The 421,456-nt window shown below is 51.1% G+C and overlaps 21 protein-coding genes, 2 long non-coding RNA genes and 6 other non-coding genes across 102 annotated transcripts; 9 read left to right on the forward strand and 20 right to left on the reverse strand.

Annotated features, from left to right (window-relative positions):
- The first annotated feature begins 6,664 nt into the window (after positions 1-6,664).
- CDON (cell adhesion associated, oncogene regulated) lies at positions 6,665-61,589 on the forward strand. 3 transcript variants are annotated; one of them, XM_075034962.1, is made up of 20 exons: positions 6,665-6,834; positions 26,754-26,890; positions 29,067-29,339; positions 30,950-31,096; positions 31,406-31,549; positions 31,967-32,254; positions 33,127-33,396; positions 34,313-34,666; positions 38,661-38,953; positions 40,788-40,962; positions 42,047-42,175; positions 43,835-44,041; positions 44,757-44,938; positions 46,279-46,384; positions 49,601-49,723; positions 51,201-51,428; positions 52,547-52,821; positions 55,234-55,313; positions 59,969-60,225; positions 60,913-61,589. In XM_075034962.1, the coding sequence occupies exons 2-20, from the start codon at positions 26,815-26,817 to the stop codon at positions 61,077-61,079; spliced, it is 3,774 nt and encodes a 1,257-aa protein (XP_074891063.1). In that variant the 5' UTR covers positions 6,665-6,834; positions 26,754-26,814; the 3' UTR covers positions 61,080-61,589. The 3 variants fall into 3 exon arrangements, with proteins under 3 accessions (XP_074891063.1, XP_074891061.1, XP_074891062.1); XM_075034960.1 differs by lacking the exon at positions 34,313-34,666; XM_075034961.1 differs by lacking the exons at positions 6,665-6,834; positions 34,313-34,666 and adding an exon at positions 7,023-7,060.
- A 1,707-nt stretch (positions 61,590-63,296) lies between these two features.
- On the reverse strand, positions 63,297-68,734 carry VSIG10L2 (V-set and immunoglobulin domain containing 10 like 2). Its single transcript, XM_075036676.1, has 12 exons — positions 68,659-68,734; positions 68,204-68,554; positions 67,413-67,778; positions 66,583-66,858; positions 66,146-66,418; positions 65,586-65,846; positions 65,198-65,494; positions 64,692-65,100; positions 64,366-64,488; positions 64,256-64,280; positions 64,062-64,161; positions 63,297-63,986 (listed from the first exon to the last, which is right to left on the reverse strand). The coding sequence occupies exons 1-12, from the start codon at positions 68,732-68,734 to the stop codon at positions 63,889-63,891; spliced, it is 2,655 nt and encodes an 884-aa protein (XP_074892777.1). The 3' UTR covers positions 63,297-63,888.
- Positions 68,684-75,935, reverse strand: DDX25 (DEAD-box helicase 25). Of its 3 annotated transcripts, none has more exons than XM_075034963.1 (11): positions 75,622-75,674; positions 75,246-75,381; positions 75,064-75,156; positions 74,851-74,953; positions 74,028-74,142; positions 73,458-73,635; positions 72,832-73,069; positions 72,180-72,342; positions 71,828-72,016; positions 70,546-70,607; positions 68,684-68,817 (listed from the first exon to the last, which is right to left on the reverse strand). In XM_075034963.1, the coding sequence occupies exons 3-10, from the start codon at positions 75,126-75,128 to the stop codon at positions 70,546-70,548; spliced, it is 1,113 nt and encodes a 370-aa protein (XP_074891064.1). In that variant the 5' UTR covers positions 75,129-75,156; positions 75,246-75,381; positions 75,622-75,674; the 3' UTR covers positions 68,684-68,817. The 3 variants fall into 3 exon arrangements, with proteins under 3 accessions (XP_074891064.1, XP_074891065.1, XP_074891066.1); XM_075034964.1 differs by lacking the exon at positions 68,684-68,817 and adding an exon at positions 69,548-69,566; XM_075034965.1 differs by lacking the exon at positions 68,684-68,817 and having other exon boundaries at positions 69,904-70,607; positions 75,622-75,935.
- Positions 75,936-76,629: 694 nt separating this feature from the next.
- HYLS1 (HYLS1 centriolar and ciliogenesis associated) lies at positions 76,630-82,298 on the reverse strand. The gene is given in 3 exon segments (XM_075034970.1): positions 76,630-77,484; positions 82,103-82,243; positions 82,245-82,298. Coding segments are annotated over 3 exon segments (1,050 nt in total).
- Positions 76,973-81,965, forward strand: PUS3 (pseudouridine synthase 3). Its single transcript, XM_075034966.1, has 5 exons — positions 76,973-77,207; positions 78,566-78,999; positions 80,165-80,730; positions 81,102-81,292; positions 81,443-81,965. The coding sequence occupies exons 2-5, from the start codon at positions 78,613-78,615 to the stop codon at positions 81,754-81,756; spliced, it is 1,458 nt and encodes a 485-aa protein (XP_074891067.1). The 5' UTR covers positions 76,973-77,207; positions 78,566-78,612; the 3' UTR covers positions 81,757-81,965.
- A 15-nt stretch (positions 82,299-82,313) lies between the features above and the next one.
- On the forward strand, positions 82,314-85,277 carry RPUSD4 (RNA pseudouridine synthase D4). Its single transcript, XM_075034969.1, has 7 exons — positions 82,314-82,521; positions 83,020-83,185; positions 83,433-83,634; positions 83,867-83,960; positions 84,063-84,213; positions 84,498-84,595; positions 84,741-85,277. The coding sequence occupies exons 1-7, from the start codon at positions 82,336-82,338 to the stop codon at positions 84,924-84,926; spliced, it is 1,083 nt and encodes a 360-aa protein (XP_074891070.1). The 5' UTR covers positions 82,314-82,335; the 3' UTR covers positions 84,927-85,277.
- Positions 85,278-85,512: 235 nt separating this feature from the next.
- Positions 85,513-89,696, forward strand: PANX3 (pannexin 3). Of its 2 annotated transcripts, none has more exons than XM_075034967.1 (5): positions 85,513-86,547; positions 87,279-87,421; positions 87,527-87,741; positions 87,896-88,560; positions 89,430-89,696. In XM_075034967.1, the coding sequence occupies exons 1-5, from the start codon at positions 86,367-86,369 to the stop codon at positions 89,489-89,491; spliced, it is 1,266 nt and encodes a 421-aa protein (XP_074891068.1). In that variant the 5' UTR covers positions 85,513-86,366; the 3' UTR covers positions 89,492-89,696. The 2 variants fall into 2 exon arrangements, with proteins under 2 accessions (XP_074891068.1, XP_074891069.1); XM_075034968.1 differs by having other exon boundaries at positions 87,318-87,421.
- Positions 89,697-89,866: 170 nt separating this feature from the next.
- Positions 89,867-95,640, reverse strand: SIAE (sialic acid acetylesterase). Of its 3 annotated transcripts, none has more exons than XM_075034973.1 (10): positions 95,436-95,640; positions 93,969-94,133; positions 92,674-92,837; positions 92,448-92,586; positions 92,178-92,361; positions 91,697-91,806; positions 91,465-91,598; positions 91,060-91,214; positions 90,779-90,974; positions 89,867-90,698 (listed from the first exon to the last, which is right to left on the reverse strand). In XM_075034973.1, the coding sequence occupies exons 1-10, from the start codon at positions 95,476-95,478 to the stop codon at positions 90,405-90,407; spliced, it is 1,584 nt and encodes a 527-aa protein (XP_074891074.1). In that variant the 5' UTR covers positions 95,479-95,640; the 3' UTR covers positions 89,867-90,404. The 3 variants fall into 3 exon arrangements, with proteins under 3 accessions (XP_074891074.1, XP_074891076.1, XP_074891075.1); XM_075034975.1 differs by lacking the exon at positions 95,436-95,640 and adding an exon at positions 94,727-95,175; XM_075034974.1 differs by lacking the exon at positions 95,436-95,640 and adding an exon at positions 94,708-95,175.
- Positions 95,641-95,671: 31 nt separating this feature from the next.
- LOC142034186 (sperm surface protein Sp17-like) lies at positions 95,672-105,563 on the forward strand. Of its 2 annotated transcripts, XM_075034977.1 has the most exons (6): positions 95,672-95,684; positions 96,010-96,260; positions 96,672-96,742; positions 96,883-96,969; positions 102,948-103,154; positions 104,669-105,563. In XM_075034977.1, exons 2-5 carry the CDS (start codon positions 96,107-96,109, stop codon positions 103,152-103,154), a joined length of 519 nt encoding a protein of 172 aa, XP_074891078.1. In that variant the 5' UTR covers positions 95,672-95,684; positions 96,010-96,106; the 3' UTR covers positions 104,669-105,563. The 2 variants fall into 2 exon arrangements, with proteins under 2 accessions (XP_074891078.1, XP_074891079.1); XM_075034978.1 differs by lacking the exon at positions 95,672-95,684 and having other exon boundaries at positions 96,009-96,260.
- A 120-nt stretch (positions 105,564-105,683) lies between these two features.
- ESAM (endothelial cell adhesion molecule) lies at positions 105,684-115,406 on the reverse strand. The gene is made up of 7 exons (XM_075034976.1): positions 115,306-115,406; positions 109,695-109,852; positions 107,680-107,893; positions 107,438-107,593; positions 107,049-107,171; positions 106,772-106,910; positions 105,684-106,358 (listed from the first exon to the last, which is right to left on the reverse strand). The coding sequence occupies exons 1-7, from the start codon at positions 115,349-115,351 to the stop codon at positions 106,007-106,009; spliced, it is 1,188 nt and encodes a 395-aa protein (XP_074891077.1). The 5' UTR covers positions 115,352-115,406; the 3' UTR covers positions 105,684-106,006.
- A 1,155-nt stretch (positions 115,407-116,561) lies between these two features.
- MSANTD2 (Myb/SANT DNA binding domain containing 2) lies at positions 116,562-141,040 on the reverse strand. 13 transcript variants are annotated; one of them, XM_075034986.1, is made up of 6 exons: positions 131,631-133,454; positions 129,591-129,637; positions 127,287-127,331; positions 126,417-126,675; positions 124,549-124,609; positions 116,562-118,485 (listed from the first exon to the last, which is right to left on the reverse strand). In XM_075034986.1, the coding sequence occupies exons 4-6, from the start codon at positions 126,493-126,495 to the stop codon at positions 117,633-117,635; spliced, it is 993 nt and encodes a 330-aa protein (XP_074891087.1). In that variant the 5' UTR covers positions 126,496-126,675; positions 127,287-127,331; positions 129,591-129,637; positions 131,631-133,454; the 3' UTR covers positions 116,562-117,632. The 13 variants fall into 13 exon arrangements, 12 of the variants coding, with proteins under 12 accessions (XP_074891087.1, XP_074891081.1, XP_074891080.1 ...); XM_075034980.1 differs by lacking the exons at positions 129,591-129,637; positions 131,631-133,454 and adding an exon at positions 140,525-141,040 and having other exon boundaries at positions 127,287-127,328; XM_075034979.1 differs by lacking the exons at positions 129,591-129,637; positions 131,631-133,454 and adding an exon at positions 140,525-141,040.
- An 8,997-nt stretch (positions 141,041-150,037) lies between these two features.
- ROBO3 (roundabout guidance receptor 3) lies at positions 150,038-162,619 on the forward strand. Its single transcript, XM_075035006.1, has 25 exons — positions 150,038-150,185; positions 153,089-153,415; positions 154,361-154,518; positions 154,615-154,735; positions 154,815-154,953; positions 155,822-155,949; positions 156,033-156,157; positions 156,476-156,647; positions 156,752-156,963; positions 157,337-157,418; positions 157,503-157,671; positions 157,758-157,934; positions 158,285-158,399; positions 158,485-158,704; positions 158,788-158,900; positions 158,984-159,461; positions 159,557-159,683; positions 159,766-159,872; positions 159,960-160,171; positions 160,271-160,410; positions 160,482-160,649; positions 161,763-161,869; positions 161,951-162,028; positions 162,112-162,219; positions 162,294-162,619. The coding sequence occupies exons 1-25, from the start codon at positions 150,038-150,040 to the stop codon at positions 162,506-162,508; spliced, it is 4,146 nt and encodes a 1,381-aa protein (XP_074891107.1). The 3' UTR covers positions 162,509-162,619.
- On the reverse strand, positions 162,556-170,916 carry ROBO4 (roundabout guidance receptor 4). Of its 4 annotated transcripts, XM_075035002.1 has the most exons (21): positions 170,819-170,892; positions 170,651-170,695; positions 170,279-170,557; positions 170,062-170,200; positions 169,860-169,987; positions 168,847-168,959; positions 168,518-168,737; positions 168,300-168,421; positions 167,713-167,884; positions 167,482-167,632; positions 167,267-167,397; positions 166,570-166,734; positions 166,193-166,487; positions 165,575-166,099; positions 165,356-165,487; positions 165,095-165,244; positions 164,855-165,004; positions 164,585-164,734; positions 164,178-164,503; positions 163,925-164,059; positions 162,556-163,828 (listed from the first exon to the last, which is right to left on the reverse strand). In XM_075035002.1, exons 1-21 carry the CDS (start codon positions 170,880-170,882, stop codon positions 163,683-163,685), a joined length of 3,738 nt encoding a protein of 1,245 aa, XP_074891103.1. In that variant the 5' UTR covers positions 170,883-170,892; the 3' UTR covers positions 162,556-163,682. The 4 variants fall into 4 exon arrangements, with proteins under 4 accessions (XP_074891103.1, XP_074891105.1, XP_074891104.1 ...); XM_075035004.1 differs by having other exon boundaries at positions 164,585-165,004; positions 170,819-170,916; XM_075035003.1 differs by having other exon boundaries at positions 164,585-165,004; positions 165,575-165,874.
- A 1,845-nt stretch (positions 170,917-172,761) lies between these two features.
- Positions 172,762-178,005, reverse strand: HEPACAM (hepatic and glial cell adhesion molecule). The gene is made up of 7 exons (XM_075036724.1): positions 177,799-178,005; positions 175,031-175,372; positions 174,524-174,805; positions 174,320-174,413; positions 173,717-173,790; positions 173,564-173,634; positions 172,762-173,466 (listed from the first exon to the last, which is right to left on the reverse strand). The coding sequence occupies exons 1-7, from the start codon at positions 177,881-177,883 to the stop codon at positions 173,179-173,181; spliced, it is 1,236 nt and encodes a 411-aa protein (XP_074892825.1). The 5' UTR covers positions 177,884-178,005; the 3' UTR covers positions 172,762-173,178.
- Positions 178,006-179,190: 1,185 nt separating this feature from the next.
- Positions 179,191-196,433, forward strand: CCDC15 (coiled-coil domain containing 15). 6 transcript variants are annotated; one of them, XR_012651509.1, is made up of 13 exons: positions 179,452-179,506; positions 179,892-180,089; positions 182,227-182,376; positions 183,250-183,432; positions 184,311-184,415; positions 188,300-188,464; positions 189,673-189,792; positions 191,631-191,734; positions 193,852-194,031; positions 194,104-194,252; positions 194,985-195,154; positions 195,613-195,701; positions 195,846-196,432. XR_012651509.1 is itself a non-coding variant. In XM_075034993.1 (12 exons), exons 2-11 carry the CDS (start codon positions 179,916-179,918, stop codon positions 195,104-195,106), a joined length of 1,452 nt encoding a protein of 483 aa, XP_074891094.1. In that variant the 5' UTR covers positions 179,191-179,232; positions 179,892-179,915; the 3' UTR covers positions 195,107-195,154; positions 195,613-196,432. The 6 variants fall into 6 exon arrangements, 4 of the variants coding, with proteins under 4 accessions (XP_074891094.1, XP_074891095.1, XP_074891093.1 ...); XM_075034993.1 differs by lacking the exon at positions 179,452-179,506 and adding an exon at positions 179,191-179,232 and having other exon boundaries at positions 195,613-196,432; XM_075034994.1 differs by lacking the exon at positions 179,452-179,506 and adding an exon at positions 179,209-179,236 and having other exon boundaries at positions 195,613-196,432.
- A 489-nt stretch (positions 196,434-196,922) lies between these two features.
- Positions 196,923-207,286, forward strand: SLC37A2 (solute carrier family 37 member 2). Of its 4 annotated transcripts, XM_075034998.1 has the most exons (20): positions 197,544-198,906; positions 199,441-199,522; positions 199,622-199,709; positions 200,068-200,146; positions 200,356-200,491; positions 200,937-201,013; positions 201,108-201,274; positions 201,700-201,737; positions 201,976-202,158; positions 202,327-202,417; positions 202,496-202,558; positions 203,039-203,124; positions 204,042-204,090; positions 204,376-204,449; positions 204,946-205,024; positions 205,147-205,244; positions 205,561-205,625; positions 205,904-205,950; positions 206,493-206,525; positions 207,016-207,286. In XM_075034998.1, exons 1-18 carry the CDS (start codon positions 198,827-198,829, stop codon positions 205,944-205,946), a joined length of 1,578 nt encoding a protein of 525 aa, XP_074891099.1. In that variant the 5' UTR covers positions 197,544-198,826; the 3' UTR covers positions 205,947-205,950; positions 206,493-206,525; positions 207,016-207,286. The 4 variants fall into 4 exon arrangements, with proteins under 4 accessions (XP_074891100.1, XP_074891098.1, XP_074891099.1 ...); XM_075034999.1 differs by lacking the exon at positions 197,544-198,906 and adding an exon at positions 196,923-197,050 and having other exon boundaries at positions 205,904-206,525; XM_075035000.1 differs by lacking the exons at positions 205,904-205,950; positions 206,493-206,525 and having other exon boundaries at positions 197,550-198,906.
- A 717-nt stretch (positions 207,287-208,003) lies between these two features.
- On the reverse strand, positions 208,004-212,187 carry LOC142034900 (uncharacterized). Its single transcript, XR_012651764.1, has 3 exons — positions 211,745-212,187; positions 209,964-210,122; positions 208,004-208,411 (listed from the first exon to the last, which is right to left on the reverse strand). It is a non-coding gene; the product is annotated as an uncharacterized LOC142034900 (long non-coding RNA).
- Positions 212,188-212,661: 474 nt separating this feature from the next.
- TMEM218 (transmembrane protein 218) lies at positions 212,662-215,547 on the reverse strand. 3 transcript variants are annotated; one of them, XR_012651765.1, is made up of 4 exons: positions 215,405-215,547; positions 215,217-215,319; positions 212,977-213,200; positions 212,662-212,782 (listed from the first exon to the last, which is right to left on the reverse strand). XR_012651765.1 is itself a non-coding variant. In XM_075036725.1 (3 exons), exons 1-3 carry the CDS (start codon positions 215,512-215,514, stop codon positions 213,066-213,068), a joined length of 348 nt encoding a protein of 115 aa, XP_074892826.1. In that variant the 5' UTR covers positions 215,515-215,547; the 3' UTR covers positions 212,668-213,065. The 3 variants fall into 3 exon arrangements, 2 of the variants coding, with proteins under 2 accessions (XP_074892826.1, XP_074892827.1); XM_075036725.1 differs by having other exon boundaries at positions 212,668-213,200; XM_075036726.1 differs by lacking the exons at positions 212,662-212,782; positions 212,977-213,200 and adding an exon at positions 213,216-214,493.
- A 4,582-nt stretch (positions 215,548-220,129) lies between these two features.
- PKNOX2 (PBX/knotted 1 homeobox 2) lies at positions 220,130-315,656 on the forward strand. 5 transcript variants are annotated; one of them, XM_075035008.1, is made up of 16 exons: positions 227,992-228,024; positions 258,259-258,334; positions 267,550-267,675; positions 279,769-279,920; positions 280,254-280,338; positions 288,935-289,043; positions 294,472-294,611; positions 298,176-298,241; positions 298,979-299,150; positions 302,406-302,594; positions 308,709-308,841; positions 308,927-309,024; positions 310,715-310,834; positions 312,605-312,681; positions 313,094-313,272; positions 314,028-315,656. In XM_075035008.1, the coding sequence occupies exons 6-16, from the start codon at positions 288,960-288,962 to the stop codon at positions 314,273-314,275; spliced, it is 1,506 nt and encodes a 501-aa protein (XP_074891109.1). In that variant the 5' UTR covers positions 227,992-228,024; positions 258,259-258,334; positions 267,550-267,675; positions 279,769-279,920; positions 280,254-280,338; positions 288,935-288,959; the 3' UTR covers positions 314,276-315,656. The 5 variants fall into 5 exon arrangements, with proteins under 5 accessions (XP_074891111.1, XP_074891108.1, XP_074891112.1 ...); XM_075035009.1 differs by lacking the exon at positions 267,550-267,675 and having other exon boundaries at positions 227,977-228,024; XM_075035010.1 differs by lacking the exons at positions 227,992-228,024; positions 258,259-258,334; positions 267,550-267,675 and adding an exon at positions 220,130-220,479.
- Positions 315,657-316,864: 1,208 nt separating this feature from the next.
- FEZ1 (fasciculation and elongation protein zeta 1) lies at positions 316,865-331,936 on the reverse strand. Of its 2 annotated transcripts, none has more exons than XM_075035012.1 (10): positions 331,892-331,936; positions 329,323-329,625; positions 325,262-325,358; positions 323,887-323,976; positions 322,757-322,958; positions 320,518-320,789; positions 319,302-319,382; positions 318,838-318,913; positions 318,185-318,250; positions 316,865-317,030 (listed from the first exon to the last, which is right to left on the reverse strand). In XM_075035012.1, the coding sequence occupies exons 2-10, from the start codon at positions 329,595-329,597 to the stop codon at positions 317,014-317,016; spliced, it is 1,176 nt and encodes a 391-aa protein (XP_074891113.1). In that variant the 5' UTR covers positions 329,598-329,625; positions 331,892-331,936; the 3' UTR covers positions 316,865-317,013. The 2 variants fall into 2 exon arrangements, with proteins under 2 accessions (XP_074891113.1, XP_074891114.1); XM_075035013.1 differs by lacking the exon at positions 331,892-331,936 and adding an exon at positions 331,702-331,728.
- Positions 331,937-332,222: 286 nt separating this feature from the next.
- LOC142034195 (uncharacterized) lies at positions 332,223-356,735 on the reverse strand. Of its 36 annotated transcripts, none has more exons than XR_012651531.1 (30): positions 356,553-356,714; positions 356,055-356,175; positions 355,378-355,507; positions 353,898-354,034; positions 352,830-352,928; positions 352,410-352,489; positions 352,219-352,317; positions 351,898-352,034; positions 350,830-350,928; positions 350,411-350,490; positions 350,219-350,318; positions 349,898-350,034; positions 348,830-348,928; positions 348,411-348,490; positions 348,219-348,318; positions 347,898-348,034; positions 346,830-346,928; positions 346,410-346,489; positions 346,219-346,317; positions 345,898-346,034; positions 344,830-344,928; positions 344,410-344,489; positions 344,219-344,317; positions 343,896-344,032; positions 342,828-342,926; positions 342,408-342,487; positions 342,217-342,315; positions 334,558-334,761; positions 333,712-333,860; positions 332,223-332,841 (listed from the first exon to the last, which is right to left on the reverse strand). It is a non-coding gene; the product is annotated as an uncharacterized LOC142034195 (long non-coding RNA). The 36 variants fall into 36 exon arrangements; XR_012651534.1 differs by lacking the exon at positions 333,712-333,860 and adding an exon at positions 334,242-334,336; XR_012651527.1 differs by adding an exon at positions 334,242-334,336 and having other exon boundaries at positions 332,223-333,860.
- Positions 343,736-343,820, reverse strand: LOC142035127 (small nucleolar RNA SNORD45). The gene has a single exon (XR_012651800.1). It is a non-coding gene; the product is annotated as a small nucleolar RNA SNORD45 (small nucleolar RNA).
- On the reverse strand, positions 345,738-345,822 carry LOC142035128 (small nucleolar RNA SNORD45). Its single transcript, XR_012651801.1, has one exon. It is a non-coding gene; the product is annotated as a small nucleolar RNA SNORD45 (small nucleolar RNA).
- Positions 347,738-347,822, reverse strand: LOC142035129 (small nucleolar RNA SNORD45). The gene has a single exon (XR_012651802.1). It is a non-coding gene; the product is annotated as a small nucleolar RNA SNORD45 (small nucleolar RNA).
- Positions 349,738-349,822, reverse strand: LOC142035130 (small nucleolar RNA SNORD45). The gene has a single exon (XR_012651803.1). It is a non-coding gene; the product is annotated as a small nucleolar RNA SNORD45 (small nucleolar RNA).
- LOC142035131 (small nucleolar RNA SNORD45) lies at positions 351,738-351,822 on the reverse strand. The gene has a single exon (XR_012651804.1). It is a non-coding gene; the product is annotated as a small nucleolar RNA SNORD45 (small nucleolar RNA).
- On the reverse strand, positions 353,738-353,822 carry LOC142035132 (small nucleolar RNA SNORD45). The gene has a single exon (XR_012651805.1). It is a non-coding gene; the product is annotated as a small nucleolar RNA SNORD45 (small nucleolar RNA).
- Positions 356,736-363,038: 6,303 nt separating the features above from the next.
- Positions 363,039-369,505, reverse strand: LOC142034853 (E3 ubiquitin-protein ligase PHF7-like). The gene is given in 8 exon segments (XM_075036677.1): positions 363,039-363,239; positions 363,392-363,505; positions 363,729-363,995; positions 364,244-364,512; positions 364,636-364,725; positions 364,811-364,902; positions 365,245-365,373; positions 369,421-369,505. Coding segments are annotated over 8 exon segments (1,221 nt in total). The 3' UTR covers positions 363,039-363,064.
- Positions 369,506-388,429: 18,924 nt separating this feature from the next.
- On the reverse strand, positions 388,430-416,921 carry TECTA (tectorin alpha). Its single transcript, XM_075035016.1, has 23 exons — positions 416,858-416,921; positions 413,561-413,694; positions 411,950-412,237; positions 407,740-407,877; positions 406,505-406,670; positions 403,624-404,036; positions 402,748-403,318; positions 401,598-402,190; positions 400,524-401,097; positions 398,744-399,354; positions 397,856-398,417; positions 396,295-396,494; positions 394,356-394,739; positions 393,390-393,676; positions 393,018-393,298; positions 392,733-392,843; positions 392,178-392,380; positions 391,322-391,485; positions 390,915-391,163; positions 390,215-390,377; positions 389,824-389,911; positions 389,037-389,153; positions 388,430-388,536 (listed from the first exon to the last, which is right to left on the reverse strand). Exons 1-23 carry the CDS (start codon positions 416,919-416,921, stop codon positions 388,430-388,432), a joined length of 6,468 nt encoding a protein of 2,155 aa, XP_074891117.1.
- Positions 416,922-421,456: the final 4,535 nt, after the last annotated feature.

Consider the following 421,456-nt stretch of genomic DNA (forward strand, 5'->3'; position numbering starts at 1 on the left):
CAACCCAGCTCTGGCCCGGGGCAGAAGGGTGCTGGGAAGGTCCCAGGGGCCATGAAGACTTCTTATCACCCCCAGAACCTGCCAAGGGGGTGCTCTGAGGTCTGTCCCACCCCTGGCAGGTCCAGGCTTCTCTTGGAGGTAACCCCCATGCCCTGAGAAACCCAACAGATACTGCACGGGGCTGTTCTTTGCTCCTTCCTAAAGACTGGGGCAATTTTTGGACCCAGCACCGGAGCGGCTCCGCGGGGCTAAATGACTAAAATACAGGAAAATGGGGCAAAACCATCCTCTAGTCTGCCATGAAAAAAAAAAAAAAAAAGAAAGAAAAAAGAGTATTTTCTAATAATTCTAATTTTTTTTGTTGTTGCTGGGCGTTTGCTGCAGGGAGAGATGATAAAGCCGGGCAGGACCAGGCACGGCGCGGGACAGGGGATTTTGGGAATGATTCACTCCCAAGGCCTCCCGCAGAGGTATTTCTGATGAAAAAAAGCCAAAATAGATTTTTTTTTTCTTTTTTTAAGGAAAAAAAAAAAGTTTTACAGAAGTGACCCTTCCCACCGGCCTTGCTATTTTTCTTTTTAATAAGAAAAAAAAAAGGCTTTCAGCCAAAATAAACCTTTGCTATGAAAACGTGTGTTTAGGTCAAAAAGCCCCTTTTCACTGGGGGAAAAATAAACCAACAAAAAAACTGTCCAACCCCTGAAGCGATGGGCTGACAAAGCTCACGGGGCGATGTGTCTTCTCTGGAGGCAACGGCTCTTCTCCTCCTCCTCTCCTCCCGCTCGTCCTCACCTCCTCCTTCTTCTCCTCCCTCTCCTTCTTTTCTTCTCCTCCTCCTCCCCTCCTTCTTCTCCGTCTCCTCGTCTTTGTCCTTGTCCTTTGTGTCCTTGTCCTTCTGCTTGTCCTCCTCCTTCTTCTCCTCTTCCTCACCTTGTCCTTGTCCTCCTCCTCACCTTGTCCTTGTCCTCCTCCTCCTCCTCCTCCTCCTTTCCTCTCCTTCTGTTGTCTCATCTTGTCTCTGTCTTCTCTCTTCACATCATCTCCATCTTCTTATCTTGCCTCTTCTCATCTCTTCGTCTTCTCTTCACCTTCATCTTCCCTTCCCAGGTGACGTGCGTGCCCACGGGTGCTCCAGCCCAACACCCCTCCAGCCTCTGCACCCCCATGACTCGCCACCGGCTTCCTGCCCCTTCCCGCTCTGTGCCTCAGTTTCCCCACTCAGACGAGTGCCTGCTGCGCTGCAGAGCACATTCAGCAGGGGGACTGGCATGGAGTGATGGGAACTGGGACAAGGTGGTGGGGACTGGGACAAGGTGATGGGGACTGGGATGAGGGACCTGATTGGGACAGGGATGGAGTCATGGGGACTGGGAGAAGGTGATGGGGACTGGGAGAAGGTGATGGGGACAGGGATGGGGTGATGGGGACTGGGAGAAGGTGATGAGGACTGGGATGGGGTGATGGGGACTGGGACAAGGTGGTGGGGACTGGGATGGGGGACCTGATGGGGACAGGGATGGGGTGATGGGGACTGGGAGAAGATTATGGGGACTGGGATGAGGTGATGGGAACTGGGACAAGGTGGTGGGGACTGGGATGAGGTGATGGGAACTGGGACAAGGTGGTGGGGACTGGGATGAGGTGATGGGGACTGGGATGAGGTGATGGGAACTGGGACAAGGTGGTGGGGACTGGGATGAGGTGATGGGAACTGGGACAAGGTGGTGGGGACTGGGATGAGGTGATGGGGACTGGGATGAGGTGATGGGAACTGGGACAAGGTGGTGGGGACTGGGATGAGGTGATGGGGACTGGGATGGGGTGATGGGGACTCGGACAAGGTGATGGGGACTGGCATGGAGTGATGGGAACTGGGACAAGGTGATGGGGACTGGGATGAGGGACCTGATGGGGACAGGGATGGAGTGATGGGGACTGTGAGAAGGTGATGAGGACTGGGATGAGGTGATGGGAACTGGGGCAAGGTGGTGGGGACTGGGATGGGGTGGTGGGGACTGGGAGAAGGTGATGGGAACTGGGGCAAGGTGGGGGGGACTGGGATTAGGGACCTGATGGGGACAGGGATGGGGTGATGGGGACTGGGAGAAGATTATGGGGACTGGGAGAAGGTGATGGGGACTGGGGCAAGGTGGTGGGGACTGGGATGAGGGACCTGATGGGGACAGGGATGAAGTGATGGGGACTGGGAGAAGGTGATGGGGACTGGGACAAGGTGCTGGGTGCTGGGATGAGGGACCTGATGGGGATGGGGCGATGGGACCTGGACGAGGTACCTCCTGGGGACAGGGCTATGGGGACCAGGACAAGGGACATGCTAGGGACAGGACAACGGTAACTGGGACGAGGTACCTGCTGGGGATGGGGTGATAGGGACCATGATGAGGAACCCTCTGGGGATGGGGTGATGGGGACCAGGAGGAGGTACTGGCTGAGGACGGGGAGATGGGAACTGGGACGAGGTACCTGCTGGGGCCAGGATGATGGTGACCAGGATGAGGTACCTGTTGGGGACAGAGCAACGGGGACCAGGACGAGGAAACCCCTTGGAGCCCAGCATGGGGTGACGGCGACCAGTCCACGGCGATGGGGAGCATCTCCCACCCTCAGCCACCCCACCCCAACCCTGAGCTATGCACCCACAGCCTTCCCCCTCCCCAAACCCGCGGCGGAGGAGGTGAGGACCGTGGTCCCCATCTTGCTCACTCCCAAAAACGCTGCGGCGGTGCCGGACGGCTCCCGTGGGGTTGGGAACGCCGAGGGCCGGAGAGCGGGGAGCTGCCGGCTCAATGCCGGGGCCTCGCTCCCACGAGCGGATGAAAGGCTCCCTGTCCAAACGGCATTAGACGCGCTGCGAAGGCTCATTCCCGATCGGTCACGCTCCGAGGCGCAGCTGCAAAACCCCCTCTGGGAGCCCGGGATGCTCCGGGGGCTTTGTTCGGAGCAGCCCCACTTCCTGGGGAACCGTGACAAGATGATGGGATTATGGGGCTGGAGAAATTAAAAAAAAAAATTTAAAATAAAATAAATAAAGTTCACTCTCGCTGCGACCACGCTGGCACGGAGAAACAAAGGAGCCCCTGGAATCCCCGTGCTCCTGCCCCGTGAACGACGGACTCGTTTGCTCCACGGCTGTCTCCGATGGTCCCTGGGGATGCACCGGCCCCGTGGCGTTTCGGGAACAGGCACGGGGAGGGTTTGAGGGTCCCCAAGGAGGGAGGGTGGCTTTTTGGGGGTGTCATCCCCATCCCTCCCCTTTCTGCTCCCAAATGCCAGCAGTGACCGAGCAAGGAAAAGGAGGAAAACCTTGCAAGGAAGGAAAGGGTGCAAGGAGGAAAAACTTGCGAGGAGGAAAAACCTCGCATGGAGGAAAAAACTTGCAAGGAAGAAAAACTTTGTAAGGAGAACCTTGCAGGGAGGAAAACCTTGCAAGGAGGAAAACTTTGCAAGGAAGGAAAACCTTGCGAGTAGGAAAAACATTGCAAGGAAGGAAACCTTGTGAGGAGGAAAAACCTTGTGAGGAGGAAAAACCCTGCATGGAGGAAAAACTTGCAAGGAAATAAAAGCTTGTGAGCAGGAAAAACGTCGCAAGGAAGGAAAACCTCGCAAGCAGGAAAAACGTCGCAAGGAAGGAAACCTCGCAAGGAGGAAAAACGTCGCAAGGAAGGAAACCTCGCAAGGAGGAAAACCTCGCAAGGAGGAAAACCTCGCAAGGAAGGAAACCTTGCAAGGAAGAAAAACGTCGCAAGGAAGGAAACCTCGCAAGGAGGAAAACCTTGGAAGGAAGTAAAACCTTGTGAGCAGGAATAACCTTGCAAGGAAGGAAAACCTCACATGGAGGAAAACCTTGCAAGGAAGGAAACCTCGCAAGGAGGAAAAACCTTGCACGGAAGGAAACCTCGCAAGGAGGAAAACCCGCCATGGCGAAGCCAAAACCCAGGAGAAGGCAGAAGCGACGGCTCGGCGCCAGCCCGGCAAGACAAGGCCTGCCGGCGAGCGCGTCGAAGCGCGCCAAAGCGAGCAGGTCGAAGCGAGCGGTTCTGCACCTTCTGGCTCGGGCACGAAGCCCGGTGCCGGCCAAAACCCCGCCGCGGTTTTGCTTCGCCGAGGTTAATCGGGTTAGCGCGCGGCTAAAGGGCGTAGCTTGTCCGGGCGCCTGCTCCCTAATGAGCATCTCATTTGAATCTATGCAAAATAGCAGGGAGCATGGAGACATGCTAATTAAAGTGATTGCTGTTCTCTAATTAAGCAGCAATTCCCCCTCCCAAGAGGGTATTCTTATGCAAATAGCGCCCGAGGAGGGGATTTGGAGGGAAAAAAATTGTGCGGGGCGGAAACGCGATTTGGCAGCATCCCCGCTCTGCGAAGGACCTTCGTTATAATCTGGATTTTGATTATTTTTACCCCCAAAACCCAAGCTTGGCCATCTCGCTTCTCCACTGAGAGTGACCCTCAAGTCCTCGGCTTTTCTGGTGGCTGTCACAAATCAAGCGATTTAACTTGCCAGCTGAGCCAACCCAGCTTTCGTTTTGTTTTGGGGCCTTTTCTTCAGATTATGGGATTTTTAATCCACCGGGGATTTTTCTAGCCTTCATTTTCCTTATTTTTTTTCCCCTTTACACTTGTGGAAATAATGACGTCCTACAGGAAACCTCCTGAGGGATAAAATTAGGGCTGGTAAACACAGGGTAGCGCAGCCTGTCGGTCTCGCAGGTTTGCCCAAAAACCAAGAAACTTTGTTCCAAGTTGGTTTGTTGGTTTTTTTTTAAAAAAAAGCCTATTTCTCTTTTATTTTTAAACACAGGAGCTGTGTCTCTTTCCGGCCCGCTCCACGTGCTGCTGAAGCCTTTCCACGCGAAACCCTCCTCGGGATAAATCCCTTTCCAGCTCAGCCCCCAGCCACCCCGCGCAGAAGTGACCAAAATTTTGCTAATTCTCCAAAAAAAAACCCCCGAGGCATTTCGGGCCTTTCGGAAAGGGGCGAGGGTTTGGGCGCAGGATGAGGCCGTACCGCGCCGGTTTGTTGGTTTTAATCCCGCGGATTAGGTCTAATGCTGGGCAATTCAGCAAGCCGTTAATATTAAATCACGCTGCAAATGACAGGAGCTTCCCCGACGCTTAGCGTGATCTCGCTGCGGTTTGCAGCTGGACGCCGTCCAAGCCCCGCCAAGGCCGCTTTTCGCCGGTTTTTTTTTTTTTCGGCTCCGGCACTTGCACGGAGCGCACGTGCGACGCGCGGGAGAGCGTCTCCGACCTTCTGGAAAAAGCCGGAGCCGCTCTCCCGCTCGCCTCGCTCCCGCCACGCTCCGCTCCTTCCAACCGGCTGCGGGAGAGCCGGAGCTCCGCTCGCAAACCCCGCAGCTCTCCCACCGGGTTGCAAGAGGGGCCGGCCAAACCGAAGGATTTACAACAGGTATCCCAGGCCCTCTGGCGTGCAAACGGGCGGCCTGGTGCACGGCGACGACCTTTGCGCGGGTGCACGAGGGGAAGCGTGCGCGGCTGCAAGCGCGCACGAGGGGAAGCTTGCACGGGTGCAAGCGTGTGCCACAGGAGCACGAGGGGAAGCATGCACGGGTGCAAGCGTGCGCCACCGGTGCACGAGGGGAAGCGTGCACGGGTGCATGAGAGGAAGCGTGCACAGGTGCACAAGGGGAAGCGTGCACGGTTGCAAGCATGCACGAGGGGAAGCGTGCACGGGTGCAAGCGTGCACCACAGGCGCACGAGGGGAAGCATGCATGGGTGCAAGCGTGCACCACAGGTGCACGAGGGGAAGCGTGCACAGGTGCACAAGGGGAAGCGTGCACGGTTGCAAGCGTGCACGGGTGCAAGCGTGCACCACAGGTGCACGAGGGGAAGCGTGCATGGGTGCACAAGGGGAAGCGTGCACGGGTGCAAGCGTGCACCACAGGCGCACGAGGGGAAGCATGCACGGGTGCACGAGGGGAAGCATGCACAGGTGCAAGCGTGCGCCACAGGTGCATGAGGGGAAGCGTGCACGGGTGCAAGCGTGCGCCACAGGTGCACGAGGGGAAGCGTGCACAGGTGCACAAGGGGAAGCGTGTACGGTTGCAAGCATGCACGAGGGGAAGTGTGCACGGGTGCACGAGGGGAAGCGTGCACGGGTGCACGAGGGGAAGTGTGCATGGGTGCAAGCGTGCACGGGTGCACAAGGGGAAGCGTGCACGGCCCTCGGCAGCGCGCTCTCCCCGCTGCAAGCAAGCAGCCGGTGCACGGTTGCAAGCGTGCAGGCTTTGCACGGTGGGGTGCAAGCTCCCTCTCCCTCCTCCTCCTCCTCCTCCTCCTCCTCCCCCCTCCCCGCTCCGCCCGGGGTGCGGCGGCGCGCGCGCACGTGCAGCCCCCCCCTCCTTTTCCCTTAAAGGGCCCGCAGCACCGGGGGGGCCGCCCGGAGGGCGCTGGAAGGCCCGGCCCCACTCTCTCCTCTCCCCCCCCCCCCCGACTCCTTTCCGCTGCCCTCCCCCCCCCCCCCCGATCCGCCCTCCGGTCCGCCCTCCCCTCCGCCGGCCGTTGGTACGCTCCGCGGGGCGGGGCGCTGAGGGGAGAGGCGGAGAGGAGGCGCCGCCGCCGCCGCCTCCGACACGGGGCGCCGGTGGGAGCGGGGCGGGGAGGGAGGGAGGGGGGTTTGGGGAAGGGGGGGGGGGGTGGTTTAGAGATAAGCGGCGCGGCCGGGCGGCGTTGGATGGAGGCTCCCGTCCGCCGGGTCGCCAGCCTCAGCCTGGGATGTCCTGGGGAGCCGCCGCCGAGCGGGACCGGGACCGGGAACGGGACCAGGGAGGGGGCGCGGCGGCTGCCGAGAGGTAACGCGCCCGCTTCCCGCCGCGCCGCCCTTGCTGTGAGGGGGCGCGCGGCGCGGCCGTTGCGGGGCGCGCGGGGGGGGGGGGGCGGGGGAGGGGAAGGGGGGGCGGCGGCGGCCGCAGGTGGCGGCGGCTCCTGTCAGCCCCGGAGCCGTTTCCCGCCGCGGGGGGAGGGACGGGACGGACACACGGACACAGACGGGGCTTGAGGCGGCGGAGCTCGGAGCCGGTACCTGAGGGGTCTGTGCCCGGCGGTGTCCGGGTTTGGGCGGTGAGGGGAGGCGCGGGGCGGGGGGGGGGGGGCTGACCCGTCCGTCTGTCCGTCCCGCCCCGGTAAGCCGTGTGCCGAAGTCAAGGCACGATCGAAGGGGGCTTATCGTGCTCCGTTTGAAGCCGGGACTCAAGCGCGGGGTTTATTCAAACCATCTGACTTTGGGTTTTTTTTTTGGTTTGGGTTTTTTGTTTGGTTTTTTTTTTTTTTTTGCCTCCTCGGTCTGTGAGACTGAGCGGGAGAAAAGACTAAAACTGAGCGGCTGCGGAGAGCGCTTTGGTGAGTCGAAAAAAGGAGGAAAAAAAAAAAAAAGCGTCGGAGCGCCGTTTCACTGCTCTGCCTCCAGTCTGTTACTGATTTACGGTCTCATTTCACAGCGAAAGTTGCTCCGACTCTGCTATATTTGTCATTAAAGTGCTGTTCTCTTCGAAGGCGGTGTGGCAGGGGATGGGCTTGGGGTCGCGTCTAGCCTGTTAACCGTCTGAAAATTGTTAATCTCAATGCTTGTTTTTAATCCGTAAAGTCACTTTATCCGCGATTAGAGCCGTTGAAAGTCAACCCCTAAAGCAAGAGGTGGTGTGCGATGCCTGAGGATGCCGGCTGTAAAGCGTCGTGACATCTTAACTCTGATTTTTTTTTTTCTTTCTTTCTTTTTTAATTGCATTAAGGCGCCTCCATCCTTGAAGCAGTCTAGCTCTTGAATTTGAAATTACTTCTGCTTGCTTTGTCTGCCTCCGTGCCAGAAAAAAACTAGTAATTATACAGTTGTTGACTTTTAATGAAAGAACTTTCCAGTCGACTATTGCATGTTTTCAATATTGATGTTTTTAAACCAAAAGGGAAATGTTTTCAGACGTGACACAGAACTTTCAACTGTTAGGCAGAAAACAGGCGATGTTTATTTTGCCCCCACCTCGTAACCTTTTAAAGGATTGGCAAATGGGTAAATGTGATGGCTTTATGTAGCTTTTTTTTTTTTTCCCTAATGCTTTCCCCAAATGATTTGCTCTGTCTGTGTGCTAGGAGGTTTCTGAGAAGGAGTAGCCGCGCCAAGCCTGTGGCAGTAAAACTGTCAGCTCTTGAGGGGTGTTTACTCAGTGAGTTGTATCTTTCACACATGCACCAGAAATACAATTTACTAACCCAAACACCGGGGTTGTCACTCCGCAGCCGCTGGTCACTGAGGTGACGAGGAGCACGTAAACTTTTATTCTCTGGGGTTTTGTCATCCGTGGCCCGGCGTTTTCTTTGAACAAAGCAGGTAATCCTGTTGTGATGGTGCTTAAAGCTGAGCTGCGTGGAGCTGGTTTGTTTTTCTGCTCATCTTCTGCAACTCTGGTGTTTTGACAGTTGAGATTTATGTGATGTACTGCCCACCCATAACTTCTTTAAGGAGAAAAAGTGCTTTTGTAATAGAGGTTGCTGAGGGCAACAGCCCACTCCTTCGTGTCGCTATATTCGAAAAATTCTTAGCTCTTGAGTAGCAGTGAATGTTTTACGGTGTGATTTCTTAACGCTTTTCCGTTAAACTTGATAGATACACATGCCCCAATAACAACCAGCGTGATTTTGTTCCACCAAGCTAAAATAGGTGGCAAGCGCCGGCCGCTTGTGTGATTCAAATGCGTTGAAACCAAACTTAGACCTTTTAAGAGCAGTTACAAGCCTGTCTTGTGGGGAGGGCTTGATAATGGAGCAGCGCTCCATGAAAAAGAAAGAAACATTTTTCCCGTACTCCCTTCTCCAAAACAAGAGGGAAGCCTCCGACTGGCTCGATCTACATCCCAGAAAAATCTGCAGGCTTGTGAAGCAGCTATAGAAACCCGTGACTGTTGGCCAAAACTATTTGGTTATTTAAAGCTGGACTCACAGGTAAAGTTATACCAAGACGGGATCCACTGCTTCACCTGCCTGCTTCGTGTTAAAAGGTTTTTTTTTTTTTCCTCCTCTGAGGGGTAGGAAGTAAAATGGGAACGGCTCTAGCGGCGAAGGATTAGTAATTCACCCAAGGATGAGCGCGGTAGCTTTGTCGCTTGGATTAATGCGATTTACACCCTTAAGCTGCCCCAAGCGCTTGTAAACAGCCGTGCCCGTGCGTGCAAGGTGAAGTGTGGGCGGGCCGGTGGGCTGCTCCCGCCTTGGCAAGCTCTAATGCACCACGGAAAGCAGCCTGCAGTGGGGGTTTTTTGCCATCCCTCGTGCAGTCTTGGTTATTTTTCATCCTTTTGCAAGCACTGGGGTTTGGTGGGACGCCAGCTCGACCTGGTGCTCTTCGTTCTTTGCCTGCCAGCCCTTCGGGGATGCTGGAGAGTGGTGTTTGGGCCGGGACTCCTGCCTGCTCCCTCTGCTGGCTTGCTGTGCAGGCCGGCTGGGGTGCACTGGTACTAAACTTTGTGTTTCTTACCCCAAGACTGAGGAAAAAAACACATAAGGAGAGGCCTGACTCTGCTGCTGGGGCAAATCCCGCCAGCGCTTTCATTATCTCAAGGTGTGCTGTAAGCCTATAAACTGAGGCTCATGCTTACTTTGGCTCGCTGGTGTGCCAGAGGAATAAGGCAGCTGTGCTCCAACTTCAGGTGATGTCACTTGAGGACTTTAACTGTCAGAGCTTAAAAATACACTGACTTGTTTAAAGACTGCTTCTGCAGATGTGGAAATTGTGAAGCAAAGCAATTGATTCGCTCGTGTGAGCACACAGCCGTACCGGTGTTCGTCATCTCATAAATCCTCCTCTGCGTATCCCTGAACACACCTGCTTTGCCTAATGAAGTCCTTGGTCGTAGCAAGACCACTGAAATTAATTTGGTGGCTGCTTGAGATAAGACGCTACCATTAGGCGTAAGACCAGCAAACCTTCAGCTGTGGTGCCAAAAAGACGAACTGGGAAGCATGTGATGATTAAGTCATTCTGGGAATAAAGCTGTTTTCCAAAGCGGTGCCTGATGTGGACGTGTGTGTAGCTAATGGCATGGTACGGTCAAGCAGCACCTTCTCCCAGTGTTCCTCTTCATGTGGCTATTTGTGTTGTTGAACGTGTAAAGGGCCAACTGCTTTGATCTCGGCTTCCCTGGGAAGTTGGTTGCAGGGCTGGGTGCGAGGAGCAGGAGGTCACACAAACTTAGGCAAAATGTCCTGAAAATGCGTTTTGTTTCATGGAGTTCATTTTGCTTGGCTCGGGTCCTGTGACTGCCCTTATGTCTGGGTGACAGCTGCAAGTTCTGTTGCTGGTGACTTGGTTCCAGTGAGGCTTTGAAACCTTTGGTTTAGTACCAGAAGCCCTGAGACTGAGCGAGTCTTCACCCGCAAACCTGTTGAGATCTGGTATCCGAGATAACATTTTATATGGAATCGCTTTAATCAGCAGGCTGTACGCAGCTCAGAAACCTGCCTAACATCTTTTGTTAGGCAACATCTAATTTGTATGAATTAATTGATACTGTAAACTTGACCTTTATATGTAGAGTCAGTTTTTTGTCTGCTGCTTCGCTTATGATCTGTTGACTGGTGAGTGGCTCCCTTCAGCTGAGTCACGCCACTTTCCTACTTGCTGCAGCGTTTTTCTATCAGTTTTCTGTTACCCTCAGTGTTTCAGTGGGCCGGGGAGCTTCTGAGCCGGTTCCAGTCTGCAACTGGGATGAGACTGATCAAAAATGCTGGCTTCCGGACCTTAAAATCTTGTGTCAAGGAGAACTGGTCAAATTTCGTCTTTAAATGGGAATTTCCAGCTTGTCTTGCAACCCTGACTCTTAAAGCTGGTACGTGGGGACCAAACTGTGTTCCCCGTACACTTTTTTTTTTTGCTGTTCTGATCTAGTTTAACAGGTGAGCTGGTACTAGGTCTGCTCTCCAGGCGTATTCCCTTTCCTACTGCGTTAATGTTCTCCTGGTGGCCTCCCTGAGCAAGCCCTGGTATTGTGTGTCCCCTTCTCCCACATCATTCACCCTGGGAGAGTGTTTGTCCTTGGCAAATTCAGCAAAAAACTCTTTGCTCTGTTACTTTAGGTAACGAGGGGTCTCCAGCTACCCTGTCCCAAGAATTTTTAGAGTAGGTAGTTTCATCTGTGTGTGTGTATGTTTTTGGTTTTTTTTCAGTAGAGTGTTCTTCCAGCAATTTCCTTGATAGATGGCTCAGTACTACTTCGAGGGCTGTGTGTGTCATAGTTTTCCACTTAGTTTCCCCAGCTCGCTTCTCCCTTTCCAGCACGGATGATGATTCTCCAGTGACAGTTATCACTTCAGGGTAAACTGCTTGTTCAGCCCTACTAGGGATTGAGACTTGTGCATCCAGACCACCTGTCTTTTCCATTAAGCCCCTGCTTGCTCTTCCTATGCAAGAAATACCTTCTGTCTTTCAACAGGAGGGAAAATAATCATGCAAGGTGGGTTGTTTTCCCATTTCCCATTCCTACAAGATGTCTTGGAGCTCTTCTAGCCAGGTGGGACTTTTTTTTTCTTCCCCCCCCCTCCCTGGCTCTCTGGGTGCAGCTTCACGTTACAGCTCAGTCAGAGGACTGGCTGCTGCAGGAGGTGGCAGGTACATTCCTGCCTCTTCCCTGCTGTGGGAATCCAGCGGCAGAGCAGCCGCAGGGGAGTGACTCCAGCTAACCCTTCAAAAAAAAAAAAACCAACCAAAAAACCAAGCCCCAAACTTTCCGCTGGATCTTGCCCTGCAGTTAGAGTTGCTAAATCTTCCACCCTGATGACTGGGGAGGCCTCTGGGGGCTGGAGGGGTGGGGGGGGTGGAGTGGGGGGGGAAGGCCCCTTTTGGCAGCAGCCAGCTTTTAAATTGGCTTAGCTGTCTCATAAAACAGCACTCTCAATGCTGCAGCTGAGCCAAGGGCTGGTTGCCTTGTGAGGGGGTGTGGGGAGGTGCGGTGTCTTGCCATTGCCCCCTTCCATCTCCTGTCCCCTGCTTCTCACTAGAAATGCCCGACTAAACCAGTTCAGCTCACTAAAACGGCAGGGGAAAAAAATGAAAAAATCCCCTGGGTTGGAATATTTTCTTCCAGCTTGGCAGCTGGGGGCAGTGCCAAAAGCAGCAGGAGGGAGTGAGGGAGCAGGGGCGGGGGGAGCCAAGCGTGCCGGGGGAAGGAGACCGTCCCTTTTGGCAGCGGCTAGCTTTTGCTTTGGCTTAGCTGTAAGGTGAAACCGCACCCTCAGCCTCACCTGTCTGTCTGATCATGCCTTTGATTTATACCCTGGGTTTTGCTGTTTAGTTTTCCCCACAGACTTCAACCATTGTATCTGATAATGAACCAAGCGGTTGAGCCTTATTTGTTTAATTCAAAGACAAGTTTAATATTTCCTACCTCGCAGTCGTACAAAGTCTGCCTGCCTCGCAGACCTCAGTTTTCCTTGCAGCGAACCCGTAAAACACCAAAGAACACTAGATGAGGGAAAAAGCGCTCATGCCGTGAGCAGCCCCTCATTGAAAAACAGGCTCTGCAAAGGAGAAAGGCAAAGGGGCTGGGCACCACTGGTTTACATTTTTGAGGGTGTTTTTTTGTCTTTGCAGTGGTAGCTGTGGGTTGTGTTGTCTGCCGGCTTGCTCAACCTCACCTTCCGTGTGCTGGCGAGACCCCTGCATTGTGGGCTGCTAGCTCTGGTCAGTGGTGACCAGTGGGGAATCTTCTCTCCCTCCCTAAATCTTGGGTGAAGAAAAGATGGTTCTTGAATGCCTCTGTAATTGCTCTGCGTCATCCACTAAAGCACTGAAGGACAAACGGATGCTGGAGATGTCCTTCCTCCTGGAGAGTGTTGTATTTTGTGTAGACACCTTGTGTCCGAGTGGCAGCCTGCTCTAGCTGGAGATGCTCTTGTTCCTGCACAGGGATGGTACTGCGTGTTTTCCTTTCCCAGTCCTCACTGAGTAAACCAAACCATTTATCTGGCTAAAAGGCCTCACTCTGAAGAATCTTGAAAGAAATTACGGGTTTTTTACGTGCTAGTTCAGGAGGTAACCCGCAGGTGACCGTTCCGCTTGTGAGGACAAGTCCCATCTGGGGAACTGTGGCAAGGAAAGAGGACAGTTAACGTGGCCCCTTCTGAAAGAAACTGGAGATGATTCTTCCGAGTTGAAATCCCCTGTTTGCTTCCAGATTGACCTAAGCTAGGTTTTCCTGAGTAAAGTTACTGTAATCAGGTGGTATTTTTTCCAGTTTTTAATTTCCTTTTTTTTTTGCTTCTTGTTTGTTAAGAGATGATAGATCGGCCCAAATAAGGGTATGAGAAAGGCTGGTGATTTTCAGGAGGATCCACAGACAGTCAGTGCATGACTTGTTGCCTTTATCTCTGAGATCAGGAGATTCCTTTGCAGTGATGGATTAATCCACTCTTGAGTGAATAATATAACTGAGAACAAGTAGGAGCCAGCGCTCCAAACAGATGATTTGTTTAATACGTGTATGCCTCTTCTCCCCACCTCCCCCTCTGAAAAGCTTCTTTCTTCACTGTTTCATTTAGCCCGCCTGCTGAAATCTTGACAACAACCTGTGTATGCGCCAGCCCCCCCGCCCCCTCCCCGTACCAAAGGAGGGATGAGGATGGGGCTGTGCCAAAGGCCTCTGGTCCCAGGTGGACGAGAAGATAAACTGCAGCTCTGCCAAGCTGGGGGGAGGCTCAGGTTGGAGAGAGGGTGCCTGTGGGCTGCTCTGGCCATGACATCACCCGTCTGCTCTGGCCATGACATCACCCGTCTGCACGTACTCCTTGCCCTAGTTAGAAGTGTTGATGCCGGTGCTGGCACCTGCCAGGGGGGTGAGCTTGCACTGCTCGGGTCTCTCGGCAGCAATGACTGTCCCCCAACGCAAGGCAGCATGTTCTGCATCCAGGAAAGAAGTTGTATACAGGAGCTTGAGAATTGGGGTTGGGGGAATGAACTTGTTGGGGACAAGGAGGTGGCAATGGGTGGCTTAGAAGTAGAAATACGATGTTTAGGAAGATGGTTCTATAGTTGTGCTAGGCTGGCTCTGTGGCCTTTTGAGCTGGTCAGGGTTGTTTTGGAGCCACACACTGAAGATCTCCTCCCAGTGACACGTGGGTAGTCCTTGTTATCGCACGCACAGGCAGATCCAAGGCTGGGAAAGGAGTTGCGCAACTTTAGCAATGGAATTTGTGTAGCTAAATCTGTTATCATCCCTATGGATGTACTGGAATAACTCTTTGGCAGCTCATAGGCTGTGTCTTGTCGCTTTAACGTCTTGGAACACATCAAGGGTAGGTCCTGTTGATAGGCTCAAAGAGACTGCAAGATGTGATGGTTATAGATGTCTGCGCAGGTCTTCCCTCTGCTCAGAACCCGAAAGTCTGTTGCAGTCTTAGGGGCAAAAGCTCTGACAGCTCAAGGTCAAGTTGATGAAACTCATCAGCTTTGGCTTTCCTTGTTTCGTGAGAACTGGTATTCTTGCATTGATCCGATCCACTTGGGGTGTGGGATCAGAAGCACTAGTGACAGCTTTCAGCTGTATTCTGGAGAATTTCTGTGCTGTGTGGGGCAAATATAAGATCTTTAAAAACGGTATTTGCCCCTTTGGAGAATGGGTTTTGCTGGTGTTGGCTGTACGTAATCTCTGGTAGCTGAAGAGTTTTGTTGTGTAATGTTCCAGCTCCATGTAGATTAAATGTATTGTGGAGTCAAACTAAACAATAGTATGCGGTTTTCCTTTGTTCCCCCCCCCCCCCCCCCCCCCCTTCCCCACAATAAGAACTTACAAAAGTTTCCGAATTATGGCTATGTGTGCATACGCTCAAGCGTAGGCTCGGATTTTCATAAAGCTTGCTGAGGGCTGTTACTTCTGAGGAACTATTTCGGGTTTGCAATAGCTTCAGGAAATCTCTTTGTTTCTCATGGGCCTTTTTAGAAGGTGCATTTTGGTGTAGCACTGGGATACACTGTCACTGCAAAGTATTCAGGCAACAAGTATCACAGCTTGATGGAGATTTGAGTCTCCTCTAATAAAATGCAAGCTAAGGAGGAAAACCCCCAGGGTTTTTTGGAACAGAAGATGTTTTCTGTTCTTGCCACTAATCTTTGTTGCAGAGTGAAATAGGAATGTATACTTTAAATCTTTGTCAGGGTGTAGAAGGAAGCTGGCAATGGATGTAATCAAAAATGTTATTATCAAAACTCTCTAAATATGTTGAAATTTCAAGCTTAATGATATAATTTTAAACTCAACTATTCAGACTGAGGGATTTTTTTTTTTTGGGTGCAGACAGCACTTTCAAATTGCTGTGCGAATCAGGATCAGCCAGAGAGGAGCCTAGGACCAGGTCACAGATGGTGGATACTGAAGTCAGACCGTCTGCAGTTGTGTGGCTTGAGTCCCTTCAGCTCCATGAATCATTGTAGGAACAGATCTTAAATGAATTGGGTGGTAGCATTAAATTGAGCTGCAGCTTTCCAGATGATGGGCTTTTGAGCTGAGCACTTAAAAAATGGTCTAGTTTTCAAGTTAGCATTTTTCCTTATTAGTGTGTTTGCTGTTGCTCGTATGGAACCAACACACGTGGGAAGTATGTGTAGTCAGAGTTTGAAAAAACTCCTACTGGTTACAGTAAAACACAATGAAGCAACACCAGATCCTACGTGCAGTAGCAAAGACCCTAATCTGCCTACCTGGTATGACAGGAGACCGAAAGTTTCCAGCCTTATGCTTGTAGGTTGGAATAAGGGAATCGCAAGTGACCCTCACCCTTCTGACCCTTCTTGCTTGACTGGAGAGGCTGCAGGTTGAGGGCATAGAAGAAGCTGAAGTCCTTCTCCGAGCCAAAGGTGTGAAGCTGTTTATTTTCACTCTGGAAATGTATATATTGCAGGAGGCAGATGCTAGCCTGCTTAACCTAAGCATTCACTACTTATCTGGGGTCTGGCAAGTGTACAAGTGTTGTCCCTTCTTATCCCCCAATATTAAAAAGTCCAGGCACCTTTCTCTGGCTGAGTCTGAGATTGCTTTACAAAAACACACAAAGAGAAGCCAACAAAAAAAAACATTTGCTTTTTTTGCCAAGTTTAGATGAAGACTAATGCCGTGGTGCTGCTTAATCTTGTTTTTCTTGCTATCTGATGGATGCTAATGTGGGATGGAATCAATCCCGGCAGCTGGTTATCTTTGCAGGGCCCTTGTGTGTTGCCGAGCTTGGCATTGAAGTTCTGCGGGGGAGCTGATGTGCTATGAAGAGTCTCGAACCTTCTTCCTGCATTGCAAAGCCACAGCAGCGGTGTCCCTTCTTCCTTTGGGAAAGGTGTCTCCTGGAATCTCTGGTCTGCCGTTGGATGTCCAAACAGTAATCATGTTCAGCAAAGTAGGATATGTCTGTGCGAGTGAAAACAGGGTGCAGTCAGGTTAACCCGGTGGAAAATTCTCCCTGGTTACCCATGATGAAACTTAACTACTTTCCTATCAGTTGCTCATGTTTGAACTGGTTCTGCTGGTAATAGCTGCCGTTACCCTGATTCGCAGGAGGAGATTGAGGGCTCTGACTCATGAACTGCTGCAGTTTGACGTTTCTGCCCCCGATTGCCTGTCTGCTCTGGGTTGGGGTCCCTGCCTCTAGCAGGGGTGAGCTGCCGACGTGGCTTCGACTCGCAGCTCAGCTGTGGCCGGTGAAGGAGCAGAGCTAGAGAAGCTGAACCCTCAGGCTATGGTTCTGTGATCGCTGCTGCCTCCTTCCCCTGGATCGGCGCTCTCCTTCGGCTCCACTGGCACAAGGAAGGAGGCAGGAAGCTAGGGCCGGTGCTTGGTTGCACAGCGCTGCTGAGCAAATCTGACCTAAAGCCCCCCTCGCCTTTCCCAGTATTCTGCTACCCCTCTCCTCACATGGGAGCCAGATGAGTTTGTTGTAGCAAACCTGGCCTGACCAACATGATTTTCTCACTTTTTTCTGCCTAGCTGTTGCATCGAGACAGCTTTTATCTGGGCCTGAGGCTAATGGGATTGTTTTGCTAGAGGAATATTGTTGGTTGTGTCAGGATTCCTTCCCTGTAGGTTAAGAAGCACAGAAGTGTGGTTTTGCCCAAGAGTTCGGACTTTAATGTTGAAACCAGGTTTGATCTGTTGAGCGTGGGGGAAGGGAGGGGAGGAGAGCAGTAAAACGGAGTTACCCAGTCAGCTTATGTAATGCTGAAGGATGAATTGTTCGAAGGCTTGTTCTAATCAGGGGAAGAAAGGATGGACTCTTTCCTGCCTTCTCCCTCAGCTGTCACTGGTTAGCTGGTTTGCTTTTTAATCAGCATTGTTCTCCTGCCTATCTGCCCTGGAGACTGGCTATAGCAGCAATATGTATGGACTACTGTAAAAGGAGGGGAAGCAGCAATTTCAAGGGGAGGACAGCACTTTTGTGTAGGAAGCAGAGTCAAAATGGATCAGTTGCTCTGTTTTGTGCATGATTTCAGCCATCCACAGGCACAGTGAATTCTAAAGGGTGACTAACAACTCTGCTCTAACACACAGGTTTTGCTCTCTGGTTCCAGCGCGCCTCCCATATCCTGCAGCCATGAGTTCACAGGCTCCTAATTGCCTATGATGTAAGACAGCAGTAGATGGGGTTGCTATAAATTCTGGCTGCAGGTGTGGATTTAATAGTTGTGCTTCCCTTTAAGGGATCATGGATAGCATGGATCCGTGCAAGTTGCAACAGACCGAGTTGGACTTGGGGTAAGGCAGCAAAAGGAACCCATTTGCCTGCGTTTTTTAGAGCTGTTGCTTGCTGGAGGCTACTGATGGACGAGGTGTCGGTGTTCATCTGGAATTGCCTCAGAAATGAGCTTGCTGTCCTCTAACGTTGCTCAGCCATGGCTGCTGCTCTTTTCATGAACCTTCTCTCATGTCAAAATGTACCAGGCATGAGAGTGCGGCTGGAATCGGACCTTTAGGCAGCGTGTGTGGACACAAGCTCCTTTGTCTGACAGGTTTTTCTGATGACCAGAGCGAGCCTGTGGTTCTAGTCTTTTTTTTTTTTTTTAATTGAGCTTGATTCTGGTTCTAGGAACTGTAGAGAAATTATAAACGCGGGTGATCATCCTTGACATGCAAAATCCAAACTTCTTGGAGGGGAAAAGACACAGCATGAGGCAGTAGTGAAGCTTGCTGTGGCGTGTGTACATGTAGCTCAGATAATTAGGACGGCGAGTCCCCTAGTGCACTTGAGAAAATGGGCACGTCTCACTTGGAGTTGGGTTTCGTATTTTTTTTTTCTTAATTTTTGCCTACATTCTTGCAGTTCAGAGTTTATTAAGGATACTGGGGTGGTGTTTCATAAGTTGATCTGAGGCCTCACGTTGTTAGAGTGCAAAGTTCCCTTTCATGGATGTCCATTCCTAGTCCCTCCTTTGGGCTAGCGCTCCAAGACTGCACAGTTTGCTGAAACTGCTCCCTCATCCAGGTGGAAACAAAACCTCATTTTTCTTTGGCTGAGTTTTCAGCTGGATCTGCCAGCATATCTGACTCACTCGGTGGCCGCACGATCGCTGGTGCAGATAGCAGAATGCAAGCCAGGTCCTGAAGGAAGGTGTTACTGCCCTCCTCGGCAGCAGCCTGTCCTTAAATTGGCTTAAACTGGTTGCGAAATCTCCTGCTTGGTAAAAATCACTGGGTTGAAAAAGTAGAACAAACGCCTCGCTCTGAGCATCAGGCCAACCCTGCAGGAAGGAGCAGAGAGGGGGGTGTTTGCCGAAGAACCCTTTGAGACGTGGTTGAAGGTGAGCAGAGCTGTCATTGGGGATCATAAGGCAGTGTGACAGAATCAGTACAGGTGTTGAGGTAGATATGGACAAGAAAATGGGAATAAGAGGCAAAGTAGTGCCTAGCCAGGAGAGAATGAGAGGGGTGAGGTCTCAGGGGGCCTTGAAGAGTAAAGTGAGAATTTTGTATGTGTTTGGTCTACAGTTACTGATGGAACTGTTAGACTAATGATACTGTCAGATCCCTTGGGGTCTAAAAGCCCTTATTTACGCATTTAGGCATAATTGCAGCCCAGCAGAATTGTATATTAGGCTGACACTGTTCTTTTTCTTCCCCTGAGGCTGGAAGAGTCAGAAACCATACCCACTTCATTAGTGTGGCAGCAGGGGGACTGTCTCAGGTTTTTTTTCTGAAGTTAATAATAAAATTAACCTAATTGTTATGCCTGTTTGTGGGTAAGCAAGTGTGGCCTCTCTAATGATTTATGGTTTTGGTTTGTTGGGTTTTTTGTTGGTTGGTTTTTTGGTCCCCCTCCCCGCCCCCCCCCGATGTCTGTCTCGCTGTGACCGGTGCTGATACGGCAGGGTGGAAATCCCAGGTTTCCCCCATCAGAGCCCGTACATGTGTCGATAGCAGACTAGTGACTTCGGAGCGTTTTCAGCTGTGTGCTGCAGAGGCACAGTACACAAACTGTTAAATTTTCTTCCCTCGGCTCACAAATTCATTTCTTCAGTCAATGCCAAAGCATGCGTTCTTCTATCAAGACCATATGTACGCCAAGACCGAGGTTTTAAAGTCAAGGTGTTTTTGAAATACTGGAGTGCAAATTAAGTATCTGAGTAATCTTAACTGTCTTCTAAAAAAAAAAACTCTATCAGCCTCACATATAACTCAAAGGATTAATGGAAAGCTAAACTTTGATCAGAGTCCAACAGCTGATACCAGCCATGAGACTTTCCAGGCCTGAAAGCAAAATAGAAAAATCCAGTGAACAACTCGGCAAAAGATCTGCTTCTCCATCTTTGAAGCAGGCCAACTTTTTGACCGTGTTTTCAGGCTAATACTACCCCCTCTCCCCCCCCCCCCCCCCCAGTTGCTTAATGTCATCTTGTGTCACCTTTGTCCTCCAACAGAGTTCGATAAATTACTGACATTATTTAGCTTTGGAAAAAGACACATATGCCTTATTGTTATTAAGGAAGGCCATTGGGACTTAAGGTCCCCTATCCTTGTAGGAACTTGGTCGCTGTCTTGTTTGCTCAGTGCTGTTTGGTTTTCCTGCTATTTGCCACCCTGAGCAAATATTCAGTCTGTATTTTGACAGAAATAATGTGCCATTACAAACCACTGCACAATCGATATATATTTAGCTCCCAGAATTGCTCTTGGCATTTGTCACTGATTCATTGTGGGGATTTAAATTGTGTGGAGCAAGCCGAAGCTTCATGTATGCTCAGGCAAGGCTGCTTATAAAAATGGAAGTTACCTAAAAGGAGTAAAATACAAATTGAATCATTAAGTGGGAATACGCATAGGAAACCCTTGGGTGCTGGCTTAGCACTGATTGATTTGGATGCTAGGCATGGGTATGGGCAGAAATTGGGAGGTGTTAACCTAATTCAAGGTGAGGATTGCAAAGGTTGTGCAACTGCAAGGTCTCCTTTTAAGTTGCTACGATAAGGATCTAGAAAGTATACTTTCCTTTGTTTAAAATGTAATAAATAAATATGAACATAACATCAAAGGATGCTTTTTCTTGTAATTTTTAAATGCTGTTCTGTTTGGTTTCTTTCTGTAGATGCCTTTGAGTATGTTTCATTGCGTTCTGACCTGTTTATATCTTTCACACTTGGTTTGTAGGGTCAAAGTCAGCAAACTGTTTTTTCATGGGGTTTTCCCTGTCAGATTTTCTAGGATAGAGAAAATACCAGGCTTGCAGGACTGCTAGGCAGAGTTCAGTTTGCTTTCTAAAAGCATCCACAAAATCCCTTTGAAGTATGTAATTTTATTACTTACACTCACGAAATCCCGTCTTTCGTGATTCTAATACAAATGCCCAATTATGGTATTTTTAAGAAAAAAAACCAAACCAAAACAACCAACCAAAAACCAAAAAACCCACCACTTATGTAAAAGCCTGGCTTCTTATCTCCATTGCTCGGCTTCCTGTAATTTAGTAACACAGAAACTGCAGTTTCAGTGCTGGAGGTGGAGAAGAGAGTAAAACAGGAGCACTTGAATTTTTTTTTTTTTTTTACACAAGCAGTGATTACAGCACGACTTTTTTCAGTGCTCAAGCTCTCTCTTCAGAGTGTAATTAGGAACACATTGATTCTTATTGCAGCTGGCAGCTGCTCGCTATTGCCTTTTTCAGCTTATGACCCCCATAGTCCCGCTGACCTTTCCTGGGGTTAGTCGTAGGCCCTTTTCATTGTGATGGGCTAGAAGTGGCTCATGTGGAGTTGATTATTTCCTTGCTTGTCTGGCCTTTTTGGTGCCATAACTCCAAGTCACTTCCATTTTCTTCCCCTGCTTTTGGCTGACCACAGTGAAAGGAAATGCTTTTGCTGGCGACAGGATCGGTTTGCACGCTTGACTGACTCGATTGAGACCCTGAAAAGGGGGGAGGGGGAGGGTAATGAACACTGTAGGTGCTGCATTTGCTTTTTAAAGGTTGATGTTAATGATTGAGTGGTCATTAAGCATTCATAAAAATGAGGCTTCAGCAGGCTTGGTTGCCTTTTAGCAATCTCAAACCCGCATGTTGGTGTTAAAAAATCTGTCCACTGCATCCTTAATGTATGGCTGCTGTGTCTTTAGGCACGGTACGTATGAGTTATGTGGCATGTGGGCGAATGCGCCAGTGTCAGTTGCTCGGCACTACTTCAGGGCTTTTCCCAGCTACCAAAAGACCCAGGAATAAACCTCGGAGGTTAGTCCTTAAGCCGACGGGCAGACTGTCGGTTGCTACTGGGCTGCTAACCCGCTCCTCCCCAGCACAAAAAGCTAATGAAGTATATATGCCAGCTGTTACACTCATTTTGCCAGACCCCAGGAGGACAGCATGAAGACAGTCAGTGATCAAAGGCTTTGGAGATCACTGAGGAGCCGAGCTGCAGGAATGTCTGATTGCTTTCTCTTGGAATGCCACAGGCTTCAATACTTTTTTTTTTTTTAAGGTGTCTTGGTGCGAGATTTAATGATCTAACTCGGCTTGCTTGCACTAAAGGCACAGTATTTTAGTTGATTCTGGGGGTTTTGTTTGCTTTAAGTTTAGGTGCTTTGAAAATCTGCGATTTTTGTTGTACTGACAGAAACAATCTTGGGGAGCAAGTTAAAAGGAGATTTTTCTTGGTAATTCTGTAATAAATGACCTAGGGAAAAAACCAACTTGCTGTGCTTTAGGTGTTAAATCATATGTAGTATTATAAAGTGAGGTTGGATTAATTGATTTTTTGAGTTGCTGCTGTTCAGAAGAAACACGAAATCTTTTGTATCCAAAGCTGGTTTACTCTAGGTGAAAACTGTTGTCACATCTGCAGCTGGTGGGCAGTGCTGCCCCTGAAGCAGCAGCTCTGTCACTTTTTCCTAGGGCTTCTTAGAGAACGCCATCAGCTCCTGGAGGTGGAGCGGGCAACCTGAATAACTCCCTCTGTTCCCAAGCATGCTGTTTCCTTCCTCCTCCTCGTCCTCCTCCTCCTTCCCCGGTTTGCTCCGGCACTTATAGGACCCGGTGCATTTGGCTAGCGAAGAAACCCTTTCCTCCTTTAGCTTCAGCATGCTGAATCGGCTCACTGAAGGTCAGAGTTTTGGAGGGGGGTGATGGAGCAGGAGTAGGGTAGCGGTTAGATTGAGGTAGAGTGGTGGCTAAATAGCTCTGGTGGCTGCTCAGTGCTGGGAAGGGAGGTGCTGGCCTTGTCCTGCCAGCTGGTCTGAGATGGCAGGAAGATGATTCAGGGAGCTAAACCAGAAGGAACAAAAACTGTCAGAAAAGGAGAAAAAAGTGGGTATGAGATAATGTTCTTTTTAGTACTGACTCTGCCCTCAGTTGCAAGGGTGGAGATGAGAAGTTCATGGTCTGATAAATAAGCAGGGCGGGTTCTTGGCTGTGCTTTGAAGGACACTGGATCCTCTGGGGCCGGGCACCATATGAATGCATGGCAAACAGCATTTTGTCATCTTTTAGAGTGTAAAACCTTTTTTGGGGGGCAAGCAAGTAGGTAGGAGTGAGTTAATGTGGAGGTGATAGGTTAAGTTAGTTACACTGAACGGACCAGGCATGTGGATCTTACGTTGAAGATGGCTGGTTTCCGGAGAATCAGTGACAGGCATGAAGCTTTGGGAAGAGAGGCAAGGGTTGCTGCCAGGGCTGCGCTGACTCTGTCCGGATCAGAGATGAGAAGCCCGCTTGGCCCATCTGGTGCGTGTGTCTTCCCGTCTCGGCCCATTTGGGCTTTTTGGTAAGTCCATGTGCCGAGGGTGGCCCCCTGGCCGTGGTGGCCCATGTCCATCCCTGTGAGGTCTTCAGGCCTCAACCACCAGGTGATGGTGTGCAATCTGCCCTGCAGAACCTAGCTGGCACGTGCTGGGGCTGATGTGAGAGCCTGGCAGTGGTGACAGCCCTGCTCCTGCACTGGGAAACCTCTCTGGACTAACTAAAATGTGCCCTTCCCCTCTGTTTGGAGTTAGCTCAGATGATTTATTTTGCTTGCCTGTAGATGGCATCCCGAAGGTCGCGGAGCTGAAACTGCGGGCTGATGGACGGGTGCGTGCCTGTCCCCACGGCTCTTTGGTGAGGGGTCACCTTTAAAAAGGGTCTGCGACAGAGGAGGCTCACGACCAGAACTGTATCATCTTCAGAAGTGCTCCATCTTACTAATTGCCTCCAAAAGTACCAGGTACATGTTCCTGGACACGCCTGCGTGCTCTGAGGGGTGGGCGTCCATTGGAATGGTCAGGTTGACTCCTCCTCATGATACAAGTCCGTTATCTTCCTTGTTTCCCTTGGTCTGTGAGCAACAAGTTACTTTAGAGCTGACAAGGAGCTCAAGTGCTGGATGAAGATATTTGGAAGATTACTATAGATGAAGATGTCTTGGTGGAAGTAGGAAAAATACAGGCCTTTGCCATGCTGTGGTTTTCTCGTATGCTGCACTGATGGTCTGGAGAAATTGCTGGTGAAACTGGAAAGGACTTGATCCATGAAAACCATACCCATCTCTGTTCAACCTTGAATATTATTTTTATTTATATGATTAACTCCTATTACTACTGTTTTAGTTTAAAAGGCTCAGAAATACCCCTTTTCTCAGTGACACCTCTTACTTCAAAATAACTTTGACTATTTGATCCACCAGTGATGGAGATTCATTCTCTCAAGCGTGGAATAGTAAAACAGTGGGCAGAGTTGTTCCCAGGTGAGCTCATCTTGGAATTTGAGACACTGAAATGGAGCCACATCTAAGCAAAGTGCTCCTCTTTCTGTGCCCAGTAGGTCCCCAATGACTGGTACTTGCCATCAAAATGGGAGTTCAGGGTTACCGAAATGACAACAAAAGGGGAAGAGCCCTGTTTTTCCATCTTTAAGGCCTTTTAAGGCTCAGATATGTATTAATACAGTATTAAAGAGGCAAGGTTTCTCTGCTGGGTTTCTAAAGACCCCAAAACTACAAGCTGTGGTCTTGCCCTCTTCTCTATACCTAGTAAGGGGCTTCTATAGTGACATCATCTGCAAAAGAAAAAGAAAGAAGCAAATATTTTTGGGTTGTGTATTGCATGTTGGATCTCATCTTCCTCTTGCGTTCCTTTACCTACCAGTGAATAAGAGGTTTCTGCAGTCCCTTCAAAAGTGGGTCTTAAACTTTTCTTGGATGCCCGAGTATTGTTGCTGAACAATGCTACTCCAACTAAAGCGAATATTTTTCCTTTTTTCCCCTCCAGTTAAAGAACTTTGGTCTTTGTGGCTTGCTTTGTGTACTCACTGCTTTACAGTTGATCTTACCACTCCGCAAGCCTGTGAAAGCCAAACTGGTAGGTCAAAAGAGGAGTAGCTGTTGACACTGGCAGCTAGGAACATGTAAAGAGAAAGATAAACAGAGGGAAATCAGAGACTGGATAAAGTAGATCTCCAAAGATAAAGTTTAGTTAAAGATAATGAGCTGGCCTTGTTTGAAAAGACAGCTGCAAAATAACCCAGTAGCTCCATGTGCTGGGGTTAAAGTTGACCTAGAATATACGTTTCATTGCTTTTCATAAATAAATAGTCAAGGGAAGATTTGGCAAAAAGCAACATTGCCCCCCACCCCTCTTCAGCAAAGTGTTTGATGTTAACAAGTTCTTTGGGTGTTTACTTTGTCCTCTGCGCTTGCTGGTGGAGCGGCTCTCCTGCCCTTGAACTGAGTGAGAATTCAAATAAACCAAGATGCTTTCTGCGCAGCCGGTCTATTCTGCCATCTGTGTCTTACCAAAACAGCCCCGGCTGTCGTTGGGGAACCAGCCTGGTCTGCAGGATTACCGGGTCTTCTGAACAGCTGAAATAAATTTGCTGGATCAGATAAAACTGCCCAGGAACGGGAGCAGAACTTGACAGCATTTTTTTCAGCCTTCTCAAGCTGTCATTATAAGCCTGGAGTGCAGTGTGTGGGAAGAAGTAGCAGTAAGCAAATAGCTCTATAAAATCTAGAGTGATTCTTTTATTATTATTGGAGTCTTTTCCTGATGCTTATTTTGCATATATATTTTACAGTGATGTTCCAATGATAAATACTGTTATTTTTAAATAAGCCATGGGAATAATTTTGCTGTTGATATTTGGATCCGCCTTCTTAGAAAGCAAATGGCTCTGTAAGCACTCAATAAACTGGGACTTAGTTCTATCAAGCATATGTATTGTTGCACTTGTTTCTGCACACTGCCAGTAAAACTCCTAGTTATTGTATGTGTGTTAGATTTGTGTTTATATACAAGTCTGATATATGAGATGTTTAAAATATATGTTGAGTGTTATCAGCAGCGAAATTGTATGGCCGGGCTGATAAATGAAGTAACTGTGCTAAATGAACTCAAATCTTATTTATCATAATATTACACAAGGCAAATAGAAAATTCAAGTGAACGACAGCTGCAGGTTATTTTATTTATGTTTTTTTCTTTGAGAAGAGAGTATTTGATGGAGACTCTGAGTGTCAGAAACACTGTTTCTGAGGCTCACCTCGTGCAAGTTAGGTTGCTGGTTTAGTGACTTTGTATTTTGCTGGTTTCATGATTTAGTTTGTATTTTTTGGTGATGAAAGTGAGATCTTATATAGCCGAATGGTCAGGTGTGATATGGCCAAGGAAAGAACTGTCCTCTTATAGAAGCAGCTGTGTAGATAAAAGCATACATAACGGATGCCCCAGAAGTATATATGAGAAAGCAGTATTGATTTGGGAATACAAATGAGAGCCAAAGTTAACATTGGTGATTTTTTTTTTTTAGTAGACATTCACCATCCTTTGACTGTAAAGCACACTAGAAGGGGCAAGCAGATGACATGTCTCAGTAAGCAGGCTTAGAGCAATTACAAGCAGTAGCTGCATCGCAGCATGCAGATTCATAAAAACTTGTAAAACAAGTGTAGCTTGGTGATAGATGGTCAAATGATTATTGTTTGCAAACAATATTATCTCCAATAGATAAGCTGTTTACTTTGGACTTCAGTTCTTCTGGTTGGAAGGTCTAATTTATCAAGGCAGTATGGTTCAGCGCAGATGCCTCATACCCCAGCTGTGGAAAAAATCTTAAGAATAGGACTTGGAAACATAGTTGAGTTCAACTTCGAACTCATTTTTACAGATGGTTTCTATATTGCAAAGAATATTGGCTGTTTCCTGGTTGCGCTTTTTTTTTAAACCCCAAACACTTTGTTGCAAGAGAGTTAAAAGACTAACTCCTGAAACTTACAGTAGACATCTGTTTGTTTGTTTTGTAGCTGTTTTGGTTCCTCATCTTAGTCTGGAGCTTGGTGCTTTCAACTTCTGTAATCTGGCGCTATGCATCCGGATCCTGGACGCTTACAGGCACTGCTCTTCATCGCTGCCACAGGTCTCATCTCTGCCACGAGTTCAGGTAAGGCCTTCCCGCGTAAGCCAAGATGACTTGCTCGGAGGTTTTGGAGGTTTAGCCCGTACTTTTGAATGAACAACGATTTGGAGGGTGTTTCAAAGTTGTCAACTTTAATGCATGTTATCGATAATCTGCTTTTGAGGAAGCATGGATAGCACTTAAACTCAGTCTTAAGATGAACATAAGACTTTGCTTTTGAAAACCTGGCTCAAAACAAGTGCTTGAATGTGGAAGACTCTGTTACGTAGGTTTGTTCTGTGGGATCTCTGTGGACTTAGCTGGATGCCGATTTTGCTGCGTACAGTGCATCTTGTGATCCCATGGGGTTGGGAGGGGTTTGAAATTTGCAGGGCGAAAGGGGAATCAGATCTTTGAAACATGAACGCTGATGCGTGGCTGCAGTTGGAACAGCTTTTGCGTTAAAAAAAGAAGAGGGATGGTTTTAATTGACACATATGCTCTGTGTAGTCAGCTTGTCTTAACGTAACCACACAAAAAAGAAGCTTTTACTACTTTTAGCACTTCATAGCCAATCGTTATAAGCGAATGGGATAAATTTTATTTTTCAAGCAGTCATAGGAGATAAATTCCAGCTGCAGGGTCACTGCTACCAATTTTGACTTTTACGCTGAGCAGAAAGTGTTGGTGTCATAAGCAGGGGCAGGGGTGAAGATGAAAGTAACAGTGCAATTTCATAGCAATTGGTGGCTGGCAAACTAAAAAGGTCATTGCTTTTCTCTTACCCTGGAAATTCAAACTGAACTAATAGGAAAAACAGTTTTATAATTAAAAGCTAAAAATGGACATCTGGAGTCCTGTGAAATGCTTGGATACCATTTTTATGGATTTCATCTTTTTTGTTAAGTGAAGCCACACTTTAATTTCCAGTTTTATTTTATGTTTATGCAGATAGTTTATGGTTCTGTTAAAAATGCACAGTTTCTCATCTGAAACTCATAAACAGAGCTTGGATGGACTGACTTGAGAAGAAAAGCATGAGCTGAGGGCCCCACCTACAAGATGACTGTCTCTTATTTGGATGTCATTTAATATCGTCTTGACCTATACTATCTGGAATTCCTTAGCTCATTTATAAACTAGGAATTTTTTTCCCCTGCCACTGTGTTTATTTTAATATTTTTTTTTCTCCCGTATTTCTAACCGAATAGGAATTACCAGTGTTAACTGCTTTTTGCTTGCTCCCTTTGTACAAAATCTTCAGCAGAGAATTCCGTAGAAAACAAATGGTAATAATTCCCAGTGTTTCATTGGCCAGGATAGGAAAAAGTTTCCTCCAACAAGCAGGAATTTTCTTCTGGCAAATAAATAGATTCTCATAACCAAGTTTTGTGGAACTGAACCTTTTATTTATTAGCAGCTTTTCCTGTTTCTGTTCATCTTTACTCAGTAAAGATAATGGATGCCCAATTCATCATTCTCGTCCTGATGAAGTCCATGTATTTGGAATTAACAAGAGCCTTTGCTGTTCATCCAGCTTTTTTTTATCCTGCTATTTTTAATTAGTTCTGCAGACTCAGAGACGGTTCTGCACAAATACCTGGCAGGCTGCTACCATTTCTGAAATTTTACAAGTCACGTCCGGGCCCACTTCATATGGGACAGATCAGCTACAGCTGCATGTTCCTGTACTCCCATCTATTCAGGTGGCGGGTGCTGTTTCACTCTGAATCAATCCAGTGGGATTGCAGTTTTTGCTGGCCCTAGAAAGCATGATGTCTTCGCCTTGTATACACTTGGGGAAGTATCTCATCCTTCCTGTACACTGAACCTACATTTGTTTAATTGCTGTTACCTTCTTCATGGGGTTTGAATCTTGAAGTTTTCCCTGGTGTTTGAGAGAGAGCAGGAATCTGTTGTGAGTTCCTCTTGCAGAGGAAAAGGTGATGCCTGCTAGAGTATTGCTAGCAACTTGGAGTTGAGAGACCCTTTATTTGTCTGTGTTTGATCTGAATAGTCTGTTTGCAATATTTAACCTTCTGATGAAAGAAGTTTGCCGGGTCTGTGAACAGTGGCAGGAGCCTTGGGAGAGAGCATTGCTATAATACAGATCACGGTCAGTCTTTTGTACCAGTCAATGCATTATCAACCTTATCACTTGTGTTCATGCAAAATGCTGTTCACTAACTGAATATATATATATATTTTTTTTTTCTTTTAGATTTAACTCCCCGTTTTATTTCTGAGCCCTTGTCTACTGTCCAGAAGTCTGGTGGACCTGTACAACTCCGGTGTTCTGCCGAGCCCTCCACAGCTCACCTTTCTTGGCTGTTTAATGGGGAGCCTCTGGACAGCAAGGTGGGAGAAGTGGAAATCCAGTCAGGATCTCTGACAATCGTCTCCCTCAGCCTGTCAACGTCTGGTCACTATCAGTGCGTTGCTAACAGCAGTGTGGGTGCTGTTCTGAGCAGGCCTGCAATGGTATCTATGGGCAGTAAGTTAATTTTTCTTTCTATTCCTCACTCCTTGCAAATTATATAGATCTCAAATGGTTTGTATAGTTTGTTTTTCTTTTACTTTTAGAAAACACCTAGTTTCAAGGTGGTGGTTTTTTTTTTTTTCCCCTCAGTCAGTACTTAGTATATGATTGATTATACACTTTTCACCATTTTTTTTTTTTTTTCCCCGTGTCCTCTGGGACCTGTCAGGGGATGCAGCCCTGGAACAGATTCCCCAGAGAGTTTCTGGATCCTCATCCTTGGAGGCTTTTAAAGACTCAACTAGACAAAACCACACCTGATTGATTTAGTGGTGGTGATAGCCTCATTTTGAGCTGAAGGACCTCAAGAGTCCTCTCCAGCAAATACAAATATTATTCAGTGAAGTAACATTCATTTCAATGAATTGACCTCAAAAGTGCAAGGCTCCCAAAAGCTGCTCTTCAAAATGATCTTGAAAGAGCAACTGAGCTGCCATGCCATTGCAGAAGCGTGCTTGAGAGTTGATTGGAAGAGAAATGAGTGGTAATTGTTGCCTGGAAAATAAGTGGGAGCTGCAAATTTTCGTTTTCACTTATTTCATTTCATTTGGTCAAAACTATCTAGATGTTCTTCAGGTAGGGACAGTCTTCTGTCCTTTTAGGTACAATTTCCCTTTTCTCAGTGGCACTGGTTCTTCTGATCAGTCTTTGCCTTAGTGCTTAGATCAATTACTGTAAAGTATTTGATCTTAGTGTTTTCCACATGGAAAGGACAATGTGGTGCTGAGAATGGGAATATAATATTCCTCCGTGAGCATGATTTGTCTGCTTGGGATCGCGGTTCTGTCTGAATCAGGCCTTTGTCAAGCAGGATTTGAGTGATTTCTCTGTAAGGGTACCTCATCTATGGAGCATGTCCAGAATCCTCCTGGGAGGAAAATTTCTTATAAGTGAGAGAAGTAAGTGTTTTGGTAAAGTACTGACCCATAGCAAGACCCTCTCAAGAGAGCTATAAGGGTGGGTAACATAGAAAAACTTCACAACCTAGAAGATGCTTTGAATGTGAAGGGAGTAGAAGAGCAGCTTTCACACTTCTCTCCTGCTTTTGAGATTTTAGTAGAAAATGAGAAGGTGCTGTTAGCTGTTGAAGCTCCCTGCTTGCCTCATTGCTCATGGCAATGAGTGGGAGGCGCTGCTGTACTCAGTGTTGTGTTAATTATAATCACAGAAAGACAGTTTAATGTTTCTTATGGACAGGCTTCCTGCTGTTAGTGTAAATTGTCTTCTGTAGTGCCTTCAGAGCCCATGAGTATTACTGCAGTCTTTCAGATATCTCTGCTTGCTTTTCATGGAGCAGCTGAGGGAACGTAGTGGCTGTTTTTTCTTTCCTCACTATTCCCATGTAAAAGCTGACCCTTCCTGTAGTAAGGAAGCGTATGTACACAGGAGGGTTTATGTTGTAACGGACTACAGAAAAGGCCATGTCTATCGATATGAATGTCCAAATGCTGCACCAGAGAAGATAATCAGCTTGAAACCAGCTATGTTTTAAACACAAATACTGAGCTTACTGCCCTTCCTATTTCCCAAGCCGTGGCTGCTCTTAATTACCAATTCTTTTCTAGGTTTAGCTAATTTTGATACATCAGTGAAACCTGCCATTACAGCAGAGGAAGGAGGTACAGCTTTCATTGGATGCAAGGTGCCGGAAAGCAACCCTAAAGCACAGGTTCGCTTTCAAGTGCGGGGAAAATGGCTGGAGCAATCAACAGGTGAGATGTTTTATGCCCCTGGTCAGCAACATAAATATCCAACAAAAGCTTGCCTGGATTTTTTTCTTAGAACTTAAAGGAAAAAAACCTCCAGAAACCCGCAGAACTTCCTGTGCAAATCACTTTATCTAAAGCTACCTTTGTAAATTAATATCCTTTCCATGGCAGCATGATTTCTTTGTGATCCTACATTTAGAATAGATTGATATATCTGAGAAGTGATGTAAAAAAATTTTTTTTTATAAAAAGACACCTTTTTTTGAAACCAAGTTAAATATAATAATCTTTTTTCCTTCCCCACTTGTTTAGACAACTACCTAATTCTTCCATCTGGAAATCTGCAGATTTTGAATGTATCTTTAGAAGACAAAGGATCCTATAAATGTGCAGTGTACAACCCAGTTACTCACGATCTCAGAATAGAACTCACTGGACGTAAGCTCATAGTCACACGTGAGTATTTGGTTCAGCTTTCCAGAATAAATACATCTCAAACCAAATAAATATCACCCCTAGGATTTTTAGCATGGGCATATCAGCCTAAATATCCACTGTTCTCAAATACCATGTTATGTAAAATCTGTCCTGCATTATTTACCCGTTCAATTCTTATTTCCCCTTACTGTAGAGGAGCAGCGCGGCTGCTTCTCAAATCCAGAGGACAGAGCACATAGCCCTTGAAGAGGGGATACTGCTAATACTCTAGTCACCAAACTGATTTCAGAGCAAGACTTCTGGAAGAAAGTGTTACAGCATCATGTTTAGTCACAAGTGTTTGAAAGATATGGCAAACCTCAGGACTGGAGGATGGGATGGGAGAATGCGGTTTAAAAGAGTAGTTAGTGATAAGTCTTGTCTCCTTTCTTCCAGGCTCTTCCTCAGGTGGCTTCCACATACTTCACCCCCTCACACCACAGAGCCTGGCAGTGCCCCGGCACAGCTCTCTGATGCTAGAATGTGTCGTCAGTGGGTTGCCTCCAGCCTCCGTCCGCTGGGTTAAAGACGGCCGGGATGCACTGAGAAAAGGCAGGTGGAAACTGCTGCACTCCCATCTGGTGACGGACAGGCTTGAGGCATCGGACTCTGGGAATTACTCCTGCGTGGTGGGAAACAAATTTGGAGTTATGAAATACGTTAACTATTCGCTTACTATACTTGGTAAGAAATAAAAGAAATTTTCACGTCCAGGCAATGAATGTTTTGGTTGTATACTTGCTGGTTTTGGCATCTGATTACAAATAGCCTAACATTCTTTCTCAACCTAAAAAGAACCTATTAAACCTATTAAAATAAAGAATAAAGATATGTTCATAATGATCGTATCTCATCATCTCTCCCAAGTTAAAATCCATAACTATTTATTTCTTCAAATCCTTTGCAGTCTGAAATAATTAAACAGTAGAGGACAACAAACTCCAAGGGAAGAACTGATCTATTTATTTTTCTGCAGAGTGCCAAGTGTATAAGGGATACAGTGTCAATAATGTACCAGGGATCAGATGTTTCTCTTCTGAGGTTATATATAAGCAAAAAGCTGGCAAGGGGAGGTGATATGTTTGGATGAGGACAAAAACAAAAGCAAAAGAAATATACTTGGCCTCTTCTGTGTGGCTGCGAGTTGTTCCTCATCTCCCCTTTCCTTTGTAGCAGATTTTCCTGTTGCTTGAGGTTTTTGCCTCCATGACTGTTTTTGTTTGGTTTTTGAAATGTGTATACATTAGAGTAATTAAAAAAACATGTTGACACACAATACACCTTTTGTTATGGGATGTCACTAAAGAATTATTTTGAAAATACAGGTGTTTTATTTACAGTATTAATGCACATGTGACTTTGGAATAGAAGGGAGAGACCATTAAAATAAGCAAGTGTGTGGGAAACACAGCTTTAGGCTGCGTAGAACTAGAAGTACGCGGTGCTTGCTTGGTCTTTGTACACAATAAGTTTGTGTAACGTTTTGTGGTATTTTTTTCAGGACTTAGGCTAAGATCAACATACAGTGGTTTATGTAAAATTATTTCCCTTTATAGAACCTGCCTCGATCTCTAAGGGACTGCAAGATGAAACCGTGGCCGCTGGAGCGACTGTGCATTTCTGGTGTGACGTCCACGGAAGCCCTGCTCCGACCCTCGCCTGGCTCCACAATGCAGCTCCCCTCCATCTGTCTCCACGACATCTGCCAACAGGAAACCGTCTGCGGATCCGGGGTGTCACCCAAGACGACTCCGGCTTGTACCAGTGTGTAGCAAACAATGGGGTTGGATTTGTGCAGTCCACTGGGAGACTTCGTGTCCAGCTGGGTAGGAGCACTTGCAGCCCTCAAGAACACAAATTAAGCATTTGTACTTCAAGCTTTAATCTGTTTTTTTTCCTTAGATTATGTATCAATTTGCTTCTGACCACTGTTTGTAGCAAACCTTACAAAGAAGGTGCTTTCGGTTGAGTATTAAGAGATGTAGGTATTTCTGAGGTGGCGTGGTTACCTGATACTTAAAACCGAGATTACCAGCTGCAATTAAATCAGCTTATGATTGAATTTGACACGGTTTATTTTTAAATAGAATCAGGGTTGTGTTGTGCTGGATGAACTGGTATTCTTAGCAGTATTGGCCAACGAGTAATTGTGCCTGTTCCATATACTTAAGTTTACAAAACGATCATCAGATTTGGGGTTAATGCACACTTCCTCTGTATCAGATTAGCAGGTACCAGTAGTCTTTCTGATCACTTGCCAGTCTAAGATACTTTCTGATGCCCAGAGAACTTGATTTCTGCTAGTACAAGGATGTTGGCAAGACTGTTGCTGTTCCTGTTCTCTCTCTGTCATGTGTAGTTGAAGCTTTTGACCTTCTCTGTAGCTATTAAGATTGATGTGAGCTGCGCAGAGGCTGGTTGAGCAGATGTTTTGTGACCTTCTTGTCTGCAGAGTAGACTAAGCCAGTTGCCTGCACTGTGTTCCTCACTGACAGTCAAGTCTTGGTTACTTAGAAAATTTGAAGTGTGGTTTGAGTGCAGTTTTCTATCAGCCTTCTCTAAGCACAAGTCTCAGCTGAACTCTTCAGTCTGAAGAGGCTGTCTAGAGAAGAAATAACTGTTAAAATGGCTAAAAAGAAGCGTGCATGACTTTTTAAGTTGTATTGACTCACTTTGGCATTAAGCATCATATTTCTTAGCCAAATTCATTCTTTGGGTTTCCCTGCCCCCAACCCCACCCAGGCAAAGGCTCTAGGTCAGGTATAGTCTCTCCACCAGCCAGCATCACTGTGATAGATGGTGGGGACACAACGCTGTCTTGCAATGCCACTGGCCTACCTGTTCCTGTGATCCATTGGTATGACAGCAGAGGACTTATGACCAGCCACCCTTCCTGCGCGCTTCATTCAAAACCACAGAAACCTCCTCAAGCAATGCTGGGCAGCGCCGTTGCGGAGCCCACCTACTTCTCCATGTCTCAAGTGGGCTCAAGCTCCTTGCACATTAGGAACATGATGCCTGAGCATGCCGGGCAGTACACGTGCAAAGCCATCAGCGAGCACAGCTCCATGGTGTCAAAAGCCTTACTTACAGTTGGTAAGCTTGAAGCACAAAATTGCACGGTCAGCTCCTTGATTTAGGTGAGAAATGCCTCAAAATTAAGGAACTAATGGCAGATAGGTAGTGTGGGTATCCTGGGGAAACAAAGCAGAGGAGTCTAAGGTGTCTTCGTGGACCAGTTCCTCCCTTCCACCTTAGGCAAAGTAGAAATGGCCGTGTGTATTGCGTGGACTTAGTTTTATCACAGATAAGAATCCTATCCAAGGGTGGGGTGTTTTTTTAATTTCTCGAATTTGCTACTAGGAAAAGACAGTCCTTATACTAAAGGCAGTATGGGAAAGAGATGTTTCCTTTCTTCACATTGGAATATTGTGTGACATTAGTAACAGGTTTAAGCTCCCCTGAGTTCCCTTCACAAGAACTAAGATCCAGATTTTTAGTTACATGAAGTGACTTAAGTTTCTCAGCTCTTTTAGCATCTTGCCTTAGTAAATTTAGCTGAATGCCAGCGGTATTTAAGGCCAGTGGAATTTAGTAAGTGGCCCCATATTTAAAGTTCTTCATTACCACCAGTTAGAGTTTAAAACTCATGTAAATAATTTGAAAAGATGCTTAAAGGTTCACTTAGAGGAAGAAAGAAAGAAGAAACCTCAAGAAAGTGATCCCAGAGTGTAGTTTTATAAGTAAATTATTGTTGGACTTTGAGTGGAAACACAAAACTAAATATCGTCGCAGAATTAAGTCTGTGTCAAACAGAAAAATCCCACTGCTTTGCCTCAGAATTTTATGGCAGTAAGTTCAATTTTAATGTTTTGTTTATTAGCTTTTATCGGTTTCTAATATGTTGTACTAGCTGCTGATTATGGTGCAGAGGGTGGTTAAGGCATTTGGTTTTGATATAAAAGTCCTTAAGTAGTTTCTGGGAGCTGTTAGGGTTTTAGAACAGTTCCCAACTGTGCCAAAAGACATGCTCAAATGTTTAGATGTTTTAATGAAGAATTTGTGCCAGGTAACACTTCTGAAGCACCTGAATGACTTAGGCTGTGATTCCAGTGCATTTCTTTGGTAGTGGGATCAACTTAAGCAGCAGTCAGCCTCAGCAGCTTGTTCCCGTCATTTACCTTGTGCAAGCACACAGTAAGAGAGCTTATTTGGCTGAAAAATGTATCTTTTTTTTTTTTTTTTTTCCTCCTTTCTGCTGGATCTGTTCCACAACATGATTCATTGCATGGTCTTACAAGCGGGCTGGGCAACTTAAGCTGCCATCATAGTGAGAAACCACCAAAATGTAAAGTGATAGCCTTAGGATTGTATAACCATGGCGCTTATTTTAAGTCTTTTTTAGACAGTCATGGTGTTTGCCTGCATGGCAGTAGCTTCCCAGAGCTACTAAACACAGGGTTAATTCTCCAAAATAACTTCATCTAATGGAAATGAAGGAGAAAAACACACTCCAGGAAGCCTGAGTTAGCAGGTTAGTATAAAACAGAAGAAGAGTAGGATTCATTGTAGGTAGGTAAGGGGATACAGTGGAGAGCAGGCTGAAGCTGTCTTTTATAGAAGCCAAGGACCTCTGAGAAGTCTTTAGGTGATTTGAAAGACTTGCCAGGTGTGGGTGACTTCAGTGATCTGCAGTGTTCAGATTTTCAGAGTGCTTTCCCAGCCTGTGCTAAGGTACTTAGAGAGCTCATAAGGAGGGAGGATCCTCTGGTTGTTGAAGAAGTGGGGAAGCAATGCCTGGGAATACAATCTGTTTGCACAGCAGAGACAAAATACAAAGGTTGCTCTGCTGCCATGCAAACCCAGGGCATGCCAGTGGGTTGAAATCTGCTTGCACGTTTGCACCCCTGTTTCAGGAAGGGTCTAGAAGAACGAGAAAAGGTGCTGTGAAATGCAACAGGCAGGTTCATAGTGGTGTGGAATAGTTTCTGTGGGAGGAGAGGCTGAAATGGTGAGGGCTCTTTACCTTCAAAATGCGGCCACCGAAGGGGAGACACGATAGCGAGCTGTAAAATTCTGGGTATTACGGAGAATGCGAGTAAAAACTATGAATATGTTCTTTTAACGCCTGAATTTGGGACGTTTGGTCCTTCTCTAGTGGTTGTCGTCAGAGGCAGGATTTTGGGTGCGTACAGCCTTTGGTCTGACCCAACTTGGTGCCGCTCATGGTTCACAGTGGGGCTGGGAAGCCGAGGAAGAAGAGTAAGTCTCAGTGGCTACAGGGAAAGGGATGGCACTAAGAGCAACAGCCAAAAAAAGTTGCATAATGACACAGCCGCAAAGAGAAGTCTGATGTGCTGGTTTATATGGGTAGCAATTATGCCAGAAACTTAGAAAAAGAGCTTAGATCCGAATTGCTTAATGGAAATTGTTACCCAAGGGTTGTTTTCCAAAGCAAAAATACAAGCTACTTGTCAGTTGTTGACGACTCCCCTCTCGCAGCAATAAACACAGCAATGACTGCAGGTCTCCTGTCACCAACCTAAACCACAACTAATTCTCCACATGCAAGAGTCCGTTTCCACCATGCCAGCAGGCGTCAAACCCTGCTGTGCCCACCCACAAGTCCTCCGAGTCCACCACGATGCAGTGGGCCTTCTGCTTCCTCGAGTGAATACGGCATTTGTTTCCAATATTAACGTGCGGCGGTGCATCCATTTCCCACTGCTTTGCTGACAGTAGTAGATACCCTTTCACTTGGAGATTGTTCTGGGGGCGTCTGACATTTTTAAGCAAACTCCATCTGGCTTCGGGGACGTCCTCTCCACGTTGTTCCCTTCTTCAGTCTCCAAACTTTGTGGCATTGCTAAATAAATAGGAAGAAACAAACAAGGAACGCTTGCTGAGAGTGTGTCTTCAATTTGAAAAGAGAACTTTCCTTCCCTTCCCAGCTTTTTAAAAAGTGGCCAAAAATAGCAGCCACACTTGCTGCTGGTATTTTAATGGAGGTTTGGAGGAATCTGAGTCAGCCAGGCTAACACTGCCTAGGCTTTACATTACCAAGGAATTTGTTTGTTTTGTAAACCAAGTTCCCTTCATTCCCTTCCCCTTCCAGACCCCAGCATGTAACATAAACCTACACAAATCTGAAAGGACGGACAGGGCTAAGAACATCTGGCAGTCCCGGCACTGCAGCGTGCAACCTTGAGGAGCTGCGCTGGTTCCCAAATGTTCTCGTTTTAAGCACTGACATTTACTTGTCCTGGATAATCTCAGTTGTCCAACCTGCCACCCCTTTCCTGCCTGGAATGCTGACAAGCCCTGCATCGGCTAAACAGTGCTTTTTTTTGTCTCGCGGCCTCTTTCGAACTACTGATATTATATGTATTTTTATATATATATGTATGTATTTTTATGTGTATATATATACACACACACAGAGATTTTTTTTTTTTTTTTCATACCAGGCAAAGTAAATAGGATGGAGGAGGCTGGAGCAGGATTTCTAGAAATGTGTTGGTATTAAATTGCATGTTAGATCTGTAAACTGAGTTTATTCTCAGCATAAATTTTCAAATGAAGTAGTTGAGTCGTGCAACTTTCAAAGCTGATCGAAATTACAGCTAAAACCTCAGAAACTGAGGTAGGAGAATGTCCTCTTGTGTGCACGCCAGTTCATGCCATGAAAAGTTCCTTGTACAACTGTGATTAATTTAAAATTACTCCGTTTGTGTCACAAGTGTAGCTATTTTATTTTCTTTTAACATTCATTGCCACTACTTCACTTATTGGAGGTACTAGTCAAACTGTGCCTGCAGATGTTGCGTTTCAGGTTTTCTGTCTTTGCTACTGTGGAAAAAGAAAAAAACAAAACCCAAACAAACCAAAAAACGCTGTTCTTCCCTGAAAAAATAGCCAGTGCGCAAGGCCGCAGCTTGGCACCGGGCTCAGGTCTGCGCGGGCATCTCTTGAACTGGCTTTTTGCAGCAGGCCCTGTTTAGAAATGATGCTCTTAAATGATGTAGTGTCCCCTCTGCGTGGGGCAAATGTACGCCATCTTGAAGATGTAACCAGACTCCTCCCTTTACAGTTCCTTTAGAAACTGGCATGAAAGCAGAAGAAATGGCTCCTGTGGAGGTTGCCCAGAGCGATGAAAGCAATGGTGATTTTGGTGCAGAAACAGTGTTTTCAAGCTCGCCTCCAACAAAGTTGCATTTGGATGCAGCTGCGACGGAAAAAGCCTCGAGTGCCGCCGCTCCCCCCGAAGCCCCCATCATCCTCAGCCCCCCGCAGACGCTGAAGCCGGACATGTACAACCTAGTGTGGCGTTCGGGGAGGGATGGGGGCTTGCCCATCAATGCCTATTTTGTGAAATACCGCAAGGTAATGTTTCTCCGTAGTGTTGAAGCGGTGTGCTGCAGCAGATGCGTTTCATTGTTTTAGGTTTCTCAAGGAACCAGTAATTGTTGCAGTGCTGGCATTAACAAGAATGTGGTGTCAGGCCAGAGAGAATATAGAATACAGTTGAACCACAATGTTGCTGTGGCCACACACACAGCTCATTTTAGGGGCAACTGAAGTTGGTCACAAGTACACTGTTCTATCTAGTTTTAAGTGAGATTTATTCAGCAGAGCTGAGGCTTTTATTTCTTTTACAGTATCGTTACAGTCTATGGGGAGTGGGGTTCCAAGGCATAATGTACGCAGCTTCAGTGATGTTAAAAACGCATTAGTGTGAGCAAGCTTGAATCTGGTGGGTATGCTTGAGATCAGAAGGGAAGCTGAGTATCAGCCTATGTCAAAGAGTTTGCTACTCTGTGTCCCAAAGAGACTCTATTCAACTGGAGTTACCAAATACTAAGGTGAGCTAAAATTTCCTAAGCAGATACCTATCATGTCCTTAAAAATGGTGTGTCAACAGTGAGCTCTTCTGATTAAAATCAGAACCAAGCAATGCCTGTGCCCGTTCTCCTAAGCAAACAGTTTTCTGTATGGCGAAGCTGTTTGGTTTATTTTTCATAAGCTTTTTAATCCTCTACATCCTGATCTTGTCTTAGCCTGAAGGGAATGCTTAGATTTTTGACCTGTTAGTTCCTGAAAACCTAGTGCCAAAGTCTGTTGATGTAATTTCTCATCCAAAGGTGGTTGGTTCACATAAGCACTGAAAGCTTTGAATACTTCTTTGACCTTTTTGATGCTTACTGTTCACTCATAACAATCCTTTGCACATTAAACGTGCTCACTCATGCGTTTCTCGGTAGGTAGTTTACCATGGTTTTTTAGGGTGGTGTTCTCTTTGTGACATTAAATTATTTTATTGATTTCCCTCTTTTAAAGAGGGGAAAAAAAAAAGTTGGGGGAATAAAAGCCTTGGAAGAGTGGTCGCTTCAGAAGAAAATACTTGAACAAAGACCTCTGGCATAACCTTTGATAATCCATGGCATTTAGATCTGCCTTCCATGTTTTATTAAAGTCTTATATTGTTTAGCAGTTTATTTTCGGTAGAATTTTTGTCTTTTCCTTGGGGATTTGGGGTAATGTTTTTCTGCAAAGGTCAAGCATTAAGAGACTACCCTGAATCTCTTTCCTTTCTTAAATGGAGCTGGTGATTTCACTGTTAAATTAAAAAGCGTTTTTTTTTTTTTTTAAAAAAAAAAGAAACATGCGTTAATAAAAAACAAATCTTTGGTCTCCCTGCTGACTTTATTTTTTTCCCCAGCCTCAAGAATTAACTAGGACATACTTTTTGTTGCCCGTTTTACCCAATAAATATTTTAAAATGCGTAAGTACAGGAAAAGCTGGGATAGTTGAGGGAACATATCCTTCTCATTAGGGTGTTGGGTCCAGCCCTTTAATGTCACACATGCTGCCAGCTAAAGGCTGATTGAAGTCTTTAAAATCATTTGGTCTTTTGCTAATTTTGGCCACAAGTGAAAATGAGCTTTTTTTTTTTCCAAAAACAAGTGCACGTGTGTGTATGGAGAGGGAAAGTAAGTTTATCGAAGGAGCACTGTGAAGGTAATTGCAAAAGTGCTGATTTGTGGCAGAAGCACTTGGAGAAAAACATAGGTAGATATAGGAGAACGTAAGGAGTTCTGGCGAGTGGCGGAGGTTCTTTGGATGCTCGAGTCTGAAAGTGATGAGGGATTTGAGTATTACGTTGCGTTCTGTGCAATTCACTGCTGATGTTGAGCTCGCTCTCCCTGTCCTTTGCAGCTGGATGACAGCGTCAGTGCAGTGGGAAGCTGGCACACGGTGCGTGTCCCTGGCAGCGAGAACGAGCTGCGGCTCACTGAGCTGGAGCCATCCAGCCTGTATGAAGTTTTAATGGTGGCGAGGAGTGCTGCTGGTGAAGGCCAGCCTGCTATGCTGACATTTCGCACTAGCAAAGGTAGGTGCAGCACAATGTTCCCTGTGTCCTAGGCTTTCGAGAGGACATTTATTTAAATTACATCAACTGTATGTTGTCTGCTAAGCCTCATATGAAATGTTCTGCAATTTAGTTGCTAAAGAGCAGCCTCTAATAGCTAAAATAGCTGTAGGGCAAACTTTCCTGAGCGTTACCAAGGCTATTAAAGCCTTGATAGTAATATTTTTGGGATGATTATTAACATATATACTATAAGGTTCCTCTTGCTTAAAAGAGCTCAGTCAGGGAGCAGCCTGTCCTTGTTCAGGTTTTTCAGAGTACGACAAAAGAAACTCTCTGCACCATCAAGTTTTCATATATCAACAAAACTGCTTCTGGTCTGCTTTGCAGACACCTCAGTGAAAATCTCTCAGCTGACTGGAAGCCAGCTGTTTTGATAGTTGGGTGCAGACAGCAACAAGCAAAAGAGCATTTCTAATCAAAGCAAAATTTTCTTTCAAGCTTGGACACTGGTGGCTCTACTCTTAAGCATGCAAACAATCAGATATTTTTCATACTAATGTACAAGACCAGGATAGCTTAAAATTTTATTAAGAATGTAATGTTTTCGTGAAATCTGTGAATTCATAATAAACACATACTGCCACAGGCCAAAAGTCCACGCAGCCCAGCGTCCTGGGTCCAGCTATGGCCAAATGCAGATTCCATAGCATTTTTATTGAACCTCTTTCTCTAGGCATGGATTTCAGTGTGCAATTTTCACCACCTGTTGTGATTTCATGATGAGAGAGGGCTTTGAAACCCAGGCAGGAGCCAGTGGCATCACCACAAAGCGCAGTATTGCTGATGTTAGTACTGCAGACGAATGGTCACTTATCCACAGCGCAAGAGTCCCTGAGCTGATAGGGGAAGTGTCCTCTCTTGCTCCCCTGAAGAAACTCCCTAATTGCTATCCTGACTGTTAAGCCCTGGCTCCAAATCACAAGCTATAGTCCCCTGCACTGTAGCGAGTGATCTTGTGGAGTGAGCATGTTGTGAGAGGCAATGAACAGCTTTTTCTTATCCAATCCCTGAGCTGATGTACTGTGTATCAAATGTTTCTTAGAAAGAACATCATCCTCGAAAAACACTCAGGCACCGTCTCCACCAGTAGGCATTCCTAAACATCCCGTTGTTCACGAAGGGACAAATAATTTTGGCGTTGTCCTTCCTGAGCTGTCTCGACACAGCGGAGGTAGGTGTATGGGTGTAATCCCATGTGCTGAAAGTTGTGTTGCAAACAGATGCATCTAAGTTAACTTGTGTTTATTACTGCTCTAGGTGCTTGTACTACCTCTTCTATTTCCTGTTTATTCCCTAGGTTTCTTTGATAAAGGTATTTTTCCTCATTTGTGGGACTTCTGTGAATGAGGTCAGATATCTGCCCGATTTTCTCTTCTTCTGTATGTTTCCAGAGTAAAAGATCGTAGTTTGAGATTTTGGGATTACCTGAGAGATTACTTTATTCCAGACAGTGAATTAGCATTTTAAGTACCTTCCTTGATACCTCGGGTTTCCACAGCAACGTTAAGTCACCAAGTAGTAGCGCATTTCTTACAGACTTTGGCGTCTGCGGTGGGGTATTGGAAGCTATGAATTTAGCAAATGTATGCCCTGATCTAGTGAATATTTAATATTTCCAAGGATGCTGCATGTGTGGCTCTCAAAAAATAAGATTTTCATGTATAACCCCTGTTCTTGCTGCTCATTTTTAAACCTGTGGTTTCTTTTTGCTAAATACTCTGGTTTTCTCTTCTCTTCCGCTGCGAAAGATGCAGAGGAAGAAGGGAAATGGGAAATGGCTGTGTCAGAGTTTTAAGTTCTCAAAGTGGATTATATCCGTTCTGAATGTTTTCCTGTGGCTTCCCAGAGATGGGCTTATTTCTGATGACAAGAAGATACAACCACTTCCCAGTAGGTGTGATTTTTTTAAATTTTTTTTTTAAGCCTGGTTTCCAGTGAAAACAGTATGTTTACAGTCCTCTTTCTCACCACCCCAGCCTTTGAACTCATTGTCCTAATTCAGGCAAATTTACTCAAGGGCTGAGATCTCAAAGGTGACTTCGTATCTAAAATTTTAGGTAAAACCAATGGTGAGTGGAGAGGTTTAATAATCCAGATGAGGAGCTGAGCAGGGCATGTTTGTGACAGTGCTAAATATCAGAAGAGCCACACAAGGGGACACCTTACGTGCGCCCGGCTGCAAATGCTCAGCCTGCTTCATGCCCCAAAGCTGCTGGCTTGCTGTTCCTTGCTCAGTTCCTCCTCTCATCAGTGACCCGCTCCGTGTTAATGAATACAAGGTAGTTTAGTAAAGCCTTACAGCTCTCATTGATTGTCAGAATGGTTATCGCCAGATTTACTAACACCACCTCTTTCCGTTCTCTCTGTTCCACTGCTGTCTGTAACTTCAAGTGAGTTCAGTAAGTATATAATTTGTTGCATGCTTTGTTTGCTCTTCGTTCTCATTTCTCCGGCAATACAGCGCTTGTTAGTGTGGATGGGTTGAAGTCTCATTGAGTCTGGGGGAATTTGAGGGTTTTGAAGATGGTAACCAAAGTTTTCCTGTTCACTTAGTGTGTGTTTCCATTTCCATGAGGAGATGGGCTGGGGTAGTGCAACAGCATATCTTTTTGGATTATTATGTTGATACAGTTATTGATTCCTCTGTTTTCTGTTCTTCAGGCATCTTTTCCAGAAGAGTAAGGGGAGTAGTTATTAGGGGAGGATTTAAGATTCTCCTTGTTAATACATGAAGTCTAATTTTATCATTGGCAACTAGTTTAATCAGTTGCTACAGAAAATGAAGTTCCAGCTGACTCTAATCCTCTTATAACTGAATTTCTCATTTCAGTTCCAGAAGCTCCTGACCGACCCACGATCTCCACAGCATCAGAATCATCTGTCTACGTCACGTGGATACCACGAGCAAATGGTGGCTCCCCCATTACTGCCTTTAAAGTGGAGTATAAACGCCTGGGTCGAAACAGTGACTGGCTAATTGCAGCTGATAACATTTCTCCTTCCAAGCTGTCTGTGGAAGTTCGTAACTTGGAACCAGGTATTAAAAAACGATCTTTCCTTCACTTCAGCTGTTGTTGCTGTTGTCTTTGCTTAGATGACTACGCTCCTGCTGAGAGAATACTGCAGCTCTTGGGTTGTTTCATTTTAACTTCTGCTTGGTTTATCCTGTTTCTGGTTGGCTAGGGCTTTTTTTGTGTGTGTGGAATAGGAGCTCATTACATGAATTCAAGTTGATTTCTGGCTTTCCAAGTGGAAAAAAACCCCACCATAATTTAATACTTGTTCATGTGGAGAGGAGGGTTGTGTCTTATTGGTATTTTTAATTTAATTGTCCTTCTGGTAAGCACTCAGAATGCAAAAAGAGAAAAATGCATTAATGGAAAAACGTCTGTCCTGATTTTTCCCAGTGTCCAGCCCTGAAAGCTCAGGGAAAGAGTGCAAGAGTAGGGAGAATGGATGGTGATGGCTATCCTTTGAAGCATCTTCTTGGTGCCCACCAGTTTGCAGTTTAGGGACTTCCTGAGCTGTGTGTAATAGCCTTTGAATTTTTCTTGAGTAAATTTCCCTAATCACTTTTAGAAGCTGTTTATATTTCTAATGTCCACATTAGACTGTGACGATGAGTCCTATGTTTTTTCTGATTGGATGTTGTGCAAGAAGTACTTGCTAATCTGTTTAGTCTCTCCTTGAATCCTGTTTCTAGTGCTTGTTTTGCTACAACATCTTCTTTCTTTCACTTTTTCCCTTAAAAGGAGAAATGTATAGATTCCGTGTGATTGCAGTGAACAATTATGGGGAGAGCCCACGCAGTGCAGCATCTCGCCCTTACCAAGTAGCCGGATTTACCAGCCGGTTTTCCAACCGCCCTATCACAGGACCTCACATTGCTTATACCGAAGCCATCAGTGACACTCAGATCATGTTAAAATGGACGGTAGGTATAATTGTCTCCTGTTCTTCTCACAGTTGCAGGCCCATTTTTACTGCTGTGGCTCTAAAAGTCAAGGATTAAGAGCTAACTGCAGAGTAGTGAGTGGCGGTTTCCCCTGCCCTGAGGCTCAAGAGATGATCTTGTTTGTAGAAGAGGGCTAAGATGCTTCATGCTTGTATGGTAGAGTTGGGTAACTTAATGGGCCATATGCTTCTCAAGCCCTTTGCCCCCCGTTTCCAAACCCTTTTTCCTCCTCCAAGACAGTCCTGTTGGTTGTTTGCTGCCTTTTGCACTGTCTCCCAGCCTCCCTCCACCTCGCTCTCCCCTTCCAGCTCCCTGGGGATGCCACGCACCACCTCCTCGGGTTACACCAGATGTGAGCCCAACTGGCAGCCCTAGTGAAAGGCTGCAGCCGCCTTAGTCCACCTGCTTTGGCACAGACATATCAAGAGGCACCAGTGGGCTTAACTCTGTCCAAACCCCTCTTCATGCCATGAGTTGCGAGCGAGTTGGCTTCGGTTCCTGCAATTCCTGCTGCTTTTGTCAATCCAGGCTGTGATGGCTGGAAGCAGGCACTGTGTTTAAAACCCGCTGTCTTTCCTCGCATCTAGTAGAGGTTTCATGTTAGAGAAACATTTTCCTTTCCCCTGTTACCTCGTCTTTTGTAAACAAGTACTTTAAAGTCCTTATTGAAACCCACAGAAATTCTTTGCTCTTGTTTTGAAATCTAACCCCCTGGTATACTTTGGAGGATTTAACGTGTAGAGTTCCCAGTGTTAGTTTGCTCTGCTAGCTCAGCCTTAAGAGATGTTAAGGATAATAAACTTAAAATAACCTCTAGTTCCTCAGGAGGCTGCATAACTTGAAGTAAAATATTCCTGAGATGAATTTCAGAATGACCTTAACTCTTTCTGAAGTAAAAATGGTCTTAACTTCTCCATTTCCATTAATCATGCAAATTTTCAGGCAGTTCGTGGTCAAACACTAACTGGCGGTTTGGAAAGTGATGTGAGAGAAAAGTGTCAGCCACAGCTCAGTCTCTTGTCCCCATGCTACCCTCCTTTTTTCAAGTGGTCTGAGGAGTTCAGCGGCAGAACGCTCTCCTGGAGCCCTGTGAGAACCTCTGGCATAGCGCTCATCTTAGCCGTGTCTGCACATCCACAGCGATTGATAATCATCTCTTCTGTTGTAGCTTCTGTGCAAACCTCCCCCCACACCTTGCTTGCACAACCTTATTAAAAAAATAGGTATTTCAATTTGGCAAGATATTCAGTGGTGACAACTCAGCAGGACTCGATCAAAATTTTTCTTCTCTAATGCAGTCTTTTAAAATTCTCTTTTAGTATATTACATCAAGCAACAACAACACACCCATCCAAGGATTTTATATCTATTATCGGCCTACAGACAGCGACAATGATAGTGACTACAAGAGGGATATTGTGGAAGGTACGGTGCAGTGTACGGATGCTTAATAACACTACTTATGGGGAAGAACATCATGTAGCCATGTTGGCTGTGTTTATATGAAATCTAAACTGCTTTTCCCAAACTAAGTCTTTACAATATATTTCACAGAAGTAGCTATCTCAACTACATAATGTCAAGTTCTGCCCACACATGAACTTGTTTCTTCCTTCTGAAGCCTCTTCTACATGGAAACTTGAGAACTAAATACTGCTTTTAAGTTTGTCGTGTTATACTGCTGCAAATCCTTAATGTAGGTCTATTTAAACTGATTTAGCTTGAAGTAGTTGAGTAAAGAGAAAGCAGCATAAATGAGATTTAACCCAGGGTAAGTGCATCTGTGTTGCAGACTGTACTAATAACTAGCTGGCTCTTAAGATGATTAACTCCAGCATGGATTTTCTAAGCTAGGTAGTACTTTGCATGGAACTGCCCTTCTCTCCTCTTACCTTGCTTAATTGCTTATCCTGCTATAAGGAAGTTACTTTTAACATAAAGTGCTGTGGTACACTGCAAATGCAGGTATGTTTGTGCTTCATTTTTGCCTTTTAATCGGGTTATTTTTTCCCCCTGTGCATATTAGATCATCATTTTCCTGGAAGAAGTTATTAGATAATGTCTATATTAGTCCAGAAGTGGAAAACCCTTTTAAAAATATTTTACTTAATGTCCTTATTGCTTGGGCTGAGTAAACGTAGTGATCTCATTCTGTCCCAATGACGTTAATTATTTCCCCCCCCTCATTTATTTCAGTTACAAGAGGAATGGACCTTTATTTTGAAAATTTTCCCCTGCTAGACAATACTCCGCATAGTACTTTGATGTGTGACATAAGCTTTTGCACACTCTAAAGCTATTAAAGATCCAGAGTTTCTGCTCAGAGGATTGCTTTAAAGAAGCTTATGCAGTCTGCACCTTCATCTGCAAATGTATTTTAGCCTTTGCTAGACAGAACTTGTGTGTTTATAGATCTTATACACTGAGCAGTTAGTTGTTTAAGTGGGCTCCACTGTGCTGTGAAATTAGCTTGTTTCTGATTTTTTTCCGAGAGAGTGTGTGTGTATTGAACTCTTTGTGGCAGTCTGAAACCATTAGCAGCTGCTCTGCTCTGCCAAAGCCTGGAAGAGAAACTCATTCGATGGAAATATTTAAACTTCAACTTTTCTTTACTGTGATCCCCTAAATTAGCTTTTCGGGGGGGGGGGGGGAGCTATTTTCAATTAAAGTGTGATTGGAAGCATTTGATGTGAAGTATGTAGAGAAACATGTGACTTAAGGTATTTTTGCCATAAATCACTTGTTCTTCACTTTTTTCCCTCTGTTACCTTTGAATTAATCTGTCTTTTTTTTGACAGGGAATTTTATCTTGAAATGACTGCATGAGTTGTGGAAAAAGTGTTGTGATGCCTGTATTAGCTAAGTACTTGCCGTAGGCTTTCCTCACCATTTCCTGTTAAGTCTTGTCTTTTGAGACATTCAAAACTCTGCAGAAAACTTTTTTTTTTTCTTATAAATGCCGCTACAGGCAAAATCAGTTTTTATTTAAAGAAAAAAAACAAGCAAAAAGCTTGACTCGGATGGCTCCTCGTTATCTTTCAGCGGATTTAAGCAAAAGCAAAGCAAAACCAGCCCTGTCCTGCATTGATGGTCTGAATTTCTCTTCTTTCGAGGGTCCTGGAGATTGAATTTTAAATGTAAATGCAGTCTGATGTCAGTTGTTTAAATGTTTTTCCTTGCTAATGGTGCACGAAGAGGACAGTTAAAGTGCCTGTACTGATTCCAGTTCCACTAATGGTTTGAAGCGGAAACCTAAAACCTGGTGTAGTAATTACTGAAAGGAATGCTTGGGGGTGGGGGTGACGGGAGAACCGAGTATGAATCTTGGGAAAACGTGCGATTTAAGGAAAGGCCGGTTCCAGCTTCAGCCAGGGCTTGTCTGCCCTCACTTGGGATACCTGGCATGCAAGGGATGGAGCTCAGATGATGCGGTGTGTCCCCTCCCAAAACCCCCAAACTGAGATGGGGTCCTCCTGGGTACCCCCTGCCATTTTTTGACCTGGCAGGGCTATCCACACCTGGGCTTGGGTCCCGGAGAAGTTCGAACAGAGTCATGGTGACAGCCCCTGCCAGCCGAGCGGGCTTTATTTTTTTTTTATTAATGCTTAAATCAGTAGGTGGTATGACAGTTTCTTAGAAACAGTGGAAACAGTTCAAGGTGGTATTTTCCAAGAGGGATTAAGAGCGCTCAAACAGTTAATTAAACTCCCTAAAGGGGAAAAAAAAAAAAAGAAGAAAAAAAAAGAAGAAAAAAAAAGTAAAAAAAAAAAAAAAAGTCGCTGTTTATTAAAATTTGTCACAAGCCCGTGAAAGTAAAAACTGAGAGTGATTTATATTGAAGTGTTCAGTACTTCAGGAGGGTGTCTAAATGAAATGCTGGCCAGGAGCCAGAGATGACAAAACCATCCTATTAGAGAAGATTGCTTGGCTTGGGATCAGTCTCTGCAGGGGCAGGCAGCGCAAGAGGCAGCCTCGCTGTCTAATTTTGTTTCCTAGTATGTTTAATAAAATGCACGTTCCATTATTTGCGGTTTTGGCTAAGTTGAGCAACACAGACATATCCTTCCTGCGAAAAACAGGCGACTTCACTTGGTACCTCGCATCTCTAGGGATCCTGCCGGATTGCAGAGTGGGAGAGGGTCTTACTACAGTGAAGTTTCTCCTCTCTCCCAAGTTTAATCTGTTTTCTCTGCCAGTTTTTCCTTGTTATTTGCCCTGCATATTGTAAATAGCTAGCATAACCCATCCTAAACCCATCCCTTCAGCAGTTTCATATTTAAGATGCACAGAACTGCTATTGATTTTAAATGTACAGTTGCTGGAAACTTGGAAGTCTGTTTTTTGAGTTTAGCAATTTATGGTTTTTGTAGTGAAATGTTTTTTTAAAAATCAATTGAAAATAATGAAAAACCCCCCCCTTTATTCATGAAGAGGTTCTTCTAAGACTCTATTTCGCAAGACAGTGCGAGTCTTATGACTTCAGATAAGTCCATAAATTGTTAATAAAGGCTTTTGTGCTAACAGGAAAAGCTTCATTACCCCTGCATTTGGTAGAGAAAGATGCTGCGGCATAGTCGTACCTAATTCTTGCTCTTGTGAGTAAATGAAATGCAGTTGATTTATTTTTGTCTCCTCCCATAGGTACGAAGCAATGGCACTTGATAAATCACCTGCAGCCAGAAACATCTTATGACATTAAAATGCAGTGCTATAACGAAGGCGGTGAAAGCGAGTACAGCAACGTGATGATCTGCGAAACCAAAGGTGAGTGCTGAAATAATGTGTCTGCTCGCCTGTGGGACCACGTGAAGGTGGCATTTTGTGGCGTGAAATATCTGCTGTGTTGAATTTTTTTGCAGTGCAAAAGTCAGCTGCAATGAAGACCGTAATTTTCTGGAATGTTTTGGAGGATTGTTTTGTCTTCCGAAGCTGGGATTGTTTTGAACATATGGAAACTGATATGTTGCACTCCCGAGAAAGGCTCTTAGCAAAGCTCTGCAGATTTGCCTTGCTTAAGAGATAGTATTGTTGTTCTGGGTTGTTGGGTTTTTTGTTTTTTTTTTTTTTCTGCTGTGCTGATAGCCTCTCCTTAGGAGACAACCGTGCTCTTGAAGATGACAGAATTGATTTGTACGTCTGTTTTATGTCTTCGGGGCTGTGTGACACGTTGTATAAGTGCAGACCACAGCAATTGATGGTTATGTTGGCTGCCTCCATCACTAATCCTGCATGCCTCTGGCACAAAGTTTGTACTGTTCTCTGGAAGTGTCAGATACGGCAGTCACATTTATTTTGCAAAGAATTCCTGTCTCCTTTAATCTCTAAAACCAAGTAAGGCTGTAAAGGGAAAATGCAGACAGTAAACTTCAAATGCAGTGCTATGAAAAAATGTTTTTTAAAAAAGAAGAAAAGCCCTCTAGGAGCGGAAGCATCAAAATATAGCGAAGTTAGTAGCGAAGCCTTTGAAAGAAGGGCTAAGAGCTGCAGGGTTTCAGGCTGTGCGCACAGTTGGTCTTCCTCCTCCAAGGAATATAGCTTTCTTCCCTAATTTTAAAATCGGCAAGATGTAATCTGTCGTTTATACTGACTCTTCTTTAAAATGCACCTCCTCCAGGCTTGTGGGGGTGATCTAGCTTGTCTAACGTATCTGCATGGAGGTGCTTGTGTCTTTCTGACCAGCTTCACTCCTAAGCCAGGCACCTCTTTTAGATTTTTAGTGTCAAATGAAATGAATCTGAGCTGTCATGTGCTGAAAACTAATGTAAATTTAATTGCTGAGTTAAACTAGCATCTCGTTTTCGGTGCTTTTCAGCTCTTAGTATCTTCAATAGTATGGTTTTGAAAACGGGCTTAGCAGGGTTCACATCAGATAAAAGTAGGTCATCTGGCAGTGGTTAGGCGATAGAAATGCATGTTGTGGTTTTTCCTGACCTCAGAAGTGGAATGATTTGCACTCTTTCAAGCTGGGAGTTAGTGCTGTTCTAGCCATGCCTATGTTGAGTTGCTCGTTAAAGTTTCGAGTGACCTCAATGAGAGGGTTAGCAAGCTGGATAATAACCATTTTCCAAGACAAATAGTTATTACCCAATAGTAGTTGGCCTTCTTGTTACAGGTTTTAATATTGACTTGGAAGCTATCTTTCTGAGGCATTAGGATTCTAACTCAGCAGTAATTATTTTCATTTCATAATGAAAAAACACATTTAGAAAGCGCACCTGTACTTGTCTCTTATTTCATCCAGTGAAACGCATGCCAGGAGCATCCGAATATCCAGTGAAAGACCTGAGTACGCCACCGAATCCCCCCGACCGGGTTGGGGGAAGCGGAGCTGGGCCTTCAAACGGCCCCGTTCGGAGCAGCGACATGCTGTACTTGATCGTGGGCTGCGTCCTTGGGGTGATGGTCCTTATTCTCATCGTTTTCATTGCCATGTGCCTGTGGAAGAACCGTCAGCAAAATGCCATGCAGAGTGAGTTATTTTTGGTTTCCTTTCATGATGAAAATATTATCAGAGTAAAATTAGTAACGTTTGTATTACATTTTATGAATAGGAAGCAGTTTCCTGTTATAAGCCAACTGGCATTTATTTAGAGACTTGTACTTTCTAGGTGTGCCTTAGGTGAAGATGTGGGGGGTTTTTTAAGAGCAGCAATGTCTCCATTTCTTTGCATTGATGCTTGCAACCCTGCTGCATTGCTGCACACTTGTGCTGCCATTTCACCCAAAGAATGGTTTGTGAAATTCCTGGACAAAGTTTCTTCAGCTTATGTTTAACTTTAAGCACCTGCATAGGTTTCTGCTGATTGCAGTGGCAGAACTTGTGTGTAATCACAAGTACTTGTTAAAATGTGGAGACTTAAACTCCACACCTCTCCCTCTCTTGTGTATATCTGGAAACAAAAAGAACTTCCAGTGCTTGGAGGACGAGTCCCTTGTTACCTCTCTGTCTCTTCACAGTAAAATGGAGTTCAATGTCCAAGTCTTTTAGTGAGGTGTTAATAGGGAAAACATGCCAGTTTGCAAGTAGGACCCTTGAGCAGACGCGTTGGAGATTAAGTACTCTTTTCAAGGTGCTCTGTACCTACCAAACGATTCTGTGCTAGCAGAATCTCTTCAGTAGTCTTTTCTGTTCCTAATGCATAAATCTGCCTTGCTCTTTCCACAGCCTGTCGTTATTTTTAAATGTCCTTACTCTCTGACAAAGAGAAATGAAACAAAACTTCTTGCAAGATAAGATAGTGTCTTCAGCTGCGGCCCAGAGATATTTTCTGGAAGTAGTTCGTAGCAGATAGCAGAGGGCCTACCAATTATACAAATGGCCTGTTTTTAGGACACTCTTCATAGTGACTGACGTCAGCTCAGTCCTTTCAGACCAACGTTCCTGGTCTGTTCTCCAGGGTGTAGCTGTTTTCCATTTCTACATTTGTATACTAAGCACTTAGATAGTACAGTTAATTTACAAAAGCTGTAGAAAGAGAAAATAAGTTTCTTTTGTTTCTTAGAGGTGCTCGTTTAACTTCTCATTTGGTGCTCATTTAACTTCTCATTTGGCAATAAATATGCTTTTGGTAATAATGTCTCCTGCAGAATATGACCCTCCTGGCTATCTCTATCAAGGGGCAGATATCAATGGGCAAATGATTGAGTACACGACCTTACCCAGCACAAGCCGAGTCAATGGCAGCATCCACAGAAACTTTATAACCAACGGCGGCCTCAGCAACGGCTGTCCGCATGTCCATCATAAAGTTGCTAATGGAGTTAATGGGATCATGAATGGAGGAGCTGGGCTGTACCCAGGGCACACCAACTCCCTGTCCAGGATGCACATGGACTATGAACATCCCCACCATCTCGTGAACGTAAGCTCTTATGCCGGGTGGAAGGCTCAGCCTAGACCTTGGGATTTATTCAGAGGTTGTAGAAGCAGACTTAATTTGGGTGGGGGAAATACTCATCCATTGATAACAGCCAGTTCCACTAAATTACTTATCCCAGAGGAAGCAACTGGGCTGATATTTCTGATACAAACATCATGGTTTTCATTTGAGAATATCAGATGACAGCAAGAATTCCACTTACTCTGGGAAATCTGCCTCTACTCTCCTTCTAACAGCATGTAAGCTTTGAGAATGCTTCAGTACTGGGCTGAGATACTTTACTTGTACATATGGTATTTCTCAATCTTCAAGTTAAATAGATTTAATTATAGCTGCTTATTCTGCAGCTTTATGGATCACCCATTTTTCCCCCACCTGTTTCAGATCTGTAACTCTAAGCAATGCTATTAATTATGGCAAAGCACGAATGTAGCAGGAGGTTCCATAAAATAAAATGCCCCATACATCCTGAAATGCAGCAATGTAATAAGGCTTTTTTTTTTTTTAGTCCCTTGTTTGTGACTGTTGAGACAGGCTCATTTTTTTGTTTTGAAATTTAAAATAAAATTAAAAACTAATTTAAGCCTGTGATCCAGCCTTTGTATGCTGTGGAAAAATACTTCATTTGCTGAAATGTGTCCCGTTTCCAAGAGAGAATAATGATTTCATTATTGTCTATGGAAACAGATGGCTTGCATTCAAACTTACTAAACTTACTCAAAACTGTGAACATTGCCCAGGAAAACTGAAAGAAAAAGTTCAAAAGTCTGAATAACCCATGCTGTTTCTGGAGAAAAAAAAAATGGGGCTATTGTTTGTGTTAGTAATTGAACACAAGCACTTCGTTTTATTGAACAACAAATTAGCACTTGCACAGTAGTTGCCACTTCAGTTAACTCCAGCTTTGAGTCCAGACCAGTTGGTTCTTCACCTGATTCTGTCTTTGGTTTGCTCGTGTAGCAAGAAGTGCCGCTTTTTGGTTGCTTTCAAGAGCAACCAAAGCTGAAACTGTGTTTTTTTGGACATGTCCAACCTCCCAGTGGGTGAAATTCTCCAAAAGTCTCCAACCACACAAGCCCTCAGGAAGGGAGGATTTTGCAGTGCTTGAAAGCTGTCCTGTGAGAAAGCTTGGGGACTTACATTGATGCTTTGTCCCTCTTACTTTTATGTTTTTTGGGGGAAGGAAGGAAGTACACGTGGTAACACAGGACTCGGGGCTTGGAGCTCCTGGGTGCCACGAGGTGGGATGTGCAATGCCTCCGTCTTGCTGCAAATAGTTGACTGGGCTGAGTTTTTTCCTTTCCCCCCTCCACATTGTAGAAAGTTTGAGTCAAGCAATCTCTTCCCACGTAGAAGGATCGGGACTGGCATGTGGGTGAGGCACCAGAGGAACAGGATGTCCTTATCCTCATTAGGGCTCTCTTTATTGTTTCATTGATTGGGCTAAATGAGGAAGAGAGAAACTGGCCAGGATGGCAATCAAGACTAATTAGGCATTTCCTCAGTGCTCCCTATTGCACTGAGTGGCCTCAAAAACTTAAGGATAAGCCTTGATTTAACAGAAATAGGGATTGTTAGATAGTTACCTACCACTTGAAATCTCAAAAGCCAGGTGAGCTTTCCCAAACTGGCTCCCCTCCTGAAACATGGTGTGGTAGCCCAGCTCCACAGTGCCGTTTTCGAGCGGCTCCCGCATCAGTGTCCGCCTAGTCTTTAACAATGAGGTATGTGTTAATCTGGGCATTTTTACTTGCTTGTAATGGCCCCTTCAGCCAAAACTAACAACACAAAATCCCTCTCACCCAGAGTCATTGCTGGCTAAGGAATTACCCCATCTGTAAAAATATTAAATGTTTCAAAAATCAGTGTAGCGAAGTAAACTGATCTAATCGGAGTAATTACAGGAAAGTGGGATGGGTTTATATTGTGACATCAGCCCTGCAAATTTAATACTCTGTCTCCCCAAACAGGCACAGTTTGCTAATGAACAGCAATTTGCTTTCATGTCTGTCATCAGTGTTAAAAATAAACATATTTACAGTGTGTTTATTAAATTAAACCTGAGCGTATTAAGCTGAAAACAGACCAGGGAAATTACCACATACTTGTCTAAGCTGCGGTTATTTACTTTTCTCTGACACACATGCTGGCAAAAACCCTCCACTTGACTTTGTATAATAGCTCAGTGTTGCCATGCCACGTTACGGGGCACAGATCTGAAGATTGATAAGGTGATTAGAGTTTGAAAACAAAGTGAAATGGCTTGGGGCACTAGCTTGAGCTGAACTGCCTGCTTGGTGACTCTCTCTTGTATCTTTGAACAGTGATTGATTTTTTTTTTTAATTTTTTTGTTTGGTTGGTTTGTTTTGTTTTATTAATCCTTCCTGCTGCAGGGCGGTGGGATGTACACAGCAGTGCCGCAGGCTGACCCCTCGGAGTGCATCAGTTGCCGAAACTGTCGGAACAATAACAGGTGATGTAAAACTCAGACGAAGGCAGGACCTTCACAAACAGAAGCCCTTACTCTGTGTGCTGTGTTAAAACTGGGGCAAACAAAAGCAGAGAGCTTGAGTCCTGGCAGAGGGTATGGAGGAACTCAGTGTCAGTGTATGACTTGGAGAGCAGTTGGTGGTTGTCTGTGGGATGGAATAAAACAAGTTATTAAAAACCTAGAGCAAATTTTGCTCAACATATTCCTCTGAAGCTCTCTAGGAAGCAAGGCAGGTTGGGCACTGGATTTTCTTTTTTAAACCTTATTTCCTGTGTTTTCTTCAGTTTTGAGATAACAAAATCATTCCATATGGAGTTTGTCAAATAGGATTTAATTGGTCTTCTGTATTTTACATTTCCTGCCATTCTCTTAAGAACGCCAACGACCTAGAGTTGCAGCTTTGCTTTCACAACACTGTTCTTTGTAAAACATGGGATTTGAGGTTCTTCAGGCCTTCAGGAGCAGTTTGGCCAGCCATTGTCAGTGTGGGATACATTTTTTGTGTGTGAGAAAAAGGATTCTTCTATATAATAAGGGAAAATCTGTCTTCTACGTTGTAGCTGGGAGCCTGGATTTTTATTAGGTTTTTCACTTTTGAAAGTTTTAAAGAATATCCTTCCAGGCTTCTGACTAAATCTCTGGTTATTTTAATGGCTAAAAATAGGACTGGAAGTCAGACGTGCTGGACTGCTCTGACTGGTAAATTCTGGATTTTTTCAATCATACTTTGAATTTTCTGTCTTAATAAAATTGTCAGCTGCCTTTAGGTGTACATTTGGAGAAGCTGAGTTGAAATTAAGTTGTTGTTGAAGGCAGAAAACATGTTCTCTTTATTTTCATGGGTTTACTTTTTAAAATATAACTTATAATAGGCTTTAAATTCTTCCTCCTTCCATAAATATATGCTTGATAGCGTGATGGAGACGGGCTGCTACTCACAGGTAGAGCTGGGCACACTTTGTCTGGACCAATGTCACGGCTGGCCTCTGGGGAAAGCAAGCTACCGTTTGCTTACAAGCCAATTGTCTGTTTTCAAGGCAGGCTGTGTAACAGCAGTCATCAAGATGTGTACGACTGACCGTAATTTGGAACATGCTGTATGTGTTATACTGTAATTAAGAGCTTGCTTTCCAGTTTTAAGCATATTTAAATTTTTAATTGCTCTTTCTTTCTTAAGAAAGCAGGGAGAATGGGTTCCCTCCTCTGCAACTGTACTGTTCCTCCCAGATGGGTCATCAGCAGGGTCTGAACTTTGAATTTTCACATCCCTGTTCTATATTTGACTGCTCGATAGAGAAACAAGTTGTCCTTTACAGCTGTCTTACCCCACAGGGGACCGTTAACCTCCGTTTGGCAGGAGAGCTGTACAGCCGGGACTGCTCTGTTCCCTTCCTGGTGCTGGGGGAGTGGAAGGAGGACATGGGAGAGGGGAACAAGGAGGATGAAACGTGCTGGAGTATTACACCAGGGGCCAGGGAGCTGGATGTATGGCCAGGGCAAGGAGGAGGAGAAGGAGGAGAAAGGCTTGGTGGGTTAGTGCAGTCAAGTCAGTAGGTTTTGGCAAGTGGGAATTTGGGGCTGGAGTCTTTGCCCCATCTTTGCTCAGCCTTGTAGCTACCTTATGCAGGTAAGGGCCGTCCCTTCCATCTGCTCTCCTGTTTGTGCAAAGAGGACCTGTGCCTTGTCTCACCCTCGAATTATTGCACCTTGTGTACTAAAACCAGGCAATTCCCTCTGCAAAACACCCATGTGATGACAGGGGAAGGTCGGTTCAAGTGGAAACACCTCTAGCAGGGTGACGGTCTCTAACTCGTGAGCGTTTCAGGAGCACGTGGCCTTGCTCATACGTTCCACCTTGGCACTGCTAATTCATAAATGAGCCTGTGTCCACTGAACGCTTGGAGTTGTTGCTGATTTGGGTTGAATTTAGCAGTCATTTGAATTGTGACCATGTGCAAATTAATCCTAAAGGTTTATCATATTTAATAGCTGGCTATCATGGCTGTTTTCAGCAATAGCCATCTCGGAGCAGGTTTTATTATTACAGTGGTGAAATCCCTCGGTCTTCTGTTTAAATTAGCACTTTATGCTCTCGTAACTGCTCATGGAGGCTTGCCAGGGGTAGAAGTTGCTGAAACACGGATACCCGCTTTGCTATTGCAGACAAAGCCGGTAAGAAGAGTGTGGTTTACGCTTGTTACATTAGGATTGAGAACTGATTTTTTTATTTTCTGCTGCTTTTGCACTAAAGCTTTCTAGGTACCTGATGGTTGCAGAGGAAGTTACCGTTTTGCAGATCTCTCTTCTTTGCAAATTTGCTGTATTCTGATCAGAAATCTGAAATACACATTCGACATAAAGCAGTGTCGGTCTGTTTTTCCAGCTTTTTAAATCTAAATTATGCTGGTGCAGGCTTTTAGATTAGATTATAGTTTGGTAGGATTTTAGCACTGAGAATTGATAGAAAATGTGTTTTCTGCAGCAGGGATTTTACATTGCTATTCATGCACTCTCTGCTCTGGATATACCAATGGCTAGTTTCCATCAAAATGTGGTTATTTAAGCTTAAAGAACTGAACTGCTGTCTTGAAACATCATTCAAGCCCGTATAGTAATACAAAGAACTACACCGACCTCTGTATCTTTAAAAAGAAACCCCCATAAACATGCAAAGCCAAGCATTTTAAATGGGTTCCTCTAAGACTTTTTTTTTTTTAATAATAAGCGAGTGCAGTCAAAACCTCTGCGGAAAGAAATGCAAACTAATAAATGGATTTGTTTGAAGACCAGATGTGTTTCATGTGGATTCTTCAGTGGCTTCTGTGGTATTTTGGTACTTGGAATAATGATTTTGGAGGCAGTTATGGGAGCAGAAGGACAAAATAGGAGAGCGAAGGTTGAAAACGAAGCTTGGTGCTGCTCCGTCCTCATGGCATTTGGGAGGGGAGCAGGCTCCCAGGGCAATACCACAGCTGCTGGAGGGAATCCCCCCTTGTCCCATGTTTTGGCTTTGCAAGTGAAACATCTGCCGGAGGGGAAACTTGTTCTGGTTCCTCCTCTAGAAAGTTTATTTGCGTTATTTGTGGATGTTTTGTTTCTCTTTGAGGTCTGGCAATATGGATCACGGTTTTCAAGTGGAAATGTAAACTGAGGCTCCAAGTGGGTTCTAGGACAAGTCCCTTGAACATGATGTTTTTATGCATTGCCGTGACCTTTTTAATGCAATAAAAGTGCTTTTGGGGAGTTGGGCAGGACCTTCCTGTGATTGCCAAGCTTAATGTCTCCTGGTTTTAAACCCATCTGAGCTTACTACTTTGGTGCTGAGGGCTCAGCTGCTATCAAAGTAGGCTCTGATGGCTGTTACCCTGTCACTGGGTGATGTCAAAGTCCATCTTCCCCCCTCTTTCAGCAATACAACGATCAGCTCTGCTCAGTTTTGGGCCTGAATCACTCTAAAGAAATATGCTGTGCTGCCAGATAAGCTGGCACCTGAACAGGTAGATCCCAGATATCAATTTTTATATTTCAAAGTGCCAGCACTTAGGCAGCATCCCAGTAATAACCAGCTGTCTATAGCAAGATGCATTAGGCTTGTCACCGTGAGCAGAACAGGCAATGGATATATTTAAATTTGGCAGGAGGAAAAAAAAAAAAAAAAGAAAAGTAGCTCTGAGTTGTGTCCATATCAATATATAAAAAACTTGAAGCCTGTTTAGCCTTCACAGGAGCATTTCAGAGTATCACTGGTTCATGGGTGGGATGGTGGGCTTGAATGCTCTCCATCGTTATTTTGATGCTTTTATCTGCGGATCCATCTCTGTTCTGCGCTGCAAAACACAGAGCGTTTTGGGGGCTAGTTTCCCAAAATTTATGGCAGCTGTACAAATGAACCTTTTACTTTTGCGGTAATTATGGTTTTGTATAAAACCACACTGAAGTGTGATTTTTGGGCTTTCTTACGTAGGAATTGCTTATATAAATGTTCGCTGAGGCCACGTTGTTCACAGTGCTCCAAACACTGTAGGCATTTTCCCTGCCTGCTGCAGTGGTGCGCACGTCTCTTAAGGTCCAGCTCCTTTTTGTTTAAAGGTTAAATAGCTTGGCTGTAATAATTGATTTAGCAGCTTAACTTCAATTTCACAGCCTTACACAGGTATTATAGGGCACAGTCTGATTTACACAGCGGCGGGGGGGGGTATATTTATAATATTGCATATATTTTTCTAACTTGTGTTCACTCTGATAACGCTTAGTATTTATTTTCCAAGGTACTTAAGTTTGCTGTTTGGGTTTCAAACTTGAGCTCTTTTTCTTGGCAGTGAAAACCTGTTTTATGGGGCTGCCTTGATGGAGAAATGGACTCACAGGTTGGGTCATCAGGTCACAATCAATGGGGAAGTAACCGAGCGCATGTTTTGAATGCTTTCAGCTGTCTGTTGGGATTATAAAATGCTCGATCCTTTTCTTAATGTCGGGATTGATCTAAAAATATATGTAAAGCTTATTTGGCAAGCTGTCTGACTGTTGTTACAGTGAATGGCAAGTGGTAAAGTACTTAAAAATTGCAGTTTCTCAAGATAAGTGATGGAAGGAAGCAGCTCTGAGTAACCCCACTTTGGCTTATGTCCCATCTGCAGGTGTTTCACCAAAACCAATGGCACTTTCAGCAGCAACGCACTACCTGTCGTGCCCCTTGTAGCACCTTATCAGCAGGACGGTTTGGAGATGAAACCTCTGAATCACCACGTCATGGTGGCCATGTGCTTGGCCTCCACTGTCCCGGAGTGCAGCGCCCGGCTGGAGGAGGACGGCAAGGAGAAAGCAGAGCAGCCCTCAGCCCAGCATCCCTGCTGTCAAGAAGGCATGAACCGGCTTTCCGTGGATTACACGGACGGTAAGGCGTTCTGGAGAGGATGGTGCCCGGCTTAGAAGCTGGGAATATGCTGTAGGACAGCTTTAGGGCGCTTAATTTATTGCAGAGAAGCTAGTAATTAAGCCCACAAAAGACCTGCCTTTTTGAGAAAGATTAAGCGTTCCACCTTTCCCATCGTGGAAAAGAGGAGCAGCGATGCTCAGGTGCCTGTGGCTGTCATGCCCTTTGTGACTGATGCCTCTAAATGGAGCTCATCGAGCAGGCGCGCTCCAGATAACGAGGCTGTGACTGATTTATGCTGCCTCGCAGCTGCTTGCACCTACAGCATACCCGTGGTCTCCCGAAACCACTGAAATGCTACCTAATGGAGTTTTCCTAATGAGCAGGCATCCGTGACGGCCTAGAGCCCTCCCATAGGCATGAACAGGCGCAGAAATGTAGGTGGGAGTTGGGCTGACCTAATTGGTGTGACCTATTTGATATCAGTCCCATCGGCGTGCTCGGATAGAGCCAGTGCTCTGAGCTGTTGCCTAACGTTTTGTGTCTGGTGTGGTGGGCATGAGCTTGAGCTCAAAGAGCATCAGCCACTCTTACTAATCTGAATTTTTTGGGCTTGTGGGTCCATTAAGCTGAAAGAAGAGGTGATCTACTTAAACACAAAAAAAACCCAACACCAACCAACCAACCCACCCTGCTCTTGCTTTGCAGGTGACAACTGCGTGCACTCGGAAACGTCGAACCACGTTTTGAGCTGGAGTCCCCTTATTCTGCAGCCTGTTTCAAAGAACTGTAAGGAAAAACCAGGATGGAGTTCATCCGGAGTCACCTTAAACGGTTCTGGGGACCTTCAGCAGCTCCAGCTGCAGGAAACCTGAGGAAGTGACTGTTGTCCCCACTTAACGCCAGTAACTGCACAGCAGAGTCGCTGAAAAGGAGTGATGGAGGGATGTTAATTATAACAGAGAGAGTCACTATTTATTTTTTTGTAGTAGTGTCATATGAATGTATCTTGTTTTTAAAAATGGTTGCCTTTTTTATATTATTTATGCCTTGAAATTCCTTTTTTGCCCCCCACCCCCCACCCCACCCTGCAAAACTAGCCTGGTTACGTGTATAAAAAAGAATTGTAATAATATAAAGAACAACGATGGGAAATACGGAGTGTGTTTTCCATGGCATATTACCAGTGCAAGAAGCACTTCAGAGGAGTCTGATACAGGGATTTAGCGAAGCGGGTCTGATGCTTATGACCAATGGCTGTCGCCTCTCCGGCAGCTCGGCATTGCGGTACTCAAACCCTCCTTCCTGTGAACACCTCCCATCCTCTTTTGGTTTCTGTGGGAAGGACCCGGTGGGTAAATACAAAAATAAATAAGAAAAACAAACCTTGGCTGAGTCTGTACAGCGCGGCTTGAGGCACAGAGCTCAGTTTGGCGACTGTGTCTTCAGGTGTCCGATAACCCTTATGTTTGCAGAAGCGTGGATGAAAATCCAGCCTGTCTTGGCTTCCCACTTGCAGAAGACAAAATCTAGTTCAACTGCGCTTTTAACTCCTTGGTTTGAGGGAACGCTAATGGCTTGAATAGCCTCTGAAATGAAACAAGTTGTGTTGAAGCAGCTCCCACCAGCCCTGCGCACGGCTGTAAGAAACCTGCCTGCCCCTCGGAAACAGCATGATGTAGGTGTTGCAACATTAACTGCAGAGTTTGGGGGTGGGGTTTTTTTTCCTTTCCAAATTTAATCAGAGTAAATAAACCAGTGCTTGTAAAGCACTACCTCCCCCCAAAAAATTCAAGAGCGCATAACCCCAGAAATGAAGTGCATAAATTACAGTTACAGCCGCCCTGAGGCGACACATGTGCAGCCGCCTTTTCAGGGAGTGAGTATTTTTCTAGCCAGCGCAGGCCGTGGGGCTGGGAAGGGAGGAAGCGATGCTGGCCTGGCTGGAACTGCTGCAAAACCCTCAGGGAGCAAAGGCACTACAGGTGCAGCAAGCCACTTTGTGAGCAGTGGGGTTTTAGGGAGCGATTTCTGTTTGAGGAAGAAGCTCTTGCAATCTGCTTTGGTAGCAGCATCTCTCTGTGGGCTGTCTTAAGTGTTGCGGTGGGTTGGGGTTTTTTTCCTTCTATTGTATTATTTATAAATATATTGATTTTGTTTGTTTGTTTTTTTTTTTTTTTTTTTTTTTTTTTTTTTTTTTTTAGGGTTGTGTGTCCTCCCAGCCAGAGCTGCCTAATTCTGAAACTCCCTGCAAACCTGCTGCTGCCACCCTGGACCTCACACTGTGAAACCCGTGGGCTTTGACTGCCACCTACCCCAGAGCCGCTGCAAAGCCCCGCTCCTCCCTCTTCATTTATCTCCTCCTCTCCTAAAGTCGGCCTTCTCTGTCTGCTCCTTGCAGCGTGGCTCTACCCTCGCTGGATTTATTTTGCTTCGCAAGACCTGGTGCATGGCTTTCCCTGGTTTCTGAAGGAGATTGGCAGGCGAGTGGTGGTGTTTTACCTCTGACTGCTTGGTTTTCCCCAAATGCTGAGATTCAACCACATTTTTAAACAACCTTGCTTAAATCAGACCCTGCACGTGCCCACCTTTATCACGGTTGTGTCGTATAAAGACACTATATTTTCCCAAGAAGCTGTAATATTCCTTTGAAAATTTTATGTATTTTGAAACGATGCTGATTTTGCAGGGGGTTCGGGCAGGGTGGTTATTTTTGGGGGTGGTTTGATAGAGAGTGTGATGCTGCTTTAATGGCAGGAGAGGGGATTGATACTGCACGAGCATAGAAGTGAGGTTGGTTCTCATCACTCGATACTTCCCAACAGGTCATTAACCAAATACAGGAGAAAATGGCCAGAGACGTTCTTGTTTATCACGCACACAAGAAGACGAGGGCCAAGGAAGCTGGGGACCGCTTGACCCTTTCCTTGGCTCCCGCCTCCCTCACCGCTTTCTCCAACATGGGGAAAAACCATCACTAATCGCTATTTTTAACATCCTGCGGTTTGGCCTGAAAACGGGGAGTTTGGGGTGAAGACAAGGACTCCTCCCCCCCCCCCCCCCCCCAGCTTTGTCCTTTCTTTGCACAGCATAAAATTTAGCATGGTCCCAAAACAGCATCCATGATCACAGCCAACGCAAGCCCTTGGGCTGAGAGCAGAGCTTCGGCCCTTGGGGTTTTTTTTCCATCAGTGAGAAAATATTTATTTTAGCCTAAAAGTTTATTTTAGCTCCAGAAGTAACTGAAGTCTCGAATCTGAGCTGGAGGGGCTTTTGCCAGGTGCCAGCAGGCTCATCCTCATGTTTGGGCTGTGCTGCTTTTTATAGCCATGGCTAAAACCTGGTGTGAGCTTTTTGGTGAAGCCTCCCACATTTCTTACTGCCTGGGCTATATCACGATTTCAGTAGTCCTCTGTACTTTTTTGGCATTAGAAAACCCTTTTTAAATATTTTAAAGAAGCAAAACCCCTTTGCCACCAGCCCCAAATTTTTGTGCCAGGTCTGGATCGCAGATATTTTTCCAGCTGCTGAGTTTTGACTTCGGCAGCATCGGAGGAGCCGAGGCTTGGAGACGACGCGTCCACCCTTCCCGGCTTTATTAATACGAAGGGACAAGTGGGATGCGGCATGGGCGAGCGCCACAGTCCCGGGATGTGAAACAAGGGGAGAAAATGGAAACGGACGTTATGGCGTTGCTGTCACGGTGATGGTGACGTTAACCGGTTGGTCGTCGGTGGTGTCCGGCGGTGCCGAGAGCGGCTCTGCAAGGGGTGGGAGAGCCTCTGGTGACGCCGGGTGGGTGCTGGGTCACTGGGGTGGGTGGCTCAGCCTTTGTCTCACCCCGTGGGTGCTGTTACCTGCTGCTGCGCCGGGGGCAGACGGGTCTTCTGGTGCCGGTGCTGCTCCGTCCTCCCTGCTTGCGGCTGTTTCAGCATCCTCTGGCATGCCGATGGGTTCCTGGGCACCAGGACCGGCCCTGGGGGAGGGCAGGTGGGGGTCTCACCAGCGCTGGGGTGTGGGAGCACTGGGCCAAGGGCGTTTGGGCACTCACGTGCGGAAGAGCAGGTCGTGCAGCCCTGGGGACAGACAGATGGATGTGAGGTGTGGGGACCTGGGGTCTGGCCGTGGCCCCCACTGAGCCCCTCTGACCCCAGCACTCACGTGGGAGGGCGTCCCGGTGGCGGGCGACACAGCGCACGGCTAGGAACGATGTCACGGTGGCCACCAGCATCCCTACCATTGCTGCCCCCATCACTGCTGGGTAGGCCTCGAAGGGAGGCTCGGCTGGAAGAGAGCGGCTGCTGTCAGCCTGTCCCCCCTGCACCACCCCCCCCAGGGGTAATTAGGGTAACGAGGCAGCCACGCATGAGCTGTGCAGAGGGAGAGGAGGGAGTGCGGCGAGCAGCAGGCACCCCCAGCCAGGGCCTGGCAAAGCCTGGAAAGGCAGAGGGAGGTGGGAGCCTGTGCCTGTTCACTCTGGAACCTACTGATGGTGGCTCACACTCAGCTCCGCAGTTCCATCGCGATGCAAATGTTGCCCTTCGCTCAAACCCTTCTCTGCCCATACGGAGCAGCATCCCCTGCCCACTTCACCTGGCGTCTGCACCTCGGAGGGGTGCCCGGCTGTCCGGTGGTTGACGGCCAGGACGCGGAAGGCGTAGACCACAGCTGGGTCCAGCCCCCCCAGGCGCCGGTCGCGGGAGTGGGGCTCGATGTCGCCAGCGGCGGTTTCCCAGGGGCCGGGCACGCGGCGGGGGGGTTTCTTAGCTTGGCGCCGCTGCACCACGAAGCCGGTGAGGTTGCCGGTGCCCTGCGTCCGCCACTCCAGCCGCACCTCGGTGCGTGCCCGCGTGTACCGCAGCTTGCTGATGGTGACGTTGGGGGGGGCCGGGTACCCTGTGGCGAGACGGCGCCCAGCAGGAGGGGCCTGACCCCCGTGCACCCCAAAAGCCCACCCCAGGGACCCCCCACCCCCACCCGTCCCAGGACTCACTGTCCACGCGGAGGCGGACGGGGAGGCTGGCGCTGCCCACGGCGTTGGCCGCGGCACAGCGGTAGATCCCGCCGTCTCCCGGCCACTCAGCATCCCGGATGGTGAGGTTGACCCACGCTTCTCCCCGCTCTAACCAATATTTGGCCAACCCCGGCGTCACCTCCTGCTCCTTGGCGTCATACCAAGCTACGGCGGCGCCGAGATCGGTGCCGCCGCCGCGTCGCCGGCACGCCAACCGTGCCTCGCTGCCCTCCAGCACTGCCACCTCGCTCCTCTCTGCCTCGAGTTTGGGGACCTCTGCGCGGCAAGAAGCGGGGGGACGGAGCTGGCGGGGACGTGCGACGCCTCTGCGGCACAGGGAGGGCACGTGGGGACGGATCCGGCTTACCCAGCCGCAGGCGGCACTCGGCGCCAGCGGCCCGGAGTGGGTGGGCGGCCGCGCAGACGAACTCCCGGCCCCCCAAGCTGCCGTCGGCGCTCAGCACCAGGACGGCGGCGGAGGGCGCAGGGTCTCCCAACGCCCGGCCCCCGCCGTCGTGCCAGCGCAGGGTGACTGGCGGCGTTCCCCCCTCCCACCGGCACCGCAGCATCACGTACTCGTCGCCCTTGGTGGCCGCTGCCGCACAGGAGGGGCCGCCGGCCGGGACCCCTGGAGGATGGAGAGGTGTCAGGGCGGGGTACCATGATGCTGTGCTGAAGTGTGTCCGTGTCCCCCCCCCCCAAAAGGAGACACCCCCTGCTTTGCACCCCGGCTGTGCCGTGGGGACCCCTGTTCTGGAGCAAACTGAGGTTGTTGGAGGTCCCAGCCAAGGCAGCATCGCCTTGGGGTGCCCATCCCATGGCTTGGTCGTGCCATGGGGGTCACTGCGGCTCCCCTGTGCCAAGGCGGGGGGGGGGCAGGTGTCAGGATTTTTGGGGGAGGGTGGAGGGGGACCCGTCCGCACTCACAGAGGGTGGTCCTGCAGGCAGCCCCCTGTGGCAGCGCGGGGTGGGAGGCCAGGCAGGAGAAGGAGCTGCCATTCCTGGTGGCCGCCCCTGGCTGGATGCTGGCGGCCATGGAAAAACTGCTCCCCATCACCCCCTCTTCCTCCTCCTCCTCTTGGGGGCCCACCCAGCGCAGCCGTGCTGGGGGGAAGCCCCCCAGCCAGCGGCACCGCAGGGCCACGTCCCGCAGGTCACCGGTGGCTAGGACAGAGCAGCTGGGGCTCCCGGCTGGTGGATCTGCAGGAGACCATCAGCGCTGGGGTAGGGTGGGAGGGGGTCCCCCCGCTCCGTGCCCAAATTGCCCCTCGCACCTGTGTCCTCACCAGGGAGCCACGTCGGTCCACCTCGCCCCGGGGGGGGACGCACCAGGCCACCCCCCCCCCACCCTGGGGGTTACTTACAGTAGACAGTGAGGATGATGGTGGCCTGGGTGCGGGTATGGAGGTGGGTGTTTTCGGCCAGGCAGGTGTAGGTGCCCGCCTGGGCACGGGCGATGGCGGCGATGACGTAGGTCTGGCCGGTGTGGACCTGGGAACCGTTGTGGAGCCAGACGTAGCGGCTGGGGGGGTTGGAGGGAGCCAGGCAGCTCAGCACCACGTCCTCCCGCTCGCCGGCCGAGAAGCCCCCCTGCTCGGGGGAGAAGGGCTCCACGCTGATGGCCGGTTCATCGGGGCCGTCTGCGGTGACACGGAGACCCTTAGCCACCAGGACGTCCCTACAGAGGGGACGCAGCCCTCCCCGAAGCGTCTTCCCGCTGGTGGGAAACCAGGCTGTGAAGCCTCCTTAGAAAGGGTGCGCGATGGTGGTTGTGAACGCGCCATGGTGGCCGCGGAGGCACCGTGGTGGCACGGTGCTTGGTGGCCATGGATGCGCCACAGTCGCAAGGTGCGTGGCGGCCGTGGACACACCATAGTGGCGCGGTGCTTGGTGGCCGTGGCCATAGACACGCCTTGGCGCGTGGCAGGCACGTGGTGGCCACGGACACGGCACGGCGGCCGCAGAGGCATCACGCCTGTTGGCCGTGGCTGTACCGTGATGGCCACAGAGGCCTAACGGTGGCCATGGACGTACCGTGGTAGCGATGGACGTACCATGGTGGCACGGTGCTTGGTGGCCACGGTGGCATCTCCAGCCCTGAGGATGCTCCCGCAGCCGGTGCCCGAGGCCCCCCACCTTGGGGCAGCCCCCCTCCCCGCCCTGGCAAGGTGGGTCCGAGCCCCAGAGCACTCACAGACGATGTCCAGGTAGATGGGCTCGCTGGTACGGTTGTTGACCTCGTTGTGCACGGTGCAGGCGTACCAGCCGGCGTGGCTGCGGTTGGCGGGCGTCAGGCGCAGCTCTGCCCCGGAGCCCCCCAGCCCTGCGGGGGACGCTGAGGGACCCCCCCGGGGCTCCCGGTGCTGCCAGGAGAAGCTCAGCGGCTCCGTTCCCTCCCGTACGGCGCACGTCAGGGCCACCGCCTCCCCCTCCGGCGCCACCGCCGCCGTCGGCCGCACGAAGGGCTTGGAAACGGGCACTGGGGGCACCCGGCTGTCAGCGGCCCCCGAAGCTGCCGGCCCCTTCCCCCCGTCCTGCCGGGACCCCCCCCAGATCCCTCCTGTCCCATGTGGGGGTGACCTTGCCAGCCCAGATGATTTATTGGCTAGCGAGGTGCTATAGCGGCTAACAGGATGGCTAGTGAGAACATCTACAGGCTAGTGAGGGGAGCGTCCTGGCTGTGGGCACGGGGACTAGCTGGAGCAGCCAGGTGTGGGCTAATAAGACCAGTTATGGGCTGATGGGTTGGCCAGGGCAAGGAGATGGGGATGGCCAGTGGGCTGCTACATTGACTAGTGGGGTGCTTTGCTGGCTAGTGGGGTGCTACATTGGGCTAGCGGGGCTCTATGTTCGCTAGTGGCATGCTTTATTGACTGGTGGGGCCCTTCGTTGGCCAGTAGCATGCCACATGGGCCAGTGGAAGACTCTATTTGGCTAGTGGGCGAGGGGACGCTTCACGGCAAGGCTGGCCGGCCGCCGGCTTACCCAGGACACGCAGGAGGATGGCGGCGTAGCCGACGCGGAGCCGTCCCGGCTCCGGGAAGAGCCCCTGGCAGAGGAAGCGGCCCTGGGCGGCCGCTCGCAGTTCCCGCAGCTCCAGCGTCCCGTTGCGCAGGGTCACCCGGCCCAGCGTTCCTGCGCCGGGGGCCACCGCCACCTCCCCGCCCGAGCCCACCGCCACGGCCCTCGGCGGTCCTGAGCCCGTGAAACTCCAGAAGACCACCGCCGGCGCTGCCGATTCCGCCGCTGGCCCGCAGCTCAGCTCCACAGCCCGGCCCCGTACCCCCGTCACCGTCTGCTCCTTGTAAGCCACCTCCCCGGCCGCCAGCGGTTGACCTGGCCGAGAGGTGCAGGAAATTGGTCAGGTCTCTGCTTGCCCCCCCCCCCCTTCCCGGGAAAATTTGGGGGGGAGGAGGAGGATGGATGAAGTCTCTGCTCACCCCCCGCCAGCGCCGGCAGCAGGCAGAGGATCCAGGGCCCCCTCCAACGCAGCGGCAATGCCCAGCCGTGCTCCATGGTGCCATGTCCCGCACCGAGCCCAGCGGCAGGACGCCGAAGCAGGGCTGCGCTCTCCAGCCCGACCTCCTCTCGGGTTACCCCTGGGTAATTAGGCCCGGCCCTGATTAACCGTTAATTATTTATAAACCTGCCTGCACGTGGGCAGGGAGGAGAACCCGACGCCACTGCCTGCCTCAGCCCCTGCAATCTCAGGGCTGAGGCCGGGCGTGCTCATTGCAAGAGTGGCAGCATCTCCTCCACGCCCCCCCCCAAGCACGGGAAATTTATTCCTGTTAACACCCCCACCCTTTTTTTTGGCTAAAAGAGAGGAAAATATGCTGCCAACACCCCCCCCCCGCCAACTGAAAATGCGGGGTTTTGGAGCTGGGGGAAGCTGGGCGCTCGGCAGCGAGCGGGGTTTGATATTTCATCTCCCGCTCTCCGCGGCGCACCGGCCCATCAAACATTCATGGGGGCACGGCAATGCTGTAACGCAATGCCAGGGAGGGGGTGGGGGGGGCTGGTGCACCCCCGTAGGAGGATTTTGGGGTGCTGATGGTAAGGGGGGGACATAGGAGTCCACTGCATCCCATCCCCAAAGCCAGTATACACCAAGGAAGAGCCTTGTCGGGAGCAAATCAAGCTTGGGAGGGTGGCAGGACGCAGCCCGGCAGCTGGAATTCCCCTCAAAATGGGGCATTTGCACAAAATTATCCCCAAATCTTTGTTGCTTTTATTTTCTGTGGGCCAGCGTCTTTCCCCGGGAGGACATTCACACCACAGCCCCAAGGCCAGGGTACTCCTGCTGGGATGCGGGACCTTCATCAGGGCAAGGAAGCAGCTTGGGGCACTGCTAAAAAAAATAACCTAAACAATATAAAGTCTCCCAAATATAAAGATTTTCTGGCCCAGGAGTGCAGAATAAGGCCCAGGGGCTGTGGGGGAAGGCTTTAAAGCCTGCCTTGTTCCAGTCAGCGGTGGGGTGGGGTGGGGGGGAAGGAATCTGGCAACACCTGTAGAGATGGGGTTTGGAAAGAAATTTGGAAAGGTGAAGCGAGGGGAGTGGGGCGGTGCTGGCAGATCCAGCAAACGACACCATTGTCAGCACTTTGACCTAATAAAAACTGTTCTGCACGTAAAAACAATAAATTCCAAGTGACTTTGGCAGAGAAAGAGCAACACCACCCTCAGAATTAGAAATAATTCCATTTTGTGAGAGATCAGCTTGGCGACAGCGAAAGGACAAACTCTTTGGGGACAAACACACCCCGGGGCTGGCGACAGTCACCGACAGGGGTCCAACCCCTCTCCCACCACCACTGCCATGACCCCAAATGCTGGCGGGATTTGGGAGAGCAGCAGCGGATTCATGCTGCCATCTAGCGAGACTGGGTTCTTATTTTTTGTAACTCACTCCTTTCTCCTGACTTTTTTTTTTTTTATTAAAGGTTTTTCTGAGAAACACCGCCCGCTGCCTGGAGATGAGCAGCGGATTTTTTTGGCCAGTTACCAGATTTTTTACCTGTTTTCTGAACCCTCCGTGTGCCCCTAGACCTGTTTTTGAGGAGTGTTACCCTTCATTAAGCCACTTGGGGGATTCCTCAAGCCCCGCAAAGTCATGGCTGTGAAAACCTCGGAGAGATAACCAGGAACAAAACCAGGGACAACAACCGCTGGGTCTGAGGGTTCCCCCCCAGCCTTCTCCTAAAACGTCACAACAAAACCAAACAGCTTTAGGAAGCTGTAAGAGAACTGGGAGCTTTTCCCCTGTAACTTTTCCTTCCATTTTGAACCAAAACTCAGATCTGGGGGAGCAAATCCCCACTCACTCAGTTTTCAAGCTTCTCAAGCTCATCCATGTCATCTGGGTCCAGCTGCTTGATCTTGGTCTCTGTAGGAAGGAAAAAAACCCAATTGTCAGTGCTTGGTGCAACCGGGGTGACAAGAGAGCCCAGTCACCCCACGAGCTGGTGTTTGCACTGCTTGCACACACGCACAGGCTGCAAAGCTCCCCGAAATGCTTGGCCTAGTATTTATTCCCGGTCCATGGCCTTCAAGCACAGCGTAAAGCAGCAGCAGTGAGGCGGGTTAGGTTTTTCGAATGTGCTCCCACTTTCTGTTCCCACCTCCAAAGTGATGCGGGAGAGGGAAGGTCCATTATCCTCCTCAGGCAGCCCCAGCCCTCAAATTGCAACATCATGGCGTTAAAAAGGAAAAGTCAGGTTGCTGGGAGTTCATCCACTCAGATTTTCAGCCCTTGGAAATCCCACACTGGGCTCCTTTGGCTAATTCTGGCCGTGGCCGTGGTCGGGACTCATCCACCTCCTGCTCATCACAGTTGCCCAATGCTTCTGCTGCTCAGGGGAAAAAAAAAAAAAAAAAAAAAAAATCTTTGCCAGACTATCTGGCTCATGTCTTCTCTGCCAGGTGTCTGCCGCGGGCTCATTTGGTGTTTAAATTTAAAAGGGCAAGCTGCCAAGACAGTTGAGCAGCTCTGAGGACGATGCTGAGGAAGGGAGGTGTTTTTCTGCAAGCCGAAAGGTTTTGATGACTTTCTTTTCCCTAAAAATCACGGGGAAAACAGGCACCGGGATTTTAAAAGCCACAGCTGCAGCCATGGCATCTTGCAAATCCCGTGAAAAACCCTCGATGTTTATGAGTGACGATGGATTTGTGCTCAGGGAAGACCTGCGCCATTTCAGCTGCCGGCTTCTCTCCTGCAGCCAGGGCTGAGCTAAACCAGGGCACCAGCTCCCCCGGGACCAGGGATTTGCAAGGTAAAGGCAGATAAAATGCCTGAAGGAGGGGAAAAAAGAAGAGGTGCTCAGACATCCTGAGTGCTTGTAGCATCCCTTGCAGGTCACGCACAACCTCCTAGGCTGTTTCTCTGAAAATTTGGCTGCTGGGATTAAAAAAAAACACCAAAAAAACAACCCTAAAAAGGTGAGGGGGCTGAAAGGAAAGCTGCAGCTGTCACCTGCACTGAGTGGGATGAGCCCTGGGAAGAAGAGCAGCCCAACAAGGTCCATTTGCAGATGGAAAACGAGCCAGATGGGAATCACCTGTCCCAAACCCACCCCCCTGGAGAGGAGGAGACATGCGGATACTCACGGAAATGCTCCTCTATCATCTGCACGAGCCCCACATTCTGGCTTTCCACCATGCTGAAGGCGACTCCCCTCTTGCCAAAGCGTCCCGTTCGCCCGATGCGGTGGAGGTAGGTCTCGAAATCCGGCTCGCTCCTCTGATTGGTGGGGAGGCTGAAGTTCACCACGATGGTGACCTGCTGGACGTCGATCCCTGAAAAAGGGAAGAAAGGGGCTGCAGAAAGAGATCACCTCGCCCTGCAGGTCGGGGAGGATCTGCTGCTCGAGCCCACGCTGCCACCAGCAGCAGCGGAGACCCCCGAAGCGCATTTCACGCCATCAGAAAGGCGAGGGGGCTTTGGGTTTTCTGGGGCTACCTCTGGCGCAGACGTTGGTGGCGATGAGGACCTTCTCCTTCCCGTCACGGAAGCGCTGGATGACATCGGCCCGTTGGGCTACTGTCAGCTCCGCCGTCAGGATGGCCACCTGATGCCCATCCTGGCTCATCTCCACTGACAGCCAGTCCGCGCTCCTCCGAGTCTGGATGCGTGGGGAGAGGCAGGCAGAGGTTTCGCAGCAGCTCCTGCTGTCGCTCTGCTCGCTCCCAGCCAACCCTTCACCGATATTTTCCCGCTCAACTTCCCGGGTCCCCTGCTCCTTTCAAAGGAGCTCCCAACACTTTTTAACACCTCGAAAGAAGGCAAAAATCATGCAGAGGAGCAAGAAGCCTCTATCAGGACACTCAGCGCAAAGGCCAAGGAAACATGGTGTGTCTTCCGTGCGCCAGTGACCATGGGAGCCCGGCAAAGGCAGTCCCAACTGGTAGGAGAGACGCTTTTAAAGGCTGCCTCTGCCACAGGGCTGTCTTTTGAATGCTGGCAACGTGCTCCCCACCCCTCCCTGGGGTCCACTCCTTGATTTTGAGGGTCTTGGGAGGAGCCCCCCATGTCCATAAGGTAAAAGTGAATCGTTTCTCTTATCGCTGACTGCAAATGTGTCCATCTCCCCAGGCAGGCTGAGGTGCTTTACCTGGCAGAAGATCATAGCCTGGCCGATGGTGATGCTGCCGTAGATGTTGCAGAGGGCTCTGTACTTCTCCTCCCAGCTCCTGCACACGAAGAAGTACTGCCTGATGTTGCTTAGGGTGAGCTCTTCTTCACGCAGCTTTATCATGATGGGGTTGGAAACGATTTGCGTGGCGAATGCCCGCACAGTTTCCTTGAAGGTGGCCGAGAACAGCAGCATCTGGCAGCCCTTGGGTAAAGCCCTGGCACGGAGAAAAAGACTCGTCAGGCCAGGAGAGCGGCCTTGTGCCCAGATGTACGCGTCAGAATTTAAAAAAAAAACCAAAAACCTAATTTTGTTGTGTCGCCTTCAACAGAAAGGGAACCCAATCCAAGGGCTGTAACAGCTCAACGGAAAGGTAAGCGAGACAGGAGTTGTCCTGTGTGTCTCACAGATGCAGTTTTATGGAAAGACAGATCCTGGGACTAAGCAGGTCAGAGCCTGCCTAATTGCAAAAGCCGATTCTCACAGCAGCAAGCCCCTTTGGCATCACAGGGATGCCCTACTTCACTGGTGATTCAGTTCCCCTGCAGCCAGGCAAAGAGGGGAAAAAACAGGGAAGCAGGATGCCAGCCATCAGGAACACTCACCTCTGAATGCGAATGCTTTGACAGGAGAGGCCCTGAGTGTCGATCATGATGTCGGCCTCATCCAGCACGAACATGTTGATCTTCTTCAAGTCCACGACTCTCCGTTTGAAACACCAGTCCAGCATTGTCCCCGGGGTCCCGATGACGATCTGCTCCTGCAGCGTGGTGCCCTGCAGAACTGCCAGAGGGGGAATTGCATCCGAGCACCTCCAAACATGACGTGTTTCTGCTGCTCGAGCGCATTTTTCCCTCGGTTATCTCAGATTCCGGCCTTTTGAGGGGGTCATGGCAAAGTGGAGTTTGAGGTGAAAACTGCAGGCAGGGCCAACGCTTCCCTACAGCCTGGTGGGGGTGGAAACCAGCCCCACGTGGGAAGGAGGGAGCCTGGAAGCAGCCAGCGATTGTGAAAAAGACTCCTTAGCAGGAGAGGGGAATACAGATGCTATTTTATCGGCCTTCACGGAGGTCTGCGCGGCCACTGGTAGCTCAAGGCTCTAAAAGGGGATCCCTATACTCACTTAACGCTACCATTACAGTGCCAGTAGCTCTGCTCGGCAGGACTTGACTCACCTCGGTTTCCTCGGACAGCGTACGTAACTGTGATGTCGGCACAAAACCGCCCAATCTTCTCGATCACGTGCCCGATCTGCAGGGCCAGCTCATAGGTGGGAGCCAAGCAGAGGCACTTGAAGGGAAATAAGAGAGCTGTCAGACAAGAAACGCCTCGACTAAAAGCCAAGGGCACTCCCAGGGGTGGGATACACTGGGCAGACAACAAAGTATTTCGAAGGGGCAGAAGGAAGAGCCCACACCACTAAACTCCCTCAAAAGTGCAGGGGGATGGGGTAGTCGGTCACGTTTGGAGGTGAGGGAGCTGGGACTGCGACACAGCTTGAGGGAGATAGGCAGAAAGAAGTCACTGTAGCTGTTTTTGAGTGGGAAATTTCTCTCCTGAAGCATGGTGCAGTTCGTTTCTGTGCCCAGCTTTAAAGCGATGGCTTAAATCACCTCGTGTGCCTGAGACAAGCAACTTCAAACTGCAGTAACCAGCTCGCAAAGCTGATTCTGCACGCAGAGAGGTGACTGGGGCTCGTGGGGGCGTTTAAGGCACCAGAAAACCAGTAGCCTCCGAGTTGCTTTTCACACTTTAAAGTCCAGGATAGCTAAAGCCTGGCTTAATGTGCCACTAGGAAGCAGAATTACCTCCCTTTAGCCGGCAACATGCTTTCTGTCCTATGTGCTGCTGCGACGGCACCTGGGGGTTTCTCATCCCCCTCCAGCGGATAAAAATCATTCAGAGACAGGTAAAAAAACCCCAGAGCTCTGCCCCCAGGCAGCATCTCGAGGGCTTGGGAAAACCCCTCCTGCATCAGCTTTCCCTTTCCTGCGTTACCTGCGGGTATTTCTCAGCGGCATTAACTCTGCTCAACATCGCCAAGACAAAAGCTGCTGTTTTCCCTGTCCCTGACTGGCTCTGGGCAATCAGATTTTGGGGCCTGCAAGGCAAAGGCTGCTTAGCGGCACGCAAGGGTTCCCGGATTGGCGTCCCAGCGCCAGGGATGCCTTGAGGGAGCCGGGGCTCACCCGCCTGGCATTAACTACTCACGGATACGCCAGCATGATGGGCAGAGCCGTCTCCTGGATTTTGGATGGTCTATTGAAGCCCATCATGTAAATCCCCTGCAAGAGCTCCTTCTTCCTGTTAAAAAAAAAAAAAGCAGCATCAAAAAGGGCCCTTTTGACAAACGACAGCAGCTCTCCTGCTCTGCCAGCCCGCCGGCGACTCACAGAGGCAGCTCTTCGAAGGTTTTGACGGAGAAGAGCGGGGAGCTGGGGTCCTGCTGCAGGATCTCCACTCGGTGCCTAGACTCCACCAGGGACGCGCGGATCAGCTTGTTTAGCAGGGAGGTTTCCGCCGAGTCCACTGGAAGAGGCAAAAACTCTTTAAAAAAGATGCCTTCTTACAAAAAGTCTCTCCCCCTTCCTGCCGATACAGAGGCCTCCGGCCACCCCCTCTCGTAGGAACCCTCGACGCCGCCCAGAGCTGTAGGTAACGAGCGAGCAGAGAGCGCGGCCCGCCGCGGAACCCCCCCCCGCACCCAACTGCCCCGCTCCCTGCCTCAGTTTCCCCCGCCTGCTTCACGGCAAGGCCCCGAGAACCCACCTCTGTCCTCCTCCTCCTCCTCCTCCTCATCGCCGCCGCCTGCTGAGGAAGGACAAACAAGGCCGGGGGTACGTGAGGCGGTCTGAGGCCTAGGCCCGGGCCGGGGCCTCTCCCTCAGGCGGGGGCCGAGGCCTCCCCTTACCCCGGCGGCGCGGCGGGAGGTACAGCCCGGGGAGCTGCGGAAGGAGAGGCGGCCATTACGGCGGGAAGGGGACGGGAGGAGGCCCCGGGGAGCGGGGGAAGGCCCGGCCCGGTCCCCACCCGCTCCCGCCAGCCGCCGCTGTCCCCCGCCTCCGCCATGACACCCGCCTCGGCTGCGGGCAGGAAGGACGCTCGGGGCGGGCGGCGGGAAACGGCCGGGGCCAGAGCGCCCCCTGGCGGCCGGGCGGACCGCCGCTTCCGGAGGCAGCACCGGACGGAGCGAGCGCTTCCGGGTCACCGGCCCCGGCAGCGGCCCCGCAGGTACGGCCGGGCTGGCCCGGGGGGGCGGTGGGGGGGTGTCCCGGCGTGCGGGAGGAGCGGGCACCCCGTGGGGTGCCGGTGCTGCCTCCCACGGGGCTTGGGGAGGTCCCTAAGGGGGGACAGAGCTCCCACCCCCGTGGGGTGGGGGAGGGGCAGAGAGCCCCCTCAGTCCCCGCCGGAAAACCACTATTCTCTTCGCTTTGTCCTAAAACTCGCTTTATTTTAAAAACTGAGGTGAAATAAGGCAAGGGGAACCCAGTCGGGTGGAGCGGGGGGGGGGGGGGCTGTTAAGAGGCGCTTCTAATTAACCCGCAGAACCTTAATGAATCTTTCCATGTGCTTTATTTGAGGAAGGCGCCGCCCGGGCGCCATCGATAACACCTCCCGAGGACAACGGTCCGTGGGCAATTCCATGCCAAAAAAGCCGTTACCTCCCCGTCTCTCCCAATACTCAAGGATTCCTGCCGGCTGCCGGTTTTCGGTGCTCGCGCCCCATCCCTCCTCATCCTCGCCCGGGACGCCGGAGCCGGGAGAAGCGGGGGAAAACTAGGAAGAGGTGTTTTTCCTGGGGAGGAGGCCGTTGGCCAGGTCCCAGCGCACCTCCCAGCGCAAGGCCGCTCGCTTCTTCTCGGTGGGGACGGCGTAAGTGTTGGGGACGGCGGGACGCCGCGGTTTGACGGGGAGTTCGGGCTGGCAGAACATCTGCTCCCGGATGCCCCAGCGCAGTTCTTGTCGCCGATCCTCCCCCGGGATTCGAAATTTCTCCCATTCTCGTTTATATTCAAAATATTTGGCCACCGGGTCGGTTTTTCCCCGGTTACGTCCCAGCGGCTCGAACCGCGGAGGAATGAAGGATTTGGGTTGTCCCGCCACAGCAGCGTACTGAGAAGGAAGAGAGCTCCGGCTCCCCAAATCCCCGAGGAGGGAGGGGGGACTCTCCCCACGGGGCCACCGTCGAGGGGATTCATCGAGGGAGCTGCTGCTCGTCTCGATTTCCCCCTCGGAGATGCTGTCCTCCGGACTTGTCCTTCGCTGAAGCATTTTCTGCCTCAGGCTCCAAACCTCAGCCTCGCTCTCCACCTCGCTGGTCACCGACTCATCGGAGACCTCTACTCCGCCATCGGGTCTGTGCCTCAGCACTTTCCTTTTCATTACCAACCTCCTGGTTCCCCTCCGATCCTCCGAAAATGTAGGAAGGGACAGCTGCCCCCCCAAAACAAGGGAGTTCTTGGCGTAGGGATCGTCATGGGGACGTGCCCGCTCCTCGCCGTCTCCTTGCTGGCCGTACAGCCGGCCCAGGGCCAGCATGGCCCCCGGCTGCTCCTCATCATCCGGAGCGGCCCACCTATACCTGTCCGGTCCTGTCATCTCCTCCATGATTTCCGCCAAACTGGGTGGATTCTGAAAAAGAAAAAAGGAAAAAAAAATACCAAAAAACCCCAGAGTTAATTTCTTGCAGCACGTTTGAACTGGCCAAAGACATAAAGAGGGCTCTGACTCTCAACTTCTGGGGTTCAGGGGTGTTGATTTAGGTTGCAGTTAATCGGACGGGGGTCTGGGAGCCCTGGCCGCGCTGCTAAACGTCCTGCCGCCAGCAGAAGGCTCTTTCCCTGCGGCAAATGGAAAGGCAGCACAGCTATAAAGCCCTGAAGCCCCCCCTGAGGCAACCCCTGCTTGAAAAGCAAGCTAAAATTAATTACGTGGTACATAAAGTACTAACGGGATGACAGACAAATGCCAGGCAGAGGTATTAATGATTTTCCCCTCATACCTTCTTTTAAAAACACCGTATCTAGTCGTTATTTAATCTAGGGACATCCGAGAGGGTGTTTGACTTCCGCAGAGGAGAAAGCGCAGCGCAGCATGTTTAGGTGCTTTTGGGTTGTTGTAGCCGAGACCGGTTGTAGTAAACCTCAAGACCTGCAGTGAAAAGGGATCCGGCCACAGTTTCCACTCATGACACAGGTTTGGGATGTCTTTACGCCACGAAGGGGGTTTGGAAGGAGAAAAAAAAGGAAAAAAAAAAAAAAAAGCAAGTTTGAACCGTGCCGTTACAAAATGTTAGAGCAGATGGTGCGGCGAGATGAATGGCAGCCGTTAGCGGGCTGTCTGAAGTGTTGATGCTGGCTGAGCGCGGTGCGAAAATGGAAAGGGCTCTGTGACGGCTCCGCGCGGATAGCAAAAGGCTAGCCGGGAACGTGCTGCTGCCGTGCCTGGGCTGACAGAGCAGATCCCATCGTGCGGCAGCGGCTGGGGGAAGAGGAGGGATTAAAAAAGTGCAAAAGAAGAGACTTGAGTAAGATGAAGCTGTCTAAGCTAAGCCCCCTTGGCCCTTCCCATGCTCTGTTAGGAACACCGAGGTGTTAAAAAAAAATATAGAGAATTATTCTGCGAGTAACAATTATTTCATAGAGCGAGCCTATAGGTGTAATAAAAGTCAGGTAAAAACACTAAATGCCCCAATTTCCTTCTTTCTCTGCAGACCCTGAGGAGCTGCCAGCAACTAGTTAAGGCTCCGAGACAGCGGCTATGGCCGAGGAGAGCGCATTTACCAGTCAAGAGCAACTCCTGAGGAGGGTGCAGGAGCTGGAAGAGGAGGTGAAGCGGCTGCAGGAGAAGCTCCGAGAGGACAAGGAGGGCACTGGGAGAAGAGGGGCTCCTTCGGCCCCCGGGAAAGCCAAGAAAAGCCAACAACGGCCATTCGATTTCGGCGCCCACGGCCGCAGACATGTGGCACTGAAGATCGCCTACCTGGGCTGGGGCTACCAGGGGTTTGCCAGCCAGGAGAACACCAGCAACACCATCGAAGAGAAACTGTTTGAAGCCCTGAAGAAGACACGGCTGGTAGATGACAGACAGACCTCCAACTACCACCGCTGCGGGCGGACGGACAAAGGAGTCAGTGCCTTTGGACAGGTCAGGATCCCACCCCCCCAAGCTTTCCCGGATTTCAGGGCTCCTGTGTGGGATGGAGATCCCACAGTGACGAGCCCAGGCAGCACAGGTTGGATTCATTGTTTAAAAGCTGACAGCTTTTAAATCTCAAAGCGAGCCTTGGTGAAGGCTTCCTGCACGTGGAATGAGGATTTTAGACCCTCAAAGTGTTTATTAGTGCTAAGTTTTTTCCCGTATTAGTGCTAGTTTTTTCCATATCAGTGCTACTTTTTTTTCCAGGGGCCTGTTTTGAGAGGATGAAATGTGTTTTAGGCTGCGGCTTCCCCAATAGATCAGTGCTGCCAAAAAAAGGCGAGATGGCCTTTCCTTGGCAGAGCCCTCTCAGCTGATTTAACTCCCTAACCCCACAAAAACTTAAAAGAAAAAAAATCCAAGAATCAGATAGCTTCCTGCAGAGCCAGGCAGCTGAATTCCTGCGCAGAAGGGTCCAAGGGGAGTCACAGCTAGCAGAAGGGAGCGTGGGAGTGGGAGCCGGCCCGCTTGGTGGGCACAGAGCCATCGGGCTGGCCGAGCCGCTGGGGAAAGCTCAGCCCTTCCTGTGCCGTGATGGCTTCGCTGCTGCGCCTGTCTCTCCTTCCCTCCCGGCTCAGGAAGGGGAGCTGGCTTAGCTTTTGCCTCGCCCGGGTGGTTTTGGCTCAGATGGGCTGTCTGCTCTCCTTCACAAGGCGAGCCACAGGAAATAAGGGCACGGGCTGCGTTTTCTTGCACCGTTTAAAGCGCGCAGGCACCTGCAGCGTTAATTGGCTCGTTCCCACACCAGGTTTCTCAGACAGCCAGGCTGTTACTGTGTTCAAGTCATCACCCCCAGCACAAAAAAAAAAAAAAAAAAAAAAAGGCACATTATATCCTAAAAACAGTGACTAAAGTTGAAGCCGTTTCGAGACCATGCTACGTAGGCAGTCTGCAACTTTCTCTGTTTTATTAAAGGAATCCGTAGCATCTGCTAGGAACCTTAGCAGAGGCACTTGCAGCTTTACCCGCAGGAAGGGGTGGTAAGATCGCCTGATTTAAGACACCTTCATCTGTAGGAGATCCTGAATTTATTTCGCAGCGGTGTAGGAAGACTTGGCTTGGCATGCCAAATATGCCCATCTGCAATCTAATCCTGGCTTTCCTCATTTTGCAGGTGATTTCCCTAGATCTCCGCTCAAACCTGTCAGAGGGGAAGAAACTAAACGGCCACAAGGGTGACTCAGAAGGCAGAAGCGAGGGGGAGGAGGAGCTCCGCTACACCCATATTCTGAACAGGGTGCTCCCGCCCGACATCCGGGTGCTGGCCTGGGCCCCTGTGGAGCCCGATTTCAGTGCCCGGTTCAGCTGCCTCAAGAGGACCTACCGCTACTTCTTCCCCTGCGCCGACCTGGATGTGGCCCTCATGCACGCCGCAGCCCAGAGGTACGTGGGGACCCACGATTTCCGTAACCTGTGTAAAATGGACGTCGCCAATGGGGTGGTCAACTTCCAGAGAACGATCCTCAGCGCCGGAGTGACGTGGGTGGAGAGAGGAGGAGAAACTGGGCCGCAGGATCCCTTCCGCCTGTGCCAGTTTGAAGTGACGGGACAGGCGTTCCTCTACCACCAAGTCCGCTGCATGATAGCGATCCTCTTCCTCATCGGCCAGAAGATGGAGAGCCCGGAGATCATTGACGAGCTGCTGGATGTAGAGAAGAACCCCCAAAAACCGCAGTACAGGTACAGAGAGCTCAGCAAAACCTCCTGGGCTGCTTCTCCAAAGTGATGGCTGCATGCAAAGTGCTGCTGGCGAGCTGCTTCTCTGCCAGACTGTGAAGCAGTCTCTCACAATATGGAAGCAAGCTGCCAGTGGCCTCACTGGGAGGTATCCAAAAGGATCTCGTTTTTCTTGCTCTTGGACAAACTTTTGATGGCTTTAGCCCTTGGTATTTGGTTAAAACTAATTCAGTTCTTAGCAGAAAAAGGAGTTCTGAAAAAGACGGGGCTGTTTTTGGCAGAAAGGACAGGCTGATGTGCTGTTGCACGAGCCTTTTTTGTCACAGCGTTCCCCCCAGATGGTGACAAGTAACGCCTTCTCTCTTCTTCCCTAGCATGGCCGTCGAGTTTCCCCTCGTCCTGTACGACTGCGAGTTCGAAAACCTTCAGTGGCTCTATGACCGAGAAGTGCAGGAGTTCAACGTTACCCACCTACAGCAGCTCTGGGCCAACCACGCAGTCAAAACTCAAGTGCTACGTAACATGTTAGGAGGGTTAGATGCTGCTCCCGTGGCTACTGAAGAAAGTAAGGGATGGTTTTGTCGCAATACCTTGGAATTACAGAGGGATGGGGGTAACTGGTTTAAAAAACAACAACAACAACAAAAAAAACCACGAAAGGGGTATTTAAATAGATTGCTCAGAAACCACTGGTATTTTTTCAATTCTGTTGCAGGCCCAGGGAACAGCACACCCATCCTCTGGAGAGATATGAAGCCTCCACTCCGCAGCCAGGTCAGTGGCTTTGTGGAAGGCGTCAAAGCCCGCACCTACAAACCTTTACTGGCCCGCCCCAAGTGCGAGGGGCTGGAGGCCCGCATCCGCCACTTCGTGCGGAGGGGTCGCATCGCAACCCCCTGGGGCCTGGAGGGGGGGGGGGACAGAGACGAGCAGCCCCCTGAGACCAAGAGGAGCCACTGCAGCGATGCCCCGGGGAGCGGCCGTGCCACGGAGCAGCCACCCAAGCGGGTCTGCGTAGACCTCGAGTGATGGTGACGGGTCACCTCAGCGGGAGAAGGGCGGCTTGCCGCTTTAGTTTTTTGGGTTTTTTTTTTTTTTAATTGGGGGGAAAAAAAAAAGCTTAAAAAAAAAGGAGTTTTCCAGTGTATTTTTATAAATTTCACTAATCTTGTGGAGTGCTGCTGTGTCCTGGCCTGGGAGAGGATGGGGTAGAGTGGGGGTGTAGCCTCAGTCCCCTCAGAGCCGCTCACCACGCTGTGGGGCTTGGTGGGGGGTGGGACGGGGAATGCTGAGGCTGTCCTGGGCTGAGGCAGCTAGAGCCCACCCTCCTCCTCGGCCTGACCCCCCCCGGTACCTGACAGGGCCCCCCCGGTACCTGACAGGGCCCGGCTGCTCCCGTCCTCCCGGCGCGACCGTTACCGGCCGCTAACCGTCGCCGGCGTTTAAACAGCCCTCCCCCGAGGCCCGCCCTTCGCGGCGGCGCCATTGGGCGGCGGGGGTGTCGCTCGACTGGCTGCTCCCCCTTCCGATTGGACGGGCGGGCTGAAGCACCGCCTCCGCGCCGCCGCCATTGGTCAGAAGGGGGAAGGAGGAGAAGGAGGAAGGAAGATGGCGGCGGCGAGCGGCGGGCTGCGGCTGTGGTGGCGGCGGAGGCCGCCGCCCGCCGCGGGCCTGGGTCGTGGGGCGCGCACCTTCTCCGGCAGCGGGCGGGCGGCGGCGGTGCGGGCCGAAGAGCTGGCGGAACGGCTGCGGGCCCGGAGGAGGGAGGAGGAGGAGGAGAAGAAGAAGCGAGAGGTGAGGGGTGATGGCCGCGGCCCGGCCGGGCTCTGAGGAGCAGGACTACAACTCCCAGCGTGCACTGCGCCGCCGGGGCGCACGCGTGGAGCGGAGCGGGGCCGGGTCCCTCGTCCTGGTTCCTTCGATCCCCGGGTCCCTCGCCCCCGCCCGGCCGCGGGTGGAATAGGCAGCCAGGGACGGGCCGGCGGCGTTACCGTCGTGCCCGCGGGGGTTTCCTCGCCCCTTCCCCGGGCTAGCGGGGGAGGATCTGGAGCGGGATTTGTGGGTGGTCGCCCCTGCGTGCGGCTAAGCGAGATCCCACCGAGCTGGGTGATGGGGTGGGATTGCAGGGACGGCGGCCGGCCTTCGTCCCTGTAGCGACTGCGTGGGTGACAGTCCTCCTCAGCAGCGCCGCTGGCTGGAAGGCGAGCGAGTTGCTAAAGGTCATGCAGGAGCTTTGCACGAAAGCCGAGGGCCGTTCGATCCTCCACCAATGGCGTTTTGTTCTCTCCTCAGATCCCCACAGACCCGGCACAGAGATGGGTCCGGGAGCTTGCCATGCTGAGCAAGCAGCTGCAGCAGGTTCACCCCAACGTCCTGGCCAAAGTGCTCAAGCAGGGAACCGTGTACCAAAATGAGGAGATTGTGGTGATCAACAAACCCTACGGCCTTCCTGTGCACGGTGAGGGAAGGCCAGCTGTGCCGCATCCATGCCTATGTGGTAGAGGGGGAAATGGAAATGGCTCCTTGGCGCTGACAGGGGATCCTCTGGCTCTGTTCTCCCTGCGCTGAGCTTCTCCTTCCCAGGGAGGGATGTGGGGAGTTTGTCAGCTTTAGATCACACCCTTTGCCTCACATTTTGGGGGTACTTTTAAGGTACACAGGGAGGTGAACGTCTCCCCTGACTGCCTTGCCTGTGGTTTGTGCAGGTGGCCCTGGGATCAAGAATTGTATTGCTGACGTGCTGCCGATTTTGGCCAAGATGTTGCAGAACATGAAAGCCGAACCCCTCCACCTCTGCCACCGGCTGGACAAAGAGACCACAGGTGTGATGGTGCTGGCACGGAGCAAGGAGGCAGCAGAGAGGATCCGGCTTCTCTTCAAAACTCGTCAGGTGGAGAAGATCTACTGGTAGGAAAGGTTTGGGTGGAGAAGCAGCTTTGAAGGGCCTGTAGGGTTAGAAGAAAGGGTGAAGGGACAGTCACTGGGGTGTGGGGACATGGGGCTTTCTGGAAACAGTGGGTCTTTGCTTCTCTTCGCTCAAGCGTCTTTTTACGGGGCCGGATCGTAGGGAGAGGAGCTGAGGGGAGTCTTCCCTTCCTGCTGGAGCAACACCCCGCAGACCTCTGGTTTCCCTCCCCAGGGCAATTAGCCTGGGGGACCCAGACCCCGCCGAGGGCATTGTGGAGATCCCCATCGTGGAGAAGGAGGTGCAGAGCCACCAGTCGCACTACAAGGTGAGCCGCACGTCCTCTCGGCTGCTGTTCTGGCCTGGTGCTCCCTGTCCCTGGCACCCCCTTCCTGCCTTTCTGCGGGCTCACCCTCTCACTGTCGTTCAGATGACATTGGCCCCAAACTATCACCTGTCTCCAGAGGATGGAAAGGTAGTGAAAATCCGCAAAAAACGCAATGCTGAAAGCGCTGTGACACGGTACCGTCTTCTGGCTAGCTCTTCCGCCTGCTCTCTGCTGGAGCTCCAGCCCATCACAGGTGAGGCCTGGCTGGAGTTGTGTCGGCTGCTGGATCCGCTTCCTGTGCAGCTCCGCAGCCAAGAGCAGCGCTGGAAGTGGGAACTCGTCTTTAGACATGACTGAAATTCTTTTTGGGCCAAGGCTCTGGGAATAAGCCACCCCGGGGCAATGGTTTGCTGCTGGGCTACTCTCCGGCTGCTGGTGATTTGGGCACGGGATTATCCGGCACTGAGGGCGGCAGGTGGGAGCCGAGGCCTGGCACAGCTGGTTGTCATGTTTCTCCTCTTTCCCTTCCCTTCTCAGGGGTGAAGCACCAGATCCGTGTTCACCTGGCCTATGGCTTGGGCTGCCCCATCCTGGGGGATCACAAATATTCACACTGGAGCAAGCTGGCACCTCAGGTAAGGCAGGTCCTGCATCGGGCGGGGGGGCAGCCAGAGCCGGATCCAGGGCTGGGCAGCCCCTTTGTGTCCTGTGGGCTGGGGTTTTTAAGTCCCAGCTGAAGAGATGGGGTTGTGGAAGGGACGTTTTCTCTCCTCGCCACAGAAGCTTCCTGAAATCACCTTGAAGAGGCTGAAGCTGGAGCAGAGCAAGGCTCGCCACCTCCCCCTCCACCTCCACGCCCACCGGCTCTCCCTGCCCCTGGGCGACCGGTTAGACCTCGTCTGCAAGCCGCCCCTCTTCTTTGAAAAGACTCTGAAGAAGCTGAAGCTGGATGTACCTAATGACTAATGAGGCAGGACAGGAGCGGTACCGCCTTATCTCCGCATCTCCAGCACGTGGTAGCGCTGGGTCCAGCTGCTCTGCAGTGGTGTCTGCCTCGGAGCCAGTGGTGTGACGAAGTCTACGGTCTCTGCCGCTCACCAGAGACCTCCTGTGTTGATACTGGTGTTGCTGGCTTCACACCAGGTACTTGCATGGGCTTCTCGCCCTGATTTGGTGCAGAAACATGTCCGGGCATGCTGAAGAGCCTCTTGTTGGGACAAATGAGGATGGGTAGAAACTGGGCTTTGCCCAAGCCCTGTTTTGAACTTGTCTCTGAGCAATAAAAGATGCAGTTCCTGCCGAGGTGAAGGGTTGCCCGTCTCTCTCTGCTTACGCCAGGTGGATCTCAGTCCCTAGGCGGGTTTGATCATATCTGGGTGCAGTCCCTCCCGGTTTGAGGGCCATTGCTCTTCCCTCCAGAGCTGCTTAGCAGTCTCTCCCTCCTATCCTGGCACTCTCTGCTCAAATTTGGACACTCTCTTAATTCAAAAATCCATCGAAAGTGCCATTTGGCAGCGGCTGTGGGGGTTTTTTGCTGTGCCGAGAGACTGCGCGGGGACTTCCTCTGCTGGCTTGGCCAAGCAGCTCCGGGACTCCCTCTACTCTGTGCTGCCAGCAGTGTCGGCGCGGGTTTCTGGGCACTGACTACGCTGCTGGGGGAAACTTTTCTATCCCACCACCCCTTCCAATTTCCCCATCACTTATTTCTAGATCCTGTTATTGGGATCCTTCTCCTTCAGGAGCTTGCCTTGGAGCCAGATTCATTCCCCCGTGCCTCGAAAGAGAGGCGAGTGGAGAGATTGAAAAGCTGGGGAACCGCAGCTGATGTTCTGCCTCAAAATGGCAGCCACCAGTGTTTGGTGTCTTGGCCTGTCCCCAAAAGCTCGGGGCTGGGCAGCAGGACTCTCTCCAGCCCCTCTGGCTGTTTTAGGTGCTGGAAAGGGCTCTTTGTACCCCACAGGGCCGCCATGTACCTGGCTGGGGCTTCTTGGTAGGGTGATGCCCTGTTGCCTGCCTCCAGCTCCCCAGGCAGGGTAAAAATAGCAATGGGCCCTCGAATGTGCCGCCAGAAATACATCTGCTTATGAGAGAGGGGCGTAAAACCACGAGGAGCCAGGGAGCAGCTGTGGTTGGGGAGGAATGCTGCCTTCCCAGCCCGGTGCTGCAGCCGCTATTTTTTTTTCCTATTTCGGGACGTGCTATTTGCAAAAAGGCTTCCCTCTGTAATTACCGGTTGATTTAACGCGCCATCTAAGCTGTTATTTACAGCCGCCTGGTAAAAAGCGCTTGGCAAGTGATGCCTTCAGCCCTACAAAGTCGCTCCTCGAGCTGGTCACGCCTCAGACGACACCAGAGCCCCCGGGCAGCAGCAGCAGTTGCCGTCGTCTCCTCTTCCTCGATAGAAAAATGTCCCTCTCGCACACGGCCGCCGAGTACATGCTCTCTGACGCTCTCCTCCCGGATCCCGGTGGTTCCCGAGCCAAGGGCCTGCGGTTGGAGCTGCCGAGTGACCGCCTGCTGAAGTTTGTCACAGTGGGGCTGCCTCTCTTCCTCGTCTCACTGGCTTTCGCCCGGGAGTTCTCCACCGGTGAGTCGTGGCTTTTGCAACAGGGATCTTTGGGTCGCGGGCAATTGCCAGCGGCAGTTTGGCTGTCGCTGCAAAACCGTCGTGTTCGCACTGGTGTGGTTGCAGTCCGAGGTGGGGCAGCCTGGAAATCCTCTTTTGGGAACCGTTCTGCCTCAGGGATATTGATTGTTTTTAATGGATTATTGGTCACTGGGAAAGCCCGGGAACAGCCGTGCTAAACCCCAGGAGTGGCGGGGTGAATCAATGCCCTGCCTACGCTGCTTGCCCCCTGGCACCTTTGGGTGCTGCAGGGTTGTTTCCGAGGAGGAGGAGGGCGCTGGCAGGGTGGCTCAGGGGATACATCCCGCCGGGGTTTGCGAGGGCAGGACAGAGGGTTGCATTGATGCTGTGTCGTGACCTCAGGCTAAATCTGGCTTCGGCCGATGTCCTGCTGCTGCCCCTGGGGATTTGGTTTGACTCCCGTTTCTGGCCAGTCTCTAATTCCCCCCGCCGTTTACCCACAGCCATGCTCAAAGGGTTTGTGTTCGGGAAACGATGGAAAAAGTTCTTGCTGGAAAACACAGCAGTGGGGAAGGGACAGCTACAAAATGACTGTGAAAAAGGCTTTTTTAATTCAAAGTGATGCCTTAGATGTAATCACCCTCCTGTAACGCATCAGCACCTGGCTGCGGAGCGCTCGCCTGTGCTCGCTGGACCTTTGTGGCTGAGGTTCACCCTTCTCCTCCCGCTAGGCTCGCAGATCAGCTGCTTCTCTCCCACCAACTTCACAGGGAAGCAGTCTGCCTACGTTGACACGGCTTGCTGGGACTCCCTCATCCACTATGGCTTTGACACCGAGGGACACGCCGTCACCAAGTCCCTCTGGGCTCTCAAGGTATGGGTCAAGCTCGCGAGTGGGTGCCCTCAGGTCCCACCTGGGTGCCCAGCAGACGTGAAGCAACTCCACGCTGCTCGACGCCCGCTTGTCTCCTTTGCCCAGGTCTTCCCCTACTCGCTGCTGGTGGTGGCGGTGCTCATGTACATGCCTTACCTGCTGTGGCGTTACGCGGCCGCCCCTGCCCTCCACTCCGACCTCCTCTTCATCATCGATGAGCTGGACAAATCCTACAACCGCTCCGTGCGCCTGGTGCAGCACATGAGGAAGGTCCAGCAGGCCAGCGCCGAGCCGGAGCGATTCTGGGAGGAATACGAGAGGTGAGGCCGCTGGGCAGCCTCGAGTGGTCGCCGTGTCCCTCCAAAGTCCCTCCACGTGGCATTCTGGCTGCGGCCGCAGTCGGGACAGACTTTGGTGAAGCGGCTCGGTTTGGGGGGTGGCTCTAAGTCCCTGCTGTGTCCCCTCTGCCCCCAGGGCCCGCCAGGAGAGGTACTTCGAGTTCCCATTGCTGGAGCGCTACCTCACCTGCAAGCAGCACACCCACTCCCTGGTGTTCATCTACATCCTGAGGAACCTGCTCCTGCTGTTCTTTTTGGCTGCCACCTGCCTCTACCTGGTCTTCCTCCACCTCAACATCTTCTTCCAGGATGAGTTCAGCTGCTCCATCAAAACAGGGCTGCTCCAGGCAGAGCCCCACGTCCCCCCACTCATCCCCTGCAAGCTGGTCTTCTTCTCCATCTTCCAGCTCATCAGCCTCTCCATCGGCGGCGTCTACGTCCTCCTCATACCCGTTGTCATCTACAACGCCCTGCAGCTCTGCCAGTGGGACAAGGGCCTGCTTGCCATCTACGAGATGCTGCCCGCCTTCGACCTTCTCAGCCGCAAGATGCTCACCTGCCCCGTCAACGACCTCAACGTCATCCTCCTCTTCCTCCGGGCCAACATCTCAGAGCTGACCTCCTTCAGCCGCCTCAACGCCGTGAGTGCCTTGAGGGAAGCCACTGCCAACAAGCAGGACATCGATACCGTCGTCGACTTCATGACGCTGCTGGCCGGGCTGGAGACCACCAAGCCCAAACACCATGCTTGCGCCCCTGAGACCGACAGCAGCATGCCCCTCTCCAACGGCGGGGTCCCAGGTAGGCTTTTTTTGGTAGAGAAGCCTTCTTCGCTCTCCTCTTGGCTCCCGCGCTGCCAGATCCCACCCTGAGGGTGCGGCTGGATCCCTCCCCCGTAGCCCTAAACCCTTTGCCAGGACCCTAAGGGTTATGGGGGGGCTGCTGAGGGGAGGCCGCCGTCTCCGTTTGCAGCTGGGATGTGATGCTACTGAGAGCCCATGTGTGGGCGGGAGTTGCTATAGGAACAGAAAGTGGAGAGCTTGCCGCTTAAATCCAAGCTCTGGGCAAAGTGGGGGGGCGGGGGGTCCCCGTTTTTGGCAGAGAGAGCAGCCCAGCCTGCTGGGAGAGGGGTTGGGAGCTTTAAATCCGGGTCGGGGGAACTGATGCCGAGGATGCCATGCCTGCCCCCTTCTGTTGGCATGGCACTGGTGGGCACAGCGGGGCTGCATGGGGAGACGGAGACAGGTCTCTGAGGTAGAGCCGCATCCCTGCCCCAGGCCTGCCCGTGCCATCCCCAGGCACCACTGCTCCTTCTCCTGCGTGCTTCCAGTTTTGGGGAGCCAGGGGTGCCTCTTTGCGGTCTCAGGGGGATCCCCGGCTCCCACGGCAGTGGTTTCTAGGCTCTGCAAGACAGCTTGTCCCTGGCAGGGTGGGAGCGCAGGGGCCTGGGCTCCTTTCCCGGCCCTGAATACACTGTCTGAGGGCTGTGGTTTCAAAACAAAACAAAACAAACCCCAGACTGAGCTGTATTTAGCATCCTCGTTGGCATGGCAACTGTGGGGCTAGCACAACTGGCTCTCAGGCTAGTTGCATGCTGGTGGAGAAAGCCCAAGATCCCAGTTTGTGATCACCCTGTTAATTAACTTCCTCCTCTTCCCTCCTTTGCCTAGAAACGAAGCCTGGAGTGGAAGTGATGGGAAAAGCCTCCCGGGACTCATTTGGCTCTGCCTGACCCCAAGAGCAGGCAGCAGGCAGTGTGGCTGGGATCTAGTTTGATCCAATTCTTTGTTGCTAGCATGGCTCGAGCGCATTAAACTCTGGTTTTGATAACAGCCCGATGGGGTGACGTCTGTAATGCTACAGTGGCGGCCGGGCTGAGCAAACCTGCATTTGGGGTTCCCCTTCTTACACATGTTTTTCCAGCAAAAAAGGGTTAAACAATATTTTTTTGTGCAGAGACTCTCTCAGATGTCTTATTCCACGCGCTGGGTGCCACGGCGCGCCTCTTCCACACCACTTTCCCTGCTGTTATAGCAGGAGGCAGGGAATGGAAGACTAAGGCATGCTCCTCTGAAGGAAAAAAAAAGCCCCCAAGAATAAAAGGAGCTGTTTTATTCACTATTTATTAACACAGTGTGGTGGAAGACACTCCCTGCTGCTACAGAGCATCGCACCCTGTGCAGCTCCATGTCCCAGCCCCAGGCTTAGTGTTGGGTTGTGGGGTTGTTTTCTGGCAGAGCTCCCATGTCCCCTCTCTCCCATAGACGGAGGCTGGTGTCTGGATCTTATGAGCAGCCTGCCATGGGGGTCAGCAGTCTATGCCCCAAGGTGTTGCGGGGTCCCCAGGAGGGGGGGCCCAGGACCAGCTCTGCGGGCAGGGAGGAGCAGCAGCGTGGGGTTCAGCTCCCATCAGTGTGCCCTGCTGCTCATCTTAACATAATTTTTCATAAATTTCACTTTAAATTGGCTTTTTGATATTTTTTTTCCCCCTGCAGCCTTGACTTCAGGCCAAAGAGGAGCTGGAAAGTTGTTTAATTAGTAAGACAGTAATCGAGCCAGCTGCCTCCCCAAATCGGAAAGGCACGGTGCCAGCAGCTCCGAGCCGCTCTGTGTGAGGTCTGAGCTCCCTCCGCCATCCCCCTCCCCTAAATCCCCTGGGAGCCGGGCAGGAGAAGCAGCTCCCTCCCTCCGGCTGTTTCCAAGCACCCCGGAGTTTCCCCTGTGGGCAGGGCATCCAGGAGGAAAGGGGGTGCAGGCAGCCCCTGGCTGTTGTAGAGGGCACAGGACTGATACTCGCAGGGCCACTCGGCCCAGGCGTAGCGCAAGCCCAGCACCAGCGTCCCGCAGCCGGCCACAGCCAGCATCACCGTGCGGGACTCCACCGCCACCACGGGTGCCGGCAGCCACGCGCACGGGGACGGCTGGCTGGAGCAGCAGACCTGGGCAGGGGGAGAAACCTCTGTCAAGGTGGGCTTCCCCTCTTCCAGCCCTTGGGGAAAAGCTTTTTCCCCCTCCTCACCTCGAACGCCCGCGTGTCCCTCCGACGGCAGACGAGCTCCTGGCTGTAGGTGACGTTCAGCAGACCCCTGGTCACCTCCAGGACGGCGCGGGTGGGATACGGCCCCTGGAAAACCAGGTCTTTCTCCCCGTACGCCACAGCCCTGGCACCCAGGTGCAGCCGGTGGGCCACGTTCTGCTTGTCCCGGGGGTGGATGCTGCCGAGGAAAAAGAGGAGGGGGGGGGTTGGTATCCAATAGCTTTGTCACTGCCCCCTCGCCCCCCACCCCGGCCGGGACTCGCCTGCCGTAGGGAGAGTGCTCATCGCACAGATCCATCGCCACGGCCATGAAGGTGCTGGGCATCCTGGTGTTGGGGACGACCCCCAGATCGGCTGTTTGGTGCCAGCGGAGCCAGGTGAAGCTGTCGTGTGGGCTCTGCCGGCGATAGGTGGACAACTGCAAGGCAGAAGGGGGGGGCGGGGAGCTGGGGAAGCAGCTCAGCCATCACTCCCAAAACCGGCCGCTGCGGTCCCTGCCTGGGATTTGGCACTCTGGCAGGATCTGTCCGCAGGTTTACAGCATCGTCTCCCTCCAGCCGGCTTGGAAGTGGCCTCCAGGGTGTGAAAGGATGGGTAAAACCTCCCCGAGCATCATGACACTATCCCCCCAGGAGGGTGGGGGTCCTGCCTCTCACCCCCCACCTCACCTGCACGAAGCCGAATGGGAGGAGCGGCTCCGTCTGTCCGGCCGATCCGGCGTGGAAAGCCTGGCGCCAGTCGGCAATGAGTGCGGGGAAGGTGCAGTTGTACTGGTCTGTGTGCAGAAAGGCGTTGGCCTCGCCTGGTCCCAAAAGCAAGGGGTCGGTTAGAGCCCAGTGGGATAGCGAGAGGGGCTGCTCCACCCCAGAGGGGAAAATGAAGGGTGGGGGGAGGGTTTACCCTGGTACCAAGCGACACCCCGCAGCGTCATGTTGAGCAGAGGGTGGATCATGGCGTTCCAGAGCACGGAGGGCGTTTGCGGGCCGGAGAGATGCAGGTGCGGGGAGACGCTGGAAGACAAAGCTGGGCTTAAGGGAGTTGCAAAACACAAGACCAGTCCTGAAGCTGGGGCTTCAGGAGCCAGCCTTGCATGGTTAAAGCAAGCGCTGTGCAAAAGGGGAGTCCTGCCCTCCCCTCCGCCTGCTGCCACTGCCCCCTTTACCCACCGAGATGGGCCCTACGTTCTCGGCACGGGAGGGGATTTTACCCGGAGTGGGTAAAACGATGCCCGGAGGGGATGGTGGGGCTCCAGGGATGCTTTGGGAGAGGAGGTGGGATGGGAAGAGATGGAGGGTGACCCCCAAGAGCAGTAGGGGTGAGGATACCCCCCCCCAAAAGCAGTGTGGCACAGGGCAGGAGGTATTTCTGTGTCTTCTCTTACCTTTCCATGTCCTCTGGGAGCCCACACGCCTGCAGAGCCCTTCGGGAGGACCAGGCCTCGATGGGGGTGCCCCCCCAGGCCGCCTCCACCAGCCCAATGGGGTACCGCAGAGCCTCGTAGAGGTAGCGCCCCAACAGCCAGCAGACGGCCGAGAAGTAGGTGAAATTCCCATGGCCCAGGTTTTCTGTTCAAGAAACAGCAGGCTGCAAAGGGAAAAAGGGGGAAAAAAAGCCATTTCCAGGTTTTTTTTTGAAGGCACGTTGCACTTACCGGCCGTCGGGATGGACCACGGCAAGTCAATTCGCTCCAGGTCCTCCAGCTCCATGTCGGAGCGGGCGGGTGCTGCGGCGAAGACGCGGATGTAGGGGTAGTGAGCGGCGGCGACGAGCTCCTGGCTGGCGTTGGTGATCTAGGGAAGGGTCGCGAGCACGCTAGGCGCTGCCCTGCCTGATCCCTGCCTGCGCTGGCAGGATTGGGCCATGCCATGGGGGCTTACCTGCAGGACTGTCATTGCCATGTTGCTCTGCCCGCTGCAAAGCCACACGTCCCCAAAGTAGATGTCCTGCAGCGTCACGTTCTCTGAGCCTTGCCCAGCTGTCAGCGTGTAGGGACCGCCCTGATCCATAGGGTCCAGGACAGTTGTCCACGTCCCAGGAGGTCCTGGAAGAAGAGGACGGTGTTTGTCTTTCACAACCCCTATGAAGACCTCAAAACCTTCACAAAGAGGTGGGATGAGTGGCCAGCAGCTGATGGGGATGGGCAGGCAATGAGGGAAAGCTTCCCCACCACGGAGCCAGGCTGGGGAAATGGATTTTGGAAGCTCTCTGGCATCAGCGGGTCTTTCCTCCTGCAGGAATTTAGGGGTTAAAAAGAAAATCTCAAAGACAAATGTGTGTCAGAGCAGAAGCTGCTGGGAGGAACCGGGATTACAGGAGCAGCTTGGTGTGTGTGACACCGAGATGTCTCCAGCTAATTTTAGAGGTGCCGAATCGAGGCGTAAAGATATTCTGCTGGAGCTTAGTGTGGATTTTCTGGCCCAGCTAGGGGCCAATCCTGCAGATCTCCCAATAATGACGGATCACTGCTCTCTCACAGGATGCCTCCGGGCTCTCCAGCCTGTGGAAGAGCCCTTTATGCAGCAGTTTCACCCCCCTCCAAAAGTGATGAGCAGTGTCCCGCCCCGACTCACTAGGCAAGGAATGAGGCCACCAGCTGAGATTTGAGATGCCTCTGAGCCTTCCCAGCCTCAAGGAAGTCTCTACCTGCAGAAGCGACATCCTTCAGGGCTTAGAGATCCCCAGCAGGATCGTCTGAGGGGGGGATACATCAAAAAAAGAAGCCAGGAGTGCTCTGGAGATTTCCCCGGAGAAGGTTTTGACAGGGAGAGGAGCTAAATCCCCCCCCCCGCTCTCCCCTCCACAGCCTCATCATTCGGCTCAAGCCTACGCAGTGCCACCCACTCCAGCGGCAGCTCGGCTCCCGCTCGGCGCCTGTGGGATCCCGCTGTTGGGAAACCAAAGTGAGCAAAGGCCGGCACTGGTGGGGAGGGGGACTGCTGAATCACTCCCCCCACCCCACCCAGAGAAGGGGAAAGCATGGCTCTAGGGGTGCAGGAGCTTGAGACGTCACCATCACCTCTGCAACCCCAGAGCAGCGGTGTGACAAACCCAGGGACGATGGGGCTGCGGACAGCAGCCCCCACCCCACCAGCAGGTCTGATTTGGGCTCGGCCATGCTCCTCGGCCACCAAAACCACTGGCCCCAGTTGCCCACCAAGGGTCCAGGACCGACCTTTAACTTGCACCATCTTCTTCATGACGATGAGGCCGCCGTCCCTGGAGAGAGTCACGGTCACCGCAGCCCCTGGCTCCCCGTAGCCCCACACCACGGCCCCCGCTGGCTCCTTCTGCAACACCATGTGGTCGCCGTAGTAGGACGCGAAGCTGAGCATCACTCCTAGAATCAACAGACAGCGCAAACATCATCTCCAAGAGGCAAAAAGCAATGAGAAAAGTCCCCCGCATGGCCTCCGACTCCCTCTTAAATACAGATTATTTGAGATCCTGCTTAATTTACAGCTTCCTTCAGTCCTGGTCAACTTTAAGGTGGTTAAAATCACCAAAGAGCTGAGGAAGCGGCACAATTTGAAGTCCCCAAAAGAGCCCAGCCCTATGAGGGAAGTCACTTCCCAAAGCACGGGAGCTTGTGTTACAGAGTTTGGATACAGATTTTGGTAAAAATTCTTCTAATAACAGCATGGGAGCATCTCTGCCAGCCCGGCCTTGGTAATAAATACGTTCCGACGTACTTTTCCTTTGCAAAAAAAGTTTGGCAAGTGGTAGGATGGGAAACACTGGCCATGTGGCACCAGCAAAGGCGCCTTTCAGCAGGGAGGGAAGCAGAGGTCTCAGCCCTGGCACCCCCAAAAGCTCCATTTTTGGGGTGTGAAAATAAAACCACGCTTGAAAGGGAGTCGGGGCAACGTTTGCATGGCATGGAGAGGCAATTTGGGGGGTGATCTCCGTTGTACCGATCAAACCGGGGCTCACAGAGCTCCATCTCCTCTGCAGCTCGTCCCAGGCTGGGTTTAATGAAGGAAAGAAACCATGTTCTCGGCCCCTCTGAAATTAGCCGCATCACTGTTCTCATCGTCTCATGCACCAAGGCTCCAAGAAGGACAAGTTACATAAAAAAAGGAGTCGAAGGAGAAAAGAAAAAAAAAAAACCAAACCAAGACGCCGGGGAAGAGACTGGAGGCTATAAAAAGCAGCTGGGAGGAGGGAAGGGAGGAGAGCCCACGAGATGCCGCCAAGAAGCCACATGCGACTCCCGCCTTACGTAAAGCATCGTCCCACGGCGGCAGCGACACGCCAAGGGCATTGAAGAGGGGCTGGCTGCTGCCAAGGGTGTCAAAGAGGGGCTCTAGGAGCGCAAAGGGCATCGAAGCAGAGCTCGTAGGGGGTGCAAACGGCCCCGGAGCAGGGCTGGGGGGTTGCCAAGGACACCAAACCTGGGCTAAGGGGGATGCCAAAGGGCTGGGAGGGTGCCAAGGGCCCTGAAGCGGGGCTCAGCGTGCTGCCAAAGGCATCGAAGCGGGGCTGGGGGGGGGGGGGGGAAGGCCGAGAAGGGGGTCAAAACGGGGCTGGGGGGGTGCCAAGGGCCCCAAAGCAGGGCTGGGGGCGGGGGGGGATGTGTGCCGCCCCCCGGGCCGGGCAGAGGAAGGTGCCCGCGGGGAGCCAGCCTCCCCCAGCCCTTTACCTGCCGCCACCGGAGCCAGCGCCAGTAGCACCCACGCCGTCATCCTGGGTGGGTGGGTGGGTGGGTGGGGGGGTGGGGGGAACGGGACGGGACACGACACGGACAACCGGGCGTCGGGGCACCGGTCAGCCCCTGCCCCGCCAGGCCCCGCCCCGCGTGGGCGTGACCAGCGCTTGGGGGCGTGGCCGGGTCACGGGGCGGGGGCGGGGCGGCGGTTGCCAAGCGACAGCGTCCTCACCACAGCCAGAGGTGCCGGCGCGGCCCGGCTGGATCGGAGGGGAGGGCCCGGGGTTGGAAGCCGGGGCGGGGGGGAACGAGGAAAGGGGGTGCGGGGGGACCGGGAGGGGAGGACCGGGAGGAACCGGAGGGGGGGAGCCGCGGGGGGGGGGGGGTAAATCGGGGAGACCGGGGCCCTCCTCGACCGCTCACCCCGCCCTGGCCGGGCAGCCGCCGCGCAGGCGCAGTTGGAGGCGGCAGTGCGCAGGCGCGGCAGGCGGTGCGGTTGGGGGAGTGGATAGCGCCCCCTAGCGGCGGCGCTGTCCACCAGCCCGACCCATCATCTCTCGGGCCGCAGGTTCGAGTCCCGGCGGTGCTCGGTCGGGACGGCGAGGGGTGCGGGTCGCGGCTAATCCCGGCTGTGCCGCTACTAGGGGGGGCCGGGAGAGGCAGCCATGCCCATCCCCTCCTCCAGCACCACCCTGCGGCTGCCCGCCGGCTTCAAAAACCTGCTGGAGGGGCTGGCGCTGGAGGTGTTGCGGGCACAGCCTGCCGATGTGGTGGCCTTTGCCGCTCAGCACTTCCAAACGCTGCTGGAGCAGAGAGAGGGTGAGTGGCCCGGCCCAGCAGCACCCATCCCTGCACCTCCATCCCCTGCCCCATGCTGCATTGCCTGCCTGTCCTGTGTGGCATCACGCCTGCCATGTGTGCCTGTCACCCAGGGTGTTGCTCCTGCCCCACGTGCCCATCACCCGTGGCATCAGGCCTGCCCCATGTGCCCATCACCCGTGGCTTTGTGCCTTCCCCGAGTGCCTGTCACCCAGGGCGTCACTCCTGCCCCGTGTGCCCATTGCCCATGGCATTGTGCCTGCCCCATGTGCCCGTCGCCCAGGGCACCACACCTGCCCCTTGTGCCCATCCTTGAGGGACTTTGCACCTTCCCATCGTGCCCATCCCTCGTGCCACCAGCCCTGCCCCGCGTGTCCATCCTATGTGGCATCAAACCTCCTCCTTCCCCAGACAGCTCAGCTGACCTGGCGGTGTGGGGAGCCCGGCTGGAGGATGAGGTTCTCACACAGCCTCTTTTCCAGGTAGGCTGCCCTCCCCGCCTGCCCCTCTGGTCCCGAATTTGGGGTGTCCAAGGTGAAGGTCTGGGACCCCGCACCCACCCTGGCCCTGCTGCCCTTGTCCCACACCACCTAAATTTTAGGTTTTCCTGCTTTTCCTCCAGGAGCCAGGGGAGGATGAGAAGGAGGACAAGGACAAGGAGGAGAAGAAGGCAGGAGAGCAGGCAGGCAGCACTGCATTCACAGACACGGTAAGGGACACAGTGCCCGCACCCAAAACAGCATCAGGGGTAGCTGACAGCACCCAGCAGCACCAACGCACCATGATTCCTGCCCCAAATCCTCACCATGGTGCAGCAGAGAGGAGCAAACCGATGGGTGAAGGGGATCACACCCCCATAACTGTCTTTAAAAGGAACACCTCCCCGGGGACCCGACCTGAGTGCTCGCCCCACATCCCCCATTTGGCAACACCTGAACCCAAAATGAGGAACAACAACTCGAAAAAAAAAAAAAACCAAAACCCTCATTTTCCCCACCAGGCTCCTGCCCTTCTCTCGGAGGCAGGCAACTATCTCCCATCCCACCCCGGCGGCACTTTTTTAATGAGAATTTTTATTAATGAGGTCCCCGCTGTTATTAGCGACTCTCACCTGAGATTTCTCCCCTAAAAAAAACCCGGGTTTAGGAGCTGGGCTGAGCTTGAGATGATATTTTAAGGCTCTATATTTAGGCCCCTGCATCCCTGGAGGTTGTCAAAAATTTAATAGCGTCCCCGCGTGAAGGAGGGATGTGACATTGCTCCTTTTCTCCCCCCCCCCCCCCCCAAGCTGAGATGCCTCCATAGCACTTTGGGGAGCACTGGGGAGGCTCCAGCTCTCCCATCCCATTCCAACCGGTGAAATTCCTGTTTTCCCATCAAAGTGGTTTCAAAATCCCAACCAGTGCTGAAAAAAAAGGGGTGACAGGGTTTGCATCAAAACCAGCTGCTCTTTTTTTGGGGGGTGACTGAACACCCCCCCCCCCCATGCTCACCCCAGTTTCACCTCCCCCTTCCTGTTTTTCCCCGGGGGGGAGCTGGCCATATGCGGTGTGCGGTGCTCGCCCACAGCACGGGGCACGGCGGCGGCTCCCCCGGTAAAAACAGGAAGAAGGGATGGGGAAAAAAAGCTGGCGGGGACCCCACACCGGGGCTGATGCCAACCAGCTATGCCTTGACCCCCCCCTCCCAGCACCGCCTCACCGGCTGCCGGCTCCTGCTTCGGCAGCCGGCAACGCTGCCTGCCCAGGGCACCTTTCCAGCATAAAATTCCCCCCCCCCTTTTTTTTAAGGATTTTTATAACACCTCAGTGCCACCATCTCAAACCACGATGGTGGGACGTTTCCAGGGGGTCTTGCCACCTGTGGTGTCCGCCCCTCCCTTCCAAAATACAAGTTATTTTATTGGGATTCAGATTTTGGAGGTGTTGGAGCACCTGGAAAAGCATCACCCCAATATTCCTCCCCCCCCCTCCATGTTGCGCCCTGGGGTGGGTTGTTTTCTTGGATGAGGGGACCCAGGGAGGAAAAACGCAGAGCCTGGAATGGGCTCAAAAACTGCCGTTAATAATTAGAAATGTTCTGGCATTTCGCGTCCCTCCTCCGCAGCCGCAGCCTGCGGGAGACGCCGGCACTCGGCAGCTCTGCCAGGACTGGGGGGCCGCGGCTGGAGGGGATTTTTGGGGATAGGGAAGCTGCGTGCTGTTGGCAAAAATGGGGTGCTGTCCACTCTTACATTGAAACTGCTCCCAAACCCCCCCGGTTTTGTGCTTCTTGGGGGGGTTTACTGGTACCGGGATGATCCTCCCAGCATTTTGCATCCTAGTTTTAGGGCTGCTTTTCCCAGATCCTTGATGCACAAGTCACCCCAAAAACCCTTTCCGCTCGTCTCCCCCAAAACCAGCCTGTCTTCCCTCACCAGAGCAGGCAGCGATGGATCTGGAGGGTCTAAAAAAACAAGGGAAAGGGATCTTTTTCCCATCTAAAAATCCCAGCGGAGCAGCCGAGGCTTCGCCTGGAAGCTGGAGCGGGGTTTTCTGGAGCAAAGCTATTCCCGCCCCCCCCCCCACCGCGCTGGTGGGAAGAGGTGGTGGTGGAAATGCAGCTCCGGTGGGGAGAGCCAGGTGCCGACGGCTGGCAGGGGAATCGAGGGATGCTTGGGGAGCACCCGTCTCCCCGTGTGTGGGTTTGGGTGCCTGGGTGCTGCCTGGGAGCGGGTGGCTGACCCCCATCGGCCAGTGAAGGGGGGGTGAAGCAGTGGCAGGGGGGCAGCAGGGGTGGGCTGCACCCTCCTTGTACCTGGGACGGGATGGGGAGCAGGGTGGTCTGGGTGGCCCGGGGAGCTGGGGGTGTCGGGGGGGGGGGCAGGGGATGCCACCGCCTGCACGCCGGCTGGAGTGGCCTTGGGGACAGAGATGGAGACGGGGATGGGAACGGGAACAAGGATGGTGACAGGGATAGGGACGAGGGTGATGGTGGGGATGGTGAGAGGGCTGGGGACAAAGATGGTGATGATGATGATGGGGTTGAGGTTGGGGATGGGAGGGGCACGGGGACAGGGGTGGGGACAGAGCTGATGGGGTGGAAATTGGGGTTGGGGGCAGGGGTAGGGGTGATGGGGACAGGAGTGGGGATGGGGATCATGATGGGGACGGTGGTTGGTATGGGGACAGGAAAGGGGACGATGGTGGGGATGGGGACAGGGATGATGGTGGGGATGGGGATGGTGACGGTGGTGGAGGTGATGGGGATGAGGCCAGGAATGGGGACGGGGATGGGGGCAGCAGTGGGGACGGCGACAGTGCCGTGAACGGGGACGCCGATGTCAATGGGACAGTGATGATGATGATGCCACCGATGGCGAAGAGGAAGGTCGATGCCACCAGGCCCCCCAAGCAGGGCAGACCCCCTTGAGCAAGCCAGGCCGGCGAGGGTCGGCAAGGCCTGACCGTGTTGGCAGACCGCGGGGTGCTGGTGCCTGGCTGGGGGGGCCACGCCGCGTTTCGGGGGCCGGCCGGAGCCAGCATCGTCGCACAGAGCCCACGGGCGACTTATGCTGTTGCTTAGCAACTCCCAAACCCGGATTAGAGGCGAACGAGGCAGGCGATGTGGGGGGCTGTGGGCTGCAGCCCCCCGCATCGCCCTGGGGGGTCCCTCCTCTTTCCGGGGGTCCCCCCATCTCACCCCGCCAGCCCCAGGCACCTCGGCATGGTCCAAAGTTGAAAGCGGGGTCTGCAGACAGCACCGAGGTCTGGAAAAATGGCTGGGTTTGCAGGTCTGGCTGGAAAACACCCCAAATTTGGGGCGGTGGGATGCTCCTGCGAGCAGGGAAGGGACCCCCAAACCCCAAAAGCGGAGCCCCCTCCTCCGCGTGGAGCCCGTTTGGGGACATCACCCCTGGGCTTCAGCGGATGCTTGGTGGGACGCAGTGTCCCGCCATGCCCACCCTTCCTCACCATCCTCATCCTCGCCATCTTCATCCTCGTCATCCCCATCCTCACCCTCCTTCGGGACCAAGCCCTAAGTAAGTCGTGAAGTTTTTACCCCCCGTGCAAACAAACCCGGGGGAGCAAAAACCCCCTCCAGCATCACTGCGGGCCAAGCATCCCCCCCCCAAAAAAAATAACCCATCACCCCCATTTGCTGCAGCTTTGGTCCCCCTCTCCCCCCCCCAAAATCGCTGCACATTTCAGTACAGCCCTATTAAACCCACCACGCTGAGGGCAAAACCGCTGTTAAATATTTGATCGCATCCTCCGCGTGTAATTTTATAATGCACGAAACTCCGATGCGAGCTGCCGGCTCCTTTAAGTGTTAGGAGGGAGTTGGAGGCTGTGAAATAAAATTGGAGGAGGTAAAAAAAAAAAAAAAAAAAGAGGAGAAAGGGAAAAAAAAAAAAAAGAAACACCCCCCCACACTCTCTAAAAGCCTGGCAGGGGTGTAGGGCTGATAGGCTCGCCCGGAGGAAAGCGCATTACGTAGGCAAGCGGCTCTGCTCAACTTGCCACCTGCGCTGGGAGAGCTGCCGGGGAAGCGAGACCCTGCCGGAGCCCCTCGCCCATCGCTGGCCACCCACCCGTCCTCCGCCATGGACTGCTGCAACGTAGGTCCCCCCCTCTTTTCTCCCAGCACCTCGTTTTTCTGCATTTAATTTATTAGTAGTATTATTATTGCCCCCCCCCCCCGCCTGCCCGCCACGGAGCGGGGTACGGGGGTGGCGGAGGGGATTTGGGGTGGTGATGGAGGAGGGGGAGTATTTGCAAGGGGGTTGATGCTGCGATGGGTGCTGCACCCAAGACCTCAACCGACTCCGTGCGTGTCCCCCACCCTCCCACCCAGTGCTGTTGCAAACCCCCAGGCCCATATCCCACCCCCCACCCCCCCCCCGCTCCCATTTCACACCAGTTCAGGATCTGTCCCACTGGGGCCAGCAGCCACCCCACACCATGGCCAGCATGTCCGGAAAGCCCCCCCTGTCCCAAATCCAGTGGCGAGACAGGGGGTTCTGCTTTGCCCCCTGCCCCCCACCCCCCCCCAATTACTCTCCAGGCAGGATCGGGGTTGCTTATGGATAAAGGGATAAATTGGGGCGAGCGGGGGGCTGCACCTCTCCGTCCGCATCCCAGGGTGAGCACCGCTTGCTGCCCAGCCGGCTCAGGGAGCTGATCCAGCAGAAAAACCACATCTTTTTTCCACCTTTCTCCCTTTTTTCACCCTTTTTTTCCCCCTCTTTACCCCCTTTTCTCCCCCCCCCCTTTTTTTTTCCCCTTCTTTCCCCTCCTGCTCAGCTAGCAGCACAGAGAGAAGCACCCGTCTGCCCTCCTGGGTGCCTTCAGAGAGGCGGAACCCACCCTGCATGTAGGATTTATCCACCCTGCATATAGGGTTTATCTGCCCTGCATATAGGCTTTCCCCACACTAATATAGGATTTCTCCCCCTGGATATAGGATTTATCCCCTGTATATAGGATTTCTCCCCTGAATATAGGATTTCTCTCCTGTATATAGATTTCCCTGACCTGTATATAGGATTTCTCCCCTGTATATAGGATTTCTCTCCTGGATATAGGATTTCTCCCTTGGATATAGGTGTCATCCACCCCCCCCCCTCCCCCCCATATAGGATTTCTGCCCTGAATATAGGTTTTCTCTCCTGGATATAGGATTTCTCTCCTGGATATAGGATTTCCTCCCCCTGGCTATAGGATTTCCAGCCCTGGCTATAACATTTCCACCCTGGACATATCATTTCCACCTCAGACCCATCACTTAAGCCGCCGCCGCTCTTTTGCTCCCCTCACCTTTCACGATGGTAAAACAACCCGAGCAACTTTGCGGACCTGTGGCACGCTCCGAGGGGAAGGGCATTTCCCTGCCCCCCCCCCCCAAATCTGCAGTTTCCAGGTACCCCCCCCCAAAAAAAAACCCAAACAAAACAACCAACCCTCCTTTAAATCCTTTAAAGCACACCCGGGGTGTTGCAAAGGATGCACCCCCACTGCTGCCGACACTGGACCATCCAACGCCGGCTGGCTCCGATCTCATTTCTTTTTCCCGTGGATTTTTTTTCCCCCCTTGACCTCGACATTGGGTCCAACTGCTCCGGTGGGATGCGGCCAGAGGGGAGTGGGCTGCAGTGATTTATCCTTGGGGGGGGGAGAGCTTTTCCTCCTCTCTGGCATTGCTCCCTGCCCAAATTTCCTGGTGTTTTCAGCCAAAACCCTGAGCAGGGATGCAGGTGGATGCAACAGGCTGTGAGGGAAGGGGAAACTGAGGCACGGCCAGCTCGCCTTGCGCGGTGTGACCCCCCCACACGCTGAAAATCCCCCTCCCAAAAACCCACCCTATGCTCCCGTGGATGCTCCTCTCCCTGAATCACGACCCTTGGGGAAGCAGGGTCCGATCCCAGCAGGGCTGGCTGGGGTTTGGCTTCTTGCAGCCAGGTGGTGATATAGGGACGAGCAGGGGGTGAAGCATCTTCCCCCCCTGCACCTTCGGTTGCAAATCCCCTAAAGCACCTGCAAGGGACTCTGATTTTTAGCAAAGAACCCTAATTTTTAGCAAAGAACGAACCCTAATTTTTAGCACAGGGCCTAATTTAGGACCTTATTTAATGGATTAAATTGGGAGGGGGGGGAGATGCCCTTTTTGGGGTGCCACCAGCCGTAACCCTCACGTTGGCGCCGGCAGGAGGGAGCCTGCACAAAGCTGGACGAGGACATCCTGGACATCCCCTTGGACGATCCCGACGCCAACGCGGCAGCCGCCAAGATCCAGGCTAGTTTCCGTGGCCATATGACCCGCAAGAAGATCAAAGGGGGTGAGATCGATCGGAAAACCAAGGACGCCGAGTGCGCCAACAGCACCCGCGGCAGCGACCTCCGCAACGGCGACTAGGTATGCCCCAAAATCTCCCTTATCCCCCCTCGGCCAAAATCGGGGTCATCTTTACAAGGCTGCTGCTCCGAGCATCCTTCCCCGCACCGATTCGGGATGGAGAAGGGGGTTTTCTTCCCAAGAGGTGAAAGCATGCAGGCAGCGGCAGGCAGGCAGCCCCTGCCTGCCCTAATTTTGGGAGCGCGCCGTAGTAGTTAGCATGGGAAGGCGAAGCCCTAGATTTGAATTGAATTTCTCCCTTAGCAACACCACCCCGAACGCCTCGCCTCAGCACATGCTATTTTTAAAAGCCTGTGTCACAGTCTCCTGGCAGGAAAAGGTAAATTTAAAAAGCACCCACAGTGCCGAGGCCGCGTGGCATCGGGGCCCGGGGGGGGTCTGGTTGTGCCGTACCCCGTGCCGTGCCGGTGTGGTGAGCGGGGAACAGCCCCGGCTACCGGGAAGGCCAGTTTGGGGTTAGCGGCAGGGAGGTCTTGCTGCCGGCACGGCCACGTGTCTGTGGCGGGGCTGGTGGGAAATCAACTGGGATGTAGCTGGGAGGCAGTGGGGATGCAACAGGGATGAACTGAGGATGCAGTGGGGATGAAGAAGTGAGGATGCGCTGGGGATGCAATGAGGCTGCAGTGGGGATGCAGCGGGAAGGAACCAAGGATGCAATGGGAAAGCAGGGGGGATGCAGTGGGGAAGCAATGGGGATGCAGTGGGGATGCAATAGGGCCGCAGTGAGGATTCAGCGAGGATGCACTTGGGCATGCAACGGGGAGGCAGCTGCCAAGTGCAGGGGCTGTGAAGCTCATTAGGACCGTGAGGTTCGTTATGGCTGCCTCATTAGGTGGGCTGAGCCAGCTTGCATCAGGTAAGACCCCTCCCTCCAGGGTCCTCTGCTCCTGGGGGGGCCCGGGCTGGGTGTCCCCCCCAGCTGCTGGGCTGGGGCTGGGTGAGGGCAGCTTGCAGGCAGCAGTGGGAGGTGGGCAGGACAAGGGTGCAGGAGGAGGGCACAGGCAAGGTGCAGGCAGGGTGTGGGTGAGCTGCAAGTAGGGCATAGGCAGGGTGCAGGCAGGGCAGGGGAGGGCTTGGAGAGTTGCAAGCTGCAGGAGCAGGGTGTGGGCAGGGTGCAAAGAGGGCACGGGCAGGGTGCGGGCAGGGTGCAGGCAGGGCCCAGGATACAGGCAGGCTGCAGGCAGGGTGCAGGCAAGGTGTGGGAGCCGGGTGCAGGTTGTAGCAGCAGGATGCAGGAGCAGGGTGCAGGCAGGGTGCAGGCAGGGAAGGGACAGGGCATGGACAGGTTGCGGGCAGGGTGCAGGCAGGGCAGAGGATACAGGCAGGCTGCAGGCTGGATGTGAGCAGGCTGCAGAAGCAGGGTGCGGGCAAGGTGCAGGCAGGGTGCAGGCAAGGCGCAGGTTGCAGCAGCAGGATGCAGGAGCAGGGTGCAGGCAAGGTGCGGGAGCAGGGTGCAGAGGCAGGGCGCAGGCAGAGCTCAGGCCCAGGGCTGACGGCTCTCTCCTTGCTTGCAGGGGCCGCCAGGCGCTCCCCGGACCCCCCTCGCTGCCGACCGCCGAGGCCCAGGAGCCCCCGCTTCGCCCCGCCGCCCCCCGCATGCGCCCCCCGGGGTCCCCCCGCAGCCGGGCCCTGCCCCCGCCTGCCTCCCCCCTGCCCGTCCCCCCCGCGCCCCAATAAACGTCCCTGCCGGAGGCCCAGCCTGTCCTTGGCGCCTTTCGACGTCACCCGGCAGAGCGGTGAGGTCACAGCGGCGCGGAGGTGGGATGGCCATGGGGCGGGTGATGCCCAGCAGCAATGTCACACGTGCGTGCGTGACGTCACTGGCAGGCGTGCAACGGCCGGTGTGACAGCGTACAGGCGGGTGACATCGGCAGGGCACGCAATGGCTGGCATGACATCACGCAAGCGTGCGTGACGCCGCTCGTGGGTGGGAGACAGCTCGTGTGATGCTCTGCAGCCGTGAAGTTGGGTGGTGTGATGTCGCTGTTGAACGTGTGACGGCTGCTGTGACATCATACGGGTGTGTGGGACGTCACTGCTAGACATGATCAGAGGCACGATGTCATACAGGCATGTGTTATGTCACTGCTGACAGTGTGATGGTGAGCGAGACATCATGCAGGCACGCGCAACACCACTGACGGACATGTGACAGCCAGCGTGATGTCCTACAGACACGAGTCGGATGCTGTGATGCCACACGCTCGTTGTGACATCATACTGCCCGACTCAGGACTGGGGCAGGGTCTGACATCACAGTGATGGACAGGCGATGGGTCTTGGGGTGCGACAACACACGCATGCCAGGACGCCATCCTGAGGACCCTGGCCGGTGCAATGTGACATCACCCAGCCACCGTGACATCACCCAGTCGCTATGACATCACCCAGAGGGACGTAGGACCCACAACCCCCTAAATCCCCGCAAACTCACCCAAAACCACAGCACCGGACAGCACGGCCAGCTTTTAATCAGAAAACCCCTAAAAAAAGTGCATCTCCCCCCCCAACCCCTTGTCATCCCCCCCGCCGCTTTTAATGCTCTTTTATGAAAAATCCCCCATTTCAACTGAGATATATATATATATAAAAAAAAAAAAAAAAGAAGAGGACCCCCCCTCTGGGTGGGGCCGGGGCTATTTTGGGGTGTTATATTTACGGGGAGACTCGGCCCCCCCAAACCCGGGGAGCCTCCTGCACCCATTAAACAACCCCACGACGAGTCTAGCTGCTCGAGGCGTCTTTTAAAAAGAAAAAAAAAAAAAAAACCAAAATGGAAAAAAACACCCCAGAAAATGGGGGAGGGTGGTGGTGTGTGCCGGATACAAGCACCCCTTTTTTTGGGAGGGAACTCACACCAAGGAGCCAGCTCGGCTCTGCGCTGGCACCATGACGGGGACGGCGCCCGCCCGTGCCAAGCTGGAGGGGGGCAACGGCCCCGGGGGGGCGGCCGGATCCTGGCGACGCTGGGGGACCCCGTTAATGGTGGGGGGGGAGAGGTTGGGGGTGCGTCCTCCTCCCCGGGGTGGGGGTCCCCGGTAGCTGCCGGTGGCGGTGAGGATGGAGGCGGTATCGGAGGGGGGTTTGGCTCCGTAGGGTTTCTCCCGGGTGCCGGCGATGGAGGACAAGGTGCTGGTTTTGGAGATGGTGTCCGAAGCTGGGCTCCTCGCCCACGAGGGGGTTTTGGGGGCCACGGCGTCTTCCCTGCCGAGAGGGGACAGCGTCGGAGAGATTGGCATCGGCACCGGGAAACCCCGCTATTCCCCTCCCCGGCATTCCCCCCCGCCCCTGCAAAGCAACGGGGCCCCTGAGGTTGCGCAGAGCTCCTGGACCCCAAAACAGGGGTGCAAGAGGGAAAGGGGGAAAAACAGAGGTGGAAAAATGCCCTATTTAACTCTGAAACCTAATGATGACTGGCCAGAGATGGAAACCTCCTTCCCTCCTCTGTTACCCCTGAAACCTAGCGATGACTGACCAGAGATGGAAACCTCCCTCCCGCCCCCGTTAACTCTGAAACCTAATGATGACTGGCCAGAGATGGAAACCTCCTCCTCCCACATTAACCCTGAAACCTAGCGATGACGATTTGAACCTCCTCCACAGGAGGGGTGCCTCACTTGATCTCATTGGCTGCCTCCTCCTGGCTATCACGTTTTTTCCTCCGGTAGCCGACGACTCGCCGGGCGAAGAAGATGACAGTGGCGAGGGCGCCCAGGGAGCCCAGCACGGCGCCGGCGATGACGGCTTTGGTGCTAGCTGCCGGAGAGAGACAGACAGGCGGCGGGGGGGAGTTCGCCTCCCCCCTTATTCCCACAGGGACCCCACAGGGACCTCGCGGGGACCATGTCCCCGTCCCCCCCCACCCCGGCCCCAGCCCTGCGGACACGTACTCACTTGAGTGCACCTCCAGGACGATGCTGCACTTGGCCGAACCCGCTCGGTTTTCGGCCACGCAGACGTAGAGACCCGACATCTCCAGGGAGAGGTTGGTCAGCTTGAGGGTGCCCCTGGCCAGGTCTACGGGTGAAAAATTTGGGTGCTGCTCCACGGCCACCCCACCCCCACCCTCCCCCTTCCTTGTGCAGGGAGCGGGCAGAGTTAAGGGGATATTCCCCTGCCCGCTCACGCAGCGAGGCCAGGAACGGGCAGAGTTAAAGGGACGAAGCCAAAAGCATCCCCCAGCTGAAGCTTCCTGGGATTTTTCAGCCCCCCCGACTCCGCTCCCCTGGTGTCTGTCCCCCATGTCGTGTCCCCCCCCCCCCCCGACCCCGGTGCCACCTTACCCTGGGCAGGGGGGAAGAAGACCTGCAGGGTGGGAGCCGTGCGCTCCCACTGGTACGCGGGCGAGGGCTTCCCCTTCTCGGAGGCGCAGCTCAGCGTCACGTTGGCTCCCACGGTGGGGTTGCCGTGCAGCTGGCAGGTGGGGGAGGCTGGCGGCACTGCGGGCACCGACGTTAGTCCCGAGGGACATCGTGACAAGGCGGGGGGGGGGGTTCAGGTCGAAGGGCGACCAGCGGAGCCTTACCCAGGACGGTGAGGTTGATGACGCCGACGTTCTTGCCCGTGCCGCTGTCGTCGTCCACCACGTTGACGGTGCACATGTACTGGCCCGAGTCGTGCTCCCGGGTGGCGTTGATGAAGACCGAGATGTTGTGGGTGAGGACGGGGTACAGGAACCCCACGCGGGGCTTCAGGTCCGTCTCCTCCACCTTCACCATCCCGTCCAGGTAGGTCAGGATCTGCACGGGGGAGAAAACGCCTGCTTTGGTCAACCTCCAGATGGTGTTGCAGGAGAGGAACCTGCCCCCCCCCCCGCCAAATCCCAAATTTTGCAGAGCAGCGGTTGCTGCCTGAGCCCCCTCCATCCTCACCTGCCCTGAGCATCCAGGGCGTGGGAACCGTGGGCATCTCCCCATCGTGGGCACCATGAGCATCCTCCTACCAAGGGCATCTCCCCATCATTGGTATCTCCCCATCGTGGGCACCATAAGCACCTCCCCATTGCAGGCACCACAGGCATGACCTCATCGTGGGCATCTACACAACACCATCACCATGAGCATCTCCCCGTCAAGGGCACCTCCCCATCATGGGCACCACGAGCATCCCCCCCCACTGTGGGCACCACCCCATGGTGGGCATCTTCCTATGACGGGCACCATGAGCTTCACCCCGTCACGGGCACCACCTCATCACGGTCACCATGAGCATCCCACCATCACGGGCACCTCCCCATCGTGGGTACCACAAGCATCTCCCCCATCATGGCTATCTCCCCATGGTGGTCACCTCCCCGTGGTGGGCACCATGAGCTTCACCCCATCTTGGGCACCTCCCCACCGTGGGCACCACGAGCATCCCCCCACCGTGGGCAACACAAGCACCTCCCCATTGCAGGTACCACGGGCATGTCCCCATCATGGGCATCTCCCCATCATAGGTACCATGGGCACCTCTCCATGGTGGACATCTCTCCATCATGGGCACCACGAGCTTCGCCCCATCATAAGCATCTCCCCATCACGGGCATCACAAGCACCTCTCCGTGGTGGACATCTCTCCATCATGGGCACCACGAGCTTCGCTCCATCATAAGCATCTCCCCACCACGGGCACCACAAGCACCTCCCCATTGCAGGCAACAGGGGTGTTTCCCCATCATGGGTACCATGGGCACCGCCCCATGGTGGACATCTGCCCATCTTGGGCACCACGAGCATCTCCCCATCATGGGCATCTCCCCACTGTGGGCACCATAAGCATCTGCCATCATGGGCACCTTCCCATCGGAGGCACCTCCCCATCGGAGGCACCACGAGCGTGCCCCCACCGTGGGCACCACAAGCACCTCCCCACTGCAGGTACCACAGTCATGTCCCCATCATGGGCATCTACCCATCACAGGCACCACGGGCACCTCTCCATGGTAGACATCTCTCCATCATGGGCACCACGAGCTTCGCCCCGTCATAAGCACGCCCCCCGCCACGAGCACCACAAGCACCTCCCCATTGGAGGCAACAGGGGTGTTTCCCCATCATGGGTACCATGGCCACCTCCCCATGGTGGACATCTCTCCCTCACGGGCACCATGAGCTTCCCCCCATCATGGGCATATCCCCATTTGGGCACCATGAGCATCTGCCCACCATGGACACCACAAGCACCTCTCCATTGAAGGCAACACGGGCATTTCCCTCCCCATCATGGGTACCATGGGCACCTCCCCATGGTGGGCACCTCGCCATCTTGGGCACCATGAGCATTTCCCCATCATGGGCATCTCCCCACTGCGGGCACCACGAGGTTCCCCCCATCGCGGTCACCTCCCCATCACGGGCACCACGAGCATCCCCCCACCACGGGCATCACCCCGTGGTGGGCACCTCCCCGTGGTGGGCACCTCCCCATGGTGAACACCGTGAGCTTCACCCCACCACGGGCACCTCCCCGTCATGGGCACCCCCCCCCACCATGGCCACCTCCCCGCTTGTCCCCCTCCGTGCCCCACCACATCCACATGCCCTCCCCACCTCTCACCTGGAAGGGGTCGGCATCGTCCTTATCGAGCAGCCAGGTGACGTAGGGCTTCTTCTGGGAGCGGCTGGTGTACCAGGCGGGCAGCACCGCTTGCTGCCCCTCCACGGAGAAGACCGAGCCTGTCCCCACGTGCACCTCCAGCATGGCCGAGGAGACACCTGCCCGCGCCCGGAAAGGGAAGAAAACGGGACGTGACTCAACCCCTCTGGTGCCATTTTTCCATAAAAACCCCACCAATTGTTGGAAAAACCTCCCCATTCCCAAGGGAAAACCCAACAATCCCAGGTTATCGCTGGGAAGTTGGGCCGGGAGGACATTTTTCCTCCTGCCCCGCCGTGGGAAGGGCTTTCCGGCTGCTCCGGAGGATGCAGGACAATGCCGTTCCCTCCCATCCCTGTCTCCCCCCACCCCTCCCCCCAGCCCAGGATGGGAAAACCTCTGGCCGAAAATCCGCCTCCCAGGGGACCCCTGCCTCTCCCCAAGGGGCTCCAGCAGCCGGACACCCCCCTTTAGCCCAGTATTGGGGTACCCCGGCCCCCCCCGCTAGGATGCCACACCAAATCCTCCACCCCATGGGATTCATTTTTGGGTGCGGGGGCACCCATATGCACCCCACAAGCCCTTCCCAGCATCCCCCCCTTTTTGCTGCCAGCGCTAAACTGGGATTATTTATGGGTGGCCTCTCCCCCCCTGCCCCCCCCGCCCCATCCCATCCCAAATACGCCATCCCCACGTCCCCTGCATCCCAGCATCCCCCCCAAATCCCACTGGGAGGAGGCAATGGGATACGAGCTGGTACAACGGAGCGGCGAAGGATGCTCGGCTCCCAGGGGATAATTATTCCCTGGATTTGCCCATAAGGCTCAGCCGGAAAATTAATCGGCTCAGGCGAGGCTGGGTTTGTTTTGGGGGTTTTTGTTGTTTGGGTTTTTTTGTTGTTTGTTTTTTTTTTTTTTTTTTTTCCCGGGGGGAATGCCACCGAGGACCCGCATCCCAGCGGCTCCATCCCCGCATCCCGCCCATCGATCCGTGTCCCCGGCTGGCCCGGGTCCTGCCAGTGCCCCAGGGATGCTCTGGATTGGGATGCAGGGGTGGGGGGGCAAGGAAGGATGCTGCTGCTGCCCCACCGTCCCAAACCCTTGCTGCCACCTGGGATTTGAGGAAAAAGCCCTGGTTTTGAAGGATTTAGGGAGCCCCCGACGGCCTCACCCTCTTCCCTACAAACTCAGAGGTTTTAATTTGATTTTTTCAAGGGTGGTAAGAGGAAAACAAGGCACTGGGGGGTATTTATAGCCTCCTCCCCGCATCCGCTCATCCCCCCTCCTGACAAGGCATCGGCGGGGTTTCCGGACGGAGCCTTCCAGCTCCAGGCAGGAAACTCTGCTCCGGCCGATAAGTCTTCCCAGGAATTAAAAAAAAATTAAAAAAAAAAAAAAAAATCAAATTTCCCTTCCCTGGTAAAAAACCAGGAGAAATCAGCCCCAGTCTGGTGAGGATGCTTATAAATAGCTCACCCAGGCTAAGAACATAAACCCTTAAGTCCTGGTGAGGGGAGAAAAAAAAATGCCGGCGGGTGATGGAGACGGCAGCAAGGAGCCTGCCCGTGACTCCCATCGGGGGCAAAATCATTGATACTATTAGTTATTATGAATTATAATGAGCTGTGGGGTAGAAAAAAATATCTAGTATGGAAAAATAAGGGGAATGATATTGAAATTATATGTCGTTATAAAGATAATTGTGTTAAATTTAGATAATATGTAAGAAAATATATGGTATCTAATAATTACATTGAAATTTCTATATAAAATAGACAATAGATAATGTATATTCTATAATAATTATATATTTTTATAAGAATAGTGATAATAGTGGGGATGTGATAGTGATAATAGTGATCATAATAATGAAAATAGTGATCATAATACTGATAATAATAATAACAACGATGGCTAATAATAATTCTAATAATATAGTTAATTAATGATGCCGATGGCATCATTAAATGATGCCACAGCTCCTAAACCTCCGGGCATCCCCAAGAGCTGGGAAAATCCAGGTGTTTTCTGCCCAGCTCCTTCGTCATTATAAATATAATTGTATTAAATTTAGATAATCTAGAAGAAAAGATATGACATATAATAAATATATTGTAATTTCTATACTAAAAGAGATATTATGTAATATAAATTATATAATAATTATGAATAGAATTATATTTTTAGAAGAATAATGATAGTAGTTATAGTAATAATGATAATAGTGATGGTAATAGTAGTAGTAGTTGTAGTAATAATAATAATGATGATGATAATAATATGTTCATTAATTATGCAAATGGCCTCACTAAATGACACCACAGCTCCTAAACCTCCAGGCATCCCCAACAGCTGGGAAAATCCAGGTTTTTCAGCCCAGTTCCTCCATCAGCATCATTTTTTGGGCACAAAAAAGGTGATGGGCCAAAAGGTGCTGCGTGTCCCTGGGGAAATCCAGGCTCCAGAGGGGGAAAAGGTGCTCTGGCACCGGCTGGGGGTTTCCCGTCCTACACCAAGGCATGAAAACAGCCCCGTGTGTCTCAACCGCGGCAAACCCGCCAGCACCCGCTGCAGGCCAGGCACCCTGTGCTCTCACTGGGGCGTGTTAACTCTGAAACCTAATGATGATGATGTTAGTAGTGCCCTGTGGCTGCAGCTTTGCTCTGTTGTCTTTAAAATCCAGTGACAGGAGATCGCGGCTCCATCATCCCCCCTCCATCACGTTGGCGAGAGGTGGATGGATCCGGTTCTGGAGGATGCTTGCACCTCAAAATCCCCTTTTACTTGCAGAATTCAACCAAAATTTCTCACTTTGGCTAAACCTGAGCCTAAAAAGGGCTGGGAAAGCTGGTGCTTGAGCTGCGGGCACGGGACCGAACCCTTTGGCATCAGCTCCAGCTTTAGCCACCTCGCCGCTTCAAATCCTCTAATGCTTTAACCAGATCGAAAAAATTAAGCCGCTCCCGGCGCTCATACGCATATCGGGGGGGCAGGGGGACCTCCCGGCTGCTATTTGGGCTGAAAAACCTGGATTTTCATCCAGCCGCCCTGAGCTAAGCACCTGCCCGGGTGTTTTCCCTCCGCTCCAGCCCATCTGCCGGGATTTTTTCCCTATGGAAAAAATGACCTTTCCATCTACCTTTAAAAATACCTTTCCATTTTTTCCCTATGGAAAAAAATACCTTTCAACTTACTTTTAAAAATACCTTTCAATTTTTTTCCCCAGGGTAAAAAATACCTTTAGATTTACCTTTAAAAATACCCTCAATTTTTTTCCCTAGGGAAAAAATACCTTTACATTTACCTTTAAAAATGCCTTTAATTTTTTTCCCCCATGGAAAAAAAACCCAAACAAAACCACCTTTAAATTTACCTTTGAAATTTTTCCCTATGGAGGAAAAATACCTTTAAATCCCAGCGTGCCTATGGCAACCTCGATATTAACCACCGCACCTATATTAAACACCCCATCCTCTTCTAAAATTGCATCATTTCAGCCCAAAAAAGCTGCTTCCTGGCTCAAGGCACCTGAACTCCCCCTAAAAAGCACCCCCCCCCAAAAAAACCCCACCCGACCCTATAAGCTATTAACCGTATGGGGAATTAAAGGCTGGAGGCGGCTGGGGTTTGATGACCCTGCTCGATAGGATTAAGGCGCTGGAGTCATGTGAAACCCAGACCCAAATTAAATCCCAAGAGACCAAGCTTGGGATTTAAAATACACAGCGGGAATCTGGCTGGAAAAACGACCCCCAGGAAAAAAAAAAACCTCGGAAAAAGGTCAAAGAGCATCTTGGTGATGTGACGCAGCCACTCAGCTTTTATTTTTTATTATTATTTTTGGGGGATTTTTTTTTTTTTTTCTTCCCTTAACTCCAACTATTTATAAACGGGCAGATAGGAGATGCCGGGCTGCGGAGCAGCGTCCGTTGGGAAAATCCATGGTGGCTTTTCTCACGACCCCGGGGTGGGGGTGGGGGGGGGCAGAAAGCGCCATATCCTCCGGAGAGGCCAAATTTGGGAAAAAAAAATAAAATAATAATAATGATAATACGTGACTTTGCTATAGATAGAAACGTGCTTTAACCCCTGATGTAGGAGAAGGAAGCGGCGATGGGATGGGAAGGGGATGGGATGGGATTGCGGATGGGATGGGGATTGGGATGGGGATGGGGTTAGGATGGGAACGGGATGGGAATGGAATGGGAATGGAGATTGGGGATGGGATTGGGATGGGGATCGGTTTAGGATGGGAATGGGGATTGGGGATGGGTTGGGGATTGGAATGGGATGGGAATGGGGATCGGGGATGAGGATTGGGATGGGAATGAGGACAGGGATGCCGAGCATCACCCCTTGTTTTGCTTTTCCCCATCATGATCCCGTATGGACCCCACAGGGGGGAACGGGATATTTGAAAGCAAACTTAAAGGAAAAACACCCCTTTTGGGCTCAAAAGCATCTTTTGCCTGTGCTTTTGTGCTCTCAGCCTCTACCGCATCGCATCCCGGGACTCGGGTGCGACATTTTGGGGGGAATCCATCACCAGCTGGTGCAAACTAATGCCGTTGGGATGCTCCTTCATCGCATCCCGGTGGGATTTAAGGACGAAGCGACCCCCGTGCCTCATCCCGACAGCCTTTAATTAACTTTTAGCATGGAAAAAAAATTAAAGCAAACCCTCAAGGAGCAAATCCCATCAGCTCCGGGAGCAGGGACCCCCACCCAGCGTCCCGCCGGGGAGGAAACGCCGGGGCCATTGTTTTTGGGGCCGTTTCCTTTCCCCAAAGGCCTCTCCTTCGCCAAAGGGACGTTTCCCTTTGGAGCAACCGTTGCGTTTCCGAAAAAACTCAAGTAGGGTTGGGAATAACGGGGCGAGGGGGGGGAACCCCACAGACAGAAAGGGGTTGAGACCCATCCCTCCCAAAAACCGGCTGGGGTGGCCGTAAAGCACTGGTAAACTAGGGAGGCGGTGGAGTTTTATCATGAGGAAAAAAAAAAAAATCTTTTTTTTTCCCCCGCCCGGCACCGCGCAGGGAGGTGAATTATCGGCTCCGACACACTGGGGTGTCCCGGCCCCACCCAAGGGGCAGCGTCGGGTTTTGGGGGTGCGGGACGGCGCCGTTGGGCACCCCCAAGGAACAAAGTGGCTTTTCTGGGGGGACGCAGATTTTCTCCTCTCGGGGCACCCCAAAAGTGGACGGGGGGTGTGTGTATCCCCCTCCCCTGCCCCCCCCCCCAGCACCCACCTGCCTACTGGGGTCGGGGGGGGGGGGGATCGAGGCTTCAGCCAGGGACCGCTGGCTGCTCTGCCCCCCTCCCCAAACTCCCCAGCTCCCACAACCTCTCACTGGGTGCCCCCCCCCCGGTGAGGGGGGGGCTGCTCCTCGCCTTGCCCGGTGACCCCCCCCCCCCCTCCCCACCCCGGTACCCCCAACCTCCCCCCCCCCCCAGCTCCTTCCCGCCCGACCCGCTGCGTCCCATTTCTCCTGCATCTTACCGGCTGCCCCCTCCCTTCTCCCCCCAGCCCCGGTGTCCCCCCCCCCAAGCCCCGGTGCCCCCCCCGGGCTCACCCAGCAGCGCAGCCAGCGCCAGCGCGGCCCGCGGGAGCGCGCCCATGGCCGGAGCCGCCGCCGCCGCCGCCTCAGCAGGTGCCGGGGCCGCGCCTGGGAGGGGCGGGGCCCCGCAGGTGGGGGCGTGGCCTGGGCGCGGGGAGGGCGGGGGGGAGAGAAAAGGGGCGGGGCTTCTTCCTACCCCACCCCACGGAGGGGGGGGGGGCGCAGCCCCAGGCAGTGTCCGCCTCCCCCCCCCTCCCCAAGCCGTGAATGCAACGATTAATTAATTATAGGGGTTATTGCTAATTAATTATGATATTAAGGGTATAAGGCGGGGGTGGGCAGTGTGGCATAGGTACGGGAGCCCTAAGCCCCCCCCAACCCCATCCCTGCTGTAGTGGCAGGGGGGAGCATCCCCTCCAGCCCCTCTCCCCCCGACAGCCCCGGGGGGGCCTTTGGATAAACACATGAATCCTCAACAAGAAACTACCCAAAAAAGGCCACCGGCGAGATAAACACATGAATCCTCAACAAGAAATTACCCAAAAAAGGCTATTTTCAAGCCTCCGGATCAAGCTCCCCCCATTTTAGGGAGCCCCGGGCTGAATCCTCCCCAGCTCAGCCGAGGTTATCCCGGTCCTTGATCCAACCAGGGTCAGACCTCAGAGCAGGAGCCGAGAGATTAGACGCCTGCGGCAGAAGAGGAGGCGGGGGGGGGGCAGAATTAATCCCCTCTCGCCCTCATCTCCCCCCCATAAATCCAGCCTGGCCGCCGGGATTGCAGGATTCGGCCTCGGAGAGCAAGGAGGCTTTTGGGGGAATCTCACCTTTTCCCTGCCGGCAATCTCACCTCCTGGTCCATCTGATGCTTCCCTCTCGGCTCCCAGCCGAGGCTCTTCGGGGCAAGTCACCCTTATTTTGGGGCGACTCACCCTCTTTTGAGCACTGGGAGCAAGGCGGGGGGGGTGACCTCCTCCTCTTCCTCTCTCCGCCATCTCAGGGCTCCACCGCATCCAAAGGCGACGCCAAGCTCCAGCCAGGCAGCGGTCCTCACGTTTTCAAACAGTTTGGGCATCTCCATGAGGAACGAAACCAGCTCCAGCGCTACTCCCCCCCCCCCCCCCCCCCCCAAATAAATAAACTAAACATCTCTCACAATTACAACCCCTGGAACGAAGCCCCAGTGGAAATATCCCAGGGAAAGACTTCTGCCCCCCACCCCCCCCCAAATTCCCCCCCCTTGAGGAGGAGAAAGACATTTGCTGAAGCCCATATGTGTTTGCTTGATTTTATTAGGACCGACACATTCATCGTATGTCACAACTTCACCGATCGATGAGCTTTAGAAAATAAAAAACCGAAACTGCCAGCGCCAGCCAGCGAGATAATGGGGCTTATATAGTAACACGTCTGAAAAAGGCATTAAATGCGTCCTCCCCCGTCCCCGTGTCCCTCCCCGTCCCCGTGTCCCCACCCCCGCCAACCCCCCCTTCCCCATTCTCACAGCTTTGATTGTATCCATAAGCATGGTTCGACAAAAACAAAACAAAACAAAAGTTTCCCAGCTGCCAGGTTATTCTCACAGAGGCTAACTAGAACGTAAAAACAAACAAACAAAAAAAAACCAACCCCCCCCCCAAAAGAAAACCAAAACAACAAAAAAAACCAAAATAAGAAAAATAAAAAGGCCAGGAATTATTTTAATGTTAAAAAATAAAATAAAATAAAAGCAGATATGGCAACGCTACTAGTAAAGTGGAATACATCACAGAAACCGAAGTCTTTTTGCAGGCAACACTGTTTGGAGAGAGGAGAACACTTGATGGGTGAAAAAAGTGAAGTTCTAAATTATATACAATAGTATCTAAGGGTGGCTCTGAAAAACAGTCTCCTTTAATGTGATTCAACGTTTAACTTGCCGTTATCTATTGCTTATTTATTCAGATCCGTAATAACACTTAAGAGAGAGACGGATGTGTAAAAATGAGACACCGTGGAATAAAGAAAAACCAAAAAAACCCCAGCTTCTCATATGAAAACGCCACATGTACGTGCTTGTCCGATGTGGAATGTACCTACAGTCGTTTCACGGGCCGGGGGCTTCTCCTCGCCGCGCCGCTCCGGTAGGAAAACCGGCCGGTCCGTCCGGCAAGAGAGCCGGGACACGCTCGCTTGCTGGGGATGAGCTCGTGGAAAGCGCCCCGCGAGCCTCTTTATCACCCCAAAACTCGTTTCCAGGCGGAAAAGTCCGACTTGCCCGGCTGTGAACAGACAGGATCCAAAAGCGTCTGGTAGCGAGATGGAAAAAGGGGGCGGAAAGCCCTAATCCTTATGAAGGACGAGACTCAGTTGTTAAATTTTAAGGGGTATCCGATGGCTTTTTCCAGGCACTCTACCAAAGAGCCGGCAGAAAGAAAATCCCTCTCCACTTCCACAAATTTGATGTAGATGGATTTGGGCGACACGCCGGGCTCTACGACGCAGTTCTGAGATAAAAAGGCGTTGATCCCGACCCAATCTTTGCTGAAGGTTTTGGTGTTTGCCTGAAAGTGTAAAAACAGGCACTGCTGAAGAGTCCGGACCTCGGCGATGCCGAGGTAACAGTAGATAATCCGGGCGGATTCCATATCCACCCGGAGGGAGGCTTGCGGCGAAGGGACCTCCAGCTCCCCTTGAGTCTCATTGCCAGGATCGGGCCCCCTGTGCTCGGCAAGAGGGGAGGGGGGTTTCTCGTGGCACTCTTCGTAACCGATGGCGTACAAGCCGGGGCTTTTGGGGATCCCTCCCGGTAATAAATATTGAACGATGTTTCCTCCAGTGGGTTTGGAGTGAGCGATGGGTATCCAGTCGATCTCCATGTGCAGCTCGAGGCATCTGGCTTCGCTGATGGTGATCTCCAGGAATTTGTAATAAACGTTTTTCCAGTTCATTTTCTGCACTCTTGTCATGATAACCCGACCCTCTGGTTTTTCCGAGTTGAAATATTCCCGGAGCCGCTTGCCGAGGGGTACCTGCGAGCTGATCTCTGCGTAGTGGTAACGAATATCCTCCTTCCAGCGGGTGTTGTAACCGATGCCGAAAATGGCCAGTTTGTTAGAAAGATGTAGCCTGGAGAAGTCCGTCCAGCTCTGAAACAGCTCCCACTTCAACTGGACCGACTCCAAGATTTGCATAATATTCTGCATGACATCACGCTTCCTGGAAATTAAAAAACATGGAGAGAAGGATAAAGGCATCAGTAAACCGGAGCTGCAAAACCATCCCAGCGAACACACCGACCTTTGGGAAATATTAAACCCTTCCAGCTTTCTTGGCTGCTTTTTAGGCGGTGGGTATTTTATTACTGTATACGTCCCAGTTAGCTAGGTGAGTTTATGGATTATAACACCACACTGATGGTTTTTTAAATTAATTTCAGCAAAACCGAAGAAAAACCCAACCCAAACTCCTTCTGGTATCTCCAGCAAACTGCAATCTCTGCTGGAAACAAGATTTTGCGCAAAAAGTTCTGCAGGAGATAACCCGGTAAAGAAAATGAGAGCTGATAAATCCCCAAGTTCAGCTTCCAAGAAAGATTTCTGCTCTTACCAACCCCCAAAAACCACATGGTGGAAATGTCCTGCTCCTACCTGTGCCGCTTCAGAGCAATTACAAGCAAATACGTGTCTGGTGTTGCTAAGCAAATACAAACTCTGTTACTGGGTTAGTCTTTACAGCCGTGCATTCCCATCGGCACACGGTCCGTCGCAGATGACTGGAGCTGCATCCCTAATTTGCAACCGCCACTCAAAATGCTTCCACCTCATCATTACTCCAAAATTCACGTGAGCAAACAGGGCTGTAATTGTAAAAACTACAAAGCAAGCGCCAAGCAGCTCCGAAAGGCTCAGTCCCAGCACTGGATCAGAAACAGAGCTCAAGGGACCAACCCCACAGAGCAGACGATGCCGGTGAAGATGACCTGCACCCGGACACAAGCGACGCAATAACCCGCTGCAGGATGGACAGCAGAAATCCCTCTTGGATAGCCAACAAAGAAATCCCCGTGTTTCCAAAGATTTCTTTTCACTCCTGGTAATGGCACCGGCATCAAAGAGAGTCTCCACGGAGGGATTTATGCTTTGCTAAGCAATCGGGAGAAAGCATTCATGTGTGCCTGAAGCAAGCTGGATCAGCTCCCTCCAGGATGAATGAGACACTTAGAGCGTAATTAGCTAGTAGGGAGAACTACTAATTTTAGGAGTTATTGTCCTATAATCAAACCTGTAGGAAGATAATGTGACTTGTTTGGTAATGGAGAAATCTCTCTTGGTCCAACAAGTGGGATTTAAAATCTTGTTCTGCACGACTCTCCTCCCTTTTATCTGTTGTGCCGCATCTGTAAAGCTGAACAGCAATGGCACGGGGGTCACCACATCCCCACGAGGGTCCTGCCTCCTCCCGTGTCCCACCAGCACGTTCAGCATCTTTAGTCCCCATGCCAGGCGACACCAGTCGTCTTCTGCGGGGCACGCACGAACTTCCCTCCTCCTACGGGGTCATGAAGATTGCTCCAACTCCCTAAAATCAGCCTTTCCCAACAGCTTCCCGATGGAGTTAAGCATGAGGCTGGCCAGGACACAATGGTCTTTAAGCAAGAGCAGATATGATGCCGCACAAACGGCACAAGGATACACCTGGGGTTGAGACTGGCAGCTTCATTTCTACCCAATAAATCCCTAAGTGGATCAGAAGTTGTCTTTCTTCCATCCTATCGATATAAGGGTTCAAAGAAAAAAGGTTTGGGAGCTGCAGTCCCTTCCCACCGAGCTGGAGAGGTCCAGCCTCGCAGCCTCTCACCTAAAAAACCCTGCTTCTATAGGTGCAAATACAACATGCATGATTTTGGGAAGGTTCTCAAAGTCCTTTAGGTGATCTGGTGCCTCTGGGACAGACTGCAGGCACTGGGCTTGGGACCACAGAGCTCTGCGTTGAGCAGTTTGACGCGTGACAGTTGGTGTGCGCCAGCTCTGCAAACCTCAGGTGGGGTGTCCAAGCTCTCCAGCAACAGGTCTGAGCCATCCGGGCCCAGTTAGCTCACTCCTCACGGCGACGGGAGGGACCGCAGCCATCGACATGCTGCCTATCTTAACGATCTAGCACCAGCAACCGCGCCAGGAGCTTCCCGGATAGGCCTTAAAAAGGCATTTTGGCAAGCACATCGCCGCTGCGCTCAGAGCGTAACTGAGTTTCTGGAGCACCGAGGAGGGGACCTGCTTGGCGAGCAGTGTTGTCTTTGAGCCAGGGGTTTTGAAAAACGCCTGTTGCATCATCAAACTCCCGTTTCTTATTTTAAGTTACTTCTGAGGAGTCATTTCCACTTCTCCCTGTCTAGCAGCAAAAGGGAAGGCAAGGAGAGAAATACCGTACAAGAAAAAAGCGTATTTACCCCCAACCCATCTATATTTACACACAAACACCGTGGCAATACTGAACCATCTCAAAGCTTCTCTACAGCTTCCCCGACGCTCCTTCAGATGCTGAGCAGCACAGCGTCGCTATGCTTGGAAAACGTCTTTTTTAGACTTTTGGAAGTGGAAATTCACCTTCTGGGGACAAGACAGACAAGGGGACCAGACAGACAAGGGGACACAGTAAGCGCTGGCTCAGCACAGGACTGGTTGGTAGCAAAGAGCCTGTGTTTCACCGCTGTTATATACTCATTCGACTCTAGACAGACAGCTGAACTCAATTTAAAGAAAGCAGTCCCATCCAAACCCAGAGACAGGAGAAAGCAGCGTGGGTAGATTTTCATTCAACAGTGAAAGAACAGAGCTAAGAACAAAAAAAAAAAAAAAAAAAGCCCCCACCTTTAATAATTACACTATAAATACTCTCGCTAAGTTTAGTTCAGCACAAAATAGAGCTGAAGCTCTGGTGAAAAAAAAAAATTAGTCACTCAAACTGCTCCTGCTGGGAAGAGGAATAATTTCACTAGAGATGATCACTGGTAGCACCTTGTGGATGGGAGAGGAGAAGGGCTTTCCACAGAGGGAATCCATCACTTCGAGCACAGAGGAAGCAATAGGGAAAAAGAAATTTTAAAAAGTTTTGCTTTTCAGTTTTAACATCTCCTCTTACACCAGGACTCGGTGGCTCAGCAGCCGCCCCGCTGCACCTCGCTTTCCCAGGCTCTGACCAGCACCTCCACGACTCAGCCAAGCAGAGGTATTATAAGCAGTAAGAGTCAAATCATTACTATTAATTTTTCAATGGAAAAATCCCAGCTTGTAGAGGGTTTACCCTGTGTCAGCAACAGGGCAATCTCATTTTTCATCTGCAGAAGGTGCCCTAGAGCTGGGTTTTACCCTATCGTCAAATCACAACCTCTGTGCTGGAGACTGGCCATCTGCATTTCTTTCTCCTCGGAAGCTTTTGCAATTCAAATGAGGAAAGACGGGAGACAAGACTGGTGCAAATTTGTTCTAAGGCGCTGTTTCCAAACAAAAGCAGACTTCAAAGAGCCTGAAACAGCTGGTTTCAGTGAAGGACCCAGCTCCCCAAGCTTTTTCTAGTTCATCTTCACAAAGCCCACAGTGAATAAAACTGCTCCTCAAAATATATTTAAAATAGCAGAACAGAGTCTAAGTAGCGTTTCACTTTTCAAAAGCGTTTATTTGGAGGCAGCAGTGTGCCAAGGGGACGCAACGGTGAGCAGACGTGGGGGAGAGTCCAGCTGACGGAGCATGGAACCTGGACACAGCTTCGCTATTGCTCTTCGCTTCCTATGCTGCCGAAAATAAGGCAACCCAGGAAATATGGGAAGTCCTTATATGTCTTCAGAGGCCAGTTATTTACTACCTGAAGTTAAGAGATGCAGCGCTGTCCATGTTAATGAGCTGTGCAGCTTGCTTGGAGATGGAACGCCTTAGGTTTGCTGGTGTGTGATCAGGTCCCGGTGCTGACTGAGCTGGCAGGAGCAGCTGAACTCCTCGCAGGCAACAGGAGTAAAGCGAGCTCCCTCTGTTTCTGCAGGTTTGTGGTCAGCTGATAGTGACAGCAGCCTCACACGTGTTTGTTTTATCAGGAAAAGAAGAGCCAGAATAAATTCCAGCACCCAGAGAGCTCAGCGATAGGTTTCCTAGAGCAAGCACTCTCCCACCCTCTCTGCTAGGAAAATAATGTCACGGTGCACGTCTGCTCCTGTGGTTTTCCCGAAGCTGCTTAGCTGCAAAAAATCCTTCCAAAAATCCTCCCAAAATCCCGGGGGAAGGAAAGGTAGAAGCAAAGATGAGATTTTTAGCAATACACGTGCTTACAGTCCAGCACTGCCACATTGCAATTTCTCCATGTCAAAATATCACAGCACAGGTTCAGCAAAGAATCTGAATGCACTACCACTCCCTCCAATTTTATTGAGATTATTTCTGTTGCAAATCTGCACTTGACCAAAAACGCAGATGAACTGAAGCCCCACCTTCTTCAAAGTAAGTTAGGTGTATTTTAAAACATTGGCCAAAAAGGTGAAAAAGTTTGGCATCTATTTATTGTCTGCGGCTTTTAAGAATAGACGCAATTCTATTTTTTGAAGATAATAAATAAATACCCAGCTTATCTTCGTATTAGCCACCCTACTCCTGACTGCTTTTAATCTACTACGTCAGAGTTTAAAAGGTCCTTGCTCTCATAGTGGGGGGAAAAAGTAATTTTCAGCAAATTCGTCTTGGAAGATACTTTGCGCTTCCTCCGGGCACATATGACAGGCTTATCACCTGCACGCTTCACTAAATGCCCAAGAGTTCAGAGACTTCTGTGTATTTCAGAGGGAACTTGGCGGGGGAAAAAAAATGACCAGAAAACTCTGAAAGGTCTAGTCTACCAAATCTAAACCAGTCGTCCATCTACACAGCAAAAGCTGGAAGGGAAGATTCAGGCAGTCCGAGCCTCCACTTCAGAAATTTCAGGATTATTTTCTATGCAAATCCCTAAAGCATGCCTTGAAAGGTAAAATTATCCCAGAACAGTCCTAAGCAACTGTTCAAAAAGGCAGTAATAACGTTTACACTGAAAATGGTTATTTTTCTCCAGGTGATCCCCGAGTTGCTAAACTGAATTTGCTCCACATTAAGAAAAAAGTCACCTTTGGGTACCGTGAAAATCCATCTGAAGTGGGGAGTTTGATGAAGCTAGGCCATTACAATAGAAGCTGCTTCTTTTATTATTTTTATTTTCTTTTAGGTTTTGGAGGACTTTTTCATTCAGTTATAGTAAAAAGCCTCTGTTGTGTTACTAACCAGGGTCGCTATGTTAATATATATAGTGCTGATGACTTCCTACCCTACAGAAGCTTTCCAGCATAGGAAATACCAGATTGACTTCAGATGACACTACACATTACTGGTGGGGGAACTCATGTGTGCAACCCACCCAGAAGGGTCTGTGAGCCAATTTGCAATGGCTCACTCCCATCGTAGACAGATCTACAACCACCCTGTGGGTTTTAAAACCCTAAAGGTCAGAAGAAGGTAGCCCTGGTCCAAGTAAATACGGCACAATTCCTTCCATTTTTCAAAACACTCTGTGTTATTGTTGGCGAGGCAAGGGAGATTCACATGCTCAAAGCATTTGAAACGCTCCAGTATTTGTTAGATTAAATCGATCCAAAAGGTTACAAGTCAGCTCCGGAAAGTTATAAAAATAATAATAATTAAAAAAAAAAAAATCACAAGCTTTGGCATGCCTTCCCACCAAGGAGGGGAAATGCATGAACTTTTCTTGCAAGCATTACTCACACCAAGCCAACAGTACACACTACTACTGGGGTGCTGCGTCCCTCTTCTTACTCTTTCTTTCCTCCACTCCTCCTATATTCTCTTTTTTCCTTACATCCAAAGGGGCAAACTTCAGGCAAATGGAATAAAAGAAAGCCAAACCCAAGATTACAAATAGATCCAAGAGTTTGGCCTCATGTCACGATACCCGCAGCCTGCCCACACACAGCCCTAATGAATCTGCTGTGTGTTTTATCCACATTTTAAGTCCTTGCATTCATGTAGTAACTCTTGTTTCGTTTGTTGAATGATGAAGCCAAGAAGAGACAGAGTTGTGAAGCTTTTCAGATGTTCTGAGGTAACTGGAATAATGCATAAAGCAGATTCAACTGTATGAATAGCCTTGCACAATGTATTTATAATTATAATCAGAAGTTTCAAATATCCTCCCCTCCTGCACAACATCCCCAGAGAAACACATTCCAGGGTAAAACATTCATAAATTACTTACTGCGTGTCTTCTGAAGATTCCTGTTTTATCTTTAATGTTCTTTTTGTGGTAGGCATTTCATCTAAAAGGTAAAATTCCAACACATAATTACTTTTCAAATAATGTTCCTGGGGCTTTTTTCTTTTTTTTTAAAGGCTGAAATTAAATTAAAAAATAAATCAGAGCTGCTTCCTAAGCCAGCCAGTCCACTAAAGTTCTGCACGAGACAGCTCCAGTTCCTAAATCCTCCATAACTGAAGAGTATTTTGTTTTCCTTGGAAAAGATGTGGTCAGTTAAGATCTGAATCTATCTCTGCAAGTGCAAGACCTTTTCAAGGACAAGATTACAATTCCTGCTATTAAAATCACAACAAATTTGATTGCAAACTACATTGTTAAAAAAAAAAAAAGGAAAAAGAAAGAAAAAAGACTATTCTGCTTTCAATGGCACATTTGAAGAGCAAGCACGAGAACAAATGCATCTGTACTGCATTTAGATGTTGTGTGCTAAGTGCTTTTCTCATAACTTCTCTGAACATTAAAAATATCATCAGCCCAAGTGCACACAAATATGTCTGATTTGACTGAAGGAAAACGGTGACCAACGAGGAGACTGCAGTTTGACTCACCAGAATGAGTCAAACTAGAGTGAATTAGCCATCGTTTACATACGTTTTGTAACGTTGTCCTCTCCCCACTATTTCTCTCACATATTTCTGACTTTTAAATCCCCTGGGGAAGAAGGCTGAGAGAACCAGAATGTGGTTAACAGCAAACTTGCAAATTTTAACGTTAAACTGCGATTTAAGCCTCTTTCAAAGCATCCCAACTGACCAGTCCCCTGAACACAGATGTGTACAGATACGTGACTGCATCTCCTCTCCCTGTTTCATCCTACAAATCACAAGGGGGAGAAAAAAAACCTCATGGCACCAAGAGCCTTTACCAAATTCACCTTCTACTGCTTCGCTTGGGTCTCCATTGAATTTGATCAACTTAAAGTTTCTGACGTGAAAATAACCCCCTGGCTCAGGCAAGGGAGGAACATGCACCCGTAAGATCAGTGGCTCAAGAGATGTAAATATGCTTCAAGAAACCCACTTCTTCACAAAACTGCTCAGATCAGTGTGCGTTTTCAATCAAAAATGTAGTACCTTGCTCCATTTAACAAAGTTCAATAAGCCACAAGCAACAACCAAATCTCCAAACTAAATGAATATATCGATTCTTGTGCAGAGACACCAATAATTCAGGCAAGAAAAGCATGTGGAGGAGTTTGGGTTAGGTCTCAATCCTGGAATGTGAGCTTGCTTGCCTTTTTTTTAATTTAAAAACAGGCCACACATCTGGATATAAGCATATTTACATGTTTAAAACAAACATACCAGTTAGGGTACATATAGGAAGAAGGAGCAACATTTTTTTGTAGTCATTGGCATTAATAGCAGCAGTTTGAACTGCTCATAATTTAACCGAATGGTGTTTGAATGGTAACACCAGGTTCAGCTGGTGCCTACAGACCTCCAAAGCAGGGTACCACTGAAAGGAAAAACAGCCTCTTAATCCCACGAGGGGAAGTAAAATGGAGCAGGGGAAGGAGAGACAGGGAACATGTCACCTCCTCCTCCACCATTTCTGGCCACACAGCCCTTCTTTCCTCCTGCTAGGCTCTTTAGACTCAAGTCCTGATCCTAAACCACTTCGGGAACCATGGTTTGCTTTTGATGATGAACTGGTGAATTTCTTTCCTTTTTCTTCTCCAGGACATCAGGTGCTCAGCATCTTGAGCACATTATGTCAGAAAAATTAAAGTTGGTACTGAGATACGTATGAGCACAGAGCCCAGGCAAAATCAGAGGGTGGAGATGCGTCAACATGGCATTTCTTACCCAATTCCTGTTCGCCGGTCTGGTAGCAATGAAGATCCTGACTGTGGTTTCCCCAGTCCTCCTGCGAATACTCCTCCATCGTGCTGCCATCTGACTCCAGCTCCTGATACAAGCCGCTGCTGTTGATGAGGACGGGCTGGCAGGGCTGGGAGTCCCATCCTCCCTGCCCAAACACCTGCTCCAGCTGCTCAAACGTGTAGCTGCTTTTCCTCTTCCCAACACCGTGCTCCTTCACGCGGCTGTAGCACCTGCGAAGGGTCTAAGACAGAAAAAAGCACATTAATCAGGCAGCGATGGGTTGGAAGAACGCATATTCACTTGCAGACAGTTACGTGGCTGCTAGGTTTTCTTGTTTCATTTTTTTACTTCTGCTTATCAGTATTTGCCCCACACTCACGAGCTAAATGCAATGCTCCCGAGCTAACCTATACGTGCCAGGAAGCATCGTGTGTATCCGATGTTCCCACTGCAGCGATTTAGCATTAACATCTATGACCCAGGACAAAGTTGCGTAGCAGCTACAGGTTCATCAGATTTAACTCAGGTGATTTATTCTCTTCCCCACTTCAAAAAAATCCCCAGATCTGCTATGTAACATAGGGAAAAAAAAAAAAAAAATATACCAAGAGATCCCCAGTCAGAGATACCAACCAGCCAAGAGAATGCACACCTACTACGAGGAGGAGAAAGCAGAGCTGGTGTCTTGCCCACAGCTTGGAGAAGGTGAAGCAGGGAGGAGAAAGAAAGGAAAAGAGAAAGAAGAGTCCCCCAAAGCAAAGATGGTCCAACCTTCCTTACTCTGGTAAGAAGACACAAGGTACAAAATGTATACGCCTAAGCTATTTAGCTAGGAAAATATATATTACTTACATATTTTGCATTCCTTACTAACTCACTCTGTCTCTTGTGAAGCTGCTGAAATTTAAAAGAGGTCAAATCAATAATGCTCCAAATTCCCAGACTTCGATATCAAGCATTAAGAAACAATACTTAGACAGCTCTGTCTAAAAAGCCTTTAAAAACAGTGCTGAGGCCGAAACCTCCCACACAGACAGATGCAAAAACCTGGTCCACTTTTGGTGATCCCTTTAGCATCCCGCACTGACGACCGCACAGTCGTGCATCACAACAGCGATGCAAAGCCGTATAAGCCTACCATTTCCATCCATGTTTCCCCACTAATCCGGAGCAACACACATCTATTTTGGGGTAAAAAAATAAAAATAAAAAAATCTTTATGTGCATCCCTCAATGTGGTTTTAATTCTACCAGCTGCCCCAGGTTTGCTGGATCTTGACGGTTTTCAGATTGGTAGAGTGCTAGAAAACTTTTTTTTCATATTAAATTTATTAGATTGCTCAGGTTCTAGCTTGAATGGCAAAGCTACCTCTGGAGTTCAAGAGGCATTAACTTGGGAAGAGCTAGTCCTGTTGCCTTGCTTTCTGGAGGATGACCATAATGGACTTGCAAGCACATTATTGCAAAAACATGTTGGTTTTTCCCCCCAAAGGAACCTTTACATCTCCAGAACGTTCGAACCTACCTAATGCTCCTCATATACTGGTTTAACAGCATCAGTGGGAAAGGGATACATTTCTAACCAGTTTCCTCATGATATTCAGAGCCTTGGGGGCAGAAGCAAAACTGCTAAGCAGCAAGTCAGTTTTACCCTGCTGTTTCAAAAAAAACCCCAAAAAACCAACCCCAAAACCCCAAAACCAAAAACACAGAAAGAATACAAAATAAAAAAAAAACAAACCATATAAACACACAGGCAGCAGTAAGACCAGAACTATTCAGTGGTTTAAGGTGGAATCCTTCCCGATTCTGCCACCAAATTGGACACCATCAAATTTTAAGTTTCCATCTGCAAGTGGGATGAAAACCAACTGGCTACATCAATCTGAAACCAAGGACCTGGCCAAGAAACCTGTCGATATTCACTGCAGGCAGACTGGGTTCCCTAGGGCAGGGGGTACAGATAAACGTGGTGGTTAAAATTGGGCAAGAACAACCCCTTGGGAACAGTGAGGCAGCTTTAAATGGTCCGGTTTGCCCTGAAAAGTACACTGGAGGATGCATTGCCCAGCTTTTTCACTCCAATTTCTCTCCTTTCTGCTCAAATCTCACCAAGCCATATGGGCAAACTCTCATTTCACTCTCAGACTCTTTCTAATATCCACCCAGGTCAGATTTTTGGAAATATAGTTCCCAAACCCCAGTTCTTACATCTGCCTGGCTTATCCATCGGAGTTAACTGCAGACTTAGAGCCTCTAGCTGCATTTATTAGCAGCCTTTAAGCTAAACAAACCATCTCCAGCACAGTTAACCAAAAAACGTCAATACTCTTGGCCAAGCCCTCTTGGGAACATTCGACATCCACAGTCACTTGCTCTATTTTAAGCGTGTGCTTCAAGCATCTCTCTCGACCGATGGAGTTATTGAGTATCTTACACTGGGTTGTAGCCTAGTTGTAATTATTTCATTCAGGCTGCAAACTGGCTTATTTTACCACGAAAATAATTTAGCATCAAGTCAATGGAGACTCCTACAAGAATTAAAGGGAGCAATGCAGAAAGGGGGCAAAAATAAATGAGCAATACTCTCATTGCTCATTATTCTTGCAAGTCAAGAGTACTTTTGAGGTTACTGCCTAGATGCTTCTGGACCCGGCTGCGTGAACCACTTTTCACCTCCGCTTCTGGCAGCAGATAATCTAAAGTTTGAGTGAGATAATCTCAAATTTGGTGCTTTCAAAAGCACCAGAAGGCCTGTGGCCAAGCAGCTGGTGGTTCCTCTTGGTCTTGTTTCCTGGAGAATCGAGATTCCCGCTAGCTCCTTCTTCTTGGTGGCACTCCCCAGGTTCTCCAACAGGCAGTCCCTACCACTTTTCTAAGTGATGTTCACCTCCGAATAACACAGGTCAGCTCTGTTTCACGGATGCCCACAGGCTTCTATGTGGCAGGGCTGAGGTGGACCAGATCGATCGCTCTGCCTCTGCAGTCGCCTGCACCTCCCACGACAATTTTCTTCGGAGACCCTGGTAAGTCCTAATTGTTCAGACTTCAGGAAACCTCTCCTGGAGATTTTATAGCACTCAAGGGTTCAGACACCTTTCTCCCAGCAGGTTATTCTGATCACCAAGATTTAAGATCTAGGTTTTTCTTACGCACCTCCTCTATTCCTCCTGGTGTCCGGCTCAACTCCTGCTCCGTGGTTCCTAAAGTGCACATACATATAATGATACAGATAGGCAAGAAACCAGTAAATTTAGGACAAGTAACTGAAAACAGACCTGATAACTGCCCAGTGACTGCACAGACTGGAAGAGACCAAGGCTTTTGCTTACTGTTCTGCAACCCTGCCTGCAATATGAAGACAATTATAAATTAAGCAGGGATAATCTATGAAGTTCAAAGGAGGAGACAGTCAAAAAGCTCAACATGGACTTTCTCACCATTTCTAACTTACAAGACCTCATCTTCTCTACAAGCAAAGCCACAGGAGAACCAATCACTTTGCAGGAACTGCAGCATGACAATCAGAAACACCGGTCAGAAAAGCCTTGGGAAGTGACTCTGAGGAAGGCTGTAGACACAGTCCTCCTCCCAGCAAAAAATCTGGCGAGGGAGAACCACACTACAGTGAGCTTTTTATGCATAACCCCAGAGATGGTCCAGCAGAAGAAAACTCCAGATCCCTGATCTGAGCCGTACTCTTACTCGGCAAGATGCTACGGGCTCTGCAGAGCAGTTAAGTGGCACACCTGCGTGTCCATGTTAATCTATTTAAGTCTATTAAATGACAGCAGCTGGCCTAGAAGGGGTCCCAATGGCACAGAGCACCACTTAGCACAATGTCCAGCTCTGAAGATGCTCTTTCACTTAATGGGAGAGAGCTCTTGGCTTCACATCCCAAATTAAGAGCGGCAGTATCATATAGCTTCCTCCCTCATCATGCCAGGATACTCACAAGCAACACGAGATTAAACTAGACTGGGACAAAAGAAATGGCTTTTGAAGCCTGGAGTGGTTGTAGGGCACGTAGGGATGGCTGGCAGAGTGAAAGATCTTGCAGTCTTCATTCCCGACTTGGATGGTGGGAGCACAAGGCAACAGAACTGACTACAGGAGTCAGAGAGCTCTGCTCAACTTGCTAGCTCATAGAGTTTTAGGTTAAAAGATGCATGCAAGGCAGGAGAACATGAGACTTATGTGGAATATTGCCACATGGAGCCCTATTTCTGCGGTCTATCCAGAATAAAAGGAGGAGAAAGAGCACCTTAAACTCTTGAGAGCGCCACACACCACTGTAGAAAGGTAGCTGACAACTTCAACATGTCTCCAAATGAGACACCACGTCATAACACTCTTCTGCAAAACACAAGCAGCCCCACACAAACCCCCACTTAAAACTCTGCAGGTGTGTGCTGCAGGAGCTGCTGCAGACCTGTCTGCAAAGGCTCCAGCCCCACAGGTGGCTGCACATCTGCCAGATCACTGCACTTGAGGGGAGACATGCCGGCAGTCAAAATAAATCATGCTTTGCACCAAAGAGCGAAGCCTCAATCGTATCCTGATGTGCCCAAATGCACAGGGACTTCCTGAAGGATTTGGCTCTGGCCCAAAGGTCTCCGGTACAGAACAAGGAAAGCGATGGGAGTGTCCTTAGAGGACAAGGGTGGTGAGGGGGAACACAGACAAGTTGATCGTCTGATCGAGATAGGAACCAGAGATCTCTTTGGACAATGACTTGAAGAGGCAAAGTCACCCTAGAAGACACAGATAAGGGATGTCAGTCAAGGCAGGCAAGTCAGGCACATGTTGTTAAGTTAGGTTCTAGCTCTGGCTAACTAACCCAACAAAAAGGCGCAGCGGATTTCCCACCACTGCCAATTTCTAAATCACAACTGAATATATTAAAAAAAAAAAAAAAGCTTTCGCCTGGCCAGCAATTATCTACAGAAGCGCTACAGCCAATTGTAGAGGTCAACCTAGATGAGGCACGACTTTGCCAGTGACTGAGAGGGAACGAAGCCGGGGTACAACGAGCTGTAACCCGGCTGGGGGAGGAAGTCATGCAGCGATACGTGGTGCCGAGACATGATGAACTTCCCCACAGTGATGACAGGCTACACCTCGCGTCTCAGCCACCTGCAAAGATGGCTCCATCAGTTGCTGCTATTAGAGAGCTGAGAATAAAGTTATTCATACCCTTCTCAGGGATTTGATGCTAATCAGGCTAGACATCTAGAGAGAAGAACTCTCCACAGTATTGCCTGTGGAAAAGCAGACGGCTGGGCACCTCCATCTCTCGACGTACTGAGCTCCTGGTTTAAGACAGCACTGGATGAAAAGAAGAGTAACTAGTTAGAGCTTGAGAAGGCAGACCAGCAAAACCCTCTGCCATGCCCATACCTACCGCAGCCAACGACGTTTGTCTCTGTAAGAGCTTAGATGGGATGGATGCGTCCTACTGACAGAGCTCGGCTTGCAGAGATGCACAAGTAAGGTTCAGCCTAGTCCTGGCATGACCTGCTCAAACCCATTGCTACTTCAGAGCGATGAAGGCCACACTTCAGTAGATTGTCTTGCCTTCAGAAACACACTTATTCCTAAAATCAAACTTGAAGTTTCATGCATCCACTGTGATCAGGACAAACATCTTTATGCCACCCACAAAGCCTGCCTTCCAAGAAGAACCCAAACTGCAGCGGTCTAGACCAAAGAGGTCTGAGGTGTACTCAGCAGGTCACATCTCCGCTACCAGTAAGCCATGAGAGACCATATAGACCCAAATCCCTCCTGGTTCTCTCTCTCAAATGAGCGAGCAGAGCAAGGCCACATGCCTCTGTCACGTCCCAATTTCTCAGGACGATGACTCAGGTTTGCCGATTCCCAGGTCAGTATTAAGGTGAAACGACACTGGGGATCCTTCAACTCACAAAACTCAACTTTTATTTGCTCACAAGAATTGGCATGCTCACCACAAAAACTGGCATGCTCACCACAAAAATTGGTGTGACACACAGTAAACTGTGTAACATGTGCTAACCATACATCACCAAACATATACTACAAGCCTTGCTTATTTGGGAATCAGGTCAGGGAAGACAATAAGGGGAGCCCTCCCGTTGAGTCACGAGGTTCAGAGCAGACCCCCTTGCTTTCTAGACTCCTTAGAGAAGGGCCCAGGGGCGGCTGGATCCGCTCCTAGTCAGTCCCAGACTTGGTCAACGGTTTATGTCTAAAGGGATGAGGTGTAGGGATTGTGTAAAAGGAAAAGGAAAGAGAGAACAAGACAGAGAAAAAGGAAGAGAGAAAGATTTCACCGGTCCTGGGTCCAGCGTTGGTTCAATCAGCCAAGTGGTCCCATTCTGGTGGGCTTGCACACCTGGGGCTTCAGTTTGTGTCCTTTTACCATCCTTGCCCCTCCTTCGGGCAGGCACTCAAACTCATTAGGCTAATTAGGTAGCCTTTGGGGAATAGGTCCGTGGGCTTGGGTGTCCTTTGGGGAGTAACTTCCCCCTCCCTGCAGATATGATCTTTAGCCATGCACGGTGAGCTGCCCTGTTCAGCCTGTCCAAAACAGCATTATCAGAGCAGGGAGCTGTGCACCCTCCGGCACACCTTCCCCCTCCCATTGCTGATGGGCACTGATCAGCTTCTTTTCACCTGGGGTTCCTTGCTCTGCAGAGTTCCTTGTTATGCAGAGTTAGTCGTTAAGCAGAACTTGCCCCACCACAATGTTTGAGACATTAACTCCTTCAGCCCCTCCAGAAGACAAAGAGCAGCACAAACCTGCCTGCAGGTGGGAGGGAAGATGGTCCTCTCCAAAACAAGCTTTGGCCAAGCAGCAGAAAGCATCAACGTGGGTGGCACCACAGGGGAAACTTCTCGCGTAGTTCAGAAAGGTAAAAAACTTTATGCATACCATCCTAGAAGTGTCGTTGCCCGTTCTGGGGTCTCTAGGGGAAGGTCCATGCCACTCGCCTTCAGCTGTGTTGAGAAAACGTTACCAGTGGCGAGCAATATCTAAATCCATGGGAAAAGCTGGAAATGAAATACCAAAGGTGGCTTGAACTCCAATTTTCACCAGGACCAGTGGTCAAGGGCTGGTAACTGGTGAAACCACAGCACTCCACAGAGCATCATCTACGTGGCCCCCAAATTTATGCACTTAGTAGGATGGAGCGTAACCTGGAAGAGTAACGAAAGCGAATCTGCCCCCACACTGGCACTCGAAGCTGTATGCTCTCATACGAGCTTCATTCTGCTGAGCATTTCAGGTGCATCCAGTCACTTCTGAAGTAAATAAAATCCTTGATTGATCAACCATCCAACACCTCCTGCATCATTGCTGGTGGCACCCTTTCCTGACATCAAAGCACAGCCTCTGCAATAACGGGACACCCAAAATTTCCAACTGCCTGTGTGTGCTGGCTAAGAGCAAGTGATAAAAATCAGAAGGAGGGGTTTTAACACCTTCCCAAGTCCTCCATAGTCAAGGAGCATGACAGGGAAAAACTGCGTGCTCCCAAACTAAGATTTAATGTTCAAGTGTAGCAGGTTTGTCCTTCTGCAATGAGTTCCTAGCCTTCAACTGTTTCTGTCTCAACAGCATAACCTGCCAGTTCTGTCCCAGCTCCCCTTGCGAATCATGCAGTAAGCGGTGGATGACCCAGGTACACCAGAACGACCGGACCAGAGTATTACAGACACACAGCACAGCTCCAGAAGCCACTGGACAGTAAAGACACTCGTCCTGCACATACAAAGTGAGACAGACGCCTACTGGCATGACACTGCCCTGCAAATACCCTGGCCGAAGAAAGTGGGTGCAGCTGCTCTGCAAGAGGGTTCGCTCCACATGATACCTCCCAGAGATGCTCCTCTGCTGCAGCCCCACAATACATCCAAGAAGGAGTAAAACAAATAAATCTGTTCTTTGTCACTGAAGAGTTTATTTTTCCCGGCTTATAAACGTCAACAGAAAGTTGCTCCCACCCACCCGGACCTGTAAGATCCTCTAGCGAGATGTTAGGCTGCTGGAGGGGTTTCAAGGAACGACAAGAAATGAGCCAGCCTGGAAAACCCAGTGTATCTGAATCTATTTAAGCCAAAGAAAGAACCGGAGGTAACTTGAACATCAACTGCACACATCACAGCTGGTGGAGCCGCCCAGATGAGAATCTGGGCCTGAGATAACAAACGCAAGACAAAGATAAAACACATTCAAAAGAAATAGAAGGCAAAGCCGTTTTGAAGGTGGGTAGTTGGCTCGTTGCTACAAAATGTACCAATGCTCCATCATTTGAGATGTTCAAATTAAAAGACAGCCACTCTGCTTAACGTTATTGGACCCAGCAATGAAATTCTGGGTGAAATCCAATCTCCCGTATCACACAGGAGGTCAAACCTGATTACGGCAAGCATTGCTTCTGAGATAGTCTAGCTAGCGCAGCTTTTCCTTCCTTAAAAACACCTTCACACAATATTTAAAAACAGATTGTTTACATCGTAAAGCAGGTAAAACCACAGCCCCATTACAAATAAGCCACTGCTGTCATTGCTTTATATATAGCTTAAAGCAGGAGAACACCAACAGCAGATATTCAGGCGTAATTTTTCATTCCTTCTCGTTTGATGTGGGTTCACGGCATTTGCTTCTTCCCTTTGTACCTACGCTCTCTATAAGTGTTTAACCAGTGTCTTCAAAGTATTTATTTCTTCCTTTGAAAAATAAATTACATGCTTAGCGGACAACCACAACCCAGCAGAAACCTCCAGTCACCCATCTGGGGTGAGAGGGAGGTCGCTACGTACAGAAAATCCAACACCAGGGCAGTGGGACTCGTGAATTCCTGCAGCCGGGAGTTAGATGTTGGAGCTGCTCCTCTTTGAATAAATGGCTTGGCACGGACTCTGGGGAGCAGCAAACAGATTTCAACAGCTCGCTCACAAAATAAGAGCAGAACCCGCATTTCTGCAGTAGCTGAAGAAACGACATGTTAAAAATGCCCCTGAATTCATTTTAACAGTCTCCTGATGCTGAATGGCAACTTTTAAGGAGGGATTTCTCTCTGCTCGAGAAAGGCTCGCTAGATGCAACTGCAGCCAGTGAATTTCTAGCACCAAAACACTCTCGCAGCTCAGCTAAGCAAAGCGCTGTCAGAAGAGCGAGTCTTTGATTTCACCTTCCATGAAGAAACATGCGTGCAACAGAAGCGGAAATTCTTCCATGGATTTAAAAATCAATGCATAAGATCCGGCTGGAGCACATTATTTCAAGAACACTGCTTTAAAATAAAACAAGACTTTATTGCCTGAAAATTACCCTTGACTCACATGGCTCTGCACTGGTCAGTGGCAACCGTAAAACCTGAGCTCACCTGCACTTTCCCAGAGCATCCCCCTGCCATTGCAGCCACACACAAAGGCTGAAAGAGGATGAAACGATGATGTCCCAGTGTATTACCCAACAGAAAGCGACCTCAAAGACATACACTGGGTACGTTGGCTTTTGCCCTTCAGACGGCAACTTCACAGCACGAGGCGACGGCTCATTTTTCCGCAGTTAAAAGCGGCTCGATTTAACAGCTAACCTCCTGCTCTCTGGCTGAAACAACATCGCCAGGCGAAGGGCACAAAATCAGCACACAAGTCTGGAAAGGGTTTTGCACATATTCACCGTCTGCCTTAAAACACCAGTGCTAAGGTCAAAGCTTAAAACTTAAAGGCTCTCCATGCACTGCTGCGGAGAGGCGACGAGTTTTGGGATACACAAACCAGGCTAATTCCTTGACAGAGAACACGCAAGAGCTGGGCTGGACAAAAAGCATGTGCACTTTAGTAAACTACTCTTTAACGAGAGCTACGTGTCATAGGGACAGTCAGAATATATTACTAAACAAGCAAGGATTAAGGATACAACAGGATGAGGAAACTACAGAGCACAAGACAGCTTTTCCAGGAACCCAACAGACAGAAATTGAGACATTTCAATCCTCCTGCAGCTCCCGATTGCTGAACCCACCAGTCCCCTGACCTCAGAGCCACAAAGTAGGATTCAAGCTCTCTTTCTGAAGGAAGAAACCAGCAAAAGCTGCTGGAACGGTTACGTGTGAATCCCTGAATTTGAAACAGACACTTCCAGAGTGGCTCAAACCCAACAGCGGTCTCATTCCCAGCTTGCAGGCCAGCGCTGCTTATGTGCAGAAAAGCACATGCAGATGTTAAGAGACAGACGAAAATCTGAACTGGGACCTTACTTTGCATCCTGTTTGAATTAGGAGAGAATGCATCTATGCGATACAACTGGAAAACTTTCTTCTTCGGAGTTGACTTTTTCCTTTCCAGCTCATTTCTAACTCGCTCTTCAAGATTTGGCAGAGTCCAGGGAAGGCAGGTGTCCTGAAGAAGGCCAATATCGAGTTCTTATCTAAAACGCATTTATAAATTAAGTTGAGTCCGATACGTTTTAAGCACGATTTACATTTATAATACATCAGCAAATCCTCACGCTACCTTCCCTTGACGGGCATTAAGTATCCTATAAAATCATGGAAATATGGAACATTATGGATAATAAATGGAATGAGGCAGGTATGCTTTCCTTCATCACCATCTCCCTGGTTCTGTTTTCAGCTGAGACAGCCAATTGTGGAGGACTACGAAGTGTCTGCGACCTCCCCTTGTTCCAAAACGGCATTCAAGTCGTCCTACTCTGCCTTAAAGATGACTTCAGGCTTTGACCCCTCCACACCCAGAAGTGATTTTTCACTCTTGGTCGACCATGAGAGAGTCAAGCAGCCAATTCTGCCTGGAATCCTACAAAAATTGGGATTTTAGGCTTGGCAGCAGCTACTGCAACTATCTCAATCCCTGTAACAAGGTCAACTCTTGGCTCTCACAAGAACCCCCAGCTTTCAATGAGTGCTAGTATCTCAGCAATTCCAGCAAAAAAACCTACTGCAAGCCAAAGGCTTCGGAAAAAGCCACATTTTTTGGACCTCCAGATGACTGCACCGACGAAGACCCTCGCAGTGGGGATCCAGGACACACAAAAGCTCAGGCAACAGCACGATGGGTGTGGGACAACACAGTCAGTTCCTGTTCTGGAGCATGTCCGAGATGCCAAAAGCCCACCATGAGGGTCTTTACCAACAAGCACTGGACACGGCTGACATTGAACGGTTGTTCTTCACCAGGCAGACAGCCCAAGGACAGGCCAACCTGCAAACAAGTACAGGCACAGGACAGCACATGGATGGAGGGCTGACAAGTCCCTTCCAGCTGGATCCTTCTACCAGATGTTACGGTACTGAAGAAGAGTCTGCCCTGACACATTGCGTGTTGATCTAGAATCTTCTAACAGGTCTGTCAAGAACTGCTCTTGGAGCCATTGCAAGGTGATAAATATAAGCCTTGCGGTCTTTTATTCCCTCTAAGCCATTTGATAGGTACGTGATGCATGGTTTCTTTCCAGCTTGAACATTTCGGGGGCAAAGATGTGTTCAAGCATCACTTCTAAAGGGAAAGGGGGAGAAGTCCTCCCCTGCAAGAAGCTCAGAAACTGCTGGGAGGATGGGATCTTCCAGCAGTTACCAAAACGCTTGCTCTGGCCCCAAAGCAGCCACTACCCACGACCAGCTCCATCCAAAAGCATCGACCGAACCCGAACAGCCAGTTCTGGGCTGCTTTAATAGTGAGACTGGTCCTCACAACCTGCTTAGTATCCTCTGAAGCATTAATGGTTGCAGAGCCCGCGACCAAAATTAGGGTAGTGGTCCTCTACAGCCGCTGCATAAACTCCCACCACAACCCGAAACCATCGGAGTCTTGTGGACAAAGCCAAATGGCCTCAAGAAACTTCTCCGTCACGCACCAGCCTCTGGCAAAGCCCAAAATTTCATGGAAGAAGCGATTTAAGCGACAAGCGCCTTGAAAGCCACTGAGGAAACAAGGGTCTCAAAGACATTTCACGGTGCAGCAACATTCCTCTCCAAAAATACTTGGATGCCTTCAAGGGAAATAAAGCCCTCAGCAGCAAGTCCATGGAGTCAATGAAATACCATGATGAAAATACATTAAGAAACTAAAACAGAAGGGGAGCTTGCTTCGTTTCGACCACCTACTTTCAGGGACGAAGGCTGTTCTAATTAACAGAGATTGAAAGGCGAGTCTCTCACTTATTCCTGAGCTTCCTCAATACTGCAGACTCCCTTAGTTCACATATTTTGCAAATCAAAGGCCGCCCGGGTGTATGCACCTAGAGAAACCCAGCCTGGCTGGGCTGGCACAGCTGTATTTAACAGAAGAGAAGCAAACAGCCTCGCTGATCCCTAGCAACAATAAGACATTACTTTTTTTAACCGATCGGCATTTTAAGTGGCTGCATGGGCAGCCTAAAGGGTCACGAAAGGGGAAAGTGAAAGCCGGAGGGACCTCGGAGCGTTTAATTCACGGAGCGTTAATTCAAGAATGAAGCTTGGAAGGCTTCATTCATGTTTATAAACTGAAAACCCGCAGAGATTCCCACACCATCCACAGTCCCTCCAAACATCTCCTCTTCGTAAAAGTGGGACGCACGAAGCAGCTGCTCCCAAGCCGGACGCCAACCCAGGCTTTCCCTTTTCCCAAGGGAATGATGCAGCTGGAAAGATCCCTCTTTAAACCCTGCCACCAGAGGAAATGCAGTCCATCGGGCTGTTTAACGCAGCTCAATTATTAAAGAGGTTTCTGAGACCGCAGCACACTCTGGTGCAAACCAGGGGAAGATGTCGTACCCTGTAAAGCAACTCCAAAGCAAAGGAGAGAGCCACAAGTGCAAGAGGGCCACCAGAGCCCAAGCCACCCCTTGTTACTGGAGTAACTGGGAGCCCCCTTTTCCCATGGGAGCTTCAGGGAGCAGCTAGTGCCACCCCCTCACAGACAGAAGATGCTGGAGGACACGTAAGGGAACTGAGTCAACACACCCAGGGCTATGGTGTCCACCATGCTCGGGGCCAAAGGAGGCAACCCAGGGGATGCGGTGCCCCAAAAACCCGGGGGAAAGGATGCTGCTGGGGCCTGTCCACGCAAGGGGACCCGAATGGCTGGGACACTGTGTCCCTCCCCACTCAGGAGCAAAGGATGCTGCCGCAGCCCACCCACACAGGTACCAGTACTGGCGCCCTCCAGCTGCTGAGCCCGGAGGAACCGTGTGGCTGAACCCAAAGGACACAGCACCCGGACCAGAAAGGTGCTGTTGGAGGCAGCGGGTGCAAGGGCTGAACACACGGTATGTGGCACCCTGCTTGCTCCAGGCCACAAGAGTCCAACCGGGTGCTGCAGGGAGCCAGGCAGCTGAGCCCAGGGGACAGGGTGCCTCGCACCCAGGGGCGAAGGCTGGGCTGAGCCCAGGGGACACCCACAACCAGGGCCAAAGGACGCTCCGGCAAATTGCCTGCATGGGGAGATGCTGCCGGGGTGACCCCAGGGAATGGGGTGCCTCGCTCCCAGGGGTGAAGGATGCTCCAGAAAATTGCCTGCGTGGGGAGACCCTGCCAGGGTGATCCCGGGAAACGGGGTGCCTCGCACCCAGGACCTGCGCTAAGCCTGGGGAACGGCTACGGTCGGGGCCAGAGAACGCTCCGGAAAACTGCCTGCATGAGGAAACCCTGCTGGGGTGATCCCAGGAGAACGGGCACCCCACACCCAGGCCCAGAGGATGCTCAGGAAAACTGCCGGCCCAGAGAAGCCCCTCCGAAAGGCTAAGCCCGGAGGACTCGGTGTCCCCAAACCCAGGGCTAAAGGACAGGCCGAGCCCAGAAGACGCCCCCGCAGCGAGGACCAGAGGATGCTTCGGGGGGGGGGGGGGGGGCGGATCTCGAAGGGATCAAGCCCTGGTCCAAAGAATGCTCTGGCGAAGGGCTCACGCGTGGACACCCCCCCCGCCGGGGAGTCCCCCGTCGTGTGTCGCCCCCCCCCCCCCCCCCCCGAGCCAAAAGACGCCCCGGGAGATCGCCCACCCTCGGGCAGGCGGGACGGCCGAGCCCGGGGACACCCCCACCGCCCTCCCCCCCCCCGGTCCCCGGGGACGAGCCGCCCGCCCCGCGACGGGGTACCTTGATGCGCTCCCGGCACTGGGAGGGGGTGCGCTCGTAGCCCAGCTCGGCCAGGGCGCGGGAGACGCGCTCGTACATGGCGGGCCCGGGGGCCTTGCTGCCGAAGACGGTACCGGCGCCCTCCAGCTGCTGGTACCGCGCCTCCACCAGCCGCTCGTTGCCCCAGACGGCGATCAGCGCGTTGGTCTCCGCCGGCGTCCAGGACATCCCCCGGCAAGCGGCGGCGGCGGCGGCGGCGGCGGCGCCGCCCGGCGAGAAGGAGACGGAGGGCGAGGCCCCGCCGCGGCCCCCCGCCCCGCCGCCGCCGCCGCCCCCCAGCCCGGCCCCGCCGGCCGCCGGCCCCGGCCCCGGGCCGAGGGGCGAGGCGCCGCTGGGGGTGGAGGGGTCGGAGAGGCTGGGGTTGCCGTCGCTCAGCGCTCCCGGCGAGCCCGGCGACAGCACCTCCATCTTGGGGATCTTCAGCGGCGGCTCGGCGGCCGGGAGCTGCGAGGAGCCGCAGGACGCCGCCATATTGGAGATGCCGGACCGAGCGGGCGGAAGTGACGAGGGGCTCCCCCCGGCGGGAGGGACTTCCGGCAGCCCCCGGGCAGGGGGCGGCCAAGGCGGCGGCGGCGGCCGAGGCGGCGGGGGAAAGCACGTGCCGCCGCCGGCGGGGGCGTGGTCAAGGAGGGGGGGTGCGGCCGTGAGCGGGGAGGGCGGGGGCGGGGGCGGGGCTGGCCGCGAAGCGGGCGAGGTTCCGCGCGAAGGGGGCGTGTTTCGCGGCTGGTAGGGGGCGGGGCGTGCCGCCGGGGGGTGTGGCGGCCGCCGAGGGGGTGTGGCTACGCGAAAGCAGGCGTGGTCCGAGGGCGGGGGCGGGGCTCGGCGGAAGGAGGCGGGGCCAGGGCTAGGGCGGGGAGCGGGGTCGGCGCTTGGCTCGTAGGGTGAGGGCACGGGCAGGGGGCGTGGCTCCCCGAGGTGGGCGTGGCTCCCGAGGTGGGCGTGGCTCCCTGAGTCCCCACGGAGCCCGTAGGGACGGGGACCCGGTGTGCACGGACGGGGCAGAGACCCCCTCGGGATGGAGGCTCCCCAAACCCGGCTGCGCTGCCGGCGCCCCGGGGCTGAGGCCCCCCCAAACGTGGGGCTGAGCACCCCCAAGCCTGGGGCTGAGCACTTCCAACCCTGCAGCTGAGCACCCCCCAAACCTGCGGCTGAGCACCCCCAAATGTGGGGCTCAGCACCCCCAAGCCTGAGGCTGAGCATTTCAACCCTGCAGCTGAGCACCCCCCAAACGTGGGCCTGAGCACCCCCAAAACATCGGGGCTAAGAATCCCCGAAACAGCAGGGCTGAGCACCCCCCACACATTGGGGCTGAGCACCCCTACATATTGCGGCTGAGGACCCCACGCACATTAGGGCTGAGCCTCCCCCACGCTTTGGGGCTGAGCACCCCCCATTTTTGGGGCTGAGCACCTCCCGTTTGTTGGGGCTGAGCACCCCCCATTTGTTAGGGCTGAGCACCTCCCATTTTGGGGGCTCAGCACCCCTAGACATCAGGCCTGAGCCTCCGCCCCCCACTGGGATCGAGAACCCCCCATTTATTGGTCCTCACCCCCCCCCCCAATGCTGAGCACCCCCAAACACCAGACCTCACCTCATTTGGAGGGGGGGGACAGGACGGGACCGGGGCCTCTTCTTCCCCTTCAGGCCCCACAGGCCGGAGGGGCCCCCCCGAACCGGTTGCTGCCCCCCAACCCCGACACAAAGGGGGTCCCCGCTTGTGTGCCAGCACCCTAATTAACGGGGTTGGGCCCGGGCGGGGGGGCTTGATTAATGAGCTTGGGAGGCAGCTAATGAAGGGGGGGGGCAGCCCCCCAGCTGCACCCCAAAACTCTTCCTTAAGCCAAGACTAACGAGCAGTGATGAGATTTGGGATATGCCCCCCCCCCAAAAGAAAAACCCAATCCACCCCCCCAAGGAGGATGGTTTGGGGGGGTCCTATGGACCCCCCAGTTGGCATCACCCACCCGGGACTCGTTAATTAAATGCTTTAATTAGGGCAGTGTTGGTTAAACAAATGGGGGGGGGGGGTAGGACAGGATTGGGGGGCAGCTGCCTGCTCCTGCCTGCTGCAGCACATCTGGCAGGAGAGCGGCCGGGGAGCAATCAGGGGCCGTAATTATCCCCTTGTAATTAGGGGGATTAGGGGCTGGCGGCAGAGCGGAGGGGGCGGCAATAACCCCCCCTGAGCGGGGAGGGGGGCAGGTTCTTTTGTCACCGCCTGCCTGGCCCCAGGGGGATATCCCCAATGCCAGCCAGTGTCCCCAAAGGGACGTGTCCCCCCACTGCCACCGTGTCCCCAAAGGGATGTCCCTGCTGCCAGCCTGTCCCCAAAGGGATGCGCCCGCTGCCACCCCTGTGGCATGTCCCCAAAGGGAGGTACCCACTGCTGGTGTGTCCCCAAAGCGATGTCCCCGCTGCCAGTCCTGCAGCGTGTGCCCAAAGGGATGTCCCTGCTGCCACTGTGTCCCCAAAGGGCTGCACCCACTGCCACCCAGGGCCGTGTCCCCAAAGGGATGTCCCCACTTCCACCCCTCTGGAGTGTCCCCAGAGGGATGCCCCCACTGCTAGCCCTCCGTCTTGTCCCCAAAGGGCTGCACCCACTGCCACCATGTCCCCAAAGCGATGTCCCCAAAGGGATGTCCCCACTTCCACCCCTCTGGAGTGTCCCCAGAGGGATGCCCCCACTGCTAGCCCTCCATCTTGTCCCCAAAGGGCTGCACCCACTGCCACCATGTCCCCAAAGGGATGTCCCCAAAGCGATGTCCCCACTGCCAGCCCTCTGTCCTGTCCCCGAAGGGCTGCACCCACCGACAGCCTTGCCATGTGTCCCCAAAGGGACATCCCCACCGCTGCCACATCCCCGAAGGGACGTGCCCACCGCTGGTGGCCCCAAAGCCAGCTGCCCACGGGGACGCGTCCCCACGGCTGGGCACCCACGTCCCCAAGCCCTGGGGGGGGTGCACCAGGCCCCCCCCCCCCCCTTCCCTGAGCCCACCGGCACCATGCCGTATGGAAACACCCCTGCCCGGGAGCTAATCAGGCCCCAATTAGAGGGGGCTCACCGTAAGCTGGGGGAGGAATGCAAATGAGGTTAACGGTTAATTAGGGATTGAAAAATTCATTATTCCTCTAGAGCAGCTGATTGCGATGCAGCCGCGCGTCCCCATTAGGGCCATTTGACCGCTTGCTAATGACACGGCGGCGGGGGGCTCGTGGGTCCCCCCCCCCAACCCGCCGAACGCCTCCGGGAGTCATTCCTGGAGTGAGTTGTGCCTGTTCTCAGCCTCCCTGCAGTGGGTTGCTTCGAGTGGTTGTGGCTGCTCTCAGTGGGGCTCACCCACACAGTGAATTGTGGCTGTTCTCAGCCGGGGCTCACCTGTGCAATGAGTTGTGTCTCTTCTCCGCTAGCATCACCCTATGCAATGAGTTGTGGCTGTTCTCAACTGGGGCTCACCTGTGCAATGAGCTGTGGCTGTTCTCAGCTGGAATCACCCCGTGCAATGAATCGTGGCTGTTTTCAGTACAGGCTCACCCATGCAATGAATTGTGGCCATCCTCAGCTCCGCAGAGATGCACGGATGGTGTGACAAGCAGCTCGGGGCAGCAGTGGGGAAACATCCCCCTGCTCCCCAACGCTCCCCCACCACCTTGCTTGAGCCAGCCTTCCAATTCAATGAAGATAATCAACGATTAGCCAAAAAGCCAAGTGGACAAGTCATTAGATATAGACTAGTGTTTACTGCAATTTACTGACCCATTCATAATTAACCTCCCATCGTCAAAATACGCCGCCAAAAAGAAGTATAAACTTATTAATGGTGATGGTGGCTAATTAAAGCCAAAGCTGTAATCATCCTGAGATGTGGCCATGGGCAGGAAAGCGCGGCGACCGATGAAAGGTGAGAAAAGATGCTCGATGCAATATTTAGGAGGATGCGGGGATGTGGACCGAGGCAGCGCCCTGCTACCATGCCCTGGTACCCATCAGCATCCTCAGGGGCTGCATCCCGTATCCAGCTGCCCTGTCCGCTGCACAAAGGGGACCCAGGCGGGCTAATTCGGTGTGGGGAATATCGTCACGCCTCCGCCTTTGTCTCCCTTTCAAAGCCAATATCCCGGCCCCAGATGGGTTAATACATAATGCAGACAAGCAAGTAATTGCTTGCCTTTGTAGGGCCGTCAGCGCTGGGTCCCCGGCCCTCTGATCCCCCATTAGCAGCCATGCAAACAAGCCTTCCACCCAATTAAGCCCAGCTTTGATAGAGCCTTTCCCAATGATGTGCCGGTCCCAAACTAGCGATTCGCACATGAGCCACTACCTGTTAAACTCGGAGTCGTCTTCCTTCGGGGACGAACATCCCTCGCCTCTCGCCGTGACCCAGCTGCTGAGCTCTGCCCGGCTTCCCCCGGCCCTGAAGGGAGGCTTGGCTGATAAATGATCTAGACAAACTCTATATTAAAGAGGTGGAAATGGGATGTTAATATACCCCGAGTTGCTCGTTTCGAGAACACATGGGCTCCGGCTTCCCAAAGCCGGCGGTAATGAGGCGAGCTGGGACGCCCTGCGAGGAGACCTCAACCCACCGGCCTCCTGCGTCTGCCAGGCGTGCAGGGAAGACAGCCTGACACCCGTCCTCTGCGGCGTCCCCATGCCATCCCACAGAGCACCTCCGGGCCATCCCCTAAAGCATCTCGATCTGCTCACCTAAAGCATCTCGGCATCATCCCCTAAGGCATGCCAGTGCGCTCCCCTAAAACGACTCTGGTTATCCCTTACTGCATCCCGGCATCATCCCCTACAGCATGCCCATGCGCTCCCTTAAAACGACTCTGGTTATCCCTTACTGCATCCCAGCATCATCCCCTGAAACATCCCGGCATCGTCCCCTAAAGCATCCCAGTATCATCCCCTAAAGCATCCCAGTACGCTCCTCTAAAGCTTCCTGGCATCATCCTCTAATACATCCCAGCATCATCCCCTAAAGCATCCCAGCATCATCCCCTAAAGCATCCCACTGTCATCCTCTCAAGTATCCCAGTACACTCACCTAAACACCCCAGTGCCCTCCCCTAAAGCATCTCACTATCATCCTCCAATTACTCCTGGCATCCCAGCATCGTACCCTAAAGCATCCCAGCGTCATCCACTAAGAGATCCCAGTATGCTCCCTGAAAACATCCCAGCATCATTCCTTAGGGCATGCCAGCATCATCCCCAAAAGGATCCCAGTGCCTCCCCCTACAGCATCCCAGTATCATCCCCTCCAGCATCCCAGTGCCATCCCCTCCAGCATCCCAGTGCCTCCCCCTCCAGCACCCCAGTACCATCCCCTCCAGCATCCCAGTACCATCCCCTCCAGCATCCCAGTATCATCCCCTCCAGCATCCCAGTGCCTCCCCCTCCAGCACCCCAGTACCATCCCCTCCAGCATCCCAGTACCATCCCCTCCAGCATCCCAGTATCATCCCCTCCAGCATCCCAGTGCCATCCCCTCCAGCATCCCAGTGCCACCCCCTCCAGCATCCCAGTATCATCCCCTCCAGCATCCCAGTGCCATCCCATCCAGCATCCCAGTATCATCCCCTACAGCATCCCAGTGCCACCCCCTCCAGCATCCCAGTATCATCCCCCAAAACATCCCACTATCATCCCCTAAACCATTCAAGCATCATCCCCTCCAGCACCCCACTGCCCCCCCCAGCACCCCAGCATCGCTCCTCTCCAGACTGACCCCCCACCAGGCAGCCCATCTCTCCCCCGCCTCCTCCCCCCCCCCCATGTGCCTCACCACAACCTCTATAAATATTCAAAAAGCCACATTTTCCGGCAAACCGCCCAGCTCTGGGTGGGGGGCTCCCGGGGGGTATGTTAATAATGGGGCTGCGAGGGATTTACCCCCCCCCCCCGGCATCAGTGTGGGGGGGGTCCCAGCCGCTCATTTGCCCATACAAATATTTTGTTGCTCGTCATTACTGCCAAGTCCTTCGTGCCTCAGTTTCCCCACCCCGATGCTGCCCGGTGATGCCATGGAGGGGTGGGAAAAATAAAGAGGCAGCAAAAATAAGGAGGAATAACGAGGATAACAAAGTACGGGGGAAGCCTCCCCCCAGCCAAAAAAATTCGGGAGGTGATTTTGGGCCACGGCAGCGAGAGGTTTGGGCAAAGCCTGCGCAAACATCAACTAATCGCCGAATAAAAGGGCAATTAAACGCCCCGGCAGCGGTAATAAATCTGCTAACAAGGAGGCGATGCCCCTGCGCTCGCTGTTTGCCTAGCTGATTAACAGGGATGAATCGGGGCGGGGGGGGGGGGATTATCTGTCGGGATGAGGCAGCTCCTTTGTCTCCTTTCCCCATCCCAAGCCGTCTTGGAGGAGGTAGCGGCAATGGATGCACGCGTGCCAGCCCCGGGAGCCCATTGCTGCAGCCTCAGGCCTCATAGAGGGATTAATACAGAGGTGTTTTAATCCCTGGGGCTCTGAAAAAAACTCCAGGATTCCCATTGAAAACTCTTCTCTTCCAAGCACTCCATGAAAAGAGGCCCAAAATTTCTCCAGGGATTAACATCCCTTTCCATCCCCTATTCCCAGGTCAGAGATGCCCCATCCCCAAGGCTCGGCTTTTTGGGGACACCCAAAAGGAGGGGGGGGGGGGGGAAATACCACAGCATTTAATATTCCAGCATCACCTTCAATTCCCACCTTGGAGAATTATTTGGATAATTGTTGGGTAAACTTGTTATTCTGTGGATAATTTATTTCTCCTTTTTTTTTTTGATCCTGCCGGGAAATCCTCAGGCTGCCGCATCCCCAGCAGGAGAAACGGAAAAGCTTTGTGGTCCTATTAAATTAATATTTATTTATTTTCTCCGTGCCTGGCTACGAGAGGGACGGATGAATAATGCATTGTCGTCCCCCCGCCAACGCCCGGGTAGGAGCTTTGCCATCGCTGGCAGCACCGGGATCCGGCAGATTTGGTAGGAGATGGGAGAGCCCGGAGGATGCTGGTGAGGCTGAGCTGCCCCAGATGTGGGCAGGAGGCCAGATGTGCGCCTGCCTGTGGCCCCAGCACAGCTCTGGGGATGGGGGAGAGCATGCTGGTGCGAGCTCTCCAGATGTGTGCCCAGATGTGAGCTTGCCTACCTCCTGCTTGTCCCTCCAGATGTGCACAAATGCAAACCACCCGGCTCTCCAGGTGTGCTCCGGCATCCCTGTGCCGTCAGATGTGTGCCCAGCTGTGACCCCAGGGACCCCTCCAGCTGTGACCCGAGCCGTCCAGATGTTTGCCTCAATGCGCACGCATGCCCCGGACCACCCCGTCCTCCCAGATGTGAACATCCCGGAGACCCTTGGTGCCCCAGGTGTGCATGAAAAAGCCCCCCCCAGCTGTGGCCCCAAGAGCCCTCCAGATGTGAACCTCCTCAGGGGCTCATTCGCCCCCCCCCGATGTGCAAAGGCCCGTTTCACCTGCTGCTGTGCGTCCAGATGTGAGGCCCCTTCTCCCGCTCACCCTGCTCATCGCCCCCCAGATGTGCAGGCAGATGTTCCCCCCCTGCTCGCCCGTTCCCCACCCCACTCCTCTCTCCTCCCCGAGCAGCCCCATCCAGCCCCCCACCCCTGGGGCTCCCCAAACTCCCGACCCCCACTTTTCCCCCCCACCTTTGTCCTATCCCAAGGAGATTGTTAGTCCCCCCTCCCCCATAACGCCCCCTCCCCAATAGCGACTCCCCCCCCCCAAACAAGGGGCCAGCTGGAGGAGGCGCATTGCTTCACACATCAGCCCCAGCGCATTAATTAAGTGGCTAATTGCTAATTATGAATTCAACAGCACCGCTCGCTGGTGCTTGTGTGTCGTTGTCCCCCCCGCCCCCCCCCCCCCGAGTTTAAGGCCACTGGTGGCCCCAGCACCCCCAAAAGTGTCACCCACCTCGGCCAGCGCACCCGGCTGTTGGGGGCCGTGATGGTGAGGCTGTACCCCCCTCCGAGCAGCCCCGTTTCCCCGTGGGATGGGGGGGGTGTTAAGCTGCTTTTTGGGGTTCACTGAAGGGGGGGGTCCCCCGGCTGGCACTTTGACTGGGGGGGGGGTTACGGGCAACCCCGTGGGGTGTCGTTGTCTTTGGGATGAGGCCGGGCAGCACAGCAGCCTCTTTTCTTCCTCCTCCTCCTCCTCCTCCTCCCCCCACCCCAAAACCCCCCACCCCTTTTTCCTCTGCCCCCCCCCCAAAGGTCACCCCAATCCCCCTCCGCCCCCTACCGTGCCCCCCCCCACCCCATACGGACCCCCCCATCCCCTTCCCCCCCAAAAAAGGGGGGGGGGCAAGGATACCTCCCCCTCCTCCCCAGCCCCCCCCCCCTCCCCACCCGCACTGGCCGCGCCCCCGCTCCCCACCGGCCCCGGGGGGCGGCGCCGCGGGCTGAGCCCCGCTCAGCCGAGCCGAGCCGAGTCGAGCCGAGCCGGGTCGGGTTGAGCCGAGCCGAGCCGAGCCGGGTCGGGTTGAGCCGAGTCGAGCCGAGCCGGGTCGGGTTGAGCCGAGCCGAGCCGAGCCGCGTCGGGTTGAGCCGAGTCGAGCCGAGCCGGGTCGGGTTGAGCCGAGCCGAGTCGAGCCGGGTCGGGTTGAGCCGAGTCGAGCCGAGCCGCGTCGGGTTGAGCCGAGCCGAGCCGAGCCGCGTCGGGTTGAGCCGAGTCGAGCCGAGCCGGGTCGGGTTGAGCCGAGTCGAGCCGAGCCGGGTTGGGTTGAGCCGAGCCGAGCCGAGCCGGGTCGGGTTGAGCCGAGTCGAGCCGAGCCGGGTCGGGTTGAGCCGAGCCGAGTCGAGCCGGGTCGGGTTGAGCCGAGTCGAGCCGAGCCGCGTCGGGTTGAGCCGAGCCGAGCCGAGCCGGGTCGGGTTGAGCCGAGTCGAGCCGAGCCGCGTCGGGTTGAGCCGAGCCGAGCCGAGCCGCGTCGGGTTGAGCCGAGTCGAGCCGAGCCGGGTCGGGTTGAGCCGAGTCGAGCCGAGCCGGGTTGGGTTGAGCCGAGCCGAGCCGAGCCGGGTCGGGTTGAGCCGAGTCGAGCCGAGCCGGGTCGGGTTGAGCCGAGCCGAGTCGAGCCGGGTCGGGTTGAGCCGAGTCGAGCCGAGCCGCGTCGGGTTGAGCCGAGCCGAGCCGAGCCGCGTCGGGTTGAGCCGAGTCGAGCCGAGCCGGGTCGGGTTGAGCCGAGTCGAGCCGAGCCGGGTCGGGTTGAGCCGAGCCGAGCCGAGCCGGGTCGGGTTGAGCCGAGTCGAGCCGAGCCGGGTCGGGTTGAGCCGAGTCGAGCCGAGCCGGGTCGGATTGAGCCGAGCCGAGCCGAGCCGGGTCGGGTTGAGCCGAGTCGAGCCGAGCCGGGTCGGGTTGAGCCGAGTCGAGCTCAGCTGAGCCGAGCCCAGCTGAGCCCAGCTCAGCCGAGCCGGGTCGGACCCTGCTGAGCCGAGCCGAACCGAGCCGGGCCGGGCCGGGCCGAGGATGCTGCGGTACCTGCTGAAGACGCTGCTGCAGATGAACCTGTTCGCCGACTCGCTGGGGGCTGAGGGCTCCAACTCCTCCCAGCTCCTGCTCGGCATCAACCGCACCATCGCCGCCCTCCACCTCCCCGGCCTCCCCCCCGGTAACGGTACGTGGCCCCGGGACCCCGCCGTCTGGCCCCGCTGTCCCCGCTGCCCCGCTGGAAATAGCCCCTAGCATCCCCCCACACCCCCACCCCAGCCCCGAGCTGGGACCCCAAACCGGTCCCGGGTCCCCGCGCTGGGACCTACCCCGGGTCCCCAGTCTGGGAGCGAGAGCCCGTGGCCCCAAATCAGCCCCATGTCCCCACGCCGGCACCGGCTCCGTGTCCTCGGGCCAAGCCCCGGACCGCGGACCGGGAGCAGTCACTTGTGCCCAGGTAGTCCCTGGGACCCCGAACTGTCACCAGAGCGATGGCCCCAAATTGGGAGCAACCCTGTGTCCCCAAACCAGCCCCATGTCCCCAAACCAACCCCCTGTCCCCAAATCCCAAACCCGGAGCAACCCCCCTGTTCCCAAATTGGCCCCGTGTCCCCAGACTGACCCCCGGACCGTGAACTGGGACTGAGGTAGTGTCCCCAAACAGTCCCCATGTCCCCGGACCAACTCCCAGATCCCAAACCGGTAGCAACTCCGTGTCCCCAAACTGTCCCCGTGTCCCTACACCAACCCCATAGCCCCTAACTGGAAGTGACCCAGTGCCCCCAAACTGCCCCCATGTCCCCGCACCAATCCCCAGACTCCAAACAAGGACCAGCCCTGTGTCCCCAAACTGTCCCCGTGTCCCCAAACCAACCCCCAGCCCCTGATCCAGGAGAGACCCCATGTCCCCAAACCAGCCCCATGTCCCCAAACCATCCCCGTGTCCCCAAACCAGCCCTGTGTCCCCAAACCACCTCCATGTCCCCAAACCAGCCCCATGTCCCCGAGCCGGGCTGTGGTGGGTGGCAGCCCGGGCCAGCTGCGGGTGCCGGGGGCGGGGGGGGGGCGAGGGAAGGGATGTCCGCCTGAATTTTAAGTCCATTTTTGAGCTTTCCCCCTCTTTTTTAGTCTGCGCTTCCCCCTCCAGTTGGCTCTGGGTGGCCGATGGGGGGGGGGGGTGTCCCCAAACCCCCACGGGACCCCCTGCCCTGACACAGGAGGGGGCCTGGCCTGACCCCCCCGCTCATCCCAATTAGCCACCGGGCCCAGCTGCGGCCCCCTCGGCCCCCGCTGTGCCCACCCCATGCCGCCACCACCCCACGGGGTACCCGGTACCCCACAGCATCCCCCCCGCCCCGTCCCCATGGCAGCTGCATCCCATCCCCATGGCAACGCATCCCAGCTGCTTGGGGTGCCCCAAATCACAGCCCACCCCCCACCCCCTCCCCGCAACACTCGGGAGCTGGGACAGGAGCATGTGTACACGCGTGTGCAAATGGGGGGACACGCACGGGTGCGGCGTGCACGTGTGGAGCTGCAGGCATGCGTGTGCATGCGTGTGCAGATACGCAGGGACGGGGGTAAGTGCAGGCTTGGTGCCCCTCATCGGAATGCGTGTGTGAACGTGCACGGATGCGCGTGCCCTGCGTGCGTGTGCAAATGCGCGTGTGCAGATGCACGTCTGTGTCCGCACCCACACCCCTGTGCGAATACCCATGTGCGTGCGTGTGCCTCTGTGTGTGTGTACATGCACACCCGTCCACGAATGCACACACGTGTGCGTGCCGCTGCGTAAGTGCATGCGCACCCCTGCGTGAACGCACGCGTGCATGCATCTGCACATGCACGTAAGCATGTGCGTGCACACACGAGTGCGTGCGCCTGCCGTGTACGCGCGTGTGTAAGCACACGCATGTGCGCAAACGCGTAGCTGATGCAGGCACCCGTGCCCGCGCCTGGCTGCACGTGCGTTCGTGCGCGTGCACGTGTGTGCACGCGCACACATGCGTGTGCAATCTGTGTGTGTGTCTGGGTGTGCACTTGCGTGGGTGTGCAGCCCGTCCCTGGGACAGCAGTGACACTCAGTGAGCGCAGCCTGAAGTGCAGTGCCAGCCGTGGGTGGCACTTGGGGACACGGGTGGGCCATGCCAGCCGGACCCAGCCAGTTAGACCCCAGCGTTAATGAGCATTAATTATCCCAGCATTAATGAGCATTCATTAATTCCCATGCCCTAAGGGTGGGGATTTTCCTGGAACAGCCCCACAGACCCAATATGGTTGGGGTTTTTTTAAACTTAAAATGAAGCAGTTTCTCCAGTCTGGAGTTACTAGCTCTGCTATAGAAAATCATCATTTGCAGCTGGGGGAAAAAAATCCCCTTTTGGGGAGAATTTAGCCCCAATCCCATTTCCGCAGGGATGCCCAGTTGGAAACTGGGTGGAAAAGGGGCTTAACTGGGAGCGGAGCTGCTTTGTCCCCATGTCCTTGTCCCCCGGTGTGTCTGAGGTCTGACACCCTCCCGGTCCTGCTCCCACCACACCAGCACCCACCCTGGGGTGGGGGGAATACACTGGGCTGAGACCTGGCCACACTTCATCTCACCGCCTGGTCATCTCACCTCTTGGTTGGCAGTGGTGGGGGTAGATGCTGGGCTGAGACTTGGCCACACTTCATCTCACCTCCTGGTCACCTCACCTCCTGGTTGGGGCGGGGGGGGAGACACTGGGCTGAGGCCTGGCCACAATTCATCTCACCTCCTGGTCATCTCACCTCTTAGCTGGCAGGGCGGGGGGAGATGCTGGACTGAGACTTGGCCACACTTCATCTCACCTCCTGGTTGTCTCACCTCCTGGGCTGAGACCTGGCCATACTTCATCTCACCTCCCAATCACCTCACCTCCTGGTCGGGTGGGGGGAGGCACTGGGCTGAGACCTGGCCACAATTCATCTCACCTCCTGCTCACTAAGCAGGTGATGGTGCCAGAAAAGCTCCGTGCAACCCAATGGGGGTTGCTCACCCCCCCAAAACCCCCTGCCCCGCCTCCCTGGGGGAGGTCGCGGGGACCACCCCCCCCCCTATTTTTTAAACAGGGTCCCACCCTCAGCTGGAGGACATGGCACCCCGTATCGTAGAGCACCCCACGGATCTCCTGGTCTCCAAGGGGGAACCGGCCACCTTGAGCTGCAAAGCCGAAGGGCGCCCATCCCCGGCGGTGGAGTGGTACAAAGATGGGGAGCGGGTGGAGACGGACCGGGAGGACCCCCGCTCCCACCGCACCCTCCTGCCGGGGGGGTCCCTCTTCTTCCTCCGCATCCTCCACGGCCGGCGGGGGAAGCCCGACGAGGGGGTCTACGTCTGCGTGGCCAGGAATTACCTGGGGGAGGCCACCAGCAGGAACGCGTCCCTGGAGGTGGCCGGTGAGTCCCCTGGAGGGGACACGGGGGGGGACAGTAGGGAGGGCTTGGGGTTGGGGAGGGGGTTTGGGGGGGGTCTTGGTGTCACCACGGAGCCCAGCCCGGTGCAGCGGCTCAGGGGATGAGGGGCTGCAAAATCCTCAGGCCTGGCGCTGCTGAGCAAAAAGAAGGGAAAAGAAATGGAAATAGGGAAAAGAAATGAAAGTCAGTGAAAATAAGAGAAAAGAAAGAAAAATATGTAAAAATAAATGAAAAGAAGTAAAAGAAAAGAAGTAACAGTAAAGGAAAACCAATGAAAAGAAGTTAAAATAATTGAAAAGAAGGGAAAATAAGGGAAAGAAATGAAAAGAAGGGAAAATAAGAAAAATAAGTGAAAAAAGAAGTGAAAAGTTAAAATAATTGCAAATAAGTGAAAATAATAGAAAAGAAACGAAAAGAAGGGAAAAGAAGTGAAAACGAAGGAAAATAATCAAAAAGAAATGAAAACCGAAAAGAAACAAAAATCATTGAAAGGAACGGAAAAGCACTGGGAGCATTTGAAAATACATTCAAATAATTGCAAATAAATTAAAATAAGTGCCAATACACTAAAACGAATGACAAGAACGTCCCCGGTGCCACCCCAAGCTTCGGCCCTCGGGGGTGGCACCCGCTGAGGCTCAAACCCAGGGCTGGGATGATGCCGGAGTTAAATCCAGACCGGGCTTAGACTCGGTTGAGAGTTTAGCTCAATCACCGGGGATTATTCTGGGGGGGGACAGGGCTAGATCTGGGGGGGGGGGGGCAGTGTTACACCCCGCATCGGCGGTCGGATCCAGGTCCTGCCGACGTGAAATGCAGCATCGCTCAGCTTTGGTATCTCCGTGCTGGGAGGAGGGGGGGTCCCCAGCATTAGGGTGCAGGGATGGGGAAACTGAGGCAGGGCTGATGTCATGACCCCCCCCCCAGTGCTGCGGGACGATTTCCGGCAGCCCCCCGGGGACGTGGTGGTGGCGGCGGGCGAACCGGCCGTCCTGGAGTGCGTCCCCCCGCGCGGCCACCCCGAACCCAGCATCTCCTGGAAGAAGAACGGCGTTCGCCTCAGCGACGAGGATGAGCGCTTGACGGTGAGGGATATGGGGAGGGGGGGGTGTCCCCCCAAAACCTGGGGGGGTGGGAGGGCTGAGCCCCCCGGCTCTGGTTGAACCGGGCTGCCTTGGCAGATCCGCGGTGGGAAGCTGATGCTGGCCAGCACCCGTAAGAGCGATGCCGGCGTCTACGTCTGCGTGGCCGCCAACGTGGTGGGGGAGAGGGACAGCGAGCCGGCCGAGCTAGTGGTCTTCGGTGCGTGGGGATGGGGATGTCATTTTTGGGGCGTCGGGGGCGGGTGCCGTCCCGGCAGGACTGACGGCCGCCCCCGCAGAGCGCCCGGCGTTCGGCAAGAGGCCCCTCAACAAAGCGGTGCTGGTGGAGGGGACGGTGGAGTTTCCCTGCGAGGTGGTGGGGGACCCCCAGCCCGCGGCTCGCTGGCGCAAGGAGGAGGGCAAGATGCCTCCGGGAAGGTAAGCGGTGGGCGAGGGGGCTGGCACGGGCGGTGGGTGCCAGGGCCGGGGTGGGGGTGTCCGGGGTGCAGCCGGGTGGCGTCGCTGCGTGCCAGCCTGGTGCGCTCGGAGCGTCTCGCATCTCCGTCGCAGCCCGCATCTCCATGGCGTCGAGTATCCCCGCGGCATCCCATATCCCTGCTGCGTCCTCCAGCCTCATCGCACGCCGCATCCTCATCGCATCTCACATCCTCATGGCACCCTGCATCCTCATCGCACCCCGCATCCTCATCGCATCCCATGTCCCCGTCGCACGTGACGTGTCTCCATCGCACCCCCATCTACATTGCACCTCACAGCCCCATCACATCCCGAATCCTCATTGCATCCTCTATCCCCATTGCATCCTCTATCCCCATCGCATCCTGCATCTTAAGTGCATCCCGCATCCCCGTCACATCCCATATCCCCGTTGCATTCCCCATTTTCCTTGCAGTCCACATCCCCATCATACCCACACACCAACACATCCCACATCCCCATCTCATCCCGCTTCCCCATTGCATCCTGTATCCCCATCGCATCCCGCATCCCCACGGTATCCCCCATTTCCATGGCATCCCACATCCCCAGAGCACCCATATCCCCATCATTGAATCCCACATCCCCAGCACATCCTGTATCCCCATCACATCCCACAGCTCCATCACATCCCACATCCCCATCGCATCCCGTATCCCCATCGCATCCCACATCTCCATCACATCCCACATCCCCATCGCATCCCGTATCCCCATCGCATCCCCCATCCCCACGGCACCCCGCGCCCTCGTGGCACCCCGGCACCCTGTCGGTGCCGCGGCCTCGTGGTGTTCCCCCCCTGCTCCAGGTGGGAGGTGTTGCCCGACAACACCCTGCGGATCAGCCGGCTGCGGGCGGAGGACGAGGGCACCTACACCTGCGTGGCCGACAACAGCGTGGGCAGGTCGGAGGCGTCGGGCACCCTCACCGTGCACGGTAAGGAGGGGTCCTTGAGGGAGCACCTGTGGGTGCTGGCAAAGCGGCCGGGCAAGCCCTTTTCTCTCCCCGTGCTGCGGCAGTGCCCCCCCAGCTCGTCACTGGCCCCCGCGACCAGACTGTCACCCCCGGCCAGAGCGTGACCTTCCAGTGCCAGAGCAAGGGCAACCCGCCGCCCGCCGTGTTTTGGCAGAAGGAGGGTAGCCAGGTCTGTCCCCATCCCTGTCCCCATCCCCATCCCTGTCCCCATCTCCATCCCATCCCATCCCACCGCATCCCATATCCTCATCCCACTCCATCCCCTCCCATCCCCATCCCATCCCTGTCCCCATCCTAATCCCCATCCCATCCCTATCCCATCCCCATCCCCATCCCATCCCCATCCCCACCCCATCCCCATCCCCATCCCAATCCCAATCCCAATCCCAATCCCAATCCCAATCCCACCCCACCCCATCCTCTCCCCATCCCCTCCACCTCCCTCCCGCACTCAGCAGCCCTCCGCACCCTTCCCTCCCCACCCCAGACCCTGCTGTTCCCCGGCCAGCCCCCGCAGCCCACCGGCCGCGTTTCGGTGAGCCCCAGCGGCGCCATCACCATCGCCGATGTGCAGCCCACCGACGCCGGTTATTACCTGTGCCAGGCCATCAGCGTGGCCGGCAGCGTGCTGGCCAAGGCGCGCTTGGAGGTGGAAGAGGGTAAGTCCCAGGCCGGCAGGCAACGGGTGCATTTGGTGCACCAGCGGCACCCATCCCAGCACCGAGGAATTCCCGGTTTTCCCCCCAACCCCTCTTCACCGTAGCGCCGGCTGAGCAGCGACCGCCGGTGATCCGCCGGGGTCCCGCCAACCGGACGGTGCTGCCGGTGGGGGCCACGGCGCGGTTGCCTTGCTGGGTGGGGGGCGGTGACCCCCCGGCCAGCGTGGGGTGGCTGAAGGACGGGAGCACCCTGGTAGGTGCCCAGCCCCGCGCCAGCCTGCTGGAGAACGGCACCCTCCAGATCACCAGCCTCCGGGTGAGCCGGTCCGGAGCGGGGGCTCAGGGCACCCACTCCCGGGGGGGGGCACCCATGGGGTGGCACTGCAGGGACGGGAGGGGCTCCAGGGGTGGGGAAGGGGGACGGTGGGTGCTCAGGGTGGTGGTTGAAAAGGGTGGTGGGACCAAAGGGAGATGGGTGCTCAGGATGGTGGGTGCTCGGGGTTGCGGGTGCTCACGGTGGTGGGTGCAAAGGGCGGTGGGCGCCCAGGGTTGTGGATGCGAGGGGCGGCGGGCGTAAAGGGTGGTGGGCGCGAGGGGTGATGGTTACGAGGGTCGGTGGGTGCAAAGGAGGTGGGTGCGAGGGGTGGCGGGTGCTCAGGGTGATGGGGCAGGAGCTCTTCCCCTCGCAGGTGACGGACTCCGGGCACTACGAGTGCGTGGCCACCAGCCCGGCGGGCGAGACCCGCTGGGGCGGCTCCCTGGAGGTGCGAGGTGGGTCCCGGGGACGTCACTGCGCTGGGGACACCGTGGCACCGGGGACAAAGCCACCCCAGATCTCCACGCATCTCCCTGCAGGTGACGGATCTGACCTCTCCCTGCCTTCCCTGGAGCCCGGTGTCCTCCCTGGGCCACCCTCCACCCCTGTGGTCACCAACGTCACCAAAAGCAGTGTCACCCTGAGCTGGAAAGGGAATGAGGACAGCGGTGCCGCCGGCATCACCTCCTACATAGTGGAGGCTTTCAGGTATCACACAAGCGTCCTCTCTGGGTGCAGGGGTGACGCGGTGGCCTGGTGCCACCCCACCGTGGGTCACCCCTGTACCCTGGCAGCCAGGCGGCGGGTGGTCCGTGGCAGACGGTGGCGGCCGACGTGGAGGGTGAGACCCACACGGTGAGCGGCCTCGTCCCCGACACCGTCTACCTCTTCTTGGTGCGGGCGGTCAACGCCTACGGGCTCAGTGACCCCAGCGGCATCTCGGAGCCCGTGCGCACCCAAGGTGAGACGCAGCAGTGACGCTGGCAGAGGTGTCTGTGAACCCACCACCCTGGGGTCCGTCTCTGCTTGGTGATGTCGATGGAGGTACCCACGCACCCACCGCCCTTGGGTGCGTCTCCACTTGGTGACGCCAATGGGAGCGCCCGTGCGCCTACCACCCTTGGGTACATCCTCGCTTGGCGATGCTGATGGAGGTGCCCGTGCACCCAAAACCTTTGGGTGCATCCCCACCCAATGACGCCAGTGGAGGTTCCCACGGACCCACCACGGGAATGTGGTGTCACCACAGCATCCCCACTTGCTGACGCCACTGGAGGTGTCCATGGTCTGTCCACCCTCTCATTTTTTCGGCAGACGCCAGCCCCACGCAGCAAGGTCTGGACCCCCAGCAGGTGCAGCGGGAGCTGGCACAAGTGGCCGTGCACCTACAGGAACCCGTGGTGCTGCCGCCGGGTGCTGTCCGCCTCTCCTGGACCGTGAGTGCTGCGCCATGCCGCCGGTACAGGGGTCCCAGTGCCAAGTATCCCCCCGCCTCACCCCACCCTCCCCTTGGGTCCCCAGGTGGAGCGCCAAACACCCTTCCTTCAGGGCTACCGGGTGCTGTACCGGCAGCACGGTGGGCGCTGGGAGGAGGCACGGGTGGTGCAGGCACCGGGGGAACGGGGGGCCTTGCTCACCGAGCTGCGCCGAGGCCAGGACTACGAGGTCAAGGTCCGACCCTACTTCCATCACCTCCACGGCCCCGACAGCGCTGTGCGCGCCCTGCGCACCCCCGAGGCGGGTGAGTGCGGGGATGTGAGGGACGGCGAGGGTCCCTGGGGACCCCCGGGAGGTGACGCCCCACCGCGTCCCCCCCTCCAACAGCCCCCAGTGCCCCACCACGAGCTGTCAGCGTGGCCGGTAACGGCACCAGCGTCCGCATCTCGTGGCAGCCGCCGCCGCTGGCTGAGCAGAACGGCGTCATCCGTGATTACCGGGTAAGGGCAGACCGGTGGCGGGGATGCGGCGGGTCCCCTCTGTCCCCCCATGGCACCATGTCACGGCGTCCCCCCGCCCCCAGATTTGGTGCTTGGGCAACGAGAGCCGCTTCCACATCAACCAGAGCGTGGAGGGGACGGTGCTGGCGACGGTGCTGCGGGGACTGGTCCCCGGCGTCCCTTACCGCGCCGAAGTCGCTGCCGCCACCGGCGCCGGCGTGGGCGCCCGCAGCGCCCCTGTCCCCATCCGCATCGGTGAGTCCCTCGTCGCCGCCGCACCCGCGGGTGGGGGGGTGGCGGGGGCCACCCCGGTGCTGGGGACGGCTCCTCGGCACCCCTGCCGGTGTTTTTCCCCCTTCCCCACGTTGTTCGCAGCCCCCCCGGCGGAGCGGGATGCGGGGCCGGCGGGCGGGAGCAGCGTGGCCGAGCGTTTGGCCGAGGTGGCCAGGCAGCCGGCCTTCATCGCTGGCGTTGGCGGCGCTTGCTGGGTCATCCTCGCTGCCTTCGCCGCTTGGCTCTACGGCCGCCGCCGGAGGAAGAAGGAGCTCAGCCACTTCACTGGTACGGGAGAAGGTGCTAGCCCTGGGACTCCCCCCCCCCCCGCCAACCCTGGCACCTATCACCCCACCAGCCACCCACCGCCTCTCTCTTTACAGCATCCTTCGCCTATACGCCCACCGGTAAGCCTACAGGCGCCGTGGGGACCCGTCGCGGCCCCTCGCCGCCCTCACCCCCACCTCTTTCCGCAGTCGCCTTCCCAGCTCCGGCACGCAGCAGCCCCAGGTAACGCTCCAGTATCCACCCTCCCTCTCCTCGGGACCCCCGGTGCCAACCGCCGGCATCCCTTTACCCCATCTCCTTGCAGGGCAGCCGCCGGCGGTGGTTACCCGTGGCTGGCGGACGCATGGCGCGGTGGCGGCGCGGCCGGTGCCGCCGGCTGCTTGGGGACCACCACGGAGAGATACTACAATGGTGAGCGGTCATCATGGGGAATGGGTGGCTCGGACTCGGGGGGGGGGGGTCACGGTCAACGCTGACGGTGCCGATTGCCTTCTGCAGATGCCGGCATCACCCGTTACATCGCCCAGACGGAGCAATTTGGAGCGGGGTCTGTAGAGGGGCCAGTTTACAGCACCATCGAGGCGGGCGGCGAGGAGCTCTGCACCTTCCCCCGTCCGTTCTCGCAGCACGGGACCCCCTACGCCGGGGGGGGTCCCCAGCTGATGGATGCCCCCCAGGCGTCCCGTGGCCGAGCCGAGCACGGTAGGGCGGTGGGATGGGTTAGGGACACACATGGGTGTTGATGGCACGGTCCCCTCCCCACAGACCCCTCCCCGGCATCCTTCCTCGCCACAGGGACCAAAGGGAAGAAGTTGGGGCAAGCGGTGAAACCGCCGGCGGTGAGCTGGACGGAGCTGCTGCCCCCGCCACCCTCGGCCAGCGAGCTCAGCCAGTGTGCCCAGGAGGAGGAGGAGGAAGAGGAGGATGAAGAGGAAGAGGCGGCCAGAGGGTGAGTTTGGGGGCCTGGGGGGGCTGGGGTGTGCTGGCCCCAGCACCCACCCTGTGGCCCCCACCCTGCAGGTTGGGGAGGGAGGAGTGGTACCCCGGTGAGGATGTCCCCTGTGCCACCGGTGCATCCTCGCCTGCCGCCTCCTCCGGCTGCCGGTCCACCGCCACGCTGACACCATCGCCCCATGCCACCGAGGACATCCCCCGGCTCCGCGACTTTGATAGCCCCCGCCTGCCCCGGTAGGAGATGGGCCTTGCTTGGTCCAGCCATGCCATTGGGATCTGGATGTCCCGTCAGGGTCTGCATGTCCCATTGGGGTCTGGATGTCCCACCATGGTCTGGGTGTCCCATCGTGATCCAGCTGTGCTGTCACCATCTGGCCCTGCCATGCCATCACAGTCCAGCTGTGCCATTGGGGTCCAGATGTCCCATTGCAATCCAGCCATGTTGTCATGATCTGGCCCTGCCATGCCATCATGGTCCGGCCGTGCCATCGGGGTCCAGATGTCCCGCTGGGGTCTGGATGTCCCACCATGGTGCAGATGTCCCTTCGTGATCCATCCGTGTTGTCACCATCTGTCCCCGCTGTCCGGTTGTGCTCCGGCCGTGCTGTCATGATCCATCCGTGACGCCGTGGGCTGGCTGTGGCATAGCAATCCAGCTGTGCCATCGCGATGCAGTTGCACCATCACGAGCTGGCTGGGACGTTGCCATCCAGCTGTGCTGTCATGGCTGCCTCTGCCATGATCCAGCTGTGCCATCGCAATGCTGGCATGCCATTGCAATCCAGCTGTGGCATCAGGGGCCAGCTGTACCATTGCGACCCAGGTGTGCGGTTGCAACCCAACAGTGCTGCCATCCAGCTCTGCAGGTGCAATCCAGCCATGCAGGTCCCATCCAGCTGTGCCGAGATCCAGCTGTGCAGTTGCCATCCAGCTGTGCGGTTGCCATCCAGCTGTGCGGTTGCAGCCCAGCTGTGCGTTTGCATTCTGGCTGAGCAGCTGTTATCCCACTGTGTTCCAGCTGTGCCACTGTCAGCCAGCCGTGCCATTGCAACCCTGCCGTGCAGCTGTGATCCAGCTGTGGCCCTGCCATCCAGCTGTGGTTCTCCCACCCAGCTGTGCCGCTGAACTCAGCCAGCTGCCCTTTGCAAGCCCAGCCATGCAGCTGCAATCCAGCTGTGATGCTTCAGCCCACCCGTGCCATTGCCCTCCAGCTGTGCCATCACCACACGGCTTCCCCCTGCTCCACCACGGCACGGCACCAGGGATTGTGCCAGCACCGCGGTGGCCACCGAGCCCCCCACCCTGGTCCCCGCACCCTGGCTTCACCACACACCCCCTCTTTGCCAGGAGACCCCCCCACGGCGCCAGCACCCCCCCACGGGCACCCAGCCCCCCACCGAGTCCAGATGCCAGCAAGGCCCACCCGCCTCGAGCCCGCCGCCCCCGTGGCACAGGTGAGCCCTGGGGGGCCATTTTGGGTGGATGGGGGGGCTCACCGGCTGGGGGGGGAGGCCTGACGCTGCCATCACCCCCAGGGAAAACCTGCAGGGAGACCCCGAAAAGTCGCTCGAAGCCCAAATGCAGCCGCTACCGCCGGGAAAAGCAGCAGGGAGGTCAGCGGCGGGCAGGGGGGGGGAATGGTGGGGGGTTTGGGGGGGTCAGGGGGTCTCAGCCCTCTCCTCCCTCTCTGCTGCAGACCTGCCACCGCCACCGCTGCCACCACCAGGCGAGACCCCTGTCCCCTTGCCGGAGCGGGAGCCGAGTGGGGCTGAGCGCAAGGTCACCCATCGCCCAGCCCGCAGCGGTAAGCCGGAGCTGTGGTATTGGGGGGGGGGGGGGTGTCACCGCCGACCCCCAACCTTGTCCCCTCCCTTGCAGATGAGGTCGTCCCCTACGGCAAACCCTCCTGCCTGCCCCGAGGGCAGGTGTCCGGCAGCTGCTCCACGACGGGCAGCGTCTCGTCCCGCGGCTCCACCAGCTCCCGCGGCCACGGCTCGGGACGCAGCCGGACGCCGGGGGACCGTGGCGAAGGGACCGGCCATCGCTGCCGCCCGGGTCCCCCATTTCCCTGCCCGTCGCAGGAGAAGCGATGAAGCGGAGGGCGAGACGGTGGCAGGGTTGGGGACACGGGGATGGGGACATGGGAGGGACCGAGGGGATGCTCTTTAATTTCTGAGTGGCACCATGTAAATAGGGTTGCACAGAGCCAGCGGCCGGTGGGCGGCAGCGCGAGGGGGGGGACGAGGATGCTCGGGGTGGGACAAGGACGCTCGGGAGGATGGACAAGGATGCTTGGAAGAGGCAAGGATGCTCCGGGAGGGATGAGGAGGATGCTCGGGGAGGGATGAGGACCCTGGGGCCAAGGACAGCTGGGAGGGCCAAGGACGCTGGGAAGGGACAAGGATGCTCGGGAAGGATGAGGACCCTGGGGACAAGGACAGTTGCAAGGGAGGAGGATGTTTGAGGAAGGAGGAGGATGCTTGGGGAGGCCAAGGACAGTCACTAGGGATGAGGACCCTGGGGAGGGATGAGGATGCTGGGGAGGCATGAGGAGGGTGCTCAGGAGGGACGAGGACCCTGGGGACAAGGACATTTGGGAGCGATGAGGATGCTTGGGGAGGCCAAGGACAGTCACAAGGGATGAGGACCCTGGGCAGTGACAAGGACGCTGGGGAGGGATGAGAATGCTCAGGAGGGACAAGGATGCTCAGAGGGGGCACAAGGACATTCCGGAAGGACAAGGTGGCTTGGGAGGGATGAGGACACTTGGGAGGGCCAAGGATGGTCAAGGTGGGACAAGGATGCTGAGGAAGGACGCGGACGGTCAGGAAGGATAAGGACAGTCAAGGAACAAGAACGGTCAGCAGGGGTGAGGACGGTGGGGGGACAATGACCCTGAGGGGGGACAATAACCCTGAGGAAGGACAAGGACACTTGGGATGAACAACGGCGCTTGATTTGGATGAGGATGGTTGGGGGGATGAGGATGCTGGGGAGGGATGGGGACACTTGGGGAGGGATGGGGACACTTGGGCTGGGCAATGGTACTTGGGCTGGACGAGGATGGTTGGGGGATGAGGATTTGGGGGAGAATGAGGACACTTGGGGAGGATGAGGATGCTGTGGAGGGATGAGAACTCTGGGGAGGGATGAGGACACTTGGGGAGGACAAGGATGCTGGGGAAGGAGGGACACCTGCCCACCCCAGTGCCACCCACCCTTCACAGGTGGCTATTGCTAGCAGAAAGCCCCTTTTTGGGGAACTGCTTAATAAAGCTGGATTTTAGCTGAGCTGAGGGGACTCTGGCCTTGCTGTGTCCTACACCCTGGGGACTGCCACGCCACTGTCCCTCCTGTCCCCGGCTCGCCACCCACGCTGGCCCAGGGACTGCCACTCCCCGACCTGTGGCCACCTGGAAAGAAAAGGGGACATTTTCCAGCACCCCACAACGGGTGACACCCTGCACCATCCCCGGTGCCCATCACCCCAGCATCAGGACACTGCTCACCGTGCTGCGGGATGCCCGTGGCCGCCTCTGTCCCGACTCTCCACGGGACCTCCAGCGCCGTCCCCCAGTCCCAGGTGGGGATGGGGACCACGGGCAAGAAGACCCCCTCCAAGGGTGATGGTGGCGGTGAGGGACCTGCTGGGGAGAAGGCAGGAGACAGTGGCATCACTATGGTGTCATGATGGGGCCACCTTCCCCGAGAAGATGACAATGCTTGGGGTCAGACGAGGGGGTCCAGGGACCCTTCGCTCACCCCCATAGGCTCCATCAGTGTCCTCGAGGCTGAAGCAGAGGCCATCGACGGCCACGGCCAGCGCCCGGGCGAAGCTGGCATCCAGGAGGAAGGAACCATCGCAGGAGCTCACCAAGCTGCAGCGGGCGCTGGCGAAGTTGTCCTCCGAGACAGACCCCCAGCCGTTCAGTAGCGACCCCCCTGGCGAGCCCCTTGTTGCTGGCCGCTCTTCTTCCTCCTCCTCTTCCTCGTCCTCCTCCTCACCCAGCTCTGAGGCTGGTGGCCCATAGATGTAGCCATAGGTGTGTGGCGGTGAGAAGGACCGTGGCGTGGCTGGTGCTGGAGGGCTGTGGAGGGACACGGCGAGGACGCTGCTGGCACCAGGGGATGCTGCCACCATGGTGGTGTCCCAGGGGGACGGGGTGTACCTGGGGCAGGTGGTGTCCTGGTCCATCTCCAGGTCCTCAGCCACCCGCTGCGGCGTGAGGACTCCGTCGCTGAATGCCGGCGAGAGGCGCCCGGTGACCGGGGACCTGTCCCTTGGGTGCCTGGTGGCCGGGGACATGTCCTTGGGGTACCTGGTGGCCAGGAACATGTCCCTTGGGTGCCTGGTCACCAGTGATGCATCCCTGGGGTGCCTGGTGGCTAGGAACATGTCCTTGGGGTGCCCGGTGACCAGGGACATGTCCTTGGGGTACCTGCTGCCCAAGAACATGTCTCTCTGGTGACCAGTGACTGAGGACATCTCTTCAGGGTGCCTGGTGACTGGGGATGTGTCCCTTGGGGCCCTGGTGGCTGAGGATGCGTCCTTGGGATGCCTCATGGCTGGTGATACGTCCTTTGGGTACCTGGTGATCAGGAACATGTCCCTTGGGTGCCTGGTCACCCGTGATAGGTCCCTAGGGTGCCTGGCTGCCAGTAACATGTCCTTGGGGTACCTGCTGCCCAAGAATGTGTCCTTGCAGTGACCAGGGACAGGAGACATCTCCTCAGGGTGCCTGGTGAGTGGGGATGTGTCCCTGGGGTGCCCGGTGGCTGGGGATGTGTTCTTGGGATGCCTGGTGACTGGTGACATGTCCTTTGGGTATCTGGTGGCCAGAAATGTGTCCCTTCGGTGCCTGGTCACTGGTGATGTGTCCCTGGGGTGCCTGGTGGCTGGGGATATGTCCTTGGGGTACCTGGTGCCCAAGAACTTGTACCTGCTGTGCCTGGGGACTGGGGACATCTCCTCAGGGTGCCTGGTGACTGGGGATGTGTCCCTGGGGTGCCCGGTGGCTAGGAGCGTGTCCTTGGGATGCCCGGTGGCTGGCGATATGTCCTCAGGGTACCTGCTGGACAGGAACATGTCCCTTGGGTGCCTGGTCACCGGTAATGGGTCCCTGGGGTGCCTGGTGACCAGACACATGTCCTTGTGGTACCTGCTGGCCAGGAGCTTGTCCCTGCGGTGGCCAGTGGCTGGGGACTTCTCCTTGGGGTGCCTGGTGACTGCAGATGTGTCCCTTGGGTGCCTGCTGGTTGGAGACATGTCCCTCTGGTGCTTGGTCACTGGTGATGGATCCCTGGAGTGCCTGGTGACCAGGGTGGTGTCCTCAGGGTGCCTGGTGGCCAAGATTGTGTCCCTCTGGTGCCTGGTGGCTGGTGATAGGTCCTTGGGGGGCTGGGTGGCCGGTGACATGTCCCTGGGATGCCTGGTGACTGCTGACACATCCTTGGGGTGCCTGCTGGCCAGGAACATGTCCTTGGGGTGCTCAGTGAGCAGGGACATGTCTCTAGGGTGTCTGGTGACCGGTGACACATCCCTGGGGCTCTCAGTGACTGGGGATGTGTCCCTGGGATGCCGAGTGGCTGGAGATGTGTCCCTGGGGATCCCAGTGACCGGGGACATGTCCTTGGGGCACCTGGTGACCAGGGATGTGACCCTGGGGCACACGGTGGCCAGGGACCTGCAGATGCAAGGGACACGGTGGCTTTTGCAGCACAGGGTTGGGGTGCTGAGCACCCAGCTGCCTCCCCGGGGTGGGGACAACCAGACTCACCGGGTCACGGGTGGGTGCCATGCATGGGGTGGTCTTGGGGGTGTCACCGGTGACCCGGTGACAGCAGAGGCCAGAGAGGCGCTGCCCCGCTGTGGTTTTGGGGAGCTGAAAACCGGCAGCCGCCGTCGGTCCCCTCCGGCCATCACGGTGGTGTCGGTGTCACCATCATGTCCCCTTCGCTGAGGCCACCCAGCTGCCAGCCCAAAATCTGTCTCCCACTCGCCTCTGCTCCCAGTGACGGGGACGTGGCAGGGGCCACCCGTGAGCACCGGGGTGCTGTGCACTTGGTGCAGCTCTGCATAGGGGAGGGGGCACACAGAGCCATGAGCCACCTCTCCGGTGTCCCCCGTGTCCCCCCATGTCTCCCCCGCACCCACCTCGCTTGTGGATGCGCTCCCAGAGTGTTGGGTTCGGGGTGCTGGGCGACGTGCGCACCCCGGGGTGCCCCCCACCGCAGCACCCTGTCTCCCCAAGGGGCGGCGGTTGCCCCCTGTGGTTGGGTGGTGCGGGGGGGCCAAGGCTCGGTGGCTCCAAGGACAGGGCTGGAGGGGCGAGAGAGGTTGGGGCACCCATGGGTGCTGAGCCGCGTGTCCCTCGTTCCCTCCGTCCTCGGCTCTGTCTGTCCTCGGGGTCCCTGCTGCCTGAAGAGACTTAATGGGGGGCACCCAGGCAGGGGTCCCATGGCACCGGGGGGTCCCCACGCATAGGGTGGGGGTATCAGGCACGCTTTGCTGGCCCCATAGCACCCTATGAGGGTCCTAGGCGCTGGGTGAGGGTCCCGTGGCGGTGGGTGAGGGGTCCCATGGAACTGGGTGGAGGTCCCGGGGGGCCGAGTGGGAGGTCCATGGCATCATGTGGGGGTCTCATTGGGATGGATGGGGGTCCCATGGCACCGGGTGGGGTCCCAGCCCTGGGGCTTACTGGAGGGATGGGGGTCCCATAGCACCGGTGGGGTTCCCAGGGGCACTGGGTGGGGGTCCCAGCCCTGGGGCTCGCTGGAGGGATGGGGGTCCCATAGCACCGGTGGGGTTCCCAGGGGCACTGGGTGGGGGTCCCAGCCCCCATGGGGCTCACTGGAGGGATGGGGGTCCCTGCCGTCACTGTCCAGGAGCTGGTTGCTGAGGCTGCTGCTGCTGCTGAGGTTTGCAGGGGCACAGCCGGGTTTCCAGGGGCCACCGAGCCATGGCGAGTCACCAGCCACCAGCCTGCGGGGCAAGGGGTGCCATCAGGGTGCCCCATCCCCACCGTGCCAGGGATGTCCCCGTGTCCCCCACCCCACGGCTGCTCACCTGCGGTGAGGTGTGGTGTCCTGGCTCTTGAGGCGCTGGCAGAGGAGGAGGAGGAGGGCGAGCCAGGCCAACCAGAGCAGCGAGCCAGCAGCTGCAATGACGGCGGGCTGCCGCAGCACCCATTCCACCCCGGTGCTCCCCGCCGTCAGCCCTGCAAGGGTCCCACCGGTGTCACCCCTGTGCCACCACCTTGACCCCAACCTCCACCCCACCTTGGTCCCTGTCCCCTACCCAGGACGCTGCAGGTGACATTGCTGGGAACCCCCAGCCCTGCACCATTGAAAGCTGCCACCTGGACACAGAATTCGGCCCCAGGGCTTGGGAGGAGGGTTTCCAGGTGTCGGGTGCCTTCGTCCACTGTCCTATTGGTGGTGTGCTGCCAGCCCTCGCCCATTGACCAGACCTGGCAGGCACCAAGAGGATGGGGCCCCTTAGATGAATCTCTTTGGTGGACCTCCATTGATGGATCCCCCCCCCGGATGGACCCCTTTGCATGGACCCCCTTGGATGAATGTCCCTAGGATGGACCCCCCCCGGATGGGCCCCCTAGGATGAATCCACTAGGATGAATGCCCTGGGATGGATCTCCACCTTGGTTGGCCCCTTTGGATGAACCCCCTTGTCAAGATCCCTCTTGGATGGACCCCTTGGATGGATTCCCCCCTTGGACAGGCACTCCTTGGATGGCCAACCTTGGATAGGTCCCCACCTTTGATCGGCTCCCTTCTCGGATATATTCCCCTTAGACAGATCCCTTGGATGGACGCTGCTTGGCCAGAAGTCCACCAGCCCTGCCGCCCCGCCCCATCACCCCAAACCTTGTAGCCCCGGATGATGCCATTGTGGGCCTCAGGAGGAGGTGGCTCCCAGCTCACGACCACGGTGCCATTCCCTGTCTCAGCCTGGCCCACGGTGACGTGCTGGGGCGCCGCGCTTGGCACTGCCGGGACAGGAGTGCTAAGACCCCCTGGGACCACCAGCCAACCCCTCCATCCTCCACCCGGGCATCCCTGGGGACACCCAACACCCAACGCACCTTCCTCGGGTATCCAGAGGTGCCTGCTGTTGCTGTCCAAGCCCTGGGTCCCTCCAGCATAGGGTCGGACCTTGAACTCGTACTTATAGCCCCTGCGGAGCGCAGGGATGATGGCGCTGAGCTCCCTGCCTGCATCGTGTTGGACCCAGGAGGTGCTGGCAGGGAGCAGGCAGCGGTACAGCACCATGTAGCCCACCGGCACCGGTGCTGGCATAAGCATCTGAAGGGGATAGGAAGGATTACGAGTCATGGTGGGACACGGGGGATGTGGCTCCAGCCTCATCCCCGTGTCCTGTCCGCTGGTGGGGACATCCTGGCATCACACCAACCTGCCAGCGGAGCCGGACAGCGGCGGTGGGCAGCATGGTGCCATTGTCCAGGTGCAGCCGCACGGCCAGCAGGTCCCATGGCGCAGCCTCCTGCCGGTCCATCGACAGCTGGTCTGTGGGGCAGAGGGAGGCTAACGGCAGGGCCGGGCAGGAGCAAGGTCCCCTGGCACCTGCCTGGGCACCCACCTCAGATACCCATGCCTGGAGACCCTGATGTCTCCCTGGATGGACCCACTCAAATGGACCCCTTGGATGGACCCACTTGGAAGGATCTCCTTGGCCAGGCACCTTTTGATGGATCTATCTTGGATGGACACCTCTTGGATGGACACTTCTTGGACGGATCCCCTTTGATGGACCCTATGATAGACCCCTACTGATGTGTCCCTAGACGGACCCTTTGGATGAATACCTCTTGTTCAATCCCCCTTTAATGGACCCCCACCTTGGACAGTCCCCCTTAAATGGATCTTCTTGGAGGAACCTGCTTGGATGGATGCCCTTTAGATGGACTCTCTTGAATGGATGCCCTTAGATGGATCCCCACCTGGATGCATCCCCTTAGATAGATCCCCTTACGTGGACATGCTTGGATGGATCCTGTTGGATGGATGCTTTTAGATGGACCTCCTGAGATGGACCCCCTTCAGAAGTACCCCCTTTGATGGACCCTCCTTGAAACGGACCCCCTTAGATGACTCAGTTGGATGGACCTTTTTTTGATGGACCCCCCTGGATAGATCTTCCTGGATGGACCCCCATGGATGGACTCCCCTTGGATGGCCTCCTTGGATGGACCCCTCTTGGATGGATCCCCCTTGGATGGACTCCCCATGGATGACCTCCTTGGATGGACCTCTTTTTGTTGGACCCGCCCTTGACAGACTCCCCTTGGATGACCTCCTTGGATGAACCCCATTAGATGGACCCTGTTAGACGGATCCCCTTGCACGGACCCCCAGATGGCCCTGGGTGTCCGTAATGGTGGAGCCCACGGAGGTCCCACTGCTGACCTTCCACGCGGAGGCGGGCGGCGGCGGCGGCTGTGCCCAGCTGGCTCTGCGCTGTACACACGTAGGTGCCGGCGTCGGCAAGCGTCACGGCGTAGAGGCGCAACGTGTGCTCCCGGTCCACCTCATGCCTGCAGGTCACCAGCTCTCCATCAGCCCCATCCCCACCCCGGGGATGGGACACCTCCACCCTGCCACCACCTACCTGCCCCAGGGCAGGTCCCCACGTTCCTTGTGCCACTGCACCCGCGGCGTCGGGTCACCTTGGGCGCCGCAGCCCAGCTCCACGGTGCTGCCGGCCACCGCTACAGCGTCGCTTGGGCGCCGCACGATGGTTGGCTTCTCTGCGTGGGGGACATCGAGGACATGGCACCAAGGCTGGCCGTGACGTGTCCACCACCCACGGGAGACCCTCGGCTTACCTAAGACGGAGACGCGGGCGCCCCGGCTCTCCCTCTCGCCCGCCGCGTTGGCCGCCACGCAGATGTAGAGCCCGGAGTCGCTCCGTCGCGCCGGTGCCACCCGCAACTTCCCGTTGGTGACCACATACCTGTCACCCGCCAAGTCCAAGGTCACCCCGTCCTTCTTCCAGGTGACGCGGGGTTCGGGGTGCCCCAAGGGGGGGACGCAATCCAGCTCCAACGCTTGCCCCGCTGTGGCCACCAAATCACCCGGCTGCAGGCGGAAATTGTCCCGCAGCGCTGCAGTGGGGACACCGTGGGTGGGTGGGTGGGGGGGACGCAGGATTTTTTAGGAGCCCCCCCACCCGCATCGTCCCCACTGGATGTCCTTACCAGCTGTGGTTTGGGGTGCCGTGGCTGGGCCGGGGGGGTGGCAGCCTGTGGGGTGACATAGAGGCTCGTGGGTGCAGCAAGCGGGCACGGTCTCAGCCCCGGGGTGGGGGGACGGGGGGGCAAAGTTAAGGGTATTTTGCGTCCCCCCCCGGGGGGGGCTCCACTCACCTCCCTGGCGCAGCGCGGTGAGGCAGAGCCCCAAGCCCAGCGCCATCGCCCAGCCGCCCGCCATGCCAGCCCTGGCCAGCCTTCCCTCTTCCTCCCTAAATCCTGGTCCCTCCCCGTCAGCACAGGGACCGGATCCGGCTCCGGATAGCGGGGGACAATAGCCGGACGTGGGGGTCGGGAAGTGTTGGAGGCGGGAGGGGGTTGCGTGGACACAAACGGATCGGGCAAGCCGCGGCAGTGTTAGCGCCTGGGCGCCGTGGCACTGGCAGCACCCAGAGGCAGTGGGGATGGGGACACCAGCAGCTAACGGATTTAATCAATCCGAAGAAATTCCCCCCTCCCCTCCATGTTCAGAGGAAGACGAATGAAGAAGAAACGAGCTCTCGGCTGGGGGCGCCGTCAGTAGGGATCAGAGTGAACGGTCCAGGGCCTCCCAGGCTCTGCAAGCTTAAATTTGAGCGCCAGCCAGGTGCGTTGAGCTCATCTGGTCTCAGCTGTCACCCACCTCTCACGTGTCCCCCCCACCCCAGGCGGGCACCCTGTCCCACAAAGACACCCAAGGGTGCCGCCGCTAGCCGGGTAGTATGTTTAGTTTATTGGTTAGTAGCGCACCCCAAGCACCTCGGGGTGCCCTGGCACCCACCCCAGGTGCCCTGGGGTCCGGCTTGCTTGGCTGGCCGCTCTCTGGTTTTCATCCTAAACCTATTTCCCGGGAAGGCCTGGGGGAGAGGTGACGGTGGCGCCCCAAAACCGGGGGATTTTCACAGAAAATCCAGGCGCGGCGGTGGGGCAGTGCTCGGGCCAGGGGTTCGAGCCCACGTTTAGGGGACGGTGCAGCCGGGGAGCTGGCGGGGGGAGGAGGGAGCCCCCCATTTAGGCTGCCTGCATGTGTGCGCGCTTGGGCGAGCTCGCATGCTAGCGCCCCCCCCCCCGCTCCGTGCAGCGCCGGGCTCCTGCGTGCATGGGCCTGTGTGCTGCGGCGGGTGGTCACGGCGCTCTTGCACACACCGAACGCGTGTGTCCTCGCTCGGCGTGCTGTGTGCGTGCTCCCCGCGCGCTCGTGCACGCTCCGTGCACAGTCTTAGCCGCATGCTTCGTGCACGCTCTTTTCGTGCGCTCCATGCACGCCCTCTGCAAGCACTGCACGCACGCTCGCTCCTCGTGCTCTTTGCACCCTCGCTGCGTGCTCCATGCATGCCCTGATGCAAATGCTGTGTGGATGCTCGCTTTGCACACTCTGTCCGTGCCCTCTTGCAAGCTTCACGTATGCTCTTTTCTCACACTCCATGCACGCTCTCCCCACACGCTCTCTCCACACGCCCTGTGCACGCTCTGCACAGACTCTCTTTGCACACTTGTGCTCTCTGCATGCTCCATGCATGCTCGGAGAGCGCTCCCAATGCTCTCTCGCGAATGCCATGCAGAGTCTTACCTGCACGTTCCATGCACACCCTCTGCACAGTCCTTGCACGCTATCTCCACATTCTCCATGTGCACGCTCTCCACGCAATCCATGCAGTCTCTGCTGCACGCTCCGTGCATGTTCTCTCCATGTCCTCCACACGCTGTCTTGCGCGCTCTGTGCACGCTCTCTTTGCACGTTGTATGCGTGCTCTCTCTGCACACCCTCGTGCATGCCCTCTTGCACCCTCTGTGCACGTTCTCTCTGCGTGTTCCAGGCACACTCTGTCCACATGCATGTGCATGATCTGTCTGCACACTCCGCGCACGCTCTCTCCACACACTTCGTGCATGGTCTCTCCGCACGCTCGGTCCATGACATCCCTGCACGCACTGCGTACACTCTCTCTGCACGTTGCGCACATGCCCTCTTGCACGCTCGGTGCGCACGCTCTCTGTTCGCTCTCTCCGCATGCTCCCTGCATGCTAACTCCGCATCTTCTGTGCATGCTCTATCTGCATGCTCCATGCACGCTCTCTCTGCACATCGCACGCACGCTCGCTCTGCACGCTCCATCCGTGCCCTCTTGCATGCTCCGTGCATGGTTTCTCGGCACGCTGCGTGCACGCCCTCTTGGACGCTCTGCGATTGCTCTCTCTGTGTGCGCCGCGCATGCCCTCTCGCGCGCTCCGTGCATGCTCTCGCCGCACTCGGCATGCACGCTCGCTCCCAGCACGCCCGCATGCCTTCCGCACGCTCCCTGCACGCTCGTCCCGGCGAGAAAGCCATTAAAGCGACGCCCCAGGAAGACGGGGGACGGAAGAGGGGAGCTCCGGGTGGGATCAATAGCAAATTAGTGACTTTACGCCGAGCTGAACGGTGTCCGGTGGCGGGAGCGGGGCCGCGCTGGTGTCCCCACTCGCTCGCCGCCACCGAAGCGCGCACGTGTCCCCCTCGCTCAGGCGCTGATCTCCACGGCGTTGGCCTCCTCCTGCTCCCGGATGACGTGGACGCCGGCAGTCCGCAGCAGCCGCGGGGCGCCGCGGGAACGTGCCGGCGAACCCGGCGGTGACCTGTGCGTCCGCGTCGAGGCGGGCGAGCGAGCCGGCGAGCGATGGTAACGACGAGTCGAACGCCCCACCGGTCCCGGCGAGCGACCAGCTGCTGGTACCGGTGAGCTGGTGTAACCCGGTTCGACCACGCTGCGGGGTTCGGGCGGCGAATCCTCCTCTGCCTCCGGCGAGTCCTGCCAAAAGCCAAGGGTAGACGAGCGTGCGAAGCGTGCGAGGCCTGGTGCCACCGTGCAAAGCCCGCGCGCTACCGGCGCGCTACCGGCCGCTCACCTTGTCCTTGAGGATGTACAAGGCCACCGGGTTTTTGCGCTCATGCTCGCCGCTCCGCGGGATGCCCTCGGCTGCGTGGAGGCAAGGTGTTGCTTACCGCACCGGCGGCGTTGGCGTTCCCCAACTCGCCGCCGCGCCGGGGCCGGCACTCACCCTCGTGCTTCAGGCGTTCCTCGTCCTGCTCGGCGTATTCGGAGGCTGGTTGCGTCTCCGCTTGCCGTTTCTCCCTGGGGAAGGGATGGTGGATGGGGCAGCACCGGCACTGAGGTGGGGGCAGTGGGGGGACTGCCTGCGGCTCAGCCGGGGAAGGGCCCAGTGTTGCGGTGAGGGTGAGGTGGGATGGAGTGGGATGGGATGGAACAGGATGGGACAAGGTGGGACAAGATAGATGGGATGGGATGGGATGGAATGAGATGGGATGAGATGGGATGGAATGAGATGAGATGGGATGGGATGGGATGGGATGGGATGGGATGGGATGGACAGGAGGCATGGATCAAAGCAGGATGGGAGCAGGATGGGATGGGATGGGATGGGATGGGATGGGGTGAGATGAGATGAGACGAGACGAGATGACACAGAACAAGATGAGATGGGATGGGATAGGTCAAGACAGGATGGGATGGGATGAGGTGGGATGGGATGGGACAGGACAAGATAGGGTGGGAAGAGATGAGATGGGATGGGACGGGATGGGACAAGACAGGAGAGGATAAGAGGAACCCCCTATGGCTCCCACGTTACCCCCAGCCGTACTTCTTGGAGGGTTTCCAGCAGGCGCAAACAGTCACCAGGGTGACAAGGAGGAAGATGCCGCCCGTGGAGAGGATGATGTAGAGGGAACTCCGGCCTGGAAGACAGGAATGAGGGGGGACAACCCCCCACCCCAAAATTTTAGCTGGGAGCATCTGCAATGGATGGCCAGCCCCGGGGGTGTGGGAGGGGGAACAGGTGGCTTACGGTAGACGGTGAGCTTCACGGGGACACTGCGACCGTGGCTGATGGGGTTCTCCACCAGGCAGCTGTAGACGTCGTCGTCAGCCATGAGGACGCGGGTGATGGTGAGGATCTTCTGGTCGGGGGAGAGGAGCAGGCGGGAGTCGTTGCTCAGTGGCCGCCCGTCCTTCAGCCAGGTGTACGTGGGTTTGGTGCCATTCTCATGCGAGCAGTTGAGGGTGAAGAACTCGCTGAGCTCCAGCACCGTCGAGGAGGCCACCAGCACTTGTGGCTTCGAGATGGGGACTGCGGGCGAGCAAGAGAACCATGGTGACGCTGTGTCTCGGGGGATTGACGGGCCCAGGGGATGGGAAGGGGGACATCAAAACCCCACTGGGGGTGTAGCTTGGCTGCATGGGGTGGTTGAACCCCCCAAATCACCTCCCAGTTGGAGAAAGCCCTCCCAGAAAGTGGGGGGGAAGACATCCCATGGAGAACGCAGTCTCCACCGGACGTCCTTCTTGCTCTTACTGTCCACGGTGAGGTTGATGGTCTTCTCGCCAGTGAAAGTGTCATCGGTGATGGACACCTCCACCTCGTAAGCGCCTTCATCGGCCAACTGCAAGGGGCTGATAAGCAACGAGCCATTCTCTAGCACCCGGATGCGGTCACGGTAATCGGGCCGTAGGTTGCCGATGATCTCGGTGCCGATGGACTGGACGACGGTGACGGGTTTGTCACGCTTCAGCTGCCACTTGACCACCGGCTTGTCGGCGCTGGCGCTGGCGTAGCGCACCGACAGCAGCGCCGCTTTGCCCGCCGTGCCGCGGACCAGCGGCGTGGGGCTGGTGATGTTCACCCCCGCCAGGAGACCTTGGGGTGGGGAGACACAGTTGGGCACCGAGTCTGGGCAGGCTGCCTGGTTCTCCGAGGCCGGAGAAAAAGGGGGAACCCCCTCCCGGAGCTGTGCTGAGCACCCCCAAAATGCATCACCAGCACTGGGATGCCCAAGCACGGTGCAAGCAGGCTGTTTGCATAACCCATTGCAAAGATGCATGCATTGCCCTGAAAAGTGCATGGGGGGGTGGGAGCCCTCCCGCACTCAGGCCAATGCAACGCTTTGCAAAAATGCATTCATTGCCCCCAAAACTGCAGGGGGATGGGAGCGCTTCTGCACCCAGGTTGATGCAATGCTTTGCAAAAATGCATGCGTTGCTCCAAAAAACTGCATCAGGGTGGGAGTGCTCCTGCAGCCAGGTTGCTGTAACCAGCGCTTTGCAAAAATGCATGCATCATCCCCAAAATTGCATTGGGGGTGGGAGTCCTCCTGTTGCTGGGTTGATGCAATACTCTGCAAAAATGCATGCATTGCCCCCCAAAATGTGCATGGGGGGTGGGTGCTCTCCTGCACCCGGGACAATGCAACCCTCTGCAAAAATGCACGCATCACCCCAAAAACTGCATTTGGGGGTGGGAGTGCTCCTGCATCCAGGTTGATGAAAACCCTTTGCAAAAATGCATATATCACCCCCCAAAATTGCCTGGGGGGTGGCGGGGGAGAGCTCTCCCATGCCTGGATCAATGCAATGCTTTGCAAAAACAGGTGCATCACCCCCAAAAAGTGCAGGGAGGGTGAGAGCACTCCTGCAGCCGGGTTGATGCAACCCTTTGCAAAGATGCATGCATCCGCTTTCCCAATTGCATGTGAGTGGGAGCCCTCCTGTGCCTGGGTCAATGCAATGCTTTGCAAAGATGCGTGCATCGCCCCAGAAATTGCACGGGGGAGGATTTTTGTATCCTACCCCCCCAGCCCCGTTGGGTGCTCTGGTCCAGCCAAGACACCTCCCCCCCCCCAATGCAAAACTGCATCACGGGGGGTCGGTGCATGTGCATTGCTCCTCATTGCTGGTTTTAAGTCAAAAAAGGGCAGGGAAAAAGTGGAAAAAACTGATTTGGGGAGGGGGGGCTCCCCAAAACAGCCTCTCTGCCTGCAACACTGTAGCCTCATCCCTCCCCCCCCGCCAGCCCAGGGGTCCCATCCGTGAACCCCTATCTGGATGCCGTCATCCGACGGCAAACAAACCCCATATTGAAGAGGGGGGGAGAGTGGGAAAACCAGCTGGGGAGAGTGAAGCAGGAGCAAGAAAGGCTTTAAACAAGCCCGAAAAGTCATGGGACCTATTGGTATGCATCATCCGTCCGTCCATCCTCCCCGGCAGTGCAGAGCTCGGCCCTGAAAACATGCCCCCACCTGAAAAATTCCAGGGAGCCCCATAGGAAAAACCCAGTCATGGGATAGGGATGTGGTTTTTAATGCATCCTTGCACCCCAAGCACCCCCCAAATGCTGCTCTTTAACTGTTTCTTCCCTTTTTTAACCCAATTGCTGATTTTTTCTTGGCCCCAGGTAATAAATTCAGGAGTGAATTAGTAAATCAGGCAATATCCCCATCTCCTACAGCATCCCTGGCTTAGGGATGGAGATCTCCCACCCTTTCTGGCTGGCTTTTGCTGAAAAAAAGCCACCCCAAATCCTCATTTTCCCACTATTTAATGGAATAAATCCCTTTTTCTTTGGAAAAAGGACAGCAGTGGTTTTGGGGTGCCTTGGCTGCAGCCCTGGTGCTTTTTTAGGGTGCAAATCAAAGCCACTGGTGGGCAAACCTGACTGGCTTTACTTTGCATCCTCGGCTCATCTGGAAGGAAACAGGGCCTCCCTAGGGCTGGTTTTGGGTCCAAACTTTGGTAGAATGGTAAAAAAAATCACTGCAGGTGATTTTCCCACACTGGGGGACCCAGGATGGGGCCGTTTGGGGTTCGTTGAACACCCAAATGTGGGTATTTAGGGAATAAATTATGGAGGCAACTAGGGTTGCAGGGGGATGGGGCGAATGGGAGCAAACCTAGAAACGGGGTGAAAAATAGGCTTTTTGGGAAAGCAGAAGGATGGGTAAGAAAATATATTTGAGGATGCTGAAAAACGAACAAAAAAGAGAGTTTGGGTGAAGAAGAAAAGCTGGGGAGACGCTCGGGGCGGGGGCGCGGTGCTGGATCCACCCCCCCAGCAGGACCCGCTTGGCTCTGGAAAAGTGTTTTTCCCAGTTTTTATTTCCAATTTCCCCCCCATTTTTTCCTCTCCCGAGCGGAGGGGATGCTCGACAGCACAGCAACCCCCCCCAACCTCTCCCTTCATGGGGTACCACCACCCTCCTCACTCCCCCACCACATCCTCCATCCAGATACCCCCCAAAACCATGGAAAAATGGGGAAAAAACATGGAAAAATGGGAAACACCCCTACCTGCATGCAGCGCCAGGAGCCAGGTCACCGGCAGCAAGCAGAGGGGAGCAGGGTGGCCCCACGGGGCGGCCGGCGCTCCCCACATTTCGGGCAGGCTGGCCCCCCGAACCTCTCCGCTTCCCCACTCCGGGCACGTCCCTCGGCGCTCCCAGCTTGGAGCTCTGCCCGGCTAATTTTTTTTTTTTTTTTCCTTTTTTTTTTTTTGTTCTTTCCTTTCTCAATAGAGCCCTGTGTCCTGGTGGCTTTCGCCTCCCCAGCGGCCTCAAGCTGACATTTATTTTGGGAAAAAACACTCAGATTTGCAATTTCCCCCCCCATTACAACCCCCCATTTCCATGTTTTCCCACTCCCGAAGAGATGCTCGAGGTCGGGGGCATCACCCCATCAAGCCTGGCTAAAGTTTGCCATCCTCTCTGCGGGCAATCCCATGAGATTCAGGGCTCTGAGCATCCCATTAAGTTGAGGGTTGGTTTTTTTTTTGGGGGGGGGGTATTTTGCAAAGCTGGATACCCCCCCCCCCCCAGTGGAGATCCCCCCTCCCTTTTTTTCTCTTCCCAGGCTTTAAAACGAAGCCGCAGTCGCATCCAGGCTGCGTTCCAGCTTCGGTGCCAATTAGCGCCGGTTCCCCGGGCATCGCTGAATAGGGCAGCAGGGATGCGGGGCAGGATGCCCGGAATCGCTTCCCACCCCCCTTTCTGAGACCTGCCAAACTCATCACCCCAGTGAGCCACCCCGAAGAGGCTCCCCGGCCCCAAAAAAGGGGTCAAGGCCTCCCAGCATCCTGCCCCAGCGGGATGGAGATGCTTTTGGGAGGGAAACGGGACACTTTTTGGGGGGGACGTTATGGGGGGATGCTGTGGGGAGGTGTTTTGGGGTGACTTTTTGGGAGGATGCTGCAGGGAGATACTATAAGGAGGGATTGGGGGGGATGCTATAGGGAGATGCTTTGAGGGACTTTTTTGGGGGTCATTAAGGGGAAATGCTATAGGGGGTGGGGAGGTGCTTTGGGGTGATGCTATAGGAGGAGATTTGGGGGGGGGGACGCTGTGGGGTGATGTTAAAAGAAGATGCTTTGGGGGGTTCGGGGATGCCATAGGGGACGCTATAGGGAAATTTTGGGGGCATTTCAGGGGGATGCTCTGGGGGGTTGTTTCGGGGATGCTCTGTGGGGGGACACAGAACAGTCACCGCCCCCCCCCCCTCCGCCCCTGCCGTGTCCCGCCCGGAGCGGGACTCGAACCGGCGGCCTCGGGGCCGCGTGGGGGCGGGCCGCTGTGCGGGGGCGGGGTCAGGGGGTGCTGGAGCGAGCGGGGGCGGGGCCAGGACGCGCCAGAGGGGCTGGGGCGGTGGGCGGGGCCGGACGGGGATGTGGGCGGGGCCGGGCGGGCGGAAGTGGCGGTAGGCTTCGAAGCGTCGGCTGAGGCGGAAGTGGCGGTTGGTAGGGTTGGGGGGGGGGGGGGGGGGGGTGTCAGGGTGTTTTGGGGAGGGGGGGGGCAAGGGATGGCGGGGTCCCGGGGAGGGGAGGGGGGTGCAGGGGGTGCCCGGGGGGGGTGAGGGCGAGGGCTCGGTTTGGGGGTGCCCCGGGTTGGGGGGGAGGGTTGCAGGGGTTGGGGTTGCCCGGGGGGGGGTGAGGGGAGGGCGGGCAGGGCCTGTGAGGGGGGGTTACGGGGAGATGAAGGTGCAGGAGGTACCAGAGGGTGCCCAAGGGGTGAGGAGATCGGGGGGAGTGCCCTGGGGGGCGTGGGGTTGCCTGGTGGGTGAGGGGAGTGTAAGGGGAGGTGGGGGGGGGGGTACGATGGGCTGGTGGGGGGGCCGGTAGGGGATGGGGGTGCACAGGGGGTGTGGGGAGGTATGGGGGGGTGCTCAGCCGCGAGGGGTTGGGGGTCCCCTGTCAGTATGGGGAGAGAGGGCCGCAGGGCTACAGTGGGGTGTCTTGGGCGTTGGATAACGGGGGGGGTACAGTGGTGTGGGGGGAGCAGTGGGGTGCGGTGGGCATGGGGGGCAGGAAATGGGGCTTGGGGTGGGGGGCTGCGGGTGCAGGTCGGGGGGCCTGGGGGGGGGACACGCTCTCACCTCCTCTGTCCCTTCCCCAGGGCCGAACCCGGCGTGGTGCTGGGATGCTGCCGCCCTCGAAGGAGCGGCTCCGGGGAACCGGGGAGCGCCCGGGGGGGCGTCAGGCGAGACCCCCGCGGCAGAGCTGGCGGGTGCTGGCCGAGAGGAACCAGAGCGTGGTCCCCGTGGGCGTCTGGGTGGAGAGTGCCCCAGGGCAGCCGGAGGAGAGCCTGGCCTTTGTGAGTGCTCTCGCGGGGGTCCCGGGCACCATCTGGGCTGATGGGTCTCACCAGGGATGTCTATAACCCTCCCAAGTTGTGCCAGTAAACCCCGCGGGGGTGATGGGAGGCCAAAACCGAGCTTTTTCTGTGTTTGAAGGCAGTCAGGAACACTGCTCCTGAAAAGAATAATTTATTTTAATGGCTTTTAGTGGGGTCAAAAGCCACCGTGGTGTCCGTGCAGCCTGGCGTCCCATTTACACAAGCCCACAGCATCTCTCTGACTTGATTCTCCTCAAATAAACTGCATTTTTGGGGGAGAAACAAATTGGTTTTAAACATCAGTCAGGTGGGGAATCCAGCCAATGCTCTAATCAGAGCCGTTGTGGTTGCTTAATTATTTGTATTGTGTGCTCTGCACTTTTAATTTTAGCTTTAAGATCTATAAATTTTCAACATATTATGAGAAGCTGCCTTCCAGTGTAGGTGGCACAGCTAAAACTTACCAGGTTTGTGCCCTCCACCCCCCCAGCGTGAGTGTTTTCTCGCTATTCCCGGATGCTCCTTGGTTTATCAGCACCGGGTTTGGAACTCCACACCATAGCTTTGCATTTGAGGTGCCCATGCCATACCCGGCTGACCAGTCCTGCCTGTATTGATGCTGCTCTTCGCCTTCCCTTTCATCTGTAAGGGATGTCGGTGAGCTGAGATTTTATTCCACGTTGCTTATTTAAAAAAAATAAATAAGTTGAATGTTTCTGGGTCTGGAGCCAATCTCTGCTGTACCCTGTTAGAAACACTTAAGAAAATCTTTATCAATGCCTATCTCGGGGATTTCTGCTTTGAGGGTTATTATAAGAGGACTAAAAGTGCATTAAATATAGGATGATGAGTTCAGTCCCCTGTAATTAATGTCTAAATGTTACAGAAGCTCCTGCCCTTCTGAGATGATTTATTTCCATATTGTAATTTAAATCCTGAAAGGTTGAGATAATATATGGAAATGAATCATCTCCATATTTCACATAACTTCCACCTTGGCACCGTGAAACTTCTGGGGGAGCCGAACTCTTCCTGACTCCTTCAGGGAGCCTGGGCGCTCCTGGTCCTCCCTGGGTGTGGGGGCTTTCAGGTGCCTTCAGGTGTGGATGTAGGTGCACAGGGTTATCAGAGCTTATTTAATATACTTTTATATGCCAGCGGATCATGTTAAAAAAATATATATTAATGCCTGCTATATCCGAATTGCTAATGAGGTTGCCAACGGGACATGGAGCAAGCTGTCGATGGCACCATTTCGTGTAGCTCTGGCTTGGTTTCATCATTATCAGTGCAGATTTCTCCCCGTCTTTGTGCTTGTTTGGTTGTGCTGACCTTGCTTTGCTGCTGGTCACATTCCTGGCAGTCAGTGGGATGTAGGGAGCACCCGATCCAGCGTTTACTAAGTTGAGTCGAGTTCAGACTTGCCCCTTTCCTCCATCCATTCAGACTCTGATTTTTCTTGCTTTAGGCCGTACTGCGGTGACAGCCAGGAGAGCAATACCAGTTTTCTTAAACCGTGGTAGTATCAGGATTGCTTGGTGTGACTTCAAGTGAGAACCTTAAAAAAAAAAAAAAAACAAAAAACCAAAAAAACCCACCTGATTTTATTTTTTGTTTTTAGGTCATTGCTTTTAATCTTTTACTTCAGATGGTAAAAATGTTCTTGGAGCCTTAGCCATGCCTGTGCTGTGCTCTGCAAACTGCTTCCCTGATACGCTTCCAGCCTTGCTCTTGCAGAGCAATAATGGGATTAGAGGCTGGCCCATTCCTTTCGGATCCAGGCTTTGAATATTTGAGCATCCTTTCATGGGAGCAGGAGCTAGGAGTTGCTGTGTGACGCTGCCTTATATTTTCTTTCTGTGTGCGTTTGCAGAGAGGTAGAGGTGTGCACGTTCCGTATCTGGCTAGCTAGATTCGATCCAAGCTCATAATACTTCAGTAGACATTGTGCAAGCTGTTATTGCACAGATTTAGAAACAAAACATTGTTAAGTTTGCTCTGGATGCTGCTTTCCTGGCTTGTAGATGCAGATGTTGGAAGGGAAGATGGAATACAAGCTGCTATAATGCCGCAATGTAGCAAAAAATTGTGTGAAATCTGCTTTCACCTCTTGCAGGCTTCAGCATTTCAGGTGGAGGAGGAGCTGAAGGAGCAGCAACGGGAGAAGGCAGCCAGCCTGAGACGCTTCCAGGGAGAGGTGAAGCAGCGGGTGAACCAGCAGGTCAGGATGCGAAGAAAGCAGCAGCTGCAGAAGTCCTACGAAGCAGTAAGCAGATCTCTGTCCCTGCCTTGCCAGGAGTCTTGCAGGAGAAACTCCTCTGAAACCAGTGTAAATCAGACAAAAACCCACTAGACCTCCAGTCAAGGTGTTAATAAGAAAAAAAAGAGGAAACTCATGGTCGTGGCAGACCCCGTGGCTGCAAACGGTGTCGCCTCAAGCGAGGTCAGTGTGACACCTTGGTTCGCTCTGGCACTGAAGGTGCTTTAAGCCCTTTGCCTCCCTGCAGAAAGGTCACTGGCTCTCTTGGGCAGCAGCAGAACAGAGTCCCGGTGCTATGTGCAGAATTGTGCGGAGTTTAAAAAATAGCCAGGCCAGAGTTGTGAATGATGTGGGTGTCTCCTGACTGCATTTGAAACAAAGCAGTTCATTTCTGCTATCCCTTTTCCAAATAGTTCGCAAGCAACACTTTCACGCTGTCTCCACATTCCCATTTTCCCTGTGGGCTTGTTTTAGGTTATCCTGTGAATATATTTAATCCTTTGTGCTTCCAAACAACTGCCAGGGAGACTTGCCAGAAACTCACTGTGGAGCAAGAAGGGAACGCACTGAAATGTCAACGGTTTTGGCTACCCCTGGGGTGTTTGGGCTGTTTCCAGGGCTTGAGAGGCATGGTTGAGTGGGGATGTCCTCACGTAACTCAGCTAGCACCGCTTCAGCCTGAAAGCCTGCAGATGCCTTCAGCCCCTGAGAGCCCGCTGGCTCTTTGCACCCCTCTCAGCGTGGAAAGCAAAAATGTCCATCCAAAGAAATGCCACCAAACTGAGCCAGCAACTCCCGCGCAACATGGGTGATGTCCTGCTAGGTGATGGTTAGAGATTTGCATGTGGCCTTTTAACTCTGGGGTCCGTGTCCTGGCAGGCAGAGAGGGAGAGCTGCGTCGCCATGCAGTACTCAGACTCCGCACTGCGCTTGACGCCCCGGAAGAACACATGCCTGTTTCGGAGCCACCTCGCGCCTGCCATCTGCGGTCCTGGCGCTCACACCCTCCCAGCACAGCGGCAAGGGATGCAAAGTGAGCCGTTCCAGCGGCAAGCTGCCAAGGTGAGCAGTTCTTCTCCTGCATTTTTCATCCCTGCTTCATCATGCCAGATGCTTGCGGTGTGAAATGAAGAACAGGCAATGTTTCTTTTTCTTTTACAACGCATCCCTAATATTTGTTTTTAATGTCGAATGAAACATTGGCTTACATTTTCACTCTAGTTTACTGACTATTGTTGTACTCCTCCATAGCACTCATCAGAGCATCAAAACGGGTAGTAGATGTCTTCCTGGAGGATGCTGTGGTTGAACTTGCCCTGCTGCTTGTAGATGCAGTGAATTTTCTCTCTGCACACAGGGACTTGTTGCTGTGCAGGCATGTCGTGTCAGAGAGGTGGCACTAGGTGGTGCCACCTCATTGCAGCTTGTCTCCTGCAGACTGGGAGTATGGGAGTGCGCAATCTTGGAAAACCTGCCTTTAGGGACTGCTTTAAGCTTTTTTTAATAGTGATGCTTATGCTGCATTTGGCATTTTATAGAGCACATGTGTTCACCTAGGAGCGGGCGTTATTCTGGTTGAAGTACTGCTTCCCTTGGGGTGGAGAATCCCTTCTGCCTGGACACTGGCCAGGACAATCAGGGATCTGGGACTTCTGGCATCTCAGCAAAGTGATTTGGGAGCAGATGAGCTGTAACCAAGCCCTTTACCTTGCCTGGATCAGGATTTCAGTGCATTGGGGCAGCTCTGAAAGACACCTTGGGTTGCGGGTTACCTTATACCTATTTGTGAAGCTAAGTGTCTGTCGAGTTGCACTCCCTTGATAAAGGACCTCGGTTGGAGCAGGGTACATTAGGAGATCTGTTCTGTGCAGCTAAACTTGGTGGAAAGCAGCTAGTGACCGCTTCTTTCATCTTGTCTTTACCATCCCTCTTCGTGGCAGCTTAGCAAAACCATGAAGCAAGTTCGGCGCAGGCTGGCGTCCTGCAAAACCGTGCCCCAAGTAGCGGGTCCCCCCGAACTCCCCGGCGGCATCTGGAGGCGAGAGGTGAGTGAGGGGTGCCTGGGGTAGGGTAAGAGGAATTACCTTGCAAACTGGTGAAGGTCTGGCTCTAATTAGCAAATCCAAAGTTCAGTGAGTTTCTCCAGAGTTAAAACAAACTGGGCTTTTGTGACCCACCTGATGATTAGCGTGTGCCTTTTGGTGGCCTGAGGGTTTTGTCCATCTGTTCTTGCTGCCTTTCAGAGAAAACAGCAGGATAAAGTGGGTGAAAACCTCTCTGTTTGCAGAGACTAATAAGAGAGAAACTAGGAAACAAGAATTTGAAAAAGATTTTTTTAAAGGCTGAGATTGTGATCTGGGAAGAATGCGATGATCAGCCCTCCCCTTAGGTGCCTTTATTTCTTCAACAAACCTCAACAACTCTTCCCCTTGCATCAATCCCTTGTTTCATGTGGGTGGCAAAGATCTGGAGGGTTTTCCTCACCCAGTGCTGGCTTCTGGTAGAGAATTGTTGGCACGCATCCGCTTTCCTCAAAGCAGAGCATAGGACCCACGTAGGGAGGTCAGTCCCAAGTGCCTCACCTTTTGTTCTGTTGAATTTCATCCTGCTTTTGTCACTCCGATTCTCAAGAACAGCTTTGTATTGCAGCTATTATCCTGGTTTCTATGCCAACACCTTTCTTAAACTGATGTACTTTGTCCATCCTGGAGAACACCAGCAGCAACCCCACCTGGTATTTTGTCTTGCTGCCTCCTCCGGAGCCAGTTTCCTGCCCGTCTTGCAGTTCTTCATTCCCATCTCTTTCTTGGGTTCATCAAAGGTGAAGTAGATCTTGGCTGGCTGTTATCTAGAAAATACCTTTTATATAAGGGCTGGTCCGGCTCTTCCTCCTCTGTGTGCTGTTGGATTTCTCTTCAAGGAAGTCAGCTTTGTGAACAAGAGTTACAGAAACAGTATAATTATGGGCTCAAAAACCTTGTTATCCATTTCCAATGCTAAACATACCTTCTGTTTAAGTCCTCGATGCATTGAGGCTACTCAGCAAGATGGAGTGATTCATTACTTTGCTATTAGCAGCACTAAAGCCGCGCATGAATAATACAGCTGCTGCCCCTGCAAGCCAGGGGGTTACAGAGATAGCAAGGGGGATGCGTGGGAGTCCCATGGCGAGTCATCCACAGCAGTGAGAAACAAGGCTGGGAGGGATTGGGGGCCATCCTCCCACCTGAACCTTACTGCAGCTACAGTTAATCTATGCTCTCTTCAAACCTCTGGCAAGGAGGATTTAACAGCTTCCCTAAGCAATTTATTCCAGGAGGGATATATTGATTTATTGTGTTACTCTGTTTTATTACTCCAAGATAGTAGAGGGAAAAAAAAGCTCTAATATTAGTCTGACTCTTTCTCCCTGTCTGAAGGTTTGCCATGTTCACAGCTAAGCAGGACAGCAGCTTGTTCCCTTCTCTTCAGATGCAAAAGGCTGGCATGGATTTAACCACCCTGCTAATTGCTGCCATAGTGCACTGCCTTGCCCTTTGCCATAGTGCACTGTCTTGCCCTTTGCTTTTGTCCACGTAGAATTTTCTTGTGCTGTCTATTCCAGCTGATTTCTCTGGTTTGAACTCAAGCATTTTTAGCCTGTTCTCAAATACTTCTGCAACTTCAAGTGGCTTGGTGGGGTCTAAATGTAATCAAGATGCTTCTTTCTTCTGTCATCCAGGCCAATAATGAAATTAGCAAGGAGAGACCACCTAGTTCTTACTCTATTTTTGTGCAGTGAACTTCTGAGACTGAATCTGGGTAGTGTTTTTAATCAGTATTGCACTTCCCATGTAACAGTTTCACCTAACAGATATTTCTTCACACAAGTGTTGAATTAGGCCATGTCAAAAGCTAAACTAAAATCGAGATGTCTTCTGCGGTGCTTTGCCTGAGGCCTCTTTCTTCTATTGCAGGAGAAATTCAAACCAGCTAGACCTGACTTGCTCTTGACAAATTTATGCTGGTCGCTGCTTATCTTGTTTTCTAGCAGCTTACAGGCAGTTTGCAAGGTGATTTCCTCTTGTTTTTCCAAAAGTCAGGCAGTTAAACTCTTGAGGCTAAAATCTTCTTAGTATTTCCTTTTCCCCTCCTTTATTTAAAGATAGATGCTCATTGTGCCTTTTTCTGATAATCTGGACCTCCACAGATTTCGGGGAGAGGCTTGGGGAGACAACTGTTAGCAGCTTGTCTGCCACTCCTGACAGTAATCCAGGGCAGGTCCTGCCTGCTTAAAAACCTTGGCTTCTAGGAATAATCTGACTTCTTCTTCCCAATAATAATAATCCAAGATTTTTCTTGCTGCTGCTATTAGCTCAGAGCAAGCCTTTGGCTGAACATCAATGCCCAGAAGCATAAAACACTGTTGTTCTTGGTGTCCTCTGATAGCTGTCCTTCTTGAGTAGGCGAGTCCTTTAGTCTCTTTTACTAAAGCCTGACTTGTTGCCTTGATCCCTCTTGTTTTACTTAGAGCTTTGGCCTTTCTGGCACTTGTTTTGTTTTTTTGTCCCTGTGTGCTTGTGTTGTCTCTTGCGTGATTCCTTCAGTAATCTGACCCGTGCTCCACTTCCGCTGTGCTCCCATGGATCACAGGCACAAGAAGAGCTTGGGATTTAGCCAGGGTTGTCTTGCACTGCACTGCTTGTCTTGCCACTCTAGCTGGGTAGTTTGCATTTGCTCAGTTGAAAGCAACTGTTGCTTCTCCTTGAGTCCTGTTTTCCGCATTTTTCTTCTTTTTTTTTCTCCTTCTTCCCTCTAAGGAGTTGCATTCCCTGCGATCAGTAATCTATGTTGCCAAAATCGTTGCTCTTCATCTCTCCCAGAGATTTCTTTCCAGGTCAAAAACATTCAAAGAGTTTCCTCCCTGCTTTCCCAAGCAGATACCTAGGTGATAATTGCATGGACATTACCTGTCCGGTGTTTCAGGTGATCCTGTTCACCAAATCTTCAGCCGCTTTGCCTTAGGGTTTTGTAGACTCCTGTAGGTCCCCAGCATTACAGCACCCAAATTCCTTTCCCCGACAGATCATTCCCCAAAGTTGGCTTTTTTTCCACAGTTTCATTTCCTTCTACCTTCAGGGCTTCAGAACATCCGTACAAAGCAATAACTTCCTCTCTATTCCCTTGTCCTCACTGAAGCAGCTCTTCTGTGTTGTGTTTCTGTCATGACAGGGTTGATAGAGTAATTCCTATGCCTATCAAATAATTTTGTGTTCAGACTAACTCCAGGCTTTCCTCCATTCTTCCTGTATTGCCGCAGAGCCATCTCAAGGGTTCCCTGGTGTGACCTGCTCTCCTCCTGTTGATCCATCCTCTCCCTCTGTCAGCAGTCCCACTCTTCCCTTCCTAGCATGCTGAAGGGACAGCAAGGCAGGGAAAAAAAAAAAAAATCCTGGCTCTGAGCTTGCTTCTGGCGTTTTGATTTTTTTAGTTTGCAGGAAACAATCTGCTGCCTCTCAAAATATTGTTAATTGGCACCAGGGAGCCTGCCCACTTCCCATCTGAAGGAGTACACTACGTACTCATACTCCAGTGCCACTCCAGAGATCCCACCACCCCCCAACTCCTTGCAGTTGCAAAACAGTGCCTAGAGAGGTCTTTTTCCTTGTCTTTCCTTCGCCCTGCACACATCTGTCCCTCTATTTCTGTGGTTGGTGAGTAGGTAGTTACGAGTTACCCTGCTAAATTCAGATTTTTCTGGCTCTCGTGCCCTGCGGTGATGCTTGAACACGTTGCATTGCTGCTCGCCAGATCTCAACTGACTCTACAGAATAAGCACCCTCGGGTTAAAGCTACTTCTTAACTGTGCACGAGGATGTTGAATTTGCCCTGAGCACCAAAGCAGCCACATTTGAATTCCAGATTTACATTCGTCTCCTCCCTTCTCCAGAAACCAGAGTCTTGCAAGACAGCCATGGTGCCCACAGAAGATGAGAGTGAGGAACTGCTTCTGGCAGGATATCATGATCTGCCAGCTGAACTGCAAGACCAGGGGACAGCCCCGCATCAGGCTGAGCAAGACGATGACTTCTACATCAAAATTGAATTTGAAAAAGTAAGACTCGTATGGGGCTGGGCCAGTTGGTCTTAAGAGGTTCAAATCGTTGGGATTTGGGTTTATTTCAGCAGAGTCGGTGAGGCTGCTGTTGTAGTAGAGCAGTTGCTCCCTCAGGCCTGGTTAACTCTTAAGCCTACTGTCGTCAAAACAGGCTCGAGAGCTGTGTCAAAGCTAAGTGAGATTGGCGGCTTCTGTTTCACTGCTTTCATCTTACAGCTGTGGCTTCAAAAGGGGTTTTATTTGTGCCTGCCTCGTGATGCCAGTTGGCTGGCGCTCAGCGGAAATCTGAGTGTGTGCAATTGCATCGTACGCTTAACCAAACTCCAGACTGTGGCTGGCGGGACCTGCAGCTGCCTCTGGTCCGGCTGCCCTGCTTGGAGGCAGCAGCGGGGTGGAAGAGCTGTGGGTGGTGCATCAAATCAGCTGGAAACCTCCTAGAAAAGAGGAAAAAAAAAAAAAAAAAAGAGCTTTGCATCAGAGGAATGAGCTGGCTGTGACAATTCCCATGCCTTGGGCTGGTGAAACACCTCCCTTAGATGTAGCTTGAATCTGTCTGCTTGTGAGGACTGAGCTAATGTATTTATCGATTCCTCTTTTGTTTTCAGGCAGACTTTCATTAAGCATCTGAGGTGTTGAAACGTTTTGCCCTGATTACCTGGAGTAGTTAGCAAATACTTTATGGCTATAGCAGCACGTGCCCAACCTTAGCTGGTGATTAGTCCAGCTAGGAGCAGAAATACTGGCTTGACAAATATTGAGCCGAGGGAAGAAGGCGGAGCTTTACGCTGAGGTTTTGGGAGATGTTGGCTGTTGAATTCCTCTGACGCTTTTGTTATTTTTATTATTGTTATTTGTATTATTGTTATTTTTTTGCACTTCAAGAAGTTTTAATGGAAGTTTGGGAAGGAGAAGTGTGAATCCGTATTTAAACTAACCCTGGGAGGAGGTTTCTGGTTATCTTCAGAGGTGTTTTGACAAAGCTTTGGTGCTCAGGCTCCTGCATAGAGATGTTACACGTGTCCATCCTGTCTATAGTCAACCTATATCCCCCCAAAAAAGCACAGTTCATAGGTAGGTTACCTTTTGAGGACTGTAGGGATCATGCCTACGTGAGGACCCACCTCCAGCAAGGAGTATTTTGTTGAGCGTAGATGAGAAACTTGACCGTAAAGGTGCTGATGTGGGTCTCTTACATTATCTTCCAGTTCTGTGATGGATCGGTGAAGGACTCAAGCTTGCCTGAATCTCCTCAGAGGCTGCACACCGATTACCAAGCTCCCCTCGTACTCTGGGCTGGTGCAGACCAAGAGGAAACCAAGAAGCAGGTTTGTCCGCTGGAGCCAAGTCCTCATTGTTTCATCTCCATTTCAGGACTGAAACGTATTGAGCATAGGGGATACTGCTAGCTCAGATAAGAAGCCTCAAGAGCAGCCTTAATGTGTGAAGCATCTGCTAGGTTTATAAGTTTGTCAGCGTTGATGGTGTCTTAGGTCTTGGGCAAACATACCGTGTTCTTTCTTAACATCCGTCGTGACCGTAAGTGCAATCATTACGTGCTCCTCCCGCAAAATCTGGGATCTGAATAACATCGAAGGGTTGGAGGAGCAACGGGCTTTGTTCATTTTGCCTGGCAAAACAAAGGTGTTGCTTTCTGTAGTTGCATGGAGAGAGACAGAGAACCTGCCAAAAATGCTTAAAAAAAAAAAAAAAAAAAGAACAAGCTGCGCTTTATCTTGTTTGGGTATAAGGCTGGGAATGTAAGGTTTCTAACATATCAGCACCTAACAGGGATCGGGATCGTAGCTTTCAAGTACAGGCTGCAGACCTGTTGCTGAGTGTCTGATTTAATGACGAGAGCTTACCAGCCTGCAACCAGGACAGTTTGGCTCATGCTAGTCTAGGTGATACAAAGAGATGATGTTTCTCTTGGATGCCTAAAGGAAGTGACTTTTATTTTCCTGCTTCCTTCTGACATGAAGAGGAACACTTCCTCTTCTTTCGTCGGCTTTCTTGAAGCTTACCGCGTAAAACTGGAAAGGACTTCGAAAGAGTTGTATTTTTTTGTTGTTGTTTCTTACGTGCATTTTTCCAACAAGCTGATCCAAAATCCAGTTGTGGTTTCTAGACGGTGTGACAGCAGCTGGGGCTTGTCAGGCTGCTCCTTCCCCCAGCGGTTCCCTCTGCCCCTTGTTTTTTATCTCTGTGGCTCTGCTCCACCCTGAGATAACTGGTTTTGCAGCACTCTCTTCTGCGTGGGTTTTTTCCATCCAGCTTTGTCCACTTTCAGCCTGGTGATCTCTCCTGCTCCTTTATCTCTAGCTGTGCAGGGCTCTCTGCTGGGTGAGATGGACAAACTTAGCCCAGAACTCTTGGCATTGGTGAGGAAAAACGCACACCTTAAACTTTTTGGCATCGTGGAGCTCAAACTAGCTGTGTACTGACCAATTCCCATGTGGGTGGGAGGGCTTTTGGTGTGAGCTTTAGCCAGGAGGTTTCCCTCCCCTTGCTGCATCAGTGGAGTTAAGCCAAAGCCTAGACACGAAACCTCTTCGTAAGCTTAGATCCAGCAGGGCTCTTGGATCCCTGAACCACAGGACTCCCTCCTGTGTGGGATTTGTTTCCTGCAGGGCTCTTGGATTTGTCTCAGCAATGACTTTGCCACCTCTGTGGTTCTCCTACATGTAGTGGGTCCAGCTCGGTGTTGTATGTTCATTTTTTTTGGAGATACAGGCTTCCAGTGAACCACAGAGGACCACCGGTCCCCAGGTGGATCGAAATTCTTGGACCGTAGCTTGTAGCGTTCTGGGGAAGTGGGTTGAAGTGGGAACCAGCTCTTTTACCCCCAGGAAAGCGAGAGTTTAGGAATTTGTCAGATGACAGAGCTTCCATCCATAGGAAGGTTCAGTTGAGGGATGCTGATACAAAGCTCTCTGATGCTCTGAGACATCTTGGTCCTCCTCTCCTAGCTAACCACAGTCTCTCCAGTTTCTCAGTCCTGGGGCATGTGCACTAGGAGATGTTTGAGGATCTCTTGGGGAAGGATCAAGGTTTCTATCCTGACAGATATGCGCTCTAGAAATCAAGCTGGGCGCTGATATCACTCAGTATCAATCCCAGCCTGTTCCCAGCTGTCCTTCTCAAAGGCGCCTCTTCTTTCCCACAGCGTCAGTATGAGTACCTGAGATACAGGCGCCTCTTCATGAACATAGAACGAGAGCAAGTGAAGGAACAGCAGAGGCAGAAAGAGAGGCAGAAGAGAATCACCGAGTGAGTATGTGCGGATGAGCGCCAGTGTCTTGGCGTCACCTCCTTCATCACAGGCAGGGCCACCCTTAAGGCCGGAAAGGTCTTGTGTGCTTGTCTGGTGTGAACCAGGCAATGGGATTTTTGAAAGCACTTCTGCAGCCCAAATGGATGGATTGAAAAGGCCGCTTTATCAACTTTTTAAAAAGCAGAGAGTGTGTTTCAAGAAGCTCCGCAATACCAGTGCCAGTTATAAAGCCTGAGTTACCTCCTGGGTTTAGTTTAGTGCCCAATCTGTTAACCCTGGGGTGGGATTCATTTGACCAACCCCCACCAAGAGACACCCTTGGGCCATGTCGAGTCCTTCAGAGGTGCTCAGCACTTGTCTATCTACTTTGTGAGTCCCCTGCAGCTTGGGTAGGAGTTGGGAACCAAAACATCAGGCTGGGAGAGTTGCATGCAGCTCACCAAACCGTGACTCTTGGGAATGGATCCCAAGTCCCTCTGCTACAGTCCGTGTTTAGAAACTTTGGGGTGAGGTCACGTCATTGTTGTTGTTAAACTGATCTTATCTCTGGGGTTTTTAATATCAGACCCTTCACCCTCACAACTATAAATGTATATAGTGTATTAAAAAGATTTCCCAGCATTTGTTCCAGAGTTGAAAAGTCAGTATCTGTGTAAAAGTATCAGTACTCATTTTGGTGGTTTAGTCGTCTTCTCCCTTTTAAGGCGTTCGTTAAGGAGGAGCTCTGCAAATTCACACCAGAATAGGAAAGAGACTCTAGGCTTTTTTTTTTTGTCTCTGCCTTGCTCTAAAATAAAACGATGTAGCTCTGACCATCTTGGTCTCTAATGCCTGCTCTGCAGTGGGCAGGTTTTGTGGGAGCAGGACAGGCAGGCACCCGAGGGCAGGATTTTCATGGTCACTTTTTGGAGAGAAATTGCCAGTCTAAAGAAACGCTCATCCAGCCACATTCCTGACATATACATTGGCACTCGGGAGCTTCGGAGACCTTTTCCTGCCCTGCAAGTGCTGGTGAGACACCAGGGATTTCCTAGTTAGTGTGATATCTTTTTATTATGTTTTTTTTTACCCCTGGTTACAGGGGCGCTGCTAGAGCTGCAAGCTGCTTGGAGCGTATGTGGAAAAGGGCTGGTTTTGTAATTACTTAGCGTAAAGCCTTAAGTCGGCCTTGGCCTTAGTTTCTGTAGCAGAAGATTTATGGTGGGGTAGTTAAGGCTCTATTACCACTTCATTTAAAAAACATTTTGGAGTTTATAACCTGACTAGAGAAGTTTGGCTTCAGCACGTTCCTTCTGGATGTAAAGATTTGACCCCCCAAATGGAGTAACATCCGAAACGTCTCGTTCGATTACGCTTTCTCCCCCTGGCTTCTACCCAGCCTTGATTTTTATTTTTTTTTTTTTTTTTTTTAAATTCCTTTTGGCAGTGATCAGCCTGTAACATGTTATTGCATTTGGTACTCATCAGCGGGAATAAAATGGCAGATGCTTCAGTTTAAAGTCTTTGTGCTTTGTAATTGCCGCTTGTCAAGGGAACGTGCTTTGTGTTTGGTGTGACTTATACAACCCAGATTCCACGGAAAGGACTGGAGTGCTGTGTAGGTGCAAGGGCGATTGAGGAGATAGAGGAAGATTTGATTAAAAATGCTTCTTAAAGCCTATTTTGGAGTAGGTGTGGGATCCTTGGAGCTTCTCTGCTGTACCCAGCACTCTTCTACAGCCCTGTTACGTTCCCCGTCCTGGAAGCTGCAAGGACAGCTTACAGTAGGATCCAAGCTGCCCCCTAATCGGAAGAAGTCCAAAGTGGGGAAGCTGAGCTGTTGGCCCTTCCTGGTGGATCTAAAAGAGCCCAGCCACCGCTCTTGGTTTCAGAAGGACAGAAGAGCAGCTCTTTTGGGGAACTGCAGGTGGCACTTCTTCAGTGGAGCACGTGTGAATGTGATGCGGGAGGGAGCTGGAAGGAGAAGTCCATGATGGTGAGAAGACTAGCAGGCAGGAGGAGGTCGAGGACAGGATCATCTAGATCCCCTTGCCCTGAGCTTACAACCAGGGGCCAGCAGGGAATGGAGGTTGGGATGGAGAAGCTCCTTCTCTAAGCATGTGTGTGCCTGCAGGATTAAGAGCAAGAAGGAGAACCATCGCCGGGTGGAGGAGCAGAGGATGCAGGAGACAGCCAAGCAGCAAGAGCCCTCCCCAGGAGAGGGAGCCTGCGAAACCCTGGCCCAGCTTAAACTGGAAGAGAGGAGAATGAAGAAAGTTAAAGAAAAACAGCAGAGAAATAAGGAATACGTGAGGTACGGCTGGATCCCCTCTCCTTGTGCAGAGCCGGGTGTTACTGGCAAAGGTGAATATTTTATCCCTTGCAGGTACATTGAAGCTCTAAGAGCCCAGATGAGGGAGAAGATAAAACTGTATAACATCGACTTGCCCCCGCTGTGCTCCTGCGGGTCTGATTTCTGGGACTCCCACCCGGATACCTGTGCCAACAACTGCATCTTCTACAAAAACCACAAAGGTAGGAGCTTCTGCTTCTGGAGAGGAGGCACTAGACCTGGATCTCTGGTTATATAGGAGAAATCAAACGTGGCTAGATGTTTCCGTGGTCCTGGGCTGCTGTAGAGATGCTGTAGAGATGCTCCTACAAATATACTCCTGAGAGGGCAAGTCAGGTGCTCTGCTGCTTGTTTCTAACTCAGCCTTTTCCTCTGTCCCTTCAGGGAGCTTAGTGGCATCCTCAGCAAAGCACCAACCTCTATAAAGCGTTAAATAACACTGGTGTAATACATATGTAAGTTGGTAGGGGGAAAACCATAAGGAAAATGCTGCAAAACAGGCTCGTTAAGGGCACAGAAAACCTCTTTGCCTTAAATCTTCTGCTGGGAGGATGCACGAAGGTGGTGGAAGTTGTCTTCGTTAGGTGACGAATTGCTCTGATCTTGAGTACAGCTTGGAAAAATACCTGTCTGAGCAACTGGGAGTCATCTTCTAGGGGTAAAAAAAATAGAGAAATTGGGGCTTTATGAAAAAAATCTTTAGCTTTCCTGCTTTGGCTTGCATACTGCTTCATACTCAGGACCATGCAGAGTGTGCAGACAAGCATGTGGAAAACTACAGGCATGTCTGTTTATCTTAAAAAACAGTTCTTCTCTCTCTGCTTTACAGTAAAAGGCTGAAGCTGAGCCCAGTTTCGGGCTGTAAGTGAAACTCTCATCTCTTAACGCTGCTTCTTTCTCCCCTTCCTGCTCAGCCTACAGCCACGCTCTGCAGTCAGTCATCTCGTCCTGCGAACCCGCAGATGGGAGCCCCTCGGTGAGGCTGCAGCTCCGAGACCTGGCCGCTCTCTGCGCTCGCTCGGGGAAACATCTGTGACGAGGGCAGCCACATCCCCCATCCCCCTGGTGTATTTTGGCGACTGTTGTAAGTAGAGAGCAGGGCTGTGCCTTGTCCTGCCTGCTCCTGCCTGTCCCTCCGCTCCATCTGGCAGGACGGTGCCTTCGCTGTCCTACTCCTGGGGCTCAGGTTTAAGCTGCATCTCTCCCATTTCGCTCCGTGTGCGTGGTTGGCCAGACCAGGAGCGTGGGGCGATGGTCAGTGTGAAGGAGCCGATTGATCCACGGGGCTGGTTTAGAGGGAGGCACTTGAATTCCGGCATTCTTGCAAAATAAACTGTTTGCAGTTGTTGTTTGTCTCATTAGGAGTGTGAAATCAGAAATGAGGTGCCTGGGGTCATATCTCTTAGGGTTAGAAACCCTTGTGGTTTCTAACCTCTTCCTTCCCACTCCCCTTCTCTCCATTGTTGTGTCGCTCCCGCCAGCCCCTGCCTCTCGGGTCACGGTCCAGAGCCAGGTATTTATTGCTCCTTTGCTTTCTTCCAGGTGAGGACCTCTCCTCCATGCTCCCACAGCCTCTTATTTTGCTCCGGAAAGGAGCTTTTTCCTAGGAACAATCTGTATTTAGCCTCCAGGTCAGTGACTACTGTGCTGCTTCAGCCCCTCGGCAGGGGTTGCTGGACCAAGATCATTTTTACCAAAAATTACACTGTTTGGGGTAACATGGTCCTGCATGGAGGTTGCACCATAACCTGTCATTAATATTTACTGCTTGCCAGCCGCCGTCCTGTCACCTCTCCAATATTAACCACAGCAGGAAGGATGGGCGGCCAAGCGTGCCGGATTGTTTCTTTTGCCTGTTACCATCCTGCCGGGTGCGAAGCAAACCCACGACCCCGGTCCAGAGGTAGCGTGGAGGTGCCGAGCCAGGGGATGCTCCTCCGTTCCCCCTGGAGAATCATTCACCAACTTATTTGTGGCGGCCGGTGCTATTTATTAACCGCTATTTGCGTCAGGGGAAGACACCGTGGACCTAATAAGGGGTGTTGAGGTGGATTTGTGAAGGGCAGGATCTGGCCCGGGAGGTTTTTGCCTGTGCCAGGGCTGGGGAAACAAAGGGCTAAAGCTGCAAATGTGTGTTTTAACTGATTTCAGGGCAGGGCTTTGTGCTGGGGCAGCTGAGGACAAGCGTTTCCTTGGCAGGTCCCCAGGCCCTTGCTCACGCACCGTGGGCACCCCTGTTTCCAGCTCTCTGAAGGGGTCGGAGCAGCTCCCGAAGGGTGGTGGGCTGGTTTGGGGCTTAGGTCAAAGGAATGACGGTTAAATAAAGCCATTGCTGCTCCTCCACCTCACGATCTGGCTCTTGCTTGACTCTATAAATGGGATCCTTTGAGAGCGGGTGGGGGAGACAATTTCTCCTGGTGTGAAACCTGTGGGAGAGGACAGCGGGACTCCCCAAATCCCTGCAAATAAATCCAAAAGCAATGGCTGGGGCGGCTTAGCTGAAATCGGGGCACCAAAGCCCTTTGGAGGGCGAGGGAGCGGCAAAGTGAAAACCGGCCTTTTTTTCTGCTGGAAAAAACAGCATCATCTGGGGAAAAACCCGGAGCCCGGCAGAGGGTACCGGCTGCAGGTGAGCCCCCCCCCACCCCCAGGACTTGAGCCCTCCTTCCCCGGTGCCAAACTTTGCTTTTTTCCCTCCTTCCCGCCGGATTTGAAGTCCCGATTTTCGGTTTAGGCGGAGCCGGGGACGGAGGGGAAAGCTCCGGTTTCTCCCCTCGCCGTTGGAGGAGAGGACGGGCCGGGGGCTCCGCGGGGCTGCACCCGGGGCGGGACCGGCACCGGGGCGGGGAGCGGCGGGTCCCGCGGGGCGGTGAAAAGGAGCCGGGGGGGGGGGGAAACCCGCAGCTTCGCCGCCGCCCGCCATGAGGGCAGCGCTCGCCCCCGGCGTCCGCCTGCTCCGCGCCCTCCCCCGGGACAGCCGGTGAGCGGGGACCGGGGCGGGGGGGACGACGACGGACACCGGCACCGGGCTGGGCAGCGGCCCCGGGCCGGGCCGGGGAGGGGGGGGTCGCTTGCCCGGGGACCGGCCCTGGACCGGGAGGTCGCTCTCCCGGGACCGGCACCGGGATAGGGACCGGTCCCGAACCGGGGGATCGCTCTCCCGGGACCGGCACCGGGATAGGGACCGGTCCCGAACCGGGGGATCGCTCTCCCGGGACCGGACCGGCCCTAGACCGGAGGTCACTTGCCCGGGGACCGGCCCTGGACCGGGAGGTCGCTCTCCCGGGACCGGCACCGGGATAGGGACCGGTCCCGGACCGGGGGATCGCTCTCCCGGGACCGGCACCGGGATAGGGACCGGTCCCGAACCCGGGGGATCGCTCTCCCGGGACCGGCACCGGGATAGGGACCGGTCCCGAACCCGGGGATCGCTCTCCCGGGACCGGCACCGGGTTAGGGACCGGCCCTAGACCGGAGGTCACTTGCCCGGGGACCAGCACCGGGCTGGGGACTAGCCCTGGACCGGAGGGTCAGCGTCCCTGGGGACCGGCATCAGAATGCGGACCAGCCCTGGAGCAGGAACCGGCACCGGGATAGGGACCGGCCCTGGACCAGCGGTCACTTGCCCGGGGACCGGCACCGGGCTGGGGACTGGTGCTGGCCCGGGGTCGCTCACCCAGGGACCAGCATCGCCCCTTGGGCACTGGGTCCACCGAGAGCCCGGCTCCAGCCCAGCACCGGCACCGAGTCCCGCGGGTTTTGGCACGACCCAGGAACCGGGGATGGAGGGCACCGAGCCCCGCTCGGGCACCGTGGAGCTGGGCAGGAGGGATGCGGGGGGACCCCAAGACGGCGAGCCTCGAGCTGTGCCTCCGCATGTGCCAGGCCCTCGCCCTCAACATTTAGTGGGATGTGGCCAACACAGACATCCCACCCGTTCCCCTCCCTTTCGGTGAGGTAACGAGCCCGCTGCCGGTTTAATTTTATTTAATATACTTATTTTTTGGAAGCCTGTTGCCAAACAACCCCCATGCTTTTCCATCAGCTGCGATTTTTCCCTGCCAGAACATGTGGGGTAAAAAAAAAAACCACCCCAACAATCTGGCCAAGTTGGGTACCGCACATGAAGTTTCTCTTCCCCTTTCTCACTGCGGCCTCTCCGCTCCCCTTGGATCAGCCCCACAGCCATCAGTGATGACTTTGGGGGCCATTTAGTTATTTTTTTGGGGTGGGAACCGGAAATTTCTTAGCTGCGGTGCAGTCTCGGAGCAGAAAGCTGCTCTGGTTTTGCAGGGTGCCTGCAATTGCTGCAGCTTCATGAAGAAGTGAAACTACGAAGAGGAGTGGGATGGGCTAAAACTGCAAAAAAAAGGCTTTATTTTTTGTTTTTTTTCTACACTTGGAGCAACCCCGTGACACTTCTCAGTGCTGCAGCTGCCCCTGACTGCTCACATCCTCTGTGCTGCTCTAAAACCCTCTGCAAACCCCATGGAAATGCTCATCCCGCTCCGGAGGGTGTTGAATCCTACTTGGAATTCTCTGGGCTTCATCCATCAGCTTTGCTGAGAGCAGCATCCCCGTGCCCAAGCCCAGACCTCATTTTTTCCCTATTTTCCTCCATTTTCCTGCATTTAATTCAAACAAAAGGGATAAAGTCCCTATGCGGTGGGGGAACTGGAGTGGGTATTGCTTGGGGCACACCCCCCCTTCCCCTCCCCTTTTTTTTCCAGCTCGTCTTTAATTAACGCCGGGAGTGATGATGAATCAGCTGCAGTCTTGTGCCCCGTTTCCACTCGTGACACCAGGAAGGCGCTTGCTCACCCCACGGTTTGCCGGGTCAGCAGCTCAAGGAGGTGGAAACACCGATTAGTGCTCCCCCCAAAACTCAGCTGATCTTTTTAAGATGCATCCCTGGCTATTTTGGGGCTATTTTTGGTCACTTCCCTACTGGCTTGGCTGTGCTGATTCAGCTCACCGGTCCGGCAAAGAGTCCCTGTTTGGTGCTGAGGGGGTATTTTGCGGGGGAAACAAGCAGAAGCTACCCCATTCTTCCCCTTTCCCATGAGTTTCTAAGACCCCACAGGTTAAATAGTGCCGGAGCTGTGTGCGCACGTCCAAAATATGCATCTGCATCCCAAATGGATTCAACCTGGCCTGATGCTGGCTCTCATCCCCCTTATCTGATATTTTTCTCCAAAACGCATGAATTTTGCGGTGGGGGAAGAAGAGCATGGCTAACACTGAGGCTGGAGATGTCTGAGACATCCCCGCCAGGCCGGGCTCTGCCAGCTGGGATGGTGACGGGCCACCCATCCCTGTCCCCATCCTTGTCCCACCAACCCTGACCTCTCTGCTCGTTTTATCCCGCAGGTATCGGGGACTGACGCTGGTGCTGACCTTCCTCTGCTACACCAGCTACCACCTCTCCCGAAAACCCATCAGCATCGTCAAGGTGAGCTCCAACCTCGCCGCAGCTGCGGGGCGAAGGAACATGGGGACGGGGCGGGGGGTTCTCGAGCATCCCGATTTCACCTCTTCCTTCTCCCCGCAGAGCCAGCTGCACCCCAATTGCTCAGCCTTGGGCCCGAACCCCCACAACGACTCCAACAGCAGCACGTGGTGCAGCTGGGCACCCTTCGGTAAGGCTGAGCCCCCCTCCAGTCATCCCCAAAACTACTCTCATGGCAGTCAAGATGGGGTCCCCCCCGTGCCCTAAGCCAGGTTGTGGCTGGAGATCTTGGCAGGGGGCCGGCTGCTCATTAGGCACCCGGAGGTAATTAAGCAACGTGTGTCTGCCCCATGTCCCCGGGCCAAAGGGCAGCAGCGGGTGGCGAAACGGGGGCCAGGGTGGGACCTGGTCCCAGCACCGATGGCACCTGGCCACGCTTTGAGAGCTCCCCCTGCCCGGGGAGGGGGGTTTTGGGGACAGGGGACAAGGACGAGCCTAGGAAAACAAGATGGGGGCCAGGCTGACGTGGCCCACTATTTCTTTTCCAGATGGGGACAACTACAAGGAGCTTTTTGGGGCGCTGGATAATGCCTTCCTGGTGGCCTACGCCATCGGGATGTTTATCAGGTACACAGATGCTTTGCACCCCTTTCCCTCCGCACACCAGTTTGCACCAGGCTGCCAGGAAACTGGTTTCCATCGGGATGGGGTCATGCTAATGGGAAAGCAGCCAGGTGCTGGGATCCATTTGGGATTCGGGCACTGGTTCTGCGATAATGCCCATCGGCGGCATCATCCGTGACGGCTCCTGTCCACGCTCTTCCCTCTCTCTGCAGCGGCATTTTTGGGGAGCGCCTCCCCCTGCGCTATTACCTCTCGGGGGGGATGGTGCTAAGTGGGCTCTTCACCGCGCTCTTCGGCCTCGGCTACTTCTGGGATATCCATGTCCTCTGGTACTTCATCGTTGTGCAGGTGCGTCCATGCTGGAGGATGCCCAGGCTCTGGATTTTACCACTGTGGCCTCATCCCGGTTTTTCAGTGGCTTTCAGGGATCAGGGTGGCCCAGTTTCCGAGGGGGAGAATGCTGGGCATTTCCACTCCCCGCAAAACCTGGTCGCGTGTGGCGTGGGTGCCGAAACCACCAGGCGCACCCATCTCACCGAGCAGGGCGGGCGGCCGGTTTGGCAACAGCAGCCGCTCCCAATTAAGCCACGGGAACGATGCAAACGGCTCTGGGGTTGCCCCAGCGGGAAAAGAAAAAAACCAACAAACCGAGTGTTTTCTCGACAGCTTTGGGATGGGGGTGGCTATCTTTGAGCCCCGCTGCCCAAAACGGCGCAGGGGCTGTGCTCCATGGAGCAAGTTGGCGCTCACCGGGTGCCAACGCTGCCACGTGGTGCTGCCCATCTCTTGCCAGGTCTGCAACGGGCTGGTGCAGACGACCGGCTGGCCCTCCGTCGTGGCGTGTGTCGGGAACTGGTTTGGGAAAGGAAAGTGAGTGTTTGCCCGGCGTGTCCCCCCTCGTCCTCATCCCTGTCGGCCCCAGCAGCCACCCTGGCGATACCGACCCCGGCTCTGTCCCTGCCAGGAGAGGTTTGATCATGGGTATCTGGAACTCGCACACCTCCGTCGGCAACATTTTGGGGTCGCTCATCGCCGGCGTCTGGGTTTCCTCCGCCTGGGGCCTGTCCTTCATCGTGCCCGGCATCATCATTGCTGCCGTGGGCATCATCTGCTTCTTCTTCCTTGTGGAGTGTGAGTAGCATGATCCAGGACACAGCAGATGACCAGCGTAATGCCAAAATCGGGGGGACCGCAATTTTTTGCCTTGCCTGTCTCCAAGCATTTTTGGCAACCCCAAATACTTATTTCCAGTTTGTGGTGAGCAGGGACGTGGACCCAACCCCCACAGGGATGCTTGGCTTCCTTTGGGGTCATCCAGGCAGGCTCAGCCCCTGTGCCGCTCACTCCTCTCAACCTGTCTTTCTAAGAAAGATTTGGGAAGCCCTTTGGGATTTTACTGGGTTTTTTCACTGCTGGGAAGCGGATACCCAGAGATGCAGCCCAGCCCCGGGGTGTTCCCACCCCCACGTTTCTCCCCTGCACCGTGAGATGCTGGAGGGAGAGCAAGTGGAGCGGAGCTGGTCCAGGCTCTCAAGGGATCTCCTTTCTGCCTGCAGATCCCGAGGACGTTGGCTGCAGTCCACCTCTGCATCATGTGAGTTAAATCGATTCCCAATGGGCTTGTGCTGGGCTGGGTGGTCGCTCAGTTTACAGCAAAACAACCAGGGCGTTGGTCATAACATCAGAAATTAGAGCGATGTTCAGTTATCACAGAGGATGCTTGTTGCTATTCCAGTGTGAGCATCCTCTGGGTCACATGCCAGCAGTGAATCTGACGTTTCAGGCCCTTCCAGCAACGAGAGCCACATCTCCTGCTTACGCCTTGCTTTTAGATGGCCTCCGACGAGGAGGATGCTGGAGGAGTGACCACCAATGAGAAGGATCCCGAAGCAGTCACCTCCAACGAGGGGCCGCTGAGCATCTCAGGCCAGAGCAGCACGGATCACTCTGACAGCCCCACGGATCCCGCCGAGGAGCCCGAAGCCATCAGCTTCCTCGGGGCGCTCCGGATACCCGTGAGTCATGGGATGCCCCTTGCATCATGATGGCTTTGGAGGAAAGAGCAAAGCGAGGGCAGCTCACCTCATCAATGGGGTGTCCACCAGGCAGAAAACTGGGGGAAAACCCACCATCTGGAGGAGGCTGGGAGAAGGAGGCTCCTCTGATGTCTTCTCTCCTCCCAGGGCGTGGTAGAATTCTCCCTTTGCCTGCTCTTTGCCAAGCTGGTGAGCTACACCTTCCTCTACTGGTTGCCCCTCTATATTGTGAACGTTGGTGAGTTTCTGGGGACAGCGAGGCAGGAGCGAGCTTGGCAAGGGGAGCATCTCCTCACCCCTCTCCTCTCTCTCACAGCTCATTTTGGTGCCAAGGAAGCTGGGGACCTGTCGACCCTCTTTGATGTTGGGGGCATTTTAGGTTCGTCACGTACCTGGGTGGAGGGGATGGATCGGGGATGATTTGGGGAAAATCTTGGCTTTGAGGGAAAGTCCCCTCCATGGAGCACTGCAGTGAGGTTTATTCAGTGTTCATAGCACTCGGCAGAGAGCAAATGCCCCTCGCTTTTATTTTGCCAGCCAGGTGACCATCACAACACCTTTCCTCTGGTCTCGTTTGCTCAGGCTCTTCTTTTTCTTAGATAAGTAATACATTTTGCAACCATGGAGGGGACCAGAGCTGCATGCAGGTGTAGGGAAACCATCTGCAGGGAGAAAGTGGTGTGGATAAATCAAAACTCTTCACTCTGATATCATTATATTTAACCTTGGGGACATCTCGCTCAAAAGTTGGGGGATGAAAGAGCATCATAGCACAGCGTCCCATTGGATTTTGGGCTAAGCTGGGGCAAAGCTTTGCAGCTGGGGTGGCGTGACTGACACCTGCAACTCCTTCTTGCAGGGGGGATCTTCGCCGGCCTCATCTCTGACTACACTGGCGGCAGGGCCACCACATGCTGCGTGATGCTGGTCGTCGCTGCTCCCATGGTGCGTTGTCACGCGGGGAAGAAACCCAGTCACGAGGGTTTCCTCTCCTCTGGCTCCTTTGAGTCACGGCCGCCTTCCTCTTCCCAAGTGCCTGGGATGAGCTGGTCATGCGCTTGGCTGAGATGAGAGATGGGATCGAGCCACATGCCCAGATGTTCCCAGGGTGGACATCCAGATCTGGAGGCTGGGAGGAGATTGTAGAGACCTTGACAGCTAAAAAAAAAATTCCTTTAGGGGTTTTTAGAAAAAAATACCCTTAGGGTTTTTTTTCTCCATTGTGCCATAACCCTGCTCTGTCTTAAAGCCTTGAGTGTCTCACTGAGCCGGTCCAGCTTTTGTCTCTTTGCTTGGCATCCCAAAAGCCCCCATGCCGACAGCCTCATTCTCTGCCGGTGCTTGGCCGGGATGTCCTTCCCGAGCACCTGCACGGAGCTCGCTTGGCTTTGCTGCCGCAAAACCGCTGCTAATTAGCTGTAATCCAAGCCTGGCTGGCTCCGGGTTGTGAGACTCTCCCCTCCGAAGAAGCTGGCGAACACTGAAAAGCAGAGAGGCCGCGTCATGTCCGCGTCCCCCGATAGCGCCGGTGGGGCAAATTACCGTCTGGCTTCAGCCGGCGGGGAGGTGTGCAAGCCTCGCCGGGCCATAAATCGCGGCAGCACCTCTGTTTGCCAGCTGCCAGGTATTTCATCTGGCAGACAGACAGCAGGACGCGGAGCCAAGGGCATGCTCGGCTCCCCGTCCTGGCTGGTGATCTCCTCTTCAAACGCTGCGCAGAAGGGGGGTCTGCGAAGCTCGGCGCCGGCAATAATTCAGGTCCCCACTTTCTCCATCCTGTCCCTGGGGTGCTGCTGCAAGGAAAACATTTGGGAAAACATCTGGAATAGCCGTAACTGGTTCATCTTGTGTCTCTTTTCCAGCTGTTCCTGTATAACCATGTTGGCCAGAATGGCATCGGCACATCAATAGGTGAGGAGCTCCTCAGTGCAGCCGGCTCCTGTCACTGAAGGGGTGATGGGAGATGCTGTGGGCTCACCTGCCTTTATTTCTCCTCTCGAGCCAGTCTGGGATTTGGGGGACGGTGATGCTGGATGAGATCTCCTGGGGAAAACGGGAGATGAGCAGGCAGTGGATGTGCAGGACAGCGATGTCCGCACAGGGGCCGGGGACGATGGACCCGACGTCCTCCTGCTGCCTGCACTTAAAGATTTAATCTCTTCCCGGTTACCCCCGTGGCCGTCTTGTTCCTCATAGCGATGCTGATCGTCTGTGGCGCTCTAGTTAATGGCCCCTACGCTCTCATCACGACAGCGGTTTCGGCAGATTTGGTAAGAGGCACAGCTCAGACCCCACCACGCTGCCCTTGCTCATCCAAAGGCTGCTCCCTCTTTCCTGGAGGGATGTCTGCTGGGATTTTTGCCTTTTGGCTTTGTTTTCCAATGCCTCTGAAGCCCAGCAGAGATGGGTAGGGCTGTCACACTTCGTGCTGCGGTCCACACGCTCCCTTAAACACAGCTTTTTTTTGGTGTCGCTTTTTCATCTTGGCCACGTGACTGCTTCAGCCCTGCTGCGCCTCCCTCTAAGCGCAATCAGAATGGAAAAATTTGCTGGGATATCACCTGGGATTGCTGGCTGCTGTTGGCAATCCTGGTTCTGCTGTGGTTTGGCTGCAGGCAGCATCCGAGTTTGGTCTTCCCATCCACAGCTGGGTCCGATACATGGAAATTGCTGCCCAGGGTGTGAACGGCCTCACGCTAGGACTTGCTGGCTGTGGACCCCAAAGCCGCTTTTCCTCCTTACATTTTTACTCCTCCGTCCCTACAGGGAACACACGAGTCTCTCAAAGGAAATGCCAAAGCCCTTTCTACTGTCACAGCCATCATTGATGGCACAGGATCCATAGGTATGTACAGCTGGGGGATGCCAGGCGCCGGTTTCCCCCCAGCACCACGGTGCTGGCGGGCTCCTGGTCCCCTCTCACCCACGAACAGGGCATCTCCTAATGCGGCTTGTGTGCCCTCGCAGGTGCTGCCCTAGGGCCGCTGCTCGCAGGGCTCATCTCCCCCACGGGCTGGAATAATGTCTTCTACATGTTGATAGCAGCCGACGTCTTGGCTTGCCTGGTAGGTCCCTCCTCGGCGGGACTTGTTTTGCTACCCTGGATATTCAAGGGCTCCCTTTTAGTTGCCCGCTTGCCAGCGGAGGGCAGGGACGGTCCTCAGGAGACAGCCAGGCACAGGGCAAATTGCAAAGCCCTCCAACCCTTTGCCTCCATTCGCTTGGCTTTTCCCAATGACCTCCTCCACATACGGTTTTAGTTCGTACAATCTTCCCCGGGAAAAGCCTTAAAATTTATCTCAGAGACGGAAATGCTCATGCCAAGGCTGGTGGCCGCAGAGCCGTCAGCCCCGTGGCGATCATCCACCTTTCCTCTTGCAGCTCCTCGCTCGTGTGGTGGTCAAAGAGGTCCGTGGGTGGTGCGGCTACATGGCGAGGAAGAGAGGGTATGTACGTACCGCCCCGGGGCGGCCTCTGGTCCCGCGATGCCAAAACACGGCGCCGGTGCCGCTCTGGAAAGACGTTTGTTACCCCTTGCTGTCGCTGCTACATCTCCATGTGGGCATCGCGACAGGCTTCGCGAGGCCATCTGCCTGACGCCTCGCTCCTGTGGGCACAAAGAGACATTCCCACCTCGAGCCAGGGCAGCACCCGGGCGATTTTAGCCATCCGCGCCTCGCAAAACCCTCTCGGTCCTAAACACAGCATCCTTGTGTCTTTGTAGCTCTAGCGTGCAGCTAACAGAGTCAGTGCTGGATGGGAAGTAGCTCGGTGTGAGTATCTCCGCTTGGAGCCCTAAGGATTAAATGCAAATGCAAGCCTGATTCGCCCTGATTTCGAGTTTCGCTTGGCAGGCTTAGCCTAGAAACGGCCGCTCTGCTGGTAATTTAAGGGCCGAGATCGAGATTTGGGAATCAAAGGATTAAATCACGACGGCCGGGGAAGATAGTGCAGACAGGCGGGCAGCGCATCCTTGTCTCCAGCTTACTTACGAGATGTTAGCCCAGATGCCCGATTGATTGGCATTGATTAACGCACTTGAAACAGCCGAATTTATAGGCTGACTTGCCCACCTGTGCTAATGAGCTTGATTACACAGAGTCCAGGCTTGCTAATCAAATCTGTGGCCAAATCACTGCAGTGAGGGGATAAGTAATCTCCAAATCAGCACCGGTCCGTCTCCCGGCTGCCACCAAAGCCCCCACACAAGCACGGAGGGGGAAAGGGCTGCAGTCAGTACAGTGGTGGGGGTGCCAGACCCCAGACCCCCCCCCCCCTGAAAATGTTTGGTCCTTTATGTCTTGTGTTCGCAGGTGAAAGACCAATAGTCTGGGCCTCACGCTGCGGTAAGTGCGGCCCGAATCTCCTTCTCCAGCCGCCGGTGGAGGGCTGTCAGACTTCGCTCTCTTGTGCTGGGGCTGGTTGGGGCCAGGACTGTCCTGGCTGGGGTGACACCGTCCCTGTTTGCACCAAAATCCGGCTGGTTCGTGCTGGCGGAAGCGGCTGGCTCAGTTTGTGGAAATACCGCAACACCTTAGAGGGCTTTGGGGAGCGCGCTGTCTCCAGAGCAGCTTGCGGAGAGGAGGCGCAAACGCTGGGGTTTTTTTTTGTTTTTTTGGGGTGGATGTTTCAGCTTTGGCCGGAGACGAAACGGTGGCCGGATCACCTCCTTGTGCCCGCTTCTCCTCTTGGGCTTGCAGCGCAGATGGGGCTGGGGTTTCCAGCAGAGCCGTTTTCCCTGTCCGTCTCTCCGGCAGCACTGCAGCACCCACCATTGATCCCAACACCTACCGAGCGGCACCCGCCACGCTCAGCCGCTCGCTTCTCTCCCCACAGGTTTAAGGAGTTTTGACGTGTGCCCCCCCCATGAGCCGCCCCGAGCTGAGAGGCCCGGAGGGAGGAAGAGAGGCTGGGGCGCGCCGGGAGCGCGTCCGTCTCGGCAGAGCCGAGGCACGGCCTCAAGCACGGCCCCACGGGCTCGTACCGCCACCGTGGGTTTGCTTTGGAGCGAGGCTGCAGCGAGGAGCAGCCCAAGGGCCCTGGCCGACTGGTTTTCTGGGCCGATTCTTCACCGTCGGCCACTTTATTAATAAAAACGTGTGAAACCAGTGTTGCCACTCCGTGCCCTTTCATGGTGGGGCTCGGCCAGCTCTGCGTGAACTTGAGGACGGTGATCGCGCCCTTCTTGCTTTTCTCCACGTGCTGCCTCTCATTTGCAAGCCTGCCCCATCCTGGTGCTTGGAATTTCAGGATATCAGACCAGAAGGACTGCACCAAATCACTTAAGGCACCGCCTCACCGACCAAATGCCGCTTATTCTATGTAAAGAACATCCCCAGGCTTTTCACCGAGCCCAAATTAAGCTGGTTTCACTCCTCATCTCATCCCACCGCAAAAAAGAAACAAACCCACCACCCAAACCAGCATTTTTCCTGATTATTACGATTCCCAAATCATACCGTTTAGCCCCAAAGAAGGACCCGTAGCCGTGCATCAGCCCCTGCGCCACAGCAAACAGCTGCTCGCGCGCTGTGGGCACTATTAGTCCAGCGTGGGCAGCTGATGGTCTTCGTTAGATGCCTCCTAATTAGGAGGAGCCGCGCGACAGGCGCCTGGGAGCCCCCGGGAGGTGAAGCCGGCGCCGCTGGCCTGCAGGGCTCCCCTGGGCAGAGGTGGGTCTTGATTAAGGTGGGGGCCAGCTGTACGCTACACTCATGGGGGGGGAAGCCCCCCGACTTTGATGTGCGAGGAGCCAGGGCACACGGGGCGTTCGTGAGCCGTGGGGTGTGTTTCCCAGCCTGCTCGCCATCCAGGGATAGCGGCCGGGCAGGCTCTGGCTCTCCGCCCAGGGGAAAGCAGCGCTGGGTGCCAGGGGCTGCGTTTATGCCTGGTATAAATCTGAACTCTAATTGACTTCACCTCCTTGGATCTTAACCTGAGGAGAAAACATCTGGGCCTGATGTGATTTTATTAAGTGCTGATTTCATCAGCGAAGGGGAAAAAAAGAAGAAAAAAAAAAAAAAAAAAGAAAAAGAAAAGCTGCTGGCCAGTTGGATCAGCTCCCCGTAAACCCCTGCAATGTGATGGAGCGGCACAGGGCGAACAGGCAACTCAAGAGTGGCGGCTGCACGTTTGAGGTGGCTGGATGGCAATGGCAATGGCCTTCGGTCCCCTCCACACTGACCAAAGATGCTCCACGGGGCTTGAAAACTCGCCGGTTGCCTGCAGATCCCTGGGGGAGAATGCAGGAGAAATGTTGGGGCAGGCACAGAAAAGCAAAATCCCCAACTGCCGCTTTTTCCCTGGGAAATAACCCCCGCCGGGGCCAACCCTGACGGAGCCACAGGCAGAGGTGTCCCAACAGGGTCTGTCCTCAGCAGAGACGAAGGGCTGACACCACGGCATCCCCAGGCTGCGTGGCTCTGGGCAGATGTGGCCTCCGGCAGCGCAAGGGTCGATGACGCCAGCAGAGATGCCGTGCGCTGGGCTGAGAACGGTTATTTCGGCGCTTGTGTGACCAAGCTTTTGCTTTGCTTAATTGCCATCCACCTTGTGGAGGAGGACGGAGGGGGGGGGGGGGTTGAAACACATTTTCAAGCAAAAAATCCCACAAGCCCTGACATATGCAGGGGCTTATTGCAAAAGCAAGTTGGTTGGGTTTTTCTTCCCCCTTCCTTCCTCCCCCCTCCCCTGCCTGTTCTTTCAGCTGCTCATAGTTTTTCCGGGACAAATTTAGGCCTGGGCCATGTCCCACTCATGTTTGGAAAGTCTGAACAGCCTTGGCTGCGCTGCCGGGAGCGAGGAGAAAGGGCAGACGGCCCACAGCAGTTTTAAACTTAAAAAAAAATAAGGAGCCAAATGCCAAAGAAAACCCCAGGTCTCATTGAGATTTTAGAGATTGAGGGGTGGGCGGGAAGGCAGGGAGGATCCCCTCGGTTTGCCCCAGCCAGAGGACTGTTTAAATTGAGCAGAGCTCCTCTGGGAGAAGTCTGCAACTCCCGTCGTCTTATTCCTCCTCCAGCAGAGAAGGGGCCAGCGCTTCTCCCCCTGCCACGAGCCCCTCCGTCGCGGCGTCGCAGCGAGGGGGCTGTGCAAGCTAGGAGAGCGCGACCACGCGCCCGCTGCTGTCCTGCGGATGGGAAAACATCACGCCTGAAATGAGCTCATTAGGAGCCTGTTTGGTAAAGGCAGAGCTTGGGTGTTTTTCTATAGGTGACGCCACGGCCCCCACCGCAGCAATACCGTTTCAGCTGAGCTTGGCCGGGAGGCAGCCTGGGAAAGGGTTGCACGTATTTTGGAGGAATGCTGTCGGTCCGCCGGGCTGCTGTGAAGGTGAAGAGGTGGCTGGGGCACGGTCCGCAATTACCTATGCAAGGAGCAGCCGGCAAACGCTGAAGGGCTTTTTAATTAGCAGCCAAAGGCAAAGCGGGATTCAACAGCGGGGAAGCTGAAGTCAGCAAAGTCAAGGTGGAAATAAGAGGCCAGCTTTTACCAGTGAGGGTAATTAAGTGCCAGCAGAGCGCAGCACGAGGCGTGAGGAATTGCCGTCATTCAAGGTCCTTAAATCAAGGAGAGGAGTTTCTCCTGCAGACGCTTGCTCTCCCTCCATCCCCGCTCTGGCACCGCTCACTGCCTGGCATCAGGCGGGAGGGAGCAGCTCAGCGACCCTCAGGCTGCGTGAGCCTCTGACGAGCTGGGTGCCAGCATCCCCGTGCAGGAGCATCCCTGCCTGTTTCCAACGAGCCAGGCAGGGAATTTAGGGGAGAAAAGGGCTGTTTTCCCACCTGACCCGAAAGCAGTTTGGCCGCCCTCCTCCTGGCGCTTGCGGTATCTTGTGCAAACATCCCTTTTGGCACGGCAGGTTTCTCTCGCTGGGATTTAGCACCATTTTTTGCCTGCACGGGGCTGGCTCCTTGGGACACGGAGCACCCAGCGCTCCCACCCTGAAAAAGGAAAGCTGGGATCATTTGCTCGCAGTTTTGGGAGAAGGCTGGGCCAGAGCAGGGGTCCTTGGCTATAACATCTTCTGAGCTCCCAGCACCTTCGCGAGCGACTGAGAGGTTGGAATTTAAGCCAAACCCGCCCTCCTGCTACACACTAATTGGAAAAAAAAAAATAAAAATCAGGGTGCTAGACAGAGGCAGATGTGCTAGCAAGAGGTTATCCTCCAGGAGCCGAAGGTTTGGGTGGGGGACAGCAGCAAAAAATCACCATTTGGGGCTCATTGGAAAGCAGCTCTGGCTCATACCAATTCCTTGACGTGGTCTTTCCTTTCCCAAAAATAAACAGGAACCGTCTGGAAAGCCCCTGCTCAGGGAGGAGCAGAATTGCCCAGAATAAATAAATACACGGAGAGAGCCCGGGTTGAGTTCATCCAGCCGGTCATTCCCCGCTGCCAAGGGTGGTAAAGGATGAGGATGGAGCTCGAAATGTCTTGGGGGGAGGGGGGCGAGAGCCCAATTAATAGGACTTTCGGGAAAGCACTGAAACGGCCTCCTTGTGCAGGAGCCACCATCCCCCTCCTGCAGCGCAGCTTTCCGCTCTCCCCGAAATACCCCTTGCACGATGAGCCTTTTGACTGATTTTAGTTACAAATAGATGAAGGGGACAGAAAAAGCAAGCATCTTGGGTTTACTTACAGCATGAAACTGGAGGAAGCTTCACACTTCTGCTTTCAGAGTTGGTTTTTTTGGTGCCCCAGCTGCTTTTGCCATGGTTTCCCTGTTCATTGGACTCAAAGCCTGGCAAAATGCCGCCGTCTCCGGCTGGCACGGTTTGCCACCGTGGCCTCACCGAGGCTCTGTGAACCAGCCCGCTGCTCTTGTACAAGCACAGGGAATAAAGACATGGCAGGCATGGAGCAGGAGCGAGCGGCGAGACTAGCTTCGTGTTCATAAATGTTATTAAGATCATGAATTAAATATGAATTTTGTTTCAGGCGTAACTTCAAAATCACCAAGAGACCTGACGCGCTTGTGTTGCATAAATGCTCGGCGTGTTCCTTAACACGATAGTTCGACTCCCTTGGACATAGGCTTCAGGATAGGAAGGGACTGAGCATTTACGTGGCTCGAAAAGCAGATACACCTCTCCTCTGCCTTTTTTTTGAAATGTACTTACATGTTTTTAGCTGACCGAGTTAGGGCTCCTGGGTGCTGGGGCATTTTCTGCAAGGGAATCGTCATCTCCGAGCCTGCTACCTCTGCCTTATTAATCTTTCATGTCCTGATAGCGACGTTTTTGTGACTGACAGCTGTCAGGACAGGGCTGGAAGAAGCCAGCCGGTTCTTTTATTTACTGTTCACCATCTTCAGTTCAAAATGAAAAAAAGGCCAAAACCCGCTGAATCTCTAAAATGGGGAAAAACTTAAAAATCTGTATGAGAACTATGAGTTTCTTGCCCTCAGGTTTTTGGCTATATTGCCCCTGAACACAGCTCAGGGCCGCGGCACGGTCTCACACTCAGCTTCAACCTCACAGCAATATCTGCTGCCTGCTCAACCGTGAAAAGCTGAGCAGCTCCATCCCTCCAGGGCTGAAAAACGCAAGCCGTAATGTAACTCACCTCACCCTGCGACCGCGGGGCACCTGTGGGAGCCTCTCCTCGGTGCAGTATGGATGGTAAAGGCTCCTTCCCTTTGCGGAACGGTCACACGATGCTCCGGGCCACTGAAATGCTTTTCTCCTCCAAGCAATTTAAAAGCCTGGTGAGATTTCATGCAAGAAAATAAACCATCGCTATTGAGGGATGGCTAAGACAGCACAAAGCAGTAATTATTGCTAGTTAAGTACAGACACCCAGCCTGTGAGAGCTGCTGCTATCAACAGATTGATTTGCAGCACAGGCAGGAGGCTGAGGTATTTGCCAGCTGACAGCTTGGCCCAGCCTCCCCACTCCACTTCAGCAGGGCTGCTCCCCCGGTTTCCATGAAAAAATAGGGAGATAAATGGGATTTGACCCTATCGCTGCTGCTGAAATACTTAAAAAAAAAAAAAAAGTATCCCCCCCCCCCCCCCAAAGAGGAAAGGTATTGGAGTCTAGTACCGGCTTCCGCCACTGATCTGCACCAGCGTGAGCGATGGTTTTACATTTCAGGGTAGCAGAAACTGTAAGCCTTCGGCTCCCCACCCAGGATGACAACTTGGGGTCCCAACACACACGGGAAACACTCAGGTATCAGCACGGCCCTCCAAAAACAAGAGGGTTTTTTCATGGGCTGGCAGGATTGTTTAGGGCAGGGAGGCGAAACCTGGCTTTCCTTCCACATCCTCCTGGAGGAGAGTTGGAATTATTTTGCGTGTTGTTCCCTCCCCACTCCAAAGCCTCAGGTTTCCAGTCAAAGGGACTGTCCCCAATAATCCACAACCACACGCTGAATTTCAAAAACCCCCACGTCTGCCACAGGAAAAGATGGTTTTCAGAGTCACTGTCACCAAAGGGTGGCAAAAGGTGATGTTCTTGGAGAATAAATAAAGACCAAGTCAGGGTTTTCTCAAGAGAGTTTTATTAAACCAAGGTGAAAAAGGAATGGTAGCAAACCATCTCAGTTCAGTTCAATTCATTGAATCAAGTGTAGTACAAAGTACATGGATTTCAACTCTCCTGCAAAAGAGAAGAGAAGAGAGGTTAAAACACCTTTGCAGCCTGCAGAGGCTTGAACCCCCCTGGAGAGGAAGGCACTTGTGCCCAGTCCAAACTTTGCTTTTAACGATGAAAGACGCAGCGCTGGGTGCAAGCAACACACTTCACTTGCTTCACTGGCTCTTTCTGAGCTTGGAAAAACCTGACACATTCACCTCCAAAACAGCCTCCTGGTCTCCCTTCCTGGTTTATTGCCATGAAAATGGGATTTCCTTTTCGCGGGGATTGCTGTGTCTGGCTGCTGCTAGCTGCTGTGGAGTGGTTTGGCGTACACCGGCTCCATGAGGTGGTAAATCAGGAGCAGGAACAGGCACCCAAGTAAGACCAGGCTCATCATAGCCAAGAGGATGAAGCGGCCGATAAAGAAGGTGTCTACGATCTGCAGTGAACAGAAAAAACCCACACGTTACAGCCTCGGTCTGCTCTGGGAGCCTGGAGGGAGCACACCACATCCTAGAAAAGAGTACTGTCAGAGAAAATTGCTGCAGGAGGAAAACCTTTAGTGTTTTCCCTGGCTTCTCCCCTCGCTTTTTATTCCTGATGTGGGCGCTCTCTGTGGTAAGCAGGGTGTGTGACAAATGATTGAAAGAAGAATCCCTTTCCTCTGAAAAAAGCCACTCACGGGAAAGCTGATGTGCAGGAAAGGAGCAGCACAGTACCGAGCACAGGGAAGAAACACGAGTCAAAACCTGCAGCAGCTCTCCCTGGCCACAAAACTCCCAGCACTGCAAGGAACTGCACACAATTCTTCGCTTTTAGAAGGGAAAGGCGGGGGGGGGGGGGGAGAAAAAAAAAGATTAAAAAAAGAAGATACAGCAGCAAGGCAAGACACAAGAAGCCAACTGCGAGGAGGTCGGTTACAAAATCATCCTCTCGGCTCCTGAGACTACTCCAGAGCTTCGCTCACCCCCGGCTCAGTTTTATAAATCACATTAGCACATGCTCAGCCTTGGTGTTGCTGCAGAAAGAGTCTCTTGTGAGTGAAGCGTTGGCTCCTTCTGCACGTTTCACTTTTTAATTAGCCAATTAGCAGAGTTTCGGTGCAGAAAGCCCAGGTCATGTATTATTGATAATCAGGGCAGGTCCAGTCCAATTGAAGATCCGAAAAAAAAAAAGCTTTCCAATTCTGTTGGCCTCCCGGGCACAAACACGCGCTCGGCTGCCCTTCATCTCATTTCCAACCTTTACACAAGCAGGCCCTACGCAAGGCAGAGAAAAGAAAAAAAACCTTACAAGTATCTTTAGTAGGGATTTAGACAGATCAAGATCTAGAAGAGCAATAATTAATGTGCATTTATAATAGAACAGAGGAAACGGCACCTAAAATGCCACAAAACTTTGTGTATTCAAAGCCCAAAGAGCTCTGGGAAACCTCAAGATGGCAGCTTAGACAGTGGTTGCGCAAAACTGAGGGAGATGCCCGTGCCTGACAACGCAGACCAGGGGCTGCCTAAAACCACAGGTGGCTCTACCCTTGAGTGCAGTAATAATCTACAAGAGAGCCAAAGAGCAGTTACCAGGCTTTAAAATAAAAAAGAGAGCTGTAGGGAAGTAAAAAGCTGCAGAATTAGAGGGGAAAGTTATCAAAACTACCTGCCACATGGCTATCAGCATGCTCTGGGGTGTGTTGGAAGATGGAGGCAGGCGGGAGCACGGACAGCCGTGGACCAAGCTGCAAAAGGGGATGGCAGAGGGGGAGCAGAAGCTGCTGGAGTTCAGGGCTGAGCTGGGAGGGATAAAACGAGTGCGATTCTGGCACAGAACCCCTTGGGTTTGGGAGAATGGGAGCTAAACCCCACGGGTCACATATAACGGCACATAAATAAGGGACTTTAAAGGCAGCACAGGGCCATCCCCAGGGCCTCAGGGCTGCTCCTGGGCCACATCCCTGAGGTAAAGGCCCATCCCCGGGGCCTCAGGGCTGCTGCTGGGCCACATCCCTGAGGTAAAGGCCCATCCCCGGGGCCTCAGGGCAGCCCTTGGGGCCCATCCCAGAGGTAAAGGCCCATCCCCGGGGCCTCAGGGCTGCTGCTGGGGCCAGCCCTGAAGTAAAGGCCCATACCCGGGGCCTCAGGGCTGCTGCTGGGCCCCATCCCTGAGGTAAAGGCCCATCCCCGGGGCCTCAGGGCTGCTGCTGGGCCACATCCCTGAGGTAAAGGCCCCTCCCCGGGGCCTCAGGGCAGCCCTTGGGGCCCATCCCCGGGGCCTCAGGGCTGCTCCTGGGCCCATCCCTGAGGTAAAGGCCCATCCCCAGGGCCTCAGGGCTGCTGCTGGGGCCAGCCCCGAAGGACAGGCCCATCCCCGGGGCCTCAGGGCGGCAGCTGGGGCCTTCGCCGTGGTAACGTCCCGCCGCCCCCGGGCCCACTTGGCCGGGCAGGCCGCGGCGTGAGCTCACCTCATCAGCGGCAGCTGCGGCCGGGCGCTCGTCCTCCCGGGGGAAGAGCAGCAGCGCGGCGGTGAGGACGGCGGCTCCCAGCGTCACCAGCACCACGGCGAACCTACGGGGAGAGGCGGGCGGAGCGGCCTCAGGACAGGGCCCGGCCTGGTCCCACTCTCCCAGCCCTCCCCCTTCCCGCTGCTCACCGGGCCCGGCCGGCCGCCCGGGAGAGCGCCAAGCAGAGCAGCAACGCCAGGCCCCACAGCAGCTGCAGCACCAGCACGCCCGGCCCCGCTCCCAGCGCCGCGCCCGCCATGCCGCTCCGCCGCTACCGCTTCCCCCCTTAGCAACCGCGCCGCGCCGCAGCGGCCGAGCCAATCAGCGCCGGCCGCTACCTCGACCGACGCTTCCCATTGGCTGGAGGGGGGGCGGGACGCGGGGGCGGGGCCGGGGACGCGGCTTTTCCCGCGCCGCCAGAGGCGGGGGCGCGCCACTGAGCTCCCGGCAACGTGGTCCCGGTCCCGGTCCCGGTCCCGGTCCCGGTCCCGGTCCCGGTCCCGGTCCCAGCTTTCCCGGCGTCAGTGCCAGCTCTCCCGGCAGCAGGGAGCTCACAGAACCCTCCTCCAGCTGCTGCCTCTCCCGCGGTGGGGGACCCCGTACCGGTCCTGGGAGGTGCTCCCGGTGGAACGGGAATTCCACCCCCCCCCACCCGCTCCCGTTGCAGGCGGATCGGTGGTTAATTAACGCAGCGTCGCTCGTTGCATAGGCTGTGCCACCGGCCCTGGTCAGCCAGCCAGCTCCTGCCCACCCTGCCGCAGGGAGCATCTCTCTTTGAGCAAGGTCTCAAGGCCCAAACCCTGAAATCTAACTGCCCACACCCTCAAAATATTTAGGGCCCAAATCGGGCAGATTTGGTTCATACAGGTGCGGCTGGGTATGGCAGGGTTTTGCACTGCTGTGGGATGGCCACACCAGGGGTCGAGGGCCTCCAAGCCAAGCCAAGGAGGTTTGTCAATGCACCGAGCACCTTTTAATACCAAGAGAAAAGGGATTTCCAATTTAGACCCATTTTTCTGCCTGTTTTTAAATCCTGTCTCCTCCCATCGCATCTCGCCCATAGGACTCTGGCCAGTGTGGTTTGATGGGTGGCTTTATGCTGGTACTCGCAGCTCGTCTACCAGTTAACCCAAGAAAAGTAAATACATTGATATATTCAGTTTTTCCTCTCAACTGCTTGAAGTCTGGTGATACTTTGACTGCATAAAATGTCACGTAACTGCTGTTTTCCTTCTGTCATTTCTTTGAATGGGAGGAATAAACAAGCGATTAATTATGCTGCGTGACATCAACCTGCCTTTTCCTGCGATGAAATCAAAGTCGCCAGCGTGACATCAACCAGTTCGGCAAGCAGAGCGCAAACTGTCTCCGACACCTGCCTTTACTTGGCATCGAGTAGGAACCGGCTGCCAACATATTAAAAGCGTATGTTTGATAGCAAACTCCTTCCCACACCGTCTTGTGCCGTTAATCCCACCAGAGAGGGTTTTTTTTCTCTGCAAGCCCCACGTTGGCCATGTCCGTCTTCACCGTCGTTTTTCCAACCCTTCTTTTCCGTTATTCCCTGTGCTTCCTGCTCCTGTTGGCAATCAGAAACTACAAGTTTGCTCCTGTTGTTTGAGAATCTGCCTTTGCTTTTCTCTATTTTTCCATTTATTTGCATTTTTGGAGCCCGGTAGTTTGTAAACCCCCAAATTTCTTCATAGCCCTCTTTTCGTAGAGACCCTTCTCTTTCTGCCATTCCTCTTCCATCCCTTGGCTTTCCATCTAAAAGTGATCATTTTTGTCCATCAGCCAACAAGGCTTTTCCTTCACTGAATTTTCCCATTTACCTTTTATCCACAGCTTTAACAACAGCATCTTTAACCCGTTCCCACATGGACAGGGTATTTTCACTACTTATTATCTCTTTCATCTCCTCTTGGTGCTGCCTGGGAGTTTCTTGATGCCGGCAATGACAACGTTAAGCAAGTTCAAGAGGTTGCAGCAGAGACCTTGAATCATCCAGCTACTGAACCTACTGCTGAACCACGCCACGTGCCAGATATTTGGCCAGACGTCAAAGAATAAATCTGATATATGCCCCAGCAACCACAACCAGCAGCCAGGTTTTAGCCATGTAGCTTGTTGGTTTTAATCCCAACTGTTGTATCCAGCATAGTTGGGCTGATGGTAACTCAAGCACTAAGATTTGGAGTTGAAATGATGCCCAGCAGCCCAACACACTCCAAAATATCCCTATTATATATATTTAAATGGTACATATGGTATTGCAGCAGGGCTATGTGTTTCTTTGAGCACGATGGAGGCAAACTGTAAATCCACAGCTAAGAATTGGGAGAAGGTACCTGGGAAAACCAACCTCATCGGTGTGGTATTTCCAAGCACAACCTTCCTTAGAAATTTCTTTAACCCATCTGCAATGAAACACATCATCTGAAACACCCTCTTTATCTTAGCCTCCCCCCGGCATCAGAAATACCTTGGTGGGGATTTGCCTTATGGGACTGCTCTGGCAGCTGGTCAGTTGAATGCAAAGATTAGATTTTATGGCCAAAGAACAATTTACTGCTGTCCTAAAATTAGCTTTTTTCCTAGCTTTTACCCACTAGGATTTGATATCATTTACTGCTTGTGTCAGAGTTGCATTGCACCTGTAAAAAAAAAAAAACAACATAAAGGGGGGAAAAGCAATGGTGAATATAAAATGTGAATTAAAAAATGTAGGAAAGCAGCAGAAATTGCAGATTTTTGTGTTGTTTGCTACGATTGCATGACTCTGGGAGAAACTTCATATTTGTGGTGGGTTTTTTCCAGGATAATGGTTGATGTGGGGACTTCTACTGGTATTGTGGATCCTGGTTCCTCCAAGACTTTTGACTTGCACCACATGGCGTTTGCATCTGAACCTTTGTGCTGGGGACAGGACGCATCAAACTGATGACAGACAATGCACTAACAATTAATTCTGAGTCCAACATATTCGATATCAATAATCTAAGTACCGTAAAGCCTTTACTGGCAAGGCTCTCAAGCGATACCGTGCTCTAAATAAGGAGAAGCAGAGTCATCCAGATGCTGTTGGATGCTCACAGCCCAGCAAAACCCAATGCAAAGGATTTATTTGGCCACAAATAATTCCGGTGGTCTCCAACGGACGGGAGATGCTATCCTGCTGAGGAATGATTTGACGGGTGCTTCGTCACCGTGGGTTGTTTTTCCCAAGGAAAAGGCGAGGGGGTTGCGGCATTTCTTGGCAAAGACATGAAAAAGATCCTGATGTTGGAATTGGACAAAATGGGCTTGGCAGAGAGATGCAATTAGCGCCGAGGCTAATTAAACGCTTGGGCCAGGAGGACAGAGAGGTCACCTTCCTTCAAGGGCTGCAAGGCAGGATCACATGGATCAAAGCTGTTTTGTAAGACACTGCTCAAGGAGCAGCCCCTGGAAACGGGACGGGTTTGGGTCGAGATGGCCTTTTTTGGGTTAAAAACTGCAAATCCACCATGCCTGGCTCATCCCAGTGGGCAAAATGACCAACATGGTCTAATATCAAATGATATTAAATGATCAAACTCCTGGCAGCAGAGTTGGAAGCACTGGGAGAATTGATTTAAAAGTCTTTGCGCAGTCGTAAAACTTGCAGTTTTACGGCTGGAGCTCCCTGACGCTCAAATATTAGAATTAGAAAGAAACAGGCATTGATGCAAGCAAGAAAATATTCTGCTCCTGATTTAAAGACTAGCGAATTGCTAAATATTTTTATTAGTGGCAAATTTGCAGCTTGCTGGAACTAATTTCACGCCCGGTAGATATGGAGCTTAAGCTGGGGATGGCGTTAAATTACTCTCTTGTAAAGGTATTTAAGCCTTATGATGGGGATGCCGTTAGATGGTGGGGACCTGGCTGGGGACCCCCTTTTTGGGGTGGCTCCTCGTGGGTTGGGAGCTTGGGGATGGTGGCCATGGAAAGCTGAGCTCTTCTTGCAGCATTGGTACAAACCCATCATTTCCCCCCCAGGCATGATAGGAATGACCAACCCCCCTCGTTTGCATAAATTTGATTACGGAAGTTTGCTGCAAACCAGCACAGGGGACAGTTGTGGGGCCCCCAGGATCCTCCAGCCTGGAAAGATGCTATTTATATTTTAGGGGTGGTTTTGTTGTATTTTGGAGATTATTTAGGATGTTCAGGGTTTAGTTGATTTAATTAATTTTAAAATTTACTTAATAGACTTTAAAAATCTATTTAATTAATTGTGTTTTAAAATTTATTTAATTTATTTTAGTTGATTTCTTACTCTAGGATATTCCAGGTTTAATTGATTTAAGAGATGGGTAAAGGCATGGCTGGATCCCTGAGTGTCATTCGCCCTCCATGCCCATTATTTCCATGTCTTCTTTGTTGGCCAGAGGTTTTACACCATGGAAATGGTTTTCCAGCCCAAATCCCTCCGTCCTCCATCTGCAAAGCTTCCGGGTGCACCAGGAATCACCTAATTTAATGCAATGGGAAAAATCCATCCCGTTTCGGTTTGCCTGGTTACAAACTGGGACAGGTGCAGGGATGGGGTCGGAGGATGCAGACCCAAGAAAGCAAAGCAAAGGCGTCGAGAGGATCCGATTACCCCTCTAAAAATACCTCTGGGAGGGTGGTGGTGGTAAACAAGAACTATTTAAATCCGTGGTCCAATTTCTGTGATGGAAATACATGAGGTTAAATAGTTCTCCCCGACTTCTTGGAGGACGTGTATGTCCGAGAAGTGCTAAGTTGCTCTTTTCTGAAGAGAATTTCCTAAGAAAAGAAAGTTAAAATAATAGGAGAGGGTTTGTAATGGCTCCAGTGGGGATACAGCTCTCTCTCGCAGGAACCCACTTAGGATTATCTTTCTCTTGCTGATGGCGGAAATCAATTTTAATCGTCCTGACGGGAAATGAGGATGTAAGACTTCAAACAGTGCAAATCCTGCGACGTTTAAAAAATAATAAAATGGGATATGAAGTCGCTTTTAAAATGAAAAAAAAAAAATCCCATCCCAGCAAGAGGAGATGTCTCTAAAAGCCCCAAAAGGCCCCCATTGGTGGGAGGTGGAGGACTGAAGGCATTTCCCGTGGTGGGTTGAGTCCGACCCCAACTGAAAAAGACTTGGAGAAGGTGGATGGAGGAAGATGGGGTGTCTCTGTCATCACCTGCTATGGTTCCAAATGCTCCCAAGGGCGAGGAAGTAAGTAATTTTTTTGTTTTGGTGACTTGTTATGCTAAATGCATAAATTTTAATTCTGTCCAGTAAATTTGTACATCAGTACAAGTAAGCCTTTTTGATGCTTGGCTCTCTGAAGTTAAAGGAACTACAGAGTCATTTCCCTAAAAAAACGCTACAAAAAAAGGTCCTATTTATAAAAGGTCCTGGGGATGCTTAAATGTCATCGTGCCCACACGGGGTGACATTTCTCCATGGGGTCAACACCCCTGGATGATACTGGAACAAAATCTGATCCAGCCAAGGAGAGGAAGGAGGAGAGCAATCACCTGAGAGACTTAAATAGGGTTGTAGAGCTGTCCCTGGGTGCTGCAAGGGATGGACCAGAGGCAAAGCTAAAGGAAGGAGGCAAAGAACCCATGGAAAATGAATATAACAAGGTTGAGGGGAAGAAGAAAGGCAAGAACAAGGTCTGGGGAGATGCTAAGAATTAAAATTTGCTTTTATAATGGCATTCCCAAGGGTGCTAAAGCCCACGGTGAGAAGTTTTTCCAAGAAACTTCTATTTCCCATACGTTTCTCCAAGAAATGCTATTTCCCATCAATCTTATCCTTAAAAGAGTATCAATATGGGGCCTCCTTGTGTCATCGCTTCTGGAAACCTCTCGTCTTTACCTGTGTCAACCACTTCCTCCTTCCAACCTGAGTTTTTAGGCGAGAAACCAAGGAGTCATCGATAATTAAACCCTCGACACTTCACTTTAAGTGGCTCATCATCATTAGTTCTTTTGGTATTCCTCGTAATGGCATTAATCACCGGCCGCTCATTAGACTTTAATGTGCCCATAATATGTTCATCTGTAGTAATTCAATCGCAATTGAGCAGTCGATAATGTCTCCTTATTGGAAAGGGTTGGGCGATGGCAAAGTCCATCCATGGTGGGATGTTGGGTGACTGTGAGCAACCAACATCTGCTGAAATGGCCTGAATTTGTCGCTGCGGTCCCCAAGACTTTCAGGCAGGTTTTTTTTTGGCAGACAGGCCTGTTTGCAGTTTTAATTACGGTTTTATCCTCGGCTCCTTGCAACACCTTTGCTCTCGCCCTTTTTCATTTGAATTATATCGATTTTTTTCCCCTGCTCCCCAGGCAGCAGCTTGGAAATGATGCGGCTGTTGTTGTTGTTGTTGTTTTTTTTTTTAAAAAAAATTAATTTCCTTCCTTATGTTTGTGTGGTGGTGGGGAAATTAGTTATGGTGGGAACTGGCTGGGCCTGGAGTAGCAAGGTCAAAGCGCCGCGTGGCCCCTGAGAGCTTCCTTCAAAAGCCACAGTGTTGCCCTTAAGATCTCTTCTCCCTGAGTCCTGAGCATGTGGGAAGTGGCTTTTACATCCCAAAATTAAATTTTGGATTTTCACACACCTCAGGGTCATTGGTAAAAAGGATGTTCTCGTGTATCCAGCCATCACAGCGCTCAGACTACTCATGGCTTCATCCTACCACGTGTGGACACCCCAAGGATGGAGATCACCCACCTCTCGGGGACTTCCCTGGGCTTCACCGACCTCCCCGGCCAGGTGTCTCTCCTCACCTCCAACCTAATTTTTGAATTACTGGTGGATGGCAAAAAAAAAATCGGAGATGAGTCCTTTCTGCTGCGTTGTGACTTTGTGATCCTTCCAAAGCCATACACCGGTTGCCCCATGTTCTCCAAGGGCACCGTTTTATTTCAGCCCTGAGGTTTTCGTCTCGGACCTGGGGAGCTTTGCATCCCAAAAGATGCATAAAACTTCTTTTGTTTTCCTTTGCATGTGGAGGAGATATTAGGTAGTGTTTTGGTTTTCTCAGGTCCATCAGCAAGTCTCTGAGATAACTCCAGCAGCTAGGGGTATGAACCATGTAGATGGTATTTAAGATCGTTTTGGATAACCTGTGCAAAAAAAAAAAAAAAAATTAAAAGGTGGCTAATCAAATGGCTTTGAGGGCTGTAAAAAAGCAGAACTCAATCCCTCTAAACTTTCCTAGATGTCATTTCAGGAGAGATCGAAGATGACACTAACCTAAGGAAGGAAAGCTACTAAAAATTCAAAGTTTATAGTCCATCTGTCTCTTTGCTTCAGGGAGCTGGTATTAAATTTATTGCTAAATAAAACAAATAAGCCTAGGAAAAGTCGGCGTCGAAATCTGCATACTCATAAGAGAATTAACAGAGCTCTCTTGTTATGATGGCTGCTTCTCAATTTGCATCTTTAAAGAGTTGTGACCATCTCTCCGCTTCTCCCTTCGCCGGCTCCTCCGAAGCCGGGCCGGTGCCGGCGGTTGGCGCCGTGTTTGCATCGCTTGGTGAAGAGATGCTGTGGATGAAGGTTGAACTCCCATCGTGGACTGAACCGAAACGAGGAAGGGGAAGGGATGCTGAAGCCCCGCCAAGGCGAAGAAATATCTCAGGTGGAGCCAAAATTTAAAACGGCAGGATTCAGCATCTCCACGTTGCTTTTGCTGGCTGACTGGTACCCAGCCACCACAGATATCCAAGTGAAAAATAAGTTGGGGGGGTTTATTGCTTTACCTGGCTTATCCCATTAATCAACCCCAGTTGTTTTTTTTTACGGGATTTGTACAAGGTGTAGTTTTATGATTATTTAGATTTTTTATTCCCCCCTGGTGCATATTCCTCCAACCCACTCGTATCTCAACTGGCTGATACTGCCTCCGGAATACAGACTCCAAATCTTGTCCAAGTGCTGGAGGTAAGTCACTTTAAACATCCAGATCCTCCTTTCTTTTTTTTTTTCAATCCTGGAAATGCTTGGGAAAGGATCAGTCAGTTGGATGCTCGCAGTAACTTTGCATGGGAGAGCCTGAAGGAGCAGCAAGAACTGGCTGCGGACTTATTACACCTTGAAATTAAACATTTTAAAAGAGTAAGTTGGCAGCGGGGATATTCTAATCAAAATATATATAACCTGCCATTTATCCAGCATATTTCCTCCGGAAGGACCCCAAAGTGCTTTCCCGGCTCCATGAGCCATCATTAACCCCTGCTCCGCCAGCGCGGGGAGGAGAGAAATCCCATTTTTTCAGGTATTGTCCCACTTGCTCCTGGCTGCTTGGCGGAGGCAATGACAGGGAAAAATCCTTTCTTTTGGCTTTAGTTTTCTTTATTGTCGATCCATCAATCCCGCACAAGAAATAAGCTTTAATCTTATTTAATCTCGGATGGGGAAACCTCCGGGAATATCGAGCCATCCCAGCATCGATCACTTATTCTTAATACATCCTCCTTGTGCCTGTGGATTATCAATAAAGCCTTTAATTATATTCTCCAGTGTATTCATCTATCAGTAGTTGTCAAATCGGCGTAGCGTTACTTGCTCTTATTTGTGTGTCTGAGACTATTTAAAATGCACGGTGGCTTCAAAAATAATGCTGTCACCTCGGTGCCATAAATCTTTTTTGGGTTTACTCTCTCATTATTCCCAGGAAAATCATGTGCAGAGGTAAAAATAAACATATTTAAGAAGAGGAGCTGTCCTGTGGGTATCCTAAGTACCACAAACTGAGGGAAATCAGCTTTAATAGATATCCTCCATGAGCTAAATAGTTAAAATTTGGGGAATCCCTTAACTTCAGCCTGGATTTGGTGCAAGCATCACCGGGCTCGGACAGACAACTGTTCTTGTGTCCGGTCCCAGGTTAATTATGTGGCTTTTAAGGCAGTGTGGGATGACACTGATTTTTCTCCTCTCTTCTTGAAACTCGTAACTGGAGAGGGTTTTGAAAGGTGTGGGAAAATATCTGTATCCTGAATGTCTTCTAAAAATCCAACACAAATTTTAATGGGTAATTTGGATTAAGCATCGTCCCCCGATCGCAGCGTGGTGCCCGAGCCGGAGGGACGAAGGGCTGGTGGGTACCACCACCCTCTGATCCGAAACAAGTCCTAAATTTTCTTTAAGGCTCCCTTTTTAGCATCCTTTAACTGCCGAGGGGGTCGGACATCCTCCCAGGCAGTGAGCTTGCAATTTGGAGGGGATGTCTTACCCCTCCAACCCACTGCAGTGCTTTAAGCTGGGCTCAGCCGCAAAGCTCAGACTTAGGAGGCCAGCCCTGGCTGTGGCTGCATCCTAAAACCTCATCTTGTTTTTAACATCAATTGTTTAATAATTTACTCAGCTTCGCTCTTATGTATTTTTCAGAGTATCCCGTCACAGTTTTCTTAGAGAAATCCGACACAAGCAATAATGCAATCTTGGAAAGAGAATTGAATTATTTATGGAGGAGCAGTCAAATGACGGAGACTAAACCGCTATATTTTATGTAATTTGTTTTCTCCTGAAGCCTGTTATGTAAAAATGTAAATATTGCCGGTTATATATGTCGCCGCTCTTGCCAAATGTTTAATATTTTAGCAAACTTGCTCTGAATACTCGTTGCTTTTGAGAAGGAACCGTCCGTGTGCTCTTGAATAGGCACCAATTAGTTCATGGTAATTATATATTTATGACACTGATTTGAGCGCGCAAAACCCCATCCCTCTGAGATGCCCGCACCCCAGCTTGGGGGCGGGTAGATGGCACAACCCCCCAAATTTGGGGGACTCCTGGATGAAGGGGGCTTAATTTCAGGGAGGTTTTCCAGCAGGCAGCGCTCCGACTTGGGATAGGGATGTGGAATAAGGTGTTTGATCGAGGCTTTTGTGGTTTTGGGGGGTTTGGACATCTCTCCCGGCTGGACACCAGCTGCATCCCTCGGCTGGATGGTGGTCCAGGGCGGGGAGAAGGGGGTCGGTACCTGCCAGAGCCCCCGTGGGAGTCAGGCTCTGCATCCCGTCAGGAATGCTGCTGAGCATTGCCGGTCCTGCAGATTTGGGGGCTCAGGGCTGGCGGGATGAGATCTGACCAAAAAAAAAGATCATCCAGGGGTGACCTGTTACAGCAGAGAGATGCTTTTCTGGGGGACAAAACCCCAAGATTAAGTGCAGAAGGCTTTTAATTTACCACCCCCCAAAATACAGCAAGACCCCATGGCTAGATGTTGAAGCGGAGCCAATTCAACCGGGAAATCAGGCACCCTGTTTTTTTAACCAGGTATGAGAATTAGCCTCTGGAAAAAAACTCTCCAGGCAAGGAGCAGCTTTTGCGTTTGTGGAGGAAAAATCCAGGCCTGGCTACTTTTCCTGGAGTTTCCTGGAGGAAACTTCCACAAGTTTCTGAAGCCAGCGGAGGAATCGCTTTGGCGATGGGTAACCAAAATTAGAGAAGAGGAATGGGATGCTCGAGGAGCAAACATGGGATGCTCGCTGCTGCTGATGCCAGAAGAAAGAGCCCTGCAACAGGAGAACCCTAAAATATTGAGCACTTGGACATTTTTGGTGATGATGGGGCTTAAAATATGCCCTGTGCATGCCTGCCCTCTTTTCATCTCTGTTTTTCAACACGAGATGCCGAGCGCGGACGATCCCGCGGTCCTTTGATCCCAAGATGAGGGGGTTTCCGTTCTCCTCCCATTTGAATTCTTCAGCTTCTGAAAAAAACCAAATATTTTTTGCCCGGCATCCCCAGCTGGCTGAAACAACCGGCGACAGCTTTATGGCTCCTCGTCTTCGCTCGCTCCCGTGGAATAGTAATGAGGTGCGGGGAGGCGGGGGGGACGTCCCGTCGGCTGATTTACAAGGCAAGAAATTCCTATAAATCATTGCCCCAACCTCTCCAAAGGATCAGGGGCATGCTCTGAGTTCCCGCTGGTTGTCCCAGTGACATGATGCAGTGATGCTTTTTTTTTGTTGGGGGGGGGGGGGGTGCATCCCAACCGCCCGCTGCATCCCTCCGTTATTATATCAATGGAGCCCAAGCGTGAACCATCGATTTTTGGTTGCTCTCCAATGGCCGACCCAAAGGAGGTCACCCAATTTTAGAGGCTGCTCTCAAGTAGGAGGCACAAATATTTCCCAGATGGTTTTTTTTTTTTTTGCGGGGGGGATAAGCTGGAAGGAGGGATTTAAAAGTGGGGGTTTGCAAGAGGTTGCTGGCCCTGGGAAACTCAAGAGGGAAAATTAAGGTGGTTTGGGTTCCTAGCCTTAAATTTAGGCTCGTTTTTCCACCTTTCCCGTCACATCCCTGACCTTATGGCCATCCCTTACACATCATTTATCGCCACTGGCTCGTACATCCCACTGTAACTCTTCGGAGCCGATTTTAACCCATCCCAAAAGAATTCAGGGACTATTTTGACCGATTCCATCTCTCATCCAGTATGCCTTAGGAAATGGGCAGAAATTCAGCGTTTCTCCCCAAACCTGGTTTTGACAGCCTTTTATCGGGGAAGGGGATGGAAAATGGGGAGAAACCAAATCATGGCCGGGCTGATCCAGAAAAATCTGTCCCTGTGGTTTTTTTGCAATAAAACATGGGAAAATTTGGCAGCAGGACCCAGTGTTCCCAGTGCATCCAGCACTCCCAGTGGAAGTGGCTCCAGGGTAACCTCATCTCCAGGTCCTTGGGAGAAGGGAGGGAAGGGTTAATATCTCATACTGCCCAAAATTTTTTGGGGGGAGCCTCTGTCAGAAATATTGCCCCCCCCCAATTAATAATAATTAATAGATGCTCCCAAAATTGGAGCGTTTTGCCTTGAGGGATGATCCCGCAGGGAGGGCCTGGGGTGGGAAGCGTCCTGGCGGGGAGGGATTTTTTGGGGTGCTGGGGGGGGGCACCCTGGGGGAGTTTGTTGTTGGGGGGGCTGGGGTCAAAGGCCACTGGGTTTGGTGGCTGGGGGGGGGCAAATGTGTTTGTTTTGGGGGGGGCAAATGTGTCTGGGGGGGCAAATGTGTTTGAGGGGGCAAATATGGTTGGTGGAGCAGACGCTGCTGGGGGGGGCAAATGTGTTTGGGGGGGCAGATGCGTTTTGGGGGGGCAAATGCGTTTGGGGGGGCAAATGCGTTTGGGGGGGCAAACGTGTTTGGGGGGGCAAATGTGTTTGGGGGGGCAGATGCGTTTGGGGGGGCAAATGTGTTTGGGGAGGCAAATGCGTTTGGGGGGGCAAATGTGTTTGGGGGGGCAAATGCGTTTTGGGGGGGGCAAATGCGTTTGGGGGGGGCAAATGCGTTTTCGGGGCAAATGCAGCCGGGGGAGGGGTCTGAGTGATGCCCTGGGGAGGACCCAGATGCTGGGGGGGGGGTTTGTGCGTTTGGGGGTGCGGGGAGGGGGGGGCTCAGCGCTGCCGGGGGGGGGGGGCAGGACGGGGGGGGGGCTGTGCGTGGGAGGCGCCGGCCGGCAGGGGGCGCCCGGCGGCGTGGAGAGGGGGCGTGGCCAGAGGGGGCGTGGCCTCGGGCGCGGCGGCGGGGGGCGTGTCGGCGGCGGAGGGGGTGGGGCGTGGCGTAGCGGCGGCGTGGCGGGCGGGTTGCGGGGAGGGGGGGGGGAGGAGGAGGAGGAGGAGGGGGGCGTGTCCCGGCGGCGGGGCGGGGCGGGGCGGGGCGTGTCGGCGGCGGCGCGGCGGGGCCGGGCGGGCGGGCGGGCGGCGAGCGGCGGCCGCGCTGTCAGGCCGGTGTCGGTGTGATGAAGATTGGCGGGCAGGTAGGCTGTCACTCACCGGCGGGCCGCCGCGCGGGGGCGGGCGGAGCCGCGCCGAGCGCCGCGGACAAAGCGGCCCGGGCGGCGGGGCACGTGTGGCGGCGGCGGCGGCGGGGACATCCCCCCCCCCCCCCCCATAACCACCACTCCCCCCCCTCCCGCGCCTTCCATCCCCTCCGGTGCGGGAAGTAACTTGCCGTTCTGCACCGCCTCCCTTCCCGGTGCGGGGCCGGGGGGAGCGCGGGCCTCGGTTGCAGCGGATGGCGGCGGGGGGGGGGGGTGGTGGGGGTGGTGTGTGTGTGTGTGTGTGTGGTGTCCGTGTGTCCGGCCGTCCCCGGTGTCCGGTGTCCGCCCGCCCCCCCCCCCCGGGCTGACCTCCAGCCGGTTGCGGTTTGCCCCCGCCGTTGCGGCTCTCTGCGGTGACCCCCCCACCCCGGCCGGTTGCGGGGATTTCGGGGGGCTGCCGTAAGCCGGGGAGGGGGGGGCAGACCCTCGACCGGTTGCAATGACCCCCCCCCCCGGCCGTTTACAGCCCCCCACCCCCCCTCAGCCGGTTGCAATGCCCCCCCCGCCGGGGGGGGGGGGGGCCGTGCGGTTGCAGCCCCCCCGGCTCGTTGCATTTTGCAGCTGGAAAGTTGCCCCCCCCGTGCAAACGGGGCTTGGGGGGGGGGGGGGCCCACTTTGTCCGCAACCTCCCAGCTTTGCAAAGCACCCCTTTACCTTGGGGTGCCCCCCCCCTCCCCCCTTTCCTGCAGCACCCCCAGGGCACCCACTGGTGGGGTTGGGGGGGGGCCACCGTGCCGCCTTGCAGGGCCCCACGTGGGCTCGACGCCAGCGCCGAAACGCGGCCCTCGCCGGTGTGCCGCAGCCCGCCGCTTCTCCCGGGGGATCACCCCTGCACCCCCTTTCCCCCAGTGCACCCCCCAGTTCTCCCAGTGCACCTCGTGCACCCAGTTTCCCCCCCCCCCCCCCAGCCCCGGTCCATCCCTCCCGCCAGGTTGGATAAATGCTAAAAAAAAAAAAAAAAAAAAAAGCGTTTCGGCAGCTTCGCGCCGATGGGGGGGACGACGACGGGACTTCACGCGCTTTTCAAAAAATCTAATTCTTTTGAATTTCTTTGGAATTTTGGAGTGTATTTACACCCGCAGGAGGGCGGCTCCGCCAGCATCGTCGCGCGGCTCGGGAAGTTTTGCCGAAGGATCCGTGTCCCGTTCCCCCCCCGCCAGCTTCATCCCGGTCCTTGCCGGGCGTCGAAGCTCAACTTGGCTCTTTGTTTGGGCTCTTCCCGGTTTTTCTCCCTCCCAAGGATCTTTTTTTCCCCACTATCTCGCCACTCGCCGGGTAACGGGAAACCCTAAACCCGGCAGGATATTTTCAAACTCCCAGCCGGGGCGATTAGATTAAGGGAAAGGCGGGGGGGGGATGGATTATTTTTGGCCGGGATGCTGGGGGCAGCTGTCTGCCAGGGAGAAGCAGAAAATAGGAGGGGAAAGGGTTTAATTTTGCTTTTTTAGACTTATTTTACCTTTCAATCCTAAAAGGTTTGGGGAGCGGAGTGAGGAAAAAGTGGCGCGCGGCTCGGTAGACCCGGCTTCGGCGAAACTTTTGGGCGTCGCGCCTCCAAAAGTGCTGACTCGGCGTATTTGGCATCTTCCCGTCGTGGAAAAGGGGGTGGGTGCTCCCTGCAAAAAAGAAGCCCCCAAAACCTTTGGGGTTTGATGTTTCGGGGGCTGTTTTCAGCCCCGTGCGGACAGAGAGAGGGTTTTGGGTGAATTAATGGGATTTGGGGTGATTTGCTTTAAAAAAATAACACCTTTTTGGGGGGTTTAAGCCATACAGAGCAGATGGATCATGGGATCGGGATTCCCCCTTTTTCTTTTTTTTTTTTTTTTTTCCCCTCCCTCCTATTTTATTTAACTCCCCGCGCCGAGATTCCTTCATTAGGGGCAAAAGTTAATTGCTCGAGGCTAATTACCAGCGAGGTTAATAGGGGAGCTGGTGACATCAGGAAAGGAAGGAGATGCTGTGCTCCCCGTCATCCCCAAATTGGGCTTTTTAAGGCAGTTGGCAGCCCCGGCCCCCCAAAACCAGCACTGGGGGGGTCCCGTAAGCCCCGGAATTTTAACGTGATATATATATAACACTACAGATATAACATATTTTTTATATATGACATTAAACACCCCCCCCCGATATCACGGGGTGGGGGAGAAAAGTGATGCTCAGCATCCCCACCGGGCTTGCAAGAACATTTTCCATTCTCCCTCCATTATTTTTGGGAGGGGGAGGTGAAGGAAATCGCCTTTTTTTTTTTTTTTAAGGAAATCGCCTTTTTTTTTTAAGGAAATCGCCTTTTTTTTTTAAGGAAATCGCCTTTTTTAAGGAAATCTCCCCCCCTTTTTTAAGGAAGTCTTTTTTTTAGAAGGAAATCTCCTTTATTTAAAGTAATCTCCCCCTTTTTAAGGAAATATCCCTCTTTTTAAGGAAATATCCCTCTTTTTAAGGAAATATCCCTCTTTTTAAGGAAATTGCCTTTTTTTAAGGAAATTGCCTTTTTTTAAGGAAATTGCCTTTTTTTAAGGAAATTCCCCCTTTTAAAAGAAAATCTACTATTTTTAAGGAAATCTCTCTTTTTTTTTTGTTTTTTTTTTTTTTAAGTAAACACAGAGAGTTGTGTTGGGAGGGGAGGGTTTTATCCCACTGGAGCATCAGGGAATAACCTTTTTTCCCCGTTCATGGATAAAACAAGTCCCTGCAACGGGGCAGCTTTGGATTTTGGGTGATTTTTGGTTTTCCAGTGAACTTTGCAATTACTTTATGGTTTTTTTCACAGTGGTTGACAGCATCCGTAAGTCTCCGAGCAATAGTAGGGTTTTTTTTTTCCCCTCCAGGAAACTTAAATAGTTGTGTGGTCCCACCGGGAGGAGCATCCTTCACCCGTGCATCCCCCGGGATGCAGGTGGCTGGACCGCGCCTCCGGGTACCGTCCGCATCCCGGTGCCACCGCGCCGTCAGGTTTGAGATGCGTGATAGATACCCAGGGATGTTTCTTGAGGACATGGAGAAAAATAACCCAGGGTGCTGGGACGCCCCTAGTTTTGCCTAATTTATTTTCCTGGGAACTGCTCTGGCTTAAAATAATTAGTAAAATTAGTGCCAGCGATGGGATGGAGTGGCTGAGAGTCGATGGGCGGGGGTGCCCATCGCAAGTGTGGCACAAAAGCAGGCAGGGATACAACGATGAGGATTTTAAACCCCTGCTATAATGGGAAATATTAATGTAAAATACTAAAATGAGAGTTTTAGGATGCTGACCTCCCTTTCCCCCGGCTCTGGATAAAACCCTCTCTTCGACGTCTTTCTTTTTTCCTCGCAGAAATACCAAATTTGGACAACGAGCCGTGTTTCCTAAAGTCGAGAGGAAACTTCTGCCGTGATTGGCGATAAATTAGGGGAGATTTGACATCCCTGACCCCGGTGGGAAAGCTGGACTGAGCATCAATATCTTCTTTTTTTTAGGTCTTGGGTACCCCCAGATGCATCTCAGCATCCCATCCCCAATTTTTCTCCATCCTTATATTACTCTGGGGTGTGGAAAGCTGCTTTTTTGGGGTGTTAGCGGGATAATTTGCTGGATCTAGACAACTCCCGGTTAAATTAAATATCCCACGCACTGTCGAATAACTCGATTCCCAAATAATCTTCGCCACCACCAAAGAGGGTGTTAACAAATGCCCTCAAATTAGCAAAAAAAAAAAAAATCATTTCCCAGTGTCATTAGTGGGGTCGTTAAGATGCCGGGTCAATATAATAATCTGGAGGGATGGGAATTAATCCTGGATTAAATTTAGACCCAGTTTTGTGCCCGCCTCCAGCCTTGCCAGGACCAAGGTGATGCTCCAGGTAATCCCTATGGGAAAACCAGCGATCCCGGTGGGATGGAGCCGCAGTCCCGGTGAGATGAGGTCGCTTTTGCCCAGCTGTGATTTGCAGCTGTATAAATAAGATGAGAATTTGGCCTTGGCTCTTCCTGCCCCCCCCCTCGCCTGATATCTTTTTTTTTTTTTTTTTTGGCTTTCCCTCTTTTGAAAGGGAAAATAACCCCCCGTTAGTCCATGCCTCAATTTAAATTAGTGTTGGTTAAATATTTGTGAGCTTCTGGCGTATTATTTTGGGGTTTTTTCCTCTTTCTTAAGAGGCCAAAAAGGGCTTTTTTTTTTTTGGGGGGGGGGGGTCAGCGCTGCTCTAGCAGGATGCTCTTTGCGGCTAACGAGATGCAGATGCTCTGAGGGACCGATGCCGGAGGAGCAAGGGGTGAGATGGGAAGGAGGGCTTGGGAAGAGGATGAGGCTTATCTAAAACTCTAGTTTAGGGGCTGTTTCAACTAGAAATAATTTTCTGTGACCCTCAAAGTTTTATTAAATTTTTTTTTTAATTTTTTATTTTATTTTTCACTTTATTTTTTATTTTTATTTTAATCTTATTTTAGTGTTTATTTTCATAGACTCATAGAATCATAGGATCATTTAGGTTGGAAAAAACCTTTAAGATCATGGAGTCCAACTGCCAAGTCTACCACTGAACCATGTCCCTAAGCGCCATGTCTACACATTTATTTTTTACTATTTTTAAATTTTATTTTTCTTTTTAGTTTTCTTTATATAATTTTTATTCTATTTTTTAATTTTCTTTTTTTATATTGAGTTTTATTTTCCATTCTGGGCTTCAGCCATCTTTCAGCATCCCGTGCTACATGCCCTGTCCCATCCCACATGCACCAAAGAAAATCCAGGCAGGAAAATCCCAAATATCCAGGTAGCCCCACCAAAAGGCCATAAAAATTCAAGTTAGGGATGCAGTACTGCTGATGCTCCCCCCAAAAATCCAGATTATTTTGGTGCAGGTGGAGGAGAGTTTTGCAAGCTGCCATGAAATCCTACTTGGGTGGATTAAAAAAAAAAAAAGCCCCAATAATGTTCTATACGGAGCTTTCAACTTTAATAAGGTGTTGCAAAAACTATGAAAAAAGTTATAACCAAAACCACATTTTTTTTGCTTGGTTCTCCCTTTCCCCGGCCGCAACAGCTCGCTTTCTCCTGTCAATAAATCCCATAAAGGCAATTAAAAAAAAAAAATAAAAAAAAAATCCCAATTTCAGACTGTTTTGAGAGGTTCCTATTTTATTTTGCCCTGATTTTATATTTTTTTAAGGATGTGTTGGCAAACTGGATTTGGACCATGAAAATCCTGTCGCCCCCCGTCAGCCAGGCAACCAGTAGCGGCGGCGGCGGAGGTGCCTGAGAGTTGCTGCCCCCGCGCTCAGGATTGGGCTTTGAATGTGGTTTAGAGCTTGAACCTCCCTGGAATTTTTCCTTGAGGGGAAAAGCTGCTTTTTTTTCCCCTTCTTTTTCCCCCCCTTCCCCCCCTTTATTCCCCTTCCCCACCTTTTCCCCCACCTTTTCCCCCACCTTTTCCCCCACCTTTTCCCCCACCTTTTCCCCCACCTTTTCCCCCACCTTTTTCCCTTTTTACTTTATTCCTTTCTTTTCCTTTCTTTTCCTTTCTTTTCCTTTCTTTTCCTTTCTTTTCCTTTCTTTTCCTTTCTTTTCCTTTCTTTTCCTTTCTTTTCCTTTCTTTTCCTTTCTTTTCCTTTTGTAACTTTTTCCCTTTTTTCGTCTACCCCCCTTTTTTTGCTTTTTTGTCTTTTTTTTTCTTTCTTTCTCTTTTTTTGCCTTTTTCTCTTTTTGTCACCTTTTTTTTTCTTTTTCTCCCCCCTTTTTTTCTTCTTTTTTTTTTATTCTTTTGGTTTTGCTTTTTTCTTTTATTTTTTGCTTTTTTCCTTTTTTTTTTCTTTTCCTTTTTTGCTTTTTTTTTTCCGACAGCCCAGTTCAGGCAGCAAAGCCGACACACCTCCCGAAAGGGGTTCTCATCCCCCTCCCATGCTGCGAGCGATGCCAAAATAACACCACCAGGCATGCAGCGAGTCAAAACTTTTCCAAATATTTAAAAAAACACCCAGAATATTTAATTTTGGCGGTTTCATTTCATATTATCTGATCAGTGGCGTGTTATTCCTTGGATTATTTGGCGGAGGCAGGACTAGGCTTTTACAGATATATCACTTCTAGGTACAGCGGAAGGCACTTTATAGCTTTATAAAGCCCTTAAAATGTTTTTTTAAATACTACTTGAAGCTTCTAAGGCAAGTTTTAGAATAGCAATTACAAGCTCCCTTATCCCCGAGCAAATTCCCACTGCGATGGTGGATGTAAACCACTTTAGACATTTTTAATGCTCCCAAGCAATAAATTTAAAAGGGAATTTATTGTTCCAAGCCGCTAATTTCTCCATCCGAATGCCACTGCCTGTTGCCAGTGGTGATGCTGGTGGCGATGCTGGGATGCAGTTTGGTGATTTTGGTGCCTATCCCAGAAAAAAAGACTTTTACCTGCTTGATTTTCTGATTTTTTCCCCTATTTTCTCTTTTTCCCCCTATTTTCCAGCATCTTTCCGCTGCCTCTTTCCAAAGGGAAGACCCCTGGCGAGTGAGGTCGATGAGCTGAACCCTCTCTGGGTCTTACATTTTATTAGCCCCTTGATCAGCTCGTAATAAATAATTATAAATAATTGGCTCAGAGATGGCAGGTGGGGTCTTCCCTCTGGAGCATCCTGCATCCCATGCTCTCCATCCAGCCTCTCGCATCCTGCATCCTCTCCCCGACCACTTGAAATAACATTAAAAAAACCTCAGAATCTGGATTCCGAGGACATTAACTTTGCTGGAGGAGTTAAAAAAATAAAAAAAATATTTTTTTAATTATTATTTATTATCGCAATCCCAAGAAAATCCCATTTATATAAAGTGCTCAGAAAGGTCTTTTAATGCATTTATGTGCAGGAATTGGTTTCTTTATATCTCGGTGCCAGATCCAACATCTCTTAACTCTGGCAATTAATTAATTGCCATAAAAAAAAATTAAGTGGGGCATTTTGTCAGGCATTGATACACTGCGGCCACCCCTTTGTTTCTGGATTGCGTTTTAACCTTTAAAAATAGCATTTTAAATGCATTTTGAAGTCATTTGCTCAATGGAAATGGTCCTTTTGGCAAATATTTAGCCCGCGGACACTATTTGGCTTTAAGGAAATCACTCTATAAATTGGGGTACTTTGTCAGCGTGATGGCAAAGAACAAAATAATAATAAAATAAACAACAATATCAGAAACAATAACATAAATAAAATGTAATTATTCGTAAGTAAACAGGAAATACTAATTAATTAAATAATAATAAAAAATAAATAATGAATGGTATCAATGGCGCATAATAAGATGGGTAAAATAAACCAGGATTAAGAGACAGATTTGTAGGCAGAATCTTAATTGAATTTAATCTCAAATTTTAGTCCTGGCTTTATTTCCCAGACTGGAGCATCCCCCTCCCTGGATTTAAATAGCGCGGGTGGGTTTTAGAGCTGATGGTGAATAATGGGATGAGGAGCCTACTTGCTTTGCACTCTTAAATAGATAAATTTGAGGAGAATACATTTTTTTTCCCCAATATTCCAGGACATGCGCGACTTCCCTCCCCATCCATTGCTTTTCCAGGGATAGGGGCGAGGAAATCCTTGGATCGTGGCCGCCTTCCCTTCTCCCGTTCGTTAGCGGGATCGTTTGCAGCCTGGTCCCGCTGGATTCGGGGTTCTGCTTGCTCCCCGGGGCACAGGAGGGATGCTTGGCTGGATGAAGCTTCATCTGATAACGGCGATGCTAGTAATGAGCCAATAATTAAAACCCCTATCAGCGCCGGCAAGCCAGCCCCACCGCGGCTCTCCCCACCTTTGCGCCTTGCGCCGGGGATGCCGGTGGAATTTTAGGGATGCTGGCGCGGTTTTAGGGATGCTCATGCGATTTGGGGTTGATGGTGCAGTTTTAGGGATGCTGGTGGAATTTTAGGGATGCTGGCGCGGTTTTAGGGATGCTCATGCAATTTGGGGTTGATGGTGCAGTTTTAGGGATGCCGGTGGGATTTTAGGGATGCTGGTGTGGTTTTAGGGATGCTCATGCAATTTGGGGTTGGTGGTGCAGTTTTAGGGATGCTGGTGGAATTCTTAAGGCTGCTGGTGCAGTTTTAGGGATGCTGGTCCAATTTTAGGGATGCTCATGCGATTTCGGGGTTGATGGTGGAATTTTAGTGATGCTCATGCAATATTAGGGATGCCGGTGCAATTTTGGTGATGCTGGTGCTCTTTTACTGATGCTCCTCTGATTTTTAGGGATGCTGGTGCAACTTTAGTGATGCTTGTCCACTTACAGTGATGCTGGTGCAATTTCAGTGATGCTGGTACAGTTTTAGGGATGCTGATGCAATTCTTAAAGCTGCTGGTGCAGTTTTAGGGACACTGGTGCAGTTTTAGGGATGCTCATGCAATTTTGGGGTTGATAGTGCAGTTTTAGGGATGCTGGACCTGTTTTAGGGATGCTGGACCTATTTTAGGGATGCTGGTGCAATTTGGGGGTTGGCGTTGCAGTTCTAGCGATACTGCTGCAGCTTTAGGGATGCTGCTCCAATTTTAGGGATGCTGGTGCTCTTTTAGTGATGCTCATCCACTTATAGTGATGGTTGTCCAATTTTAGGGATGCTGGTGCACTTTTAGGGATGCTGGTGCAGTTTGAGGGATGCTTATGCGATGTTAGTGATGCTCGTGAAATTTTGGTGGTGCTCATCCAGTTCTAGTGATACTGGTGCAGTTTGAACGATGCTTGTACATTTTTAGTGATGCTCTTCCAGCTTTTGGGTGTGACTCACCCCAAACCAGTGCGCATCATGGGCATATTCCCAATTCCCGCCTGCCCCCCACCCTCGCCAAAACCCCTGCCGTTGCCCCCATTGCTGTTTATTGAGTTGCCTTGCGCTCTTTTTGAGCATTTCAGTGTTTTCTCCTCATCCTGGGAGCCACCTCTCACTGTCGGGGAGCTTTTCCCTCTATTTAACGTAACCTTTTCCATTTTAATCCCTCTTTATGCCATGCTAAATCATTCCTCCTTACCTAAACAACCTCCAAAAACATAGGTTGTTTTTTTTTCCCTCTTCCTGCCTTTCTAAAATTAACATCCCAGACAGCGTAGCTGAAGGACCCGGTGAGAATATTTATGCTAAATACACCAAATAAAACAATTTAGTAGCATCTTTAATAGCAGAGCACCTGGAAAGTGGCCAAGGTTATCTCAAGGTATAGACATCGGGGGGTTTTATTTTCCCTGCAACCATTTATGTTGGGATTTGGCTCGACGGGGGGAAGCCAGAGAAATTCCCGGCGCTGTTATCCCTGCGGGAATTACCCGGAGCTTTTTCACCCCGAATTAATTGCGCTCAGAGAGGGGCTCGGTGTATAAGTGCTCTTGCACTCCTGTGATGAGTTGGGAAGGGCTCAGGGGTTTTAGTTTGTTTGTTTTTTTTTTCCCCCCCCTCCTGCTTCTTTAACGGTTAATCGCCAGGTCGTGATGGAGGCCGGCACCGAAACCGGCTGAAATTCACCCGAATTGGCATCCTGGCCTCTGGCTCGGTTGCGCCGAGCGTAAATCTGGGGAGCGATGGTGCCGGGAAACCCCCGCAGGTGGGATTTGCAAAAAAAGCCCCCTGACAAATGCTCTTTTCCCATCCGATGCCATCGCTGCCAACGCTGCTGCGGGGGGGGGACGACGCCGACGACGATGCCGCGACGATGATGAAGACACGACACCCCTGGCCCCGCTCCAGCGCCTGGCCGGGGCACGCAGCACCCTTCGGCCAGCCAGCCAGAATTCAACCCTTTGTTTCCTGTTCGCCGGCTCGACTTCGGGAGGCCGGAGCCCTCAACAAGCCCCTCTTTGTGCTAATTTAATTAATCGCTAGGGCTGAGGGCAGCGGGGATGAGACGCGCCGGCTATAAATACCTGCTTTTTTTTGGGGGGGGAGGGGGGGGATACGGTGGCGTTTAGCCCGGTGGCGATTGAAGCTCAATTTAATTAGATTTGATTTAATTCTAATTGACTTATAATAAAAACCTATTGATTGATTGATTTATCATAGAAGATCATGGGTTGATTGATTTATAATAGAAAATTATCGATGGGTTGATTTATAATAGGAAATTACCAAGCGGGAGTGCGGAGCGCGCGTCTTCCCCGTTGTGGCTTTGGGGGAGGAAAATCGTTGTTGCGTCCTCCGCAAGCAAACTGCGAGCTGGTAATCGACCCGCTCAGATACTCGTAAATAAAAATAACTTTTCCAATGTGAGTTAAACATCCCAGCACGCTGTACGATGGTGATTTCTGGGGGGAAACACCCTTCGGATACATGTGCGTGCTCGTGCGTGCTCCCGGTGCGCTTCCCAACGAGCATTCAAGCACGCAAGCGTTGCAGATGCTCAGATTCCTGGAAGAATCTTTGCCCTGGTGCTGGTTCTTTTGGTTATGACACGAATTTCAAACTTTTCATCCCATTTGCAAGCGACGAAAGTAAATAGCGCAGAGGCGAGTTCCCTAAAGCTGCAAAAATAGAGTGAAAAATAACTTCGAGACTTGCTGCCGAGCGAGTTTTAGCGGCAAAAAGTGATGTTTATCTTCCATGAGAGATGCGATCAATTTTTCCAGCTGATAAATGATAGGTTTCAATTGAGAGACTGGGCTATTCTAGCAAAATTCTTTAAATTTATAATGTGATATATATATAATATGAAATTATTTGAATGTACAGTAATAATAAGCATAATGATAATATGGTTGCAAGGAGGGGGATAATCCTAAATCAGAGATTTTTGGCCCCAAACATCAAAAATACCTGTTAGGCTTGTTGCAGGCAGTAATAAGAAAAAAAGAGCATCGAACAATAATTTTCCCCCAAATTTTTGCTGTTTTGGGACATGGAGCATCACATCATCACCGCTGCTTTGGGTAGGAAAACCCCGAGCGTGTGGTCGGTGGGGACCAATCCTGCCTGGAGAGTGATACCTTTTATTTTTATTTTTTTTTTAATTTCTGTGGGGAAAACTCCCCAAAGAGGGGGTAAATGTCGCCCAATCCCTCTGCGATCCCAAGCTCCGGATCTCAGCAGCATCTTTGAGTCCGCTGTACCTTTAATTAACGGGATTTCCAAATGTTTGCTGAAATCCAAAGTGCTTTTCGCCCTCGGCATGCTTTTATTCTCCTTCTTAGAAATAACCTAAAATAAGAATAATTATTAATATCAGTTATTTGGCGTTCTGCATTATTATACTTAGCGTTTATATTTCCACTCCCTTTAAGACGGAGGAGCGGTTGCGTGTTTATTTTAGGGATGCTGGGCCGATGTCACATGAAACCAAGGGAAATTGTTGGTGAAATGATACCTCCATCTTAAAATAGCTGCTTTACGGCACGGCCCTGCAATCTTTCGGCGAGGCTGGATCCTGCAACGCGAGCCTTGGCGGTCATGTAGCGCGGCCGGTCCGGTGCATCCCTTGGTTATATCCTGGGTTTATTTAGACGAGTGGCCACTCGCTCCTCATTTTGCTTTTGACGGGAGATGAAAACAGTTTGTGCCCACGATCCCAGTTGAGTTTTCCATATGGATAGCCTGAATCCTTGCGGGAAAAATCCGGGAATTGAGTGTATCCATGCTTGGTGCTTATTTTTCCCGCTGTGCACAGCGAGCTGGAGCATCCCTGAGCATCCTTGGTCCAGCCCGGGATGATCCATCTTCCCCATCCTCCTCTGATCCCGAGTGGCTCCTCAACAGCAGCAGCACTTTTTAACAATTATCCCTCCCACCCTGGAATTTTCAGGGGGGAAAATGAGGATTTTCCCATAGGAAAAAGCTCTAGAGCCTCCGTGGGGGGGGTGTTGGCACCATTGGAGAGGAGCCGTCCTGTAGTTGGAGATGGGGATCACAGCCTGGTTTTGGGACGCTGTCGGAGACGGCATCCGTGCAAGCGCCTGTGCATTACCGGTATGATTCGGGGCATTAATAAAAACCACTGGTTTTTACTGTTTTTTTAACTCCAGGGGGATGTAGCTTGACTGGAAAATAGGGACTTTTCCCGTCGCATATTTTAGATTTTTAAAAGCGCTGATGACGTCCACCGGCTTGTCGCATCTGTATTTACACAACTTCATATAAATACTCCACATCCGCTTTTAATCCTGGTTTTCCTGGAATTAAGGGCTTTGCTCGTGCCCAGACTTTCCCGGGCAAAAGTTTTTCATGTCGGGTTTTTTTTTTAATCTGAAGGGAAAATTTGGGATGCATCCCTCTTTGCCGGGAATGGGGATATTTGTACACTTGGTTTTTTTCCCAGGGTAAGCAAAAATCCTGAAATAATTACATTTTTACTGGGATGAAGCGGGGCTGGGGAAAAGGTTGCATGGGAGATACTGAAAATAGGGATTGGGAATCCTTGGGTGGTGTGGCCGTGGTACTGCTGGCTTGCTGGGGATGCTGGTGTGTTAGAGGTTTGGGTGGGTTTTTTCCCCGCAGTGTGGCAGGGGAATTGTTGGAGTTTTCCTTCTCAAGGGGGAAAAAAAAAAAAGAAAAAAGAAAATGGGAAGAAAGAAAAAAGAAGATAAAAAGAAAAAAGAAAATTGGAAAAAAGAAAATAGAAAGAAAAAAATAGACAAAACCCCAAAGAAAAAAAAGAAAATTGAAAAAAATAAAAAAAAAAAAAAAAGAAAAGAGAACACCCCCCAGCTTCGGGCACAGCCCCAGCAAGGTGTTTTCCAGCAGCGCTTCCAGAGGCTGGACCAGCAGAAATGCCCAGCTCCCACGGGAAGCTGGTGGCTCTTCCCCCCTCGCCTCCTACCGGCGTTATCCCTCCCTCCTCCTGCTTGCCTGCCACGTTCCTGGGTGGTGGAAGGATGCTCTTGCTCTTTCCGCTCACCTCCCAAAATATTGCAGCTCCGGAGGGCGGTGGGGGCTCGGGCAGAGCGCGCCCTGCTCTGCGCGTGATGGACGGCGCCGTAAGTGACCCCCGTATAGAGCAAACCCCCCTCGGTATTACATTATTCTATTAGAGTTTCAAAGCTGGTATTAAGTGGACATGATTTCTTCCCACGGACCATTAATTTTGGTTTATTGCTGGCCTGATGGCCATTACCCTTTTTTTTTTTTTTTTTTTTTCCCAGCCAGCGCCTTCCCCCATTAGGTTTGTACAATTAGCAAAATACGAGCTGTTAACGCGGCACGGGGGACGCGGATGGGATTTGGGGATGCTCTGATGCCAGCGAGGCATCCCGGGAGCTGCCTGGGTACCCCTGCAAGGATGTGCATCGCATGCTCCTCGCAGGATTTTGGGGTGCAAACCCACTGGCACCCCAAAAGGCCCGTGGGCGAGGGATGGATTTAGCCGGCACCCTGACCAGTGCTCTGCTCGCCCGTGGAGGGTTTAGGACCGAGGCAGGAGTGGGTGTCACCTCCTTAGCATCTTTTTGGTGTCACCCACTACTGGAGGTTTGCGGTGCTGCTCGCGACCCGGATTAGCAAAGATGCTCGTGGGGCACCCTAGCAAAGAAAGACCACGGGATGGTACCCAAATCAGCCAAGATCCTTGCGTGGCACCCAAATGAGCAAAGACGCTTGAAGGGCACCCAAAATAAAGACCCCAGCAAGGCACCCAGGTCAGCAAAGGTCATTGCAGGGCACCCAAATTAGCGAAAACCTTGGCGTGGCACCTAAATTAGCGAAGACCATGGGATGGTACCCAGATGAGCAGGGATGCTCACAGGGCACCCAAATTAGCAAAGGTCCTTATAGAGCACCCTAATTAGCAAAGACCGTGGGATGGTACCCAAATCAGCAAAGGTCATTGCAGGGCACCCAAATTAGCAAAAACCTTGGTGTGGCACCTAAATTAGCAAAGACCATGGGATGGTACCCAAACGAGCAGAGATGCTCACAGGGCACCCAAATTACCAAAGATCCTTATAGAGCACCCTAATTAGCAAAGACCGTGGGATGGTACCCAAATCAGCAAAGATGCTCACAGGGCACCCAAATTAAAGACCCCAGCCCAGCACCCAAATTAGCAAAGACCGTGGGATGGTACCCAAATCAGCAAAGACGCTCACAGGGCATCCCAATTAAAGACCCCAGCAGGGCACCCAAATTAGGAAGGACCCTTGCAAGGCACCCAAATTCAAGACCTCAGCAGCTGCAATCTCACTTTTAGCATTAAAATTCTCCAAAGCTGTCCGAAAGGCTCCTCTCCGCAAGTGTAAACCAACCCGCGCTGCTGAGCTGGTCGCTCCTGTCTCATCCGAAAACGAATTTCTCCGCACGTTCAGTGCCCAAGGTCCACAATTCCCATCCGTGCCTGGTGCCCGTTGGGTTTTCATTAAAAACCGAGCTTTTCTGCAAAATCTGATTTTCTGTTGAAACCAGGTTTTCAACGGTTTTTGTGTCCCAAGAGTGGCATCTTGCGCGCATTGTTAAAGAATAAACCCCTTTTGTCTGCAAAAAAAATTAAGTGGGTTTTGCTCAAAACTCGTAGCAAATTTGAGGCAGAAATTGGACAACAGCGAGTTGAGCCTGAGAGGTGGAAAACTTGATGGAGATTGCAAAAAAAATTCAAAAAACTGCGTTAATTGCAGTCGCTGACTCGCTTCCAAGTTAAGGGCAGCACAAACTGGGGCGTTTTCATGCCATTTAATGAAAACGGGGGGATTTTTGCTGCGGGGTTGGGTGTGATGGAGGATGTGGGTGGGCAATGAAGCGCCAAAATCAAAACGAGCAAAAAGGGAGAGGATGCTCCAAGCGCATACCCGTGAGCATCTTGCTCCTTGATGGGATGCGGAGCTGGAGCATCACCTCCTGGTCCTGGGTACCACCTAAATTTTTACTCCCTCTCCATCCCCGGTGCTGCTGTAAAGCAAAAAAAAAAACCAAAACCTGCTCAGGATGTGCCAGTTTAGGAGTGAAATTGCTGAATTCCTCTGGTTGGGTTATTTTTTTTTAATTTTTTTTTTTTTGCGGCAGAGGAATGGGGAGTAATGATAGGCCTGCCCAAGGCTGTGAATCAGCAAGGGTTAAAAACAAAAATGAAATTTAAAATTGAAGTTTAAAACTCAATTTAAAATAAATAAATAAATAAAGCACACACCCGCCCCCCAAACCACATTGAAGGGAATATATATTCCCCATACATATTGGGGAATATTAATTATCTTACATAGAAATTAATATATAATATTTTCATATTATTAATTAAATATTATTCCATATTATATATCATATAATTAATAATATAATATATATACCCCTAGATATGTGTGGAATATTATACAATATTACATTATATTACCCATATATATATATGAGTATAATACGTATTTTTTATATATATCATATTGGGGAATATATTGAGGAAATATATTGATGAATATAATATATTGGGGAATATTATTTAATATTATTATATATTATATTCCTCAATAGATATGGAAGAATATTATATAATATATAATATTCCCCATATATATATATGTATGTATGTATGTATCTGGGAATATAATATTTTCTCTCTATATATGTATATAGATATTTAATATTGGAGAATATATTGGGGAGAATGTATTTGGGAATATAATATACTGGGGAGTATTGGGGGTGGGGAGAGAGAGAGACAAGAGAGATTGGGGGATATATATTCCCTGAGAGAGAGAGATATATATGGGAATATTATATATGTTACCCATATATAATGGGGAATTTGTTCTGCACTTTGGGGCTCAGCCGTTCCCTATAATTGATCTATTCTGCAATACCTCGGTGTGGTATTTTATTCCGCCCAGCTGGAATTTTGGGGGATGCTGTGGGGGACGGGATGCCGGGCTGGGCACCCCACCAGGGATGCTAATGCCTGCTGCGGTGGGAGGTAAAATCCTGCAGTCCTAAGGGTGGGGGTGAATTGCATGGGGTTTCCCCCCCAAATATAATGTAGGAGGGGGGAAAAAATCCCGCCTGCCTTGCCCATGGAAAACCGGGATTTTTCCTCTTTGCCTTTTAAATCTGGACCAGGAAAAGCCGTCAGCAGCAGTTTATGGAGGAGCTGACGCGCGTCGCTCTGCGCAAGGGCTTGCCAGGATTTTGGCCAAACCGGGCTCAAATATGCCCAAAATCAGAGGGTGCAGTTGACAAGGGTGTTTGCAAACCCTCTCCTGCGGTCACAGGGCTCTGCCAGCCTGGATTGAATTGGGATTTAATTTGGATTTCTTAATTACCTGCTCTTCCCGCCAGCATCAGGTGGGTCATTCCTTCAGCATCCACTGTCACCCTGCTCCACTGTCTCGCTCCCCCTGGTACCCAACGCATCCCTGGGTTGGTTTTGGTGAGCTTGTCTTCACACCGAGCCTAAAAAACCCCCAAATTTCCCAAGTTTTTGGGTGGTGATGACGATATTGCATCTTTTCTCCAGGTGTCGCTTGGGAACTGATGTGGGGAAAGTGGAAGCGTCGTTTTAGGGAGGCTAAAAATTGGGGATGGAGGATGCTGCCCAGGCGGCAGCAGACGTGAGGTCCCCAGCGATTCCTCTTGAACAAGGTGTATATATATATATATATATATATAAAATACATACATACATATATATATATATATATATAAACCCTGAGTGTTCACTGGGAACCTATTTTATGAGGTTTTTGCCTTTTTTTCCCCATTTTTTAAGGGATCCTGGAGCACTTCCTGGAAAAGAGAAGGCTTCTCTTGCCCTGAATTGATGCTTTTTATAGGTTGCTCCATAATATACTAATAAAGCGAAAGGTTAAAGGAACAGCGGCGTTTCTCTTCTCTTCTCCAGCCGGTTGTTATAACCTGCGATTTTAAATCATGGGAAATTATTAACTACAGCAGCTTGTGCTATCAGCTATTTTAGCTTTCCCTATAGTGCCGTGCTGTCTAAACGAATGCCGTTAGCGTTACGACACGTGGATGCCACCACGCTCCCAGGCGTCATTAGGGACCAGTGTGAACACGCCTGCAGCCTTAGGGTAAAAAATCCTTGAGTAAGAGCTAGAAATAATGCCAAAATATTTTAAAATAACTTAAAAAAGTAGCATTTGCAACACTTAGTGCTCAGCGGTGTGATGCGGGCACGCAGTCCCAGCGGGTACCGCTCTGATCCCCCACCTAAATTTGGAGTTTCCTGTGTGCGTGCCTCCAAAATACTTTTTTTTTTTTTTCCTATTTTTGGGGGCGATGAAACTAAAAAACTAACGGCGGGTCGGCGCGTGCCGGCTTGCAATTTGCATGATGCAATCAAGGCGCACTGATGAGATGCTCAAGGGCTTTTCGGCGAGCACGGAGGGGTCTTACCATTAACACCCTCCCTCCCCCCCAAAATACCCCCCCATCCTCGAACCAAGATGACTGTTGGAGCGCCTTTCTCAATTAATGGCTTTGTTTAATCATACCCCCTGTCCAGAGGAGTATTGTCTTACGGATAATTTCGTTTGCCTAACGAGATTTTCGCTAATTAAATCTCCTTTCGGTCGGTGCGGTTCTCCCTGCAGGATAGGGGGAAATGTTTGTGAAGCCATCGCCGCTGCCGGCTAAATAAACCTTTCCACTTGGCTACCGAAAAAAAAACCACGGGGATTGCGGGATGCAAACATCGCCTTGGCAAATTAATTAATTTTTGCAACCCTAAAAAGGCTTTTCCATCCCCAGAAAACATAGGGGAGTTGCTCCCTGCGTCCCCTTTTTTGCTCCAGCGCAGCTGCGCATTGGGATGCTTGTGCATCAAAAAATTGATGTATTTCTGGTTGCAAAGTACCAAATTCAGGAGAGTTTTGGCTTATCTGGGGTTGATTGATTGGGAAAAATCGGAGTGGGGTTTTGAGGCTTTAAAATAGCCCCAAATTTGTCATGGGGGTCTGGGGGTGTTAGAGCAAAAGGCAGATTTATTTAAGAATAAATTGGATTTCCTCCAAAGAGCTGCACCGCTGGGATAGCAAAATCCTGGAAATTGAGGAAATTCAGGAAAATGAAGTCAGGAAATTCAGTAAGTTCAGGAAAATGAATTCAGGAAATTCAGGAAGGAAATTCTTGGAAATTCTTGCAAATTCAGGAAAGTCCCATTTGAGTCGAAGTTGCACATCTCTACGTTGCAGCACTGGTTTTTCTCCTAAAAATTCCTATTTCCGCCAGCCCCCACGGGAACCTCCGAGCAAATTCACTTTGGATTAAATAGAATAGAATGGAATAGAATAGATCCCTGTAAATGAGATATTCTCAAATATCTCAAATATTATTATTTCTCAGTATATCTCAATTGAGATAGGGAATTGAGATATATCTCAAATATCTCAAATATTATTATTACATATTTCTATCAAATGCAAAATGATCCCTATAAATGGCTCGCATGCCAGATCCTGACCTTGGAAATAAATCTCAGCTTGATCAAAAAATGAGTCTAAATAATGCAAATTTGGAGGGGGGAGAGGGATGCGCCACCTGCCCATGAGTGTCCTGCTGCGGACGGCAAAGATCTGGGGTCTTCTTGCAGCTTTTTGGGTGTCTTTAGGGGCCGAACTGTGGGGTTTGTCTTAAAATATATATATATTTTTTGTATAAAATGTAGGCTGGGCCACGGGTTTTGAATAAAATATGTAATATATATAATAGAGAATAGAGACTATAATATATAATGCATATAATACACATAATACATAGTATAATGCATAGTATAGTACGTAATACATGATACATAATACATAATACAGTATATAATATTGTGTATATATGTATTATATATGTATATATAATATTGTGTATATATGTGTATAGTGTATATATATAATATTGTGTGTATATATATAAAATATAATTTTGTGTGTATATATAATACATAATAACCAGTTCAGCCCATATGTTGTATACATTAATATATATTTGCATTATGTGTGTGTATAAAATATATAAAAATCTGTTAGGGAGGTTGCATAAAATAAGGTCGTTTCCAGCCTCGGTGGCAAATCTGGAGGTGAGCGGGTGGAGGGATTGGGAGAATAATCGGGAGGGGGCTGGTCCCGCTGTGCGACGACCTTGCGCCGGGGAAGCCCCCCCCAGCACCCTCCTCTCCATCTGTTCCCTCGGGCAGATTTTGGGAACCCCTCCGCATCCCCCCGGACATCTTGCTCCCGGCTCCGACTCGGACACCCAGGTAGCCCCCGGTTAATGAGCGTTCCCCTGCGCCGGCGCTGGCTGCAGCCATGCTAATGGGGCCCCAATTAAGCACCAGTCGTTACAGAAAATCATTTTCCAGAGCGACCGCTCCAGAAAATCACTGTCCCTTTGGCCGGAGCTCCAGTGCAAAAGAATAAACTATATTAACTCCGTATATTTATTAGATATATTATGTAATTAGAGATAGGATATATTATCTACATCATCTATATTATCTATATTACATAGTGTGTATATATAGAATAAACTATAGTAACTCTTTATCATATATAATATGTACTATATAGGTAATATCGATATATGGATAATATATAATCCATGTTATCTATAAATCTATATTATAGGCAATATAGTATATATACTATATAGAATAAACTATAGTAACTCTGTATATTTATTATATATATAATAGATAATATAGGTAACATAATATAGATAATATTTAATTATATAGTGTGTATATATAAAAAATATTTTAACTATAATATATGTAATATATAGTTAACACATATAAAAGGATACTATATATAATGATATAATATATTTAATATAATATATTTAACAAATATACAGTTAAACATAATATATATAAAATATGTATAGCTCTCTGTGTGTGTGTGTATATATATATTATTGCACTTTTTCACGTTATAATAGCTTGCATGCACCTTGCTTGGAGCTGATAGCCCAGTGTGCCGACAGCAGCCGTGCCAATTCACTCCAAATTTTCACACTCTAATTACCTCCAAATCACATAATGATGATGATGATGATGATGATGATAATAATAATAATATTAAAAATAATAATAATAAGGGGGGGGCCTGCTTCCTGCTGCGGCTTCACCACAAATGCAAAAGTGATGCCAAGTCCCTTGCAAGGCACTGCTGGCCAGTTGGTGGGTGCAGTAACGCTGGGAATTTTCCCAATTCCGGCAAATCCGACGGGATTTGGAGCGGGTGCCTAGAGACCCCCTAGGGAAGGAGGTGCTGATCAGTGAAATTTCAGATTTTAGCACCAAAATTTGGGGGCCGCGGGAGCGTTCGGCAATGGCTCGGATGTGCGCTTCAATAAGAATAAAGAGCAAACATCGTTTTTTACTCCTCTGTATCGAAAGCAGCTTTTGCTTTTGCCCCTCCCCAGAAGGAAAAAAAAAGAGAATTTCCTTGAAAATCAACTTTTTGCACATTTCCCACAAGCTCCTCTTCATCCTCCAATGCACGTTCCCCCGCGTGCTCCCCCCCACGCTCCCGGCAAGCACCACGACTGCCTCCCTCATCCCTCCTCCACCATCAGCGAACTAAAAAACTCCAAAACAGCCCAATTTTGCCCCAGTTTGCAAGAGCTTTGCCCACCATCTTCCCGGCGGGACTCTGCCTGCTGGTACCCAGTGCAGCGTCCCAGCTCGGTAGCGGAGGCATTTTGCAGCTCCTAAATACTTGTGCATGCAGCTTTGCAGGATAATTAATAAGGTTTAATAATAATAAATAATATTTAATAAGATCTAATAATCTTTAATACCATTTAATATATTTAATATTATTTTAAAACGCGGTATTGCAGTGTGAGCATCACCTGTGGCTTGCAGAAGGCAGTAAGGCTAAAAAAGTTACAGGGAGAATTGCAATAACCCCTTTGAGAGCAAAATAATTGGTGACTGAGGAGAAATATGGAAAATTAAAATAAAGATATATATATTAATGAAAAAAAAAATATGTTAACGAAACATTAACTCTCAACATGAGTTGACTTCCATGGGAGCTGGGACTGGGGGGACGCACCGCTAAAAAATCCCACTGTAAGGAAAAGAAAAGAAAATAAAAATGTTTTATCTCCGATCTCGTTCTGTGATAATGATCTTAACGGAGTTCAGAAACGGCAAGGAAAAAAACGCGCGTGGTTTTTAAATGAAAGTCGCCTTCACTCCAGAGGGCTGGAGCTGAGATTTGGGGTATTTTGTTATTTGGTGGGGTATTTTCTTATTTATTCGGGATATTTTATTATTTGGGCGAGTGTTTTATTATTTTGCGGAATATTTTATTAATTGGGGGATATTTTGTATTTGGGAGCATCCCGGTCGGGGCTTGGGATGCTCCCAGGGTTGTTGCCTTATCCCACCCACCCCAGTGGGATTGCAGAGACTCCAAGTAGGGAAGAAATTATGCAAAGAAATATCATTCCCCATGCGGTATTTCACCTCCATTTGGGAAAAAGCTGTCACTACGATGGGATAAGGATTTAACCCAGCCCTCCGAAATGCCGAGGTCAGCTGCGAGAGCCCAATTTTGGGGCAAATATTGCACGTACGGAGAATGGGAGCAGAGAGGGAAGATGCTGTGGGGGCTTTTGGGGTGCAACCCCCTTTTTTTGAAGGACTGTTTGCTGCAAACTCCTGCTTAAAGGACTTTTTTTGGTGAAAACCCCCTGTTTGAAGGGCTTTTTTGCTGCAAACCCTTTTTTGAAAGACTTTTTTTGGTGCAGACTCCTGGTTTAGGTGAAAACCCCTGTTTGAAGGGCTTTATTTGCTGCAGACGTGTTTAAAGTGATTTTTTTGGTGAAAAACTGCCTTTCGAAGGGCATTTTTGGTGCAAACCCTTTTCTGAATGACTTTTTTGGGGGTGCAAACCCCTGCTTGAAGGGGTTTTTTTTTGGTGGAGCCCCTGTTTAAAGGACTTTTTGTGCTACAAGCTCCTGCTCGAAGGACTTTCTTGGGTGCAAGCCCCTGTTTTAAGGACTTTTTTGGGTGCGAACCCCTGCTTGAAGGATCTTTTTTGCTGCAAACCCCTGCCTGAATAGCTTTTTTGGGTGCCAGACCCTAATTTAAAGGACTTTTTTGCTGCAAACCGCTTTGGAGGAGCTGCTAAAGCAACATCGGGGCAGGATGAGGATGGGGACAGAGCCTGGATGCTTGCGCAGGACACAGGGCTTATTTTGGGGGAAAAAAGCTGGGATTCTAGGAGCAAGGAGGGAACCCGCCGACACCCGCCTGTGTGGGGTTTTGAACATGATTTAACCCTTTTTCCTTCCTTTGCCAAGCAAAGTACCCCCCAAATCCCCGTCCGTAGTGCTTTTTTATTCTTAAGGATAATTAAAATAATACTGGTTTTGCTAAAATAATTGCATTTTGCATGCAAAAAAAAAAAGCCTTCTGCTGTGGAGAAATTTGTGTTACCCGATGATGCTCCTTGATGCCATCCCGTGAGCAAAACCATCTCATTTTTAAGCTTTTTTTGCTTTAATTTCAGCCCAGAGCAGGTGATGGAAGAGTAAACTGATCCTGGGGTGGGTAGCAGAGGAGCATCACCTGCATCCCCATGGGCAGCATCCCCCCTCTGCAACCATTTTTTGCTCCTGCTAGCTTCGTACAGGTGGGAAAAGTATTTTTTCCTGCTGTTTTTTGGGACAAAAAATGAAGTTTTCTCCACTTTTCTTCCTCTTCTCCATGCCGAGCGCTTGCCACCCCGCTGTCTGTTTTTCCTCACCGAGGTTCAGTTCTAATTATGTTGATTTTCTCCAGCCCACCCCCCTCCTGGCAAGCTTATTAGGGGGAATATTTTTATTTATTATCATTTCGCCCAACTCCCGCCAGCATTTCCAATTACTCTCGCCGCTTCCTTGTAATTGTCTTTCCGTAATGGCTGCGAAACAATTGCGCTAAATGAGGTGGCTCCGGCAAGATGAGGGTTTCACTTCATTAAAGGCTAATGGATTCCCAGCTCCAGCTCTGTGGGCAAAAAAAAAGGGAAAAAAAGGAAAAAAAAAAAAAGAAGATATTTAAACAACTTCTTTTATTTTATCGGGATAACTTTCCCTGGTGTAAAGGGGTTTGGGTGTGGTTTCGGTGTTGAGTGTGTGTTGATGACCATTATATTTGCAGCATCGCCAAGAGGTGCGTGTGTTTTCCCCACCTCCAGGCTTGAACCTTTTTGGGTTTGGGGGGATTTTTAAAATTATTTTTCTCTAATTCCTACTGGCTTGCAAAAGCTGACGTTTGCCCTCCTTTTTTTTTGCTAGATATATCTCGATATACTGTATTTATTGCTATAAATATATATATTTATACAGCATAGAAATATATGATATATAACAATATAATAACATTGCTATATAACATAGGGTAATATATTAATATAATACATACATATACTTATAAATAATTAAATAACGACATTACATAATTCTATATTATAGCTATATATAATACCTTGCTTGATATAAGCAATATATTAAAATGTAGTGCTTGATATATAGTGATATATTGCTAAGCATGATTACATTGCTATACATTATATAGCACAGATTATTTATAATAGCAATGATCATATTGCTATATATATGTAGCTATGTATATATATATCTATATATCTCAATATAATCTATTTATTGCTAAAAAATACCCATTTCTGCTGCCAAACATATTGGCCTAGCAGCCAGGGGTAGAGGCAAACCTTTTTGGATTTTGGTTGAAATTTGAAGGCTCGCTGGGTATTATTTTTGCTCCTCAAGCAGATATTATTTCAGTGTTATTTTTATTTATAAAAACCTTTGATTTTTGAAATTTCTCCCATTTTTCCCATCCTTCCTCTGTGTTTTCCCTTCTTTCGCTGGATGCAGATGTGGTCCAGGTGCTGGGATGGAGCTGGGATCCATCCTGGTACCACCTGGAGTCAGGCATGACGGCTCAGGAATTTTTTTTCGGCAAAAAAAAGAATCAGTTCCCCACCAGGACTTTATAGGTTTTTTTTCCAAAAAAATGCAAAATCCAACCCTTGGCCGTAGCGTGATGCTTGGGGCCAAAGTGCCCCGACATGGACGTTGTCAGCACAGGAATGGGTCTTCACAGCAAACTAAAATTCGGCTGGAAACTCATGGAAAATCCTTCAAAAAAGCAAAATTCCCAGTTAGGTGAAATACTCAGAGCCAGACTCACCACCAGAATTATCAGGTATTTGGGTAGACATCTAAAAATGGGTAAAACCCAGCTTGAAATGGCCATATCACTTTTGCAAGCATCCTACCTGCTAAATCTGCAAAAAAAAGGCTATTTTTGGGTGCAAAAGGCACCCCAAAATGAAGGGGAAAATGCTTGAATCATAGCGATTGTAAAAAAATTTGAATTATCACCATCATGGTGAAGGGAAAAAGCCAAAAACTTGAGAAGAGGGGTCTTTTTTTTGAGAAAAGTATGGAAGTTTGATAAAGGAGATGAAAAATGGTCGTGGAAAGGGTTAATGCTTAGAGAAGGTGGCATATATATATTGGATATATTGGATATATCACATTATATCCATTCATTGGTTCTATTATATTGGATGGATATATTGATTATTTTAAATATATATATATATAGGCTATACATTGGTTATATTACATGATAACTGTGCATTGGACCTGTTATATTGGATGTGTTTATTGGATATTATATATATATAGGATATATATTGGATATATTTGACATATAACATTATATGCATCCACTGGATATATTATATGTATCCATTGGATATATTATATCCATACTATTATATCCATATAATATATCCATTGGATATATATTGGATTATACAGTATAACATATCCAATATATATTATTAATATATTTTTAATATATATCCTCTCCTCCCCCCAATATATCCTTTCTCTTTCTCTCTCTAGGATGGATATATAGAGAGACATTATATATGTCTTCATCCACATTCTCCAATTATGTCCACGTAATATGTGTTATAATCCAATTATATATATATATATATATTAGAAGGATTTAACTGGAAAATGTGGATGAAGACATAAACACACACATATATATATGTAAAATAATCAAATATATATATTGGATGGATATAATTGGATAATGTGGATGAAGACACACACACATATATTATATATATGATATATATGATATATATGATATATATATAATACTCCAGTAATATATATATATAGGATGGATATAATTGGATAATGCGAAGTTGTATGTATATCTTATATGCAGAAAAAGTGGAAAGGCAGCTCTGGCTGTTGTGGGGGGTGGCCGATTTATTGGGGGTCAGTGCCTGGGTGGGAAGAGCATCACGGATGCTCCTACCGGTCCATCCAGCGCCAGAGAGCTTCAACTCTTCTGGGTGTTAAACCACTGGAATATGGATTTATCCACCCAACTGGGGGAGCGAATCTTACAAAGTCTCAGGAAAATCCCTTTTTTTTTAATTTAAAAATGCCTCTGAACACCGCTTGGCTGGCACCACATCCTTCGCTGATCATCGCACCCCGCGTCCCATGGTTTCCTTTAGCTCTGTCTTGCTCACGCCAAGTGTCTCCCCAAAACACGTCCTATGCCCCATTTAAAAAAAAAAAAGTCAAAATAAGAATTTTTGCCACAGGAACAAGGGTTCTTGTAAATATATTTATCTTTCCACATAATAATGGAAATATTGAACCATGCATCCTTCAGGGAGCCATGAGAAATTCCCACGTGCTATCCCCAGCCCGGGGCTGCTCACCCTTATTCTGTCTTAAGAGATAAAAGGAGATAAAATGCATTAAAAAGCACCCTGCAAAATTTATCTTTTCAAGAAACTAACTGACCTTCAAGCCTTACCTTCCAGCAAGGTGTGCGCAGTGGGATTTTTCCTGGAAAAATGGCATTGTTTAGGCACTCAACCTTTGGAAAACGTGCAAAACTGGGGTGACTCGCGATGCGGGGGGACCTTAGATTTGCTTTAACCAGACGGAGCCGCAATTTTAGGTTTAGAAAGCAGAAAAACCTCTAAAATTGGGATGGCAATATTTCAGGCAATGGCCGTGGCGGCAGTTTGCACCGGACGATGCTGAAGCATCCGAGATGTGGTGCAAATTCAGCTGCCCGCCCGCAAAATGTCGTCCCTTAAATAGATTTTGCAGGAGTTTGTGCACCCAGGAGGGCGACAAGCAGCAACCAGCAACCGGTCGCCATGACGTGCAACTGTCTGCATCCTCGCCTTGTGCCAAAAGTGTGTCTTAGCTCCTGATTTGGGGCAAAATCCAGCATTTTTTGCGAAGGTGGCCACCAGCTGCTGCTGCAGAGCTCCATTAACCCAGCGCTGGGACACCACCAGCCCTCCATTTCGTTAAGCTGATGGCTCTTGCTAATTTTTGCCCTGTCCTTCCGGGGCTCCTCGCCATCCGGCGACCGGCCGGGAGGGATGCACGCCGTTGCCTTCAGCCTTAGTTTGCGAGCATCCTCATCTTCATCCTATTTAGCATCCGGGCTTGGGGGTTGTGTCCCGCCAAGCTTTCAGCCCTCCTTATTTCCAAGGAATTTAAGAGCATCCGTGTTTTTCCTGTTCTTTTCCTTCCCTGGCAACGCGAGCACCAGCTCAATAAGCAGAATAATTCGGGCTATTATTTGGGATTATTTCAGCACAGAGCAAAACGCAGCCCTGATGGTGCAAGGGTGGTGCAACCCGATGGGCCGAAATACTTAATTATTGCAGACGTGACCTTGCTGGGCTGAGCGACCAGACGGCCAGGGATGCTCGCCTCCAAAAAAAAACCCAGGGCAGACTTGACGCAGGGTCTCCTGATGAAGCCAGCGCTTCCCGACCTTAATTAGGCACCCGTCATTAAGCACAGAGCTCGTCTAACCACGTGTCCAAACCTCCCCGGCTCCGGATCACGACGTTACAGCACTCAAATGTGTGGAAAAAAAAGCCCGGTGTGGTTGCAGAGCATCACATCTCACTGTACCGGAGCCACATCCTTATTAAAATAATTATAAAACCATTTTGCAATTAATATGTTTTTAGGATGCAACGTTGAATGGGGCTTCAGCGACACCCGGGGCTTAATTTTTCTTCATCCCGGGACAGAAAAGTGTTGTAAAGTGGCTTCGTTGTCTTCAAAGCTCAGCAGAGGAATTATTTTCTGTCCCGTTTGGAAACTGGGTGTAATTTGGGTGTGTGGTCGGGGTCCCTTTTTTTCCTCCAGCTGTTGTATCGCTATTAGATTTGCAGGGAAAAACCAGTTTTTTGCAGCTTTCTCTGTCCTGGAGTTACTTCTGGTGGTTAAATCTAGCTCAGGTGTGCTGAGAGAGTGATAAGAAATCAGATGTTTCTGGGGAAAATCACCTTTTTAAAAAAAATATAGAAGGAAAAAAAGCAGTTAGTTGAATTTCAAAGCATGAGGATTAATTTTTTTGGGGGGTGGGTAAAGGACATGGCTGGACTGCATTACTCTGCACTGCCAACAGCTGATTTATCGGTGCAAACAGGTGGCAAAAAAACCCCCAGCTCCCCAAAAACCCAAATCTTGAAGTTTTCTTAAGAGCTTGGGATCTAAATACATCTTTTGGGGGAATTTGGTTGATTTGGGGTTGCTGAAAGCCTTTGATAAAAGCTGAATATCCCTCAGAAAGGAGCATCACTGTTCAACAGCCAAGCCCTGCGCTTGGCGCAGAAATTATTGGCATGTATTTTGCAAGAAATTTGGGATAAAACCCACCTTTTGACCGAAATACCGCTGAATTTGTGTGCCGGGGCTATGCAATGAGTTAAAATGATTTTTTTGCAGAAAAACCACACCACAGTAAGGAATAGCCCGTGGGGTTTTGGGGAGTTGAACTGACTTACAGGCATGCCTGTACCACACAGGCAGTGGGATGCTGACAGCCAGAGGCTGCCCTTAGCTCCGGAGCCAGGAGCGGGCTGGACCTTTTGGGATCCCAGCCGTGCCAGAAAGCATCTCTGTTTTTCCCAGCTAGTTTGGTCAGGTTAGTAAAAAAAAAACCATCGCCGCCTCGCCAGAGGGGCTGCGGAGCAGCACTGAGCCTCGCCGGGCTGCTGGCAGCCTGGGTAGGTGTAAAGATCAGCATTTTTTTAAAACGTTGGCTCAAAATGGAGACTCGCCGAGCTTTGCCTTTAGCCAGTGTCTTTGTTTTGGTCGTAGCCAGCATTTTCAGTTTGCTTTTAGCTGGTGGCCTTGGTTCAGTCCCAGCCAGCATCCTTGGTTTGATTTCAGCCAGCATCCGTAGTTGAATCCTAGATAGCATCGTTGGTTTGATTCTAGCGTACATCAATCCTAGCCATCATTTTCAGTTTGCTTCTAGGTAGTGTCCTCCGTGCGATCTTCGCCAGCATCTGTGCTTTGACCCTCAAAAGCATCCTTGGTTTGTATGTAGCTAGCAGCCTTGCTTTGATAAGAGCCGGCACCCGTGGCTGGATTCTAGTGTCCTTGAGTTAATCTTACCCAGCATCCTTGCTTTGGTCCTGGGCAGCATCCCGGGTTTGATTTTAGCCAATGTCCTTGGTTTAGTTCTACAGAGCATCTTTTCTTTGGCCCTAACCAGCATCTACAGTTTATCTACCATCCTTGGTTCAATCCTAGGCAGCATCCCTGGCTTGATCCTAGGCAGCATCCCTGGTTTCATCCTCAGCAGCATCCCTGGCTTGATCCTCGGCAGCATCCCTGGTTTGATCCTCAGCAGCATCCCTGGCTTGATCATAGGCAGCATCCCTGGCTTGATCCTCGGCAGCATCCCTGGCTTGATCCTAGGCAGCATTCCTGGTTTGATCCTCGGCATCATCCCTGGCTTGATCGTAGCCAGCATCCGAGGTTTGACTTTAGCTAGTGTCCCTGGTTTAATCCTAGTCACGCCCGTGCTTTGATTTTAAACCTTGCTTTGCTCCTAGCCAGCATCCCTGCCAGCATCCTCGGCTTAAATTAACACAATTTCCAGCTTATATATGTGAATATATAAATATATATATATATAAAAAAATATGTTTCCGACTGCTGCAACGGGGCTGGGGTGGCTCGTTGCACTCCACATCCTTTGAGCAGCTCTCGCACAAACCGAGTGCTCCTTCCCAAATCTGCCGCGGCGTGGCATCTTCCTGCTTTTGATCTAGTTTTGGCTGGATATTTTAGCTTTAGCTGATGTGCAAATGAAGTGAAGGGGCTTGTGCTTCCTAAGAAACTCAGTCTGTACCTGGAGTTTCTGGAGCATCGGGTAAAGAGCTGAATTTAGGCATTTTTATTGCCCGTTCCCATTTTTTTCAGCAATTTTTCATGGTAGATTGTCCCGGCAAGTGATGGGTGGCAAATGCCCACCTGGTGTTAAGGTAGGGGGGGACAGCGGTCATGTGTGTGGTGAGAGCTGTCCAAGTTCAAGCCAAGCATTTGTTTTTATTGCCCTAAAGAGATTAAAAAACGGAGCAAAAAATGACCGATGAGCTGCGTTTTGCCCAGGTAAGTAAGAAATTGGGATGAGCATCCCCAATGCCCCATGACAGAGCTGCCACGCTTCAGCACTGAACTTAAAATTCAGGCAAAACTCTACAAAAAAAGTCTTTTTCTTGCTGTTTGGGGGATGCTCAGGCTTCAGTACGGCGATGCACGCACCTCACCGCTCCTGTGTCCCTCGAAAGCTGCAGCAGCCGGTTGCGGACTCTGGTTGTAAAGATAATTAAGTTGCATTTCTGCACGTTGTTTACCGTTCCTCTGAACCAACAGTTCCCCAGAGACTTCAGCTCAGGGTTGGTTTTTTTTTTTTTCAAACCTCCTTGCAAGCGCATTCTTCATTATGCTTTAGTAACAATTTTAATTTTACTATTATTAAACCATCCCAGACGCTGCCTTATTATGTGCCTCGGAGCTGAAATTCCTGAATTGGGGGGGGGGGGGGGAACGGCTCACATCTGGGCTTGTTCTGCAGATGTTTGCTCCAGTTTATAAAGGAGCAGACATTAAAGCCCCGACATTGAAATGATTTTGCCCCGGGATGGGTTTGCACAGGTCGGCGCGGGATGGGAATGGCCTTGGCACAGAGAGGAACCCCAAAACTTATTTCATCCTATGCAGTAGCCAGTTGCGCAAAGACCTCGTCTTGGCTTGGCTTTTTTGGAAAAAAAAAAAAATTAATTTTCACCCCAGAAAAAAAGAATAATTAAAACCAAAATGAATAGGAAGGATCAGCACCAGTAACCTGGCGAGCCAAAAACCCGAATTCCGGCACAGCTCCGCAATCAAACCCTATTTTGCACTTTTTTTCTCACAGTGCAGGAGCAACAAAATTACCCCAGACATCTGGGAGCATCACTCGTGGGACCTGGCGAGTTTAGCGTGCAAAATAGGTATACATTTTGCTACGAGGACTCTTGTGCATATGCATACATTTGCATGTTTGCATGTGTGCTAGCATGTTTGCGTGCGCATGTTGGCGTGCGCAGGTTCATGTTTGCATGTGCGTTTGCCTGTTTGCGTGTGTGTTTGCCTGGGCATTTGCATGTTTGCACGTGCGTACACATACGTATTGGCATGCATATGTATGCACACAAGTCCTCGTAGCAAAATATATATGTTTTTTGCATGCCAAGACCCTTGCACGAGCCTGGCGAGGCAGGGATGTGTGCTCCTGGTGAGCAGCACGTGTGGATATAGCCCCCCATATGCAGCTCTCCTGATTTACACACCGTCAATAACTTTCTTTCTTCCCATTATCTCTAACCCATATACTCCAGGAAGTTTAATTTCTTCTCGCTAGTAATCACCATTAAATAGAAATTGTCTTTTTCTGTGTAAACACGTCATTAGTGAAGCTGGTTTCTGCAGGGTCCAGATTTCATTTTTATTAAAATGAAACATTTTTCGGCTCCTTACTGTGTCCGGAGATGAAGAGGATAATTTTAACCCGTTGGGTTGGCCACAGATAATTGCGCCGGCGTTTGATTGGGGCGATTAGGGAAATCTCCTCTTTTCATGCAGCAGAATTTGCATTTTTCCCCTTACTTCTCTGAAGCAGAGTCATGCTTTCCTACACAGCCAGTTTTAATGAGCGTTATCAATCCTAATGAATATATTTTCATCTTCACTTTATTGGCTTGTTTTTTCTTAGGGAAGGGCTGAAAAACAAGTCCAGGTTAAAACTCGGGGTGGGAAAAGGCACCGAATTTCAGCTCCTTTTCGCGAGGGTGGTGCTCAATAAGGGAAATCTCCTTCTTTTTTTTTTTTTTATTGCCATCGGGAGCATCTGAATTGTTTCAGAGTGCCGAAAGCATCCCTGGAATGATGCAGCAGGGGTTTTTTGGGGGAAAAAGAGGTGGGTTTGGTGTCAGAGGTTGCCTGTTGTGCAAGGGCCGTATTTCCCCCCCCCAGATCTGCTTGCTGCAGATCTTTGCCCCCATCCCGCAGGGAACTTATGGGGCCTGGTGTGCTGCTTCCATCTCCTACCAGGTACCGCTCTCAAAAGACCTCTTTCCCCCCAGATACTCAAGAAAAAGAATGAAGCTTACATATTTATATAAATACGTATATTTGATATAGAAAAATATATATTAAAATATATAATATATTCTGTATTATTCCCATTATAGTATATATATTCCCAAATATGGGAATAATAAATATTATTTATTGCTCCCATATATATATTGTACCATATCGTTTCATGTCATGTCATGTCATGTCATGTCATACATCCTATCAATCCTATCCTATCCTATCCTACCATGCCATACTGTTCCGTACCATACCATATCATATATATCATGTAATGTAATATAAGGGAATAATAGATAATATATATTGGAATAATACATAATATATACTATATTATTCCCATCGTTTCATATATATCCATATATGGGAATAATAGAGAATAAATTATTTCTTGTTCCCATATATATTACAATATATCAATAATGTATGAGAATAATATATTACTGGAATAATACATAATATATTATTCCCATATATATTATAATACATAATATATAACATATATGGGAATTAGGTGACCTTGTGGCCTCTCTGCTCTCTCCCTACCATACCCTGACCTTGAATTTTCTGGCCACATGACTAAAAAGGCAAATTAATTCTGAATATACCATGTACTATACACAATCCATTTGCAACGCTCACTTTGGCTTCGAAAACAGAGTTTCCTCTTCCCCGTGCTACCCAGAAAATCATATTTGCAGACGCGAGGGAGCAACAGATCCCCCCTAAATCCGTCTCTCGGTGTTCCCAAAATGCAGTTTCCCTGCCGGTACGGGGACCCCGGGTGCAACGTCTCTCCCTGCCCCTCACCCGCAGGAGATTGAACGGATTTATTTAAAATCCCAGCTCGGAGGAGCGTGGCCAGAGCCCGGCCGCTCGCCGGTCGGATGCTGTTTGCACAAGCCCACTGGGGGACAGCGAGGGATTATGGGGCGACGGGAAAGCGGCTCGGCGAAGCTGATTTCAACGTTTTTTTCCCCAAAGTGCTCCGATGAGCTTGCTTTTTCTGTGTTTCTTTTTTTCCCCCCTTTTGCTTGCTTTTTTTGCTTTCCTTGCCTTTTTTTTGCTTTTCCTTGCTTTTTTTGCTTGCTTTTCCTTTGCCTTTCCTTGCTTTTTCTTTTTGCAGAGGCATGCAAGTGGCCAGGCCTCTTTTCCCAGCTAGGAATATGGGGTGAGAAACACCCTTCTTTGGGCACAAAGGCTCGTTTCTTCCCCAAATCATGTTTTTTTGGGGGGGATATTGCTGCAAAAGGAAAGCGTCGCCTGGGTAAGTAAATTCCTGCGGTTGCTTCTGCGCCCGGTGGAGTGTCCCACTAACATCCACAAATGCCCCAAACCAGAACTTTTGCCCCTCAAAATGCAGCAGGATCATGGCGTGGTTACTCTAGAGAAATTAAATTACACAGAACCCCCCAATTTTGGGCAAAAAGAGAGTGGAAAGAGCAATTTGTGGAAACAACAGGGTGCCGCATTGTCTCTGTCACCTGGAGTTTTGCAGCTGGGATCACGGGTGGTTTCAAAAGCATCGGCCTGAATTTTGCAGGAAACTTAACTCCATGTTATGGAGACGGTTGAACTGATTCAGCGCTTCCAGCCCAAGTGTCTGGAGCGATGCAGAGTTGCAAAGGTCCAGGCAAAGTTGCAAAAAAAAAAGGCAAACTGGCATTGCGTTGCAAAGTTGAAAAAAAAAAAAAGCAAACGGGCGTTGCATTGCAAAGTTGCAAAAAAAATGCGAATACGCATTGCACTGGAAAGTTGCAAACGTGCAAGCACGCAGTGCATTGCAGAATTGCCAAAACCTGCAAGCACACTGCTTTGCAAGACCTGCAAGCGCATTGCAATCGAAACACCGCGAACGCATTGCATTTCATCGCAAAACCTGCAAACAGATTGAACTGCAAAAACTGCAAACGCTTCGCATTGCAAAACCTACAAACACATTGCAATGCATTGCAGTGCAAAACCTGCAAACGCATTGCACTGCATCGCATTGCATTGCAAAACCTACAAACACATTGCAATGCATTGCAGTGCAAAACCTGCAAACGCATTGCACTGCATCGCATTGCATTGCAAAACCTACAAACACATTGCAATGCATTGCAGTGCAAAACCTGCAAACGCATTGCACTGCATCGCATTGCATTGCAAAACCTACAAACACATCGGATTGCATTGCACTGCGTTGCAAAAACGTTGAACACATTGCATTGCAAAGCCTGCAAACGCATTGCATTGCATCGCAAAACCTTTAAACTTGCAAAGTTCCTCAGGTGCCAGTGTAAAGTCAATTTATTGCCGTCGCCAGCAAATTAGTTCCAGTAACTCCGTGTTTTTCTGACGCGAGGAATGAATTCCCTCTTCTGTTTTGCCCTTGGAAACTCAAGTTTAATGATGGGAATCTTTCTTTGCACAGAGGATTACCCATGCCCCCTTTTAATTCATAATCCTTTTATTACCGTTTAGCTTTTCTTAAGTGACCTGCTGACAATCTCTTCGCTTGCGAACCCGAATTTGTTGCTTATTATGAACTAAAAAATGATTTATTATCCTCTGAGCAGGGTTTTTCCCTGCTCGGGCTGAGCAGTTTTGCAGATACCAACTCCGCAAGTTGCTTTAAGCCTGTTGGAAGCTATTGATGCCACCAGAAAATGGGATGCTCTGGCCGAGCATCGTTAGCGCTGGGGCCTTATAATTGTAATTTAATATTTGTTAAGTGATTGCGGTGTACTTTAAGCAAATAAAATTAAGCCTCGTGAGCACTTTTTCCGGGTGATATGGAAAAATTTGTATTATATCTATTAGTCCTGCATGCTCAGCTCCTCTCCTCGGCGCTGGGGTGCATCCGTGGGGCTGATGCCGAGTGATGGCTCCGTGGCCAGATGGCGGGAAGCAATTCCACAATTTAGGATTAATCTTTATTTTAAATATTAAAAATCATTTAAAAGTTTATTCCTGGTTTCAGGATGCATCCAGCTGTGGGAAAATATCTGTAAGCATCTTAAACCCTGGTTGGGTTGCTTGAAATTGAGCGGATGCAAAAACGGGGGTTTAAGGACTGAAATTAGTGCCAGGTTTAATTCTGGTATTTTCAAACTCTGGAGTTTATGTTCCCATGGCAACCAGTATTTTTATCCTCTTGGTTTGGTGCCTTGTGAGATGGAGCCGTCGGGAAATATCTTCCCTCCCGAGACCCGCAAAGGTGTTGGGGTCGGGTCAGAAGAAAAATAAAAATACATCCCTGCCCGCCAGTAGAAAACTGTAAAATGCAGGAATTTGGATGATGTCCCTCTCACAACGGGCAAAAAAAAGGCAATTTTGGGGTTGCTGTGACCCAACAGGCCATGGGTCCTTGTGGCACTCTCTAAAACACACCAAAAAAACCAAGAAACAAATGAGAACAGATAATTTGTACTGGAAAAAATCTCATTTTCCCCTCTGTATCTTTTTTAAACACTCCGGTTTGGGATGCGGTTTTATGGGCTGAGTTGGAACTCAAGGAACTCAAGAAAGTGAGGAAAAATATCCCAAATTTTCAATGGAATAAATTTATCCAGACCCAAACCAGCCTTTATCTGCGGAAAATTATTTATGTTGAGCTGCTTTTGCTCCACCAAATCTCATCACTACCTTATTACCTGGGGTTACTTACTGGCATGATATGTATTGTTTTTTTTAACAATTTCTCCCAATTTTTCAGATTTCAGGTCTGCTACTTGTTGTAATTTTATTTTCTTTTCATTGGAGACAAGCGCCTTGCTGGAATTCCCTAAAAATCAGTGAAAATGGAAAAAATTGGAGATTTTCAGAATTTTACATGTTTGGTCATTTCAGTAGGAACCAATGCCCATGGGTTGCAGTTGCAGGGTGAGATGGGGCAGGAGATAGAAATGCATAAGGTGAAAAGGACCTTGAAACTGTAGGATATTGCTCCTAAACCCCAAAACGAGGGGAATTTCACCCAAAAACAATACCAGGAATTTAGGCAAAATCTAAATTGGGTCGAGGTTACAACGTTCTCCCTCTAATATTCAAATCCTATGAATATAAATTAATTTTTAATATTAATGTTTTTCCCCGTGACGTTTCTAGCATCAACTGGCTCCTGGCCATTGGTAAAAACACTGAATTAAGCAAAAATTAAAGATTATTGTGCCGTATTTTTTCTCTCGCCTGACTCAAACAATGCTGTTGGCATAGAAACAGCCTTCTGTGGAAAGGTCACCTGCAAGGAGGGTGATTTAGGTGTAATTCAAGGAGATTACAGGGGATTAGGGTGCGCTTATATATATTTTTTTTATGCAGAGATCATGCGTGGGTATCCTAGTGTACATATATATATTCATATATACTCATGTGCACGTGCATGCTCATACATATATATTTATATATATTTTTTTAAAGGAAGTATGATACAGGAGCAATATCCAGGAAGGTTTGCTAAATTAAAAAGTCTACAATAAAGGTTTTATTTTTTTCCTTTTTTTTTCATTCTATTTTTTTCCCTCCTCCCCGCCGCATGTGGTGGGGCGATATCGGAACTGAGTGCTTCTCCTCTGTGTTTTTCGCTTGGCTTTAATTAAACCTCAGGCAGGGCTGGAAAAATGTGGCGAGACGAGATAATTGCGCTTATTCCCTGCGCAGGGCTGTAGCCTGGGCTCAGGAAAAAAAAAAGAGAAAAAAAGAAATTTGGGGGAGATGCAAAGGTGATGGAGGGCAGCCGAGCCGCTCCGTCGAGGATGGTGGAGGTGCGAGCTTCAGGATGAAAAATTTGCTTTACAGCCCAGCAATGGCTTCAAAACCGCTGGTTTTCATCCCATTTTGCAACGCTGCATTTTTACACCCTGGTCCTGGAACCAGAAAAATCAGTAAATCGCTTTTTTTTTTTATTACTGCAACTGGCCTGGATTCCATTTCTTCCTTTACTTTTTTTTTTTTAAATTTTTTTTTGGCAATGCGTGGCCAAGGCAGGAATTTAAAAGGTGAGATCACTGGAAAAATTACATTTATATTGGATTAAAAAACCACCCCCCGTGCACGTGCTCCCTGCAGCCGGTGTGAGCGCGGGAAAAAACTCCCAGTGCTGTTTCCCCTCCCCAAATCCCGCAAACTGATGGGGGTGAGGAGGTGTCGTTAATGCCAAATACAGTGAACACCCCCCCCAAATCCAATGTTGCCTCTTCTAGAGGAGAAAACCCCATCTTTTTTCCAGGCTTTTTCCCCACTATTAAGGAAAATCAGTGCGTTGGAAATGGTTCTGGATGGTGGAAGGGGCTTCCTGCACCCTGATTTTTATCCTGTTGGGATATAATAAGAGAGAAAAGCTGTGGAAATATGGAATTAACTGGCAAAAAAAGGGTTCAGAGAGCCTACAGTAACAAAAATCCCTGTTTCTCTTTTCTTCCTGTGTAGCTATAACAGACCATGGTAGCAAACATTTGGTTCGGATTACTTTTGGTGATTACAGCTTGTCAGAAAATATTGTTTGCATGCTGGAGGAAATATTATATTTTAACTTTGTTTTCATTCCAAGAAGTCAAAATATTGATTTTTTTTTTATATATATATATTTAATTTTTTTTTTCACAGTAAAATTCCAAAAGCATTTTCTGTTTGGACACATGGAAGCAAAAAACTATTGGCTCCATCTGCAGACGTGAAATGTTTTGACATTTTAAAATGTTAGTTTCCAATTGACATTTCAACATAAAATAGCATTAAAATGGCACCGAGTGAAGCTGTTGATTCAAACCAAAAATTAAATTTCATTGAGGCATTTCAAAACGTAATGTTTTTCTCCGTTGTGAACTAGTGCTTTGGAAAAAGGAGCATTTATTGCTGAAGAAATCAATTATTTCCCCCCAGTTTTGGTATTAAATAGTCCTGACCCACTTTACTGTTGGACGGTGGTCACCATGCTGGACCCTGTTTGGCTGCCCATTTCAGTGGGGATGAGACAGCAAAGAAGGGTTTTTTTTTCATCTAATTGCAATATTGGACAAATCACCACATATTCCTCCCCCCAAAAACATAAAAATCCCCAAATAAGTCACATCAACTGAAAAAACCCCAAAACTTGCATTTATTCCCATGTTGGTTGATGGCCAATGGCGTTGGAGGTGGGATGGGCCTATTCAGCGGGGAGCAGCTGTGTAGAAGATCAGCCAATAATATCTCAATGGAGAGCTGAAAAGCTACAGCAACCCTCAAAATCACTTTTATTTATCCCAGTCCTCGCAGCTCCCACTTCACAGTAAATAAAACGGGGGCCAACATCGAGCACCAATAAACCAGCCATGTCCAGCACAGGCGGCCATATGGCAAGTCGATCGTGTGGCGTGTTGACTTGCATTCGTTCCTAATTAATTGACTGACTCAGCGTGTCATGTGATTTTAGTTATTTTTTTTTCATAAGTCATGATTTTGAGGAGGTTTTGGGCATCTTGGAGGTTCCTTGGGGGAAAGCAGCCATCCGGAGGGGGAAAGGCAGGAAGGGATTTGCAAGTCGTGGTGATTTGGAAGTTTTCTCCGGTGCTGATGGAAGGGTTGAGGCAAACCGTTCCCTTTTCACTCATCACGGTTGGAAGCAGTGGGGAAGGGTCTTATAGTGGGTTGATGTGGTTTTGGTTGGAGAAATGGTGTTTCCGAGTGCCCAAAAGGTGATGAGCACCTGCAGCTGGAGAAGCTGGAAGAAGGTTTACTTCTTCTCATGGTTTTTCTTCCATCACCCCAACAAAGAAAGACAGAAAACTCCTTTTTTAGGGTTTGGTTTTGGGTCCTCCAGTAGTGCCAGTCAGCATCTCTTGAGTGGAAATCCTCACTTTTTCCCCTGAGAAAGGCTTGTTTCTACCCTCTGACTTCTTCTCATAGACGGCTCCTCTTGGAATAGACCTCGTGGCCTCTCTCCACAAGTTAACTAAGAAATATTTCATAGAGGTGATTTAAGCTCGGGGAAAATTTCCATATGAAGAATTGCCATTTCCACTGGGTCACTCAATGGCTCTTTAGAAAGATCTTCTCAAGTTTGACCAGAATTGATGGCCAAGGCTACAACTGCAGAGTGCTCTTTTCAGCCCAAATTGCCAAACGAGGTTATAAATAGTCTCTTTCTGGGGATTTCTTGCAATATCTGAAGTCACTTTATAGCAGCATTTGATTTTTACGGCAGTCTTTGGGCAGTTGGCTTGAGTCCTGCTTCTATGTAGTGTAGTCATCAACGCAAGGTTGGCTCTTCTCTGAAGGGTCAATGCGTTACTCATTGCTGTTGTTTAGTAACTGCTCAAATAAATTCGTGTCAGTAAATGCTTCATAACCATGTATTGTTAGAGAAGCAGAACATCTATTTTCAAGATCTTTCCAGAATTTGCCGCCTTCTTGCTTGGAATTTGACTAAAGATAGAGAAATTCTCAACTTCCATGGAAATGAAAATACCAAAAGACAATGATCTGGGAACATCCTAATAATGTTGAGTTTCTGGATGTGAACTTTATGGCTTCCATTCATTTTCTTTGAATATTAACCACCATGAATGGTGTGGGTTAACACCGCACCCGACACTCTATGGGGTAAATGCAACATCCAAGCTTACTGTCAAATTGCCAGATTTCATTTTGATGGAAAAAATCCTGAAAATACGCATCTTTCCATGAGAAACATTGGATTTGCTGGAACTGCGTTTTTCATGGAAGACCTCTGTGATTTTTTTTGATGCACACTGAGTGCAGACATCGGTAATAACACCTTGTGCCGAGGCGTGCCGATCACATGCAGCTTAAATCTATCACAGCCTTACTGCAGGCTATTAATAGTTTATTAACTCCATTTAAACTCTGCCTAAATGCTCCCGGTGTGCCAAGTGTCTCTGCATAGAAATTATTAAGAAAAGAGGTTTTTAATCGAATTACGGAGTGGTGCCAAGGCATGTTTGCAACCCGCGCCATACCCTGCATAGCCACATTCTGCAAATATTCAAGTGCATATTCACTTGCAATGTAATATTGGCGAATTTTAGGGGATGTGCTCCCTCTTTCCATAAGGATTGAAGCACTGCTGGAAAAAATTGCTTTTCAGGAGCTTGTTTCAAGCAGCATTTCTTGCTGAGCCAACTCAAAGCCTGAGGTTTTGCATGAGCAACCAAAAGTGGACTGAAGTTTTCAGGGATGAATATCTGAAGCCGATCATCTCGGAGTAACTCAGGTAAGGGGAAAGCCCCAAATTTTAGAAATCTATTCCAATAACAAGAAAAGAAGAGTTTTTCCAGCCTGCTCCTACCCATGGGGAAACTCAAAGTTTGGGGAAGGGCTTAACGGATGGTGAAAAATTTTCAGGTGCTGGAAGGTTTTTTGCCCCAGAGATGGGAACTTACAATTTATATTTGCTTTTATTGCTGATACTCGCCAAGGGGGGATCCCGTCATTTGATCTCAAGCACTCACTTCCTGCCAAACACAGAAAAATACTTTTAAAATTCATTTTCTGCCCTTCTTTTCACTTTGCTGTGATGTTTCTTTGTCTCTTGTTGGTCCCCGGGTATCGAGAGTCAAGCCGGGACATTAATATTGATGTGGACCTCGGTTATTAGGAGCTGCATTTCCGAGTGTGCCAGCAGCATATAAATACTATTGCTGGGTAATTAGTGAGCATCAAGCTGAGTTTGGATTGAGCAGGACTTGGTGTCCTACTTTTGGGGTTGGTTTTTTTTTTTGATTTTGCACTGGGTTGTTGGGGTTTTGCCCTGAGTAGAAGCCAGAGAAATGGAAATCCCAGCTCAGGAGTACCTGGATGGTCAATGAAACAGAAAGAAGCAAAACAAAGAGGAAAAACTGGAAGAAAAACGATCTTCCAGGGTTTTTCCTTTTTGAAAACCTCCTATATTTGAAATGCAAAATCACTTCTCAGTTTCTTATTCATTTTTCACCTTTTTTTTTTGGTTGCTTCTATCCCTTCTTGCCAGGGTGGGGTTTCCTGGTTTGTGATTTCTCTTCCTGTGCCCCACTTTAATTTTTCTCCTCCAGCCTTGTAAAAGTTTTGAAAAGCTTCAGTGTTGCCAAAGGGCAAATGCAACTGGGTTGCTCTGGTTGGATGCACCTGAAAAATGGGTGCTCCTTGCATTTCCTTGCTCTCCAGCCCTTTTCTGGGTGGAGGAAACCCTTTTATTTTATCGTCTCCCCCATTCCTTTCTCCCCGGTAATTACAAGAAGGGTTTTTCCATCCAAGCAGGGATGAGGAGACATCCCAGGCTTGGGGCTCTCTCACTAGATCCTTCCCTTTATCCCACAGTGGGGCTTCAATTGAAATGCTGTGTGAATAATTTAGGGGCATTTTGCATCTTTTATACCTCTGAACTTCCACTAAAAGGGGTTCTGAGAAGATGCTGCCTGCAAAATAGCATCTAAAGGTGAAAACCCCCTCAATTTTACATGAGCTAAAAGGGACGTAGATGGGGAGCAGGTCTTTGCCAGGGAGGCCTCCAAACACGAGGAGGTTTAACACATTAATTTCACATGTTAACATCAGAGAAAGGGTGTCTGCAGTGAGTGCAGTTTGGGCCTGGTGTTTGCCTGCCTGGAAGCATTAGGAAAGTGGGGAGGTTTGGGATTCGTCATCCTTTGTGGGGAGCCACTAGGTAAATCACTGCCATGTGCTGCACCTGGGGGAAACCATTGCATCTTACTACACCTGGGGGTAAATCATTGTGGCTCACTGCATCTGGGGGGTAAGTCATTGCATCTCACTGCTTCTGGTCATAAATCACAGTGGCTCACTGCTTTTGGGGGTAAATCACTGCAGTTCACTGCGCCTAGGGTTAAATCACTGCAGTTCACTGCTTTTGGGGGTAAATGACTGTGGCTCATTGCGCCTGGGGTAAATCATTGCGATTTACAGCATCTGAGGGGGAGTCGCTGCATCTCACTGCTTCTGGTGTAAATCGCTGCGTCTCACTGGACTTAGGGTTGAATCACTGCGCTTCACTGCTTTTGGGGCTAAATCGTTGCATCTCATTGCATCTGGGGGTAAATCACCGTCTCACTGCACCTGGGAGTAAATCACTGCGTCTCACTGCTTTTGGGGGTAGATCATAGCAGCTCAGTGCACCTGGGGTTAAATCACTGCTGTTCACTGCCTTTCAGGGTAAGTCACTGCAGCTCGCCACTTCTGGGGTTAAATCATCACAATTCCTTGCATCTAGGGTAAATTGCTGCAGCTCATTGTGTTTGGGGGGCGAATCACTGCAACCAGGGGTGTAACCTCAACTTCTTGCCCTGCTCCAAGCCGTCCCCGTGTTACTGTCTCCCGCCCCCCTTTTTTTTTATTGCACCTCAGTTGTTGGCTTTCTCTCACCGTGGGGGTGTTCCGTGTCAAATCTTCCTGTTTTCAGACCTCTATCGCTTGAGGCTTTTAATAGGTTTGCTGGGAGGAGGCACAGCCTCGTTAGTGGTGCGCTAGCGGGAGCACGCCTGCATCTCCCTGCTTGCGGATGCTCACGGAGGACTTTTCCTTTTGGGGGCCGGCTGCATCTCAGGGCTGTACGAGCAGCAACATGTGGGCTTTGGCAGGGCGTCTGCATCAAGCTGCTGGAAAAGATTTTAAATTCCCGACTAATTTCTTTTCCGCGAAACAAATGAATCTTCAGAAGGGCCTTTCCTCGCAGCTGCTAAGCCATTTAATTTATCTGAGTCATTTACAATTTGTGATGGGACTGTTAATAGCCTGATGCAGGGATCAACATCACTTAGACGTGGGGGTTGGTTTCTTTTTTCTTTTTTTTTTTTTTTTCTGCCTTTTGGGTTTTAATTTCTTTCTGGATTTGCCCCCAGAGGCACAAAGCTGTGTTTGGAAAACGTCAGCTCCGTCTCCCCAACCCCTTTGTCATGCCGGGGCAGCTCGGGCTGAAAGCGCAAACCGCAGCCCACCCATGGGGACGTGCCGCCCTGCTACTACTTAACTGCTTCAAAGTACCTGTCTGTGATATGAAACATGCCGTAAAATGAATATATTCCAGATGTCCCTGCAAATTCCCCTCAGCTTTGCCATCCACCTGAAGGTGGCTGACGCGGCAAGGCTCCTTGGTCCCCGCTGCCTCGCTCGCTGCTTGAAGGAGCGGGATGGTGGCTCATTTGGGGTTGCAGTTTGGGGGGGTCGCCATCACCAGACCAGGGGGATGCCCCCAGGTCCTGCCCAGTGCAGTGTGGGGTGAGGAATCCAGCCAGTGAGGTCCCAGGGGGTGGTTGGCCTCCTTGGGTTTGGGGAAGGGGGGTGTGTCTCCATCCTGGGCTTTTGGGGGGATCTTAATCCTCGTGGCTGGAGGGTATCTCTCTCCTTGGAAGGTCTCCATTCTTAGGTTGGGGGATCTCCATCCTTGGAGTCTGGGGAATCTCCATCCTCAGGGTTGTGAGGGCCCTTGGCTTTTGGGGATCCACATCCTCAGGGTTAGGGGGATCCCTGTACTTGGGGTTAGGAGGATTGCCATCCTTGAGGTTTGGGGGTCTCCATCCTTGGAGTTTGGGGATCTACATCCTCAGGGTTGGGGGAATCCCCCTACTTGGGGCTAGGAGAATCTCCACTCTCGAGGTTTGGGGGGCCTCCATCCTTGGGCTTTGGAGATCTCCACCTTTGGGCTTGGGGGATCCCCATCCTTGGTGTTGGGGAGATTCCCATCCCTGGAGTTAGGAGGATCTCTGTCCTTGGCATTAGGAGGATCTCCATCTTTGTGTTTTGTGGAGCTCCATCCCTGAGGCTTGGGCATCTTCACCTTCAGAGTTGGGGGTTCTCCATCTTTGGGATCTTATTCCTTGGGTTTGGGAGGGAATCTTCATCCTTGGGGTTGGCAGATCTCCATCCTTGGGGATAGGGGCTCTTCATCCTTGGAGGTTCTCCATCCTCAGAGTTGGGGGATCTCCACCCATGGACAATCTCCATCCATGGATGGAGGACCTCTGACCTCCATCCTAGATGAAGTCAGGAGGACCCACAGCCTCCTCCATACCACAATACCCACCTTGTATAGGAGCCATGGGGGGTCCATCCAGGCTCATACCCTTGGACAACTGCAGTTTTGGGATGATGGGCACCTGCACCATGAGCAGAGCAGCTTCCTACCTTCCAGCCAGCTCAGCAAACATGACCTTAATTTATTTAAAAGCTCCACTGAAAACACCTCGGGGTGTGTGTTTGCTGTTGAACGGGGTGTTTCCAGGAGACACAGGCAACAATTTCTTTGGTACGCCCTGTATTAGGTACTGGTTGGCTGGGAAGACCATAGAAAAGCTGGAATAATGATGGTGTAGAAGGCGATGAAGTAGGTACAAAAGCTAAAATTACTATTCATCACTAATATGTTGCATGGCACTAATTAATTTTTAAACAGCCTCACTGGGGACCTCATTGCTAAAACATGATGTTTTCTCCTCTGGCACCATAACTGTTAACTCAAAACAAAGCAGAAGAAAGCCAGAACGGATGAGGAACTGCAATGTCCATCAGACGGCAGCCAAGCCGCTTGCTTGGAGGAGATTTCTCTGATGGCCAAATCCTGCCACTGTGCTTGGGGGGACATGCTCTGTTACACCACTCCAAGGGCATTTTTTGAGGGGTGAGGAGTCAAATCCAGCTTCCCCGGAGTGCAGAAATGTTGCCTGAGCTGTGAGCATGCTGGGAGCAAAGGGAAAAGCTATTTTCAGCTCTGCTCTCACCTGTCTCACTTTACCCGAGCGTGGCTTTCCTGAATATTTGTAGCCGTGTTTTATTACCAGTCTTGCAAGCCTCAAACTGGGGGGATTATTACCATGGCACTCACTCACATGTAATTTATTTAATTCAGTCTTTAGGAGCGCTAAGAACAGACTTTCCTCAACATTTTCATTGTTGCTGACATCTAGATCAACACCCCAATATATTTATTTGACATTTCCCATCACATGATATATGGAGTATTGCTCCTAAAATGGCCAGAGCTGGAAATGCTTTATCTTCCATTTATGTTTAATTATTCTTTGATTATTCAGACACTTTTCTTGCCACCACCTTGAGTCCACCTATTAATTCCATCCTTTTAAGCTTCATCTTCTCCAAAAGAAGGGGAATTTAGCAAGCTTCTGCAAAGCTATTTAAAAAAAATGTCAAGTTCAGTGCTTTTACTTCCACCTCCCTGTTTAGCTTTTTATTTTAAAATTAGGAAATTTGGTGGCTCAGGGCAAATCTTCCCTGCCATTCTCTGGGGCTGATGGGTACCAGGATCTGGCCTGAACCAAGTCGAGTGTAAAAAAATTACAATTGCACCATTGCAATGATCTTTTTTGCTGCTGGGGAGAGGGTTTGCCACATGCTGGTAGCAACCCCGGGGTCACAAAGGGCTGCAAACGAGGGGAGCACGTGCGCGCCCCCAGACGGGGCGATTTCTGTTTCCATATGGAAAAGGGATGTGGCATCTGGTTTCACTCCCAGCAGCTGGCAGCTTGAAGCCTGTGTTTTGCATGGTGCGGAGTAAAGAGAAAATAAAGTGTCGAATTGTTTGGCATTATCAAGGATTTCTGCTCCCCAGGACTCCTGCATAAAGAGATGGAAATTTTAGCTGCTAGAGCCAAGAAACACACAGAAGTATATGAATTTATTACATTTTATCTCATTCCCCTGCAAACAGCGCTGGAAATGTCAAAAGATCATCTATTGTTTCATCATTTAGAAAGAATTTTTGTTTTCTAGTTGTAATTTCTTTGATGGCTGGCTGTGGGGAAGGAAGAGAAATTGGAGCAGGAGATGGCAGGGCTGCAGCAGGTTGAACGTGCAGGTTTGTCTGGCCGTGGAGCTACATGCATTTAAATTTCTCACATCCCGGGTTTTTAATTTAACAAATGTAATTAAGGCTGGGGTAGGTACTCGGATTATTCATTTACTCCAGATGGAAAAAATTAAATTGAATGCAAATTCCGTAATCAGACATGAAGTTGAGGATGTCGGACGTGATGGGGAAGTGTCAGCACATTAATCGGACTGCTTTCCCTAAACAGCACCTAAATCTAAGAGCCAGGGATTATTTGAATAATTGAGGTGGCATTTGATAAGGTATCTGATTGCTGATATCTCCTTAAGATGGAGCCCTAATTGTAATTCTCCATCAAGAAGGATTAATCTGTGTAACAGGGTGTGCTGGGAATAGTGTGGTGTCAGGCTGCCTCCCTTGAATTTTGGTCTTTTATCAAGGGCTGCCATGCCCAGGGAAGGTGCCAAAGTGATTTATCGCTTCTCCTGTTACTTCATACGTGAACCAGGAGGTCGTCAGGTAGCGTGGCTGGGCCCCGGGGATCCAGGCATCCAAGGCTGCCCGAGTCCCAGCAGCGTTGCCCATGGCCTTCAACGTTAGGTCTGTATTTTGGAGGTGCCTCCCAGCATTGGAGAAGGATGCATCATTGCATTTTGATGTCCCTTCTCAGCGTCTTCAGGGCACAATTAAACCCCTTTTTCCCTGTAAAACAGACATGAACTGTTCCGACTTCAGCAGAAGACCTTGTTGGAGGACCATGACTCCATCCACAACACTGGTCATCTGATGGGACCCAACCTTGATGCTCTTGGGGGCCAATGGACATTGACCATTGCTACTCCAACTCAACCTTGGCTGGGGTAGCAAGAGGAGCTTCCACTGGATTTAGCAGCAGACACTTGGTCATAATCATAGAAAACTTTGTTTTGCATTTCCAAAGCAGTTATGCATTCTCATAGGAGAAATAACATTTCTGTAGAGTCCTTTTCACTGCCAGCACTGTTGCTTCCTCTGAAACCAGGCATGACAGGGTGGGGAGATGGGGATGGACTTTGCTTCTTGAATCCCACACCTTGGGTGATATTAGAAAGGATTTAAAATGGTGAAAATGCCAATTTAAAAAAAAAAATCTATCCATGTTGAAGATCCAGACTTGTAAACAAATAATCAGCATGGTTGTTCTTTTTCACCTCTTCTATCTAGCAGCAAATGAAAAAAGAAAAGAGAAAAAGAGATGAAAGAGGGCAGAGGGGTAAAGCTTGAAAGATTTCTTTTTTTTTTTGAGAATGTGAATATTTTGAAACAGAATGTAAATGTAATACGAAAAAAGTGTGTTGGGGAGAAAATATTCATGAGTCCTACTGCAATCATTGGGTTGCCTGGCAGTGAAGAGGACAGATCATATTTCTCCTGTCTCTAAAGTAAAGCCAAATGTGGAGATTTCTTATTTCTTCTTTTTGTCCTACCATCCCACCTCCTCCTGTGGCTACGTGCTAATAGCCACTTCTGCTAAATGGGTGCATTAATTGTCTCGGTGATGTGATTTTAGCCAAGCTCTGAGCGGTGGATTTGCAACCAGAAAGGCAAGATTGATTTCCCCTCAAAAAAAACCCAACTTAAATCACTTGAGATAAGTTGGGCGTTATCTTAAGGTTGCAAATTGCTTGTTTGCTCCTCCAGCTGGAGCTGTTAATTCAGAACAATTAACGCGCCGTTTAAAACGGAGATGAAGCATATGGAGCCGGTCCCGGGGAAAAGAGCCTGTTTGGGATGGAGAGCCCCAGCATTTGCAAAATTGGATGGATAACTCCAGTTTGGCTTTCTTTTGAGATCCTGGCAGGGGTGTGGGGAATGACACGAATACTGGGGAGTTTATGCCCGAAAAACCCTGTTGAATGGTGTTTTGCTAAGTTGAGTGACGCTCAAAGCAAGAGCCAACTGGGTCTCTAGACCCAACTAGAAATAAAGTGCTGATGTTCAATGCTGGGGTGAATTTACCGTTGAGAGAGTGCTGTCACCACCCCGTCCATCCTTAAAATATTTATTCTTGATGAAGAAATAATGAATCCTAAAATGAATCCTAAAATAATGCCTAGTTTTTTCGATGAGCCCCCTTTGCAGTGCCATGAAACGCTGCTCTGGCTTGATCCTTTAAGGCTTTTTGCAGCTTCATTTCGGATACCTGCCATCTATTTTCTCAGGTTGCCTTTTTTTTTGATGCAGGTGAAGAACAAAAGCCTAAATCTGGAAATAAACACCAAAATACAGCAGCAGTGGGTGAGCTCAACGTGCTTAAAATACTTCTGGGCCAAGGAGCAAATAGGTGAGCTCCTTTTGTGCAAGAACATAAGGCACTCTATTAGATTTTTATGAGATGCTGTGTAAAATACTGCAACAGTGGAAGGTGTTGCATTTTTGCAGCCCAGTGGTGGCTTACAGGGTGGTCGATCCTTCCTTCCATCCTTGCATCCATGCATCTGTTCATCTGTGCATTCTTGCATCTGTTTGTCCTTGCATCTCTTCATCCATGCATCCATCATTTTTGGTCATGTACCTCTGACCATAACTGCACACAAATTTTATTAAAGGCACCCAAAAGTTTGTTTTTCACATGAAAAAACCACAAATCTGAATATTTTCCCTTGAGACGTTATAGGAATCAGCGTGGCCCAACACGCAGCAGCTTTTCACATCCCTCCCGAATGGTGGGAAAATGTGCTTTTCCACTCCAAAGCTAGCCCTAGGATTTCAGTTTTGGGAACCCCTGCAGCATGAACCTCCCGAAACCTGTGTCCGCCTAAGCTGTGAAAGCCAAGCAGGTTGTCTTTAAGAGCTTTTTCTGCAAACCCTTTCCCGTTATTCCCCGATCCGAGGATGGATGGAGGCAGCATCAGCAAATCTGAATAACTAATCAGAGTCCTCATTAACCCCCCGCCGAGATGCTCAAACATTCACTTTGCTGTTTGTGAAGCAGAAAAAAAAAAAAGGAAAAGAAAAAAAACAACCCCACAACCTACCCTGCATTAAAATTGATGTGTTATTAATCCCACTGTTCCAGACCTCATGGGTACCGAATTTTCCTTCGTCTCGCCCGAGGCCGAACAGTATGGTGCCGCTTCTGCAGGACACTTTGACTTTCCATTATTTATCGACACGGCATAGCGAGGCCGCTTTTGTTCCCTGGGCCCAGATGTGCGCACATGTGCATGTCCAGGGGTGGGTGGGGGTCTAGTATTTCCATACGTGCCCCCTTTGGATAATGCAAATCGCCTATAGCGGGGCTCCATCAATGGACTCGTCTCTCTTGGACTGCGTTTTGCGGTGAAACGGCCTTGCTTTTGCAGAAATAGAGAAATATTGTGTGCGTATGGGCATGTCTTGTATCTCTTCACTCTCTTTGAGTAAGGATGGGGTTAGTGCATCATCAGGTTTAACTTACGGGACTGGGAAGGTAGAAGGATGAAAATACCATATTGCTCTTGCACCTTTGAGCATCCCCAAGATCCAGCCCCAGCCCTTACTCAGAGCCTGAGGATGCTACAGAAATTGCACCATGGAGGGAAAAACCCCAACGAATCAAAGGTTTTTATTGCAATGGTCCTCATTGCAGATGGCAGTGGGTGTTGCCAAAGTGCTTGAAGAGTCATGATCGCCCCTTGGAGCTCCTTAAAGAGTTAAACTGAAATTTGAGCTTTGATTTCTGCCTTTCTACTATTTTTCGTGTGTACGGGGTTTCTTCGGTTGTCCCCATGGGTGTAGAGTTTGGGGTCAGTACAGCTTGCTCCTGGGCGTGGCATGGGGTATAAAAATAATTCAGCAAAACCCAGCAGCGTTGTTAGGGATTTCACCATTCGTTGGTTCCACTTAAGTCAGAGGAGCTGGTATTAAATATGTTAAAAAAATCATAGTCACAATTAAACAGCATTTATGTGATGAGGTTGGAAGCATCATGATCTGCTCACATTGGAAACAAGGTGACACGACAGGAAAAGACTTCTTACTTTAAAATCCTAGACTTTTTGCAAAAACCCTGGATTTTTTTTTTTTTTCCTAAATGTCAGCTTTATTAGCGTTGCCTTGCACTTAATTAAATCTTTATTAAGAGGGTTGCCCTTGGCTTTTTGCAACCTGGGTACATGCTGAGGTCCCGGGATGCTGGGTTCTCATCTCCGCTCTTGGATGTTATTCAGGTCAAGTAGATCAGGATTTAGGGCATTTTGGGGGATTGATTAGGGCATTTGGGGGGATTGATGGCTCGTCATAAATGGTGTCTTATTTATGACCCTCGGGCAGCGCTGCTCCATGCAACCATGAGTGTCCAGGACACCATGTATCTTGCTGGCTTGCGTTGCCCGTGGTGGAGCATATTGAAGGAGGGATCTCCTCCGTTCCCTTTCGCATTGGGAGGACTTCAAAGGCCTCTGCTAAACTTCAAAGGATGCCTTTTGAAGTTGCTAGAAGTGTGCGCTGGCTCAAAAAGACTTATCTCCCTCTGCAAGGGTGTTCAGGGAGACGTCCCCGCTGGGGTTGGCTCTTGGTGCTCTTCGTGATGGGGACAAAAATGGCATCTTCTGTGCAGAAGCTGCACAAGCCCGTATTTTGTCCTACATGCATGCAGCATCCAAGACCTCAGTCCTAATCACCTCCAAGGATGAAAATCAGTCTACCAGAGCTCTTTTAGCACTGGCAGAGCCTTATTTATCTGCTCCTTTTCCTCCAGTCTTTATGTTTTGTTCACGTGGCAAGCCCAGATGACAAAAGTCTCTCCCACGGGATGGAAAAAAGTCTTTACAGGGATGAAGGATTGCTCAGAAACATGAGCTTTTTCATCACGCTGTCAGGACAAATCTAATGCAAATCAAGTCCTGGGTCCGCGATGTGTATTTGGCATCAGCCTGTGCATGCTCCAAGGCACAAGCCCGTAGGGTTTTTTTATTCTTGATTGTAAATATGCTTAATATTTCAGCTGCTGTTGCGGTGGAAGAATTTTGGACTCGAGCCCCTTCTGAGCACTTAACATAACCCACATTAGGTCTCTATACCTCTCAGCAGGACCTATGCTTGCCCGAGAACTCGAGAGGCATCTGGACCTTTCGCCCCTTTCACCAAGTTTTCCATGTTTGGGGGTTTCTTCCCCATTTTGCCCTGGAATCACCCAGTTGTTTCCATATCTCTCCTTGGGCAATGGCCTCGGTGATGTCCAGGTTTCCAGAAATGGTACTTCCTATGCAAGCTACCCCCATATGGGTCTTTTGGACCCATACGCCTGGCTGCAATGATGGATACAGGCTGTGAGGGCACAAAAATGCAAGTGTTATTATTGCAAGGGGTTTGGGATGGAAGTGGAACCAGGGGAAATGGTTCTCATGGATCTCCCATATGGCCTCACCACGTGAGGTGACATATAGCAGAGATGCATCCCTCAGGTGTGCCTTGCTGATCTGAGGAGCTCTCTGGAGGTGGTGTGTATCGTAGCAGATATATCACGTATATATTGGGGATCTTGAGGAACTCTCTGGAGGTGATGTGTATCTAGAGGTGCATATATCAGATGTACAATTGAATCCGAGCAGCTCAGCAGACCAAGGTGTGTGTGTGTATATATATATATATATACACACTAGACATATATCAGCAATCTGAGGAGCTCTGTACTGGGTTATATATATCAAGGCAGATATATCAGATGTATATTGAAGATCTGAGGAGTTCTCTAGAGGTGACGTATATCATGCTAGATGTATCAGATATATAATGGAGATTTGAGGAGCTCCAGTCAGGTGACATATATCAGAGATGTATATGTCAGATGTATATTGGTGAGGAGCTGTCTAGAGGTGATTTATATCAAGGTAGATATATCAGATGTATACTGAAGGTCTGAGGAACTCGACAGAGATTATGTGTATCGAGGGACATATATCAGACATATATTGGAGGTCTGAGGAGCTCACTACCAGGTGATATATATCAAGGTAGATATATCAGACATATATCGGAGATCTCAGGTGATGTTTATCACCTAACATAGAGGTAATATCTGGAGGTGATGTATATCAAGGGACATTTATCAGATGTATAATGGAGATCTGAGGGGCTCGATAGAAGTGATGTATATTCAGAGATCTGGGGAACTTTCTCTCTTTTATTCCTTTTTTTGCAGTCAGACACAAAACACCCCTGTGGCCGTGCTGATCATTGCTCAGCCCATCTTTGTTTTTCCACTGGATTTGTTTAGATGGGTCTACACATTCCAGCCGCAGCCTCCATAAAGGCTAGATCCTTGGTAGATGCAGCATCATCTCTAACATCTGTGTGGACTTCTCCTTATCAAATAACGGCTGGGAACTCCCCTGTTTTTGAGTTAATGGCTCTTCCATAGTTTGTGCTCTCTGAGCCCAATTGTAAAAGCACTTTTACACTCAAGCGAAGATTATAATTAACAAGGGGGGTGGCAACAGCCAGCGCGAAAGGGGAGCATGGCCAACAGCAATGCTGTTCATTGCTTTTTTCCTTTTTTCTCCTTTTCAGACCTGGATTGTACCGCTAAACCTCAGTGAGATCCCGTCCCGGGGATTTGCTGCCCTCCAGGAGCCGAAAAGGGCAGGACGGGACTGCATTGCCTTTCATCCTTTGCGGATAGACCAGCAACAAGCACGCCTTCGTTTTCTGGACACATCTCGGTTCGACCTCTATAAATCTGATTTATTTTTTGTCCTTCCATGGAGATGTCCAAACCTGCACGGGCAAAACCCTGGCGGTCTGATCTAGCTCAGCCATCAGCCCTGCTTTCACCTCCAAGGGGTTATCCCCACCTAAGTTTTCCTTGATTCCTCCTATTTTCCCCACTATACTACAAAAAAGTGCATTAAGAGTGGACTTGCCCACCTTGGCTTCTCTGACGCTGCCAGAAGACCTTCCCTAGTGCAGAAAGCTTCATCCTCTGCTTAATATTTCACCATCTCGTTTCATCATTTTCTCTCAATATTCAAATATTTCATCCTTTGCTTTCCCAGGTTGTGATCCCTACCCAGAAAATCTTGTTTTTGGGGTGGCGGGAGGACGCTTGCAGGGCAGCGGCTCCCTGAGCACCCCCAAACGGTAAGGCTGCTTTGCTTTATATTAATTAGGCAATTATATATATTAATTGCACGATTATATGTATTAATTGAGCAGGATGTGGTGAGTCGTGACCTTGGTGGGGCTTTATTTGGGGGAATTTCTGCTCTTTTTGGGTAGGCCCGAATTATATCACCCCTTCCCTAAATGCAGTGAGCATTTAGCGGGGAATTATATTTTTTTTTCCTCTGTTTTGCTTTGTTTTTTAGAAATCAGGCTGTGCAGAGAATCTTGCTTTAAAGCTCAAGTATTAAAAACATGTTGTTATGAGCCCTACAAGCCATGGCCAGCCTGGAGGAAAACACAGATACATTTTTGTAAAAATACCCTGAAATATGGGTTGCTATCACTACAAAATTTTGGCACATCAGTAGGATGTGGAGAAATGGTCACCAGCTAAAAATAACTGAAACATGGAGCTTAAAATAAGATGTACATGAAACCAAGGGTCTCGCAGTCCTTTAGTCAACCCTGACTGCTAAAATTAGGGCTTGACAGAGTGACAAATGTGCTTGATCTGTGCCAAAACTGTAGGCACCCAGCAGGTGACAAAGAAAATAAAACCCCATTGGCTGCAACTTTCCTCCTGAAGGAGCAAAGATAAATCTTTGGTCACTGAAAATGGAGGGGCCGCCTTCAATTTGCCTGATTTCTTCCTAAACCAGTGATATTTAGGGTGGGGGCATGTCAGGGGAAAACGCAAAAGCTTCTTTCAGTCCACAGTGCAGCACAGCATCTTTTCTTTGAGTCTTTTCTCTTGAGTCTTGCCTTCTCTGAAGGTCCCTTTTAATAAACAGCAGCCAATAACGGCAGGATTATTTCCCTTAGGCTGTCCTTCCAGCACTGATTCTTGCTGGTGACCTTCCCTCAGCCAAAAAAACAGGATTAAGGATGTGAGGAAGCAGCTGAATTTCTCATTAGTCTGGTTTTGCCCCCTTTCTAATAAAGCTACAGGTTGGGTTCACTTTCAAATGACTTCTCTGGGGGGGTCTGTGCGGGCTTAGGATCACCTCTTTTTGGGGAGATCCTCTCTGCCTTGATGCCTTCTTTCCAATCAGTATTTTGATGTGAGCCGCCCGGTGCTTGTGTGAAAGGGCTCGGTGCCCTGTGATGTACTTTGGGCACATTGAGTTGTTCCCCTTGGAGGAAACTGAGCCCGTGGAGGACAGAAGCACGTGTCTGTGGAGGACACAAGTGCAACCTGGCCTGGGAAGCATCTCCAGCAAGAAGACCAAACCCAACCTATTCAGCAAATTGTGCCAACAAGGTCCAGACACCTCCCACTAAAGATGCAGAAAGACGTGGTGATGGGTATCCACCTAATTACCTTCTGGAACAGAAGGCTGGCATTGCTCTAAGAGGTTAATGATGGAAATTATCTATCCTGAAGACATCTTCTGAGAAATAACTTGGTTCCCCTTAGCCTTTTCCACCTTGTATGTGGGTCCCCCCACTTTGCAGGCACAAAATCATGTCGACTTTCCTCCTCCTGAAGCCTGTACATCCACAGAGATGCACCTCCAAGGCCAGGTTGTACCTTTCATCATTGTGCAAAAAAAGTTGCATAAAAAATTGGCACATCTGTGTGACACCATAAATACTTCCCAGTCCTTTTTTGTCCCCAATTTTCTCATTGTGTTGAATTCAGAGCAGGCTGAACATATCTTAGGGTCTACCATTCAGAGTAAATGGAGAAGACAGTGTAATTAAAGGAGTTCAAAACTATTTGTAACTCCCTAGCTAGGTAGAGCTTGTATAAATCACCGTGTCACATCTCAAATCTCTCTTTTGTCATTGAGGCTGGAAATATGGGGAAAAAATTGCTTTCAAATGGGCAAATGAAAGATATTTAAATCGAGGCAATTAATCTAGCAGCTCACATCGCAGTCTTTGGTGTCTTGGCTCAGGGCTTGGATGGGGACAACTGTCTGCTGATACCGGGAAGGAAAATCTTATTTTTGGCTTCTGGTTTGTAGAGTCATTTCTCATTGGGAATTTTGCATTTTAAAAGGAAATTCCGGGGGGAGGTAAGACCAGAAGGAGTCAGAGGGCTGCAAGAGAGGGATGTGAAGCGGAAACTCAGCGAGTCAGGAGCTCTGATTTATCTGCCATATGGGAAAGAGGAAAACAGCCGGCTCCAGAGGGATTTCTTTCCCTTTCCCAAAGGGAAAATTTGCAAGCGTGATAGCAGGATTTAGCAAGAAACGAGGCAGATTTAAGGGAGGAGAGGGTTTTATTAGGTGTGCTGCGGCATTGCTCTGTTTTCGGGGCTTTCCCACGAGAGGGGAAATCTTTGCACACTCCCGTGCACATCTCGCCTGTGTTTCTGCAGTTGGGTTAGCTCTGCTGCTTTTACCCCAATTTCTGCAAGCCCACCAAAAAGCAGGTTTCCATTTAGACCAATTTCTGCAAGCCCACGAAAAAGCAGGTTTCTATTTGTGTTTACCTGGTGCAATTACTCATGCAGGTGTTGGGAGATTTGAATGAAGCCTGTGGGGTTTGATCTGCAAAATAAACACCCCAAAAAGGCATTATTAAAATTTGCAGTGTTGCTCATGGGGTGTTTATGGGCCGCAGCAACAGTTGCAAAAAGTCATTACATAGTTTGTGGTGGGATCTTTGCTGGAGTTGTTGGCACACATCTACTTTGAGGTTGCGGGTGGGTTTTGCACTGGTGTTGGTCTGATTTGCAGTTTGCAATACTTGCGCTGGCTGAGAAATTGGTGAAGGACTGCAGTTGTCAGTTTGGGATGGAATAACGTGGCTGATGGTTAATTTTTTGCTGAGCAAGACTGGTTTTGAGTATGTTTCTTCTTGGCTGCCCATCCTCAAAGCAACAGCTCTGATGTCGCCTTTGCTGGTGGGACAGAGACGTGTAAAAACCCCAAATCTCCCATTTTCCCAGCACCTTGTTCATCTCAGACCCATACTTAAGCCTCTTCTTCCAGCCCATCTCTCCAAAACTCATCATGTATGTTTACTGTCATCTTCTTTGTCCTCCAAGAAGCTCCTCTGAACCTGGCTGGGACCTTGGGGCCGGGACCTTCCCATAGCAAGACTGGTGTGGGATTGAGATTTGGTGTTTGCACGATGGAAAAGTGGGTGCTCAGTGATTCCTCTCTCATGGGATTAGCAGGTTGCAATTGAAAACAAAGAGCACAAGGCAAGATTTGAAAGCATTGGGCAAGATTTTGATCATAAGTTATTCACAGTTACTTGCTTGCAGTGAAGAACTGTTGGAAAATTAATCCACTCCCTATTTTTTGCAAGCACTCTCAAGGCAATCAGAAACTTTCCCTGGAAATTTGTGTCCGGCAAGAGGAAATTTGCACATTTTTTCAGTTCCACAGCTACATTTCACTTCAAAGCTTTTTGATTTGCCCTCTGAAAAAATTCACAATTTGCTCTTTTGGGAACTTTTGTTGGGCTGGGGGCTGGATTGCACAAAATGCAAGTATTTTCAGGTTACTTTGAAGGAGCTTCTTTGATGTTTCCCTGTGCCAGTTTGTTTTGGAAGGTGCTTTAATGGTGTCCCTCTATAAAAATAACACTTTAAAATGTATGTAGGTATCTCAGCTCTTCACTTAAAAAAAAAGAACAAAGTTGTTTAATGCTGCTGTTCAAGGTACATTAACCTTGTCTACTAAAGCTCTGACTGGCTCTTGCAGGTTTTATTCTTGTGTTTATGTTGCAGAGATATCCCTGGAGCCTTTTAGGGTTGGGTATCTTCGGAGACGAGAGAAATATTTAGTGGTAATTGTTGTTCTCATCGGAAATTCATTGTGGCAGCTCCCCCCTTTCTGTGGAGCTGGAGTTGGGAGGAGGATTTGCGAATATTAAATAAATAAATGCGAATATTAAATAAATAAATGCTGTTTTCCCCTGCACCCAGGGGATGTGTCCCATCCGGTGACAAACCAAACTGGTGCTTGGCAAGAGGTTTTTGGCATTATCTGACATGGTGTTTCCCCCTCCCGTTTACTGAAGTGCTTATGCATTGACCCAGAGCTTTTTTAGGAGAAAAATAGAAAAGGGGTTTGCTCTGGTCCAGGGTTTATCCTGCAGAAATATCAAATCTCCATCTGCTTTAGCCCGTGGTTGTACCAGATGCACAGACTCGATTCATCCTTTTTTATTGGGAAATAATGTGATAACTGGTTGCTAGGAAGGTTACAAAGGCCAGCATTTAGGGAACCAGCATCTTGGCTGAGAGCAAAAGATGCTCCCAGTGCAAAAACCCTCCTGGGTTTGGATAGAGGAAATTTGGCTACCAAATATTCCTTAAAAAATTAAAAATCTTTTGTGGCGCAGTGGTATTTCTTGCACAAATGCTCCTGATAACCTCAGACGAGGCATCATGTGAGCCCACTTGGAAGCAACTTGAATGTGAGGAATGACCGAGAATGGGTGATGTCTTGAAAAATGGGATTCTTCCCCATTTTCAACCATTTAATAGCATTTGGTTTATTTTTAATGAACTCAGGGTGGCATAAGGGGGTTCCTTTAATAGCTCGTGAAAGCCTAGTGTTCATCTTTCAGGGTAATGGGTGAATTTTGGTAAAAACAAAAAGGGCAAAGGTTGGCAGATAGAAATGAGATGTTCAAGAGCAAGAGGGTCACTCTCGATTCACTTTATGACCAATGAAGAGTTGGCATCACCCGCCGAGGGTGAACCTGTCCTCACTGGCGGTTCAGAGCAAGATGTATCATCCTCTGGAGGTGCCTCTCCCTTCCCCCTCAGCTATATTTCTTCATTTTAACTTAGATATATGCATATAATGAATGCATATATCATAAACTTCAGCATGCACAAGCCCTCCATGAAGACGGAGGCATAAAAAAACTTGCAACCCGCTGTGGAGAGAGCATGACTAACACAGCGTCATTGCAAATCTTAAAAAAAAAAAAAAAAAAACAAAACCTTTAGAAAAGGCAATCTCTCCTTCATACAGAAAAATACCTTCCTGTGGCCAGGAAAATGTCCTCAAGTATCTCTAACAATTTTGAAACTTTGGGTAGAGAAGAGGAAATGCTTGAAAAGCTGATTTTCTGATTTCTCACATTGAGTCCTCCATTATCAATTGCATGTTTTGCTGCGGGGGAGAAACTGCTGAATGAGCTAGAAAAAACGATCCCCATTTTCCCATTGATTTGAAAACAAGAGTTGCACCTTGCAAAGCTAATGTTAACATTATCCACTGAAAACACTAACATGGAGTCCAACAATGTGATTTTTTTTTTTTTTCATTTAACTCTATTTCTAGTATGGTTTTATGGCTGTTTTATTAATCAACAAGGTCATATCCACCTGGGGAGTGGTGAGCGACCGTCTGCAATACTTTGATTTTTTAAATGTTTTGAGGCATCAGTGACACCCCCCCCCCCCAACTTCTCAACTTAGTCTTTAATTATTTTTATTTGAAAGAGGAGGTAATATATTGCTGGCAAAATGCAGCCAATAAATCTGAGAGTCTTTTCGGTAGATGCAAGCTCTTCGGGAAATACATTTTCAACTTAATGGCAATATTTCAGTGATAGCTGAAATAATTTTATTTCATAAGGAAATTTAAGATACTTTGATCTCAGGTCGCTGCCAAAACCTAAAGTACTGCCACTTCTGGAAATGAAAGAGCCTTTATGGGTTTTATTGCTCACCATTTCTTTCCTCTGTGTAAACACCCCAGGAGTTGGCTGCAATTCTTGCCGTCCTCAAGCCCCAGCCCCCCAAAATTCACTCTTCGCCCAAGATTTGATCATTGCCTTGAGCTGATCTGCAAGGGGTTGGCAGGGGTTTGGCGATGCTCTGCTCCTTTCGTCTTCTGGATGCCTATGGTCAAGAGCTCATGCAGCTAAATTGATTTCAGAGGTGGGGAAAAAAAAAGAGGATTAATGCGTAAAATAAAAAACATAAAAAATAAGAAAGGATTAATGCATAAAATAGCAGCTTTCGACCCTTCCCTGCGTTTGGCTGCTGATAAATCCATGGGGCTGACAGCTTTGCACTGTTATCCTGAGATTCATGGCTGGGGGCTCCTGCGTGAAACACCCGTCTGGCTTTTCCCGTGAGTGCCAGGCGCTTCCCCGGATATTTACGGCACCCGAGTGCATTTGTTTCCCCCAAGATAAATATACCACTATCGGCAACAGCTGTCTCTCATTTTTATCCTTTTTTTTTTTTTTTTATATTTGGCTGTAAGTCCTATTCTCCAAACAAATCAACGCCCATAAAGCCTCAACGAATGGCTTGATTTTAGCAGGTTAGATGATATTCAGCAATTAAATTGGGCTCCCGACTGCCACCTTCTGGGAATATATTCAACCGAAAAGCTCACACCCCACAATAAATTGCCGCGCACTACAGGTAGGCTCACTCCTGGCATGAACAATAGATGCCAAGCAGGTTTTTTTTTCCCCAAAATAGTAATCTCTTTTTTTTTAGCTTCCCACCGAGATGTCTAGACCGTCATGGTGCTAAATTCTGCTTTTCTCCAGCTGCAGCTATTTCTGGTGGGGAGGTGTTCCCCTTGGTGCTACCCCTTGAGGATGTGGATGCTTGCATGCCTGCAGCTGCAAGCAGAGATTTGACATTGGACACTGAAGATTTTAAGTCGCGAGTTCACTCAGGAGCAGATAATTTTGCCTCCTGCTATTTTGCTGTTGGGAAAGAAAGATGGAAAGCATCATTTTAATCCCATAAATGCAATATCCTTCTCTCTACAAGAGGTCTGTGTCACGCAAGGACCCCGGTCTGCTTTTCCAATGCACAGGATTTTGGGTGTGCTCTCTTAATACTCAATTCATGGATCATCCATAGTATTGCAAAGTAAAAAAAAAAAATTTAAAAAAAATTATTCATGCAGAATAATAAGAATGGTTGATGTTCATCCCATGCAGACAGAACTTGGCTTTCAATGTGGATATGGTGCATTTGTGCTCTTGGTGCCTGGTGGTTCCTGCAAAGGCTGAAGCCTCATGGAGAAGACTGGCATATTGTGAATCTTCCCCCAGACAACCGTTGACCTCACTGAGAAGACCAGAGTATTGTGAATCTCCCCCCCCAAAACTGTGTAGACTGATATGAAGACCCCAAATGTGCCTCGGTTTTTACTGACCTCACTGGTATCCCTGTTCCTCTGCCTTGTGCAAGAGCGTTTTTTCCTGCATGTCACCATTTCATGGCAAAAGTGACACTGACACTATTTTTTGGTAGATCCCCTCACAATATCAGAGGACTTTACATAACTTTTTGCATTTCTTCATGGGATGGCACCACGGCTCTTCTCCATATGAGAAGTCAATTGGGAACCCAATGCATCGATGAGCATCGCAACGGGGCGAACCCTTCGAGAGATGTCATCTCTTACAAAAATGAGTCATTGCAGGGAGAAATGCGCTTCTGAGGGCTCTGGGGGGATTTTGCTAGGTGGCTTTGTGAGTTGGCTTAACACAGAGCTCAGAGACTCAGAGAGGACTCAGGATGGGGGGGGTGTTTGAGGATTTAAGCAAGATGATTGGCTTTTCTTCTGAAGCAAGCACACAGCTGCAGTGAAATAATGGGAGAGGAGGCATTCTGGGGCCAAGAGTTCCTTTTTGGTTACATCTGCCATCAGTTCTATCCTTGGGGACAGCATCCAGCCAAGACCTCTCTACAGATTTGTCCCTTCCTGGTGCCTCTCTTTTTCCCCATCTCCTTGGGACCTGAAGATACCAAAAAAGAGTCTGTTTTCCCCCCAAATAACTATGCATTTACAGAAAGCAGAGCAACTTCAAGAGAGTTTGGGGTGGCATGTCTCAGACTGCCTCCTGGGTTCCATAGGGATGTCCATATGGGATGTCAAAATCAGAGTTTGCTCCCTGGTTCGAATCAAGCAAGGGCTTAAACCCTCTTTCCTCATTTCTGTGCATTCAATCGCCATGGGGTCGGTCAACTCAACATAGGAGTCAACTGGGTTGGTCAACACAATGTAGGAGTCAACTGTGTCAGTCAACTCAACATTGGATACTCAATGTCCCTTCTGGATTGAGCATGCAGTGCTTGAGGATGTGACTCCATGGTGGCCAAAGGCAGAGAGACAGGTTTTTTTTACTGTATAATTGCAGAAAATGGAAAGTTTTGCATTTATGACTTGTCTTCCTGCTTCCAAAAAGGAGGAATAACTGGAAAGGGAACGGGAATCCCCATTTAGGCACTGCGGTTATAGGCATAAGGGATGGAAAGAAAATGGCCTGGGTGCACCAGGGCTCACAAGGGGGAAGATATAATGAGGTTTGCCGATGGCAACCATCATCTCCAAGAACTCTGCCCTTGCCTGGCTGCTGTCCAGGGAAGATCTTGCCAGCACCCCCCTTCGCTTGGCCCCTGATGCATTCCTTATCCAAAATCACAAATCTCAAATAATCATCAGATTATGATAAGGCTCATCAAATCATCTTGGGTTTCTTCCAGGGACTGGGTGGTGGAGCACTGTGCTGGGGTGCTTGTCACCTCTCCTTTCTGTCCCTTTTTTTCTCCTGTTCCATGGGATTTCTTTTCAGGGGGAGATCCCCCTTAATCCAGCGGAATTTCTCCCACCCACAGGTTCTCGATGTGAGTCCCACCCAGGATGCACCATGTCTCCCCGGCACCGGCTCTGACGATGATGGCCACCCAGACGGTGCCCCCTCCTCCCTACCAAGACACCCCGCAGGTGAGTGTCCCCCAGCACCCATGGGCTCCTCCAGACCCCTCATGACTCCCCCAACTCCTGCATTAATTACCCTGCCTTCCTAAGTAATGATCATTACAAAATATTTCACCCCAAAACGTTCATTTCAGAGACTGGCAAAAATTAAAACCCCTCTTGGTGCAATCTCCAGGATTGAAGGGGTTTGGGTCAAACTATGGGGGTTTTTTTCCCCTTTGTGGCTTATTTTGGGGTCACAGGGTCTTCTTGGAAGGCCGACACGGTGGTGTGTTTGCAGCCAGCAGGTTAATAAGCTGGAAAGACGAAACGTCTGGTTAAACCGTGACAGATTTAGCTGTAGGAATGGCCTTTTGATTTATTCTTGTGGCATTTTTTGGCAACCCGTGGCAGGGGGAAAAAAAGACTTCATCTACAATGTTGCTTTAAGGGGTCAAATAACTTTTCCAAGCATCGTTACAGAGTTAAGTTATTACAAGAAGAGGAGTTTGTCCAAGAGAAACTCTACCGGAGCACCCCAGTGGGCTGGACGTGGTGGTTAAGGTTGGATTTCAGAGATGGTCCCGCACCTCACAGCCCATCCCGAGATTTTTGGGGGGGGCAAATCCACATCACATTTCCACTTTCCCAGCTACAGTGACAAATGGGGATGATCTGGATTGAGTGCTGAACCAGCTCCGCATTCAAAGCAGCTTTTTCGGGGGATTCATATGGGAAATTTTTATTTTTTCCCTCATTTGCTGCAAATCTTGGCTGCAAAAGCAGAGAAGTGTCCCCTCCCAGGAAAAAAAAAAAAAAAATCAAGCCTGTTCTCTGCAAGCTAAAATAAATACATTGACTTTTACACCCCCTCTGAAGCCACCCGGGTCTCCTTTCTGCTCGTCTCCGTTGGTGGGAAAAGGTCACTTCTCACAAACGACACCTCGGTGGGGTTTTTATGGCTCCTCCAACTTCTGTGTCATCATTTGCTTGCTTCGCTGCTCCACTACGAGAAGGGGTTTTTTTCCTAATTTCTTTTTTTTTTTTTCCCCACGACGAAGCACATCACCTTTCTTGCTTACGCAGCAGGGAGCTGTGACGCTGTTTTAGTCCTAATGGGCAATTTAAGGGACTTTTAAAATAGCCGAGATTTCCCGCAGCATCCTACGGAGATGTCCTCCCTACCTTCCCCATCCCTGTCCCTTATCTGCCCTGCTGTTTTAATACATTGCATTTTGGGGACTCTCAGGAGCATTGTTGCTCAAAACTCTCCTTTTTTTCCCGTTGAGGGGGTTGCTCAAGCGTTTTTGCTTCAGTTTAGTGTGTTTGCAGGAGAAGCTACAGCCAAGAGTTGCTTTTTTTGACTCAATGCTGTGACTGCTATGAGCTTTTTTACCTGAAAATTGGGGATTTCTAAGGTTTGGAAAGCAAATTGCACAAATTTCCTCTCCCCAAAGACAGGGAAGAGATGGAGATGGTTGATGATAAATTAAAAAAAAAAATCAATTATTAGAGCTACAACCAGCTCCTCAGCATCAAGGAGACCATTTTGGGGAGAAAAATGCTAAAAAAGGGGTTTGGGGAGCTTTGCATTAGTATTTTACTGCAGAGGCTATGCAAGTGTTCACCCTCACTGTCAGAAATGTGCAAAATGAAGCAGAAATGATGGGAAAAGCTGCCTTTTGGAGGAAAAAAAAAAAGTTTTAATAATCACCTGGTTCTGCTGAAGGGGTGTAATATGGAGCATCATTTATACTGAGCGTGATCACACTTGCCAAGCAACTCAACCTGTTGAAAATCTGCATGTTTTCCAGAATAAATTAAAAGCAAAAGCCAAGGGAAAGTCTTCAGCCATTTCATTGTCAAAGTTAGCAAAAAGAGGTTGTTCTAAAAATAGGCATTTTCAGCACCTAAAGTGATGAAAGCAGCTTTGGCCCCCGCAAAAAGTGCCTTTTAGGTGGTTCCATCAGGGAGAAAAATGGAAAATTAAAAAAAGATAAAATTTTATTTCTTTATTTACTTACTACATAAATATATCTTTAAAAATTATTAAAAATTGGGTGTAGATGTTGATTTTTCAGCACAGAAAGCAATAAAAGCAGCTTTTCCTCTCAAGAAGTGCTTTTTAGGTGGTTCCATCAGGGTCAAAAATTGAAAATTATAAAGATATAATTTTTTTAATTTATAAAAATATAATTTTTTAAATTATAAAAATCTATTTTCAAAAAGTCACAGATTAAAAATTGGGTGGAGATGTTGATTTTTCAGTAGGATCAATGAAACCCCACAACTCCTGGTGTCCTCAGCACGTTTTGGGGCTCAGAACTACAGTTTTCAGCATGTATGATGGCAACAGAGAAATTTCACTGTGAAACGCTAACGAAGAGGGTAAATATTGATGATTTAGGAGATTTTCTTGCCCTGAAGACCTTCACCATGGTTGCTCGCTCGAGATGACGCATTTGGCCATAGTCTTCAAAAAAAATCCTAAAACAAGAGGGATTATCACATTTAAACCTGCGGGAAGCCCCGCCATTGCCTGGGGAGCAGCTGCTAACTCCAGCAAAGGATTTTCTTCCTAAAGAAGTGAAAAAGCCAGAAATATACTATAAAAAGGAGTATAACTGGGAACTGATGCGCATCGTCGAGCAAGCGGCACCTCAAAAATCTCTGTTTTAACTGGGAGTCTTGCAAAAATATGGGGATTTTTGGACTTTTTAATTGTTTTTTTTACATGTGATTTTAACCTATTTTTTACAAATTTTACAACTTTTAAAAAACTTTTTTTACATATTTTTAAAGATATTTTTAACTTTTAAAAACATTTTTACATATTTTAAGATTTTAAACATATTTTTACATATTTTTAACCTTTTAAACCATTTTTTAACATTTTTAACATATTTTTTTAAACTTTTTTTTAAAAGTTTTTTTTAACTTTCTTATTTTTGCCTTTTTTTTTACATTTTTCCCTCCTGCAACTATTTTTGGCCATTAAAAAAAAAAAATCCCTGCCTACATTTTTTTTCCACACTTGCTTTCATATCCAAATCCAGCCCCTTTTCCCCCATATTTCCCCATTTTCCCACTGCTGAGATGCTCACGCTCCCGAACCAGAAACCTGCTGCCTTTTTCCTCCTTTTCCATTCCCACCTGCTCCCTGTGTATCCATTTTTGGCTGCGTTTTTTCCTTCCTCTCTGCCCAGCTGCAAATACTCGCATCCGAGCATCCTCTTCCCTCTTTTTCCTGCCGACTTGGGATTATTTTTATTAATTTTTTTATTATTTTCTTTAGTCCAAGGTGAGGTAATGGCTTTGAAACAGCCGCAGAGGAGTCTTTTTTTTTTTTTTTTTTTTTTTTTTGCGTAATAGCCCAATTAGTTGCAGACACGGCTGGAAAGAGCCAGCTTGGCGGGATTTCGGGGCAGGACGCGAAAAGGGCTTCGGTGTCCCAGTAAATGAATGTAACGAGGGGAAAAAATTAAAAAAGGAAAAAAGGTGGTGGTGGGAAAGCCATTTTTCCCCAAAAAAAGTAATTTTCAAGGGAGATAATAGGGATAAAAAACGGGAAAACGAGAAAGAGGACGGGGAGATATTCAAAGGCATGGCTGGAGCATCCCCAAACCCACTTGCGGTTTGATTTTAGATAGAAAATGGGGGGAAAAAAGAGAAATCCAAACTGCTGGGATAGAACGGGGAAGTGAACCCCAAATTTTCACTCATTTTTTTAGCACTGGGAAAGGGAAGAGGGATGGAAATCAATCCCGCTTCTGGGTTGGGAGAGTTAGAAATTAAATAGCGCCGGGTGAATTTCCAGGTGCCGGAGCCAAACTTTGGAGTTATGAACAATAAAGGAGATTAAAAAAAAAAGCACCATATTGACAGCAAAAGGTCAGGCAGGAGATATTAAAGTCAAACATTTTAAAAGCAAAAGGTGTCGCCATTTTGGCCTGGCTTGGGTTTACGCAGCTTTTAAGAGAGGCAAGAAATGTGCTTTTTTCATGGCAAGAAGCTGAGTGTAAAGGTGGGTTTGGCTGGAGAAGACTGTGGGCATACACATGTATACACATAAGTATTTATATATATATGTGTGTGTGTGTGTCTATACACAAATTTTATTTATATGTAAATAATCACAGATATAAATATGGAAGTATGTTAGAAAAATAAATAATATATAAAAATATTTTCTTTCTATATAAACAGACAGAAATAAATATATATTGAACAAATAAATAAAATATATAGATATTTTATTTCTATATAAGTAAACACAGATAAGAATACATAAGCATATTAGACAAATAAATAAATTATATATATAATATTTAACAAGAGGCAGAGGCTCCATTTTGCTACCCAGCTCAAGGGAGGATTGAAGATTTACTGGTGAAAACAGGCAAATGCTGATTTTTTTACATTTCAACACCAAAGCAGGTGAAGCACTGTCTTTGCATTAATTTTCCACTGAGATTTTGAGCTAAAACCACTGGATTTGGGGGTTTGCTGATGCATTTGAACCCAAATCGATTAAAATTCTACTTTAATTTTTTTTTTTTTAATTGAATCTTGTGAAGATAAAGCAATGTGTCATCTGCAGCCCGGCAGCAAATAATTCAGATTTCTTTAATGCAGTTGATAATTTTAAATGGAGATTGCGCCTAAATATGTGCAAGCCAGTCCATGTGCAGGTGGAAGTTTTGGGGGTGATGCTGGAAGGATGTGCAATCATTTGCACGTGCGCTGGCACGGACGCATCTCACATCTTAAATACAGATATTTACCGAAAATAATTGCAATTTTTTAAAAAAGCAGAAAGTTAGATAGCAGAATGATTTATCTCATCGCAGATGTAATTTTACCTGTAGATTTCCAGCCCCGGCGCCTTGCGATCCCCATTGCGTCGGCGATCTGGGGCAGCATCAGGGCTAAAGATGGGTGATTTGGGCACGGGCAGAAAAAAGGTTGATTTTTTTTTGGCTGGCTTCTCACAGTGCAAAAATGACTCATTCCTGGGCTTGGCAAGTTGGAAGAGGCTCACGTAATTTTGGAAGAAAGTTTAAAATGCCTGTGTGTCTAGACAATAATACCTGCTTTGAAAAAAACCTTGGCAAGCAGCACCGCTGCAGCTGATTTAATCTGGGGCTTCTGCAAAGCATCCCTTAGTAAATTACCCCCCGCCTTTGCTTTGCTGCTTGTGCAGTAAGGATGTCGGGACTTTTTTCCTGTATTTTCTCCAAGGGAAAAGTGGGAATAACCTAAATCTGCTGTTGCCAGGATTAGATGAAATGCAAATATATTTTTACCTCCCCCCAAACCATCCTGCTCAGAGCCCCATCACGGGGCTGCCTCCTCCTAAATTTTGAAAATTGAATGCAGAAGGCTGCAAAACTTGGGGGAAAAGTGCCACAAACCTCATTTTTGTTTTATTTTCTTCCTTCCCCGCCCCCCCAAGATGACGGCCACAGCCCAGCAGCCCAGCAAGGCACAGCCCGTCCATCTCACCACGCCGGCGGCGGCCGCCAATGCGCCGGTATCCGCCGCGGCCGGCGACCCCCAGGCACAGCTGGAGGCCGACAAACGAGCCGTCTACAGGTGATGCAAGCTAATATCAGTGCGCATGAATTAATTAATGAATGCCTTAATGCATTATTTCGTTAATGCATTAGTTACTGTGATGCATTATTAATGCATCGATTCGGCGGTGCATTAATGAATGCATGGGTTAATGCATTGATTCGTTGATGCATTCATTATTATAATGCAGTATTAATCTGCTATTATTCTAATGCATTAATTAACACACAGGAACGGGGGGGGGGGATTAGCAGTTAGCTCCTTTTTAGCAATAATAACTATCGATAATAACACATGGTGGTGGAGCTCCTTCATAGACCTCATTTGCAGCATCTCCCCCCGTACAAAATATTCCGCCCCCCCCACCCCAAACCCCCAAATTAGCCATTTTCTTTTTTTGGCAAAACCATGTGATTTGGGGCCAGAAAAGCACCCAGAAGGAGTGAAGTCACGTATTAACCTGAAATACGCAGTTCTTGCATCCATACGGGGTGCCGGCAGCAATGGGTGCGGGATGGATGAGCCCCTCTGGTCCCCTTTTTTTTGTCACTTTGGAGATAATAATATATAATATGGTAATATATGTAAAAATGTTATCATATAATTGCAATAAGTGACATTATAACTATGTAAATAGTATAATTATATAAGTAATATGTAATTATATAAGTGCTATGTAATTATTTACAATATTATAATGTACGCATTAATGATGTAACAGTAACATATAATATTATAATATAATCAGGGTTACAGTTTAAGGTTAAGGATTAACCCCCCATTAATGGCCAGGGCTGTCGGGGCTTGTGACCCAAAAAATTGCAGCTCGGAAGCGAAGGAATTAAAACACTTTGACTCCAAATATTCAAATATTACAAGTCCAAAAGGTCTGGAAAGGCGGATGAAGGCATGGAATAAATCCACCTGTTTCCCAGGAAAACGCAAAGGATTATTTGCAGCAGGTCTCAAGACTTTTTCCAATGATGGAAATAATTTTCTCAAGGCAAAAGAGGTCATTCAAGACCCCCCCCACCCCTTTTCTTTGCACTTCTGCAAGGATTTTTGCAGCGTTCGTGGGATAATGAAAACCAGAAAAACCTTTTGGAGCTTTAACAGCCTTAATCTGAAGATTTAAAAAAATGCCAGAAATACCTTTTTGGAGGTATTTCCCACCCAGAAAAGTGGGGAAAAAATTGTTGGCTGGTCCCGCATGTAGAGTCGGTTGTCCAAACCTAGATGCTTATTTTCGGGTACCAGCCAAAACTACTCCCCAAATACATTTTTATCTCTAAAAAGACAGCCAACAAGCCTTTTTTTGCTACATGCAAAATCTGAATATTCACCTATACAGCGGTTAATATGGATTCTGTATATGTCATTAGCTATCAAATGCACACAGGTTTTTTTAGGCCTTCCAGGGCCATACCCTCCACCCAAAATGATGGATTTTTGTTAATTTTCGATAATTGCACCAAGGCCGAAGGCATCAGTGGTAAGTGTCGGTCAATCAGCCTGGAGGGAAATCGCTGGGAAAATGCAATGGGAAATCTAAAAAATGCTGGACAAGTCACCCCGCTGGGTTTTATGCTCTAGCGGGAAGTTTATCATCCATAAAAAGAATACAAAAAAGGGAAAAAAATTAATCCTCCTCCATCTCCTGCTTGGCGTGGGAGCATCTTCACAGGGATGGGTCCAGCAGAATCACTTCTCTGCTGCAATTTCTTCCCAGCTAAAGTATTTTCTTGACTTTATGCAACAGAGGGCCTGGGACTTCCCGATGGATTTTGGACCAGTAAAGACGACGCTCCCATAGGAACCGATGCTTAAACTACCCATCCCTGCAAACTGGATTTTTCCAAGTGGGAAATGTCTGAATTTCTTTGCATTAAGTTTATTTTCTTGGGGGTTTTTTTGGTTGGTTTTTTTTTTTTTTTTTTTGGAGGGGGAAAGGGGTATATTGGAGCTGTGTAAAAAACCATTCCTGTTGTGATGTGGCCATGGTGCCGCTGGCTCGCGGGCAGAGCCCTGCTGAAGGTGCGAAATTAGGCCATTAGGCCATTAGAGGAATTCATTTCTCTTTATTAGCCCGTGTCGAATCCTTTTTATTAGTGGCTGCAAACGACCGCTCTCCTGCAGGAAAATGTCAGGGCCGGTTCAGCCCTTTTATTTGGAGGATTCCCTGGAATGAAAAAAAGAGGTTTTTGCAAAACCATATTCAGCAAAAGCAGATTTTTCCACCCCAAAACTCTTCCTTGTGCCATGGGAGTGATCTTCTACCTCCATAACACCTGTGATGGGGAAAACCCTCCTGTTTCCCTGTTCATCCTCCTTCCCTCTCCCCCCCCCAATTTTGTAACGAGGATGGGATCCAGCTCTCAATTTTCATGCCGTGACCTCCGCCTGCAAACGCTCACGGTGGCTGTTCTGTTCTCCTGCCTGTCGTGGCCACAGAAAGGCTGGAAATAGAGAAAACTGCATTTTTTTGGCATACAAAAGGGAAAAAAAATTGCAACGATTCAGCATATAGCTTATGGCAGAACCCCAAATTTCACCGCTCCTTGACACTGCACTCTACTACAGGCCTTGGTGCTCTCCCTTACACTATCCCTGGGGCTTTTGCACCTCCTCCTTGTTTTTTTTTATTTTATTATTTTATTTTATGTAATTTTATTTTATTTTATGTTGTTTTGTTTGGGGTTTTTTTTTGTTCTATTTTAATTTTTATTTATTTTTGGGTTTTATTTTAAGTTTTTAGTTATTTTATTTGTTTGGACTTGATTTTACTTTATTTTATTTTATTTTATTTTATGTCCAACTGAAAACCAAACCATCATCCCCTCAGCCACGTGCCTCTCCCTCCTCCTCCCTGCCAGCGCTACAAGACGTTCGTGGGGGTCAATAGCAGCAGCGACCCAATTATAAATACTGAGCAGTGCGGGGTGATGCCAACAACGGTCTTAATCCCCCACTTGGTCGATGTAACCCCTCAAAGCAAAGGGGCTACAAATTTTTCAGGGGCTGCAGTCTCCCCCCCGCAACCTTTCCCCCCCATCCTTGGGGTAATTCCGTGCCTTTGCTCCTAATTGATGGAGCGGCTCTGGAAATGGCAGTGGGCACCTGCCGCTGAGCCACCGGTTCATAAGTCCCAATAATTCAGCCCACTGCCTGGAATTTGCCTTTCATATCCCTCGGCTAAGCCCCGGCGGGGCTGCTGAAATTATGAAATTATTTCCCCCCCCCTCGCCCCCCCCCATTCTCTGCTCCAGCCTCGGCGAATCTTGCATTAAACTGGGATCAGGACAGATTAAACTATAATATGCTGCGGTATTAGCAGCTGCAAATGAAGACTTAGCCGAGGGGTTTAACCCCTTCGCCTGACTCCAGCTTGGAAAAGACCAGTGGGAAGTGATTCATAATCATCTTTTGGACCATCTTTTGGAGATAAAATGGTGGAGCAAATCCCATTTTTCTGGGATAACTGGGGTGCTGGGGGACACCATCCCTGGAGCAGCATTTTGCATTTCTCCCCTGAAAGACTCCATAAATACTTCCTTTTTTTTTTTTTTTTTTTAATTTGCACAGCTGGAGAGGCTCATTGAAGGTTGCACTAACTCATGGTCTTCATCCCCTTCTTCTCCACGTGCTTTGGTATTGTATGTATATTTGCATTTTATATTGCATCGATTTAGCATCATCATTAGAGCAAATTGTGGATTTGCAAGAGTTGCAAGCCTGTTGTCTAATCATTAGAGCGAATCGTGGATTTGCAAGAAGAATTGCAAATCTTTGCTTTCTAAGAGTCATTTTGTGGTAAGAAAGAAGTGAGATTTGACCCATCTTTGTGGATGGACATGGGAATGCTTGACAGAGGTGCAAAGAGACCTCTTGGTGGAGAGGAGCAACCTATAGCAAGGTTGTCTATAGGATGCTGCGGGCACCTAAAAATACCAGGTCATCCCCATCCAGCATCTCCAACCGAGAGACATTTTGGGGTAAAATATTACCAACAATGAGGGGGTGCTGATGTCGATCTCCAAAATGCAAAGCCACCACGACAGCAGAGGGCTCCAAGATAACCACCCCGAAGCCAAACCTTTTTGCCCATGGCAAAACATTTTGGAAATGACGGCTTTGGGGCAATGATGGAAAGCACCGAGATGTTGGGAGAAGTAATTTCCCGGTGAAGATGGTGAATTTTGCAATTTTTAAGATTTTGGTTGTTGGAAAAGGTTTAGAGGGAGCACTTCCATTATGGGCTTGGGAGTGAGGTTCGCACCACCAGGCTCTTGCAAGCTGGGAGGGAATGGATGGATGGTGTGGGATAAAAATGGACATGGGACCTAAACCAGTGAGCATTATGGGGGGGTCTCCTTTGTCCTCTGCAGGCACCCACTGTTCCCGCTGCTGACTCTGCTCTTTGAGAAGTGTGAGCAGGCAACACAGGGCTCCGAGTGCATCACCTCAGCCAGCTTCGACGTTGACATTGAGAACTTCGTTCACCAGCAGGAGCAGGAGCACAAGCCCTTCTTCAGCGATGACCCTGAGCTGGACAACCTGGTAGAGGCAGATGGGGCTTGGCAGATGGTTTTTAGGGGGCGGGGAGAAAGTAGGGGGTGATGAACAAATTATGAAGATCTACCACCTTGGGCAACATCTTTGGACTCCGTTTGTAGTGTTGGCCACCTTGGCAGTGTTCTCCACAGACTTGTGAGACCTTCTCCAGGACCTTCTCTGAGACCTTTTCCGTAAGATCCCCTGTGAGAACAAATCCCTGCCCAATTTTGGGGTAGTTTTCTCACAAAAACGCCATGGGGTCAGTGTGTTTCCTGCCATGATCGGTGGCTGGTTTGTGCCCCAAAACCTGCAGTCTCTCCAGGAATTACTGCTCTTCAGTGCAACGTGCAATGGCATCTACATTCTTGTCTGGCACCATCTTGTTTCAAGTGTGATGGCCAGCTCTTGTTCTAGAAGCAAGGCAAAATAAGAGCTTTTTCCAAAAAGGGTGATGCATATCAATGGTTTAGGACACTTTGGACTGTTTTTGGTGGCTTCCCTGTCATAGCAACCAAAATTTCCTACCGTACCCATCGCTGCTGGAAGGTGCCTCAGAAGACACTGCTTGGGATGGAGCTTTTCTCTTGCTGGGACCTCAGGAAACATTCCCAAATCCCATTATTTTGTCCAGGAAGCCTCCGCATGTGGTCTCCATGGCAAGCATGTTGGTCTCCATGGCAAGCATGTTGGTAGACAGGTCCATGGCACCATCCTGGTGCACCCTCCCAGTGCTCCACAAGCAAATTTTTAAGAGGCAATTTTGCCCACCTCTGATGATGCAAAGAGCAAAACACCTTTCCCAGGGGTTGGCATGTCCCCTGGGACATGTAGCAGAGGGATTTCCATCTCAGAAAAGAAGCAAAATCAGGCAATTCACAGGTAGCTTTTTCCAAATATTACAGGTATGAAGGAGGTGATTTTGTCTGATGACCTGTCACGAAGGGAAGAAGAACAAGCAATGCTCGTCCAAGAGCAAAAACTACTGCTTTCCTAAATAAAAAGGCAAGAAATGGTTTCAAGATGGATTAAAATCCTGCTTCTTTTGTGCACATTTTCAGCTTGTGGAAGAGAGTTTTGCAACATCCCTAAATCAAGAGTGGCTTAGCAGTCTGTGGAAAGCCCTCCAAAAAAAATTGCAGGCCATGTAAAGTCCTGTTTGCAGATTACTAAACCCATTCTGCAATGTCTTATAGCCAAGAACAGAAATCGCCCTGGGACGAGCAAACAAAAAACCCAGTGTTTTGGATTATTTCAGTTTTGGGACTGAACATGCATCAAATGTTGAGGTGCACCAAAAACCCCCTATCGCATTAAATTACATAAAAATAGGTGCAATGATATAGCAAGAGGAGAGGGATGGAGCCAGCTGAAGAAAAAAAAAAAAACCACCTAAAAATCTGGGGGAGGAAAACCTATTCCTACACATATCAAGATGAAACATCTCCAGCAAATGGTCAGTGCATGAGCTGTGTCCACAGAGGTTATTTTCACTGGTTTTTTTGATGGTGTCTTAAAAAACCCCCACAACAATCATGTTTTTTGGGCATGTTTTGGAGCAAGTCTTGCTGCCGAGGTGAAATCTGGCCGTGGGCCGTTGCATTGATCCCATGTATGACCTTGCAGCACTGGATATATTTGTATTAGTTTTCATATATATATATATGTATGTATTTTTTCCCTATTTCTAGGACATATCTGTATGTATATATTCTATCCAATGCCCAGAACTTCTCCAAAAGCCATCCAAATTGCTCAGAGTGGTTGGCCTCCATCAAGACAGAGGAGACTGTTAATGTGATGCTGAAGAAGGACCGTTCCTCTTGGTGGGAAGAACCAACTGGAGGGAATTTTGGATGAAAAAGTCTTGCAGTGCTCAAAACTCAACATTTCAACCTGTTCCTGAGATGACGCTTTTTTCCTATTTGCATTGTCTTTTTTTTGGTTATTTTGGAGGTGGTTTTTTTTCAATGCCACTGATTCCCTGGAAATCGGCAATGGCAAAACAGGGATGAAAAGGCCATCGGCATTAGCTATCATTAGAATAAGAGTCATGTATTCCTCACCACTGAGATGCACATAATTAGAAATTAGAAAAAGGTCAGATCTCACCATTATCAACTCAATCAGCTGCCGAGTGCCACACAGTCAATTAATTCAGCATCTGTATTTTTTACAACCCCGCGCACGTACGCCATTGGACTGTAACTCTTTATCCGGACAGATATACGACGCAGCGGAGCAGGGACATAAAATGAGACCCTAAGCAAATGAGCTGAGATAATTGAGAGATTTATTTTTTATACATATATGTGTCAGGTCTTCTTGCCTTTGCCCTTGAATATTGACTTTCATGGCCGTTGAGCCCTGGGAGGATGCAGAGAGCCGGGGCGTGATGCCTCCACCTTGCGCTTTGCCTGCGCCAACTGCGGAGTAGTAAAAAAAAGTGAAAAAAGGCAAAAAAAAGAGAAAAAAAAGGATTCTTCCAGCCACAGTCCATCGTCCCTTTTGTTTGCCAACCAAAAATTCGCTTTCTCCATCGTGGAGCCGCCACCCGAGTTTGCCCTGGATTTTTCGGGATGTTTCCCAACCGTGGCGACTCACAGTTTGTAAAGATGACCACTAAAATTTGCAAGTTAAAAACACCCTTTGAAATGCAAAGACGCTTTGTTACATAAAACCAGATTTATTGCCCCGGAGTGAATAGCTGAAATTTTATATATTATGCAAGATTTCAAACAGCGGCTGTAAAACTTAAGGTTTCAGCTCAGCAAGAGGAATGTTTTATGTGTAAATTTTTTAACATTTATGGGGTACGTTTTAATGAGGCCCAGGCTTTGCACTGGCAACAGCTTACGGCGGAGTTGCAGTCCCATAATCTTGTTAGAAGAAGTGGCCTCCGGAGAATACCCAAACACTTTTTGACATCGAGAGCTTTGGCTTGGACTTTTTTGGGGCATGGGGAGCAATTCCCACAAAGGCAACAGTAATTTTTGTGAATTTTGTCTTCTTGGGATTTCAGAGATATGATTGATGGGGAGGGAAAAGTGTGGAGGTGCAGAAGGATGGGCTCTGGGATGGGTTTTGGGTGAGAATACTGATTTTTTTGCCTTTTTTGGTGTGTTGAGAAAGGAAATGCATTTAATTGTACTGTAGGGATCAGGTTAGATTTTGGGTGAGAATATTGATTTTTTGGGTTCTTTTTCTGATGCGTCGGGGAGAAAAATTATTTTAACTTTGCCATTGTGTGCCCTTGCATAGATGGTGAAGGCGATCCAGGTGCTGCGCATCCACCTCCTGGAGCTGGAGAAGGTCAACGAGTTGTGCAAGGACTTTTGCAACCGCTACATCACATGCCTCAAAACCAAGATGCACAGCGACAACCTACTCAGGAATGACCTGGGGGGGCCCTATTCCCCCAACCCCTCTTCCATCAGCCTCCACCCTCAGGTAACTCCTTAAAAATCACTTATAATCACCATCATTGCATGTTGGCTAACAGGGACGTTGGGCCAACGAGGTTTGAGGGTTGCTCCACAACTCTTGTGGCCTTCTAGAAATTCATCCCCAATTGAGGAAAATGATTTTAAAAAACCCCATATCTTGCGCATATGGTGCAATAAGTGATGCTGTGGTGATATTTTTTAAACTGCTTTTTTCATGGCCTTTTTTTATGGGTTTGGCAGAACTGCAACCCCAATGTTTGTGTCTCTGCAAAAGGGAGAGAACCCTTTTTGGCGTTGCTGCTCCTTTTTTTGCCCTGGCACATCTTGCAGTTCTCCCCCAGTCCCACCTTGACTTTTTTTTTTTTTCTTGCATAATTTTGGTTTTAGCTGGGAGAAGAAAACATTTGGTGCCTCAAGCACAGTGGGAAAGTACAAGGAGATGCCCAAGAACTGCAGAAATATCAACTGAAATGGCCAAGCCAAGCGGCACCTTGGTGGCTTTAAGGGATTTTAACTTCATGTTTGGAAAAAAAGTTGCCCACGGATTGGGATTTTCACATGCATTTGCAGTGCAGGGAATAAATGTTGGCTGGTTGCATCCCCAAAAACTTCCTTGATGCAATATTGAGTGTCCCTTGAGGATTTTTCTCTCTCCGACACTCAATTTTTGGGGGGAGGAATGAAATTTGGGGCTGTACAATGCCCCCAGAAATATCTGCAGCCAACTCAGAATAAGCCAGGGCATCCCCAGGCAGCTCTTGGGTTTCTCCCCCAAAAGGAGGCTGGTGGTGGGGGCTTTTTTAGGGCTTTTCAGGGCATTTTTAGCATGGTGGTAAGGAAAAAAAAAGGTGTTTTTGGCAGCTCAGCTCCAAGTGCTGCAGAGTTCAAAGCTCCCAATATGATGCTTGTGGCCCAGCACGGGGAAGGAAAAGCCCCCAAAAAGTTTTATTTCTTATTTGGGTTTCCTGAAACACCAAACGACTTAATCATTGATCTAAAAAACCCCATCCTCTCTCTATTTTCTAATAATCTCTAGAAATGGACTTATTATCCCTTCACTGCTTTATGGTAGCATTCCTTATGATCAAAATTAGCAAGACACTTGCATAAAAGAGAACAATAATTGCTCAACGAGCATCTCGTTTGTAATTTATTAGTTTCTATTATTGTGTGTCGCCATGGCAACAGCTCGCATCCCGGGTGATGAGAGAGATGTTAGATATGAGCCGACGAAGCTCCCGGTCCCAGCAAATGGAGATGCACGTTTTTTATCAGTAATTTTAATGAAAATAATAAGTGAGGGAGTTAATGAGATGGAAAGCCGTCCTGTGGCTATTGTGATTTTTTTTAGCTCTTTTCCTTTTTTTTTTTTTTTTTTTTAAGTGTTGATCTAATTAGAATGCATCGGTCAGGAAAAGTAATGAGGATTTAGTGCCTCACAAAGAGGTGGGGATCGTATCAGAAAATTAGCACAAGTCTTTGGAAAATAATCAGGCCCATGGAGAGGTATGAAGCACCTCTGATTCCTGCAAACCCAGAGCTGCCGACATTTCCTTTCCAGGCAAGACTTGAAAGTTGAGAAATTCAAGTGAGGATTTGGAGGCAGTTGCTAAATAAATGGGAACGCACCCAGGAACAACCCAACTGGAGAAGAAATGTTTGCTCAAGGACGAAGGGATTTTCAGCAGGCAATGGGAGCCGAAATGTTCACAGTGATAGACCAGAAGGAGCCACCATCTCATCTGGTCATTGGATGAGGATGACATACCACTGATGATACAATGGCAAATTTTTCCTGATTATGCAACAAAGCAATGTCAAGTACCCGAGTGCTTCGACTTATTGAGTATACTTGAGTATGCAGGGATAAGGCTTAAAAAAATAAGGGTGGAAATACTCTCTATCCATCAGTTGAGCTGTAAGGGCTGGGGATGCTCCAGAGAGCTGAAGAATCATGGGATCCGTGTTTAAAAAATGGCAAGTGGGATGATATCGCTAATTATCGTCCTATTAGTCTCATGCTGAGGGCAGGTAAAACAGTGAAGGGGTCACTAATTTAGGAATTTTTTAAAAAAATCTGAGTAACAGAAATGAGATTAATATCAATGAACAAGGATTCCTGGAAAATAGGTTTTCTCAGGGTATGGGAAAGGCATTGATCATTTTGTGAGGAGATACACCAAGTTGGTCGTGCAAGTGAAGTATTTCCGTTTTTTGCAAAGTTTTTTACCACAGGACAGCCTGCTTAAAAAATTATGGATATGCAATAACAAGGATGTCAACCAAAGCTGAGAAAACAATGCCCGGAACTGTCAAAATGTCATCGTGGGAAGATTGTGGTTGGATTTCCCTGGTGTATTCAGAAAGAATGGCCCTTGGCTTGGTGTTTTTTGTGCTTTCTAAGATGACAATTGCGAGGATTTCTGGAAATGCAAAAATGTCTGGAGGTGATGGGAAGATGAGAGAGCACCCAAAAAGGTGTTTTGACTGTTGCTGAAATCTTCTTACGTCACCAAGTCTAGAGATGACTCCTGGCGTTGGCCAAGTTTGGGTGAAAAGTTAATTTTTTCCTATGTGGTGAGCCTTCCCTGAACCTTTGTTACTTTACAGACGTTTTCCTACCCTGTTTTCTCCATTGCTTTCTCATTTTGTGCTTCACTTTGTTTTGTGGAGGGAGTTTTAGCCTCTTTGGCCTGCAAGTCCACCAAGCAATTCCCCTTCCATTTTTCTTGGTTGTTTTTCACTTGGCTTAATTTCTTTCTCTTGAGTTCTCATCAGACCCTTTTTAACTCCCTCCCTTCATTGAATGAATCTTCTTTGAGCTTTTCAGACAGGGATGAGAGAGTGGAGGTGCTTGTTGCATGGAGTTGGGGGAAAGCCAATTTAACCCAGAGCTTAATGTAAATCAGTTCAACTTTCCTTCAACATCAAAGTGGTCCTCACTGCTCTCCAGTTGACTCCATGTGCACAAAAAAAACCCACTGCAAAGCCAATCACATTGGGAGCCACAGCACTGCCAGGGATGTTTAAATTGGATTAAATCTTGCAATTTTCAGCTCTCGTTTCAAGCGAGAATTGCAGCAGATCGGCAGTGTTTAAATGGGCATTTTCAGGACAGCATTTTTTCCTCTCTAATTCCTTCTCCATCTTCCTGGTGGTTGGAGGCTGACGGTTGGGTTGGCCTGACTCGATGCAGGACTTCTCTGTATAGATCTTAATTTATCCAAGTTTGCCCTGTGGACAAGCGTGGATTTCTCTGTTATTTAAAGCCAGCTTTTTTCTCATCTCCGTCCATCCATGAAGGAGGCTTATGAATCTTCTTACATGAGTTTGAGTTTGGCCAGCTCTTTCTCGGCAAACTCATGGGTTTCTTTTTCCTCCAACTAACCCCAATTTTTCCCAGCTTTAATCGAGCACAAACAAATTTCACAAAGTTAGGATGAGACAGAAATTTTTACGCATGTGTGTGCTACCCAAAAATAAATTGCTGCATCGTGAAGCACAAGGGGAAGGACGTCAACTCAAGTAGTGCTGAAATTTAGCATTTACACTTGGGCCCTGAGTCTTTGACACTTGCCTTATTGTAAGAAAGGGGGTGTTTTGTGCAATGCAATATGTACCAGGTCTTTTTCTTCATTAAAGTGACTTTTAATTCAGAGAAATCGTGTTTTGCCATAGAGCTACGGAAGGTCAGTGCCGAGATGTGGATCTGCAGAGACACCTACTGATGCACTTTTTACACTCAAGTTTCAAAATTGCTGGAAACATTTCAGCTTCTTTGAGTCCTAAAATATAAAATATTTTCTACTGCAGCAAAATCGCAAGCCTAATATAATTTGGCTGGCATTTGCGATCCAAGGCGATTAGTATGCAAAATAGATTTTTTAAATCTTCTTGGAGATATCTATATTTATTTTAAGGCAGAGCCTCCACTTCCATTGCCATTACCATTGCCATTCACAGTGCCACTGCAGAAACACCAGGAATTTCTTTCCTATCTTTTTCTAATAATTATCAATATTCTGCCTATTTGGGCACCACTAAGCTGGTGTTTTGGGACAGTTTTCCTCTATGCCACCAAAAAAATGCAATTCTTGTCATCATAAAATGCTGTTGAAAATGGCTTTGGCCACTATCTGGAACAGCAGTTTCTTGTTCCCATTTTCCAATATCCCAAATTATTTCTTCCAAATGTACTTCCAAAAATGGTCTTCTGGATGCCCTTCTTTTGGAGGAATTGTGGAAAAATAAAGCAGGAGAGGAAAGCTGGAGGTCTTCAGGCTGGTCCAAACCTCTGGTCACCTCTGGCTGTATCTGACTTCTTTTTGATGTTCTTCAAGGTCCATATTTGGTTTTATATTAATATTTCCACTGTATTTGTTAGCCGGACACTTAGCAAAAGCCAAGTCCAAGTGCATGCAAAAGCAACCAGTTTTTGCTTTCTGTATGCTGAGAAATCCTCATTTTTCAAACAGAAAACCATTTCCCCCCAAAGGCTGGAGATGGAGAAGGGATACTAAAACAAAGTACAAGTATTTTACAGTCATATTTACATTTTTAAAATTAATTTAGCTATGAAAAGGAATGTCTGGGAGGTGAAGCAAAAATGCACAGCAATTGCAGCAAAACTTCCAGATAAATAATATTCAGATCATCAATGGAGAGGACAAAAATAACATGCAGTAGAGGCAGTGGTTACCATGTTTTGGGTTCGGCATCATGGGAAGGGAAAATGCAGCAAGGGATTTTTAATGGCAAAAGCATGCAGGGAAAGCAGAGTTTATTTAGAACCACTGCACAGGCAAATCGGTGGTGACTGATGGGAAAATGCTGATGGATTCATGAATGTAATGGGGAAAAGCAAAAAAAAATGGACCAAAAATGACATTTTTTTCCCCCCAGCAATGGGAAATGCATAGACATGGTCACTCCCCGTTGAATGATGCACCCACACCATCTTTTGATGTAAAATTAATTGATTTGTGGGTTCAAATTATCAACTCTGTAGTTTTATTGCAAGGAAAAGAGGAGCTACGCCTTTTTCCAACCTGACCACATTTGCGTGGTTGCCTTTTCTGGTGGTGTTGCATGTCACTAGTCCAGAGAAATTCTTCTTTTCTTAAACCAAGTAATAGGTTTCTTGAAGAAATGCATCAAAATGAAGGGAAATTGAATAAAAAAGTGAAAAAAAATCCCCTTTGTTGGCATTTTGTTCAACTGTTGAAAACAAGCCGGACACCAGGGAAGTGATGTGGAATGGGAAAATGGGTAGAAAAGAGGGAAAAATATTTTTATTGCAAGAAATGAGTGCAGTTTTATTTCCATTAGAGCTGGGCGAATTAGAAAGATATCGTTATCTTGGGCTTATTTTGAAACGATAGTTTTATAAGTATGATTTGCAAAATTCTGCCCATCCGGGAGGCTGTGGTACACTGCCCTGTGTTCCCCCATATCCTCAACTGTGGCACCCTTCCCTTCCCAAAATGTTGCATTAAATATTCAAATAATCATTCAATTTGGGCTTTTTCCAATTGCTGCTTGCATGCAAGAGCTGCTCCAGAGCTGGGGCTGACAATGACATTACAGCTTTTTGCTAAAAAAATGCCCATTTTTGCAAGAAGTTAGCTTAAAGCTGCAAGGAATGATATCAAATGGGGTTACATTATTATTAATTTAATTATTTTACTGTTATTCTGGCAAGGGGAAACCATGGTGCTTGTCCTGGCTTTTAGCAAATGCTGCAGCATCCAGTTCCAGTCAAAGCACCAAAAAAATAGAAATTTATAGAAAGAAAAAGAAGATTGAAGAAATTCCTTCTTGTCTATCATGCTCTTTTTTTCTCTTTCCTTTTTCCTTACGGGAAATAGCGGCTGCACAAAGAAGATGAACTTGGGAAAGACGCTAAGTGGGAGCTTTGCAAAGCATAAATCCTTTTTTCCATCTTTTTTTGCAACTGCAACAGATTGAAAAAATCCCTTTTTCTGCAATTTTGCCTGTTGAACCACCTAGGGAAAAAGAAAGGCAACGGGGCGAGTTTATTGGAAGGGGAGAATTAAAACCTCGCATGCCCCTGCCGCGTGTTAAAATCCGTGGTTTTAACATTATTTTTTTTCCACAGGAGATGCTGCAGAGCTCACCGGCGGCGCTGCCGCCTGCCTCCAACCCACCGCCGGGCATCGTGGTGCCGGCGGCTGCGCTACCACCAGGCAACTTGGCCATGAGCGCTGGCAGCGGCTCACCTGCCGTGCCAGGTAGGGACCCTGGGGGAGGCTGGGGGGGGTGTGTGTGTAGAAATTTGGGGGTTTCGGTAGCCCCACGAGCCTTTTTTTTCCATAGGTGGAGCCTTGTACCAGCCCGTGACAATGGTGACGTCACAGGGCCAGGTCCTCGCCCAAGCCATTGCCCCCGGTGCCCTGCAGATCCCCAACGCCCAGGTAAGAATTTCCCACCTCAAATTTCCATTTTATGCAATGTTTTGAACTGCTGCAGCAAGCAAAACCCCCACTTTCTCAACAAATTCAACCCTTGGAGTATCCTAAACTTTTAATTAGCAAGAAACGTTGATTAAATCCATCTGCCAGGCTCCTTTGGGGTACCTAACAAATTATAACAACGACCTAATAAATGATAGCAGTGCTTATATTATTGCTATATTATACAATATTACAATGTATAAAATATAATATTTATATTATATTATATTATACTATATTATATTATTTTATAGGATGGGATGGGATGGGATGGGATGGGATAGGATATTATTGCTATTATATTATGGATTTGGGATCACTGGTGTTGCCTGTCTGGTATGGCAATCACAGCGCTCATGGGAAAGGCTCATTTCTTTTCCTTGCTTTATGGATTTTGGGGTGGTTTTTTTAGCCGTTTGCTCTGTTTTTATTCCTTTTTTTGTCATTGCAATTAACTACATGGGTTTTCCCTTCGTGGCTGCATTCTTGCAATAACGCGACAATTTAGGGTAGAAATGGATTTATAAGGACAACTTGCCATCCCTGTTGGCTGCGTTGTCTGTGATCTCTTCCAAACCCCCATTGCCCAGGAATTTGGGAAAAAACCCCACTGATTTCTGCTACACTGATTCCTGGGGGCAGATCCGCAAAAATCCCCCCATGGAGATTTTTTTCTGAAAAGCCCCAATTTAATTGCGGGAGACTCTTGAAAAAAAAAAATAAATAATGCATTTTGGAAATGGGTGGCACCTTCCTGGCAGTTTTATTGCCTGTGCCATGGTTTTTGAAATTTCTTTAATATTTCTCCATCGCGGGCTTAAATCTTGCAGCAAAACCCTCTGTGGTGGGAAAAACACATGCGCAGGGAATATCGGGGCAGGGAGAGAGCCCTGGACAAGCACCTCCGGATGCTCTTCCTGAGCTGCTGCCATGATTTATTCAGCCAGAGCCCAGGGGAATCACAGGGACCTGCTGGCCTGATGTTTAATTCATCCAGGAGAAGTGTTTTGATGAAGAGCTGGGGAAAAAAAAAAATCCCTTTTTAACTCAAGTGCTGAGATTTCAGTTCAGTTCCTGCATCCTCATTAAAACTTCTCTTGCAGCAAGATGTTTATTTTTTATTTTTGGAGGAAAAAAAGCAAATTTTTGCTCAATGGGCATGTTTCTCCTCGTGGTGGGAATCAGCTGAGTGAAGCACACAGATTTGCAAGGGTTTAATGAATGGCAGAGTTGTAACCTCAGGTTTAGAAAGTCATCTTTGGGAGGATTTTTTTTGGTTTGTTTTTTTTTTAAGGTAAAAGTGTTTTCCTCCTTAATTGCACATCAAAAATGGTCATGGCTTCAGGACCACGGTCCCCAACTGCGATGCCAGTGCCATAGCAGGGAGAAAAAGCCCATTGCCCCTTGCAAAGCATTGGCAAAAAAATTGAGATATTAAATAGAGATCCTGGGGGAAAATGTGGATTTAATGCAAATTCTTTTGGGAAAAAAAAAAGGTGTTTGGACACTCCCTGCAAGTGCTTGTTTTTCACACTTGCCCTACTCCCATTTTGGGTTGGTTTTGCTCATTTTTTGCCTTAGTTTTGCTTGGGTTTTGGGTTGCCCATTGCTGTTTTCAGCCAATTCTCTCCCTGTTCCTCTCCCCTGGCAGGTGAACCTGGATCTCACCTCCCTCCTCGACGGTGAGGACAAGAAGTCCAAGAACAAGCGGGGCGTCCTGCCCAAACACGCCACCAACATCATGCGCTCATGGCTCTTCCAGCATCTCATGGTGAGCACCGCAGCTGCCAAAACACCCTGCAAAGGTGGAAAAAAAAGGGCAAAAAAACCCTAAAATGAACAAATCGAGGTGGTGGTTTGTCTGGATTTATATTCAGAGGTCTCAAAGTGGCTTTGGATTTATTTTGGGGATGACCGTTTTCACTGCAGGTGGCAAAAATACTCCCTTAATGCATGAAGAAGCAAACAGAGGGGGACTTCCACAAATTATTGCGGATGGGTGGTGTAGCATTTTTTTCCAGTTAACAGCTCCAAAATACTGTTTTCCAGCAAGCCTGGGTGTGAAAGCTGCCCCACAGGTATGGTTATGGCACATCAGCAATCAGTCGAAATATAGAATTACAAAATCACCCCATTTTTGGGGTTGAAGATGTAGGTAGGCGGAGGGAGCTCAGAGGATGCAACCACGATATTTTCATGCAAGAAGATTGCTCTTCAGAAGGGCAAAAAGCTACCCCTCCCCTTCTTTTTCCTGCATAATTTGGCCAAGAAATCACTCAGACACTGGTCGCAAACAGTTGCATGAGGGTCTCCAGGAAGGTGGGAGACCCATAGAAAACAGCAAGACAGAAAATAGCAGCTCCAAGGAGCAACTTGGGGTAAAACATGACCCAGGACATGGAGCAGCAGCTGGTTGGGAACTTTCCAGCCTTTTTTTAAAACGGGAAATTTTGGATTTATTGCATTGAGGACAAGAGCATCACTGTGTTGGGCCGCCATCCCAAGCTGCATTGTGCATGTCCTATGCTTTTGGAGGGATGAACTGCAGATTTGCAAGCAGGAGAAGGATTTAGAAGACCAGAAACTGAGAAGCAATCTTCTGTTGGGTGCAAGGAATGCCCCATGGTTTGAGATTTCCAAAACTGGATTGAAAAACTAAAAGAAATTGTTCTTCTACTGTATGGTTGGACTTTTGCTCTCAGCCTCGTCCTCATGGTCAGAAGATGCTTGGGCTTCCCCACGGGATTTCTCCATCTGACATCATAGATGATGTGGTTTTTAACCTAATAGCACTGATGCTCATCATTTTATTGGGTTTAGAAGTTTTGTAGCACCAGCAGGAGGAAGGAATGCTGGAAATAATATGCCAAAAATGAGGATACTTTTGCCAAAAAGAGAGCCATTTTTAACCACTTTAGCATCCCTGAGGCCCTGGTGGGACAGGAGTCTCCTGCATGCCATGACTTTGGGTGGTTTTGTCAAGGAAATCACATTATTTTGAGGGCAAACAGCTGGAAAACAAGTGATGTGAATCAACACTGGCACTGGCTTGGGGCTCTGAAAAATGACACGTGGGGCTGGTTTGATAACAATTTCATTTTGGGGGTTGGAAAGGAGGATTTTAGCATGGTTGGGAGGAGGTTGTTGAAGCTTTGAGTGCTGGTGGTCTCCCAGTGCAGATGTTTTGGAGTGTTTTATTGATGCATCTGACAAAGAGCATTGTGGGCGACAGTGGGTTTTGAAGCCCAAATCCCACCTTTACCAAAAAACATTACAGGAAAATCGCTAAAACAAAAAATACTAACTTCCTTCAAGGAAAAGCCTTTGATGGAAAGCCTTGGAAAAGCCCTAGGGACAGCAGGTAAACCATGATGGTCTCAGATGCCACCCTTAAGCCTTGCATCTTTCAGATGCAAGAAGCCACCAAAATTGGGGTGGGAAAATGAAAAAGAAGGGGGGGTGGTTAATTTTTTTTTCCACTGGGGGCTGCCTTTTTGCACACAGGGATGTCATTGTGCTGCCCCATCTCTTTTTTTTCTAGCACCCCTACCCCACAGAGGACGAGAAGAGGCAAATCGCCGCCCAAACCAACCTGACCCTCTTGCAAGTCAACAACTGGTGAGCATATTGGTGGCCCATGCAATCATCTTGCTGGCTTTAGAAATTTTTTTCCCGTTATTTTGGTGCTAGATAATGCTTTTTGGCGGGTAACTTGGGCAGTCAGGGCCAATTTCTTGGAGGCGGGCTCCGATGTGTTTAATTGATGGCGTTCGTTTGCGGCATCTCAGTGCCCTCTCCTGGCAAACCCAATATGTAGCAGCCTCCAACTCAGCTGGAAAAATGAATGCAATGGTATAACATGCCACAGACAAATTAAATAGGATAAACCCCCAGCTTTTGGGACCATGCAGCCACTTTTGGAAGTGTTTTATGTTGCAACTCATTGAATTGTTACAACGTCTGTTGGTTTAACTCAAAATTGGTGTGATGACTCTTATTTACTTGAATGGTCTCTTTTTTTGCTGGAAAGGTTCATAAATGCCCGGCGGCGCATCCTGCAGCCAATGCTCGACGCCAGCAACCCAGACCCAGCCCCCAAAGCCAAGAAAATAAAATCTCAGCACCGGCCCACCCAGCGCTTCTGGCCCAACTCCATCGCCGCTGGGGTCCTGCAGCAGCAGGGTGGCAATTCGGGGACAAATCCTGACGGTAAGGACAAACCCTGACAGCCCCTGCCCTTGCTGGATGGGGCGACCATGCATTAAATTATGGCCTTAATTGGTAATTAAGGATTTCTAGAGCCCTTTATGCCCCTGTGGGGAAAAACATGTTGAAGAGGTAGCCCACGCAAGAAGGTCCATCCAGTTGGCCATCACAAGTGTGCTGGCAATGTGGCACTGCCATCTCCTCGGGATCAGCACAGTCCTCAAGGATCACCCACTATGGGACATCACTGGAGATATCTCCTGAGGTGCTAGAGAGGAGGTAAATGGGGAGATGGGGAGAGAAGAGGAGGCAAAACGAAAAAAAGATGAAGATGAGAAGACAGATGAGACAAGATGGGAAAAGAGACAAAGAGAAGATGAAGAGAGAATAGGTGATGAAAATGAAGAGGAGTAAAGAAGATGAAGAGAAGGTGAAGAAAGCAGAGATGAACACAGACCAGACAAGATGAGAAGAGAGAAGATGAAGGGAAGGTGGAAAAAAGAAGATCTGCCCAATCAATTTGGGCATCTGCTGAAAAATGAAGGTTTCTTCTTATTTAATGGATACATTAGCTAAAAAAATTAAGGGTTCAACCTTGGAGAATGGCTGGGGCAGGTGGGACACCCTACAGGGTGCTCTCTCTCCAAGTGCAGCTTTCTGCTTGGGTTATTCTTGGTTTATGCACTTTTTCATCCTTTTTGTATTAATTAGCTGGGAAGTCCTTATAGATATATAAATTTTTTTTTTTTTAATTTCAGGCTCGCTCAGCATGGACAACCTGCAACCTCTCTCGTCAGCCACAGCCACCATGGCCATGCAGCAGGCCATGCTGGCAGCCCATGACGACTCCCTTGACGGCACTGAGGAAGAGGAGGAGGATGAGGAGGACGAGGACGAGATGGAGGAGGAGGAAGAAGAAGAGGAAGAGCTGGAGGAAGAGCCTGGCGGCCTCCCGGCGGCACCTGGTACCGACCTTGGCTTGGACCACAGTGACTCGCTGGAATAGCTCCTCCTGCACCCTCCCCAAATCATGGACAGCACCAGAAACAAAATTCCCCCCAAAATGCCAAAAAAATTGGCAAGAACAAAAACAAAATCAGTGAGAAAAAAGCAAATTGGAGGCGCTGGCAGGTGCCCCGGCTGCCATTGGGAGCACGGGGACCACCACGTCAGCGTGTGGAAGTGAAGGACACATGTTTACAAGGCACATATTGTGGCCAGATTAATTTTTTTTTCAGGTTTTATTCTTATTTTCCCCTTTTCCCTTCCATTTTTGGTAAGAAAAAGCATTTTTAAGGGAAGCTGTTTTCCCCACATGATGCTCAGATGCTGTTGGGCAACAGTGGGTTTTCATCATGGGCCACCATGTCCATCACTTGGATTTCTTGGTGCAAAAAACCCCAGCCAACCCCAGGACTGATGCTTTTGGGGTTTTTCCCCCAGAAAGATGATTCACAGGCATAAGTAGCGGCACGCGGGGAAAAAAAAAATCTACGAGTGCAAATTCTGCTTCAGGTCAGATCTGAGGAGGGTTTCATGCTCTTGACCCACCGGATTGTCCAAACGTCCCCGTTTTGGCCCCGATGCTGCAGCTGTTTGGTGACTCCGGACGCAACCTTCTGGAAAAGGGAGGAAATTCCCCCAAATCCTTTAATTTATGTGTGAAAAACCCGTTGAATCTGGAAAAAAAATCACCCCATCCTCGTCCTTAAGGGCTGAGACTGGACGCAGAGTTGGGGCAAAGGCTGCCGGCAGTAAGACTTTCCCACGGCGTTTTGGCACCGCGTCAGGAAAAAGTGGGGGAAAAAAATGGGTTTAAAAAATGCAGATTTTCACCCAAAATTGAATGGTGACCCCCAAGATTCACCCGGGTGGGAGGAAATTCAATATTGTTGCTGGAAAGATGATTTCTCCCTGCTACTGTCTACCTGCGTGGGAAAACGGTGGAGTTTTACCCCAAAGGAGCCATGGGGGAGGGCAGCTCTGCAAAAAACCAACATATTTTGGGTTTTTTTTAAATGCTAGCAAAACGGCGAATTTCGCCTTAAAATATGGTGCGGGGGAAACACATAAGCAAACCCGGATGATGCGGGGCAGAAATAATAAAGGCATTTTCTTCTGCAGGTTCCTCCTGTAAATGCAGGTTTCTGTAAGAAGGATTTTTTTTTTGCGGCTTTTTGCCGGTTTTGTCCTTATTTTTTCTGGCTCTTGAAGAGTTGAGAAAAAAAAAGAAACAGCAGCCAGGGGGGAAAAAAACCCAAGTGATGCAATGGGCAGAAAAGCCTATTTTTCGATACTGATCTGGCGTGAATGTAATCTGTAATTTCATAAAGGATTCATTGTAATTTAGTATTAATTCATGGCCATTTATTATAAAGTGCTACGAGATGAGGTTTCGCAGCTGTATTTTATTGGCAGCTTCTTCCTGCTAGTGGAGAAGCCCCAAAATGGGTGAATAACCCCCCCCAAATGGGCACAATTCCCCCCAAATAGGTGAATCAGCCCCCAAACGGGTGAACTGACCAAAACCCGCAATTGAGTGATGCGGTGCAAATAGGATTTACACTTCCGAAAGTGATGCTCCCCCAAAATGAGTGATACAGCCCCAAAATAAGTGATGCTCCCCCAAAATGTTACACCCCTCTTGAGTGATGCCCACCCCAAAATGACTTATATTCTCCAAAAATAAGTGATTCTCCCCCCAAATGTGTGATGCTCACCCCAAAATGAGTTATTTTCTCCAAAAATGAGTGATTCTCCCCCCAAATTAATTATGTTATCCAAAAATGAGTGATGCTCCCCCAAAAGGAGTGACCCACCCGTAGCTGGGTGATACTGCCCCAAAACATATTACGCTCCCCCAAAATAAGGGAAGCTCCCCAAAATTGAAGTGTTTCCCCCCAAAAGCACTACTTCCCCCAAATTAACAAGGCTCCCCCAAAATAAGGGATCCTCCTCCAAAATTAAGTGATTCTGTTGGAGTGGTGCCCCCAAAATGATTGATCACCTCAAAACCATGATGCTCCCCCAAATGAGTAAAACTCCCCAAAATGAGCAATACTCCCCAAAATGAGCAATTTCCCCCCAAACAACTGAATATACCCCCCAAATGGATGACACTCTCAAAAAATAAGCAAAGACCCCCAAATTAGGGACTATCCCCCCAAATGAGTAACAAACCCCAAAAGTGAGCAGTTTTCCCCAAAATGGACCCCCCCCCTTCCCTAATAAGCCAGTACTAATTAATGGGATGATTTTCTGGGGAAAAAAAAAGGTGATTTTTGCACAATTTTTAGCAGAAAACAGGGCTGCAGAAAAGTTAAAAGTGGAAAAAAATGCCCTCAAAATGGAATTTACAGCTGAATTTTGCCCCTCTGATCATGGCAGCTGCCTGGAGCGCTGCAGCCAGCTCTGAGCACCCAGCAGTTCATTAGCCAGAAATTTGCATATTTTATAAATTTCTGAAATATTCATGAGCATCGCAGCAAAGTCCTTGTCGGTATTTTCCACCAAAAAAGTGCATTTTTCTCTCGAAAAGTTGCAAACCGACGTCGCAAGCCAGGGGGGATGAAGATGCCAGAGGCTGGTTGCTTAATTAATGAAACGAATTATTTATTTCCCAGCTGTGCAAAGGTGGGGGGAGTGCAGGGGGGAGGGTGGGGGGCCGTAGGCGACCCATTTTCCTCGGGTTTGGCCCCGTTTTCGAGGGGCGCCGGGGTAGGGGGGCACGAGGGCAGCGCCGCATCAGGTTGGGCAGAGCACTGCAAAGAGAGAGGTCATGGGTGTGCACTGGCGCGCACGAGGGTGCACCAGGGACGTATGGGGGTTGCACCTGGGTGCACGATGATGCACGGGCGTGCACGGGGATGCACGACGATGTGCGATGATGCATGAGCACACAAGGATGCACGAGGGTGCACAGGCTTGCACTGGGATACACAAAAGAACGCGAGGATACACGGGTGTGCAAGGGTGTGCAATGGTGCATGAGGGTGCACGAGGGCTGCAGGAGGATACACAAGTGTGCACGGGGGTGCACAAGGGTGCATGAGTATGCACATATGCACAAGCATGCATGAGGATTCGAGAGCATGCAGAAAGGACGCATGAGCGTGCACAAGGATGCACAAGCATGCATGAGGATTCGAGAGCATGCAGAAAGGACGCACGAGCGTGCACGAGCGCACGTGGGTGCACAAGGATGCACAAGCATGCATGAGTGCTACATGAGGCTGCCCGGTAGCTGCAAATGGGGTGCAGAGAGGATGCAGGAGGAACATGGAAGGGATGCAGGAGGAATGCACAAGGCATGCACGATTGTGCATGAAGGGTGCAGGAGGCTGCACAAGAGATGGATGAGAACTGTGTGGGAGATGCACAGGGACGCACAAGGATGGCCAGGCGATGCATGAGGGGTGCCCAGGAGATGCACGGAGGATGAATGGGGATGCACGAGGGATGCACGATGGTGCGTGAGGGGTGGAAGGGGCTGCACAGGGGTTCGTGAGGCTGCATGAAGGAAGCAGGTGGGCCACGTAACAAGGTACAAGTGAAGTCCAGGGAAGATGCAGTGATCTACAAAGGTGTGGGAGGATGCATAAGGCCTGCACAAAGGATGCATGAGGGCTGCACAGGAGATGTACGCAGGATTCACAGAGGATGCACAAAGGATGCACCGACAATGCATAAGGGATGCATGGAGATGCATGAAGGATGCACACAAGATGCATGGGAGATGCACAAGGATGCACAGGAGGTGCATGAAAGATGCGAGGGAGTTGCACAAGGATGCAGAAAGGATGCACAAGGATGCAAAAGGAATCCACAGTGGATGCACAGAGGGACAAGGACTTCACGGGAACTGCATGAAGGATGCACGAGGGGTGCACGAGGGATGCACAAGGTGAGCAGATACCTTTGAGGATGTAGTCCGTGAGCAGTGTGGGCACCTTCTCGTTCCCCTCCTTCATGGCAAACAGGACTGTGAGGGGGAATGGAGCTGTGAGCCTGGCCCCACTGCCCCCCAAATGTCCCATTTCCCCACCAAGACCAGTCCCACAGTTGCCACAGAGACACTGCCAGAGTCTCCCACAATGCACCAGGCCTGAGAGCATCCCCCAAAAAAGCACTTTCACCCCCAGTCAGCCAATCCGTGGCAATGCAGAAAGGCTGTTTTACCCCCAGATTGGTGCTGGTGTAAGGTGCAAAAATGGAGGGGGGTGGTTTGCTGCAAATCAGCTGTGCTGCAGTGACGCAAAATGGATATTCGCACCCCAAACCTGCTGTGCTGCCATGCTGCAAAACAGGCCTTTTTTCCCCCAAAATGGGCTTTGTTGCAATGATGCAACACGGGTGGTAGCACCTCAAATTGCCCGTGCTGCAACGATGCCAGAAAAAAAAAAAGGGGGGGGGGGGATCGCACCCCAAACTGGCTGCGTTGCAATGATGCACCCAGATCACAGCTGCTGCAGCAATGCAAAATGTGCATTTGCGTCCCAAATCGACCACACCATGGAGATGCAAAATGTCTGGTTCTGCCCCAAAACGGCAGCTTGAATGAATACTCACTGTTGGTGAGCATCTGCAGATCCTCGACAGAGGGTGGCGACCCCTTCTTCTCATAGGGAATCACCGTGTTCAGGTACTGAAAAAAAAAAAAAAGCAACCCACCCCAAAACCACCCAGATAGCACAAACCTGCCTATTTTTTGCACCACCTTGAGACAAATCACCCCAAATTGGTGCAAAAGCAGAGTATGTCTGCGATTTTCCTGTGATGCCATTAAATTTGCTGGTATTTTGGGGGGGTACTGAATTAATTGCATGCTGCGAAACCCGCCCAACCGTGAACCCCTGCTTAGGGAGGATTTTTTGGTGTGAAAAATGGTGATTTTTGCAAGATGGGTTAGCGGAGGGTAGGGGACAGAGCGGGGTCATAAAATTAAAAAATATTTTAAAACGGGTTTGGGGCATGCAGGGGGATGGAGTGTGAAAGGGGACAGATTTGGGCAATTTTGGGGGGAAGAAGAGCACCTGCTTCTCGTTGGCGGTGGGGCCGAAGGTCTGGCGCAGGCCGGAGTGCAGGATGCTGGAGATGCCCTCCATGCTGAAGCGCTGGGGACACACACCACCACACACCCCCAGTCACCTCCCGGGGACACGGATGTCACCCGTGACGCCTCCCCCGGCACCAACGTCCCCCCCGGCACCCTGACTCCCATCCAGGTCCCCCCATTACCCTGTCCCACATCCCGCTCTCCTTCTGTCCCCACGTCCCCCTGCTCCCCATCCGCCCAAACCCTTTGTCCCCCCATCCCCCTGGCCCCATCCCTTCTCCTGTCCCCGCATCCCCACGTCCCTCTTGCTCCATCCTGTCACCCACCCCCTCTCCCTGCATCTCTGTCCCATGTCCCCCCATCCCACATTCCCCTGTCCCATGTCCCTTTTGCTCCATCCTGTCGCCCATCCCCTGTCCCTGCATCCCCGTCCCACGTTCCCCCACGCCTCAACCCCCTGTCCCATGTCCCCCCATCCCACATCCCCCCATCCCACGTCCCTTTTGCTCCATCCTGTCGCCCATCCCCTGTCCCTGCATCCCCGTCCCACGTTCCCCCACGCCTCAACCCCCTGTCCCATGTCCCCCCATCCCACATCCCCCCATCCCACGTCCCTTTTGCTCCATCCTGTCGCCCATCCCCTGTCCCTGCATCCCCGTCCCACATCCCCATCCCTCATCCCCCTGCCCCGTATCCCCATCCCACATCCCCATCCCTCATCCCCCTGCCCCGTGTCCCCGTCCCACGTCCCTCTGCCCCGTCCCCCAACCCCTGTCCCACCACATTCCCCCATCCCCCATCCCCACGTCCCACATCCCTCTTGCTCCATCCTGTCACCCATCCCGTCCCTGCATCTCTGTCCCATGTCCCCCCATCCCACATCCCCCCGTCCCACATCCCTCTTGCTCCATCCTGTCGCCCATCCCGTCCCTGCATCCCTGTCCCACGTCCCCATCCCTCATCCCCCTGCCCCGTGTCCCCGTCCCACATCCCCATCCCTCATCCCCTGTCCCTGCATCCCTGTCCCACGTCCCCATCCCTCATCCCCCTGCCCCGTGTCCCCGTCCCACGTCCCTCCGCCCCGTCCCCCAACCCCTGCCCCACCACATCCCCCCGTCCCCACGTCCCTCCCGTCCCACAGCCCATCTCCCGCCCAGCCCCATCCCAACCGCCCCCAAACCCCCGTTCCCCACCTTCCTGGGCATGTGGTTCCCGCGCTCGGGACGCCCGCCTTGCAGGCTCAGGCCCCTGTCGCGCCGGCGGCGCCGGGCGGCCTCCCGCTGCTCCCGCTGCTCCCCCTGCACCGCCAGCAGCGCCCCGATGAACGCCGTCTTCACCTCCTTCTCGAAGGCCAGCTCGTCCCGCCGCGCCAGCTGCGCCACCAGCTCCGCCGACAGCGCCCGGCTGGCCGCCTCCGCGCGCCCCGCCGCCGCCACCAGCTCCCGCGCCGACAGCCGCCCCAGCCCTGCCGCCCGGGTGTCGCCGTTAGGGACGGGCGCCGCGCCGCTGGGTTCGTTAAGACGCGCGGGGCGACTAACGGGCCGCCCGGCGCAACGAGCGGAACGCCCGGCGCAACTCGTGGCGCGCCCGGAGCAATTACTCAAAAGCCCGGCGCAATCGCCGACGCGCACGGTGCAATGAGGAAAATGCCCACGAAAGCTTGCAAAATGCTTTCTGCGATTACTGAGACGCAGGCTGCGGTTATTAAGATGCGCGGGCTGAGCGGCGGGCCGCCCGGTGCAACTGGTGAGGCGCCAGTGCAGTAAGCGCAATGCGTACTGCAACTAGGGAATGCTGCCCGGTGAATTAGCGGGACGCCCGGTGCAGTTAGCGTAACGCACGCTGAAGTCTGCAAAATACCTTACGCAACTAGCGAGGCACGCAGCGCAATTACGAAGGTGCTGGGGGCGATTAGTGGGATGCCTGGTGCAAGTAGCGAAACATACAGTGCAATAAATGAAATGCACAGTGCAACTAGTGACATGCGCAGCGCAACTAGCGACATGCGCACTGAAGTTTGGAACATTGCGTTACGTAATTAGTGAAACGCACGCTGCAACTATTACGACACGGGAGGCAATTAGCGTGCTGCCCGGCGCAACTGGTGAAACACCCAGTGCAATAAGCGCAAGGCACAGTGCAACTAGGGAAATGCTCGGTACAGTTAGTGGCACGCCCAGTGCAGTTAGTAAAATGCCCAGTGCAATTAGTGTCATTCCTGGTGCAATTAGTAAAATGACTGATATAATTAGTGACATGCCCGGAGCAATCAGTGAAATCCATAGTGCATAAGTGAAACACCTGATGCAATTAGTAACATGCCTGTGCAATTAGTGACATGCATGGTGCAACTGAACACACACTACATTTAGTGACATTCCCAGGGCAATTAATGAAATGCACACTGAAACTGTTAAAATGCATCACATGATTAATGGGATGCACAGTGCATTTACTGGACCACCAACAAATAAATAGCGTGCAATTACTGAAATGCCCAGCGTCATAAATGACATGCCCAGAGCAACTGCAGAATTGCCTGGTGCAAATAGTGACATGCATGGTGCAGTAAATGAAATGCACTGTGCAATTAAGGGAATGCGCAGAGCAATTAGCAAAATGCCTGGGGCAATTAGCGACACACACCATGCCATTAGTGAAAAGTCTAGCGTATGGTGCATTTAGTGGGATGCACAGTGCATGTAGAGAAATGTACCGCATGCTGCACGGTGCGCTTAGCAACGTGCATGGTGCTCTTGGGGAAATGCATAATGCAATTAGTGAAAACCACCACCGTATTTTCCACGGACTTAGGAAAATGCATGGTGCAATCAGGAAAATGCCCGGTGCACCGTGCATTAGTGGCAGTCGGTGCATTCAGAGGAGTGAAACACTCAACAAAACGCACAGTGCAGCTAGGAATATGGACGGTGCATGGCTCGGTGAAGCGCCCAGCACATTCAGTTCCAGGCACGGCGCTGTCAAGAAAGCGCACTTCCCAAAATGCAGGGCGCAAACAGCAAAATGCGAAGCGCACCGGGCATTTTTGCAAAATGCTGGGCAAGCGTAGCAAAAAGCTCAGCGTGCATGGAGAAAGGATGGTGCACAACACTGCCGGTGCAAGGCACAGTACATTTAATGAATGGCACGGCGTGTTTTGCAAAATGCCGAGTGCTTTAGGGAGAGGCGCAAAATGCATTTAGAGCAGGGCATTTCGCAAAACGCATGGCGCGCTCGGCTAAACCCTGGGTGCATTTAAAGCAATACTAAAAGCAAGATATCCGTGGGATTCAGTTTTTGCCAAGAGCCCCCTCCTGGCCAAACTGTGTAAACACTGGAGCAAGCCGGCCCTGAAGCCTGGAGAGGCTCAATTGTCCAATTTGGTTGGAATTGTCCCCAGAGAGTGAGTGGCCTGGATTTTGCTGGCCGTACCTTCATGGGAGCAGTTGTTGTTGAAGGCAGGGGAGAAAGCGTGCAGCTCACGCAGAAGGATGGGCTCTGTGCCCCTGCCACCGCCTTCGCCTTCAGCATCGGCCTCAGTCTCTTCCTCCTCTTCTTCCTCCTCCTCATCACCCTCAGGGTCAGCCTCGGGGTCGGGTGAACTCTGCATCAGCTCCTCCAGCTCCTCGATGACCTGCAGGGCATCAGGGTCCTCCATTTGCACCTACACCCTGCAGCCCCCAGCTACACCCTGCATCTGCACCTGCGTCCTGCCCTCACATCTGGGATCTGGTCTCTTCATACTGCACCTGCATCCTCTATCTGTATCGGCATCCTGCATCCTCCATCCTCCCCTTCATCCCGCATCTGCACCTGCATTTGCATCCATCTGGACCCTGTGTCCTCCCTTTGCATCCTGCATCTGCATCCCACATTCCCGTCTGCATCCAAATCCCACATCCCACATCCGCACCTGCATTTGCATCCATCTGGACCCTGCGTCCTCCCTTTGCATCCTGCATCTGCATCCCACATTCCCGTCTGCATCCAAATCCCACATCCCACATCCACACCCCTCCACGGGCACTCGCACCCCGGACCTGCACCTACATCTAAATCTGCATCCCGCACCTATGTCTGCATCCTGCTCCCTTCATCCTGGATCCTGGATCCTGTACGTGCACCTGCACCCGCACCTTCTATCCAGCAGCCCGCACCCCGCGTCTCCCACCCACATCCCCTTCCCCGCATTGGCAACCTGCATCCGGCACCTGCATCGTGCATCCCACATCTGCATCCCTGCCTCCGCACCGGAATCCTGTAGCTGCATCCCACCTCTGCCCCCGCCCCGTTTTCATCCTTCATCCCACGACACCCATTTGCATCCAGCACCTGGAACCCCCATTCCTATCTGCACCCAAATCCCGCATCAGCACCCACGACCTGCGCCTCCATCTACACCCAAATCTGCATCCCACATCCCACGACGATGGGATTTGGCCTTTTTTTGTGCTTTCAGCACATGGCCATGGGGCTGGGGTGGGCTGAGGCCATGGCAGGGGGCTACAGCTTGGCTTTTGGGGGACACGCAGGCATTCAGGAGCCCGTGGGGGCCGGGGTACCTGCTCAGCTGTCAGCAGCGGCTCCTCATTGATGCCCGAGTCTTGCTCACTCCTCTCCGTGAGCTCCTCCTCCTCCTCCTTCTCGCAGAGCTGCAGGAGACACAGGCTGGGCCGCCTCGGTGGCACCGCAGGCACGGCCCGGCACAGGCATGGCCCCAGCGCGGACACAGACACGGCCCTGGGAGAGCCACCAGGGAACCACAGCTCTAGGGGACATGCTACATGGAGGGGGGGGGTTGCACGGGGAGACATCGGATGGACACATGGATGGGGACGCTGGACAGGGAGACACTGGGTGGGGAGACATTGGATGATGGCATTGGGTGGAGACATTGATGGGGATGAACGTTGGATGGAAGGATATTGGACAGGGACACTGGATAGAGATGGATGGAGACGCTGGATGGGGAAATGTTGGATGGGACTTTGGATAGGGACTTTGCACTGGGACTTTGCACAGGGATGCTGGAGACAGTGGAGAGGGAGATGATGGACAGGGAAGTGTTGGATGGGGAGGTGTGGCAAGGAGACGGATAGAGATGTCGGATGGGGAGACACTGGATGGAGTTGTTGGATGGAGACATTGAACTGGGAAGTTGGACAGGGAGAAGTACAGGTATGTTGGATGGAGATGTTGGGTGGAGAGTCATTTGAATTAATAGATTGGATGGTGACATTGGATGGGGAGGTGTTGGAGGTGCTGGATGGAATTGATGGGGATGTTGGATGGGGAGATGATGGATGGTGATGCTGAATGGGGAAGAGGTCAGATGGAGACATTGGATGGGGACATCAGACGGGGAGATGTCAGAGGGGAACGCTGGATGGGGAGGTCATGGACGGACATGTTGGATGGAGATGTTGGACAGGGAGGCATCTTCTTTTTTACCGCTTTTCACAGGCTATTTCACCTTTTTAGCAGAAAATAACCCAAGAAATTTACCTTCTCTTCCCCCTTTAGCAACAGGTTGCGTAATATCCAAATGGGTTAAATTCAGTCGATTTTGAGGCATCTTTGCAGCCCTCCCACAACCCCAACTGCAGCTATTCACAGCATGAACTCACTACAATGAAGAAAACACTATTTTCTACCCCCAAAAATACTCGACCTTACCCCTGGCTTGGGGGCAAATTGGCAAAGAACAGATTGCCGAACCAAATGCTTAATCTTGCCCATTTCAGTGTGGTTTCCCCCTAAAATGTGGACAAACACTGCACTGGTGCCGTGTCACCCCCAAAATACTATTTTTGGGTAGTTGGCAGTGCTCTGATGGTTGCTGAGCCTTGGGGCTGATTGACAGCTGTCAAGCATCGCCCAGGGGTCATGCAGGGATGGGGTGGAGTTGGGGTGCCAAGGGGGGGGCCACAGCCGTACCTGGGGGTCGGTGCCGTCGGGGGCCTCAGCCCCTGGGAGCAGCCAGGGCCGGGGGGAGCCCCGGGGGACGAAGCCATCAGTGAGAGCATCCCAGACCCTGCAGGGAGGCGGGTGGTGAGCGCCGATGCCAAAATGTTGCCTCCCAGAAAGCTGTCCCAAAATGGCATGCCGAAATGCCTCGAAACACTCCAAAATGCAGCCCCAGAAACACCCTGAAATGCCCCCCCCAAATCCCAAAACACCGAGATGCCCGAAACATCCCAAATGATGTCCTAGAAGACCCCAAAGCTTCTCAAAATATCACCGTGAAATACTGCCCTGAAATACCCCAAAGCACCCCAAAATGCTTGAATGTCCCCAGACGTCATTTTGAAACATTGCCATCAAAATACCCCCCAAAAGGCCACTGCAATGCCCCAAAATGTCTCCAGATACCACAGAAGACTGCTGTGAAATGCCCCAAAATGCCACCCCGAAACATCACCATGATGTCCTGAAATGCCCCAAAACATCCCGAAACGCCCCCAAAGCCCCAGAAACACCCCAAAATGCCACCCTAAACCACTGCCACAAAGCCCCAAGACCCTCTGAAAGGCCCCCAAACACCTCAAAACACTGCCCTGGAACACCCCAGAACCCCCCTAAAGGTCCCAAAGCTCCAAAATGCCCTGAAACGCCCCAAAACGCCATCCTAAAACACCCAAAAATGCCCCCCAAAGCCACAATGCTCCAAAATGCCACCCTGAAATGCTCCAAACCACCACCCTGAAAAAGCCCTGAAATGCCTCAAAACATCCCCAAATGCCACCTTTGAACACACAGAAACACTCCACAATGCTTTCCTGAAACAGTGCCCAAAATGCCCCAAAACACTGCCCCAGAACACCCCGAAAGATCTCAAAATGTTGTCCCAAGACCCCACTCCAAAAAACTCACAAATGCTCCAAAATACTCCCCTGATACCCCAAAACACCCCAAAATACCATGGGGAAAGACCCCCCAATGCTGTCCTGAAACATTGCCCAGAAACACCCTAAAAATGCCTCAAAAAGCTGCCCCGATACCGCAAAGGAACACCCCAAAATGCTGCTGCGACGCTCCTGAACATCCCCCAATCGCCCAACATCCCACAACATTTCTGCAACGCCCCAAATGTCTCAAAACTCCCCAAAATGTTGCCCTGGAACATGCTGAAATGGCCCAAAATGCAGTCACAGCATCCCAAAATGCCACCCTGAAACACCCCAAATTGCCACCTTCAAACAGCCCTGAAACACCCCCAAACTGCCCCGAAACACCCAAAAGATGGCCCTGGCACATCCAAAAATGCCACGCTGAAACACCCCCCAGAACACCCAAAAAACCAGCTGTGAAGCCCTGAACCCCCTCAAACCACCCCAAAATCTCCCAAAATACAATCCTGAAACACCTGGAAACACCCCAAAACTCCTCCAAACCCCCTTAAACCCCTTTCCTCTGCGCCACTATTAGGGGTGACCGATCCTCCCCCGCAGGGCTGGACTAATTTTGCCCAATTTCACCCCAAAAAAGATGCATGGGGGAGGGGGAAGAGGTACAGGGGAAAAAAGGGGGAGGAAAAAAGGGGGGGGAGGAGGAATAAAAAAATGAAAAAATGTGAAAAAGAAGAAAAAAGGAGGGGTGGCAAGAAAAAAGGGTGGGCAAGAAAAAAGGGGGGAAGGGGAAAACAGAGGAGAAAAAAGTGGTGAAGAAGGAGAAGATGGGAAAAAAGGGCAAAAATGGGGAAAATGGGGAAAAGTGGGGGAAAGGAAAATGGCGGTAAAAGAGGGGAAATGGATGAAAAAATGAGAAAAGGGGAAAAAGAAGGAAAAGGGGAAAGTGGGAAAAAAGAGAAAAAGGGGGGAGAAAGGGAAAGATGGGAAAATGGGGGATGGGGAAGGAGGAAAAGGGGTAAAAGGGAAAAAGGAGAAAGTGGGGGGAAACGCAGGAAATGGGGAAAAAGAAAATGTAAGAAAAAAGGGGGAATGAGGGGAAAAATGGGGAAAAAGGTGGAAAAGTGGAGAAAAGGGAGAAAAAGAGGAGGAAGAGGAAAAATGGGGGAAATGGGAGAAAAGCGGTGAAAAGTGGTGACATCAGGAATAAGGTCAAAAATGGGGAAAAAGGCACAAAAAGAGATTAGAAAATTTCTCCCCAATTAAGGTAAGCCCACCCATTTTCCCACCACAAATGGCAGTTTTAGTCCGACGTGGTGCCATGTCCATGCACATCCCAATTCCCCCTAAATCACCCCAAACCCGCCTGTCCCTCCCCATCCCCCAAACCGCTTGTTTTGGGGTATTTATCTCATCTCCTTCCTTACCTGATCTTAATTCCCCCTGAAATCACATATTTCACTGATTAACGCACAAAAACGTGCATGTCAACCCCCCACCCTGATATTCCTATTTTTAACAAAACCACAGCAAATAAGGAAAAAATAAGTGGTTATCCCCCAAACTTTGCTTTTTTTTCCTGCTCTTAAAGGGCCAGCACCCTGCAAGGTCAGGCAAGCAGCAGCAGCTGATTTCTGGGTTAATTATGGTAAGAATTGGTTAATAATTAGGGAAATACAGTGCCTTTAAGGCCCCAGCCCATCCCCCGCCCATGCACACAGGGCTCATTCAAGAGGGAGGAAAAAAAAAAAAAAAAAAAAAAGCCCTGTTTTGCCCAATCTGACCCAAAAAGACACAATAAACAGCACAAAGCACGCAGCGAGCCGGCTGCCGGCGACAGCGCGGCGCTCCCGGCGCCAGGCCAAATTGCGTTTTTCTCTGAAAACCTGTCAATTTGGCCAATTATGAAAAGCAATTCAGCCTCAGTGGGTTTTGGTGAAAAAAAACCAACAGCAAAATAAACAGATTTGGGGGTGCTTGGGTTGAAAACAACCACTTTGCATGGTGAAAAATGAGTATTAGGAATTGCAGCCTGGGGAATAATCCCACTTAAACAACAACAACAACAAATCTGTTAGAAAGGTGTTAATGTATAAACAACACTGCAACCCCCCCACACCCCCCCCCCAAATCTGGCAAAAAAAAAAGAGGCATTTTGCAACAAAAAAAGGTTTTTAATGAATATTTAGATTGTAATGCAAATGCCACTATATTGTGGCAGGGTTGAGGGGATTTTGCCAAAGTTTTCTGCCCCCTGGCTTGATGCAGAGCTTGCACATTGCAAGCAAAAGGCTAAGCTCTACTCACACCTTACTCAAGGTTTACACTCAGCCCCCCGGGGGCTCTCTTCACATAGACTGAGCCTGCCGTGACCCCCTGCAATGCGACATGGGGCACCCTGCTGCGCCTCCTCATAGGATGCTACACAGCGACTCCATGGATCCTACACAGCTACTCCACAGATGCTACACAACTACTCCACGGGTCTCACACAGCTACTCCAATGATGCTACACAGCTGCTCCAAGGATCCTACACTGCCAGCCCAAGGTGCTGCATGATCATGCCACAGCGCAGGGGGCTGATTTGCATGTGGTGGAGATCTTGCAAGCATGCAAGGAAGTGCAATAGGCCCCAGAGGGGCGTTACTCATAGGATACTACGGTGCTACTCTGATGTGCTACACAACCATGCTGCAATGGGGTAGGCTGGTCTGCATGCTCTGGGAGGAGGTGTATCTCATGACCATGCAAGGAGGCATGTGGGCCCAAGGGTGGCCTACTCACAGGATACTACACGGCTACTCCATGCTGCTGCATGACTATGCGATGATGCAGGGGGCTGAGTTGTCTGTGGGGTGTACCTTGCTAGCATGCAAGGCAGCATGCAGAGCCCGACGGAGTGGTTACTCGCAGGATACTACAGCGCTATTCCTGACATGGTGCATGACCATGCTGCAATGCAGGGAGGTGGTCAGTGAAGTCTCTCAAGGGTGCAAGGAGGCACAAAGGCTGTGAGAGGGCTTACTGACAGCTTACTACACCACTGCTTTGATGTGTTGCATGACCACGCTGCAATTCAGGGAGCCAGTCTGCATTGGGAGCGTGTGGGTTTTGCAGGTGTGCAAGGAGGGGGGGGGGGCCTTACTCACTCCTCATCCTGGAGACGCTCCTCCTCCTCCTGCGCCTGGAGACGCCCCCGCACGGGGGCCAGACCCTCGGTGGCAGCATCATAGTTGCGGAAGCAGACGGTGAGCTTCTCGTCGAACTCCTGCACCAGGTCCTCCATCGACTTGAAGCTCATCATCTCGGCCGAGAAGCTCTCCAGCTCGGCCAGCGCTGGGTCTGCAGTGCGTTGTGGGGTTCCCCCATCGTCCCCGGGCCCCTCCTCGAACTCCTCCTCCAGGCTTACCAGGGGCGCCTCCATCCTCCTCAATACCGATGCGCCGCCTTAGCTGCGGGGAGAGGCTGCCTGTGAGGCACCGGGCTACTCACAGGTTACAACACGAGGGCCCCCCATTCCCTTTGCTGCCGCCGTGTGGGCTGAAACCCTACTGCCAGGGCTATTATACAACCAACAGTATCTCTGTAGTATCCTAGTAGTATCCCAACAGCATCTTAGTACTGTCTTGGTAGAAATATGCTGACATCCTGACACTACACTAGTAGTACTTTACTAGTAGTGACAAAGTGTGGACAGTGGCCCAAATAGCTTAGTGCTACCCTGACAGTATGTAACAAGTATTGTAACACTACCGTTTATACTGAACTGGTAGTATCTTAGTAGTATCCTTATACTATAGCACTACTATCTTAGTAGTGGCCTGGAAGTATCACACTAGTATCAGTAATGTGCTGACGGTACCGCAAAAGTTTGAGCATTGCCCTGATAGTATCCCAGAAGTATCTTACCCCTATCTTTTCTAGTGCCCTTGTAGTATCTCAGAAGTATCCTACTGATATTCTACTAGTGTCCTGACAGCATCCTACTAAAAAATGAGTACTGTCTTGATAGCACCTTAGCAGCATTATGATAATATCCTGATAGTATCATAGTAGTACCCTGATACTATCTTAGCAGTATCCTAGTAATGGCCCTGTAGTGTCTTAGTAGTGCCTCGATAGTATTGTGAAAGTATCTCAGCGGTACCTTTGGAGTATCCAGGCAGTATCCTGATAACAGCTTCGCAGAGTCCTGATAGTACCTCTGTGCTACACTGAGATTATTATCCTAGTAGCAGCCATTGAATAGCTCAGCATTACCCTGATGTTGTAGTAGCACAGGTAGGAGTTACTGTGTCAGGAGCATCCCAATAGTGTCCTAGTAACATCCTAACAGCACCCTGACAGTATCACAGCAGTGTATGAGCGGTGTCCTGATAGGATCCTAGCAGTGGTATAATGGTATACGGTTATTATCTTAGTAGTGTCCTGATAGTATCTTGGAAGTGCAATGTAATACCCAGATATTATCTTAGTGCCACGTTACTACGCTGAAAGCAACTTAACCGTATCTGTTGCAGAATCCAGAGTCCCTTGATGGCGTGTTAGCGCTGCTCCGGCGGTACCTTCATACTACTCCCCCAGTACCAACCCTTGGGAGGTGCTGGCAGTACCCGAGCAGCGTTCTGATAGCATCCTGGGAGTGCCCTGACAGTCGCTTAGCAGCGTTCTGGCAGTACCCCAGTAGCATCCACATAGTATCCTGAGAGTATCTTAGGGCCACCCCGAGAGTGCCTCGGTGCTGCCCGCAGAATATCCCGACAGCATTTCGGTCGGCTCCTGAGAGCACCTCAGTAGCATCCCAGTAGTATCCTGAGAGTACCTCAGCCGTGTCTTGAGAGTCCCTCGCTAGCGTCCCCCTCCCCAAAACGTGCCGCCCGCTGGGTGCGCGTGAACCTCGGCGGGTCCGCGGCACGCACCCCCCACGCGTGTGTGTGTGTGTGTGGGGGGGGGGGGCGCGCCCGTAACGCCCCTGGGCGCGTGCGCTGGAGGGTGACCGCGCGCCCCCGGCGGCGCGCGCGCCCGCCCGCCTTTGCACGCGTGCCCTGTGCCCGACGCGCCCCGTCGCGCCCCGCCCCCCCCCCCCCCCCCACGCACCGTGCAAGCGGGCACCCCCCCACTCCGGGCACCCCCAAACGCGAGCTCCCCACTCGCTCCTCCACGCCGCGACCCCCCCCCCCCCCCCCCCCGGACGTGCAGCTCTGTGCGTGCTTGCACATCCCCCCCCCCCCAAACACCCCCAAACGCTCCCACAGCACCCGTGCAACACCCCCCCACCCACCCCCCCCCCCCGCGCGCGCGCATCCCACGACGCACCACCCTTGCACGGACGCTGACACACAGCGGAGCACCCCCGGGGCGGGCAGCGGCCCCCCCCCCCCCCAACACGGGCACCCCCCACAATGCACCGCAAGCCGCCCCCCCCCCCCAATACAAGCGCCCTCAGACCTACCCGCGACCTTGCACCACGACGCCCACCAGCCCCCCAAGACCCCCCCCCCCACTGCACCCCGCAATGCACGCCTTACCCACGATGCACCACGGCGGCGCGCCCCCGACGCAGCCCCCCCCCCTCCCCACTCGTGCACGCGCCCCGGGGGGGGCCCCGCACCTCCACGCAATCCCCTTGCAGCATCCCAACAGCCCCCCCCCCCCCCCGCCGCCGGCTGCACCCCAAAATCCTCCCGCGCGTCCACGCACCCCCAACCCCGCACCCACCTGCGGCCCCGCATCCTCCGCGCCGCGGGTGGGGGTGAAAGGGGGGGGGGCGAGGGGGGGGCGGGCAGCTCCGCCGCACTGCGCACGCGTGGGGGAGGAGGGGTGACGTCACCGGGAAGGTGGGTGCCGGTGGTGGGCAAGGCAGCCCTGACGTCATCCCCCCCCCCCCCCCCCCGGTGGTCTCCAACCTTCTCCCGTCCCTTAAATATTGTTGCGGTCCCCCCGCCCCCCCCCCCCCGAATGGATATCTATTTATTTATCCCCATGCTCATCCCTACCGATATATTACGTACGGTACAAATAGGCATTTTAAAAAACGCTGAGACAAAGATGCAATAATGTCTCAAAACCAAAAAATTCAAATCATTTATTAACGGTCCAAAAAATCTTTTTCCTCCAAAAAAAAAAAAAGAAAAAAAAAGGAATAATCCTTCGGTTTATTTTTTTTAGATAAACACGTTTTAGAGCGACGGGGTCATGCACGCTGCTTTTTCTTTTTTAAAAAAATAATCTTGGCGTAACAGTGTGCGGTGCAGCAATTCAAAGGTCTGGTTTTAGGAGCAGTTTCCCCCGATACCGGGTTTAAGCTGAGTTTCCCCTGATACCGGGTTTAACGGCTCACGCGGCTACGGGGATGCAAAGCCTCGCCGGCCATGCTCGCCGACTCCTTTTCCATGCCGATTCTCACTGCAGCGGGACAGAACAAGGGTTTCCCCACCTGCGTACGGCTTCTTGTCATTCGTATTAAGCGAGGAACCTCAAAAGAGGCTGCGAAACGTTTCTTGTTGAGCTTAGAGAAATTTTGTCGAGTCCTGACCGGAGCATCACACGCCTTGAGGCACAATATGTAGTTAGGCGAGGTTTATCGTTCGCAACGGCGGATGAAAATCTGTATTTCATACAGCCTTCTTGCCTGAGAGTAAACCAATAAACTGCTCCTGCCGTAAAACCTGTAACAGAATTAATCAAACAGCTAGAGTAATAATTTGGGTATTATAGGGGAAAATAAAACCACATTCATCATATACCAGCCCCATGCGGCCTATTAAAAAACCAGCTGGGACACGGCACATGGCTATCGGGCTTTAAATAAAGTCGCTGGCCCTCTAACAGCCACTGTTCCTACCATGGTAGATACGATTAATGCAAGAAATGAACGTGCTGGATATGGGTTAGATATAAAAGATCTATTCTTTACGATCCCAAAACTCGGGGCGGAATGCAGTACACCTTCAACTGCCTACCGCGAGGCTGCGCCCTATGGGACCCGACCACCCTACACGCCTGTTCACGCTACCTATAGGCATATGTGATAAGGGCTATCAAAGGGGACGACAGCAAGGTGCGCAAGGTGGAAGGGAGTTCCCTGTTACCTTTGGCTCTAAACCCTGGCGAGGCTCCCAGAGGAACTACGCTCTGGTTTCGAGCGCGCTACTAGCAGTGCGGGAAGGGCTGCCAACCGCCCAGCCGTTAACTCGAGCGAGATAAATCAAGTTAGGTGTGCCTATTCCTATTTGTCCCGGGTTTGGCTGGGATAGGCTTAATTTTCACAAGGAGCTGGGAGAAGGCACAGCCAGGGCCGCTGAGGGGATATTCCATACCATACGACATCATGCTCAGTATAGAACTGGGGGAGCTGGCTGGGGGGAGGGGGGGTCGCGGCTCTGGAACGGGCTGAGCATCGGGTTCCGGGTGGTGAGCAATTGCATTGTGCATCACTCACTTTACACATTCTTTTATTAGTAGTATTGGAATTGTTATTGCTTCTCTCCTTGTGTTGTCCTATTAAACCGTCCTTATCTCAACTCGTGAGTTTTTACCTTTTTCTTCGGATTCTCCTCCCCATCCCACCAGGGGCGGGAGTAGTGAGCGAGCGGCCTCGTGGTGCTTTGCTGCCGGCTGGGCTGAAACCATGACAATCCTTTTTGGTGCCCAAAGTGGGGCACGAAGGGTTGAGACAACGACAGATCTGGCCAGAGCGTGTTAAAACAAATTCGTTATACACATTCCTTATGTTAAATAGTCACTGGTCACAGTGTTGGTTCATTTGTTCACATGGTGGCGTTGTGTAACTTCTTATACCCTCTATGTATTCCCTGCGATTATGTTTATCACCTCTGGGAGAGGGATCAGGATTATCATTTTGCTGTATTGGGTAATGTCAACTTATGATATAATTACATCACTGGTCATGGGGTTAAGCTGGTATTTGTGTGCGGCGGCGTTGTCATGCCTGTACCTCAGATGCCTTCTCTCGGAATTTATTAGTAATCACACCCAATCCATGGGGAAGACGGGGGGATACTTTGTCCCACTCTGCCACCTCCCCTTCCTCCTTCCCGCTACTTACAACAGCTTTTGAGAATTTTGAATATCCTTGGGATGTTCGAGCCAGCATGCTGTTAGCGCTGTGTCTCCCAAATATGTTTCAGGTCTTGTTGAGGGCTACAAAAAAAGTTTTTTTACGAATACCACCCAGAGATCTGCCCCAAGGCTGGATGTTCATGGGTGGCATGGCATGTGGGAGAGAATATGGGCAAGTATCTAGAGAACTTCTCACCTCCAGTGGCTTGGAACTTCACTCCGAAACAAGTACGGGACCCTGATCAAGTGATAGAGTATTCGAAAGGAAAATGCGGTGCCTGTTCCGAAGAGGCACAACTTACCGCACTGTGCTGGGCCCTGGCCGGTATCTACCAACCACTGCTCGATATGATGCAGCACCCTCAGGGGGAAGGGAGGGAAAACAGAGCGACAGGCACCGCAGCTATTCCAACCCTCGTGACGAGCACTGCAGCTACCCCAACCAACCCCGGCGACAGGCGCTGCAGCCGAACCAGGGAACCAACCCGTGCCGGTGTCAGCGGCCCCTGTGCAGAAGAAGAAATACACGGAGAAATCGGTTCGCTTAGCGAGGGATGAGGGTGAACCAGGGTCATCACGAGAACGGGAGGAAGAGGCAGAACCCGAGAGAATCACCCGATCCCTATCCCTGAGTGAGCTGCGAGATGTGCGAAAGGATTTCAGCTGCCTTCCAGGCGAGCACATTGGTACCTGGCTGCTCCGATGCTGGGATAATGGGGGCAGTAGCTTGGAATTAGAGGGTAGGGAAGGCAAGCAGCTGAGATCCCTGTCTAGGGAAGGGGACGTTGACAAGGTGATTGGGAAAAAGACACGAGCCCTCAGGCTCTGGAGGGGACTTTCGTCAGGTGTGAAGGAAAGGTACCCCTTCAAGGATGATGTTATATGTCACCTAGGCAAGTGGACCACCATGGAGAGAGATATCCAGTACCTGAGGGAATTAGCCGTGCTGGAGGTGATTTATAATGATTAGCCACAGATGCAGATGAAATCTAATGCACACAACCCACATGGTCGAAGTTTCTACGAAGCGCACCAGTGTCGTATGCCAACTCTGCCCAGTCAGAACTCTTACGTACTGTAAAAGGGGATAAAATCCCCCTGGTGCACATAAAATATATGTTAGGGAAGACAATCTGGGTTACTCCTGCCTCAGGCAAAGGTAAACCCATTGGTGGGATTGCTTTTGCTCAAGGACCTGGGTGCACTTGGTGGGTGATGTGAAAAGATGGGGAAGTCTGATGTGTGCCTCAAGGGGATTTGGTTTTAGGTGAGAAAAGCCAGAATGAAACTGTATGATGTTAGTTGCTATATAACCCTGCTACTGTATGTTATCACCACTATAATTGTTATAGGCTATATCCATAGTACTACAGTAAGAATCACCTAGATCAAGCGAGAATGAACTGTGATAAAATTGAGGGAAGCGCAGTAGTGACGGAACCAGAACCGACTCCAGCATGCAACAATCCGACGGTGCACGCCATCCTCCTGCTGCGTCCAATGTCACCTGCTTGTCACACCGCACTGAAGCCCAATCCTGCTCTGTCAACTGAGTGGACTTTCCACCATCCCTCCTGCCCAGACAGACTGGTATGACAGATGGAGCCGAGTCGGGAACTAAATGAACTGGACAAATGTTTTATAAACGTGACCCATAAATTAAAGGAATGACATCCATGTGTGTGCGTCTGTACATCTCTCTCTCTATATATATCAAAGGACGGCAAAGATGATGATGATTGACCAGGATGTAACTGAAGGTATGGGAACTGAGCATGATGTCAATGGTATAGAATAAGGGGTGGATACTGTCCTGGTTTCAGCTGGGATAGAGTTAATTGTCTTCCTAGTAGCTGGTACAGTGCTATGTTTTTGAGTTCACTATGCAAAGAATGTTGATAACACTGATGTTTTCAGTTGTTGCTAAGTAATGTTTAGACTAATGTCAAGGATTTTTCAGCTTCTCATGCCCAGCCAGCAAGAAGGCTGGAGGGGCACAAGAACTTGGGGGGGACACAGCCAGGGCAGCTGACCCAAAGTGGCCAGTGGGGTATTCCATACCATGTGACGTCACGTCTAGTATATAAACTGGGAGAGTGGGGGTGGGGAGTATCGCCACTCAGGGACTAACTGGGCATTGGTTGGCGGGTGGTGAACAATTGCATTGTGCATAACTTGTATATTCCAATCCTTTAATTATTACTATTTTCATTTTATTAGTGTTATCGTTATCATTATTAGTTTCTTCTTTTCTGTGCTATTAAACCATTCTTATCTCAACCCATGCGTTTTACTTTTTTTTTTTGCTGATTCTCTCCCCCGTCCTACTGGGTAGCGGGGGGAGCCAGTGAGTGGCTGCATGGTGCTTAGTTGCTGGCTGGGGTTAAACCATGAGAGCATCCTGTTGCCTACCCCTCTCTTTGTTAGTGTTTCCTCCAGTTGCCTCTCGTTTCATCCTCTCATCTCCTCCTTATTCTCTTTTTGTTGCCTCCTGTTGCCTCCTCCTTCTTTTGTCTTTGGTGTCCTACTCTGTCCTCCTTTCCCTCCTCTTTTTTCCTTCTCCTGTAGCCTCCTATTGCCTCCTCCTCCTCCTCTGCTTGCTTCCTGTAACCTCATCTGGCATCCTGTCATCCCCTCCTTTTCCTCTTTCGGTTACCTCCTGTTGCTTCCTCCTCCTTTTCTTGCTACTGCCTTTTGCCTCCTTCTTATTTACCTCCTATGTCCTGCTGTGTCCTCCTCTTGCCTCCACTTGTTCCTCCCCACTGTTGCCTCCTCCTCCTCCTCTTGCCAACCTTTGTTTCATGGTTCCTCTTCCTCCTAAGCCCCTCTTGCCTTTATCTTGCTGCCTGTTGCCTCTGTCTTTTTCTCCATCTTGCAGGCCTCCTCTCCTCAACTGTTGCCTTCTGCTGCCTCCTGTTGCCTCCACTTCCTCATTTTCCTCTTGTGTCCTCCTGCTTCCTCCTCTTCGGCTGCCTTCTGTTGACCCTTGGTGTGTCCTCCTCCTCCTTCCCCTCTTTCTCTTTTCTCCTCTTGATGCCTTGAGTAAAGGCTGGAGTTAAAAGACTCCATTGTATTTTAATTTGTGCTTGCTTAAGCAACTTTGAAACTTCTAACATATAAGAAAACCTTGAAGTTTGTTAACGGTATGCACAAATAGATAAGAAGCCTTAAGTTCTGCTGAGCTTTGTGATTAAAACCTGCCAGGACCAGCAAATTGGGAAGAAGAGATGAACCATCTGAGATGACCCACACTGCGCATGCCTTAGGAGAGAGTTCAATTAGCGGACACCAAGAAAATAACCACCAGAGGGTTTCAAGGACCCCAAAAGACCACCAACCCATTTAATAGCACATGCCTGAAAGGGCGGACACTATGTAAATAATTTCTGGGAAATAACATGAATATGTACGACAATTCTGGGAAATGTAATGAATATGTATATATTAGAACAATATAAGCTTTGATTGCTGTAGGCAATGGTATGCACGATGGGCGGAACGATCCCCCATGTATCCAGCACTGCAATAAAGAATGCCTGCATTCTAAAACTCCAAAATCGAGTCTCAGAGAGTTTCTCTGACCGGCTTTTTCGGTAACACGCTTGCCTCCTCTCTCTACCTGTTTTGTCCTCAGCCTCCTCCTCCTCATGTTCCCTTCACCTCCAGGAGGCAACAGGAGGTCCCAGGAGAGTGAGGGAACAGCAGGCAAGGAAAGGCAGCAGAAGGCAAGACAATGCGGAGATGAGAGGCAAGAGGAGGAGGAAGAGCATGCAACAGGAGGCAACAAGATGCAACAGGAGAAAATATTAGGAGGAAGAAGAGGATGCAAGAGCAGGATGAGGTGGAATGAATGGGATTCAAGAGGAACCAAGCGCAGGAGGCGGAGGAGGAGTGTTAAAGAATTTTCAAACATGGGTTTCTCTAGGTTTGCTTTATTAACAGCTCAGAGTTGGGCCACCACCGCAGTGAATGGCAAACTTCCAAAAATTTCCCAATCTTACATACCTTTTTACCACCTGTTATCCCAGTCCAAAGTCTTTGTAATTTTCCAGTTGATCTCGGTTCCCATGTCGTTATAATTCATCAATTTATCTCACTAATTCTCATGTCCCGGTTCTTCTGAAGTTAGTGGTCGTAGGCAGAAGGTCTTGGGTCACCATGATCACTTATCTTCTTACGCATCAAAGATTACCTTTGAATTTCTGAAAATCACTCAGGCTATTCTATTAATTTATCTTGTTCTAAAGTTAATCACTTACTCCCATGTCTTAGGTCTAAGATATATGATCCTTCTTCTGTTGATTCAGCTTGACTGGGTTTCAAGCCAGCCATGGAGGGGGAGACACATAGGCTTAATAAGCAGCTTATGCATATTGTTTTATAAGCACCTGCATTCTATTAATCATATCTAAACCAATTTCTAATCATTACTTATATGTCTAATATGAATAGTCTTAAAAAAAAACCAATAAGGCTTAAGGCCTAGTTCCTGAATAGTCTTAGAAACAATAAGGCTTAAGGCCTAGTTCCTTTCACAATTCCCTCCTTTTGTTTTTCATCACATTCCTGCGATCTTATTGATAACTCCACACTTGTCTTTCTATCTTCTGTACTATCCTAGAGCTACAACCTACACAGCATTGAAACAAAACAGTCACACATACTACTATGATTATAACAACAAAGACTATTACAATTAGTTTTTTCACCCAAGTAGTCAAATTTGGAAACTAAGACATTAACCAAGAGAATGTGTCAGAAAAATCTCCAAGATGTGTCATCTCTTTGAATTTGTTGCATTGTGGCACTAACCTCTCAAATTTTCTGGACATCTGTCATTAATTCTCCCGATCGATCAGTATACATACAGCAACTGGTATTTAGGACGGTACAAACTCTACCTTGTGAAGTCAGAATCATGTCTAAGGCCATCTGGTTTTGAATAGTCGTTTTTGAAAGTTCAGTTACCTCTTTCTGGAGAGTGGAAAGTCCGTGAGCAGTTGAATTTGTTAATTTTTTCAATTTCTCCAGAGACATTTAAGACTGCTTTCTCCAATTCACTTACTCCTAGAGCCAGAATTAACCATCTAACAAATGAATGGAATCCTGTTGGTCTTTCAATCAATGGATTTACAGTTCTTCAAATCTGACTTAAAAAGGTTCAATGCCATGTTGTACTTGAGACAGTTTTTGGGTGAATTTCCAAATCTGTAGACATTACTCCTAGGGTACAAATACCTCCCCAATCTGGAGGTAAAGCTTTATAAGCTTTGCTCCCACATAACCAAAAAATACCTAAGTTCTCAGGTGCTGGCCAACTTAAACACAATCCTGAGTTGATAGAAGTCGTGTTTTGGCATTGAGTCCAATTTCCTACAAATGAATGATTTTTATATAAATATTGATTATCAACACTTGGGAGATAACATCTTTGTACACAGTGGATTTGTGAATAGTCTCCTGAATTTGATAGTTTAATTTCCCAGATTTGTTCTTCATAAGATTCAGAAAAAGTAGTATTAACCCCGTATTTTTTATAATTTGCATTTTTAGGAATCGGTATTCCTACTAATTGAAATCCTTGATTCACTGTCTTTGGTAGAGCAACACAAATCCAACATTCACTTAGATTTAGATTATCGGTAAAAGATTTCATTAATGACACATGTTGGTGTGTCAAATTCCTGTTGGTCCAGGAATTTCTGTAGGCCTGTAATTTGGCCCGAAATTTGAAAAGAACAATTACTATATATAATAACAGTTCTATTGGTACAAACAAACCCAGTGGGATGGGGGAGAAAATTGGAAAAAGTAGTAAAACTCGTGGGTTGAGAGAAGAATGGTTTAATAGAATATAAAAAGAAGAAACTAATAATGATAATGATAACACTAATAAAGTGACAGCAGTAATGATAAAAGGATTGGAATATACAAATGATGCACAGTGCAATTGATCACCACCCACTGACTGATGCCCAGTTAGTCCCCGAGCAGCGATCCCCCTGACCCCACTCCCCCCAGTTTATAAACTAGACGTGACGTCCCATGGTATGGAATACCCTGTTGGCCAGTTTGGGTCAGGTGCCCTGGCTGTGTCCTCTTCCAACTTCCTATGTCCCTCCAGCTTTCTCACTGGCTGGGCATGAGAAGCTGAAAAATCCTTGACATTAGTCTAAACACTACTTAGCAACAACTGAAAATATCAGTTTTATCAACATTCTTCACATACTGAACTCAAAAAACACAACTCTTGACCATAAGCAGCCAAGTGACAGCAGTTTTTCCAGTTGTTGTGAAGACAAAGTTACAATGAAACAACGTCACTCCCTCATTCATCAATCACATGAAGATACAACAGGAGAATCCCATCAATACTACTTCCAAAACCGTCGCTTTAGTCACGTGATAGATTGTAGCAGTCGCTTATCTGACTCTGATGCTAACCTACTATTTTGCACTTGTGAAAACAGAAAAGTCCTAACTACATTTTCTCCAATTCATGTCTATATTTCAGTCTCCTGAACGTCTCAGCTGGTTTTTATGGTTGGGTGGGGTTTGGGTTTTGTTACCAGACCTCCCCAAAACCCTATCACTGGAGCAAAACAGCGAACGTAGGAATGTAACATCAAGTACAAGCCTGAACAGACACGGCTATGAGCCCCGCTAATCACCTGCTCTCAGTCCCACACAAAGGACGCCCTCCACCTACGCTGGCAACCTTCCCACAAAGTACCAAGATGGACCTGTAGCTAGAGGGATAACTGATTTCACTACTAACCTGGAAGACAGGTGCATACAAACTTCAGAAAGGGACACAAGATCAAGTATGCCTCTAGCAATGAAAGTCAGATGCGTGGCTTTAAGTAGACTGCCTGCAAGTCCAGCCAAGGGAGAGAGGTCCACTTTTAAATTGACTGGCTAAGGGGCAGACCTTCTTCTGGCATGAAAATTGGCCACCTGATTGGCTATGTCATGACTTTCTCAAAGCCAGTAGAAAAATTCTGGAGATGGGGAAACGCTGGAGGTCCAGCAGTGCCTCCTCTTCACCTCGAACTGAGAAGTGCTCTGCCAGCTTCCCAACTAATAGGGACTTTCCAGACCTCTCTACGGTGGGAAGGCAAGAAGGCTGCCTAATTTGGATTACTTAATACCTGTTCGGGTTGGTTTGGTTTTGGCTCTTCCTCCCCAAATCAGAACCTCCTGAGTATCTACCTGGCTTCTCGGATCTGCCCACCTATTTGTTCATTTACTTAAACCAAGGGAGAGGTGCTTGGCAGACAAAGGAGGGGCGTCAATGGGCACCGCTGATGGATTTGTGACCAGCACGCCCCTGTGCGATACAGGGACACCTGCATTGTGGCGGATCGGGAAGCGGCAACAGCCTTGCCGTCAGCTAAAATGCTGGGACATCACCTCTGTGGGTCTTCCTCCTCCCAGGACTCAGTGACGGAGTCCTAGAGCCTGACTTCAAATAAAGTCCACATCACGATTATTGCATCGTGCACAAATTATTAAGCATTTGATCAGGCCTGCAGAGGGTCCAGATGACTGAAAAAGTCTAAGGAACCGAAGATTTAGGTCACAGGAAAGCTATGTTCATCGCTAGACGATTCTGCATAGGAGTAAGCTACACCGATTGCTAAAGTCTTTTACAATAATAAAGCTCTGCGTGTCACTCGAAACCTGTGGCCAGCTCTCATTCTACCAAGGAGCTTTAACATCAAGAGCCCCATCAAGCCACTGTCTGGAAGCACCAGAGCCTTTCGGCTCTGATGAGAAGGAAACTACAACACACGGCGAGAAATTTAACCTACAGCCTCGCTGTCCCCATAGCATCGGGTGACACAGATGTCGGAAAGAAACTTTTATAGGCAGTTATGTGGTGCTGGCTAATTGAAAGCACCTCCATATAAAAAAAAACAAACCCAAAAAACAAACCGAGAAACCAACAAAAAACTCACCTGTCCTGCCTGCAAGTCACAGCCAAATCTTCCACCCGAGCTCACACAGGAACAAAACAAACCCTTCTGCTTTCCCAAATCCAAAGCATCCAGTTTTCCCTGCAAGGCAGAACAGCAGCCAATGCACTCTCCATCCTAACCAAGGTCATTACTGCAGGTGCTTCTGCAGTGCTCATGTGAAGAGTCTGTACCTGTGCGAGCGACGATACGGGTCCTACCACTAGTGCCAGGGCTGCTGCAGCGCAGAGGGAGAACCTTGTAGCTCTTTCTCCTAGAGCGCAAGGGGGTAGGGAAGGAAATAAGGATTATTTTTTTAAAAACAAAAATACATTCAGATCACCATTGAAAATATGGAACAACATGCTAAAACCCCAGGTTTTACAGTGAACAAACCCCCCCCCCAACCACAAAGCGTCCATGTACTGTCTTGCCTTCTCCATCCCACGGGTAAGTCCCTCAATAAGCGACAAGCGCACCTGACAACTCGAGCGATCCGTGCGTTTACCGCGCACAAAAGCAAACAATGCCTTTTCAGCTGGTGTATATAGCCAGAGAGCCAAATAAACTCCAGTGGCGTAACTTGCAAAGAGCTACGTGATCTTAAACTTTACCTGTAGTGCCCTACTGGAGAACTGCAGAGCCGCGGACTCTCAGAGATACTGGGGCACAACTCTTGGCCTGCCTGGAACGTTCAGGGCTCTCTCGGATACCTGGGCAGAAGCAGAAAGCATTTTGGTTTTGGAGCAAGGCTGACTACAGTTGCAAGTCTTCTTTTGCATACTCACACCTGGAAGCTAAACCAAAGCAGCTACACGTGCAGCTGAACGATTGCTCGGCGCAGCCACACCGACAGAGCTCTCCCACCACACGCTTTGAGTCATTACTACACCAAAGTCAACGTTTCCAGTGGAACCTAGCCACAAACTCTGAAACAACCTAATTCCGGGGTCACACTGATGCAAGTCATTTCTCCCAAAGAAATCCCGAAAACGGAAGTAACAAACCACGTCGTCATCTCTGCTACATCAGGTATCAGGCTGCTTCAGCTGAGCTGTAAGCGCATTTCAGAAATAACGGAACAAACCCCAACAGAAAAGACAGAACCACAGCATGCTCCTTAAAAAGAAAATCTGAGCACCTGACTCTTAACTGTGACCAAGGGAAGCTGTGACACGACCTTTCAAACGCTCTGGATGCGGAGGTGGGACTAAACGGTGTTTGTGAATTCAGAACAGGCATGCTCGTTGAGACGGGCTGGTTAAGTTTACCACCAAACCTCTACACCAGCGTTTGCTAACACTGTTCAACTTTGGGTACGCAGAGCGGCGTTCGGTTAACGTGACAGCATCTCCCAGTAACAGCCAGCGTTAACCTAACAACTCCACCTCCCTGGTGCGTAAACGGAAGAAAACTCAAACCGCGCCCCCTTCTCCTTGCGCGGGGTTAGAGTTTGTGACAGCAATTTGATGCCGTACTTGGGAAGAGCCCAAGGGCGCAGCCTAAGGGAGCTGGAGCTTCCTGGGTCTCAGAGTAATTCTAGAGCTAAAGTAGTGATAGACATCAACTCTAGATCAGATAATACATGCCAACACTCATCACTGACCCAAGACGGCAAGCTCCTCCTGTCCTACCCAAGGGTTTCAAAACCAACACGCTTCCTTCCTAAAGCGGGACGCTACCTTATTTACTTGTAACGCCACTCACACGTTCCTTGAGATGGGGCGAGAGGTAGGTTACGCAGGCCATCGAGCCACTGTCTGGAAGCACCAGAGCCTTTCGGGTACCGTTTGTCACCACGGTTTGCGTGAGAAGGAAACTACAACACACAACAGACGGCGAGAAATTTAACCTACAGCCTCGCTGTCCCCATAGCATCGGGTGACACAGATGTCGGAAAGAAACTTTTATAGGCAGTTATGTGGTGCTGGCTAATTGAAAGCACCTCCATATAAAAAAAACCAAACCCAAAAAACAAACCGAGAAACCAACAAAAAAAACTCACCTGTCCTGCCTGCAAGTCACAGCCAAATCTTCCACCCGAGCTCACACAGGAACAAAACAAACCCTTCTGCTTTCCCAAATCCAAAGCATCCAGTTTTCCCTGCAAGGCAGAACAGCAGCCAGTGCACTCTCCATCCTAACCAAGGTCATTACCGCAGGTGCTTCTGCAGTGCTCATGTGAAGAGTCTGTACCTGTGCGAGCGACGATACGGGTCCTACCACTAGTGCCAGGACTGCTGCAGCGCAGAGGGAGAACCTTGTAGCTCTTTCTCCTAGAGCGCAAGGGGGTAGGGAAGGAAATAAGGATTATTTTTTTAAAAACAAAAATACATTCAGATCACCATTGAAAATATGGAACAACATGCTAAAACCCCAGGTTTTACAGTGAACAAAACCCCCCCCCAACCACAAAGCGTCCATGTACTGTCTTGCCTTCTCCATCCCACGGGTAAGTCCCTCAATAAGCGACAAGCGCACCTGACAACTCGAGCGATCCGTGCGTTTACCGCGCACAAAAGCAAACAATGCCTTTTCAGCTGGTGTATATAGCCAGAGAGCCAAATAAACTCCAGTGGCGTAACTTGCAAAGAGCTACGTGATCTTAAACTTTACCTGTAGTGCCCTACTGGAGAACTGCAGAGCCGCGGACTCTCAGAGATACTGGGGCACAACTCTTGGCCTGCCTGGAACGTTCAGGGCTCTCTCGGATACCTGGGCAGAAGCAGAAAGCATTTTGGTTTTGGAGCAAGGCTGACTACAGTTGCAAGTCTTCTTTTGCATACTCACACCTGGAAGCTAAACCAAAGCAGCTACACGTGCAGCTGAACGATTGCTCGGCGCAGCCACACCGACAGAGCTCTCCCACCACACGCTTTGAGTCATTACTACACCAAAGTCAACGTTTCCAGTGGAACCTAGCCACAAACTCTGAAACAACCTAATTCCGGGGTCACACTGATGCAAGTCATTTCTCCCAAAGAAATCCCGAAAACGGAAGTAACAAACCACGTCGTCATCTCTGCTACATCAGGTATCAGGCTGCTTCAGCTGAGCTGTAAGCGCATTTCAGAAATAACGGAACAAACCCCAACAGAAAAGACAGAACCACAGCATGCTCCTTAAAAAGAAAATCTGAGCACCTGACTCTTAACTGTGACCAAGGGAAGCTGTGACACGACCTTTCAAACGCTCTGGATGCGGAGGTGGGACTAAACGGTGTTTGTGAATTCAGAACAGGCATGCTCGTTGAGACGGGCTGGTTAAGTTTACCACCAAACCTCTACACCAGCGTTTGCTAACACTGTTCAACTTTGGGTACGCAGAGCGGCGTTCGGTTAACGTGACAGCATCTCCCAGTAACAGCCAGCGTTAACCTAACAACTCCACCTCCCTGGTGCGTAAACGGAAGAAAACTCAAACCGCGCCCCCTTCTCCTTGCGCGGGGTTAGAGTTTGTGACAGCAATTTGATGCCGTACTTGGGAAGAGCCCAAGGGCGCAGCCTAAGGGAGCTGGAGCTTCCTGGGTCTCAGAGTAATTCTAGAGCTAAAGTAGTGATAGACATCAACTCTAGATCAGATAATACATGCCAACACTCATCACTGACCCAAGACGGCAAGCTCCTCCTGTCCTACCCAAGGGTTTCAAAACCAACACGCTTCCTTCCTAAAGCGGGACGCTACCTTATTTACTTGTAACGCCACTCACACGTTCCTTGAGATGGGGCGAGAGGTAGGTTACGCAGGCCATCGAGCCACTGTCTGGAAGCACCAGAGCCTTTCGGGTACCGTTTGTCACCACGGTTTGCGTGAGAAGGAAACTACAACACACAACAGACGGCGAGAAATTTAACCTACAGCCTCGCTGTCCCCATAGCATCGGGTGACACAGATGTCGGAAAGAAACTTTTATAGGCAGTTATGTGGTGCTGGCTAATTGAAAGCACCTCCATATAAAAAAAACCAAACCCAAAAAACAAACCGAGAAACCAACAAAAAACTCACCTGTCCTGCCTGCAAGTCACAGCCAAATCTTCCACCCGAGCTCACACAGGAACAAAACAAACCCTTCTGCTTTCCCAAATCCAAAGCATCCAGTTTTCCCTGCAAGGCAGAACAGCAGCCAATGCACTCTCCATCCTAACCAAGGTCATTACCGCAGGTGCTTCTGCAGTGCTCATGTGAAGAGTCTGTACCTGTGCGAGCGACGATACGGGTCCTACCACTAGTGCCAGGACTGCTGCAGCGCAGAGGGAGAACCTTGTAGCTCTTTCTCCTAGAGCGCAAGGGGGTAGGGAAGGAAATAAGGATTATTTTTTTAAAAACAAAAATACATTCAGATCACCATTGAAAATATGGAACAACATGCTAAAACCCCAGGTTTTACAGTGAACAAAACCCCCCCCCAACCACAAAGCGTCCATGTACTGTCTTGCCTTCTCCATCCCACGGGTAAGTCCCTCAATAAGCGACAAGCGCACCTGACAACTCGAGCGATCCGTGCGTTTACCGCGCACAAAAGCAAACAATGCCTTTTCAGCTGGTGTATATAGCCAGAGAGCCAAATAAACTCCAGTGGCGTAACTTGCAAAGAGCTACGTGATCTTAAACTTTACCTGTAGTGCCCTACTGGAGAACTGCAGAGCCGCGGACTCTCAGAGATACTGGGGCACAACTCTTGGCCTGCCTGGAACGTTCAGGGCTCTCTCGGATACCTGGGCAGAAGCAGAAAGCATTTTGGTTTTGGAGCAAGGCTGACTACAGTTGCAAGTCTTCTTTTGCATACTCACACCTGGAAGCTAAACCAAAGCAGCTACACGTGCAGCTGAACGATTGCTCGGCGCAGCCACACCGACAGAGCTCTCCCACCACACGCTTTGAGTCATTACTACACCAAAGTCAACGTTTCCAGTGGAACCTAGCCACAAACTCTGAAACAACCTAATTCCGGGGTCACACTGATGCAAGTCATTTCTCCCAAAGAAATCCCGAAAACGGAAGTAACAAACCACGTCGTCATCTCTGCTACATCAGGTATCAGGCTGCTTCAGCTGAGCTGTAAGCGCATTTCAGAAATAACGGAACAAACCCCAACAGAAAAGACAGAACCACAGCATGCTCCTTAAAAAGAAAATCTGAGCACCTGACTCTTAACTGTGACCAAGGGAAGCTGTGACACGACCTTTCAAACGCTCTGGATGCGGAGGTGGGACTAAACGGTGTTTGTGAATTCAGAACAGGCATGCTCGTTGTGACGGGCTGGTTAAGTTCACCACCAAACCTCTACACCAGCGTTTGCTAACACTGTTCAACTTTGGGTACGCAGAGCAGCATTCGGTTAACGTGACAGCATCTCCCAGTAACAGCCAGCATTAACCTAACAACTCCACCTCCCTGGTGCGTAAACAGAAGAAAACTCAAACCGCGCCCCCTTCTCCTTGCGCGGGGTTAGAGTTTGTGACAGCAATTTGATGCCGTACTTGGGAAGAGCCCAAGGGCGCAGCCTGAGGGAGCTGGAGCTTCCTGGGTCTCAGAGTAATTCTAGAGCTAAAGTAGTGATAGACATCAACTCTAGATCAGATAATACATGCCAACACTCATCACTGACCCAAGACGGCAAGCTCCTCCTGTCCTACCCAAGGGTTTCAAAACCAACACGCTTCCTTCCTAAAGCGGGACGCTACCTTATTTACTTGTAACGCCACTCACACGTTCCTTGAGATGGGGCGAGAGGTAGGTTACGCAGGCCATCGAGCCACTGTCTGGAAGCACCAGAGCCTTTCGGGTACCGTCTGTCACCACGGTTTGCGTGAGAAGGAAACTACAACACACAACAGACGGCGAGAAATTTAACCTACAGCCTCGCTGTCCCCATAGCATCGGGTGACACAGATGTCGGAAAGAAACTTTTATAGGCAGTTATGTGGTGCTGGCTAATTGAAAGCACCTCCATATAAAAAAAAACAAACCCAAAAAACAAACCGAGAAACCAACAAAAAACTCACCTGTCCTGCCTGCAAGTCACAGCCAAATCTTCCACCCGAGCTCACACAGGAACAAAACAAACCCCTTCTGCTTTCCCAAATCCAAAGCATCCAGTTTTCCCTGCAAGGCAGAACAGCAACCAATGCACTCTCTATCCTAACCAAGGTCATTACTGCAGGTGCTTCTGCAGTGCTAATGTGAAGAGTCTGTACCTGTGCGAGCGACGATACGGGTCCTACCACTAGTGCCAGGACTGCTGCAGCGCAGAGGGAGAACCTTGTAGCTCTTTCTCCTAGAGCGCAAGGGGGTAGGGAAGGAAATAAGGATTATTTTTTTAAAAACAAAAATACATTCAGATCACCATTGAAAATATGGAACAACATGCTAAAACCCCAGGTTTTACAGTGAACAAAACCCCCCCCAACCACAAAGCGTCCATGTACTGTCTTGCCTTCTCCATCCCACGGATAAGTCCCTCAATAAGCGACAAGCGCACCTGACAACTCGAGCGATCCGTGCGTTTACCGCGCACAAAAGCAAACAATGCCTTTTCAGCTGGTGTATATAGCCAGAGAGCCAAATAAACTCCAGTGGCGTAACTTGCAAAGAGCTACGTGATCTTAAACTTTACCTGTAGTGCCCTACTGGAGAACTGCAGAGCCGCGGACTCTCAGAGATACTGGGGCACAACTCTTGGCCTGCCTGGAACGTTCAGGGCTCTCTCGGATACCTGGGCAGAAGCAGAAAGCATTTTGGTTTTGGAGCAAGGCTGACTACAGTTGCAAGTCTTCTTTTGCATACTCACACCTGGAAGCTAAACCAAAGCAGCTACACGTGCAGCTGAACGATTGCTCGGCGCAGCCACACCGACAGAGCTCTCCCACCACACGCTTTGAGTCATTACTACACCAAAGTCAACGTTTCCAGTGGAACCTAGCCACAAACTCTGAAACAACCTAATTCTGGGGTCACACTGATGCAAGTCATTTCTCCCAAAGAAATCCCGAAAACGGAAGTAACAAACCACGTCGTCATCTCTGCTACATCAGGTATCAGGCTGCTTCAGCTGAGCTGTAAGCGCATTTCAGAAATAACGGAACAAACCCCAACAGAAAAGACAGAATCACAGCATGCTCCTTAAAAAGAAAATCTGAGCACCTGACTCTTAACCGTGACCAAGGGAAGCTGTGACACGACCTTTCAAACGCTCTGGATGCGGAGGTGGGACTAAACGGTGTTTGTGAATTCAGAACAGGCATGCTCGTTGTGACGGGCTGGTTAAGTTCACCACCAAACCTCTACACCAGCGTTTGCTAACACTGTTCAACTTTGGGTACGCAGAGCAGCATTCGGTTAACGTGACAGCATCTCCCAGTAACAGCCAGCATTAACCTAACAACTCCACCTCCCTGGTGCGTAAACAGAAGAAAACTCAAACCGCGCCCCCTTCTCCTTGCGCGGGGTTAGAGTTTGTGACAGCAATTTGATGCCGTACTTGGGAAGAGCCCAAGGGCGCAGCCTGAGGGAGCTGGAGCTTCCTGGGTCTCAGAGTAATTCTAGAGCTAAAGTAGTGATAGACATCAACTCTAGATCAGATAATACATGCCAACACTCATCACTGACCCAAGACGGCAAGCTCCTCCTGTCCTACCCAAGGGTTTCAAAACCAACACGCTTCCTTCCTAAAGCGGGACGCTACCTTATTTACTTGTAACGCCACTCACACGTTCCTTGAGATGGGGCGAGAGGTAGGTTACGCAGGCCATCGAGCCACTGTCTGGAAGCACCAGAGCCTTTCGGGTACCGTCTGTCACCACGGTTTGCGTGAGAAGGAAACTACAACACACAACAGACGGCGAGAAATTTAACCTACAGCCTCGCTGTCCCCATAGCATCGGGTGACACAGATGTCGGAAAGAAACTTTTATAGGCAGTTATGTGGTGCTGGCTAATTGAAAGCACCTCCATATAAAAAAAAACAAACCCAAAAAACAAACCGAGAAACCAACAAAAAACTCACCTGTCCTGCCTGCAAGTCACAGCCAAATCTTCCACCCGAGCTCACACAGGAACAAAACAAACCCCTTCTGCTTTCCCAAATCCAAAGCATCCAGTTTTCCCTGCAAGGCAGAACAGCAACCAATGCACTCTCTATCCTAACCAAGGTCATTACTGCAGGTGCTTCTGCAGTGCTAATGTGAAGAGTCTGTACCTGTGCGAGCGACGATACGGGTCCTACCACTAGTGCCAGGACTGCTGCAGCGCAGAGGGAGAACCTTGTAGCTCTTTCTCCTAGAGCGCAAGGGGGTAGGGAAGGAAATAAGGATTATTTTTTTAAAAACAAAAATACATTCAGATCACCATTGAAAATATGGAACAACATGCTAAAACCCCAGGTTTTACAGTGAACAAAACCCCCCCCAACCACAAAGCGTCCATGTACTGTCTTGCCTTCTCCATCCCACGGATAAGTCCCTCAATAAGCGACAAGCGCACCTGACAACTCGAGCGATCCGTGCGTTTACCGCGCACAAAAGCAAACAATGCCTTTTCAGCTGGTGTATATAGCCAGAGAGCCAAATAAACTCCAGTGGCGTAACTTGCAAAGAGCTACGTGATCTTAAACTTTACCTGTAGTGCCCTACTGGAGAACTGCAGAGCCGCGGACTCTCAGAGATACTGGGGCACAACTCTTGGCCTGCCTGGAACGTTCAGGGCTCTCTCGGATACCTGGGCAGAAGCAGAAAGCATTTTGGTTTTGGAGCAAGGCTGACTACAGTTGCAAGTCTTCTTTTGCATACTCACACCTGGAAGCTAAACCAAAGCAGCTACACGTGCAGCTGAACGATTGCTCGGCGCAGCCACACCGACAGAGCTCTCCCACCACACGCTTTGAGTCATTACTACACCAAAGTCAACGTTTCCAGTGGAACCTAGCCACAAACTCTGAAACAACCTAATTCTGGGGTCACACTGATGCAAGTCATTTCTCCCAAAGAAATCCCGAAAACGGAAGTAACAAACCACGTCGTCATCTCTGCTACATCAGGTATCAGGCTGCTTCAGCTGAGCTGTAAGCGCATTTCAGAAATAACGGAACAAACCCCAACAGAAAAGACAGAATCACAGCATGCTCCTTAAAAAGAAAATCTGAGCACCTGACTCTTAACCGTGACCAAGGGAAGCTGTGACACGACCTTTCAAACGCTCTGGATGCGGAGGTGGGACTAAACGGTGTTTGTGAATTCAGAACAGGCATGCTCGTTGAGACGGGCTGGTTAAGTTCACCACCAAACCTCTACACCAGCGTTTGCTAACACTGTTCAACTTTGGGTACGCAGAGCAGCATTCGGTTAACGTGACAGCATCTCCCAGTAACAGCCAGCATTAACCTAACAACTCCACCTCCCTGGTGCGTAAACAGAAGAAAACTCAAACCGCGCCCCCTTCTCCTTGCGCGGGGTTAGAGTTTGTGACAGCAATTTGATGCCGTACTTGGGAAGAGCCCAAGGGCGCAGCCTAAGGGAGCTGGAGCTTCCTGGGTCTCAGAGTAATTCTAGAGCTAAAGTAGTGATAGACATCAACTCTAGATCAGATAATACATGCCAACACTCATCACTGACCCAAGACGGCAAGCTCCTCCTGTCCTACCCAAGGGTTTCAAAACCAACACGCCTCCTTCCTAAAGCGGGACGCTACCTTATTTACTTGTAACGCCACTCACACGTTCCTTGAGATGGGGCGAGAGGTAGGTTACGCAGGCCATCGAGCCACTGTCTGGAACCACCAGAGCCTTTCGGGTACCGTCTGTCACCACGGTTTGCGTGAGAAGGAAACTACAACACACAACAGACGGCGAGAAATTTAACCTACAGCCTCGCTGTCCCCATAGCATCGGGTGACACAGATGTCGGAAAGAAACTTTTATAGGCAGTTATGTGGTGCTGGCTAATTGAAAGCACCTCCATATAAAAAAAAACAAACCCAAAAAACAAACCGAGAAACCAACAAAAAACTCACCTGTCCTGCCTGCAAGTCACAGCCAAATCTTCCACCCGAGCTCACACAGGAACAAAACAAACCCTTCTGCTTTCCCAAATCCAAAGCATCCAGTTTTCCCTGCAAGGCAGAACAGCAGCCAATGCACTCTCCATCCTAACCAAGGTCATTACTGCAGGTGCTTCTGCAGTGCTCATGTGAAGAGTCTGTACCTGTGCGAGCGACGATACGGGTCCTACCACTAGTGCCAGGGCTGCTGCAGCGCAGAGGGAGAACCTTGTAGCTCTTTCTCCTAGAGCGCAAGGGGGTAGGGAAGGAAATAAGGATTATTTTTTTAAAAACAAAAATACATTCAGATCACCATTGAAAATATGGAACAACATGCTAAAACCCCAGGTTTTACAGTGAACAAAACCCCCCCCCAACCACAAAGCGTCCATGTACTGTCTTGCCTTCTCCATCCCACGGATAAGTCCCTCAATAAGCGACAAGCGCACCTGACAACTCGAGCGATCCGCGCGTTTACCGCGCACAAAAGCAAACAATGCCTTTTCAGCTGGTGTATATAGCCAGAGAGCCAAATAAACTCCAGTGGCGTAACTTGCAAAGAGCTACGTGATCTTAAACTTTACCTGTAGTGCCCTACTGGAGAACTGCAGAGCCGCGGACTCTCAGAGATACTGGGGCACAACTCTTGGCCTGCCTGGAACGTTCAGGGCTCTCTCGGATACCTGGGCAGAAGCAGAAAGCATTTTGGTTTTGGAGCAAGGCTGACTACAGTTGCAAGTCTTCTTTTGCATACTCACACCTGGAAGCTAAACCAAAGCAGCTACACGTGCAGCTGAACGATTGCTCGGCGCAGCCACACCGACAGAGCTCTCCCACCACACGCTTTGAGTCATTACTACACCAAAGTCAACGTTTCCAGTGGAACCTAGCCACAAACTCTGAAACAACCTAATTCTGGGGTCACACTGATGCAAGTCATTTCTCCCAAAGAAATCCCGAAAACGGAAGTAACAAACCACGTCGTCATCTCTGCTACATCAGGTATCAGGCTGCTTCAGCTGAGCTGTAAGCGTATTTCAGAAATAACGGAACAAACCCCAACAGAAAAGACAGAACCACAGCATGCTCCTTAAAAAGAAAATCTGAGCACCTGACTCTTAACCGTGACCAAGGGAAGCTGTGACACGACCTTTCAAACGCTCTGGATGCGGAGGTGGGACTAAACGGTGTTTGTGAATTCAGAACAGGCATGCTCGTTGAGACGGGCTGGTTAAGTTTACCACCAAACCTCTACACCAGCGTTTGCTAACACTGTTCAACTTTGGGTACGCAGAGCGGCATTCGGTTAACGTGACAGCATCTCCCAGTAACAGCCAGCGTTAACCTAACAACTCCACCTCCCTGGTGCGTAAACGGAAGAAAACTCAAACCGCGCCCCCTTCTCCTTGCGTGGGGTTAGAGTTTGTGACAGCAATTTGATGCCGTACTTGGGAAGAGCCCAAGGGCGCAGCCTAAGGGAGCTGGAGCTTCCTGGGTCTCAGAGTAATTCTAGAGCTAAAGTAGTGATAGACATCAACTCTAGATCAGATAATACATGCCAACACTCATCACTGACCCAAGACGGCAAGCTCCTCCTGTCCTACCCAAGGGTTTCAAAACCAACACGCCTCCTTCCTAAAGCGGGACGCTACCTTATTTACTTGTAATGCCATTCACACGTTCCTTGAGATGGGGCGAGAGGTAGGTTATGCAGGCCATCGAGCCACTGTCTGGAAGCACCAGAGCCTTTCGGGTACCGTTTGTCACCACGGTTTGCGTGAGAAGGAAACTACAACACACAACAGACGGCGAGAAATTTAACGTACAATGGAGACACCTATGACCAACAAGCACGACTGAGACGAAGGCCTTTTTCTCAGGGGAAAAGCACGCATCAAATAAATAATTGCTGAACAGGCCAGTACAGTTCACGTTAAATGGGAAAAAACCCAGCAGATTTGAGGATCACAGCATAAGAACTGACTTCCACAATACTACTTTTGTATAGTACTAAAGCATAAAGCCACTACACATATTGAAAAAGTCCGTGTATTACGTAAACCTATTGTTCCTCTAATCATTACATCATTATTTAAGTACATTTTCGTATATGCTAATGTCTATTTCTGTGTGTATAAATACCTATAAAACCCAAACCTTTACTCTTCCTCTGGCCATACTCACCTTTCACCTCAACGTACACCAAGATGCATCATAAAATCCACATGCAATTATCTACAAAATTCCAGTGAAACCTGTAGCTAATATTTCAGGACGACTGCTACAAAATTCATCAGGAATGCAGACACCACCACCAGTTAGAGAACATTAAATGCACAACGTTCCCAAATCTGATAACTCTTTTAGGACACAAATCCTTAAGTTTTGTCCCTTACGTTTTTTTGTTTGTTTTTTTTTTTTTTTAATTAGGTGGTGAAATAGTTTTTGCCGTTGGTATCCAACAGCACCCGGTTCCTAGGTCAGTAGTCATCGAGATCGTCAACTAAAGGTGGTTGTTTCGACAGCTATCCTGTTCTGTTTAGTAGCATGTGCTGAGGGTTGACAGGAGACGAGGATCGTGACCTGTGCTGGCACTTGCTCCACCACAACCGTGCTGATGTGATTTGACAAATGCCAGAATTTCATCTGCCTTCAGTCTGTGTAGCCGTCCCACGAGAGCCACTGCTGTCCGTCCCCAGGTAACACTGCTCGTCCTCAAACACTCTGAGGGACTGCGCCCCTAAGCAGGGCATTGCTTTAGTCCTTAATTAGAGAAGCGCAGCATCAAAGCAGAGCAATGGAAATGCCGTAGTTAACTTTTACAAAGTTTGCAGCACGTCAAATGCTTCCCATCCCGCTAACAACCTCAGATGTATGAACCGCTCATGAATACGACCTGCGTTGCGCGTGTACATACAGGCGCGCGTGCATGTATACGCCTATGCCACTGCATTTCCCTCCTCCCCTCTATTTTCTAGTCTAGAAGCATCAAGCTCAAGGTCAAATGAAGCACTGGCAAGTAGGAAGGTACCGGTTTACCTCAGATCATTGGTTACTACCTTGACACCCAAACTACCGCTCAAAACCCCACGAGTCGCAAAAACAACAAGTCTAACATTTAACAAAACTTACCGTCAAGTGCTAAAGCTGTCACAATCGGAAGCTGCACTAGGAAGGGAATTCTCAGATGCACATACCTACAGATCTCTCTAGATCTGTATCTCATATTGCCATCCATGTTATCGTGAGGCAGTACTTCAACCTGTGGGTTTTCAGCACAGCAACAACAGTTATAAGCAAGAGTGCCTCCAGTTACTTGGCGACACTCTGATGTAAGCCATTCCTGACGTTTTTCATCTCCTGGAACTGGAATCCAATTGTTGGCGGCTATGCCTGGTAACCTACGCCTCTAAAACTGACGCTGGTTCTAGCAGCGTTTATCAACCCCAGCAAGCACAGGGCAGTGCTGTGCCCGGATTCAGTACAGGCTCCTATCAAGGGAGCCACGTGGAAATACAGCTACAGCCTCCTTGCACGTAAAGGAGCCACGCCAAGTTTGCTTCCCAGGCCTCGGTGATTCTAGCGCTAAACCGGCCACCTTCAGATTTATGCTCAGGTAATACATACCAACACCCACCCCAGGCCCAGGGGAACTAACAAAGCAGCTCCCGTTTGTACGTCACGGGGGACCGCAGGGCAAGGCAGAAGGGGCTGGGGAGCACGCACCCGACCCCTAACTGCCCACACGGGACCTGGCGGTTGCTCCCCCTCATAAAGGCACAGTGGTGCTGAAACAAGTCGACACTTACACAGTCACCTCTCCTCGTCCCAAACGAAGCTCTACAGGCCACGCGTTTCTCCAAAAGAAACGTGCTTGGGGCGGGGGGGGGGCGCATCGGGCTTTCTTCTCTCCTCCCGGCGCGGCGTCCCCTTCAAAAAGCACCAACAAAACGTCAGGTCAGGGGGGGCGGCGGCGGGGGGGAGTCCGTGCCCGGGGGCAATTCGGGCAGCTCCTCAGCACTAAGTGCCTCTCTGGACACAGACCCTTCTCCGTCCACCCTCACCGCCTCGCTTCCCGGCCTGGCCAAACCCTCCCCAGGGAAGGGGCGTGAAAGAAACCTCCCGACCTCCCAGGCTCTGAGGCGAAGCGAGGCGAAGCGAAGCGCCAGCTCGCCGCTGACCGCCCCCACCAGCGGGAGACCGAGATCGATCCCGCCGAGGGGGCCGAGGTCCCCCCCACGGACACCTCCCCGGGGCCCCGGCCGCCAGGCCCGGCGCGACCCGGCCCGGGGCGGGCTCAGCCTCACCGGCGGCTCCACCGCACCGCTGGGACGAGGTCCCAGGGCTGCAAACGCCGGCGGCCCCGGACCGGACCGGACCGAACCTAACCGGGCCTGGCCAGGCCAGGCCAGGCCGGGCCCTACCCGCACCACGCGGCAGCAGCCCCCGCCTCCGCCGCCGAGAGCGTCTCTCCGCGGGGCGGGGCGAGAGGGAGCCCCGGGAGGCCCCCGCCGGAGCTGCCCGTGGCGTTCGCCGGACCCGCGCTTGCGGACTGAGGCGGCGCCGCGGGGCGGGCCAGGACCCGGCGCTCAGGCGGGACGTCCTGCGTCTCGGCGCGGCAGGACCCCTCCCGCCTAAGCGGCGTCTGGAGAGGGAGCTCCCGGAGGTCGGCCCCGAAGCGGGCCGCTGCGGCCGCGGCTGCTTTTCCCTTCGGAAATAAAAATCTCTTTTCTCCCGGAGGGCGAGCGGCCCCGTGCGAGCGTCCCGCACGCCGCAGCGTGGGTCTGCCGGCGGGTGAAGGAGATGGCGGTTCACGGCCGCGAGGCGGTTCGTTAAGCAGCAGCGCAAACTGCGCAGCCGGTGACAGGGACCGCGGAGAAGCCAGGGCGACCCGCCGAGCAGCTGCAAACGAATTCACGAAGGGCTCAGGCGGGCAGGGGCCTCTGGGGGCCACCTAGTCCGCCCCGCCGGTCGCGCAGAGCTGGTTGCCCTGGCCCACGACCAGTTGGGTTTGGAGTATCTCCGAGGCCGGAGACTCCACAACCTGTCGGGGCCGCTCTCTGTGCCAGCGTTTGACCCGCCCTTACGGGACAAGGCAGACGGCTGTTGCTGTTGCGACGGGGTGCCCTGTCTTTTAGTTTGCACACCTTGCCTCTCGCCCTGTTAGTGAGTGGGTGCCACCGAGGAGCGGCTGGCTGCCTCTGCTTCCATCCCATGAGGTGTTTGTGCGCGTAGATGAGGTCCGCCTGAGCCTTGTCTTCTCCAGGCTAAACAGCCCCGGTTCTCTCGGCCTTTCTTCAGACTCCAGGCCCTCCCTCATCGTCACGGTGGCCCATCCCCAGACTCTCTCTGGTACATCCATGTCTCCCTCGTACTGGGGATCCCAGCACTGGACACAGCACTCCAGGTGCGGCCTCGCCAGCACTGAGCGATTTCCCCAAGAAAGCTGGGGAAGGTGCCTTCTGCCAGCGCTGAAAAAAGGGCCTGTCCAGGGTAAAAAAACACCTCGCGCAAATTCCTCCTTCTCGGGAAACATTAAGTATGTATACTGATGGAAAGCAATAATAGGTTTAAATGTACTGGATTTGGAATGAATGTGGTGCTGTAAGTCATTCTTGAGGAAAAGCTACACGCTTTCACTTGAATCATCCTAACGGAACATTGACTTGCTTAAGAAGCGTAGTAGTGAAAGAGGCCACACTCTCTGAAGCTGATACTCCATTACTGCTGGGTAGTATCTAAATCCTTAAACCCAACACACGTGCAGATAGCAGCAATGCAGGCCTTGATATTGCTGAGCTGGAAGGGCTGTTCAGCTGCTGGGGGCTGTAGCGTGGCGAGAACCACAGTACAGCCATAACATCCTTCAGACACTGCGCAGCTTACCTGAAATACAATTTAAATGATGTGACAAGCAAAGGGAATAAAAGCAACCACGCCTCTCTGCTTATACGTCGTTTTTGAATCAGAATGCAGCGATGACTGCCAGAAATAATGTTTTGATAATCTAACATCACAGTGAAAAACCATTATGTTGTGAGGTTCTCATTTCTGCCCTTTACTGTGTTTGGGCATTTGGGATGACAGCCAAGTTTAGAACAGCATTGTTAGAACTGAAAATAAGGCAGTTTCCTACAGGTTCTTTTGCATGGGATCAGTTAAAATGAAAACATGTTTAAAATGGAACAATCATAGTTCTTTTTTCCCCACTATGATAAAACCATGTACCTGTATTTCTCAAAAGCTGTACTTAACGTTCATCCGTAAAGAAGTCTTGCTTAAGGCACAAGAAAACAAGTCTTTTCTTCATAAATGTTACGGGTTTCCGTGAGGCACAGAGATAAACGCGCTGAATGGCAATTCCTGTCTTTGCTAGGTTCAGGTGAATAAGATGGTTAAGTCACTGAACAGAAGCCCTATGAAAACGAAAACTAGTTTTTGTTCGTACTGACTCATGAAGGCATGTAAAATGTAGATAATGTGCAAGTAGTAATCAAGCCACCGTTTGAGAAAACTAACACCAGCCTGTGTTTTAATTGATGAGAATGTATGTTTTTGAAAGGTCCAGAAGCCAGTATGTATTCCCTTTCAATTTTTTTTTAAAAGAGGCAAGTTTCTAAAGGCCACAAAACCATACTGTTGGTGTATTTATTTTAGCAAGTGGTGACCTAGAGACTGTGTGCTGCAACATGGTATTCCTGAGGAAGCAGAATAGCTTTTTTAAATTTCCCTGGGATTTACTGATTTGATATCCACCCAAACCCTGGTGATAAAACAGTAGGAGCAAATCTGTATCGTTAGCAAACAACACAGAAACACCAAAAATCCAATTCCTTGTTACATGCTGAATGCCTTCACAGACCTGACTTCCCCCCCTCCCCCCCAAAAAAGAAAAAAAGTTAAAAAATCAGAATTTTGGTCACTTTTTTGATCATACAAATTTTACAGGGAAGTTTTTTACCTCTTTTCCTGCCAAAAGCCAATGATATGAGTGAAAGAGAGAGAGTGGGGAAAGACAAGAACCAGTTGCTTTGGAATTCAGGAATGTTTAGAAAACGCCAACTTTGTTAGTCAGAAGGAATAGATGGGGAGTACAGATCTAGTGCTTAATCGTGTACAAAATAAAAAGATTTTGAAGGAAAAGGGTTTTTTCCACACCCTTCTAATTGTATTGAGAAATGCACTAAAACCCTCTTCCACAAGAACACAGAACACTGCAGCAGTGCCAGATGTGCTTGATGCATTTCTTTAAGCCTTATATTTGCCAATGTGTTCATGAGCTAAGATCATCCTTTGAATCTGAGCAGTTCCCTCATAAATCTGAAAAAAAAAAGAACTGCAATAATGTCAGCTGATCATTTTTTAAACTATTTTAAGAGATCTCTCTATGCTTGTAAACCTTCATAGCACTAATCCAGTGTGGATTAGGATGTGCAGAAAGACAGAGAAAACTGAAAAAATTTGAGTGTGACTTGGTGAACTATGGTGGGCTAAATGCGATAAACCACATACAAGATACTGAGAGACAGTCTTGTTCTCTCAGCTGCTCTCATCAAAATTCAGTAAAGTTCTCATGAAATTAACAGACATAGTGGGTGCAGAAGGATGGGGAAAATGTCTTACCTGGGGAAGAAAATACATAATTCAGGTTTTACAAAGTAGGTTTTGAAACAGTGGGTGCAGGGGAGGAGGTGACCTGTGCTGAAAGTGGTGTATTTTCTTTGACTAGCCTTTCAAGGCCATAGCAAATGTTCGCTTTCATCCATTTATTCCCACTGCTTCTTCTTAAATAGTACTCTCTTCAACACGGTATTTCTTTTTTTCTTTCTTCCTTCCTTTTTTTTTTTTTAAACCACGTATTCTTGCATTTTCTGCTAGAAACATTCTGCGTCGTCCCTCTATTCTGCTTGGCTTGCTGGCAGCAAAGTTGGAGTTACACAACAAAAGACGTATATGGGTCTAACGCAGAAAGAAGGCCATATACTCCACAGGTACTGTGCAACGTGATTCAAGGGCAACATAGTTTAGGGGTTTAAGTGTTTCAGCTCCCAGTTCTGCCAAAACTTGCTTTGGCAAATTGCTTCAGTGCATGCAAATTCACTTTCTCTGTCGTCATAAAATGGGGGTAATCTTCCCAAGAACCTTACAAAGCTTTTCAAAAATAAAGACGCTATAACCTGTGGTCACTCTGGTGTTTTGTTTCAGAGGAAATGGTTCATGCTCAGAGTGAATTCTCTGAGTGCTGCTGCTTACCCCATGTCTAAATTACTTGCTGATGAAGAGAGCTGTGAAACTCAAGTGTAAAGACATCAAAACCCAGAGCCTTCTTACATAACCACGAGAAAGGTTTTGCTTTACAAGTCAATGGGACTAGTGTCAAGCATCATTGACAATTAAAGAAGGGAAGTTTTCCAAATCTGAGAAACTAAGTTAGATTTTCTATCATAGTAGCCTAGATCTGTAGCCAGGCAGAAACCCAGAGCAAAGCATGAACGTGTAAGAAAGTTACCAGTAAACACAGGAGCAGAATTGTGTCATACTGAGAAATATCAAAGATACAGAAGAAAAGAACAGGTAGAAAACAAAGTTTCTGTACATGAAACAAATGGCCAAAAGCATATACCATCTGGAATTGGGCAGTAATATAGGGAAGCGTAACCAAGAGACATTGGATGAAATAATCGTAAAGACAAAAGCCTTTCCTGTGTTCTTTTGGGGATGAAGGGGAGCAGCAACAATGCCCAAAATCTAATAATAAATGTGATTAATTTGAACAATTAAAAAAAAAAAAGTCTACCTAGCCATGCATTCATGATGGATCAGTGCAATGGAAAATCTAAATAGCTGGGATCCTGTAAAATCAGTCAACTTTCACAGCAACCCCAATGCAGCGTTACGGGCTTGGGGAAGAGTGGCTGGAAAGCTGCCCGGCAGAGAAAGACCTGGGGGTGCTGGTTGACAGCCGGCTGAATATGAGCCAGCAGTGTGCCCAGGTGGCCAAGAAGGTCAACGGCATCCTGGCCTGTATCAGAAATAGTGTGGCCAGCAGGAGCAGGGAGGTGGTTGTTCCCCTGTACTCGGCACTGGTGAGGCTGCACCTCGAGTCCTGTGTTCAGTTTTGAGCCCCTAACTACAGGAAAGACATGGAGGTGCTGGAGCGTGTCCAGAGAAGGGCAACCAAATTGGTGAGGGGCCTGAAGCGCAAGTCTTATGATGAGCAGCTGAGGGAACTGGGGCTGTTTAGTCTAGAAAAGAGGAGGCTGAGGGGAGACCTTATGGCTTTCTACAACTACCTGAAAGGGGGTTGTAGTGAGGTGGGTGTTAGTCTCTTCTGTCAGGTGGCTGGAGATAGGACAGGAGGAAATGGCCTCAAGTTGAGGCAAGGGAGATTTAGGTTAGATATTAGGGAAAATTTTTTTACTGAGAGGGTTGTCAAACATTGGAATGGGCTGCCCAGGGAAGTGGTTGAGTCACCATCCCTGGAGATATTCCAAAAGCGAGTGAACAGGGTACTTCAGGACATGGTTTAGTGGGCATGGTTAGTGGTTGGACTCGGTGATCTTGAAGGACTTTTTCAACCTAAATGATTCTATGATTCTAAGTTGGGAGGGGACAGAGCCAGGGCACCAGACCCAAACTGGCCAAAGGGTATTCCATACCATGTGGCGTCATGCCCAATACAAAAACTGGGGGGATTTGGCCTGGGGGGATCGCTGCTCGGGAACTATCTGGGCACCAGTCACCAGGTGGTGAGCAATTGCATTGTGCATTACTTGTATATCCCAATCATTTTATAAGAATTGTCATGTTATTAATGTTGTTATTATCATTATTAGTTTCTACCTTTCTGTTCTACTAAATTCTTCTTATCTCAACCCACAACCTTTACCTTTTTTCCCCTGATTCTCTGCCCCATCGCACTGGGCGTGGAGGGAGTGAGTGAGTGGCTGCGTGGTGCTTAGTTCCCGGCTGGGGTTAAACCACGACAACAAAACAAATCTTGCAAAAAGCATTGCAAGTCCATGTGCCGCTACAGAGACAGGTCCCATGACAGATACCGTTAGAGACGCAGAGAGTGGTACAATCACAAGTCCCTTTCTGTGTTGGATGAGATGAGCAGCCAACTTTATTGTGCTGGGGGAGAGGGGCCAGCGCTTGGGGCTGGCGCGTGCCTGGTCAGCAGCGTCTTCCAGGCTGGCTGTAAGGTTTTTGCGCCCGCCGCTGTAACCGTGAGCGGTATCGGATCCGGTCTGGCCCGGGGTGGCTGGAGCAGCTGCTTCTCGCAGGCCCTGGGGAGCCTTGGAACAGGCCCAGCGCCAGCTGTCCGTGAGCGCTGGGGCCGCTGCTTTGCAGTGCTGGGGCCCTGCAGGATGGTCCCAGCGCCAGCTGGCTGGCAGTGCCGAAGGCACTGCTTTCAGCACTCGGGGCTGGCACGCGGCTGGTCCGGTGGTGACTTGCAGGCCGGCTGTAAGGTTTTTGCGCCCGCCGCTGTAGCTGTGAGCGGTGTCGGATCCGGTCTGGCCCAGGGTGGCTGGAGCAACCGCTCCTTCCAGGCCCAGGGGAGCTGCAGGATGGCCCCAGTGGCGCCTGTTGGACGGTGCTGGGCCTGCTGCTCTCGTAGCCCAGGGCGCTGTGGGCCAGCCCCGATGCCGCCTGGCTGGCGGCGCTGGGGCTGGCAAGCTCCGAGTTGTGACGGGAGGCTGTGAGGGGAGGCAGGAGAGTCAGCAGCACGGCCACCCAGCCCTGGGGAAGGAGAGGCCATGGTGGTGCCCACAGCCTTCCTGGAGCCAAAGCCCACCCGAAGCCCCTGCTGCCAGGCCTAGCTGGGACGCTGGCCATAGCAGCCCAGGGGCCCCCGGGTGCTTTGCCTCTTACCAGTGCCCAGGCCGGCACAGCAGTCGCACTCCCAGGTGGTTGCGCTGCTGCTCAAGTCGAGGCAGCGTCGGTGGGTGCCTTTGGCAGCACAGGAGCTGCACAGGAGCACTTGCCAGGGCCTGGGGAAGCAAAGGCGTTGCTGGTTGTGAGGACAAAGTGACGCAAGCCGGGAATTGCCCGGCAGAGCCCTCGTTCGTGGGCCTTCCTCCCCGAGCCCGTGTGGAGACGGAGATCCCGTGCAGAGCCCTAGCTGGCTGCTTTGGCGACCTACCCCTCTTCCTCTGCCTGCTCCCTGCCTCCCGGACAAAGGCACTTGCTGGCGTTGCAGCGTCTGTGCCTCTGAGAGACCGCTCCGAGTGCCTGGCCGCTCTCCCCTGAGGGTTGTCTGCTGGAGAAGGAAGGGAAAAGTGTTGAGCCCCTGCTGGCCCCAGCATCGGGCAGGTCCAGGCTGTCCCTGCTCTTCTGCCCCCACCCTGTTTCCAGCTCCTCCGTGAAGCTGAGGACAAGAGTCAGGGGACAGCAGGACAGGCCTGCGGGGGCCGTCCCTGGCCTGGCCCTGCGCGCTCGCGCAGCCTGATGGCTTGTGAGTCGGGAAGAGGAAGAACGACCTCTTGGAGACTCGAATCCCCATGGCGAGCATCTCCATCACAAACCGATCTTGGTCTCGGCAACGCGAGCAGCAGAAGCGGACGCCGGCGCGGATAGCCTGCTTCTGGATGCAGCTCCGGTGGAACCAGGCGTGTTGGCATGCTGGGCACGCCACGGTGTGGTAGGACTTCTTGTCCTCCACGGGGCCCAGGCAGACGATGCAGGTGCTGTTCTGGCCTGGCTTAGCCTTCACGGCCTGCTCTGGGCGGTGCTCCCAGCAGAAGGACCTGGGGGCAAGACGGAAGGGACGGGCGAGGGGAGGTGAGAAGTGCCCGGTCCTTCCCCCGCCATGGGGAGGAGAGGAGGGCAGAGGAGCTGGGAAGGAGCCCCAGAGCCCGTCTGGGCTCTGGCCCTGGCCCTGGCTGTGGCAGGCTGCCGGGAAGCGTCCCCGTGGGTTCCTCCCTTGCGTGTCCACTGCTGCCGGGAGAGGGCTCGAGGACGAGGAGGCTCCTGCGTGGGGGCTGGCAGCCCTTACCTGTACAGCCCGAAGAACTGGGTGACACATTCGCCCCGTGAGGCGCAGGGGAGATGGAAGCTGCGGTCGCAGCCCTTCTCCCTGCAGGTGATGGCGGCGCCCATCTCGCCGCAAACGAAGCATCGCTGGAAAGAGCACAGCAGCCTGGCTCAGGGGCAAGCGCAGAGCCTGCATGGCCGACCCCTCGGCTCCAGGCAGGGCGCAGGCCGTGGGCACTGCTGGCTCCCAGCCCGCAGAGCTGCCTGGCCTGTGCCAGAGCCTCTGTGGAGCTGCTGGGAGCAGGCGTTTGTCCCCGAGCTGGCGGAGGGGCTCGCATTTCTTTCTGGGGGTCCAGGAGGAGCTCCCGCAAGCGCCTCCTGGTGCAAAGCTCCCTGCTCCTGCTAGGTCCTCACCTTCTGGCTTGCCGCCTGGATTGCCCGCCTGGTGTCCTCCGTGAGAAAGCCGTTCCCACTCTCCCGTGGGAAAAGCTCGCTGGCGAGAAACTGCAGAGCAGAGAAGGCCGGGAGCTCGTTATCAGGTCCGCAAGGAAGGGACCATCCCCGGCAGAAAGCTGGAGGGAGAACTCACCAGGCAGTACGTGTGGGCACAGAGCCCTTTCGTGGCTCTTTTGCCCCCACAGATAGCCGGATCAGCCTCTGCCCGGCGGCACAGCATGCATGCTGGAGGGGAGAGAGCAAATGCTGCTGGGAGCGGGCACCTCTGCGGGGCTGGGGAAGCGTCCCTGCGGGATTGCCCCCGAGGCCCTGCTCTGTCCCTGCCGAGCTGGCTGAAGGGCAGGGCTGGGGCCTCTGGAGAAGAAGGGGGCACGGCAGGCACAGGTGCCCCAGCAGGCGCCCACAGCCCAGCCTGGGCTCCGCTTGCGGAGCGGAGGAGGGACCCTGCCCCAGGGCGGCTGGGGAGCTCCTGCCTTCCCCTCGCCCTGCTCTTGGCCGCAGGCAGACCGCCCCGACGACCCCTCTGTCAGCCACAGGGAGCTGTGGGGAGGGAGACGTCGCTCTCACCTTGCCCCCTCGCGTCGGGTTCCTGCCGCTTCATGGCGAAGCCGGTGCACAGCGACGGCGAGCGCTCGGAGAGCCTCCGCCTCGGCAGCTCTGGCTGGGCTTTCTCCTCCGGACGCTCCTCTGCCAAGCCTGAGGGAGCAGCGGGACACAGCGAGCTTGCCACACAGGCCCCAGAGGCCCGAGGTGCGAGGCTCCCCTCCTCCCTCACCAGCCCCGGGCAAGCCCCTTCCTCCTCTGCCCTCTCCTCACCTCGCCAGGTCGCACTGACGCACGGCCGGAGCCCGGCAGCCTGGCACCCGCGCCTCGGCGACGGGTCACAGTGGCCGCTGTGACGTCGCCACCGCCCGTCCGCGCGTGCCCCCAGCGTGGGCAGGGGTGCCCTCGGCTACCTGCCACCCCCGTGACACGGCCACCGCCTCACAGGGGGGGCTCTGACTTGCCGAGCCATGACGGCCGAGCCCTTGGCACACGAGCTGGGGGGGGCGGCTGCTCTCGCACCCGTCTGGGGCCGCAGTGCTGGCACCGGTTGCGCCGACTCCGGCTTTGCGCGTGCCGTCTTCGAATGCCATGCTGACGGCGTGGCCTCTTTGAAACCTGGGCTTGTGCTTGCCTGCCTTTGCTCTTCTCTGTCAGCGGCTTACAGCGCGAGTGCTGCAGAGGTGGCGTGACGACAAATGGCGGGCCAGGAGAGAAGATGCTTGGGTGCCAAGGGGTGGACTTGGAAGAGCGACCGTGGGGTGTCGGATGATGCAGAAGAAGTGGCTACCTCTTCTGTTTTCCTCTTTGGTATCAGTCAGTCGTGTATTTCACACGGCAGAGGGATTTCGTTGTAATGTTAAGGTAGCTGAACGAACTGCTTCGTTGCAGTTCGTAGCATTAGATGCTTGTGAATATTCTGTGGACTATTCTGCATTGCAGACGGCAGTGCAGGTATGTTTGCAGATGCACAGTCCATTGGCCATAACATTGCTGCTGCAGATACCAGTGCAAATGGCATTGCAGATACAGATGCCACTGGACATGTAGCTTGCAGATGCAGGTATCATTGGAGGTGTAATTACCTTTGAAGAAGCCAATACCATTGCAGATAAAGATACCACTGCAGACACCTTTGCAGATGCCATTGCAGAAGCAGATAACATTGGAAATGCAGGTGCCACCGCAGATGCAGATACCGTTGCAGACACCACTTCACTCTCAAACACCACAGCATTACTGCTGCCATTTCAGCAGCAGATATGATTGCTCATGCAGATGCCATGGCAGATAGCATTAGAGATGCAGGGACCAGAGCAGATGCCGAGATTACTGCAGATGCTATTGAATTTCACATAGCCACACATATACCATTGCAGATGCAGATGTGTTGTGGTTTAATCGCAGCCAGCAACTAAGCACCACGCAGCAGCTCACTCACTCCCCCCGACTCAGTGTGATGGGGGAGAGAATCGGGAAAAAGAAGCAAAACCCGCGGGTTGAGATAAGAACAGTTTAATAGAACAGAAAAGAAGAAACTAATAATGATAATGATAACACTAATAAAGTGACAGCAGTAATGATAAAAGGATTGGAATATACAACTGATGCACAGTGCAATTAATCACCACCCACTGATTGATGCCCAGTTAGTACTCAAGCAGTGATCCCTCTGCCCAGTTTGGGTGAGGTGCCCTGGCTGTCTTCTGTGCCAACTTGTTGTGCCCCTCCAGCTTTCTTGCTGGCTGGGCATGAGAAGCTGAAAAATCTTTGACATTAGTCTAAACACTACTTAGCAACAACTGAAAACATCAGTTTTATCAACATTCTTCACATACTGAACTCAAAAAATAGCACCGTACAAGCTACTAGGAAGACAGTTAACTCTATCCCAGCTGAACTAGGACAGCCTCCTTGAAAAATGTTCCACAGCAGCCAAGCCCTCATTGAAAATAATTTCCCCAGCATCTGAGCCCTTGTCAATAAAAAGTTCCCCAGCAGCTGAGCCCTCGTCAGAAAGAAGTTCCACAGCAGCTGAAGCCCTCATCCAAAAAAATTTCCTTGGCAGCCAAGCCCTCATCCAAAATATTTTCTTCACCAGTCGAGACCTCGTTCAAAAACAGTTCACCGGCAGCCGAGCCATCATTGAAAATAATTTCCCTGGCATCCAAGCCCTTGTCAATAAAAAGTTCCCCAGCAGCCTAGGTCTAGTCGAAAATAAGTTCCTCGGCCCCTGAGCCCTCGTCAAAAAAAAAAAAGGTCGCTGGCAGCCCAGCCCTTGTCAAAAATATTTCCCCAGCAGCCGAGCCCTTGGCGAAAATAAGTTCCCTGGCAGCCGAGCCCTCGTGTGATGGGTTAACCCTGGCTGGATGCCAGGTGCCCACCAAAGCCGTTCTATCACTCCCCCATCCTCAGCTAGACAGGGGAAAGAAAATACAACAAAGAGCTTGTGGGTCAAGATAAGGACAGGAGAGATCACTCACCAATTACTGTCACAGGCAAAACAGACTCAGCTTGGGGAAAATTAACTCAATTTATTACAAATCAACCAGAGTAAGGTAATGAGAAATAAAACCAAATCTCAGAACACCTTCCTTTCACCCCTCCCTTCTTCCCAAGCACAACTTCACTCCCGGATTTCTCTACCAAGCCCCCCCCCGCAGTGGCACAGGGGGATGGGGTTTACGGTCATCACACGTTATTTTCTGCTGCTTCGTCCTCCTCAGGGGGAGGAATCATCACACTCTTCCCCTGCTCCAGCGTGAGGTCCCACCCACGGGAGACAGTCCTCCACGAATTTCTCCAACGTGGGCCCTTCCCATGGGCTGCAGTTCTTCACGAACTGCTCCAGCATGGATCCTTTCCACGGTGTGCAGTCCTTCAGGAGCACACTGCTCCAGCGTGGGTCCCCCACGGGGTCACAAGTCTGGCCAGAAAAACCTGCTCCGTGGGCTCCTCTCTCCACAGATCTGCAGGTCCTGCCAGGAACCTGCTCCAGCGTGGGGTTCCCACGGGGTCACAGCCTCCTTTGGGAACCCACCTGCTCCGGCGTGGGGTCCTCCATGGGCTGCAGGTGGAGATCTGCTCCCCCGTGGACCTCCCTGGGCTGCGGGGGGACAGCCTGCCTCACCATGGTCTTCACCACGGGCTGCAGGGGAATCTCTGCTCTGGCACCTGGAGCATCTCCTCCTCCTCCTTCACTGACCTTGGTGTCCGCAGGGTTGTTTCTCTTACGTGTTCTCACTCCTCTCTCCAGCTGCCGTTTCTGTCTGTCCCAACATTTTTTCCCTTCTTAAAAATGTTATCCCAGAGGCGTTACCACTATCTCTGATTGGCTCGGCCTTGGCCGGTGGCGGGTCCATCTTAGAGCCGGCTGGTATGGGCTCTCTCGAACACAGGGGAAGCTTCCAGCAGCTTCTTACAGAAGCCACCCCTGTCACCCCCCCCGCTGTAGGAGTCAATTATATGGAACTTAGTGACTGGGCCTGAAAGTAGCTCATGGTCACAAGAGCATTCCAGACGCCTTTAGAAGGCCTCAAACAGAATAAACAAGACGACAGAAAAAGAAAGATCCCAATTAGAAAAATACAGGTGCGCATTCCACAATAAAGGGAACTTGGCACAAACAACCTCAATTCAGCAGTTTATTTTGACCAATTAGACTGAGACAAGTTTCACATGTTTTAGTTAATATAGCCAATTATGTCCTATGTTTATGCGCATGTACAGAGTTGGTATAACCAACTATATGTTTATATGCGTGTATCGATATAACCAATCACATTTTATGCTTGTACGCATGGACACCAAATGCTTGCATGCAGCAGCCAATCAAAGCTTCTTAGGAACTTAGAGAATTGTATAAGAATGATCAGCTAGGCTCAATAAACTGGCAACTTTGATCATCATATTGGTGTCCTGTCATCTGTCCCTGCATGGAATTTTGCAACATATGGCGACCTCGACGTGATCCTGTAAGGAACAAGAGGGGAATGCTAATGACTGAAAAGGCGGGGGAGATTGCTGTGAATGCCGGTGGGCTTAAAAGAAAGCGCTGGGCTGCTTGAGAGAGGCAGGAATTGTAAGCTTACGTGATAAAAGGCAGCATGGGTATTGCAGCATCTGCGAAGGAAAAGGCAGCCGTAAAGACATTTATGAGGCTGGTTGAAAAAACAGAGATGGATATTAAAAAGGACTCACCCGTAAAGGAGGTGAGCAGTCGGGGGAGGAGATGGGGTCTACGCTTTCCAAAGAAGCAGCAGCGGTAGTTAAGCTCCTCCAACATATACTCTCAGAGAGAGGCAAAAAATATGATAAAGCTTGTTTAAAGTGGCTTCTACAAAGGAGTAAGGACAGAAACCTTTTAATTAGTGTGGCTACAGCTTTTGAGCTCCTTAAGGACATTTAACCTTGGGGGAAAAATAATCTGTGATGTGAGTTGTATGTTGTAGGAAGTAACGTAGCAGGAGTGACCTGAACTGCAGAGGAGTGAACTTCGCAAGGAACCAGACAAGTGCATCGGTGACCCAAACCAAGCCGGTGTTGGTGCCCAACGATCGAACATACTGCTTCTCCTGTCCTGACCACTCATCTTGATGGATGGGCCCCAAGTCATAACCTGTGTGTGAACATCTGGAGGAGTGGAAGAATCCCATGGAATATCTATCTCTTAAAGGACAGGGGATAGTAATTAATAAGAATGTATAAATCTGTACGTTGGGTATAAAAGTGGTTTAAGTATGTAGTTTCAGTTGTAAGTGTTGGTAAGAAAGGATTTCAGTAATGAGAATTAAATACAATAGTATGGTTAGAAGATATCTGTATTAAATTATGTGGGACCTGAGCAGGACGCAAATGGTATGGAATAAGTGGTGGAGATTGTATTGGGTCTGGCTGAGATGGAGTTAATACTCCCCATAGCAGCCCTCATAGCACTGTGCTCTGCATCAGTAGCTAGAAAGGTGTTGATAACACACCAGTGTTTTGGCTACTGCTGAGCAGTGCTAGCACAGCATCAAGGCTGTCTCTCCAACATTTTTGCCCTCCCCTCAATGGCAGGCTGGGGCAGGGCAAGATCTTGGGAGGGGACATAACCAGGACAGCTGACCTAAACTAACCAAACAGATATTCCATACCATATGACGTCAAGTCAGATATAAAAGCTAAGTGGAGACGGAAGGGGGGGCATTTTGTCTTCCGGAGCAACCACTACACGTACTGAAGCCCTGCTTCCCGAGAAGCGGCTAGACATTGCCTGCTGATGGGAAGTAGAGAATAACATTGTTTTTTCTTTGCTTTCGCGCGCGCGACCTTTACTATCACTGTATTAAACTGTCCTTATCTTGACCCACAAGCCTTTTGTTACATTTTCTCCCCCTCGTCCAGCTGAGGAAGGGGAGTGATAGAGCGGCTTTGGTGGGCACCTGGCATCCAACCAGGGTCAACCCACCACAGAAGCTATCGGAACCTCCCTATGGGATGAAATTAGTGACGGTTCTAAAGAAGTTAAAGGTCTTGCAACTTTATGGAAATTGATTAAGACAACTCTGCAAGAAATGAAAGCAGATCATAAAGCGTCTGCGTCTGCTTTTGCTGCTCTCTCTCCAACCGCAAGCGAAGGGGAAAAGCGGGGAGAAAAACATAATGCAGCGAGAGAGACTTTTTGGAGCTTGTCCGCCTGCTCCTGTGCCCTTGACTTCTGCTCCACTCCCTGGGACTGCCGATATTAATCGGCCATCTGACAGTTCCCAAGCCTCCCTAACCGTACGCTTAAAGGAAACCCAATAGAATCAGGAAGCGAGTAAAAATCCACCTACGAGAAAACAGCCCCCAGATACCACCGTTCAGCATGAACAAATTATACCTCGCATATACCCTGATTCAAATAACGCAAACGAGGATTTGGCTACTCTAATACAAGAACAAGAGAAAGCAAAAATAGATGCTGAAACTCATGCTGCAGCACTCGCTGTAGCATTACAACCAATGGTGCAACAGGGAAAAGGAAACCACGGTCCACACAAAGGCCCTTTGACATGTTATCAGTGTGGTCAACCGGGGCACTTGAAACGTACATGACGTACAAAAACTTGCCGGAGACCTACAGTGGATTCGACCTTATTGTGGTATTACAAATACAGACTTACAGCCGCTGCTGGATTTATTGCGGGGCAGCGATAGCTTAACTTCTACAAGACAACTAAGTGAGAACACCCCGCTGACCCCAACTGACCACAGGGATATTCCAGACCATAGGACGTCGTGATCAGCATATAAAGCTGGGGGGAAGGAGAAGGACGGCATTGCCTTCCCACATAACCGTTACACAGGGTGGAGCCCTCCTTTCCTGGAGATGGCTGAACACCCGCCTGCTGATGGGAAGCGGGGAATGAATTCCTTCTCTTGCTTTGCTTGCGTGCGTGGCTTCTGCTTTACCTATTAAACTGTCTTTATCTCAACCTGTGAGTTTTACTTTTTTTCTGATTTTTCTCCCCCATCCTGCTGCAGGGGGGGCAGCGAGCAAGCAGCTGGGGTTAGTTGCCAGCTGGGGTTAAACCATGACACTTGTCACTTTTTTCCAATTTGCTTTCTATGCCTACTTTAACGTATTCACTCTCTTTGTTTTTTAATTTTATCCTCTGTCCTGTACCAACTCACTTTTAAAATTTTCTTTCTGTGTCTGTTTATTTGTTTGCTGTCCCTATTTTTGAATTCTTTCCTGTATGTCCTGTGAGCAGTTGCTTTTTAAATTTTCTTTCTATGGCTAGTTTTATACAGTTCACTGTCTATATATTTTTAGTTTTTTCATCTCTGTCTTGCACCCCCTTGTTTTTAAAATTTTCTTTCCATATCTCTATTTATCTATTTTTCTCTCCCTATTTTTAAATTTTTTTCCTGTCCTGTATGCCATCATTTTTTAAAATTTCCTTCTATGTCTACTTTTATCAAGCAGTGTATCACAGCTTTTTGATTCTTTCCTGGCTGTCATGTACCCTGCTACTTCTTACATTTACTTTCTCTGTGTCTCTCTATTATTCACCGTATCCTTATTTTTTGTTTGTTTTTTTTTCCCTAGCCTTTCTTTAATGCTGTCACTGTTAAAATTTTCTTTCTGCGTCACCTTTTATCCAGTTCACTTTGTTTTTTAATTTTTCCGTTGTCTTGCACTCCATCAGTTTTAAATTTCCTTTCTATTTCTCTATTTAGTTTGCTGTCACTATTGTTTAATACTTTCTTGTATGTCCTGTAGCCTATTGCTTTTTAGACTTTGTTTCTACATCTTCATTTCTTTAGTTTGCTGTCCCTATTTTTCATTATTTTCAATTTTTCCTTATTCCATCACTTTTTAAATTTTTCTATCTCTGTTAACCAGCTCTGTCCCTATTTTTTTAATTTTTTCCTGTCCTGTACCCCATCACTTTTTAAATTTTCCTTCTATGTCTACTTTTATGATGCTGCATATTACTGTTTTTTAATTCTTTCTTGTCTGTCCTATGCCATTTCCTACCTAGTTTAGAGGCACATGTATCTTTTACTGTCTATGCCTCAGAAAAAATTAAGTTTAACTCCTTACCTAGTCACGTTGCCAATGCAATAGTTGTAGCTGTAGTACAGGAGCAGGTATCATCGTTGCCAGTGAGGGTCACTTTCGCTGTTCAGGGTCTCACTTGCTGTAAATTTAAGGCAGGTAAGAACGCTATTGCTGCTCCTCCAGCTGACTTTATAACTTCTGGTGGTCTGCCCTTCCCCTTTCCCAGGTGATTATGCTAAGGGTGGTGGGCAGAGGCTCGGGGTATTTGAGCCACAGCCTCTGCTAAGGGAGCTCATTGTGCTCTTGGGTTTCTCTGGTGTTGCTGTTTAGCTCTTCCTGAAGTCCTTTACAGCTTTTGAGCTGGCTCAGCCCTTTGGGAAGAGGTGTCTGCCTGAAGTAAGAGCTTCAGGACCAGTCAAGGTTCAGCAGCATGTGTAGTAGAAAGTAACACTTGTATGCAGCTTTTTTTTTTTCCTTCCTTCTTTTAAGGTCAGTAATTTTGTTTTGAGTGTTCAGGGGTAGAAAGATGGTTTAATAGTATGCATTGGGGTTTTTTTTATTTTTCATGCATTGTGTTTTCCTGGAATTCCCAACTTTATTGAAAATGAAAACTTGTTTTGTTTGGTTTTTTTTTTTTCACCAGTTCTGCTGTATGCTGTGCAAGTTGCTGATATCTCTCTTAACAGGACTGATAATGATATCGTTAGCAGGGGTTAGGGTGAGTGTCTTGTATGCATCTGTATATGAAGTTTAGTATTTCTGAAGAAAGCAGAAGGACCATGAGGCACAGTGTCTTTCAGGGTTTGGGATGCCTTTCCTCATTGCCCACAGAATGCCATCTTGTCCCTAGAACCTTTGCAGCTTGTGGCAGGCCCCTCGTAGATTACAAGCCTTGGGACTTGACTTTACTTTGTGGGCATGTGGCAGAGCTCAGAGTCTCTGGGGAGCTGTAGGTTAGGAGGTGCCCCCAGAATTTGGGATGTGGCTCCTGAGCAGTAGCCACTGAAGGGGGTTCAGGGGTGCAAATCGAGGGCAGGAGGTGTCAGGAAGCAGTGGGGTTCCTTTCCTGACAGTTGAGGAGAAGAAAAGGGGTTTCTAAAGTTTTGGGACTGCTGGGGAAAGGGAGGAGGATTCACCAGCCTTTCTCAGATGAGTTTTGCAGTTGGATTTGAATGTCATAAAATCATAGAATGGTTTGGGTTGGAAGGGACCATAAAGATCCTCTAGGTCCAACCCCCCCCGGGACATCTTCCATGAGACCAGGTTGCTCAAAGCCCCATCTGACCTGGCCTTGAATGCTTCCAGGGAGGGAGTATCTGCAGGTTCTCTGGCCAACCTGTTCCAGTGCCTCGCCACCCATAGTGAGAAACTTCTTCCTAACACTTAAACTAAATATACCCTCTTTAGGACTAAAGTCGTTACCGCCTTGTCCTATTGTTGTACACCCTTGTAAAAAGTCCCTCTGCAGGTTTCTTATAGGCACCCTTTATGCACTGTGAAGTCTGCTATAAGGTCTCCTGCAAAGCTACGTGCTGGTTCACCTCTCTTGTCTTTTAATTTAAGAAAAGTGAGGAAGAAGGGCTGTGGTTCCCCTAGCTTGTGCCTGTCTTGTCTCTTAGTTTAAGAAAAGTGAGGAGGGAGGGCTGCGGTTCCCCTAACTTCTAGTTTAAAGGTGAAGGGCAGCAGTAAAAAATAATAAAAAAAAAAAAAGCAGAAGAAAATGGTAAGCTCCCCAGGAGGGAAAAAAAAAAAATTAAAAATAAAAAAATTTGCTCCTGGGAAGGAAGCCAATTTCTACTGCTGCACCAAATTTGTATTTTTAATATTTTTATTTATATGGTGTATATATGTCCCCACCCACCTATCCCCTAATTTGCAGCCCGCCCCTGCTAACTAACCCCTCCCTGAGCCCCACCCCCTAATCAGCAGCCCCACCCCCCAGCAGGTAACCCCTCCCAAACCCCACCCCCTAACTACCCCACAGAAACACACCCCCAACATGCTAATTAGGGTTACCTGGAACTCATTCCAGAGTAATCAAGTACAGTTATACCTACAGGTGCTGGGTACCCCACCTCTAGTGTTGTGGCTAACACAGTCTAAGGTTAGAGTATCCCCTGGACCCAGAACCTCACCCTAACCCTAAAGGAGGGGTACCCCCCCATTACACCTCCCAAACCCTAGCCCGGCGGACCTCTAACCACAACCCTAAACACCCATAACTCTGGCATGGTCCAACCCTAGGGCACACTACCCCCAGTCCCCTGGAACCCTAGAGCAGGGGGTTAGGGTTAGGGTGCAGGTTAGGGTTAGGGCGCGGGGTAGGTTTAGGGTTAGGATGCGGTTTAGGGTGTGGGTTAGGGCGCGGGTTATGTTTACGGTGTGGGTCAGGGTTAGGTTAGGGCGCCATTTAGTGTTAGGGTGTGGGTTAGGGTCAGTGCGCAGTAAGTTATTGAGTGAGAAACAAAATCAGTAAGCTTGGGGGCGACGCTGGGGCAGGAGGAGCCTCAGAGCCCGTCAAGGGTGGTCGGGAGGTCCAGAGGCATCCCTGGTGACCGAGCAGGGTGCCAGGTGACCCCCGGCTGTACAGAAGGCGAGAGGGCCCTGTGCCGGATGGTACTTTTGGGATGGGGGAATCCTGGGTGTACAGTTGGGAGTGGCGTGGACGTACCAGACATGAGCTTGACGGCAGCGGATCGCTTGCCTAGGTCGGGAAAGTGTATGAAAGTCTGAAGCCAAACTTGAGGCAAAGATGGAACGGGTTGGGTCAGAGTATGAAAAAAAATCTCATCGAACGAGGCGTGTTAGGAGCGTGAGGAGGGCAAAGGACAATAACGGCGCAATACTCGAGGCGGACGGTCGCCCGATCCATTGGGAGGAGGCCAAGGCGGGGGCGAGAGATGCCTTTTGCGGTCCCTGTCAGTAAAGATGTTGATGAGAGACCAGGGGCTGCCAGGCCGGAGGAGCGTGAGCGGGCACGTGGCCTCTTTCTGAGTGCGGATGCCAAAACAGGTGGTGAAACACTGGAAGGGGCCCAGAGAGGTCACGGAAGCCCCCCCGGTAACCATGCAAGGTGAGGGCAGACGGGGCCGTGAGCAACCCAATTTGGGTGGAGATGTCTATGCTCATGGTGGGGTGGAGCAGGGGTTGGACTGGTGGCCCTGTAAAGGTCCCTTCCAACCATACCATTCTATGCGTCTATGAATGTGTGGTTCCATGATTCTAGGAGTCTCCAAAGCTAAGATTCTAAGCTGCGTCAGTCCTTTTCTTTTGACTGGGCTGGAAGCATGGGGGAGAAGGGAGGGCCATGCACCGGATCCCCAGTATGCAGGGAAAGGATGCCCAAGAGGCTGCTGGGTGCTGCAGAGAGGCACGTCAAGGACAGTGCTGCTGGTGGGGGTCGGGAATGGCAAATCCTATCTGGGGAAGCATAGATCTGTCTATGATAAGGCCACCTGTACAGCGGATGAAGGAAAGCTGGTGGGTGGAGGTTGTTTTGGGTTGTAATACGAAAGACCATTGCTATCGTCCCTTGCGGTATCATTCCAGACAAGGTGTCCAACTGTGGGATGGATGGACGGAGGGATGCTGGAACAGCAGGGCTGGATGGAACATCTGGATGCTGGGGGTGTACCTTGAGGGTCCATCATAGGGCCAGTGGTGTTTATTGTGTTTAATGGAGAGTTAGGAGCAGGAGTTGAAGGTTCTTCTTGTATTGACTGGAGTGAGCAAGTGAATAAAGTTAGCGGAGCATCCAGAATGGGAGGTTGTTGTTGACTCTGTCGAGGGATCTTGGGTCTGGTAGAGGGACGGGGATAGATGACAGTGTCAGGGCAATCAGGAGCATCTCAAGAGCAGATGGGAAGCGGTGCCATTTTCTCTTGCATGGGAGGAAGCGAGGCCAGACACGAGCGCAGCCAGGGAAGCGAGTGGCTGGAGAGGGGGGCTGCACGGGACGGACAGCCTTCTGGCGCATGGGTGGTGGGGAGCACATAGCTTGTCTGAATGGTTCTTTTTTCTGCACTAGGTAGGGAGTGTGGGTGAGGTCTTGCCTGGAGCACCATGGGGTCCTGCTTCCTAATGAGGGTGGGAAGGTTCTGGAGTGTGCCTGGAGGGGGCCGGTGGGCCCTTCGTATGAGGAAGGCTTAAGGATCCCAGGCAGAGTGGCGTGGAGACAAGGAGACTGAGGGATGGCTTTGTTGCTCCTGTCCGCTTCTTGCAGAGCGCAGGTGGAGATGGAGTCGCCAATCCTGTTGCCTGGCCAGGGGACACACGGGGATGGCTTGGAGCCGCGTTGGGGGAGGGCGGTCTGAAGCTGGAGGGGACTTCCTAGAGTGGCGGTGGATGCTTCACCCCGTTGGTATTGAAGGGGGATTTTGGTCGTAGCCTTAATGGTAGGCTGTAACCGGTGGTCAGGCTGGCGGAGTAGGTAACAGTGAGAGGTGCCACTTGAGGATGCTAGTGTGTATGGTGTATGTTGTCATCTTGTGAAGTGGGGAACACAGTAGATCAAGGCGCCAGAAATACAGAAAGAGGGGTCTTGTCAGAGGCTGAGGGTGGCGGGAGGCACCCGCTGTGTCTCAGAGACCTTCGGACATAGAGCGGTTTGCAGGGAGGAAAGGAGAGAGTGCTCCATGGCACCAAGCAGCGTGTGTGCGCATTGCCTCATATGTTGTCCTGGTTTCAGCTGGGATAGGGTTAACTGTCTTCTTAGTAGCTGGTACAGGGCTATGTTTTGAGTTCAGTATGCGAAGAATGTTGATAACACACTGATGTTTTCAGTTGTTGCTCAGTAGTGTTTAGACTATAGTGAAGGATTTTTCAGCTTCTCATGCCCAGCCAGGGCACAAGAAGTTGGCACAGGACACAACCAGGGCACCTGACCCAAACTGGCTGACGGTGTATTCCATACCATGGGACGTCCCATCTAGTTTAGGAACTGGAAGGTGGGGGGGAAGGAATGGCCGCTCGGGACTAGCTAGGTGTTGGTCGGTGGGTGGCGAGCAATTGCCCTGCGCATCATTTGTACATTTCAATCCTTTTATTACTACTGTTGTCATTTTATTAGTGTTATCATTATCATTATTAGTTTCTTCTTTTCTGTTCTGTTAAACCGTTCTTATCTCAGCCCAGGAGTTTTACTTCTTTTCCCGATTTTCTCCCCCATCCCACTGGATGGGGGGGGAGTGAGTGAGCAGCTGTGTGGTGCTTAGTTGCTGGCTGGGGTTAAACCACGACATATGTGAAGGACTAGAAAGGCTCGGAGGGCATCTGTTGGGGGGCAATGGGAATGGGCAGAGGAGTGGACTGTGCAGCTTTGGCAGGGATGGTGGAGGTTAGGCGGGAGGAGAGGGAGGGGCATTGTCTTTTTCTTGACAACAACTGTTTTGGGATGGGGGCAGGAGAGGGAGGTGCCAATCTGTCTTCCCCAGTGCAGAGTGATGGAAGGGACAAAAGCGATGGTGGGGAAAGTGTGTGTGGGGGGGGTGGTGGCATCCTGTACGGTCTTTGAGGCGGTTGCCTCTGATGTGGCCGTTAGGTAGAAGCTGGTTAGGCTGAGGGTGGTGAGACAGACAGGGGAACATGTTGCCTGGGGTGGGTGAGGAGGCCGTGTCCCTGGGGATGGTGAGGAATGAGACATAGATAAAGAGGCCCTTGCTGGTAGTGGGGGAGGATGGAGCAGTTGATCAGCAAGGGCCCTGACCAAGGTGGGGGGTGGCGAATCTAGGACTGAGGTATGGCCAGCCTGACCGTGTTGTTTTGCTGTGTGGAGTGGGGCTGGGTGGTGATGTACCTGCTGTGCTGGTCGCTGTTTGCTTTTAGAGTTTGCTGGTGAGAGGTGCTGCAGGTGTTGGATGTATGGAGGGTGCGGCACACTGGCATGACTGGGGGGGGACTGGGCATGGTTGGTGGGGTCTTGCAGGAGAAGAGTTAGAGATCACTTGCACAGCTGTGATGTAGTAGCTAGCTTATTGTGTCGGGATCAGTAAAGGGAGGTATGTCAAATATTTAATACATATGTCAGTCAGTAAGTAAGTGGCTACAGGTGGACTGGCTGTCAAGAGACTACTAGTAATTGCTACACCTCATGTCAGTATGGGATAATTGTGGCAGACGGTCGCCTGATCCATTGGGAGCATGCAGAGATTATTGCATTAAGGTGAGGATAGGTGTATTAAATAGTACATGCGTGCCAAAAAAGGTCACCTAGCAACCTGTGCGTGTGTGGTGTTGGGTAAGGGATGTCTCGGCATTGATGGGTAACCTTGGGAGGCATCCCTACTTGAGGGGAGCTTGCTGCTGTGGAAAGAGAGTGTGATGGACCCTGACGCCTGCAGATATTTATAGTGTAAAAGGTGGTTGAGCTGTAGACCTATTTTCTGCTGTGTTCATGCCGTTGTGGCTGCTTATTGTCAGCCTAGCCTCTGGCCTAAGGGTTTGCCAAGTTAGGTGCGAGGTTTTCACCGTCAGCTTTGGGCAATAGGAATGAAATTTCTTGAGCCTACTTGCTGAGCGTGGGCACCAGACCCAAGTTCTGTGCCAACAGGAGGAGCGCATCTGTCACCAGGGGAGATCTGGAGATCTGTCTGGGAGGCGTGCTCCTCTCTGGCTTGGTGGGAGCGTTGGCCAGGAAATAGGGGTTTGCTTGCCAGTCTCTCGGTGCTTTGTGAGGTTGAGGGAATGCGTCTACGAGGTGGCGTGTGGAAAGACGAGCTCTTGGCGTGGCCCAGGCTGGTGTGGATGGAGGCAGGGCTGGTGACTTGAATCTGGTGCTGGACGGTGCGGTTGGCGGCGGCCCTGCCAAGGGTGGATATGGGAGGAAGTGTGGCAGGAGGTAGGGGTGTCTCGGGGTTCTGCTGTGTGGAGGGCTTTCCCAATTGCTGTCGGGACTGCCACAGTCAGGTCTGAGGAGTGGCGGTGTGGAGAGTGGGAGCTTGTGTGGGGTGTGGGGGAAGTAATGGGCATGGGTGGACAGGTAGTCAGTTGTGGAGGGGGATGAGTGTGGGGCATGGCCTGGGCTGTGCCCGAGAGGTGAGGGGTATTGTAGTTAGGGCAGGGTGCTGCATAGATGGGTCAGTGGGTTTGAGGGGCCGTAGCAGAGAGGGAAAAGAAAGAAAGTGGTGGGCCAGATGCTGCAGCGTGAACCTAGCCGGTGGTGCAGCTGCTCGCTTGCTTGCTGTACCCCAGTAGGATAGGGAAGAGAATCAGAAAGGTAAAAGTAAGTGAGGAAACTGGTGGGCTGAGATGAAGACAGTTTCATAGCGAGTCATACAGCAGAAGGCATGCAAGCTAGCAAAGCCTAACTGGGTCTGCTGTTTCCAGCACAAATCTGAAATGTGGCCCTAGATGAGCTAGTACGGAGAAAAGTAGTTCTAGTCTAGTGAAAAATAGCACACTGGAAGGGGGATCGAAGGAAAGGGGAGGGGAGAAACAGGGGCAGAAGTAGGCAGTGATGTGGGTGTCTTGGCTGAGGGCGGCTGCTGTTGTTGTAGGCAGTATGTTTTACGTATGTCTGTCTGTCAGGAATGTCATGAGGTGGGCCTGTGTTGGACTGCATGGTGGGTTCCAGTATTAAGGGAGGAACAGGAGGAGGAGGTAAAGGCTTGTGGTTATGGGCATGCTGTGTCTGGCCACGTGGAGACTTCTGTGCCATGGATGGTCCCCGGGACCTTTGCTCTTGGAGGGGGGGGGGATTTCCTTGCAGGCCCTAGGCTGGGGCCAACAAGGTTCACAGGGCACCAAGCGGGGGCCCCGCCACACTGGCCAGCTCCAGCAGCAGCCGCCCCAAGGTCAGAGCAGTGCTGCTGGCCAGGCCATGGGCAGAGGAGGCTGGGGAGGCCTCCCTGCTCCTTCCCCAGGCCAGGTGGGCAGAGGCCAGGCCTCCTCATCCCCAAGGAAGGACGGACTTAGCCTTGACCTGCTCCACCGCGGTTAAGAGCAGCGGGCTGGCTCCAGCACCTGGTACAGCTCCTGCCGCCATCGGGACTGCCTGCCCCGCTCCCCTCCCAGCAATCCATGAAGTCTTCGCAGGCGTCCTCCTGTCCTGCTGGCAGCACCAGTCGAGCCACGCACTCCTCCTCATTACCATTTTCACACTGAGCACCCACTGACAAAGACCAACAGACAAGCACTCATCACCACTGGCCCCTGCTCAACGAGCTTTCCCCCCTGCCAAGGCACCCGGTCACCAAGAGCGTCATCAACACATTCTGTTAGTGAGTGAGCGAGCTAGCTCCCTCCAGCCTACAACAAGAGGCAGGCAGTCATCACCACCTACATGCCAAGTGAGCCACTCAGATGGTCCTGGTGAGCATGGCCAACAAAGTTAGTTCCCCACCTCCAAGCTGCACCCTTGGGCCACTTGGGTCCCTTCATTAGTGACAGATGAAAGCTCTCCTCCATCATTATCTCCACCAGAATGACTTGTTGCCTCCACTGCAGACAGGCAGGCTTCACCGTCACTGTTGGGACAGTCAGTAAAACCCTCGGAAGACCAGAGACATGCATAGTCATCTTCACCACCAGACATGCCCTCCTCACCAGCAACACATTCAGCTACCTCCCTTAAAGGCACACCCCCCTCTCCATCCTTTAGGAGAGGATGCATTAGCACCAAGACAGACAGACACAGCTGGGGACAGCAGGGAGACACAGACTAACACTGACTGAAGAGAGAGCCAGGAGACAGAAAGAAAGAGAGATGCTACTGGGAGGGGGCAGAGGCACAAAGAGAAAGTAGAGCCACGGGGGCAGAGCAGAGAGCAAATGGACAGCAAAGAGGGACAGAGCAGCAGAGCAAAGAGCAACGGTCAAGAGGTAACAGAGAGAGAGAAGGCAGACAGGCTGGGAGCAAGCAAGACAAAAGGCACAGAGAGATGGAGCAGAGAGGCTGAGAACAAACAGACCACAGGCAGAGAGAGAGAGAAGACGGGCAGGAAGGGAGGGATAGCGGCACACCAACAGAGGACAAAAACAGGCCTATAGAGAAGGTAGGGAGATGTAACAGCAGCAAAGAGACACATAGAAATGCAGCACCCAGGGAAAAAAAAAAACCCAGTGATTCAATGAGTGGAGACACACACAAAAAGCCAAATAGAAGCAAGTCAGAGAGAGAGAGAGATGGGAGGCGGGGGCGGGGGGGGGGGGGGAAGGAGGCAGCAGGATGGGAAGAACTGAGAGCAAGAAAGAACAAGAACAGATAAAAGAACAATAAAAGACACAGAGGGAGAGACCAGGGGTAGCAGAAGTAGACAGAGAGAGAGACAAGACCAAGAGGAGACATACACTACATGGAGGAAGGGAGCAAGGGCCGAGACAAAGAATAGATACAGAAGAAAGACACAGGAGGTGGTGGTGGGTTGAGAGCAGACTACAGAGGGAAGATACAGATAAAAAGAGACAGAAAAGAAAACAGGGGAGATGACAGAGAAGAAACCCAACAGAGGAGAGACAACACAGAGAGTGCAGAGGGGGACAGGCCTGACAGAGAGGGCCAAGGGAAAAGAGCTACACAGGGCAGAGACACTCAGAGAGACAGTGGGAAAGGGGGGAGACAGGGAGAGAGAGCAGGGGGCGAGGCAGAGACAGGCCCAGGGACACAGAGGCATATTAGCAGCTGGGGCAAGAGACTGAGACCAAGAGCCGTTGCAGGGAGAGAGACAGGCACACACAAAGAGAGCAGGGAGCGGGAGAAACACAGAGACAGCAGGAGCCAGACAAAGAGAGACAGGGGGACAGGGGAGAGCAAGGCAGGAAGAGAGAGAAAGGGAGAGAGGCATAGGGCAGAGAGACAGGGACACACAGAGACAGGGAGGGGGAAACATGCAGAGGGAAGGCAGAGGGAGAGAGAGGAGAAATGGGTAGATATGAGGAGGAAGGCACAGAGAGACGGGAAAGAGAGACAGAGGCGTGGAAGGAAAGAGGGGGGAAAGACCAGGAGATGGGAGAGAGCACACGATGGACAGACAGGGGAGAGGAGAGAGACAACACAGACATAGTGACAGGGAGAGACAGGGAGGGAGAAGAGAGATACAGGAGAGAGAGGGAGATGGGTGTAAGGCAGAGTACAGGAGAGGGGCCGGGGCAGGGCAAAAGAACACAGACAACACCAAAAGAGGAGGACATAACAAGCAACATGGAAGAGAGAGCAATGAACAAAGACAGAGGCAGGCAGAGGACAAGAAGAGGGAGCTAGCCAGAGAGCAAGGGAGCCCTCACCACCACCAGTAGAGTAAGCTACCTCCAGTGAAGACAGACAGATGCTCCTCACCAGCATCAGCAACTGACTCCATTAGTTAGCACCAGGACAGAGACAGTGAGAGAACAAGAGACCAAGAAAAAGAGCATCCAAACAAAAAAACCCAAAGCCCCTAAATAACAGACCAAGGGCAAAGGCTAAAAAGCTGGGGCAGGGAAGAGGCAATGGGAAGAAAGAGAAAAAAGCCAATAGAGAGAGACAGCAGTGGGAGACAGGGACACAGAGACACCAAGAAAGCAAAGCACCTACAGAGAGCAATAGAGCACATAGTAGATCAAGCAAGAGTTAAAAGTTCAAAAGAAAATGGGAGAAAGACATTAAGAGAAATACAACACAGGCTGAGAGACAGACAGAGACAAAACTAGAGATACATGACATAAAGCCAGGGAGAGAGCAAGGGCAAGAGGGAGAGAGCAAGGGCAAGAGGGAGAGAGCAAGGGCAAGAGGGAGAGCACTACAGACACATACAGAGAGACAGAGACAAGAGAGAAAGGCAGCCAGAGAGCATGGGATAAGAGAAAGACAGGTAGTCAGACAGACAGCAACAGGTACAGGGACAGAAGTAAAAACACCAAATATGAGAGAGAGAGAGCACACCTTACAAACAGTGAAAGAGCATGAACAAAGAGGAGAAGGCCCGCAGAAAGGCAGGCAGACAAACCAGGACAGAAAGAGAAACAGACACACGCAGATTAAGAGACAGAGAATACCAGAGAGACGCAGAGAACAGGGGAGGGAGACAGATTAAGGGAGAGAGAGTCGCCAAAAGCAAAGAATGGCAAAACAAGGATAGACCTCAAGAGAGAGATGAAAGAGCAATAAACAGGGGTGGGGGGGAAGCACATAAAAGGGGAGAGAGAGAGAGACAGGGGAAGACACTGTGCAAGCTCCCACACCCTCTCCCAGAAAGTAGTCTAGAGCGGAGTAGAATAGAGCTAGACAATTTCACTTGGAAAGGACCTATGACAGTCATCTAGTCCAACTGTCTGACCAAATCAGAGCTGACCAAAGGTTAAAGAATGTTCTTAATGGCATTGTCCAAATGCCTCTTAAACACTGACAGGTACAGGCATCGAGGAACCCTGTTCCAGTGTTTGACCACCCTCTCAGTAAAGAAATGCTTCCTCGTGTCCAGCCTGAACCTCCCCTGGCACAGCTTTGAACCATTTCCACAGGTCCTATCACGAGATAATGAGTGGAAGAGATCAGCACCTCCCTCTCCATGTCCCCTCCTCAGGAAACTGCAGAGAACAATGAGGTTACCCCTCAGCCTTCTTTTCTCCAAACTAGACAAGCCCAAAGTCCTTAGCCGCTCCTCGCAGGACATGCCTTCTGGCCCTTTCACCAGCTCTTTGGCCCTCCTCTGGACTCATTCCAGCACCTTCACATCCTTTTCAATTTGTAGCACCCAGAATCGCACATGGTACTCAAGGCAAGGCTGCACCAATGCTGAGTAGGGCAGGATGATCACCTCTTTTGACCGGCTGGTGATGCTGTGTTCAATGCACCCCGGGATGTGGTTCACCCTCTCAGCTTCTGGGGCATGCTGCTAACTCCTGCTGAGCCCACTGTCGAGTGGCACCCCCTGGATCCCTTTCTGCAGGGCCGCTCTCGGACCACTCCTCTCCCTATTTGGACTTGTGCCCAGCATTACTCCATCCCAGGTGCAGAATCCAGCATCAGGACTCATTCAGTTTCATCACATGAATCGCTGCCCTATGCTCCAATCTATCTAGATCCTTCTGCAAGGCCTCATCCCTCAAGAGAGTCAACAGCACCTCCCAGTTTGGTATCCTCAGCAAACTCGCTAATGATGCATTCAACTCCTATGTCAAGATCGTTGATAAATATATTGAACAGAACCGACCCTAGAATAGAAACCTGAGGAACGCCACTGGTGACCGGTCGCCAGCCAGATGTAGCCCCCTTCGCTACAACCCTTCAAGCTCTGCCCTTCAGCCGGTTCTTCACCCGGCATGCCGTGACCCTGCTCATCCCACAGTTTGACAACTTGTCCAGAAGGATGCTGTGAGGGACAGCATCAAAACCTTACCAACATCCAGAAAAACTACGTCGGCTGCCTTCCCTTCCTCCTCTAGGTGGGCGTCCTTATTGTAGAAGGAGATCCAATTAGTTAAACAGGACTTTCTCTTTGTGAACCCACACTGACAGAGCCTGATGATTGCATTACTCTTTAAATGCCTTTCAACAGTACCCAGTATAATCATTGCCGTTATTTTTCCAGGAACTGAGGTTAGACTGACAGGTCTCTAGTTCCCTGGGTCTTCCCTCAAGCCCTTTTTGTAGATAGGGATAATGTTGCCTGGCTTCTGGTTGGCAAGGACCTTCCCAGACTTCCAAGACCTTCAGGAGATGATCAGGAGGGGTCCTGCTATAATGTCCACTAGCTCCTGCGGTACTGGGGAATGAATGTTCAGCCAGTGCAGATGGTCCCTTACGAGTTTGGGGTCCGCAAAAGGAAAGACACTGTTCCTGCACTGGCAGTTCTCTGACTTGGGGGACCGGGCAGCCCAAGGCCTGTCAGCTTTGTTAAAGACTGAGGCAAAAAATGCATCGAACACCTCTGTGTTTTCTTCATCTCTGTTTGTCCAATGACCATCCTGAACAAGTATCACTCCAACCTTTTCGTGAGACCTCCTCTTGCTATTAACATACTTAACAAAGCCCTTCTTGTTATCTGAAACAACACTGGCCAGTTTCAAATCTAACTGAGCTTTGGCCTTTCAGGTCTGCTCCCTGTCTATATGAACCACAGCTCTGTCATCTCCCCATGAGGCTTCCAGAGATTGTACAATTCCTTTTTCCTCTGAAGCTCTGCGAAGAGTTCCCTGTTCAGCCCAGCGGGGGTTCTGCCCCACTTGCTTGACTTGTGACACAGGGGAATTGCCTGCTCCTGTGCTTCTCAAAGGTGGCTTTTAAAGACTGACCAGCACTTGTGGACTGCTAAGCCCGCAAAAGCAGATTCCCAGGGGACTCTGCTAACTGACTCCCCAAAGACCTTAAAGTTTGCTCTCCTGAAGTCCAGGGGAGCAACTCTGCTGTCCTTTTTTCTCATTACACTGAAAATTTTAAACTCAACCATTTTGTGATCGCTGTGGCCAAGACAGCCACCTACCATCACATCCCCCATGAGTCCTTCTCTGTTCACAAATAGCAAGTCTGTGAGGACATCTTGCCTAGTTGGCTCGCTGAGTACCTGTGACAACAAGCTGTCTCCTACAAACTTCAAGAATTTCCAAGATCTGCTCACGACAGCAGTATGATATTCCCTGTTCATGTCTGGGAAGTTGAAATCTCCCATAAGGACAAGGGCTGCTGATCCAGACGTTTCTCCTAATTGCCTATTAGAAGAACTAATCAGTGCTTACATCCCAGCTGGGCATTCGGTCATAGACACCCACAACAACATCTCCTTTGTTTTCCATCCCTCTAATCCTCACCCAGAAGCTCTCGACCACACTGTCACTACCCATAAGGGGTGTACAATCAAATCTCTCCCTTACATAGAGTGCGACACCTCCGCCTCGCCTGCCCTGCCTATCCCTCCTGAACAGCCTGTAGCCCTCCATCCCAGCGCTCCAACTGTGGGACTCCTGCCACCAAGTCTCACTAACAGCAATGATATCGTAGCTCTGGGAGCTGACCAATGCTCCTGGTTCATCCGATGCTCCTCGTGAGCCTCACCCTCCATCCCCCTGCCCGCCCCAGCAGAAAGGGCCCTCGCCAGACAGGCTCCCATGCCGGACCCCCTCCTCTATATCGAGCTGCCCCTCGCGACTGCTTCTGCTCCCCCCAAGAGGCCTCTCCCTGCCAGGCTTCCCCCCAGCTGCAAACAGCCCCTCGCTCCAAAGAGCGCACCAGCCCCAGAAACACCAAGACAACTACATCCCTCCCCAAACAGCACCGTGACAAGACTGCCACAAACCTGCCAGACCCACGTCGGCACCACTCACCCATGCCCAGACACCAAAGACTTTGGCTCCTCACACCAACCACCCCTGCTTCTGCTCCTCTCCGCTGCAATGGCAACCTCCTCCCATACTCCACAATGGCCACCAGCCGGGAGGATGGGCACACAGACCATCACCCACCAGTCTCACAGGCAACTCGCTCGACCGCTGCCCACCTCCAGCCACTGGGCTCCTCAGCTCTCCCTGGGACCCTGGCAGAGAACTCAGGTGCCCCCTTCCCTCCCCACAACAGCTTACTACTCCCTCCATCCCCCTGCCCCAATTCCAGCTCATCCGACCCACCTAATAAAGTACAGGCGCACCACCTCTTTCCTCCAGCCCCAACCTGGGCCCTTGGCTCTGGCATGCCCCGTATGTGGCCCCTGCCCGGCACCCTGAAACCCACGCTCCTCACCCCTCCCAGGGACCCTCTCCGGCCCCGGCTGCCTCTCCCCATCCTTGCTGCCATCACGCAGGACAACACCACTTACGAAGGATTACGACGCTTTTTATTCCCACACAGCCGTTTCACAGAGTACAAACACAAGACAAGACACCAACACAGACAGTCTCCCCCACACCCACCGGCACCCCCAGGCCACTCTCAGCTCTCCCGCCGGGTGTCCCGACGCCACCCTGTGCCCACGGACCCTGACCCTGCTCTCGCCCTCAAAAAACTTTGCCACGGCACACCACGCAAACAAGGGAGGGAGTTCCGTCCCTCATTTCTCTGGCTCTCACTCCTGCCCATCAGAAAGCACCCCTTTCCAGACATTGGGACTGGCTTGTCACCACCACAGCGCACCAAGAGGCTTCCCAGACCCCCGGGGATGAGCTCGGCCCTCCACCACACACCTCAACAAGACCTCTGCTCTGGAGAGCCAGAGGGCAACACACTCCCAAGGTGTCACGACATCCAACGATGTTGTCGCGCTCCTCTGGCCCGTGACCTGTGCTGCAACACCTACCTCTGGCCGAGTCCGTGTGCTCGCAAGACACTGATGGCAGGTCCTGAGGACTGTGGGGACTCACAGCTGTCCATGCGAGGGGACGGCGTGTGCTCCGTCCCATCCCGCGCTACCGACAGGGGTGCGGGCCGCCTACAGTGTGTTCTATGAGGGAAAGCCTGGGAAAAAGCTGTAAAAAAACCCCCTCAAGTCCCACATCGATGATGGAAAGCTGCAAAAAAACCCCCAAGTCCCGCATCGATGCCAGAAACCTGCAAAAAAACCCCAAGTCCCACATTGATGCTGGCAAACATCCAGCCGCGCCTGCCACACAACACCTTCACGGTCCACATCCGATCTCTCTCCAGATCAAGTACCTCTCTTGCCTCCATGCAGCAGGATGGGTCGGAGGCAGCTTAGCCGCTGTGGGGGTGCTGTCTCCTACCCTACAAAGACTCAGGCTGACGTGAGAACAGTACTTGGCTGGGCGACAGAGCCGCACCTACGAGGTCAGGTCCCGCAGAGCTGCGCACAGCCACAGCCACAGCCACAGCTGGGCTGCCACCAGAAGGGTCACTCGGGCACGGTGCTCCCCTGAAGAGCTGGAGGCTGCCAACGCAACAACAAGACCAACGTGAGCTGGGGCCACGGCACACGCACAACAGGCACCTCCTTTCTCCCCAACACCCCAGGTGCCCCACAAACCACACTGGCCCCTCACCCTCCTGGGTGCCCCATCTCATGAGTGGGCCCCCCCTCCCACAAGCCCCTTGTTGGCCTCCAGACTTTTCCTGTGGCTTCTACTCTACCCTGCCACTGCCCTGCACCACACTATACACCATCACCGCTCTTGCAACTGACTGCCTGCCGGCTCTTCAAAGTCCACCATCGTTGGCCTCGCAGCCCTCAGGCGCCACACTGCCAAGCACCTCCGTCCCCTGGGAATGGCGCGCATCCAGCTCCCTGCCTTCCACCTCCCTCCCAGCTGCGACATGCCACATGATCCAGCCACCTTCCCCACACCACTTGCCCCTATGGCCCTCAGCTCGGGCACAGAAGCACCCCACTATGCTTGCCCTGACTCCTCCTGTGTCGCCCCCGGTACTTGCCCCTGCAGCTCTTGCCATCCCCTTGCAGCGTCCCCGTCACACAGCTGCACAGGGGTCCGTCCACCCGGCTCGTGCAGATCTGCTCGCAGCCTCCGTTGTCCTCGCACCAGTCTGATCCTGGGCATAAAGAACAAAGGACACCTGAGCGACGTGCCCAGACCCCAAGCGCCCCAAATCCTTGGCTGCCTAAGACCCACACTCCCTGCTACAACAAGGGGTCCCACAAGAGCACGCCCGTCACCTGCCAGGCACACCCTCATGTCACACGTGTCGTTGGGATGACGCTAGGACCCAGCTAGGCTCCCATCGTCCCCCGTGATCCCAAAGCAGCACCTAGTCTGATGCTCACAACCCTCCGAGGGCCTTTGGGGAAGACAAAGAGGAGCAGCCACAGCACAGGGCCAGAAACAGAGCACCCCACAACACCCTGGGCTTCCGCTGCCCACCCTGCCATCATGCCAGCTCCTGTGCAACCACCCACGGACCCCTAGGAACAAATATCCCCAAGCAAGGCGGACCCTCAACGTGGCCCACACCTGCACCCACCCGACTGGCACACGCATGCCCTCCACCCTCATCTCCCAGCAGCAAAAACCCCGAGGGCTCTCTTGCACTTGTCCCGATTCCTGCTCAAAGGAACAGCCTCTCCCCACAGGACACATGCACGCATGCTCCCTCGCCCCGGGGTCCTGCCGTGCCCAGGCACTGCCCTGCAGCACGCCACTGGGCTCAACTCGGATGGTCGACAAACCCCCCCAGCCTTCCTTGGGGTCACACACACACTTACGCTTTCTTCTAATAGGGCCCACCGAGATGATCTGCTCCTTGGGCTCCTCGGCAAACACGCTGGCCTTCCTCGTGTGCTGAGGGCAGTTCTACGCAGGGATAAATGCTGCCTCCGTTACTCTCGGCCCCTGCCTGGGCCCCCTCCATGCCCCTCCAACCAGCCCAGCTCCCGAAGGGACCCTGCGATCAGCCTCACAGAGCACGGGTCCCAAGGCGACCTGCCCATGGCAGGTCTCTCCTCCTGGCACCCAGAGGGACACGCGACCCTCCCGGCCTCGCCCCCGGGGCTAGGTCTCCAGCCGCCTCTCTGACGCCGGGTCAACCGGGCTTGCTGCGCTCCGCTGGAGCCATGCAAAGCGAGTGACCCATCCCTCAGCACTTGTCCCACTTACTATTTTGCAGGAGTATTTCTCCGAATCACAGAGGGAGACAGCGCAGTGGAGGTGAACTTCATCATAATCCCCGATGAACTTGAAGACGGTGACGTGGAAGCGACATGTCAATGACACCCCATTCTCCTCTATGCCGATGGTGTTGTCCTTCATGTTTTGGCACCTGTGCAAAGCACTGGTGCTCGCCCCGGCCCTCCCATGACCGAGACCCTCCCTCGAGGGACACTGCTTGTCCCTGTCCCCATAAGGCCCCTTGCCCTGGGTCCCGTGGCTGTGTGCTTAGATCTGATGGGGATGGATGAGGGCGTTGCGCCCTGCCTCTGTAGCGTGACCTCTCTGTGGCACTTCCAACTTCATCATACTCCCGCTTCCCAAGACATCTCCTCCATGATCCACGTCCCCCCATCCCCTACAGAAGCCCCAACTCCTGTGGCCTCGGCAACATGAGGAAGGCCACTTCTCTCCACAGCCGGGACTCCGTCGCACGGGGGGCCTCTGGCTACCTCTGCGCTAAGCAAACTAAATCCTGCACTAACAACGCAAGTTGCCCTGTGCCCCACCCTTTCCAGATCTTAGTCAACCATCTCGCTGACCGAAAGGTCCCCTGCTCCAACTGACACCGCCGCCCCTTCGAGCGCCCAGCCTGACAGATGTGACAAAAACCAGGGCGTGCTGGGCCACCTGGCCCATGGTCGCTCACCCTCCCTCGATGATGAAATAGCGCAGCTTGTCGTTGCTGTCCCGCGAGGGGGTAGCATAGCACTTATTCAGCATCAGGATCAAGTGGTTGGAATCGGCCCCGACGACAAAGACCCCCACGTAGAGCACGTCCCGGGTGGTGAGCACCACCTCACCCTGTCGGTAGGGGTGCTTGTAGGATGAATTCTTGTACAGGGCCATCTTGGTCGTGAAGCTCCCTTCTTGCGTCGGCACCGTCAGGTTAATCACACTAATGATGACAAAGAAATACTGGCTCGGATGGGGGAAAGGCTATGAACCCTCAGCTCGGCACCTCGCTTCGGACCCTCGCCGCCTCACCCTCCACCTGCCTGCCCGCTCCTGTGCCCATGTGACGGGAGAGGCCGTGCAGCTCGCCCCAGCTCCTACCTGAGCATTGGCCGCACGACTGAATCCAGGGAGATCTTGATGTCCAGCTCGTAGGCACAGGAAAACTCCACGTTGATGGTCCGGTCCCGGGTGATGATGTTGCCTGTGTTGTTCGCGCTCTCGATCCACACCGTGTTCTTGTACACTATGTGTGTGCTGTTTGACTGCAGAAGGAACGCAGGGCATCACTGGAGACTGGCTGTCTCCGTTCCCCTGCTCCTAATGAACATGTCAGCCCCTAAATGAGCCGCACAAGGAGGGCCCTGCAGCCTCTCCACCACCCTTGGCCAGAAAGGGTATGGTTCAGCGGGGCTAGGAACCGCTGGGCAGCATCCTCAGTCTACAAGACCTGCCTCTGTTTTCCTTAACCCCCACCCCATGAAAGCACCATGCACACCCCCACTCTGTCCCTGGCGTCCAGCCAGGCCTCTGCAGAGGAGGACTGCCTGGCTGGTGTGAAGACGCACCGCCTCGATGCCCCCCACGCCAACAAGTTCCTCACATATGTAACAGCTCAGAATACACGGACCGCTCTCCTCTGCCTCCCAACTACCCCTCTGCCCTCTCCTGCATCCTCTGGTCCAGGACACCAGTCAGTGAGGCAACGGTGATCCCACGTGCTACAAAGCACACCTGTGACCTACTGCCTGAGCATGAGCTGCCCTGATGGGTGGTCAGAGCTACATGTGCATCCCAGGCGCCGGTCAACTCTCAGGTCCCTTTCGCCCCATCAAGCCGCCTCCCGAAGGCATGTTTTCCCCCCTCCTCCGCCCTCAAGTTGCACGAATGAGAAGACACCCAAGATGAACAGCCTGGCTTCTGCTCCCAGCCCCCTGTGCCCCGTACCATAGCTCACCTGCACCACATTGCCACAGTTGCCTTTGGTGTTGTTGATCTGGAAGGAGATGAAGTCCTCCCCTTCGATGCCAGGGCAGTGGCGGTCATTGACCCGCACCCCCTCACGCTCAAAGCCCAGCTGGAACAGCTTGCACTTTGAAATGGACACCTCCATTTGGGCAGCTTTGCAGGTCACCTCTGCATCAATTATGTCATGGGTGGCTGGAGGAGAAGACGAGGCAGCTGCAGAACACCACAAATGGCACCACGGGTCCAGGCTGCCAGCCCACCTGGCCCTCCTCCCCACCACCACAAACGGGACAGGATCATCTCCTGCAGCATGCCCTGCCTGTCCGACATCCCTGCAGCCCAAAGGGCTCCCGAGCCAGAGATGCTCATAATGGGCTCTCCAGAAAACCTGCTCCCATCCTGAACCGCTCACAGTGGCAAAACCCTATCTCTGCAAATGTCCCGGCCCTTGGCATCTCCCTTCCCGAAGCCCTGGCTGTACAACAGCCTAATGCCTGCCCGTGCCGCTTGGTGACAGCCCTGTGGACAGAACCAGAGGACTCACTGTTCCCGTAGGGCGGGGGCTCGATGCAGCCGCACAGCTCCCCACCGTTGTCCAGTTCACAGCTGCGGTTGGGGCAGTCGGCGCCCACGCAGGGATCTTCCACCACTCCTGCTAAACAGCACAAGACAAAGCGCAAACACAATCTTCACTCTTGGGCTGCAGGGTAGGTGCCTCCGACCACCACAGGCTGCCCCCACCCCAGCAGCCCCACTCCCCCTCTCCTGCCGGTTGTGGTCCCGGCGGGATGTGGCTCCCCTCAACCTGGATGGCCCCTGGCTCTCTTACAGCAATTCTCCTTCTCGATCCACTCAGTGCCCAGGATGCCAAAAGTACGGCAGGCCTCGCCGTAGGCAGCCAGCGAGCCGCACAGCTGGACCTTCTTGTGGTTGTAGCAGCCGTCCAGAAAGCAGGACTCGTAAAAGGGCAGGGGGTCCAGGAGGCCGTAGCAGGGCTGGAAGAAGCCTTTCATGTCCGTCAGCTTCAGGCAGTAGCTGTCGCTCTGCAGCTCCTGGATCTGGACGTTGTCGCAGGAGGCGGCATACTGCGAGTACTGCAGCTCGTTGCAGCTGTGGGCACCGGACAGGTCGCGGGGGCTCCCATCGTGGCCGGCCCCGCTCCCGCTCCCACCCGGCAGGGAAGGGCCATCCGACCGCTCACCTCTTCTGCATGCCGTTGGTCTTCCAGCTCTGCGCCAGCAGTACACTGCTGACCGCCGGCTTCCCCCGCAGCGTCGCATAGTCATCCGTCCGGTCACCATTGAAATTGCCACAGAGGCCGCACACCTTGTTCTGCAGCCGCTCCCCAATGGCGATTTTGATGACGTTGAAGCCGTTGTAGCGGATCTGGATGTCGGGGCTGGAGTCGATGACCAGGAAGCCCTCCTGGCTGAAGATCTTTGTGGAAAGCCCCGTGACAAAGGGGATGCTCACATGGCTGCCGTTCACCTGGCACGGGAGAGGACACGAGGCTGATGTCCCTCCCGTCCCCTCCACCTATGGATGCGAGCGTGAGCCGCCCGCAAATGGCTCTGGAACTGCCTCTCGCTGTCCCGGCCATGAAAATGCACCACCTTGTCTTTGGCAGGGGCCGGCATATCCTCCTCCTCCTTCCAGCCCGACTGATTGCTAGTTCTGAGCGCACTACCTCCCTTAAATGCCTGCATGAGGCTGTGCCGCAAAGGGACACCTACTCACGTGCAGAGGCTCTAGCTTGGGACTCATCGCTCAGTAGGAAAGGGCACAGATGGTGCCCTTCAGAGACCAAGTGACACTGCAGCGACAGCCAGCCCTCTGTACCCCTCTGCTCAAAAAGACGGCTTAGCTCGCACCACAAAGGTGGACGGGTACGCGACTACAAACTCTCGGGCTGCAGACGTCCTGGCCTCCTGCCAGCCCTTTTGTCCCAGCTGGCATCCCCCCCCAAAGCCCAATGGATGACAGCTGCGTCCTTCACCCATACAGCTGCCTCGACCAGGACGCAAAGCCACCAATGGACCCTACCAGGACTCTTGCAGAGACCGTCATGCGGCCCCACGTGCCATCCTCCTCTGCTCGGGACTGGTCCCCTAACGCCCAGCCCGCAGCCCCTCTCTGGAGGAGGCAGATGTCCCTGACAAGACCTTACCTTGACAGTATTCCTGTCACTGATGAGGATCTGCTCCTCGTTGATGTAGAAGTACACGGGGGAGATGATGGTGAGGTTGGGCGAGGACCACTTGTCAAAATTGATGATGAGCTGGAAGGAGAAGTCGGGCAGCTTCTGGCAGATGGTGGAGAGGACGAAGGCGCAGTTGGCGGGGAAGCGGAGGAAGGCCCCGTCGAAGGTACGGAAGACGCCGCCACCTGCCGCCAGGCAGAAGGAGCTCCTGGTGCTGAAGCAGCCACGGACACCATTGCGCAGGGCGCACTCCTCGTCCGACTTGCAGTGCCGTGGGTCGCACTGGATGAGGTTGCGCCGGAAGCAGCGGCACCGGCGGGTGCAGTCTCCGTTCCAGAAGAGTTGCTTGGGCTGAAAGAGGAACCCATGGCTGGCTGGCAGGGTTGAGGACCCCTGCCCTACCCTCTGTGGATGCTTGGGCCAAGGTTTACACCCCTCTGCTGCATGCAAGTGAGAGCGGGTAACGAGGACAGAGAAAAAGGTGCAAAGAACACGCTGGCAGCTCACACCTACCTTGCAACATCTCTGCTACCCATAGGCACAAGGCAACGGCACGTTTCCACTACCACCACAACCTCCCTCACCTCTCGTACGTGCAGACAAAACACAGCATGCTAAATACCTCCTTGACCTCTTTCTTGTGCCCTGCTGGCCACCAACCCGTCTACTAGGGTCCCCATATGACAGTACCCCGATACTGGCTCCTTATGGCTGCAGGGCTTGGCAAAGACACCTTATGGAGCACAGTTTCACTGACACAAAATACAACCTGCTATAATATGAGCAATGCCACCAGCACAACACCCTGCTGAATCAAACTCCTGAGTAACATCCAACAGCTACAAATAAGTGCATTTCACGTGAAATAGTAAACCCGTCTCGCATGGAATACCTAGAACAATGTGGTCATACAGTACTGGACTTTGGTACTCATCAAATCCAGTCTTCCTAGTGCCCGCCCTTTCTTCCCCTCCTCCACCAGTTCCCTCCCATGCCTGCCTGACAGCCGAGTGACCCTCACCCAACAACCCCGTGATGATTTTGCCAGACAGAAAGACTTGCTACGCAGCACACCGTGGGGGGACATCCCTCTCCCCCGGTACCGCCTAGAGCTGCGAAAGCCCTGTGCTACCACTGCATCATCCCTACCCTCGCCGACAGCCATGGTTTCCATCGCCAGCATGGTACCAGACTCTCGCTTTGTGGAGTCTTACCAACTCCACTTTTCCACTCCTCTAGGAGACACAATTCCCACGGGGCCTCGGATTGAGGCTTCCTTGCTCTACACTGGCCTTCCTCACACTGGAGCTCCGAAAGAGCGGCCATGTGAAGCTCTCGGGCTGGAAACAAGACTGGTGCGGGAGAGGTGCTTCTGACGTGTAAGCAACCTGATGCGAGTGCATGCTGGTAGTCAGATCAGACCTGGACCCCAGCCCCGACACAGGGATTCCTCCAGCAGGAGCGACAGTAATATGCTCTGCAGCTCACAGGAGGACTTGGGACATTGTAGGACAGCTCAGCCCCAGCAAACACCAGCAAACATCCCACAGACCATCACCAGGGCTTTGCTACAGACCCCGCTTTGCCTCTCTGCGCTTCCACTAGACACATGTCTGCCCGCTCTGCCCCTCGTTCCCCGCTCACTCTCGCTTGGTGCAAAACCACCAGACTTCAGAGCAATCCCCAAGCACGGCTGGGGACCGGCAGACATGCACGATGCTGATGAAGGAGAGGACCTGTGGAGCAGTCTCTCTGCCTGAGGCTACGATCCTGGCAAACGGACCCAGCACGACACCCAGTACGGGCCCAGCCTGACTGATGTCCTTGCTCAGGGCACGAGACTCTGCCCAGAAATGTCAGAAAGAGGGTGAGAGAAAGCCTTGAGAGAAGCACATGAGCGGCGTACCTCATAGTATTTGCCGTCGGAGTAGCAGCCGCAGTTGTGGGGAAGGATGCAGCTCTTGCCGTTGAGGACGTAGCCGGAGTCGCACTGGCATCCCTCCACGCAGTAGTGGCTGCAGTCACTCTTCAGCCGGATGGCGGCACATCGGGGCTGGCACAGGGACACGCAGCTCTCGTAGTGGCTGTTGGGGGGACAGCTGACGGCTGCGATGTTACCAGAAGACAAAGCGGATACAGATTAGCACCCCAGACAAAACCAACCTGGCGGCCAGCTGCACCTGGGGCCATAATCCCCACTGCTCCTGTCCCTGGGCAGCTCACTCCCCTGCCAAGGTGGTTAACACAGACCACGTTGCCCAGAGAGGTACCCGGAGCAACCAGGCACACAACCGAAGGGAAAAGGCAGACTTTGTCCCTCCATCCTACGCTGCTTGCCAGCTGCCTAGTCCAAGCTGAGCAATGCTTCTCTGTTACTCACCGCTGTCTCTGAGCTCCTGCGCACCAGTTTCTCAAGAGCCCTTTCCCCCTGCTCCCTGCTCTCCCACAAACAAGCCTGCTCACTGATGCCAGATTAACGTCTCCCTGCAGGAGGGATTCTCGTGCTGGCCCTGGGGCCTTTCAGGTAGTTTACGGAGCCTCCATGCTCTCCAGGGGACACGTTTTTGCTGAGCTGTCGGAGTGTGAAGCCTGTGAGGAACGCTGCCTGTGCCCGAGCAGGCCGCTTCTCCCCACGCCCCACTGGGGACCATTTTGGACCCGGCATGTGGGTGCTGGTCAGTGGCCTTGCCACCCCTGCCCTGTGAGAGTGGTGCCTTCTGAGCCATGAATTTGCTCGTTAGAAGGAAGAACGACATAAATTTAATTTTCAGTCCTGTTAGCAAAGACAATTACTTCCCATCTGATTTGCCAGATAGATCGGCTGCCGGAGAGGCTTGCGGCCCCAGTCCTCGGGAGCCTAATTGAACATTGTGTTGTAATCTTATTGATGAGAGCGTGCGGCATCATTAGAGCAAACACGTACTCCTGGCTTTGAAGCCAACTAATATAATTCCTGTTTAACAATGGAGGGACAGCGAATAACTTGTGAACTTGAAGCTTCCCCCTTTCCATCCCCGCTCCCACTATACTGCACGCAGGTTGTAACAACTCCAAGAGAACATTTAGCCCCAGACCCAATCCCACACCTCTCCCTCACCCAGCAAGTGCGGGAGGGCCGGGTGCCGGGCCATCAACCTCCCTCTCCCTGGTCTGCGGACAGGTCGGTCTGGCGTGCTCGGCAGTGACTACATGCACACCTACTGCACTGCTGTAGCTCACCGCTCCGTCGCCTGCCCCCTTATCTGGCAGGAAAGGAGAGGATTCCTGGGACCATCCCCAGGGACTGACCAGGGGGATCCGGGACATGTTTGGATCAATGGCCTGGAGGTAGCAGGCACCCGCTAGAGCTCCATGGGGTGCTATGCTACCTCTCTACAAAGTGACCTCCAGCAAGTGCTACAGCTACGATGGACAACCCCAGGAAGCACCTCTAGAGAAGAAGGACCCAGAGGCAGAGTGGCACTTACAGCACGAGGTGAAGTTTCTCCAGCCAGTAATGGCGATGCCCTGCGTTTGGCATGTGCTGGCATAATTCTGCAGCCAGCTGCAGGCTGTTTGCATGGCTCCCCCATCGACGCAGGTGTCAAAGAGGCAGTTCTTGTAGAAGAAGCCGGGGCTGATCTTGCTATGGCATTTGGCAAAGACACCGCTTTGGCTCGGGATGAGGCTGCAGAGCTGCTGGGGTTTCCAGAAGCCTTCCACCTTCCCACAGGCAGGGCAGCGGTCACCGCAGCCCACGCGGCAGAACGCATCCCGCTTCGCCCAGCTCTGGACGAAGTCGGCGACGCTGGCAGCTGGCGTGCCACCCATGGCTGCCAGGTCGTCTTCGGGGTTGCCATTGTAGCGACCGCAGAGGCCATAGGTCAGGTTCTGGAAGCTGCGTGGGACGGTGACAGAGAGAAAGGTCTTCCAGTCGTACACCACCTTCAGCCCAAAGTCGGTCTCGACCACGATGTGAAAGCCGAAGGCAAAGATATTCACTTTACCCTGGCCCAGTTTCAGGGGGAGGTAGAGACGCTCATCGTTGATCTGCATTGAAGGAAGCAAGATGTACCCTGAATGGGAATGACAATTGAAGCTGCTGCGGGAGGATACGAACGAGGGTGGCTCAGCACTCCCAGAGCAAGGTCCCCGCTGGGCCCGCCTCTACATCCCAAACAAGGCAGCCAAAGCGGAAGCCCCCTCCAAAAGCTGTGCCTGGCGGCACCCTAGGGACAAGCTGGAGCGTACGCACTGCCCGACCCCTGGAAAACCTTGAGAGCCATAAGGCCTCTTGCCTAGGGAATCGCTCTGTGGTTTGGAAGCCACAGCAGGGAAGAATAACCACCGCCCTGCCCTTGTGGCCACGCACTCACCAGCACAGTATATTTGTAGGCTCGGTGGATGACGATGTTGTAACTGAAGACCTCCACTTCGACTTGTTTCACCCACAGGGCCAGAGAAGTGTCCCGATCCTCGTTCTTGGCTGTGATGGTGAATGCCGGGAAAGTGTCTGACCGCTCCGACCTTGGCCGGGCTATCGTGGTGCACAGGACCAACGCACAGCTGCTCTGGTAGTCAAAAGAGTAGCCATCAAAGGTCAGGTAGTGTCCATAGCCAGAGATGATGCAGGAGGCATCAGTGCGGACATGGCAGTAGTAGAGGCCGTTCTCCTCCAGGCAGTACTCGTCGTCCTTGCAGGAGACGTTCTCACAGTACACGCTGTTGTCGGAGCCGTTGCAGTAGCAGAGGAAGTGGCAGGCGATGTCCATCCAAAAGGTCTGGTTGGTGGCCAGCTGGCGCCCCTCGAAATTGCAGCCACACTCACCGCGGGGAACACAGCGTGTGCCACGGAAGGCGAAGCCCTCGTCGCACTGGCAGCCCTCTGTGCAGGTGTCCGTGCAGACGGGGCCTGTTGCCAGGGTCTCACAGGTCTCCACGCAGCTCATGCACTCCTCAAAGTGGCTGTTCTCTGGACAGGCGAGAGCTGCAGGGCCGACAAACGTGGAGCATGAGTTCCCAGCTCCGGCAGCCCTGGGGCAGCATGGGGTGGGGGAACAGGCAAAAGGTGGGAACGGGATGAGTGGTGACCGATGTGGGGGGAAAAAAAGCAGCTGGGAAACAGTCCCAGCACCTTGCCAGCCACCGTCTCTTCCCATCCCCTTTGCCACCCCTTCTCCTCTCAGCCATCGCCCTCCTCACATCACAGCCCCGTCCCACTGCATGCTAAGCAACACCTGCTCCCACTATTTTGGAGGGTGTGAGGTCAGGGCTCCCCAAGGGATGCCTCCCTCAAACCTCCGCGGCGAAGACAGGGGCTGCCTCCCCACCACATACTTCCACACTGGGGATTTTTCACATTCGCTTCTGAATTACGAATGTTTACCCATCAATGGCAAGTTTATAGCGACAGAGCTAAAAACAAGTGTTATTCAAATTATCCTCTGGTGGTGGCGTACAGCACTGTCAGACACCACCTGCAGCTCTGGAATGCTCCTACACCACATCATAAAACTTCCAATGCCTCCTGAAATACCACCCTGGAATCGCTACATTGGGAAATCTTTCTCTGGTGGCACGAGTGCTACCTAGAAACTACTGTCGGTATGCAGGGCAGTGCTGCCTTGCCTTCAGGCTCGTGAGGTGTTGCTTTCCTACCGCAATTTCCCTTTCCCTTCCGTACGCTGTGCAGGAGAGCCTTTTGTACGTGCCGGCCCTCCTCACGGCAGAAGGCTTTACCGGGCATAGCTCTTTTGAAGGCAAAGCTGATCTTTGGTTGACCGTTAGGGAAGAGAAGAGGAAAATAACTCCAGATTGCCAGCATTTAAGCACCTCCACCCCTACCCCTTCATATGACTTTGGGCAAATAATGCTGCCATTAGCACCGTCGGGTCAGGCCTCCCTCCCAAACAGCCCTTCTGCTATTGAGTGTCTTCCAGGCTGGTGACAGAGAAGCACCCTCTGGGTAAGGGGTACCCACTGGAGATGAAACAGGAGGCGGGGGAAAGAGAACCCATATTTTTCAGCATCCCATAAGAAAAGCTGCTCTACCTCTGTACACCCACAAGCTCCTGACAAAAAGACTTTGCCTGGGGTCGGCGGGGTCTACGTCCCCTTCTCCCCGTCCTGCGTACTTAAAAGCTTTGGCGGACTCACGGCAAAAACTGTGGCTCCTCCACTGGCCGACGTCCACCTCGGCGTTCTTGCAGGCGCTGGCGTAGCGTGCCACCGAGTCGCACAGCTCCGACCGGTTGCCTCCGCTCTGGCACAGACGGAAGAGGCACGTCCTGTAGTAGGCTGAGACGTTGACCACGCTGTGGCACTCCAGGAAGGAGCTGTTGGTAGGGTCGTTGATGATGCCGCAGTTGGAGCGGCTCCTGTAGGACTTGAGCAGCTCCGAGTCGTTGTTGCAGGCCTTGAGGAGGTCCCCGCACTCCCCGTTGCAGATCTCATCAAATGTGGTCCAGCTCTCCAGGAAGAGCTCCAGGTTGTCTGTGCACTTGCCCTTGGGCGGGCAGAATTCATTGCTGGCATTGCCGTCGAAGAAGCCACACAGGCCCCCAGTGCAGTTGAAGTAGGCGGTGGAGAGGTGGATCTCCAGGAGGCCTGAATCATAGTAGCCAATAGCCAGGAGCCCCTCTGACTCCATCATGGTGCCGTTGTCGCTACGGTAGATTTCCAGGCGGCTGGAAGGGTGGAAATAGGGCAGCTCCACGTCATAACCGTTCACCTACAAGTAACAAGCGGATCAAGATGCTTCAGGGAGGCCAACGCAACTTTGCACGGCCGTTCCTGCCTGCCAGCCGCACGGTGCTGGGTACACCAAACGCTTACTGACCGGGACCCCACGCCCCAAGGCCAGGAGCCTCCTTCAAGTGGGAGGATACGCTGTTTCCTTGCATTTTGCCCCACAAACAGAGAATTTTTTTCCAGGGAAAAAACAAGTTGCAGGAGACAACCACAACATCGGGAAAGCCTCCAGAACTGACTCAGCGAGAAAATGGGAATAACGGCGCTGTGACAACAACTGCGCAGGCACCTAAAGGGCCTCCACGCCGTGGTGGCCCACACGGGCTTCCTCCAAGTGCCGCCATAGCGCTCAAGGCCCCAACCTGGGGGAACAGTCCGGGGCCACAGACCCACAAGCCCCTTTCCAAAGGGACATTGGATCACAGCGCGAGCCACCGCTTTCCACCCCGGGGTGGGCTGCCCTGACAGCAGCACCTTTACCTTGATCTCTGACAGGCCAGCGCCTCCAATCTTCACCTCCTGGCCTACTGCCTGGATCCGCACGACGCGCGGCCCGTTGGGAGCGGATCCGGGCTTCTTTTGGCTGATGTCCACTTCGATGAAGTCCGGTCTCTCCGGGCAGGTTTTGAGCAGCGTGTAGGAGTGTTCCAGCGGATAGGGAAAGGTGACGCCGTCAAATGTCTGTAGGACCTGGTTCTGCCCCACCAAACACAGGCTCTCCCGCTTGGGGTAGCAGCCCCGGTAGCCGTTCTCAATGGTGCAGACCTCTCCTTCAGGGCAGGTGGTGTTAAAGCACCTGGCATCCCCGCCATCCTCACAGTGGCACTCCACCGTGCAGTCTGCTGCCGCCCAGAAAGACTCCCCGATGGCATAATACCGGCCGTCCACGTCGCAGCCACACTTCTGGACGGGGACGCAGCGGTCCACGCTGAGGACGTGGCCCTCGTTGCACTCGCAGCCCTCGGTGCACGGGGAGGCACAGGCCAGTGGGGCCGTGAGGTCCGAACACGTGGCAGGGCAGCTGCTGGTGCACACCGAGTAGTGGCTGAGAGCTGGGCACCGCACAGCCGTCGCTGTGGGCGCAGAGGGGAGACAAACAACAGGGGGACCATATTACAGCATGGTTCGGGGCCAATTACCTCTTTCCCATTGACTCACAACAGAGACAACACAGAGTGACCCAGGAGTCCCGCTTGATGGTAGAATTGGCCCCTCCATTTCCCTCCCCTGCCTCCCCAGCCGTTCCGCTTGTGCAAGCAATAGCTTCTCAAAAATGGCCGCAGAACTGTCGAGCTTCCCGCAGCTATTTAATGCTACAAGCGAGGAGGGCGGGCCAAGAAGTGTGCCATCGGCCAGCCCTCATTCCAGACCAGCCTCCGTCTCTCATCGTGGCAGCCAGTGGTCTGCAGAGCAATGCGGACCTCTCGCCTCATGCCTGACTCATGTCACCCTTTTGCTGGTGCAAGAGCCTGATGCCACGGAGAGGAGGGACCAGTTGGCTCTCACCTGAATCCCTCCCCTGGATTCCTCTCCCCTCATCTCACGTGCTGCCGGGCACATGGGCCGACCCCTGAAATCCCTCCCCTCCTCCAGAGGGGAAGGCTTCCAGCAGGAGCACACAAGCACTTACCGCATCCCGTCTGGGCGCGCCAATCTCCCACCGAGATGCCCAGGGCCTGGCACACCGTGGCGTATGCCTGGATGGCTTGGCACAGGCCAGTGCCGTTATCCCGCGCGCTGCAGAGGTCATAGACACAGCTGTGGACGAAGGCGGTGGGGTCCACGATGGCACTGCACTCCCACAGCGGCCCGCCGCTCTTGTTGATGAAGCCGCAGTATTCAGAGGTGAAATAGAGAGACTCCGTGGCAGCATCACAGAGGCTGCAGTTGTCCAAGCAGCCAGGCGAACATTTCCGCTCAGGGTGCGGCACTTGCCAGCTCTCGCCCAGGTCCGGTACAGACACGGCCAACCTCCCGTCTGAGCGGAGGGTATCGTCCTCAGGGTCTTTATTGTAATTCCCGCACAGACCGCATGTGGCGTTGATGTATGTGCCTGGAACGGAGACGGAGGCATAGTGTTGTCCGTCGTAAGTCACCAGCAGGCCAAAGTCAGTTTCCAGGGCTGTGGACAAGCCGCTTTGGTAGACTTTTATTGCGCCCAATTCCAGAGAGATGGGTAGGGACACCATCAAGTCATCCACCTGCGGGAACAACACCAGAGGACTGAGCCGGTGCATGAAGTACCAGAGCCCTCATACTGGGACACAGTCAGGAGCAGTACAGCTCTGTTACAGCATCTTAGGGTTAGGGTTAGGGACATATGTAGAAGGACAGCCGTTGGTAAGCCACAGGCATTTGCCACCATGCCTGTCACCCGTGCCCATTTCCCAAGGGACATGCAGGGCCCAGAAGTGCTGTCCCATGCTCTCCGGGCTGCCGTTGCGGTCTCACCACTGCCTCGGAGGAGCCAATGTGACAAGTTTTCCCCTTTCAGCAGGGCTCTTACCTTTGCTTTCCCAAAGCTGCCCTTGGGGAGGACGATCTTGTGCGAGTAGACCTCCACAAAAATATCCCTCAGCCAGGAGACAGAGGAGGCGCCTCGGTTCTCGTTCTTGGCCTCCACGTTGAAGTAGGGCAGCTGGGAGCCTGGCCAGCACTGCCTGGCGAGGAGGTAGGAGCAGGAACCCTGGAAGTGAAAGAGGAAGCCATCGAAGGTGTGGTAATGTGGATCTCCAAACACCACGCAGGTGCTGCTCTCCACCGGCACGCACTGGAAGAACTTGGTCTTCGGCTCGCATGCTTCAAAGGGGCCGCAAGCCATCTCCTGGCAGAAGATCTCGTTGTTGAAGTCCAGGCAGCGGCACTTGGTGGTGCAGTTGGCGTTGTCCCAGAAGATCTCCCCTTGACGGAGAAACTGTCCTAGAAAGACAGAAAAGGAAAAACCCATGCTACATCACTTCTCTAAGCAGAGGAACGTCCTCTAACTGCACCGTGTCAGTCCTCAGAGGGGTCTGCCAGCCCTATGACCAAGACTGCCACCAAAGTGTCCTGCTGTCGGGCTTCTCAGCTGCTTTCTTTGTGCAGACTCCCAGCGAGAGTCACTCAGCAAAGCACTGCGATCACAAGCTTCATTTTCAATGTACGGTGTGTCCCCTTCGAGTCCTACCTGCACCACAAGGCCATGGGATCGTGCGAGCGCTGTCATGAATCCGGGGTCAGTGCCGCACCGTGCAGGGTGGCTAGCTTTGAAGTTATTCCTTCTGTTTTGGACACTCGCCACCATCATTCTGCTTCAGTATCGCGGGACACAAGAGCCTTTTGTACTATTTTCTCACAGGGAAAGTCCGCTGGTAAAGCTCGTGCCTTTTGGAGGCCATTTCCAGCACCGTCGCTGTACTTGCACCACTCTTCAGCTTAGTTGCCATCTCTATAATGCCTCTGTTCACATAACTTTGCCAGTCGAAGAGCGACTCTGCCATCGGTGGCCCAGAAGAAATTTGCTCCCATTCAGAAAGCACTCATAGTACTTATGAAACCAAAGAACTGTTGATAAGTAACTTCCACACCATACGCCAGTGACGACGGGAAACGATGAGTGATCGCACAGCAATAGACTGAGCAGACTTGTTACACGGCAGTACTATAAAGGGAGGCAGGTTTGTCTGGTGAGAGACGTGAGAAGCAGAGAGAAGACGGGAGAACAAGGGTGGCAAATACCCGTGAAAGTTTTCCTCTCCTCCATATGGCCGTCTTTCACACTTCTCATGCGCGTGGCTTCCGCCGTGCGCACTGCCCGAATTTACCTCTGCTAAACTTTTTGTTCTCTTCCCTGCCTCCTACAAATAAAGCTATTTTCCGCTTCTCTGTGACAAACAACATCTACTCTTAGCAAGACCCACTTGCAAGGGCTCCCATGCCAACCATTCTGGTGCGGGGGATTTGGGCAAACGAGTGCCATTAGGCACAGCGGGCCCCCTCGCCTCTGATGCCTCGCGCTGCATCTCCTCTTGTGGAGGGAGACTGGCTGTCCACCGTGAAACACAAATCCAGGGGCAGGATCTACCTACGCTGCCCTTGTCACGCCACCTGCAAAGCCAAGACTGGCATTCAGCCCCTTTGCAAAGTCCAGCCTTTCTTCCTGGGATTGGCAGCTGGAAGCAGCTGGAGGGGTTGGACCCGAAACCTCTGCCGGGGCTGCAAGAGCCTCCGAGTCTCACGGGCCTTCTTCGGTACAGTTCTAAACCAAGACATAAAGAAGCCGTGTGTCTCAAAGTGGTGACATCTCCAGTGTCTGTCGGCAAGTGACAATCCTCTCTTGCTAGAAAGACTCCCGGAGCACAGTGGACGCTCCTGACAGTTTTGTCAAACGGCAATGCAATAATGTCTCTGCAACAGAGTCCCTGTGCAGTTGCTGTGTGCATTTATTAATCTCTTTATAACCCCACGGTGTTGGTGATGCATGCATACATACTGTAACTGGTGCAGGGACGTGGCATTTGTCCCACCTGGAAAACCTGCTATTCCTCCTGCAGAAACAAGGGAAACGGGACCACACCATCAGCTTTCCTACTCTGGGGGCAAGCGGAAATTGCTGTCCCCAGGTCTTTCCCGTAGCCACCATCAGCATCACAGAAAGGAATCAAGATGACGGCTCAGTGGCATTCTATTCCTGCAAAACACTCGAGCTCCATCCGCCTTTGATGTTGGGTTAGGGTTCTGCTTCTGGGCCACAGAAATGGAGGCTTACAACCACACCATGTTACTAAAATCCCAGGAAGGGAAAAAACCTAGCACCGATGACAGTTTTGTTCGCTGGTGGTTGAAAGCAACACCGAGAACAGAGAAGACTCCCTAGTATTTATGGACCCCTCTCAGTTTTCTCAAAGCTACCAAGTCAGACCTCAGCTGCACTGAGAATTCACTGCAAATACTACTGAGCTAGGTCTGGCCATCCGTGAGCGGACTGACGTCCCCCTTGGGAGAGGCAACGCCAACGGGGACAAAGGGCAAACAACGGCTGATGACAGCTTCTTCGCATACGCTGCCGAGGATGCTCTCCCACTGTGCCCACGCTGCCACGAATGACAGAGATCTCTGTCCGCTCTTCAAGGCGTTAGCCTTTTGCAATGGGCAGACTGACAATTATCGCTGGAAGTTGGGTGATGACTTCGCGCTGCGTGCGGCAACAGAGACGCACACAGGACCCAAACCCCGCTCACGTGTTTCTGTCCCTACAGCTGCAGCTCGAGGGCATGCCTTGGCAAAAACACAAATCACGCGGCAGCCCAGAGCAGTCAGACACCTCTCTGCCAGCATCCCAACAGCGTTACCTTTTGCTACACTGCACCCCAAAACTTGAACAAAAAGCAATGCCGTTTCCCCCTTACCTCTCAGGCTGCAGCCATTGGCCGGATCTATTTCTCTGCCATCTATTTTGAAAGCCCAGCGCCCGGGGACATTAACATTGGTCGTTTCTTCGATATTGACTATGTCTGGGGTTCTGGAGCCCGGGATGCTAAAAAAGTTGGTGATATTTCCACCATTGAAGCCAGCCTAAAACAAAGAAAGAGCAAATTTCATCACATATCTTTGCTATGGGAAAGCGATGCTGCATTTCCACACTCCTCTGTCCCCCGTAATAACTTGTGAGGTTATCTTCTTTAGTTTTAAAGTCTCTTTTCAGGAATTTCAGTTTCCAGGTAGTTTGGATGTGAGTGAAAAGGTCAACAGGTACTACAAGCGGTATGGATGTATATTCACACATTTATGTATACACATATGTATGTACGTACATATAGATCTACGGGGTTGTCCTGGTTTCAGCTGGGATAGAGTTAACTATCTTCCTAGTGGCTGGTACAGGGCTATGTTTTGAGTTCAGTATGTGAAGAATGTTGATAACACTGATGTTTCCAGTTGTTGCTCAGTAGTGTTTAGACTATAGTCAAGGATTTTTCAGCTTCTCATGCCCAGCCAGGGCACCTGACCCAAACTGGCCAACGGTGTATTCCATACCATGTGACGTCCCATCTAGTTTAGGAACTGGGAAGGGGGGGGCAGGGAATCGCCGCTCGGGGACTGGCTGGGTGTCGGTCGGCGGGTGGTGAGCAATTGCCCTGCGCATCATTTGTACATTCCAATCCTTTTATTACTACTGCTGTCATTTTATTAGTGTTATCATTATTAGTTTCTTCTTTTCTGTTCTATTAAACTGTTCTTATCTCAACCCACGAGTTTTACTTCTTTTCCTGATTTTCTCCCCCATCCCACTGGATGGGGGGGAGTGAGTGAGCGGCTGCGTGGTGCTTAGTTGCTGGCTGGGGTTAAACCACGACAGGGGTGTATGTACTGAGTTGCCTACATAAACTGAGGAAGCAACGGAGGGAGGCTGCCCTCATGCAGGGTACCTCTCCCCGCTCAGGCAGATGGACTGGCTGTGGCACCGCTGCTAACACCAAATTTTGGAGCACTCGTCCCACTGTGCCCAGCAGCGGTCTTGCAAGGCCAGTGCTGGGGACATTGAGGGACTGAGTGGCATGAGTGAGCACGGATACGTTGGGAAAGCTACAGGCAACCATCCGAGAGCTCAACAGAGATGGGGGTGTGGGACCGAGAGCCTCACCTGGGCCATCACCCCACCGAGACCGGTCAGGGGGTCCCCTCCGCTGGCTGTCCCCGTAGTCCAGCTGATTTCGTGGTAGTTAAATATGGCAAAAGACGACACTCCGTCTGTGATCAGGACAGCTTGGAAAGTGTTCACCTGTTGAAAACCATGAGCACATTTACAAGGTTGTACTGCTTTTCTCACACTGCTTGCCTTCCCTTCTGCTGCGTTCATCTCTGGCCCGGGCGAGACGTGGGAACCTCGTGGTGAAGAGTGGCAGAAGCTCAAGACCCAAAATACACTCGCGCTTGCTGCTGCAACTCTGCCAGCTCCCATCCCCGCTGCCACCTCCACCTGGGAGGACGACAAGACCATCTCCGATCCAATTTAACGCCAATAGATGGCAGCATGAGAATAAGCTCGCGGGGAAAATGCAATCGGCAGGATGCGGGTTGTTTTGACCAGTTATCTTCCATTACCCTATCTTAGCTTTATTCCTCACCGCATTAGCTTACCCGCTTCCCTTCCACATTCATATCCTACAATACTGTTAGCGGTGGATTGCATCCAAGTCAGCCACGTATAATATGCACTTTGCTTGGCTGCCAAATCCCCTCGCTACCTGCTAAATCCACTACTCGTGTTCTTCCTTTCACTTGAAATGACTCTGCATTTCCAGCCCCCCAAATTCCAGATACATTCACATGACTGCCAGCCCAGGCCCCAGGCGGGAAGGGCGCGCTTTGCCAGCCAGCGAGGGAGGCATAGCCCCGAGCTCTTCTCTTTTATGGATGTGCAGAAAGACAGAAGAGGCCTCTCCCCTTGAGATATCCTCTCTATCCATGCAGATCCAGCAGCAGAGGTCATCACTGGGAACTAACGGTCAATCACTTTTCTCAGCTTTCTGCATTTTCCCGTCCTTCCCATCCCTGCCCGTCCTAGACCACTCTGCGCTGGGACCGTGCCATGGTAAACAACTGCTCTCCCTGCCTCTGAGCAAGCAGGATTTTAGCAGGGGACAAAGCGTGCGCTGCACCTCTTTTGATTATTCAAGAGCAACACTAGGAGCCCAGCTACCTGGGTGCTGCAAACTGTGAAGGAAACGACAGCCACAGGAACAATTATCAGGTGACACGGGAAGCACATCGATCGAACCATCTCATGCTAGGAAGCATTAGGGCTTACCCTGCCAGCGACCCCCGAGCACCGCTAGCGGAGGCAGCTGAGCTGCTCAGTGTTAACAACAGGTCACACGCGCTGCTAGACGAAGGGAAGATGCCAGAACCGAGGGACTGGGGGTCACTTTGCACCACTTTACATTCCCTTACAGCAAAACCGCTAGTTTGATTATTGGTGCTGAGGTGAGCGCAAAACTCCTGAAGATTGAGGAGGGGACCCCAGGGCTGCACTCGCTACTTGCACGCCACAAGGGATGTCACTTCCAAGGCGCGTTAGGCTCCTGCCATGAGAAATCTTGAAAACAGAGGCAAAGAAGCCTGTATGAGCTGCGAATGGCACAGTTCACACTGGGGCAAGCGGGAGAGCAAGCTAACTCCTGCATCCTTTCCCTGGGATTCCGCCTCATACGTGCGGTTTCCTCTTCATCACCTTGGCACATGTGCTCGCCTTTGCCAAGTCTCTTCCCACGACCGTGAGATCAAAAGACATTAACACATAAAGGCAATATCACTTGGATAGCACAACAGCTCTTCGATGGAGCAACAAACCCTGCTCCGGTCAGGTGCCTCTTGGAGGGTGGCGGGAGCTGACCCATTACGGTTTAAGATGGCCGGCAGTCCTCGTTAGGAGCACTTACATGAACCACAAACGTTTCCCTGTTTAGTGCTCACATCCAAACATGCATCGAGCACCCTAGCCATCTAACAAGGCTCTCCAAAAATGAACCCGTTTGCTTGGGTGTCATCAAGAGACAGTAACCACAGCGTCCCCGAGGCCACGTTTGCAAAATTGTTTTCTGCAGCTTTTCTGCATTGCGATGAATTTCCTGCTTAAGTTGCATCATGCTATTCCATGTGCCAACCCGGAGCCCTGGCCGCTATTGAACGGGAAGGCTGCTCTATAACAAAATAAATTGCATTGTGTTGCAAATGTAATTCTTCAGGCAATACACGAATCTCTATATTGCTTGCTGTCTGCAAATATATATATATGTATTTTTTTTTCTGCAAGCGCTGCCAGGACTGGCAAAAAATATGCATTAAATCTCAAGCCTCTCAAACAAATGGAAAAGAGCTGAACTGTTTATCAGAGCCAGCTCCTTGAGACAGAAGAAGCCAGCTTTTGGCACTCGCAGCACACAGGCTAATCCTAAACAACCCTTTCCCCAATCAATAGCAGGGATCCGTCGCTCGCTATCCGCGCCCCAAGTTTCCACACAGGCCCTACCAGCGATGTGTCAGCGGTCTGGCATAGACCTCCCACTGTCAGCTGCGGTCGCGGCTCACATACTAACCACAGATTTAAAAGCTATTCATGTCCTGAAAAACATCACACCGCTGTTCCCATCCTCTGAGATACGACTCGTGCATTTGTGGAAATATAACAGAGCTACCACGGCCAAGTCACTAGCATCACTCTCTGGTCAGTTGGGATTGGTCTCCCCATGCAGGCAGGTCAGTTGTCATCACAAAAATGCTGTCAGTATTCCCTTTGGTTTTCCCCTTCCTATCTCAATGTCTGCACAGGATTTCAGAGCAACCATTCAACCCTTTTTGAAGAGATGCCCTTGCTGCCCTCTTGGATTAGTGCTGCAGAGAGAGCGTGTCAGCCTCTGCCACAGAAAAAGCCATCACGATTTGAAAGGAAAAGGGTTTTTTGCCAAATAAATACAAATTGAAGCTCCCATTTTCCTGTCTCCAACTCCTCAGAGAGTGGATTACTTCCAAAACTTAATTTACAGCCAATTCCCGAGCTAGGGCCTTTTCTGCCGGAGCAGCCCTACCTGTTCATGCAGGCAAGGAGCAAATAACAATCTTAGCTTTGCTTCAAACCTGCCACGGCCTTGCAAGGTGAGCTCGGGGTGCAAAACCGAGCAGACTCGCATTGAATCCCAGGTGGACGTGAGCGGTGGGGAAGGAAGGGCAAGTTACAAAATCCAGCCTCGAGAGGATTGCCAAGGAGAAGGGAGCACAGAGCAGAAGATTATGGCTAGCCAGCCAGACAATGAAGGGCTTCCCATCCAGCTCTGCAGCCTGTTCTTTCCATCACCCTGCTGCCTCGTGCTCTCTTTCCCTTGTGTTAGGAAGCCTTGCTCCCTCTCCCCAAGGCTGAGTACAGGACCAGTTTATCCTGAACCCATGTAGTGGACAGACCAGATCCAGCACGGGGTGGGCAGGGCAGGGGCCGCCCTCCAGTCCCACTTCAGGATGGGATGCAAGTGCGTGTATGCTTTGGCATGCCCCTTATTCTCTCCTCCATCCCTGGGCACCGCTTGGCACGTCGCAGTCTCAGGAGGAGCCTGCTCTATGCACACACCCTGAGCGCACGCACCTCGGCACGCTCAGGTGCTGCACACACAGGAGGCTGTTTTCTGCACTGGGCCGGCTGCTACTGGGTGCTTCTGGGTCTTGCCCAACACCCTGGCCCCATTACTGCCATGATAACGTACCTTCAAACAGAATCCCTCTTTATAAACTGATGGCACAGGAGTGAGTGGGAGCCTCAAGTAGTTTATGTCACAACAGAGCTACTGTTCAATGCCAAAACTTTGGCTCCTTTATAAAGGCCTTTCTTCTGAGGTGCCTGTAGCCCCCTGCGCAAATACCTCTGGTTTATCACTGTAGAAGCACAGGCAAAGCGAGGGTCATATGTCACAGTACAGAGAAAAAATGAAATGGGCATTTGTATCTAACAAAAAAATCACCACACTATGATCAAGCCAAAAACTCCTAACTGGTGTCAGAGCCTTGTTTAGACATGTTGCCTACAAACACTGAAGAGGCGATGCTTTCCCTGGTGATCCGAGAGCAGGGAGCGAGGCTCATAGGAGCTCCCATGGGAGAGAACGAAAGGACCATGGTGCTCCTCTGCCTGAAAGGGAATTGAGGAGCAGGAACACAAAGCGATTCGCTCAACTTTATGCACAAAGGCCAGAACAGTTTTTCATATATATATATATACATATGTATATATATATACACACACACACAGAGACATATACTCAACCGTCAAACACCACCCATCAAGAAGCACAGCTGATCGCTCTTACCGGAGTCGTGCTGCTTCCTCCGTAGAAAGTGACTTCCTCCCAGGTGACGATGAAGATCCAGATGGCGGAGAAAGAGGACATGTCTCTGAAGTGCTTGCGGATGTCTTTGGAGGCTCTCCTCAGCAGCTCGGGTTCTGTGCTTTCCCTGTAGTAGATTTCTCCCCGGATGCCGTTGTGCACGTCCGCCCAGAAGGGTGCAACGAAGGCCCGGCCGTCTGTCAGGGGGAAGGCTTCTGGCGTGAACTGGCTGACTAGCGCATTGAAGGAAATCACGCCGTTGTTGTTGACCTGCACAAAGAGGCCCGCTTTCGTTTGAGCAAGCCTTTGCAGGTAGCAGAAAGCTGCCGGTTTATCAGAAAACGTGGGGTGAGCGACTTTTGGCAGAAGGTGGCTTATATACCGACAGCCGGTGAGACAGCCTGACCATCCAGGAAAAGATGCAACTTCATCCTAGGAGTGGTGGCCAAAGGCTGAGTGCAGGAAGCCCCAAGTTGGACAAAACCCCGAAAAGTCTGCAAAACAGGGCTCTTATGGACCAACACAGGAGAGACACCCAACAGAGCAGGGTTGCACCCAGCTTGGCTGGGACCCTGCCTTGGGGCCCCGGGTTTACCCAGCCTTTGGAGAGCAGCTCTGCAGCACCGAGAGACCCCGTCGTATGACACAGGTGGCTGCATGGTATGAGGGCTCCCAGGAAAAACCTAAAGCATCAGGCCCGCTGCCTTCAGTTTTGTTGTCTGCAACAGATCCTGGGGCCCCCCAAGAGCAGCATGACAGGTAGTGCCATGGGCAGCGTCCCCAGAGTCTGCCAAAGACGCTCCCCATAACAACAATTATTTTTCTAAAGCATGGAGAACAAGTGGCCCTGCTGTCCTGGATGCTGAAATCTCCTACCACACAAGGGTTCAAAACCCCCTCGGGATTATTGCTTTCCCAGCACTGCCCTGTACAAATCTGAGCCAGTCAGGCAGAGGAACCGATGAGTCTTTGCCTCTCTTCTGAACCTGTGGGGCTGGCAGGTTTATATCCTGCTTTGGACCGGGCATACCCGCAGAGACCAGCTGGCCGCAAAGCATGGATGTGCTTGGGATCTGGCATACGGTCACGCTGACTTAGGCCCCTGTTTAAGGCACTGTTTTGATGCGCTCAGGTGAACCCTCTCTTAGCCCAGCCAGGAGCAGCCAGTGTCCCTTTTGTCAGGCTTTTGCTGTGCTGTCATCTGAGAACAGCAGCAGCCTGTCCTTGTCTCGGGCACCTACATACGGGTCCAAACTGTTGCCCTTTCTTCTCCCCTGTGGGTCTCTGCATGTTCTTGTTTCTTGTCATGTAACAGGAATAATGTTCCTTGTGTCAAGGCCTTAGCTTTGCTGTACCGTTTAATCACCTACAAAGAAAATTTATTGCCTTTTATATTCCTTCCCCATGAACATTAGCCCATTAAATATACCTTTGACTTTCTTAATCATAAAACCTATCAGTTCATGAAATCTAAGAATTTGTCAGGTAGGTGCTAATAAATCTTTTGATTCCTGACGACAGGGAGAGTGCGTTTAAAATGCGGCTGCTAATGGCAAGGAAAAGAATAAAGGGAAGGTCTGCTTCTCCACTTACATAAACGCTTCTGTATGGGGCTCCAAAAAAGATGAATGGGATGGAGATCTTGATCTCGGGAGAGCTTCCATCATCAACTTTGGGCGTTTTTGTGTCGTTCTGCCAGAACGGATACAGACTCGCCATGGCGTGAGCTGGAAGGAGAGGGAGAAGAGAGTCCTTATGGCAATGTCAGGACCGGTCCTGACTTTAGAGCAGCCATGGCGGTGGCTCTGGGATTGCCTGTCCCCAAATGTTGACCTCCTGTGAAGAGCGAAATAGCTGCCTTGCCCTCACCTCCTTCCCCGGTGCAGATGCACTGGGGATGCCGAAGGTCTGCTGGCCACCAGCCTGCGCCTGAGCCACAGGAGGCTTCGGGGTGGGGGTGAAGCTCTATGCTGCGCGCTTGAGGCAGCAGCCTAACAGCGACTAGCTAAACCGGTACTTGGCCATGATGCCATATTCTGCATCTTGTCCACTGAGGGAAAACAGCACCAAAACCCAGCATCGCCAGCAGACAAAGGTTTTCTCAAGCCAGGGCAGAGGTCCTAGCTCTGGGACTGGCTCTGGGACATCAGAGAAAGCATCATCCAAAGGTTATTTAGGGCAACGGCAAAGTGACCACAAGATGTGCATACAGCTTGTAGCTGCACGTTTTGCTTTCCATGTGACCGTGATCAAGTCATAATGCCTATGATGTCTTGGCTTCACACTGGAGCAACAAGGACAACAGGTCCACCCCTCCCCCTGCTCCAGGACGGACAGGACTTGCTGTTTCAGATGCTGAGGTGCTCAGGTACCTGGGGAGCAAACAACACTAAGACTGACCCCCAGAGCCACGCTCCTGGCAGCGGCCACCTTCCTCCTTCCTGCACGGCAGAGCCCTCCCAGGTGCCATGGATGGCCATCCCTGCCGGACCCCCAGTGCTCCTGCTGCTGGGTTGCAGCCCAAGGTGTCACAACTGCTCCAACATTTCCTGGCAAAATTAGGTTTCCTGCTAAAATGCACTGCCAGTGAACTAGTAGGAGAGTAATTGTCTCTCCTAAAAATACTTTAGAAGACAGTTTTGATGTGTTTCAATACAAGCCTGCCACATTCTACCAGACAAAAATCCATTGGCTTGAGTCGCAAACGGGCACTTCTAGCCCTAGGGCACATGTCCTTTCCCATTCCAGCCCCTTGCCAGATCTCTGCTGTCATCTCGTGCCCTGTTTCTTCCAGTTCACTACCGGTGTGGCTCCTTACAGACAGAGCAAATGGGGATTTCGCTGGGTTTTCCTCCCCCTCCTCCCCTCTTTGATCTAGAAAAGCAGCGCCCCGTCCTTGCGACATTCAATCTTGGCCGACATGAGACACCGGGCTCTGAACAATCCCAGCTCTGTTCCCCTGGATTCAGGACAGGCTTTTATTTCCTAGGCTCTACCCTGCACTGTTCGGGGGCCTCCAGCCGAGGACAGCTTGCTCTGCGCCCCGCCGTCACAGACGCAGGGGGGTCTCTCAGTCTTGCCTGAGCTGGGGGATGCTCTCCCCTAGCTACCCTGAGGATGCTCCCTGCTCGAAACTGTCTGGAAGCAGGGACAGTTGCTGTCTGACCCTTCTTCACAGGCTCAGCTGGTCCAAATTTCCTTGGGGAAGAGGAGACAAGGGGAAGCCTGGTCTAACCCACTGGCATTGTGACTTCCTAAGACACACATATGTGGCCCGAGTGCTCCGCCGGACATAAAGGGAGGCAGCGTGTGACGGTGTCCGAGCCGCAAGCCTGGTTTCACAGATATCTCCAAAGGGGTGCAGCAAAACTCCTGGCTGCCAGGTAGTAAAACAAGTCATTTCACAGCTGTTACGCACCTGACAAGTTATTACAGCTGAGGCATAGATATGAGACATGGATTTAACTTCTTTTTTAAACAGGAAACTCAACAAAATCTTCTCGATGCCAGCTTCTTTAGCACTACTAGTGTGACACTACCGTACCTTTGCATGCATCACCTCACCCAGCCAAGCAGCCCGGCTGGCCCCACTGGTCATGATTTTTGCCCCAGTGGCATTTCACATGGGTGAACTGGTGGCCTCATTTCCCGCATAAGGAAAGGGAGCCACAGCTTTTGCCTGAGCTGTCCTCAGCCGGATGGCAACTCAGCAGCTGACCAGAGAAACGGCTTCCAAATTTCCTGACTCCCTAGCTCTGGGTTCCCTTGCTAGAGGTCCTCAAGCTGGCCACACATCTAGTACCAGCCACGTGGTGCACATCTGCCACATTACCAAATTACAGAGGCTTTTCCTGTCCACACCACCTCTGCTCGCCCTTCTTCAAATTGAAGCATGACAAAGATTAATTACTCCATGAGGCTAGCAAGCTGCTCCCGTGCTTTTCAACATCATAGAAAACCACAGCTCGGAAGGGGACCCTGGCTGCCAGCTGGTCTCACCTCCTGCCTAAAGCAGGGCTGACCTCATGGTCAGAGCAGGTTGCTCAGGGCCTCATCTAGCCCAGATGTGAACACCACCTCTTCACAAAACGAAGTGCACACCATGAGAAATGGGGTACAAGTGAATGGAGAGGCTTCCTGCTGCAGGCTGCAGCCCTGCAACCCTGCCAGAGGCACCTCCATGTCTGCTGTCGGATGTCCTCCGCGAGCACCCCAGGGGAACCTCAGTGCCCACAAAACATGACGTTTTGCTATCGCTCACCCAAGTTGCCCTTTAGGCCCTGGGTGTAGGTTGGTCAGCCTGCTCAGCAGTCCTAACACTAGAAGTTTTTCAAATTCCTATTTCGTGGAGACTGGCCAGACCATCACAACCTCCGGAATGCCCCATGTGTGCGCATGCAGCCATATAAATGATATATGCAAGCATACGTAAAACGCTCACCGAGCTCAACAGCTTCTGTGGCCTGTATACCCTGCTGGCTTTGCCAGCTTTGTATTCAGCTTGGCATGCCAGCTCCTCATTTAACGTAAACTATCGTCGCTTCATTGCTTTCAATGAAGTGAGGGCCATTTGCACAGGCTGCTGATCCATCTCCCGTGACACAAGCTGTCACTTGCGCAAAATTGGCACCTGTGCTTACCCACGAAGGTGCACCAATCCCTCTGCTTAGCACTCACTCTTAAACTCAGCGGTCCCTCCCTGCCTTCCTCCCCATGGGCAATACGAAGTTCATGCTGGTTCTTGTCCTGGCTGCAGCCAAGGGGCTGGGCGTGTTTTCCAAGCCCTTTGTACTTCTGGGGTCTCTGGGTACAGCACTGCTCCGAGGTGACCGCTTTCCCAGCGCAGCCGACGAGCGTCAGCCTCCCAGCGCGCGAGCAGGAGATACTCACCTCGCTGCCGCGCAGCTATCACCAAAAGGGCCACCCAGGTTCCGAGAAACGATCGCTTGTTCATCCTACAGGAAGGAAAGAAACCTGGACATGCATCACATTGGTAGGAAACTGCATCCTCAAGCAAACCCCGGGCGACGCTGAGCGCCGTCGCTTCCCGAAGCTGCCTGACTGCTGCCGACATACGGACGTTTCAGAGATGGAGGTCCCTCACCCGCCAGGCAGACCCGAAATGCCTACCCCATTAAGTGGTGTAATGAGACTTCCCTGGTGATAACAGCAAATCGCCCTGCAGGTATTGTCAAAGTAAGCCCATAACCACACAGAAGAGCTGCTGCTAATTTCACGCAGCGTTTGAAGTTGTAAATAGTCCCGGCTCTCCGTCGGCCATCTATTCTCCCCATAGGTCAAAAGCAATTCCTCCCTGATCCGCTTAGTGTGACGATGGACGCTTCTGCCTGACTTCAAGGGGAACAGCTTCGCACTGCTCCAAACGTGAGAGACGATGCAGAGCTGCGGCGTGCTTTCATAGTTAAGGGGCTTCAGACACCACTTCAACTAATCCTTTGCACTGGCTGCTAACACGATCGCTTACCATTTTTGATGAGTATGGAAGAAGCACAAACATTTACACAGCTGGGCAACTCCTTGCTGTACAGGAATCAAAGATAGAGAGAGAAGCAGATACAGGGCTGGAAAAATCAAAGCGAAATCCTGTGCCAGCTTTAATTCCTTCTGTGCCTAACGCAATTTATTATTCATTATTAATCCAGTAGAAAATATCACTAAAACACCTGCTTTGATTTCTTTGCTTGTCGCTTCCATTCATTACACACAGACACGGCTCACCTAGAGCTCCCGGGAAGGTATCGTGTGCTCCCAGCGTGCACAAGCCCGCTGGAAAAGTACGTGAACAGCTTCAGACACAAGCTATATCTATGCATTATGTGCAGCCTTAGTTTCAATATCAGACTCTCTACCTTCTCAGCTTTATACTTTCCATGCATTTCAGTTGCGTGGACACACCGGCTATGAAACCCAGCATCTCTTTATGTTCTCCCTCTAGATCTGTTTCTATAGTGTATGGGGATCAACAGATCCAACTCCTTCCAAATATATGCACATACATACATATCGCATAGAGTGTGGGACTACAGTGGGGAACATGCTGTTGTCTGTCCCACATTGCTTCCACTTGACTCCCATTACCGGGAGCTCAGAAAGCATGAAACAGTGCGGAAGGAAAGGTCCTCCCTGCTTCACTGCCCCTCAGCATACCACTCGCATCAACATTGGCCACAGCCCGCTTCCAGCAACTGCGTTCTGTGTTGAGAAAAATTCATTCCCGCAAGGAAAAGTTTTACCACATTCCCTATCTTGGAAAGATGAAAGGAGGACGACAGAATTTTGTATAGATTGTAAATCTGAGTCACTGCGGATTCATTAGCAGAGACTGGGCAGACAATGACTAGCGGAGACCATGGTAGACCAAGAACAAGAGCGAGACTGTCACCACTTGGGAAACATGACAGACAATAAAGAAAACATTACTTACCATATTGCACTCAAAAATACAATTTTTTAGGTATGTAAAAAAAATTACCAACCTGTTTCGTAGACTAGAGGAGCAATCAGGTCTGAAATTTTAGACCGATCTTGGTAGACCAGGGAGAAATCCTATGTCAATGGAGAATGCATGCCGGTCCTCCTTTGCCAATTATTGCTGATGACTGAAATGATGTCTCACTCCCCTTGCGCTCGCAATTGAAAAGTCCGTTTTCTTCAATGCCGTTCCAGGGCTGGAGGAGTGTTGAGTTGCAATCACAACTGTTGCCCGTATTGATAACCAGCAAGCTAATCTGGAGATCAGATTCTGGCCTGGAGTGGGAGAGAAGCCTCTTTCTTCCCTAAAAGCTCACCCCCTTCAGGTGGATTCAGATGGAAATGTCAGCGAGCCGGAGCTGTGCTGCTCAGCATTGCTTTTCGCTGAAGAAAAAAAACCCCAACTCTCAGAAGAATTGAGCCCCTTCCTCCTTTGTGTAAGTGAAAAAAAAAGCCCATCTATATAATGTTACAGGATTAGCATTAAACAGTGCTAGGCTTAAAGCACTGTTCAAAGGCAGTGCCCCAAAGTTTAAATGGAGTTACTTTTCCATCCAAGTCTTCCTTTACTTTCTGTAATGCAACTTAGTTCTGCTTTTACAGGTGGAAGAGGAAAAACTTACCCGGTGCAGCGTGCTCTCTCCAAATCTGCCAGAGAGGGTTTCAGTGCTGTTGCTGCTTCCACCCTCTCTGGAAGGACCAACGGGCGTTTTCACTCGAGCCACTGGGGAGTTTCACTGGGGGACTGCTGTGAGCATTATTACTGTTTTCACTCGTACAACCTGCAGTTTCCACAGGGATTTTCCATGCCTCTGGTGCCTGGGCTGCATGGCACACCCACAGGTGCCCACAGCAGCCGGGGAAGTTTGCTGCTGAAGTCCTCTCTTGGCACTACCTCCCTTCTCTTGCAGACGCCCACAGCCCAGTCCTTTCTCTAACTCCATCACCCCTGCCCTCCACCTCTAATGGCAGCACGTCTCTGCAAGTCCAGGGGTTTTGCTAGACACACAACTACCCTGAGGGCCAAAACCGTGGGCTGCAGGTGTAGCTGAAGTGAAGACGTGTTGTCCACAAGCGCGCGATTACATGCTTGCGGGACAGGGACATAACGGGCTGAGCGAGGATGCCCTGGCCCTCTGTGCCCTTGCCCTGTGGCCACCCAAGCCGAGTAACTACCAAGGATGCTTATTTTTCCTTGGCACTCGGTGGCGGCTGCTGCTTGGTGAACGTTTCCACCCGTGCAAACTCTTGCTGACGGTGCGCGGGAGCACCGCTAGCCCCGGAGAGCAGAGCCTGCCAAAGCTTCGCAGGCTGTAAGCCTCCAACTGCGTTACACAGACCAAAGCTCTTCCTCCGAGCCCAATCTGTAGCCTGAGAGAAGATCTCTGCTTTAATTTCATTCACATCAATGTCAGATGAGAGAGGGAGAGGCAGAACAGGGGCCGAGGTGTAAAGGAAGCCACTGGCAGAGCCCCAGTAGAGAGCTGACTTTTAGAGGCTGCGTTAAGGCTCAGTTAACACAGGCGGTGCTCCAACCCCAGCAGTCCGTCATGGGAAAATGGCCATGTACTCACGGACAAAACCACCCAGCCCAACCTTGGCAGAAGAAGGATTTTCCCTTCTGATTTTTTGGGTGGGGGCCTTTTGCTACCTGTTTTCCCTGCTAGGATGTAGGTATTCCTCCTGTGCATCTCGTACACCCACTCCCCACCCTTTGTCAGGAATGGAGAGGCGACAGGAATGCCAGCAGTTAAACAAGAACCACCTAAAAGCCCTGACTTTTTTTCCAGGACCCCAGGTGCTCCTAGAAATGTGTTTAGTAAGTTCACACCCAAAATGCCATATCTTACCTCAGCAGTTTCTTTTAGTACATCAGGGCACCAGGCAGTACACCGCCTCCAGAGCAAATCCCAGAGTGTGCTTTCTCTTCATCCTCCAAGCATGGCCTTGCTAGCAGGAAGCTTCTTTGGGTTTTTAAATTTATTTTTTCCCTTTTCTAAACCAACCACTACTTGAGGAGGGCAGGGGGATTATAAAGCACTGACTGATATTCCGGGGGCCTATTTCTTCCAGCCTGCCACTCCGTGCACCCTGGCTCTTCCTTTCCCTCCCATACAAATTTTAAACATTACCAGCCACAGGAAAATCAATTGACTCTTCCCATCCTGTTTTGTAAGACAGAGAAAACTGGTGAAAATAGGTTTCCCTCTGCTCTTTTGTCAGTTTAATATTCTGGTCCTGTTTGTCCTGGGCAAGTCTACACTGATGAAGTTTGATTAGGTTTCACTGTCTCTTTGGGGAAGACTTTGTCTTCTAGGCTATTTTCTTTTGGCAGGGGATGCTCCCATCATGCAGTGCTGAGCACATTGGAGCCGAACAACCAACCACTTTTTCTTTTTTTTATCTTCTGGAAGAAAATTTCCTTCCCATGCCCGACCTCAAGAAAAAACAAGCATTAAGACGAGACAAAGGGGTCTCTGGCTGCTTGACCTCGGCAGAGCGACCGCAGGCAGTGCCTTGTCACATTCCCATTTCAAGGGAGCCGGGCCAGCCCAGGTGTAAGAGACTGTGTTGGCTGGAAATGTTTGTCTCGACATTGCTGCTGCAAAGAGCCTCAGCATCCTGTTGCTGGGGGGGAGTATGCGCAAAATGTCCCTGAAGACACCACCGTATCCACCTGAAGCTAGCAGTGCCTACCAAGCTGTGCTTGCCCGCGAGCAAGGTGAAGAAACCACCGTGAACACCTGGGCACGCGCCCATGGAGGAACACGGGGCGGCGCGTATGGTAATGAGTTCTGTGGAAATGGGTGGACTTTTTGGAGCAATCACGGGGACCGGGACAATAAAAGAATTGCCTACTCCCCTCTCAAGAACCTGAAAACCTGTAAAACACCTGAAAAGCAACTGCAACTGAAAAGCAACAGAAGAAAACCTGCAGCGCTTGGGACTGAGACTTTGGCTGGAACCTGGAACCTGGACCCTCCATCACCTGCATCG

This window comes from Buteo buteo, chromosome 9 (genome assembly GCF_964188355.1).
Source record: "Buteo buteo chromosome 9, bButBut1.hap1.1, whole genome shotgun sequence".
In the NCBI taxonomy this organism is placed as follows: domain Eukaryota; kingdom Metazoa; phylum Chordata; class Aves; order Accipitriformes; family Accipitridae; genus Buteo; species Buteo buteo.

What these genes read in the sequence shown, in the direction of transcription:
- CDON (XM_075034962.1), top strand. Translation starts at nt 26,815, where the DNA reads ATGCATCCGGATCCTGGACGCTTACAGGCACTGCTCTTCATCGCTGCC. An exon ending in ACGTAAGCTCATAGTCACAC is followed by an intron (nt 31,550 to 31,966) that starts GTGAGTATTTGG and finishes CCTTTCTTCCAG; the next exon opens with GCTCTTCCTCAGGTGGCTTC. An exon ending in GACATTTCGCACTAGCAAAG is followed by an intron (nt 40,963 to 42,046) that starts GTAGGTGCAGCA and finishes AATGTTTCTTAG; the next exon opens with AAAGAACATCATCCTCGAAA.
- ROBO3 (XM_075035006.1), top strand. Translation starts at nt 150,038, where the DNA reads ATGCTGCGGTACCTGCTGAAGACGCTGCTGCAGATGAACCTGTTCGCC. An exon ending in GAGGAAGAGGCGGCCAGAGG is followed by an intron (nt 160,411 to 160,481) that starts GTGAGTTTGGGG and finishes CCCACCCTGCAG; the next exon opens with GTTGGGGAGGGAGGAGTGGT. An exon ending in CCGGGAAAAGCAGCAGGGAG is followed by an intron (nt 162,029 to 162,111) that starts GTCAGCGGCGGG and finishes TCTCTGCTGCAG; the next exon opens with ACCTGCCACCGCCACCGCTG.
- LOC142034186 (XM_075034977.1), top strand. Translation starts at nt 96,107, where the DNA reads ATGCCCATCCCCTCCTCCAGCACCACCCTGCGGCTGCCCGCCGGCTTC. An exon ending in GCTGCTGGAGCAGAGAGAGG is followed by an intron (nt 96,261 to 96,671) that starts GTGAGTGGCCCG and finishes CTCCTTCCCCAG; the next exon opens with ACAGCTCAGCTGACCTGGCG. An exon ending in GCACTGCATTCACAGACACG is followed by an intron (nt 96,970 to 102,947) that starts GTAAGGGACACA and finishes TGGCGCCGGCAG; the next exon opens with GAGGGAGCCTGCACAAAGCT.
- RPUSD4 (XM_075034969.1), top strand. Translation starts at nt 82,336, where the DNA reads ATGGCGGCGGCGAGCGGCGGGCTGCGGCTGTGGTGGCGGCGGAGGCCG. An exon ending in AGGAGAAGAAGAAGCGAGAG is followed by an intron (nt 82,522 to 83,019) that starts GTGAGGGGTGAT and finishes TTCTCTCCTCAG; the next exon opens with ATCCCCACAGACCCGGCACA. An exon ending in CAGGTGGAGAAGATCTACTG is followed by an intron (nt 83,635 to 83,866) that starts GTAGGAAAGGTT and finishes TTCCCTCCCCAG; the next exon opens with GGCAATTAGCCTGGGGGACC.
- MSANTD2 (XM_075034979.1), bottom strand. Translation starts at nt 141,034, where the DNA reads ATGGCGGCGTCCTGCGGCTCCTCGCAGCTCCCGGCCGCCGAGCCGCCG. An exon ending in AGTGCCGGGAGCGCATCAAG is followed by an intron (nt 127,332 to 140,524) that starts GTACCCCGTCGC and finishes TTTAAATTTCAG; the next exon opens with CAGCTTCACAAGAGACAGAG. An exon ending in GACCGGCGAACAGGAATTGG is followed by an intron (nt 124,610 to 126,416) that starts GTAAGAAATGCC and finishes TTTACCTTTTAG; the next exon opens with ATGAAATGCCTACCACAAAA.
- VSIG10L2 (XM_075036676.1), bottom strand. Translation starts at nt 68,734, where the DNA reads ATGGAGCACGGCTGGGCATTGCCGCTGCGTTGGAGGGGGCCCTGGATC. An exon ending in CATCTACCTGGACATCGTCT is followed by an intron (nt 66,859 to 67,412) that starts GTGAGTGCTCTG and finishes GTGTCACCGCAG; the next exon opens with ACGGCCCCGATGAACCGGCC. An exon ending in CTGAGTGTGAGCCACCATCA is followed by an intron (nt 64,489 to 64,691) that starts GTAGGTTCCAGA and finishes GCTCTCTTCCAG; the next exon opens with CCGAGCCTCCCTTCGAGGCC.
- PANX3 (XM_075034967.1), top strand. Translation starts at nt 86,367, where the DNA reads ATGTCCCTCTCGCACACGGCCGCCGAGTACATGCTCTCTGACGCTCTC. An exon ending in TTCTGGGAGGAATACGAGAG is followed by an intron (nt 87,742 to 87,895) that starts GTGAGGCCGCTG and finishes CTCTGCCCCCAG; the next exon opens with GGCCCGCCAGGAGAGGTACT. An exon ending in CTCCAACGGCGGGGTCCCAG is followed by an intron (nt 88,561 to 89,429) that starts GTAGGCTTTTTT and finishes TCCTTTGCCTAG; the next exon opens with AAACGAAGCCTGGAGTGGAA.
- ESAM (XM_075034976.1), bottom strand. Translation starts at nt 115,351, where the DNA reads ATGGGCGCGCTCCCGCGGGCCGCGCTGGCGCTGGCTGCGCTGCTGG. An exon ending in CTTCTTCCCCCCTGCCCAGG is followed by an intron (nt 107,172 to 107,437) that starts GTAAGGTGGCAC and finishes TTTCACCCGTAG; the next exon opens with ACCTGGCCAGGGGCACCCTC. An exon ending in CGTCCTGGAGGTGCACTCAA is followed by an intron (nt 106,911 to 107,048) that starts GTGAGTACGTGT and finishes TCTCTCCGGCAG; the next exon opens with CTAGCACCAAAGCCGTCATC.
- TECTA (XM_075035016.1), bottom strand. Translation starts at nt 416,921, where the DNA reads ATGAACAAGCGATCGTTTCTCGGAACCTGGGTGGCCCTTTTGGTGATA. An exon ending in CCTACAAATATACTGTGCTG is followed by an intron (nt 398,418 to 398,743) that starts GTGAGTGCGTGG and finishes CCTTCAATGCAG; the next exon opens with ATCAACGATGAGCGTCTCTA. An exon ending in GGGCCCTATTAGAAGAAAGC is followed by an intron (nt 389,154 to 389,823) that starts GTAAGTGTGTGT and finishes CTTTATGCCCAG; the next exon opens with GATCAGACTGGTGCGAGGAC.
- PKNOX2 (XM_075035010.1), top strand. Translation starts at nt 288,960, where the DNA reads ATGCACCATGTCTCCCCGGCACCGGCTCTGACGATGATGGCCACCCAG. An exon ending in TGCAGATCCCCAACGCCCAG is followed by an intron (nt 309,025 to 310,714) that starts GTAAGAATTTCC and finishes CTCCCCTGGCAG; the next exon opens with GTGAACCTGGATCTCACCTC. An exon ending in GGCTCTTCCAGCATCTCATG is followed by an intron (nt 310,835 to 312,604) that starts GTGAGCACCGCA and finishes TTTTTTTTCTAG; the next exon opens with CACCCCTACCCCACAGAGGA.
- ROBO4 (XM_075035004.1), bottom strand. Translation starts at nt 170,882, where the DNA reads ATGGCGGGCGGCTGGGCGATGGCGCTGGGCTTGGGGCTCTGCCTCACC. An exon ending in CACCGCGCTGCGCCAGGGAG is followed by an intron (nt 170,696 to 170,818) that starts GTGAGTGGAGCC and finishes GTCACCCCACAG; the next exon opens with GCTGCCACCCCCCCGGCCCA. An exon ending in GGAGCGCATCCACAAGCGAG is followed by an intron (nt 166,488 to 166,569) that starts GTGGGTGCGGGG and finishes TCCCCTATGCAG; the next exon opens with AGCTGCACCAAGTGCACAGC.
- HEPACAM (XM_075036724.1), bottom strand. Translation starts at nt 177,883, where the DNA reads ATGTGGGGAGCGCCGGCCGCCCCGTGGGGCCACCCTGCTCCCCTCTGC. An exon ending in TGCTGGAAACCCTCCAAGAA is followed by an intron (nt 173,791 to 174,319) that starts GTACGGCTGGGG and finishes TCCCTTCCCCAG; the next exon opens with GGAGAAACGGCAAGCGGAGA. An exon ending in TGTACATCCTCAAGGACAAG is followed by an intron (nt 173,467 to 173,563) that starts GTGAGCGGCCGG and finishes GGCTTTTGGCAG; the next exon opens with GACTCGCCGGAGGCAGAGGA.
- DDX25 (XM_075034963.1), bottom strand. Translation starts at nt 75,128, where the DNA reads ATGATGGGCTTCAATAGACCATCCAAAATCCAGGAGACGGCTCTGCCC. An exon ending in CCGCTGAGAAATACCCGCAG is followed by an intron (nt 74,143 to 74,850) that starts GTAACGCAGGAA and finishes TTTCCCTTCAAG; the next exon opens with TGCCTCTGCTTGGCTCCCAC. An exon ending in CGCTGTCCGAGGAAACCGAG is followed by an intron (nt 73,636 to 74,027) that starts GTGAGTCAAGTC and finishes CCCCTCTGGCAG; the next exon opens with TTCTGCAGGGCACCACGCTG.
- TMEM218 (XM_075036725.1), bottom strand. Translation starts at nt 215,514, where the DNA reads ATGGCGGGCGCGGCGCTGGGAGCGGGGCCGGGCGTGCTGGTGCTGCAG. An exon ending in CGGGCGGCCGGCCGGGCCCG is followed by an intron (nt 215,320 to 215,404) that starts GTGAGCAGCGGG and finishes CTCTCCCCGTAG; the next exon opens with GTTCGCCGTGGTGCTGGTGA. An exon ending in CCGCAGCTGCCGCTGATGAG is followed by an intron (nt 213,201 to 215,216) that starts GTGAGCTCACGC and finishes TGTTCACTGCAG; the next exon opens with ATCGTAGACACCTTCTTTAT.
- SLC37A2 (XM_075034997.1), top strand. Translation starts at nt 196,992, where the DNA reads ATGAGGGCAGCGCTCGCCCCCGGCGTCCGCCTGCTCCGCGCCCTCCCC. An exon ending in AACCCATCAGCATCGTCAAG is followed by an intron (nt 199,523 to 199,621) that starts GTGAGCTCCAAC and finishes TTCTCCCCGCAG; the next exon opens with AGCCAGCTGCACCCCAATTG. An exon ending in AACTGGTTTGGGAAAGGAAA is followed by an intron (nt 201,014 to 201,107) that starts GTGAGTGTTTGC and finishes TGTCCCTGCCAG; the next exon opens with GAGAGGTTTGATCATGGGTA.
- PUS3 (XM_075034966.1), top strand. Translation starts at nt 78,613, where the DNA reads ATGGCCGAGGAGAGCGCATTTACCAGTCAAGAGCAACTCCTGAGGAGG. An exon ending in CCCCAAAAACCGCAGTACAG is followed by an intron (nt 80,731 to 81,101) that starts GTACAGAGAGCT and finishes CTTCTTCCCTAG; the next exon opens with CATGGCCGTCGAGTTTCCCC. An exon ending in TCCCGTGGCTACTGAAGAAA is followed by an intron (nt 81,293 to 81,442) that starts GTAAGGGATGGT and finishes ATTCTGTTGCAG; the next exon opens with GCCCAGGGAACAGCACACCC.
- FEZ1 (XM_075035012.1), bottom strand. Translation starts at nt 329,597, where the DNA reads ATGGAGGCGCCCCTGGTAAGCCTGGAGGAGGAGTTCGAGGAGGGGCCC. An exon ending in CAACAACTGCTCCCATGAAG is followed by an intron (nt 320,790 to 322,756) that starts GTACGGCCAGCA and finishes CCCGGGCGGCAG; the next exon opens with GGCTGGGGCGGCTGTCGGCG. An exon ending in CCACCGCCAACGAGAAGCAG is followed by an intron (nt 318,914 to 319,301) that starts GTGCTCTTCTTC and finishes TTTTTTTTTCAG; the next exon opens with TACCTGAACACGGTGATTCC.
- SIAE (XM_075034973.1), bottom strand. Translation starts at nt 95,478, where the DNA reads ATGACGGCGTGGGTGCTACTGGCGCTGGCTCCGGTGGCGGCAG. An exon ending in GCTGGCTCCGGTGGCGGCAG is followed by an intron (nt 94,134 to 95,435) that starts GTAAAGGGCTGG and finishes TGTTGATTCTAG; the next exon opens with GAGTGATGCTCAGCTTCGCG. An exon ending in GAAGATGGTGCAAGTTAAAG is followed by an intron (nt 92,838 to 93,968) that starts GTCGGTCCTGGA and finishes CTCTTCTTCCAG; the next exon opens with GACCTCCTGGGACGTGGACA.
- CCDC15 (XM_075034992.1), top strand. Translation starts at nt 179,471, where the DNA reads ATGAAGGTGCAGGAGGTACCAGAGGGTGCCCAAGGG. An exon ending in TACCAGAGGGTGCCCAAGGG is followed by an intron (nt 179,507 to 179,891) that starts GTGAGGAGATCG and finishes TCCCTTCCCCAG; the next exon opens with GGCCGAACCCGGCGTGGTGC. An exon ending in TCAAAATTGAATTTGAAAAA is followed by an intron (nt 188,465 to 189,672) that starts GTAAGACTCGTA and finishes ATTATCTTCCAG; the next exon opens with TTCTGTGATGGATCGGTGAA.